This window comes from Ambystoma mexicanum, chromosome 3q (genome assembly GCF_040938575.1).
Source record: "Ambystoma mexicanum isolate Mex_15411 chromosome 3q, UKY_AmexF1_1, whole genome shotgun sequence".
Classification (NCBI taxonomy): Eukaryota; Metazoa; Chordata; class Amphibia; order Caudata; family Ambystomatidae; genus Ambystoma; species Ambystoma mexicanum.
Window position 1 is genome coordinate 1074968390 of NC_090926.1, and position 531135 is coordinate 1075499524.

The 531135-nt window shown below is 47.9% G+C and overlaps 1 protein-coding gene across 1 annotated transcript; it reads right to left on the reverse strand.

Moving 5' to 3' along the window:
• Positions 1–2208: 2208 nt before the first annotated feature.
• On the reverse strand, positions 2209–299790 carry FASN (fatty acid synthase). The gene is made up of 43 exons (XM_069655327.1): positions 299638–299790; positions 206503–206641; positions 183799–183951; positions 178308–178481; positions 175251–175451; positions 169898–170020; positions 164589–164704; positions 158506–158640; positions 151806–152268; positions 144876–145063; positions 140107–140296; positions 138204–138298; positions 135399–135533; positions 134027–134230; positions 112028–112143; positions 103241–103416; positions 101999–102190; positions 101508–101588; positions 101221–101409; positions 100208–100387; positions 99742–99945; positions 98691–99001; positions 98214–98603; positions 96982–97146; positions 89763–89881; positions 88481–88635; positions 87803–88006; positions 84880–85030; positions 72472–72650; positions 71966–72085; positions 71192–71314; positions 67053–67276; positions 49437–49638; positions 47525–47676; positions 42991–43082; positions 41091–41242; positions 38192–38437; positions 36728–36916; positions 35207–35434; positions 17848–18068; positions 11227–11325; positions 7454–7705; positions 2209–4116 (listed from the first exon to the last, which is right to left on the reverse strand). The coding sequence occupies exons 2-43, from the start codon at positions 206627–206629 to the stop codon at positions 3979–3981; spliced, it is 7554 nt and encodes a 2517-aa protein (XP_069511428.1). The 5' UTR covers positions 206630–206641; positions 299638–299790; the 3' UTR covers positions 2209–3978.
• Between the last annotated feature and the right edge of the window lie 231345 nt (positions 299791–531135).

The following is a 531135-nucleotide window of genomic DNA, read 5'->3' on the forward strand; positions in this document are numbered from 1 at the left end:
GTTGGTGTGGCGGCCCGAAAAGGGGGCGGGAAAGGTGCGACCGCCAGCCTTATTTCCGGACCGCCACACACATGAGGCTCAAAGTCGTTGAAAATTATTGGAAATAGGGCCATAGGCACCTCAGTTCCAGAGACAGTACTATTTAGTGGTTACTTGAGAAAGAATCTATAGTGGCGTATGTAATGGTGGAAGAGGATTAAAGGTTCACAGACCTAAAATGGCCGCAGTTTGTTTTTGTTTGTGGGGACCAAGTGTGGAGTAAAAGCTGCTTGTTCAGAGAGTATGCCTACTGAAGTGGCATTCCTAGAGTTAAAGCAAGTGATCTCATAAGGAATCCACTCCTAGTGAAAAGGTTGTATCATCAGCAACGATCCACTGAATCTCTGGTGTGCAACATGGGTACATTGTTCAGCCCCCGACCCCCCCCCCCCCCCCCCCCCCGAGTCCCCTGGTTTTTCCCCTGTTACTGCCTAGCGGTTGGGATGCTGTTGCCCGATTTAGTAATTGCTCAAATACAGTACAGGCTTCTGCCATAGAGAGGTTTGTTATGTGGACACTGCCTATGGATGCTGTGGGTACCTTATATCAGAAACATGTTGGGCCATCATTTCAGATGCTAGCATATGTTACGTATCAACTGATCGCCTGCAGACTCTTTCTCCTATTGGTGTTAAACACCTAACCCTGAGGCATCTGGGTGCTTTTACTTAAGCAGGTTTATAAAAATATAAAACTCACATCAGAGCACTGTATAGTTGTTTTCTATACTTCTATAAATAAAGGCCCCCACTACTGCACCAGCCTTCAACCATTGTGGTCGAAGACCTCCCTGCAAGTGTTAAGTCTGGTCGGAGCCTTTTTGTCCAGAAAATGAGAGTACAATTGCACCAGACGAAGGTTTAAGGTGAGGGCACACTCCATGGAATGAGAAACACACAATGGCAACAAGATGGTATGGTGGGCACACTGAGCAGCTGCTTTGAAGACACATGCACACATTTCTGTCTTGAGGTCTACTACTGTTGCTTAGTGGAATTGAATTGATATGTTTCTATCGCGCTCGTACACAAGTGTTTCCTACTATACTCCTTCGCTCCCCGGATACCATGCTTCGGAACAATGTCCTCCTCCTGTTAATCCATCCCTTAATCTTAATCTAAATTCCATTTGAGGGTTTTGGGGTTGAGAGTAGACGTGCTGTAAATGTATCACTGCTTGTAGAGGTTGCGTCGCTGGATGGTTCAATGTGGTGAGCCACATCTACAACATGTACCATGATTCTCCAGATGCTGCATGGATTGGTCCTAGAAGAATGAATGACTACCTGAATGAGTAGTTTATCACAGCTCTGCATATTGAACTGTTTCTAGGGAGGAGGCTGTGGCCTTTTGGATGGGTGGCACATTAGTTGCATTTGAAGAAGGGGCTGTAGGGTTCGGGGGCAACGGGTGCATAAATTCCGGCAACTAGATTTCCTATGGTCAAGCCTTCTACTATATCCATTTTCACACCCTGTGCATCCCTCTGATAGTCCTAGTGGTTTCCTTTGTTTTTTCAGCTTGGGGGCTGAACCGTGCATCTGTTCCACCAATTATAACAATGGGGCTCATTATGATGATTCCGGTGGGTTACCGGCACACCCGCCTTACTGTTTGTTACCAACACCCGATATCACCGTATATTACTGGGATATTACGGGTGCCGGCAAGTTCCCATTCCATGGAGTGTCATAGGACTCCATGGAATAGGTTTGCAGCAATTATTTGCTGGTAGTGGCCTGACTCCCAGCAGGCCGGTAGTTCACTGCCCCTACTGGCAAACTCAGAGTGTGCCGGTCCGATAAAAATGCTAAAGCCGGTGTTACCAGTATTTTTTCTGGCATTTGTATAGTACAGGCAAACCCGTAATGAGGCTCATTAACTGGCTTCCCCTTTCTGAAAGAAATGTCTGACAGAGCTTGCAGGGGGTGTCTTCTACCCCTACCATGCCATCTGGAATTAGGAGAAGGGGGGGCTACTCTAAGGGAGAGGTTTGGTCTTACCGCCACACTATACATGAAGAGGGTATTTGTGAAATGAACATGGTTCTAAGAGAGGCAACCCAATGAATTGAAGGAAGCCCTCAGTTATGAGAGGCATGTTGGTCAGCAGGGTTTAGTAAACTCTTTTAAACATGAATCACACAAGAAAGGAACACCGAGACCATCACTAGAGACAGAGAATACTTTAATACCAGGAGAATGAGAGGGGCCTCATAGGATGCAGGGACCAAACGACAGGCAGTCACTTATGGACAAAGGAATACCAACGAAGGTCTTGGACACCACATTTCGTTCATAATTTATTACACCTTAGTATTTCTTACAACAGAGCGCACCTGCTGCCGTCAACAGAGCAGGGCTCACAGATCCCCTTGCAAGGGGATACACACACGCACAGTACTGCGGGGACTGCCCATGCCAGCAGAGACTACGCAGCCAGTGCGGCATCTCTGCCAGCTTTGAGGAGGTGTCCTGTGGGTGGCACACAGGGACAGTCCTGCCTGTGCCATTAGTGCCGCTGGTTCAGCAGATTCCCATAAAGGAAAGAGTCCGTATTTTCTCCAGCATCTGGCTTGGGATAAAGTAGAGTAGGGCAAATTCTGGGCAGAAGTTAAAGATCCCACCTTTGCTTAATTATCTTCCCCTCCTACACTCCCGGGTTGGGCAAAGGAAGCTTAACAGCAGTACACATTAGGTGCTTGGAAAGTGGTTCAACAGGATCTACGCCAGTGGAGGCACTTCCTGCTCAACAGTCGGCACCTCAGTTTACCTCGCAGGTCAGCAAATGCCGTGTGCACTATAGCACAGCTTGCAGAGCATGTCAGAACAAGCTGAGGCTACTAAGGCGCCTGCATGAGAGCAGGTGGGGAGAAGCCAAGCCTCCTGCAGCATAGCGCGTTCAGAAGACGCAGCTTGCTAGGACGTCTGTGAAACAGTGCTGGAGTCACGTGGGGGAGACTGAGACGTGCTGACGTATACGGAAGCGCTGAACAAACGAATGGCCATTGGTTCCAGGTGATCCACACTGTGAAGACCTAGGCAGGGACAGAGGAGGATTGGGGGGAGGAGGGAGGGGTTAGAGGGATGGGGGACGTGGGGAGGCATGCAGGGACAGCGTTCAGGAGCAGGTGTAGGTGGCAGTGAACTGTCTTGGTGGTACAGAGGGCAATGTACTTCCTCACACTGTGCAGTTTTCACCATTTCACCAACAGTCAGTATTCAAATATAAATTAAAGGACAAATTAAATTTGCTTGCGGTCCAAGACAACACATTAAATACAAAAACATTTAAAATTAAAAAAAAACTGTTAAAAAAAGCGAGGGTCACTCTGTGACTCACCCTCCCACGAGGGAGAGGCTCAGCATCACATTGTGGCCAGGAATGCCTCTTCACCAGCTCTTAAAGCCTCAGAGGTCAGACCCAGTGCACGCCTCAGCTCACATGGATGCCTGAGGACGAGTGTGAGACTCAACTGGGGCTCCCAAGCCCATAAGTGCTATAACGTCTGCTTCGCAATACAGTCAAGACAGACGGACAATGCGTTTAACATGAAAAGAATCTACTCGCAGGTTATGTTTCTACCATCAAAGGCTTGAGATGTAGCCGCAGTGGGCGGGAGGATAGGAACAGCAGCAGACAGCCAGTACCGTGAGAACAGGTGTGGGAGGTGGCACTGTGCAGTCAGGAAGGGGAGGTGGCACCATGCGACTGGCATGGGTCTGGTACAGTGCAGGCAGGAAGGGGAGGCGGTACTGTGCAGGAAGGGCGGGGAGGCGGCTGAGTAACAGGATCTTTGGATCCTGGAGCCCGACAGACGGCGTCCTTGGAACATGCTGCAGGTCCTTGTAGTGCTGGGCCTTGGTTGCTGTGAAAGTCCCTCTGCCGCCTGTTCACGCCAGCAGGTGTAGACTGTGGTGAAGCAGTGCTGTGCGATGCTTTAACCTTCACGGACACTGACCCGGGGCTCTGCTAGTGAGCTGTGGATGATTCCAATGATGGAGTCCACCCCGGCCCCTTGAAGGAAGGAATGATGATCGCCTTCGATGACATGGACTGACACTTTCCCATCACAGACCTAGACAGGGCAAACAAACAGTTATGAGAAAAGAGATCTAACGTTCGTCCTACTGCACATGGAGGAGCATCTCTGGTATTCGTTTTTCACTATTCCTTTTCCCTTTTAGCCTCTCTTAGTTGACCTTCTCTATTACGGCATACCTCTGTACCCTTCCTCTGATCTAAATTCTCTCCCTGCCCCAACTCTGCCCCCCCCCTTTCTCTCCATTTGCACCTAGTGCCGTGCCTGTGTTCGCTCTGTTCTAGGCTTACCGTCGTCTGATCTCCTTCCCCACGCACATCCTGTGTTCTAGCCTTTCTCCCAGGCCCTGTTCTACCCCACCTCTTTTCTAGCGCTTCTGCAAGCTTATCCTCAGTTTGAACGTCCCTCCCAGACCATGCTCTGTTCTAACCTCTCTCCCAAACCATGCTCTGTTCTAGGCTTATGCCTGACTATCCTCTCATCTAGCCTCTCTCCCAGACCATGCTCTGTTCTAGGCTTATGTCTGACCATCCTCTCATCTAGCCTCTCTCCCAGACCATGCTCTGTTCTAGGCTTATGTCTGACTATCCTCTGTACTAGCCTCTCTCCCAGACCATGCCCTGTTCTAGGCTTATGTTTGACCATCCTCTGTTCTAGCCTTTCTCCCAGACCATGCTCTGTTCTAGGCTTATGTCTGACCATCCTCTCATCTAGCCTCTCTCCTAGACCATGCTCTGTTCTAGGCTTATGTCTGACTATCCTCTGTTCTAGCCTCTCTCCCAGACCATGCCCTGTTCTAGGCTTATGTTTGACCATCCTCTGTTCTAGCCTCTCTCCCAGACCATGCTCTGTTCTAGGCTTATGTCTGACCATCCTCTCATCTAGCCTCTCTCCCAGACCATGCTCTGTTCTAGGCTTAGGTTTGACCATCCTCTGTCTAGCACTTCTCCACACACATCCTCTGTTGGTCTAACCTCTGCCTTAAGCCCTGCCCGGTTTCAGACTTCTTGCATCTCCTGCAATAGTCTATGTTTAAAAAGAATCTGCTTGGAGCTGTTTACTTCCTTCGTAATAATAATGAACCCATGAGGTTCCCAAATGTCCGAGGAGTTGGCAGAGCTGAAAAAGAGTTTCTATATCCTGATCTTTGTGTTTGCATTGTTCATTTAGGTCTGCCCAACTGCCCTTTCCTTTCTAAACTTCCTTGGAGTTCTATTCACCACCATGCCCCTGCTCTTCCCGTGCCTGACGGCTGCCTTCAATATTTATTCTATAACTGACTGAGAGGGCGTGGTAGCTACAATTTGCCCGCACCTAATGCGCATTTTCCATTTTTGGATGGGCACTCCTTGCTTAAAGAATATATACAGAAATAGTGTATGCCTAGATTTCCCTGCTCTGGAGACTGTGGTTGGGTCTGTGGGGTGCCTGAAGCATGTGTTTGCACTAGGTTGGTGGCAGATCTTCTTCTGAGCATAGCCCAGGATGGGTGTTCCCAAGCCAGCGTGTAGCATCCTCCACCGCTTGCTCGAGCTCTGTCTATCACTTCTGATTTAGACTGGCGTATGAAACATTAAAGGGCCTACAGAAGAACCATACACTAATTGCTCTTTGATTACCCTCGTGCCACTGGGCATGGACATTCCCAAACAGTCCTGTCATTGAACACTAAACATGACGGGCAGTCATTTCCTATGGAGATCCCTGGCCAGCCCCACGATAGGTCACCTTATCCGACAAAATGTCCAAGATACCAGAACTATGGGGCGAGACGAGGGTCCTCTCTGGATGCTCCTGCTCCGCCCACAGGGCTGATACACTCAGATCAGAGGCCCCAAAACCTTGCAAGCCAAAGACCAGGTCATAAGCCTTGTTCTCGAACCCTCCTTCCACACCTAACTTTGGGAAAATCAAGCCTTTAGGTAAGAGCCAGAAAAGCACTGCTCGAGCCCCATTCCCCTGACCAGTGGATTCTTCCAGATCTAACCCCACTGGTCCACCCATAGCCTTTGCATATGGCACAGCCCCCTGAACTACACGAACTCTAGAGCACCCAATGAACTATGCAACTCATGTAAAGATCCCAACGTGCTCCAGTAACCTATAGGACGCAGGAGGCAAATCCCCCTAATAGAAAGAGCTCTGCGTCCCTACCCCAATTAAAACAAACTGTAAACGCTCCTGATTTTCTGCTCATTACATTTACATCAGCTATGCCCAGCCTTTTTTTAACTAGTGAATGTAGTCGCCATCTGGGTCCTGGTTTCATTGGCATTGGTAAATGTAATTGTGATGCTCCCGAAAAGTAATTTTATGGGTGTCTATTACCCTTGGTGTGCTGCCCACTTCTTCCCAATAGTACCTGTGCCTTCTCGCCTGGCTCGACAATGCTTCTCATGAGCTTAACATTATTCAGGTAGCTAGCTAAGAATCTATATGTGCAGATGGGAGTTATAGGACCCAGGCAACATCTGAATGCTACTCTTCTTTAGTCGGATATGCATAACAGCCCGAATGAGAATAGATGGTAAACATATGTCCTTTGTCATAAAAGCAGTCTCCACCAGGGTTCTCCGCCCCAGCTGCCTTACTAGGAGGCCTCCTAGCTAATCTTGCATTATCTGGTGGGAAGATTCAGTCTAGTTGGGGGGCGGAGTCCCATCAGCATCTATGTGCCCAAGCTATTACAATTATTTTGTATTGCCAGTAAATCTGGATCAATTTCAGCACTGGTCTATGTAGAAATATTCAGTATCAAGTAGGTCCTTTATGTCTAGAAGTGTTCAGTGTCAAGCAGGACAATCTTAGAGACTAATGTTCAGTATCAAGCTTGCATCCTGGTTCTTCTCCTACTGACAGATATACTACTTCCTCTTGGCTATCCGAGGCCTCTTCTGTTCTGGTTTGCTAGTCGCAATGAATACTGTCAAGCATGGGATATACCTTTTTTTTACATGGTATTACCCAAATTGACCTTTTACAATTGACCTTTTGCACAACTGACCTAATAATAGTGGTCCTAAATGACCTTCTGCACAATTGACCTTTATATTACTTTAGTTATTTTATATATGTATTGGGTTGGTTTTGGATTATAAATAATATATGGGGATTGGGTGGGGGGGTTGCAGGGTTTTTTGGATTGGGTGGGGGGTTGCATGGGGTTTCCCCCCGCATATATGTCCTAATTGACCTTCTAAAATAGGTCAATTCTCCCAAGGTCAATTGTGAAAAGGTCAATTAGTATACAACCGTTTTACATATGACCAGCGTTTTCTCTCATATAGTTAATGTAGTTAGTAATGCCAGCTATTAATATTAGGCAGTGATAACCTTGAAGAACTTATCATCTCCACCCAAGCCCAGTACTCACCTCTGAGAGACGGTAGTCTCCTCCCAGGCCCTCTCCGTACTCATTGTGGGTTTTGGCCCGCAGCAGGGTTACGTGGCCGTGATACTTGGTGTTGGGAACGTACTGGTCTGCAGCCTTCAGCTTATAGTAGAATGCGGAGGCCGCAAAGCTCAGCTCTTCGCGGTTGATGTGCCTGTGGCTCTTTGTGATCACGTCTACCGCAGCGTTCACACGGGAATCCAGGTCCTTCAGGGGAAGCAATGTTTCCAGGAGCTGCGGAGATGAGAAGAAGCAATATGGTAAGACTATCCAATGAAATGCAACCCAGCCTTCATGATGAAGTCAAGACAGTGAGAGTAAGCCCAAGTCCAATGGAATCAGGTCGAGCCAGAGGGATTAAAGCCAAACCTGAGGGAGTAATCCAACATTCAATGATTGAGGCACAGTTAGTGAGAGTTGGCTGAGTCCAGTAAGTTTGAGTATAAGGACAAATGGCTGAGCTCGAGGGAGTATGGCTTGTACGGAGGGAGTAAAGTTAATCCAGAGAGAATAACACCAACATTGAGAGACTTATTCTAAATCCAAGGGCATAAAACAGACAGTGGAGGATTGCATGAGAGATTATGGGCAGCAAGCCAGAGCACGAAAGGCTGAGCCTTGGCAATTAAGGCTGGGCTTTAGAGAGTAAGAGACGTTCCGATGGAGTATGACCAAGCCCAAGGATTTCCGGCACAGCTCAAGTGAGTCTGGCACAATCCTTGGGAGTCACTCGCCATGGGGTCAGTACACACACGGCAAGTCCTATGGCCGCCCATAGATTTCAATGAGCTCTTGCCTGCTAAAAACAGGCTCATCTGATTTTATCTTGCCCGGTGACTCAAAATGTTGAAAAGTACATGTCATATGCTGAAACAAATTTTGCGTTTCCCAAATACCCCTCTTAAAATGGAGGGAACGAAGACTTTTGTCAATTCCTGCAACAGTCTGTACCATGCTTTTCCCACCAGCCCCAAATAGTATGAAATAGGGCAGCCAGGCTGATCATGGACCTACAGCCAAGAGCCCTCAAAACTCTTCACTGGCTCCCCGAGGATGGACTGATCCTCTATACAAGCCTGTGCATCACTCATCGTGCGTACTGGGGAGCGGGTCATAAGACGTGCAGGCTCCTTACCTAACACCAGGGTCTGTGCCAGTAAGGGGAACTATGGGGGCAGACTGGTGGCCACTGCCGAAGTCACTCATTGAACAAGCTTCCTATCCCCTTGAGTTATCTTGACGATAGCTTACTGTGCACGACGAAGCTGAACACATTTGACTCAGACAACCCACTAGTGCAGTGCTTCAATGTCTCTGGGACGCTGGATTGAAGACTGCTGCAGGACCCTGCAGTTCCCCCTTATTCGTGGTGCAGGGTTCGCACCTTCCCTTATCTCGACTTGCCTCTCGTGCACTTAGCAGCACTTTTTAAAATACAGTTTTTCTTACTTGCCATGTACGGTACTTTGCTCGCCCCACACACGTTACTGATCTGGAATGTTCCAAGGCTTTGAAGGGCAATGCCCCTTCTTCCTTCTCCCCTCGCTTTACCCATTTCCCTCCTTTTGTTTCTTGGTTGCCACAAAGTGACTGCGTTTGAGGCTGGCATCTTATAAAACAGCTATCAAATTCATAGAGCAGGAGAATGAGTGTGTGGAGGGAGAGTTCATGGAGCAGAAGATGAGTGTGGGGAGGGAGAGTTCATGGAGCAGGAGAATAATCAGTGTGGGGGAGAGTTCATAAAGCAGGAGGATAATGAGTGTGGCGGGGAGGGTTCATAAAGCAAGAGGATGATAATTGTGGAGGGAGAGTTCATGGAGCAGAAGTTGAGTGTGGTCAGGGAGAGTTCATGGAGCAGGAGGATGAGGGGTCTGGGGAGGGAGAGTTCATGGAGCAGAAGCTGAGTGTGGGCAGGGAGAGTTCATGGAGCAGGAGAATGATGAGTGTGGGGAGGGAGAGTTCATGGAGTAGAAGATGAGTGGGGGTAGGTAGAGTTAATCGAGCAGGAGAATGATGAGTGTGGGAAGGGTGAGTTCATAAAGCAGGAGGATAATGAGTGTGAGGAGGGAGAGTTCATAAAGCAGGAGGATGAGTGTGGGGAGGGAGAGCTCATAAAGCAGGAGGATGATGAGTGTGGTGAGGGAGAGTTCATAAAGCAGGAGAATAAGTGTGTGGAGGGAGAGGTCATAAAGCAGGACGATGAGTGTGGGGAGGGGGAGTTCATGGAGCAGGAGAAAAATGACCGTGGGGAGGGATAGTTCATAAAGCAGGAGGATAATGAGTGTGGGGAGGGAGGGTTCATAAAGCTGGAGGATGAGTGTGGGGAGGGAGAGTTCATAAAGCAGGAGGATGATGAGTGTGGGGAGGGGGAGTTCACAAAGCAGGAGAATAATGAGTGTGGGGATGGAGAGTTCATAAAGCAGGAGGATGATGAGTGTGGGGAGGGAGAATTCATGGAGCAGTCAAATGATGAGTGTGGGGAGGGAGAGTTCATAAAGCAGGAGGATGAGTGTGTGGAAGGTGAGTTCATTAAGCAGGAGGATAATGAGTGTGGGCAGGGAGAGTTCATGGAGCAGGAGAATGATGAGTGTGGGGAGGGAGAGTTCATGGAGTAGAAGATGAGTGGGGTAGGTAGAGTTAATGGAGCAGGAGAATGATGAATGTGGGAAGGGTGAGTTCATAAAGCAGGAGGATAATGAGTGTGAGGAGGGAGAGTTCATAAAGCAGGAGGATGAGTGTGGGGAGGGAGAGTTCATAAAGCAGGAGGATGATGAGTGTGGTGAGAGAGGGTTCATAAAGCAGGAGGATGATGAGTGTGGAGGGAGAGTTCATGGAGCAGAAGTTGAGTGTGGTTAGGGAGAGTTCATGGAGCAGGAGGATGATGAGTGTGGGGAGGGAGAATTCATGGAACAGTCAAATGATGAGTGTGGGGAGGGAGAGTTCATAAAGCAGGAGGATGAGTGTGTGGAAGGAGAGTTCATTAAGTAGGAGGATGATGAGTGTGGGTAGTGAGAGTTCATGGAGCAGGAGAATTAGGAGTGTGGGGGGAGTTCATAAAGCAGGAGGATGAGTGTGGGGAGGGAGAGTTCATGGAGCAGGAGAATCATGAGTGTGGGGAGGAAGAGTTCATGGAGCAGGTCAATGAGTGAGGGGTAAAGAGATCATGGAGCAGCAGATGAGTGTGGGGATGGAGAGTTCATGGAGCAGGAGAATGAGTGAGGGGTGAAGAGTTCATGGAGCAGAAGATGAGTGTGGGGAGGGAGAGTTCATGGAGCAGGAGATTGAGTGTGGGGAGGGAGCATTTATGGAGCAGAAGATGAGTGTGGGGAGGGAGAGTTCATGGAGCAGGAGAATGAGTGGGTGGTAAAGAGTTCATGGAGCAGAAGATGCGTGTGGGGAGGGGGAGTTCATGGAGCAGAAGATGCGTGTTGGGAGGGGGAGTTCATGGAGCAGGAGATTGAGTGTGGGGAGGGATAATTTATGGAGCAGACGATGAGTGTGGGGAGGGAGAGCTCATGGAGCAGGAGAATGAGTGAGGGGTGAAGAGTTCATGGAGCAGAAGATGAGTAAGGGGTAAAGAGTTCATAGAACAGAAGATGAGTGTGGGGAGGGAGCGTTCATGGAGCAGGAGAATGAGCGAGGGGTGAAGAGTTCATGGAGCAGAAAAAGAGTGTGGAAACCAGAGTTGCTGGAAGAGAAGATGCAAAGGATACGGGTGGTGAGGGCTTGGAGCAGGCAAGGATGTGAGACTGTACCTTGTTGTACTCTGTTCCGGTGAACTGCTGGATAAAGGCACAGAGAGCCTCCGTCTCAGCCTCGGCATCGCTGCCTGGGGTCAGCTTTGTGCGATAGCTCTGTAGAAAGACACATGCATGGTGGTGAGAGGTGGCGAAAGAGCAGCTTCATGCAAGATCAGTACCCATCAATCCAAAGAGTACGGCACACTCAATACATATACCCCATAATCCAGCGTCTATAAAATCTACAGAACTCTTCAGCACGTCTTGCTTTAAGTGCGAACAGCCTTTGTTCGACAGCTCAACTGGCTTCCAGGGAATGGCCCTATTCACTGCATTACATGTATGACTCTCTGCATTACACATCGATGCATTTCCTAAATCAGGTGCTGCCTATTTGCAAGGTAAACTGTTTGCTTCCCAGCCAGCTAGAAGTTTACGCCCAGCTTCTAAAAATCTACTAAAAGTCCCTGGATACTGCCGGGAGCGTGCAGGTGGCCGCTCTGCTTCAGTTCTTGCCCCTGTGTTCTGGAATCCTCTTCCTCTGTGGTTGTGTTGCGTGAAATCACTGACAACTCGAGCTTTCGCAAGGCCTTGAAAACACATTTATTTATTTATCTGTTCTCCACTTGCAGCGCCTATATGCCTTTTGGCCATTGTTCATGCTTTAGAGCTTCAATACATACATACATACATACATACATACATAACATAACATAACATAAAATAGGATAACATGCTTAGTACAAACCTATCCCAACCTATGACCAGAGGCCACGTAATAAAACCAATCCATCCGATCCAAGGGATACAAGAGGCACTTCCGCCAGGTGTGGAGAAAACATACACCCTGACCAGCAAGCAGGTACAAGATGGACCCTCAAGCCAGCCTGTGGCATGAATGGTAATACCACATTACCCAAAACAAAGCTACACACACCCAATACAGGGCTCGCAAAATCTTCTAGCCCACTAGCATTGGTGAGTAGTTTTTCTGAAGGGCGAGTACCATTTGCATGATCCTCGACCTTGCTGGTGAGTATGGAGAGGATAGAAACTTATTTTTCATTTACTGCAAACACACTTTGCAGTAAATGGCAAATACAGGTTTCACTGTGCATGCTTGCCAGCATTGCACCATATATGTAGTACGCTTATTGCAACATGCGCACATTTTACAAAAACGAATGGTAAGCATTTTGTCACTATTCGCCTTGGGGCAAGTGCATTTCTCTTAGGTCAAGTATGGATACTAAGGAACACGCCCCGCAGGTCTAGTGGGATTTTTAAGAATTTGCAAGGCCTGCGATAGTGTCCTTGTGTGAATGCTAACTGTACTAGGGTAACACATTCATTTTGTTGGTGGCTTTTATGACCACTTAGGTCTCTATTCCCCTGGCATTTATCTTACAAACAGAAAAAGATGTTCACTTGACAGACAGGAGTGGTCTCAGTGTGTCTTGCACTGTAATGTAATTTGTCATTTATTTAGTGGCTTTTCCCATTGGTATGGCCTCAAAGCGCTTTAAGGTGAACGCCCTCAGGGGACCGAAGTCCAAGGTATGGGAAATTTGTCAGGGAAGTTGTGTGCAATGCCTCGACATACAATGCATCTTTAGTAGAGTGAAGAGAGGAGGTTTATTATCTTCTGAGGGCTGTTGGTGATATGCAGGTTATCCTTTTGTTGAAGCAACTGCGTTTCAGTTGTGAAGCTTCTCTTAGCAAGTAAGAGGAAATGGCTACCATGTACACATTGCAGCAGGTGGAAAATGGGGTTGCAATCACTTTGGGGACAGGAGGGGGGAAGTTGGCCCATTCAGGTCTAACTCATTATTTTGCAGAATGTCTAAGGGTGGGCCTATGAGAAGGAGTGTGGGAGTGTGGGGGTGAGGGGGGGGGGGCTTCAAAGGATAGTGGAACAGAAATATTCCACCTCTTAAACCATTTCTGCAGCGCGTCAAGGGATAAATGTGCATGGTCCCCAGTCCCCCTGCATTTTCTTGTTTCCATTTAGGATTGTAACAGGGTGTTTTTTACACAGTGTTCTAGACAAGGGTTCACCAAAAGTGTGGGTTTCATCTTGCGTGTAACCCCACATTTATCATTTGGGGATCTTTGTGGACCTGCTCTGTTTCACTCCCCGCCCTCAGCCGTATCGTATAAAGAAAAAGCCAGCCATTTTGTGCATTCATCCTATCTTATGTATTTAAAAGTGATGATTTATGCTCATGTTATGCGGTGGAATGACATGTAGGACCACCATACTGCATACTGTTCCGTGTAGCATGCTTTATTGGGCCTCCATATAGCATGTTGTGGCGCACCCTTCCGTTGCTACCGGTGTAGGCCAATGAACCACCTAGTGGTAGGCTGCACTATACAGACATTAAAACAACAGGAGGCAGAGTTGAGGGAGGAGTTGCTGGCCTCAGAAAGAGTGGTTTTTACTGATACTCTGGTTTCCATCTTGCTTAATTAGAGAAAAGGTGAGGTGCCACCCTGTGCCCTGCTCCTGTGCCCAAGGCCAGAATTTTGCCAAACCTCCCACTGATCTTTGTAGAGTCCATGAACATGTTGGCCAATGTTTTTAGCACTTAGGGGGCTGGGAGGTTCTCCAAGATAAAGGATCAAATATGTGGCACAGTGTCCCAAAAAGCTGCAATCTCAAAATCTAGAACCGTGGCAAAATAAGGTCTTGTTTGCTAGCATCTGAATCTGCCCAGTGGTAAGGTGCACGCAGGGGAGATCGCCAAGAGGAACACAGGTCCACCCGATGAGCAGCCTTGTGGCCAATAGGTAGTGTGATCCTTGAAGTGCGAGACACTAGCCACTGATTGGTCGGAGGATCACTTTCCAGAACCTCTCTTGATGCTCAACCATCTCCAGGCACCATGCCCCTCGGGAATCGGGTGCAGTACTTTACACTTTCCATCATTTTGAGGTCCAGCCATGCGACTCTCCGAGACAACCCCCCAGGGAATGCTACATCCGGTGGCTGCCAGAGATTTGCCCTTCTGGGGTCCAGACTTTGGAGCACACTGATTGATAAAAAAAAACATCTCCTTCAAGCCTCTATGTGAAGTCTCCCCTGGAAAAACGTTGCCAGGTGGGCGATTGTCGGTATACAGTGTTTATTTCGAATCCCCATACAGCTAATCGTTTATCTTGAAAACCTTTATAGAGAATGTATTTAGGATGGGGTAAGGGGTGACATTTTTTGGGGAAACGGTCAGGATAGGATTTTATGGGTGGGAAACAGGGATTTAGTGGACCTCCTCCCCCAAAAACTAAAAAAATGTAAAAAAATGTATTCACTATAAAGGTTTTCAAGATAAAATAGTCAATATATGGGCATTCGTTATACATTACCTCGATATAAAGACATGTAACCAGGATTTTCTTCCCTGTACCCCTAAAAGCCACACCCCTCATATTCTAGGATGGGTATTAATTACTATTATAACTCCAGTCCTACAATACCTGGGAGTGCAAATTTGGGGAACTGTCACCACCTGGCGACCATTTCTCAGGCGACTTTATCACTGGGTAGCAGCGGCAGCTGTGCATCAATCACCTGGCAAGTGACTGACCTTCTGGCAGTAGCGCTCAGTACACCACTCAGATTCTTATAAAAGTTGCATGGCCTTTGCATAATTCAGTTAAGGATGAGCTTCCCAAAAAAGGGAAGACTTGTTTGAGTTATACCATAATACACAATTTATTGTAAAGTGGCTCAGCGGGTTAAACGCTCGTTGCTGTTATCTGTGTTTGAACTGCAGGTCACAGGTTCAAATCCTGCCAAAGTGAATTCAGCCATGCCTTTCATCCTTCCAAAGTCGATAAATGAGTACCAATTTCGATTGGGTAATAATAGTAATGTATGTAAATATGTCCTATGTAAAGCGCTTTAGATTAAAGCACTATATAATAAAAATAATTATTATTATATTTGTTCCAAGGATTATTGTGGTATTTCTTTTAACTGTTTCATGCTTGTCTGTTTTTTTTGTTTTTTTCTAAACTGCACTGTTTGCAAGGGGACAGACTTCTTCAAGACAAGGGGCCTCATTACACGGTAGGCGGTGGACCAAGGTGCTATTAGCTATTAGCACCTTGGTCCATGCCGGTAAAATACCGGCACCGCCTTGGAGGAAAGGGGAATTACCGCCCTATTCCAAGGTTGGCAGGGCGGTAATTCCCCCTTCCCCCATTGCCCTTCCCCATTCCCATTTTTGCCCCATAGGGCTCTATGGGAATGGGGAAGGCGCTAATTACGGTGCCGCAAATTGCGGTACCGTAATTAGCACCCTGGTCCCTTTGCGGGTTGGTTTTTAATGCCTGCTAAAAAGCAGGCGTTAAAGTACCAACCCGCAAAGGGACCTCGTAGTAAGGCGGTAAAGGTTTACCAGTACCGGTAAACACTTACCGCACTACATGTAATGAAGCCCAATGAGTGATGTCTAGAAGGCTGTGCACATATGACTTCAAGACGTGGGACACTGGGCTTCATTATAAGTTTGCCTGTCCGGAAAGAAGGGTGCCGGTAAGCTCACCAGCACCCTTCTTTCCATACCGGCAAAATACAAGTCTGCCTGCTGGAGCCGCTGTGCCCAACAGGTCTGACGGTAGGCAGACTTGTTACGAGAGCACGGGCACCATTAGCAACGGTGCCAGTGCTCCTGTGTCCCCATTCCCACTATGGGAATAGGGATTTACAAATATACCGCCGCTTGACTTCACCGGCTGCCGGACTCGGAATGAGCCGGTGGCACTGGGAGGTCAATGACTTTGCACTGACTTTGCACTGCAAAAATACAATTTGCACAGTTCCTTGAATCAGGGTGTGTGTCGGCAGTACAAAGTCACTTTTCAGCAGTGCAAAGTCACTTTTCAGCAGTGCAAAGTCACTTGCAACCGTGCAAAAAATGCCATGAATCAGGCCCTGATTGAATAGCTGTGTGTGTATTGAGCGAATGCAGCTGTATACCGACTGAGGGGAAGATGCTATACTGGATTCACAAAGCCTAAACCTGGAGCAAAGCTGGAGAGGCCTGCAACTTACATGCACATATGATCCACAAAGCCTTGTTCCCGGACATGTCAAAGATGCTCCAGGCTTGCCCAGGTTCCCTTACATTTTGGGCTTAACGGATCAGGTGCAAATGTGAGATACTGATGCAATCTACTGATTTGCTCCAGGCAGATCTTTGTGAATTAGGCCCATTGGATGTTTCATTATGCTAATTGTAAAGCGCTAACATGCTGACTTCTAGCTGTCTTTGAGGCACTGCAGCGTGTTACAATGTCAAACAAGCATTGTCAATGCCAACAGTTTGGGCGTTTGTGTAAGCATGGTAAAGGCTCTTGCCAGGCACAGCCGTAGTGGTATTAACTGGCCATTGATGGTAGCAAGTGCAAAGGGTGAGAGTACCTAGGCATCTAATAGCAGTGCTTGGCAAACGCTTAATACTTATACAGAAGGCAAAACTGTTGGCTTTGCCAATGCTTGTTTTTAAAAGGACTTCAGTGAAGGGCACGCAGAGTGCTTATAAATCAAGTGGATAAAGCTAGACCTGGTTACGACATTTTTACTACACCAGTAGTGGGTTGACAACTCCAACTAAGCCATTAACTCTCAAAAGATTTCTTTGAAAAAACACTGGCAGGAACTTTGAGTGCAAAGTTTGATGATAAGGCTTGATTGATAGATTGATTTGTTATTTATTATGCACCTATACACAAGTGTTTCAAAGTGAAACAAGGCAAGGGAGGGGGAACAGAGGGAGGACAAGACAAACAATCTTACTAGACCTTGTGTCATTGAGATTGTGCAAGTGCACAAAAAGAAGTGCAGGGGATAGGGTACGGGAAGAAGTGCACCCAGAGCAGCAGGGCCCTGAGTTAGGTGCTGTGACGGCTGGAAGTACCTGGGGTAATCCCAGCCCGGTAGTGCAAGGTTAGCCAGGGGGCAGTGCAAGTAGGCTCAGGCGGCAAGTGCAGGGGGAATTTTCAGGGGGGATCTGGTGTCCTGTAAGACTCAGCAAATACAGGGCAGCCAGTCAGCAGGCTTGATTAAAGCGAACTCAAAAAGCCCCCATGAGGAGGTATTTTGGACGGGGAGCGGCAGGAACTGGCTGGGTATTGGCCATAGGGATTAGCATTGCTGTGGGCAGTCATTGGGTGGGCAAATCACCAAACAACACCTACAAGCTGTGTGTCCCTTCTCATATCGCATTTCTCCCTGTCTGTACTCTAATGCAATAGTTTCGGTTTACAGGTGTCGCATGCGACACCTAATAGCCCAAACTGAAATGACATTGTTCAGACATGCGAGTGTCAGGGCAGCAGAGGATCAGTGCTGGGGGTCTAAGGCCTTGGCTCCTGTAATGGAGCGTGATGTTCTATAGGAAGGGTACCTTGACAATAAACATTTATACTGGCTTCAATTCAATCCATCTGATGGCAGTGCTCTATGCATGGGTGTAGAGTAGACAAGGCCCCTATCAGTCCAGTACTCAGCTGTCATCTGCATGCACCAGCCCATACCAACACCCTGCCCATGTGCGGTGGTTATCTCTTTGCACTAGAAGGCAGAAGCACAGTGGACCCTGAATGTGTACCCAAAAGGGAGATCCTTACCTGAGTGTAAGCTGCCACATACGAGTGAGAGCCGTCAAACAAGAAGAGGCTGTCCGGGGACTGGCAGTGGTTCTGCTGGGCCTCCAGCTGGGAACACATCTCGAAGGCCACGCAGGCGCCAAAGGAGTACCCAGCAATCCAGTACGGGCCCTCGGGCTGCACCTGCTGCACGCACCTGGTGTAATACGCCGCCAAACTCTGAATACTGTCTAATGGCGCAGCTGGATCAATAGACAGCAGGAAAGAAAAAAAAAGTGCGTCATCATTGGAAAATGCCACTGCTAAAAGTTCTACTGCTGGCCAAAGGCTCTGAGCTATGCAAGGACACCGCAGGAGGTGGTGGCAAAGCTCAGCTCGGCATTAGGCCAGGGAAAATTCAAGCAACACTCAGAAGATTCAGTAGCTGCATGTGCTGCTGTGCGTCAGCCACTCTGGGCAGCACTTGGACACACAACACTATTCAAGACTGCATTACGCCAGAGACAAGTTAGCCAACGCTCAGAAGGTTGAATAGCTACAAATGCTATTGTGGCACTGGCATATCTCAAGACTACGACCAAAACACCAATCCCAACCCACAGCTTAAGCTCAATCTCAAACCAACCCAACACATGGAGCAACGGAAAATGGCATTGAGAACCCTAAGGAACAAGTTACTTACCTGTAACTGTTGTTCTCCAGCATGGGTCTGGCATGGATTCACATGGTCATGAATATTCCCCGTCGTGTAAGGCTAGATATCCTCGGTAAAAGAAAAAATCTGTTTCAGTTTCGTTTCTGAACTGTCTTTCTCCTAATGACCAATCACTGGTCTCTGGGTCATACTGGCCCCAGCCAATGACTGCACTCTACCTAAGCCCCTCCTCTGGCAGCCATCTTCAGATTTGGTAGCACGTAAAGTGGCAGTAGGACCAAGAGAAGAGCCGCAGAGGGGTAGGCGGGAAGGTTTGCATGTGAATCCATGTCAGACTCATGCTGGAGAACAACAGTTACAGGTAAGTAACTTGTTCCTTCTCCAGCATGGGATCTGGCATGGATTCACATGCTCATGAATAAAAGAATACATAGCAGTACACACATGCACAACCACGGGAGGTGGCAAGGCTCACCATTAAGCATTTCAACAACTCCTGGATCTCTCCCACTCGTCGTGCAGAGGTGATGTCCACCAGGAACGCCGTCTTCCATGACAGGATTTTTAGAGGTGCCAAATGCAGAAGTTCGAAGGGGGACCCATGAGCCTAGTCAGCACCACATTGAGCTCCCACGCCGGGGCCAGAGCCTTCACCGGCGGGAACAAGAAGAAGGGAGTAGTTTCTTACCTGTAACTCCATTTCTCCAGCATTGGTATCTTTCATGGATTCACATGCTTAGAATATTCCCCGTCGTCAGACTGGGAACCCTCGGTACACATATATATAGTCATTTCCAATAGGAAAAAACTTCTGCCCTATCCCCGTCTGCGTCCTCTACGGGGCCGCCCACGTACACCCCGTTGGACGTGATGGTATATAAGCCCCGCCCCCGCGGGTCCCTTCAGATTTCGACCCCTCCAAGATAACGGGGGAAAACTTGCTTACATACCAATCTTCCACATTGCAGTCCGGGGAGGCCGGAGGGCGCATGTGAATCCATGAAAGATACCAATGCTGGAGAAATGGAGTTACAGGTAAGAAACTACTCCCTTCTCCAGCATTGGATCTTTCATGGATTCACATGCTTAGAATAGATTGTAAAGCAGTAACATCAAGAAGGAGGTGAGAGTGCAATGTAACTTACATTCGTAGAGACACCCCCAAACACTGCCGTTTACACCATGTATGTAAGCAACAACTTATTATACTGATACGAAACGGATTTCCGCCATACAATGCTATGTCATATGACTCAGTATGCACCCCTTGCGCATATATCTACCCGACCACTTATGTTTAGGTCAATAAACTATGTACATTAATGTATACACTCTGAAAAAACAGCTGAGGCCAAATAATAGGCAGCATTATTCTTGAAACTTTGGCTTACCTCATTGAAAAAGGTGGCGAAGCACTGCCCTTCCCATTCGTACCTCATCCGCGTGCTGCTTTTCCAGGCAGTAGTGGCGCGTAAACGTGTGCGGAACAGACCATGCCGCCGCCTGGCAGATGTCCGTCAGCGGAATTCCTGCCCATAGAGCCACGGAGGAAGATGTCGATCTCGTGGAATGGGCTCTGGGACGATGTAGTAGAGGTCTCCCGGCCTTGGAATGACACAGGGTAATCGCCGAGGAGACCCAGCGAGCCAGACCTTGTTTGGAGATAGCCTTACCCCTAGCCGAGGGGCCGTAGGCGACGAATAGCTGTCAGGTGGCTCTGATATCTTGCGTTTTTTGCAGGTAAAATTTTAGCGCCCTTTTGACGTCCAGAGTGTGAAGAGCCTTCTCCGCCGTCGACGAAGGAGATGCAAAGAAAGTAGGGAGTACCAGGGTCGAGTGCTTATGATAGACCGACGGTACTTTTGGGATGAATGAAGGGTTAGTTGATAAAATAACTTTGTCCTTAAAGAACCTCAGATATGGAGGGTCTATGACCAGTGCCTGTAGTTCCGACATTCTTCTAGCCGAAGTGATGGCAACTAGGAACGCGAGTTTCCAAGATAGAAATTGTAGAGATGAAGAGGACATTGGCTCAAAGGGAGGCTTCATTAAGGCAGCTAGAACCGTGTTCAGACTCCACGACGGTGGGAACCGTTTTTCCGGAGGGAAGGTTCTAAACAGACCCTTCATGAAATGCTTCACTAGCCTGTCACTGAATAGTGGAGGGGACTGTCTTCTTCTTGTAAATCTCGAAACAGCCGCCAGGTGCACTTTGATTGACGATGATGACAGTCCGCTCTCCGCAAGATGAAGAAGATACGGGAGGATTTGCTCCGGAGTTACTTCCAAAGGTTGTATATTTTGTTGTGTTTGACACCATATACAGAACCTTTTCCATTTGCTTACATATGATTTGTTAGTGGACGGGGCCCTGGCCGCCTGCAGAATCCTTCGGCAATCAGTCGAGACTTTTAGGTTCCCGAACTCCGAGAAGTCAGGAGCCATGCAGTTAAGTTCAGGCTGTCCGGATTGTGGTGCCACACGGTCCCCTCGTCCCTGGACAGGAGGTTCGGCACTTTCCTGAATGGTATCGGCTGATCCAGCGACAGATGAAGGAGGTCTGAGAACCATGGTTGCCTCGGCCAGCGCGGGGCCACTAGGATGACCCGGCAATTGTACCTGTGGATCCCCTGGATCGTCCTCCGTATGAGGGGAAATGGAGGGAAGGCGTAGAGGAACTTGCCTGTCCACGGAAACGAGAACGCTTCCCCCAGGGAGCCTGTTTGGGGCCATCTGCTCGCGAACTGAACACATTTTCGGTTTCTTTCCGTGGCGAAGAGATCGATCGACGGGGTCCCCCATCTTTCGAAGATTTTCCCGAGTTGAGTGGAGTCCAGCTCCCACTCGTGTATTTGTGACATAGTCCTGCTCAGGGAATCCGCCTGTACGTTCTTCGCTCCCGGTAGGTGGTATGCCACTAGGGAGATGTGGTGTTTTAAAGCCCAATGCCAGATCTTTTGAGCTTCCTTCGAGAGGGTCCTGGATCTGGTGCCTCCCTGTTTTATCAGGTAGAACATAGCTGTCGTATTGTCCGTGAGCACTCTTACTTTTGACCCCTTGATGTGTGGGAGGAAAGATTTCAGGGCCCATCTCACCGCCCTTAGCTCCAGGACGTTGATATGTAGGCGAGATTCGGTCGACGACCACCTGCCTTGGGTTTGGTGACGTGACATGTGTGCTCCCCAGCCCGACAGAGAGGAGTCTGTAATGATGGTGTTCTGAAATTCCGGCTCCTGCAGGGGGACCCCTCTGTCCAGGTTGCGCGCCACTTTCCACCATCGGAGGGCTTTGATAACTCGTTCGTCGTCGACTATTATCTTGTCCGACCAGCGGCCTGTGGCCTGCTTCCATCTGTCTGATAGGAACTCCTGTAGAGGTCTCATGAACAACCGGCAGTTCGCGACTAGGTGGATGCACGATGCCATGGAGCCGATGAGAGCCGCATATTTTCTTACTGACAACCTGCTCTGTAAACGAAGTTGGCTTGTCAGGTGTTTGATCTTCAACAACCTTTCCAGGGATGGTTTCACTAGTCCCGTGTGGGTGTCGAATTGAGCACCTAGGAACTTCAAGCTCTTCGAGGGCTTTAGTGAAGACTTTTCGTAGTTCACTGCAAATCCCAGACGCTGTAGCAGTCGCAAGGTGGTCAATAGGCTGTCGTTGGTCGACGCTGGGGAGGATCCCCTCACGAGCCAGTCGTCGAGGTACGGGTAAACGTGATGCCCTTCCTTCCGCAGCCAGGCTGCTACGGGTGCTAGGCACTTTGTAAAGGTTCTTGGGGAGGACTTCAGGCCGAAAGGGAGCACAGTAAATTGGTAGTGTGTTTGGCCGACTAGGAACCTCAGGAACCTCCTGTGGTGAGTGCGCACCGGAATGTGAAAATACGCATCTTGGAGGTCCAGAGACGCCAGGAAATCGTTCTTTTGGACCGATCTGATTACTTCCTGTAGAGTAAGCATCTTGAACTTTTGACTCAGCAGGGTTTTGTTGAGGTCCCGTAGGTCGAGGATGGGGCGCCACTTCCCGTTTGGTTTCTTTACTACGAAGCAGCGTGAGTAAACCCCTAAGCCTCTCTGCGAAGCAGGGACTAACTCGATGGCGCCTTTTTTTAGCATGAGCGCAACCTCTCGACGCAAGACGCTTAGGTGTGGTTGAGACAGGCGTATCGGTGGACGTCTTGGAGGTCTGGATTTGAATCTTAGGGAATGTCCCAGTCTCACCGTGTCCAGAACCCACCGATCTGTCGTAATTGACTCCCATTCCTCGACGCAACTTGACACTCTCCCTCCTAGAACGTCATTGTTGATCTTTTTGTTTTCCCGTCGACGACGAGTAAGTGGGACGTCTCTTGGAGGCCTGGAAATTTCTGCGTCGGGTCGAGGACTGTGAGGCGCGCCTATAGCCTTGGGACGGATATGAGGACCTCCCGAATGCTCTATCCCTGGATCCCGCAAATCGTGCGTTTCCCGTAGCTCCTCTAAAGGGGCGAAAGGAACGAAAGGGCTTACCGCTTTGGAGAGAGCCCAGTGAGCGCGCCGTCTCAGAGTCCTCCTTCATTCCTTTCAAGGCCTCATCCACCTTTTCGCCAAACAGGTGGTCACCTTCGAAAGGCATGTCGACGACCTTATATTGCACCTCGGGTCTAAAGTTGGTGCACTTGAGCCAGGCCTGGCGTCGTAGAACCACTCCGTTGTTAATTTGTTTGAACCCCGAATCTGCCAGGTCCACCGCTATATTGATAGCATGGTTCGAGGCTTCTTCTCCTTCACGAACCAGGGACATAGCTGATTTTCTGTGTTCTTCTGGGAGGTGGTCCATAATGGGTGCCAGTCTGTGCCACATCTCCCTGTCATACCTGGCCATGATTGCCAGGGAGTTCGCTGCTTTCACTGTTGACGCTCCCACTGACAGGATCTTCTTACCGAAAGCGTCTTGGCGTCTAGCTTCGGAATCCGGAGGGGTAGAGCATTTATGCTGGGCCTTTGCCTTTCTCGTCGCCGCCGCCGATACCACCGAGTCAGGCGTGGGTTGCGCAGAGAGGCATTTTGGCGTCGAATCTGGAACTTTAAATTTTTTCTCTACGCGGCCCTTGACCGCAGGTTCCGAGAATGGATGCCGCATGGTTTGGACGCCCTCTTTCCATACGTGGTCCAGTATCGGTATCGAAAAAACGGAACGCCTATTCTTGCCCATGTGGTCAAAGAGGAAGCAGTCCTTCTTTTCTTCTTGTTGGGTCAAACCGAACTCCTTGCAGGCCTTTTCCATCATGGAATGGAAGGCCCCTATGTCATCCGGTGGAGACGGGTGAATGGGACTTTTCGGAGGATCCACCTCCACATCCGAAACCCATGACGGGTCTCTCGACGGCGAGAGGGAGATACCAGAAGCTGACCCCTGTTCAGAGAGGGAGTCCGAGAGCTCACCTTCTTCCTGGACTGTTGGAGCAGTTGGGCCCACGACCGATCTAGTCGGGCGGTGTGAAGGTCCGGGCTCGTCGACGAGGGGAGTCGTCGGAACAGGTGGGAGCCTTTCGTCCAGGGACTTCAAGAGCGAGTGTAAGGAGGAAAGTACCTCCATGGAGAGAGTAGCCTGGGCGTTTGGAGGCTGGGTGAAAACTTGAGAGCAGGTTGCACCAGAAGGAAATCTGGGCCGTAGCCCCAGGTCTTCCGGGCTCACTATTCTGAAGCCGTCGTCTTCTTTGGAGGCGATCGAAACTGCCTGTTCTTGCAGCAGTGTGTCGGGTAGCCCCATGTCGAACACTTCTGGCCTCCAGGCCTGGAACTCCGTCGACGAGGGAATCGTCGTCGACGATGAGCCCGTTTGGAAGGCGGGGGACTGTGACGGAGTGGGCACTTGGATCGTCGCCGTCGTCGACGGAGGGCCTGCAGGTGGCTTAGGCGGTCCCGCCTTCGCGGAGCTCTCCCTGCGTTTATCCGCCTCTCTACTCGTAGCTGATCTTTTCTGATCGCTCGAGGAGGATTTTGGCCTGTCCTTATCTTTCTTCGACGAAGAAGAAGAGGAAGATGATTTCTTCGTCGATTCTTTCGATGAGGCCTTAGAGGAATGACTTCGAGGCACGTCCTTCTCCGTAGGTCGTGATTTTTTGGCCAGAGGTTCCGACGGATGTGAGCGTCGGGGGGCTTCTGATGTTTTCGCTGAGGCGATACTGCGCACCGATCCTACCTCCGACTGAGGGTACGCTCCAGCGCCGTCGTTCAGCCACGAGACCAGTCGCCGATTCCGGTCCTTCAGGGTTTTTTGGGAAAACCCCTTGCAAATATCACATTGGTCCGCCGAGTGGTGGGGGTGAAGGCAGTAGATGCAGTCAAGATGGCCATCCCCTTCATAAACCTTCTTTAGACCGCACGTGGCACACGGGCGGAAAAGAGGCTTACCCGACATTATTGCCAGCCCAACAAACAAAACTCGTAGGAGTTAGAAGTGGACCAAACAGACAAACTCGCAGGAGTTAGAAACAATTCGATAAGTATTTGAAGAAAATACACGAGGAGATCCCACTATCTTTGGAGACGGTTGAAATCTGAAGGGACCCGCGGGGGCGGGGCTTATATACCATCACGTCCAACGGGGTGTACGTGGGCGGCCCCGTGGAGGACGCAGACGGGGATAGGGCAGAAGTTTTTTCCTATTGGAAATGACTATATATATGTGTACCGAGGGTTCCCAGTCTGACGACGGGGAATATTCTAAGCATGTGAATCCATGAAAGATCCAATGCTGGAGAAAAGTCCTTTCATGAACTCCTTAACCAGGCGATGCGACCACAGCGACAATTGCCCCGGAGTTCTGGTGTAGCGGGAGACAGCCACCAGATGGATCTTGATAGAGGCGTGCACCAGTCCCGCCTTGGCCTGCAACAGCAAGTACGGCAGCACTTGAGGGGCCGTAATCCATAGAGGGTTTATCTTCTGTGCACGGCACGAGACAGTGAACCTCTTCCATTTATGACCGTAGCACTTAAGAGTCGAAGAAGCCCTGGCCTTGGCAAGAACCTCCTTGCAGTCCGCCGGGATCTCATATCCTCCAAACTCTACCGCTGCAGGAGCCAGGCCTGCAGGTTCAGCGGCCCGAGTCGTGGTGTAGAATCGCGCCTCCTTCCCTGGCGAGAAGATCTGCATCCACCGGAAGCTTGACTGAAGGGGATGCTGACATGTCCAGAAGGTCCAGGTACCATATCTGCCTCGGCCACGCCGGTGCGACAAGGATCATCTTGCACCGGGACTGTCTGAGTTGAATGATGAGTCATAGGAGCAACGGCAATGGTGGGAATGCATAGAGAAACAGGCCGTCCCAGGGAATGAGAATGCATCCATCATGCTCCCCAGCTTGGGAAACCTGCTGGCGAACCTCCGGCACTTGGTGTTCGTCGCCGTCGCAAACAGAGCGATCTGGAGATTGCCCCATTGTCGAAACAGTAGATCCACCTGATCCTGCCCAAGTTCCCACTCGTGGCAAGAGCGCAGCTCGCTGCTGAGTGAGTCGGCAACAGTGTTCTTCACTCCTGCCAGATGAAAGGGTACCAGGAACATCCTTTGGGCGACAGCCCAGTGCCATAGGTCCTGCGCTTCCCTGGAGAGAGCTGGGGATCTGGTGCCCCCCTGCTTCCGAATGTAGAACGTCATTGTGGTGTTGTCGGTGAAGACCCGTATCACCTTGCCCTTGAGGGACGGAAGGAATGACTTGAGGGCCCAGAGCTCCAGTACGTTGATGTGCAACGACTTCTCCTCCGGGATTCACAGGCCTCTTGCATGGAGAGTTCTGGTGTGTGCACCCCATCGCTCCCGGGAGGCATCCATTGTCAAAGTCTCCTGATGCACCGGAGTCTGGAAGTCTGTGCCCGCTGCTAGATGCGCACGGACCCCTCACCATCGAATCGCTCGACGGAATGTCCCGTTGAGGGCGATCTTGTCCACAAAGCTTCCCGTCACTTGCATCCAACGGGCGTCGAGGAACTCCTGCAGCGGCCGCATCCGCAGTCTGCACAGCCGAACGAGGTAGATGTATGACGACATCATGCAGAGCAGGGACTTGATGGACCTCACCCTAGCAACCTTCACGGTCAACAGCCGTTGTTTCTTGACCAGGATGGCCTTTATCCTGTCCTCCAACGGTGCCGCTAGGCGTGCCACCCTGTTGAGTCTGGCTCCCAGGAACAGAGCGTCCTGAGATGGCTCTAAGCAGTACTTTGCATAGTTTATCGAGAACCCCAGTTCCGTGAGCAGACGGACGGTCCTCGCTGTGTGTCTGACGGCGAGTTCCTTTGACTTCGCTCGGATGAGCCAATCGTCCAGATAGGGCTAGACGTGGATCCCCTGAAGGAGCAGCCACACCGCCACAAGTGCCAGGCACTTGGGGAAGCCCCTTGGGGCTGACTTCAAACCAAAGGGGAGGGCCTTGAATTGGTAGTGCCGCCCTCGGACCACGAAGCGCGATGTCCCTTGTGAATGGGGATGTGAAAATAGGCATCCTCCAAGTCCAGCGACGACAGGAAGTCCCCTTTCTCCAGCTGTCCCAGCACGTGCTGGAGGGTGACTATCCGGAACTTCTGGGATTTTATGTATTTGTTGAGGCGGCGAAGATCTAGAATGGGCCGCCAACCGCCGTCCTTCCCTTCAAGGTACGGGAGGACATGTCCTTGCAGAACGCACAGGCCTCTGTATGATTTATCTGAGTGCAGGCAGTAGAGGCACTGGGAGTGCCCATCCTCCTTGAAGACGTTCTGTAGTCCACATCCTGGGCAGAGCCTAAACAAAGGCGTTGAGTCTTCTTTGTCTTCGGCCATGACCACGAGGGGTAGGCCTCCAAGATCTACTGGAATCCTCCAAGAAGTGAAATTCAACGAGAATTCACCATTGAGGGGCCTAGAGATTTCCGATGCGGGTCCCCGTTAATCAGAAGATTAATAGGTGGAGCTTGAGGCTCAATTCGACCAAAAAAGTACTCTTTGAAAAACGCAATACGCAGTAAAAGCGCGAGAGCTAAGCACGAGGACTCCCAACACTTGAACGTGTGGTAAAAATCTGAAGATGGCTGCCAGAGGAGGGGCTTAGGTAGAGGGCAGTCATTGGCTGGGGGCAGTATGACCCAGAGACCAGTGATTGGTTATTAGGAGAAAGAAACTGAAACTGATTTTTTCTTTTACCGAGGATTCCCAGCCTTACGCGACAGGGAATATTCATAAGCATGTGAATCCATGCCAGACCCCATGCTGGAGAATATGCAGTCTAACTAATGTCTAGCAGCAGTTTGCCTGTGCAGGGCATTCCAAAGCGTTCTCAGACTTGCAAATGTATCAGCAAACACGCGTTCATAAAGCGTCGGGTATACACACCATTTCTCATGACTCCGCGTATAGCTACACCATCCACTTGCACAAGTATCATTTCGAGAGTAGGCGCTGTAGTAGGCGCTTTAGTCAAATGATACACAAAAACACACATTCTCAAATACCCCACTTGCTCAGATGCTACTTCCCTTACCAAGGGATGCCATTCGGGTGAGAGATGGGCTCCGAAGAGTATGTTATGAAACATCAGTATAGTGACACAGAGGTTGCCCTTTTCCATGTGCATGCAGATGGTTCCATGGGATATTTTTGCCGCAAAAATTTCGCGATGCAAAAATATCGCCATATTTTTGCAGCGAAAATAACACATGGACCCTGCGGGGGACACCCCGGCAACCCCTGCATCATTTTTTTATGTGCGGGGGACACCTCCGCTATCCCCGCACCTAATATTTTCGCCACCAAAAATATCGCCTATGGCCGTTCCCGACGACAATATGTTCGGCGATATTTTTGCTGGCGAAAATATTACCTGATACCATGCAGATGACACACGCCTGCACACGTCGTGCCCTGATGTCCTTGTCACTCAATGAAATTGCACTTGAAGGAATGTTTTCACTTTTCTGGTCTACACTTTACCAGACACACACCAAGACCTCCAAACATGTCACAGCTTTGCTCCACGCCACCACTGAATAGGATTACAAATGCGTGTCCAGAGCTGGATGCGGCCTTGAGGGTCCGGGTAGCCGCACGCTGGCAGAATTATCTCTAGCTAACGAAACCCCTAGCATCGTCATCATCAAATATAATGCAATCAAAGGCAAACGATGCCTCTGCCCGCACCTAGAGTCATTTTCCAGATTCATTTGACCTTATTCTAGCATGCAGGAATAACGTTACGGGTTAGTTCCTTGAATTTTAAAAGGATTTGTTTTCATTTGTAAAAGGGCGGGATTGCCAGGCCATGTCAATCTATGGCTGCTTCCGCCCGGCCTCCATTTGCGGGGCCAAACTGCGTATAATAGTGTTTGGGTGGGCCAGAGAGGTGATACGTGTGCCCCCGCGCTATAAAATCTTTCTGTTAGAATTGGGAAAGTGTCACAAATGTTGCAAAGAAAGGCACTGCTCTGAGGGCGCTATTCAATACATCACTAGGATTGTTTTATCTGGAGAGTTTTGCGCCTGCCCTTCTATATTTTTAGAGGTAGATTATATATATATCAAAATAAACTTAGTGCTTTAAGATCTGAATATGAACAATTCCCTTCATATTAGTTTTTGTGTACACCTCATCGTAAACCTTTTTGCAAACATGTATTTGATTTATTTAGAATAACCGCCAGTTGCAAGGCGGAAGCTGGAAGGCATTAAGGCCGAAAATCTCCTTATTTCGAACCGTGCTGTCAAACATCTACAATTCGATCATAACAAGAAGAAAACAAAAAGAACAAGAATAATCAAGTGCACGGTCCAATATATACAGGCTTGACGTGAACTATTAATACACTTACGACAAAGGATGACCTGACAATGGGTCGCGCCACTGCGGTTAATTCACCGCAGAAGGCGGCCATTATTAGGAGCCTGTATGTTACATTTTGGTTTCTTTCATCAGTCAATATTCAAAAAATAGTAATTGAATGTACAAATCATTAATTAGCATTAGATGAAAAAGTCGTGTTGAAACTATAATTAATGAATTGCACCCTGCGGAAGAGCAAAGCATGTTTTTAATATTGCCCTTAAAAAAAGCGCGCCACCCACAGCAGAATTCATGTCATGTCACAGCTACGCATGGAGGCGGGGTGTTCATGGATTCAGGCCTTCTCATGGGATACCTGATGTCTACACTATCAGGAAATATTCAGATGCTTTATATTTCAATATCTGGCTTTTCAGCCGTCGCTGTCGCTCGTTGGGCCAAGTGAAATCAGCCTGCCTGTTCCTTTTTTGCACATGCATTGTGCGTGCAAAGACAGACTGAGTGCAACGCGATGGTCAGTGTTTGTGTTTGCAAAGGAGCTTCCTTACCAAGAAACTAATGAGCTGTTCATTTTACAAAACAAATCAAGTATTTGGAGTCACAGAAAGCAGTCACATTTCTAATTGGTTATTTATAACGCGCTTAAAACCCAGAGGTTTCTAAGTACGGACCTGGGGATCGAACCTGTGTTGCTCCGCGTCGTCTTGCTTCCAAGACGAGCGCGTTGCCCCTTAGCTATCCTCCCTTTGCCACATGGTATGAGTCACAGAGACACAGGGAAAGCAGCCAAATGGCATGAGTGACGGAGACACAGGGAAAGCAGTCACATGGCATGAGTCACGGAGACACAGGGAAAGCAGTCACATGGCATGAGTCACAGAGACACAGGGAAAGCAGTCACATGGCATGAGTCACAGAGACACGGGAAAGCAGTCACATGGCATGAGTCACAGAGACACGGGGAAAGCAGTCACATGGCATGAGTCACGGAGACACAGGGAAAGCAGTCACATGGCATGAGTCACAGAGACACGGGGAAAGCAGTCACATGGCATGAGTCACAGAGACACGGGAAACAGTCACATGGCATGAGTCACAGAGACACGAGGAAAGCAGTCACATGCCGTGAGTCACGGAGACACAGGGAAAGCAGTCACATGGCATGAGTCACAGAGACACGGGAAACAGTCACATGGCATGAGTCATGGAGACACAGGGAAAGCAGTCACATGGCATGAGTCACAGAGACACGAGGAAAGCAGTCACATGCCGTGAGTCACGGAGACACGGGGAAAGCAGTCACATGGCATGAGTCACAGAGAAACGGGAAACAGTCACATGGCATGAGTCACGGAGACACAGGGAAAGCAGTCACGTGGCATGAGTCACGGAGACACAGGGAAAGCAGTCACATGGCATGAGTCACAGAGACACGGGGAAAGCAGTCACATGGCATGAGTCACAGAGACAAGGAGAAAGCAGTTACATGGTGTGTGTCACAGAGACACAGGGAAAGCAGTCACATGATATGATATGGCATTTGTAACGCGCCTATACACAAGTGTTTCAAGGCGCGATGAGGCAAGGAAGGGGGAACAGAGGGAGGACAGATACAATGATCTTACTAGGCCAAGTGACGTTGAGATCGCGCAAGTACAGCGGAGGGGATAAGGGGACGGGGCAGTGCTGTACACGGGATCAAAACAATAACAAGAAGTGCAGCCAGCAGGTTGCAGGTGCAAGGGTAAGTGCAGACAGCAGGTGTCCAAAAGTGCAGGTAGGGGGATTGTAGGGTTACAGATACAGACCCAAGTACAAGGGTTGCCGGGAGGCAGTGCGGGTGTGCAACTGGGCAGGCAGGGACCTAGGCCTGAAATCAGAGGGTAGCCAGGTGACTAGTGCAGTATCAGACACGAAATCAACAGGGGAGAGAAAGAGAAAAAGCAGAAGCAAAGAGAAAGGTTTTGAGATGCTTCCGGAATCGGAGATGGTTCTCCTCAAGTTTCAGGGGGCCAGGGAGGCTGTTCCAGAGGGAGGCCCCGGCCGAGGAAAGTGATCTACCACCAACTCGTTGCTTGGAGAAGCGATTGACCCTGAGGGAGTTGGAGGTGGATGAGTGAAGAGGGTTTTGAACTTAATCCTCGCAGCCTCTGGGAGCCAGTGCAGAGATTTCAGTCCTGGAGAGATACGATCCCTGGGCTGGAGGCCAAGGACAAGTCTCGCAGTCCGGTTCTGGATGAGCTGCAGAGGGCAGAGGGTAGAAGAAGGCAGATCTAGAAAGAGGCTGTTGCAATAGTCCAGCTTAGAGAGAACCAGGGCTCTGGAGACAGTGTGCTTCGGGGGGAAGGATAGGAAGGGTAGAATAACTCTGAGGAGGTGCAGCTGGTAGTGTGACTTCTTAGAGATATCACAGATGTGAGGAGAGAAGGAGAGTGTGGAGTCGAAGATGACCCCGAGGTTTTTAGCCTCACAGATGGGAGCAGGGAGAGGGCCAAGAGAGGCCGGCCAGAGAGTATGGGAAAGGAGGGTGTGGGTGTGCCAATGAGGAGATTCTCAGTCTTGCTGGCATTCAGGCAGAGATCGTTGGCGGCACACCACTCCTGGATGGCGGACAGGCAGTCAGAGATGACAGAGGGAGAAGAGGTGGCTGAGGGTAGCCTGAAAATGAGCTGTCATCCGCATAGCACTGGAAGTTGGTGCAGAGCGCGGCAATGCGGTGGGCAAGAAGTGCCAGGTATTGGCTGAACAGCCAGGGAGAGAGGTTAGGCCCCTGGGGAACACCATAGGTAGAGATAGAGATGGAAGGACCCGAGTTGGACCTGGGAGGGTTGATCGGAGAGAAAAGAAGTCAGCCACACCAGGGCCTGACCCGTGATGCCCAGGTTATCACAGAGACGGTTGAGCAAGATGGCATGGTTGACCATGTCGAAAGCAGAAAAGAGATCAAGTAAGATGAGGACACAGGGGGTGTTGAATCAAGGTTAGAGAGCAGTTTCTGTGCTTCTGGCAGCTCTGAAGCCAGACTGATGGTCGTGGAGACAGCCAACAGATTCAGTGTGAAGATTAAGCTGGGAGATGGCCAGCTTTTCCAGGAGTTTGCCCAGAAAAGAGTGATGGAGATCGGGCGATAGTTAGCCGGGCAGGAAGGGTCGGTAGAGGGTCTTCTTAATAAGAGGGTGCACAAGGGAGTGCTTCAGGGGGAGGGGAAGACACCAGTGGTAAAGGAGTGGTTACAGAAATCAGCAAGGGCAGGAGCCAGGGAGTCAATGTGGTCCTTGATGGTTTTGGAGGAACAGGGGTGAACCTGTTTTGATGAGACTTTCATAGATCGGACTTGTCTAGAAACCTCATCTGGGAAGAACGGGGGAAAGCCAGAGAAGGAGGGAGGAGAGGTGGCTGCAGAAGGGCCAAAGGAAGCGCAGGGAGTAGAGGGAGAAAGAGAGGACAAGATGTCCTGAGTTTTAGAGATGAAGTGAGAGGCTGATATAGCAGAGAGGAGCATGGAAAGGGCTGTGTCAGGGTGTGAATCAGCCAAAGGGGAAGACGGGACAGAAAGTTGCGGCAAAAGCCTCCACTGACACACGCTTCATGGGTCTGATGACCGAGAAGGTGGGTGGCAATGATGGAGTAGGCTTGGCCTGGGGGGTAGCGAGGGTGAGCTGGGAGGAAAGGAGAAAGTGATCACTCAAGGAGAGAGGAGTGGTGAGAGGAATTGAAAGGGGAAGGTCTGAGGAGATCAGAACATCAAGCGTAGGCCCTGCAGAGTGAGTCGGGCCAGAAGGGGGAATGGAGAGTGAGAGAGAGTCGCAAAGGTTGTGAAAGCGTCCAGAGGAAGGGCAGGAATCATCCAGGTGGATGTTGAAGTCTCCAAGAAGGAGGACTTGAGTGGTCGAGACCAGGAGGGAAAAGGAGAGGTCTGACCACTCAGAGAGGAATGATGAGATCTGACCAGGCGGCCGATAGATGGTAGCCACAGTAAGGGAATGGCTTGGAGAGAGAGAGAGTCTGCAGACAAAGCATTCGAAGGAGGAGTAGGCCTGCGATGGAATGACAGAGCCAGGAATCCACTCAGGGAAGATCAGGGCTACACCCCCTCCGGAACAGTTGGGCCTAGGCGCAGGGAGGATCTTGTAGCCGTCAAGGAGGAGAGTGTCAAAGCTCGTGACAGAGCTGGCCGTGAACCATGTTTCAGATAGACTGAGGACGTCGAGGTCAAGTTCCTCCAGAAGGTGGCAGATGTCAGAGGACTGTTTGACAGCTGAGCGAGAGTGAAGAGTGGCAATATGGAGAAGGTTGCCGCCCTTGAAAGACTTCCGGGGAGGGGTACAAATCAGAGGTACGCCCTGCGGAGGTGTAGAAGAAGCCCTAGGGGGAGCAGAAAGGGAAGGAGTAGAGGTCAAGGTATCCAAGGAGGAAACCGCAGGAGAGGCCATAGAGCGAAGAAAAGGGGCAGCAGGAGAGGAGAGGAAGTTGATGAGGCGTGGGAAGCGTCTATCAAAGAGGAGAAGATTGCCTTGAGGGCGTTGGACCAAGACGGTACTATTCAAATAAACATTAATGATGACCTTAGAGGAGTGGAAGGAGGCCAAGAGGGCCTCCCACCGAGTGCCAACATTAATGGGAGAGGAAGAGAAGGGAGAGAGCACAGAGTCCATATGTAGGGTCCATAGGTCTGGTGAGGGAACGACAAAGAAGATGTCGGTGACAGTTTGCCTGGAGGAGGCACTGGTATAGGTGTCAGCGATAGGGAGGCCTGGGTTGGAGACCAGGATGTCCTTTTTAAACTTCTTCCTACCAGATTTAGTGAGAAGAGCAGGATAGTCGATAGAGAAACAGTTAGAAAATATAGGAGAGACAGAGCACCATAGAGAAGGAAGGGAGAGGTGAGTGGGAAGGGGTAGGGGAGAACACTAAGGAAGGACAAGGGGCAGGGTGCACATGGACGAGACAGGTTGATAAAGGGACAGGACGGGGGAAAGAGGGGAGGGGAGCACACTCGCAGACACAGAATGAGCAACAGGCACAAAAAAGAAGAACACGGACCACGGAGGGTCCCAATACCTTTATGGTGGCCTGCAGTCACCTGCCCAGGATGGAAGTGGCGAGCGCAGTGAACTGCTGGCTGCCTAGCCAGGCCCAAGGAAGGCACACCAGCCAATCAGGGTACGTGGGAGGGTAGGGAGGCAGTAGGGAGGGCGGGAATACAGCAACGAAGATCACGGAAGGGGAGAGGGGGCAGGGGAGCACACACGCGGTCACATGATGAATCAACAAAGCACAAAAAAAAGAAGAACACGGACCACGGAGGGTCCCAATACCTTTATGGCGGCCTGCAGTCACCCGCTCTGCCCAGGATGGAATCATCCAGTCTGTCCTTGCTGTTTTGTCCCAGATTACTTTGTCACATTACAGGGCTTAAAGAGGTGTGTGGAGAGGCAAAAGAGAGGTCTATTTCACTGTGCTACTTGGCATCTAAATCGATGCCAGGGTCTCCCAAGGCCCTCCACACATACATTGTATGTGTGCATTCCAAAGCACACATGGCATCGGGTTCTCTCTCATGCCCACTTCTTCACCAACAGCACTTTTAATGAACCCTTGTGTGACATATGCGCTATACAAGTAACCACCATGATATCCCACCTGTGAGGTCATTTAGACACACACGTGTATTTCTTGAAATTATTCTGGGTGATGATACTAAGCGTAAACCCAGTGTTTGGCTCGATCATTAATGGGGCCGTTCCAATAAAGTTGCTATCCTCAAGAAGAAAGGGTTAGTTGTCTATAAGGTCGGAGGGTGGACTTTGGGGCTGTAAAGAGAATTCATAAAGTTCCACTGATGAGCCACAGTCCTAATTGATTGATTCATTGATTGTTTATTTATTATGCGCTTATACACAAGTGTTTCAAGGCAATAGCAACCTACCTTTTGTGCACTGCAGGCCATAACAGGGCACGCTCAGCTTTGACGCCAACGTGTGGAAAGCCGTGATGGAGCCTTCAATCGGGTGCACAAGGAAAAGGGGCCGCTCGCTGCTCTGCACCTCGTTGAGCTGGGTGATGGTGGGGCCTTCAGGGTTCACAAGGAGACTGGACAGGTCCAACATTGACAGATCTGCTTGGCCGGCCTTCTTGAGCGGGCTGAGGGTAAGTTCTGGACAAGGGAAGACAAAATGAAGAGTTCCTGAGAGCCATAGGATGGATCGGGACTGCACCTGCAAGACGTGCCATGTTCCTCTGCACAAAGCGTACTCAATGTATAATCTTAATAGAACACAGACATAACCTCAAGAGCAAGGGGGTGTAGCACAGAGGTCTGATACAACAAATAACCTAATACAGGATATTATAATATGTCTGAGAAAGTCTGTACCATGCTTTATACAAGCACTTCAAAATGACCTGATTACTTAACATGCACTTCATTTGGGTACAAAATAAAAAGAAATACCAAAACCTTATCCCTATTTTCATTTTGAATCCGTCAGCAGGTTCCTTGAAGGTAGACATATTGGACAGGGTTATCTTTTCTTTCTGGAGGGTGAAGTTGTTTGCGTGTTGATGAACCCAGGCGTGTCTTGGCAGAGTGGAGGATGGGCATGCGGGAAATGCTGCTGTATCTTGCCATCTTTGCCAGCTGTCATTTAGTGTCTAGGACTGTCACGCCAAAAGAGAGATATAACAATCGCCCATTGGATGCTGAACCGGAAGTGGTTCCAGTGTCACTGCTATTCTTCACAGTAACCCGGATATTTGGGAGTTTTTTCGACAATCTAATGGGATAAGCAACCATATTGCAGAACATCGGATCATACAAACCAGAAATGTGTATTAAAATTCGGAGACATAAAAATATGCCAGAATTCTTAGCCCGGTTTTGAGAAAGGCCTTTGGCTGAAACACGTGTCAACCCCTAAGGGCATTCAGACATTTTATTAGTACTCTGCGAAAATATTGAATAGAAATTTGAATGAAAAAAACGCTTGCATTGACTCCAGTGTATATGTGTGGATTGATGTCTGGCGCAATATTAGAATACTAAAAACTCATATTTTCTATAGGAAGGAAGGGACAATCCTTCGTATTCTTAAGTGCGACTGACATCCCTTATATTATTGTGAAATCTGTGTCGCAAAGGTCAAAGTCTCTATACTCCATCTTGTTTTCTTTCAAATTTGCATCGAAATGGGTATGTGAATATTGCAGCCCATTAAGTCTATGTATATTTAAGCTTTATAGACCTAGCCCAAGGGCCTTCCTGGGACTTATTGACCCCGAAGTTAAACGACGAGCTTAGCACGGCCGTTTAACGAGGTTTCAGGGCCCATAACTCCAGGTAGGGCCTGAGGGCTGAGCACTGTGTAGCGTAGACGCAGGCATGGCATTGAGATGTGTAAATTGGTATGGTCCCTAACAAGGGGGGCAGCCTGATTCCTCCATGATTTACCTTCCGTGGCAGTGGTGGTGGTAGAAAGTTCACGCAGTTTGTTGATCGTCAGTCGTCGAACTTCTCTCATCGCCATGACAATATCATAATCCCGCTCCAGGGTCTGACGGACTTCCACTCCCATTAGAGAATCTAAGCCGAGATCGGCCAGCGTTGTGTCTGGATTCAAGCTGCTCACATCGCGGACACCTGAGGGCCATTAGGAAATAAGTAGACATCAGTGTACAAGAACAACCTAACTCCAAAACCAACTAGGCTGGGTGTAGGCTCCAAGAGGACGGGACAAAATACCTCTAATTCAATGGGCATGATCCGGGATACCCGAATGTATGCAGTGGTCACAGGTGGTAAACCTACACAGTGGTACCAGCATGAGTGCATCCCTCCGGAGAGAGAACAGGCATGTGTTCAACTCTTCCCTGATGGGATCGGGTCCCAGAACACTAGTGCATGTGCAAGACTCCTTTTGGAAACAGGCTCCCAAACAACAAGGCTCATGGCACCCTCTTGAAGAGCACTAGCCCAGAATGACATTGTGTGGGCAAAACCACTGCTGGGTGACAATCCCCAGAATACCACCATATGTGCTAACCACTTGTGAGGCATCAGTCCCCGGAAAACCCATATTTGTGGCCATACAAGAAATGGCAGCTTGTGTCCTCTGCTCTATGGAAAAAGGCCTATATATACTAATGTGTGCGAAACTCTCCGACAGAGCAACTAGCCCCGGGCCACCGGAACATATGCATAAGACCTGCGGAACAACAGGTCCCGGAATAGCAGCCCGCAGAATCCCATGAGCCTAAACAACCTGAGTGGTACAGCAGCTGTGTCTATGCTAGTGCATAATGTGTCCCAGAGAGCCTGAAAGTGTAAAAGTGTGAAATGGTAAGGGCCAAGGGTATGTGCGTTCTGTATTTCCATAACGAATCACTGTAGGCCCCACCCACGGCCAGGCTCGGACTGGCCTATAGGTCAATAGGCCCATGGCCGAATCAGAAACACAAAATGCTGTTGTGGGCCCGTTTTTGGGGTCAATGTAGGCCTCTATTTTGGCCAATGAGGGCCAGTTTGATGAGTTACTTCACTATGCAGATAGAAGTTGCTTTAAAATGCACAATTTGCATCACATTTGTCCAAAAACCTCCCCCTTGGGTACTACGCAAACAGTCTGTCACAAAAGAATTGCAAATTGCAACTGTGGACCACTTTTTCATTGGTGCCCGAGACAATTTTATGGCCCAGTGCGACCTTGCCTACTGCCCCTGCCACAGGTAAGTGTGCCCTCAGAAAACATCCTGCTAACTCTCAGGGCACAGAGCCCCAGCCCGTCGCCGCCATCAAACTACCAAGGCATGGCTCATGGTCTAGAGGTTGCACAGGGTCACCTTGTCTTCCATCTTACTCAGATGCTTGGGGCCAGATGGAACATCTTTCAATAGGGCGATTCAGAGCAATATTTACCCAGGATATGAGCAACCGCTTCCACGAGATCCCGCTTGCTGCCTCCGTCACTTCTCATGGAAACTGTTTTCTCTGCAAGGACGAAGCTGGACGTGACAGGGTATGGCTGATTCAGAAACCTGTCCAGAACCTCCAGGCAGGAACCGATCCTTTGGGGAAGGGTCCCACCAATCACAATGTCGTTACTCCCCATTGTATCCAAGACGACGCCTACGTCGCCGATAGCCCCCCACTGTATTGCCAGACCTGAGGGAAAGAGCACAGTGTTAGTGCAGGCAGCCAGAAGGCAAAGAATGGGGGTACAAAGAGAATAAAAACAACCGTCCTAAATAACATCAACAACTCCACCATATCCACCGACCGCACACCCCGCTCAACATCCTCCACCCCAGCCACGCCCAGGATACAACACTCATCACTGCCACACTCAGCGCACAATCTTCCCCATATTAACTAATGCACTTCAAAACATTTATCCCACTCACCACCAGGCCCCACCCTCCTTAACAACCATGACCAGCCCACACCATTCACTACAGTCACCATCTTGCCACCCTATCTCACCGACTCAGATTTCACGCTCTCCACCACAACCACTCAGAATGCACAAATCTACCACCATCACTCCCATCCAATACCATCCACCACAGCCACCCTCGACCCACACCCTTCACCACAAGTACATCCAGCCCCCAGCATCCAGCACAGCCACTACTAACCCATTCTACATACTACAAGCACTATCAGTTAACACCATTTGCCACAATCGCCCTAGTCCATGCCGTCCACCATACCTACTTAAACACCACATTCCAAAAATCCTTCATAGCCCACACTGTGTGCTACAACCACATAATGGCTGACCCACATACTGCATCCACTGTCAGCATATACCGTTGATTTCACTCTCTCCCAGACTACACCATTCCCCCTACCTATTCCAGACAACTCTTAGCCAACTCTCTTTAAAGCACAACCTCTCCCAGTTCCCAAATTCCTTTGCAGGCACGCAGAGCCCCACCATTCAACAATACCATCCCTAGCCCACACACTTTAATACATCCACAACAGAAAATCAATCACAGCTGTTCCCTGCCCAAACTTGATACAGTTGCATCCAACTCAGAAACTACCAACCCACACCATATACTTCGCCTATTCCCAGGCTATACCATTCACCACAATTCTTCCTGACCCACACCCTGTACAACCGCTCACAACCCATACATTTCACAACTACAGATAACCCCTAACGTCCACCTCAGCCAATCCGAGCCATGGCACTGGTTCTGGGCACCGAATTGCCCTCCAGGCAGGCACCTTCCACTGCATCCAAAAAAATACAAACACACACATAATAGAAGGGTTCCAAGCCCACATAATCCACTTCTATCACTCGTAGCCCACACATCTACATTCACCCCCAACCCACAGCGTCCACCACGACAACTCCCAGCACACAACACTTCCTACAACTACTCCCAGGCCACATAGTTCAAAAAGAAAACACATCCCCTACCAGCCAACAGCATCCTGTTCTACCACTCCCAACCCACACTATCACATCCACTCCGAACCAACACCACTGAAAGCAAGCACTCCCGGCCAACACTGTTCAACACAACCCCTTCCAGTACACTCCATACTCAACACCATCCACCAATTCCAATCCACTCTTTACTGTCCATGCTAACACATCTGCTGGCCCATAGATCATTTGTATCAATCCAAAACCCGTTTCACATCAACCATTGCCAGACCCCCCATTTATAAACTCTTTGGTTCCCAGAAATGTAACGGCAAAAGAAAGCAAAGGCCATTGTACCGATCACACCCAATCTGTGGCAATCATATTGCTTCTATCTGATTGCACCATTTTCGACCCGTCCCGTCACACGACATTGCATGGATTACAAGCACAAATAGAGTCTTGATCTCTCCAATCACAAAACACTTCATGATTTCCTCCAATCCAAACCTGCCTTCGTGCACTCAGCCAACCCCAGACCTTGTCCTTCATCTCAAACTGTCCCGCACTATCTCATTCAGCTTCGGTCTCAAACAATTCTAACCCTCTTTCCTGATCGCAGGTGGGGACGTGGATGATGAGCCTTGAGGGACTGGTGCAAAGAACATCCCACGAATTCAGTTAAAGGAGTGATTTCTTTTATGGTTCTTGTTACCGCCTGCAACTACTGGTTACCATAAGAAGAGCTACATGTGCATTGTGAGCGACACTGGAGATGGGTTATCACATTATGAGTGCTTGCAGTAGTAGCCTATGCTCTTTTCCTAAATGAAGGGGCAGCTCTTGGAGTGGGGGGCACGTGCGGATGGATCTGGCAATGTCTCAGACCATGTGTGCGCTCTTGGGATCTAGGATCACTTGGATCTCGATTGGAGGGCACAGCAGTGTTTGCTATTGATGGCTCAGGGCAGCGGTGTGAGTGGTCACTAGGGCCATAGAGTACCCCCAGGAATACTTACCATCGATTGGGGGGAGTGACCGTCACTGCTTATCTCCATAGCAAGTGCTCAGTACTAGCCCTAGTGGAGATAGGGTGACTGGGGTTGCTTTAAAAATCCCTATGGACTATTTGACGTCAATTGTACAAGTGGTACTTGAGTAAATGGCCATGGATCTCTCTCTATAGAAAGCGCTCAGGATCATAGACTTGTGAACCTATGAGCGGTCCTGGGAGCTATGCATGGCATTCGGATCCACAGCTACTTTTAAACACAGTGCTCTTGGCTATCTGGTATTGAGGGTCTGGGTTGCCCTTACAGCCACTTCCCATGAGGGTTTCCATAGGAAACACTCCAGACTCTTTGCTCTTGACCGTCTCAGTGATCCCCAGATGTATTGTCACTAGGGAAGCGTTAGGAATGTTTCCATTACCTGGGAGGCCATCATGCCGTCGCTGCTCGCAGACGCGCTCCATCGTTGAGTTGGCAAAACCGTAGTTACTTTGCCCAGCATTTCCTCTACCGCAGCTTACAGAGGAGAAGGCAACAAAGTGATCCAGCTCTGGGCACCTTTCCCGACTCACCCTGGAAACAGGAACATACAAAGGTAGAGTTTATTTAGTTCTTTGATCATATCTGTGTGATCTGATAAGCTATTGTGTCATGATCCATTGTGGGCAGGTGTGTTCGGTGGCCAAGCAAGTAGTTGCTGGTTACAGCACGCACGCCATAGCAATATGCTTAACTCTTAATACGACATATGTTTTGGGAAAATATCACATTTAGGTTATCGATGATATGATATGGCATTTATAACGTGCCTATACACAAGTGTTTCAAGGCGCGACAAGGCAAGAGAGGGGGAACAAAGGGAAGACGGAGACAACGATCTTACTAGGCCAGGTGACATTGAGATCGCGCAAGTGCGGGGGAGGAGAGCGGACAGTGCAGTGCATGGGATCGACAATAAAATAAATAGAATAATAAAGCAATAAGTAAAAGTGTGGCCAGCTGGTGGCAAGGGTAAGGGTAAGTGCACACATCAGGTGTCAAGTTCTTGGAGGGAATTGTTGGGATACAGAAACAGTACCCAAGTGTGAGGGATGCAAGGGGGCAGTGCAGGGGTGCAACTGGCGGGGGAGGGGACCTGGGCCTGAGATCAGACGGTGGCCAGGTGACCAGTGCAGTTTCAGATTCAGTCAGGAGTTTTGCCCCTTTCTGACAGATTGTCAGAAAGGGGCTTATGCAGTCTTCACAATATTTTCTGTTTTCCTCTACATGGGCACAGCCATAGGAGGCATTTCCGAATGTGTCTGGGTGGTAGAGAAATAGCAGTCATTCTGTTACTGCCACCATATTATGCAGAAATGGAATTACCGCCATGTTCACCTTCCCACCAAATATGACTTGGACCTTTAAGTGGAAGAGTTACCTTTAGCAAGGTGCTGGCGGTAAATCCTTCACCTTAATGTAAAAAACAAAATCAGCAGATTTAACGTGCGTGAAATCACCGTCCATGGCAAAGCCGTCAGCACCCGAGTGGAGTCATATAGACTCCAAATATGGAGATTAACACCACCATGCCACCACTCATAATCCCGAAATAAATCCGCTAGACCACGTGGCGGTAATGGTAACTGATTTTGGTGGTATTTTCTCAAAAATACTGTCAAACACTGAATAACCCCCAAAGTGTATTTTTTACTTAAATCATACACAGGCATGGAAAAGCACATGGAAATTAACTAGTGACGTGAGATTTTGGAGATATTTTTTATCGACAATATCATTTATATAATGACAGGAGAGTGAACTTCAAAAAAAGATCTTGAATCCACAAAAGAACCACAAACCTGCCAACAGATTTTTTCCCATAAATGTGGATTGCTTTCCAAAAATTGTACTTGGAATGTTTCTCTAAACTACCATAGTTTTGTAGTCTATGGGCCTCATTACAAGGTCCCTGGTCCGGAAGAAATGCTGGTAAAATCGCAGATAATACCCAACACAAGTTTGACAGTGAGGGCATTGATCAACCAGCAGACCTGACCTGCCAATAGATCAGGCCCCTACTGGCAAATAAATGCTGTTATCACCAGCACCGGCATGCCTCGTCATGAGGAAGTAAACATCTTATCATATATGTTTCCATATACATTTCTGGTAGTGATACAGTCATTCTAATGTGTACGAAGCAGATGGTACATTTATAATATAGTGTGTCCATTGTTGTAATGTTAGGACATTATGTCTACAGTCTGATTAAAATCACTTTGAAACATACAATTATGGGATAGTGTCAACAGTGCCACATCCAATATTGCTTGACTCACCTGTCCAGGTTCACAGTGCCCAGGTACTTTGGTTTGTTGACATCTTGGAAGAGCTCTGGGGACTGGTTCTCTAACATGGCATCTTTCAGCACCTGGGCAGGAGACAAAGGTGACATGTAATGAGTCTGCCCGGTAGTACCCTCAGCCAGTGAATGCCCAGGGCTGTGCCACCTCATGGAAAACCTGGAGGAAATTGCTGGTAATTCTGGCACTGGCAATATTTCTGGACCAAGAAAACACAAGCTTGCCGGTGAGGGCATGGATTTACCAGTAGGCCTGACCGCCAGTAAATCAGGCCGCTACTGTAATCCCCTCCATGGAGTCCTATGGAACTCCATGCAATGGGGATTTACCAGCTTTTCCGCCACCTAGAATATCCTGTTAATACCGGGATATCAGGATGCCGAAACGGTAGGGGCAATTTACCGGTATTCCGCTGGAATTACCGGCGGGATACCGGCAAACTTGTAATGAACCCCTATGTGTTGCTTTTGTCAGTATGAGCATCAATCAACTATCCTACACATATCCTCTCCTTCTCACTGAATGAACTCCCTCACTGTTCCCATTGGCAAATTGCTGGGTCCACGAAAATTATATTTTTGTTGAAACAGGACAGTCATCTTTGACCTCTTACTTTATTTGCTACTCCCATTGCTCTGACCAGTACTCTGCACAAACCACAGCAGTAAACTACTCTATCTTCCAATCTTTATCTCTGTATCCACTAACTGCCACAATTATAAGATATTCATATTTTGCATGTTACTTTTCATATCTTAAGTACAGTTAATTCACCATAACACAGCTGCTCTGAAAGATTTCTTACCTGTGACTGCGATGGGCCGGAAATGGGAGCATAAAAAATGTCAGTGGAGACAAGCCCGCTCCACGTTTATTCACATTCTGTTTAGTAGCATTTCTTTATTCACAATAAACCTTCCTGTCCCTATCCCTCTCTGTCCCTATCCTAGGAAAAGAATAAAGAAGTAAAATGGTTGCTCGTCAGGATGTCCCATAAAATAATCTCTGTCAGTCATCCAGACAGTTTAGTCTATGCTGATCTCTATCCCTACCACTTCAACAGAATAGTATATAACATATCCCAAAGGAGGGCCTCTTGCCCTGTGAGTGAATGGCTGCTGGCTTCTGACCCAGTGATAAGTTTCTGTTTCTCAAGAGGGGGTCCTTGACCCTGTTGCTCCGTTCACATAACCCGGCACCAGAATGTCTCTTTTAACTTCTCCCACCTCAGCCTGTGAGCTTGTTGCAAGTCAATGTGCCTCATTACACATTTGGTGGTATCCTGCTGGTAAATTTTGTGGGATGCACCAAAACGGTAATACCATTACCAGCACTTGGAATGTCGAAATTACCGGCATATTCCAAGTGCCTGCAACAGTGGTAATTCCTCATTCCATGGAGACCCACAGGACACCATGAGGGAATTGCCGGTATTACTGGCACTGTAAAACCGGTGCCGGTAATACTGGCAATTCTTGGTGGTGGGGTACCGGAAATTCCGGCAACATGGAACTGCAGGTAATTCCGGCCACCCCACCACCAAACCTCTAGTTTTGTGGTGCAGGAAAAGTGGCGGAAAGAGAATTACTGCCACTTTTTTCCTGCACCGCCAAACTTGTAATGAGGCCCAATGTCTTTCTTATTATGAGCTTGCTGTAAGGCACTGGGCCTCATTACGAGGTCGGCAGCAACCCGCTGGTGGCCGCCAACCCCGAAACACTGTTTCCGGCGCCTGACTTCCCAGTGCCACTGGGACATTACAAGTCCCGGTGGTGCGGGAAGTCAGGTGTCGGATTTTGTAAGTCCTCATTGCCATGCAATCCCATAGGTCTCCGAAGCACTGGCACCATTCGTAATGGTGCCAGTGATACCGTGACAACTCTGCAGGGGCCATTGCAGGCAGACGTGTAGTGCGGCGGCCCGGAAACAAGGGTGCCGGTAAGCTTACTGGCACCATTGTTTCCAGACCGCCACACTTGTACTGAGGGCCAATGTCTTTTCATCTTTCTTTGCATTTGATTAAACGCTTTAGACCATTCCTGGCCTCTGATTCCTGTGGGGTTCCTGGGGCTTGAAAGCCTTGTTCCAGGTACTCCTCTGTACTCACTTCCCAGTAACGACAATAATCAGTTTTCCACTCCTGTTGTCTATTTCCCCTCCCTGGGGTCCCGGGTTGTACAGCACAACCGGATGTTCTCTCTTCATGGCCCAACTTGGGCTTCAAGTACTCTTACCCCGCTTTGGGGTAATTCAGTTCTCTCCCCACACTGGGGTCACATGGTTCTACCCCTGGGGTAATTTGGCTTTTTCACCACTCTGGGGTTGTTTGGCTCTCACGTCACTCTGGCGTTACCTGCTTCTTACCCTGCCCTGGGGTCGTTTTTGACATTGTCACCCACCTCCCAGCTTCCTTGAGCGTCTGCGTACCTCTGCTTCTCAGGCGACACTCCTCAGCCGGGCGTCTCAGGAAGGTGACGCGGCCTTGTTTGGGTGGGTTCCTTCATCTAAGTCGTAGAGAATGCTCCATTCCCACCAGCTCCTAGCTAGGGTGGTAGTGGTGGCTCCACATCTCGTCACTGGTTGGTGGCCCCAGCTCCCTCGGCTGGACCTCCGGTTTCCAATCTTTTGCTTTGGTGCTGCAGCCTCTTTGCCCAGTGTTCTGTGGCCTCCACCGTGGTTCAGAGAACCATTCTGCGTACAGGTTTGTCTCCCTATGCCACACATTCCAGGGGGTGGGTTCTACCCAGTGGCTACTCAGTGGTCTCTCTCTTCGCTTCCGATGTGGATGGCTCTCCTCCCCTTGGATGTGTGTTGTTGTCTTGCTCTCTGTGCCTCCATTAAGGACTGTGCCTGAGTGGTGTCGGAAACCACACCAACCCCATTCCCATATAGCCAACAAACCTAATCTATTTTTGGGGTGAAGGAGGATAACATGTATCCTTATATCTCCTGCATTTCTTGTCCTCTAATGGGGGTTGGGGGGTGGTGGTCACCCATGTGGATCCTGCTTGCCCTGTCTCCTAGGGGGTGTTAATCTTAGCAGGCTCACCTCCATAGACCCAAAGAGGGTGGCTCCCCCTTGGGAAGAGGGGGCGAAATTCCCTGATATCCTCTTGAACCTGCTGCAATGTCTTCATCTACCCGCCCTTTAGCACATTGGTCCCGGGTTATGTCCTGTGCACATGACTCCATCCAGATTATGCCCATTTTTGCCTGAACCATTCATGTATTCTGGACTCCACATGTTCTCTAGTTGCTGAGGTGTATCCTTTCCAAATTGCCACCGGCAAATGTGAGAAAAATAGTTAATATTCCCACAGTGCATTCGTAAACCTCTCCCAGTCCGAAGCTGCTTCCTTTACCATTCCTCTTTGCTGACAATCACTGAAGCATTGCGCAACATGCTCACTTATGGTTCATGAGTTGGTGAAGCTTCTAACGTGGGCCCAGTGTCGAAAGACGAGGTAGACCACATTAATAGTCTTCTTGCAAACCAGCATATTTACTTGAAGAATGTTAGATATATTCTTCCTCATCACCTCATCTTGAAGTCAGTGATTCCCAGTTTCTATCTTCTGACAATGGTATCCATCATTAACCCTGTATCTGCCGCTCGCCAGTTACTCTGCACTTCACCGCTCTCCAGTGATGTCTCATACATGCCTTCTTGAAGCTTTTCTCATACCTTACCCACCTCTTTGAGAACTTCAGGTATAGTTCATTTACTTTGGTTTATTTAGATTGGTTCTAACTTTTTTATGACAGCACCCCCAATGTTGATTCATGCCTTACTTCTTTTTGTTCCACATTTGGTTTATGATATGATAGGTTATTTATAACGTGCTTAATACCCAGAGGTTTCTAAACGCAGACTCAGGGATTGAACTTGTGTTGCTCTGCGTTGTCTTGCTTCCAAGGCGAGCACGTTGCCCCTGAGCTATCCTCACGAGAGCATTTCATATAATTCATAAATATTCAGGAAAAGGTCATATAGTGTATATGCATTATTAAGAACATATACAGTATACACCACTGCAGCTCTAGCCCACTGTGACCAGAAAATAAAGCCTCGGATCCGTTTGACGTTCCATGAGCCCCACCTCAATTTACTAATGCTCTATGCCCACCCGTTGTAACCTTTCACTTTGCTGTGCCATCCAACGTGCTTCAACTTCAACATCTGATGCTAAGCCCTTCTAGGAAGAACCCCTTCTCCAAGATCTCCTCCATCATCAAATGTTTGACTCTCACTGATCGCCCTCTCACATTCTCATCCCATTACCATCATGAGAATCTGCAGCTTGCACATGGCCGGGATGCCCCCATCGCCGTAAGGCATTATCCTCCGACCTCTATCCCTCCCCCTTTTCAAGTGCCAACACCATTTGCCTGACACTTCTCATCTCCTTCTCTTGCACACATCCACTCTACCACCATCTGCCATAATTCTCCTGCCCCTTCTTCCTTCTCTGCCCGCACATCTAAGTCACCAGCTCCGAATAGCACTCACCATTGCCAAGTTGAAGATGCCGCCAACAGGCCCCAGTTGTGAAGCTTGTTCAATTAAATGCTGAGTTCCTTCCAATGATCCAACATCCTGGGTGGACACCAGGACCTGGGCCCCATTCTCTTTCCAGTCCTGGATGCGCTTCGCCTGGTACCCTGTAAAGAGGCAAGAGCTGGTGAATAAAGGAAGGCGATACCAGGGCTTATTGACATCATTGGAAGCGCTCATATATATCAGTGAACACATGGTGCCAATTCACAACTCTCAGAGGCCTCTCAGGGCTCTGAGCGAGTGGAGAAGTATTCAGAGGGCACTAACACAGTGTAGCATGTCGTTAGTGGATGCTAGCTTTCAAAGTTTGCTCACAACTTTTTGAGAGTCTACATGTTCTCAGAGATAGGCATGCACAAACACCTCCAAAATAGGCCTGTGCTTATGTCTGTTTATGGCTATAATGCACATAGACCCTGATATGGGCAGCCAAGTGCCGGCTCCCTAACAGCATGTACAAAATCTGGAATATTTATTTTGTGGGTGCTGGTCTTCTTCTACCTTTAGAATTTAGGCATGTTGCTCTCGTGTGTGCTCTGTAGCTATATGGGACACTGAGGTGGGGATTTTATAAGGCTCATGTACAGGAGTGTAGTATTTGATACTTGTCCTTTGTGTTTTGATAGCATTGTCCACAGACTGCTTTAAAGATCAGGATGAACATGGTCCTGCCTTTTGCTGGGCAGCCAATAGCATTTGCAGGATGAAGGCCCATGAGCTCATGATCTTTCAGAATATGTGGCGATTTTGGTGCCCGGGCATTGCATCATCTCCAGGCGATGTGTCAGTCTTCCTCTAATCAAGCTTGGCCCCAACCACTGTAGTGACTACAATCACCAGATGATCAGGGACACATTGTCTGATTCCCTGTAACAGGTTTGCTGTTAATAGCTGGTACTTGCCACCACATCAACTTAGTGTTTCATGGCCCCAAGTGTCCCACGTCTGGACAGGATCAGAGGTGGCAAGTTTTGGAGAAGAGTAACCTCTTTATGTTGGTCTTGGATGGATGTTCTTTTCTATTAGATGCGACCAACGAGGTCTCCATTTGAAAGTTATCTTAGCCAAACAAGTTCGGTCACATGCCTTTGTGCACCTCTTCTGTTGTATCACTTTAATATAGGAAAGCGGACACGCCCCGCAGACTGAGGAGCACATGGGGAGACTATGTGGACCCTTGACATGTTCTGCATTTCATCCCAGAAATTCTTACTGCAAGATGAAATCTTTGACATAAGATACAGCAGAGAAGGCCATTGGCTTATTTGTGGAGCGCTTCGACATCCCTTAATCTATGCAAAAGAGTCTCTCGACCCTTGTATCAAAGGCAGTTGAGACGTCCAGGAAAACCAGCAGAGCTGCTTTCCCCAGTTAACAGTTCAAATCTGGGCAGGTTTTCGTGTTGTATGGCGGTGGTAGGGCAGCTGATATGTGCATTATTGTACTTTTCGTACTGGAGTCTCTGGCCTGGTAGGTTGAGTATATTTTGTGAATGGTGTCTCATAAATGATTGGCTTGAATACTCAGCATACTTTGCTAGTTCTTGTCGGGTCACCAGTGAGTTTAGTCCTGGGACAGCAGCCATTGTGTTACCATGAGTTCGATCTAAGTTTTGATTGACGGAGGATCAATCTAGTGAGTTGCGCAGTTCTGTTGCATTATGGGTTGGATTGCTGGAAATCATGGAATTCAACCTGTTATTGCACCATTTCATAGAAACAGGGATTGCGGAAGTTCCAAACACAGGGGATGGAACGCATTCAGAGATTTTAAATAACCTACTTTTTAGTATTTGTGGTTAGTGGCTTCTAGACCCACAATGCTCATTTACGACACGTTTCTGTTCTACCCACTCAATATGTACCAGAACGTATTCCGGAGCGGGATGTCAGCACAAGGTTCTGAGCCCCTCTTTCAATAAGCCAGTGGGCCAACTCCAAGCCAAAGCCACCGAGCCCACCAGTGATGATGTAGGACTTTTCATGGTGGCATGATGTACGAGAGATGGCTGCGAGAAGCTCGGGTTTCGCCTCACTCGAATCGATCTTCTGCTCTTCCTCTCGGACCTGTGGAGAAACACACAATAAATACCATAGAGCGTGGGGCTGGAGGCGACAACAACTTATCGATCACTGTGACACCTTAAAGGACAAAGCAACTTCAGTTTTACAGATTTCAGTTTCAACTTTGTACCTTCCATCTATTTTTTTTTTTAAACTACAAGCCTATAATTACATTTATGCTTCTAAAAGGAAGCAGAGTACATAACAACACCTAATTATAATATTGTAAATGATTCGTTTTGCAGTAGAGCACATATCCCACAGAGGCGCTATGTGTCCCTGCGCTCAAACAGATTTAATGGTGTGCAGTTGACTATCATTTGCTGGTATAGTACTCATTCATTCTCCATATGTTAAGCTTGCAAGTTTTTGACGTCCAGAATTATGGTGTGAGCTCTCCATTTTTAGGCTTGGGATTTCAGGGGCCGGGGGGATCTCCCAGAAGCTTAACAGTGGTGGTTTCAGGCAGTAAATGAAATAGCACTCTTATGCTGGAGTGCCAATTTGGAAAGATCTCAGTTCCTTTCAAACCCACGATGACCAATGTATTTCCTACCTTACCAAGTAACTGTGTGTCTGCTACAAGTGTTACACTACATTCCCAAAGAAATTCAGTACACAATCAAAATAATTGAGCAAAAATGAAAACACTGACATTAAAGACGTAAAAATACCCTTTACTGAAAATAAAAGAACAATAAAATAGATCAAAAGAAAAGGAAAACATCTATTGGCGAAGAGGAATAGGTACAGAGAGCATTGGCGGGCTAGAAGGGCGGTTCCATGTGATTTTACCAAAGCATGCTTTACCAAAACCTTTTTACCGAAAAAACACCAATTTCTTTTTCTTTATTTGGGGGGGCCTTACACTCTAAACTCCCCAATTCCCCATGTTTTAACCCCCTACCCACCTGTTTTAACCCCTTACCCCCACCACCACATATCGTTTTTAAAAGAAATTCAGTATTTGTTCGATTAAAATGTTCCAATAAAACATGCCTCAGTAAAATCACTGGATGTCAGAAGGATTTCAGAGTATAGGGATGACCACCCTTTTTGAAAGTAGACCTTCGCGGGTTGAACTATGTACAAAAGTACAAAAGAAGGAATGTAGAGCGGTGCTGGGAATGCAGAGGTTCATAAGAGAAGAATTTGTTTTCTTTCCAAAAGAAAAAAAGGAAAAATATAAATTAGGATACTATTTTTTAATTAAGCGTAATTTGGTCAAAAATGACATATAACTATCTATGTTAACAATACGTACTAATTAAACCTGGGTAAAACGTGTAACCAAAACCGACACTACGCAAATGACAGACTAATTTGAAAACCATTCACCCAAAAAGTATCTATTGATAAAAAACGCATCTCATGCACAATTTTCTCAATGAAGATAATCCTATTCTTATCAATGGCTGCAGAGTAAAGAAACAGATGTTTTAGTGTTTCCATCACATTTCCATCACGTTTGCAGTTCTTTCACTCTTTCATAAGTGGCATGAACGTTCAGATGTGACCATGCCTGTTCTTGGACCTATAATCTTTAGGGTTTACAACAAATGTTACCTAAATCCAAAAAAAAGCGATACGTTTTCCAAGAGGAATAACAGATGTATTTTTGTATAGAACCATAGCACGTAGGGTGTGCATTATATTCTTGTAACCTGTGGCTATTTTGAATTCATGTCCAGTTATATCTCCAAATCCACGATTTTGCGTTGTTTTTTAATTCTTTTATAGTACTCTCCATGGAACTCACCACGTTATAGAAAAAATCATTATTTTTAAAACAATATTTTCTAATTTCTCTTACATTTATTTTGTAGGATAGCCATTTTAAATAAATATCGTATGACTCCTTTTATGTCTTGCATGGTCACAGTCAAAGAAACATGATCTTTTCTGTCATGCTTAGTGTGACTAGTCCAAGCTCAATCTCAATACGTAAAAATGCCACCAGGGAATCATTTTGGGGAATCCCAATTGAGAATGCCAAAATTTGCCTTCAATTTTTCTCAGGGTACTGTCCAAATTTGAGGTCTACACCTCGAGCCCATATGTCACAAAAGGAATTCATTTTTGCTTTGTAATAATCAGAAGGAAAATTAAGGTGATTGCTGGAAGGTTTAGAATTAATCTAAAAACTCTCCAGACCATCGTTCTTCGCCTGCCAAGCCATTAAAGAAAGGGGAAAGACCATATGCAAATCAGGCTAGGATTCACCTGGAAGTGGCAGTCCAATAATTGGAAGGATCAGTTCCTCCTAATACCCCCAGATATCTTTTCATTCAAACCCACAGAAAGGCACGCAAAACCAGGTCTTTTTTGCTCTTTTACTGGCAGTGTTCAGTTTGACTTACCAGAGGATATTTATTTCCAATCCTAAGTATTTTATATGACGAACAACTCGCAACAGCGGTTTTGATGAAAAATAGGAATGTTTAGTATGTTTTTGTAGTCTCTTTTTACCAGAGATTATCATACTTTCTATACTCTTTTTACCAGAGAATATTATAAACTCTGTTATATAAGTGTTTATTATTAAATGATTTTTCTCTGCATATCATGAACTACTCCCAGCGGCTGTTTTGATAAAAACCAGGAAAGTTTACTGGGTTTTGTATGGTCTTTTTACCAGAGAATATCATACTTTACATTATAAATTCGGTTATATATGTATTTATTACTAAATAATTTCTTTCTGCATAGAGTTCATGGGCATCTAATTCCCGTTGTAAGCCAACAGGCATCTGGTCAAATAACATGCATTACTTACCGTAATAGCATTTCTGATGATTGTATCTGCTTAGATTCACATGCTATGCATATAGTTAGACATCCAGTGGTAACCGCAGAGTATTGCATCTTGCCTTTCGGGGACCGAAAGGGGACGTCAGCATAGGCGTGTCTGTAACACTATCCCTATCGTGACGTGTAGTGTACCCAAAATCCCTCACGCGCCGAGGTCCCTCCGATTGTATATTTTCTGCCATGAGGGAGCCCAAGGCTATAGTGAGTGAGTACATAAAGAGTGAAAGTAGCAAGACGTCTATGTTCCTTCCACCCCAAGCGGGGAGGTAGGGAGGGCGCATGTGAATCTAAGCAGATACAATCATCAGAAATGCTATTATGGTAAGTAATGCATGTCTTCTGATGCTTGTTAATCTGCTTAGAATCACATGCTGTGCATAGACTAGCGAGCAGTACCCGGAGTTGGAGGTGGGTTGTGAGAAGGAACAGTAGAGAAAAGATGTCATGGTACTGCTTGTCCCACCTGAGAATCAGACCTTGAATGAGTGTCTAGGCAATAGAGTTTTGTAAAGGTGTGTACATAACTCAAGGTTGCCGCTTTGCAAATGGATTTGAGGGGAACATTTGCAATGAATGCTATGGATGCCCCAGTGCCTCGAGTAGAGTGTGCTCTAGGCTTGAAGGGCAGTTCTCTCTTAGCAAGAGTGTAACATAGTGTGATGCATTTGACAATCCACCTTGAGATAGCTGATTTAGAGACAGGATCTCCTTCTCTACCAGCTGCCACTGAAACAAAAAATTGGTTTGTTTTCCTAAGTGGTTTAGTTCTTTCTAGGTAGAACATGACTGCCCTGCACACATCTAGTGTGTGTAGGCTTCTCTCGGCCATGCCAGTGGGATTCTGGAAAAAGGTAGGTAGTTCAATCGACTGGTTCACATGGAACTTCGATATGAATTTAGGCACAAATCTAGGGTGTGTGCGTAGAACTACCTTATCCTTGTGGACTGTGACAAAGGGCTCTAGAACAGAAAGTGCCTGTAGTTCGCTAACCCTCCTGATAGAAGTGATAGCCACTAGGAAGGCCGTTTTATGAGTCAGGTATTTTAGGCTTGCTTTATGCATAGGCTCAAATGGAGCTCCCATGAGCCTGGTCAAAATCACATTTAGATTCCACCCAGGAGCTGGGTGAGAAATGGGAGGATAAATCCTTTTAACCCCTTCCATAAAGGCTTTAATTACCGGTAACACCTTTTGTTGTGATGTGGTGTAGGCTGACAATGGAGCCAGATGAACCTTTAGGGAATTGAAGACCAACCCAGTGTCCAACAGATGGGTTAGGTACAGCACAATGTGTGTGGGTGAGCAATCGATGGGATTGACACCCTTGGAATTACACCAGATGACAAAACGCTTCAATTTGCTGGCATAGCAATAACGTGTGTTCGGTTTCCTCGCTTTCCTGAGTATGTCCATGCACCTCTGAGGGAGCTGTAGGTGACCAAACTCTATGACCTCAGGAGCTAGGCTGCTAAGTTCAGAGTTTGTGGGCAATGTTTGTAGGGTCTTTCCCCCTGTCCTGAGACAACATGTTGTACGGGCAAGGTAGTTTCACTGGTAGGGAGAGGGACATTTCCATCAGATGAGCGAACCAAGGTTGGCGTGCCCACATGGGGGCCACCAATATCATGGTAACTGGTTCCTGGTGCATTTTGTGCACTATTTTCTTGAGAAGGGAAGTCGGGGGGAAAAGCGTAGACAAATGTCCCTGACCATGTTATCCAGAGACCGTTCCCCTTGGAGCAGTTTTGGGGTTACCTGGAGGCATAGTCTTGGCATTGGGTGTTCTCCTGAGTTGCAAACAAGTCGATCTCTGGGAAGCCCCATTCTGCGAAGACGTTGGACACAATGTCTTCGTGCAGACGCCATTCGTATTCTTCAGGAAGAGGAAAATCTCTGCTGAGCATGTCTGCCAGAAGATTGAGTTCCCCTGGAACATGTTGGAACAACAGAAACATCTTGTGTCTGAGAGCCCATATCCAAATGTTTTGGGACAGTCTGGATAGCCCTGGAGAGTGAGTGCCCCCCTGTTTGTTCAGGTAATGCATTACTGTAGTGCTGTCCGTTAGAACCAGCACTGTTTTCCTTGCAGTTGAACCTGAAAAGCCTTCAATGCCTTGAACACCGCTAATAGCTCTCCATGTGCTGTCTGATGAAGCAGGTGAGCCCCCCACCCCGTGAGAGATGCGTCTGTCGTGAGAGTGGCTTCCACTGCAGGGGTGGTGAAGGTCATCCCCTTCAAGAGGTTTTCTCTTGACCACCACTGCAGAGAGAGAACAAGGAATGGCGAGACAACTACCAGATCTTCCCATTGTCCACTGGCCTGACACTACTGGCTGTTGAGCCACTCTTGCATGTAGAACCAAGTATATGCACAGCGCCATGATTCCTAGCAAGCGCATGGCCTTGCGCACCGTCACCTCCCGACTGGCTACATATTGAGGAATCTGAAAAAGCATGTTCTGAACCCTTTTGTTGGAGGGGAAGACGAGACCGTCTTTCGTCCGAATAAGGGCTCCCAGAAATTGTTTTGTTTGACTGGGGTCTAGACTGGATTTCTTTTCGTTGATTGAGAAACCCAGACTGAAAAGACGATCTACTATTTTTTGGGTGTTCAAAAGACATGTGTTGTAAGAGCCCCCTGTGATGGGCCAGTCGTCGAGGTAAGGGTAAACTGGGACGGATACTCTGCGCAGGTGTGCTACAACACTGCCAGGACTTTAGTAAACACCCTTGGTGCCGAGGCGATGCCGAAGGGGAGTACCTTGAATTGGTAATGCCTGTGTTCTATCATGAATCTTAGATATTTCCTGTGCGCTGGCAACATTGAAATATGAAAGTATGCATCTTTTATGTCCAATGTTGCCCTGTAGTCCCCTTGTTTCAGCAGTCGGATCACTTCCTCAAGTGTTACCATGCGAAACCTTTGGGGTTTTATAAACTTGTTAGCTGGGTGCAGGTCTAGAACAGGGTGCATGGTGAGGTCTTTTTTGGCTACCAGGAAGTACACTGAATAAATACCCTTGTTTACCTGAAGAATAGGGACGGCTTCTATGGCGTCCTTTCCCAGCAGCGCTTCCATCTCTTGCTTCAGGATCTCCAGATAGTCTGGTGAAAGGCGCCGTGAGCGTGGCGGTCTGAACTGTGGAGGTCGGGCGAATTCCACGCAGTACCCGTGCGCAACCGTCTTTAAGACCCACTGGTCTGAAATTATCCCCTCCCATGCCGTGAGGAAAGATGTTAATCACCCCCCGACCGGGGTGACATGGGAGGGGACCTGGATCTGGTGGTAATTTATGACCAGAGGCTGCGGCTCCTCTAGGATTGGGGCTTCTACCTCTGCCTTTGCCACCTCGCTGACCCCTAGAAGGGTAGTAAGCGGGGCTTCCTGAAGTTTGTCCTGTGTTGAAACTCCCCGTGCCATAGTTGTTTTGGCCTGCACGGGTATCAGGTTTGTCAGTAATGCTATCAAGTTGGTCGGTAATATCTTCTTCTTCACTCAGAAACCGGAGTTCACCTTCTCCCCCTTCCTCCTCACCTGAGGTAGTAGAAGAATAATCCAATTTCTTCCTTCGAGGTCGCCGAGCTTCTGCCTTCTTTTTTTTGTGCAGATAAGGTCTGCCTCGGAAGGAAGCCACCGTGATTCCAACCCAGGGAATCTCCGGAGACCTCTCTCCGCAACAGCCGGAGGGTTGTAGGGGAAAAAGCCTCAGGCATAAAAAAAACCCAGGTCTTCTCGAGTCCAACGGCACAAATAAGCCGGTAAAGGTAATGAAAGTCTCGGATGGATAGCAAACTGTATAAACAGCGTCGACAAAAAAAGAGATAATCACAACAGAGGATCGAGAGGGATCCTAAAAGAAATATTAAGTAATAATTGGATGAATAGATGGAACAGAACAGGAATCCCCAAAGTAAACACAGCAAGAACTCTGGCTAAATATAGACAGAACAGGGGAAACAGAAAAACAGAAGAATAAGGCTGGGAAAGAAAGAGAGAAATGCAGACTAAACTGCCAAGGCGTAACGCTAGCAAGGGAAGCAGAGAGAGAGAGATACAAACTGTAAGCAATAGCGTGGGCGGACCGCCGCCACAGGAAATAACGAGGAGCGCTGACAACAAGGAGAAATCCAGAAGTTGCAACGTGCCGATCCACCAAGTCCAGGGGAGGAAATAGAACTCGGCGGCAGCCATGTTGGAAAAAGACTAGACTGCAGCGGCACGCTAAGAAACAGCATAACGGCACAGTCTAATGGCGGCCGTGTTTCCATTTACTCCATGCACGCCAATTTCCCAAGTTTGTGATAACGGGACTGCCCTCGAAAGGACCGCCGAGAGGGTTAGCTTCTTCAATAGGCTTATTGATGAGAGACGCTTGTGTTTCGGGTTTAAACCCTGAAGTACGCAGCCAAGCATGTCTTTTTAGTAGGGTCCCTTGGGCAAGAGACCTGCCTGCTGTCTCAGCCGTGTCCAGGGTGTTTTTAATCACATTCTGGTTTACTTGTCTTCCCTCGACTATAATAGCGAGAAGCTTGCATTTGACGAGTTCTGAGACCTCTTGGACGCCTTCCTGGAGCAGGTTCCACTGAGCGGCAGCATAGCTTGCCAATAGATTGGTATTATTTGCTATCCGTGTAGTGTATGCGGCCGCCGAGGTGACTCGTTAACCTAGGGCATACAGTTTCTTGGATTCTCTCTTCAAACGTGCCTCCCCCGTGGCAAGGGGTACCCCTGCCCTTTTTCGGGTGGTAGTTACTACCAGCGAGTTGGGGATGGCGTGCCCTTTAATGTATAGAGGGATGGAAGGAGACGGCCGAAAAATGTTTTCGACCCTCGGGTTCACTGCTCGGGTTTGAGCTGGTGATATCAAGGAAGGGGCCAACCTTCTCTTGATGGTGTTAAGGAGGGGAATGGCCTGGCTAGATGGAGGTTTTTCCTTAAGGATATCCTCTACAAAATCCTGCTCAGGCACCACCTCTTGAGTAGAGATCTGAAAAGGGTCAGCTGCCTTTTTTAACAGCAAGTTGAAGGCCATCTGGTCATCTACAGGCGAGGCCTGACGAGCCGGAGTGGAAGGAGGGGAGTCTAAACACAATACATCTCTGTCCTCAACTTGAAGTGGCAGTGTCCATGGGTCTGTACCCTCCTGTTGGGTTTCTTCCCAATTGTCTGTGGTATCCTGCTGTTCTTCTTCATAACTTTGTAGAAATGAAGCTTCTTCTTCTTCAGTGTAAATGTCCCTATAGGTGTCCAAGTGGACAATGTCTTCATGTTGGACTGGGACAGTAGGCTGCTCTTCTTGATAAGGGATAGGCTCTCCAAGAGACCTTTTCGGGGATAGATGATCAGAAAGACTAATAATTCTCTCCAACCGGTCCATGCACCCCTCGAATTTCTCTCTAGTCCATTTAGCGGACCCAGACAGGCCTACGGGAGGAAAGACGTCGTCTTCCGCCCTACAGCGTTGAAAAGATTGTCTTAGGGTGGTTGAAAGAGGCTCTTGGCTATCCTCATAAGTATCGGGGCCTAAAGCCGCATATGAAATGTTTTCCGCGGCTTGCCCCATGCTTTTAGGTGGAACCGGGGTAAGTGCTACCGCCGCCGTAATCCTCTCAATGCTGTCTTCGATGATCGGCGAATCGGTGTGGGATAATTGTTCTGATGGTCTATGGGTGGGTATAGTACCTTCCGCAGCGTTAGAGGGCCTAGCGGTTGGTTTTTCGACTAGAGGCCTAGCCGTAGCTTTCGGGCCTACCGCGGCCTTAGGGACCGTCGGAGCATCGGATTTCCGCGCTTCGACGTGTGAAGTCTTTGGAGTAGCGCCCTTACTTGATTTAGATTGCCCAGTCGCAATACGCTGTTGCGGATGTGGGGAAGGCTTTGGATCTGCGCGATCCGAGGAAGCCATCAAAAGTTTCGGCGGCCCTGTTGGCGCTTTCACCTTTTTCGACGAGGACGTCGAAACTGGTGTAGGGGTTGTATGCTTAGTGTGATGCGTTTGTACGCCCCTGTCGCCGGGTGTTTTCCCTGCAGAGAGACCGGAGTCAGGCCTTAAAGGGTCGGGGACGGGCGTGGCGGGCCTAGAAGTGTCCGCCTCGAGGTCTATTACATCAGTAACGGATGTTTGGTCATCTGCGGTGCCCCTGTCACTCTCAGTGTGTGTGGCGGTGGGGGAAGGGGGTTCCACCCGCGACATACCGTATGCGGCCCACCGCTTTACACAGTGCTCCTTAAGGGTCTTAGACCGAAGGAGTTTGCAAGCCGCACACCGCTCTTCGTCGTGCTCTAAGGGGAGACAGGCGTTGCACGTCCTGTGTTCGTCCTTCCAAGGATATCTAACCCTACACTTAGGGCAGAACCTAAAAGGAGTCCTTTCCATAGCGAAAGGGAAAGATGACCAGACCAAAAGTGTAAAGAGCGTAAAGGAGGAAAGACATACCGAAAATATGGCCACCCCGACCCCACTCTCCCTACTGTAAAGGTCGGCCAGAGGGCCCGACCACGTGGAAAATCCAGCCGCCGGATCTTAGGCGCCAAAATCCACCATCGTAGACGAATCACCGAAGTCTTCGTCAAAGATGTTCTTGTGAACGAAGTGACTTAACGGGGAATAACCAACAAGTCGGTATAAGATAAACAATGTCTCTTCTGAAAGAGCTCCGCTATAGGGCGACCAGTTATCTGGGCGGAAAAAACAATCCGAGGGACCTTGGCGCGTGAGGGATTTTGGATACACTACACGTCACGATAGGGATAGTGTTACAGACACGCCTATGCCGACGTCCCCTTTCGGTCCCCGAAAGACAAGATGCAATACTCCGCGGTTACCACTGGATGTCAGACTATATGCACATCATGTGATTCTAAAAGCAGATTAACAAGCATCAGAAATAAGTATATCGTCTGCGTAGGATGAAAATGGGAAATTATGTTCAACAAATTTAGGTGGAAAGGTGTGTGCCCTTTATGGACTAGCCTCCAAGTCTGCCAGATAGATGTTCAAAGCAGGGCTGTCAACATACGCCACAGTTTTAAGCCGGCACTTGTAGACAGTCTACTCATAAGATTTCCTTCAGTATCTAGCCTTATTCTAACAAGGTTTCCTTCTTCAGGCCTTCTATGCATTTTAGCCAAGGACTATAGACACCCTTCGCTTATGATTTTCTAAAAACATAATTACGGCAGACTGTAATAAACTTTATGGTTTAATCAATTAAAACCACATACAACGGTGAATCTTCCTTTATGAAGGTGCCTTTTGCAAGCGCGTTTAAGCTCATCAAGCCATGCATGGCTGAGCACTTCCTTTCTAAAGCCTATTTGGGCATTGCTTAGGCTGTACTTTTCTTGTGGCCCCATCACTCAGTTTCCGTAAGAGCAAGCCACAGAAAGCTTTACCTTGCAAGTCCAGCAGAGCAATTAAATGATAAGCTGCAGGGGCCGATCAGGTACCTTTTTTTAAGAATTGGAACCATAACTGCTTCTTTCCAAGATGTCGGATTGATTCCGGTCTCAATTATTTTATTAAAAAGAGAGTAGGCACATTGGGCCATTTTTCTGTTTGGTAAAAACAATTTTGGCCAAGCTATCCGGGCTCGGGGCGCTACATTTTTTTAACGGTTGGATACTTTTTACTTGTCCAACTTAAAATGTCTGTACATGTTCCTGTTGATAGCACTTTCATTCTAAAATTGGAGCTTTTTGCTACTTTTGTTTCCAGTCCAGACTATTTTGAATCAGAAATGATAACATGGAACACATAGAACCTCCATGTCACTATCCACCTTGCAACCTATGAAAATGGCCCGCATCATCCAAGTCACCCGCTACTATTCCCAGGAATGTTTACTCTACTAGAGTCTAACCACAGGCCTATAGTCAAACTATGTTTAACATGTTTCGGCTGGATGTGGCGAGAGATGACTCAGATGGAGTCTTGCAAGTCTTATAGTAGTGTTAATAAGAACTATAACTCATACTAATATAGCAGTATGTGCTGGATTCCTCTGGCTTCTGAGCACCTGTTAGCAGATTTTTTGGCACTCAATGTATCCACCTCAGAACTGAGAAGGGCTGAAGGGATGCGCCAGACCTGCAGGGATTCCAAGTGAAGGCTGGTCCTACATCGGAGGCAATCACTTCACAGATTGAGCTAACAAGAGGTGTTTACCTATATATATATATATATATATATATATATATATATATATATGACAATGCATTACTTACCGTAAAAGCATTTCTGATGGTTGTATCTGCTTAGATTCACATGCTGTGCATAGGTCCGACATCCAGTGGTCACTGCGGAGTATTGCATTTTGTTTTTCGTAGTCGAAAAGGGGACGTCGACAAGGCGTGTCTGTAACACTATCCCTATAGTGACGTGCGTTGTACCCACAATCCCTCACGCGTCGAGGTCCCTCTGTTTGTATTTTTCTGCCCTGAGGGAGCCTTATAGACGTGAGTGAGTACAGAAAAGAGAGATATAAAGGAAGTCTATGTTCCTTCCATCCGAGCGGGGAGGAAGGGTGGGCGCATGTGAATCTAAGCAGATACAACCATCAGAAATGCTTTTACGGTAAGTAATGCATTGTCTTCTGATGTTTGTTAATCTGCTTAGAATCACATGCTGTGCATAGACTAGCGAGCAGTACCCGGAGTTGGCGGTGGGTTATGAGAAGGAACAGTAGAGAAAAGATGTCTTAATACTGCCTGTCCCACCTGGGAGTCAGATCTAGAGTGTGCATCTAGACAGTAGTGTTTTGTAAAGGTGTGCACAGAACTCCAGGTAGCCGCTTTGCAGATGGACTCAAGGGGAACATTTGCAATGAATGCTATGGAAGCCCCAGTGCCTCGAGTGGAATGTGCTCTTGGCTTGAAGGGTAGTTCTCTCTTAGCAAGAGTGTAACAGAGAGTGATGCATTGAACAATCCATCTAGATATAGTGGATTTTGAGACCGCATCTCCTTCTCTTCCTGCTGCCACCGAGACAAAGAACTGATTAGTCTTTCTCAGTGGTCTGGTTCTTTCCATGTAGAACATGACAGCTCTGCGTACATCTAGTGTATGCAGACTTTTTTCTCCCGAGCTGGAAGGGTTTTGAAAGAACGTTGGTAGTTCTATAGTTTGGTTTACATGAAATTTCGAGATGAATTTAGGTGCAAACCTTGGGTGTGTGCGTAGAACCACTTTATTTTTGTGAACTGTTACAAAGGGGTCTAGTACAGAAAGAGCCTGTAGTTCACTTACTCTCCTAATGGAGGTGATAGCTATTAGGAAAGCAGTTTTAAGGGTGATATCTTTAAGAGTTGCCTTGTGCATGGGTTCGAAGGGAGGGCCCATGAGTCTGGAAAGTACCACATTTAAGTCCCATCCGGGAGCTGGGTTAGCTATCGGAGGGTGTATCCTTTTTACCCCCTCCATGAAGGCTTTGATAACTGGTATCTTCCACCACGACACTTTAAGTTGGGAAGTGGTGTATGCAGAAAGTGCCGCTAGGTGGACTTTAATGGAATTGAATACTAAACCTGAATCCAGTAAATGGGTCAAGTATAGAATAATGTCAGTAGGAGAGCAGTCAACTGGGTTGATGCTAGTACCTCTACACCAGATAACGAATCTTTTCCATTTGCTAGAATAGCAGTGTCGAGTATTAGGTTTTCTGGCTTCCCTGAGGATGTCCATACATCTCTGTGGGAGTTGTAAATGTCCAAATTCTATGATCTCAGGAGCCAGGCTGCTAAGTTCATGGTCTGAGGGCATGGATGCAGTGTCCTGCCCTTGTCTTGTGACAGCATGTTGTACGGGCAGGGAAGTTTCACTGGGGGAGATAGGGACATCTCCATCAAGTGAGCGAACCAAGGTTGCCGTGCCCACATTGGGGCCACTAGTATCATGGTAACCTGCTCCTGGTGCATCTTGTGCACCACTTTGTTGAGAAGGGGAGTCGGGGGAAAGGCGTAAACAAATTTCCCTGACCATTGAATCAACAGACCGTTCCCCTTGGACTGGTTCTGGGGGTACCTGGAGGCGTAACTTTGGCATTGTGAGTTCTCCAGGGTTGCGAACAGGTCTATTTCCGGGAATCCCCATTGCGTGAAGATGTCTAAGACGATGTCTTCGTGCAATTGCCATTCGTACTCTTCGGGCAGGGGGAAGTCTCTGCTGAGTTTGTCTGCTAGCAGATTGAGTTCCCCTGGTACATGTTGTGCTAGTAGGAACATGTTGTGTTTGAGAGCCCACTTCCATATATTCTGGGACAGCTTGGACAGTCCTGGAGAGTGAGTGCCCCCTTGCTTGTTGAGGTAGTACATGGCTGTGGTGCTGTCTGTGAGGACCATCACTGTCTTTCCTTGTAAGTGTTCCTGAAAGGCTTTCAGTGCTTTGAACACCGCTAGTAGTTCCAGCAGGTTTATATGCTTGGATGCTAAACTCGGAGTCCACACTCCGTGTGCCGTTTGATGGGATAGGTGAGCCCCCCATCCTGTAAGGGATGCGTCTGTGGTTAGAGTGGCTTCCACTGCGGGTGTGGCAAAAGTTTTCCCTAATAACAGGTTTTCTTTTGTCCACCACCGTAGCGAGAGAACCAAGGCCTGCGAGACCACCACTAGATCGTCCCATTGTCCGCTGGCCTGACACCACTGGCTGTAGAGCCACTCTTGCATTGGGCGCATGCGCAGGCGCGCGTGAGGTACCAAATAAATACATGACGCCATCATCCCTAGCAAGCGCATTGCTTTGCGTACCGTCACCTCTCGGCCTGCTACATAATGGGGAATTTGAAACAGCATGTTTTGGACCCTCTCGTTGGAGGGGAATACGAGGCCGTCCCTTGTTCGAATTAGAGCCCCTAGGAATTGTTTGGTTTGGCTGGGGTCTAAGCTGGACTTCTTTTCGTTGATGGAGAAGCCCAGTTGGGACAAAAGGTCTACGGTCTTTTGGGTATTGGAGAAGCATGTTTCGTAAGAATCCCCTGTTATGAGCCAGTCGTCGAGGTAAGGGTATACCGGGATGGATAATCTGCGCAGGTGGGCCGCTGCCACTGCCAGTACTTTCGTGAATACCCTTGGTGCAGATGCTATCCCGAAGGGTAGTACTCTGAACTGGTAGTGTTTGTCCTCTATTTTGAACCTGAGGTATTTTCTGTGCGATGGCAACATTAAAATATGAAAGTATGCATCTTTCATGTCCAGTGTTGTCATGTAATCCCCTTGTGATAACAGTGGGATTACCTCCTGTAAGGTCACCATACGAAACTTTTGGGGTTTGACAAATATGTTCGCTGGGCGCAGATCTAATACAGGGCGCATGGTTAAGTCCTTTTTGGGTACAAGGAAGTACACTGAATAAATACCTTCTGTTACCTGTGATAGGGGGACGGGCTCTATAGCTTCTTTCTTCAGTAGTTCTTCCACTTCTTGAAGAAGAATGGAGAGGTGTTGCGGTGTCATGCGCCGGTTCCGTGGGGGTTTGTACTTCGGGGAACCGTTGAACTCGATGCAGTATCCGTGGGCTATGGTGGATAATACCCAACGGTCTGACGTGATTCCCTCCCATGCTGAAAGGAACGATGTTAGCCGGCCCCCGACCGGTGATGCATGGGAGGGGACCCGAATTTTCGGGTCATTTGCTGGTATTGGGCGTGGAACCTCTGGGGCTGGAGCCACGACCTCTTCCTTTGCCACGGCGTTGGCCTCTTTGACTGAACTGGGTGTTACCCTGGTTGGTGGGCCAGTTGGAGCCAGAGTAATATTGTTGTTGTTGGTTCTGCTGCTGTCTTTGGCCACGAAAGGAGCGTTTATTACCATAGCCTCGCCTGTTAGGGGGCCTAGAAATTTGATCAAGAGTTTTGATGGTATCAAACTCTTTTTTAGCATGTTCTAGGGCCTCATCTACTGCTTTCCCAAACAGATGCGTCTGTTCAATGGGTTTATTTATGAGGGAGGCTTGGGTTTCGGGCTTAAAACCTGAATTGCGTAGCCAAACGTGGCGCTTGAGAAGTATTCCCTGAACTAGGGAGCGGCCAGCCGTCTCAGCGGCATCTAGGGAGTTTTTAACGATGCCCTGGTTTACCAGTGTGCCCTCTGATATTATAGCTAGCAGGCGAGAACGCAGAGGTTCAGGTGCTTCCTCTGCTTCGCTGCGCAGCTTGTTCCACTGTGCATCTGCGTAGCTAGCTAAAAGTGAGTTGTTATTAGCAATTCTAGTGGAGAAGGCGGCGGAGGTCGTGATTCTCTTCCCCAGTGCGTAGAGTTTTTTGCCTTCTTTGTCTGGAGGTGCTTCACTAGTGGATAGTGGCACCCCTGCTCTTTTTCTTGTGTTAGTAACCACAAGGGAGTCTGGAATAGAGTGTCCTCTGATGTATAAAGGGTCAGAGGATGAAGGGCTGAAGAGCTTTTCTATTCTAGGGTTGACCCCTCTTACTAGAGCTGGGTTAGTAAGGGAAGGAGAAATTCTTCTTTTAATAGAAGCCAGGAGAGGAATAGATTGGCTAACAGGGGCTTTTTCTTTGATGACTTTTTCTACAAAGTCGATGTCTGGAAGAGTTTCCCCTGTATCAATCTCAAAATGCGCTGCTGCCTTGCGCAATAGTGCATTGAGGGAAGGTTGGTCATCTATGGGAGAGGAGTTCCCGTGTGAATCCTTGAGAGGAGAAGGGAGAAAGGCATCAGGGTCTGAATGTACTGATGGGGATTGCCAAGGCTGCACTGACGGTGAATGCCAGGGCTGCGAGGTAGCTGTATCCTCTTCAAACCCTGTAGGAGTGGTGTAAGGATCTTCTTCGAAGCCCTCTTCCTCAAGTTCTACCTCTTCTTCTCCACCCAAACACTCCTCATCTTCTTGGAGGTATTGCTCCTCCTCAGTGAGGTCAACCAGCCTAGGAATCTTGACTCTAGGGTCATCCTGTGGCCATTCTCTTTGTCTTTTGTGAGTGGGTGGGTCTTGGTTTCCTAGAAACCTTTCCATTTTCTCCATGCAAGAATGGAGTCTTTCAAGGGTCTCATGGGGTACCCCTGAATAGTCTAGAGGGGGAAAATTAGTGTTTTCGCCTTCGAATCGTTTCGAACGCTCCCACAGCGTCGACGAGAGGTTCCCGTCTCCTTCTGAAAAGCCTTCAGGTAGTTCGGAAGCGTCCTTTGGAGAAAGGGGCAGTTCCTGGCTACTTTTGTGTTTTTTCGACGCGGTATTCGACGTTTGTTTCGTCGTCCGCGTACGTTCGTCTTCGGCGACAATTCTCGCTAGGCTCTCGGCCACGATTTTGTCCGTCGAGGGCTTTGGTGTCGACGTTGTGTGCGTTGCGCGTTGTACCTCGACGGTCGCTCTATGGAGCGTTGCGTCGGATGTTTTTGGGGTAGCGCCCGTGTTAGATGGAAGCCCAATCGCTGGTCGCGGCTGCGTTTGCGGGTGGGGCTTGTGACCTTTACGGTCTGCGGTAGACGCCGGAGTGCCCTGCGTCCCCTTCGGCGCTGATGGATCCTTCGTTCTCGACGAAGAAGAGCCGTGGGTAGTGTGTTTAGCCTTATGGGGTTTGTGTGCGTCCTTGTCGCCGGGGTGTTCATCCCCATAAGCAGGGCGTGAGCCGAGCCCGTCGGGGCCGGGGACGGACGACGAGGAGCGTGAGCGCTCCTTCTGGGGGTTCATGACTTCCGTAACGGACGTCGAGTTATCGCACTCCTCGTCACTTTCAGTAACAGCGGCAGCGGGTGAGGAAACTGACTTCGACATCGCGTAGTCTGCCCACCTCTTAACCCTACGTTCTTTAAGAGTCCTGGGTTTTAAGAGCTTGCAGGCTGCGCAGCTGTTCTCTATGTGATCGAGGGGTAAGCAACGATTACAGAGCTTGTGCTTATCTTTCCAAGTATATTTGCCCCTGCAGCGTGGGCAAAACTTAAATGGTGTCCTCTCCATAGCTGAGGCAATAATAGCTGGCGATAACAACCCCAAGGGAAAGAAAAGGGAGAAAGAAAGACATTCTCAAAGAGAAGAGACAAAGTTCTAACCCCCACTCTCCCTACTGTAAGTTGGCCGTCGAGGCCAGGCCACGTGTTCGGCAGCGCCGAAGGATCTCCTCCGCTCTTCCTCTCCGTCGAAAATAGTTCGGCGGAGAAACAGCTTCACAGCTAACGTCGAGGGGGAGGGATCGTTACCAGTATATTAAGTTATGACAAAAGGACCGAGGTCCGTGGTAAGTATAGCAATGTCTCTCTAGGAGCTCCGCGAAAGGCGACCAGAAACTGGGCGGAAAAAAACAATCTGAGGGACCTCGACGCGTGAGGGATTGTGGGTACAACGCACGTCACTATAGGGATAGTGTTACAGACACGCCTTGTCGACGTCCCCTTTTCGACTACGAAAAACAAAATGCAATACTCCGCAGTGACCACTGGATGTCGGACCTATGCACAGCATGTGATTCTAAGCAGATTAACAAACATCAGAAATATATATATATACACACATATACACACACACACACACACACACATACACACACAGAAACACACATATATATACGTATATGTCGGGGTTTGGGTGAGTGCGCGTCAGGGTATGCCCTGAGTCTCACTTGCATTACCCAAAAGATACCCCCTCCAAGTAACACCTTACCTTGAGCATTACTTTACCAATGTGTTTCCCGTTTGCCATGTATCGGAACGCCGCCTCCACTTCTGTCCTCGCAAAGACTGTGCTCCGCAGGGGCAGCACTACCCCATCACGGATACCCCCCTTGAGCAGATCCGACACCTCCTCCCACTCCTGGTTACCCTCCTCGAACAGAGCGTCTAGCAGAATGCCATGGAAGGCCACATTCTTCAGGAAAAGCGCCATTCCTGTGGGGAGAGGAGTCGAGTGAGGTGAGAGTGGCAGCAGTGTCCGGCACAGTTTAACACCATCAAAAGCTTATGAAGCAATGACACACTAGGGCAATGTCAGCAAAAGGGTGGGGCCCTTGAAGCCTTAAACTCTTAATATCAGTTAAAGTTTAGGAGCAATAGAGAGTTGTTTTCTAGAATATATTAATTGGTGTACAAAGGAACATACATCATGAACTTGAATGCTTTGAGTCACACACAAAAAAACACAGTACGGGTGTTTGCTACTACGGTACCCATCATAGATGATACACCAAATTAGTTTTTCCATCATAGACAGAACCTTTACAAACACTCCTTGGAAATGGCAGCACATGCTTAACTCTCAGGCAAAGAAAGCCCTTCCCCTAGTTTCCTACTTCTTCCTTTCAATAATTGAGGAGTGAGCTAATTTCAAAGCCCTCACAGTCACTTCTGAAGATAGTACCTTTACCTTCTCACTAGCTTGCAACCTGTGGCAAGACTTACAAAGTGGACAATAATTCAGTGAAGTAGCTCTGGAATCCACACATTCCGTCTTCAGCTGCTCTAGAGATCTTGGAGACGCTGCAACCCATGTACATATATATATATTTTTTTCGTATGGGCAACTATTAACTTGGCTAGATGCCAAAGGGAGCACATGGCATTTCAATCTAACAAGCCTTTCCTAATGTCCTGGAAGGACCTCCTTTTTAGATGGTCTCGGAATGTAAATATGGGACAAATATCACTTTTTGCTGTTTGTACTTCAGTTCTTTCTTCACTGCAGCTGTCTACAACAGTTCTTGTCTCTCTGTTTGTGCTTCAGTTCTTTCTTCATGGCAGCGGTCTACGACAGTTCTTCTCTCTGTTTGTACTTCAGTTCTTTCTTCATGGCAGCGGTCTACGACATTTCTTCTCTCTGTACTTCAGTTCTTTCCTCATGGCAGCTGTCTATGACATGACTTCGCTCTGTTTGTACTTCAGTTTTTTCTTCGTGGTAGCTGTCTATGACATTTCCTCTCTCTGTTTGTACTTCAGTTCTTTCTTCATGGTAGCTGTCTACAACATTTCTTTTCTCTGTACTTCAGTTCTTTCCTCATGGCAGCTGTCTATGACATGACTTCGCTCTGTTTGTACTTCAGTTTTTTCTTCGTGGTAGCTGTCTATGACATTTCCTCTCTCTGTTTGTACTTCAGTTCTTTCTTCATGGTAGCTGTCTACAACATTTCTTCTCTCTGTACTTCAATTCTTTCTTCACGGCAGCTGTCTATGACATTTCTTCTGTCTGTACTACAGTTCTTTCTTCATGGTAGCTGTGTACGACATTTCTTCTCTCTGTTTGTACTTCGGCTCTTTCTTCACAGCAGCTGTCTACGACATTTCTTCGGTCTGTTTGTACTTCAGTTCTTTCTTCACAATTTTTATCTATCTTTTTAGGTCACCACACTGACACATAGGCGCCATGTTGCCAGTGTAACGTGTTTCTTTAACCTATCGCGTCCTGAAGACGGGGCGTTGGACTTTACTGACGAGCTTTAAACTGCAACAGTGTTGTCCTTCTCCCTAGAAACATATTCAAATGTTGACGCTATTATACCATGTTGTTGTATAATTGAAAATGCGATCAAAATACACCATTACTAACATCACACAAACTGTACATTGCAAATGTTTTGGTGTCTGCTTCTTCCGCCCATTTGTGTTTCTACAAATAACGAACGCTGGAAATAGGTTTTTTATGTTGTTTTACCATGTTGTTTGATATAATAATTAAAATATGCTAAACACATTCCTTCTCTCTGTTTGTACTTCAGTTCTTTCTTCATGGCAGCTGTCTATGACATTTCTTCTCTCTATGTGTACCTCTGTTCTTTCTTCACGGCAGCTGCCCAGGACATTTGTTCTCCATGTACCTCAGTTCTATCTTCACAGCAACTGTCTACAACATTTCTTCTCTTTGTTTGTACTTCAGTTCTTCCTTTATGGCAGCTGTCTATGACATTTCTTCTCTCTATGTTTACTTCTGTTCTTCCTTTATGGCAGCTGTCTATGACATTTCTTCTCTCTATGTTTACTTCTGTTCTTTCTTCATGGCAGCTGTCTATGACATTTCTTCTCTCTATGTTTACTTCTGTTCTTTCTTCACGGCAGCTGCCTAGGACATTTGTTCTCTATGTACCTCAGTTCTATCTTCACAGCAACTGTCTACAACATGTGCTCTCTTTGTTTGTACTTCAGTTCTTTTTTTATGGCAGCTGTCTATGACATTTCTTCGATCCGGCTTGCCTTCCAGGATCACCAGAATCGTGCCTCATCCCTCTTGTCCTCCTTTGCAACCTCTAGTTGCCAGACAGAGCATTCTCCCAATTCCATAGGATCTTCCTCTTATCCCGCCTCCTGGCTCATGGAGACTCCATGTTGAATCTGATTAGAGGTGAGTAAGCACTAACTGCTTCCTTATAGGCTTTCCACAAGAAACCAGGCAGAATGATGCACATACATTTATCTTTTATTTTCAAATGTAATGATGACCCACTGAAATGTACTGTTTCTTTGACTGAGTTTGAAATACATCGAGTTATGCCCCTGAAGAAGCTCACAATAGATCATCAATTATTGTTGTAATGCCAATTAAGTTGAAAGCGTGTTGGCAAGGCAAGATAATTGTTTTGTGGCATGGCAAGCCGAGATAACTGATTTGTGCCAAAAATGACATAGCAGAACTGTAACCAAGGAAGTGAAAGTTATCCTTAGAAAAGGAAACATAAAGAACAGAAATGTTTCTGTAAATGACATAAAAATAAGATAGTGCATCTATAATGAAAAGAAAACACTCCTGAATCTAATATTATGCTCAATGTGGAGTATTATTTGCGTGCTATTGTGAACATAATGCTCACTTTTATTTGGAGGACTGATCATTATTTTGCACATTTTACACCTGAAGGATAAAGAAAGGGAGGTACCTGCATTGAAACACTTTTTATCACATGAGGCTGCATGTTGTGTTTAAGTCTCACTGGGATTCCCATGCACCCGTTAACATGTAACTGTGATTGAGCCTGCTACTGAAACTTACAATGCAATTTGTATTTCAAAGTGACTTTATCAGGTGTTTAGTGATATGTGCAAATGAAAGCATCTTACGTATGCCCTGAAGGTTTACACTTATGTTGCAGGAATGCAATATGGAGTATGGATGCGAAGTGCCAATGCGCCAATGTGTGCATTTTTACCCTGCATGCATGCGAGAATCCAACTATGCGTCTTTCTGTCCATGTCCCAATACTATGTAATGTGTCTGTATATGTGTGTATTTTATGTGTGTGTGGACATAGATATACGAGTGCGAGTATTATACATTTCTGTATGGCTGTGAATGCCTTTGCCCTGTGGTGTGTGTATGTGCCTTGTACATGCATGTGGCTGTAGCTGTGTCTGTGTGTTTCATGAGGGAACAGATATAATATTGTCTGCGCCAAGTGTGGGTGTATGCCTATATGGATATGTGTATGCGTGTTTGTGTGTGTGTGTGTGTGTGTGTATGTGCGCACGCGCCCATCTGTGTTTATGGTTCCTGCAAATGTACATATATGTCTTACATCTGCTGATGTGCACAGCAGATGTGAGTGTCTGCGTTCTATACTTGTGCATACGTGAATGTGTTTGTGTATGTGCATGGGTCTGAGAGTGTGTGTCTTTGTCCTGTAAGTGTGGACAGATGCAAGTGGTGTCTCTGTCATTTGTGTGCAGACTATGTCTGGGGCTAGGGGTTGTGTGTGTGTTTGTGTGCATGGGCTGGAGTACATTGTGGGTGTTACATAGTTTCATAGCTGTGTGGCTGGATATCCCTACATGTAGCATGCATGTGCCCTCACATGCCATTGCCAGTAGGGTCTCCATTCTCACCTAGGGGGTTATTGTTGGCAAAGTCATATTTGCCAATCTCCAAGAAGCGTCCGTGTCGAGCCAGGCAACGCAGACTGGCCTGAAGTTTCTCCTCTGCCAGAGAGTTCAGCACCAGGGAAACCCCTGCAAAAGAAGAACACGCATGAGCACCACCGCCACCCTGGTTCCAGAGGCTCCCCTCATCTTCTCAATTCTCCTTTGTGCTCCATGTCTATGCTTAGTTTCCAAGAATCCCTGCACCAATCATGAATGGCCCCTTCACAGTAACCAATGGCAGCTTGTAAGAGAGAAAGTCTTACACTGCACAGTGCTAGAGCTCCCTATAAGTGCTAGCGTTTTTGTTTCTTAGGCTACTGACTAAACAAAACCTGTTTAAACCCAGCAATGATCTTCTTAAGGAATTCCACACAATTCTCTTACGGAAACCTCAGAATTCTTCTTGACGCCTGCAGCTTTTGTTTCCTGTACTCGGTGAGTAACGTCAACTGCATGATACATGTAACTGTGGATGGAGGCAGAATAACCCATAGTATCCATCTATTGAATAGTCAAATATTTAGTTTGATGTTGCAAGCCACATACATGTATTGTACAGCAGAGAGCGGTTCTTACTAGCAGCTCCTCTAAAGTAAATAACATGTGTAATTGACACCAGCACTAATGAGCAAACGTGCATGGGTGTGTATGTCTGAATCTGGAAATTACAGAAGCAATGCACCAATGACGCCACTTCCTCCTCCCCGCGACTTCCTGTCTCCCCTCCCAGATGCTCACCTTTACCGCCCGTCGCTTTCAGAACATGCTGCTCGAAGGATGTATTCCTGGAGTTGGCAAAGCAGCTTGCATCCAGCTGGGGGAACCTGGACTGCAGATACTCCCGCTTCTCCTGCGAACCTGCAGCAATGAGGTGATTATTGCGGTGAGATTTCTGCAATGGGACGCTGGAGAGCTAAGCAGGGAGCGTGAAAGAGGAAAGGACCCTGCCCGGAGCGAGAGTTAGGAACCTCTGCCAATGAATAAGGATGAGCCATGGATCTGGAGAATGAAGGGAAGTTATGGGTTCAGCATGGCTGAGCCAGGATTACTGGCCAATACATGGAATGGCAGTGAGATAGAGGAGTCTTGCTATAAATATCAGGGCCAGAATGGCCCATGGATAACTGTGGTATAGAGGGAACCATGACGTGGAATAAGATGAGATTTGGGGTCCAGCTGTAGCGATGGGCAGAGATTGATTGGGCATGACGTATAGTCTCAGGTTGGAACCCTTCAGAGCTTACCCACAGTGATGAAAACGCGGCATCCCAGGCTCAGAGCGATGGCAATGGCAGCCTGGCCCACTCCTCCGGACCCGGAGTGGATGAGCACACTTTCCCCCTTCTTCAGGCGGCCGCGGACCACCAGGGCGTAGTAAGCAGTGGCATAGACCACAGGCACCGTAGCAGCCTCCTCCAGGGACCTGCACACCAAGATGGAGAAGAATGTGAGTGAGGGAGAGGGAGAGTGCTGCAGTGCTGCAGGCCTCATAGAAGCACAAAGGAGTTAGTGCCGAGGGCGGGCTGCGGCAAAGGGCAAGTGGCAGGCAGGAGGCCAGTGTCCACACTTAAGAACACACCAAACCGGAACTGAGGAACCATTCCTAGGATCACATAAGACGGTCTTAGCCAGTCGGGTATGAAGGTGAGATCATACGTAGGACACAAAAATCACAGGTGTAAACAGGTGGGATAAGAAAGTAGGGTGAAGAGGGATCCAAGCGAGGTCGAAGTTTGAAAAAAAGATGATCCTGGAGAGTTCAATTTAACCTCCACCGCTCAGCAGACAGGGGGGAGAGGACATCTGGGGAGGAAACCCTGTCTCTTATGTCTGAACAGGAATGGGGCCGGGAAGCATCAAGTGGGGGGCATTGATCTCCCAGCTCTCAGCAGGTGGATGGTGGGTGAAAGGACGTAGCTGGGGAGGACACGCAGTCCTCACCATTCAGCAGCTGGGGAACAAGATGATCACTTTGGAGTGTACCACGTCTCTTGTGTATGCACACGTGGGGGCCAGGGACAGAATGAAGAAGAGGTCGGCCGGAGGGCACACATCCACCAGTTCTTAGTGGGTAGATGAAGGGTGGAAGAACGGCCCTGGAGAGGACATTCAGTACCCATCATTCAGAAGATAGAGAAGGTGGAGACCCAGGAGGATACCCTCTCTCTTATATCTGAACACGCATGTGTGCCTTTACTTCCATTGTATTCACTTGACTTCCCCATACATGCACTTAGTTACATGTACTTCTCAGTGTCCAGTTACAGTTTCGAATCCTTTTGGTCGAAGGCCAAAAGGATCGAATCAATGGGCCCGAAAACAAAAGGGTCGACATTTTTGTTTTTACATGTATCTTTTTTTTTTGGCTGTTGTATACATAAAAAAGGTGTTATTAACAAGAAAAACAGGTGTTTTAGGGGGAAACCCCCCCCAAAAATAAAAAATAAATATTTTCGACCTTTTTTCGGTCCTATTGACTCGATCCTTTTGGCATTCGACCAAAAGGATCCAAAACTATGACCTATAACCGTACTACTCTATATCTTTAATTCTCATGTCTTTCACTCCCCCTAGACTTCACTTTGTTATTTCAGGGGGAGACCCCATGTATCCCTCCTTTTCTTTACTCTATAGTCTACCACTTTGCCACCCCTTGCCCCCAATCTTAACTTTTAGCTAGCCCTAACCACATGCGTTCCCACTTTCACAATGTGAAGATGCAGAAGAAGTGAAGGCATGAAGAAGTAAATGCATGACAAAGTAAATGTCTGGCGAAGTGAAGATATACTCAGTAAGTGTAGGGGACCTTCTCCAGGCAAAGTAAAGGGTGATACCCTGAACAGGTGGGGGTGAGTAGGAGACCCTCTTTGAATAGTACCAATACTATCCCAGAAACATTGAGCTGTTGAAAGGTACACGAACAGCTGCATCAAATGTGCAGGCTTTCTAATGCTCGCTTACTGAAAGTGTAGCAGATTCACAGAGAAGTGCTGTGTAGGTGAATGAAGGTTCATGGCACTGCGGTTCACTGAAATCCAATGGATTATTTAGTGATCAGATAAGTCTTGAGGGTGAGTGAGCTTTTGAGGGAGGCAGCCTGGTATCTTTGGCAAGCCCTTTGAAAGGGATGGACCACAAGGAAGAGTACAGTATGAGGATCATGAGGCGCGACAGGGTCATCTGTGTGATTTCCTCAAAAGGGATTGGAAGCCATCATCTGGAAGGCCCAGTGTCTCCAAACACACACCAATTTGCACCAATTCTTAATGTATTCAGTAGAAAATGTGCTTCATTCCCCTACCCCGACACATCGCCTACATCCGCAGCACATGAAGGCTGTTATGCGTCTTGAAATATCTGTCCATTTTTCATGGAGAGGTAACCTTGCAAACTTAGTTAAGGGTAGCGCTCCAGAAGGAAGGGGCTCTCAATGTCTCAGCAAGCGTGTTGGATCAGGGTTGGTGTGAGCTGCTTCCAAGTCTTCATCAGTTATGAGATAAATTGGAAACACCTGATCTCTTGGTAGAATGCCTGATCCCTTGCTGGTTCCTGCTCTATTGCCTGTGTGACGCTGCCGCGCCTCATATACCTGCATTGAGACCTGCCCCGACTTCCTCCATTCCAGACCGTACAGTGTCCAGCAGGCACTCTTCTTGCTTCCCCATTCGTAACACTGTACTATGCTGGAGGGTGACTCAGCAGCAACCCACTGCCTATAGAATGACCTATACGCTGTCTCACCCCTTCTCCAATCATGCCTGTACACTGACTCATAGGCTGTCCCAGCATTGCTTCCTTCTTGCCTGTACACTGACCCGCAGGCTGCCCCAGCATTTCTTCCTTCCTGCCTGTATTTTTTTTTTTATTTGTTTTTTTATTTGTTCTTGGTTTAAACAAACCTTTACAAAATCGATCTTACAGAGTAACACTTTTTAAAAATGAAAAGAAAAAAGAACAAAACACTGTTAAAAATTTACAATCAAAATCACAACGAAAGCATCGTAAAAAAAAAAAAAACGAACCATATACACATTTTAGAAAAAGTAAAAACATTTCTAGCTCAAATCACATACTATTTTTAAAAACATAATTAATCTAATAATCAGAGTTGATGAGTAACCATTTCTCATTCTATACCATATGAACTTAGGGTCATTACAAGTACCATTGTCAAATAACTCCATAAAATAATCTGATCTTTGTTTACGTAAATAGGAACATTCCACCAAAATATGTTCTAAAGTCTCTTCCATTTCTGAGATGTTACAAAAGCGACACCATCTCTTTTCTTCCAGAGGATTCCTTAAGTTTAATATACTACGAGTGTACATAACATTAAATCTAAATCGCATAAAAGAATTTCTATACCTTCTAGATGGATATTTGTTTAAATAGTTTTCCATAACCATATCAAGTTTCCAGAACGAGTGTACCTGATTATACAATTTAGAAGCATATACTTTAGATTTGGAAAGAGACCAGTCCATCCCTTTTAAGATCCTTTTACATTTATTCGGTTTATTTATCACTGTGCATTTAGCTATACCACAGTCCTCAATCATTGATTCGATGGATTTATTTAGGTCAAGCATAAAAGGACATGAAGTGTCGGTGCCTGCTTCTAAATAGAAGTTTGTGGGGCCTGATAACCTACATTTTCTCCATAACATGCATCTTTTGGTTACAACAATTGAATGAAGTGATTGTAAACCCAATTCATACCTTAGGACTTCAAAGGGTATACAGCTAGGCAGAAAGAATAATAGACCCCTCCATATTAGACTTTCCAGGGATTTCAAAAAGTCTACAATACCTACATGATAGAATTCCAAACCATAAGTGATCCGCGGGACCACCTTTCTTAAATAAAACTCTCTCATTGGTTTCAAAGAAAACCCCCCAAATTTTCTCTCTAGCATTCTCATCTGTCTTAGGGCCACCTCTGCTTTCATCTTCAATTGATTTTTGAGTAAACTGACTGATTCTACGCCTGTAAAACAGTATCCAAGAAACTTGAATGCTTTCTGTATCTTAATTCGTTTACCCCCACAAAACCACGAGTAAGAATCTTGTTTCTTGTTTACTCGTCCCATTCGTATAATAGTCGTTTTATCAGGATTGATTTTCAAAAACAAATTACGTATAAATTGTTCAAAAATGACAATCAGTCGCTGCAAGCCCACCTTGGTATTGTCCATGAGGATGAAATCGTCGGCATAAGCCAACCAGGATATTTCCTTCCCATTCAATTTGGGCGAAATCAAACCTCCATTTATAAAGGCAAATTGGGCTCCACTAACATACAGATTAAAGATTGTCGGTGCCAACATGCACCCTTGGCGTAGTCCATTATTGGTTACAAACTCCGTAGATAGATCTCCTCCCACATTCATACGTATCACTAATCTTGTGTCCGTATACAACTCTATAATAATGTCTAATAAATGGTTTGGCATTTTTAAGGATTGTAATTTGTGCCATAGCCTTTGTCTGTCCACAAGATCAAATGCCTGGCTAAGGTCCATAGATGCAACATAAGTTTGGCCCTTTCCTTTTGTCCAGGTTTTACTTTGCAGACATTTCAAAATCAATCCACCACAGTCAGTACCACATTTTTTTCTAAAGCCAATTTGATTCATACACAAGATCTGGTTCTGATCCATCCAACTCTGAATATCAATAAGAACCAAAGAAGCAAATATTTTGGAATCCGAATCTGCAATCGCTATTGGTCTATAGTTGGTGGGCAATAATCTAGAGCCTTTTTTAAATATCGGAATAACCACAGAAACTCTCCACGAAAGAGGGATAGTTTTCGACATACACACGTCCTTAAAAAGAATACATAATATTTTTGCCCACAATAGTGGGTTACATTTCAATACCTTATTACTTAAGTTATTGAGTCCCGGGGCCCCCGTGTTTTTAGATTTCATTATGAGGCTCCTAATTAAATCCACCTCGCATCTCAAAGACCATTCAGAAGATCCCAATCTCAGAAATGCTTGACTTTGTTCATTAGATTTATATATCTCTGCAAAATGACCCGCCCAAGTGCTTTCAGGAATTGGGTTTACCGTTGTCATCACCTGGGATGGATCAACATTGTTCATTAATTGCCAAAAGTTTGAGGATGTCACCCCCCTCATAGCATTCAAAATACTTTCTCCATCACGTTGAGCAATGATACCTTTATGGCTAATCAGCCAATTTTTATAAGATTGTTTCAAACGTTTAATATCAATCCAGGCACTGACATCAGTTCTACTTGATTTGCGTAGTCTACGGATTTCCCTATTCAGCTCTCTTTTTCTTTCATAGACCTCTATATCCATAGAGTGTCTATGGAATATGGGTTGAGTTTTTTTATCATATTTCATTATACTTTTAATTTTAGTTCCAATAGGAGAATTGAATTCTAGTACAGAGAACATTTGGAGACGTTGTTCCAACTTAGTGTTATCATATTCAGCAACCAGAGTCGATATGAATTTATTGGTAGTGTTAAAAGACCATTTTATTCTGTTGTTGGCAGTATTGACCAATAGTTCCTTATTGTAAATTCGTTTAGTTTTGTCATAAATTGTAAATTCAAAGTCCACTATCAGCATACAATGATCACTCATCGCCACATTTCTTACTTCTAATTTGGACATTGAATAACTCAGTTTGGCACTCAGAAAAATATAATCAATCGTGGACACACAACCTCTCGCGTTCCAAGTAAAATGATCATTGGGTATCTGCTTTAGTCCCCACATTTCAGTATATTTTCGCCATAAGAAGCCTCTAAGTTTCTGATTGCCAAACAAACTAGATGGTACTTGGAGATACAAAAGTTCTCCTGTCAGTTTATCTACGCTACAATCAGCATTAAGGTCACCTGCTATAATAATCTGACCATCAGAATTTATCAGTGTCCACCGGTCAATTATAGTGCCTAGATCGATTAAGTTAGTTTCGAGGTGTTGATCTCTTAGTTCATTGGCATTCCAGTATACATTAATAACCAGTAAAGGGAAACAGTTCAACTTCTCACCAACCACATATTCCGTAATAAGAAAGGAGTGACCTTGTTTCTGAGAATTTATCTTAGAGATACTTGAGGAAACTTTAGATGCAGTAAATATACCACCCTTTGGTCTACCTTTTGGTCCCTTTATGGCACATAGGTCGTCCACCACAAAGTCTACCAAACCTACACGGGAAGTAAGCCAAGTTTCCTGTAACATTAAGAAATCAAAACCATGCAGCTCTTTCATCAGTTGTTCATTATTGAAAAGATTGAAGTTGCCTCGCGAATTCCAGCAAAGCAGCTTCAAATTGTGTTTACTAGCTATGCAGGTTTAACCAATTCTTTTAGGTTGGAGATTGCATCACGTAAAGATAGTGCCAGCCATCTCCAATCTTGTTTTTCCAAAACTTCATCATTACTTTGTTTCAGGGGATATTTTACCTGTTCGGAACCTTCTTGTACTGAGGGTCTTCCTCTATCTAGGGCTTGCTTGGTGGTTGCTAAGTCATTGAAGGGAAAAAGATCAAACCCCATACGTTGCAGTGCTTCTGCCTCCTTCAAAATCATTGAACGAACTAAAGGGGATGGAATTACCAACCTTACAAAATCTATTCTTTAGTTATCTATGAAATCAACCAGATGAATATCAGCTGAAGTGATAAGTTTAAGTTCAGGTACCCCCGCAAATAGTGAAAGAATATAAGATCTATTCAATGGTTGATTTCTATCATCTTTAAACAATGAGCATAGAATCAGCCCCGGCATCGTTGGAAAAGCCAAAGGTCTAGACTCTTGAACCTGATTTTGATCATAAGGAGGTTTTTCGTTGTACCATTTATCCTCCCCTCTTACATAAGAGCGATATTCACGTTCGTTCCTCTCTTCATCTAACCAGACCTTTTCTCTATTCTCACATGTTCGGGGTCCGTCTTTATTCCGCAACCTTTTATTATCTTCAACAATATCCTGCATATTTTTTAGTAGTTCATCAATTGAATCTCGTTCATTAGCCTTATGATCATTCGTTATGTCAGTCAAAGCTTCAATTGATATAAATTTATCCGGTACAACCCTGGTTGGTTTCTCTGATTGTGATACTAGTCCATCACTTTCTGTGTATGGGCTATCACTCTTAACATTATTGGCATCATTTTTTTCTTTCAGCCTTTTGTTTTCAATCATCAAATCCTGCATGTTTCTGAGAATATCCTCCACATATAGCTGCATCTTAGTTGGGGGGGGATTGGAATTTGGAAGTCCTTCCTTATTAAATTGAAGTGAGGATAATTCCTCTAATTTGTTACCAAAAGTAGCAGACGTTTTGCTTATGAATGACAGAGTGTTGTCTTTCAAAATATCTTTTTGATATAAACCAGTATTTACCGAGTGAACAATTGGCCTTGTTCTGGGCTTAGTTAACTCACCATGATCACTAGATAGTTGGTTTTTAATAATTTGATCAGTACCAGAGTTAATTTCAGAGATCTTGTTACTTTCCTCTGTCTCTCGTAGAGTTAAACCCTTATCCTCAGTGGTAGGTGGTACTTTAAAGATCCTAAAAATGTCAGTTAGCCCATTATCCAGTCTCTTGTTCTCCACAAGTAAATCCTTTGGTTTTTTCTTTTTCATCACTTCATATATACCATCCATTCCTTCTTCATAATCACTCTGGGTCGCCTGATCTAAGGAGGTTCTCCCAGTTTCCAGCCTAGTCGTATGCCTGTCACCCTTTTGTAAGGCCATATCGGCAGTTACATCTTCTGCCTCCTCATCAATCCTATGCCTCATATCCAGATCTCTTAAGTATTTCCTTGAGGATTTATTCTTGAGGTCAACCTTTTTTGATTTATTATTTTTTTTTGCTTGTTTTTTAGCTGCCCTGGATAGCGTATTGCCAGTCTCGGGGTCTATAATTATGATCTTTGGGTCATTTTTGGGAATAGCTACATCCTTCTTCGCCACAATATCCGAAAAAGTAGAAACTCTCTCAATATTCATGGGTATTATTTTTTTTTTCAGCAATTCAGAGGGATCAGACGGACTCGACATCTGCCCTTCATCTTCCACATTATCCCACCTTTTCTTTTCAACTGCCCTCATTGTCATAGGCTCCTTTAGTAGGGGCATTAATAAATCAGATAAATCTTTAGGTAATACCTTTATACCTTTCACTATTGGTGTAAAGGCATCTGATATAGATTTTGGAATCTTGTCAAAAGCTGATACTAATGTCGTCAGCAATTCATTATTTTTCCTCAGTTCAGCCAGAATGGCTCTATTAAAGATACCCAACATGGTCATGGTATCTTCCATATGTGGAAATTCGTTGACACCCCCAGAATTTATGTCATATATGGGGTCCGGCAAATTATCGTCCGAAATAAAGATGGCGGGAGTATCTGAATCAAGAATGCCCATCCCATCAATGATTTTTTCTTTGAGTGTGTTACTACGCATCTCTTCAGTTATATCAACCCCTTGCTGTAATTCATCACATATCCCTTCTATCTCATGATCAAACATTGGTTGGGAAGGGTCCAGATTACCATCAATGTTTCTGATTTCTGCTGAGCAATCTTGCGCACATTGTAGCATTTCTTCCTCATCTACGCAAGGGGCAGGTAGGGGTAGGGCAGCCGCACGGGCTAAACTAGCCCTGCGAGTGCTGACAGCGTTAAAGAAATCCGCTCTATGATCTTTACGGAGAGCGTTTAGTTTAAATTTACCCATATCGCTATTTTTGTTGGAAGAAATGATTTCTATCACAATCTAATAAAGTCTAGCTATTAGTTAAGTCTTTCCCCCTGCACAACCAAATATTCAACTCTCATTAAGAAAGCTTGCAGGCGGGTGCTTATAGCCAATTAGTAAAACCCTTCAGGGTCCTCAATAACACCTGCTTCCTCCTTCAACCGTCCGCCAAACAGCCCAACAACCACACTTCCATGCACTTCAGATACGTTGTTCAATTATAACGCTCCCCTCATCCAATATAGCAGCACACAGTATTAATACTTTCCTACAGAAATATCACAATATAGACATCATGATCTCACTAATGCACTAATTGCATTTCCTGCCTAAAACACTCTCTTCTTCCTGTACAACGGCATATGACAACAGGTAGTGTTATTTTATTCCTAAAAATATCCCCCAGTGGCCGGCTCTAAATAAAAGTGAGAACTGGCCGTCCTACCGTGCGGTAGAGTTACAGTCACTCTTACCGGAGTGATAGGGCGAACACAGCTCACAATGAACCCACGTCCGCTCGGAAGATTGTAGAGTAATTTGTTCTGTGCATAAGATCAGAGCTAGCCGTCAAGCCATGCGAGAGACGTATGAACTCACTTCCCAAAGTAAGACGGAAGCATCTCGCAGCAAAAGCGGGAGCTGCTCGTGAAGTTTTAGGATGACTCAATAACTTCGCAAATATTTAAGGGGCGCGTGGGTTTAACCGGCTGCACTGTTGCGCTGCGAGCAGCGGACAGCAGACAGCCACTTTCAGACCACTTCCTCGGAGCGCGCGCGCAGGAGCGCGCACACTGGTGGTTTTAAAGATTTTTTTCAAAAAGTGGGCGTGGCCTAAAAAAAAATAAAAAAAATGATTATAAATATATATTTAGAGTCTATAATTGTAGTTGAGACTCGTAAATTATGTAATATATGGATACTGATTGAAGAAGTGTCCTCGTACTTGAAGCAAACAAAGTCAATTTGAAGTCCTTTAAAGTGGGGATTTCTCAGGCAGCATTCCGCAGCAGTAACAGCAGACAGCCACTTTCAGACCACTTCCTCGGAGCGCGCGCGCAGGAGCGCGCACACTGGTGGTTTTAAAGATTTTTTTCGAAAAGTGGGCGTGGCTTGAAGCAAACAAAGACAATTTGAAGTCCTTTAAAGTGGGGATTTCTCAGGCAGCATTCCGCAGCAGTAACAGCAGACAGCCACTTTCAGACCACTTCCTCGGAGCGCCTGCCTGTATACTGACCCACAGGCTGCCCCAGCATTGCTTCCTTCCTGCCTGTACACCGACCCACTGGCTTTCCCAGCATTGCTTCATTCCTGCCTGTACACTGACCCACAGGTTGTTCCAGCATTTCTTCATTCCTGCCTGTACACTGACCCACAGGCTATCCCAGCATTGCTTCGTTCCTGCATGTGCACTGACGCACAGGCTGTCCCAGCATTGCTTAATTCCTGCCTGTACACTGACCCACAGGCTGTCCCAGCATTGCTTCCTTCCTGCGTGTACACTGACCCACAGGCTGTCCCAGCATTGCTTCATTCCTGCCTGTTCACTGACCCACACGCTGCCCCAGCATTGCTTCATTCCTGCCTGTAACCGACCCACAGGCTATCCCAGCATTGCTTCCTTCCTGCCTGTGCACTGACCCACAGGCTGTTCCAGCATTGCTTAATTCCTGCCTGCACACTGACCCATAGGCTGTCCCAACATTGCTTAATTCCTGCATGTGCACTGACCCACAGGCTGTCCCAGCATTGCTTCATTCCTGCATGTGCAGTGGCAGTCAGGATGTGTGCACCTACCCCTTCTCCACTCCCTATATAGGGCTTTCTCCGTCCATCTCCATTCCTGCCTGGACAGGCGGTCTGAGCACTAAACCACCCTTAGCTGAATAGTGACCTGTGGGTGTCTCGGCCGTTCTCCTTCTCTATCTGTACAGGGCCCCACAGGCTGTCCCAGCATTTCTTCCTTTCTGCGCGTACACCGACCCAGCATTTCTTCCTTCCTGCCTGTATACTGACCCACAGGCTGCCCCAGCATTGCTTCCTTCCTGCCTGTACACTGACCCACAGGTTGTCCCAGCATTTCTTCATTCCTGCCTGTACACTGACCCACAGGCTATCCCAGCATTGCTTCGTTCCTGCATGTGCACTGACGCACAGGCTGTCCCAGCATTGCTTAATTCCTGCCTGTACACTGACCCACAGGCTGTCCCAGCATTGCTTAATTCCTGCCTGTACACTGACCCACAGGCTGTCCCAGCATTGCTTCCTTCCTGCCTGTACACTGACCCACAGGCTGTCCCAGCATTGCTTCATTCCTGCCTGTTCACTGACCCACACGCTGCCCCAACATTGCTTCATTCCTGCCTGTAACCGACCCACAGGCTATCCCAGCATTGCTTCCTTCCTGCCTGTGCACTGACCCACAGGCTGTTCCAGCATTGCTTAATTCCTGCCTGTACACTGACCCATAGGCTGGCCCAGCATTGCTTAATTCCTGCATGTGCACTGACCCACAGGCTGTCCCAGCATTGCTTCATTCCTGCATGTGCTGTGGCAGTCAGAATGTGTGCACCCACCCCTTCTCCACTCCCTATATAGGGCTTTCTCCGTCCATCTCCATTCCTGCCTGGACAGGCGGTCTGAGCACTAAACCACCCTTAGCTGAATAGTGACCTGTGGGTGTCTCGGCCGTTCTCCTTCTCTATCTGTACAGGGCCCCACAGGCTGTCCCAGCATTTCTTCCTTCCTGCGCGTACACCGACCCACAGGCTGCCCCAGAATTCCTTCCTTCCTGCCTGTATACTGACCCACAGGCTGCCCCAGCATTGCTTCCTTCCTGCCTGTACACCGACCCACTGGCTTTCCCAGCATTGCTTTATTCCTGCCTGTACACTGACCCACAGGTTGTCCCAGCATGTCTTCATTCCTGCCTGTACACTGACCCACAGGCTACCCCAGCATTGCTTCGTTCCTGCATGTGCACTGATGCACAGGCTGTCCCAGCATTGCTTAATTCCTGCCTGTACACTGACCCACAGGCTGTCCCAGCATTGCTTAATTCCTGCCTGTACACTGACCCACAGGCTGTCCCAGCATTGCTTCCTTCCTGCCTGTACACTGACCCACAGGCTGTCCCAGCATTGCTTCATTCCTGCCTGTTCACTGACCCACACGCTTCCCCAGCATTGCTTCATTCCTGCCTGTACACCGACCCACAGGCTATCCCAGCATTGCTTCCTTCCTGCCTGTGCACTGAACCACAGGCTGTCCCAGCATTGCTTCCTTCCTGCCTGTACACTCACCCACAGGCTGTCCCAGCATTGCTTCCTTCCTGCCTGTACACTGACCCACAGGCTGCCCCAGCATTGCTTCATTCCTGCCTGTACACTGACCCACAGGCTGTCCCAGCATTGCTTCCTTCCTGCCTGTACACTGACCCACAGGCTGCCCCAGCGTTGCTTCATTCCTGCATGTGCAGTGGCCGTCAGGATGTGTCCACCCACCCCTTCTCCACCCCCTATAGGGCTTTCTCCGTCTGTCTCCATTCCTGCCTGGACAGGTGGTCTGAGCACTAAACCATCCTTAGCTGCATAGTGACCTGTGGCTGTCTTGGCCGGTCTCCTACCCTACCTGTACAGGGACCCATAGACTGTCTTGGCCCTTCTCCATTCCTGCCTCTGCATTGCCCTGCGGGTTGCCCTCACCCTTCTCAATCCCAGAATTGATACTGCTGTGAGGCTGCCTCTGCCATACCCAACACCTGCCCGTGTAGTGTCCTGCTGGCCATGTCCACACTTCTTCATACTTCCTCCGGCTCTCACCAATTCCAAGCGATTGCTTATGTCAGATTTTATACTTATTTTGGGTAAACCATGAAAGCCCCCCTCACCAATTCTCAGGGACGTCCCACAGGAACCTCCGGTCTGCGTCCACCACGGTCGCTAGAGCTTTTGCAGAAATAAGACCCATAACCCTTTTGCCAGTGGGATCACGACCTGAAAACTCCATTCCCAGGATGCAGTGCTGCAGTGCTTGGGCATCTGAAGAGAAAGAAAAGAGATTTTGAAAAATTGTTTGGGAGATCTGGTCATGCAGAGCAGCATCGCCATCCACTAATAGGATGAGGATATACAAGGCTCCGCCAATCGCATCCACATGGCCATACTCCAGCACGATAAATTAATGTCCACCATTAGATCTTGGATGTCAAGCCACTACCAAAATCCCAATCCGCCTCATTACGAGTTTGGTAGTAATTCTGATAGGATTACTGCCAAACCCATTTACTGTTATTGTCACTTGGCCCAGCAGATCTACCACAGGATTACAAGAGGTGGTGAAGCGGTGTTAATCCCCATATGATTTTGATGGTTTATCATGAGCAGTCATTCTTTATCAGCGAATCCGGTGATTTTTTGAGGTATAGTGGAGGATTCACCTCCAGCGTTATCCTGGAGGTAAAATCATAATTTGGCAATGCAGTTTAACAGGTGGTAATTCAGGTCCTGCTAAAAAGTGGCAATAGCAGAATTACCACTAGCAATTTATCACAGGCTGAACTTGTAAAGAAGGAGTATGTCTTTTTACTGTAGGAAATGATACCGCAATACTTATACCTGTAGGGGTACCAGGGTAATGCTTCACAAGCTCTTAAAAAACATTATTTAAAGTATAGAAATTAGTGTGTATTGTTTGTGCTTAGCATTGCCACTCTTGGGGGAGGCTGGTGTGTTGGCATATTAATGCATGTACTGTAGTTGTTGGCTAGTTAAGCTTGCTACAGTCACAGAGTGTTGCGAAAGTTGTTTGGGGGCTGGAAGATCTTCATGTGGTATCTGATGTAGCTGTAATGTGCTTTACAGATCTGGTAAGAAAGGCCTACCTGTGCAGGCAGTTCACCTGACAAGGGGGATCACCTAGGAAGGTGGATCATTTTGAGGGCTGCTTACCTGGACACAAGGATCACCTAGAAGGGATGAGACTCCCCTTGGAAGGAGGCACACCTGGGTAAAGAAGATCACCTGTGTAGAATCTTACCAGGTATGTAGTGCAACTTAGGTGGGCATCAGACAGTTGTAGGCTCATCTGGTGAGAATGGAGGTTCTCTTGGGAAGGAGATGCAACCCTGGATGATGGTTCACCAACTGGGACTCAACAAAAAGGCAGCAAACTTGGATTTGGGCTCAGCTGGGATGGAGGCTGACTGATAAAGCAGGATCATCTTTAAGAAGAGGGGGGGCAAGGCATACTCGGCAGGTGTGACACCAGGGAAGGAGCCTCCTCTTCATAGTAGCTCACCTGGATGAAGTCTGACTCTGTATGGGGTCTTACCTAGGCTGATGGCTCAGCTGTGATTGAAGATCACCTAGGCTGAAGGCTCAGCTGTGATTGAAGATGACCTAGGCTGATGGCTCAGCTGTGATTGAAGATGACCTAGGCTGAAGGCTCAGCTGTGATTGAAGATGACCTAGGCTGAAGGCTCAGCTGTGATTGAAGATCACCTACGCTATAGGCTCAGCTGTGATTGAAGATCACCTTGGCTGAAGGCTCAGCTGTGATTGAAGATGACCTAGGCTGAAGGCTCAGCTGTGTTTGAAGATGACCTAGGCTGAAGGCTCAGCTGTGTTTGAAGATGACCTAGGCTGAAGGCTCAGCTGTGATTGAAGATCACCTAGGCTATAGGCTCAGCTGTGATTGAAGATCACCTTGGCTGAAGGCTCAGCTGTGATTGCAGATCACCTTGGCTGAAGGCTCAGCTGTGATTGCAGATCACCTAGGCTGAAGGCTCAGCTGTGATTGAAGATCACCTACGCTATAGGCTCAGCTGTGATTGAAGATCACCTAGGCTGATGGCTCAGCTGTGATTGCGTATCATCTACGCTGATGGCTCAGCTGTGATTGCGGATCATCTAAGCTGAAGGCTCAGCTGTGATTGAAGATCGCCTAGGCTCAAGGCTCAGCTGTGATTGAAGATGACCTAGGCTGAAGGCTCAGCTGTGATTGGAGATGACCTAGGCTGAAGGCTCAGCTGTGATTGAAGATCACCTTGGCTGAAGGCTCAGCTGTGATTGCAGATCACCTAGGCTGAAGGCTCAGCTGTGATTGAAGATCACCTTGGCTGAAGGCTCAGCTGTGATTGAAGATCACCTAGGCTGAAGGCTTAGCTGTGATTGAAGACCACCTAGGCTGCATGCTCTCCTGGGAGGGACTTCAGTAAGAAAGAACCTTATCTGGATGAAGGCACACCTGTGGTGGAGTAGCTGCACCAGAGTGTCTGTCAGATGAGAAAGTGTGCATCATTAAATGGATGTATTCAGTAATTTCGGTCAATATTTTGGTCTTTTCCCTGGGCGAGTCTTTTACTTTAAATGTTACTGTTCCCAGTTGTCTGCACACATGCACACTTTTATTGTGACCGATACAATAGACTCCAACAATAGTATTTCCAAGCTGTGCCCTATTCCATACGGAGAGATACTTAGAGTCAAAACGAACTGCTGCACAGAAGAGACACTTTGAAAAATGTACAGTTGGCGCACAGCAATAGGGCGCAGCTTGGAAAAACTATAATTAAATGGATGTTAAACTAGAATCGAGGCTCACCTGGGATGGAGGCTTCCGGTGGGAACGAAGCTCTCCACAGAGAAGAGACCACCTGGAATGGAGGTTCAACTAGGACGTGGAATCACTTAGAAAAGGACTACCCTGTGATGGAGTCATAGACCCGCACCTGGATGGAGACTAACCTGGATAGGAGGCTCGCTGGATGGAGGCATGCATGTAAAGGAAGTTAACCTGGGATGTTGGCTCACCTGGCAAGGCATCCGGGGGGAGTTTCCCCGTTGCCAGCATGATGTCCTTGAAGTTCAGTGAGGCATAGTAGATTCTACAAAGCTGCACATTAGGATCCTTTGTCTGGAAGTGTTGCAGCGGAGAGGTGATCCAGCGCAGCGATGAAAGGTCTCCCCGGGTCAGTACATTCACATACGCGCAGTCCGTTTCCTCCTGAGGGAGATCTGCAGAACAGAGACTTGTCAGACAAACGCATGGCATTCCGGTAACCTGCAGTGTATGTCCTACAGAGGGTGGGGAAAAACAGGAATGGGATGGGGCAGTCTAGGGAGGTATGCTACGGTTTGGAAGTGTGCTGAGTCAGTTTGGGAATGGGTGGGGGAAGTGAAGGGCTATAAGGTAGTAGCTTAGGGATAAGATAGTCGGTTTCAGGGATGGGATGTGGTAATTCCCAAATGGAGGATGTGGCAGATTGGGGATGTGATATGGCAGTTCAGGAACTGGACAGGATCAGGATCTTTAGTGAAATGGGATTGGGCAATTCAGTAGCATGGCAGTTCATCGAAAAGGTATGGGGCAGTTAGGAACATAGCATGTGGTATTTCAGGGCTAGAATAGGGCCGGCCAAATACAGAATTGGGTTGTGATAATGTTGGAGAAGAAGTAAGGAGCTTAATGGTACACATTGTTGAAGTCACCTTGAGGCAGCAGGATGTGTCGGAAGGATCCCCACTGTCCATCACGGTAGATGTTCATCACCAAGTCCTTGTGGAGAAGGGTCTGCATCTCGGCTGCATGGGGACCCAACGCTGGGTGGTTTGAGGATGGCCGCAGGTTGGACACGAAAGCACATCTGCAAAGCAGAGAAAGGGGACCAGCTCAGAGTTACCCTTCTTTCAAGAAGTCTCAATTAAGAGCTAACTCAATGGTACTGGTTTTATTGAAACATGGACCCCCACCTCCTCAAACCTGCGGCCTGATAGTCAAGTTAGGCGCATAACTCTGCAGAGGACGGTCAACACACGCTTACAGTGACTGGCTATAAAGGAAGTCAAAGCCCTCTGTTACTGGCTGTGGCCACCTATAGACCTTTCCTTTGCATGTTGACGTAATTATTATGAGTCATACTTTACACATTAGTGCCAAGCACAGGCCCCCCCTCTTCTGTGACCCTCAGCTCAGCATTCACTCACTGCAGTATTTGTGGAATGTGTACTCTCAAAGTAAGAAATCATATCCATAATGTCCTTATACTATCTTGTATAATTAGTTTATCCTATTAGAAGCAGACGCTCAACCTGTTAGCCTGGCGATTGCGTCTCACCGACCACAAAGAGAAACTCTTCTTTTTCCTCTTCTCACCCTATTTGTGCTTGACTCAGTTTCCTGCTGCCTTCACCCGCAGCCAGTCTGAGCTGTTTCTCGAAACGTTGCCATCTTTCATCCTGCTCCTTTTCGCCATCACCCGCTAAGGTCACACAGACAGGGGCATCCCATCTCGCCTTGGCTGCCTTCGTGTTTCTCTGCAGTGCCCCTTTAGGTTTAGACATATTCTCACCCAGTCCTACCTTGGTGTTTACTCACTCTCGATAGATCTGCTCGTATCATCCACTCTGCCACCCCTTTGGGCTTCTTGATTGAATTCATTTAGTCTAATAATAATACTGGTAACAATCATAATGCTTACACAAATACTAATTAGGATAACAATTCTCTGTCTCCACAGTCTGATCTTCCACTAACCTTTTTCCCATCGGCCCTCTTTTTAAATCCAATGTATTGCAGTAGCTACAGGCCTTATCCATCCCCTCCCCTTCATTGCTCAATTGTTTCTTATAACTTATTCAAGGTTCATCAATAAAATCCCCATACAAGCATAATACAATAAAACAAAGAATAAAAGCATGATGGTGATTGTATGTTGGCCAACAATGGCGGTGGTTGGTGGTGATCACATTCACATTACACATGCGGTCTTACCTGACCCTGTGGCCTCCGGGCTCCTGGCACAAGCAGTTGACCATCCCCACAATGCCGCAGTCCCCACGACGGGTTGCAGTCAACCAGAGGGGTTGCTCTGAAGAGTCCGCAAGCAACGTCTGCAAGAGAGGTCCAGGTGAGCCAGGTTAGAGTGCATCTTGTTTCCACAATTCTTCAACAATCAGCTTGTGCTGGTAGCCATGGGGTCACAGCCGGAGCCGGCTTCTTTTTCAAGTCTACTGCCTCACTACAGAGTCCTTGTCTACAACCTATACAAAAGTGTTCTCTGCAGGGGCCTCTACTCAAGCATTTGGGACAGTGTCCTGTGAAGAGCTTTTGGCCACACCGCTTTGATAGTGGCTTCCGTAGAGATCCTTTGCTTTAATACCACTTGACCGTGCCCACCACAGATCCCTCCACTTGTGACTGTGCCTTGTACAGAACCTGTGGCAATGTTCACTATGCATTCCTTCCCTAACCACCTTGTGACAGTGCCCAATACAGAGCCCTCCACTCTGCCACTTGCGACAGTGCCCTCTACGGGTACTCTATACCTCTATAGGGCCTTTCTCTCTGCCACTGTGTAATTGTACCCTCTATAGAGCCCATATCTCCACCAAATGCAGCAATGTCCTCAAAAGAACCTGCCCCTCAACTCTGCACAATGGCGCCCTCTAAAGAGAGAGTTGTTCCCCTACCCAGGACTCCAGTATTCAAGGTGTGTAAGGTAAGATGTTCTTTTTGCTGCTTTCCTCCCATGGACTTCTGTTGGACACCCTTTATTTTTGCTTTGTTTTTAACCCTGTCCTGATACGCGCACAAGGACAAACTGATTCATATAGAGGCACAGATGGTATTGTGAGATGAGCATAAGATACATAAACAATTGGAAAAAAGGACAGCTGGTAGGAGGGACAAAAGCAGAGATGGCACATCTAGAAGTCACATTATTTAAAAAGTAAAGTTTTCAGAGCTCTACAAAACTTACAGAACGATCCCAAGGACTTACTTTTTCAGAGTATGCTATGCGAGGGCCATAGACAGCAAATCTCCTGTCACCCCTAGTCACACATCGAGAACGGGGAATATTCAACAACAATTGAACCCCTGAACACAGTAGCCAGGACGGTTGATGTCGAATAAGCTTCTCATTTACTCATTTACCCTCTTGCTCATTCTTATGAGGAAACTGATCAGTACTGAGTATGGTCCTCATTACAGGTTTGGCGGTATATCAGTGGTAAATATGAAAGAATACACCCAAACGGATTAATTGTTACCACCACTTGATCCCACTGATTTACAGTGGGATTACGAGTTGTGGTAAGCGGTGTAAGTCCCCAGCATTATGCTGGAAGAAAATTCTCCACCTTACCATCAAAGTTATAGTACAGCAGTGCAGTAATGCAGTGTTAACACACTTACCACTGCATTAATACAATTTTTTCCCTGCACTGCCGTACTCGTAATGAAGCCCATTGTCTGTTTTTGTGATTTTCTTTTATTGTTAAAATTGTACACATCAACTTAAAGTGCAGTTATCATACTTTGTATCCTTACATCTTTTTTCTGTAATATGTTTTTGGTTACTTTTACAATGTTCGTAGGATGAGTAGATAGTCGTGCCACAAGGTGGTCACTTCCCCTTTGGCCATATTGTTGTCTGAATGTCTGTAGCTGGGCAGATGTTTGTGGGCAGTGGCTATCCATGATTGGATTCCCACTGCCTGTTTGAATGGTGCTGGTCCTTACAATTGGTGGGATTGGGCATATGGTCAGTCCAAATCTCGGAAAAAAGGAGGGCTACTTCAGCCATCCAAGAGATTATCATTGGAGTAAAGTATTCTACGAAGATGAGCAGACAGTTGACGACCAAGGACGACCCCCTAGAGCTGACCAACACCAACTCCAATGAAGTCCCAGTGAAGCCCTGCTCCTATGCCTGATCTCAAAAAGAACCTTGTCAGTGCTTCAACCCCTGGACCAGTGCAAACCACCAGTCTCGACAACTGCTCAAGGATTTGTACGTTTTGAGCCTTCATAAGTGTCCCTGCACCAACCAGTGGAAGTGACCAGGTTTCTCAACCTTGCTGCAGCCGTCACCATTCTGAGTTCATCTGTCAAACATGGAGGATCTTCAACTTGTATAACAAGACGCCTGCTCCTTCTTGCATGAATGGATGTTGTGCTAGGCCTGCTCCTTTGTTCGTCCATTGAAGATCCCCTGTCACTGCTTGATCATGGTGACTCCCATCGTAAGACTCCTTCATCGATCCCTGGAGGTGTCCAGAGGTAGTCTGCTCTACATACATGTTCAGCTTTCTTTGTTCTACTGGAAACTGTCTGGAACCGATTCCTAAGAGCTTCGACTGACAAACTAAATCCTGTATCCGAACGTGACCTATGTTGCCGCCACCTCTGGCCCTTCCTCGACGGGACCAAGAACAGAAGATTGTGTCCCCAACGGATTCCGGAACACCAGCAGTGGTCCCTAGAGAAATCAAAGTCTGTAGTAAGTTAACGTACCATTAATGGTGGCACCCGATGGGAGGTCCTCTGGACCTACTTCCATTCCTCTAAAGCAATCATCAATGTCTATCTAAATGGTACCATCATGATCCAGGGCTCTCAGCCCAATTTCCTCCTTCATGATAGGCGTCTCCTGCGCTTTAAAAATTCCTCCCTTCTCCTACCTCTCTGGCACCTCTGTCTCGTCTATCCTCCTCTTCTGCCTCCTCTCTAGCACACTCCTCCACTTCCTCTCTGGCCCCTATGCCACCTCCATCTACTGCCTCTGCCCACTCTCAGGCCCCTCTGCCGCTGGATGTACCTCACTCCTGTGCCCCACCCTGGAAGTCTTTCAAATGTGTTAACCTTCTCCACACCGCTACCCTCAACTCTTGCTCTGCTGTCAATCATTCCTCTGACATCTGCCACCTCCTCGAAGACCTTGACCTGGATGTCCTCGCTCTCACCGAGACATGGTTCAAGGCCAGCTCTGTCACAAGTTTTGACACTTTCCTCCCTGAGGGCTACACGATCCTCTCTAAGCCCCGAACCAACCGGCACAGAGGTGGAGTGGCTCTGATCTTTCCTGAGTGGGTCCCTGCTTCTGTCATTCCTATGCAGGCCTATTCCTCCTTCAAATGCCTGGTCTGGAGGCACTCTATCTCTCCTGGCCTCTCTCTGACTGTGGCCACCATCTACAGGCCACCTGTCCAGGTCACCCTCTTCCTCTCAGAATGGGATGTCCTCTCAACTTCTCCTCCTTGAAGACCTCAATATCCACCTGGATGCTTCCAATTCCTCCTCCGGGCTCTTCCACAACCTTTGCACCTCTCTCTCTCCCTTTCCATCCTACCCTCTGGTCTGACGCACTCTGCTGCACACACCTTGGATGGTCTTACCTCCTCATATATCCCCCTCTCTAACCCTCTCAGTACTCCTCTCTTGGACTGACTACTTTCTGCTCTCTTCCCACCTGAACCTTCTTGTCCCCCTGGCAAGGCCCTCCCCAGCACTGCCACCATCCTTCTCGGTCATCCGGCTCATGAAGCGAGTCTCACTGGCCACATTTGCCTCAACTTTCTCTTCTCCTCCTACTCCTGCCGCTGACTCCCACCCTGACACAGCTCGCTCTAACCTGCATCTTTCTATCTCCAATACCTTGGTCATCCTTACCCCTGTCATGAGAATCCGTATGAAGCCTACATCCAAGTGCAACTCTTGGTATGACTCTGACCTTGCCGCCCTGAAACGCTGGCTGAGTGGAAGTGGAGGGCTTTGGGCGCATCCTCTGACACACTGGTCTGCTGCCTGCTCCAAATGCAAAACAGATTCTCTGTCTTCTCCAAGAAGAGGGTCCATATTCAAGTGCGTGCCTCTGTGGCCTCCAACAACATGGCCAAACTCATTCAAATCTGTAAGGAGCTGGCCAATCCAAGGGCAGTCTCCACTTCTCCTGTTCCCTTCCCGGCTCTATGTACGGCCTTGGCTTCCGATTTCACCACTAAAACTCAGGACATCCTTTTTTCCCTTTCCACCTCCTCCTCTCTACCTCTCTCAGGCCCCCTTTAGCTGCCGCTCCCTCTCCTCCTTCTCTCGGACACCACCTGATGTTGTTTCTAGACAAGACTGATCTCTGTAAGTGTCATCCAAACAGGTGCTCCACTGCCCCTCCAAAACTATTAAGGACCAAATTTACACCTTTGCTCCAGCCTTGGCTGATTTCTGTAGTCACTCTTTCACCTCTGGACCGTTCCCCTATATCCGCAAGCACTCCCTTGGGCACCCCCTCCTAAAAAAGTCTTCTGCAGATTCTACGTGTCTGGCAAACTAACGCCCGATCTCCATTACCCCTTTCCTGGGCACACGCCTGGAGAAGCTAGCCATCTCCCTGCTTACTCTCCACACTGAATCTGTTGGTCATCTCCATGACCATTAGTCTGGCTTCAGAGCAGCCAGAGGCACAGAAACTGCGCTCCTGAACACCTGTGAGATCTGCTCTCTAATCTTGATTCCAGATCTCCCTCTGTCCTCATCCTCCTTGACCTCTCCACTGCGTTTGATACAGTCACTCAAGCCACACTGATCATTCGACTCTGCGAGAACCTGGGAATCACGGATCAGGCCCTGGCGTGGCTAACCTCCTTCCTCCTGGACTGACCCTCCCAGGTCCAACTTGGGTCCTTTCTCTCCACCACCTCTCTATCTACATGGGGTGTTCCCCAGGACTCTATCCTCTCACACTGGCTTTTCAATGTCTAGCTGGCCCCTTTGGGCCACCTGATCTCCACCTTCTCTTCTAACTTTCAGTGTTATACTGATGACACTTAGCTCTCTTTCAGGCTTCCCTCAGCCTCCTCTCCTTCTTCACTCATCCCTGACTGTCTATCCGCGATTCAGGATTGGTGCGCTTCCAACGAGCTCTGCCTTAATGCCAGTAAGACCGAGATCCTTCTTATTGGGACCCTGCTCTCACTTTCCCTCTATCCCTCTGGCTGCCCTCCCTGGGCCCTCTACCCTTGCCTTCCTGTGAGGCAAAAAACCTTGGTGTCATCTTAGATGCCACCCTCAGATATACTTCCTTTTGGAACTTTCCCCCAGAAGCTCACTGTCTTCAGAGTCCTGGTTCTCTCCAGGCAGGACTACTGCAACAGCCTCTTTCTCAATCTGCCTACCTCTACTATTCGCCCCCTGCAATTATTCCAGAACAAGACTGTGAAACATATCCTTGGCCACAAGCCCAGGAACCGCATCTCTCCAGACCTCAAATGTCTCCACTGGCTCCCGGAGGCTGCAAGGATCAAGTTCAAGACCCTCTGCATCGTCCACAAGGCTTTATGGGGCCCTCACTATAGCCACCTCTCTCTACCTAAATATCTTCCTTCTAGAGCCATTTGCTCAGATACCTCTAACCCTCTGACTGTCAGACGCTTCTCCAAGCAGAAAGTGGGTGGGGGTAGATCTCGCTCCTCTGCAGATGACTCCCTCTGGAATGGCCTCTCTGCCCCTCTCAGACTTGAGCCGGGCCACCTGAAGTTCTGGAAGCAGCTCAAGTCCTTCCTATTCTCCTCTGCCTTCTCTCTCTCGCTCCCTTGCTAACTTAGCTGTCTGCTGCACCGACCGGTTGCGTGGTACCCCGAGTCTCACTGGGTTCCAGGCTCCTCCATGACCACGCACTTAGGGGCTGTGACTGTAACCCTTACAGCCCCCCTGCCTCCTTGCACTTACCCAGAGCTGCACTGCCCTGCTGCACTTACTCAGAGTCATGCTGCCCTGATAGCACTTCCCCCTACCCTTTTCCCTGATTTTCCCCTCTCCTTTCCCCCTGCACTTCTCTTGTCACACTTGCACAATCCAAATGTCACAAGTCCTAGTAGCATCCTTTGTCTTGCCTCCCCTCTGTCCCCCCTCCCTTGTCTTGTGGCGCCTAGAAAAACATTTGTATAGGCACATTATAAATATCTTATCAAATCATATCATACCTGTTTCTCCCCTCCCCTCTGCCTCCATAGGGTTACATGGGTGTAATGTCCGGTCCCTAAGCACTTTCTTGATGGTGGAGGCCTGGCCAAGGATCCCTTCCTAGGCCTATCCTAGTGTATGGGATTGAATTAATTTACTTACCTGAACTTTAACTTTTTGACTCTTTTAATCATAAACACTGGCATCACCAATCTCTTCATAAACCAACCGTTGAAGTATATAGTGACTTTTGGTTACATTGCCTCAAACCAACTGAGGGTTGGACTTTATAAGAGCTAGGAAAGAACTTGTTCTAGGATTATTCTGAAGTGTCTTTTTTTAATTCTAATGCATTCAAGTACTTACCTGTGTTGCACGTTTTATTGAATCACATGCTTTCCTACGTTTCCTATGGGTGAATGTATATAACTGTTTTATAAGTGTTAGTGTGACAATATTCGACTAGAGGGTTTACTTGTTTAGTGTGTATTTTAAAGGCCTAATTAACTATTGTATATCTTAGACTTACCTGTCAAACTGGAATTATTGTGTTGCTCTGTGTGGACTTATTGTGGCACTAGACCACTCGCACACCCTTCCTGAGACTGAGGTTTGACACTCTGCTAACTTACCTTTGTTTGGTTAGGCTAAACTCTCAGTGTCTCACTGTTTACCATAATATGGTGGCCTCCCAAAATCCCCTCCCCAGGGCTGATTTTGGAAATCCATTTAAAAAAGGTTATAGGAAAATTTGATGCACAAAGGGGAACTCTGATTTTTCCAACTACACATTATGGTTAAAGAACTCCCACCACACAAAAGATTGTTGCACGGGATGGGGGCCTGAGCACTGTTATGGTGTGAAGGGCATTAACTGTTTTATATTTTTAGAAGGTAAGTCAATGAAAAACCGTCCTTTCACAGAACCTTACCCTCAACTCCATGCGACAGTTCCTTCTACAGACCCCCCCTTCCATTCATGACAGTACTTTGGGGGGCTGTCCCTTCTGCACTCTGCAACAGTGATCCCTACAGGTCTGTACTCCCTGCTTTCAGGAATCTGCTAATAAATACCCTTCCCCTTCCATGTCCATGAAAGGGGCAGCTACTGAACCCTTTGCTCCGTGACTGGCATCCCTCACCTCCACCAATTTACATATGCTGAACCATGAGCCGAGTCAGTGTTGGCTGCGAGAGTCCTCAGGTTAAGGAGTAGCGCTAGGCAACCATGAGCGGAATTCAGCCGCATTACCTTCAATGGTTCCACCCAGTGGCAGTCCGTCTCCTCCACAGGTAGAAATATAGGTGTCTTGACCGGAACCTGCCGGCGGCACAGGAAGAGGACAGAGCCATAAAAGGATGTTTTCATAGAAACCAGGTTCAGACCGGCGAGACCGAACAATTCCTTCCACTCTGCCTGTGTAGGAACAGAGGAAGCTGAGCATTAGAGGGAGATGGTCAAAGAGGCAGAAGCTCAACAATTCCTTCCACCTGGCCTGCCGTGGCAAGGAAGGAGGGCAGAAACATGGGTAAACAGTTCAAAGCAGGAGAGAAGCATTATGGGTAAATGCGAGACAGCATAACCAATTAGACCACATGCGCTCCTTAAATTATCAATGTTAATTTTCCAATTGAATTTCCTTTCACATTTTCGCACCTACTCTTCATGTTTTACTGCTGTATCTTTTTCCTTTATTGTGTTTTGAGTCCCAACTGTAAACCGAAAGGAATCTTTCACAAATAAATGCAAAATATTAAAAAACATTTTTAATACAAAACATTCAAAAACATTTTTTTTTAAAAGAAAAATTGCACCTTTATCCCATCACTTGTACACAATAAGATCAAAAACATCAGGAAGAAAGAATATAACTTTTAAAGCAGGAAAAAAAAAACTCCAACTACCTCATAGTCAATCTTTTTATTTCCTAATTTCCTCCCCCACTCTACCTAGCTTCTCCAGGATTTCATAGAGCAGGTCACAAAGAGCCAGGATAAGGCTCTGCGCTTGTCCACCCATCAGACTGACCCAGCACGCTTCATTGCTCTATGTCATATCTAGAAGTCTCTTCCGGTCTTCCCTTAACGCTGTACATCCCATGACCAGATGTTTTGTTGTTTCTCTTAGTTCTACCACACCACATAGTCTACAGGTTAAGTTTTCTATACCACCGTTCCAACACCCCACTCTCTTGAGTGTAGGCAGTTGGTTCATTCGAAAACTGAGGTATAGAGATCTTTTTGGGCACAGGAAAATTAGTATATACCTCGGGATCTGTCTCCTCTTATACACAAGTTTTGAATATTCCTTGTATAGACCATACTTGGCCATATCCTCTGATGTTCTACTGCTGTTACAAATCAAACTGCTGTGATAAAGTCCCTTCTGTGCTTCTCTGTCAACTAGAGTAATTTCTTTCAAGCATTAGTGTCTGTGCGCAGCTGTAGGAGAATGGGGGGAACGTTAGTACCCTCTGACTTTACCTGTGAAAGCAGGCCCGGCTTCTGCTGAACATCCTGTGTTGTGAGGAAGGCAACAATCTCCCCAAGGGTTTCTCCCCTGAGGAGGGTGTGGAGCAGGACAAACCCTCCCTCTTTCACGGCTCCTGCCATGTTGGAGAGGTTCTCTGGAGGGTTCTGGAGAAGGTTCATGGAGCAGTTGCATACCAGCATGTCAGCACCGCTCAGATTAGCTGGTGCGGTGCCTGAGGGGTCCCACTGGGCAATGGACAGTCCTGACTCTTTGAGCTGGTCTTCACTGGCCGACAGGCTGTCTAGTGTGAGGTCAGTGATGCTGTAGTCTAACTGCAGCATGGGTTGCGTGTTCAACAGTGACGGAATGCGGGAGAACATTTGCCCATCTCCTGCCAATGCCTGAGAGAGGGAAGAAAGAGGTCAGAGGTCAGGGCCTTTACAGAAACTGGGAGAGATGGATTTCAGAAGAGCATGCCTGGAACCCACCTCCACAATTTTCATTTTAGAACCCGTTGTGTTTTCCAGTGCGATGTCCACGCAGCTCTTCAGGTGTTGCGAGTCCAGGAGCCCTGTCAAGAGCGGATCCTCAAGGAGCAGCCCCCTCTCGTGAATGACGGTGTTCTCAAGCTCAGAGTGCAAGTTTCCATTGAGTTCCAACTGACAGATCCGGGTGATAAGTCTGAGGAGACCTTTCTCAGTGATTTCGGTTACTGGGCCAGTGTCCGCCCCCTCCAGTCCAGGAATGGCCAAGCTGACACCATGCTGCTTTACTTTGACCTGTAATTCCCGGACCCGACCTAAAGAAGACAGACACTTATTATTTCCCTAAACATCGGTCAACTGGATAACAATTTTGTGCTGCAGATTTTGGGGTGATTCCCTGTTCAATACCAGACTTCCTGTGCTCCGTAAAGTCTGAATGGTATAATTTAAGGCAAGTGCAAGTGTATGAAAGTGCTTCTGGAGAAGATAAGACAAATTCCACCGGCCCTGCATCTTAGAGTGTTACCACTTCCACATGCAGATTCGACACCTCTATATCAGCCATAACCCAGTCAAAGCGATGCAACCTGATGCCTATCTCTGCTATATGAGGCCCACACAAGTACAATTTCAGCCTTGAAAAATAGACATGCCGTGTAAGGTCAATGTCTGCAAAATCTGTGCATCTTGAGGGACAGTTAGGCCTAAGGCTTAGCTTAGTCAGATCTGTGTACTGTGAGACATAGCCCTGCTGTAGGACTCCTACACATACATGACCTGTGCCTTTTGAGGGATAAGTAAGGTGTCTAAGATGTTAGGAGACTGCACACACAGTGATTATCAGTGGTAGTTCTGTAGAGCGAAAGATGCACCCACATGATATGAAAGGTTGTTGATGTACCCAAGCCTTGACTTCATCCCTCGCCTCTTCACCTTGCCCCTCGTCTACGGGATGTGTGCATGGTGATGGGGGCTTTTCAATCATTAGCATAGAGATAATTTGGTCTGAGGATGCAGGGTTTTTCAGTGTGCAGGTTACGAAACATAATACTACCTTTGCAAAGTGCCAGGAAGGTTCGAAGCCGAGAATCAGTGGTCAAACACTCCTCCTCAAAGTAGGGGACGAAAGTGAATTTCTCCAGTATGGGCGGTGTCTGCTGCTGCTGGCGACGTGGGGCAATAGTGGCATGGAGTCCTGCGAGCTGTACACCTCCTGCCACGATCATGTCCAAGCATCGATTAACGATCACTTTTGCAGCTGCAAAATAATAGTCAGAGATGAGCGAGTTAGTAAAAGGAACATTTGCATGCACCTCCAAGCTCTCGACATTGTGAAGAAAGAGGTATCGGCCATAGCCTTCAGGATTTCCAGGATGCTCCATCACTGGACATAGTGAAAAGACTAATCAGGAAATACCACACGGGAATCCAAAACAGGGAAGCAGCCGAGGCAAACACTGGCTCAAAGGGAGAACACTTCTCAGAGGTGTGCGAAGACCTTGGAGAGCCTAAGTACTTACCGTCTTTACCGTCGCTGTGCAGACACACGCGTTCTTGATGTAAGGTGGGATCGATGCACACAGAGCGAATCCTTGTGGGCAAGCGCAGGTTGCGGCCCGCCATCCCCACTACCATCATCTGTAGCATGGTGTCCAGGAAGGTCACCCAGTTCCCATTCCACATCAGTTTCCCCACATCTCCTGCAGAAAAGAAGAGCAGAGAGAGAATCTACTCAGCCGTAACACTATCTATGCCCTTTGGAATCTGCCATTAAATCACTTGCTTAGCATGCGCTGGCCCTCCCAGTGGTTCATTACATGTAAGGACCTTCACAAATCTACAAGCATACTCAAATGACACTTATAGGGACCCAAGCGTCCCCTTGGATCTGCTGGCATTTTAAAATTATTTTATTGCGCTGATAGTTTGAGAGTAGTTCGCTTTTCCCACTATCGTTGCCTTCTGTGGAGGTCGGGTGGAGGCATTTATCAATCCTTAACTAACACCTGGCTGCAAAACCAGGCTTGTAAATGCATTCATTTTTAGCAGCATGGGTCTGGTAGATTTATATGATTTGCATTGGGTAGCAAGAATGTACCATATCTTTATAGGCCCCTGAAGGGTGCCTATCCCACATGGTCAACTCGAATAAGACCTGTGTCCAAGCAGAAATGCATGGGGAGGCAAATGCATTGAACTAGGCTACTGACATACCACTGCTATATATGCCAAGGGTGCCGCACAACAGCAGAACCCTCAATAGTACTGCATAAACGCCAAACACTACCACGCGGCGGCAGATAACCTTCCATGCCCAGACTTCTGTCTCCATCTTCAGGCCGTGCTTACACATTCACTGCTCCAGCAATACCTCTTACTGCTGCTTTGCAATGACAAGAACACCTATCATGTATGGTTTACATTGCCGCTTGCTTACTATTGGCACATTCTCAAAGGTAAACCTCTTTCATTGACCAGGGTTCAACTCAAAAGCTTGTCTTCTTGTCCCGTTGCCGCGCACATAGACACCAACCTGTGTTGTTCGACTCTATAATTCCCTGGAATGCGGGTCCATAGTCGTAGCCTCTCAGACGCAGCTCCTTGTAGATGTCTTTCTCCTTGAGGTAGAATTTAGGCACATTTTCAGAATCTTCATCCTTCAGATCATTTGTTTGGTTTCTGAAATTATTTAATGCGGTTTCTTCCAAGAGGGAGATCTTACCTAGCGGTAGAAAGGAAAGAGGTATGTGGGAAGTGTTGTACAGCTTGTGGTGGGAGATATCCTGTGTGACCCCACTTCAATTAGTGTTAGCTACGTACCACTCACAGACAGGTTGCCACCTTCAGAGACCTCAAAGCGGCTTGATGCTGGCATTAAATTGACTTCAAGCTGCACAGAACCTGCCAGGAGATGGGGCAACTGGTTAGAAATGAAAGAGTACCTCATCTGCCTTCCTTGTATTACACTTCAGCCCTATATATCTGGCCCTATGTCCCTCTTGTCTTCTTCGCTCACTCGCCCAACCCTCTTTTTTCTACTTGAATCTCTTCTCATAAAATTCTTTACAGTCTGTTGTACTTTGTCTATTCTGTGTAGAGATCATTTTTTCATTTCCAAACAACTCCAAAGCTATTATTTTCCTTCTCTCCTACGTGTTACTTACAACTATCTGGTGTCTGCTTCCATAGCTCAAATCTTTCTGGCTTCTTTACTGACTCCTCTGTGGACCCTGATCCCACACATCTATCTGGTTACTGACACTACTTCCTATCCCCAACCCATCCTCTTGCCCTCCATGACTCCTCCTCACCTGCTTTAGGAAGAATTGTTGCACGGTGGATCGTAACATCTTCAAACAAAACGGGCGTTGTTTCCATAACAACCCCTAAGTTCCGGGCTAGGGTCCTCCATGCCAGCACGAGGTACCCAGTTGCCGGGTAAAGAACTCGCCCATCAATGCAGTGCTCAATGAGAAAGTAATCAGGGGACTCTGGGTTAATTTCTGTTGGAATAAACAAACACAAGATCCCACTGAAAGACAAAAACAACCAACTCTAAACCAAAGAGAAGCCATCACCCATCAAATGTTGATTCCTTCCATCACTCAAAATAACCTTCCCATTATCTAAACAGCAAACATTAACCCCTGAGCACAGGCTACACGCTTTCACTGCCTCATTGCTCAAACTATGAGCATTAAGCCTCCCAAAGGTTACATTATTTGCAAACACCATGCGATGACCCCGGCGCCAGGCATTCATCCTCCCATCACTCAAACGTCATGTGCTCACCGCCTCCCTACTCATATTCTAAGCATCTAATCACTCAGACTGCAAGCATTCACTGCCTGAGCTCTGAAACTACTGACGCCCAATTTCTCAAATTCAAAGCAAGACATAACTTAACTCCTCCTATCTGTCAAACTGCACAATCCAATAAACATCCCATCCCTCTGTCTTTGTGCCGCCCATTAGCCATTCACAAAGCACTAAGGCCCATATCCCTCAGGTTCCCAAGACTGAGCCCTTTATGCTCCAGTCTAGAGGCTCTCGCTCCTCAGACTCCAAGATCCTGTCCTCCAATCCCTCAGACACTCCTCTCCTTCTGAATCTATGCATTGAACCTCCCATCTTTCAGACTGAAACCAATGCGACTCCCATTCAGATTTACAGCACTGATTGCCATTCCCCCAGACTTCAAGGATTAGCCCTTATATCCACCAGCCTTCAAGGATTGAATCCCTTAGCCCTTAACCTCAAATCCTGGTATCCTTATGTACCTTAGCCTGCCAGCAATGAGCCCCTTTGCATTAATCACACTATTGATAGCCTCTCTTTACGTGACATCAATTATATAACCCAAGCTAACACAGCCTCTATGGACTTTCTCTCTTAATGGAGAAACAGGTAACATTCTTTAGACTGGTGACTTCTCTTCAGCATTAGTGCTACGGTTCCAGTGGCGAACTAAACAGCCTGCTGTTTGGCTCGACGGTCAGGCAAGTTTTGAGTTTCGTTTTACACTTATGACTCAACCTTCTTCAGGCACATACCAATATTAAAAATGGTGGCTGAGCTCGATCCCCCAGAACCTGCAGGGAAATCTTCGGGTTTCGGCACATCCCAGGTCTGACTGTGGTCCCAGGTGATGAAAGGGGAAATGAGAGGGGTACCAACTGGTGCGGGATATTCCACCGGTGGAAACAGATTGTTAGAGTCCAGATTTATCCTGAGGAGACACAAAGAGAGGCATTAGAATGAGGTGTCCCAAAACTACAGGATGTCAATCCCCTTGAAACTTTGCTTAGGCGGCACATTGCCCATGAACCTCAAGACAAGATGAACATGCACTTATGTACATATTTGTAATGAGTCTTTGTGATGCCCAGCATGCACTGTGGAGTGGTTGCTTCACAGGGAGAGAGAGACATGATGGCATCAGAGCTTATATTTGAAGCTCAAAGGTTCTGAACCAATAAGATCTCTGCGTGAAACTGGTATTTTGTAATCGCCACTAGCTCTTAAAGCACAGAATGAGATTGACATTAACTAAGCAGGTTATATGCATGTATATGCATGTGCATCACTATCAGTAAAATATTCTCAATGAAAATGGCCACCTTATCTGGCCCACAAACAAGCGGAACCTCAACATAGAACCTCAGCATTGATAAGGTCACCTGCACAACCATCAGTGACAATCTGACTAGTAAGAGTGTTCGTTTGGCTAGTCTCCAATGGGGGCAAGTATAACCAAGTAAGGTCAAACTCAAAAGATGTGAATAGTATATTGACATGTCAGGAACAAGAAGAAATAGGCAAAGCAATTGCTAGACGGATTGAGAAATAAAATAATGGTCCATTACAAACACATAAAATAGGCACAATTAGTGGAGTCCTTCCCAATCAATTAGGAGGAGGTGGAGCAGAGCCATGAAATAGAAGTGCATGGTGGCTTCGGTCAGTATATACAGGTGAGAAAATGTCATAGACTTACATGGAGAAGACTGTAGGAAGTGCATCAAAACTCCTACAACAGTCTACCTCCAAACATAGAACAGAGACTGAAACAGGGCAATCTCCCCAAGCCAGATGGGTCAGACATCTCAAAGGATTGAGCAGGGAGGGTTTGGTTATTTTATGGGTGCTTCCAGGAAGAGAGACAAACATGCTATGTAGAATCATCAACAGTAAAATACCAACTATATTGCTATATTTCAATAAATATTTTGTAATCAGGAATTAAGAATTGAGGGGAGGTCATGGGCTGTTTTGGATATCCACACAAGGAGCAAGGTTTGTCCAGACTCCAAGGTGATCAATGGTCAGACTTTTCTAGGTGTGGGCCCTTTAAAAAAAAAAAGGTGGGCTCAGAAGTGGAAGGGCAGCAGCACATGTGGCACACTCTATGGTGTGGCCCCCAATTGGGTTGCAGCTCTTCAGAAACCAAAGAAGAAACCTGTCAAACGCCACAATGGTCTTCTCCTTCTGGCAGAAAATGGTGTCTCATTGTGGAGATATTGGAAATTCGGTAGAACCTCTTGGTAGATGTGCCTCAGGATAGGTTTCTATATCTCATACATCAATTTGTATAGTGTGATTGCTGCCTAGGTCTACTGGACATTCTACTAACTGTCCAATTGAAATATGAAGAATAAGTCGTCGTATACCATTAAGCGCTGTCACAATACAATATCTTGTATATTTCTATTGTGTGTTAATCTACATATTCAAATTTGACTGAAAAATATAATTGATCCACCATTGTAACGTATTCATTTGTATTTATTGCAACTTGAGTCCTAACACATGTTTCAACGCTGGGTCTTTTTCAAGGCATGCAGTATATTTGACCTAACTCCAAGGTGATCAATGGTCAAGCTTTTCTAGGTGTGAACCCTTGCAAAAAAGAAGGGAGATCAGGAGTGGCAGGTGTGAGAAACCTGAGGGTATCCTCACACCTACTCCCCTTGGATCCTCTTCACAGGTGATCAGGGAAAGGCCATTGCTTTTGGATCCTGACCCTACGGGTCAAAAGGTGAGAGAGGATTACCTGTTGAAGGGTCCCTGGGGATTGGGGAGCGGATATCCACAGGCGGGACATGGCATTCCCTTTTCCCTATTGAGAACCAACATACCCCTCCCCCGGCCTTCATGGGCTGTTGCAAACCATCTCTCCTTATTCAGCATATTATCACACTACGAATATCAGTGGCCTTGTGGAAAGATTTAATAAAACTCTAAAAACAATACTACACATGTTAGTGGAACAGGATGGTAGGAACTGGGTTCAAATGGTACCATGGACTGTTCACAGTTGGGAAAAGCCCTCAGGTATCGACAGGATTTTCCCAGTTTGAACTCCTTTATAGATGAGAACTTTGGGATGTCCTGGATATGTTGAGGGAAACATGGGCGGAGAGACAAGAAGCCCCAATTCCACTCTCCCAAACTGCAACTAGGCTTAAAGAACGTATGACAGATGTTAGATCTTTAGTACAGACACACATGGTTAAAGCACAGGAACAACAAAATACTTCCTATGCTAAAAAGGGTTCTCTAAGGTCCTTTTACATAGATCTAAAGGTGCTAGTACTATTGCCCACTTCTGAAATGAATCTTATACCTAATCGGCATGGACCATATGAGGTTCTAGAACAAATGGGTCTGTGTAATTAAAAGATCGCACAACCGGACGGCTGTCTTAAAACCCAAGTCTACCATATAAATCTGTTAAAGAATGGAGAGAAAATCCTTCGGCGTCTCAGACCATAATATTATCCTGTCTATTACCAGAAGATATGGATAACAATGCCTTAATTTCTCCTGACCTTAGTAACAACCAAAAGCAAGACCTGTATGACCTTATAAGACAGCTTTCTGATGTGTTTAGAGAGGAGGCCAGAAGAGTGAAGAATATTTATCATCATATCCGCACTCCCGGAGGCAATGTGGTACATTAAAAACCTTACCGATTACCCGAATTCCGCAAAGATTCCATCATCCAGGAAATGAAAAGCATGCTTCGGCTAACATCATAGAACCTTCTAGTAGTCCTTGGTCCTCCCCTATTGTGTTGGTGGCAAAACCTGAAGGAAGTTGGAGGTTTTGTATAGACTTTGGAAAGGTGAATGCCATCTCTGCCTTTGACGCTTACCCAATGCCCTGTATCGACGATCTGATTGATCGACTGGGTAATGCTGTCTACCTTTCAACACTAGATCTAACAAAAGGGTATTGGCAAGTCCCATTGTATGGGCCTGATAAAGAGAAAACTACCTTTGCTACTCCTATAGGATTGTTTCATTTTAAAGTCCTGCCTTTTGGTCTACATGGTGCTGTGGCAACATTTCAGAGGTTGATGGATAAAATCATACACCCATAATAAGATTTTTGCGTAGCCTATCTAGACGATGTTGTGATACATAACAAGACATGGGAAGATCATTTGTACCACCAAGCTGGCCCAATCTGCGGTTAAGTGGTTCTTTTTGTCGGTAATGGTACTGTCCTACCAAAGCAAGAGAAGATGGGAGCTGTTCTCGATACCCCGACTCCAAAAATCAAAAAAGATCTAAGGGCCTTTTTGGGGCTAATTGGTTACTACCGCAGGTTTATTCAAAATTTCTCCAATAAAACATCAAAATTAACTAACAATAAAAACGCTGCGCCCCAAAAGATCAGATGGGAGGAGGAAGATAAGATCTGTTATATGACCCTCAAACAAACCCTATGCCAGAGCCCCATTTTGAAATTAGCAGATGTTACTAAGGAGTTTATCCTCCAGACTAATGCTTCTTTAACGGCGTTAGGAACAGTCTTATCACAAAACCACAATGGTTTGGAACACCCAATTTTGTACATCAGTAGAAAGTTGTTCGCCAGGGAGAAAAACAACTCAGTCATCGAGTTAGAGACACTGGCAATGAAGTGGGCAGTGATACATCTTAAGTACTAGCTCTTGGGTGATAGGTTTCGATTAATAACAGACCACTCCCCTTTGATGTGGATTAGTCAGAGGAAGGAATCCAATCCTACGGTTATGCAGTTGTTCCTGGACCTTCAACCTTATTGCTTCACAGTTGAATACCGTAAGGGCCGAGGGGAAGGTAACGTGGACTTCCTCTCCCGGTTTCCCCCAGAAGCACCATAGTCCAACCTGCATAGGGGAAGGTTATGTGAGAAACCTGAGGGTATCCTCACACCTACTCCCCATGGATCTTCTTATCCAGTGGCCAGAGAAAGGCCATTGCTTTTGTATCCTGACCTTGAGATGGAGAAGCGAGGGAGGATCACCTGGGTAGAGGGTCCTTGTGGATTGGGGAGAGGAAATCCACAGGCGAGACACGGTATCCCCCTTTCCCAATTGAGAACCAACCTCCCCCTCCTTTATGGGTTGTTGCAAAACATCACCCCTTATTTCCCCGCATTCAATCCACTGTAGCACTGGGACAAGGAAGAGGTGACTAGGAGTAGTGAACACTAGTAAGTAACTTCACCACTCTAGTACTGAGACGAGGAAGAGGCCTGCAGACTGTTGTAAAGGTCAGGCATGTCTCAAGTGTTCCACTAATTGCGGCCAGGCAATTACAATTTGGGACTCACACCTGCAACCTGTCAAGTGGTTGCAGGTGTATAAAAAGGGAGGAAACAAGCAGCAAGGAGACCAGTGAGGAATCCTGTATGTTAGGAGACAAACAAGGTGGGTCCTGCAGGAGAGCCAGGATGCCAGCAGACGACACCAGGAAGCTGTGGAGTCAAGGGCCAAGTGGGATGCGAAAAGACTACAGGTGTGGGAGCCCCATTGGTCGGAGGTCCTCATCCGGAGCTGCGGATGCAGAAGAAAGAAGCAAAGTGACCGACAGTGTCTGCAGAGACAAAGCAGAGCTACCAGCAGGAGACAGAGAGAGACTAAAGTGTGAGCGGGACTCGCGGTTGAAGAAACACGTGTTGATGGAGCCGAATGTACAGCTGCACGGAGGAAACACCAGTGACCGGTGAGTGAAGAGGGAAGATCACTCAAACCGGGCAGCTTGTGGGGGCTGTGGGGAAACTGAAATTAAGTGCTGAATGAATGAAAAAGCATGTGCAAATTGAACTAAACCCAAAGCAATGGGTTGAAGACAAATAAGGACAATGTAACATGCAAGTGGCAACTAACAGATCACAGGTATTGAATACCGAACTGAATTAAGCTTTTGGCATACTATGACTCGATGAGAAGTGTGTGCGAAATTCATATGCTGCCTATTTGAAAAGTAGGCGTGAGTCTTATGAAAGGAAGCAAGTATGGAAGATTGCAAGAGAGCATGAAAGCAAAGTGGTGAAGGAACAAAACGACCACAAAGTGAACTATAAAAGGATGTATGTAAAACTATAATGTTCATCGATCAGCATTGACAAAGACAGCGTTGTCGAAGCAGGTGTTGGCCGAAAGTTCGAACTACTGATGCACACAGAATTAAATTGCAGACAGCCAAGCGCATCAAGTTATTTGTGTTGATTCTTATTTAATAGAATTGAAGTTTACCAACATTTCTTGCTAAAGGAATATGATTATTTAGGCTAGCGCAACCATCCAGAGCCACCCTGTGTCCTTTCTTACTTATCTTTTGAGGTTTGGAGTAGAGCCTCATGCCTCTGGTGGTGCAGCAATCCCTACTATACCCTAGGACATTGAGCGCACTGAGAATGGGATCTACCCACATTACTTAGTCTACAAAGTGAACTATATGTGAAAATATCAAAAATTAGTCATGGGCACCCCTCTACGAGAACGAACATGGCAGAAAAATTGCCTGTTCTTTGGGAAGGTGCCCACTCTAGAGTCCGCAGCCACACTTTAGCTCACTGTACCTTTCAAAGATGGGAAATAACCATTTGCATATCAGTCTTTGTCCCGCCCAGATGGGAAGTCCAGCACCGAAATGCTATGGCAATTCCTCTCTGAACAAGAGTACCAACAGCAACCCCATACACGTGTTTCAGCCTTGTTCAGCATCATCAGTGATGAAAGACTGATATGCAAATGGATACTTCCCATCTGTGAAAGGTACAGTGAGCTAAGGTGTGGCTGTGGACTCTAGAGTGGGTACCTTCCCAAAGAACAGTCCATTTTTGCTGTGTTCATTCTCACAGAGAGGCGCCCATAACTTGTTTTTGACGTGTGAAAATACACTGTGGCAAGGCCAGAGACTGGCAAAGGAAGGAACACATTGTGGCAAAGCCAAGAGGCTGACAAGGAGAAACCATGTGAGAGTGAACGATCACATAGATACTGAAGAACCTATGTGGGCATGAGAGCCCAGGGTTCCTGGTTGCGCGACCTGTAATGGGTGTACTGTGTGGTCTGACAACTGCACCTAGAACCCCAACTGTGAAAGCCAAAGCGGTTGCTGAAGTGAAACAAGGGAAAGAAATCTGATTGAACTGTTAAGAAACCAGAAAGAGTGTGACGTTAGTTTGGAGCTGTTTTTGAACATTGAAAGACTGAGAATAAGTACAAGTTGACTGTCTTGAACTCGGGAAAGGGAATCCCAAGGTTTTGTGGAACTATCTTGAACTTGGGGAAGGGAACCCAGAGGTTTTGTGGAACTGTCTTGAACTTGGGGAATGGGAGCTGAAAACTAAGCTAGGAGCTGGAATAAGCTCAGAACTTTGTTTGGAACACTATTTCTTTTTATTGTTGACACCCCTACACATTGTGTAGCTTTAGCTGTGAGGGCAAGTATATGTTTGGGACACAGACCTTAAAGTTGAACTTTCTGACTCGGACTTTCCTTGGTTTCTTTAGGTAGGGAAATCCCACATTAGCCTAGGGCAAGTTAGTCCTTCAACCATCCTGACATTTAAATTAATCAAAGAATTCTGTTTGACATTTGAATCTGTTGTCAGTGTCTTGCTTCACACTGCCTTCACACACGGCAGCAGTCAAGTGGCCCACTCTATGGTGTGGTCCATATTGGGTAACAGGTCTTCAGAAGCCAAGAAAGAAACCTCTCAAACACCGCAAGTGTCTCCTCTTTCTGACAGAAAATGGTGTCTCATTGTGGAGAGCCTTTCTCTCCAGAATACAACACAAAGGACAAGCAAAGCCAGAGAAGACAAGCCGGCAGGCGGCCCGGCAGGTCCCTTGCAGTGACCTATGATAAAGAATGCAACCTAGTGATTGGCCATATGTCTTCTCCCATAGTAGTGAGCTACAGCGGTAAGAGTGAAGGTGTTCTAGTCTTGTCACCAATCATAAGAGGAAGACCTTCCAGAGAGGACCCCTTCCCCCACAACCTCAGAGAAATTCAAAGTTAGACCATGTTTGTGGTGAATTCCACACAGAGCAGAGCTGCCTTTTACAGCAGGCAATGACTTAGTCAGCTTCTGCATTATAAATGTGCTGCCTCTGGACTTCCAACGCCACAATGAAGCTCAGCAGTAAGCTATTTACTGGCGGCCAGAGAGGAGACACTCGTTTCGATTGGTGGCCTAATCAGAAGCCTGGCTTGCGGTAGTCTCCTCTCCACACTCATGTGGCAATGCCCTCAACGCCCAATCAGTGGCCTTTACAGTACCCATCCCTTCACAACATGCCACAGCCCCCACGCTCCCCTGCAAAAGGGCAATCAACACCCACTCTCTGGCACTGGAAATTAGTAGGTGAGATGATATGGGATTTCAGCTTAGAACATTCCATTTGAAAGGTGGGTGGCATCCCATGCAAATTGGCCAATCATCTTGTCCATCCAAGTGAAGAACGTATCTGCCTCTCATAAACATGAACGCACAGGAGCTGATGTTGCTCCAAAGTGTTGAAAAGCACGTAGGCAGCTCCCCGCCACCAAATTTTAATCATTTGCACTGTGGAGTGGACGTCGCCCTTTTTCCCTGCACTTTTGCACTCTGCCGTGCAAAGTGAGTAAACACTTTTGTCATGGCAACCGTCACTCACAATTACAAATAAACATTGCCCAATATGCTTGCATGTCGGGCAACATTTAATTGTTATTGTACGCGCTGCCTTCCTTGCAAGCTTGGCAGGCAGTGTGTACAATGGATACCTATGGGGTCCACCTGTGTTATGCTGGTGCATAAAGCAGGCGGACTCCATAGGGATCTCAAGCATTTGCGCCAGTATGAAAATCCATGCTGGCACAAATATTGGAGCATTTGTATGGTGGATAGGAAGCAAGGCGGCGGAAACGCAAGTTGCGTTCCACCCCTCGACTCCGCCATAAAAATGACTTAAAATGAGCCGTGGTTTCAATGAAAGGCGGTAAAGCCTTACTCAAGGCTTTTATGCCTTCCATTTATGTTACGGCTTATTGGAACAGGATCTCCACAGTCTGAATTCTAGTAAATACAAAAATTAAAAAGAAAATATCAAACTCCTTTTCAAGTTAATTTGTGTATTTTGATTATCAGAATGTATCAGTTTGAACAGGGCTGCCACTGCCCCTAAGTATTGACCAATGAAAACAAGCAATATGAAAATGGGGAAAACGTCAGACTGAGGACCATCAGATCATAAAGGTGAAAGGCAAGGAGTAAAGGTACCAGGAAGGTTGCACGGCCAGCATGGGAGGCAGCATCGCCAAGTTACATTTTAAGAGCTCAGATTCAAGGGAAATGGCACCACACAACCACCCTCCTTGATCCTCAGCGACAAATGGCCCCTGTTCATAGCCACCACAACATCACAATCCATACTCTACACCAAAATAGAGCCATGACTATATGCAAATAAAAGGAACATCTCTCTCCGCTTTTATCGAGAGGGGCATACCAACAAGATCACCCACAACCCGAGAGGGGTACCTTTGGTCCCGGCTCACTCTGAACATACTCACCCTTGTAAGTAAATTTTCCCAATGTGTGTGAGGATGAACTCCAGGTTGTTGGCGTGTCCTCTCTTCATTAGTGGCAGGATCGTGCAGGTTGGCTTCAAACTCCTCCGCAGGATGGCCTGGAAGAGTAATGACCGAGAAGTGATCATCAGCTGATGCTGTCATTTTCATTTATTTTCATCAATTACATTTCCAGCGGCGCCTACAGTTCTTTAGATGCTTCTCTTGCTGAAGGGGAATATTCTGAAGGATCAGTGGGTAGAGTTGGATAAACTAATAGGTTTTGCATTATTTCCATCATCCACCTCGCATACCTTGACGACCTGATCAGTGTCGATCGAGTGGTCTCGGGAGGATAGCTGAGGGGCAACATGCTCGCCTTGGATGCAAGGCGACACCGAGCAATACAGGTTCGATCCTCGGCTCTGCGCTTAGAAACCTCTAAGTATTAAGTGCTCTATAAATACCCAATCATATCATATATCACCAAGTGAGTAAAAGAGGGAGATGAGCATGTCCCCCCTCATCTTCCCGTCAGAGCATGCATGAGGACCATGCTTAATTTAATCATGTGACCCAGAGCAACAGCTTTGCTACCACTCTAGAGAGCAGTAACGGAGCACGATATGGGTAGGAGCGGCCCGACACCAGGCTTGGACTCATCTACAGTGCAATAAGACAATCCCCGAAGGGTCAGCCATGACTCTAGGATGGGCCGTTTTATTTTTTCCGAATGGACCACGTTTTGGGCCAGTATCTTAAGCTATTATACTAGTTTTTACCAATGTCATTAAGCAAATATGTTTTCAAATGTATTATTTGCAACATATTGTACATAAAAAAACCCTTGCATAGTACTCAAACAGTCTGTTCTGGATAGTAATGAATTGTAATGTGTGACTGTGGGCCTCTTTTTCATTCGGTGCCTGAGCGGATTAAATGCCCCAGTCCACCACTGCCTGACACTGCCTCTCCTGGCTTCTGGAAATGTATGCATAACCAAATTTAGCAATCCCATAACCCCCACCCCTCCCAACCCTGGATAGCAGGACCTGGAGTGTGCCACTCCTGGCTGAGGGTCTGAGTACCATGAATAGGAGCGCACAGCTGGGAGCGCGTCCTCAAACCCCGGTCTACGTATCTCGGGAGCCACTCAGAAACATCTGCAGACTAACTGTGCAGATGTATTAACGTCCAACCTCACAATGTCCTCCCGGTGGACACACGTTCTGGAGTGGCCGCAGGGCATCATTTAGCACTATATAAAACACCTAGATTAACGTTTCAGAAAATAGGGTCCCCCGGCAGCTACACTCTCAAAAGGTCTGTTTCCATGTGTCTCCAGCAACAGGCTTAATGAGCTCAGCCAGTGCTGCTGGCTTCAGGACTCAAGGGTCAATATTATATAGACTACTTCATGGTTCATGATGGAATTCTTTTATTTTTAGGTTGTGCTTCCTGTGGAGGTTGATGTGTTTACGGTGCTGAGATGATTCTATACATACTGGAGTAGGTTATATAGTCGCATTAGGTGTTTTTAGGGAGAACATTGACTTTACTGTGGTTTCTCTGTATGTGTATGCTTCTTTGTAAAATGACCCCACGTTCTGTTATCATTTATCATAGCCTTATAGTCTGCAGGTGGGAGCTATGCCAGCTATTCAAGGGCCAGGCAGCTAACTAAACCACCAGAGGCAGGGTTGTGGGGGGCTATAGCCCGGAATCATTTGGTTGTAGCGCCCGGGTAGAAGCTCAGGGGCTACACCCAAAAGGCTAGCTAGCCCCGAGTCCCGACAGTCCCGACATTAGCGTAGCCCCGGATCTTTTCCAGAGCTAGCAACACCCCTGTAAAACACGAACCTTGGACCGTTAAGGAGGCTCACATGCCATAATGGTCACTATAGGTCGCATCTGCAGGCTAAAAGACAGTTGGGACACGGGCCAACAAAGCGGGCGTTAGGAATACTCTTAGCGACGTAAACAAGATGGCAGTCTAAACGCAATGCTTAACTTGGACCCGTGGCCATGTTTCCCGTTCTGACATCCACCCCAGGAGGACTCAAAGATGCCTGCTCTCAAAGCAAAAGGAGCCAGAAAGTGGCATGCCCACCCTCACCCCCCCCCCCCCACACACACACAATGGCAAGGCAGAGCTTGGAAGGGAGAACATGGTGCAGCCATGGAAACAGGTGCAGCTGTACCCGGAAGGAAATGCACAGATGAGGAGAAAGGAAAAGCCTGGTGGGGACGCTGTGGCACGTGCCTAGTGTTAGATCAAACAGAGGTACATGAAATAAAAAACAGTAAGAGGGACAGCTTGAAAATATGGATTACTGTTCCAGCCAAAGAAATGTAAAAATCTACCATTCATCAAGATTGAGTTTGCAATCAAACATGAATACACATCATTTTCTGAATACTCGCAATGGAGTTCTCGTCCAACCCGCCCCCGCTCCTCCCCCACCACCCGATCCTTGTTCTTTCAAGTTACTGTGCCTAGACTCCACTGACTAGGTGTCACATTCTGGAAAGCCTGGAACTATGGGTGACAGAACTTCTCAGAACATATTCCTCTATCGCCATTCAATGGCAACGCAAAAGGTAGACATGTGGATTGAACAATGTCCGCAATTCTAGAACATGCCAGCTCTTCCCCGAGCCCCCCCTCCTCTACAACATGTCAGCTTTTCCCAGAGACCCCCCTCCTCTAGAACATGCCAGCTCTTCCCCGAGCCCCCCCTCCTCTACAACATGTCAGCTCTTCCCAGAGACCCCCCTCCTCTAGAACATGCCAGCTTTCCCCGAGTCTCCCCCTCCTCTAGAACATGCCAGCTCTTCCCACAGTCTACCCCTCCTCTAGAACATGCCAACTCTTCCCTGAGTCCCCACCTCCTCTAGAACATGCCAGCTCTTCCCCGAGCCCCCCCTCCTCTACAACATGTCAGCTCTTCCCAGAGACCCCCCTCCTCTAGAACATGCCAGCTCTTCCCCGAGCCCCCCCTCCTCTACAACATGTCAGCTCTTCCCAGAGACCCCCCTCCTCTAGAACATGCCAGCTCTTCCCCGAGCCCCCCCTCCTCTACAACATGTCAGCTCTTCCCAGAGACCCCCCTCCTCTAGAACATGCCAGCTTTCCCCGAGTCTCCCCCTCCTCTAGAACATGCAAACTCTTCCCACAGTCTACCCCTCCTCTAGAACATGCCAACTCTTCCCTGAGTCCCCACCTCCTCTAGGACATGCCAGCTCTTCCCCGAGCCCCCCCTCCTCTACAACATGTCAGCTCTTCCCAGAGACCCCCCTCCTCTAGAACATGCCAGCTCTTCCCCGAGCCCCCCCCTCCTCTACAACATGTCAGCTTTTCCCAGAGACCCCCCTCCTCTAGAACATGCCAGCTCTTCCCCGAGCCCCCCCCTCCTCTACAACATGTCAGCTTTTCCCAGAGACCCCCCTCCTCTAGAACATGCCAGCTCTTCCCCGAGCCCCCCCTCCTCTACAACATGTCAGCTCTTCCCCGAGCCCCCCCTCCTCTACAACATGTCAGCTTTTCCCAGAGACCCCCCTCCTCTAGAACATGCCAGCTCTTCCCCGAGCCCCCCCTCCTCTACAACATGTCAGCTCTTCCCAGAGACCCCCCTCCTCTAGAACATGCCAGCTCTTCCCCGAGCCCCCCCTCCTCTACAACATGTCAGCTTTTCCCAGAGACCCCCCTCCTCTAGAACATGCCAGCTCTTCCCCGAGCCCCCCCTCCTCTACAACATGTCAGCTCTTCCCAGAGACCCCCCTCCTCTACAACATGTCAGCTCTTCCCCGAGCCCCCCCTCCTCTACAACATGTCAGCTTTTCCCAGAGACCCCCCTCCTCTAGAACATGCCAGCTCTTCCCCGAGCCCCCCCTCCTCTACAACATGTCAGCTCTTCCCAGAGACCCCCCTCCTCTAGAACATGCCAGCTCTTCCCCGAGCCCCCCCTCCTCTACAACATGTCAGCTCTTCCCAGAGACCCCCCTCCTCTAGAACATGCCAGCTTTCCCCGAGTCTCCCCCTCCTCTAGAACATGCCAGCTCTTCCCACAGTCTCCCCCTCCTCTAGAACATGCCAGCTCTTCCCCGAGCCCCCCCTCCTCTACAACATGTCAGCTTTTCCCAGAGACCCCCCTCCTCTAGAACATGCCAGCTTTCCCCGAGTCTCCCCCTCCTCTAGAACATGCCAGCTCTTCCCACAGTCTCCCCCCTCCTCTAGAACATGCCAACTCTTCCCTGAGTCCCCACCTCCTCTACAACATGTCAGCTCTTCCCAGAGACCCCCTCCTCTAGAACATGCCAGCTCTCCCCCGAGCCCCCCTCCTCTAGAACATGCCAGCTCTTCCCCGAGCCCCCCCTCCTCTACAACATGTCAGCTTTTCCCAGAGACCCCCCTCCTCTAGAACATGCCAGCTTTCCCCGAGTCTCCCCCTCCTCTACAACATGTCAGCTCTTCCCAGAGACCCCCCTCCTCTAGAACATGCCAGCTCTTCCCCGAGCCCCCCCTCCTCTACAACATGTCAGCTCTTCCCAGAGACCCCCCTCCTCTAGAACATGCCAGCTCTTCCCCGAGCCCCCCTCCTCTACAACATGTCAGCTCTTCCCAGAGACCCCCCTCCTCTAGAACATGCCAGCTCTTCCCCGAGCCCCCCCTCCTCTACAACATGTCAGCTCTTCCCAGAGACCCCCCTCCTCTAGAACATGCCAGCTTTCCCCGAGTCTCCCCCTCCTCTAGAACATGCCAGCTCTTCCCACAGTCTCCCCCTCCTCTAGAACATGCCAGCTCTTCCCCGAGCCCCCCCTCCTCTACAACATGTCAGCTTTTCCCAGAGACCCCCCTCCTCTAGAACATGCCAACTTTCCCCGAGTCTCCCCCTCCTCTAGAACATGCCAGCTCTTCCCACAGTCTCCCCCCTCCTCTAGAACATGCCAACTCTTCCCTGAGTCCCCACCTCCTCTACAACATGTCAGCTCTTCCCAGAGACCCCCTCCTCTAGAACATGCCAGCTCTCCCCCGAGCCCCCCTCCTCTAGAACATGCCAGCTCTTCCCCGAGTCCCTCTCCTCTAGAACATGTCAGCTCTTCCCCATGTCCCCCCTCCTCTAGAACATGCTAGCTCTCCCCTGAGTCCCCCCTTCTCTAGAACATGCCAGGTCTTCCCCGAGTCCCCCAACCTCTAGAACATGGCAGCTCTTACCCGAGTCTCCCCCTCCTCTAGAACATGGCAGCTCTCCCCCGAGCCCCACTCCCCTGGAACATGCCAGCTCTTCCCAAGTCTCCCCCTCCTCTAGAACATGCCAGCTTTCCCCGAGTCTCCCCCTCCTCTAGAACATGCCAGCTCTTCCCCGAGCCCCCCCTCCTCTACAACATGTCAGCTTTTCCCAGAGACCCCCCTCCTCTAGAACATGCCAGCTTTCCCCGAGTCTCCCCCTCCTCTAGAACATGCCAGCTCTTCCCACAGTCTCCCCCTCCTCTAGAACATGCCAACTCTTCCCTGAGTCCCCACCTCCTCTAGGACATGCCAGCTCTTCCCCGAGTCCCCCTCCTCTAGAACATGCCAGCTCTTCCCAAGTCTTCCCCTCCTCTAGAACATGCCAGCTCTTCCCAGAGTCCCCCTCCTCTAGAACATGCCAGCTCTTCCCCGAGCCCCCCTCCTCTAGAACATGCTAGCTCTCCCCCGAGTCCCCCCTCCTCTAGAACATGCCAGCTCTTCCCCATGCCCCCCCCTCCTCTAGAACATGCTAGCTCTCCCCCGAGTCCCCCCTTCTCTAGAACATGCCAGGTCTTCCCCGAGTCCCCCAACCTCTAGAACATGGCAGCTCTTACCCGAGTCTCCCCCTCCTCTAGAACATGGCAGCTCTTCCCCGAGTCCCCCCTCCTCTAGAACATGCCAGCTCTTCCCAAGTCCCCCCTCCTCTAGAACATGCCAGCTCTTCCCCGAGTCCCACCTCCTCTAGAACATGCCAGCTCTTCCCAAGTCTCCCCCTCCTCTAGAACATGCCAGCTCTTCCCTGAGTCCCCCTACTCTAGAGCATGCAGCTCTTCCCCGAGTCCCCCCTCCTCTAGAACATGCAAGCTTCCCACCCCGAGTAACCCCCTCCTCGAGACCATGCCAGCTCTCCCCCAACTCCCCCCTCCTCTACAACATGCCAGCTCTCCCCCGAGTCCCCCTCCTCTAGAACATGCCAGCTCTTCCCCGAGTCCCCCCTCCTCTAGAATATGCCAGCTCTTCCCCGAGTCCCCCACTCCTCTAGAACATGCTAGCTTGCCCCCGAGTCCCCTTCCTCTAGAACATGCCAGCTCTTCCCCAGAGACCCCCCTCCTCTAGAACATGCCACCTCTTCCCCGAGTCCCCCCTCCTCTAGAACATGCCAGCTTTTCCCCGAGTCTCCCCCTCCTCTAGAACATGCCAGCTTTCCCAGAGTCTCCCCCTCCTCTAGAACATGCCAGCTCTTCCCCGAGTCTCCCCCTCCTCTAGAACATGCCAGCTCTTCCCACAGTCTCCCCCTTCTCTAGAACATGCCAACTCTTCCCACAGTCTCCCCCTCCTCTAGAACATGCCAGCTCTTCCCCGAGTCCCCCCTCCTCTAGAACATGCCAGCTCTTCCCCTAGTCCCCCCTCCTCTAGAACATGCCAGCTCTTCCCTGAGTCTCCCCCTCCTCTGGAACATGCCAGCTGTTCCCGAGTCTCCCCTCCTCTACAACATGCCAGCTCTTCCCACAGTCTCCTCCTTCTCTAGAACATGGAAACTCTTCCCACAGTCTCCCCCTCCCCTGGAACATGCCAGCTCTTTCCAGAGTCCCCCCTCCTCTAGAACATGTCAGCTCTTCCCCGAGTCCCCCCTCCTCTAGAACATGCCAGCTCTTCCCACAGTCTCCCCCTCCTCTAGAACATGCCAACTCTTCCCTGAGTCCCCACCTCCTCTAGGACATGCCAGCTCTTCCCCGAGTCCCCCTCCTCTAGAACATGCCAGCTCTTCCCAAGTCTTCCCCTCCTCTAGAACATGCCAGCTCTTCCCAGAGTCCCCCTCCTCTAGAACATGCCAGCTCTCCCCCGAGCCCCCCTCCTCTAGAACATGCCAGCTCTTCCCCGAGTCCTTCTCCTCTAGAACATGCCAGCTCTTCCCCATGTCCCCCCCTCCTCTAGAACATGCTAGCTCTCCCCCGAGTCCCCCCCTTCTCTAGAACATGCCAGGTCTTCCCCGAGTCCCCCAACCTCTAGAACATGGCAGCTCTTACCCGAGTCTCCCCCTCCTCTAGAACATGGCAGCTCTTCCCCGAGTCCCCCCTCCTCTAGAACATGCCAGCTCTTCCCAAGTCCCCCCTCCTCTAGAACATGCCAGCTCTTCCCCGAGTCCCACCTCCTCTAGAACATGCCAGCTCTTCCCAAGTCTCCCCCTCCTCTAGAACATACCAGCTCTTCCCTGAATCCCCCTACTCTAGAGCATGCAGCTCTTCCCCGAGTCCCCCCTCCTCTAGAACATGCAAGCTTCCCACCCCGAGTAACCCCCTCCTCGAGACCATGCCAGCTCTCCCCCAACTCCCCCCTCCTCTACAACATGCCAGCTCTCCCCCGAGTCCCCCTCCTCTAGAACATGCCAGCTCTTCCCCGAGTCCCCCCTCCTCTAGAATATGCCAGCTCTTCCCCGAGTCCCCCACTCCTCTAGAACATGCTAGCTCGCCCCCGAGTCCCCTTCCTCTAGAACATGCCAGCTCTTCCCCAGAGTCCCCCCTCCTCTAGAACATGCCACCTCTTCCCCGAGTCCCCCCTCCTCTAGAACATGCCAGCTTTTCCCCGAGTCTCCCCCTCCTCTAGAACATGCCAGCTTTCCCAGAGTCTCCCCCTCCTCTAGAACATGCCAGCTCTTCCCAGTCTCCCCCTTCTCTAGAACATGCCAACTCTTCCCACAGTCTCCCCCTCCTCTAGAACATGCCAGCTCTTCCCCGAGTCCCCCCTCCTCTAGAACATGCCAGCTCTTCCCCTAGTCCCCCCTCCTCTAGAACATGCCAGCTCTTCCCTGAGTCTCCCCCTCCTCTGGAACATGCCAGCTGTTCCCCGAGTCTCCCCTCCTCTACAACATGCCAGCTCTTCCCACAGTCTCCTCCTTCTCTAGAACATGGAAACTCTTCCCACAGTCTCCCCCTCCCCTGGAACATGCCAGCTCTTTCCAGAGTCCCCCCTCCTCTAGAACATGTCAGCTCTTCCCTGAGTCCCCCCTCCTCTAGAACATGCCAGCTCTTCCCACAGTCTCCCCCTCCTCTAGAACATGCCAACTCTTCCCTGAGTCCCCACCTCCTCTAGGACATGCCAGCTCTTCCCCGAGTCCCCCTCCTCTAGAACATGCCAGCTCTTCCCAAGTCTTCCCCTCCTCTAGAACATGCCAGCTCTTCCCCGAGTCCCTCTCCTCTAGAACATGCCAGCTCTTCCCCATTTCCCCCCTCCTCTAGAACATGCTAGCTCTCCCCCGAGTCCCCCCTCCTCTAGAACATGCCAGGTCTTCCCCGAGTCCCCCAACCTCTAGAACATGGCAGCTCTTACCCGAGTCTCCCCCTCCTCTAGAACATGGCAGCTCTTCCCCGAGTCCCCCCTCCTCTAGAACATGCCAGCTCTTCCCAAGTCCCCCCCTCCTCTAGAACATGCCAGCTCTTCCCTGAGTCCCCCTCCTCTAGAGCATGCAGCTCTTCCCCGAGTCCCCCCTCCTCTAGAACATGCAAGCTTCCCACCCGAGTATCCCCCTCCTCTAGAACATGCCAGCTCTCCCCCAACTCCCCCCTCCTCTACAACATTCCAGCTCTCCCCCGAGTCCCCCTCCTCTAGAACATGCCAGCTCTTCCCCGAGTCCCCCCTCCTCTAGAATATGCCAGCTCTTCCCCGAGTCCCCCACTCCTCTAGAACATGCTAGCTTGCCCGAGTCCCCTTCCTCTAGAACATGCCAGCTCTTCCCACAGTCTCCCCCTTCTCTAGAACATGCCAACTCTTCCCACAGTCTCCCCCTCTTCTGGAACATGCCAACTCTTCCCACAGTCTCCCCCTGCTCAGAACATGCCAGCTCTTCCCCGAGTCCCCCCCTCCTCTAGAACATGCCAGCTCTTCCCCGAGTCTCCCCCTCTTCTGGAACATGCCAGCTCTTCCCCGAGTCTCCCCCTCTTCTGGAACATGCCAGCTCTTCCCTGAGTCTCCGCCTCCTCTAGAACATGCCAGCTCTTCCCCAAGTCTCCCCCCTCCTCTAGAACATGCCAGCTCCTCCCACAGTCTCCCCCTCCCCTGGAACATGCCAGCTCTTCCCAGAGTCCCCCCTCCTCTAGAACATGCCAGCTCTTCCCCGAGTCTCCCCCTCCTCTAGAACATGCCAGCTCCTCCCACAGTCTCCCCCTTCTCTAGAACATGCAAACTCTTCCCACAGTCCCCCCCTCCCCTGGAACATGCCAGCTCTTCCCCGAGTCCCCCCTCCTCTAGAACATGCCAGCTCTTCCCCGAGTCCCCCCTCCTTGCAGTATAATAATAGTAAAAAGTGTCTGATAGTGCTGCCTTTTATATGTGTATGACGCGATTACATGTTGCTTGTTCGCTGTCAATTTCTGAATATATAGATTACATCATTATCTATCCCAAGCTTTTTAGTCTAATCCTTGACTTTTCCCTCCAGATTCTTGTGAAGTGTAAGGTTGAGGAATTTCGGAAACACAGAGAGTGTCAGGGGAGGCCTACAAACAGTAGGAGGATGTTACAGAGGGAGTGAAAACCTTTTTACCCAACAATTAATAACATCAAGACTTGGAAGAAATGTGGAAACCCCTTTCTTGGAAATATGAAATTCAACGTCTTCATCTGCAAAGAACAAACGTGTTCTCGATGGAAACTATCGCCTCACATCTGGCGGGTTCCAGCACCTCCATGACGTAACCCCCAAGCCATCAGAAGCGCTAGGGAAGGGCTATCCCACAACACAGTACGATGCCTGACCTGAGGATTCTTCAAAGTGTGTACCGCCAGTGTCAGTGTCCGCCCAGCAGGGCGAGGCTACACCGGCCCACACCAAGAATGAAAGATGGCCTCTATTTAAATATTTAAATTGTTGAGGGGGTAAGCGCAGGAGTATGCTTATGCAAGTTTTCATTTATTAGAAAAAAGAAGGGTGAGCATACCACATACATTTAGAATGCTTTGATTCCATAAGGTGAAAGGGGGTCAATGTGTTTCACGCTGTATGGCACTTCTTCAAGGCCAAGGGATTACGCTTATATGACACTACACTGGGGGAATTGTCTTATAAACCTCGATCGCCAACCATGGCACTGGTCACAGTCCCATGGATTTTCCTGCAAAGTGTGTACTAATTGCATAGGAACACGCTTTAAAAAAAGATAACAAGGGGGCGTGGCTTGGAGCGCCATCGATGTGGTCGCTCCTCTGAAGCCGCCCGTGGGATGCCCACTGCCACCGCCAGATTATGGCGGTTCCGCTGAAGCTACCGTGTCGCCAATACCACCTAAGGCGACCAAAACCTACTCAGCTTAACTTGGCCCAGAATGATCACTGAACGCGGGAGCGTTCCATCCGAACGTAGCCGCGGAACTCTACCCCCGTCACCAGCCCAAGGAAACAAGATAGCGGCTTCGCCGGAGCCCAGCAGCACACTACGTGCCTCGTGGTGACGTGGCTGTGGAGAGCCGAGGAGCCGGAGGGGAGGAACGAGCAGAGGCCTGACACTCCTCGAGGGTCCGCAGACCCGCCAGCACAGAACCGCCCGGATCGTGTCAGTGGCAGCTGGAATCCACGGAAAGGGCTTCCCCTGCGGCGGCTTGTGACTGGAGCCCGCTGCGCTCGCATACTCAGCTGGGAGCGGGACTCTGGAGCCGTCGCTCCCCTCCTTTCCTGAGCGGACTCCAAACCCTGACGCACGTATCTGGGGAGCACCGGGAGCTGCAGGTGGGTCCTCCTCACCCCCGCTCTGATATTCGACTTCAGCCCTTCCCCCAGCATCAGCCGGCGCCATTGCTAACCACACGCTGGGAACATACGGAGGGACACGAACGAGGTCTCCCCAGTGTTCGACCGGTTCCAGGGACATAGGGGAATGAACGGAGGCCTGAAGGCCACCCCTGCCATCCAAATAAGCTCTGACCTACAGATCCAACTGCAGCAATACCCCCCCCCCTCCACGCAAAATTTGGTCACCCTGAACCGGACCCAGCCTGCTGAAGAGCAAGAGGTCCCCAGCAATCACCCAAGGTCCCCCCCGGACCACCACCTCCTGGGGCGCCCCGGCCCATACGCCCACCCAGTGACCTGAATCACCACGGGGCAACGGCTACCCCTGCCAGCTTCTCTTCCACGCTCAAATACACCTTAACAGCTGGCGACGGAGGCCTACGATCTGCGGCCCCAACGATTCTCTGAACTCTACAGGACCAGATTGGGGAAGGAGCTTGGAGCGTTTTTCACCCCTGGAGTCGCCTCCCGCACTCCTGGTCCCCTCTGTAACTCGTCCGACTGCAACCGCTCAGCACAACCACCATGCCCAGGCAAACAAAGGTTAGCAAGGGCACGGATATATCCACCATGTTCGTTGCACCAGATAAAAATAAGAAACAGGATCCCCCTAAACTTACCCCACAGAAGCCACAAGAGGATAGGGGAGCCCTCGCTACTAAAGGGGACGTAGTAGCCTTCATGGCGGACATTAAGGCAGAGTTCTGCTCGTGCCTCTCAGAAATTACCACCAAAGTGGAGCAGACAGACCAGAGGGTTACAGAAGTCGAGCAGAGGCTCGGAGAAATCGAAGACCATACTCGGGACCATACCACCACTCTAGGGGAAATGCAGAGATCCATTGATACCTTGCAACACAAATGCGAGATCCTAGAGTTTAAACACGAAGACCTTGAAAACAGGGCACGTCGCAACAACCTCCGCACCCGGGGCGTCCCAACCACCGTCCCCGACAACAAGCTGACAGACTACGTGGGGAGCATCTTTGAGGCCCTACTCCCAGACCTAGATAAATCTCAGCTCTTGCTAGACCGGACCCACAGGCTACGTCCGCGCCGGGGGGGTGGATTCAGACCCCTCCAGATGTTATTACCAGGGTCCACTTCTTCACAACCAAAGAGGCAATATCGGCGATCAGCCGTCAAGGGGAGGAGATCACTTTCCAGAGCACTCCACTTCAGATTTACCAGGACCTCTCACCACTCATGCTTCAGAAAAGGAGAGCACTCCGACCCCTGGCACTATTCCTCCAGGACCAGCAGGTCCGCTACAGATGGTTGTTCCCGACGGCCATACAGTTCACATACAAGGGCACCCTACGCCGGATTAGCCACCTGGAGGACGCAGAGAAAATCATGCACCCAACCTCGCTCCGAGAGCTCTCCATGCCGAACTGGGAGGGGGCTGGGGACTCTGAGCCGCTCCCCTCCCCAAAGCCCAAACGATCGGCATGGTCGACAACACAGCGAAACAACAGAAGGAGATGATCAGAGGCACTCCCGCGTCCCCAGGTTCCAACATCATTTTAGCCTGGACTCACTTGGCCTCACTTAAATTAGGATCTGCCACCTTACTCCTGAACTGATGAGCCTCGAAGACGAAGGCGGCGGGCCATACGCAGGGCTCATACCCACTCCAAGGATACTTTCCAACTCTGGTTCCTTGGAAACCCACAGTACACAATACTTGATGGGACAGTTGGCCCTGCTGGCCAAGGGTACGTCCGTACTCACAATGTCGGCCTACCCGCCAGTTAAAGTTGCGGCCCCCCGTTGGGGTTCCGCTTTAAAACCTCAAGTGCAGGATGATATTCTAGGGATTCACAGCGGAAATGGCAGTTGAATCACCAGCTCACGGCTCCCCCCCCAACCCAAGTAACGGAGAGTGAAATGACATCGGACCACCAAACCCTGAGGCTCCTCTCCCTAAATGTTAATGGACTGAACTCTCCTAACAAGCGAAAAGCAATCCTACTAAAGCTCCAGGACGAGGATGCTGCGGTAGCCATGCTCCAAGAGACTCATCTGCTGCCGGCAGATGTTACTCGGCTTCGCTCTCGGCTATTCCCGCTTCAATTTTTCGCCTCCGGAACAAGCAAAAAGGGAGGCACTGCGATCCTTTTTAGGAAAGACTTGAACCCACAAGTTTTGGAAACGAAAACATGCCCAGTAGGCAGATTTACAGCTGTCAAATGCCTCCTGCTAGGAGACCTTTACACCTTTATCTCGGTGTATGCCCCTAACACTGGACAATCACACTTCTATGACACCCTGGGTGCGTCTCTCGCCCACTTCGTAGAGGGCCAAACAATAATCGCAGGGGATTTCAACGGGGTTCCCTACCCCACCAAGGACAGATCACACCCCCCGACTCCAAGCGATTTCGCCCAGACACTAAGCCTCCTCCGGCTGTTCAGGTCCTTGGAGATAGTAGACTCCTGGCGGGTGCTTCACCCCACCGAAATAGACTACTCCTTCTATTCATTCGTCCACCGAACCTTTTCAAGGATCGACCTGTTCCTGACTTCCCCGCAAACCTTGGCCTTCGTCAAAGAGGTATCCATCGGCACAAGAGCCTTATCCGATCACGCCCCAGTGATCTTGGAACTCCGGGCCCAGAACCCCAAACTCAATAGTCCACGTAAATGGTCCTTATACGACCCGATCCTTAACGATATGGCGACCAGAGACAAGATCGCCGAGGGGATAAGAAATTTCTTTGATGAGAATCCAGCCTCAGACACTTCGCTAGCGAATAATTGGGACGCCATGAAGGCAGTGATTAGGGGTACCCGGATTGCCCAGGAAGCGGCCTATCACCGGGATAGGCGACAGACTCGGATAGCTCTAGAGGATGAGCTGAGGAAGGCTGAGGCAGTCCACAGGGAAAAAGGCTGGTCTCCTAAGACGCAGCGAATCATACGCACGGCGAGGAAAAAACTAGAAGCCCACTTTGCGGAACAAACCGCACTGCTAATGGCGAAAGCCAAACAGTCATACTACGCGAAGAACAACAAGGCGAACAGATTCCTGGTGGCCAAACTAGCCAAGCGAAGACGCATTAATACGATCACCGGCCTGCGTGATCCCAATGGGGTCACACTGTACTCAGAGCCAGAAAAGCAACGTCTAGCAACAGATCACCTGACCCAAATCATGACGGCAACCCCACGGAACCTACCGCAACAGATGGAATACCTGCAGAAGGCAGCATTGCCCAGTCTCCCTGACACGAAGAGAGGCGAATTGGAGGAGCCCATTACAGGGGAGGAGGTTGAGGAGGCCATTAAATCACTCAAAACACGGGCCCCAGGCCCAGACGGCTTTTCAACCAGATTTTATAAACTATTTAGATCTCAGCGGACCCCCCCCCTAGTTACTCTGTTCAACTCCTTCAGGGAAACGGGATCAGTAACCCCATCGATGCAGGAATCAACCACCATCCTCCTTCCCAAACCAGGGAAGGATCCGAGAAGCCTGACCTCCTATAGGTCGATTGCATTTCTGAACATTGACGCAAACATATATTCAAAATTTCTGGTGAACCGCTTGAGTCGCGTCCTACCAAAGATTATCCACCCCGACCAGGCAGGCTTCATCTTACACCGGACGGCAGGTGACAACATTCGGAGAACCTTGAACCTGGTAGACCTTGCCTCCCGGAAGTCCCAGAAACGAGTCTTAATGGCACTGGACGCAGCCAAGGCATTTGATAGGGTGGATTGGACATTCATGAAACACACCCTGGGGTCCTTCGGCTTCGGGACAACATTCTAAACGATGGTTCTAGCTAACTATAACAGTCCAAGAACCTTTCTGAGAATCAACGGGCATAGCTCGGCTCCGATCCCCCTGTCCTGCGGAACCAGGCAGGGCTGCCCGCTATCACCCCTGCTCTTTGCACTCACCATGGAGCCCTTTGCCCAAAGAATTAGGCAAAACGACCAAATCAAAGGCCTACAGAGTGGCCCCATGCAACACAAAATCGCCCTATATTTGGACGACGTATTGCTTACGATCTCGGAGGCCCATTCGTCCCTGAAATATGTGCTACGAGAAATAGCCAGCTATGGTGAGGTCTCAGGCTTTACAGTAAACTTTGACAAATCATTGGCTTTAAGCATCAGCCTCACTCCGACAGAGCGGGAGCCACTGGCCAAGATGTGCCCGATAACATGGGAAAAAAGGGCCATCCCGTACTTAGGGGTCCACATCCCAACTGATCCAAGAAACACGTATAAAGCTAATCTCCCCCGGTTGTTTAAAGAACTGGAAGGAGACCTAAAACGTTGGGCGACCCAAGAGATTTCACCGCTGGGGCGCATCACAGCCTGTAAGATGAACCTCCTTCCGAGGTTCCTATACGCCTGCGCCTCCCTCCCAGTAGCGATTCCCGCACCAACTCTTCGCCATATCCAGAGAAAGATGCTGAAATTTATCTGGAAAGGTAAGAGAGCGAGAATCCCCCTCAGAACTCTGCTAGGGGGTTCCAGACTGGGAGGGTTGGGGGTCCCAGACCTGCAGCCCTACAGAGTGGCGGCTCAACTAGCGCAGGTCCAGGCGTGGCAAACTATTACAAACCGCCCTAAATGGGTAGAACTGGAACAATCGCAAGTACCCCTACCCTTACGATTTTTGCCGCACATCCCACCCCCCTCAGAGCACACTGGGGAGACCTCCTCCTATCAACCAAGCATACCCTAAGCTCCTGGGACTGGGCGCTGAAGCGAAAGGGAGTATCAAGAGGCCTAAGCCCACGATCCCCGGTCTTCCATAATCCGGCATTCTCACCTGGAGTGCACCCTCGCAACTTTCAGAACTGGATAAAGGGTGGGCTGGAGACTATAGACCAGCTATATATGGGAGAGATCCCCCCTCACATTTGAGCAATGTAAGGAAAAGTTCCAACTCCAGGAGAGGGACAGATTCACCTATATCCAACTACGTCACTGGTGCTCACACCCCCAAACTTTGCAAGCAGTGACACGCCCTCCCACCGCCCTGGAACTCACACTTGGAGATCTTCCAGCTCGTGGCAGAGTATCCACCCTATATAGGCGCTTCTTAAGCGACTTCCTGGTCACAAGAACCCGCTGCATGGCCCAATGGGAAGCGGATCTAGGTCACCTAATAGAGGATCAAACCTGGGTAGACATATGGACCAGAACACACACCTCATCCACCTGCATTACCAACAGGGAATGTGCGTGCAAGATCATGCTACGGTGGTATTACCCGCCCCTTAGACTCCACCATATAAATCCACAACTGGACCATTCCTGTTGGAGAGGATGTGGCCATCCAGGCTCCTTCTTCCATATGTGGTGGGCCTGCCCAAATATCCAGCAATTTTGGAAGACATGCTTGGGGACCATCACACAAATTACCGGAACGGCGATCCCACTGGAACCAGAGCCAGTCTTGCTGGGAGCTCCGATCCCCGCAATCTACCCGCGCTCCGGGACCAGATCGAAACTACTGACGCACTGTCTGCTAGCGGGGAAAACGGTGTTGGCCCGCTCTTGGAAATCCCCAGAAGGCCCTCACATGGCCCAATGGTGGACTAAACTTTGGGATATTTTGATTGCGGAGAAGGTGACGGCAGCGCAGGCGGGAACTCTCCACCGATTCCAGAATATTTGGGCTCCAGTGCTTGAATATGACCAGCGCTTCCCTGCCCTAACCTACAAACCCACCAGGGTTCGATGGATCCTGAAGGACCAAGAGTCCCCTGAGGGAGACACATAGACGCTGAGGTGCAAAATGGGCAATCTAGGAGGGAAGATTCTGCCTCCGAGGACCAAGGGGAAGGGGCGACGGGGGGCGGGGGGAAGATCTACCATGGGGGGGGAAAGGACTGGGGATCAACATGCCTAAATAATTGTTGCTTACAATGTTTTGTAAATATCAACATGCCTTGATTTAAAATAAACACATTTTTAAAAAAATTAAAAAAAAGATAATGCATCTACATTTTTAATTATGATTACAGGTTATCAAAGATTAATAGTAAACCAAAAGAATTAAAAAAGTAATTTACTATGCAATTAATGCATATGCCTTATCCAATTCAAGTAACTGAATGAAATGTTAGGTGCAAAAGAGCACTTGTAATAGTGTATACAAGTTTAAAAGATGCAACATTGCCATGAAGTGCATTTTGCCGCTCTATGCTGAGAAGAGCCATCATCCCACCCTACCAGACCTCCATATGCAATTGGGAGTCACAAAACCAACAGCTTCAAACGCAGTCCATCTGAGAGAGCACTTTACAAATCACATGTTATGCTCCTTCAAAACTGACTGCAGCCACTTAACTTAAAATCAGAGTCCCTTACAATAGGACTCCTGAAATCATCACGGAGGAGCCTTTCTATTGGACAGATAACGCACTTACCGCCGAGTCCTGGCAAACCAGAAGCCTAGTGCATCAAGCATCATCACTACTCCACAATCCAGCATCGTTTCTGTGTTGTTGGTGCACCATGGATCGCATATGCTGCACTGTTTCTACACAATGCCATCCGCTGTCAGAATCTGGAAATCCAACATCCTGAAGGTGTCTGTGTTGTTGTTGTTGCAACATGGATGTGCCCCGTGCCGGAAGGGTTTCTCCACAGTGACATCAAGGGGCACCATCTAGAAATCCACCATCTTGTAAGTTTCTATGTTTTGGTGCACCACGGATGGAGTATTTTCTCCACAATTGCATAAGCAGCATCCTGGATGTTTCTGCTTAGTTGGCGCCTCATTGATCCACAACATTCTGGCATGTCTTCTCCACAATGCCATCATCAGTCACCAACTAGGAATACCCGAACATGCAGGTTCTCTGCTGTTAGTGCACTGTGGATGCACAATATGTTTGCATGGTTTTTCCCTAAAGTGAACAGCAACCACAACCCAGAAATCCGCCATCCTGCAGATGTCTCCGCCAATCCGGAAATGCACCGTCCTGCAGATGTCTCCGCCATCCGGAAATGCACCATCCTACAGATGTCTCGGTTGTAGGTGCAGCATGAATGCCCCATATGCTGTGGAGCTTTCTTTACAATGCCATCAGCAATCACCATCAGCAATCACCATCCGGAAATCCACCATCCTGCAGTTGTCTCCACCATCCGGAAATCCACCATCCGATGTCTGGGTTGTAGGTGCGCATGAATGGCCCGTGTGCTGTGAAGTTTTCTTTACAATGTCATCAGCAATCACCATCCAGAAATCCACCATCCTGCAGTTGTCTCCACCTTCCGGAAATCCACCATCCTGCAGATGTCTCCGCCATCCGGAAATCCACCATCGTGCAGATATCTTCACCATCTGGAAATCCACCATCCTGCAGATGTCTCCACCATCCGGAAATCCACCATCCTGCAGATGTCTCTACCATCCGGAAATCCGACATCCTGCAAATGTCTCCACCATCCGGAAATCCACCATCCTGCAGATGTCGCCACAATCCATAAATCCACCATCCGATGTCTGGGTTATAGGTTGTAGGTGCAGCATGAATGCTGTGTGCTGTGAATCTTTCTCTACAATGCAATCAGCAATCACCATCAGGAAATCCACCATCCTGCAGTTGTCTCCACTATCCGGAAATCCACCATCCTGCAGATGTCGCCACCACCCGGAAATCCACCATCCTGCAGTTGTCTCCACTATCTGGAAATCCACCATCCTGCAGTTGTCTCCACTATCCGGAAATCCACCATCCTGCAGTTGTCTCCACTATCCGGAAATCCACCATCCTGCAGATGTCGCCACCACCCGGAAATCCACCATCCTGCAGTTGTCTGTGTTGTTGATGCACCACATGCTGAGAGGCTTTCTCCGCCAAGCCATCAGCAGTCACATGCAGGTGTGTGTTCTTGGTGCACCATTGAGCCCCAAATGCTGGGATATTTTCTACAAATGCCATAGCGATTCACCATCTGGCAATCCATCACCTGTAAAGGTGCCTGCAGAGATATCCATCAAACCTTTTCAGATATTTATGGGCAGGATTCTAAGCAGTGTTTACTACTAAATTGCTCGTAATGTTTCTAAAATCGTGCAGTATATGCCATTTGTTGCAGGGTTTCCAAACTGAGATTTTCATTACAAGAATTCACCTAACGGGCTTGATGAGCTGGGTTTGGGGGGATGGCTTACGCACAACGCAGTCGCTTTGGCAGTAGGACAATGGCATGTGGCATGTGTTGCTATCCCAGTGGGGGATGACTCAGCCCTTCAACAACTTCCCCACTCTTTCATACTTTTAGTACCATGAGCAGGTAATAAATGTGAAATCAATTACACCTCTTAGAAGCTGGAGGATTCCGGCATTAAACGATTTATAAATCACAACATTAGTATTCTTCACTTACAGACACAGCCGCAGGCTCAAGGCATCGCTCACATTGATGCAGTCCTGGATGACCAGTGCATACCTGAAGCTCAAACCTTCAGGGACCCAATTCCTACTGCCGAACAACAACACTGAACACCCTGGCATCCAGACATTACTCTCTGCTATGAACCTCAAGGGCTTCACACGCCAGCTGGCCACCTCTACCAGGTCTCTTCAGTTCGACATCGACAGACACCTCTCCTTCAAGCAGGACAAAGCTAGAAAGACACAAACTGCTTAGGTCCAACTTGCCTCCTGTGGAACATCAAGTTGTTTTATCCCAGAAAACAGCTTAAGATCTGCTGTCCAAGTCTTGACTCTCTCCTATTTGGATGGTGTCCTATGTGCTGCAGCACGATTCATCAAAGGACTCTGCAAATTCAATCACATCACCCTGACCCTCATCGAACTGCACTGGCTCCCGCTGCAAGTCTGCATCATTTTCAAATCCTGCTGCATCATCTACAAGGCTGTCGCCCTGAAGTCCCCAAGCTTCCTCACTGAGAAACTCAGCATCTCTGGGGGCCTACGATCCACCAGAAGTAAGGACATGTGAAGACTTGAACTCTGCTGGTGCAAGATGGAAAGAACCGGAAGACAGGCCTTCTCCGTCTATGCCCCCAGACTTTGGAACCCCTCACCTTCAACAGCAGACTCTATCCTTCACTTCTACATTTCAGGAAGGAGCTCAAGACCCTCCTGTTCGGGCTCCTCCCTGACACCTAGGTCCACACGCCCTCCACTCCCCACATAACTTGAGACTAGGTGCTCGGCACCCCCTTGATGCCAATTGCCAGTTGTTACCTCCCTGCTCACTTGCATCTCTGCTTCCCTTGGTGTGTTCTTCCCCACTATGAGTTGTAAAGTTCTGCATTGCCCCCCAGTGCTAGATCTGTGCTAAAAGAAATACCCTAACGATCATAACAATAAAAATAACAATAATTGTAGTCTTTAACTACTCAGAACTATTTGGTATGCTTTTGTGATTTACCTGCTTCTGTTGATCTTATATTCTTGTTTTCGATTGTCACCATAAAACTATACTACATCTAACTTTTTTACACCTGATTTATCGCACCGATTCCTAGTTTTCCGTCATTTTATCTAATTCTATAGCTTGTGTTTTCTACTCTTTTGAAAAGAAGCCTTGTGCTGAACCCCAGTACCATAAAGTACACAGGTTGATGCCTACAGACCCTTCAAGCTTCAATGGATAAATAGAGCCTCTGGGTTTTGCACTCTCCTTTCTCCTCCTTCTGGGTTGGGCACTCAACATGGGTCTATACCATTGGTCTGTAATTGAGAGAGAGCTATGAATGGCTCAATTTCCTGAGATCACCTGGGTCTCTGGACTCAGGGGGCCTGGCCAAACCTGTAACTGACATGTCCGCAACCTTACAAGGCACTCTCTACATAGTCCTTCCCTCCGGCGATGCCTGCTCTGAATCCTGGTGTCCTGTTTCCCCAGCATGTGATTTAAAAGCAAGGGAAGCTCTTGGTATATTTGTTCAATTCTTTGTGTGTACATTAACTGTGAGGGTGCGCACAACATTTTATCTTTTGCAAGAGAACGCTCCGTTAGGAGAGAACGCTTTGATATGTGGGAGAATCTGCGGTTAGGAATCTGTGAGCTTTTGACATTGCACCCGCAGGGTTCACTGGTTCACATTGTGCGTCTTGAAACCTTTTCTTATAATGTCAAACTTAGTACATTTTTGGAAGGAGTTTGCAAAGAGTCAAGGCTTTTAGAAGTAGCCAGACCCAACTGGTTGGTAGAGTGGGGAGGTGCAGAGCCCCGCAATGGTCCCTGTGATTTTCTACTGCCATATGATGGGGAACAATGGAGGGTGACCAGGCGACGAAGAAGATCACCAAGTTAAAGGTCCTCCCGAGCCTCAATCTTTGGGGAGGGGACAAGGGGGCTTATTCAAGACACAAAAGAGGAAGACCTGCCATATCATCTGGGAAATTCAATGAGTCTCCAGTGTCTTTGGTAGCTCTGATCTCGGGCTGACAGATACTAATAATGAGAGCATGCATTTGGGACCTCATTAAGAGTTTGGCGATATTACGTGTGGTAATATTTCCAAACTCTTTTGCAGTTACTGCATGCATGCACCGGGAAGGGTTACGCAGGATTCAGAGTCATACAGACCAAATGTGTTCCATAAATAAGCAGTTCTTCTCAAGCAGTTGCGTAACTAGGAATTTGGAGGTGCACCAAAAGTGGAGCTAATTGCGTTTTACGCCACTTATTTACCATACTGCGAAGCTCTTAGGGAGGCTGGAAGTGTCATCCCACCACATCACCCTCTAAACCCACATTCAGTGTGATATGCCTGCTGGAGGTAGTACGCAAGTCCATAAAGTACAACACGCAAAGTAAGTACATTTAATGCTGGATATTCACATGAAACGGAAAAGCATTATTGCGGCGATGGCCCCGGCATGATGTTAGTGGTGTGGGGCTGGTAAAAGAGACTCAAAAGCACAACTCAGTGTCCACCTTGACAGGTGTGGACTGAAACTCTTGTATGGGTCAACATATTTTACAAAGACTGAGTGATTTCCCCTCAAGCACGATCAATGTGTGGCAATACCTGCAGCAGAGCATGGGGGGCGATTTCCACGGCCACGGCGTTGTCTGGGATCTGCACCAAGCCCTCCTGGAAAAGCACCGGGCTCACCAGGTTGTTGACGTGATACTCGGCCGACGAGTACTGAGCAAGCTCACTGTCCCTCTGCGACTCTGGGATAGAGGTGCTCACCCAACGTGGTGAGCGTGGCTTCGGATTAGGGATAACCTGGAACACAAGACATACAAACTCAATAAACCCAACTTCCCTGCGTCTCACCTGTGCGCAGAGCCAATCATTGTGGATGCCCCCGGTGTCACACGAGGTTGGTGTTACCCTATAAATCCTGCGCAACCAGAGACAGAGTTTTTGCTGCTTCCGCTCCTGCATACAAGGGATTGAGCGCAGTTTTGCTGTGTATCACCGTCACACCAGGGGTAGATTGGTGCATTGGCTGCAGACAGGGAGTAGCGAGTGATGTTGATCCGTTTCACATGCACGTGGGTGGTAGGGAGTGGTTTTATTGTGTACCAAATGCACAGCTGGATGAAGAGTGTGGTGTTGCCCAGTATCTCCTGCAGAGGGTACAATGTGGTATTTTGTTCAGTAAGCAGACACCTATGGTGTTGTCTTGTCCCTTCTGCACAGCATGGACTACAGTGCGGTGTTGCCCTGTTTCACCTGCACAACGGGGCAGTGGGTGGGAGTGTTTAAAGGGGTGTGTGTGGCCACTGGATGCCTCCTGCATGGATCTCTTGGGAGTCCAGATGCTGCTGACTTGCAAAGGCTGTCTGTCGTGTTGACACACCATGTTCGTCCCTTTACCCACAGGCTTCCAGGCATGGGTGCACATCTCAAACTGAGCTGAAATCTAGAAACAACCCCCCCTAAAATGCTGATGCAGCTTATATTGTGGTTCTATTCCCCCTCTGCCCAGCCACCAAAGCACCAGTTAAGGAAGTACCATTCACTGTAGACACTGAAGGCCACGTCAAAGCCCTGGAGTGTGCCATTAACCCCTTAACTGCCCCGGCTATTATGCAACTCTATGCAAAAAGGACCAGCATACTCGTCCTTGGCACTATTGGGCCGGATGCTCGATGTTCAAGTCCTAGCCATTCTTTGGTCAGTCAGTCTCCTCATCCTGCCTTGTATTTCCACCTTAATGCCAACCTCTACCTTCCTGTGCTGCAAGCCACCCACTGTGGTGGGGCTCAGTCTGGCAGTCCGAGGCCCACGGGAGCTCGTGCCATCTGAGCAGACCTGCCCGAGCATATGTCTAAAGTGAGTGTGAGTAGGGAGGTCATTGGAGAGTTCAGAGGTACTGCACATTTAGCTTAAGGGAAACAGGGACATTTGCTTGCGTCCCGCTGGGCAGTGGCCAAGCCATGCTTACCTTTTTCAGGGCACTGAGCAGGGTGGGCGCGATGGATGCCATGTAGTAGGAGTGAAAGGCCACGCCTGCACTTAACACCTCCTTGGCAAACACTCCTTCCGATTTCAGTTTGGCCACAAACTCAGTTACCAAGGCCTGGGACGGGAATAGAAAAGTCACCAAAATTACAATCTGTTCAACCGTGCTGCTCACGTCATACTTGAGATGTCATTCATTGAGCACCAGTAACACTAGCGGAGTAGGATCCACACTCTCCTGATCACAAGTGGGGAGTAGTGGGGAATGGTCCCCGCTCCCCTGGTAACCAGTGACTTGGTAGTGACTTCTCCCTTCTCCTGAACACTGTTTCCTGCTGACATCTGGCTAATACAAGCTGTACCCCCTTCGGATCTCTAGTGCTGCTGATGAAGCCTGCCCTCCTGAGTAGTCCATCTCCAAGCCTCGAGGACCGGAAACATGTTGGATTTTAAGGATACCCCACATTAATATTAATGAGATAAATGTACATACCATGATTCTAAATTCATGCACATGATTTCTCATGACTATTACTGAGGGATATCCTGAAAACCCATCAGGATTCTGGCCCCGAGGCCTGGAGTGGGGGAACAGCCCTGCTGTACTCCATCCCGATCAGTAGTGACCACATGGGGAATGCTACACGCCTCACTGATCATTAGTGATGCCGATAAAGCCTGTAGTCCATCACGATCAGTACATATGGTGAATGCTGTATTCTTCACTGATAATTAGTGACTGTGATGAAGCCTGTACTCCACCCTGATCAGCAGTGACCACATGGTGAACGCTGCACTATTCACTGATCAGTGACTGTGATGATGCCTGCACTCCATTGCCATCACTAGTGACCATACGGTGAATGCTGCACTCTTCACTGATCAATGACTGTGATGAAGCCTGTACTCCATGTTATCAGTAGTGACCACATGGTGGTTGCTGTTCTCTTCACTGTTCACAAGTGATCAGTGATGCAGCATTTACTCCATCCTGATCAATAGTGACCACATGGTGAATACTGCACTTATCACTGATCACTAGGGACTGTGATCAAACCTGTACTCCATTGCGATTATTAGTGACCACATGGTGAATGCTGTACTCTTCACTGATCACTATGGAGGGGTAATTAAGCCTGTACTCCATCCTGATCAGTAGTGACCACATGGTGAATACTGCGCTCTTCACTAATAACTACGGAGGGGTAATTAAGCCTGTACTCCATTCTGATCAGTAGTGACAACATGATGAATGCTGCACTCTTCGCTGATCACTAGTGACTGTGATGAAGCCTGTACTCCATTTGCGATCAGTAGTGACCACATGGTGAATACTGCACTCTTCACTAATAACTACGGAGGGGTAATTAAGCCTGTACTCCATTCTGATCAGTAGTGACAACATGGTGAATGCTGCACTCTTCGCTGATCACTAGTGACTGTGATGAAGCCTGTACTCCATTGCGATCAGTAGTGACCACATGGTGAATACTGCACTCTTCACTAATAACTACGGAGGGGTCATTAAACCTGTACTCCATTCAGACCAGTAGTGACAGCTTGGTGAATGCTGCACTCTTCGCTGATCACTAGTGACTGTGATGAAGCCTGTACTCCATTGAGATCAGTAGTGATCACATGGTAAATGCTGTACTCTTCACTGATCAGTGACTGGGATGAAGACTGTACTCCATTGTTATCAGTAGTGACCACATGGTGGTTGCTGTTCTCTTCACTGTTCACAAGTGATGGGTGATGTAGCATGTACTCGATCCTGATCAGTAGTGACCACATGGTGAATACTGCACTCTTCACTGATCACTAGTGACTGTGATGAAGCCTGTACTGCATTGCGATTAATAGTGGCCACATGGTGAATGCTGTACTCTTCACTGATCACTACAAAGGGGTAATTAAGCCTGTGCTCCATCCTGATTAGTAGTGACCACATGGTGAATGCTGTACTCTTCACTGATCACTACAGAGGGGTAATTAAGCCTGTACTCCATCAGTAGTGGCCACATGGTGAATGCTGTTCTTTTCACTGATCAATCACTACAGAGGGGTAATTAAGCCTGTACTCCATGCTGATCAGTAGTGGCCACATGGTGAATGCTGTTCTCTTCACTGATCAATCACTACAGAGGGGTAATTAAGCCTGTACTCCATTCTGATCAGTAGTGACCACATGGTGAATTCTGTACTCTTCACTGATCACTACAGAGGGGTAATTAAGCCTGTACTCCATGCTGATCCGTAGTGATCACATGGTGAATGCTGCTATCTTCCCTGATCACTAGGGAAGGGTAATTAAGCATGTGCTCCATCAGTAGTGGCCACATGGTGAATGCTGTTCTCTTCACTGATCACTAGTGTCTTGGTGGTGAATCCTGCACTCTCTGGCAAACACTAATGAAAGAATGCAACTTGCTCCCTTCCACACAGGTTTCTTCTCGGGCTCCTACGCTCAACTTCTCGAAAGGTGAACTGCACATACCCCCCCTCGCTCACCTGTGACCTGATCTTGCCCTCCTCACTATCCGCTGGCCAGGCTATCCATCCCCCTGGCTTAACAATGGCCTGCGCCTCTATGTCCAAGTAAAAGCCTTGACTTGCAAAGCATTGCCTCATTCGCTGGTGACCTGCATTCAGTATCGAGATGAACATGCCTCCTTTGCTGAGCACTGAACTGCAGCTCCCCCTGCCGGGCTGACCTACACATCCCTCCCTGCCTATGCCAGAGCTAACCTGCATATGTTCCTAGAGCATGTGGTCTTCCCATACTCACCTGAGGCCCAGAAATGGTGACGGTGTCCTCTGAGTTGTGGCATGCTGGGACCACACCCTGGGGACACTGCTGTTTGCATTCCTCCCATGTCAGACCTGAAGGAAGAAAAACAAGCAGCATTTGCCAGATGCCACCTCCCAGCAACCAGGCCTAAGAGGGCATGTGCCCCCCTTAAAGGAAGGTTTCTCCAAATAACTCTTGGCCCTCAAAGGTGCTAGCTGGGCAAAGTGTCCATGGCCGTGCTTTGTCTCAGAGGGGACCACAGGAGGGACAGGTGTGATCTACTGCTGGAATGTGCTATTGTGTGCAGTGGCTGGTTGCTCGCCGGGAAGCCAAGTCTCGGGAGGATAGCTCAGGGGCAACACGCTCGCCTTGGAAGCAAGACGACACGAGCAACACAGGTTCGATCCCTAGGTCCGCGCTTAGACGCCTCTGGGTATTAAGCGCTTTGTAAATAACCAAATATATATTAGACTACTGGAGGGGACAGGTCCCTACTAAATTCTGGGAATGAAGATGATTTGTGCTCTCATTGAATCATTAACCACTTCCTATTCATATCCTATTCTGCTTCATGAAGCGTCTCTGAGGGGATTTTGATGGCCGCTGATGGAGTTGAGAAATCCCTAAATCTAACCAGTGACAAATTGTTCAGGCCAGATATAATTCCTGAGCAGATTTTGTATTTGTCAAAGAAGGCCCCTATCCCTTGCCCACGCAAGAGCTCTAAATACACCTGCCAGAGGCGAGAAATGTAGATACAGAGAGTGGGATGGACCGGACATGGCCCTCAGGAGAAGATGGAGACCATTAGAGTGCCAGCTCGGAGAAGAGACTCTGCAAGTGCCGCTGCCAGGCAGAGGGATGGACCGGACGTGCCATCGGGAGAGGATGGAGACCATTATAGTGCCAGCTCGGAGAAGAGACTCTGCAAGTCCCGCTACCAGGTAGAGGGATGGACCGGACGTGGCCCTCAGGAGAGGGTGGAGACCATTATAGTGCCAGCTCGGAGAAGAGACTCTGCAAGTCCCGCTGCCAGAGAGAGGGATGGACCGGACGTGGCTCTCAGGTGAGGATGGAGAGCATTATAGTGCCAGCTCGGAGAAGAGACTCTGCAAGTGCCGCTGCCAGGCATAGGGATGGACCAGACGTGGCCCTCAGGAGAGGATGGAGACCATTATAGTGCCAGCTCGGAGAAGAGACTCTGCAAGTCCCGCTACCAGGGAGAGGGATGGACCGGACGTGGCCCTCAGGAGAGGATGGAGACCATTATAGTGCCAGCTCGGAGAAGAGACTCTGCAAGTCCCGCTGCCCGAGAGAGGGATGGACCGGACGTGGCCCTCAGGAGAGGATGGAGAGCATTATAGTGCGAGCTCGGAGAAGAGACTCTGCAAGTGCTGCTGCCAGGCAGAGGGATGGACCGGACGTGGCCCTCAGGAGAGGATGGAGACCATTATAGTGCCAGCTCGGAGAAGAGACTCTGCACGTCCCGATACCAGCGAGAGGGATGGACCGGACATGGCCCTCAGGAGAGGATGGAGACCATTATAGTGCCAGCTCGGAGAAGAGACTCTGCAAGTCCCGCTGCCAGGGAGAGGGATGGACCGGACGTGGCCCTCAGGAGAGGATGGAGACCAATATAGTGCGAGCTCGGAGAAGAGACTCTGCAAGTGGCGCTGCCAGAGAGAGGGATGGACCGGACGTGGCCCTCAGGAGAGGATGGAGACCATTATAGTGCGAGCTCAGAGAAGAGACTCCGCAAGTCCCGCTGCCAGGGAGAGGGATGGACCGGACATGACCCTCATGAGAGGATGGAGAACATTAGAGTGCGAGTGCCCTCAGGAGAGGATGGAGACCATTAGAGTGCGAGCGCGGAGAAGAGACTCTGCTTCGGGACACATACCAACAGCAGCCATGCCTCCGGGTGGAAGATCAGCTTCTTTGATGCAGCGTCCTCTCCAGTAGGCGGCAAGAATGGCCTCTTCGTGGCTCAGGGAACGGTCTGCATAGCCGCAGGCCAGCTCACCGACTGAGTGGCCAACAATGCCGTCAGGCTCCAGGTTCATCGCCCTCAGCATATCGATCTGTGCAATCTTAAAGAGAGGGCGAATCCAACATTAATAAGAAAGCATGAAAGGCAGCCTCATAGATCCACTCGGCGGACAGCTATCAATCCACAGAAGGAATCTGCGTAGCAGCATAGATCCAACACGATCCAACACATGCACTAGCAACCCTCAAAATCATCCCAGAATCCTATAGCAAATAACGCCCTCGACCAATACCAGCACAGCATACAGCAGACATCATCAACCACACAATATGCCAACCAACCAGGGAACATGCCCAATACCTGGTCAACTTACATGGCATGTATTGGGCCTCACCAATTATCACCTGAACATACAAAAGAAATTATGGAATATACCCAAACCTAAAGCCAGCCCACACAGAAACTGAACACAACACCAGCACAATGTATTAGGAAACAAGAGATGCCATTCAACACCAATCCAGCAGCAACTGAAAGCATGCATCCATCGCTCACCCCCAATAGCAACCCAGTACACAACAGAAACTAGAGACAGCCCTCATCCAATACTCAAAAAGCTAATCAATGAAACTAGTGACACAACCCAGTATTATACCATACCCAACACAAGGACAGCTAACATGGAAATCATGGACTCTGCCCATTTCCACCTCGTCATATAGCAGAAACCTGTGACTTTATCCCAAACCAACCCAACCATCACCCAACATAAACCAGGAACCCCACTCAATACCAGCAACATCTATAAACGAAATGAGAGACCCATCCAAATCCAATACAGCATTTATTTATTTATTTCTAACACAACGTAGCCCATAGGCATTCACCTGAATCCAGGGGACCTCACCCTATACCAACACAACATACAACAGAAGCACTCATCCCAGCACACAACATGAGGTAACAACTCATGCCCAATGCCTAGAGAGCTAACAATTGAAACCAGCGACACCATCCATGCCAACGAAATACAAAACTGAAAACAAAGACTCAGCGGAATGGCATGCTGTCATACAACAAGCAATAAGCATCCCACGAATTACCAACCCAACATACAGAACGACGCATGCATACTAGTCAATACCATACCAGCTGACAGCACACCTCGCGGACCCCACATATAAACACTGCTTAACATGTACTTAATGAGGCAAGCCAGGAAACCTAGGCAAAAGCAACCCATTAAGGTGATGATAATATAGCCCTGCCCCCCATTATCCTGCCCATTGGGACCCAATTCAAACCTGACCAATGTCAAAGTAAAACATGCATTATACCCATTCGTGAATAACAGAAACTACACCTCAAACCTCCCCAACAAACAGTACAAGATAAAAGGCCTTTTTGCAAAGACCCTGTGTCTGATGGCCCCCATTCGATGGCCATCCAAAATCCATCAGGTGCACCCCCATATCTCACAAAGTGCCTGACAGCCACTCCCTCAAGCTTCCAAACAGTGCGGAAGAACAGGACGTGACCCCTTGTCACATATCAGGGGTTCTCGTCAACATGGCCCGAGCCCGAATCCTTCCCAGTGACAGGCAGAGAGAAGGCAAAGACCTCGCAACGTCACTGCGATGCCAGCGGCGACCTTTCACAAGGACACTTCTGGGCAGTCAATGCTCGCCAATGGCTTCCCGCTTCGCAAGCAGCAAGTCCACACAAATAGCAACAAGTAGCAACAGGACATACCCAATGGTGCAGGGACACAAAACATGCACTTTTCAGGGCCGCCACAGACACAACTATGAATAGTTTGCGCACGTCACGGGATACCTATTAGACACATGTGTCCGAACACTGCGGCCGCCCGCTCTTGCTTCAAATAGAACAGGACAAAAGAGGCTGATCCACAGTGAAGGGAACCCCTGCAGCCTTGAGATCAGCACAAGCCATGCACGCGCTGCAAGGCCTGTATTCCACCAACTGCTGGCCACGGGGACCATCTCAGTGCCAGGCCACATGGAGTAGGCATCATCCCGGCAACAGAAATAATACCACTCTTGATGATTGCTGAAAGCAATGCCATGGAGCTATTCCGGAGCGCACGAGGACAGTTCAAAATGTGTTTCAGAGACCCCCTCCCCAGCCCGCACGCAACTGGGACCCGGCTGGCAGAGAGACCCAGAGCAAGCATATAACCTTCACACTGAATGCAAGGCTAGCAGAGAGACCCAGAGCAAGCATGCAACCTTCACAATGAGGACACTCCCTAAAATAGGTGCGCCTTCCCGGCTATCAGAGAGACCCTAAGCAAGCATGTGACCTTCACAGTGAGGGCGCTCCCTAAAATAGACGCGCCTTCCCGGCTAGCTGAGAGACCCAAAGCAGGCATGTGACCTTCACAGTGAGGACACTCCCTAAAATAGGTGCGCCTTCCCGGCTATCAGAGAGACCCTAAGCAGGCATGTGACCTTCACAGTGAGGGCACTCCCTAAAATAGGTGCGCCTTCCCGGCTATCAGAGAGACCCTAAGCAGGCATGTAACCTTCACAGTGAGGGCACTCTCTAAAATAGGTGCGCCTTCCCGGCTATCAGAGAGACCCTAAGCAAGCATGTGACCTTCACAGTAAGGACACTCCCTAAAATAGACGCGCCTTCCTGGCTAGCTGAGAGACCCAAAGCAGGCATGTGACCTTCAAAGTGAGGACACTCCCTAAAATAGGTGCGCCTTTTCGGCTATCAGAGAGACCCTAAGCAGGCATGTAACCTTCACAGTGAGGACACTCCCTAAAATAGATGCGCCTTCCTGGCTAGCTGAGAGACCCAAAGCAGGCATGTGACCTTCAAAGTGAGGACACTCCCTAAAATAGGTGCGCCTTTTCGGCTATCAGAGAGACCCTAAGCAGGCATGTAGCCTTCACAGTGAGGGCACTCCCTAAAATAGGTAAGCCTTCCCGGCTATCAGAGAGACCCTAAGCAGGCATGTAACCTTCACAGTGAGGGCACTCCCTAAAATAGGTGCGCCTTCCCGGCTATCAGAGAGACCCTAAGCAGGCATGTAACCTTCACAGTGAGGACACTCCCTAAAAAGGTAAGACTTCCCGGCTAGCAGAGAGACCCAGAGCAAGCATGTAACCTTCACAGTGAGGACACTCCCTAAAATAGGTAAGACTTCCCGGCTAGCAGAGAGACACTAAGCAAGCATGTAACCTTCACAGTGAGGGCACTCCCTAAAATAGGTAAGACTTCCCGGCTAGCAGAGAGACCCTAAGCAAGCATGTAACCTTCACAGTGAGGACACTCCCTAAAATAGGTGCGCCTTCCCGGCTAGCAGAGAGACCCTAAGCAGGCATGTAACCTTCACAGTAAGGGCACTCCCTAAAAAAGGTAAGACTTCCCGGCTAGCAGAGAGACCCTAAGCAGGCATGTAACCTTCACAGTGAGGACACTCCCTAAAATAGGTGCGCCTTCCCAGCTATCAGAGAGACCCTAAGCAGGCATGTAACCTTCACAGTGAGGACACTCCGTAAAATAGGTAAGCCTTCCCGGCTATCAAGAGACCCAGAGCAAGCATGTAACCTTCACAGTGAGGACACTCACTAAAATAGGTAAGCCTTCCCAGCTAGCCAATATACCCCAAGCAGGCATGTAACCTTCACAGTGAGGGCACTCCCTAAAATAGGTAAGCCTTCCCAGCTAGCCAATATACCCCAAGCAAGCATGTAACCTTCACAGTGAGGGCACTCACTAAAATAGGTAAGCCTTCCCAGCTAGCCAATATACCCCAAGCAAGCATGTAACCTTCACAGTGAGGGCACTCCCTAAAATAGGTAAGACTTCCCGGCTAGCAGAGAGACCCTAAGCAAGCATGTAACCTTCACAGTGAGGACACTCCCTAAAATAGGTAAGCCTTCCCGGCTAGCAGAGATACCCTAAGCAAGCATGTAACCTTCACAGTGAGGACACTCCCTTAAATAAGTAAGCCTTCCCGGCTAGCAGAGAGACCCTAAGCAAGCATGTAACCTTCACAGTGAGGACACTCCCTTAAATAAGTAAGCCTTCCTAAAGCCATCCAGTCCATGTGGAGAATCGCAAAACAAAACAAGGATTTCCCCAAAGACCACACATGGTGCTGGAGCTGCTACATGGCCAAGTAGATCCAATGGAGGAGCACATGTGCCTTGCAGAAACCCATGCAAAGGACACCGCTGTACACATCAGGGGGTGGTCAAAGCCCCCCCCAGCAACCCTGCCTTTGCCTGAACTCTTGACACTGCACATGAAACATCAGACAACCTTCAAAACTCTCCACCTGCAGAGACATCTTCACACAACATAGAGTGTCCTTGAGACCCCAGTGAACACGCAGACTCTGCTAAATACAATGCAATCCCCTCACTGACAATCTACAACGAGGCCCATTCAGACAGCAGGTAACCTGTTCTATGAGACCACTTTGCATATCAAACCGCCTTCTCAAAGACACCTTCGGGCACAGCAGATGAACGTTCCCATCTCTGGACACTGCAGGATACCGTCATCCTAATACATCTGGACGCAGAAAGGGTCACCCACACACAGCAAGAACCCTGCGTCATCATGCCGCCAGTGCGCAACGTTAGGACGCAACCCCTAGCAAATGGAAGAGGACCTAATACAGCCAGATCGTGTCCTACCTGAATCGCAGCGAGTCCAACGAAGGCATGGACAGTGTCCTCAAACGTGTTGTCATCTGCGTTGAGCAGCAGCTCGGAGACCTTCAAGCCAGTCTCCATCAATGCCTTATCCGAACGTAGGATGGACTCGCGAACTATCCCCAGCTTCATGATACTGTGGCCCATCCCCTTCCACTGCGTGCCCATCCCTGCACAAAGAGAGACAAAGTGAGACCCTCATCTTTGATGATAAAAACAAATAGATATCAAAGCCAACAAGGGGGCTTTTTCTGCATGTAGGGGATCGCCAAGAGAAGGTCTTCCGCTTGGATTGCAATGGTATGGTGCTCTAAATGCCACATAATCGATTACTAGACAGGGCACATTATGTGTCACAAGAGAAATAGAGAAGTCATAATGGATGGGAAGATGCTCTAGAAAAATATGAGTTTGTTTACATTAATATAGTTTCTTTCCTCTGTACGCTGGTCGCCCACCAACAACCCAGATGTAAACTAGTACTGTAAATCATCCACGTTCTGGGAAATGGCGATGCAGCATTTCATGCATATTTGACTGTAAGTCATTCCATATATAAGCGACAAGGAATGACAACTTTTGATCTGGTTTGAAGGACCACCGGCATATTGATATGATATGATATATGGCATTTGTAACGCGCCTATACACAAGTGTTTCAAGGCGCAACGAGGCGGGGGGGGGACAAGGGGAGACAGACAACGATCCTACTAGGCCAGGTGTCAATCAGATCGCGCAAGTGCAAGGGTAGGGGGACTGGGAAAAGTGGAAGGGGAGAGGGGAAAGTGCAGTACATGGTTAGTAGAATACAAGATAAATAATAGGGCCAGCTGGTGGCAAGTGCAAGGAGAGTGCAGTACATGGTTAGTAGAATACAAGATAAATAATAGGGCCAGCTGGTGGCTAGTGCAAGGTAAGTGCCGGGAGAAGGGGCTGTAGGATACAGAGACAGTCCCGTAGTGCAGGGAGGCAGTGCAGGGAAGAGTGGCTGGGCCAAGGACCGAGATCGGTGAGTGGCCCAGTTGCAGATTCAGTGCAGGTTCAGTGATTTTAGCAGGGGAGAGAGGGAGAGAAAGCGGAGGCAAAGAGGAAGGTTTTGAGGTGCTTCCAGAACCGGAGATGGTTCTCCTCAAGTTTCAGGGAGGCAGGAAGGCTGTTCCAGAGGGAGGCCCCTGCTGCGGAGAGCGATCTACCCCCAGCTTGTTGCTTGGAGAAGCAGCTGACCCTGAGGTAGTTGGAGGTGGATGAGCGAAGAGCTCGAGAAGGAAGATATTTAGGATGAGAGAGTTGAAGGTATTTTGGCCCATCGCCCCAGAAGGCCTTGTGGACAATGCAGAGGGTTTTGAACTTAATCCTCGCAGCCACTGGGAGCCAGTGTAGCGATTTCAGTCCTGGAGAGATACGGTCCCTGGGCTTGAGGCCAAGGACAAGTCTCGCAGTCCTGTTCTGGATGAGTTGCAAAGGGCGGAGAGTAGAGACAGGAAGATTTAGATAGAGGCTGTTACAGTAGTCCAGCTTCGAGAGAACCAGGGCTCTGGAGACAGTGAGCTTCTGGGGGAAGGATAGGAAAGGAAGGATACTTCTGAGGAGGTGTAGCTGGTAGTGTGACCTCTTAGAGACGTCAGATATGTGAGGAGAGAAAGAGAGTGTGGAGTCGAAGATGACCCCAAGGTTTTTTGCCTTGCAGGTAGGAGCAGGAAGAGGGCCAAGGGAGGCCGGCCAGAGAGCTGCAGGGAAGGAGGGAGTGGGTGTGCCGATAAGTAGAATCTCAGTCTTACTGGCATTAAGGCAGAGGTCGTTGGCGGCACGCCATTCCTGGATAGCAGAAAGGCAGTCAGAGATGAGGGAAGGGGAAGAGGAGGCCGAGGGTAGCCTGAAAATGAGCTGGGTATCATCCGCATAGCACTGAAAGTTGGGACAGAGAGCGGCGATGCGGTGAGCAAGAAATGCCAGGTACTGGTTGAACATCCAGGGGGAGAGGTTAGATCCCTGGGGGACACCACAGGTAGAGAAAAAGATGTCAGAGAGAAAGGAACCCAGTTGGACCTGGGAAGGTCGATTGGAGAGGAAGGAGGTCAGCCACGCCAGAGCCTGACCAGTGATATCCAGGTTATCACAGAGACAGTTGAGCAGGATGGTGTGGTTGACAGTGTCAAAGGCAGAAGAGAGGTCGAGCAAAATGAGAACACAACGGGTGTTAGTGTCAAGGTTTGAGAGCAGGTCCTCAGCAGTTTTCCGTGCTTCTGGCAGCTCTGAAGCCAGACTGATGGTCATGAAGACTACCAACAGATTCAGCATGGAGATTAAGCTGGGAGATGGCCAGTTTCTCCAGTCGCTTGCCCAGGAAGGGAGTGATAGAGATTGGCGATAGTTAGCTGGGCAGGAGGGGTCGGAAGAGGGTTTCTTAAGAAGGGGCAGGCGCCAGGGAGTCAATGTGGTCCTTGATAGTTTTGGAGGAACAGGGGTGGACCTGTTTTGACGAGACTTTCATAGATTGGCTTGTCTCGAAACCTCGTCAGAAGAAAAAAGGGGAAAGGCAGAGAAGGAGGGAGGTGGGTGGCTGCAGAAGGGCCAGAGGGAGAGCAGCGAATAGAGGAGGGGAGGTGATAGGAGGAGAGTGAGGACAGGATGTCCTGAATTTTTTAAATGAAGTGAGAAGCCAGTGCCATGCAGAGGGCCTGGGAGGGGACAGGAGAGGTGGAGACTGCAGCAGGGTTGGCCAGCTCCTTGCAGATTTTAAAGAGTTCGTCCGAATTGTTAGATGCCGCAGAGATGCGGGCTTGGATAAGTGCTCTCTTCTTAGTGAGAACGGAGAGCCGGTATTGCCTTTGGAGCAGGCAGCAGGCCAGTTTGTCAGAGGATGAACATGAAGCATGCCATTTCCTCTCTGCCACCCTGCACTTGCGTTGAAGGGGGACAAGATCAGAGTCATACCAGGAGTTACATTTGGCTTTGGGCTTCAGGCGGATTCTCATGACAGGGGCAAGGATATCAAATATTATTGTCTCTTGAAGTATGGATCACCCCGGCATACATGGTATGCTGAGGCAGACCAGGCCATCCACATGAAGATACTTCTGGACAAAATAGAGACTTTTGAAGACCATCTCGCCTGAGACAAGCCAGCGATTAAGTGGTTTCCTAGTTCGGGGTACGTGTTCGTACTTCTCAGACTCACTGGTTAGCTCCACTGCAGTATTTTGCACTATCCAGAGTGTCCTCATTCCATTTCTTTGAAAGTCTTCTAAAGGACCCTGTCTTGTAGTGAAGCTGTGAGTTTATCATCTCCCCTACATGACTGGGAACCGACCCTTGGGAATGGACAGAAGACTTTTTGGAGCTTTCCTATAAGGAAGAGGAATGACTTGGCCACTTGTGATGTTAATGATTAACCTATGTATAATGTAGCACTGCCCTATAAAACCAAGGCAAAGGCAATTTTCTGGAGCAACAGGCTTGCATTTTGGCTAATTTGCATACCCACAAGCCCTCGCTGAGGCTCTGAACTGGTGGTGCACTTCCAGCCCTGGTTACTAGGTGGCATTGTGGCATGTGTGACTTGGCTCAAATTGATTATTCTACTTTCACATTTCAGGGGGAAGTGCTGTTTCAAGCCTTTTTAAATGCAGCATAACTTTGCTGGTGTTTGCTAAGCATACCCCAATGTAGATCCCGGGACCCTGACAGGCACAAAGTGGGTATAGCCTGCTATTTTAAGGAGGAAGAGGAGTTTTAGATGACAAGTTTATCAGATAATGTCTCCATATGCACGGCAGAGGTGATGGCAGTGAATATGGCAGTGGTTAGAGGAATGGAGAAACGGCTGCAAAGTAGATATATTTGGGGACTCGCAAAGTGCGTTACAAGCTATAAAGGAGTGGAATGGCGATAGAAAAGATATAGGGCCTCATTACGACCCTGGCAGTACGGGGTAAACGGCGCCGTAAAAGGTGCAGGTGCCGTTTACCCCGTACAGCCTCATTACGAGGTCCCCTCGGGGGACCCAGGAAGCACCGCCTGGCCAAACCAGGCGTGCTTACCGGGTCCCACGAGGGGAAGAGGGAGCAAACAACGGGCCAACTCGTAATGGCCCGTTGTTTCCTCTCCCATTCCCATTCAGCCCTATGGGGGCTGAAATGGGAATGGGGAAGGACCGGGTCTGGGTCTTGGAGAGAGGAATTACCGGGCCTTCTGAACTCGGAATTGCCCAGTAATTCCTCATTCTGAGGACCCGGGCGCGATTTCGGCGGCAGCCATGCCACCAATAGCGGCATGGCTACCGCCAAGGTCGTAATGAGGCCCATAGTGTTGTGTATTAGACAGCAGCTGGAGAAATACACACTGGGAGGGATGGGGATTGAGTTGATATGGATCCAGAGTCATTGTGGGATATTGGGAAACAAGTTGGTGGATAGGGCTACGTATGAGGCCACGACTAGGGAGGTACTGGATATAGTGATCCCCTTAAGTGGGTCTGAGGTTCAGGTGGCTGTGAAAGGTGGCGTTAAGGGAGAATAGCAAAGCAGATGGGATACTTTTGTGACACAAAGGAAGGTTCAGTATAAGAGATGTGGGGGAACGCAGAGTTGGCATGCAGAGAGGAAACTATCTGGAATAGGCTAAGAGTGGGCCATGCAGGTTTAAAAGGATGCAAGTTTAAGGTGGGTAGAGTCACTTCTGCGAATCGTGAGGTGTGCGAAAGCCCAGGAACAGTGGATCGCTATATGATGGGATGCAAAATTTCAGACCTCAGAGGGAAATGCTAAAAGCCAGGATGAATATCATCGGGGTGTCAGTGGTGAGTATATCTGACTTGCTTCACCTCAAAACGGTGTCAGAGGATAAGCAGTGCAGGTTCCACCTTCAGTATGTTAGGGAGACTGGGAAGTGGGAGGATCTTTATCTGAGGGGCGCGGCTGACAAGGGTGGCTAACAGCGAACATTATCTTTCCAGGTGGAAATCGCCAGTTCTGTCCCTTGAGGAGCCATCCCAACAAGAATAAGGAGGAGTCTGTCAGACTATAGTACACTGATGATCCCTTATAAAGGTGTAACCAAGTATGTAGATGTCTTCAGTCTTGAGAAATGCCTTTCTTGAGTTGATTAAGCTATAAGGAAGAGGTATGGCTTGGCCACTTCACTCATCCTCTATATCATGAACAATTGCTCTTAAGAAATCCCTAGAAAGGATGTTGTCCTTGTCCTCGGGGAAATGGTTTGCCCAGATAATAGTTGGTAGCTCCCATACATCCACCATTTTTCACATTTGATCTGTTCAAACTTGGGTCAGTGGTTCTGATGGCGAAGATACTGATGGGCATCAAAGGCATATGATTTTACTTCTAGATTGCAATTGACAGCTAGCTGGATTTAGGGTGCCACATTCATCTCAAAAAGACTTGAAGGCAGTAGCGATGTGTGGATTTCCACAGTTCCACGCCCAAGAGACAGATCTGCAAGCCATCAGTACGAAGGCTCCGCGAGTTAAGCATTTGGACTCAAATCTGCAACCAAGCATTAAACATCCCAGCAGAGCCTGAACTGCCCTTCATTCTTCTGAGCCAGACGATGAAATGCCATTACTTTGAGTAATAATAATACCTTTTATTACAGCACTTCAAGTGGGAGGAACCTGGCATGACGTGTGTCACAGTTACACCTATATATCAGATGCACCTATTTCCATTACGCTTCAGCAATCTCTTGCAGTTATCCTGTACATTGAGATTATATAAACTCTGAATAACTCTTGCTCTCTGCAGAGGCTGCACCGGCCACCATGCACTTCTCAAAAGCATCACTGGGATGCAGTGCCAGGTAGAGCGCACACCACTGGCATTAACATCCGTTGCAAAGTCACCAGATACACCAGATTCCAGCCTTCCCACTGGCATGCAAGCTAGACTGCTATTATGTGCCCCAGATGGGAAGATGCAGGGAATCCAATACCAGAGTCTGCCCCCACACCGCACCGGTCAATAGATGCACACAAAAGGACTCACGGCCTACCTTAGCACGCTTGGGCTGCAGCGACAGGCGTGCGGCACCAGTTCGGAGCACCCCTCCTAACCCACCTTATGCCTGCTGCTCGTGTCGTATAGTAAATGCACAACCAAGGCATCTTTCAACCAGGCACCAGATTTCAGCCTGTCAGATACCTGCCCTATGCAGCAAATGCACTTTACCGCAAGGATACAGCGCTGCACTGCAAAGCTACAGCAATAACAGCGGTAGGCTATAAAAACAAATGACTTTTACATATAAAAAAGTGAACTTATTAACAACATTACTTATTCCTGTTTATTGTACATAAATGATTATGGCCCACCCTCACTTAATTTAGAGTTGCATGTTTCACGGTATCGAAAGCTGCATCCCAGTTATAATACATAACCCATCACTGGCGGTTTCTGTCACATGTGTTCGAAGCCTAAATGATGTCAGTCCAGCAAACCATTAAGATCAAGATGCACTTAAACAGAGGCAGATAGTATTTAAAGAAATAACAAAAATCATTAAGAGATTGGTTATTTCCTTAGAGGTCCCCAACTCACTAGGGTCCAAACTGGAATTCTTAAGAGGAGCGAGACCTTAAACTACAAGCAATCACCCCTTGAGTCAATAGCCTGCGCGCCAGAACCACCGCACACCAGTTGAGCAATCATGGCAGGATGGCATTAGATAGGGAAGAGTCAGTCTTACATGTTAGTAGCAACAGCAAAACCTTGACAGGTCACATTGGTTTAAATTGCACCAGTATAGCTGGTTTATGATGGTCCAGCCAACCAGAAGGAGTAGGATTCAGTCCCACACTTTGTCAAACGTTGCACCAGGGAGGCTACATTTTCCCTTTAAGAGGATCTCAATATTTTGCCAAAGGATCTTGACAGACAGTATTAGGATTCCATTTACCTGAACAGATGTACCAGAGAGGGCGTCCACCAGCCTGGCACTGCTGAATCTCTTTCACGTCACTCTCGCCGTTCACCAGGGAGAACCCCCTGTAGGGCATGGCCGCGACTGGGCTCCCTGAGATATCATTGATCATATTCACAAAGGTGCTGTTCTTCGCCTGTCGCCTGCTCTGCTCAAGTAACGTGTCCACAGCTTCCTGCGTCCGGCCGCAAACCTGGACCAATCGTGGGAGACCAAGTGTCTCATCGGAGGGTTGGGAGCTCTTCTCATTGGGTCTTAGAATGACATGGACGTTTGAGCCCCCAAAACCGAAAGAGTTAATGCCAACAATGCCGCCCTTAATAGGAGTTGGTTGCGTCACCACCTGGACCCGACCATCGAGCAGGGCAGGGATGTCAGGGTTTGGCGTGTTGTAGTGGATGTTGGGAGCCCACAGCCCATGTTCTAAGGACAGGATCACCTGGAAAAGAGAAACATGTTCAGTAACTATGACTTGTTCTGTGTTCAAACTCACTGGATCTTGTAGGACCACAGAACCTAATGCCGTCCAGGTTTCCCCAACCTTGGAAGTACTAGCAGAGTTGAAAGAAGGCCAGCTTTAGATTACAGTAAAATTAATTGTTCCACGAATGAATTTACTACACAATTCACAGAACTAGCATTTGTATATGCTACACACCTTCAACACAAACATACCTCCTTCAGGAACTGGTCTTAAGATGTGATTCATTGTAATGTTAATGATGAAGCTGAGTATAAGACTGCCCTGCAAAACAAAGGCAGTTTTCTGCTGCAAAAGGCTTGCATTTTGGCTAATTTGCATACCCAGAAGCCCTTGCTGATGACGCTCTGAACTGGCGGTGCACTTCCAGCCATGGTGACTAGGTGGCATGTGTTACTTTCAAATTGATTATTCTACTTTCACATTTCAGGGGGAAGGGTTGTTTCAAGCATGTTTAAATGCAGCATAACTTAACTGGTGTGTGCTAAGCAGACCCAATGCTCCATCCACAGGTTTGTCAGACTATACTGCACTGAGGATCCCTAATAAGGGTCAAAACAAGTACGTAGATATCTGCAGTTTTGAGAAATGTCTTTCTTGAGTTGATTGTCTCTCTTGGGTCCTCTGGTTACAGATTCACTCATCTCATGAAAGCTTTTCAAGTGTTCAAAACATATAACTCAATTCAATAAAGGTTCAATGCTTGGGTCCAATGGGATACTCGATGTAGCCCCTCCAACAATGCTGTATATTAAGGCTCAACTCGCACACATGAGTCTTCACACTTTGGGTTAGCATGGGTGGTCCACTTTTCAGTTCCCGTTTATGGCTCTCTTGGCCTTCAGTATTGGTATCAGTACCCGTGCCCTTCGGGACTCCTCTGCCCTTGTATAGGCTATTCATGGATTCCCTAACCCCTGTATTTCTCTGGTCTGTTTACGTCCCTTCCTCCTTGTCGGACCTTGCAATCTGGCTTTCTTGGCTTTCAGCATTGGTATTAGTCCTTGTGTCCTTCGGGATACCTCAGCCCTTGTGTAGGCTATTCACGGGTTCTCTAATCCCTGGGTTTCTCTGGTCTGTTTGCATCCCTACCTCCTTATGGGACATTTCGATCTGGCTTTCTTGGCTTTCCGTGTGCCTAGACTTTCTCTCCATATTCCGGACACATCGGTCCCTACTAAGGTTGCTCGCAGGCTCACTCGCCAGTGGATGACTTAGGGTTGCAGCTTCCCTACAGCGTTCAACCGCTTGCTTGCCTCCCTTCTTTCTATGCGGCCCGCATACATGATCTCTCATGGCGCTTCAGACAGGGAGGGTCGGTGACTCTGCTTTCGGCAGTGTTCATCTCCTCCTGCGGCATTAGTGCCTCCTATTGCAGTGGCATTCTCGGAGCCTCGTCACTGCTCTGGGTCTTCTTCTCCTCGATCGATTCTCGGTATGGGGGCTGAAGCGCTTTCGCTCCCGGCATCCCTGCATTCCGTGGTGTTCCATGGGCTGCTGGCCCATCATGTCCTCTCTGTGTTCTGAGCTCTAGCAGCAGCAACCACCCTGCACGTCTCCTCCCCTTCCGTTTGAATTAGCGACAGGGAATTTCCTCCTCCAACTGAGGCCGTTGGCATCTTTATAGGAATCTCTGTTACGAGTGGTAACGTGCTTCTGATTATAAGATGTGGAGTCTGTGGAGGGTTCAAGAGTGGGGTCAGAAAAACAAAAAGGCTTTTTCACCTTCGCAATTTCTTTGGCTCTCATATAAAGTGGAGAGTACAGTGTTCAGGGGAGGTGACCCTCTACCTTCGGAGTTCTCATCCCCGAAGGGGGAGTCTCTCTCAGTTAGGTCTCGCTTGCCCAAAACCGTAGGGAGGGTCTTGCAGAGCAGGCACACCCCCCTAGCGTCAATGGGGGAGGCTCACTCTTGGGGAAAAGAGACAAATGACCCAGATTCGTCACAATACCCACAATCCCTTGCTGAGTGAGCAGAATCTATTGATCTCAGTACTGTACTGTCAATCGGATTCATTGATGATCCGTAATTTATTGGGCCCCATTATTCCGGTAATTGTACAATTTTCCAACAGAATCACCATCAAACTTGTTTTCAATTACAACCGCACTATTCAGGAGATATACTGCCGGATTACAAGTGATGCTAAGGCGGTTTTACCACCATTTGTGGAGTCGATAGCGATTTTTGCAGGTTTACTGTGACTTGTAATTACGCAACGGTAAATCCACCAACTTTTGGAGGTAAAGGGGAGGATTCGCTTCCAGATCCTCCAATCTTATAAATCAGGAAATTTGGCAGCAATTCTATCACCACCAAAAAGTGACGGTAATGAAGATACTGTCAAAAATGTATGGCACTGCCAAACTTGTAATGAGGCCTATAGGATTTTCCTATATTAAAACTTCATTAAGACACCTAAAGTATAGTGATAAAGTCTAGTTTAAAAAGGTGCTGAGACGTCTCACGATTAGAACATCAAGGGTTGAAAGGAAAGGGCACATAAAGCTGGGTCCAGCAACTGTTAGAGCTCAGAAGTGAACCAGAGGTCAAGGCCTTCTTTCCAAGTCTACGCTGGAGGTCTGACCAATGACGAGCAGTGACCTGCCAAATGTATGTATCCTAATGGGGTATGACAGATTTCCTTAATAGTAATGGCAGTTTAGATCAGCCATTTTGGAAATCCATGAGGTGGAAGCTCTCTCCTTAGTAGCAGAGGTGTACACCAGGTTGAGAACAGGATCCACAGCTGGTTGGTGGTGTGATAAGTGCGAATAGAACAAGAAAAGGCAGCAGAGACACTTCTTGAATGCAGGGTGCGTAGGACCAAAATGAAGCTCCCAAAGTCCATCTTGCTAACGGTACAATGCATCAGCCACAGGGTGGGGCGGCTTGTTGTGCATGTGCCAGCATAATGAGCGGTTATACCCACATAAAAGGGGGCTATTATGTGGGCTCCAATTCTTTGTATGTCCCTGCCCTTAAAGGGAGTCACTCATGAACTGTCCTTCCTTTCTACGTGGAAACACGCTCTTCATGAAGACACCGTTCAACAGAAATTATTAACAAAGCGTTGGATGCAGTTGACTTCTGGTCACAAATTACAGCGTTATTGGCATTTAAAAGTGCATATATCAGCTTTCGATTGATCTACACAAGAAAACATTTTGTTTCTTCCAATTCCACTGTATCTGATAAAAGGAGCCAAATTATTTGCTGTTATAAAGTATAGGATTTTCAAGCTTTAATCCTCTTTAGTGTTTAGGTACCCCATAATTTTTTATTTTAATTTGAATTGTTTTTACACTTTAGATCCTGAATTCTGATTTCTATGAACCACTTGCTGCACTTTGTGAGATGAAGTTGTGGGTCCCTAATAAGGGATCCTTGTGTTAGCTGTGGTGGTTTTGCCAGGTTTGCGGTTGGAGTTCTGTCTAGTGTCCGCCTTGGCGGCGGTCTGCTTGTTGCTTAGTGACGCGCTGAGCGACTGCTTCACAGAGCACATGCGGGTGATTTTCACATCAGGTTGTGCGGGGCGTTCAGCTTGTTGTACTTCATGAATCACTTCTTGACCAGTGCTTGCTGAATTCCCAGAGTTATTCTTTAAATTTAGGTGTTGGTGCTTATAGATTTGTGTGTGAGTTTTTTTTAATATTGACTTTCTAGGTTTATAGAAGTTACCACAGAGTTCTTGCATCTTGGTTTGGCACAGGTCCTTGTAATTAGCTTCAGCAACTGGTGTTGGATGAAAGTCTCCAATGCTGCTGCCGCAAAGTTTGCTCCAAGTCCCAGTGTGCGTGCAGTGTTATTGGTGTCTGGTAATCTTTTCAGTGTCTGGTTTGCAAAGTTGTCTCATCATTTACATGTCACTAGTGGTCCTTTTCAAGGTGAAGTGAATTGAAAAACTGGCTGGAAACGCTGTCGGCACCACTTCGTCCGATCCACCAGATTTTCACCCATTTGACAGGCAGAGTTGGGGAGCAAGGAGGACATACGATGACTGCCTCCATTTCCTGCTCCGTCTAATGCTGCCTTACCGCAAGCATGGATTGTGATGCCAGTGGAAATGCTGTGGAACCCGACGGAAATTGCACCTGTTAAGCAGATTCCATAGGAATCTGGTGTAAATGCCACCCACGTTCATTAACTGCGGGAGGCATTTACATGTTTCCACCAGAGTAGTGTAAAAGTGAATAGTACAGGTGATTTTGCCTGTGTTTTGCTTTTAACTTTTTCACCACGTGGTGGAAAAGTTAAAAATTGCGTGGGTGAGAACTTTTGAACTTAAGTGGAAATGGTGGTGGTCCTTTACGTGCAATTTACACTGACGATGAAGATGCTCCCACTTGTCTTTTGTTATTGCTCTGTGTATCTCTGTAGAGCTATAAGTCCCCATTAGATGTATCGGGCAGGTCCTTTCATACATTTGCAACTGGTTGGCACCTTGCAAGATGAGATGAGTTCATTGTGTAGCATGCGGCCGTCCAATCATCTCAGGAGTTAGCCGAAAAAAGAACCCGTGGAGCAGATGTTACTGTACTCTTAGTTTATGTTTACGCGTAGCTAGCGTGTATACTGCAACCAGGTCTAAAAACGTTGTATGGAGAAGGATTCAAGGAACCACAACCATTCCAAAAGAAGGCTTCTAAACTACTGTGACAAAAAAAAAACTGATCATGAAAATGTAGCCATTAAGACTTTGGATTATATATCTTACCATTGAGAAATAGATACTTTCCAACTTCTCTGAGGGTTCATGGAGCTCATCAGGCAGCTCATCCAGAGTAAATTGTTCATGACCTATACCCGCAAATGGGCAGGTTCTGAGCGGACAGCCCACATATACCACCTTACGGTTAGTACAACATTTAAAAGAAGGCTTTTAAGGCAGACCTTCCACTAGACAACACCCTAGCGCAAACAAAATTGAAGACTCCTCAACTAAATGCAAGATCACAGTTGCACCACAGGCCTAGCGGCTGTCCTCATTGTAGAATGTGATGAAATGTGTGTGCATGATCAAGTATACTGCCTGCAGCAATATTCAGGATCCCAGTGTCTATTAGACTGCTTTCTATTGCAAACAAATCCCCTGACCCCTAGCAGAATCTAAGGGTGCCTGGAAAAATCCCTACCCAAGTAGCGAGAAATAGACAAATGTGTTCATCTTCTGCATTGCTTCCACCGTTGCCTGGAACTACGCCTTATTATCTACCAGGTGGGTCCCCTGTGACTTGCACCCTCTTGTTAACAGGGGCATCTAAATTCACATACGATTAGGAATAAGGGAAATAATCAGAGTCTGGGATAATGATACATGTAGCAGCTCAACTTCAGACTGGGAGAAGGTTTTATGTAGATCCAATTGGGGATCAGTACTGAGACCTCTATCATGTAACATGTCTAAATAATATGCAAGAGATCCAATCCCTTTCTTGATCAATTTCCTGACACATAATTAGGGGCCACGTATCACACCACAGATGACAGAATAAAACAGAACAAAGAACTAGAGAGGCTGGAAAGGTTGGTTGGTGCAGAAGGCATGGATTTCCCTCTTACAGATGTTAGTGATTGACTTGTCGTTCCACGAAAGAGTACAATCCAGCAGGGTTTCTCATGGGCCAAAATGATGCAAATAAGCAGTTGTCAAAACAATGATATGCAAATATGTCTGAATGCTTATTCATTGTGGGTATCTGGAATGCATGCCTCTGAGCCAACTCTCCACTAGTTTGAGCAAACAAACCCCAGTGTGAATTTAAATAGGACTTGGAGAAGGAGCTGCATGCGTAGCGGCCGGCACACTAGACAATGTGATTTAGAAGCTGCATGCGGACACGCAGAACAAGGTCCTATTAAAAGAGATGTGATGATTAGAGAAGGAGAAGGATGCTTCCACTTTACATGTATTGGTGAGATAACAATTAGAAGATTGTTCTTGGTTTGGTGACCATAGTATAGAAACATGCATTTATAAACTAGAGACCATTTACAGAAGGGTTAAGAATTTAATTAAAGGGAAGCAGGATTTAACACATAAAAACAGAACTCTTGTAGATCCTTTCCCCCCTTATCATTACAGCAACTCTCGTCACCGAATGTTGCTCCGGCTTTAGGGTCCCTGCCACACCCACATTCGCACCAGAGAAATGTACTACATGGTTCCTTCAATGGTTGTGAAGTTACTTTACCTTGGCTAGGGCTGCAAGCCCTGAGGCGGGTTCTGGGTGACCCATGTTTGACTTGGTGGATCCAATCAGCAACGGCCCCCTCTCCGATTCGCAGAAAACACTGACAATTCCATTGACCTCTTGAGGATCTCCCACCTGAGGAGACAAGAAGCAGGATAGAGGAAGGGTTAGGACAAGAAGACATCTCAGGAGGACATGGAAGGCTCATTGGCAGAAGCAAAAGAGCAACAAAGGGTGGATCTGGTGAGGCAGTAAACTGAGATGCCAATTCAGCCCAACCAGGAGATTGCCAGTTAGTTTCAACATTTTATTTCACCCTTGCAAAAGGATAGGAATCAGGAAATGTTAGCCTCTCCACTCAATCCTGAAGCTTTCCAGCTAATTCCGTCACGATGGAGGTCCTCAAGTGAAGAGATGGGAAGGGATGACTTGACAACCTTAAGAGATGAAAGGGTGGGGAGGTGGGTGCAGTCACCTATCTGTGGCCCTCGAGACAGATCTTCTTTGTGGTGCAGTGTGCTGTGAATCTGAACAGTGCAGCGGCTGTGTGTGTGTGTGTCAGCTGCTTCCACCGAGATCATAGCTGTGATGACAGCAGGACTGGCTATACTGTGTACATGCTGCACTCTTAGCACTATGCCAGAGTATCTTTTGAGTGGGGTGTACTTTGGGCTGCTTCTTGGACCACCGCCCAGCGCTATTCTACTTCTGCTATAGGGTGCATACCTGTAGACACTCATGGCTTGCACAGGGATGGTTGTCTGCCCTTACTCCACAGGCCCCGGCGGCACATGACTGCGCAATCCCTACCATGTTTTCCTACCCTTCGATTGGGTGACGCACCGCCCTACAATTTTTGTTTAAACAACCTTAAAAGTTGAGAATTGTGTTGATGTGGCTGCTTTGTGGAACACACGTCCCATGCTTTCATCTGGCGTGCTCTTGGCAGTGTGAGGTCTTGCAAGGAGAGCCCGGCGGGGACATTCTCTCTCTGTCCATGCAACGCCAGGTTGCCACGAGAGGCCCACCAACCCTACTTGAGCTGGGGAGTTGCGGCAAGGAGGCCATCTTGCTAAATAGTCCTTAAGCATTTTTGCCATTGATTCAGGAATAATCAGCAGCTCCCCAAAATTCTCTGTCCTTCTTTGCTCACGATGAATGAGGGTTTGATTTTGAGTTGAGTTTGATTTTGAGGAATTTATAAAGCGCACCAGACGGAGTAAACCATATTCGGGTGCAGATGACAACTAAATTTAACATTGAACAAAAGGAAGGACGAATTAACGTTGCAGTTCTAACATTCCCTTTTCTCCTTTAGTTAAATAGGATCGTTTTCAGTTTCTTCTTAAATAACTCAAGGGTGTCACACATTCTGATTTCTAAAGGGAGTTTATTCCAGACTCTAGGGCCCGATGCTCCGAAGCTTCTATCTCCTCTCAATACAAACTTCGTTCGTGGGCTACAAAGGAGACATTTGTCCTCTGATCATAGATTTTTTTGCGGTGATATGGTATAATCTTATCAGCCAAGTACCCGGGCGCTAACCCCTTCAAACATTTAAAAACCAAACATGCTATCTTAAATTTGACTCTATCCTCTACCCTCAGCCAATGTATGGATCTCCGGGTTGATGAAACGTGATCCCGTTTCCTAAGGTTCCCAATTACTCTGATTGCTGCATTCTGTGCTCTCTGCAACCTGTCCATTTGTTTTTTTGTAATACCGGCTAACAGGCTATTGCAATAATCCAAGTGGGGGTTCGTCATTGCCCCCACCACAGTCGCCTTATCTTCTATTGGAATGTAGGGTAATATACTCTGTAGTGAGCGCAATGCAAAATAAACTGTTTTTACCTTCGCTCCCACCTGACTCTCACTCCCTAAATTCTCCTGCCACCAACAGCCTAGATTCTTTACCTTCTTGGCATACTGTAATTGTTCACATTTGGAGACATGTGGGACAAGGAAGAAATGCAGAGTGCATCTGGGTGTCTACCCCCTTCCTTTCTGCATGGCAGAGGAGTACAGGGCATTTCTGAATGGGTGTGGGACAAGAAAGGAATGCAGAGTGTATCTGGGTGTCTACCCCCTTCCTTTCTGCATGGCAGAGGGGTACAGGGGTTTTCTGAATGGGTGTGGGACAACGAAGGAATGCAGAGTGCATCTGGGTGTCTACCCCCTTCCTTTCTGCATGGCAGAGGAGTACAGGGCATTTCTGAATGGGTGTGGGACAAGGAAGGAATGCAGAGTGCACCTGGGTGTCTACTCCCTTCCTTTCTGCATGACAGAGGAGTACAGGGGTTTTCTGAATGGATGTGGGAAAAGGGAGGACTGCAGAGTGTATCTTGGTGTCTACCTCATTCCTTTCTGCATGACAGAGGAGTACAGGTTTTTTTTCTCTGAATGGATGTAGGACAAGGAAGGAATGCAGAGTGCATCTGGGTGTCTACCCTCTTCCTTTCTGCATGGCAGAGGAGTACAGAGCATTTCTGAATGGGTGTGGGACAAGGAAGGAATGCAGAGTGCACCTGGGTGTCTACCCCGTTCCTTTCTGCACGGCAGCGGAGTACAAGGGTTTGCTGAATGGGTGTGGGACAGAGAAGGAATATAGAGTGCATCTGGGTGTCTACCCCCTTCCTTTCTGCATGACAGAGGAGTACAGGTTTATTTTCTGAATGGGTGTGGGACAAGGAAGGAATGCAGAGTGTACCTGAGTGTCTACCCCGTTCCTTTCTGCACGGCAGCGGAGTACAAGGGTTTGCTGTGTGGGACAAGGAAGGAATGCAGAGTGCATCTGGGTGTCTACCCCCTTCCTTTCTGCATGGCAGAGGAGTAGAGGTTTTTTTTCTGAATGGGTGTAGGACAGGAAGGAATGCAGAGTGTATCTGGGTGTCTACCCCGTTCCTTTCTGCATGACAGAGGAGTACAGGGTATTTCTGAATGGGTGTGGGACAAGAAAGGAATGCAGAGTGCATCTGGGTGTCTACTCCCTTCCTTTCTGCATGACAGAGGAGTACAGGGGTTTTCTGAATGGGTGTGGGACAAGGAAGGAATGCAGAGTGTATCTGGGTGTCTACCCCGTTCCTTTCTTCATGACAGAGGAGTACAGGGTATTTCTGAATGGCCGTAGGACAAGGGAGGACTACAGAGTGTATCTGGGTGTGTACCTCATTCCATTCTGCATGACAGAGGAGTACAGGTTTTTTTTCTCTGAATGGATGTAGGACAGGGAAGGAATGCAGAGTGCATCTGGGTGTCTACCCTCTTCCTTTCTGCATGGCAGAGGAGTACAGGGCATTTCTGAATGGGTGTGGGACAAGGAAGGAATGCAGAGTGCACCTGGGTGTCTACCCCGTTCCTTTCTGCACGGCAGCGGAGTACAAGGGTTTGCTGAATGGGTGTGGGACAGAGAAGGAATATAGAGTGCATCTGGGTGTCTACCCCCTTCCTTTCTGCATGACAGAGGAGTACAGGTTTATTTTCTGAATGGGTGTGGGACAAGGAAGGAATGCAGAGTGTACCTGAGTGTCTACCCCGTTCCTTTCTGCACGGCAGCGGAGTACAAGGGTTTGCTGTGTGGGACAAGGAAGGAATGCAGAGTGCATCTGGGTGTCTACCCCCTTCCTTTCTGCATGGCAGAGGAGTAGAGGTTTTTTTTCTGAATGGGTGTAGGACAGGAAGGAATGCAGAGTGTATCTGGGTGTCTACCCCGTTCCTTTCTGCATGACAGAGGAGTACAGGGTATTTCTGAATGGGTGTGGGACAAGGAAGGAATGCAGAGTGCATCTGGGTGTCTGCTCCCTTCCTTTCTGCATGACAGAGGAGTACAGGGGTTTTCTGAATGGATGTGGGAAAAGGGAGGACTGCAGAGTGTATCTTGGTGTCTACCCCGTTCCTTTCTGCATGACAGAGGAGTACAGGGTATTTCTGAATGGGTGTGGGACAAGGAAGGAATGCAGAGTGTATCTGGGTGTCTACCCCGTTCCTTTCTTCATGACAGAGGAGTACAGGGTATTTCTGAATGGCCGTAGGACAAGGAAGGAATGCAGAGTGTATCTGGGTGTCTACCCGTTCCTTTCTTCATGACAGAGGAGTACAGGGTATTTCTGAATGGCCGTAGGACAAGGGAGGACTGCAGAGTGTATCTGGGTGTGTACCTCATTCCATTCTGCATGACAGAGGAGTACAGGTTTTTTTTCTCTGAATGGATGTAGGACAAGGAAGGAATGTAGAGTGTATCTGGGTGTCTACCCCGTTCCTTTCTTCATGACAGAGGAGTACAGGGTATTTCTGAATGGCCGTAGGACAAGGAAGGAATGCAGAGTGTATCTGGGTATCTACCCCGTTCCTTTCTTCATGACAGAGGAGTACAGGGTATTTCTGAATGGCCGTAGGACAAGGAAGGAATGCAGAGTGTATCTGGGTGTCTACCCCGTTCCTTTCTTCATGACAGAGGAGTACAGGGTATTTCTGAATGGCCGTAGGACAAGGGAGGACTGCAGAGTGTATCTGGGTGTCTACCCCGTTCCTTTCTGCATGACAGAGGAGTACAGGTTTTTTTTTCTCTGAATGGATGTAGGACAAGGAAGGAATGCAGAGTGTATCTATCTGGGTGTCTACCCCGTTCCTTTCTTCATGACAGAGGAGTACAGGGTATTTCTGAATGGCCGTAGGACAAGGAAGGAATGCAGAGTGTATCTGGGTGTCTACCCCGTTCCTTTCTTCATGACAGAGGAGTACAGGGTATTTCTGAATGGCCGTAGGACAAGGAAGGAATGCAGAGTGTATCTGGGTGTCTACCCCGTTCCTTTCTTCATGACAGAGGAGTACAGGGTATTTCTGAATGGCCGTAGGACAAGGGAGGAATGCAGAGTGTATCTGGGTGTCTACCCCGTTCCTTTCTTCATGACAGAGGAGTACAGGGTATTTCTGAATGGCCGTAGGACAAGGGAGGACTGCAGAGTGTATCTGGGTGTCTACCCCGTTCCTTTCTGCATGACAGAGGAGTACAGGTTTTTTTTCTCTGAATGGGTGTGGGACAAGGAAGGAATGCAGAGTGCATCTGGGTGTCTACCCTCTTCCTTTCTGCATGGCAGAGGAGTACAGGGTATTTCTGAATGGGTGTGGGACAAGGAAGGAATGCAGAGTGCATCTGGGTGTCTACCCTCTTCCTTTCTGCATGACAGAGGAGTACAGGGTATTTCTGAATGGCCGTAGGACAAGGAAGGAATGCAGAGTGCATCTGGGTGTCTACCCCGTTCATATCTGCATGGCAGAGTACAGGCACTTTTGTTATATGCCCCGGTACTGACACTATTTTATTTATTTATTTGCAGAATTAATATTGCGCTTTTATTCTGCAGCTGCTAGCATCGAAGGGCAGTTAATACCACTACAGCAGTGCCTGGCAAATGGCCCTTGGCATGGCCAATGCTTGTCTCGCACTCCAGCGTGTCCTGAGCATTGGCGGCAAACGCTTAGTTGGGGATGTGCGTGGGGAAGCAGAGGGGGGCGCAGCGTGTGTAGGAACGTGGGTGGGAGAGAATACTGCACGTGTGAACGACGTTGTTCCTCTTGCCTTGGTTCATCCGAGGGTAGAGCGGCCCTCGGCTAGGTGTCCCTAATGTGCCCAGGCAGGACCCCCTCCTGAAGGAGTGGTCGGTGCTGCTCTGCAGAGGTAGGTTCTCGAAGGACCTTAGACTTTGCTGACTGGGTGGCTTTCTAATATGTCCTGGTAACCCCATGATACTGATGGTGGCTGTTGTGTGGCTGCACTGGAAATACTGTCTTCTCGGGTAGTTATTGGGGCATTGTGTTGAGTTCCTCTGTGCTGGTTCCTGCCAGGCTATTATGCAAGTCGATGCAAAAAGGATGAGCACACTCGTCTTTGGCACTTAAGGGGTCAAGCTACTCTCTGCAAGGATTGGCACTTTGAGGACTAATGGGAGGGTTGTGGATCTGCAGGGAGCCTCACTTGAGAGTGCACTCTCACACGTGCCAACCCTACAGAGAGCCAGACACGCTCAGATCCAGGACTGGCTGGACACCAGTGCACAGTGCCTGCTCGGCACAGTCTTTGCTCACCTTGGTACCAGTGCCATGGGCCTCGATGTACTCCACATCCTGCACCGGGATCTGGGCTTCCCTGTAGATGGCGCTGACCAGCCGGCGCTGCATCTCCCCCGATGGGAACGTCACACCTGGGAACGAGGAAAGGCGTCATCAACCCCTCTCACGGACCTTCACAGACACCTACTATCTTCCCACACACATACTCCCCTGAGGTCTAGCAATCTCCCCAACAGTCGCCTCACACTCCCTGAACAGACATCTTCCATCTTCCCACACACATCCTCCCCTGAGGTCTAGCAATCTCCCCAACAGTCGCCTCACACTCCCTGAACAGACATCTTCCATCTTCCCACACACATCCTCCCCTGAGGTCTAGCAATCTCCCCAACAGTCGCCTCAAACTCCCTGAACAGACACCTTCCATCTTCCCACACACATCCTCCCCTGAGGTCTAGCAATCTCCCCAACAGTCGCCTCAAACTCCCTGAACAGACACCTTCCATCTTCCCACACACATCCTCCCCTGAGGTCTAGCAATCTCCCCAACAGTCGCCTCAAACTCCCTGAACAGACACCTTCCATCTTCCCACACACATCCTCCCCTGAGGTCTAGCAATCTCCCCAACAGTCGCCCCAAACTCCTTGACCAGGCACCTTCCATCTTCCCACACACATCCTCCGCTGAGGTCTAGCAATCTCCCCAAGAGTCGCCCCAAACTCCCTGAACAGACACCTTCCATCTTCCCACACACATCCTCCCCTGAGGTCTAGCAATTGTCCCAACGGTCGCCCCAAACTCCATGAACAGACACATTCCATCTTCTAACACACATCCTCCCCTGAAGTCTAGCAATCTCCACCTTCCATCTTCCCACACACATCCTCCCCTGAGGTCTACCAATCTCCCCAACAGTCGCCCAAACTCCATGAACAGACACCTTCCATCTTCTAACACACATCCTCCCCTGAGGTCTAGCAATCTCCCCAGCAGTCGCCCAAAGTCCCTGAACAGACACCTTCCATCTTCACACACATATCCTCCCCTGAAGTCTAGCAATCGCCCCAACAGTCGCCCCAAACTCCCTGAACAGACACCTTCCATTTTCCCACACACATCCTCCCCTGAAGTCTAGCAATCGCCCCAACAGTCGCCCCAAACTCCCTGACAGACACCTTCCATCTTCCCACACACATCCTCCCCTGAGGTCTAGCAATCGCCCCAAACTCCCTGAACAGACACCTTCCATCTTCCCATACACATCCTCCCCTGAGGTCTAGCAATCGCCCCAAACTCCCTGAACAGACACCTTCCATCTTCCCACACACATCCTCCCCTGAGGTCTAGCAATCGCCCCAACAGTCGCCCAAAATCCCTGAACAGACGCCTTCCATCTTCCCACACACATCCTCCCCTGAGGTCTAGCAATCGCCCCAAACTCCCTGAAAAGACACCTTCCATCTTCCCACACACATCCTCCCCTGAGGTCTAGCAGTCTCCCCAACAGTCGCCCCAAACTCCCTGAACAGACACCTTCCATCTTCCCACACACATCCTCCCTTGAGGTCTAGCAATCTCCCCAGCAATCGCCCAAACTCCCTGAACAGACACCATCCACCTTCCCACACACATCCTCCCCTGAGGTCTAGCAATCGCCCCAATAGTCACCCCAAACTCCTTGAACAGACACCATCCACCTACCCACACACATCCTCCCCTGAGGTCTAGCAATCGACCCAATAGTCGTCCCAAACTCCCTGAACGTGGTCAAAAGACTCTCAGCGACCCTGAAATTGAGGCACGTCCGTTGGATTCACTCCATTCAGAAACAATTCTCTGCTCTGATTGATTGTATTGAAGTCGGCGAATTATAAAACCACATTATATCAACAAATTAGTAAATACAGCAATTCCCAAAAGAACACTCCTCCCGCATCTCCCCGAATGTGTCTATTCTCCATTTTCCCCACTGATCAGGAATGGGCACTCGCCCCAGCTCTGCCTTCCAATCCCTGAAACTATGAGGTTCCTCCGACAAACCCCCAAAACTCCACGACTCAGATACCAAACACATGACAGTTTAAGAATGCCAGCCAAAGCAAGGCGATGCAAGACCCTGCCCATGACCTCATGATGCATGAAGACTCTCCATGCAAACCTCATGAAATGTAAACCCACTCCCACACGCTCCTGATGCCCTAAGACCCTGCCGATGGAGATCCGAGAGGCTTCTACATAAGGCTGTCGTGATCGGATTATCCAAGAGACACAAAGGCATGTGCTTCTGGACTGCTCCCGAAGGCTTCAGCCCAAATCTAAGATCTGAGGTCTGCAGCCTGTCCTAGCTCGCCTTCGTCATGAAAGAGAGGGTGTTTATTTATTTATTTAGTCATTTGTATAGCGCACAAAGCCCAGAGGAATCTAGGCACTTCAGTGTTCAGTAGGTACTGAGGCAGCAGCATTGAACAACAACAAAAACATAGTACACATGGTTTCGATTGCTACAGAAAATAGCTTTCCATATACAAGGCTATGCAAATGTTCTGGGCTTCAACTCCCATGATCCCTCTGGCTTCATCATGCTGGCTGGGGCAGATGGGAGTTGCACTGCAACACATCTGGAGAGCCAAAGGCTGAGCTGAGACATTTTGAAGAAAAAGGCTTTCTGTTGAATTCACAACAGATCAGACCTTCTTGCTGAGTATATGTACAAGTTCACAACTAGTGTTTTAATATGTCAATCGCCCAAAGTCCTACTGCCTAGAGGCTACAGAGGGTCTTAATCCAACTCTGATTTGGGCTGCCACCAAACTCCTCCCTATGTTCTTATGAAACTCTTAGAGTCTCTTGTCTCTCCTATGTTTTCATCTTATATGGAATCCACGCAGCTTTTTGATCCTGCCCAATCTGGCTTTAGGCCAGGTCGGGGGACTAAGAGTGTCCTAGTCTCGGTTCTTGACGATATGACCAGGTTGGTTGATGCAGGAGGGGTAAGTGCCCTGATTTTATTAGATCTGTCAGCGGCATTTGACACTGTCGACCACGCCATCCTGCTTGACCGCCTGGCCCAAGTCGGAATCTCAGGCCAGGTTCAAACCTGGTTTTCCTCCTTCCTGACCGAGAGAACTCAGACTCTTTCACTTCCTCCATTTCTTTCTTCTATTTTTGCACTCCTATGTAGTGTCCCCCAAGGCTCCACCTTGTCCCCAATTCTCTTCAATATCTACATCTGGCCTCTTGTGTGTCTTATACGCTCCTTTGTTTAGTCCTTGATCAGGCTGAGATGTTGTCACGCCTGTGGGGGTGCCTGACCACCGTTGGCGAGTGGATGAACCACAACTGGCTGAAGTTGAACGGGGACAAGACGGAGGTGCTGGTGGTGGGTTCTACCCCAACCCCTCACTATGGGTGTCTTCTTTCTGGCTTTCTTCTTTGGGTCCACTCCCTGTGCCGACTGACAAGGTGAGGAATTTGGGGGTCATCATTTGGGCCTCACTTTCTATGGACTCCCAAGTTGCCGCTGTCTGCAAGGCAGGCCATTTTCATCTTAGAATTTTGAGGAAGGTTCTTCCTTTGTTACCTCCTCATCTTCATTCTCCAGTAGTGGCTGCCCTTGTGCTTAGTCGACTCGACTATTGTAACTCCTTGTATCTATCTCAACCTAAGAGTCTTATTCAACGGCTCCAACGACTACACAATATGGCTGCTCAGGTCGCCACTGTTTCTTCCTATGGTGCCCACATATCTCCAGTAAAGCGCTCGTTACACTGGCTGCCAGTTGCCCAGTGCATTATCTTCAAGCGTTGTGCCTGGTCCACCGTGCTTTACAGGCTTTTCAAGGTGCGGAATATCTCTGTGGCAAGTTCTCCCGCTATCTTCCCACACAGTCCTTGCGTTCAGCCACAGCTGGCCTTCTTGTGTTCCTCTGGTTCGTGGTTGCTGTATTGGTGGTCGTGCTTTTTCTGTGGCCGCAGCTCAGCTCTGGAATGGCCTTCCGCAGTTTATGAAAAATCTGCCAAATTACATTAGCTTCAGAAAGGCATTTAACACCTTTCTGTTTTAGTAGTTATTTAGGCTAGGCTGTTCTCTCTCCTTTCACTGGAGCCATGATGCCCTCAGGTGATCGAGCGCTTAATAAGTCTCTTTAACATAACATAACAATGTAAGACTGCCCACAGACTCCTGACACCCTAGGGCTCATCCCATACACGTTGGATAGAAGCAGACTCCTCCCTCGCTTAGCCACAGGCTCCGCCCACATCCTCCGACATTCACAGGCTCTTTACTCTGGCTGCACTTTGGATAGAAGCAGACTCCTCCCTCGCTTAGCCACAGGCTCCACCCACATCCGCCGACAGTCACAGGCTCTTTACTCTGGCTTCACTTTGGATAGAAGCAGACTCCTCCCTCGCTTAGCCACAGGCTCCACCCACATCCTCCGACAGTCACAGGCTCTTTACTCCAGCTTCACTTTGGATAGAAGCAGACTCCTCCCTCGCTTAGCCACAGGCTCCACCCACATCCTCCGACAGTCACAGGCTCTTTACTCCAGCTTTGCCCATGCCCGGATGAATGTCTTGATGAATGTCCTGATTTCTCCTTCATTCACTTGGTCACTATTTTCTCTTCGTTCCTTTACTTCTTCTGTCTTTCACATGGTATAACGTTCACTTCCTCTTCTGCTTCTTTTCTAACCCATATTTGTCCCCTACCCCCACCTTGACCCCAACACTAACCTTACAGGCGGCCTTACCATGTTCACTGCCACCTTAACCACGTGAAGATGTAGACGAATAAAGGTGAGAAGATGTAAACACATGAAGAAGAACGTGTTTAAGAGGCAACACTGGAAGAGGATGTCTGGGAGAAGTCTGGGAGAAGCAAAGGGGGGATCCCTAATGCACCACTGACATCAGGGTGATACTGGCACAAAAAGAATCCCAGGTGCCAAAGGAAATTGGAAAGAATCAATGAACTGCAATTTGTGACTTTTCACAACAAACAGTTGCGACAGTCCCTAGAAATGCATTTTCTTGTGGAACAGTGGAACATATGTAGGGATTTGCGCTGTCCCACACATATGAGATGAGTGATTTGTATGATCTGTGGCAGCTTCATAGTCATTAAAGGGACCCATGTTGACCCAGACACCGGCCCACGCTGGCCTGTCCCACCGGCCCCGTGGCTCAATTAGAGCGTGATTAACAGCCCCAGACAAATCATCCAGCCTCTGACACTCACCAACCCCCAATCAGCCTCCTCTCGTTCCCCATAACAGCCCTCGCCTGGCACTCGCAGTCACCGGGCACTCTCACCGGCTCACCTTGCTCTTTGTAGCCGTCAGTGTTACTGCCAGCGTTCACCACCGTCGCATACACCCGCTTGGCCATGGACTTCTTGGTCACCAGGATTGCAACAGCCGCCTCCGACCGACAGTATCCATTGCCTGGGACAGTGGGTTCAACAGGGAGACATGAGCGGGGACGGACAGGAGCAAAGAGAGAGGAGAACGGGGTGACATGGTCAATGGGGACAGGAACAGGCAGAAAAGGGCGAGAGGAGACAGGAGCAAAGACAGGGAGAGATGGGGTGTCAGGGGCAAAGAAGGACAGGAACAGGGAGGCCAGGGCGATGAGAGGCAGGAGAAGAGATTGATGTGACAGGGGCAAGGAGCGACAGGGACTGGGAGAAAAGAGCGAGAAGAGACAGGAGCAAAGAGAGGGAAAGACGGGTGCAAGGAGAGAAATGGGGTGTCAGGGGCAAAGAGGGACAGGAACACGGAGGCCAGGGCGAGGAGAAACAGGTGCAAAGAGACAAATGGGGTGTCAGGGGCAAAGAGGGACAGGAACAGGGAGGCCAGGGCGAGGAGAAACAGGAGCAAAGAGAGGGAGAGACAGGAGCAAATAGAGAAATGGGGTGTCAGGGGCAAAGAGGGACAGGAACAGGGAGGCCAGGGCGAGGAGAAACAGGAGCAAAGAGAGGGAGAGACAGGAGCAAAGAGAGAAATGGGGTGTCAGGGGCAAAGAGGGACAAGAACAGGGAGGCCAGGGCGAGGAGAAACAGGAGCAAAGAGAGGGAGAGACAGGAGCAAAGAGAGAAATGGGGTGTCAGGGGCAAAGAGGGACAGGAACAGGGAGGCATGAGCGATGAGAGGCAGGAGAAGAGAATGATGTGACAGGGACAAGGAGCGACGAGAACATGGAGAAAAGAGCGAGAAGAGACATGAGCAAAGAGAGGGAAAGACAGGTGCAAAGAGAGAAATGGGGTGTCAGGGGCAAAGAGGGAAAGGAACACGGAGGCCAGGGCGAGGAGAAACAGGAACAAAGGGAGGAATGGGGTGTCAGGGGCAAAGAGGGACAAGAACAGGGAGGCCAGGGCGAGGAGAAACAGGAGCAAAGAGAAATGGGGTGTCAGGGGCAAAGAGGGACAGGAACAGGGAGGCCAGGACGAGGAGAAACAGGAGCAAAGGGAGAAATGGGGTGTCAGGGGCAAAGAGGGACAACAACAGGGAGGCAAGGGCGATGAGAGGCAGGAGAAAAGAATGGTGTGACGGGGGCAAGGAGGGACAGGAACAGGGAGAAACGAGCGAGGAGGGACAAGAGCAAAGAGAGGAATTGGGGGGGCAAGGAGGGACAGGAACACAGAGGTAACAGTGGGGAAAAACAGGAGAAAAGAGAGAGAGGAGTGGGGGTCAGGGGCAAGAAAGGACAGGATATAGGAGACAAGACCGAGGAGAGACGGGCAAAGAGCGAAATTGGGAAACAGAAGCAAAGAGGGACAGGAACAGGTAGGCAAGAGCGTTGAGAGGCAGTAGCAAAGAGAGGGATAGACAGGAGCAAAGACAGAGCGGAATGAAGAGACAGGACCAAGGAGGGACAGGAACAGGGTACAAGAGCGAGGAGAGACAGGGGCAAAGACAGAGCGGAATGGAGAGACAGGACCAAGGAGGGACAGGAACAGGGGAACAAGAGTGAGGAGAGACAGGGGCAAAGACAGAGCGGAATGGAGAGACAGGGGAAGGGGGCAGTATCAGGGAGACAAGAGTGAGGAGAGACAGGGGCAAAGACAGAGCGGAATGGAGAGACAGGGGAAGGGGGCAGTATCAGAGAGACAAGAGTGAGGAGAGACAGGGGCAAAGACAGAGCAGAATGGAGAGACAGGGGAAGGGGGCAGTATCAGAGAGACAAGAGTGAGGAGAGACATGGGCAAAGACAGAGCGGAATGGAGAGACAGGGGAAGGGGGCAGTATCAGAGAGACAAGAGTGAGGAGAGACAGGGGCAAAGACAGAGCAGAATGGAGAGACAGGGGAAGGGGGCAGTATCAGAGAGACAAGAGTGAGGAGAGACAGGGGCAAAGACAGAGCGGAATGGAGAGACAGGGGAAGGGGGCAGTATCAGAGAGACAAGAGTGAGGAGAGACAGGGGCAAAGACAGAGCAGAATGGAGAGACAGGACCAAGGAGGGACAGGAATAGGGTACAAGAGCGAGGAGAGACAGGGGCAAAGACACTTAAGTTACACTGTGGGGCAGCTTTGCAACTCGGCCCTACAGCAGCGTCCCTCCATCGCAAGCCGCTTGCCCGTGGCTTGCACTGAGGGGTGGCTTTGCAACTACGCCCCACAGCGGAGTCCCTCATAACAAGCCCCTTGCCCGTGGCTTACACTGTGGGGTGGCTTTGCAACTACGCCCCACAGCGGAGTCCCTCCATAACTAGCCCCTTGCCCGTGGCTTACACTGTGGGGTGGCTTTGCAACTACGCCCCACAGCGGAGTCCCTCATAACAAGCCCCCTGCCCGTGGCTTACACTGTGGGATGGCTTTGCAACTACGCCCCACAGCGGAGTCCCTCATAACAAGCCCCTTGCCCGTGGCTTACACTGTGGGGTGGCTTTACAACTACGCCCCACAGCGGAGTCCCTCATAACAAGCCCCCTGCCCGTGGCTTACACTGTGGGATGGCTTTGCACTACGACCCACAGCGGAGTCCCTCATAACAAGCCCCTTGCCCGTGGTTTACACTGTGGGGTGGCTTTGCAACTACGCCCCACAGCGGAGTCCCTCATAACAAGCCCCTTGCCCGTGGCTTATACTGTGGGGTGGCTTTGCAACTACGCCCCACAGCGGAGTCCCTCATAACAAGCCCCTTGCCCGTGGCTTACACTGTGGGGTGGCTTTGCAACTACGCCCCACAGCGGAGTCCCTCATAACTAGCCCCTTGCCCGTGGTTTACACTGTGGGGTGGCTTTACAACTACGCCCCACAGCGGAGTCCCTCATAACAAGCCCCTTGCCCGTGGCTTATACTGTGGGGTGGCTTTGCAACTACGCCCCACAGCGGAGTCCCTCATAACAAGCCCCTTGCCCGTGGCTTACACTGTGGGGTGGCTTTACAACTACGCCCCACAGCGGAGTCCCTCATAACTAGCCCCTTGCCCGTGGCTTACACTGTGGGGTGGCTTTGCACTACGACCCACAGCGGAGTCCCTCATAACAAGCCCCTTGCCCGTGGTTTACACTGTGGGGTGGCTTTGCAACTACGCCCCACAGCGGAGTCCCTCATAACAAGCCCCTTGCCCGTGGCTTATACTGTGGGGTGGCTTTGCAACTACGCCCCACAGCGGAGTCCCTCATAACAAGCCCCTTGCCCGTGGCTTACACTGTGGGGTGGCTTTGCAACTACGCCCCACAGCGGAGTCCCTCATAACTAGCCCCTTGCCCGTGGTTTACACTGTGGGGTGGCTTTACAACTACGCCCCACAGCGGAGTCCCTCATAACAAGCCCCTTGCCCGTGGTTTACACTGTGGGGTGGCTTTACAACTACGCCCCACAGCGGAGTCCCTCATAACAAGCCCCTTGCCCGTGGCTTATACTGTGGGGTGGCTTTGCAACTACGCCCCACAGCGGAGTCCCTCATAACAAGCCCCTTGCCCGTGGCTTACACTGTGGGGTGGCTTTGCAACTACGCCCCACAGCGGAGTCCCTCATAACTAGCCCCTTGCCCGTGGTTTACACTGTGGGGTGGCTTTACAACTACGCCCCACAGCGGAGTCCCTCATAACAAGCCCCTTGCCCGTGGCTTACACTGTGGGGTGGCTTTGCAACTACGCCCCACAGCGGAGTCCCTCATAACTAGCCCCTTGCCCGTGGTTTACACTGTGGGGTGGCTTTACAACTACGACCCACAGCGGAGTCCCTCATAACTAGCCCCTTGCCCGTGGTTTACACTGTGGGGTGGCTTTACAACTACGACCCACAGCGGAGTCCCTCATAACTAGCCCCTTGCCCGTGGCTTACACTGTGGGGTGGCTTTGCACTACGACCCACAGCGGCGTCCCTCCATAACTAGCCCCTTGCCCGTGGTTTACACTGTGGGGTGGCTTTACAACTACGCCCCACAGCGGAGTCCCTCATAACTAGCCCCTTGCCCGTGGCTTACACTGTGGGGTGGCTTTGCACTACGACCCACAGCGGAGTCCCTCCATAACTAGCCCCTTGCCCGTGGTTTACACTGTGGGGTGGCTTTACAACTGCGACCCACAGCGGAGTCCCTCATAACTAGCCCCTTGCCCGTGGTTTACACTGTGGGGTGGCTTTGCACTACGACCCACAGCGGCGTCCCTCCATAACTAGCCCCTTGCCCGTGGTTTACACTGTGGGGTGGCTTTGCACTACGACCCACAGCGGAGTCCCTAATAACTAGCCCCTTGCCAATGGCTTACACTGTGGGGTGGCTTTACAACTACGCCCCACAGCGGAGTCCCTCATAACTAGCCCCTTGCCCGTGGCTTATACTGTGGGGTGGCTTGCAACTGCGCCCTATAGCAGCGTTCCCTTGGCATTGCTCCACTGCACCTGTTCGGTGCTGGCTGGGGGTGTCCAGATTTTTTTTGTGCCCCCCTGTTGGCTACCTCACTAATGCTTTGCAGATGACGCGTTTGGCAATGTTTAAGTCAGTCTTGGTCGCCGTTTTTCTAAATTGCACAGTAGAGCACCGCTAAGTGCCATTCCGAGTTACGGTAGACGAATAATCTTTAAGGGATGCCGTTTTCTCGCATCTGATTGAGTGTTTCCTTTACTTTGCTTTTTTAACTTTGTGTTGTTCACCTGTGCTTAATGGCAAGAGACCTAGGCTATCACTAAAGTTGGCTAGTAGTCTTAAGCTTACGTTTAAGTTTCACCTGGTGTTGAATGCGCCCTGTGTTTTATTGGTGCTTTGCTATATTTTTGGCCATTTTGCTTGTTGTTGCCTCATCAGTACCTTTCACTGGGGGGTCGGAAAAATAGGTGTACAGAGATGTGTTACCCGCTAGCGCATACACGCATGCCTTTCCCTACTTTATTTCAGACCCCAAGGTTTTTGTTTGTGTGGTGAAGCGGAATGGGGACATGGAAGGGGCTAACCTCACTACACTCCTTCCATTCACCACAAGGGTTAACACCAGCATGTATTCTCCTATGGAATCCGCCCGATTTTTACACTTTGTAACAGCAGGCGGATTCTACGCGAATCCATTGTAAAAGTCTAAAGAAATCACTATTCGCACTTTTTCTGACACCTTAAACCAGCCGGTTCACCACGTTTGCTTCCCACTCCATTTCAGAAATGGTGAGTGTTAGCGGTCCAATCATTTTCAGAGGTTATCTCAGACCCTACCCACGCAATGGTACAATCCTCACCAGACGCATCGAAGGACTTGCAAGCCCCGTCTGGACTGAGCATGCCCAGCTTCATAAACTGCACGGATGTGTGGGGCTTGCACAGCAGGTTGACCCCCCCGATGATGGCGGCTTCACACTCCCCGTGGAGGATGGCTTTGAAGGCGTTTTCTAGCGCCAGGAGGCTGGAGGAGCAGGCTGTGTCGATGGATAAGCTGGGACCTGAGAGAGGGCGAAAGAACACATGGCAGATTAGATCCAGAACCCATCCCCAAGCATGAGGACCAAGCCCTGGGCATGCGGCCTCCAGCGCCAACCCATGGGCACCACCAGAACCCATCCCCAAGCATCAGGACCAAGCCCTGGGCATGGTGTGTTCACCCCTAAACCCTGGGCATGATAGCTCGTCCACTGGCATTACGGCCCGAGCATGAGACCTCCAGCGCCCATCCATGGCACCACCAGAACCCATCCCCAATCATCAGGACCAAGCCCTGGGCATGAGGCCTCCAGCGCCAACCCATGGGCACCACCAGAACCCATCCCCAAGCATCAAGACCAAGCCCTGAGCATGAGGCCTCCAGCGCCAACCCATGGGCACCACCAGAACCCATCCCCAAGCACCAGGACCAAGCCCTGGGCATGAGGCCTCGAGCGCCAACCCATGGGCACCACCAGAACCCATCCCCAAGCATCAGGACCAAGCCCTGGGAGTGAGGCATCCAGCGCCAACCCATGGGCACCACCAGAACCCATCCCCAAGCATCAGGAACAAGCCCTGGGCATTATTCCTCCAGCACCAACCCATGGACACCACCAGAACCCATCCCCAAGCACCAAGACCAAGCATTGGGCATGAGGCCTCCAGCACCAACCCATAGGCACCACCAGAACCCATCCCCAAGCATCAGGACCAAGCCCTGGACATGAGGCCTCCAGCGCCAACCCATGGGCACCACCAGAACCCATCCCCAAGCATCAGGACCAAGCCCTGGGTATGGTGTGTTTACCCCTAAATGCTAGGCATGATAGCTCGTCCACCGGCATTATGGCCCGAGCATGAGACCTCCAGCGCCCATCCATGGGCACCACCAGAACCCATTCCCACACATCAGGACCAAGCCCTGGGCATGAGGCCTCCAGCGCCAACCCATGGGCACCACCAGAACCCATCCCCAAGCATCAGGACCAAGCCCTGGGCATGGTATGTTCACCCCTAAACGCTGGGCCCGATAGCTCATCCACCGGCATTACTCCCCGGGCATGAGGCCTCCAGCGCCAACCCATGGGCACCACCAAAACCCATCCCCAAGCATCAGGATCAAGCCCTGGGCATGAGGCCTCCAGCGCCAACCCATGGGCACCAACAGAACCCATCCCCAAGCATCAGGACCAAGCCCTGGGCATGAGGCCTCCAGCGCCAACCCATGGACACCACCAGAATCCATCCCCAAGAATCAGGACCAAGATCAGGACCAAGCCCTGGGCATGAGGCCTTCTCCAGCGCCAACCCATGGGCACCACCAGAACCCATCCCCAAGCATCAGGACCAAGCCCTGGGCATGAAGTCTCCAGCGCCAAACCATGGGCACCACCAGAACGGATTCTCAATCATCAGGACCAAGTCCTGGGCATGGTTTGTTCACCCCTAAATGCTGGGCATGACAGGTCGTCCACCGGCATTACGCCCTGAGCATGAGACCTCCAGTGCCCATCCATGGGCACCACCAGAACCCATCACCAAGCATCAGGACCAAGCCCTGGGCATGAGGCCTCCAGCGCCAACCCATGGGCACCACCAGAACCCATCCCCAAGCATCAGGACCAAGCCCAGGGCATGGTCTGTTCACCCCTAAACTCTGGGCCTGATAGCTCGTCAACCAGCAACACGCATGAGCATGAGACCTCCAGCGCCAACCCATGGGCACTCCCAGAACCCATCCCCAAGCATCAGGACCAAGTCCTGGGCATGGTGTGTTCACCCCTAAATGCTGGGCATGATAGGTCGTCCACTCCACCAGCATTACGCCCTGAGCATGAGTCCTCCAGCGCCCATCCATGGGCACCACCAGAACCCACCCCCAAGCATCAGGACCGAGCCCTGTGCATGAGGCCTCAAGCGCCAACCAATGGGCACCATCAGAACCCATCCCCAAGCATCAGGACCAAGCCCCGGGCATGAGGCCTCCAGCGCCAACCTATGGGCACCACCAGAACCCATCCCCAAGCATCAGGACCAAGCCCTGGGCATGAGGCCTCCAGCGCCAAACCATGGGCACCACCAGAACCCATCGCCAAGCATCAGGACCAAGACCTGGGCATGAGGCCTCCAACGTCAACCCATGGGCACCATAAGGTAGCTTGTGCAGTTACCCTAAACTATGGCAGTGATACCCCCACCCTCAGCCACTGTACTGCTGTGCCAGAGCCCAGGGAGCAACACCTCAAGCCCCAAACTCTGAGAGATACATCTAGGTTCACCTCCTTGGCAGGAGACCCCATGCACCAGTCCCAAGAAGGACAAACTACCACCAGTGCAATCCCTCATGTACCGGCTGAAAGTCGTGGCTGGAGTCTATACCATCACCCCCAAGCTTGACAATAATAGTTGGGGTAGGGAGTTTTTGCCGCAATAGATTTCATCGAGGTAGAAATCATCGATTGTTTTACAACGAATTTTGCCGCAAATATATGTGGGGGTGGGTTTAGGTGAATAATTAATGTAGGGGCCTTAAGGGCGGAAGTTGTGGGGGTTCTACTCCCTATATATTTGCGGCAAAATCCTCCAGTGAAAAAAAGCGACACATGGAAGTCAACTTGTAGTCCTCGGCACAGTACCATGTGCTGATGCCTCAAGTATTTGGCACAATACCTGGCTATTCCATCCGGAATCCTGGGCAGGAGCTCTGGATATGGCACAACCACTCCCAGGCTCCGGACAGAACATGCCCTGCGAACCATACCACTTAGGCACCATACCTCCATGTCCAGCCAAAGAACCTGTCCCAAGACCTTGGCACAATGGCCCCAACCCATGGCACCAGAAATGAGGCTGTGCCCCATGCTATAAGCACCTACCTTTGAAGTCGAAGAAGTAGGAGATCCTGTTGGCAAACATGGCACGCTGGCAGCCGGTCATGCTGTAGCCGAGCAGCTCCTCAGGGTCTCTGCTGAAAGCTTCTCCAGCTTCCGAGCCGCTGACGCCCACCCAGACCCCGGTGTTGGTACCACGGAGGAGGGCAGGATTAATGCCTGACAAAGTGAAAAGTCAAGATGGTCAGTCCAGCGCATGCAGAGACTGCATGCAGAAACTGCATAAGGATGCAGCTCTGCAGATGTTCAAACGGGTATATATGTCCTGCAATTTACAGACATCTCTTTATTGCGGTGAATATTATGGCCAATCGAAACAGAAGAGTCCATTATTCACTTAAAAGATTTTCTTACTGAATCACTATAAGACATGCTTAACATTTAAAATTGTGATGCACAAGGGTTGCCTGGGTGATTGTGTCCAGCCTGTTGCTGCGGTGCAGGAAACATCCCTACAGTGATGCACTGGGACTGCCTGGGTGATTGTGTCGAGACCGCTGCTGCAGTGCAGGAAACACCCCTACAGGGATGCACTGGGACTGCCTGGGTGATTGTGTCGAGACCGCTGCTGCAGTGCAGGAAACATCCCTACAGTGTTGCACTGGGACTGCATAGGTGATCGCGTCCAGCCTGCTGCTGTGGTGCAGGAAACATCCCTACAGTGATGCGCTAGGACTGCATGGGTGATGGTGCCCAGTCCGCTGCTGCAGTGCAGGAAACATCCCTACAGTGATGCACTGGGACTGCCTGGGTGATTGTGTCGAGACCGCTGCTGCAGTGCCGGAAACACCCCTACAGTGTTGCACTGGGATTGCATGGGTGATCGTGTCCAGCCCGCTGCTGTGGTGCAGGAAACATCCCTACAGTGATGCACTGGGACTGCCTGGGTGACTATGTCCAGCCTGCTGCTGTGGTGCAGGAACCATCCCTACAGTGATGCACTAGGACTGCATGGGTGATTGTGTCCAGCCCGCTGCTGCAGTGCAGGAAACATCCCTACAGGGATGCACTGGGACTGCATGGGTGATTGTGTCCAGCCCACTGATGCGGTGCAGGAAACATCCCTACAGTGATGCACTGGGACTGCCTGGGTGACTATGTCCAGCCTGCTGCTGTGGTGCAGGAAACATCCCTACACTGATGCACTAGGGTTGCCTGGGTGATAGTGTCCAGCCCGCTGCTGCAGTGCAGGAAACATCCCTACAGTGATGCACTGGGACTGCATAGGAGATTGTGTCGAGACTGCTGCTGCTGTGCAGGAAACATCCCTACAGTGAGGCGCTACGATTGCATGGGTGCTTGTGTCCAGCCCGCTGCTGCAGTACAGGAAACATCCCTACAGTGATGCGCTAGGACTGTCTGGGTGATTGTGTGCAGCCCGCTGCTGCGGTGCAGGAAACATCCCTACAGTGATACGCTAGGACTGCATAGGTGATTGTGTCCAGCCTGCTGCTGTGGTGAGGAAACAGCCCTACAGTGATGCACTGGGACTGCATGGGTGACTATGTCCAGCCTGCTGCTGTGGTGCAGAAAACATCCCTACACTGATGCACTAGGGTTGCCTGGGTGATAGTGTCCAGCCCGTTGCTGCAGTGCAGGAAACATCCCTACAGTGATGCACTGGGACTGCATAGGAGATTGTGTCGAGACTGCTGCTGCTGTGCAGGAAACATCCCTACAGTGAGGCGCTACGATTGCATGGGTGCTTGTGTCCAGCCCGCTGCTGCAGTGCAGGAAACATCCCTACAGTGATGCGCTAGGACTGCCTGGGAGATTGTGTGCAGCCCGCTGCTGCGGTGCAGGAAACATCCCTACAGTGATGCGCTAGGACTGCATAGGTGATTGTGTCCAGAAACAGCCCTACAGTGATGCACTGGGACTGCATGGGTGACTATGTCCAGCCTGCTGCTGTGGTGCAGGAAACATCCCTACACTGATGCACTAGGGTTGCCTGGGTGATAGTGTCCAGCCCGCTGCTGCAGTGCAGGAAACATCCCTACAGTGATGCACTGGGACTGCATAGGAGATTTTGTCGAGACTGCTGCTGCTGTGCAGGAAACATCCCTACAGTGAGGCGCTACAACTGCATGGGTGCTTGTGTCCAGCCCGCTGCTGCAGTGCAGGAAACACCCCTACAGTGATGCGCTAGGACTGCCTGGGTGATTGTGTCCAGCCCGCTGCTGCAGTGCAGGAAACATCCCTACAGTGATGCACTAGGAAGGCTGGGTGATTGTATCCAAGCCGCTGATGCTGTGCAGGAAACACCTGTACAGTTAGGTACTAACTAGCACTGTCTGGGTGATTGTGTCGAAACCGCTGCTGCTGTGCAGGAAACATCCCTACAATGAGGCGCTACGACTGCATGGGTGATTGTGTCCAGCCTGCTGCTGCAGTGCAGGAAACATCCCTACGGTGATGCACTAGAGTTGCCTGGGTGATCGTGTCCAGCCCGCTGCTGTGCTGAGGAAACATCCCTACGGTGATGCACTAGACTGCATGGGTGATCGTGTCCAGCTGCTACTGCAGTGCAGGAAACATCCCTACAGTGATGCACTAGGACTGCATGGGTGATCGTGTCCAGCTGTTGCTGCAGTGCAGGAAACATCCCTACAGTGATGCACTAGGACTGCATGGGTGATCGTGTCCAGCTGTTGCTGCAGTGCAGGAAACATCCCTACAGTGATGCAATGGGACTGCCTGGGTGATTGTGTCCAGCTGTTGCTGCAGTGCAGGAAACATCCCTACAGTGATGCAATGGGACTGCATGGGTGATCGTGTCCAGCTGTTGCTGCAGTGCAGGAAACATCCCTACAGTGATGCAATGGGACTGCCTGGGTGATTGTGTCCAGCCCGCTGCTACAGTGCAGGAAACATCCCTATACTGATGCACTAGGGTTGCCTGGATGATAGTGTCCAGCCCGCTGCTACAGTGCAGGAATCATCCCTATACTGATGCACTAGGGTTGCCTGGGTGATAGTGTCCAGCCCGCTGCTGTGGTGCAGGAAACACCCCTATAGTGTTGGCCTGGGACTGCTTGGGTGACAGTGCTGTGTGGCAGGCATGACATCAAAAGAGACACTGACTCAAGGATAGCAGTTTGAAAACCTTTATTATAAAGATTGGTAGGCCCTAACTGTAATGGGGTTGTTCCTTCAACTGATGTGTCTAAGAAGAGTCGGTGTCTGTAAGTCCAAAACCAAAGTCTGTCTGTGTCAAACCTATGCTTGCCCTCACTCTTAAAACAGATGTGCTGTTGGGTCTTCTTCAAAGAAAAATGGTGGTTCAAAAAGAAATGTAAATTAAGGCTGGATTGCAATAGCCTTATCGTCAGAATTAGTTCTGCCAGTTCAACCTTGGGATCTTCCAGGTAGGGCTCTTGCAGCAAAGCAACATAGTTCACAATGTCTCTGGGCCTTTATGGGTTCCCTTCCCCAAGCCTAGGCCTTTCTCTTTACAAGCAATGTCTCTTCCTTTGGGCCTTTCAGGGTTCCCTTCCCAAGCGTAGGTCCCTTCTTGTCTCAAAAGATTCACTCAACAGTTCAAAAAACACAAAACATGCACATCTCAAAGCACAGTTCCTTCTGGCGAGGTTTCAACAGCCTTTCCTTCACTTTGGGGGCTTTCGCGCCCACTTCGCTCTTGGTGTAGCTCCCCCTTTTCCCACCTTCTCTTAATTGGCACTGTTCACCTCCTTTTGTCAACACTGGGGCAATATCAGAGACTTTTGAGAACGGATGGCTTTTACTCCTGCCCATGCGTGACCACTCTGATACATGGCCCCTTCTCCTTGTACTCGTTATCTTGCAACTGTTTCTTCAGGCCCCTCTTGCCTTTCTGTGCACTCTGAACACTGTCATTTGGCATCATCTGCCTTTCCTTTGCCTCTTGCACACTTTCCTTGGAACCTTGTGGCCTTACCGTCCCTCTTACACACTTTCTCTGTCTTGCCTCTTGCACACTTTCTCTGTCTTTTCCTCTGTGTGCCGCTTACACGCGTTACTTTCTTTCTCTCGCTCTCTTTGGCGTCGTGCTGCTCGAATCTTTCATCACCACTTTAGTTTCTTTTGGATCGCTTGCACCCTCTCCTTTCTTTCTTCTTTTCACAATTTATAATTTTGCCATACTTTCCTTCATGCCGCGTGCACACCTTTTCTTCATCTCTTTTCTTTTGCGCTTTCTCGCTATCATGACGCTTGCACATTTCTCTTTAAATGCTCATGCTTCAGCCTCCCACACGAGACTGAGTTTCTCCCCTTGCCTTTGAAAACCACTGAGTAAAGTGGCGATGGCGGGCAGTTTCTTCGGGGTGTATGTGTCAAGGTTAGGCTCTCAACATCTGCTCCCCTCATGCACCCCTGAGAACTCGACATGTCCCGGGGGAAATGAGAACTGGACTAGACACAGCCCAATAAGGCTCCATGGAGACCCGGCTGCCTGGCTACACTCAACCCCCCTGACATACCAGGTCAGCGTCTTGGCGTCCCGTTTCCCTCCGGATCCTCTGGGCTCCTCCAGCTACAGCCTCCTGTTCTTCAGCTTTCATGACCCATCCAGCAACCCCAGCTCGCTCATTTACTCTGGCAGAACTTCACCATACTTTAGGTGGGGGTCAATTGGTGTCAGGTATCTACAGTAAGTGTCAAGTGCCTGACTCTGCCTGACTCTATTACATGGAAATGTTAGTGGTAGAACGTAGGCCTCTCCAGTCATCTTCCTCTTCGCAGTACCTTTCCCATAGGAAATCTGTATACCTCTCGATTGCCTCTTCCTCGTTCTAGTACATATTGGAAATGAGGATGGGGAAACGGGATGAGACTGAAAATACCCCATAAAGGCTGAGGGAGAGTGTGATGGCATACGAATGGCAAAGGGGGAATACCATGTCTCGCCCTTTGGCATTCTCCTCCCATTCCCCTGAGACCCTCAACTCTGGTGATCCTCCCTCGCTCGTCCACCCACAGGGTCGGGATCCAAAAGCGATGGCCCTTCCCTGGCCACCTGAATGGAAGATCTCAAGGGAGTAGGTAGGAGTGCCCAGCAGTTGCTGGGGTGAGGAAACATCCCTACAGTGATGCACTTTGGGAAGGGCATGCGTGCTTCTATTATTGTGTTACCCTGATTTAAGAAATATCTACGTGTAGCCTCCATGCTTCCTTGTGCTCCTTGACCTCGAGTGACCCTCTGAAAATCACACCTGTTAATAGCGAGGGCCTTTGATACTGACCCCAACTCCAGCGATCCCCCCTACCAGCCTATGCCACCTGTGTTCAGCAGGGTCTCTAAACCACCACTTTAGAACCTGGTTCATGTTTTGCGCCCAAGGTGACGGAGCTGTTGATGGGAGAAGGTAAGGGACCTTTTGCTTTGGCGTCTGGCATAACCTCAATGGCCCTGGGCGAGGCCACCTCTCCTGCTCCGCACCTCCGTTCCCCTAAAATCTGAGGTACATCATCCTTGCAGCACAGCGCCACTCACCTCCATCCACAATGGCTTCATAGGACACTTCTAGCAGCAGGCGCAGCTGAGGATCCATCGTGTGGGCCTGCTTTGGGTGGACTCCAAAAAAGGACGCGTCAAATTTGCTGACATCCTTAAGCTTTCCATTTCTCAAAGGAAGTCCGAACAGACCTAAAACAACAAATATTGCAGCACAAATGAAAACTGTGAGAACGCATTATCAACAGGATTATAACTATCCACTCAAATCTGTCACGCGGTCCCATGGCCCACATGCTACACCCCCTCACTCTGCTGGAAACGCTAGTTCCAACCTGACCAAGTGGGTTAACGATGAGTTAACTAGGCGTGGCCATTCAATGCTTGGCCTGTCAGGTGCAGAGAAAGTCAGAAAGAGATTGGTCAGTGAAAGAGAGAGAATGTAGGTGTTTGTGGGCGTTATAAGGCGCAAATCGAGCTGGCAAGCGACGGAGCAGTGTACATAGGGGATGCATCCAGGTTATGGGGGTAGCAGAAGAGCTGGGATGGACAGGGGAGTAGGGAAGGGGGAGCTTCAGGGAGAAGAGGCTTAGTAGGTGGGCGATAGGGTTGAGTGAAAAGTTCATCAATTAATGAGGTTTTCTTTGAAGAGTCGGGTTCAGGGTTGGACTGGGGCATAAAATTGTCTGACACCAATGAAAAAGTGTCCCACCGTTGCAAAAGGCAAATCAGTCCTTTTGTGATAGACTGTTTGAATAGTACCCATGGGGGAGTTTTGTGATCAAATGTGATGCAAATTGTCCAATTTAAAGAATATTTATTCAGCAACAATGGGCAAAACTACTAGCTGCATAGTGTAGTAACTCATCAAAATGGCCCAATTTGACCCCCAAAAAACGGGCTCACACTAGCATTTTGTGTTTTTGGTTCAGGCTTTGCCCTGTATGCCAGTCCGAGCCTGGCGGGGTCTTCACGCTCATCCTGACGTGTAGGACAGATGAGGCCAGTCTGCACTGTGTTGTGACTTGTTCCAGAGATGGCGCGCAGCAGGGAAAGGCCCCTTTCCCAGTGTTTATGTCCAGGGGCTGTATAGGAGACAGAGTTCCATGTCTGTGAGAGAGACAGGGGCGTGTTGCTACATAACTCTTCCTCAGGCTGCTCCTCTGAGACGTTTCATTTTCACACGTGCACTCTTGTGAGCAAATGCAGGTGGTGTGACACCCTCTATAGTTGGGGGCGGTGGCAGTGTGCTCTAAGTAGCAATAACTAGGTACCGAAGCACATGTGGCTTGTATGTCAAAATGGAGACTTTTTCCCCCGGACACAAGATCTTATTGCATGTGCTGGAGTGAGGAGATGTGTTCCCGGCGCCGCCAGTCCCGTGGGTAAGGGCCAGTATTCTGGGGGGTGTAAAGGTGAATTTATTTATTCATTGTGTTTTGGTTCGATAAAAACAGACCTTTCACAATAAAAAAAAACATTACTAAGAAACAAGAAAGTGTATATCTACAAAGTACAATGCCAATTCATAACAGTTTCCAACATTTCATTCCGACAAGTTGCACATCTAGACAAACTTAAAATGAGTGCTGTATATTTTTGTAACTCACTGTAACTACTGCTTTTTGTAACATGTTTAAGAGTATGTACATGTAAATATGCTGTATATTTTTGTAACTTCTGTAACTACTGCTTTTTGTAACATGTTTAAGAGTATGTACATGTATATATGCTGTATATTTTTGTAACTACTGCTTTTTGTAACATGTTTAAGAGTATGCGCCCGGTTGCCCCTGGGCTTGGTTTTTTGCGCTTTATAAATAAAATAAAATCAAATCAAATTTGATATCCATCCTTCATGCCACCAAAGTCGCCCACAACCAAATCAAAAGAAGTAGAAACATGCTTAGAGAAGGGAGCCAATCTCAGATCCTTTGACGCTTGGCAAACAGTCATGAGATGCTTCGATGCTTGTAATGAACAGATTCCCAACATCTGCTCATTCTATTCCCTACTACAATATTCCATCAGTATCCAGTATGTGGGGGTGTCCTCCGCTCCCAAAGGGGGAAAAAAAACAGGTTTTGCAGGTTGCGGGGGTTCCCCGTATGTTCAATGTAATAATGTCCTTGCCAAAAACTGCAATTCTTTGGCGACTTTTTTGCCAGGAGACTTTTTTGCAGGGACATCATTACATGAAAGTATTAATCGGGCCCAGCACTTCCACCGTAGAGTTCAACTTGAATCTTATATAGCAAATGCGCGTTATAAGCCACAGAAAACGCATTGAATATACCTGGATCTCAAGCCTCTGTTCCTACAGAGAACAGCGTACTCTCTATTTAAAGAATGTTTAATTGGGACATTTTTTAAAAGAGAGGCGCAGCGTGCATAACGGGCCGACCCTGTGACCCACCCAGCATCAGGCTCGCCTCCCCTCGCCGGAGGGGGGCGCAAGGGGCGTGCCCCAAGGGGACGGCCGGAAACAGCCTGCCCTGGGGAGGCACATACATGGCCTGGCCGAAAGAGCTAGTCCTCTTTTGCAGCCCACCCTCCCAGACTCAGTAACAAGCCGTTGATATGGATAAGACGTGCCATGTGGTAAAAACGTTCCCCTTGGTTATAGGTACATTTTGCAAAGTTTCTGGGTGTCGGGGCACTTGGCGGCATTAGCATTTTACACTAAGATGAGGGGAGCGGGTGACCCCACCAAGGGTTTCTCGGTGCGTGCCACTCTGAAAGGACGTTGGAAGGCCCCCGGAAGGATGGCCACAAGCCCATCGTTTTTGAGATGGTCTAAATCATTTTGAGAAACAATGTGTACTGTAATGTATCCCAATTTGTAGGGGCAGGCAGTAGGGGTTAGCCCCGCTAAGACAAGGTAGCGTATTAAAGGGATGCTGGGCGCTTTATGAGACAGTAAGGAAAGGGTGTGCGATGGAGGAGGCAGAGCGCGCGAGAGTTGTGAGGGTTTCTGTGCCTGTTCCTCTGAGTCTGAGGTGGAGGCCAGCATGCCTTACGTACAATGCAACATTGCGTTTTATCTAGCTCTACAACAGGCCTCAGGCAGCCCGGTGACGTTGGATGGTGACAGACAGTCACCATAGAGCTTCCCGCGCTTGGGAGCGCTGGGAGGAGAACCCGAGGCAGCTCTTCTCTGGCAGTGACGCTGCTGTGAGGTTTTCCTCCGCGTGCTACCCGCCCCCTGCTGCTCTGCCCAACAAAGACTCGCGGCTCAAGGGCTGAGCTGGCAAAGCCCGAACAAACAGGGCAAGTGGCCTTAATCTCTCCAGACTGCCGGGTCCTTCGCTCAAAGGGCTTTTCTCCTGCTCGGCTTTTCGTCAAAAACAAGTTAGAATTCATACAGAACTACACCATTTTCTTCTGGCAGACTTGCTTTAGTGCTCTAAAGCGAATCTCACTGTGTTCTCCAGGTCGACAATTTTAGCGTGCGACATACCTCCCAACAGACTACTGCATGCCCCAAATCACTGTTTTACAGTAGAGATGGTGAAGTCTCCTTCCAGCATAAACCCACAGCTTCACTATGCCAAATGCTGTCGCAATGAAGCCGTGAAGTCCGAGGGGAGACTCCCCCCTCTCCTCTGTTGTGATAGTGAAGCTGTTAAGGCCTATGGGAGACTTCCCCCTCTCCTCTGTTGTCATAGTGAAGCTGCGAAGGCCTATGGGAGACTTCGCCCACTTCTCTGTTGTCATAGTGAAGCTGTAAAGGCCTATAGGAGACTTCCCCCTCACCTCTGTTGTCATAGGGAAGCTGCGAAGGCCTATGGGAGACTTCCCCCCTCCCCTCAGTCGTCATAGGGAAGCTGTGAAGTCCTATGGGAGACTCCCCCCTCCCCTCTGTTGTCATAGTGAAGCTGTGAAGGCTTATGGGAGACTTCCCCCTCTCCTCTGTTGTCATAGTGAAGCTGTGAAGGCCTATAGGAGACTTCCCCGTCTCCTCTGGTGTCATAGTGAAGCTGCAAAGGCCTATGGGAGACTTCGCCCTCTCCTCTGTATTCATAGTGAAGCTGCGAAGGCCTATGGGAGACTTCGCCCACTCCTCTGTTGTCATGGTGAAGCTGTGAAGGCCTATGGATGACTTTCCCCTCTCCTCTGTTGTGATAGTGAAGCTGCGAAGGCCTATGGGAGACTTCCCGCTCTCCTCTGTTGTCATAGTGAAGCTGTGAAGTCTTCCCTCTCTGCTCTGTTGTCATAGTGACGCTGCGAAGGCCTATGGGAGACTTCGCCCTCTCCTCTGTTGTCATAGTGAAGCTGCGAAGGCCTATGGGAGACTTCGCCCACTCCTCTGTTGTCATAGTGAAGCTGTGAAGGCCTATGGATGACTTTCCCCTCTCCTCTGTTGTGATAGTGAAGCTGCAAAGGCCTATGGGAGACTTCCCGCTCTCCTCTGTTGTCATAGTGAAGCTGTGAAGTCTTCCCTCTCTGCTCTGTTGTCATAGTGACGCTGCGAAGGCCTATGGGAGACTTCGCCCTCTCCTCTGTTGTCATAGTGAAGCTGCGAAGGCCTATGGGAGACTTCGCCCACTCCTCTGTTGTCATAGTGAAGCTGTGAAGGCCTATGGATGACTTTCCCCTCTCCTCTGTTGTGATAGTGAAGCTGCGAAGGCCTATGGGAGACTTCCCGCTCTCCTCTGTTGTCATAGTGAAGCTGTGAAGGCCTATGGATGACTTTCCCCTCTCCTCTGTTGTGATAGTGAAGCTGCGAAGGCCTATGGGAGACATCGCCCACTCCTCTGTTGTCATAGTGAAGCTGTGAAGGCCTATGGGTGACTTTCCCCTCTCCTCTGTTGTGATAGTGAAGCTGCGAAGGCCTATGGGAGACTTCCCGCTCTCCTCTGTTGTCATAGTGAAGCTGTGAAGTCTTCCCTCTCTGCTCTGTTGTCATAGTGACGCTGCGAAGGCCTATGGGAGACTTCGCCCTCTCCTCTGTTGTCATAGTGAAGCTGTGAAGGCCTATGGATGACTTTCCCCTCTCCTCTGTTGTGATAGTGAAGCTGCGAAGGCCTATGGGAGACTTCCCGCTCTCCTCTGTTGTGATAGTGAAGCTGCGAAGGCCTATGGGAGACTTCCCGCTCTCCTCTGTTGTCATAGTGAAGCTGTGAAGGCCTATGGATGACTTTCCCCTCTCCTCTCTTGTGATAGTGAAGCTGCGAAGGCCTATGGGAGACTTCCCGCTCTCCTCTGTTGTCATAGTGAAGCTGTGAAGTCTTCCCTCTCTGCTCTGTTGTCATAGTGACGCTGCGAAGGCCTATGGGAGACTTCGCCCTCTCCTCTGTTGTCATAGTGAAGCTGCGAAGGCCTATGGGAGACTTCGCCCACTCCTCTGTTGTCATAGTGAAGCTGTGAAGGCCTATGGATGACTTTCCCCTCTCCTCTGTTGTGATAGTGAAGCTGCGAAGGCCTAAGGGAGACTTCCCGCTCTCCTCTGTTGTCATAGTGAAGCTGTGAAGGCCTATGGATGACTTTCCCCTCTCCTCTGTTGTGATAGTGAAGCTGCGAAGGCCTATGGGAGACTTCGCCCACTCCTCTGTTGTCATAGTGAAGCTGTGAAGGCCTATGGGTGACTTTCCCCTCTCCTCTGTTGTGATAGTGAAGCTGCGAAGGCCTATGGGAGACTTCCCGCTCTCCTCTGTTGTCATAGTGAAGCTGTGAAGTCTTCCCTCTCTGCTCTGTTGTCATAGTGACGCTGCGAAGGCCTATGGGAGACTTCGCCCTCTCCTCTGTTGTCATAGTGAAGCTGTGAAGGCCTATGGATGACTTTCCCCTCTCCTCTGTTGTGATAGTGAAGCTGCGAAGGCCTATGGGAGACTTCCCGCTCTCCTCTGTTGTGATAGTGAAGCTGCGAAGGCCTATGGGAGACTTCCCGCTCTCCTCTGTTGTCATAGTGAAGCTGTGATGTCTTCCCTCTCTGCTCTGTTGTCATAGTGACGCTGCGAAGGCCTATGGGAGACTTCACCCACTCCTCTGTTGTCATAGTGAAGCTGTGAAGGCCTATGGATGACTTTCCCCTCTCCTCTGTTGTGATAGTGAAGCTGCGAAGGCCTATGGATGACTTTCCCCTCTCCTCTGTTGTGATAGTGAAGCTGCGAAGGCCTATGGGAGACTTCCCGCTCTCCTCTGTTGTCATAGTGAAGCTGTGAAGTCTTCCCTCTCTGCTCTGTTGTCATAGTGACGCTGCGAAGGCCTATGGGAGACTTCACCCACTCCTCTGTTGTCATAGTGAAGCTGTGAAGGCCTATGGATGACTTTCCCCTCTCCTCTGTTGTGATAGTGAAGCTGCGAAGGCCTATGGATGACTTTCCCCTCTCCTCTGTTGTGATAGTGAAGCTGCGAAGGCCTATGGGAGACTTCCCGCTCTCCTCTGTTGTCATAGTGAAGCTGTGAAGGCCTATGGATGACTTTCCCCTCTCCTCTGTTGTGATAGTGAAGCTGCGAAGGCCTATGGGAGACTTCGCCCACTCCTCTGTTGTCATAGTGAAGCTGTGAAGGCCTATGGATGACTTCCCCCTCTCCTCTGTTGTGATAGTGAAGCTGCGAAGGCCTATGGGAGACTTCCCGCTCTCCTCTGTTGTCATAGTGAAGCTGTGAAGTCTTCCCTCTCTGCTCTGTTGTCATAGTGACGCTGCGAAGGCCTATGGGAGACTTCGCCCTCTCCTCTGTTGTCATAGTGAAGCTGTGAAGGCCTATGGATGACTTTCCCCTCTCCTCTGTTGTGATAGTGAAGCTGCGAAGGCCTATGGGAGACTTCCCGCTCTCCTCTGTTGTGATAGTGAAGCTGCGAAGGCCTATGGGAGACTTCCCGCTCTCCTCTGTTGTCATAGTGAAGCTGTGAAGTCTTCCCTCTCTGCTCTGTTGTCATAGTGACGCTGTGAAGTCTTCTCTCTCTGCTCTGTTGTCATAGTGACGCTGTGAAGTCTTCCCTCTCTGCTCTGTTGTCATAGTGAAGCTGTGAAGTCTTCCCTCTCTGCTCTTTTGTGATAGTGAAGCTGTGAAGTCTTCCCTCTCTGCTCTGTTGTCATAGTGACGCTGGGAAAGCCTATGGTGAGATTCCGCATCTTTGTAAAATAGTACTTTAGGTCCAGAAGTCGAAATTGGCAGGAACTAAAGCTCATGACGGCGTTGTACTTTTCATCAAAATCTGCCATTGTTCTTTTACTTGGACAGTAAGGTGCACCTTTTTTTGTTTGCATCCTTCTACCGGGATTCGAACTTGAGCACCGCGGTGCCACTCTAGTGTTTCATCTTGCTAAGCTATCTGACAGACAAGGGCTTGCTTTTGTTTGTTGGACTAGCCTGCTGTGGACATAAGGCAGAATCACGAGCCGCAACATAGTCCTGCTGATCGCTGCGGTGGGCGCAGTAATTAGAGTTTGCTTTCTACAACTAAGCACTGTTAGCCCGGAATTGCTGCATGCACTGCTGTGTGTGCAGGTTGTGGGGGTGGCTGTAGTCCTGGGCATGTCCCTTAAGAGGTGTGAATGGTGGTTGGAAGTGGCTGGCACACAAAGCTCCATGCTGTGGGGGACAAATAATGACTGAAAGTAATGGTCCTTTTCTTTACTGTGTTTCTTTCATTGTTGATAGTACAGTCATAAAACACAGTGTTGGTGTATGGATGGTGTATGTCGTGGGAGGATAGCACAGGGGCAATGTGCTCACCTTGGAAGCAAGCGACACGGAGCGCCACAGGTTCGATCCCCGGGTCAGCGGCGCGTCAAAACCTCTGGGTATTAAGCGTGTTATAAATAACCTATCATATCATGGAGTGGAAGAAAAGCAGGACCCTGGCATGGGGTTTATATCGGGTGTGGGGTGGGAGAGGGGCTGGACTGGGGGCAGGGTAGAGAGGAGCATTGGTCACTACTTTCTGTCCACTTCAAGCCCTGTTTATGCCCACGAAGGGTCTGTTGGGAGGCAGGTTGTATGCTGTGGCTGTGAGGGCCAAAACCTAACCTGTACATCTAGCACAGAGATCACGTGTTTTTCGTTTGTCCTCACAATTTCCTTGAGGAGTACTCCTCATATGTATCATCAGGGACTAGGGCTGGGCAAACCAGCTCGAAAAAGTTTTTGAGTCTATCTAAACCATGAGGGCTCAACTCGGCTTGAAAGATTCAAACCATTTGGACAGACTGGCCTAGGCCGAGCTCTCTCAGCGGGACCTTTGGTCACCCCCTTGCTGGCAGTGTGCATTCATTAACACTTTCCTCTGAATCCGTACATTCAAAGGGAGGCGTTACCTAGCTGGTGCCAGGAGGCTAGTGTCATTCCCTCAGTCACTAACACCTCTCATGCTCCAGCTGTGGCATGGCAAGGTGCAGGCTAGCCACAAAAGGAGTGTGACTGCGACTCTCATCCTGCCCCTGTCCCAGCGGTGTTCAAAGGCAACAATACAAGGCCACAGAAATACTCACTGTTTTATACCGTCTTTCTGGGGCTCTCTAGCATCGAGCAGGGCTTCGATGCTAGACCCTTTGGGTCTGGGCGCTATATCAAATGAAATAAATAAGTTTGCAGTGAGCCGAGTTAGATGAGTTGGTTCGACAGGATTCTGCAAGATGGGCAAATCAGCAAGCTTCAACGGCCCGAGGCCGGGTAAAGCTTAGGATACGTGCCGATACGCAGATGCACGTGATTCGAACGCGCAACAGTGGCTCAATTGCAGACACGTAGCGATTCAACTTCAGTAACGAGCCGTCTCGACTGGGCCCAACGGCGCAATGGGATTCCGGATGTGCAATCAGCTTGAGGCTCGAAGAAGTGGGGAGCAGAGGGGTGATGATGCCGAGTCAGCAGCTCGGAGATGCTGAAATCAGTTTAAAAACATAGAATAAGAAAATCAGCCCCCTGGGGTCCTTGCAGCGGCTCAAAAGGTCTTGAAGGTGCTCAAAATGGCCCACAGTGGTTCAAAGAAGCACATAGAGCCAGAGGAGGCTTCCTTCGCTCCTGTGGTGTGGTGAGGCCCTGTCCCAGGCCTCTGAGTAAAGGGTAAGTCCTTCTTCTGCCCTTTGCAGCCAGGAAGGTTGCCAGGAACACTTGCATGTTTTGACACTTCAGCAGGCATAGTCCCGGGTACCAGTGTTTCGAGAGCAGGCAGGATGTTAAAGCAGCCCATCATTTCAAATGCTCCCCTGAAACGGTTAGGGGGGCAGGGGTATACAACCTCCTTGAAGAAGCTTATCTTCACCCCAGTGGCTGAGGAATTTGGCCAGACTTTAGCCCTACATTTTTCCAGTGAAATCTTTACCGAGGATCTTTCAGGATGTTCCTTCAAGTTGTGTCCAAAGATGATTCAATTAAAGTGGGGGGGGGCGGTCCCGCCGCCTTTTATAGTCAGTTTAGCACAGTGGATTGGTCCATTGCAAGCCGTCTGTAAAGGGCCAATCACTGCTGCTGTAACAAGAGATTCACATTCCGATGTCAGCTCCGCGAGTGCCCCGACTTTAGAAAGATGGAAGGGGTCACAGGACGAACGTGTGGCCTATGCATTCTCAAGATGGTAGGAACCTTCTCCTGCGCTCAGATCCTCTTCTAAGCTACACTATACTTTCCCCTTTCTTGTCTGCCTAAGACTAAACACACTTCCGTGATTATGCCCCTGGTGTGACTTCGCTACTGTGCCGAAGCACTAGATCCCCTGGAGGTATGCCCCTTTCTTCTGGCAAAGAAAAAGAGACCCTGCAGGGCCCAATATTTGTTGAGGTGGAAACCATAGCCCCAGACTGCGATACACAAAACCTCTGAAAAGTTGAAGGGATCTGAGAAAACCACTTGATCATGAAATTACATCACATGGGCGTTGGCTTTTACATCTGTAAATCCTCAAATGCCACCATATCAAACTAGATACAGTTTTATACAGTTTTATATTTTACCAAAGCACTAACACTAGGCCTTGGGGATGCATAGTTATATATCATTTGAATTATGCGTGCACATTGTTAAGGCGGACCATGCCTGTTGGAATTAAGGTAATCCCAGCCGGCTGTTTTCAGAAATTCAAATGTTCCTCTGTAGCTGTCATTTTCCTAATCACACTGGAAAGTGAGGCCTGGTTAGCAGAGCTCACTTTCTGGGAGAGACAAAGCAAAAATGAAAAAAAGCTCAGGCAAGTCCACCCTCACAGATGGGATTCTGTCACAGGTTCTGTGGCCTGTGACCAGCCAAGAGGATATAGGACTCAGCTTTAGGTAGATGCCAGAAAGGTTTCAAGGCTCAGAATGTAAATCTGGGTTGAGAGAACTCATGGGGAGAAGCAAGAACCAAAAGGAACTGGCCCTCAGCAACAGCTGGGAGTTGTTACGAAGATTCCTATCACACATAGATTTGCTGTTTGCAAGCAGAGGGAGCCTTAATACCACAACCCATCTCCTATACCAATGCCATGCTGCAGAGACTACATCGGTGCACACCCACATCCCTGCTCACTGAGGATTTTAACGTATACTGTCTCCTGAAAGCTGCCAGTTGAAGACCAGAATAACAGGGAATGATGCGACAGGGGTTTCTGAATTGCCTACAACACAAACAAGTGTGAGACATCTATAGTTTGTTCAGACCAAAGGGAACCACTGCGGGTAGGAGTCTGCCTTCCATGTCCATGGCACAGCAAAAGGTGCGCAAGGGCTGACAGAGGGAAGGCAGGTGCAGAGGGCGTTAGCAGTAGCAAAGCCAAGGGTGGGGATGCGCAACCTCAGTGCCCGGTGTGCCCCGGCTCTCGTAAGGCTGGTGCTGCCTCTTTGAATTACATTTTTTGTTAATAAAGTGAATGCTGCGCTCGCTGGTTTCCATGGGTTTCTGAACAGCCAAAAATGTGAAAGCCCCACCCGGCACACATACCCTCAGGACTGCAGACATGAAGACAAGGTAAAAAGATTTGTTTTAAAAAGCTGATTGTAGGTTTGTACTATATGTGTGCATGTTTCTATGTAATGCATGCAATGTGTTTGTGAACGCTCCTTAGAGAGAGAGAGAGAGTGTGTGTGTGTGTGTGCGTGTGTGCGTGTGTGTGTGTGTGTCCAAGCATGTGCCTAAATGTCTGGATAGGAGTTTGCGCGTGAATTCCCTGCAGCCATGTGTTTGGGTGGCAGGGAAGAAGGGTTCAGCTTTGGCAATGCTGGTATAGATTGCAAGCTCAGTTTCGTGAAATTGACTTACAATGAAGGCCTAGATTTGCTGCAGCCTCATGCATGTAATTTACAGTGACCATTACTGCTACGGATTGGCCGCATCCACTTGCAAGTTATTTACACTACTGGCATACATAAGATTGTGGCTGCAGCTCTTGCAAGTGTTTTACAGGATCAGTACTGGCATATACTGAGTATGCCCACAGCTTCATGCAAGTAACTTATAGTGGCCATTAGTGGCATATACTGATTGTAGCTGCAGGTTCAAGCAAGTGATTTGCAGTGATCATTAATGGCATAGATTAATTGTGTCCAAAGCTCCATGCATGTGATTTACAGTGACGATTACTGGCATGCACTGTTGCTTCAGCATCACGAAAGTGATTTACAGATTGTAAATTAATTTCACGAAGCTCGCCTCATCACAGGTTTGGCAGATTTCCCCCCAGCTCTAAGCTGGGGGGAAATCTGCCAAGAATTTTGCGCTCTTACCGCCGGCGGGAAATCCGCCGGCGATTAGAGCACGAAAATTCCCCATTGAGCCCAATGTGGAATGGGAAATTCCCGAATGGGCTCAGTGGGGAATGGGCAATGCCCGTTCCACCAAACCTGTGATCCAGCGCTATTAGCGCTGGGGGGCTTGGGGAGGGTCTGGGGGGTTTGGCGGTAGGGCTATTAACACCGGTGCTAATAGCGCCGGCGTTACCGCCCAACTCGTGATGAGGCCTGTTGCAGTAATGGTCACTGTCACTGTAAGTCACAGGACAGATACATTGTGCCTGCAGCTTGACGAAAATGCTTTAAAATGCTCCTTTGTACTGTGGGTGACATGGCATTTATTGTATATTTTCATGTGCTTCCCTAGAGAACCAATTGTATTTGTATTTTATTGAATTTATATAGCCCTTTAATCCAAAGTGCTTTACATGAGAACAAGCAAAATGACAACAAGCATAATATGGAAATTGAATCATAACTTGAAAACAGTGTAAAGAACAATTTACAATATTGCAATTGTATGACTATTTTTCCAAAAATGTATTGTAAAATGTATAATTTTCACACATTATGTTAGGATAACTCCCCCACCACAAACATGCCTTAAATTATTTTGAGCTTCCTGGCTACACTTGGTCGCTCGTGCCAATTTGGAGATGTAGTTAGTATTTAGGCCCCCCACTGAAAATATTTACCAGCTTTGAATGACCATTAATCCTTTAGAAACTTGGTGCCCCATCAAGGAGTGCCCGCCCCTCCTCTTCGAACCCAAAAGCTTCCTCTGCCACTGGGAGTTAGGATGTGGCTGCCATGATGTGCATGCAACAAATAAACAGCAAAATGCAGTAAATACATACTGGACCTCATTACAATTGGGCTGATCCAGAAACAACAGTACCAGTAAGCCTACCAGCACCGCTGTTTCCAGACCGGCACACTACAAGACCTGCAGGGCGGAAGGGCACCCACTCGCAGAGTTCTCACAGGAGCACCGGCACCGTTGTTAATGGTGCTGCTGCTACCGTGTTCCCATTCCCATGGAGTCCTTTGGAACTCACAAAATTGCCGGCGCCTGACTTCCCGGCCACTGCAGGGTTACCGCTGAATTCTTAATGATGCCCAATGTCTGTGTCATGTCCAGTGGTTCCCAAGTACACACTCAGCGCCGTCTGTTGGTGGATTTAAGTACTGAAACTTTCGCTGATGCACTGGCCAATAGTTTGGGACTTTTCATCTGATTCTGTTGATTATCGAAAGTAGCACATATACCAAATGTGTGCCATGTTTAGAAGTGTGAGCAAACCTTGCCTTTCGACATGGCAATCGCCATAAAAACAGATGAATTTGTTTTCGGCTGCAGATATTCTGATGGTAGGCCGACACACGTATTTATGACCAGACTCTCACACGTTGGTAACTTCAGTACTGCATACATATCACAGCGACACTGTACTTCGACAGCTGTTTTGGAATACTCAAACCAAGTGCCAGTACCATTTTCATCACACACTGAATTTGTAGTCATTATATGCAAATGGTCCCTAGAACATTCCAGAGCCGCTGTGCGGGCTATCTGTCCTTTTGGCATTCATGATGCTGCAGTTTTTGGGGACAGCTGTACTGCCATCCAGATCCTGGTTGTTAATGAAAGTTGGAGACGCAAAATCCCTGAGGTACTTTAGTGGCTGCTGTTGGCAGAAGCGCCAGCTCAGAATATGGCCCTCTGTCTGTGTGGAAATGCCCGCTTTGATCGGATACTAATTCCCAACAGGCACAGCCTCATGTCAGGACAGGGCTAGGCCATGTGTAAAACACGACACTTTGGGCCTCATTACAACCCTGGTGTTGGACCATGGTGCTATAAGCATGCCGGATTCGGCCATGGTGGATGGCGGATTTACCGCCCCATTCCAAGGTTGGCGGGGCGGTAAATCCCCATTCACCATGGCCCCTTCCCCATTCCCATCTTTGGCCCATAGGGCTCAATGGGAATGGGGAAGGCACTAATTACGGCACCGTAAATTACGGTGCCGTAATTTGCACCAAGGTCCCTTAGCGGGTTGGACTTTAACGTCTGCAAAAAGCAGGCGTTGAAGTGTGAATCTGGCGTTAAGGGTTTAACGGCTCCACAGCCTTTTACGGCGCCGTTAACCCCTAAACGCCAGGGTTGTAATGAGGCCCTTTGGCATCTTTTTCGAAATTATGAGCCTCATTACGAGTTTGGAGGTAGCCATGCCGTTCTTAGCGACATGGCTGCCTCCAAACTCGTGCCCGGGTCCTGAAAAAAGGGAATTACTGGGCCATTCCGATTTATGCGGGCCCAGTAATTCCCTTTTCTCGGGACCTGGACCCGGTAACATCCCCATTCCCATTCGAGCCCCCATAGGGCTCAATGGGAATGGGGAGGATGCTAACAACGGACCCGTTAATGACGGGTCCGTTGTTAGCATCCTGGTCTGCTTGCGGGTGGCACTATGCACGTCTGGTCTGTCTCGTGAGCAAACTCGGAATGTGGCTGCCGGGAATGAACGTTGCTGGTACCTTACCGGCACCGTTCATTCCGCGGCCGCCAGCCTTGTAATGAGGCCCTATGGTTTTTTAAATGTATTTTATTAACATCTTTTTATTGACATAACAACTCCCCCTCGTGGCCACAAGCACGGCCTGGGACTCGAAGCACGGTCAGCCAGGTTCACAGGGGGGTTGGCGGTTGGGACACTTCACAACTACACCATATAACCTCGTTGGTAATAGGAAAGGTGAAATGGCACATTTAACGGCTGCACACTCCAGGGAAAACATTGGCATTGACTCTGGGGTTTTAACACATGCACACTTTTTAACATTTTCGAACCACATTAGAAGAAAATATCATCCCTTGTTTTTTTTCTGTATGTTGCTTTTATGAAAGGAAAATGCCCATTTGTCCTGTGCAATTTGTCTGATTATGCAAAGCCAATTGAATGACATTTGCATATTGCACCTTGATATGCTAATTTCTGGTGACATCTCATCCCATTGCGTACGTTAATGAGCCCCCGCCCACTTTTTTAGGACCTGACCCCCTGTGTCATGATATAGCACATGTGTTATTCATGCATGCTTTTAAGAAGGAGAGAGCAAAACTACAGGCGGCACAACCTAAGGAGGCGGGAGAGGGGTTTTAGTTGGGATGTAGATGGGGCAGGTTTTGGGTTGCCAGCGGAAGAGGTAGGGTCAGGGGAAGGAACTGAGCAGTACTTAGAGGGTGATCAGGGCTTATTTATTTATTAAAATTCTTGGTATAGTGCCAAATCACCCGCAGGCCTCACAGCGCACATAGAACAAAGGCAGAACGGACCAAAAAATAAATAAGAAATCCGAAGGGAATGAAGATTGGAGTCAGAGAGCATAGAACTAGGGCGAGGTAAAAAGGAAGTTCTTCGGGTTCTTTTTAAAGATGACCAAAGTAGGAGAGGACTTGAGATGAAGTGGAATCGAATTCCACAGTGCTGGAGCAAGGACGTCAAAGTTTGTTTTTCCATATTTGGCCAGATGGAAACGAGGCTGGGAAAGTCTTGCCTGTTCAGCGGACCTAAGAAACCGTCCTGGGATATAACGATGAATCTGTGCTGAAAGGTAGCTGGGTGCAGTGGCATTCAGGCATTTGAAAGTATCTTGAATGATACCCTGTGCCTAATTGGAAGCCAATGTAGACTTTTGCGGGCTTCAGTGATAGAATGCCGCCCCGAAAGACCGAGTACAGCACGAACGGCGCCATTTTGAGTGGTCTGAAGAGCTGCAATATTGGTAGAGGATGTACCAGCAAAGAGGCTGTTAGAGTATTCCAACCGCAAGTTGATGAGAGCGGTGGCCAGGAGAGACAGTTACAGTAATCCAACCGCATGTGACTCGCGTTTTGGCTACATGAGAACGCATGGCAAGTTCGGCGTCAATGGTGACCCCATGCGTCTTGACGCTTTGAACCACAGGGAAACAGACATTTGCAATAGAAAATGAAGCATAATCGGCAGGAAGGTTCTTCAACATATAACTGGAGGCGGCAATAAGGAGCTCAGTTTTATCAGCATTCAGCACCATAAAGTTCTGAGCCATCCAGGAATGAATGATGGAATAGATGGCCGAGATGGCCTTACAGTCGGTGGCGTAAGAACCGGAGAGTTCACCCCCAAAGAACACTAGCGAGAAGGGGGTGGGCCAGGTGGGTAGGGAAGAGAACATGGTTGCGCAGTGTCCTCTACATAAGAGCAGGGAACGGTGTGGAGCAGGCTCACGAACAATGTCTCGTTGCAGCGGGAAAGCCGGCCTGGGAGCACAGGCTTTGCCACACCTGGACTACGTCCGACAAAACATCGTGGTAGGGTGACCAGATTTTTAAACGTAAAAAACCGGGACAGGGCAACTAACATAAAAGTAGGACTAACTCTTGAAAGTGGCTGTCAAGGCACTACACTTCAGTAGTGGTTGGAGGAGAAAAGGGATTAAGTGCTACTGTTCAAATAAACCCATATTATATTTAACTTATCACAAACGAACACTATCTTAAGTTGCAGAATTCAGCATTTCTTCTGTGCAAGATTGTGCATTCCTGCATGTCAGCTATGAAGACCTACTACCAAAAACCAGGACCACTGCAGTTTCCAATGGGAACATATCTTGGGAAAGGGGGACAGAGCAGCAAAAACTGGGACAGTCCCAGAAAAACCGGGATGTCTGGTCACCCTACATCATGGAAATTGAAGGATAGTGGACCCAGAAAGACGATATCATCGTAGAGTGGCAGGGAGCTGCTCGAACTATTACCCTCTAGAACTACATGAATAAATAAATAGAGATTTTATATTGCGCTCAATGCACGAGACCAGCCTCTACGCACGGGACCGGGTTTCGAAATCGCGTTCTTGCTTCAAGACAAATGGGTTGCCCCTGAGCTATCCTCCTGGTCCAACACCCATCATATCTGCACACTTCGTGTCACACTCAAGAGCCCCATTCTGATGTTGGCGTAAATATGGGCTTTGCAGTTGGGCAACAAATGACGCTAAAATGCTTGCAACGTGCTTAGCGGCTATAATTTGTGCAATTCTTATTTGTTAAGCACTTGCTACTGAGATATGCAGTTTACCTTTATTTGGGAGGTCAAAGTCCTGACAACTCGGTCGCCCTTTCTTCCGAGGTGGACAACCTGAGCAATATTAAAAGGGGAAACAGCAAAACCTTTGATTTGCAGTGCCTCGCACCTGCAAACACCATGCCAGCCAGTAAGAGCTGGATATATGGTGAGGTATTAGCCTAGTGCGGCTCGCCCCTGGACAAGGAAGGTGGGCATTCAGCATTTGTTTGCTACCCTCCCCAACCTCGAAGCTCGAGCTATTCCTTTCTTCGAAGGATATCGTTGCCAGGCGCCCAGGTACACGAAATACAAAATAGGGCTGGCAGCCAACTCAAAAACCGGCTTTTCCAGTTCTCGGTGCAGGTAGGAAGACCAAACCGTGATACTCGATGCTGACCCACCGCAGCGGCTAGGAACGGGATCCGCCACCTATTACACGTTTCTAGGTTTATCTTTGCCCGTTGCTGGAGCTGCATACCACAGAGATGGGCCACTGCACCTCAAACCCCTGCATGCAATCACCGGGGGCTCCTGCTGGCCCACATGCTTTCCAATGACTGGCAAAGGGATTTTTGCCCCCCTACTCAACTGCTGTGGGGAAACACTCTGTTGAACTCAGTTGTACCTTTGAACTGGGTATTGGTGTCCAAAGGTGTCTTTTAGTGTCAGCTACTATGTTTATTTCAGTTGGGTTCCCCTTGGTTTTCCTGCTGAACTTGTTCAATTTCCACAAATCCGTAGGCTGCAGCCATATCCTGTGGATGGCAACTAGAATTTCCGCCAGGTTAGGAGGGTGCATGGCAAATGCTCACAGAGGATACAGTCGGTGGGGCACGTGCATGCAAGAGAGAACATATGTTGGGGTTGTATAGCGACACAACATAGTAGCTGAAAGAGCTACGATGACCTGCTGTTGGAAAGTCCACTTCTCCATTGAAGCGGCTGCTTACGTGTGGGGGATGGTGGTACGCGAGGGGTTAAAAGATGGTATTGCTGTAAGCAGGTGGTAAGTTGTTTAAAAGCCTCAATGAAGTGGCTGGAACTCAGTCACTTTCTGGAAAACAGAAGCTAGCAATGTTCTTCCCTGGGGGAGTGTGTTCCAGAGGTGGGGGGTCTTCTACTGGGAGCAACAATCTACTGGTTCCGGATCAGATTGTCTTCTGTTGGCTTCCATGTTATTTCTTCTCATTTTGTTTAATCGAGGTAGAAATCATCTGTGTCTTTTTTCCACTGGAAGGTTTTGCTGAAAACATATGTGGGGGAAACCCCCTGCAGTCCCCCGGCCCCCTTTACATTAAGTATTCATCTAAACCCACCCCCACATATATTTGCGGCTAAATCCGTAATAGAAAATTCAATGATTTCTTCCTGGATTAACTCTACTGCGGCAAACACTGCCTATCCCTTTCTGTTAGCAGCTTTGCTAGATTGGCCCCTGTGGCGCGGTCCTTGCTCCCAGGTGGATTTGGGGTGAGGGTTAGCTCGGTGCCTGGTATGCAGAGGGCCTTGTGCCAGATAATCAGGTACTCGAATGAGACATAATTAGATGGATTACCTATACATGTTACATTAGGTACGGCTCGGCTGCTATGCCTATCGGCAATCGTCATACTGTAACACCTATGTAAAAGTACCCGTATAGATATGCTGAAAGAGATCACGTGTTCTCTGGTGGAATGACGGCAATGGGTTGCCTTCTCCGAAGGATTAGTCAGAAGGAAGCCTCTGTCCCATAAAAGCGGATAGTACGTCTCTCCTTGGATTAGCTGGGCTTATAAATTCGCCAGGCATGGATCAAGGCAGATCTTTGGATTCCAGGAAACCCTTTGGAAGAAAGTGAATAATGGACAGAGAGCTCCCAGGCTAGGTTGCGCTGTGCCGGTTGAGTAGACGGGTTAGGTTGCAGAGTGCAGGGTGAGTGGTCTTATCACCTTGGATTGCCCTTCTCAGAAAGGGTCAGAGGTCAGTGAAGATCTGCTGCTAAGGACACCAAAATGCACAGACTTTATAGCAATGACAGGTCAACATTTGAGGGTCAAGATAAAGGCTGAAAAGTACAGACTATACAAAAAATATAAAGACAGAGGGGAAATGGCTGTATTTTAGGGGCCAGCTCCTGAGAATGTGGCATTTACTGTCCCTTTTTATAATGCAAAGGCCACATTTTCAAATGTCATGATGTTTTCTTTATTTCCAATTAAATTCATTTTCAATTGAATGTTGACAGTCAAGGTCATTAGAACTGTTAAAGGCCTGAACAATTTTGGAGGATTGTAGCTTTTAGAGCTTGCTGTCATTCAGTTAGTTTAATTTCAACCGCTTTGTGAAGCTTTTTTCCATGTTCTCGACTTTGTTTCTAGTCTGTGGTAGTCTTGTGTTGAAGCTGGTTTGTCTGAGAGCCATTCATTCTCTTGTCTAGAACGCATAGTCTTGAGTGCATCGTGGGTGAATTGCATTGTGGGTAGATGAGGGGGATGGATTAGGGTTAGCAAAACAACGCAAGGAACACAACAGGGTTTTATCTGAGTGTTGGTTTCAACAGAGGTGACGTTGGCTGGATATATACTTCCCCACTTCATTCTGGTCAACGCTGCTTGTATTGTCCTATCTGTTTCTCTGTTCCTCGGTCGAAGTCTAAAGAAACCTCATCACCTTCGATTCCTCTAACCCTAGAGGAGGGACAGCATCCCTGAATACTCTCCCTCTAGGGGAGCCCCCAACCCCTTAAACCCTACAGAGAAGGCGTGACTCATCAGACCTCGCTCACCTCCATGAAGAGCTTTACTCCTCATGCTGTACTGATGATACCACAGAAGATATCACCCCACGGACTCTGCCCACTACCAAGGAGACCCACCCGCATAGACTGTTCTCCACTACCAAACAGGATGTCCTGCTTCAACCACTGAAGACATCTCACCTCAAATTATGCCCACCACAAGTAGACTTCCTCCCACCACCCCCACACCATAAGGCGCTGCCCGCTAAAGAGTATACCTCACTCACTAAGATTGTACTGCTCGAACAAGAACATCACCCATCTGACCCTGCTCGCCTCAGAGTAGGCATCACGCCTGTGATTCTACTGCTCGAACAAGAGAAGACATCACCCATCAGACTCTACTCACCTCAGAGCAGACCTCACCCCTCTAATTCTACTGCTCATACAAGAGAATGCATCACCCATCAGACCCTGCTCACCTCAGAGTAGACATCACCCCCGTGATTCTACTGCTCGAACAAGAGAAGACATCACCCATCTGACCCTGCTCACCTCAGAGCAGGCATCACACCTGTGATTCTACTGCTCATACAAGAGAAGACATCACCCATCTGACCCTGCTCACCTCAGAGCAGGCATCACACCTGTGATTCTACTGCTCGAACAAGAGAAGACATCACCCATCTGACCCTTCTCACCTCAGAGTAGGCATCACACCTGTGATTCTACTGCTCATACAAGAGAAGACATCACCCATCTGACCCTGCTCACCTCAGAGTAGGCATCACGGCGGTGATTCTACTGCTCGAACAAGAGAAGACATCACCCATCTGACCCTTCTCACCTCAGAGTAGGCATCACACCTGTGATTCTACTGCTCATACAAGAGAAGACATCACCCATCTGACCCTGCTCACCTCAGAGTAGGCATCACACCTGTGATTCTACTGCTCGAACAAGAGAAGACATCACCCATCTGACCCTTCTCACCTCAGAGTAGGCATCACACCTGTGATTCTACTGCTCATACAAGAGAAGACGTCACCCATCTGACCCTGCTCACCTCAGAGTAGGCATCACACCTGTGATTCTACTGCTCGAACAAGAGAAGACATCACCCATCTGACCCTTCTCACCTCAGAGTAGGCATCACACCTGTGATTCTACTGCTCAAACAAGAGAAGACATCACCCATCTGACCCTGATCACCTCAGAGTAGGCATCACGGCGGTGATTCTACTGCTCATACAAGAGAAGACATCACCCATCTGACCCTTCTCACCTCAGAGTAGGCATCACACCTGTGATTCTACTGCTCATACAAGAGAAGACATCACCCATCTGACCCTGCTCACCTCAGAGTAGGCATCACACCTGTGATTATACTGCTCGAACAAGAGAAGACATCACCCATCTGACCCTTCTCACCTCAGAGTAGGCATCACGCCTGTGATTCTACTGCTCGAACAAGAGAAGACATCACCCATCAGACTCTACTCACCCCAGTGTAGGCATCACACCTGTGATTCTACTGCTCATACAAGTGAAGACATCCCCCATCTGACCCTGCTCGCCTCAGAGTAGGCATCACGGCGGTGATTCTACTGCTCATACAAGTGAAGCCATCACCCATCTGACCCTGAACACCTCAGAGTAGGCATCACGGCGGTGATTCTACTGCTCGAACAAGAGAAGACATCACCCATCAGACTCTACTCACCTCAGAGCAGACCTCACCCCTCTAATTCTACTTCTCATACAAGAGAATGCATCACCCATCAGACTCTACTCACCTCAGAGCAGACCTCACCCCTCTAATTCTACTTCTCATACAAGAGAATGCATCACCCATCTGACCCTGATCACCTCAGAGTAGGCATCACGGCGGTGATTCTACTGCTCATACAAGTGAAGACATCACCCATCTGACCCTGCTCACCTCAGAGTAGGCATCACACCTGTGATTCTACTGCTCGAACAAGAGAAGACATCACCCATCTGACCCTTCTCACCTCAGAGTAGGCATCACGCCTGTGATTCTACTGCTCGAACAAGAGAAGACATCACCCATCAGACTCTACTCACCCCAGTGTAGGCATCACACCTGTGATTCTACTGCTCATACAAGTGAAGACATCCCCCATCTGACCCTGCTCGCCTCAGAGTAGGCATCACACCTGTGATTCTACTCCTCGAACAAGAGAAGACATCACCCATCTGACCCTTCTCACCTCAGAGTAGGCATCACCCCCGTGATTCTACTGCTCATACAAGAGAAGACATCACCCATCTGACCCTTCTCACCTCAGAGTAGGCATCACCCCCGTGATTCTACTGCTCGAACAAGAGAAGACATCACCCATCAGACTCTACTCACCTCAGAGCAGACCTCCCCCCTCTAATTCTACTTCTCATACAAGAGAATGCATCACCCATCAGACCCTGCTCACCTCAGAGTAGACATCACCCCCGTGATTCTACTACTCGAACAAGAGAAGACAGCACCCATCTGACCCTTCTCACCTCAGAGTAGGCATCACTCCTGTGATTCTACTGCTCATACAAGAGAAGACATCACCCATCTGACCCTGATCACCTCAGAGTAGGCATCACGGCGGTGATTCTACTGCTCATACAAGTGAAGCCATCACCCATCTGACCCTGATCACCTCAGAGTAGGCATCACGGCGGTGATTCTACTGCTCGAACAAGAGAAGACATCACCCATCTGACCCTGCTCACCTCAGAGTAAGCATCACGCCTGTGATTCTACTGCTCATACAAGAGAAGACATCACCCATCTGACCCTGCTCACCTCAGAGCAGACATCACCCCTCTAATTCTACTGCTCATACAAGAGAATACATCACCAATCATACCCTGCTCACCTTAGAGTAGACATCACCCCTGTGATTCTTCTGCTCATACAAATGAAGACATCACCCATCAGACTCTACTCACCTTACAGTAGAGATCAGCTGCCAGACTCTACTGCTTATACCAGAGAAGACATCAGCGATCAAACTGCACACCTCAGAGTAGAGCTCATCCTCATTAGAATCTGCCCATCTCCTGGTAGACCTCTCCACCACCGGCTCCGCCCATTTAAAAGATGAACGTGCACATTCAACTCCTTGACCATGAGGAGACCACTCCTGGTCAGACTCTGAGCATATCAGAAGAGGCCTCACCTCCTTCCGAGTCCTCAGCCCTGCAGTAAGGGTCCCATAGATTCCCCTTTTCATGTCCTCACTCACCTGGTCTCCACCGTCTGTCGTCCTCAGTCACCATGTCCACGCCATTGATGAGATTTTCCCAGAATTCCTGCAGGTTTTCCGATTCTGGCAGCCTTCCTGCAATTCCAGCGATGACTATATCCTCCATCCTGCCGCTCTTCTGTAGGGGTGATGATGGGGGAATGGGGGTAAGGGAAGGAGGACGGGTGAGGAGAGGGAAGAATGCACAGTCAGGCAGAGGAGCGGGAAAGTGGGAGAGAAAGGATGAAGAGGTGTGCAGCAACAGAGACAAGAGGAGAACAAGAGGGGAAGATAGAGAGAAACATAGAGGGACAGCATGTATTAGAAAGTGTGGGGTGAAGGAGATAGAGGTAAAGATGAGAGGAAGTAGAAGGATGGGAATAGGAAGGCGGAGAGATGGAGGAAATAGGGAAGTCATGGGGAGGGTGGAGGAGAGAAGCGAGAGATGTTATAGTTAAATGTATTCATTAGTTAGTATTCATTTCTCTGAGAAAGGCTGACACTTGTCTTTTACAGAGAGGGCCAGACTGGGCTTCTAGCACCCGTCCTCTACCACAGGAGCCAGCTAGGGCTTCTAGCATCCACCCTCTTGCCCAGGAGCCGGTCTGGGCTTCTAGCACCCGCCCTCTTGCCCAGGAGCCGGCCTGGGCTTCTAGTATCTGTCCTGTAACCCAGCAGCAGACCTTCGCTTCTAGTGTCCGTACTCTATGGAGCTGGGATCTGGCTTCTAGCATTCGCTCTCTATCCCAGGAGCCGGCCTTCGCTTCTAGTATACGTCCTCCATCGCAGGAGCAGGCCTTTGCTTCTAGTGTCCGTACTCTAAGGAGATGGGACTTGGCTTCTATTATCCACCCTCTATCCCAGGAGCCGGTCTAGGCTTCTAGTATCCACCCTCTATCCCAGGAGCTGGTCTGGGATTCTAGCATCCGCCCTCTTGCCCAGGAGCAGGACTTCGCTTCTAGTATCCGTCCTGTATGCCAAGAGCAGGCCTTTGCTTCTAGTGTCCATAGTCTAAAGAGATGGGACCTGCAGTTTGCTCGAATAGCATATTGTAGCGTCGTAGAACGACTATTCAAATTGCAGGAAGTTGGGTCCCCCTCTGAAGCGCAGCTGCTTCAGATGCCGCCCCCTGTCTGACAGTACTACTTCAGGACCCCATGCGATCTTTGGTCTGCCTGCTTCCTTTCAGTGCTGCCCAATCCTGTCAGAGCCAGTCCAAGAGTCCAAGACTTGCCCATTCCCGCTCCATGCGCAACTTGACATAACTACGAGCAAACGCGTAGACATGCTGCTGCGGCAACACTTCCCAGGAGAATAGGGAGCCGTTAGAACAGACAGACGAGTTCCGGAGAGACGCCGACATCCAAGGATGAATACAAGTAAGCGGGCCCTGACCCGGCGCACTATAATTCCGCCGGCTGCACTCAGATTCTACTGACATGCAATCTATGCTTACACACTCATTGTTCACCCACAGACCGATACAGGCACCCAAGCGGACTACAAAGACCCCACGCACTTCGAAGACATTCACACATGCAGCCAATCACAGTGTGCCCATAGCTCTCCAACAACTAGCCAACATAAAACCTTGCACAAACAATAGTTGTGTGGTCCGGAGAACACTTCACACAATCCAATGGTGGCCTCTCAAAACGCCACCTTTCTATTTGTTTTATCTCTCAAAAAGAAGAAAGCATGTAATCAAATGCACCACGGCAAGACACACAAGTGTCCAGCAGTCTACACCCAGAAGCAGAAAACTGAGTCCCCCTTCTTCCTACAAGAGCCAAGAGGCTGACACGGAAGGACAGACCAGGTCAGTGACCACAAGACGACATTTAGCAAGCTCTCCACCCCTACCCACCCAACCTTTCTGGAACCCGGATATCTGGTCATAGAAATGCTTGTATACAAGAATGTGTATACTGGATATTAGAGCCTGTGGGTGACACGCATGATTTTGTTTCCCCAACAACAGAGCTCATCAATCCGAAGGCCCAGTCGAATGCGCTCACATTACCAGCCGAAACGTCCATGGTCAAGGACCAACTAGAACGCTTCACCATCCCATTGAGTTCGGCACTATCGATACTGACGTAGACCAAGGATTGGTCAAGCCATGATCTTGACGATAAACAAACAATGAAATGTTGAAATGTTGAATTGCATTAACACTTGCTACGATTCCAAGATGCCTTTATTTACTTATTTGTTTTACAAATGCATGTCACGAATGTTTTCCACCATATGTTCTCTAAATGTTGTAAGATCAATCGTAGTTTGTGAGGAAATACCAGAAGCATCATCTATTGAGATGCACGTCAACTACATCGAAAAATAAAACAAACTGTAAGGCAAAAAGCAAATAGAAATAAGATTGTTTGAAAAGACCAGATGAAGGATCAGCAAGTGTCATGCACTCCTTCGCATAAAACTGTTCTAGGTAGGTAACTGGACGTCAAGTACCACAGAAACACCTAAGAACTAGGCAAGAATGGTGCATGCGGTAACCTAATAGGGCAGGACACCTTATGTCACATTCCCACTCCATGGCACTGGCCCTCCCTCCAAGCGGCCCACTCCCTTTCAGCACCGCTACAGGGCCTGGCAGGCTGCTCTGTTAGCGTAGCTCTGGGGCCCCAGCTCACAGCCTCTTCTCTAAAACAAGAGGTCCTCCTGCCTTGGAACACTTTACTTTTCTGGTTCGTAAAACTGGAGTCCCTGGAAGCAGAAGCGGGGTGCGCCTAAGGAAATCCAAGGGGGACATCAATATCTCTATATATAGCTGAGATTTTAGAGGGAGCTCTCATGCGTTATTTGGTTTTTAAAACAGTAATCACCAATTCCCCCTCAGAGAACATCAGCAAATGTGAAAATGCTTATGGACGATGACTCCATAATAAATAAAGCCCTGCAACTGGACTAAAAGAGAGAGCACTTGGGTCTGATGCCAGGTGAGTTTTGCTTACATTATCCTGAATCCTGGTGCTGGAGGAATCATACAGGGGGTGAGGGGAGGGTCGTTGTTTCCAGCAATGGCTTCTGCTGAGGAAATGGCATTGTCTCCTATCTGTAGCACGGCCCACATACATAGATGCAGGGGGCCTAATTTACAGAGCGGGTTTCAATGGGCTCGCACCATGGTAAACTACTTATGTAAATCAGTCCCCCGGTGTTATTTGCACTGATCTTTTTCCTTTCATACTCTCGCTCTTTTGATGTTTCTATAGCTAGACTGCTAGAGCTCTTTCTTTCTCTTTCACTCCTTTTTACTCTTTCTTGCCTTAACAAGTTCTCTTCATTTCCATTTTCCTTTGAAGCATTTGCCCTCTTTTGACCATTATTTTGCCCTTTCCTTCCGACTTTTTCCTCTCTCTTTCTATCACTAACGTTCACACTTTTGCACTTTCGTTCGATTGTAGAACCTCCGGCAGTGATGAGAGGGTCTGGGAAAAGAGCTCAGTGGGTTACTCGCTTGCTGCTAAGATCTCTGTGGTAGGCGAGTCCGAATCCCGTCAAGACTAACTCAGCCTTTCATATTCCAAAATGGTTAATTGGTACAAATCCTGAAGGAAATCTCACAGAGACAGAAAATCAAGGTCTATATGGTCTTTGTAGATTTAGTCCAGGCATTTGACCAGGTACACGAAGGTCTGCTCTGGTCAAAAATGGTGAAGAATAACTGCCCTATGGCTATTCTGCACCCAATTAAGGCTATGCATTCCGAAACCTCACTGAGAGTGAGATTCACCCAAGCTGGGCTTCTGTCTAAAGAAATAAAAAATTTGAGAGGCGTGAAACAGGGGTGCACAATGGCCCTGGCCCTCTTTAATTTCTTTCTGGATGATATGCCTGAAGCTTTTCGGTTTATAAGATAATTTCCCCCAAGGTGGGTGGCTCTCACTTATCATGTCTGTTATACGCAGATGACTTGGTGCTTATTGATCAGACCCCGGTGGGCCTAGAGAGGCAACTTGTCGCCTTTCTAAACTACATCACAAACAATGGGCTTGAAATCAACAAAGAATAAACCAAAGCCATGAGCTTCGGCGTATCTATGAGGACTAAGAACTGCTCCTCATGGCATATCGGCGGTGAGAAGATTGAACATGTAGAATCTTTTAAATACTTAGGTGTCTGGCTAAGTAACTTAAGATCAGAAGCTCCCATGTTATCCCACCTCATTGAAAAGATGAAAACATTAACATGCCAGGAATGTGCGATAAATAGATAATGTTGGCGCTTTTCTATTCTTCCAGCTGTACGATTTTACAAAGTTATACCAGCTGTAATTTATGGAGCCTATGCCACGTTTAACATCTCTGAGCCCCTGTGGATCCTCCTTGAGGGGGTCTTTTGGAAGAGAATGATGGGTGTTCCACAATCCACCCCGATTGCCATCCTCCGAAGAGAGTTGGGAATTTCATCCTTGAGGTGTATTGTCAACTGGAATAGACTGGCCCTTTTTGGGAAATGTTGTTCTACTTCGAGACCGCCAATCTTGGAAATAATCTACAACGAAATGATGCAGGATGGTAATCTATCTTTGCGGAGTTGGTGCCTGGACATGATGACATGTTTGGAAGAAATTGGAAGTTGTCTGGAACAATTGGTGACAAACCCTACGCGAGTAAAACTAAAACTGAAGACTCATGATTGGATTCATACACTGGAACTGGCTAATGGTATCTGTTCTGTAGCCCATTTGCCATTAGAAGGTTGTAAGTTGAATATCGTTTGTACTCATCTGAAACAATTTCCAGACAAAAGAATTAGAGACCAATTTCTGCGAGTTCGTCTGAAACTCTATTCAACAAATGAGATCCAGTCAATCCGGGGTTTGTCTAAAGAAAATCCCTGCCGGTTTTGCAGCGACACGACTGAGATTGAAACTCTAGTTCACACTGTGACGGTGTGTCCGGGCCTGAGACAGCCACGCACTAGGTATTTTCGATCTCTTTTCTCTGAATGTATAACCTCGGGCTCTTCAGTTTGGTGGAATTTGCTAATACAGGGACATAGAACAAATGTAATTGCACTTGTTCAATTCCTTGCTGAAAATCCTCTCGAGACAGGCCCTGTTAGAGGAACCCGATTTTGATTTGTTTCTGATTTTGATTCTGTCTCTTTTTCTCCTTCCCGGTTTAGTTATTTTTCCTTCCCTTCCACTTTTAAATGAGTATTTTTGTTTTAGTATTTTCTTTTTGGGTATTGTTTACCTCTTAACGCTCTTGGTCTTTTTGAGGATTAATTGTAACATATTGCTAAACATTTTTACAATTTTAATGCAATAAATAAATACATTTTTAAAAATGGTTAAATGGGCATCCCTTTTGGTTGGGTAATGGTAATCATAGCGCTGTTGCCATAGTGCCTTAAATAGAACAATTTGATATACAAATAATTATCATCAACATGGCCCAGGCCCACTGAAGCTGAATGAAAAGAGTCATAATAACAAATAGGAAAGGAATGAGTTACACTGCAAACACAAGGGTGCTAAGACTTTGCAGCCCGTTGTAGGGTGGCGGATGCATAACTGCTCTGACGCTATTTAATGTTGGCCTTCCTTTCCTGCGGGAAACGTTCCAAGGATTTCCGTTCTATTCGTCAGATCTTTGATGCGTCATCAGCTGGACAGCTGCGCACATGACAACACCTGGAAGAAAGATGTCCCTAGAAAGTAGAATGGCGTAGAACTCCCCACGGACACCTCAAGTGCTCCTCTGTGATTTGCCTTGTCTACTTGTGTAAAGCTGTAGGAAACATGTTATAAAGTAGTCTTGTCTTAGGTCAGTGGCCTGGAGTGTTTTGTATTGCTGGGATCGTTGTATTTAGAGCCAAGGACCTTCAGAAAACGTGCTGCGTGACCCACGTGATGTGCCACATAGTGGAGGAAACGTTTCTGTCGGTGACGACTGACAGAATGGAACTACGATTTATCTTCCTCAGCGGGGAAAGAGCCATGGGAGTATCTCAGCACAATTGTGTACATTGGGGTAGTTTGTGGAACCCCGTTTAATAGATCGCAGTTAATAAGGAACATGAACATTTTTTTGTTTCATCAAGACAACTCAATGAATATGATAAATGGCAGATAAGTGATATTATCCATTTTTAATGTTCTGCACCAATGCCTTACCACATCCTAACATCAGCAGCACTCCAGGCCAGTGACATAAGACAAGACTACATTATTAAAAAAAGTACTTTAACATTCCTTCCAAGCCCCTCCCCCACCGCCGTGGAAAGCTCTCGAAAAGACCAATCAAAAGCCACCCTCAAGCTCACACGCTTCCTGGTGCACGACACGCGTACACTATTCTTTCCTGTCAAGTAGCGAGCGAAATACCACGTGACAGGAAGACGACAGTGGAAGCAAATGGAAGAAGAGCATGAGAGAGGGAATAGAAGAGCCAAGGGCAAAAGAAAAAGGGTACAAGAGCAACTTCAAAGGAAAAAACAAAAGAGTGACACGGCGACAGATGAAGCAAAGAGAAGCGCAAAAGGAAAAGCAAAAGAAGAAAGATAGAGCAAAAACATGCCTGGAACGGTAAAAAAAAGAAAAGGAAAGCAGGACAGAGACGTCTTTATCGGAGGGCAGAAGGGGCACATGCCCCGACCCTGGGAGGGCCCCCACATGGCTGCTTTATTGAAAGCGGTCAGTGCCCATTCTTTTACAAAACTAAAATAACACAGGCCAGGTTTTATATGGCGCGCTGCTGATGCGCCAAACCTGCTGCCAGGCTGTTGCTGACAAGTGCACTCTCATCTGATCAGTTCATCCTATAATGTTTTTTGTCTTCACTGTAGTACACACAGTTCGTCCATTCACTTCAGCGCAACTCCTGCACTATTTTCACCCTTCTGTGTGGAATATATAGTTTCTGTCCTAAACTGAAAGTTGAAATAGATATACATTTGAGTGCCATGAATTCTCAGAAGATAGCTCAGTCTGTTAAGAACTTGTTTCAAAGTTGTGTGTTCATATGCCAGATCACAATACCAAATTCCAAGCAGGCGGACTCAGCCTTTCCTATGCCACTTGCATGTATATATTGCTACTCAGCACCATAACTGCCCCAGTTAGCCTTAGCTATACAAAGTGACATAGCATTAAACTGGCGGAGGTGCACTAAGGATTATTACAACTGGCAACAACCCCCTAAGGAGGTGCATTCATTGTTAGTAGGGAGAAGTGATAGGGTAGTCAGATTTCAGACACTGGAACTAAAGTGTTGAGGCTCAGCTCCCTGCTTTACAAGCGGAGGATACAGTGCTCCTGGACAAATCGTCTTTTGTGACTGCTTGGCACTGTGCTGTCTTCCGTGAAAAGGTTTTTCTTCTTACTTAGTGGTGACGTTATTTAGTCCATTGCTGGATCTTTATTTCCAAGTAGGCCGTTTGATTGGACGGGATTCTAGAGAGAAGAGAGCCAACCCATTGTCACAGACCTCTTGTGAGCATATTTCCAGGTCTGCTAATTTGGCCAGAAAGAGTCTTCTCTGTTCTACAGTTTCAAAGGTACACCTGCACATCCGAAATAACAGTCCTCGGGTCTGTGTGTTGGGTGTATATTAAAGCTCCAGAATACAAACAAAAATCCCAGGTGAAACCTTTTAAGCTGACATCACTTAATATTATGGCACGTGTGTACTTTCCTGTGTGATAGTGAAAAATAAGCTAGAAAAGTGTCCTTTTGATGAGATGTTTCTATAAAGTTATGTTTTAAAATGTTGACATTTTAGGTTATTATTTGATTTTTGTATTTTCAAAGTCAGTTCTTAAAACAATCAAGTATTATTTTAGTTTATGAAAGTGAAAAGTTCACAAATATTTGCACCTTGCTGCTCTATGTTAAGAATGGGGACAGAACGGGGACACAAAGTTGTCAAATGCAGATGGGGCCCAAATCAAAGCTTTACCTTTTGACCACTATGTGTGATCCTGGCCAACTCATGTAATCTTGCTTTGTGTAAACTATCACAATTGCCAGTCTGTAAACCTTTGACCATTGTCAGCCCTTTAGATCTGGAGATATGCTGTTCATAAAATGTGCACTCATGGTTTAACTGGCAACACTATTAGACTACTGCATATAGTAATGAGCATTGACATATAACCTACCACATAGTAATGTGTTTCTTTGCTAACAGCAATACCACTTGAAAACCATAGCTTCTAATTCATATCCACAATCTATGCAATTTGTGTACATGCTTGAGCACGTTTACATTTAGTAAGACTGCAAATCTGAGTCTTACTGGGCCTCATTACAAGTTTGCTGGTCCGGAAAACAAGGGTGCCGGTAAACGCACGAGTCTGCCTACAGGAGCACTACGAGTCTGCCTGCAGGGGCCGTAGCACCCAGCAGGTCTGACCCTGCCGGGCGCAGTAGCCCCGGTAGAAAGTCATCACGGAAGCACTGGCACCATTAGCAACGGTGCCGGGGCTTCCGTCTCCCCACTCCCATGGAGTTCTATGGCACGCCACAGAAATGGGGAGTTACCGAATCTGCCGCCTGACTTCCCGCTCCGCCAGGACTTGTAATGTCCCGGTGGCACCGGGAAGTCAGGTGGCGAATTCGGTGTTTCGGGATTAGCGCTGACCTCGTAATGAGGCCCTCTCTATGCTGGGGTATGTGTGCCTTTTTCGTACGGCTACTTATCTGTGCCTGCATCTGAACTACACCTTTCCTCTGTCTGCTATTGTTAAAACGTGCCCTGTGCCCATGCTTGAACGCAAGCACTCTCATCGTGGGTTGAAAATGTTGCCATTCAATTGTTGCTTGTTTATTATTCTGATTCCAGCAAGTCTGAACAGTGCAAGCGGGCCAGGAGGGAGTACCCATGCATAATGTCATTGCTGCATGACCAAACAGCAAGCTGTGGGTTTGATCCTGGAGAGGGGGGCTCGACCAGAGATTCTGAAGTCTGTAATTTCTTTGGTTCAGAGGTGGGCCACAAACAAGTCTGTGCGCCGGGTCCCTAAATTCATTAAGATGGCCCTGAAGCAGAAGAAAGCAAAATAGAAAAGAGCAAACAAAAAAGCAAAATAAAGACAAAGTGAAAGAAAAACATGGAAGCCCAGTCATTCAGGGGTGAAGGGCAATGATATGGCAGACTCTGCAGCGAGAGAGGGCATGGAGCGCGAGCAGGTGCATGCGAGCATACCTCTACGTGAAGGGGTGAAGGGGAAAAGAAGAGGGCGACCATGCCAGGATGGGAAAACAGGAGCAAAGGGAGACATGACTTGGGCACGCACAGAAAGGTCCGGGTGAAGCACAGGAATCAGGCACGAAGACATCCCACTAAACAGACTCTGATTGGCTCATGCCAAGCTGAATCATCAGTTCTACAAGATGAGCAAGCAAGAACCGGGAGAATGTGCTGACTGCAGGGGGCGGAGGGGAGAAATAATACACAGTATCGCCTAGAATGCACAGAATGTGATAGGCTGCGGCCTAGATAGGAAGAGAAGCTGTTTCGTTAAAAGACTTATTGAGAGACGACAGAGAATGAAAACAGACTAGAAAGAACCAGTGTGTAGCGGGGACAGGGAAATGGGGTAAGATGTAGCGGGCAGACATATGATATGACGGGCAAGGCAAATCATCATAGTAGGCCCCAGAGAAACCTCTAGGAAGAAGAAGAAAGGGTGAAAGGAGGAGCAAGCGAAGGAAAGGGCAAGCGAAGGTGAATGGGAAAGCAAGAGAAGGAGTAACAGGAAGGGAAAGAGTGGAAAAAAGACAAAAGGAAAGAGTGGAAGGGGGAAAGCGTGAAAGACTGAAAATGCTCCCTCCTGCAGTCCGTCTGCGAGCCTTTTTTCATGAGCAATAGCCGTGTTTTTGACAGTTGCCTCTGTTCTCTGACGTGGCGCCTGGGATTACTTTATTGTTTGAAGAAGAAAAGAATACTTTTGAGTTCCCCTTTAGAAAGTTCGAGCTGGAGAAATGCCCTGTATTATTCCCCCCTGAAGGGATCAATTGCAGCTTCGTCCGCGCTGCCTCCGTGATTGGCGGCCTTAGAAATGATGTCCACCGTTTATTTGTAGGGTTGCAGGTGTGTAACTTCAAGAGGTCCTCCTACTGAAGGGGCCTCATAAGTCCAATACACACCTTACAGTATCATAAGGGCCAAGAGCCCCACTGGCTAGAATGTTTAGGTTTGTTGTTGACAGGAATCGAGCCAATATGGGAAGGAAAGTGTGTGGGACCCCTTCTGTGGGTGTGTGAGAGTTCGGTACAGCGCAGCCTAAATATCCTGCAAGAAAGGGACCCTTTACAGTGTGCCTTCATACATTTACTAAACCCACAGGCCATGTTTTAGCCTTCAACTGAATTGCATGCTGGTATTTGTAGTCTTCCGTTAAAAATGGCGCGATCATACTCTGCTTAACACATTTCTATGGGGATTTATTTATTTTTCTGGTGACTTCATTATGATTTTAGGTGCTTCTAAGGAGAGGGCCAATGAGTCACGAGGATCTGCCAGGAAGGTTGCTGGCCAGGCCTATCAGCTGGGCAGGTTGGATTTCCTGGTCTCAGCCCAGTGCTGGTTTTATGACCCTATGAAGATACAGGTCCCCGTTGTTCACAGCAGGCAGTTTGCCCTGTCTGCCCCAGGCCCAATCTTTGGAACATGTTGTCACAGCAGTGGACATTCTTTGGGTATGTGCCTCGCAGTGCCTTTTAAAAAGAATAAAAGCATTGCTTGGAGATGACTTTCTTTTGACAGTCAAAATAACCCCCATCTGCAGCAAGTGAATTAAAAGCATCCCGCTAGTTTGGACACTATTCCCCAACATATACACTATAAAAATAAAAGCAGTCATGAATGTGCTGCACAAAACAAGCTCTACTTCAGTTAGTAAAGCATAATGCATTGTATAGTCAGATGGTGTTTTCCAACCAAAGTTACAAAAAAGACTTTTCGCAAGCAATATTTCTACCAACTGCAGCAGGGTGTATAGCGCCTGCGTTGCTGACTGCCCTCAAATCTCGGCTTCACCACTTAACCAACGCATGTGCGCTTGGGCAAGTCATTTTAGTTCACTGGCCCTCATTACGACCCTGGCGGAATTCGGAAAACGATGGCGGAAATGCAATACCGCCATCGAATAGCGCTCGGTGCGACTATGACCCGTCACCGCAAAGTACGAAGCCATTAGCGACACCGTAGTGAACGCCAACGCTAACTGCACCAAGCACGCGCGCGCGCGCCATGCCAAACCGCAAACACCACCATGGCGCAAGGGTACGCCAATTCCGACCCTAGCGGACATGTACCTAACGCCATCAAGCATGGCGGAATGTACCATTCCGCCATGGTGAGAAGTACGGCATCGCGAATCAACCGTAAACGGCCCCACTGAGTGCCTGTACACCGCTCCCTGCCCACAAAGTACAACTCCCCGTAGGTGCAATGAAGTCACAATGCAACCATTGAAATGTACAAGTCACCCATGCATGCCAACGAACAAAAGAAACACAACAGGGGCCAATGGGAGCTGCAGGGCACAGAACGCACGAATACAGAAGCCATCCCAATGGACATGACCACAGTCCCCCACCAAGAAACGCACGCAAACACAGGCACCTGTGACCAGCAATATTCCGAGAATCACATCATTCCACCAGTCCACCTGGCTGACCGGCATCTGTCACACAAAACCCAATCCCCCGCCCCTGAGCATGACAACATTCAAACTGTCATATTGGCAGCCCCCATCCCTGACCTCACGGGCTTCGTAGGCAAACGCGCCCAGTACAGTACCACGCAACTAAACTCCGAAGCTGGAACCCAATGCAGATCTCCCCACAATACATCGCCCCCCAAATAGGCATATGCCACATCACTTGCAAAGAAAAACGCTACACGGGCCAAATCAGAATAGAAATTTAATGCACATCAAAATCACCAAGCCCATACAGCCATCAGGCCATGAACTCCAAAACACTTTTCACCATTGTGGGCTGCATCCGCAAGAAATGACCAGCCACTACTTGTGTGACGCCCTGTTCCCTCATGGTACACAGAGCCACATTCACGTACGAAAAGGCAACATGGAAGCGCACAGAACCGCAGGGCCGTCCCAATGGGGAGGCACTAGTCCAGCTGAAAGGCCGAAATGTTGCTCCGAGCCACCAGTACTGCGTAAGGGCATGTGGGCCATTGGCGATCGTCCCATAAGATCGTAATGCTGCTCCACTGATTAACACGAAGCAGCAGGTGTCGGGAGTAAAACCCATCTGCAGGAGTGGCATACAGATGGCAGTGGCAAAAGGGGAGGAGATACCTGTCAACCAAAAGAAAAGAAAAAGAACAGAATGGCCATCAGAACTACATTCCAACAACTCACTTCAATGATCACACTAAATCCACAGCCATATGCATGCTAGCCCACTCCAAAGGATCATCACCACCCCAAAACCACTTGCGACTCACAACCATCTATATCGAGGTGCAAACACCATCACAAACGAGTGTACCTGTGCATGCGTCTGTCAAAACAGAATCCATCAGATGGGAATGTTAACGTGCATGGACACAAGTGTCTGAGGGCGCGTCGAGACAGGGAGGGCTCAACAAGGCCAGATAGACGATGGTCCCACTATGGCAGCCCTGCATCACATAGCGTAGGGGAGGCGGATAGATCCCAAGAAGCCCTGTACATGGCAAACTCTGTATCAAATCACCTGCCCATGCATCCATCCATCATTCCCTCATCCCGGGATCAAAACGCCTGAATAATTACTCACATGACATTAGAAACATCCATTGAGTCTGTGCGTTATGCAGCCTGCAAAATCCACAGTGCCCCAGCCCGTAATTCCAGTGTCGTGAAGTAACATGTATTTGGGAACGGCCGGCCTCATCGGCCACGTAGCTATTGCGCATCCCAAACTATTCATATCAATCATTGCTTCCTCGCCATGGCCCCTGTCTCAAGGACATTGAACAATAGAACGTTATATTTGCAGTCAGACCTGTGGGCATCTCCTCGCCGCTAGCTGGAAACCGAAAGCGCCGCCCTTCGAATTCCTCATTTGCAACATCACGTCGAAAAGGCATCTGTGGCCGTTTGAAATCACTAATTATTCCATCGAGTGCGGCTGTGTGTGAAAATGGCAACTGCCTTCACCCACAAATGGGACGCCCCGCCCGTCGGTGAAGCTCGGTACAGTGTTGCATGAGGGCCCACCGGTACTCGAGTACTACGTTCCACTGACCCTTCACAAGTCTGTTCGCGACTGCACAGATAGTATGTGAAACAATGGGACCACAGCAGAATGAACATATCAACCAATGTTACACGGCCATCGGGTACAAATACATGATTGCAATAGCAAGATGCCATTCCCCGAATTGCAGCTTTGTGCGCGGGACGTGCCCGGCCAAAGGGGAGAGCAGTTTGCACAGGTGGAATTAATCACCACAGGTGGAGGCCATACAGCCTGAAAACACATAAATTGCACACCCAGTCTCCTCCCACAACCACACCGAAATGCTACCGGCAGGACTCGCGATGTTGGCCCTGGGGGACCTGATAGCACTGCAAGTACTCCAACTCCAAGAAGAAGACGAACACCAACTACAACCGGCCGCACGGAGGAGACGCAGGAGGAGGAGGAGGCCAAGGCAGGGCCAGCAAGGGCCGCCAGCACAGCCACTACCACCATGCAGGCAGCCCGCAATCCCACGCCTCCGAGCACATCCGTTCAACCTCACTGATGAGCAGATCCACACCCTCTACCGTCTGGACCGGGACACCATAGCCGCCATTGTGGACATGACACAGGCTGACCTTGTCAGCATGATAGATAGCCCAACCGCCATCCCACCCCTACTGAAGGTGGTGTCTGTACTCCACTTCCTGGCCACAGGCACCTACCAGCACACAGTCGGACAGTTGCATGGCATTTCTCAGCCACTGTTCTCACGGACACTATTGCAAGTGCTCGATGCCCTCCTGCAGCACGCAGACGACTACATCTCTCTACCACGCTCGGAGCAGGAAATTACCAACACAAAAGTGGGATTCCATGCACTTGCCGGCATACCGGGTTGCATTGGTGCCATCGACTGCACCCATGTTGAATTGGTCGTCCCACATGCCATGGAGGCCCAGTACCGCAACCGAAAACAATTTAATTCCCTGAATGTACAAATGGTGTGTGACTCCAACAGGATCATTACACATTGTTGTGCCCGATTCCCTGGATCAACCCATGATTCTATGGTCTTGAGGAACTCTACAATACCACGCTACATGGAGCGACACGCAGGGAACAGATCCTGGCTACTCGGTGAGTCTCATTACATGCATGATTATGTGGGGTATGTGATTTGGCAATGACCTGGCAGGAAGGGGGGGGGGTGTGCGTACGTAGCAATGGCATTCCACATCATGCGTTTCTCGTCCACATACAGGTGATGCTGGATATCCACTGAAGAGATGGCTCCTCACACCAGTCCGGAACCCACGGGACCAGCATGAGGAGGACTACAACCATGCCCACTCACGTACCCGTGTAGTCATTGAACAGGCATTCGGCCTACTGAAGACTCGTTTCCGCTGCCTCAGCAGGTCTGGCGGGGCACTCCTGTACCGCCATGAGAAGGTTGCAAAGATGGTCATGGCATGTGTCATGCTCCACAACATGTGCGTACGTAGAAATGTGCCCATGCCCCCTGACGCAGAACTGCAAGCACCTGATGATGGTCATGATGAGGGTGGGGATGTGGCAGCACCTCATGGAGTCTGCGAGGCACCGGAGGCCCGTGACATTCGTCAGCATCTCATTGATGCATGCTTCTAGCACTCACGCCTGGTGGCTGATACATGGACACGGGACTCGTGGCACTGTGTGTGTCTGGGACATGCACAATATGGACTGTACGCCTATGATGGCCTAGTACACAAAGATCAATGTCCACACATCTCATTGGTTGATCGTGCACTGTTTATGGCATATGTGATATCATGTTGAACACCCTATCGACCCGCCACCCAAGTGAGCCCAACACACCCCCTCCACCCTCCTACCTCCCCCCCGAACACCAGTGTCCAAAGATGCTCATTGTCAGTGGGCAGTCGCTATTGCAAGCCCCCTCTGCGGGTATCAGGGGCACCCCTGCCTGTGGAGCGCAGGTTCCTCCCAGATCTACGTTGGGGGCTGCCCTGGACGGAACTTGCAACGGATGATGTCTCTGCCTGCTCACGTCCATGCATGTCCCTAAGGGTTTGCGAGAGCTCAGTGAGCACACGGCGCACTGCGGCAAGTTCGGCACATACGTCTTTGGACGTCGCATGCAGTTCCCCCCTCAGGCTCTCGGTGCTTCTCTCCATTTGTGCCCTTAGCGTCTCTGTACCTCTCTCCATTTCTGCCCTAAGTGTCTCAGTTGATGTTTCTATGTCTGCCTTAGTGCCCCCACATTCATCGGCATGGTCCTTGAGGAGCGTGGCCATTTGCTGCTGTTGCACGATTAACTGGTCGAGGGACTGTTGCCTCTGCTGGGCCATGGCCATTTGCGGGGGTGTCACAGAGGGGCTGTTGTCCTCATGTTGCCTTGCCACAGGGCTTGTGGGGGATGGCCAGTCGTCGTCTTGTGGGTGCCCCTGCGTGGTATCCTCATGTTGTACGGGATGGGACAGACAGGGGGATTGGGACAGGTCATGGATGGATCTGACTTCGACATCCCCGTCTTCGGTGTCCGAGCATGCTGCCATCAATGGGGTGTCACCTATGGTGCTGCTGCCACCAGAGGCAGTGCCTTCTGTGGCATCCATTGGGGGGACCTGTGGTGGTGGTGGTGTGGGCATGCTGGCTGCTGGGGTGCCTGTTGATGTTCCCTCCTCTGTGCTGCCACCTGATTTGTGCTGCTGCCGTGTCTTGATGCGTGCAGCTGAGGTGGAGGGTCTCTGGCCGTTGGTCTTGGCCCTCTTTGCAGGTGTGCTGGTAGGGGTGTCCTGAAGCTCGTCGTTTGGATCGGACCCTGTGGTGGAGTAAAGGAGGGCGAGGGTTATTGATGGGTCTGTGGGAATTGGAATGGCATTGTATCACATGCATTGGAGTGGTACCTGAGGGTGATTTGGGTCGGGGCCTTGGAGGTGCTTTCATTTGTGTGTGGAGTGAGGGTGCAGTTGTTTGGCAGCCTGCAGTTAGGGTGTGCCTGCTGCACGTGTAGTGCGTGTTTTAGGGGTTTTTAATTATTTATGTATTTATTGTGGGTTTTAACGTGCGCTATCAGGCCGATGTGTGTGGACGTTCTCCTGGACATGTGTTTCTGTAGCACTATGTGGACGCATGGTACTTCACATGGATGGACTGTGTGGATTTGGCATTGTTTTATTTGGCCCACCTACCTGAATCTTCGGATGTCTGCACTCCTTTCTCCATCCCTCCGACTCCCTCTATGCTCTCCATTCCGATGGTGGACGCACAGATTTCTTCCCAGGGGGTCAACTTGATGGGTGATTCAGGACCTCCCCCGGTGGCTGTGGCAATGTTGCGGTTGGCAGAGAGTATGCTGCGGACGCGTATCCGCAGGTCGTCCCATCGCTTGCGGCATTGCTGTGGGGTGCGGGGTGCGGTCCCCACCGCACTTACCCGCTGTGCCACCAGAGCCCATATGGCCTTCTTGTTTGCAAGTGCCGTTCTGGTCATTTGCGTGGAGAAGACGACGGCAGCATTCTCCTGGAGGGTCTCTGTTAGCACGGTGAGTTCCTCACGGGAGAAGTGGACCTGCCGCTTGCGGTCGCACGCTTTCTTCGCTACTTTTCCCATTTTTCTTGGTTTCGCTAGGGTGGATGACGGGTTGGGGTGTGTTTCAGGGTAGTGATTTTAGTGGTTGTGTGGTTTTAGTGGTTTTATAGGTGTACGGCGGGATGTTTCCCGTTCCGGGGCCATGTTTTAACTTCCGTTTCCGTATATTTCCGGTCACCGTACTTTCCGGTAGGCGCACACTGCGGTGACCGCTAAGAGGGGTGGCGGTATTGCACCTAGGGCGCCGTACGGCGGCGGTGTGGGCCGTTTTGGGGTCATTTCCGCCATCGCGGACTTTGCACTTCCGCCATGGCGTGGTGCTCGTGCCCGATGGGTCGGAATGGGCCGCACTTTGCTCCTTCGTGCAATGGCGGAAACGCTATTTACGCTGTGGCGGTCCGGTCAGTCACTTTCCGCCAGGGTCGTAATGAGGGCCACTGTGTCTTATCTTCTAAAATGAGAAGTTCTTTGAACTGATTCAGCTCACACAGAAACTACGCTTCTAAAAAAGCCTCACTGCTGATGGGGCCACACGTGCAATAATAACAGTGACCACTCACGTATTGTAGGTTCATGTGTCGCTTGGCTTGGGCCTGACAATGCAACTTATCATGATTCGCTTGAGTATTAAAGACACATTGTGTGACATCACTACATGTGCCAATTAGGCCACCCCCCACAACCTTTGCCGCCCAGAACCCCGCAGTGCTCAGGGCCTGCCCTGTGCCCGTACACCTCCAATGAAGATGCTTTTTTGGGAGAGGCGCTTTGGGCCTGCGAAGGCACTCGTGCAGCCTTCACTTGTACAAACGCTTGCTCAGATCAGTGGCACTTCAGTGGCCTATGACAGTGGGGGAAAGCGACATAATGGTAATGAGTTGTTCTTTATAGAGCACTTTCACATAGCACTTTCGCCAAGGCGCTATACGTAGAACATGTGCATACAATGATTACCACCCAACCAAAGTGGTACTCATTTATCAACCTCGGAAGGATGAGTTGGCCTGGCTGGGATTTGAAACTGCAACTTGCAGATCACACACATATCGCAGCAACAAGCGCTCAACACACTGAAGTATCTTACTACCGGGATAAGGGCAGCCTGCACTTTGCAAGTATGAATCTTTGGCAGAGCTGACTTTCAGAGGTCGATAAATCAAGTACCAAGCCCAAAATGGTATTACAGTGCTTAAAAGCCAGTGGAGAAAATACAATATGTATTATGGACTCATAGATTATGTGGCTTTTGGTATGGTATTGTTTATTTATAAAGCGCCTATACACAGGCAAGTGTTTCAAAGCGCTCAAGGAGGGTGGGGACATGGGGAAAAACAGCAGCCGCTCAGAGCCCTTAAAAATTCGGAGACGATAACGGTCTGCACAGGAAAAGTAAGTGTGTAAAATACATTTAACTGTTTGAGATACAGCAAATAGGGCTGACGGCGATTCTGCAGTTTTACCAGTGCAATTAAGAGGTGAAGACGGGAGAACAGACAGATGATCTTCAGGCATGGTGCGTACCGATCGTGCAAGTGCCCAGACGGTTACAGGGAGGGTGAGGTCCAAGTGCACCCAGTCAGTGGAGACTGGGGCATCCACGGCTGGCCCACTTAGGTGCCAGGCCCCAGGCATGAACAGACCCAGTCTGTTACCACTGCACCAGCATAGTCGCTTGCCCTGAAGTACTAGCTGTCTGCATGTGCCAAGCTCGGCTTGCTGTGTTATACCAGTGAAACTCGAAGCCTATCTTGGCACTACCTCTGGTGGAAAGCTTGGAACCGAGTCCAGATTGCCCTCCCATTTGTGGGTACTCCCAGCCACCTACAGGAACATGACCACCTCTCGTACGCCCAATGTATAGCCCTCAGCCTCAGGTCTCTCTCTTTCTCTGTGCAATGTTTTGAAGCACCTAAGTGACCCCATTTAAGGCAGCTCCATGAGGTCATTTAAATGGCAGAGGTGCACTTTACAAATCCCACACAAGGCTGGCTTTAGGCCCGGGCTGCCTGGGCGGTCGCCCAGGGCACCACTTTAGCCCTCCTGCCATGTCAACTCGAGGGAGTCTTTCAGGGGCTCTCCCGATCTGGCGAGGTGGGTGAAGGCGCCCTATTAAAAGGAAATGCGACCCGCTCTCGTGCTGGTGCTAGACACTCCAGCACGGGGGCAGGGCGATTTTCATTATGATAGGGCGCAAATGCTAAACCAGCATGGGGCAGCCTTTGAAAGACTGTCTCATACCAGTTAGCATCGGCACCCTATTAAAGTGATTAACTCCCTGCTCCAGCACGGGAGCAGAGAGATAATCGTTTAAATAGAGCAGCCTGATGCTTGGGAGACAAATGCCCCCCCTCCCAGCAAACCACTATAGGCTGCGTGTCCTGTTAGTACTGCTCATCACTTTGTTTCTTCCAGCAGAGCATTGAAAGTAGGAGCGATTTACAAATCATGGCAGCACATATGAACCATTGGGAGTGTGAGGGTGTGGGGAATTGCGAGCCACCCAATCACGTCCTTTAGGCTTGGCTGTGTCCTGGGCCTGCTTTCTCCACCATCATCAATTTCCATACAAACCGCAACACTGTGCGTTATTACCTACAGGTGAACATTTCTGTCTGTCATTGGTGTCTGCCTCTCAGAAGCTAGAACCTTTAAATGATTAGAACTAAATGTTCCCCTTTTTCACTACCCTGGAATATGTCTATAATGTGTGCTATTTTTCTGCAAGGAAATTGAAAAAAACAGGATACAATATTTGCGGTCACCGGTTCCGCAATTTTAATCACATCGCCCCATCTTGCCAAGCGACTTACTTATATGAACCAGAAAATGACCAAACCATGTAAAGGCAACTTACACTGCAGAGGCCACCGTTCACCTCTGTCTCTGCTTATTTCCCTTCTCGCTCCTACCGGGGAATGGTGTAAAGGGGACATGAAAGAAACATTTGCATAAGTATTGGCGGGGCCCAGAAAAAAGGCAGTTTAAAAACCAATGTTAACACACATAAAGGGCTGCGGTGAGACTACGACAAACAATTGCTTACAACCTAGTTTATTTTGAAATACGACAATGTAGTTTGGTATATGGCTGTATTTTAATGATGTATTTAAAATGCCAAATAATCCATTCCTATAGAGCACAAGAGCTTGGTACATGAAGCATGGCCCCAGATCACATGGCTGTACTTGTAACACAATCCCTGCGCCTGCTGCTGCGGATTGCTACTGCTGCCTTGGAAACACTGTGCATGCGACTCCGCACTGTGGCACAGAAGGGGCTCATAGTAAGCTCTGCTTGGCTGTCATTCTGCACTTCTGGCAGCAGATATCTTAGTTCCTGCCCATTTTACGTACCACTCGTAGGATATCATTTTTATCTCTGAAAGCAGACTTGCTCTTGCAAGCTTACATAGGTTCTAATCTTAGCTCAAGCACTGCCTCATTCCGAGTCTGGTGGTCAGAAAATAAGGGTGCCCATGGCAACGTACCAGCACCCTTTCTGGACCGCCAGACTTCAATTATGCCTGCAGGGTTCGGTGCTTCCGGCAGCTCAGACCTGCCGGGAGTACCGGGCCCTGTAGGCATGGTTTCCATGGAAGCATAGGTACCGTTGGTGCCGGTGCTTCCATATCCTCATACCTGTGGAGTCCCATAGGACTCTGCGGGAATGAGGACTTGCACTTTGCGCTGTCTGACGTTGCGGCCTGTCGCCACCTGGAATATCAAGGTGGCACCGGGATGTCAGGCGGCAGAATGGTGTTACGAGGTCAGAGGCAACCACTGACCTCGTAATGAAGCATTCTGGGCAAATCGCTTCCTCTATATTGTGCATTGTAAATTTGCACCCTAAAAGATAAAGTTGCCTTAACGTTCTAACTCCATTGTGGTTTATGGAAGCGGGTCTCAATTAGACCCGTACACACTATACTGCCCTCTCTTCAACACCTCGGCTTAGACATTAACAGCTTCATTTTCAGCTTCATTGGCGGAGAATCCATCAGAAAGAGCCCGCCGCTTTCACAGCACAGGCTCTTTCTGAGGGTTTGCCACCCTTTACTGCATGGTGCAGTATGCACATGCGCACAAGCCAAAGATCTGTAATGGCAAGCGCCAAAAAGACATGGCAGCCGTCGTTGCAGGAAATCCCTATGGAGCCTGACTGCAGAGCCCACAGGGATTCCCGCTTCTCTGCCAGGATTAAAAAATACTGATGCCAGTGTAGGTGTATGCGCGGCCTGATTGTCTGCATAGAGCGGAGAAACACAATGTGGGTTTCTCACTGTGCTTCCCGGTCCATGCAGAAAATCACGCAGCGGATGGCCTGATCCTAAGCTTGTGAGAAAAGTAGTGTGGAAAGCCAGACACGCTCACCTCCAGTTTCCAGCACCACCATTCTGTGGCGAGTAGGAGGATTGGGTTTCCAGCAGGAGCATTTGCTAAACTCTGCCATTGTGGGGTGTGCAGCTGTACTACTGCCAGCATTCCTTGGAAGTCTGCCCCTTTTCCCATTCATGAAAGTGACCTAAAACGTTAAATGCATTAGGAAAGTGGTGCTACAGCCTGTGAAATGCTTTAATTAATGCTTTAATTAATGTGTACTCGTGCTTATACAGCGCTGGTAACCCACAGGCTTCCGAGCGCACATAAAACAACGAACAAACCCACAACACAACGGAAGGGGAGCAGCAGGCATATACCGGACTTAATGCCATGCTTGAATAAAAGGGTTTTTAGCTCCTTCTTAAAACGAAGCAGGCAAGTACAGGCTTCAAGTGTGCTGGGAGGTCGTCAGAGGAAGGGACACGCCGCCCCCGCCCACCGGCGACGCCAATGTCCATAAGGGGGTGTGCAGGTGTCAAAACAGCCACCGCCATGCCTTTTCAGCGCGGAGCGAGGCTGGTCCAACCGTTTTTCCTGATGATTCGAGGGAAGAACTCCCCTATGCTGGGCGTGTTTGATGCGCTCAGCTAAACGGCATGGGGCTTGTTGTGATGAGTCTGTGGTGAGTCTGTTATGGAAGGGAGATGTTGTGTGTGGTGAGTCTGGTATGAAAGGGAGATGTTGTAATGTAGTCTTGTATTGCCACTGGCCTGGATGCTTGCTATAGAATGTTGGTGCATGAATGCAGCTCAGGAGAATGTTGGGTGGATCTGTGTGTGAATGTTCTGCGAGTGTCAGTTGGGGGCCTGAGCTGGGTTGAATGGATGGCCGGTGGGTCAGCTCCTTTGTTAGTGATGTTTATACCTTCCCATGTCCCTGTCAATGTCTACGCGTGCTGTAACTATAATAAGAGTAACTGGAGTAATGTACAGATTTGTACATATGTGAATAAAGCCTTGCCTGGAACTAACTTAGACTTAGCAGCTGGTCTGTGATTCAGTAGTGCACACTGAATGTCTAACATAAGGCTTCACTACAGGGCTTCCCCGCGAATGCATTTGTGAACACGAGTGCGTGACGTAAGCTGAATCCTGTGGGAGGCACCGTAGCTTTCACCGAGCGCTTCAGTCACGTGTTGCTGTTTCTGGAATCTGCGACTGCGCGCACGGCGCCATTTTGCATAGATTGAAGCGTTTTAACGTTGGACGACGCAGTACTCATTACTAGACTCACGGCGAGTGGGGAGCTGCTCACCTCAATGTGTCATATGGGTGCTAGGAAATATGTGGGCCCGGCCAGTATTGTTTCACAAATTGAACACTGGGGGAAGGATCTGTTTTTTCAGCGACAACCATGTTAAATCTGGTAAAAAGAAGGGTCCTATTTTTGCAGCGTAAGAAAATCATGTCTAAATATTGCCCCTCCTCCCCCACTGAAATCACCCAAGCTGCACACACGCTATAATTTACTTAATAAGGTAGACGTTCTATGTGCACATTAGGCCACGCACTGCATTAACACTACACGTGTACTGTGTGTGGCGAGGAACAATAGTCCAGTTTCGCATTTCTGGTGGCAGAGGCTATCAAAGCCCTGTCCCTTTCCTCTAAATATGGGTGGAATTGCAGCAAAAACCCTCGTCAAGTAGGCGCAGGAAGAGCGGCGGGAAGAATCGTGTTTGTCAAATGACATGCCAGAGTCTAAATAGACAGCCAGGGTCTTCACGTGCTGCGCCACCGGAACGCAGCAGCCTGCGATAGAGAACTCAGAATAATGTGTATCGAGTCTCTTAAATCTGAAAGGCGATCCTATGGTAAGTAACCGTTTTTCCCGTTCGAGGCGAGAGTTCGGAGCTATCCAAGAATGAATGGCTTAAAAAGTATTATTGATGATGTTGGGATCCAGGTCATAGTCGCCCGAGAGTTCGAACAGGACCTGGGCATCGTCGGCGTAGTTGGTGTATGACACGCCAAAACCGTCCCAAAAAAAAAGCACACCAGGATTTAGTATCAATGTTAAATATAAGGGGTGTTAGGCAAGAGCCTTGTGGTACCACATATGTAAGTCACATGGGTATTGCTCAATGACCATCACTTGCCACTCTTGCTTGCATACCTTGGACCCAAAACGGAATCGATCCATGCTGCGGGATCCTTGGAGCACTTCATCGTTGTGCATAATCTTTTGACCAGTTGGTCACGATTGTCCGTCAAATACTGCAGAAAGGTCTAATAACATCAACCCGGTAGTTTGTCCTTCGTCAACAATTTAGCATGCATTGGATTTTAAGTCTAGAAGAGCGGTTTCAGTCTCATGTTTGGATCGGAAAGCAGATTGTCTAATTCTCAGCGATTGGTGCGTTTGAATGCAATATGCCGCCCTGCCCAGAATCTTTAAAATAAATGGAACATTAGTAATGGACCTAACTTTTCAGGTATGGAGGGTCCAGATTGTCCTTCTTTAAAAGTGAAGACATCCACGCTTTAAGGCAACTCGGCACCCCGGATTTGCAAAAAGAGGTGCTAATAATTCTAGCGATGCCTGGCAGTAAGGAGGCCAGGGAGTTTTTAATAAGAAAGGCAGGGCAGACATCTCCCTGACATGACGGTTGGTTTCATTCTCATAACTATATCATGAACTTCCTTAAAGAGGGATAGAGGTTGCTCTAGAGGTATTACCTTTTGAATACAGCGAGTCGAAAGGGAGGATTTCTCTAAGAACAAGTGCCGATTCGTTATCGATTCTTGGTGACCCTAGTTTTTTTTTGGCAAACTCATCCTGGATAAATTGACACCAATTGCTGTCGACCATAATATCGAGGTTCCGATGGGGCTTTCCTTCAAGTTCAAGTAGAATTGTGAAAGGTTCTCTAGCTGCAAAAATAGACTTTCCATGTGCTTTGACTGCGTGTCTATAGGACTCTAAAGTGTCAGGAGAAGGATTCTTTCTCCATGCGCGTTCATGAGCCCGTTTTGATTTCCTAGAAGGAATAATTTCCTCATGGAAGCATGTCAGTGGGCCTCATTACGACCCTGGTGGTACGGAGTGAACAGCGCCGGAAAAGGTGCCGGCGCCGTTCACTCCGTACCGCCGCATTACGAGTTCCCCTCGCGGGACACAGTAAGCACGCCTGGGAAAACCAGGCGTGCTTACCGGGTCCCGCGAAGGGAAGAGAGAGCAAACAACAGGCCATCTTGTAATGGCCGGTTGTTTGCTCCCTCTCCCATTCCCATTCAGCCCTATGGGGGCTGAAATGGGAATGGGGAAGGACCGTGTCTGGTGGGAGGATCTGTTTTTTCACCAACAACCATGTCATTTCTGGTCAAAAGACGACTCCTATTTTTGCAGCGTAAGAAAATCATGTCTAAATAATTCTTGTTTTTCCAGCCCCTGTAATCACCCGGCTGCACACATGCTCTAATGTATTTAAGAAGACAGACGTTCTGTGTGCACATGTGTAGGCCGTGCCCTGCATGAATACCACTACCGTACTGTGTGTGGCGAGCAACATTAAAGTCTGGCTAGGATCTTGAAATGATACTCCCGCCAGCAGAACCCCAGCTATACTGGGTCACCCCACTTCTAAATCGCACCGACAAAGCTTTAGGGTTGGAGCTGGTGGCTGTGCATACAGCCCTGTGCTGTTTCACCCTCACTGCCAGGCTGCTCCAGCACCTTGCCACTCAATGCAACTTCCATAGCACCTTTCCCACAATAACAGACTATGATAATAATAGGCTTTTAAATAATGTTTCACACCAGACTCCTGCTTTTAAGCGCTGTAATAGTAGGTGTGATTAGTACGTTTATTTGTGCTCAATGTATCGGCTTCGGTAGGAGGGAGGGTTGAGCCGGATTCAAACGGTAGGCAGCCTTTAAACTATACTGAGGGTGTGGTTCGGAGCCCCTGCTAACTGTAGTGTGGAAAGCCCACTTTCTCCTCTCCAGTTACCAGCACCGCCATTCTGCGGTGGGTGGAAATGGCACGCTTTCCAGCAGCAAAAGCAGTTGAAATCTCGTTTAGCTAGAAACATGTGTACCAGTGACACTGGGTGTATCAGGGCCTCACTACGAGTCCGGCAGTAGCCATGCCGGAAAAACCAGCAGGCTGCTGCCGGACCCATATTACCATTCCGCCTCCGCGATTGCCGGAATCACCGGGGCATTACAACCGGTGACCCGGTAATTCTGGAGGCAGAATTCTGTAAATCCCCATTCCCATGGAGTCCAATAGGACTCCATGGAGATGGTAACCATGGAAACACTGGTTTCGTCTATGACAGAGCAGGTGTTTCCATGTCCGCCTGCAGGCAGGTGGTGTTAAACCCGCCAGGTCAGAACTGGCGGGAGTGACACCTCCCGCCTGCAGGACTCGAAATCAGCCGGTCCGGAAACAACGGTGGCGGCGGTTTTACCGCCACCGTTCTTTCCGGACCGGCAAGGTCGTAATGAGGCCCCGGTACTTTTCTATTTTAAGAATGTTTTCTTAAGCTTTCATTAAACTCGAAAAGCGGTGCTGCAGTCTAGGAATGCTATTTATATAAAGGCAAAGAAAAAGTGTGCAGTAGACTTAACTGCACCTCACTGGTGCCGGATTTTAACTCCTTTTGTTTTGACGTGCTAACGCAGCGTTTTTTAAAGAGACACCTTTTGCAGAGCTTGCCCTGCATGCAGCATGGTTGCTAAGGCTGTTGTCAAGCAGTAAATCAGGCACATGCAAAAGTCGTGTTTTTGATGCCAGACCACCGCATTACCATTTTATCAGAATATGGTGCTTTTAAAGAAAGTGTTCATCCTTCATGGATAAACACAGTCCTATTTTTGCATGCACCCACGGTGTAAAAGGCTGTCAGGACCTTGACCTTTTAAGACTTTTTCTGCGCTTTGTAGAGCAAATGATGAACATGTCACGGGTGGAATCATTTCACATGCTGTCCATTCTTGCAATGTATTCTGTATATAATAAGGACCTCCAATCCCGACTCTAGAGTGTTGAATGCGTCTGTAGATCCATTGGGGTGATTCACCAAAGAGGGCGAGCTGCCCAAACCCAACGCCTGGGGTAAATGTGCCATTTACGCCTCCGTAACCTGTTCCCGATTCACAGGATTAGATAAACGTGGCGTGGTATACGCGCCCGTCAGTGAAGCAAAGGGGCGTGATGACGTAGGCGACTCGTCTACTCGATTACTCACACATGAAGTAGCAGGCCTGGCCTACCCTACCCAGAGGAGGGGCCCATGCATGGAATGGCGCCCACCGGCAAAGGCGCGGCGTCCAGTGGGGGAGGGGGAGAATGTCTCACTCAACAGAAGCGTTAGCGAGTGACGCACTGCTGCCTCAACCATACAGCAGGAGCACCTCCACACTTCTTACCCCAGTTACGCCTGCGCAGTACAATCCTCTGTGCAATACACGCCATGTGTCATATTCTAAAGAGCCGCAAGGACGTGTGTGTGAATTATCGAAATATTGCGCCTTGTGTATAGGAATGCGCGTACATTCCATCTGGAAGGGACTCAGGGTCTCCCAAACGTTTATGAAGGGCCCCTTATCGCATGCATGGGTACTGACCCCTGATGCAAGGAACTGCCCAGTACCTCGTTATCTCCATCCTCGGCTAATGAGGGGAGCTGGTTGGGGGTTTGCATGCGTGCGTTTGCCCAGAGCACCGGGAGTTGTCCAGGTGCTGAACTCGCTACTCAAGAGCTCAGCAGCAGAGTGTGTGCTGTGCTTCTGTGCCCACGGATGCAGGTCGCTACGAGAATGAGGCACATCCCATGGGGAAGGCGTCAGGGTCTTTCAACATTTTTTTTCTCTCTCAAATGGGCATCGAGACTCGGGGTGGGTGGGTTGCCATTCTTATGATAAAGTAGAATACTGCTTTAATTCAGTGTACTAAAAGTGAGCTTTGCGGTGCTTACGTTACAGGATGTTTTGCTCACAGCTTTAGGCTGGCACATCCCCTGAGCATTGAAGTATTCAAAAACATTCATAGCAACTCGTTGCCTTCCTACTCCAGTTTTCACTACATTGGCACCTTGCTGACAAAGCGCGATAAATAGCTTTTCAGTGGGCAGTTAGTGTTCCAGCAAGCTGGCTTCTGGTCCGTGATAATCTGCAGCTATTCACACCCTCATTGCGTTCCTTTATGTCTGCATTATATGCTAAACATCCGACAGGTGCCTCGTACTGTTTTGCCCAGCTGTAGTCAATTAGGGCCTCAGACATGCAGTGGTGGAAATGGAAATAAATTGGTGGGGGATCCCGCAAGGGTCGGGGTGGGGGTAAAGTGTGGGGGGGCGGTGCCCGAGGAGGAGAAGTTGGGGGGCAGAGCTGGCAGTTTGCCTCCGATCAAAGGAAATGTCCAAAATAATAGTTTAAAATGGCGCAATTTCTTTCATGCAGCTTCTTTTCCAAACTATCAATTCCACTTAAACCACTTCCATGGCACTGATGAGGAGTTACCTCACCATGTGGATAATAGGTTTGACCAGTGTTGCCGAGTAAATATTCTTTAAAATCAACAATTTGCGTCCCATTTTGTAAATATAAAACTCCCCCCCTTGGGTACTATTCAAACGGGGTGATTTCTGTTTGCCATAAGCAATGTTTTCTTTTACTTGAACCCCACCCAGCACAGCGCCTGCAGTTCCCCTCTGAAAGCAGTTGGGTGGCTGCATCGTGTGAGATAGTTTCAATGTTAATAGGGGTATTTATTCATGCATTGTATGTCGGATACCTGTATATTTATTTTTGCAATGTTTGTCGGATACAGGTATCCGACAAACACTGCATGAATAAATATTCCAGATCCATGTATCCGACAAACAATTCATAATTAAATTAACCGGGTCGTGGCTGAGGACTGTAACTTCCTTTTGTGACCCCTTGCAGGCGCTTTCTTCTTCTTTTTATTTCATCCCCAGTGCAGAGCATGGCGGCTGACTCTAGCCGGATCCCGAGATCTGGCTGCACATCTGGTGCCAGATCTCAGATCCAGGGAGAGCCAGCCCATTCACCAGGCTGCAGACATGTTGAAAAGGCCCTCCACCGTGACCCATCTTCAACTGGCCCTGTACTTCCCACGCCACGGCAGGGAGATGTCAAAAGCGGAATGCGCTCGGCAAGGTGCACTGAACTAGTCAGGTAAATGTTTCAGTGTACGAGCGACTGCTGGGAGCGATCCAGTGCCAGGAATATGGGAAGCTTTCTTCCAGGACCTGGAGCTCAAGTGTAAGGGGCAGAACCAGGAGGCGTGGCTCTACTTCATGGTGGCTGTGCTATGCGCACACACACACAGGGATCTCATTTCACCAAAATGCCAAGGGTAGCAGAAGTGACAGCACATGACCCTTGACCTCTGGTGACATCACAGGAAGTGATGTCATTTGACCCCACCCCCAACGTGATATCACAGGAAGCGATGGAACACGACCGCTCACCCCTTGACAAAACAGGAAGTGGCATCCCATAGCATTGTTCCTAAGTACACTACGAAAAATAGGGTTACCCTATCACTATAATGTGATATACATTTCGTACAAGAATGGATCGCCATATGTATTGTTGAGATCAGTGTGTATAGGCCCATATTACCAAATTACTGTGACGCAGACCTCCATGGGCAAATGATAATGATGTGTTATTCTATCGCACTTACGCTTAAGCACTGTATATAGACCAAATATACACCCAATATCACCCAACCTGTGTTGGTACTTATTGATCGACCTCAGAAGGATGAAAGGCTGAGTTGAGGTGTTTAAGAACAGAATAAATCAGCAAGCAGGAGGCTCAAGTTTCAAAGTCCTTGCTGCAAAACATTGAAACACACTCCCTCGGCCCCTAAGAGCAGAACATTTTTACTGGGCCTTTCGGAAAGACCTAAAGACCTGGCTGTTCGCCCTGCCATCACCGCCCATATCAGTAGTCTAGGCGTTGTATTTTTACTCTCTAACCTATGAGCGAACATTGGGCCTCATTCCAAGTCCGGCGGTAACCGAGCCGGAAAAGCCGGCAGGTTGCAGCCAGACGTGGAATGAATTACCGCCTCCGTGATTGCCGGAATCACCAGGGCATTACAACCATGGTGACCCGGTAATTCCGGAGGCGGAATTCGGTTAATCCCCATGGAGTCCTGTAGGACTCCATGGGGATGTGGACAATGGAAACACAGGTTCCGTCTATGACGGAGCCAGTGTTTCCATTTCCGTCTGCAGGCGGGTGGCATTACTCCCGCCAAGTCAGACCTGGCGGGAATGGCACCTCCCGCCTGCAGAACTCGTAATCTGCCGGTCTGGAAACAACGGTGCCGGCAGGTTTACTGCCACCGTTGTTTCCAGACCAGCAGACTCTAAATGAGGCCCATTGTCATATTTGCACCTGTATGTTTAAATACCTATTCTTATGTATCCTATCTATCCATATGTACCTCTGTCTAATCTTGATCTAAGGACTTTCCCAGCCTATGGGCTTCATGTAACTGGATTGTAGCGCCCTAATGCCTGAGGGCTTGTGCGTGCTTTATAAATACAAAACATAAATAAGTGACTCTCCCCCTGAAGTGTACCTGAAATAAACCTTTAATGAGTCTAGCAATTATTGTATCGAATTCCAGAAAGACAAGTGATTTGGTATTGCTATTCTTTCTTATTTAGGGTCACTGTTAGACTTGTGGAACCCCTGTTTTTTTTTCTTCTTTTCTTAGGGGTAGGGGTAGCAGTTGCAACCCCTAAATGACATCCCTGCGCACACATATTCCCTTCAAGGCTGTAGTTGGAACCGGACAATAGACCTGTAGAGCTTTGAGTAAAGAGAAATCTGGTTCCCATTTCTTCATTGTCTCAACACTCAATATTTGGTTTCTTCGGTATAGTTGCAGGCAACATGTGTTTCGATCGGTGGAGTAGCTGCTTGTTGCACTTGCTTTAGAGACCAGGTACTACATGGATGCTTGAGCGGAAGTAGACAATCACTCATCCTTAAAAAGCCCAAGCCTGAGTTTGAATAATAAGGCAGTGATCCGCTCGAAGCAGGCCAAGTATTGGGGGTTCATAAATACTGGCTACCTCCAGTGGTGGTAACACAAACCTCGGGCAAAACTACAGGAGTACCAGTCACACGTCACTTAATCGTGTCATCCAGAGGGCAGTGCTCGCCTTCACCGGACAAGGGTACAAAACCCATGAAGAGAACTGGCTTAGAGTAAGATAGATATTGGTGAATAGTAACAGTCTGAAGGATGGCCAGGGCAAATAAGAGCAGCAAACAGCAGACCAAGCTCCAATTTGATATGTCGTGACAAAAGATTCATCCGAGGGGTGCACCCCACATATCACCCACGACACCTCAACGGCGATCCATGATATAAAGGAGATGTTTAGTCAGTTACAAAGTAGAATACAATCCCTCGATGGGAAGATGGACACGCTGAATTGCAAGTCCGCCTGGACAAGCATGGAGAAAGACTGGATGAGGCGGAGGGAAGGATCTCAACGGTTGAGGATGAAGCAGCCGCACCGTCTAGGGACTTGCAGCAAATGAAGAGAGCACTGAAAGAACACACAGAAAAGCAAGATGCCCTTGAATCAAGGTCCAGAAGGAATAACCTGCGAATAATTGGCATTTCCGAAGCAGCTGACCAACGAGGGTGGAAACAGTGGTAGTGGAGATCCTGAGAGATCCATTAGGGCTGGTAGGCTTTTCGAAGATCTTTGTGGTGAAAAGAGCATACAGAATACCACGCGCAGGAAGCCAATTCCTGGAGCCTCAAAACAACCAATAAATTGCACTAATGATAAACTACCGGGACAGGGATTTAGCACTGTGGAAACCAAGAGAGAATAGCATAAAAAAGGGGACACATTAAAGATTTCCCCGGATTTCTCTGATAAAGTCCAGACATCACAAAGAACATATATTGATGTGAAGAAGAGGATGCGAGAGAGAGGCATCCGCTTTGCCAGGATGTTCCCAGCCAAGCTCCAGGTGGAAAACGAGGGGCGCACAATGTTATTCACCACCCCAACGGAAGCCGGTAAATTCCTTGAACATTTACCCCAGAACCCAAGACCGAGGGGTAAAAATGACTAAGACCGCACTGAGATGAATAAATCTTTGGGGACCAGGAGACAATGAATCACGGAAGAGAGACTGAGGGGTCAGTAACAGACTTCATCACTGTAAGCATGGAGACGCGGTTAGGCCACTAGCTGCCACCCTAGCGGAAGCAAGGTTAACAGACCTAAACACTGGCAAGTTGGGGACGCCAGCCAGGGGGGCGGGAATGTATATTACTGACAGGTTGGGGTATTCGGTGGGGCACGGGGAGGCCAAAGGGGAAGGTACATGTCAAAAGGAAGCTTTACAACATACAGGAAACTAAGGGTTAAACGACAGGGAGGATTTGGGACTATGGTCCAGGACGCACCCGAGTCCGGGACAAATGTCTTGGAAATGGGAGAGCAATAATTTGAGATATGGCCGGGTCGATTAGATACCTCACATGGAACGTATGAGGGCTGAATTGCCCGTAGAAATGTCGAAGGGTCCTTCTCTATCTTCAGCATCATCAGGTGGGAGTTGTGTTTCTGCAGGAGACGCACCTCACAACAGCAGTCGAGGCGAGCTTTGTCAAATCCTGGGGCTGCCACTGACATTTTTCTTCCTACTCATCCTATGCAAGAGGGGTGTGCGCTCTTGTTCACAGTACGGTAGGGTTCAATCTAATCTCCATAATCAGGGACTGTGAAGGAAGGGGTCTGATACTGTGGGGCACAATACAGGGCCGCTTGTATAGTCTGGTTAACTACTATGGGCCTAATCAGGATACAGTCACAGCTTTAGAATGGCTTAACCGACCCTTGGGGGAGGCCTCACCAGGGGATATCATCTGGGCTGGCGATTTCAATGAGGTTATGGACATGGTATTGGACCATACAACAGACCCAACCCGTCCCCAACTAAAGAACACAATGAATTAAGAGGAATGAGTCAGACGTGGAAATTGAAGGATGTGTGGAGACTCAAGAATCAGGGAGAGCGGCAATATACCTTTCACTCTTCAGTCCATGGCACAGCATCGCGCCTGGACTTCATTTTGATCTCTCATTCACTAATGGGGGCCACAACGGAGGTCACGATCTTGGTCCGCACACTTTCAGATCACGCTCCGGTGCTACTGAACATGGAACTATCGGGTAGAGGGAGGGAGAGGAAACCATAGCGATTCAAGGGAGAGGCCCTAGCGAACACACTGTTCCGCGAAGGCGCGTTGAAGGCCATAGACACCTTCTTCGAGACTAACAAGGGCTCTGTGGAGTCGGCGGGAATCCTCTGGGAGAGCTTCAAGTGTGTGATACGGGGGAGTGTATTGCTAAAGAGGTGGGAATGCTTAAACAGATTAGATGAGAGCTGGGCACTATTGAGTCCCGTTTAAGCATACTGCAGGTGCACAGGGGCCTGGAGACCCCCAGGCAACAGGCAGCAATTAAACAACTCCTGGAGCAGTTTAAGACGTTGGCACACAGGGAGGTGAAAATATTGGGGTATGGAGCAGCCGTGAAGCAGTACGGGAAGGGCAGAAACCAGGAAGGTTACTGGCAAGGGCCACGAGGTTGGAAACATGAAAGGGACGGGTCACACTTATATTAGATTAACAAGGAGTAGAAAGATTCGATGACACTGGGATAACGCAGGAGTTCTGCTGTTCGACCTGTGTTCATCCCATAAACATACCTCCCAAGCAGAGCTACAGGAATACTTAGATCAGATGGCCTAATATTGGTGTACAGAGGAAGACAGACAGAATTGCGAATTACACTCAAAAGAAGTACTGATGGCCATCAGGTCCTTGCCCTCCGGGAAAGCCCCGGGGCCTGATGGATTCGGAGCAGAGTTCTAAAAAATACCACGCACCAAAAATAGGTTCCCACCTCCTACAAATGTATCATCAAAGCTCCCTAGAAGGGAAACTCCTGGAATCCCTGAGGGAGGCCCTAATCACAGTCCTACCTAAACCTGGAAAACCACCAAATAACTGTGCATCATACAGGCCAATCTCCCTGATTAACCTAGATAACAAGATCCTAGCTAAAATATTGGCTTCAAAAGTAGGACCACTGATGAACGCTCCACATCTTTTGGGATAAGGAGAATGTTTGGACTGATCTCAGCAGTTGATCAGAAGCACCACGTAGTCGCAGCATTGCTAGATGCCACCACAGTGTTTGTCTCTGTTGAATGGCCCTTTCTGTTTACTGCCCTGCGCAGAATGGAGTTAGGAGACCAGTATATTGCCATGATGGCACTACTATACGAGTCACCTATCGCCAGAGTGAGGGTGAATAGCCAACTCACCCCAGGGATAACTCTCAGGTGGGGTACTAGACAGGGATGCCCCCTCTCTCCACTTCTGTTTGAGATCCCGATTAAGCTAATGTCTGAAAGGGTTAGGGAGAGCCACATTCACAGGGGTATCCAACTCTTTAAGCACAAGGTAGTCATCTCACTATATGCAGATGATATGGGGTTATTCATCAGGGACCGTGTGCAGAACCTAGACCCCATCATGGAGGATGCTGCCAAATTCGGGTGCTTCTCGGGCCTCGTGATTAACATGACAAAATCAGTCCTTTTCCCGTTAACAGAAAGTGTGACAGAGTATGCCGACAAATGGGGGGTTCCAATGGCATATTGCACAAACTCACTACCTGGGGGTCACAATAGCCTGAGATGCGGACACAATATTCCAAAGCAACTATCAAAAAGCACTAAAGCAAACAAGGGAGGCAGCCATCAGGTGGAAGAGCTTACCACTTAACTTATACGGCAGGATCTCCCTGATCAAAATGGTGCTGCTTCTTCGATTCCTATATGTGTTTCTCAACGTGCCTATAGCAGTCCCTGCAGATTATTTCTGGGAGGTGAAATCAATAGTTACCCAGTTCATCTGGGCCGGTAAACAGCCAGGAGTATCATGGGATAAACTAATAGCACCAATACATGCAGGAGAGCTGGCGGTACCAGATCTGGAAATGTACTATAATGTAGCGCAGCCTGGGTTTGCCCTTTATTGGTTTGGAGGGCAAAAGGAGAGGCAACATGTGGAGGTGGAGAGGGCACTAGCGGCTCCCTTTTTGCTGCGATCCAGTATTCTCACCACCCCCGATAGAGGACACAGAGCGAAGAACCTGGTGGAACTCACTTGCACCGCATGGACAAGCATAGAGCAGAGGTCAAGGACAGCATCCTCTACTCCCCAGAACTACCAGTCCAATTCATCCCGCGTATCCCACTCACTTCGGAAAGGGGTTTTGTTAATCTCATGCGGAAAATGGACGTGCACCGTTACAGTGACCTGTTTCCCGAGGGGAGGTTCATCACATTGGATGAGCTGAAGACAAGGGGGAGTCTAAATCTCCATGTGGGGTTTCTATATTATAGGCTGAAAACAGCCCTCCAGAAGATATTCCCAACATTCCCAGAACAACCAGCAGTGGCTTCAATACTAGATAGGATGATCTCTGGGGGGCAGCATAGCAGGGTGGTCTCGGTCATGTACGCCCTGTGCCTGGAATCTAGGCTGTAGGTTTTTTCCCCTAGGAAGAAGTGGGAACAATCCTTAGGACATGAGATATCCGGTGGGGAGTGGAGATACTGTTGTGAGGGAACTAGGAAGACAGCAATAAACGCCATGTACAAACTAATACACTGGAAATTCCTACATCCATTTTATTATACCCCTATTCGGATATACAACTACTATCCAGAGGCATCCACCAACTGCATTAGATGCAATGAACCAAGGGCCGATTTTATACACATGGCGTGGGGGTGCCCCACAGTGTATACCTTTCGAAAAGCAGTGTACAAAACTGTAGGAGAAGCCATTGGCGAAGGACTAGATCTAAACCCATCCCCAAGGGCAGAAGGCGATTAGCAGGGCTACTCCTACTGTTAGAAAAAAGGAGGGTGACAATACACTAAAAGGGCCCGGCGTTCCCCAAACTAGAGGACTGGCATTCCCGTTTGGTGAGGTGCAACTATATGGAGACAGGATACAGGCGCCGATCATCCTACTGCTCGGCCTCATCTAGCGTATGAGACCCATAAATTCACTACCTGGAAATGTAGTGAATGTATGGGGAAAGCCAGGAGCCCTAGAGGGCGTTTATTTTAAAAAATAAAACAAAAACTACTAGTTATTGCAATGCAGTGAGAAGGACCGCTCATATCCATAGCCCAACCAAAAAATCAAAGACATTTGCGTTCTCAATATAACTGATATGAAGACAGCTTGATTACAAGCCACCAGTCTGACCCCTTCAGAGAAAGAAAAACGCACCAACAGTGAGGCATAAAAACTCGAATGGACTCATGATAATGAACTGAGAAACTGCAAAAATTATGCTTAAACTGTGATGCTTCTTCTGTTTTTACTCTGTATGTCTTGAGTGGATTTCTTTTCAGTAAAAAGGGGGCTTGGCTTGTTAGTGACCAGCTGACTTATCTGGCTTAGCTCAAACACTCACTTCCCCTGCCATGCATAATAAACTGTTGTGCTTATCTATCTGCGTGTCTGTTGTGATCTTATTTTGTAGCCATGGTATATATTTTGCTCTTACAAATGGCACCCGAATTGAGATCCTTCCGAGGACGATCAAGGACAGCGTTTGGACCAGAGTACCAGGGATCCTTGCCAAGTAGAACAAAGTTTCTTGCAGTTGCTACTCCTGATCCACGTGTCGGCCAAGCGATCATCTCCCACGAGGGTTTGGAACCATTTCAGCCGTGATGCTATTTTGCATCCTTTGAAGATCACCAAGCACGGGGAATTGAGATTTGATGGGAGATAGCGTTGTCTCTCTTTGATATTAGGTGAGCTTGCTCCAAGTTGTTTGTTTGTAAAAATATATGCATATATTTTGCCAGGCTAGAATCGTTTTCTTTTTAAAGATGCCTGATGTTAGAAAAATTCACACGTGTTGTGTATAATTTTGTTATGATAAGAAAAACCCACTGGGTTAGAAAATTACATGATAATGACCCCTCTACCTCAGTGAACTAAGAGCAATACTGGGGCGATTGAGGAGTATGTTGGACAATTGGGATGTGATTCCCCCAGGAAGTACACCAGTCAGTTCAAAAGAAGATAGGGGTCGTCCAAGAACAGCAGTTACAAAGAGCACACCCATTTTTGATAGATACCGGGTCACAAAAATGCTCCATCGATCACTCATTGGTTCCAGATATTGCCCTGTCAGGGCAACAGAATGTTTCTGTAGTGTTTGCAGGTACACCAGTAATATGCCTTTGTGTCTCAGCCTGTACCCATTACTGTTGGCCTCTTTACAGATAAATGCCACTTCTTGCTAACATCCAATTGTGGAGAGAACCTATTGTGATTAAATATGTGGAACACATTGTACACAATGATTCATTGAAGCACTGATGGTGTATACTTAACAATGCCCCCGCAGAAAAATATTCCTCGCAGTATTTAGCATTTCATTCTGATCTGGTGTGGAAAGGTGTAATTGAGGAAATATTTGACAGCACTTGTAACAGCACCATTTTGCCAGTTTCAAAAAAGGGTGCCAACGTGTTGTCCTTTCGTTTTGCAATTAATTTAAAGGGAATTGACACAATAGTTGTGTCAGAATTGTCTCTGACATTACCACCAAATTGACCATGATTCCTGCTCAAGGAACATACTTTTCTGTGATTTAATTATTTGCCTTTACTAGAATAACACAAGGATACACTGAGAGTACTAGCATTTACAGTAGGGCTCTTAAGGAACAGGTAGATACATTGCAGTTGCCACAATACTGCACATTGTTACTAGTTGCAGCAGACTCCTGTGAATCATGCCAGAAGGGCACTATTAGTTTACTAAATGATCTTGCAAATACAGCTCACAAAGGTAGCATATTTAGGGTACCTCTTGTTGAATGAGAGTAGGAGCCTTGCGCTCGAGAAAAGTACATGTTGCAACACCCCTGCAATGGGATGCTCACTGTCGGAACACTTTTGTCACACTGAAAACTGTTTTGTGTTGCGCTCCAGTATTGGGCACATTATGTTAAAAAGTGTGTCTTGTTTGTATATGTAAAAGATGAATGTGCTTGGGCAGTACTAACCCAGGAACATGGTGGGAAAAATAGATTGTGGGGATATTTTTCCTTCACATTGGGTCCTGTTGCTTATGCACTACCTAAATGTCTTAGAGCAGTAGTTACAGCCGCTGCATCATGCAAACGAAGTGAAGGCATGGTTTTGGGTCACTCCTTAACCATGGTGCCTAACTCAGTTGATGTGCTACTATTTAGAACAAAGACCCAAACATGTCACATCAGCTCAAATTACCAGATACAAACTTACTCTGTTCACAGCACACATTAGGTTCACAAGATGTAACATATTGAACACAGCTGAGATGCTACCTCTCCCTGAGCAAAATGATGGGAATGAGGATGACCACGATTGTGTGTACACCACTGAACAAGAGAGCAAAGAAAGAATAGATTTGTTTGACACACCTTTGTCACTTCCTGAGCTAACACACAATAAATTGGAATGGCACGACACCCAGCTCCTAGCATTGTTGTCTCTGACACAGACTAGAACAGGTCTCACCCCGTATAGAATTGTGAAGGGGAGTGTTTATGCAGTATAATGCATGGATTAATGGCTTTGCCTTGTTTGAAAACAGTTTAACCATACCTGTCATACCTGATACTGCACTTTTTTTTTGGTTTCTTGAGATACATCTGATGCTGGCAGTGTGGCTTCTGATTGGCATACATACTGGCCTACAGCTGAACACCCAAGCCAAGCGATCACAGATCTGTGGAATGCGTAATGCCTTAGAATGCCGAGCATGATAACAGCTCCGCCTGGGAATATATGCCGCAATAATGCTTCTGGCTCGAATCCCAAGGGTGCAAGACGCTTGCAGAAACTGACTGCAATTGAGAGATGTACTTCCCTGCTGTTCTTCGAAATTGACATATTTATCATACGTACATTACACAAGCTGTTTGCATGGACGGCAAGAAAAGACACTGGATCCACGCTGCACATCTGAAATGCGTACCTTTGCTTCTGCCCTATGACAAATGGGTAGAGGAGGGGGTAGGGGACAGCAAATATGAATATGTACCCCAGTGTGACTTTCAGTGAAAAAAAATACCAACCTTGGTTTTGAGCAACCTGAGGGCCCGTTGAGATCTGAAATTACCTGAATTGTCAAAAGATCACTGTGTGCCCTGGTGACATGATACAATCTGTACCAAGGAAAGATAGGGGAAGACCTTTGGGGTATGAAAGTGTTGCAGCAATGTGTGCAGCACCCACAAGAAACCGTGTGTTCCCTCCATACCCGCCAAAAGACGCCTGGACGTAGAGAGGGGGAAGGGAACTGAATACTTCAATTAAGAAAGGACATGTGGTCAGGTGCCACCCACGGATGAACTTCTAGAGACTATATCAGTGAGGTTCTTAACAGATACCAATAAACTATGCCCATTTTTGGGATGCACAGAAGTGAGGATATGGACACTTTTGCCACAGTAATGATCAAGTCCAGGAGACAATGATCAGCCAGAATAAGTATGTTATACTTGGTCTGATAATAACTGTGGCAATGATAATAATAACAGTCTTTTGGTTACTAGAGAATGCACACCATCTCAGCAAACTGTTGACCGCATCCATCCCACCTGCCATGCTGTGCTTTCTTTTCAAGTAAACGCGGACAGTTAATCAAACACACACACATACACACGCTTGATCCTCTTCATCTTGAGAACCAGGTTGATATATATATATATATATATATATATCCTGCTTTTGTCCACAGCTTGCTTCGCATCCTTTAGAGCAGTGTTTTCAGGGAAATAGAATGACAGCACCAACATTTTATGTCACTGTTGCAGTACTTGCAGGCGTCATCCTAGGATGCTGCCTCTGTATACAATGCTTGCCTGTTTTAGTTTCCATGCTATGTACATGTTCCAGAGATCTGGTGCACTTACAGGCCATCGTGGTAAATTGCCAAAGATGTGCCTTCTTGCACTAAGAGACTATTGCCCTGTCTATGTTACTGCCTTGGGATCTAGCTACACTTCCAGCTTCTTTTATCCCAGTTTTGACAGACCTCTCCATCATGTAACTTCACTGATGTCATTGTGCCGTCTCCTCCACTTTACTGCCCAGCATTACAGTCCTAGCTCCACTATGCTAAGATGTAAGATAAGGTTTTTCCGTCTGCAACATGTCCATGTTCTAGTTTCTATTATCTTTTCACCATGTTACTTCCCCAGTGTCGTTTTCTTTGCATCGTCTAAGTTCCAAAGGGTTATCGACTTATACGAGTCGAGATATTTGCAATTATCAAATGTTATTAAATACCCTCATTAGCCAGGATGCGGACATACAGGAATAAGTGACCTGTTTGCAAGCGATTTTATTTCGAGGCAGAAATGTTTTTGCTTAGGCTAAAAGGTGGGTTTGTGAAACTGCCTAAGCTACGACATTTTTTATTCAGATAAACTCTGTTTTTGTCCATTATGAATCAGGCTTTGCCGAGTGCGCAGGGAAATGAGTTCATGATAAATGCTGAATGCAGCACAAGCGAAGAGATGTTATTAGAATAGTGTGTCGGTTGGCAGACTGTGCGATATTCACAGCACAGAAAACAGCCTTGACTGCAGAGAAAGAGAGATAGCATGACTACAAATGTTTTCGGTTGGGAGATGGAACATTCAGAATTAGAATGTCTTGTACCAAAGGCAAAATGCTTGCACAATATGTCTTGCTTTCTCAGAATATTTCAGAACTACATATGATTTACGTTCTCAGCACAGTACATGCTATAACGAAATATGTACGTTAGCAAAATCATGATGTTTCTCTGAAATGCTTCTACACATGTCATGTATGTCACTGCCACTATGTATAAAGAGTGGATTTCTCTTCAGTAAAAGGGGTATATGGGGGATTGGCTTGTTAGTGAGCAGCTGACTTAGCTGGCTTAGCTCGAACGCTCCCCATGCTCACTTCCCCTGCCATGCATAATAAACTGTGTTTCTTTTACCTATCTCTGTGTCTCTTGTGATCGATCTTATTTTGTATCCATAGTATATATTTTGCTCTTACAGCAGATCCTGCAGTCCGCAGAGACCACATTAATGCCCTCGTCCCTCCGTTCTCGGTCAAGGCACTCCTGGGGTATTAATTGCTAAAAACACCTTGGCAGCAGGTTTCGGGGAACCGTAAGTCCCTCGCTTGGCTTGGACCTCTAATCTGGTCCAAGGGCTATTGCCAGGCAGTAATGCTCATCACTTCTGGGTTTATTCCTTAAGCAAGACCCTACAAAAATCACAGGGCTTAGATATTGACTCATGCCCATATCAACAAAGAGCTTGGCAGCGAGGAAAACGAAACCATATTTGCCCACATCCACCATCCCAGCAACCTGCATAAATGGAACTAATACTGTTGCAAATGGCCAATACAATCCCTCAATGGGCCCAGCAGAGGCGAGATTTCATGCTTCTGCCCAGCTATCCAAAACAACATAAAAGCACAAGAACATCTCACCACCTCTAGATCCCCAATGCCAGCCCGGATTCTTTCCCACCACGCCGCCTCATTTACAAGGAGTACTTAACCTAACTATACAGCGGGAAACTGTAAATCTTCATATTATCCCACTTCATGCAGTGCCAAACCCTGGCTAGATGCAGATCTAAGGGGGCCAGAGATAAGCATCTTCTCAATCGAAGCCCTGCATTCTATGGGATGATCTCCCTAGCGTGCATTATCGCCCAAGCAAATAACTGAAAACAGATCTCTTATGGGGCTATCTTCTGCTGACCTCCTGAACCATGTGTACACCCTCCACCACTGTGCAACCTCCAGGCTTCTTCACCATGACAAGTGAAGCAGGTTCGAGTACCAAATCTGCTGTGGTCAGGCTGGGACCACCAGGATCATAATACAGCAGTTCTGTTTGAGCATACTTACAACTCGAGGTAGCAGTGGGATTTGGTGAAAAGCATATAGGAACAGTCCATCCCATTGGAATGAGAATGCATCCCCTATGCTCCCTCTTGGTGTAACCGGCTGTTGGTCATTGTATTTAACAGATTTAACACATCGATCTCTGGGCGTCCCCATTCGGGGAAAAGACAGATCATTTGGCTTTGGTGAAGTTCCCACGAGTGTCAGGACCCGAGATCCCTGCTGAGTGAATCTGCTATTGTATTGTGGATCCCTGGTAGGTGGAAAAGAATGAGAACCTGCCCTTCAGCAGTTCCCATTCACATAGCACTTGTGCCTCTGCAGAGAGAACCGGAGAGCGGGTCCCACCCTGCTTGCGGATGTAGAATGGGGTGGTGGTGTTGTCCATGTAGACGCAAATCACCTTGTTCTGTATCAGAGGTTTGAACGACTTCAGGACCCAGAACACTGCTCTTAACTTCAGCACATTTATTTATCTATTTATTTATTTTTACATTTATTTCAGTGCACAAACCCCAGAGGCATCTAGGCGCTGGTTACAGTACAAGTGCAACAGCCAGGTTCACAGTTTAGGACCGAGCAAAATAGTAACAGCATAAAGGTATATTTATAATAAACAATCCAGTAACGCCTCACCTCATGGTGCAGGAGGCTACCTCAGGTGTATGAAGTACATACCGGTGTGAAACAGGTGTAATAGGAAAATTAATATAGAGTCACAATCTGATAAAGCCTCACCTCATGGTGCAGGGGGCTGCATCAGGTGTACAAGTGTTGGCCCTTTTCCTCAGGTGTGGAAGTTTCCTGCATGGGCTCCCCACCCCTCCAGGGATGGATCTGTGGTCACTGTGACTTGATGCGCTGAAAGGCAAAAAGGGTCTTGCTGAGCGAGGTTGGGGTGGGGACTCCACCACTGGAGAGCTTGGTGGAAGGGTGGCAGAAGGCGAATATTGTAATGCCAGGATCTCGATATCTGTTGCACAGTGGTCCAGGTACTCCTGAAGTTGTCTCATTTGGAGTCTGCAGTGTGGAACCAATGTGATGCAAAATGACAATTTCCAGGAGGGAATTCAGCGAGCAGATGCGGCCTGGAGGTTGGACAGTTGTTGGGCCTGTTTGAGTATCGTCTTGACCCTTGTGAACGCGTGGCAATACATGTGAGAGTGTTGACTTCGACCCCAAGAATAGCGAACTTTGAGCAAAATGTACGCATGACTTTGCAAAGTTCACTGAGAACCCCAGAGACATCAGACAGTGGATGGTATATTTGGTCTGTTGTACCGCAAGCGGCTGAGTTGGGGCGTGTACCAGCCAGTCGTCCAGATATGGGTAAACGTGAATGCCTGAATGACAGAGGTCGGGCTGCAATCAGAACTAAGCATTTTGTGAGCACTTTTGTCTTCCTTGGACTTGAAACAGAACGTAACACCCACGCCCATGTGATGCTGGAAATGCATTGGAGGGTCATGGCTTCCTTGTCCTTGTCCTTGTCCTGTAGTCCTTTTTCCTGTGTGTTCTGTATTGTTTTGTGCCCAGGAGTCCATGTGGGACTCCTGGCAGTGCAGCTCTTCCTCTTTTTGGTCATGGTGAACAGACCCTTGGGATACCCTTATGGCACCCATGGGTGGGGATACAACCCTGTACCCATAGTGTATGTTTTTGGGCACCTGTGTGTGGCCCACAGAGCAGGGTATGGGCTTGTGGCAGCTCCATGCTTAATTTGACAGGTGCTCTGAGTATCCTCCATTTTGGGATACCCAGGCCCCGCCATTGCAATCAGTTGATTCCTGATAGAAGACAAGATGGCCCCTGAGGCCTTTTGCTTTCTATTGCCTGTTACCTTGTTTTCCAAAGTCCTGGGAAGCCCTGACTCTGTCCCTTCCCCCAGACTGGCTGGCTGTTGGGTGGAAGTTCCATATATGGTATTGTGGCAAAGTCCAGGCCAGACTGGCTGGAGCCTTCCCAATGACTCTATGTTGTGGGTACACCCTTGGGGTGGGACCTGGTTGAATCGAGTGTGTGACCAATATGCACTTCATGTTATGGGTGTCTGGTTTCTGGTATGAAACACGACTTAGACAGCCTTGCCCGAAACTTGCATGAATGCAATGTCGAGTGCTGAATGGCTGGATACTTGTCCCAATACACATTCCTTGTTGCGAGTGTCTGGAGGGAGGAGAATGGCCTGAATGCACTGTGAGCCTGATTGGCTGCCTGCTTGCATGAATGCCCTTCTGAGTGATTGATTGCCCGAGTGTAACCCAGCAGAGTGAATGAGAGACCAAACAGTATATCTGGGGGCCTCTCACTGATGGAAATCGTTCAGAAGCTGAAGTCGAACTTACTCTCGAAGCCAAGCCAGAAGAAGAAGGTGAACCGCTGGTTCCCTTCAACGCAATCCGAAAGCTGCTGTGCCTTCAAGAAACTGATCCAAGAGAGGACCTGGCTAGGAGACCACTTCCAGAGCTACGAGAGATCCTCGTGCACCAGCTAACCTTTGCCAAGTGCTGCCTGGAAGTCAGTCCTCGAAAGGCTGCCGACCGGAGTAGGGGAATGCCACGTAATCATGAAGTGTAGTGCCCGGAAATTGAAGTCCATCACCGTCAACGCTCCATTGCCTAAGACAATTGAATCAAAGACTCCCTTGCTGATCACCGCCGACTGCTTGGTCCCGCTGGAGAAAGTCAAGGTTGCCGAAGGACCGAGGAGAATCCGCCGGTGGGTTTTCCATCACCCAAAGACCTCAGACACATAGACGAAGCTCCAGAAGCCAGCCATGTTCACATCTCATTCGCCGAAGCCATACGCCGACAACTCAACGCCCTTGCTGAGCCAAAGTTCTTAATTGACTCTTTGCAGCAACACACTATTGTTGTTGAGGTGCACCGCACGCCTCGTCTTCGCAGGACGTCCACCACCGATCGTAGACGAGCACCACCCGGACCAAAGCTGCTGCCTCGCCGCCTTTGTACACCCTTTTCTTCGTGGGATCTTGATGATCCGGGGCTCCTGCCTTAAAGGGAGTCACTCAAGAAGGATCCGTCGACGACCCAACATCAAACTCTGCTAAACCAGGTACATTGGGGTAATAGCACATTTATAGAAGGAAATAAGACTCTTAATAGACAATATATGGACTGGGCTTGTTGAATTACTTTATTTATAGGTTTCCCAGGTGGAGGGATCCTCAAACAGAACTGACTCTAGGTAAACGGGACCAGTATTCTGCCAATTGTCTAACCCCTTGTTTTTCTCCTAAGTCTATGGTTGATACCTTTTGCTATTTTGATTTGTATGCCATTTGAGACTGTCAGCATTTTAATGGAATCAAGAATAATGGTGGTACCACATTGAAACTGTATACATTTACCATTTTAGAATTGCTGGAGCACAAAGTGTGTTATTGGGATTGTGTATATAATTGAAACCTTATTTTTATAAAGAGCGGTGTTATCACTACCATAGTGTGTGGACATTCCTATATGGGTGCTTGGGGACTACACTGTACTTAAGAACCAGCCTGCATCACCTCCTGAGAGCTTAAGCCTTGATTGCTCGCCCATAGCTACCGAATAGAGAACCTTGGCTGGGGTGCTCCATGCTTCTACTATGCCATATAGAGGGCAGAAGTACAGAAACCCCCCCTCCAGTCTTTACATCCCTCTATTGAATGGGGATGGGAAAGTAAGCATCCTCTAGGTCTGGAGAGGAGAGGAAGTCCACTTCTTCTAGTTGGTCAAGGATGTGTTGTAAGATGGCCATGTAAAATTTATGAGACTTGAGGACTTTGTTGAGTCTCCTGAGGTTTAATATGGGTCTCCATCCTCCTGACTCCTTCCTTCCCAGGAAGAACCTGGAGTATACTCTGGTTGCTAGGAAGTGCAATGGAATTACTTCTATTGCTCCTTTTTTTAGGAGGGACTGCACTTCCTGTGGAAGCAAAGATTGATGTTCTTCCAACTTTGGGGCTGAGAGGATGGAGGAGCGTTTTCCCATGAACTCCAGGGTATGTTCCTGTTGAATGATGGACAGCACCCATTTGTCGGTGGTGATGCTCTTCCACTGTGCAACGAAGTTGGCAAGCCGCCTCCCTACTGGGTTGTCGAAGTGGGGGGGGGGTGTGGGGACCATGGCCTGGTCAGGCCTGCTTCAGTACTTGACTTCTGAAGGAAGCTCTGCGTCATTGCTGGTCCACCGCAGGACTGAGATCTACCCCTGTATCTCCTCTCTAAAGAGGTGCTGGGTCGGGATGCTTGCGGACGGTAGGAGGACCTGTAGTCCCTCGAAGTCCACGAGAACTTTGCTTTACCTGAGCGAAAGGACTGACAGCACTTTTGTAGGGTGCCCAGGGACTGTGTCATCTCACTATTGGTCTTGATGGCCTGAAGGGGCCTTATAAACCTTCTTTCCAAAGAGATTGGTGCCGTCAAATGGCATATCAACTGCTTTTGATTGGACTTCATGTCAGAAATTGGTGGCTTTCAAGCAGCCTTGATGGCGTAGAACTGACACAATACCCATGTTCACGGCTATAGAAATGGCATGCTGTGATGCTGCCTCACCCTCATGCAGTAACGTAAGAGCCTTATCCTGCTTGTCATCTGGGAGGAAGTCTAGTATCGGGCCACTAAACCAAAGCTCGTAACATGATAGAATTGCCAGCAAGTTTGCTGCTTGATGGTGGTTGCAGCAGTAGATGTGACCCTCTTTCCAAAGGTGTCCAGCTTTTTTCCCTTTTTGTTTGAAGGCACCATACACGGAGAGGAAGGATTGGCCAGACGCTTACGGGAAGCTGCAGAGACAACAGAGTCTAGACAAGACTGCATGCGCAGGCATTTCTGTGCAGAATCTTGAACCTTGTATTTCTTCTCGATTCGATCCTTCTTGAAAGTCACTAAAAAGTAATTTGCTACTTCAATTCTACACATACACTCAGCACGCCATTTTTTACTCGCCAAAAGTCCACTATCACTAGCCAATGGCTAGTGCACATTTTAGGCCCTGTTCTGTATCTTAAAGTTATTCTGGATGTAACCAGTCATGTGCACACCTCTCTGTGGTGCTGTATCTATGTCCGAAATGAAAATTGGGACTAGAAGCTACATTGGGGTATTGCCAGCCCTAGTCCTCAACGACCGTGTGCTAAAACGAAAGCAGACAGCGAACCGAGGACATCACCTTTCCAGCAACCAACCACGCCGCCACCACCACCTGCATGTAGGTCCCTTAGTCCACAAAAGGTTTTATAATAATTAGTAGGCAAGGTCCCATTTCTACAGATTGGGAGAAATACAGGAGTAAAATCAACCTGAACATTTAAAAAGACCACATGTGGTAAAAACATGACCGTATGCAGTATTTCTTCTTACCCCATGTTCAAGATCCAAGCAATTAGAACAAAAATGGAACCAAATTATTGGTGGTATTACTGTTCAATCAAGAGTGCATGCAGTATTTCTGAATAATATTGCATGCTGTAATTATTGCATGCGGTGCCCTACTCACAATGAGGTGCATAGTAAAGCAGGTTACATATGAATTGCCGTCTATTTTCACCATTTATGTGATACCCATAAGAGGCGGATAGACTGTAATGGCTGCCTATAATAACATCTAGGAGTGAAATATGCCAGTGAAAATATGACGGACCAAATGCCGACTACCCACACTCTGTACAGCGCTCTGCTGCTCTCCAAATGCCAGCTACCCACACTCTGTACAGCACTTCACTGCTCTCCAAATGCCGGCTACCCACACTCTGTACAGCGCATCACTGCTCTCCAAATGCCGGCTACCCACACTCTGTACAACGCTTACCTGCTCTCCAAACGCCGGCTACCCGCATTCTGTACAGCGCTTCGATGCTCACCAAATGCCAGCTACTCACACTCTGTTCAGCGCTTCGCTTGACATGACAGCTACCCACACTCTGTACTGCGCTTCGCTGCTCTCGAATGCCGGCTATCCACACTCTGTACAGCGCTCCACTGCTCACACTCTGTACAGCGCTCCGTTTCTCTTGACATGCCAGCTCTCCACTCTCTGTACAGCGCTGCCTGCGCTGCTCTTGAGCTAGGTCCGCACTTTAAACAACCAAATACAAATAAATATGCATTCCCTGCCAGGGAAGCCTGCACCTATATGGCAATAGCAATAACCCACCAACTCGGTTTGCTTAGTATCACCTATGCCTGGCAGCGTGAGCAGGGCCAGCAGTAGTTTTGAAGAGCGGCAGCCCCTCACTGGATGGATGTGGCAGAGCAGGACCCTGGAAATACAGGCCAGAAGCAGCTGCCACATTCTAAGTAATTAGTGAATAACTGGCTTCAACTTCCGTGTTTGTAAAATGAGCTCTCGCGAGTGCCATTTCAGGAAACACTCATTTCATGAGGATTTCTGTTGGCTAATGCACGTGGGGGTGCAGGCTCAGTGCTATTATGCTAATGAGCGCATGCGCCATGCTGCGTCACTGAATATTATGAAGTACTCTGTTGCCTAGGGATCTAGGCCCAATGAAGGACGCACACACGGAGGGATTGGATGAACGTCTTTATTCTTTTACAACTATGGAGTAATAATCGCTTGCCGCGCACGTGCCCCAGAACCCCTTTTCTTCAATCAGGCTCCGCCTTCCCAACGGCGGGGGCTCGAGAGTGTTAACTCCTTGAGCCCCGGGTAACACTACCCCCGAACAATATGTCCAAACATCAACTTAACACTCTGTGCTTAAATAACACCTTAACACTCTTCAACAAGTCTCATCGGTTTCCTTATGATTCGTCGCGGCCTCTCACCTTGAGTTTCGGGCTCTGAAACCTCTTGAGTTACCGCTCTTTGGCTCGTCTCTCCAGGATCTCCCTCTGGGGGAATCCACAACTCATCCCGCTGCGTCCGTGGTTCTGGGGAGACGGCCCTCTGTGGTATTTCTGCACCTTCTCTTCTGACGTAGTGCCTGAACTGTTGCCAGTTCCTGGGGACAGCTCTGTTCTGATCTTCAGCTGTCACCATCGTGCCTTTCACTGCGACTATCCTCATGGGACTATCCTCATAGTTGGCTGTTGTACCAGGACCTCATCACCTATGTGAAACTCTGGTGTCACCGCTCCGCGCCTTGCATCCGCACGGAACCTCGCACTCTCTTTTGCCTCAGCATCCCTTTGGAGTAGATCCTCGTCGACCGGCTCTGCACTTGACAGGTTTCGCGGAATGCGGGTTCGCACCTCGTAGCGAAACATGAGTTCGGCGGGCGTCTTATTTGTGGCATCATGAGGAGTGTTCCGGTAGTCTCTTAAAAGACGACACAGTGCCTGATGCGTGTTGACTGCGTCAAGTCGTGCTCTCTGTATTGTCTTTTTGATCGACGCCATAAAGCGCTCAGCCATTCCGTTCGCTTGAGGGTGTCGGGGGGTTATCTTCATATGTCTGAAACCCAGGTGCTCTGCCAATGTCGTAAACTCATGCCCACAGAACGGTGGTCCATTGTCAGATTTGACCCATTTGGGGATCCCCCACTCGCTGAAGACCTCCTCTATCGCCGCCGCCACCTGGGGAAATGCCGTGGAGTTGACCACCTTCACTATAGGGAACCTCGAATGTTCGTCTATGAACAGTAGGAGGTAGTCGCCTGCGTCAGTGGGCCCATAGAAGTCCATGGCTATCCGTTCCCACGGGCGATCAGGTATTTGAGTGTGTTGGAGTGGGGGCGGACGTTCAGCAGGGGCTGTACACTGGCAGGCATGGCAGTTCCGTACCCACTCATCGACAGCGGCATCCAGGAAGGGGAACCACACATGGCACCTGAGCTGTTTCTTCGTGTTTTCGGCTCCTCTGTGGCCTTCATGGGCGATGCTGACCACCTCACTCCTGAGCCTGGCGGGAATGACGATCCTGCACCCTCTTAACAGAATGTTATTGTCTTTCACTGCAAGTTCCCCATGCACCCTAGCCAGCCGCTCAATCTCCTGCTTGTTCACTCCTGGATGGGCAAGTATGGATCTGTGATGATCTTTCCATTTGCTGGTCGACGTGAGGCTGATTGCCAGGGCTGTCGTTGGGTCAGCTGCGGACGCGGCGGCAACCCTTTCTAGGGACAACGCCGGCGGCAGTGAGTGGGAGGCCACGTACTTTACATAGGCAACGTCACCCTTCCGGGTGAGCGGGGCTCCAACAGGGTGTCGTGACAGGTAGTCCGCAGGGTTGAGGTCACCACCCGGTCGGTGTACAATGTCATAATCATATTCTTGGAGGCGGATGCCCACCGCTCGATCCTCGGTGGCATCTTGGTGTGCGGGTTGCCAAATAGGGATAGAAGCGCCTGGTGGTCGGTGATCAGAGTGAACCTCTTCCCGATGATGAAGTTGTGAAAGTGTTCACATGCCCAGACTGCCACCAAGCTCTCCTTCTCGGCCTGGGAATAGGCCAGCTCTGGCGTCGACAGCGCTCTGCTCGCATAGGCGACCACATGCCTGGGGTTAACATCTGCGCCACTGGTTTGAGCCAAGATGGCGCCAAGGCCGACTGGGCTGGCATCCACCACCACCTCGGTGTGCCATGCTGGGTTGAAATATGCGAGGCGGTGGGCTTCCGTGAGGCCCCGCTTGATGTTTGTGAAGGCTTGCTGACACGCCGGTGTCCAATCGAACGACGACTCCTTCTGCAGCAACTTTCTCAGAGGGTCTGTGAGGGAGGCGTAGTGGGGTATGTACCTCGCGCAGTAGCCCGCCATGCCAAGAAACAAGCGGACATCCGCCACCTGTAGGGGTTCGCTGAGGTTGGTAATCGTGTCGACCTTGTCAGGGTCAGGCATCATGCCTTCCCTGGAGAAAATATGTCTGAAGAATTTGAGTTTCGTTTTGCTAAAGCGGCATTTTGAGATATTCAGTGTGAGGCCTGCCTTTTGAAGGGCTTCACAGGTGTCGTTCAGTGCCCTGTCGTGGGCCTCCTTGGACGATCCGAAGATGAGAATATCGTCGCTGTAATTCAGAGCCCCTTTTATGGGTCTGATTATCTGACGTATCGCTTCCTGGAAAATCTCTGCAGCGGAGGAAATTCCAAAGTTCAGTCTCCGATACCTGAAAAGGCCGTTGTGCGTCGCGAACGTCGTAATGGCCCTGGAGTTGGGATGGAGCTCCAGCTGATGGTATCCTTGGAGTAGGTCTAGTTTGGAGAACATCTGAGCGCTGTTTAGCTGCACGATCATGTCTCCGATGCATGGTCCCGGGTGTCTCTCCCGTTGTATTGCTGTGTTGGCTACCCTCATGTCCACACACAGGCAGATCTTTCCCCCTTCCTTGGGTACTACCACAAGGGGGGAAACCCACGGAGTCGGCCCTGTTGCCGGTTCTATGATGCCGTCGTGGAGGAGTTGGCGGAGCGCCTCCGATACTGCCTCCTGAAGGTGGAACCCGACCCTCCTAGGGTGCTGCGGCACTTTACGCATGGTAGGGTCGATGTGTAGCTTGATGGGGGGCCCGTGGAGTTTTCCTAGCCCCGTGCACAGTTTGGGGAAACTTCTCGCGATGTCGTCCTGCGAGACGAGCGACTGAGTCTGGTGGACTGCTATCGACCCCGTGGTGTTTCTCAGGTCTGGGCTGCCCGAGGTGGTGGTGATCACATCACCCGCGTTCACGTGGATCTCGATCAGACCCAGGCGCGATGCTGTGTGGTAACTGAGTAAGCATCGACTCTTGGCGAGGGACCGGATGACGTTAATGGTCGCGTTCACTTGCCGCCCATTTAGAAGGGGGCATTGGGTATATTGTCCCACCGTCTGTAGCGGGGTGGCAGCCCCCCATTGAAAAATTCTGGACCGGGATGGGTCCAGCGGCGGCGGGTGTGGTATCCGGTCATAATCCTGCTCGCCCATAATGTTCACCGTGGCACCAGAGTCGATCATAAACTGAAATTGGCAGTTCCCCATTTTGATCGGGATTTTCGGGGCCTCCCTGGCTTCTTCGTTGTCGAGTATGAGGTTGACAAACTCGTTGTGGTCGTATTGATCGTACGGTGCGTAATAGGCCATCACCTGGTCGTCCTGGCAGAGTGTCTCAGGCCTGTGGTCCGCAGGAGGGTCATCGTATTCATCCGTGAAGTGTCTGGGCTGTTCGGCCGGGTCGTACTGCGGAGCGTATCCTGCCGGTTGGTATTCGTCGATCGCTCTGACGTAGCGCCTCTGCCCGAACCCTTGCTGGTAAGGTCTGGGTTGATTATACTGCAGTGGCTGTGGCCGGAAAGGCATCCTGGTGGCCACTTGGGGTCGCATCGGGGGGAATGGTACGCCCTCCCTGCAGATGGCTTGAAAATGTCCCTCTCTCCCGCAATTAGTGCATCGTTGGGACAGGGCCCGACATGACCCTGAGTGGGGGAAGGACATTCCGCAGCGGTAGCACTGTCTTTGTTGGCGTGCGGCGGGCATTGCAGGGGTCGCCGGTAGTCTGTATGGCTGCGGGCCCCTGTCCCCTTGACGGGGCGGCTGTATGGCAGCTATGAGCTCACCCGTGTCTGGATTAGGGTTGCCGGAGCGTCCCATGGATGAGGCTTGCGCATCCACCCTCTCATGGATGCGAGCGAGTTCACTCACTTCAGGTATGGTGAGAGGTTTTTTTAGCAGTTGCTTCTTGAGTGCGGGGGAGAGGCAGCCTTCGATCACCCTCAGCCGTATGGCTTCCTCCAGCGAGAACGCGTCAAATTGGCAGTTCATCCCTTTCACTCGTAGACGTGTGATGAATTCATCTACAGTCTCTTGTGGCAGTTGGGGACACTGGTTGAACAGATATCTTTCGTAGGCCCGATTGACCTCGATGATCAACAGTTTGTCTAACGCCTTAATCAGATTGGGGAAGGTGTCTTGTTCCGCTGCCGGAATTGCTTTTACGACGGTTTTGATTTCCCCCCCTACGAGGTTGAGGAAAATGTCTCTTATGTTGGGGGAGTCCCCGTCGCCGGATCCCCTCACAAAGTGATGAAAATCATCCATCCAGTCGGTCGGTCCACCTGGGCCCTTTGGTTGCTTGGGGTGTCATGGTGAATGGTGGGGGCAACCGCAGCTGTATCGACTTCGCCGCCCGCGGTGGTTGAGGTCCCTGGCTGGAACCCGGGTTGGAGGGTGGAGTGCTCATGGTGCCTGGGAGTTAGGCCTGGGCGAGGTTGGTAGGCCTCGAGCCGGTTTGCGTGCGCCCCGGCGCCCTTCGGATGTCCGGTGGTCCGGGCGTCTTCTTCAGCGGGGCGGTTTCGGTGGTGACTTCTATGGTCCCGGAGGGAGGACGTGGGCGGGATCGCCTCTGCGGGGTTCTGGAGGAGGAGGCTCAGCGGGCCGGTAGCCGCATGAGCGTATCCGGCGGATTGCCGTGTTGCGCGGAGGAGGAGCAGGAGGAGGAGGCTCGCAGGGTCTCCTGCAGCACGAGCGCGGAAGCAGCGGACTGCTGCTGGAGGAGGGCTCCGGTGTGCGGGAGAAATCCTCGTCGCCAAATGTTGCCTAGGGATCTAGGCCCAATGAAGGACGCACACACGGAGGGATTGGATGAACGTCTTTATTCTTTTACAACTATGGAGTAATAATCGCTTGCCGCGCACGTGCCCCAGAACCCCTTTTCTTCAATCAGGCTCTGCCTTCCCAACGGCGGGGGCTCGAGAGTGTTAACTCCTTGAGCCCCGGGTAACATACTCCTTTCTTGCCTGTGCGCCATCGTTGCAGCTTTGCGCACCTCGTGGCTTGCCTACTGTAACAAATCTACTTAGATGCGCTAATTCCTTTCTGCTTCCCAAGCTCCAAGTTTTAAAGACCTGCGCAGTGGGCCTCCATTTTGATCCCCAACGTAGGACGCAGCTTTCAGTTCCATTGGGGTTTAAAATCGGAACATTGGCCTACAGTTAAGGGGGAGATGCTCATTAAAGTTCTAGTGCTCGTCCATAAAACTATTTTCGGACATGCTCCAGCTTTCCTTGCCGGTCTTATGTGCCCCCTCCTAAAGACCATTCTGCTGCTTCACAATGACCCACCTTGGTCTTTTTCCCTTACTGCACCCTTCTTTCAGAGGCAAACGAGTTGCCGTGCGAGAAAGACCGCTCTGGAACGCTCCGTCCAAAACTCCCGGAGAAACTTTCAATCTCCAATCATGCCTTTCATCTAACTTTCTCTCCCGTTCTGCCATCTTTGCTGTGCGCAGTTGTGCGTCCTGGGGTGGCGCGTGCTACCCCTGGAATCTGATTGGCCACCCCAGTATCCTAAACTATGATCATTAAACTTTAAACACGGGTATTTAAGACACTAATATTGGTAATTAAAGTAGAGTAGATGTGTGTGTGGGTGCGCGCGAGCGCACGTGCCGTATTTCATGCCACCCCTGCATAAATCAGTGCCCTACTTGGGCCACCCCGGTCAAAAGTGTGGCACGCCACTGCCTGTGCGCCATGATCCTTTCTGTCATATGCTGCAGCTTGCAATTGCCCAAAACCAGACAAAGAAGAGGGAAGAGCTTCATGCCACATGCCTATCACCCACTGGTGAACTGGTCCAATTCCTTGCGCGGGTGGCGGCAATACGGCAGATCAACATTTTACGAACATCGCAAGCAGAGGTAACTCCATTTATTTTGGTATTAAATGGCATCTTAAGTGTACTTTAGCTCGTTTTTGGACAGCCAAGTGGGTCGTATAGCTGGCGTCTATCACAGAACCAGATTCAAACTCCATTGGGACACTATGTCTCAAGAAACCTGCTTGCAACACATAATGTACTCCCGGGGGGAGAAATGTTCTATTTTTGAACAGCATTTTCATTCGGCCAAGACAGTAATTATTGTTATGCAATTATGCTTTACAGGAAGAGTCCTAGAGAGAATTTCTCCCAGCATCACTGGCACTGGCCTTCCTGCTAGTTTGTACAGTCTGGCCTAATTCATTGTCCATTGATTTAAAGTAACCCAAACGCACCTGCGTGTCTGCACTCAGTCAGGTCTCACCTGCAGATCTTGCTCATCTGGTTATCTGTCTTGGGCGGTCCCATTTCTGACTCGATCAGTTTCTTCTCACTGCGTGCAGTGATTTATAGCAAGCTCCCAAACGGATTGGCCCTTTTACTCAGGTGCTCGGCCCTCCCCATGCCATTGCATCAAAGACCATTTTGGTATGCAGCACTCTGGTATGAGGTCAGTCCGTTTGAAATGGCTGTGCCCTCAAAGGAGAGTCCTAGTCACTCAGTCGCTTGCCCTGCAGTGGCAGGGTCAGGCTGTCTGGCCAGAATACACACCATCCTTCCACAGCAGGCCTAGGCTCACAGTGCGGGTATAGGATGTGGCTTTCCTATAGTCATGTGAGCTACCTGCCGCTATACCCTAAACTTAGGTATGGCTTTATCTTTAAAGATTAAACTGCTACCAGAACAGTATTTCTTCATGACTATGTGGTTTTGGAACAGAGGTGCAGACTGCAAATGCAGCCTTTGTGCTGAAGTGACCTGGTGGTCACAGTAACTGTCAAATGGACACCTGTGACCGCTGGACCTGCTCTGTGCCCCTAGTGAGCAGGCACAGCAGGTCAGGAGACTGAGGCCGCAGGACACAGGCACACACTATGCTTTTGGAATGGAGTTTATGAAAGGGACATCTGGTTAGCAGATCACCCTTTCTGAGATGTAATTACCTGCGTCATTTTAATAACTGATAAGAATCCCAAAAGCCAGGACTTCTGCCCGATAGCAATTCCTCACACGATCTGACGGGGAGACAATGTCAGACATTCATTGATTGGAAAAAACCGATTAAGGTTGATCGCCCAAGCTTTTCCCACTTATATTGATAATGGCTCCTGTAAAGACACTTTCTATTATCACTTGCTGAATGGTGTCTTGTAGCTTTTTATTTTATGATTCAAAGAAGTTTCGCTCAACACAGTCATTCTTGTGCTATGCGAGGAAACACACAAGGAGATTTTAACAAAAACACCCCAGCTACCAGACTCAAATGAATATAGGTATTAGAAGCATTCTCTAGATAGAGGCATTAGACCCAGGGGCTGAGGGCTGTACTTGTTTGGATACGGAATGGTGGAGACCGCCCACTATCCAGACTGATCACAAGCCGCAGCAGAGGCCTACGGTGATAAAAGGGGAAAGGCAGCAATGAGAATAATTATCTCAACATAAGGAACACGGGCATTGCACTAGGAGTTTGATCCCAGCTTGGCAATACTGCACTGATGAATTAGTACAAGTTGATGGTTAATTAGAGGGGAAAGCCTCACACAAGATTTGCTACCGCTGTTCTAACCTAGAATGAACGAGGCTAGCATGGCAAGCACGCTCGCAATGAAGTGTGTGTGTCTGCTCAGCTGAGGCGTCATTGTGGCACCTATGGACCAGGGGTATTGGCCTGGGCATATTAGCATTCCAGTGCAGTTGATGGAAGGGCCCCACATGTTGAAGCCCGGTCTGGCGAGGCATCCTATGGCGGGATGAGTTTTGGTTAGATGGGTAATTTCTCTGGTTAGGAAGAAGCCTGCTGCACATCAGACGCATTTATTTTGCAAGTCAGAGGCATGGAATATAAGGGGAGTAGGCACAATCCTTTATTCCAGCAGGAAGGGAGGGTGGAGCTGCACTCATAGGTATGTGGGTAAAGGCAAGCCCTCGCTCATCTATTCCCCACCTCAGGCCTATTCCTGCGTGTATTCTGACATTGCTCATTACATCCATTCTTCAATATGTGGCCATGCAAGTACGGCACATTGAGGGACGGCCAATACACCCGATTTCTTTTCCCCTGGTCTACACGTGCCCGCCTTGCACGCATTACACTCTGGGTTCTGTCACTTCTGACAGCAGGCCGGGCAATCCTAGTTCCACCTTTCTGGGATCTGTCAGGTTATGGTAACACCCAACGGGCAAACGAGCATCCATGCTTCAAGGATACTCAAGACGCAGATCTCAAGCCCATGACACAACCGGTCATCACCAACTCATTTCAGGATCCGCCTGTATCAACTAGACACTGCCCACACAGCCCTACATTCGTAGGAGTATTAAACCTTTGCCCTTTTCTGATCAGCACTATGCTTTCATCGTTCTACATTGACTACACTTTTTGTATTTGTATTTATTTGTTATTTATATAGCGCCTTAAGCCAAGGTGCTAACGATGCAAGCAAACGATCACAAACTCCATCCTTTCCTCCGATTCCCTTTCGGACTTGTACAAATCTTTCATACGCATTTAACCTTTTTCCCAATTTGCCCATTTTCATAGTCTGCTCCCCTTTTCTAATCTCACAGACCAAGGTCTACATATATCCGGCGAGAGTGCAATAGACCAATCAGATTGTGAGAAGAAATCCCATTCCGCTGGCAACCCTTTGTCCCCGATTGGTACATATGTCTGAAAACGACTAAGCCGTGAACAAATAACTTTCAAACTCTTCACCCGACAATTATGCTATGCAGAAAAGTTGCAGAAACTAAAGATTTGACACATAGTTTGAAACTTACTTCCCAGATGCTAACTGAGCAGGAAATCGACAGTCCTACAGGATTAGCCAAAGCACCAATGTGCACGAATGCCCAGCCAGGAGGATCCAGGCAACAAGGTCTTCCTTCGGTCTGGATACATCTTAGGCAAAGATAACAACCAGTATCAGAGAAAAACTCTTTGCCCATTAGTCGTGGCACCCTTGTACTGGAAAGAGCCTCTTGGCTAGCTCGTGCCCCTTCAGCCTTTCCAGCTTTGACTTCTCCTTTATCTTTACTTGTCCAAGGGCTCCGATTGCCTAACCAGGGTGGGGGAAAGGCTGCGGCATTGACTAGGGTTTTGGTGTTCTGCATTCACCAGGGGGAGAAAATAGTTGTGGAAAGCTGTCTTTGCTGCGCCATAGGATGCATCTGCAGGCTGGAGGGAGTCAAAGATTTTGTGCACTGCAGGCCCTGCAGCGTACAAAAATGTCGCCAACTTGCTGTAGTCGTTGGTTTCCATTGTGGCCCTAAAATACATGTCCAGGTGATCGACCCATCTCCTCCACCTAGGCCCCAGGCTGGATGGAGGGCCAGACACCTCGAATTCAGGCATAGGCTGAAGTGCCGCTGGGGGCCTCATTTGGGCCATGGCTGGAGGCGCAGGTGGCAGCTGGCCTTGAGGCTGTTGCTGAACTGCCGGTTGTCCTCCGTCCTGATTAGCCGGATCACTCGTGGGTCAATCGCACAAGCACCCCTTTTGGATGACACAGAGGCTGCAACTCACCCAGACAGACCAGCCTAAGTAGGCCTACTTGATCTTCAGATTTCCACACCCGTTCAAATTCAGAGCGTAGGCTTTGCAGGAGAAGTATAGTCACAGAGCAGCTTGCCACAATGATGTAAATTAGCCCAAAATCCATTAAGGAGTGTCCACAAATGGAGCCAGGGAGGTCTAGGGCATACACATGGAACAGCAGGTATCCCCCAGCACCTCGCCTTCACTCGATGGAAATCACCTTGAAATGGAAAAATTCCCAAAATTCCAGGTTTATGTGGGCAGAGATAGGTGCCCACTATTCAAATATCCAATAATTAGGCTTGGCTGGCATCCGTGGGCCCCTCCGGAGCGCCACAAACATCCTGTGCCTCAGAGACAAAATGGCCACCGGCAGCGTGGTGTACACCCTCTCCGCCGCATGGAACGAGTGGATTCCTTCCCTCATTCCGACACAAAAATTCTATTTGCATTCACCGCCGGGCCCAGGTGTATTACCGGCTTCATCACCACTGTTGTGGGGCACTGCATACCCCACGCGATGGTCCGTGAGACCCTAGTCCCCTGCTACAGACTCACACAGAGACGTCAGCTTGGTTCGGGCTCCCCAGTCGCAATGACTGTCAGGGCACGCCCCCTTTATTTAAAGGCACGCAGCAGAGTGCAACGTCACTCCGCCGCATGCCGAAGCCCTTAAAGGGACAGCACCACAATGATGGTTGGGGTGTAGAGGGTGTATTTGGAGGAGTGGCCATCTTTTGGGGTGACCACTGGTTCAACCGTCTCCTGAATAACTGTGTTGATGATGTCATGAATGCAACCTTTTCACAATCGGTCCTATTTGCTTGTACGTACCCACGTGACACACTGTGTTTGGAAAATACATTTCTCCCAAAAACTATTAAAAAAAAACACTTTACCTGTCCAAGGTCGAGGACAGCTTTCTCAAACCCTTTATTTAAAACACTAGTTTGAGACCTGGTGACCTTTGGTCACTGTCGGAACTTTTACTTTCGTTGGGGAGGTGACAGTTGGGAATCGATTAAGTATGTGTGGGGACGTCGCATTGCGAGATCGCAGAAAGGCGATCTCGCAAGATGTCAATGCAAGAAGCGTGATGGAACGCACGAAAAGACAGAAGCGGGCGGAGAGCGCAGCGAAAGCACTGCTCCCGTGCTCCTCCTGAAGCAGGGAGCTTGTGGGCTTCCAGGCCCTGACATTAAGGGCTACACACACCAGAGCATAATGCCATGGCTGAGGGCAGCCACCTGGGTGCTCTGGAGTGTGTTGTGTGTGTCACTGAATGACATACACCAGAAGCAAAGAAGCAGCTACCTGAATGAGACTGTCTGCCTGTGAGTACAGTTATGCCCCTGCCCCTGGACTCTATCCTCCCAAGTTAAATAACTTACCTCTGATGTCAAATAAACACCGCTGTTAAACATAGTCTGTGTCCTGTCTTCATTAAGGCCACCAAAGTATGCTCAGCTTTTATACTGTGCCAATCACCAACGTGGTGAACATACATGTTTCGATTTGATTTTTGGACTTAGATAGCGCATATCTGATGGAACCAAGCAGAGTCTGCAACTGAGCGCGGATGATCAAAAAAATTATTGGACAGAAAGCCGAGACACCGTTTCCTCTTGGACTCTCACTGCACACAGCACGGCAGACACACGCATGTGTGCAGATGCACTGGCTAGGCGAGGGTTAAACTGCGCAGCTGGGCGGAATGAATCCCATTATCTCAGCACGCCTCCCGCCAGGAATGCAACTCCTTCTTGCCATGGCACGTGTGATACAAAAATGTAGCTTAATTGTAACTGGACGTACAGCAACTAACAGAACGGAACACATTTGCAATTTCCCAAAATTCTAGTACAGTGGCGGAGTCTGGGTGGGGGGCATGGAAGCATCCATGTCATGGGGTTGGGGGAGCCCTATGACTTCAAAAAGAAATAAGTTCCAAAAAGACTTCCAAAAGAAATAAGTTTCTTTTTGAAGTCACTCTGCCTTCATAAAGAAATTGTTTTCATTACGGTTCGGTCCTTCAACCGAAATAATTTTTTTATGAGGTCAGAGTGACTTCAAAAAGAAACCATTTCTTTTTGAAGTAATAGGACTCCCACCACCCCATGGCATGGAGGCCTCCAGATCCTCTGCAGATGACGGGAAGACGCTTTCAGGCACATGTATTTTCTTTACATTTGTGTGCATGCATGTAAGTATGTATATGTACATAATGTAATGTGCAGGAATGAGTGAGCGCATAATGCATAGCTCTTAACCATTGTGTCGTGAAAACACCCGATTTTATTTTTGGCAGGTGAGAGGCCCATTGAAATGAATGGGCGTGCAGGAGGCTTGGCGGGTGAGTCCGCTGTTTACAAGGCGGTTAACACCCGCCAAAAGCGTGTGAGTTGAGAACTATACATAATGTATGGCTGGCTGCCTGGGTGTGCCTGTGTGGAGGTATGGTGAAAGGGTGCACACTTGAATATATGGATGGCTGGGTGTGTGCGTGGTAAACAGAGTGTGTGCTTGTGTTCAGGGGTGCAACGAAACCTACATTTTGTGGTGGAAGGATAACTCTTAAAATGTTGGGAGAGATGCTAACTTCACAGCCAGTGGGGCAGGGGCAAATATTTGTGTGGGGGCATTTAGCTTCTTAACGCATTCTAATGAGACTATTCTAGTGCAGCTTTAATGTTACACGCTGTTAACTATTTGCTTTAAGTCTGAAAGCACCCACTTATGAACTGCTGTGAGAATTATGCATTTGAATGCCGATACTAACAGTGAAATGCTCTACATTAGTAATTGCTGGGCCTTTGTTAATGGCGAAACCCAGGTGCCGTTTCACATCTGTGTCCTGTTCCGTCTGGAAATGGCTCTATAGGTCAGCCAGGTCGAGTCAGCATAGACCAAAATTTGGAGTTTGGGGCCTAAGCCCGGTCAGATCAATGGTGTTGCATCACTGCTTGCGTTTAATGCCATGATTACTTATTGGTAATCTTCATTACTCCTAACCTTATTCTTCCTCTGCCCAGTACTTCTGTATGAGGCACTTTGCCTCTTACACAAGTACTGGGATGAGGTAGCAGGACATGAAGGTAAGGCCTAGCTTAGTTACCTGTAATTTAAGCACTGGGAGAAGGAAGAGAGATGTTGAGTACATTCTGGGCAGATGAATTAATTTTGGGGGTTGAGGCATGGGGCATGGGGGAAGAGGGGATGTATGGGGTGGAGGTGGGGCAGGATTATGCAATAAATAGTAACAGTCATCCATTTTCAGGCTAAGCAGACATAATATGTGGTATTAGTGGCTAGAGAGGCATTTTGGTGCAGCTAGTATAGTAATTTCTTAGTTTGGCTTTATTTTACTTTATTTTTAACTGAGCATCTCTGATAAAGTAGTCTTGTAATTACCTGGCTAGGCTGGCATTTGGGTGCTGCCAGTCTAGCCGTTTCTTGCTGTGACATTTGTGATAAAAAAACTATGCTAAGTGTTAGTGCTGCGACTGGCACTTTGGTGAAACCAGTCTATATATGTCAAAATGTGGCGTGGCATGGCATGTTTTACTGTAATATGTTTGACGTGTCGTAACTGGTCTATATTGTGCAGCCAGTTGAACATGTTTTCATTGTGGCATGGCATTCTTAATAGCAAAGCATTCAATTAATGAAAGCATTAATGTTCTATCACTGTTGGTGACTTGCATGTATTGTTTTTTTTTATTTGTGTTACTCTACAAAACAATTGCAAGAAAGTGTGCTGTATAATGCATTAAAACACTATATTATATATATATATATAATATTTCTCCTAGTGCAGTGGGCGGCGTAATAAACATTTTTTTTTATATCTACATTTATATTTCTCCTAGTACACTGTGCGGCCTACTACTGCAGCAGCATGTTTGTGCATATTGCGCAACCGTGGTGATCTAGGACGGCCCAGAGTGTGGCGCAACCCGTTATTTGTTGCCAAGCTGGGGGGCCTTCAGCATTGCTTCCAGGGCACCCCCAAATGTTGTGCTACACCACTGCGCTCATGTAAGCCTTCGGATGCAAATGGCATCTGTGTGCGGTATGAATATTATTACTTGATTTTTGTATAGCACCTTACTGCCATTGTTATGGCTTTGAAGCGCTGTGGGGTGAATGGCTTTTCGTAGTCTGAACAAACTTGAAATAAAAAGGGCATTAGTAAAAATCTGTCTATCAATCCCAAGGGCAAAAGTTGAGGGCTCTGCTATACTTTATATGTAGAACACATGCACAATGAGTAACATACAATGACACGCAAATCAGATGCTGATTTGTCAGATATGCAAAATATATATCCAATGCATGTCCTCTTGCAAATGCATACAGGATGTTATATTAATAATTGAGCTATTGTAAAGTGACGAATCGCCACCACAGTGGTCTCAAAGCACCGGTCCTTGTCCGAGCTTTAGAGAGTACTGTGGCCCCGCCCTGGGATTGACAGACCTTAGTCTGATGGAGGAATATGAAAATAAGGGAATGAAGAGAAAAGAGAGAGAGAAAGGAGAGTAAGAAAAAGGAGGAGGCGAGCGCCTGAGGGGCTCAGAAGTGCTCAAGCTATCCTAAATATAGCGAAAGGCATGATTGATAGGGACCAGCACCTGGACAAACCGTGCCCTTCCAGGTCTAGAGAAGCAGCCTGCCAAGGACACTATAATCCAAGATATATGGGTTGCCGATGCCTACAGGTTTTAGAGAAGGAAAAGGGTTCCAAGACTTAGGCGCGCTTTGTAACACATATTTGGAAATATGGGGTGTGGACCAAGAAACCGGCCATGTGAGAGTGTTCATGACAGTGACCGGGTTTTCTCATTCATGCAATGAGGTGTACATATGGTGCAATTGGCCTGTGAATGTCTAACACCTATAAAATATAAGTCGAGTGCACTGTATCACAGAATATAACATCTCTAAAATGTGACACCATATTAAGCAGGCCTATCCCAGCCCTGAAAACACGCAGTAACAAACACGCATTGGGCTTTTGTGTCTGTACGGAATATACACCTTGTAGGCACTAATATAATGAGGCTACCTGGCCATGAGAGCTCTGCGGTTATTACCCGGCATATGATGGCAGTACATGGCAAATGCCTAATACCTCAAGCCAAACTGCTGACTTTGTGGATGCTTGATTTTAACACAGGACCTCAGTGCACGCAAGTGAAGTAAATCAAATGGATGAAGGCACACTTGGTTAAAGACTAGTGCCCATTTACAGCTGCAACTAAGACACACAATCTCAGCAGACTGCCTCGGAATAACAGGCAGTTTGATGTTGCCGCTTGAAAGAGAGAGCTAAAAGAGATCACACAGGGATTTGGTTTGGGTGGGGAGGGGCAGCTAGTGTGTGGGAATGGACATAGGGATTTGCATGGCCATGGGCAGTATGTGCATCCTTTCTCAGGTTCCATCTCCCTCCTACCATTACTTCAATGCATTCGTTTCGGCTTCTAATAGGCGCTTAATGACCACCTAATAGCCCAAACTAAACAGGGTTACAGGTCAGACTGATGTTGTTTTCTTCCCTTCACAGACAGGCGGCTTAATGCCAACCTCCTCCCACCCAGCAAATGCCTACGAGCCAGGTGCCTTTGCCCATGAGCGTTGATGGAAACATAAGCATCGCTGCTGCAGCTATAGAGTCCATGGTGCCCTCTGCCAAGGCAATTCCCATATGCAAAACAATGCAATAACACCCGGTTCCAGCGTGGTGCTTCATACTCGGGCTTCTTCTTGCGTCTAGGCGCTGTGAACGTGAGTATTCAATGTACCATTCTCAGAAGGAGTTACCACGCACGGTGAAAGCTGTACAAAAGGGCTTGGAGCGGTGATCAAGGGATGAATGTGCAGCTTTCAGTGTTTAGAAGGGAGGAGAGCTATTGCCGGCAGAACCTTCACGGAGGCCATTACTAGCGAGGTGATGGTATTACATTAAGTCATGCAGTGGCTGCGTGAGAGCCTTGAGCTGTGGGCAAGAGTTCTGAGGAGTTGTGGGGGGCTACTAACCCGATAATCATATTGGAATCCCCTCCGGATGATTGCCGTTGAGGGGGGTCTGGTAAAGCAGAGCCCGCTGACGGAGTGTCAGAAGCAGGAATCGGCTGTGTGCAGAATGGGTGATGGCGGAAGAAAAGGGGGGTTTGACAAAAGCTGCTGTCCCCCCGCGCCATAGCAGATGAGCCATAGGAGGGGAGAAGAGAACGCGGGTTGACTTGTATGTAGTGAATCGGTAAAAAAAAAAAGCCACTGGAGTGCAGCATGGGGGAATTGAATGAAAGATAAGGTTGTAAAATAATACATGACAGTCTAGTTAGTTCAAAGGAGACCTTTTAGGACAACGATCAAAGTTGGAGACCTTCCAGTATAAGGGCCCATATACAGAGGCTGTCTCGAACCTTAAGCACAGGCTGCGAAGCCTTCCTGCTCTATCTCGGTATATTCAAGTGATGCCCAATGGAGCAGGTGAGCACACACTCTTCCACTTGCTAACTAGTCTCGGATCGGCCCGCACGTATGGATAGGAGGGGATCTATAGACACTATTAAACGAGGATGCCTACTAGTCTGCCCCTGCACAGGGATGCCTTGAGGTTCTGCATACCAGATGGAACGTTATGGGGATGGCAATGGTGACGTGAGAGGTTGGATTTCTCCGGAGACCTGCTAGGCACGTTATGGGGATGGCAATGGCGACGTGAGAGGTTGGATTCCTCCGGAGACCTGCTAGGCACGTTATGGGGATGGCAATGACGACGTGAGAGGTTGGATTGTTCTGGAGACCTGCTAGGCACGTTATGGGGATAGCAATGACGACGTGAGAGGTTGGATTCCTCTGGAGACCTGCTAGGCACGTTATGGGGATGGCAATGGCGATGTGAGAGGTTGGATTCCTCTGGAGACCTGCTAGGCATGTTATGGAGAAGGCAATGGCGATGTGAGAGGTTGGATTCCTCCGGAGACCTGCTAGGCACGTTATGGGGATAGCAATGGCGACATGAGAGGTTGGATTGTTCTGGAGACCTGCTAGGCACGTTATGGGGATGGCAATGGCGACGTGAGCGGTTAGGTTCCTCTGGAGACCTGCTAGGCACGTTATGGGGATGGCAATGGCGATGTGAGAGGTTGGATTCCTCTGGAGACCTGCTAGGCATGTTATGGGGATGGCAATGGCGATGTGAGAGGTTGGATTCCTCTGGAGACCTGCTAGGCACGTTATGGGGATGGCAATGGCGATGTGAGAGGTTGGATTCCTCTGGAGACCTGCTAGGCATGTTATGGGGATGGCAATGGCGATGTGAGAGGTTGGATTCCTCTGGAGACCTGCTAGGCACGTTATGGGGATGCAATGGCGACGTGAGAGGTTGGATTGCTCTGGAGACCTGCTAGGCACGTTATGGGGATGGCAATGTGAGAGGTTAGTTCCTCTGGAAACCTGCTAGACACGTTATGGGGATGGCAATGGTGATGTGAGAGGTTGGATTCCTCTGGAGACCTGCTAGGCACGTTATGGGGATGGCAATGGCGACGTGAGCGGTTAGGTTCCTCTGGAAACCTGCTAGGCACGTTATGGGGATGGCAATGGCGACGTGAGAGGTTGGATTGCTCTGGAGACCTGCTAGGCACGTTATGGGGATGGCAATGTGAGAGGTTAGTTCCTCTGGAAACCTGCTAGACACGTTATGGGGATGGTAATGGTGATGTGAGAGGTTGGATTCCTCCGGAGACCTGCTAGGCACGTTATGGGGATGGCAATGGCGACGTGAGAGGTTGGATTGCTCTGGAGACCTGCTAGGCACGTTATGGGGATGGGGATGGCAATGGCAATGTGAGAGGTTAGTTCCTCTGGAAACCTGCTAGGCACGTTATGAGGGTGGCAATGGTGACGTGAAGTTGGAATCCTCTTGGCCAGAGGCCGGTCTCTTGAGAATTGATCTGCATGGTCCACCCTTCTGAACCTGGGCTGCAGTTGCTGCATCCTGTTAATAGAGGCCAGCAGAGTAATCTTAGGTCCAGATGGGTTGTAGAGTCTACTTCTGCAACTCTACAACGGGCGACATGTCCCTTCTCCTGAATTGAGGGCCACTAACGTGTATTTAATGTCTGTGGGGCTTTGGAGTGCTATTTGTCACCTTCCCGCTGATTCTTGCTGGCCTTGTACAAGCGGCATGACATAAGACGTTACATAATACAGCAGGACATAACATGTATCATACCATACTCGTATAACTAAACCGCTGTTATGTCCAGAGACTGAGGGCAAGCAGGGTTGGGAGTACGTAAACGTACACGTAGATAAACAAAAACTGAGGGAGTCTGCCTTAAAATGGAGGAAGAAATTAAATTTGGAAGGAATCATTTTATATAAAACACAAGGAAGGAAAGTGGAAGTTCAACAGGAGGGTGTGTGTGGGGGGGGGTGGTGAATAGAACGCCCATCAAGTCAAACACAAGCTATACAAAAAAGGGGCAAACAAATCGGGGTCATCGCTCTTCTTTTCAAATGAATGACTGGGAGCCAGCAGCCGGGAGTGTATTAAAATCTGTAAAAACACAAGTGAATGTCCTCTCAAGCCGAATCCCAGACCTGGGTACTTGGCCAGCAGCAGTACATATGGGGAACTAGGCAGGTAAATCCAGCAGCAGTTAAATTGGGAGCAAAAACAAAATGGACGCCCACAATGTTACATTGTTCTGAGCATGGGCAACGCGGTTTTGATGATGCAGGTAGGAGCCTGCACAGGACCATTATAGTTATACAGGCACCTGCTCCAGGAGGAGATATAATAGTTATGCCCTTCGTATCGGTGTGTTATATTTGTGGCACTCTGACTGGTGCTCTTAGTAGCATCTTTGCAGCATGTGACAAGGGTGGTGCTACAGGCTGCTGCATTTCTTGCTCGTGAAGAAGGAAGCTTTCGAGGGACTCGTTTGAAGGTACCTTTCCTAGTCAGGACCAGATGACGGACTTAATAAACTGGCAGCTGCGTCCACAAAGTAATCGGCGGTTCAGGACCACACCTTGCCATTTCCACAATCATTCTTTTGGGTTAAATTGCAAAATGTGTTTGTTGATATTATTGGACTAAGATCCAAACACCTTCTAGAAGACCACTGAGCCCCACCAACTCAGGGCAGCCGCCTTCCAGTCAGTGCTGTCAACTTAGTGGAGGGTCTTAGCTGGCCTGAAGGGTGGCTCAGCAGCTTCTGTTTCTCGCGCCTGGACATAGATCCCACACACCAGCAGTTCTAAATTGCACACGGATCTCAGTTACTCATAGTTCTAACAGATGCAGAGACCACACACCGTGTACTAATACTAGCAGGAAAGTGCAAACAAACACTTTCCGGGGTGATTAATGCAGGTGGAGCACCACTCACAGCATGGTGATCGATGCATGGTGTATTTCTTATTATTCATATAGTGCTGAGACAAGAACCGTAGGCATAGGAGCGCCATTAGGGCTATATGTGTCTCAAAAATATGTTACAATCAACAATTTCCAATAGAAAAAAAAATGTATTCATCTATATTCAGGTTCTTAAAGAAAAGCCTATTTCTGAACCCAAAATTCGGAGCTTTTTCAGTAGCTAAAATACGGATCGGTTTCAAAAGCCTCGAGAAACCCGCTTCCCCCTTTTCTTTTCCTTAAATGAACAGCTTTCCTGCCTTTTTTAAATAATTGAATAATATTCTTCATGACAGACATCAGCCAGTGGTCGAAGTGTACGAAAATAAGTAGTGGAACTATGTTCTCTGCTGGCCTGCACCCACTCCCCACAAACCCCATCATCACGTGCCATCCCACCCACAATACACATCACCAAACACTTGCACCTGCTGTTTAAGGGAAAGTTCATTTCAATGCACTGAAGGCCAAGTTTCAACTTCTTCCTACACTTTTATTACACCTTGGCACCTCCTAAATCAAGAATGGTTAAAACCAAGCCATCCACACCGTGGTAACTCTACAGAGATACCTAAACTGAAAGTCATAAAAGACCAAGCTTTCAAGCCATTGCAGAAATCCCCCACAGTGAATAACAAGGTTACCTACTTGTGAGGGGTAAAGAATCACAAAAGGCTATTTTGAGGCAACAAAGCAATCACACGAGAAAAGGATTAAGGAAGCTTCCAACTCAAGAGAATTGTACAAAATCGTACGTGAACTGGAGGACCCCTGCCCCCCCCCTCTTCCTCACTAATGACTGAAAACGAACAATGGCGTCAGCTCATCCAGGACTCCATGCGCAGTAAAGTGGAAGACATTAAGGTAGATCGCTCAGCCAAATGAACCTCTCTACCCAAACCGCAGGATTGCATCACCGCAAAAATGCGCATGGGGCACAGCCCACCTTTTGCCTTTTCAGAGGTCACAGAAACAGCGATCCGAGACACACTAAGCACTCTGAAGCCAACCCACTGTAAGGGTGACCCCTGCCCCGCAGCTACTGTTAAATCATACTTTGTACTCGAGGACCATCCCCTACCCTGATCGGAACTGGGGGAACATTAAACAAAAGCAGTTTACTTTCTTCACCATGTAACAACATTTTCTTATACATTTGGTTAGGCACACATTTTATTTTTTATTGGTATAGATTCTTAGTCAATCATTTTAACATAAAACAAAAAGAAAATACGGAAATCAAAAAGTTGATACACAACAAATACAGTGTATGCTGACGCATTTTCCATCAGCCATATCTTTCCGTTCCAGAAGGTTGGACAGAGAGACCACCATACCTAATCTGTAATCTGAACCCCAGCCAAGTTTAGTTAAGTGTCAGAATACCTCTCTCTCTAGCTATTTGCAAAGTGCTATGGCTTGGAAAAGCTGCCCAAACAGTGATTAATGGGCTCAGGGGTCTAGGTAAACCTCAAATTCTTAATATTCAGATTTAGTAGTCCATTAACTGCGTGTCTCTGCTGTTCACGCAGGGCTAGAAACGTTTCGAAGGTATTAAGCAAGGGTGTTTTTTGCATCTCCCTCTTCCATTAGTTGTCTCACAAGCACGTTCAATGTGTTAATTGGTACTAGTCTGCATGTTTTGAAACTAGTGATTGATACTCCCAAATGTAATTTTAATCAGAATTTCACTCAAGGGAGGGTGCCATATAAACTTTCCATGGGTCACTTTCACACCTACGGATGAGATCTATTTGAGCCCCCCACTGATAGGAGTTCTTTTTATTTCTCTCCTCAGGGGTCGTTCTAACTAACTGTCTTTTGGTCCTGAGGAAGGCGGAACAACTTCAGTAAAATAGCTTAGAGGGTTAAGCACTCCTGCTAACATTTGTCTGTGATTTTAAGGTCATAGTTTTGAAACCCGTTAAGGCAAACACAGCCTATCATCTTTCCAAAGTTAAATGAGTACCAACTTTGGTTGGATAATAATAATATAATAAAAACATTCTACTACATAAAGCAGTTTTGCGGAAGGGCTATATAAATAACAGATTAGTATTTTATTACTTGTCACAGGTTGGGGACCAGATACTGACAGCAAAAACACAAGCATTGGCAATGCCAACACTTTTGTGTAGGCATGGGAAAGGCATTTGCCAAGAACTGCCATAGTGTTATTAACTGACCATCAATGGCAGCAGTTGGAAAATGGTTTGAGTACCTATAATAGCAGTACTTGGCAAATGCCTAATACTTATAAGAAGCCAAAACTGTTGGCTTTACCAAAGCTTGTTTTTAACAGGACTTCAGTGAAGTACACACATAGTGCTTATAAAATGAGTGAATGAAAGCACACCTGGTTAAGACATTTTGATTACACCAATAGCGCATATAAAGCTCCAATTAAGCCATTAACTCTAAACGACTGCTTAGAAAAAACACTGTCTGGCACTTCGAGTACAGTGTTTAATGGTAATGCTTGATAAAGCGAGCTCAAAGAGACCCCACGAGGATGACTTTTAGACGAGCAGTCAATGAATGGGTAAATAACCAAAAATCCCCTACAAGCTTTATGTTCCACCTCATATGTCGTTTCTCCCTATCTGTAATCTAATGCAATAGTTTTGGCTGATAGATAGTGCTTTAGAGCCACCTAACAACTAAAGCTGAAAATAGGAAAGCAAAAGCTGAAGGAAGAATTAACTCCCTGCCCCCCCTCCAGACCCTGCTACTGTACTTGTCGTCATTGGTAAGTATGCAGTCATAATAACTCTGAAAATCAAGAGGAAATCAATGAAAACTGTTGCTGAAACCTACTAATCTACACATTAAATACTTAACTTTAATATTTAACCAATAAATCATGAAACAGATCAAAGCAAAAAGAAAAACAGTATTACGGAAAATCAGGTGTGTAACCTCCCTGCACAGGCTTATTATGCCCTATGCATTGGCATATGCTGTGTGAATGGCCTAAGGAAAAGGCACCACACCCAGTACCTGCCCACGCTAATACCGGCAAATGATCGCTAAGCACTGGATTATAGCATTTTGAATTTATTTACATGGAGCTTATGTTATGACTGAAGCTCTGGCAAATGTGAACGATTTGAAATTTGTGGGACAACAATCCAATGTAATTAGCCGGATTGGATGGTCTGTGGAGTGGGGAAATAATGGTGGTTGTGCCTCGACCGGGTCAATAAACAGCCCGCGCTGCCACCTGACCCGCTCGGCCTTCATCACCGCTCCTACTCACTCCTCCCCCCTGTCGCACTTGTTTCGATGGCGCCCTGCCACCTTCATTTCTCCTGAGAAGCTGTGAGGTTTTCTTCCACAAGAGATGTATGAGAGAACCCCACTCCTTATATAGAACATGGCAGTGGTGGGCTCCCATGACCCCTGGGAATCCTTTGGAATGCCCAGTGAGCAGCTCATTGGTGGAGGGAGGAGCCAGCGGTTTTCTCCTCTTCTCCTGGAGCTCTCGAAGGGACAAGGATTCAGACCCACTCACTGCAGACTCACTGAAAGGCCCTGAACTAGAACCATCATTACGAAGGTTCAGGTTTGCACCTAGCTATGAGAAAGGCCGCCAATACCATCACCCTATGACCAGAAAAGGCAGTGTCAAGGTTTGTTGGCACCGCTTTACTTATTCATATTTTGCAAGAGGATACACATATATCTGAATTTCACTGGTCCTGCTGATCCTGTTCAGATTCATAGTGGTCTTAATGTTTTGCACATCCCTGTGCGACTCAAATAAGTGCCATAGATGCTCTATAAGGGTGCTCCAGACCGCTTTGTCTGAATTATTATCATTATTATTATACCCACACCTTAACAATGGTCCCTTAAAGCGGTAACGATACAGAATCCACATTGTGAAGGCTCCATGTTAGAGACATAGAGAGTGCACTGAGCTACAAACATTTATTAAAATAAAGAAGGTTGGGAAAAGGCCTATCTTGCCCATAGCTAAGGTGGGAGTTCCCAACCTAAATAAAACTAAGGATAGTTTGTGTCAGGATGTCCAAAGCAAATGCCCTTCTGTGTGTCCAAAACCTATACTTGCCCTCACATTTATGTGTATACAATGTGTAGGGATTCCAGCCGCAAAATGAAAAGTGTCCAAATAAATGTTCTGAGCTTCGTCCAGCTCTTTGTCAAAAGGTTTCCCTTCCGCAGGGTTCAAATAGTTCACAGTACAAAAGGGGGTTCCCTTCCCCAAGCTTTCAAGTCTTCCAACAGTTTCAATACAACACAATTCCTGGGGATCCCATCTTTCACCAATGTCAGAGTTCAACTCCTTACTTTCAAATCACACAAGGCTTCCTTTTAGAATCAATCACAGGCTTCTTTGTGGTGCTTTAAGGGGCTTTTAAATAGAGGGGTGTACTCGGTCTAGGCGCACTTGTTGGACCACATGGTCCACCCATTACAGGTCACACAACCAACACACCTTACTTGCTCCTTTTCCATAGGCACGTTTCCACTGTCTCATCTCTACAGTGGTGTATTGACGTTTTCTCATTCCCTATCCTTAGACGTCTTTACCATTGCTTGTGTTGCCGCCATTCTATTGTTGCTCTTTCACATATTCTCATGGCATGCATAGTTCCTTTCATGGCTCTTGCCAATGCTTGTTCCTTTAACTCGTGCGATTTCACAAAACAACTTTCATTCAACAGGGCTTGCTTAAAGTATTTTTAATTTAAATTGGTTTTCCAAATACTTGTATTAATCAAAATGCTTGCTTTCATTCAAATTAGAGCTTTCATTTACTTTCTTATAAGTCTTAGATGCTAGCTTGCCGTCCCGGTGGCCCCTTCTCTAGGCTGACTCACCAGTTGGTGCTTACAGCGAAGCATCCAGCGCTGCCACCCTCTCTCTGTCGCTCTCTCATGCAGCTCCTTGCATGGTCTACGCAGCAGTTCTCTGGCTCCACCAACAATGCGCATCTCGCAGTGCAAACCTCACTCAGCAGCTTCTCCTGCTCATGCTGGTTCCTCTTCCGTACTTTACCACCGGCATCCAGTTTCCTTTAGCCGTGCTTCCCGCTGCATACACTTTGCATCTTCTCTGGGCCCTCAAGCACTCTGTCTGCCCCGCTGTCTTCCCGGAGGGGTCTGCTCTTGCACAGCAGTTGAGCAAACTGCTGCCAAAGCTGACCCCCTGTACTTCAATATTCCTGCTTTTAACCTCCCACCAGGCTGATTGGTGAGAAAAAGACTATACCGCTCATTGCTGTTTTGGGAGTTCTGTGTTACTCTTAGTTGCCTCCTCCTCGTCCCAGTACCTCACTTGTGTTGGTATGTGTGTGTATCAATAAAGAGAATCTGTGCACCTCTAGTTGGTCTCTTCCTCATCCCAGTATCTAACTTGCGTGTTTTAGGGAATGATTTACAGGAAATGTAGGGAAGGGATTGACAACAGCTTATAAGGGCTTGGGGGACATTGGACTCATGGTGAAAGGAAAATGGGGGATATCATGTCTCACCTAAGAATGCCTCATCCCCACTTCCCAAGTTTCCTCCACACAGATGATCCTCCCTTGTATATCCACCCCCAGGGTCAGGATCCGATTGACATGGCCTTTGCCTGGCCACCTGGGAGGAGGATATATTGGGGTTCCTCACAACTTCCATCAAAGATATATATCAACCGCTTAGAAACCCAGGGACAGACACATCTCTTCCAGCCCCAATCAAACTGCATAGCTCCCAAAAGGAAAGGGGGATGCACCAGCAATCCTAAGGCAATTTGAAGAAGATGCTGCAGGATGCCTCATACTTAGACTGGTTAGAAGATGTAATGACTCCTGGTTTTATGTTGAAATGTAATATTCATTAGAAATTGTGGCCTTTTTGCTCCAGAATCTGCACTTGTACTTTAATTTCCTTTTGGAGCAGACTGGACACCGGTCTTCTATCTCCAATAATTGGGGAAAGGGAGGATGTTAAACCAATGAAACGTGACTGTGCAGAGCTTAACACATTGCACGACTCTTCATATATAGAGAAGGTGTGATCTTAGAAACTATCATGGACTGCTGTTTTCATGTTTAAAATGTATTGATCACTAGAAATGGTGGCCATTATGCCCCAGAAACCTCTCTCTGAACTTGCAGTGGAATTCTGTTCATAAGTAAACTAGATGTCTGTCTCCTGTTCCCATTAATTGGGGAGGGGGAGGGTTTCTAAACCTAAAAAGCGGGTGCACTGTCTGCACGCCAAAGCAAAGCCCTGTCTTTCTGTGTACATCTGCGTTTGGCAGAGGACATGGTCACATGACTCTGACCAGATTCTTAAACCTCCACCTTTTTAAGCTATTTAAGCTGTGATCTTAGGAGGGTCAGGCGTTCCTATATTAAAGTACTCAGATAAAGTCAACCCCCGGTACCCTCATACCCAACTGTGAATAGATATGTATTGCAGTTACCATCTTGCATTCTCATATACTTTATTGCCTCCTATTCTATCGTCCACCAAGACATGTTGGTCATTTCATAGCTAATATCATTTCGGTCCAGATCGTCTCCGTTCTTGTAGATGCATGGAACATGACTTCATCTGTGCCAAGTGCATGTATCACAAGTTTGTAAGATCTCCAAATTAAACAATTTGGAAAGGGAGCCATACACTGTGAAGGACATACCATTGATATGATCTTCAGTACCTACCATCATCTAAATGTCCATAGCGTACTTGCACTAACCTGGTCTGATCACCGTGCAATAGTTGAGAAATCCATTCAGGATCACGCAGCACAGGCACAATTCAGGATCACCAGGCTGGTTCATAACTGGACAAAAACGTACCCTATCCTGTTTTTGCTTATCCTATCCAATGATTTCAATATAGCATTAAGGAAACTAACCTACTGGATTCACTCCAATTACGTTACTCTTCTGAACTTGAAAGGAAAAACGTCACTCCTTCTCCTACTTCAGAATGGTTTGCTTCAGATCCCCCGCATGCCAGAATCTAACAGATAAAACTAGAGAGGAAATGGCAGCCTTTTTGCCAAACTGAGGATAAGCTAAATGTGATTTCATTCACTGGACACTACAGCAAGTCAAAACATAAGAGCTAAATAGAAGCATTTTCAGTATTGCATCATTCTGGGGCGGAAGGATAGCTCAGGGGCAACACGTTTGTCTTGGAAGCAAGGCAATGCAGCGCAGCACAGGTTTGAATCCCGATCCCGTGCTTAGAAAGCATTCGCTGGTATTAAGCACGTTACAAATCAACAATAAAATAAATGAAGACCTATCAAATTATTGAGGATCTAAGGAAACATTCAGCCTCTGATTTTGAGGCCAAACACCCCTAAGAGCTTCACTATAGTATTGAAAACTGTTTTGTGGAAAATAGTTCTTAAAACTACAAGCCCCCCTAAAGGATAATGAAACTAGTAACCTGCGGGCACCCGATATACCCATCGCAATGGATCCAGAGGATAGACCATCCTTTAAAAACATGAAACCACTGAAGCTGAACGTTCTCCACACTTGCTTCACGTGAGCAAAATCTCTGGTACACTCGTTTCCTGCTTTTCACCAAGCCATACAGGATCAGACCCCGCTGTTTCTCTAGGACTGATTCTGCCATTAGACCCCAGTGAGAGCGTTATGCTCCCCTGGGTTCCCTGAGCTGTTAATCCCTAGGACTGAAAAGGTCAGATCTGGTGACCGAGCCTTCTCTGTGCCGGTGCCAAAACTCTGGAACAAACTGCCCCCTCACCTAAGAGGGACGGTAGACTATAACCTCCTCACAAACAGCTTCAACCCCATTTAATATCTAAATACGATGCATGCCCCTCTAAGTGAGCTTTGGTGCCAGGCTGCTGCTTAGGCAACTGCAGTAGTGTGCCAGAAAAAATGATTTAACATTGAACATTGCATAAAGAAAGCTATTGAACAAAGTCAAAGTGCACCAAATACCTCTATATAGGAATGCACTTGAAACTGAAAAAAGGAGGAAACAGCCCTTTGCGAGCAGTCGGAATTTGCACAGCAAGTGCTTTCTGTGGAATCCCAACAATTGTTACAGATAAGAGTGAAGATTGGGAGAATTAGTCACGCTGTAATAATATACAAATTTGCAGCATTTCGTCCTAAGTAACAGATTCTGAACTTCGTTCTTATCTTCAGGCGCTAGCCAAAGATCTCTTCGGGTGGAAACAGTCTACAGTGGTCCAGCTTCATGGATTTCATAGGGTTTTTCTCATATTTTCAAATTTACAAAGAAATATTACCCAGGTGCGCTAGGTCATTTATTATGCACCTATACACACGTAACAAGGCAAGGGGGAGGGGAGGAGGGTGGAACGATCCTACTAGGCCTTGTACATTCAGATCGTGCAAGTGCAGGTTATTTATATCGTGCTTGGTTTCAAGCACGGATCCCGGATTCGAATCTGTGTTGCTCAGCGTTGTCTTGCTTCCAAACCAGCACGTTGTCACAAGCTATCCTCCCCTCACTTCTTTTGTGAAAAAGAGCTACTTATGTCTAAGCAAGGAAACATGAGAACATCTCCTTTTGAAACCGTGTTCTTCACCTCTTTCAAGATCTATTTCAGACCCCAATACAGAAGAGGTGCTGTATGACACAGATGACACCCAAGCTACAGCAGCAACATTGCCTTACAGATGGCGCTTCCCCTTTAGACTTCCCTTTGCTTTCCAAGGTGAGAACAATCTGGGTTCCGCAGCTGAGGAAGCCGCCAAAATACTAAAGTTTCAGATTGAGTCAAAAGAGTGAGGTAAAGTCCAAGCAGTTTCCAATTCAAGTGACTGGTCCACCAGATTGGCGAGACGAGAGAAGAAGTGCCGACAGATGAGGTGTTGTTTCGGCAATAAAAAGGTAAAGATGTGTGCACTCGGAACCACCCATCTCCGAGCTCTTCATTGCCATACGCGCACAGCAATTTAAAATCCCTCCCTACAAACATCAAACAACAGACATTGTCAACCAACGTGTAAGCCATCGCCCCTGCCAACGCACTTGAGCACCATAGGCACATGAGGCTCCCACATAGACACACATGCATCTATGCCAATGGTGGGTGACCTGCAGGTGTCTTGATGTTTTAGCCTGACCTACAATGTGCCCTATCCTGTACATTCATGGGTGCGGGATCATGGCAGTTGTGGGTTAGAACATCTGGGAGCTGCAGTTTGCCCACCACTACTGTATGCCCACGACAGAGGCTGCTTCAAAATCAGACCCCTGCACAGTATCCAGGTACTTGCAAACTGCTTGCACCAACACAGCAGCAGAACTATCTTGCATTGTCCCTTTCTCCCCTCTAACCTAATCTACCCCCCTCTTACGGATCTGCCAGAGCCCCTGGAGACCATGCCAGACCCGAGAACTATGATGAAAACTGGGTTGGCCTAGCAGGAGACGAGGGTGATTATACCTCAAATGTGGCCCAAGCAGTATGCACATGCAGGAGAAAGTTTACGATCTGTGTGCAAAGCATGGGTGCCCAAGAAGGGAACATGGCCGGAACAGGAAGCTGAAAGGTTGGAGAGGGAGAAAATGTAGAAGGAGGACAGAGAAAGGCTCGCATGGCAGTTTGTTAATGTGGGATTAACAAAAGAGGGGACTGATGCGGAGCGGGGACGATCGGCCCGGGCCCCCAAAAGGTTCCAGATGAGGCAGAGGCATAAGAGTGTGTCATAGGTACCTGGGGAGGTTGTAGGGGGGGGGACGGTGTCGATAGAAGCTGCATTATGGGCAGGCTATTATACGTTTGGATATAGATTGCACTGGGGCCAAATTCCATCTTAGAAAACAGCAGCCATTTTGAAATTGAGGTCTAGTGCCGCGCTGCACCCAGCAGGAGGCCTAGGCCCAGAGCATAGAGGTAAGTGTGTGTGTGTGCAGGATCGGGTTGCAGCCTAGCCACAAGTGGAAAAGACTGAACCCGTGAAGATTCATAAACCTCTCGTAGTCTCATACCCCAGAAGGAATGCTCCCTGCAAGGCCATAAGGAGGCTGAGAGCTCCCTGCGAAAATGTTTCGCACGAGAAGGTGGGCTTTAGCCTCCGACCTTCACCAGTCCAAACCCTAAATTATAGTGCCCAGATGTCCCCGTCCCAAGACCCCAGCATTCCAGTGTACCAGCCAGCCCCAGACCACCAACCATAAAACTGTTAGATCACCAATTTATCAGAAGGATCACAGCAGAAAGGCGGGTCCACCAAATCCTGGATCCCTGTGTGTGTGGCGAGGTGCCAAGGGGGGAAAAGTAACAAAACTAAAACCAGGGTGGGAAGATTTGGAAAGGCGCTGGTGCCTCTGAGATCGAGCAGGGGTTTAGAATTATTGTGACCTTGAAAGTATCCTCTGCGCCCATGTGTGCAGTACCAGGTGCACATTAAGCCACAGGTAGGCGATGCACTGAATTGTGTTAGTAATTGCCAATTAGGAGCTTTGCGCTTGATGACGTACAATAAAGGACCCCACATGGAAGAAGGCGGACAGGAGAATCTGGGATCAATGGTCTGGCAATGGTCTGGCATCCCCATGGGATGTACGTCACTTCTGACGCCGAGTACCTTTATAAACTATTGCTCATGCTAATTCTGTCAGAGTGCTTCGTGGCAGCAGAGTTCTTTGTTGGCACGTATTTTTATTTTTGTAAGTTTAAACCTTGTTCTCCTTGCGAGAGGTGTGCTAGGCCTTTTTCCCTAGTGGGTTGTATTTTTTCTGCCGTGAGTGTTTAGGGGTGACGCTACACTTGCGTAGCCACAATGGACACCAACGGGATAACCTGGAATTGCAGACCCCATGTATGAGTTTTGCTACTATTAGGGAAGTCATTGCAGGGTGGTGGAATAAGTTAGATTCTTATGTCAATCTTAACATTACTACTCCAACAGCCTAACGGGCACGGAGATGGAGGGCACAGTTTAGGCAGGGGATATGGTTTGAAGCTGGACCAACATGTGGATATACACTGCAGAGCAGATTCTCTAGACATTTTGGGTGTAGGTGAGGAGATGTGCCAGCGTACCGATCAAGTGCACTAAAAAGATTCAACCTACTCTCAAAGGGCATTAGAATCTGTGCATTTCAAATCTTCTCATTCACTCTGTTGCACGTTAGCACAATTCAGGGCGCGTTACTGCGCTTTTTTAAAGTGCATCCTTACAACAATATACGCTTTAAAATGTGCAGAAAACTATGAAATTCTCCTGCGCCTCTTTGAAAAAGGCACAGAGAGAATGCCCATGACAACGTCACCTCTGACCCTCTCATACATTTATTTTGAAGAGGAACAGCAGTGGTGTGAACCACTTCCATTCCTATTCTCCAAAGTGGGATAGAACTGCTTTTTTTGATTTTCACATGTTTCACAAAAACAGACCCTCTAAAGTCCCATCACTGTGAACAGTGCTGCAATACATTCGTTTTGGAAGCACACTCCCGACACAAACGTACACAAAGGGGCTGGCCAGCGCATCTTTTGATCAACCACCCAGGCCCCCTGAAATGGACAGGTCACCTTCGAGAATAAGGTGCCATGCACGTTTCTCAAAATACTCGAAATAAAGAAAGTGCATCCCCCGTGCAATTTTCATATGCAGGAGGATTAATAATATTCCCCAAAGACTTCATCAAAGTAGTCTCACTCAGCAATTAAGGATTAGACTGTTTTAAACAAATTTAGAGACGTCAAGGTTAATATCACTTGTGTACAGGAAACTTATTTAGAACGCGAAGATCAACACTGCAAGAGACCTAAATGGGCTCCTCGCTTCTTTTGTAGAAAAGAAGTAGGGTGCTGCGTTGCCATGCTTCCCAGAGGCTTTGCTAGTGAGTGTTGGAAGGGGTCTATAGCCCAGGGTCTTTTGGTTGTAGACACAGATAGAAGCTACGACCAACATTGGCTCAAATTCCACAGGGTACAGTCGTATATTAAATTTAATTGATGCATGATGGATAATCAGGAAAATGTCCAGATCACCTCTCCGGTATGCCGTGTATCTGAATCCTTATGGGTTGAACACTTCTCGTCCCTCTCCACAAAGAAAGAGTCTAAGAGTCCAAATGTGGCATGGTCTGCTGGGTGTTCATGGAAAGTTAAGTTTGATCAAGAGGATGTTGTACTGGTTAGAACTAAGCTTACCAACTCAAGGGCATTTGGGCCGGAGGGCAGTTAAGCATGATGGTGTGTCCAATCAGCTTTTAAAAGATAATATAGAACTGTGGTCTGATATTCTTTTCAACTTGTTTGTGCAGGTCGCCAGTGACCTAATGACTCCCAGGTCATGGAATCAGGCCCTTAATGTACCCATCTTTACAAAGGGGGACTGGGAGTCTTCCCAGAGTTATAGACCCATTTCCCTGATGGACATTTCATCCAAAGTCTTAGCCGGTTTTGTCCTTAAAGATCTGGTTAGGTGGGGTGAGCCCAAAGAGAGTCTGAAGGGCCTACAAACAGGCTTTCGGAAAGGCACGGGGACGGTGGTCAATAGGATGATCCTTTCCTCGTGCCTGGATAGAGCAGGAAGGGGTTCGGGACTCTCTCTGTATGTAGCTAGCCTGGATCTATCCTCTGCCTTTGACAGGGTGGATAGGTCAAGACTCTGGAATAAGTTGAAGTCTTGGGGGATAGATCCATGCACCTTTTGTTCCATGTAGGTAATAAAGTCAGAGTCTGTTTGAACTCTAGGGGGGATATTTCTAGGTCTATTCAGGTTGGCAAAGGTCTAAGGCAGGAGTGTTTTGCAGCCTTAGACTCCTTCAGACCTGTAGCTAACAGGAGTGAGCTTGAAGACATATCCACCGGAGTTGGGAGACACGAGGGTTGGGTGCATGGCCTACACAGATGACCTGATCTTACTGGAACAAACCCCCATTGGTCTTCAAAGTCACCTTGATGGGGTTGCTGATTATTTGTGTGAGAATTATGTCTGTTCACAGTAACAAGACATCAAAAACATTTGCATGAACTTTTAATGAGAATAGGATTGTTGAAGTGGACCAATTTGTATACCTAGGGTATATATTTGCTAACAAGAATTATATGCAAAGGATAAAGGAGAAAATAGGGGCCCAGGTGGCGGCCTCTATTTCCCTTATGAAGGTAGTCAGGTCCAAGAAGTGTGCTTTCTCGATGTGCCCTTCGACAGAATTGTATCGGGCTAAGGTGACACCTGCAGTGCTAAGTGGGTTGGAGCTCGGACCCTTTGGAAAAAGAAAATTATCCAATGCACTGGAGGGAAAGATACAGAGGGCTGTTTTGGGTTTTCCAACATCAATGCCGGTTAGTATCATAAGAGTGGAATTCGTCCTTCAGTTCTGGTGGCAGATTTGTAAACAAAATAAACTAAGGCGGTATTATAACAACAAATGGAGGGGCTGGGGCCTTTCTATTTGCCTAACTGGGGGAGGTGGAATCTAATGATGTTTTAATTAATTTCACTAGAGCTTGTGAAGTCTTTTTGTTGAAGCAAGCTTCCCAATTGGCTTCTCGTAATTTTCAATTAAGGCCAGAATGAGAGTCGGGCATAAGATAGAAGATGGAAATGATCTAACCAGACTAAAACTGTACAAGGATAGGACGTTCTGGTATCCAGCCTCGAATGATATGAGGCCATATGCGATGAGATTCCTCCCCCCCTTCCCCCCCCGCCCCGGTAATGTTCATGTATGGTATATAAAATGTAGGCTGTATTGCCTCCATACGTTAGAGGTAAGTGGTCTTTCAAGAGACCAGCACACTTGTAGATTGTGCAAAATGGACTGCATAGTGTCTCTCTACCACCTGGTGTTGGAATGTCCTGTTTTATTGGAGAGGAGACTCTTGTTTTTAGGTAAGTTTGGATATTCAGTCTCCCCTGTTATTGCCCCTTATCTTTAGACAAGACTAATGAATAGGAAGCAGGCCTCTCTGATAATTGCTTTAGTGCACTCTTTAAAAGAGATTATTTTATAAATTGGAACTTGGCAATAATTCCAAAAGAAATCTGCTCCATCCCTGTGTGTACATGTCATATGCATTATACAAGAGAAGTAGGTAATTAATTCTATTTGTGTGTAATTTATAAAAATGTTATTGATTTTATTTTGGCATCCATGAACTGGTCTTATGGTATTTTGATATTTAAGAAAAGGACATAGGATGATGGATGTGTTAATGTAAAATTAACTGCCATTTATGATTCTTGAAACTTTGTAATTGTGTTGATGTGTGTAAGGTTTGATTTTAAAACATGCACATGAATTCAAATAAACGTTTTCTTTTAAAACCTAGATATTTGGGGAGGTAACGTTACCATATGAATTGCTTTATCACCATAATGTCCCTCATTTTATTTGTCTTTGCTGCAGGATTTGGAGAGATGGGGATGCATGGCATGTGATGGCCTGGGAGGATGATTACAGTCGGAATGACACCTTCCAACACACTCATATGTTCTTCAAGTCATTTTTCTTAGATTTACTGGAGAAGACTTAGGAAAATTAAAACAAAGCATTTCCGAATGTATTTGAATCAACAAACTCCCAAAGATGCTAAGACCACGTTGATAGCTGCATTGATGGGAGGTAGGCTGGCCTTTCCTGGCCCTGTGCAACACCCATATGCTGCTTAATTCAGCTCCACATTTCATTGGCTGAAATCATGCTAAATTAGGAGTGGTCTTAAACTTGGGCAACTCTCCCGCTGAGTAAACTGCTATGAGTTCCATCCTAATACTTGAAACCACTCATTTCTGTACTGGTTCCAAGTGAAAAAGACTTTTGGACTCTCTTCCTTTGCTTCCCCGATGATCCCGTTTCTTAACAATCCAGACGTTTTGCCTGGTTGACAACCTCTGCAATCCTCAACCTCGAGTGATGGAGGCTACACAAGGATGGGACGGTTGTTTTCTGAAGGTTCCCCTTTAGATTTTGAGGCTTGCAAACTTGCATTTGTAGTCACCAAAACTGATGGGTTTTGATAATACTGCCGGTTTAGGCATGAATAGGTCAGCTTGTGGAGAAAAATAAATGGGGTGGTTGGGCTACAAGTATGTTTGAAGAATTAGGTTAGAAAGAGGTTGGCATCATGGAAGGTGACACAGACAACAGATTGAAAGCTGAACAATAGTATTTTCATTAAGAAAGTGTCATGATGGAGTAAGGCCTAACTTGCCCTATAATAAGGTGGGATTTCCCTACCTAAAGAAATTGAAAGTCTGTGTCAATGTGTTCAACTTAAAAGTCTGTCTGTGTCCAAATCCTATACTTGCCCTCGCAACAAAAACAAAACAATGAGTAGGAACATCAACCATAACTCAAACAGTTTTCCAAACAAAGTTCTGAGCTGTATCCGGCTCTGGCTTACTCTTCAGCTTCCTTTCCCAAATGTCCATAATTGCACCACAGGGATCAGTTTATCTTCCTTGCAATATTCAAGGAAATACAGTTTTTATACCTTTGTGACGGTCGGGGTGCCCCTTTCCCAAGTTCAACACAGTTCCAGGCCACCCATGCGTAGGGTTCTCTCCCCCAAGCTCAATGACAACAACAAAACAAATATCTTGCAGCTTTGTCTTTCAACTGGACTTTCCGAATTCTTTATAACTCAGGGTTCCCTTCCCCAAGTCTGATGTTCATCATTAATGGTAATCCTGGTTACATCAAAGTAACCTTCCTTGTTGGCATGGAGATGTTCTCTGGTCTTGGCGCAGTTTTAGACCACACAGTTCAGCCATTACAGGTCAAACATCCAGGAACTCCCAGGTTTCGTTCAGAGTTCAATATGTAGCCCAACAGGTTTCTTAAAACGCAGATTCACAACTTTACCACATATGTTGTTTCTTAACATAAATTCTGCTTTATTCTAAGTCTTTCCTTCCATGTACGTAAGTAGTTCACTTGTAAAGGTCATTTTCACTTAATTACATATACATTTGCTTGTTTTGCAAGTCTGTACTGAAATGAATGTCACCTTACTCGTTTCATTCAATGCAGTATTCAATAAGCGTTGCTTTTGCTTATTTCATTTAGTTCAGTATTCAAAAAAAGTAACTTGGTTTGTTTCATTCAGTTCAATAGGTTACTTTCACTTGTTTCATTCAGTTTGGTATTCAATAGAAGTAACTTGTTTTTAATTCAGTGTAATATTCAGTAGAAATAGGTTACCCTCATTTCATTCATTTTGTTATTCATATGTTGTAAGTTCATTTGATTCCATACCCTGTAACTTTTTTCACAGGTTTCCGGAGCTCCCCGGTGCGTAAAAAAGTGTCCCTGACACTTTCCCGGACATTTCCACTCCTCCACACAGCTTCTCCCCTTCTGGGGAAAAGCCTGCTTACGGGGCGCTCCTCGCAGCACTCTTCAGCGATCGTGCTGAGCCTCGCCGGCGTGGCCTACAGCTCCGGTCTGTTCGCCTTTCCTCCAGGATATTCTCCGACCTGTATTACTCCTCTGGTAGGCTCCCTAAGGATTCAGCAGGCATTCCGACGTCTTGGCTTCTCCTGCTCTGCCCTTCCAACACTCTTCTTGCAGCTTCATAGTTCCACCTTTTATACACCTGTGGTCCAATAATAGACTGCAGGTGTGTCCCATCAATTATGTTTGTCGGACTCTCATTAGTAGTACATGCTTGACCATATGTATCTTCTTTGCCCCAGTATCAAAGTGGTGAGAGGAGGTCATCTTTACTACTCTCAGTTGCTTCTTCATCTCAGTACTTTAATCTATTCCAGCAGGGAAATGGAAGGGAACACTCCTAGAATAACCCATACAGGTCGGGAAAGGGGAAGGCTGATCATCACAAAGATAAGGGAATACCGTATTTTATCGAAAGGTATTTCATCTCCACCTTTTCTCTTCCTCTCAGTGATCTATAAACAAGGTGAGCAATATCTCATAACCACTTCTGGGATAGGGTTTCCAACGGGAAAGGAGGACTTTGAATACTGTGTCTCACCTAAGGGCGACCCACTTCCAATCCGAGAATACCCTATATCCAGGTGATCCTCCCTCGCGTGTCCACACCTAGGGACAGGTTCCAAAAGCGATGGCCTTTCCCTGGTCCCTGGCCACCCTCACAGAGGATCCTGAGGGAGTAGATGTGAGAACACCTGGAGGGTTCTCAAATTTGGAGCAAGTAATTTGTCTTTTTCTATAAGCTCTGAGAACACAAAAAGTGGACCTTGCAAGCACTTCTATGAGTCCCTCCCAATGTGAGAATGATCTTCAGACACAAATACATGACTCTTCAGGGGACAATATCTGGATTACCACCTTGTACCCTAGCTTAGGAAAATGCCCATTGATATTACTTGATGGTAATTTACACTAGATAGGTTGCACAAAATGTACCATTTACTCGATATGCGGTCATTGCATTGACAACCAAAGCATCGACAGCCAAACCATCTAAAAAGAAGCATCTAAAACAAAGCATCTAATGCATTATTTTTAGATGGTAAAGGGTTTAGTTTAATAGAAATGTGGTTATAAAGGTTAAAAAATGGGGTTTAGGGGGGTCCTCCCCATTAAAAAAATTAGAAAAAAAATGTAAAGGAAATGCATAAGATGCTTTCTTTTTTTTTAGATGCTTTTTTTTTAGATGGTATGGCATTAGATGCTTTGGCTTTCGATGGAATGCCTATAAACCCCATACCCAAGTGCCATTTTGTTGTATATGACTTCTGGATAGGGCACGTTAACACACAGGTTGATGCATACATCGCACCATATCTGGAAAGAGGTACTTTCACAGATTTAGAAGATTTCTGAAATGAATTAACCTCCCCACATGATCAGTTAATTGTTCTCTTCGGAGATGTTGATCAGGAAGAGACCTACAAGTGTCCTCTCTAAATTAGTCATGGGCTGTTTAGTGGCAGCACAATTAACTATTGTAGGAATTTGAAATCCCTGAGCCCTATATCAGAATGGTGGGCTTGAATATGGTATGCATTCACTATAGACAAAATAGCTGCTTTATTACTGAATACTTTGCCAACATTTCATAAAACTGAATTTGTGACAACTGATGATTTCCCGCATGAGCCTTTTCGACCACTAGAGTTGAAGCATCTCTTTACAAGGACTATGGGCCTCATTACGACCCAGGCGGTAAGTTACCGCCTGGGCCGTGACTTTACCACCATGGCGTAAACTACGTTTACGCCATGGTGGTTGGCGGACTTACCGCCCCATTCCGACCTTGGCGGGGCGGTAAGTCCCCAATCCCCATTTACCCTTCCCCATTCCCATTTTTGCCCCATAGGGCATAATGGGAGTGGGGAAGGCGTTAATTACGCCACCGTAAATTACGGTGGCGTAATTAACTCCATGGTCCCTTAGCGCCATGGATTTTAACACCTGCTATGGCGCTAAGGGACCTCGTACTCAGGCGGTAAGGGTCGGCGCTGTTAACGCCGCCGTAAAACCCTTACCGCCTGAGTCGTAATGAGGCCCTATGAATTGAATGCTTTGCACTGTTGGTTTCTTGGGATGTAGAATATTCTGCTAAATCTTGGAATGTTCCCCCTTGGAGAGAAATTACATTTTGTGACCTGAGTTTCCATTTTCCCAGACTTCGAAGCCATGTTATGTTATTACATTTTTATACTGCTCCCATGTGGTCTTACGGCGCCTGGATATTGAAAAAATGCATCATTAAAATTCACTTTGAATTTACAGATATTAAAATTCAGTGCATTTGCCAAACATAGGCTCCATAATTAATGGACGCTGGCTGATATACAAGCATCCTAAATGAGGCTCTGGCCTCGCTCTCATGGTGTATAGGAAGTGTATTTAATCCGAAGAATCCCAAAATGTACCTTGTGCATAATTCTCTGCAATGCTGACAGTTTTGGCAGTGCATGCAAGTATTTGCAACCTCTTGGCAGTATCCAAGACGTCATTTGAGGGTATTAGCCAGGGCGGGCTCAGGGAGCGGTGCCTTTCCCTTCGGCATGTGACGCAGCGTAAGCCAACCAACAGCACAATATAAGCCAATGTACAGTGCCTTTGTTGCTGTGCATATATCAGGCACCTTTGTGAGAATTATAATGTTACCTCAGGCACAACATATATTTGGACCTTTACGTGGATTCTACGTGGTTAAAACAACCATCATTTGTTTGTTGTATATTCGGCCACTCATTTTGATGGACCTTGCTTGACCTCCCTTTTTTAGGTTATGTGGGACCCATTACCTCAGCTCAACGCCCTATGCCCCCTCCCCATAACCCCTAAAACCTAACATACATAGGTATGTATTCAACTTAATCAAAATGAGTCGATCAAATGTTAAACAACATCATTTAGGTCATTTTAACCATGGCATATCGTTTACATGGCACATCGTTTGGGTTGTTTATGAAACATACACATTTGTGAGGGTTTTAATCATACCTCTTGCAAATATATTAAAACATTTAAAATATATGTCTACCATGGACTCTTTGCTTCTAAGGGGTCCTTTCAAGGCAAAAAAGAACATATGTGGTCCAACAACAGAATGCAATTTTACAGAACTTGAGTTGACCTGTTTACATGTACATGTAAATTACAACTAATAAAACTCTTTTGGGAAAATCACCCCCAAAAACGAAACCAATAAATATTGGTCATATTTCAGAATAGACTACTAAATATATCAAAAACACTGTACTGTTGCTTTCCCTAAATGAAGATGGTTCTCATGACACCACCAACATTATCATACAAGCTCTATACATAGATACTGAAGCCTGTCCAGGAAGTGACTTAAGACCCAACCTACATGATCTACCATGCAACAATGTCATTGACATCTACCAGCAAGCGACAATTACCGACACACATCAAGCAGCTTCCAAAATATTGGAAGAAATATATTCTCCTAAGTAGCACTATTTGACTTTCTTATAAAGAAAAGCTCCCAGAAAGAAAAGCTCCCCTTAGACTTCAGACTAGACGGATGACAATCTCGCTATTATGTAAGCAGGCTAGGGAACAACATTGTCTTAATACACAGCCAAGACTGTCAAAGAGGTGTAGGACAGCTTATTGACACCACCAGCAATGAAAGACACTCTGTTGACCTCCGACCTACCTTACGGGCAGTACTACATTCTCAACCGGAGGAATGGGAAAGGGCAGGGTTACTACACATCCTGTAAAGGCAGCCTTACGCTTACCACTGAAAATTCATCCCCATTCACCTTGCAGAACTATAACGAGTGGTATAAATTTGTTAACAGAAAAGATCTCAGAATAAATTGAGAATTATTTCGAACCCTTCATTAAACAATGACCTTGTCCATGGAACGTACTGAAGATGTTTACCCAAACTGCAACCGCTTCATTGGTCACCACAATATTGAATAATGATTTATCTCTTTATACTAGAATACAAAAACATACAGGCTTGCATCCATCCCAGGTTTTGTGGAGACCAGGTTTGTCGGTTTTCAGGTGCATATCAATATGCTCCTAGGCATGATTAATTTGACTCTGACCAATAATAGTTTTCTTTTCAACCAAAGTTATTCTGACAACTGCAAGGAATGGCAATGGGCTGGGGGTAGGCTCTGTGCAGGTACATTCTAATGTATTAATGGGACAAAAAACATCTTGTTTATCACTACAAACTACCCAACACTGGTAACCCAATAATCTACTAGGACAGATGTATCAATGGCGTGTTACTCATCTGGAAAAGAAATTAGAACAAACTGATGATTTACAATTGACCAAAGAGGTCAAACATGACACATTCTTTGGAACTACGCATATACACTGGGGATACTGAATTCCACACAAAAATACATTGAAACTAAACTCAGTTTTACATTTATAGAGCTCATCCAAAACATGTGAAACAAACATCCCCTGTGGTGAACTAGCATGTAGAATATTCGGTCAGTGACCAAAAACAGGAAGAGATTCCAATAAAGAGATTACAACGATAACATGTTAAAGTCTTAACAGGATGAATAATACATCCAGAAACAACATCTGGATATGATCTATATAGACCTATATGATTTCTTTCCTACATATAGTCAATAGAGCCACCTTATATACCTGATTTTACAGAACAACTGCAAAATATTGATATTGACAAACATCTTGCAGACAATTAGGACAAACGCCACGTGCCACTTCTAAAAAAGCACCTAATCTGAGAAATATGCTGTGTACTCATAATTTTAATAAATCCACTACCTAGAAGATCTTGGTTTGTCAGACGTTAACCAATTTGAAAAATGCAGCAAGTACCAGGTCTGCAAACTGGCCTGGATAACACCAAAAACACCAGCTATGGAAAACACAAACATCTCAGAATGACATTTCATTAACTGCCTAACATGCAATACAACTATATCGGTCTCAAATTTAAAAGGAGCAAGGCTCACCCAAACATTGCGAGCCACTGAACTTGGCCTAAATACCAATACAGACAGAATGAAAGCTTTTTCATCGGTACATACATTTAGTTATTGATGTTTGATCATAAGGAAATGTTGCTGTCATTACTTTAGGATATCTTGTAGTAATGTTCTTCTAATGTCCACCTTAAAATTACGCCACCAATTTGCGTTCTTTCTACTAACTTTCCTTGAGACCTATGTTCTAATAGTTGTGGACCATAACTGACTTTTGCCTACTTCTACTGTGTCATTCTTTGTGTATTCTCTCTCTACAATTGTGTTTGATGTTGATTTATGGTTTACAGGCATCATACGAGAATGAGTGCATAATGTTTGCTATGTACACAGAATATTCGGTGTCGATCACATTTTGTGACAAACTAGATATGAAATTATTTCAGGACATTCATTTCAGCGACATTTCTTCTCTCAAAAAGGGGGGTTCTAGAAAATATGTTCCGGCAATATTGTAACAATGGCAAAACACGCAGCTACGATGTGCTAACTTTCGACTTACAGTCGCAACACATGAACCATCGAAGAACGTTCAGCAATAAATAGATACATGCTTAGAATTGACCCAACATCCTGATTAATGTTATATTGTGTTTGAAGCTTTAGATATCAGCACCATTCTATCGCTCAAGATGGGGAATACAGGAATCGTACAAAAATGACGACCTGACAATTGCGACGGCCGAAAATGCTGACTTTCTTTTTTTTTTAATACCCCCCGTACACCACATATATATGTGGGGGGTATGGGATATTATAGTAATATGGGGGGGTGCGGGGGTCTCTATGTGGTGCAAAGTGGCTTTAATTTAAAAAAAAGTCAGCATTTTCAGCCGTCGCAATTATGTGTGGTCTCATTGATCACATAGATCCGGGAATACATACGTATTCAGTTTTACTGGTTTTCCTTTCAGATAGGCTCAACTTTTCAGGATTACTTACCTGGTTTACCATCTGCCGTTCACCTTTTCACGAAACAACAGCTCTTGAATTGCTTCCTTAGGAAGGCGTGTAGGCTGAGATAGCGGAGAACGTTTTTTGCAACTTTAACTTACAAACAACAACGGTGAAATATCAAACACGTGCTTCTATGTGCCTGATTCTGTCCAGGTGCAGTATGTTTTAGAGTAAGCGAGCAAGGAGGAGCAGGTTAAAAGGGGGCTTGGAGGAACGTCGACCCCTCTATTTTCTAATGATAAGCTCACTGTGAGGAATATAGCCAAGTGAATCCAGGGGTGCGGAGTGTAAACTTGTGGCTGTACAGGGTGTTTCCACTGGTGGAACTGATCCAATAAGAAGCCAAAAAACAGATTTTTAAAACAAACACATAGGTTTGCACACAATTGACTTTTTGTTAGAAAAAACAAGTAAAATAATAAAGTTTGTCCTTTTTTTATTTCTTTATCTAAAATGTCTAGTTGTACGCTTTATAGTACTTTCGCTATAAAATTAGTTATTTTTGCTGCATCCCCTTCTACTGGTTCATTTTTAGCTTTATTATTCCAGGGGTGATATGACATAGAACCCTTCATATCATTCGACTTGCTTAAGGTCAAAACATCCCAGGTACAGGGATATGATGTGGAGAAATGACTACACGATATGGATCAAAGACTGCACGTGTCCTCTGAAGGCCATGTCACCTCCTCAGAACACCCTTCCTCCGGCCGCCTACATCAACCGCCTACGTCTCGCTACCGTCTAAAAACACTTTTCCTCTTCAGTCACCCATCACCACTGCAGACGGAGGGAGGCCAACAAATCTAGACTTCCAAGCACATCACAAGGTCACTGTGAGGAGAGCACATCCTTCAGGCTATCTCTACTGATCCAGACCCGCACACACTGTTTCTAAGCTCTTCCGAATAAAACACCAATAAACCAACCTTATGAAGGTGATCAACTCTATGAAACTGCCAGTCTAGGAAGTGGATTGCCCAGAAGCCTGGCATTCTGTAGATTTAGTAAAAATATGCCCATCACTGAGAATTAATATCTAATGCAACGTAATTTTGGCAAATTTGTCCACAATTTGGCAGCTGTTGATGGAGAAAACCTTTGGTTATACATGTTGGGTGGCAGGTTTGTTTTTCACTAGTGATAGTTCAATTTTTAAAAATGTGTGGTGTATTGTAATTAAGTAACTTATTTTAGTAGAGATACATGATGAAATTAAATTAATCTTATCCTATTGTTTATAGAAAGCTGAATGTATATGAATTTTAACAAATGTTTTCAATGATCCTGCATGTATGAAATTGAAAAGGGTTTACTTTAAACCGAAATAATTAATTAATAGATAAACCTTCCAGTGGACCCACTATACAGTCTCCAAATGTTTTCAAAGGGCATTGGACCACCACCTCATTGGCCTACGGGGAAAGTAATCCTCCCCACTTTCTGTTTAATCCCAACTGGATCTGAGTGAGACAGTCCCCAGCACATGATGCAAGGAAAATACAACAGACGGCCTCCCTACCATTCCGATCCGCCCTCCCCCATAAACCGACCATTTCCAAAACCTGGATTTGCATAAAGTGGTGCCATGCCTTCTCCGCCGGGTAAACATCCAGTGCCATCCTCATTACAGCCCCAGCCACAGCGTTACCCGTTGAAGCTCTTATAAGCCGATCGGCTTCAAGGAGCCTCACCTGAAACACCGGGAACAGCAGAGTACAAAAGATTCTACCTGTAGTACGAGTGTTTACGCTCATGACATATACATTCACTCAGACCAATGTATGAATCTGCTATTTTTGGATCAAGCAAACTCAGACCAGCATATATATTCATTTGTGGATCCTGGCCGGAAATGTGTTATTTTCTTTTTCTCTTATGAAAACAGAACGGCCATTGTAGTGCACACTTGACTTATTTCTTGCAATCATTTCCTCAGAAAAAGAACAAGTATGTGAAGGAAAATATGAAGAGAATGAAAAGGCGAAAGAATAGATCCCCAGTTACCAAAGTGGCTTAAATCAACATTTAACACATATAGTTTAAAAACCACTAATACTCCTACTTAAGTAGCACAATAATTCGACCTTGGCGGTCAATTCATTCTCCGTCTTGAAGTTGTGTACAAACTGAATGCTAGGGAGTTTCAAAAAGTGCAGTCAGAATCGGCCTACGCTGTTGCCAAACTAGAACATATTTGAAAATATTACAGGCACACTTCAAAACTTTCTCTTTATGTAAGAGGCGTAGTCGGGGTAGGGCCTGAGCAGGCAAGGCCCACCCAAAATCTGTAAATGCCCACTCGGTAGCACTGTGTGGGCATCTATAGATGCCAATGTAACTGCGGTGGGACCAACTACATTAGCTTCAGGCCCCACTTCTTAGATAATCCTGGCTACGCCTCTGACTCGTGTGTAGCCTGTAGTCTCTGCAGACTAGACGTTGTGTTACTTCTAAGGTTTGAAAACCGACACAAGTTCTGGCTCATGGTCTGTGCTTGGGGGCTGGGGGTGTCTAGGAATAAGCAGCAGAACATGTGCGCAAGGGGGCTTCCATCCTGGGTGAGCTCAGTACAGGGAAACATAACGCATGGTTACGCAAACAAGTGTAACTTGATAGAAGGCTCTACATATCCTGTGCAGCTGGCATCTCCATGCCAACAAACATGAATACGTCATTGTAATGTAAAGGGCCGTACTGTATTCAGGCCCTGCCCTACACGCAGTCAGAAACTGGGTAAGGGGAGTTCACCAAGCTACTGGGATGAAGAGAGTGACACGGGCAAAGATCTGCCTTTATGGTCCGGGTAGGTACCAGGGAAGTGGGTCAGGTGGGATGCAGCAAGCGTCTGGCTGCTCTGGTAAAGGAGGGGTGATGAGGAGAGCTGGTGGGGGTTCCGAGAAGGCTGAGTGGAGGGCGGTGGGTACGGGTAGCTCCAGGCCTCGCTGCCTCTCGGCTCTAATCAAAATGGCTGGAGGTGAAAAATGCAGCAAAGTAGCTTCAATGCAGCAACCCCGGGAAGCAGATGAGGGGGAGGTGGGGGGTAGAGTCGCGTCCCCCTCACCGGAGCCGGGCTTCATCACTTCAGAGCCCAAGGACCCCCACCAACACATAATGATACAAGACGGGCAGCCTGTCCACCATGACAGGACATTAAACAGTCTCCCATCGCTTCCCAAGAGTCAACCTTGAGAGTCTGAGGCCTTCGATGGAGAACGTGCAGCGTAGCCAGGCCTGGAGGGGTGGCCTCTCCCCACCTCACATCTTCACCCATCTTGAAGAAGGATGATGCATCTGCCCAGTGCCCCCCCGCACCCCCCTCCACCACCGACTACACAATGTGCACCGATGCTACGAGCTTATAAAAAAAGTGCACCCACCGTCAAGAAACACCGCTGGTTACTTCCACGGTCCATTTTAGTGCCCCCCTCCCTCAATCTATTTACCGCATATCGTTTAGAAGGTACCGGCCTTTTTAAGATCTTTTATTTGTATCCCAGTGGCCAAATGGGGCAATTTGATGGCAAAAAGGACTAGAGCCTTGGCGACGTCTGCCCCCCCATCCTCACACATGCCGTTAGTATTGCCCGCTACCCACTGTATTCCCCCCACCCACCACCTGCAGAAGCCCAACAGCACTAATTGCCGATAATATAACCGTCTGAAGATAGGGCCTAATCTCATGATAAGAAGCTATTATCAGCACCCACTGCCCCCGCCCGCTGTCTCCGGCCTGTTGCGTCTTACACTGCCCCTCCCCACCTTGTGCCCCGCCGTAAGTGGTGCGGGTGGACCCAGTTCGGTTGGGTGCACCTCATTTTGATTCGCCACCCCTCCTCATTTTTCCGATTACACACTCTGTACCCCCACCCCCTCGGCATCTGAACCCCCGCTGGCCCCGTGCCTCGTCATACCTTGAATCGGCCCGGTTCGGTTCGGCTCGGCCCAGTTCCGCAGTCCTGACTCCCTCGGCTCCGGGCTCCGGCTGCGGCTCTATTTAAATGAAGAGCATCCTCTGCAGACACGCCACATGGGCTGACAGCTCCCTCCTCGCGGCCGGCCAATGGGAGGGAGGCTGGGAGGGGAGGCGGAGGAGGGTTGGGGGGGAGGGAGGGAGGCAGGCAGGCAGAGAGGTAAATACCCAGAGTGAGGAAGGAGAGTGCCAGGAGGAGGAGGGAAACGGGCTGGGGGGAGAGGGAGTGAAACCAGGAAAGAGCCTGAACAAGCGCAGTGCAAGGGAGGGCAAGCAGGGCTTCCATGCACAGGAAGAGGACGGAGGTAAAGAGAGAGTAGAGTGAGGCCACGAGGAGAGAGTCTAAGAGCACAGAGGCCTGGGAGAAGCAGCTGAGTAGACAGCAGAGGAAAGAGCAGACGGGTACCATTGGGGGGCGCTGAGAAGCCAAAAAGAAGGAGAAAGAAGAGGTGGCAGTGAGTGGAGCTAAGATGGTGGCCGAGACAAGGCGCCATGTGTTCTACACAATAACACACACACACACACACGGTCTGTGCACAGTGATTAACATGCCCGCTTTATTACTGCTGGCCTCAGCACCGCCACAGCCCACTTGAAACTCAAACTGGGACCACCTTCTGGCTGTGCCAGGCCTTGGCTGATTCTAGCCATGGGAGCTCTCCCCGCAGCTGACAGTCTGAGCAGGGCGTGGGGTTCTAAACATGGAGTGGCCAATGAGAGGGGCGATGCAGCCCTCTGCCCCATCCCTCTTGGGGATCCGTACTCAGGGGGTGGACTGATTTGGCGGAGACCTGTCCCCCCACAAAAAGAACACCTAGCAGATATGCCAGGGAATGATGCACACATACAGATCCTCTGGTGAGAAAGAACGCCTAGCAGATATGCCAGGGAATGATGCACACATACAGATCCTCTGGTGCGAAAGAACACCTAGCAGATATGCCAGGGAATGATGCGTCGCTTTCAACATTGAGTGGCCAGGAAAGGAATATATAGTGGCATAGAAATATCATTTTAGCAGCAATTGCGCCAAAGTCATGCAAGAATGTATGCTATGAAAAGCTCAGGATTGCAGTGAAGAGCGTCCTCGCTGTGCCCTCTTGATTGAACCACGTGGTTTCAAAGCAAGAGGCGGCATGATTCAAGAGTGTGCCTTGAGCCATTAACCACCTTCGTTGGATCTCTGAAATGGTCATCAATTCCACCGACGAACAAATCAAGGCAAGGGGCCAACAGATGCATTGAGGGATTGTGTATTTAATTTGAGGCTCTTCTAAAGCGTGTGCAGCATTTGAGAATTGCACAATTTGCCTTAGCTTGTTGAGAGAGCAAACACGCAATACCTAGATTGGCCCATCAAAGACAAAGTGGACCACTTGTAAATTCTGCAATCCAGATGGCAGATCCACACGGCAGAACCTGGCCCTTGAATACCGTGGGACTAGGGCATGCGGCTGGCCCACATTCCAGACTATCCACCATCAAAAATGAAAATGCAGCACCAAAAAGTCCCTGGGAGTACGGGGCCCAAAGCTATGGAAGATTGGAATTCTGAATTCCCTCAGGAGATGCCAACCCAACTACCTCCCCTATAGAATGATGCGGAAAACTGAATCTCAAAGAGGTGTTCATCTAATCAATGGCCAGGAGACACGGAGTGCGATGACAGCCGAGTAGGACAGACTCTAGCCCCAGAAAATGCTCAGTGAGTGATTAGCATACACATCTGCCAACCAGGTCTCACCTCCCCATACCTCTCAAACGTTACCAACTCCCCAGTAGCCGAATTGGACACACCACAGAAAGCGTCCTCTGCTCCCTCTAGCAATACGTCAATCACCAAATTGATCACACCTAATTAGTCACCAATGTCTTTCCTTCCTCCTGCTTATGCCTAAAAACTCTCTGGATTAACCGCTAGGTGACAGATAAGATAGGATATGATATATGATATGGCATTTATAACGCGCCTATATGCAAGTGTTTCAAGGCGCGACATCACGGGGAGAAAAACACCATAAATACATTAGCACATACACTGATTCGAACACAGTGTCAATGTTCATAAATTCACTTGAACACAGACAGGCCCTAACTCTCACACTGCTACGAGCACAGAGGCTGGTTCTGCAAAGACACTCATTCACACTTTACACACTGGCATGCACACAGAGGCAGACGGCTGGCCTGAGCGCTCATACTGACCTGCACATCAACAGACACAAACATGCACACAGGGACAGATACAAACTTGAGTACAGATACTGATATGCACACATGCACCAAGTTCAGTACAGACACCGGCTCAGAAAGCCACGGCCTGCCCTTCACGCATATCCTTGTGGCCTGAGACCATCGCACACTGCTCACCGTATCCAAGAAGGACATCATTCACCAATAAACTTCTAGTGCCACAAGCCTTCCGGCCCTTCCTAAAAGCCTTAGCCCAGGATTTCCCCTCTCCATCCAGCAAGCAAGGGTCACAACCTCTAGGGATACATTATGACTGGGAACTAAAGCTTCAATCAGCGGTAGAAGTGTACCAAAACAAGAAGTGGAACTGTGGCCTCAGCAGGGAAGAGGGTAGGCGGAAGCCTAGTGCAGCATGTGACAAGGTGCTGTGGCCAGGGCATTGCAATAGTCTAAGTGACTAGTAGCTAAGGCTCCTATTACGACGTCACACTTGCACAGAGCCATGAAAGCACAAATACCCTGTATAGAATGGTGAATATGGTCGTAAAAAGTAGAGGAATGGTAAACATAAAATAAAAGCAGTAGAACACAGCTCCTGACCGTTCCCGCTCACTTCAATCACTGGCTTCAATATGTCATCTCCACTACCACCAAATCTGACAGTTAAACGAAATGAGTATTTTCCAGATCTTTCCGCACCGCACAACCTGCTCTAGTAAATCCCTCATTGCCACACTTGCACTCAGTCCTCTTTATGACTGTTCTAGCCCCCTTCTGGATCTCCCCTCAACAGAAAAGATAACCATGCAACTGGCAGTCTCCACAACCTACCGCACTCCTCTCCTCCTGCTGCCCAGGGTCTGCATGTGAGGAGGCTCTCTGCGGAACCTCTTACAATTCCTCCTACTGGTATTCAAATCCATCCATGGGCTACACTGCATCCCCCCCTTACCTCCACCTGGGTAACTCGGCCTCACTTCACTCCCCATAACAAGCACCTTCAAGCTGCTCAGTTCCTTGGCCTCCTTTTGCTGCCTCCAATTTCTTCTCCTTAACCCTTCATACTCCCTACCACTAGGCCTCCCTAACCACACAATATCAATAACACTGCCACCGGCCATCACCAGACCCCTCCAGTGGCATCTGTTTGCCTGCCAAATCCCAGAGTCCCCTCGAAGGAACTCTATTGCAACTATCTGGGCCTTCTTCTGAAAGGTTTGCACTGGAGCGGATCAGGAGATGCCCGCGGGGAATCTCAGATGTGCACCTGCTGCCTTATCCTGGATTTTCAAACCCCAAAACTGGAGAAAATTCTTGCGAATCCTATTTACACCTGAGCATCTCAAGGAGGTGCCAGGTACCTCCAGGGGTGCTCTTCCAGTGGGGGGTTTTAGGATGAGACATGAGGTAGCCACGCAGTCCATCAGACATGTTCATATTTCTCCCAGTGCAAATATTTCAGAATCCCGTGTAAAGAAATGTGCATGCACAGATAACTGCAAAGAGCTGCATAACTCTTCCCCAGGCTACACCGTCCCCAGTCCATCTACCCCCCCACATCAAATGGTACCATCCTGTTCACTCTCCACTCTTATAAGTTCTTGTTATAAGCATCGACCCTCCCCCCAAGTAATCCTGACGGATGTAGTGGCCTTATCGATCAATACATACACCCATCCAGTCTGTGTTTAGGAAGGGGCAAAATCAATCCGTAGTCTAATCTCCATAAAATACTGGACGGAATTGCACTGTGTTTGTGAAGACAGAGCTGGCGACTAAAAAAATCGATTGCTATGCATCAGCCATTGTCTTTAGCTATATATGTTTATGATCCCTCTATCTATCGTATGGGGGCGGGGGTGCATTGGAATACGCCCAGCATGAGCAGGTGGGGCGCAACATATGCATCTCTGTACTTAAACGCTGCTGCTGTTTGGGCAGAGGGGGCGCCAGGGAGCAGCGTTATCAGTGAGCACCGGGGCGGGGTTAGGGCGTGGTCAGGCCGGGCTCCATGCGGCCAGCGGTGAATGGCTGGCAGGTGGCGGTGCATGCACGTGAAGCGGGTGTTCAGGGGGTGAGGGGGCACGGGACGGCGGGGGCGGCGGTTCAGGGGTGTTCCGGGCCTGGCCGCCAGGGTTGTGTGGGTGTTGCTAGGAGATAGGGTGATGTGGTGACTCTACCAGGGGGCGTCGCTCTGCAGGAAAGCAGGCGGCCGCTGATGCAACGGGAGAGCCTGTGAATGAGGCTTATTGGCGGTCGTTCACCTCTGCGAGGAGACGCGCGCTGGGTTACTACAGGTCACAGCTCCGGCGCGAACTTCCGGGAACAGAGAGACGCCATTCTCTCCCCTCCGAGGGTGGGGGGCGCGGGCAGGGTCCGAAATCATGCTCCGTGCCCCGATGCTCTCGTTTAAAAATCAACGAAAAGACGAGGAATGACAATTCTGTTCTTCTCCAGTAGATGTCACTGTCACCCATTTCTATATTCATATCATTGGTCCCAGACACTTCGGAATTGGATTATTTGGTTTTTCGTACCCTGAAAAGGAAATATAAAAGAAAGGAGCTACTCGAACTTCATTGACCTATTTTCATTTCCTTTTATGTATTTGAATATTTTTTTATTTTATCTTTTTCAGCTGGTTATTTTAGATTTAACACACCTTCTAAAATAGAGTGTACTCCCTTTCATGCCAGGTATGAAAACCCAACCACTCATTTATAAGCCACACTTATTTTAAAGGCTTTGTAGTTAGAGTGCTTAAGCCATAAGGCAGTGCCCCAACTAGCAAGGACCCTCCTTGATTTCTTATTTTCCTTCAAGCACTACCATTGCCTTGGGGGAACTTCTTGTGTGAGAGTTACTGACTGCCTGCCTAGGAGAGCATGATCTACCTGGGTGGGGTCTGCAAGCTTTAGTAGAACTGCTGATCTTGGATAGCCCCACAAATGGGACATCATACCCTGTCTGTGAAAGTAATAGCTGGGAGAAATGCTGCTCTGCTGTAGCCCTCTACTTGGGAGAGCGTTCCCTGCCTGTGAAACCCAGGTTCTGGGAAGATGAGAGCAGCTGAAGGAGTATGTGGCACCATTTCAAAAGTTTGTGAGCCCCCTGCCTAGTTGAGAAAATGTGTCCCTTGCAGCTGTATAGGGCATATATTATAATGGGGAAGTTCCAGAAGGTAATTTCCAATGGGTGCTTTTTCTACTTTTATCATTGAAATGACTACAGCTCTGCAGTAGTACAGGGATGAGTAGTAGCTAAAGTGCCTGCTGAGCCCCACACTACTACTAAACTAGCAGTGATCCCAATCAAAAAACAGGCACATCCGGACAGGTAGGTCTCCTATGTCGGGTGTAATACAGATTTTCCATACATTCCTTACAGAAAGTCATGATTCTATTAAAGACTCGGAGGCGAAAGATTATGCCTAAACTTCTCTTTACTCACTCGAGCAGCAATATAACCAACAACATGAAAAACAAATAAACCAACAAAACTACAAATCCCAACAAAACTCATTACATTTCTAGTCAGTTTTTCATAGGTTGTTAAATCACGTGACCCAATCATCCAATACGCTACTCCTGTCCTCTATAACAATAACTGTCCCCATATTCCTTCCTCTTTCTTTAGCTGAACAAACTCGCGCCCCAACCGGTAGACGACTTAACTTCCCCTTCTTTCCTTCTCAAGGCGTTGTTTTCTGCTCCGTCCCTGAAACGAGTAAAAACCATTACCAATCTCATCATGAACGGGTGGGCAATCGCATAACAATAACATCACCATATCCAATACAACTTCATAGCATTATCCAGATATCATATATGCACATATCATTGTAGCAATTGAAATTGGGTGGAATAATCTTTCGCCTCCGAGTCTTTAATAGAATCATGACTTTCTGTAACAAATGTATGGAAAATCTGTATTCTATGTCAAGACTCGGAGACTCAGATTATTCACGTTTAAAGCTTACTTAGCACCAACAACGCTATTTGTTCTACCGGTCTAAAATAAAAATTCTTAAACGTCTCTTCATTAGACCAATCTGCCGCCCTCAAAATATCTTCTGGACGGGCTCCTGCCATAAAAGCAGACGATGTCATAGCACCCCTTGTGGATTGTGCCCCAAACTGCCTTACATCTATATCTGCCTCTGCCATGCACCACCTTAACCATCTAGACAAAGTGGCTGCTGCTACCGCTTTAAAAGGTTTCCTAATAGCCATCAGCAATTGGTATTTCTCATCAGGTTTCACCCTATTCGCTCTTTCTTCATACACTTTCAGGCATCTAACTGGACACAATTTGGGTTTCCCCGGAAAGGCCATGTACTCAAACGATTTAATGTTTGTCTTTGTTCTCTTCTCTACATAAAATACTACTCCTGCCGGTGAAAAGGATTTCCTGTTTACCTCTAAAGCTTTCACATCAGACACTCTCTTACATGAAATCAAACACAACAGAGTAGCTAGCCTAGCCCACAGCGCTTGACTTGACAAATACTCATTATCTGGCCAAGCCTCAAACATCTTCAATACCACACTCACATCCCACAAATGAGAATATTTAGGTGTGGGTGGTCTCATACATCTGATTCCTTTCAGGCGCCTACATACTAAAGGGTGTTCGCCTACCGGCTTACTCTCAATGTACACATGACCTGCCGATATCGCTGAGCTATAATTATTAATGGTCCTGTAAGCCTTCGCCTGCGCCGCTTGTGCTGGTAAAAAATTCACTATGTGAACTACATCTGTACGTACGGGATCAACCTTTCTCTCCATACACCAATCACTCCATTTACTCCATGCCACTCTATAGGCCTTCCCTGTAGCCAGGGCCCATGACTAATAAATTCTTGAGCTGTCCCTGAAAGTCCTGACTTAGACCAATTTTCCCTGAAATCGCCCAAGCTATGAGGCTCAAATTCCCTGTCCTCACCAGCGGGTGAGTCTCTCCTGCTGGATTTAACAATATGTCCTCTCTGTCTAGTAACCGAATTGGAGCCTCGTAAGACAACTCCAGAAGATCCGGAAACCAAGCCTGATCTCTCCAGTGTGGTGTTATTAGAATCACTGTGGCTTCTTGTCGCCTGACATGCGCCACTGTGCGCGCTATCATGGAAAACGGAATTGAAAGCGTATTCTCTTGCTGGTCCCCAAACCTGGAGAAATGCATCTGTCGCTATCGCTTCCGGATCCGGTCTCCAGCTGTAAAACCTGGAGATCTTCCTGTTCGGCCTGGATGCGAACAGATCTGTCTGACACGGACCCCTGCGACGCATGATCTCCTGAAATACTGAGTCGTGCAGCTGCCAATCGCTGGAGTCCCTCAAGTATCTCGAATTCGAATCTGCTACCAGATTGAGATCCCCTGGCAGATGCTCTGCTCTCACGCTTATTCCCTTTCGGAGACATATCTGTCAAACTGCTTGGCCATCTCCGTCAGCCTTTTCGATCTTGTTCCGCCCAGTCAATTTATATATCTGACTGCCGAAACATTGTCCATCTTCAACATAATGGTAGCTTTCACTCCTTCCCGGGTTCAACACCGAACCGCGAAGGATCTCGCCAGAAGCTCCGGGCAATTGATGTGGAGACCCAGCTCCTCGCTAGACCATCTCTCCCCTGTCGATTGGTCTCCACATCTGGCTCCCCATCCCCATCGACTGGCGTCCGACTCGATCACCAGGTCCGATGATGAGCCAAATATCGCCCTGCCATTCCATGCATCCATGTGGTAGTACCACCATTCCAGTTCCAATCTCGCTTTCTGCGATATCACCACTTTCTGTTCGTAAGATAGACCTCTCCTGAGATGATCTATCTTCAGCCTCTGCAACGCTCTGTAATGCAGAGGCCCTGGGAATATTGCCTGAATTGATGATGACAGATGGCCTACCAGTCTCGCCATTTCCCTCAATGAAATCTCTCGCTTCGTCATCATACTCTTGTGATCTCCTTTTTTACTGAATTCACCTTGTCTAATGGAAGCTTGAGAATACCTTGTGTTGTCTCTAAGCTGAATCCCAGGAATTCCATCTCCTGCACTGGCTCTAGTTCTGACTTCTCTCAGTTTATCAAAAACTCCAGTTGTTGCAACAAAACAGTGGTTATCCGAACCTGCTCTACTAGAATCCCCTTGTCCTGACACATCAGACAGATATCGTCCAGATAGATGATCATCCTGATTCCCTGCTCTCTCAGATATCTTACCACTGGTCTCAATAGCTTGGTGAAACACCATGGCGCTGACACCAGCCCAAACGGAAGACATTTGAACTCCCACTTCTGTCCCTTCCATACAAACTGTAATAGCCTTCTCTGATCTGCCTGAATCGGAATCGTTAAATATGCATCTCTGAGATCTATCCTTGCCAACCAATCTCCCTTCTGGAGGACATCTCTTAAAAGATGAATCCCTTCCATCTTGAAGTGCCTGTACACTAGAAGTAATTTAAACCTTTTAGGTTTATCACCGACCTTACCTTGTTTAATCTTTTCACTAAAAACAGATTGCTTACGAAACTTGAGTAACTCTACCCCCTTGTCTAGAAGCTCCTCGTCTTCTTTGCTGAACCTCATTTGCCTCGGCAGCACCACCTGATATGGTTCTTGCCAGAATTCCAACTGTAAACCTCGCACAGTCTGTTTTACCCATGCATCTGAGGACAACTCCTCCCATTTTCCTACATGCAGCTTCACTCTCCCTCCTACGTGAGGAATACTCACATCCAACCTTTCTACCGATCTTACTTCTCTCACCTGAATTATTCTGGTGCTGTTGCCTGTTATTGCTCCTCCAACCTCTACCCCTGCCTCTTCCCCTAGAAGGGAAGAAGGGGTTGGATCTTCGATCTTCTTGATTCCAAGTAGCTCTGTCTCTATAGGAGTCTCTATACTGGCCACGGCTGGACGAGCGGCCCTTTCCTCCTCCAGCCCTGTCAAAAACCTTTAAGCCAAATATTTTCTTCTAAGGAGATTGAGCTCTATCAATTGAGACATATGTACTGGCGAACTTCGCCATGTCCTTAATAAACAGGTCTCCAAACAGCTTGCCCTTTTGCTGCCATCGCCTGTTCTGATATCGCCATTTCACCCAGCATGGTGTCCAGTTTCATTAGAATGGACCTCCTCCGCTCCGTGGCTAACGCCGTATTAGCGTTACCCAACAGACAGAAGGTCCTCTGAGCCCAACCAGCTACAATGTCCGGGTCCATGGGCTCCTTCTTAGCTTTTGCTTCTTCCGCCAGCTGCCAGATTCTTGTAATCGGCCCCAACATGTCCAGCAATTTATCCTGGTAGGACCGCCAGGACCTGTCAATGCCCCTCTTCACGTCCCTGCCATATCTGCCCAGGAATGTGAGGATCCGGTCATCGATCTCCGGGATCTCAGCTACCCCGTCCAGAACCCTCGGTCTCGGGCACTCCGCTTTCAGTTTGGATCTTGCTTGCTTACTCAGCGGTGCCCTCAACCGTCTCCTGATGTACTCCGCAATTTTTTCCGGAGGGTCCCACTCATTGGACCTTGGATGCACAAGGTCGTCAGGATCAAACTCATCTTTGAAAGAGTCTTCCTCTTCCCTCCTATCTCTTTTACTTTTAGGCTGGCATTCATCCTCTTCTGGGGGCGGTCTGAGGTTCCGATGAAATTAATTCCTCAGATCTTGAACTACTCCTGCAGTACTCGTCATCCGACTCGCTTGAGCTCATGACTCGCCTCTCATGAGACCTTGCCTTCCTTTCCACCCCCCCTCTCCCCTGAGTTGGATCTGAGGGGTGAACCCGGGGGGGGGGGATCTGGGCGCTACAGTCCCTGCGGGTTTTATGTTTACTTCCCCCTTTTCTCCTGTGTGCCTTGCCTTGCGACAAGGCAGCCAGGCCTCGCAAAATGTCCCTCTCTCCACGGGACCTCTCGGCACTCTCCATTCTTTGGACTGCCTCACCAATATGCAGGCCGCTTACGTGAGGACCTTCAGATTCTTTTGAGTAATCACTCATGTTATGTAGTGCCTTAAATAAATGTATTTGCAGTTTGCTTGGGCTGCTCCCATCAAGATATATAGTACTGTGTAGCCTGGCGAGTCTCGTATGTGTTGGCAGTTTTACTTGGTACTGAGCCCGTCAATGAGATGGAACAATCTCTTTAATGCCTCCTCCCCAGCAGGCAGAACAATGAGGGATCTATACAACTTTACCTGGGCTGAGCCCGTCCTTTAAGGCATCAGATTCAATTTGAGCCTGCGGTACCTCTTTTCACCACCAGATGGCGCCCACGGCTCTGAACAGAGCTACTGCTCTTCTCACTGAGATACAGCAGCAGAATGCTGTCAAACAATAGATCCTTTCCGATCTGTAATTGACATAGAATCAGATCCATTCCTGACACACACAGAAAGCTGCTTCCCGCAAGAGTCCCGTCGCGCCGTTGCCAACTTCCGTTGTTAGTGCCCCCTAAAGAGGCAAAAATTATGCCAGAACGAAAAGTCCCGTCGCGTCCTCTCCTGCGGATATGCTCCGCCCGTCACTCAAACGCGTCACGTGTCTCCTACACTTTCCCTACACGCGCGCACCGCCTAAGCTAAGCACAATTATATATATATAACATCATTAGCATTCCCATTAGCAATACACATAAAAGTAAAATATATGGCACTTATCTCGGCTACTTGAGCAGCAAAGAAAGAGGAAGGACTACGGGGACAGTTATTGTTATAGAGGACAGGAGTAGCGTATTGTATGATTTGGTCACGTGATTTAACAACCTATGAAAAACGGGATTTGTAGTTTTGTTGATTTATTTGTTTTTCATGTTGTTGGTTACATTGCTGCTCGAGTGAGTAAAGAGAAGTTTGAATATAACATGAGCCTCCGAGTCTTGACATAGTATCAAAGGTCCCAAACCAATGTAACTGAAGGAAACACTGGGAAACCGAACTGCCAGCGATTCAGAAACCTGCACGCTGAAAAATGAGACCTATTTAGGCTGACTATACAGGTGTTTTTCTGCAACGGAAATTCAGAGAAGGTTAACACAAAAATGTAATCCGAGTGCAGATTGCAAAACCACATCACATTATGGGCTGAGAAATAAATTCATGAATTGATTTTACTGAAACAGCCACCCATCAAAGGGGGGTGTACTGTGACAATTCTGACCCACTTTTCAGCAGAAAATCAAACAGCAAATAATTAAAAGTATATTGTGTTAACGACTTAAAGAAACAGCCCTGCAGTTTCAGCACAAAAGCAAAGTGAACTCTGATCAGTAAAACACACAGGGTGTCAAAGAATAAAGGCTGAATTTAGAAAATGCAGTATGTGAGTTCATTTCAGCCAAGGACAATGGCCAAAATTCACAAGTGTCTTCCCCCAATAACAGTCTGGTTTGTGCATTTCAACTGTTTACAACTGCAAAAGAAATGTGGCCCGTAGGGTGTCGAAAAATCAAGGTTCCTAGACCTGCGGTCTCTAAAGGCAGCTCTGGGCATGGAAATGGCTCTAGACGGTGCATGACAGGCCTTTAAGTGGAGGACGGTCTGAAAGCCCAAATTCTTAAATCATCTCAATTTTTCTGTCCAACTTCCCCAACACAGAAAAAAGTAGGTGGGAGCAGGGGATCTGAAAAACCCACTGCTAAATCACCCTGTGTTTATTTACTGCTAGCCTTTTAAGCGGGCAGGAAAACCGGAATTGCACAGCATTACAAATGTAAAGTGATGCCATCCAGAGACCAGTGTTGATCATTTATTTTGAAATTTGTATAAAGTAAAATATTGTGATTTAAGTGTTCCCAATCAAATTGTGTGAGTTATTTATGTAGAGAGAAGTTTATTGTGTTCTGCCACGGATAAAGTGGTGTGTGACATTTTACTGTGATTTTCTATTACCTTTCATCCAAATAAATACTTATTTCCTGTACACCAGCCTGGTTCATGGCTCATTGGTAGCTCAGGGGGAGGGATCCAAGGGGTAAGATATGCATCAGAAATAGGACTGAATAAAGAACTGACTTTAAACCATTCATTGTGTGACACCTGGATTGGAGGGGGAGGGAACTCCCTGTGTTGAGGGTGGCCTCTCAAACCGTTACAAATTTGGGGCTTGTGGCTGGGATTTGGCTGGTTATGCTTGACTCATTTAGACCCACAAAGAGAATTGTCCTGAAGAAAGCGGAAAGGGTACAAGATCTGCTGAAACCGGTAGACAACAATATGGTTCAGGGTGATTACCTGACCCTCGAGATGCACAATATGGATATGTGAGCTTGGTATCATGAAATCATCTTTTAGATTAGTGTAAAGCTAAAACAGACACCAAACAACCTAAGAACAAGGTTGTGTTTTAACACAATTATTGTGGAAAATTAACTAATTGAGAAACTGATTAGACACACAGAATGGAAGCAATACAAATAAAAAGCAGATTAATCGACCATAAGGTGTGCACTGATTTTTAGCACATAGTGAAAGCAGTGAGAGAGGATAGGGCGAGCTCCTGGTCTATCCCTACTAATAACCAGGGCTCTCTATGGATAAAACAATGGTTGTATGGACAGTAAGATTCTCTTTGCAGGGCCTCTAAGTGAGTTGTAGGGACTTGAGCAGCAGGAATAAATATCTTTTCTTAATTAAGTGGTTCTGTCATATTTGTGTTAAACTGCATCCGGGTGGAGACAGAATAGGTTGACCCTGTGACTATTTGTAAGTAAATATGTTTGACTCATGACAAGTACATTGTGACAGAGATTTCGTTTTGATGTAAGGTGGAGGGAATGTCATCTTTGCTTTGATAAAGTGGAAATGAAGGGGGGGACAGGGTGATTATTCCATGTGTGCAAAGGAAATTCTACAAACATTGCAAAAAGGCAATTTAAAAAATGTTTTATGTAATTGAATTAGATGATCCCAGGAGACATTTCCTTACTAAGCTGTTCATTCATGGTGAGTGGACAGAGGCGGATGAAGGGAGCTGGCAAGCTAAAATGATGCAAGAGGTCACATCATGTCTTTTGGTGTCAAGGTGTGTTATGGAACAAAGCATTAGAGGCATTTTATAGGATACAAAATGTTCAAGAAGAACTGAGCCAGATGGCTCAGCGCACAGCTTATCCATACTTCCACGTGCAGTTAGTGGAAGAGCGAGTGCAGAAGAGTGAGGCTTATGTGCAGATTCAGACTGAGATTCTAAATGAGGCGCCGAAAGAACTTAAACAGTTAGAAGATCAAGCACAGCAGAACCATATTTTCGAGTTAAAATAAGAAAGCCTCATGGAACACCTCAAAAATGAGTTTAAAACCCAGCAGCCAGAGAGTGCAGAGCGTGACACACAATATTCTGTACTGCAAGATGCACATAGAGAGCATGTGGAAAATGTTAGCACACTACAAGGGAAGGTCAATGACAAGACTATCTATAACTGAGGGCTGTTAGTTGACCTTATGGCCTTTCAATTACAAATAAAAGAGTTAAAAAATGAAAACAGTCAGTTAATTATAAAAGGGTCTGAGTCCCAAAATGACTGATCGGATACAACAGCAGGAATATACTTTAAAACAGAAAATTCAACTGATGAAGGAAAAAGATCTCTTGAACCAGGTTAGTAGTGTCTTGCATAGCAGGTGCATCAGTTGAAAATGGATGCAGAAAAGAGTCAGTCAGGTTCTCAGGCACTGACTCGAAATATGCAAGAAAATGTATAACTCATGGAGCCAGTGAGGCAAGCAGAGGCTGACCTCGTACAGGCAGTGCAGTGTAGAAAAGAGAAAGATTGGTCATTTGAAAAGCCAACCGCTTTGAACAACGCAGGCCGCACAAAACGAAAATGAGTCAAGTCAGAATGAAATCAGCGAATTGAAAGATCGATTAATGGCCCAAAGTAGAGTGCTTGAGGCCAATCAAACCCTGGTCTTAGAGTTAAAAAGTCCGCTCTCTGAACAGCATGAGGAAATGAGGACAAAGAAGCAGTTGTGAGAGTTTGGCAAATGAAATTGAAAAACACAGACAAGCATTGAGGCACTCTGACCAATCAGGATATGTTAAAAGGCCTTCTGATCCAGGGGTGATGCCCTCACCCATCAGGAACCTCATGCCAGTTAACCACAACTTCCTATGGGCTGACTGCGACAGACCTCATGCTTTCCACCTACCAAGCCCAAGGAAACATGAGGCACCTAGACTTACCCAGACTGATCCAGAAGGCCAGCCCTTATCTGAGATTTAGGAGTACTCGCCTCTCCCACACAGAAGGGAAAGTGGCCAGACCAGTGTGTCCTGGGAAGTAAGGAATAATTGTCATGACCACTGTGAGGGGGCACAACTTGTGCCACAAGCAGGCTCCCACCAGAACTCTGATGGCCTTAAAGCCACTGCAAAAGGGCTCCTGGAGCCAGTCCTGGCGCCTTTGGCACCAGGCTCATATGTAGGAAGGAAGGGCTGTTCAAACTAGGTCCCATATATGTATATGGGCCTTTAAATCCAACATGGAAGCACCCACACAGTCTAGTTATAAGAACCAAGCATGCGGTCTAGTGTTTTGGGTGTGGCAGGCCTGGAACTACTTTCCCTGGTACTACTTTACCTGGGCTATATAAACTACACCCTGATTTCAGAACATGCTTCGTGTTATTCTGCAACAAGCACCGTGACGCTTACCGCTTCCAGCTCCTGGCCTTCAGCATCTTCCTGTAATCCTGCAAGAACAAGATTATTCTGTCTTACCTGAGAAAACACCATCCAGCACTCATCATCTCAACTGGGCTTCAATCTGTGGAGACAGAGAGAAGAAGAAACATCACTCACCTACTAGCTTAAGGACTTCCGGAAAACCGCTACCATAGTTGTTGTTCGAACATTGCGACCTGCAATAACGAGAAAGAGAAAAACAATAATAGAACGCAGGCGTCCAAAACATCGAATTCCAAGAGTCTTTCCAGAATACCATCACACTACGCCACGCTTCCCACCGGAGCACCACAGCAACATCTACAAAGGAAGAGAGGCATATTCAGGTTCGCTTTCAACATTAAAAACACGCACAGCGCTGTACTTACCTTAACGGATTCCGTGGGCCTGTTTTTCATCGCGCTCTCATCCACTCGCAGCACCACAGTGGCCTGTGAGGAGAAGAAGAAAACACAGGTTAGCTTTAAAAGACAATAAAGGTGCTGCGCTTTGCGCTTTCTCTTACCTAGAAACGTGCCTCTCCATCCGGCATGCCAGCATCAAGACTTTCACACCTGAAAAGGAGATAAAGACATTAACAAATTCCCACCATAAACAGAACAAAGACTTATAATTAACAAACCTACCTGCCTACCAGCAGATTCGGGGTCGCAGTAGGCCTGGGCCAAAGGAAGGCATACTGCACCAGTGAAGCAACTTGGGCAGCTCGCCAACAAACGTCAAGTGCCCCTGCACAAGAAACGCAGGACGGATAGCTCACCCTACAACTAACTAATGTGAGAAAAGAACCCAGTGGGAAGGGAATCAGTCAGAGGGAGGTGGGAGATTCACCCATTAGAGACAGTTATCACAAATCCTCCCTTCTGTAATTGCAGATTCATTATTCAGCACTGGACAACTACGCATCCAGGGTTCCAGATCTCAGAGCCTTCCAGGATATCAGGTGAGCGTAACAGAACACAAAGCCTTTAAACCTTATCCACCTGGGCGTCACGGAGACATCTGAAACTGATCAGTTAGCCCAGCTTTTGGGACAATTACGCGCCGAGGTACACGCAGCCCGGCAGGAAAGCAATGCCTTAAGACGAGAGTTAATAGTCACAAAAGACCGTACTGAGGAACTAAGCAAACAGCTACTACAAACACAGGTGGGGCAGGCTCCATTGCCCGGATTCGCTCGATCCGTCGCTACACCATCATCAGTCAATCCAGTACAGATAACGTTGCCAGGAGCAGTACCCCTGGCACCACCAGAATGGTTTAATGGAGACCTCAGAAGGTACGCAACATTCATGAACCAGTGCCGCCTCCATTTTCTTTGTAGGCCTGGGGCTTTCCAAAACGACCAGGCGAGGGTGGCCTTCGTGTTATCATATTTGAGTGGAAGTGCCGCAGACTGGTCAGTACCTTTAGTGAGCCAGGATGACCCATTACTGCAGAACTTCAGGGGTTTTCAACAGGAGATGGAAAAGTTATTTGCTCGACACTTGCATGGACAAGCTCTTGATAACGAACTCCTGTCCCTCCGCCAAGGGAATCAAGATTTTCTGACTTATATTGCCACCTTTAATAGACTGGTTGTAGAAGCGGGGTGGCCAGAAGGTAAAAGAACCACGTTGTTTCATCAGGGCCTACGAGGAGACCTGAAGGATGTCCTTGCTCAAGTGGTAGACCCACCTAAAGACTGTGCAGAGTTCATCAACCTGGTAGTTCAGTTGGACCACAGATTACAGGATCGAAGAACAGACCGAAGTAGACTCGAAAATCGTGTCATGTACGTACGTTCAAAAGATAATGTTCAACGTCCATCAGAAAATACCACAGAACCCATGCAGATTGGAGGCGTACGACCCCCTTTAACCAAGGTTGAAAGAGACAAGAGGGGACAGCTACAGTTATGCCCATACTGCGGTAAATCGGGCCACTACCTCAAAGAATGCTCAGTGAAACCTCCAAGGAAGGTGGTAGGCACTACAGAGAAAGAAGATGATGGAAAGGAATCGGAAAACTACCAGGCCCGGCAAGCATAGAGGTCCGCTTGTTGAGCGAGAAGGATGAGTCCCAGACCTCACATTTCGCCCTACCAGTAACCTTGATCAATCACCAACGACCGTCACAGATGCATGCCAAAGAGGCATATATAGACAGCGGAGCAGTTGGTAATTACATAGATCGAGATCTGGTAACAGAAATGGGACTTCCCTTATGCACAAAACCAACAACTGAAAAGGTAACTACGGTACAGAAATTGCTTCGGGACCAGTAACCCAATGCACAACAGAATGAACCCTTCTGTGTCAGGATGGAAATTACGTTTGACCTCATCAAAGCTCCTCGTTTCCGTTTGATCCTAGGGATGCCATGGTTAGTAACTCACAATCCCCACATAGACTGGCGTGCAAAGAGACTGACCTTTTCCGACGAATGCGCCCACGCTTGCTACCTGAAATCTATACCACAGCCAAACCTGAAATCTGTTCAAGGAATAGCATCGGGGATTGCGGAACCGATGGACACCTTACCCGAAGAATATCAGGATTATCAAGATGTTTTTCAGAAGGAACAGGCTAACACATTACCGCCACATAGGTCTTATGACTGTCAGATCGACCTGATACTGTCACGCCCTCACTAGCAACCTCAGACACACATGCAAGAACTACAGCAACACCGGGTGGTACCTCGTTTCGTTTCCTTTCCCATTGGCGGCAACTGTGACGCTCACCTGACTCCCACGGAGGCGCTGGTCTAGTCTGGGTTGCTGTGGCCTCTTCGAGCGTGATGCGCAGAACTCGGAACACCGACTGAACAGGACCCTCAAATCTTGGTTGTCTGGCCCGTAGGAATAGCCTCCTGCAGATGAGAAAGGGGATTAACAGTCTGCAGAATAGTGTGCTTGCTCTCCCCTTCCCCCCTTCGTTCTTCTCTAACTTCCTCCGAAATCCCCGGTTGAAGCCCACCTTATGGTTTGAAAGGATGAACTCTCCATCCTGCTTCTGGTGCAGAGGCGTATGTTAGTCCAGTTACTTCACTGGTTTTCAGAATGGCGCTGGCAAAATCCACTTGACTTTTCCGAGCGGAATGCCGTAAGTATGAAGATTACAAAAGTTCAAGTGTTGAGCCTCCTTTTCTGTTGCCTTCCTAACCTGTGATCTGTCCTTTATTTCAGGTGCAGAATGAAGGCGATGCGTTGAGGGATTGAATTGCCGATGGTAAACTCAGGTGAGTTAGCGATGGAGGCGATCCCTCTTAATGTCTTTATATTCCTCCAGTAATGTCTTTTGTCCTTTCCCCATAGGAGCCGGGGTGCGGTACCTGCCAACGAAGCAGCGCCGACCCGAAATGAGGAATGGTCCACCAACAGAAGACCGGTAAGTGTTAAGGCGGAAAATTAGGCTTTCCTCATATGTTCCTTTTGCTCATCTTTTGTCTCTTCTTCTCTCCCCTAGGCGCAGAGATGTGGCGACCGGTGCAGACAGTCGCGTTGGAGCCAGAAGAACTCCCGAGGACAGGTCAGTGAAGCGCGGCGCTGCAGCGAGCAACGCGGTGCTTTTAAATGAAAGTCTTTTCTCAGGAACAGGAATGCTGGCGTGAAGGTTCCGGATGCAGGTAAGAAGTTTGATCAAATTCTTGGTTTTCACCTTTCTCTTCTCTTCTTTCCTTACAGGTGTTCCAGGATCGAGGCGTACGTGGCTGGAGACCAGATGCAGGAGCAGACACGGTGAGCGTTCAGCTGCTTGGATGCAGAACAACGCAAAGCGTGAGCTACTGTCTGGGCGTGGCTTAAATAGCCCCCAAAGTAGTTCCGGGTATGTATCCTTCCCTGGCCACGCCCGAGTGGCAAAATAGTCCCAATGAAAAAATAGTCCCTTTCAGGTCTCAGGGAGGCCTGAATCTTGCAGCATGGTCTGCATCAGGTAAGTGCACAAAACACCTTCCTTTATGAGCCTGGCGCCTATGGCGCCAGGACTGATGTCCAACATGAGCCTGGCGCCAACGGCACCAAGACAGAGTCCAAAGAGCCCCTATAAGGGGCCGCTGGGCTTTTACCCGGGGGCATGATGCCTGCTCCCGGGGGTGCTGGGCCTGGCCTGGTGCTCCGGGGGTAGGCATCATGACAGCAACGCAGGCAGATATTGCCCCATGGCTACACGAAGAAAAAACGCTGTTATCCACAGTACTGGCGCCGTTGGAATCACTTGCCATGGATGCTATCTGCGTTATCCCGCTCACGTGACCGTATTGGTTCAGCATCCACAACGCCCCGAGCCTCTCACTCTTCTCGATCAGGTCACGTGTTCCTCCGTCAACCCGCTCACGTGACCAGATCAAACGCTGGTCACATGTTCAAACAGGAAGCGCCGCAGTATAAAGCACTGCTGACCGCTTTACTCAACGCTTCTCAGCTGCTTTTTTTCAGCGAGTGGCGTTTTGGATTCATTCCTCTGGTTTCTTGGATTTCGATCCTGGCTTTTTGTATTACGGACTGTCTCTGCTTAACCCCTGGATATTTACTTGCCTATTTGTGTACACGAATCTGGATTCGGACCTTGGACTGCCTTTGACTCACAAATTTGGATACTTTGTTTCTGGTACTTCTTGGATCTCGCCTTTTTGGTCTAGTTAAGGGTGATTCATCCAAAGGGCGCTGCACTCTCATCAAGAGGCCCACAGGAACACCAGCCTTCTGCTACCACCCGGCTGCAGCAGGTTCTTTCCCAGATACCCCTCTGGTCTACTTGGGGATAACTCCGTAGGGTTCAACCACCTTCCCCTCCCCATTGTGACCTATCCTAGGGGTATCACTGGTAGGTGTTAATCACTGTGTTACATAGTTGTCATTTCTGAAGTGTTGGTTGTTTCCTCATTTTGGTTTACTGTTTCCTTCTACAGCAACCTGGGTACCTGCGGTCCTGTCAACAATCACCTGTGGCCTCAATAACTGGTCAGGGAGTGGTCTTGATCCTCCCTTACCAGTGCTTGGGGACGGAGGTATCTATAGTCTACAAGGAGCTGCTTTCCTGACAGACTGAGAAGCCTTCCTCCTAGACTATGGATACCTCGGGGACCCAGTGGCTGCACTAGTCCAGGCAATTACTGTACTACTCTCTGATATGACAGCCGCCACAGCTACCATACATCAGAGATTGGACGCGATACAAAGCAAACGGCATGCATTGCCCGTTGATCCCGAGTTTTGAGATCCACCACAACCAGGTCCATCCGGCAATGTCCCCACATCAAATCCCGTCTATTTACCCACTCCATTCCCTTTAGCCCGAAAAGTTCCAGGGGGACCCTAGTAAATTCCGTACATTTCTGAATCAATGCAAGCTCCATTTTATGTGTCGCCCCCAAGATTTCCCAGACTCCACCACAAAGACAGCCTTTACGCTCTCTCACCTTGGCGGTATAGCCGCTGCTTGGGCTAATCCTCTGTTAGAAGGGAACAGCCCGGTCCTGTATGACTTTGACTTGTTAATAATCGAGATGACTAGAGTTTTCGACATCCGGCATAAGGCCCGAACTCGGGATCTAGAGTTGTTGGATCTAAATCAAGGCAAGACCACTCTGGTTGATTACATAACCCGCTTCAATCAGCTGTTGGTAGAAACAGCATGGCCAGAGAACAAAAAAATCTGTCGTGTTCTATAGAGGCCTTAGTGAATCTATGAAAGACGCTCTAGCAGTTGTCCCCTCCTTGCCGGTCCAATATCCTGAGCTAGTTGATTTAGCCCTACAGGTAGATGCCCGGAGAGGAAAACGTAAGATGGAAATCGGGAAAATTGTCCCTTTTACACCCAGCAGAGATTCCAGCGAAACACATGGGGAACCCATGCAGATTGGGGGCATCCGGAGTCCGATCACGGCCACCGAAAGGGAATGACAGAGGGCCGTTAATGCTTGTTTCTACTGTGGTGTCGATGGTCATTTTGTTAGGGAATGCCCCAGATGGCCCAAACTTAAACCATCGGGTTTTCAGAAAGCCTGTCCTTAGATATGGGGGCACGGTCGGGCTTTCCTTCAACCCCTTTTTTAATCCCCTTCTGTTTACATGAGACCTGTTTATATCCAAGCCCTTTTGATAACTGTGGAGAGCACTGAACTCCAAGTACAAATGATCATTGATTCAGGTGCCACAGGTAACTATGTGGCTATCTCTTTGGCTGCATCCCTCAACTTGCCCATTAACAACAAAAAGCGACCCGAGCCTGTACAAACGGTGGACTGCTCCTCTTTGGTTTCAGGTCCAATTAAACAGCAGACAGCTCCACTAACCCTAGTCATTCACGAGGTTCACAGGGAGGTATTATCTTTTGATCTCATCTCTACACACCAGTTCGGCCTGATCCTCGGTATTCCTTGGTTACGAACTCCTAACCCAATCATAGACTGGTTACAAGGCAAGGTGTTCTTTGAGTCCCTGCATTGCCAGGAACACTGCCTGGTATCACCAGACATTGTCTCATGTCCTTCTCAGGCATTAGGCGCCCTAGCCCAACTGACATTGTGCGAAGACCAGGCCATGAATATGGACACCCCAGGTCATGTAGTGGGGACTACGGTCTCAGTTATCCCTCAGGAATATCATGATTACTTATAGGTCTTTGATAAAAAGAGTGCTGAGCACCTCCCGCCTCATAGTCCCTATGATTGCCCCATTGATCTCATCCCTGGGGCTGTCATACCATGCGGGCGGATCTACTCTTTATCGCCTTCTGAAGACCAAACCCTGAAGGAATATCTGCAGACCGCCTTAAGTTTAGGGCATATCTGTCCTTACCAGTCCCCCCTGCTGCTAGTCCCAGCTTTTTTGTGCTGAAACGAGAGGGTGACCTCCGTTCCTGTGTGGACTATCGACGGCTCAATCAAATGACCATAAAAAACCGATATCCCAAACCGCTCATTAATCCCTTACTGGACCAGATCACACATGCTACCATTTTCACCAAGCTCGATCTCAGGGGGCTTATAACCTGATCCGGGTCCGCCAAGGGGACGAGTGGAAAACAGCTTTCTGTACTCGACGTGGCCTGTATGAGTACACCGTCATGCCCTTTGGTTTATGCAATGCTCCGGCGACCTTCCAAAGTTTTATGAACGATGTATTTCATGATATCATTGACATCTACGTGGTGGTTTACCTGGATGACATCTTAATCTTTTCGCCGTCCCTCCAAATTCACATTTGGGAGGTGTTACGACTACGAGACAATGCGTTGTTTTCTAAACCCGAGAAATGTCTCTTCCGCTCCACTGAAATTGAATTTCTAGGGTTCCTTATTACACCAGGAGGCTTCTCCATGCACACCACAGAAAGCAAGTCGTACCTCGATTGGCCTGTTCCCACGAATGTTAAATCCTTGCAGTCTTTCCTTGGTTTTGCAAACTTTTACAGGCGGTTTATCGCAGGCTTCTCCACAATTGTAGCCCCACTGCTCACTAGTCAGCAGAACCCTTATTTGTGGACTTCAGTTCAGCAAGAGGCATTCACTGCTCTGAAGGCTGCCTTCACTTCAGCACCTATCCTACAACACCCCAGTGCAGAACCTCCATTTATTGTCGAAGCTGACGCTTCTTCCTTCACTCTTGGCGCTGTCTTCTCACAGAAACATCCTGCTACTGGACTTCTTCATCCTGTTGCTTTTCATTCTCACATGTTCACCCCCACTGAACTTCACTACACAGTCACTGAGAAGGAATTGTTGGCTGTGAAAGATGCATTTCAGGTTTGGCGGCATCATTTATTGGGGGCCAAACACCAAACCACTGTTTACTCCGACCACCAGAAACCTCCATGATCTTGCCTCCCTGAAATGCGTGAACAGCTGACAGGTCTGGTGGCATCTGTTCTTTTCTTCATACAACTGTCATCCGACACCGCCCTGGGGCTACCCATGGCAAGGCAGACGCCCTATCTCGTCTGCCAGGAGGGGACCCCCTTCCTATATTTCCAGACACTCTCCTGAACCCAAAACATGTCATCTGCCTCTGTACCCCCCAGCCCCCAAAGTCGATATGCTTGATTCCATCCGCCAGTGGGTAACAACATCCAGAAGTAGCAGACGACTGGAATCCGGTTTTCTATGAGGGATTGCCTTTTGTTCAGAATAGATTATACTTACCCACTCCTGACACACGTACACTGGCATTGGAATGGTCACACGACGCCCCCCCTTAATGGGTATCCTGGCCAGAAACGCACATTGGCATTACTATAACATTGGTGCTGGTGGCCCACTATTTGTAAAGACACGTATGATTACGTCTCTAACTGCTCGATATGCGCCCAATGTAAAAACCGCAAGGTTCGTCCTCTGGGGTTGCTCCAGCCCATGCCTCTCCCACACAGGCCCTGGCATACTGTCACAATGGACTTTATCACTAATCTGCCCAAGATCCAGGGACATGATACGGTTTGGGTTATAGTTGACACCTTCACTAAGATGGCCCTTTTTATTCCCTGTACAGGCATTCCCTCAGCCCCTACTTTGGCCAACCTGTTCTTCCGTTTTGTGTTTTGTTTGTTTGGTCTCCCTTCTGTTCTGGTTTCTGACAGGGGTTCCCAGTTCACGTCATGGTTTTGGCGCTCCCTCACCAAACTCATGGGTATTGACGCCCATTATTCTTCATCATACCACCCAGAGACAGACGGCCAGACGGAACGCCTAAAGAAGTCCCTAGAGCAATACTTAACTTACCTCTCCCTCCAACATCAACATACATGGCTCCAAGTATTACATATTGCAGAGTTCACGTACAACAACGCCCCGCATTCCTCCACTGGCTTCTCCCCATTTTATGCCCTTTACGGACAACATCCACGAGTTCTGCCCATATCCGACTTTACTGTCTCCTGTAATCCCGCTGCTGATCCATGCCTGAGGGACATGAAGACTATACACGCACAAGTCCTAATGCATCTCAGGGAGGCCCAAAACGTCATGTGCATTTCAGATAACAAAAAACATGCTCCTGCCCACTCATATAACTTGGGCGACCGGGTCTGGCTGTCTTCTAGCCATCTCCAAATACCCAGCTGTCGGAAGTTGCTCCCTCGATTTGTGGGCCCATACCGGGTCATCAGAATCATCAACTCTGTGGCATATCATCTGTCTTTACCCCCAGCTTGGCGCATACACCCTGTTTTTCACACCTCGCTACTAAAGCCATGCCCACCTTCCAGTAGAGTGGTTTTGCCCCCGTCTCCTGTCCTTAGTAGTTCCCCTGATGAGTACGAGGTATGTGGCATCCTCGGTTCACAGTTCCGTAGGGGCCGTCTGTACTATCTGGTAGATTGGGCGGGTTTTGGTCCCGAAGAGCGTTCCTGGGAACCCGCTTTCAATGTCCATGCCCCGATCTTAGTGTCTCGGTTTCATAGGTACAATCCTTCTTACCCCAGGGGCCGTGGGCCTTTGGGAGGGGGGGGGGGGTTCTGTCACGCCATCACTAGCAACCTCAGACACACATGCAAGAACTACAGCAACACCGGGTGGTACCTCGGTTCGTTTCCGTTCCCATTGGCGGCAACAGAGGCAGATATTGCCCCATGGCTAAATGAAGAAAAAACTATGTTATCCACAGTCATGGCGCCGTTGAAATCACTGGTGCTGGCAGTTGCCATGGACGCTACCTCCGTTATCCCACTCACGTGACCGTATTGGATCAGCGTCCACAACGCCCGAGCCTCTCACTCCTCACGGATCAGGTCACATGTTCCTCCGTCAACCCGCTCACGTGACCAGATCAAACGCTGGTCATGTGTTCAATCAGGAAGCACCGCAGTATAAAGCACTGCCGGCTCAGCTGCTTTTCTACAGCGAGTGGCATTTTGGATTCGTTCTTCTGGTTCCTTGGATTTCGACCCTGGCTTTTTGTATTACGGACTGCCTCTGCTTAACCCCTAGATATTTACTTGGCTATTTGTAAACACAAATCTGGATTTGGACTGCCTTTGACTCACGATTTTGGATATTTTGTTTCTGGTACTTCTTGGATCTCGCCTTTTTGGTCTGGTTAAGGGTGATTCATCCAAAGTGCCCTGCACTCTCATCAAGAGGCCCACAGCAACACCAGCCTTCTGCTACCACCCGGATGCTGCAGGTTGTTTCCCAGATACCCCTCTGGTCTACTTGGGGATAACTCTGTGGGGTTCAACCACCTTCCCCTCCCCATTGTGACCTATCCTAGGGGTATCACTGGTAGGTGTTAATCACTGTGTTACATACTTGTCATTTCTGAAGTGTTGGTTGTTTCCTCATTTTGGTTTACTGTTTCCTTCTACAGCTACCTGGGTACCTGCGTTCCTGTCAACAATCACCTGTGGCCTCAATAACTGGTCAGGGATTGGTCTTGATCCTCCCTTACCGGTGCTTGGGGACAGAGATATCTATAGTTTACAAGGAGATGCGTTCCTGGCGCACAGGTTCCTTGTGGTCGAATTTATGCACTTAGGGAAACTGAAAATCTCCACTTGAAGTCCAATCTGGATCAATACCTAGCTAATAGGTTTATCCACCCGTCAAAGTCACCAGCAGCCTCTCCTTTATTCTTCGTACCCAAGAAGAAAGGAGATTTGAGGACTTGCATCAATTACTGCGCACTTAATCAAATCACAGTAAAAAACGTCTACCCTTTGCCCCTTATCATGGAACTGTTGCACCAATTCAAGGATGCCCAAATCTACTCCAAACTAGACCTCAGAGGAGCATACCACCTTGTACGTGTTAAGAAAGGGGATGAATGAAAAACAGCGTTTCGCACCAAGTATGGCCTGTACGAATATCAGGTAATGCCTTTCGAGCTGTGCAACGCTCCCGCAGCGTTCCAATACTTCATGAATGATGTATTACGGGAATTAATCAATGTCTGTGCCCTGGTCTGTGTATTCCCCCTCTGAAAGAGATCATGTGGAACATGTTCGTTCAGTCCTTGCAAAACTTCGCCAGCACAAACTGTACGCTAAACTCGAGAAATGCTCTGTCCATGTCACCGAAGTTGAGTTCCTCGGTTTTGTTCTCTCGCCAAAAGGAGTCAAGATGGATTTACACAAAGTAGATGCCATCCTTAATTGGCTGTCACCTTCTTCACTTAAAGGAACCCAAAGCATGCTCGGCTTTGCAAATTTTTATCGCCGATTTATTCCAGATATTTGTCATGGATAGTCCACCCAATCACATCGTTACTGAGAAAAAACAACAAATAATTCCAATGGACTCAAGAGGCGGAAAAGGCCTTTCAAGAACTCAAGAAAAGATTCACCTCCGAGCCAATTCTACGACATCCTCGCCCTGATCTCCCCTATGTAGTGGAAACTGATGCTTCCGGCGTAAATATGAGAGCAGTTCGCTCACAAAGAGATCCAGAGACAGGCCAATTACACCCCTTAGCCTTTTGGTCACGTAAATTCTCACCACCAGAACTTAACTATGGAAATACAGACAAAGAATTGTTGGCAATAAAATCAGCCTTCAAAGCCTGGCGTCAGTATCTATTAGGTGCCAGACATACCATCAGAGTAATCACAGACCACCAAAACCTTCAATACCTAAAGTCAGCAAAAGCCCAATCGTCATGACAGTTGCGGTGGGCTCCATTCTTCGCAGAATATGATTATATAATAACATACCAACCGGGAGTTCGGAATGGGAAGGCCGATGCCTTGTCTCGTATGGGTGTTGAAGAGAAAACGAATAGTACCCTGGACCCTGTTGCCATCATCCCAAGTGATAAACTACTGAGACTCACCACCACATTGACTCTGAGTGAACTTCAATATAGGATTCGAACCTTAATGAACCCCGAGATCTTGCAGAAATGGAATTCCCAAAATTAACATCACACAGTTCTGGATTGATTACCCTACTTCAGGGAACGACTATATCTACCAAGTAAAGATCTGCAAGAATTGGTCATGTCTGGTTATCCGGATTCCCTGATCGAATGCCATCCCGGGATTGCTAAGACTCTAGCCAAGGTTAAACAGAATTATTGTTGGCCAACCTGGCGTAAGGACATTGCTCAATTCATTCTATCCTGTGGGATATGTGCACAGAATAAATCACAAAAACAGAAACCAGCTGGCCTCTTACAACCACTGGATATTCCACCGGCTCCCTGGCATACTCTTTCTCTTGATTTTATTACGGACTTCGCTCCCTGTCAAGGTTTTAATACCATTCTGGTGGTTGTAGACCTGTTCTCTAAAATGGCACATTTCATTCCATTCAAAGGACTTCCTAACGCTACCGGTCTGGCAAAAGCATTTCTTGAACAGATTATAAAACTGCATGGTTTTCCCTCAGTCCTAATCTCAGATCGTCAGATAGTGGAAGTCAATGTGTATCCAACTTCTGGAGGAAATGTTGTACCATGGCACAAATTGATGTTCAATTATCCACTAGCCATCACCCCCAAATGGATGGACAAACAGAAAGAACAAACCAGACATTAGAACAGTATCTACGTTGCATGCTGCATAAAGTGGAAGAGAATTGGAAAGACTTGTTATGGATAGCGGAATACCCATTCAATAACTCCATACACACCAGCACGGGACAAAGCCCGAGTATTTGCCTTTATATTCAGTAGTCCGTCTCTTATCCCTTTTATCACAGGTGCTGAGTGAAGATTTCGCGTAGAGGAAACAATTCGCCGAAGGTAAACTCAGGTGAGTTTATGATGGGTGGTTCCTTTAATGTCCTTAAATTCACCCACTAATGCGTGTGTCTTTTTTCCCCATAGGGGCCGGGGTACGGTACTGCCGAAGAAGCGGCGCCGACCCGAGATGAGGAAAGATTCTCCCAACAATAATCAGGTAAGTCTTATGGCGAAAATCTGGCTTTCCTCAATATGTTCCTTTTGCTCACCTTTTGTTCTTCTCTTCCCCCTTAGGTGCAGGTATGCGGCGAATCGTGCAGATGGTCGCTAAGGAGCACGGAGATGCCTTGTGAACAGGTGAGGGGAACGCGGCGCTGCAGCGAGCAACGCGATGCGTCTTTAAAATAAATGTCTTCCCTTAGGATCGCCGGCGTGATGACTCCGGACTCCGGGTAGAAGCAGGTAATGTTCTTCTGTTCACCTTTTCCCTTCTCTTCTTTCCTTTCAGGTGTTCCAGGATGGAGGCGGGCGTGGCTGGAGTCAGGATGCAGGAGCAGACACAGTGAGCATCCAGCTGCTAGGTGCAGAACTACGCGAAGCGTGAGCTGCTGTCTGGGCGTGGCTTAAATAGCCCCCAAAGTAGTTCCAGGTACGTATTCTTCCCCGGCCACGCCCGAGTGGAAAAATAGTCCCACAGGTAAAATAGTCCCTTTCAGGCCTCAAAGAGGTCTGGATCTGGCAGCACGGTCTGCATCAGGTAAGTTCACATAAACACTCCCTTTATGAGCCTGGCGCCTAGGGCGCCAGGACTGAGGTCCAAAATGAGCCTGGCGCCAAAGGTGCCAGGACAGTGTCCAAAGGGCCCCTACTAGGGGTTGCTGGCCTTTTCCCCGGGAACATGATGTCTGCTTCCGGGGACGCTGGTCCTGGACTGGTTCTCCGGGAGTAGGCATCATGACAGCACTCCCCCCAAAGGCCCCTCCCAAGATTGTTCTCTCTGGGGGTTTCGGTTTGTTTGGGAAATTCCGGTGGAATTTTTTTATTAACCGAGGTGCATGTACATGGTCACTAGGTTCCCAAGACCTTTCCAATCTATTAGATAGAAAAGTTTTGACTTTGACACCTTGGAATCTAAAATGTTCTTCACCTCGAATTCAGGTTCTCCATTTATTTGGATAGGTTGTGGTGGCTTGATTCATCGGGTTCCAGGTTGTACTGGTTTCAAAAGTGATACATGAAAAACAGGGTGAATCCGCATATTAGCTGGTAGGTCGAGTTTGACGGCCACCGGGTTGATTATGGCCGTAATTGAGTAAGGCCCCAAATATTTTGGGTTAAAAGTTCGAGGTCCTTTGAGCAATAAGTGTTTGGTAGCCAGCCATACTTGGTCTCCTATTTGGTATAGAGGTGCCTCACTTCGATGGAGATCAGCATTCTTGTATTTTCTCTTGGCTTGCTGTAAATGTGTAGTTGCTTCTTTGAAAGCTTGAGTTATTGTAGAATGCAGATGGTCTACTGCGGGCATTTCAAGGCTTTGAGGCGAGTCAAGATCTGAGGTTCGAGGGTGATGCCCATATAAGGTATAAAAAGGACTTTGCCCAGTTCCTGAATGTACCGAATTATTGTATGCATATTCGGCAATCCAAAGAATATCCTTCCAATTACTTTCAGATTGATGCAACATACACCGTAAATATTGTTCAAGGGTCTGGTTAGTCCTCTCTGTTTGACCATCGGTCTGAGGGTGGTGGCTGGTTGATAATCTTACGTCTTATTTGTGCCAGCTGACAACACTTTCTCCAAAAATGGGAAATGAATTGGCTTCCCCGGTCAGAGACTAGTATGGACGGGAATCCATGTAAACAAACAATATTTTCAAGGAATTCCTTGGTTAGAACAGAAGCTGAAGGTAAACTCTTTAATGGAAAGAAGTGGACCATTTTGGAAAATAAATCCACAATAACAAGAATAGTGTTATATCCATGACAAGGAGGCAGGTCCATAATAAAATCCAGTGACAAGGTGTGCCAAGGTGCCGGTGGAATGTCTAGGGGTTGAAGAAGGCCGGCTGGTCTTTGTTTTTGACCTTTATTTTGGGCACAAACACCACAGGACATCACAAAGGAATTAATGTCCTTTCGCCAAGAGGGCCACCAGAACAGTCGTTTAACCTTTTCTTCCGTCTTGGCAATACCTGGGTGCCCCTCTACTAGAGTATCATGATAACGAGAAATAACCAGTTCTTGTAATTCTTTGTGTGGTAGAAATAAGTGCCTTTGGAAGTAAGGTAGATCATCATTGACAGTAAAGTAAGACCCCTTTTGAATCAAATCCTGCAAGGCTGTAGGGTCCAGGAGTTGTTTAACTCTAGCTTGAATGTCTTCCAGTGTTTGTAAAGAGGTCATGCCCAGAATTCTTTGTTCGGGAATTATCGGTACAGGTTCTGAGTTTGTATCTGTTTCTCCCATTCCTATTCGGGATAGAGCATCCGCTTTGCCATTCTTGCTGCCAGGACGGTAGGTAATTACAAAATCGAATTCAGCAAAAAACAAAGCCCATCGGAGCTGACGTGATGATTGAGCTTTGGTAGTTTTCAAATATTGTAAGTTCCGGTGGTCAGTGATCACCGTGATGGTATGTCTAGCGCCAAGAAGGTAATGCCTCCAAGCCTTAAAAGCGGACTTAATGGCTAATAACTCTTTGTCGGTGATTGCATAATTGACCTCAGGTGCCGAGAATTTTCTGGACCAAAATGCTACGGGGTGCAGTTGGTTAGTTTCTGGATCTCTTTTAGACAGGACAGCTCCCATGGCTAAGATGGATGCGTCGGTTTCGACTATGTATGGGAGATCTGGACGCGGGTGTTTCAATACAGGTGCAGAGGTAAATTTAGCTTTTAATTCCTGAAAGGCCTGTTCGGCTTCCTCATACCATTCGAAGCGTTTATTTTTCCTCAAGAGTGCAGTGATGGATTGTACAATACGTGAAAATTCCGGGATAAATCTGCGATAGAAATTGGCAAAGCCAAGCATGCTTTGAACGCCTTTCACAGAGCTAGGCGATGGCCATTTGAGGATGGCATCCACTTTTCGCGAGTCCATTCAGACTCCTTTAGGTGTCAGGATGAAACCAAGAAACTCGACTTCTGTGGTATGGAAAACACACTTTAAGTTTTGCAAACAGTTTGTGTTGGCGCAATTTCTCAAGAACTGCCCTGACGTGCTTTTTGTGATCAGATTCCGAAGAGGAGTACACAAGAATGTCATCGATATATACGACAACACAAACATCGATGAGTTCCCGAAGGACATCGTTCATGAAGTTTTGGAAGGCAGCAGGTGCGTTGCACAATCCGAAAGGCATCACCTGGTACTCGAATAGTCCATATTTGGTGCGGAAGGCAGTTTTCCATTCGTCGCCTTCCTTTACTCGCACCAGATGGTAAGCCCGCCGGAGATCTAACTTGGTGTATATGCAGGCATCCTTCACCTGGTCAAGAAGTTCAGGGATCAGAGCCAAAGGGTAACAGTTTTTAACAGTTATCTGGTTCAATGCGCGGTAGTCGATACAAGTTCTGAGGTCGCCTTCTTTTTTTGACACGAAGAACAAAGCCGAGGATGCAGGAGACTTTGACGGGTGAATGAAACCATTGGCTAGGTACTGATCTAAATATTGTCACAAATGAAGATTCTCAGGTTCAGTAAGAGCATAAATCCTGCTACAAGGGGGTTGTGCACAGGGCATCAGATCGATTTGGCAATCGTACGACCTGTGACGGAGTAACGTGTTGGCCTGTTCCTTTTGGAAGACGTCTTGAAATTCTTGGTATTCCGGCGGTATTTGCAAAGTGGCAGGGGTTACTGTAGCCAGGCCTATATTTGGATTTCCTGGATAACAGGTTTGTGCACAATCCGGAAAGGTTATCCTCTTCGCTCGCCAGTCAATTCGAGGATTATGTGTTTCTAACCAAGGGATTCCTAGAATTACCTGAAACTGTGGAGCCTTGATTACATCAAACACAACAGCCTCCCGATGCCCGTCCTGACCCACTAGTGTCACCTCTGCAGTGGAATGTGTTAACGGCCCAGAGGCGATTTCGGTTCCATCTACTGTGGTGATGACCTCTTTACTGGTTTTAGGACGAAGAGGGAGGTTGATCCTGGAAGCCAATTCACGATCCATATAGTTTCCTATAGCCCCACTATCGATGTATGCCTTTATTGCATGCAACCGGCCAGGCTGTTCTGGATCTACGAGGACCATTGGCATGATGAAGTGCGAGGTCTGAGAGTTAGTTTTCAGGCTCGGCAAGCGGACCTCTACGCTTGTCGGGCGTGGTCGTTTCCCGAATCAGGTTCCATATGGTTCTTATTAGCGGCTCCTACCGCCTTCTTGGGCGGTTTTACTGGCCAATCTCGTAAAAAGTGTTCAGAAGCCCCACAATAAAGACATAATCGCATCTGCCATCTTCTTTCCCGTTCTTTTTGAGTTAAAGGTCCTTTAACCCCTCCAATTTGCATAGGTTCTGAAACATCGGCACCCTTGGGGTTAACGTGAGTCTTTACCAACACCCGTGTCTCAAACTTGGACCGATCTGCCTTTCTGTTTTGAAGCCTGTGATCTAATTGGACCACTAAGTCTATATATTCCATGCAGGCTTGGGGCGGATTTACAACTTGGGCCAGGACATCCTTAAGTTCTCCACGTAGACCTCGATGAAATAACGTGATTCTTTTATCCTCTGGCCACCCAGTCTCCACAACCAACCTATTGAAGGTTGCGATATAGGCTAAGAGATCCTGGTTACCCTGTCGTAGGGACAGAAGGTCGTTGTCCAGGGCCTGTCCCTGAGGGTGCCGAGCAAATCTTTCCATCCGTGTCTGAAAGCCTTGCAAATCCCGGAGTATTGGGTCATCTTGAGTAACCAGTGGAACTGACCAATCGGCAGCACAGCCGCTGAGATATGATAATACAAAAGCTAACTTGGTTTGGTCGTTAGGAAAGGCCCCAGGTCTGCAGAGGAAGTGCAATCGGCATTGATTCATGAATACGGCAAATCTTTTGGGGTCCCCGGCAAAATTTTCAGGTGGGGCCAACGGCATATTTCCAGGTAGATTAATTTGCACCGGGTTACTTGAAACCACTGGGGCGGGAATACCCCCTGAACCTGGTAGGGGAGTTTGTCCAGCCTGACCTTGCAATAGCTGCCTGGCAAGGTCATCAGTTCGTTCCTTAGATACAATTAGTTCTCTCCTGAGAGCATTAGTCTCCTGACGAGCGGAATGCACTTCGGCCCGTAATTGCCCCAATAGGTGGGCCAACTGATCAGTCTCGGAAGTCTCCATAGCGCCTGGGTGGGAAATTGTAGGAAGGCTTCATGTTCTGTAACGCTCACCTGACTCCCACGGAGACGCTGACCAGGTCTGGACTGCTGCGGCCTCTTCTAAGGTGATGCGCAGAACTCGGAAGACCGACTGGACAGGAAATTCACCGTTAACTCTCACCTTAAGGTTTGAAAGGACAAGCTCTCCATCCTGCTTCTGGTGCAGGGGTGCGATTATATCCAGTTACTTCACTGGTGTTCGGATTGGTGAGGATCCAAGCTTACTTGACTTTCCTGGCAAGGTGCCGTAAGTATACTGTTGTAAAAGTTCAAGAGTTGGTCTCCTTTTCTATTTGCCTTTATATTCAGTAGTCCGTCTCTTATCCCTTTTATCACAGGTGCTGAGTGAAGATTTCGCGTAGAGGAAACAATTCGCCGAAGGTAAACTCAGGTGAGTTTATGATGGGTGGTTCATTTAATGTCCTTATATTCACCCACTAATGCGTGTGTCTTTTTTCCCCATAGGAGCCGGGGTACGGTACTGCCGAAGAAGCGGCGCCGACCCGAGATGAGGAAAGATTCTCCCAATAATAATCAGGTAAGTCTTATGGCGAAAATCTGGCTTTCCTCAATATGTTCCTTTTGCTCACCTTTTGTTCTTCTCTTCCCCCTTAGGCGCAGGCATGCGGCGGATCGTGCAGATGGTCGCTAAGGAGCACGGAGATGCCTTGTGAACAGGTGAGTGGAACGCGGCGCTGCAGCGAGCAACACGATGCATCTTTAAAATAAATGTCTTCCCTTAGGATCGCCGGCGTGATGACTCTGGACTCTGGGTAGAAGCAGGTAATGTTCTTCTGTTCACCTTTTCCCTTCTCTTCTTTCCTTTCAGGTGTTCCAGGATGGAGGCGGGCGTGGCTGGAGTCAGGATGCAGGAGCAGACACGGTGAGCGTCCAGCTGCTAGGTGCAGAACAACGCGAAGCGTGAGCTGCTGTCTGGGCGTGGCTTAAATATCCCCCAAAGTAGTTCCAGGTACGTATTCTTCCCCGGCCACGACCGAGTGGCAAAATAGTCCCACAGGTAAAATAGTCCCGTTCAGGCCTCAAAGAGGTCTGGATCTGGCAGCACGGTCTGCATCAGGTAAGTTCACATAAACACTCCCTTTATGAGCCTTTATGACTGAGGTCCAAAACGAGCCTGGCGCCAAAGGCGCCAGGACAGTGTCCAAAGGGCCCCTAGTAGGGGTTGCTGGCCTTTTCCCCGGGAACATGATGTCTGCTTCCGGGGACGCTGGTCCTGGACTGGTTCTCCGGGAGTAGGCATCATAACAGACAGACAAAAAAAATTCTCAGACTGGCATAGAAAGAAAGCTCCTGATTACCAAGTTGGAGACCAAGTCTTGTTGGCATCAAAACATGTGCCCATAAAAGGTACCCGGACCTTTCGTCTAAGATATCTAGGACCCTATACCATCGAATCGGTGATAAGTGCGGTGGCTGTCAAGTTAGCCTTACCACCAAGCATGCAAATTCATCCGGTGTTCCATGTGTCACTTGTGAAACCTGTACAACTAGGAACCCGAGTCTTAACACCACCAAAATTTGTGCTAGTTGATGGAGAGCCTGAATTTGAAGTTAAAAATATCTTGGATTCGAAACGTACCTGATGTAAGCTATACTATTTAGTGGACTGGAAAGGGTACGAGCCTCAAGACAGAACTTGGGAACCAAGTGAACATATTCACGTACCACGTCTGATTAAGAGGTTTCACCTGGATAACCCCACCAAAACCGGACCGTGCAGGAAGGATACCATGAGAGGGGCCTGGGGGGGGGGGGGGGAGTGCTGTCATGACCACTGTGAGGGGCACACGTTGTACCACAAGCAGGCTCCCACCAGAACCCAGAGGGCCTTAAAACCACTGCAAAATGGCTCCTGGAGCCAGTCCTGGCGCCTTTGGCACCAGGCTCATATGTAGGAAGGAAAGGCTGTTCAAACTAGGTCCCATTTATGTACAGGGGCCTTTAAATCTAAAATGGAAGCAGCCACAAAGTCTAGTTCTAAGAACCAAGCCATGCGGTCTAGTGTTTTGGGTGTGGCAGGCCTGGAACTACTTTCCCTGGTACTACTTTACCTGGGCTATATAAACCACACCCTGACTGCAGAACACGCTTCGTGTTATTCTGCAACCAGTAGCGTGACGCTTACCGTGTCTAGCTCCTAGTCTTCAGCATCTTCCTGTAATCCTGCAAGAACAAGAACAAAATTATTCTGTTTTACCTGAGAAAACACCATCCAGCACTCAGCATGTCAACTGGGATGCAATCTGTGGAAACCAAGAGAAGAAGAAACATCACTCACCTGTGAGTACTAGCTTAAGGACTTCCGGCGAACCGCTACCATAGCTGCTGTTCGAACATTGCGACCTGCAAGAACGAGAAAGGGAAAAACAATGTTAGAACACGTGCTTCCAAAACATCGAATTCCATCAGTCTTACCTGAATTCCATCGCGCTACGCCACGCTTCCAACCGGAGCACCACAGCAAAATCTGCAAAGGAAGAGAGACATATTAGGTTCGCTTTCAATATTAAACAACCGCACAGCGCTGTACTTACCTTAACGGATTCCAGGGGCCTGTTTTTCATCGCGCTCTCATCCACTCGCAGCACCACAGCGGCCTGTGAGGAGAAGAAGAAAACACAGGTTAGCTTTAAAAGACAAAGGTGCTGCGCTTCGTGCTTTTTCTTACCTAGAAACGTGCCTCTCTATCCGGCACGCCAGCATCAAGACCTTCACACCTGAAAAGAAGGAGATAAAGACATTAACGAATTCCCACCATAAACAGAACAAAGACTTACAATTAACAAACCTACCTGCCTACCAGCAGATTCGGGGTCGCAGTAGGCCTAGGCCAAAGGAAGGCATACTGCACCAGTGAAGCAACTCGGGCAGCTCGCCAACAAACGTCAAGCGCCCCTGCACAAGAAACGCAGGACGGATAGCTCACCCTACAAATAACTAAGGTGAGAAAAGAACCCAGTGGGAAGGGAATTGGTCAGAGAGAGGTGGGAGATTCACCCATTAGAGACAGTTATCACAAATCCTCCCTCCTGTAATTGCAGATTCATTATTCAGCACTGGGCAACTACGCATCCAGGGTTCCAGATCTCAGAGCCTTCCAAACGTCCCCGGGGATATCAGGTGAGCGTAACAATAATCCAGTGAGTACTTCAGACCATGAAAACTTCTTTGATGAGAAAATGAGGGAGGTGGACTTAATAAAAGTGAGATTGCAGAGAGATCGAAGAAGAACAACACTCAAAGCTTCAGCCCTGGAAGGACATTCTAAAAACCTCCATACATCGTACATTCGGGGGAAGGGGGAAATTCCCCAGACTCCCTGGAAGAAGGGATGAGGAAACTGGGTTCTATCATGGGCCTAAAAGTAACTACAGGGAGAGGGACCCTGAGAGTCCACTTTTGCCCAGGCGAGAGGAGACCAGACCCGTGGGTTCTGGGAGATATTCCCAGTCTCATAGAGATAGGGAGCGCCTAGAAAATAGGGAAGGGAATACCAGTAGCAGTTCTGAGTCAGAAGGTGAATGGACTCCGGTGCAGAAGAGGAAAAAGACAGGAAAACAGAACAAGGGTTTTGTGAAAGACCCAATAAGACAAATCAAGCCCATAAAGAGCTTCCTGACCCAATACCACAAGAATGCCAAGTATTCGGTACGGGAGCTCCTGGAACTCTATGAGTAGATATGCATAATTCCAGATCCAAAATTATGTGAATTGTATAGCATTTGCTAAATGGACTTTCTCACCTGAGTACTCCAGTTTCTTTGCAGGACTGGAAGACCAGGATCATTATAAAAGGTCCACCTAAAAGACGGTCATTTTAAAACATTTCACCTCATACAGAAACCCACAGGAGGCCTGTAAGGCTGCATATAACTTGCAATGTGGGGAGGATCAGGTGCCTAGGGAGTTTGTGAGGAGCTAAAGCACGCATTTATTCAGACATCCCCGCGGTTGAACGCAAATAGTAGGGAATTCATAGCTACAGATTTCGATGCGCTCCCCAAGTACATAATAACTCTGTTAGTACATGATTTTCACGAGCACAGGACCCTGGATTGGGTGATTGAACAGGCCACCAAGATCTATGAGGTCCAAAAGCCAACAGAGTAAAAACACCACCAACTCCCCCCCCCCCAACCATCCAACACCACGTCTTCTGCAAAGATGGCAGAGGTCAAAACTACCCCGCCATTGGAACTGGAGACGGGGGGCCTAAAAGTAACCCTCCTGCCAACAAGCAAAATGGAAGGCAGAAGCGACCCTCCCCTCAATCCAGCCCAATCGTATGGTGGTCAGGCAGGGGTCCAGAGCAATAATCGCTCTAACCTTGCCACCTAATCCTACTATTCAGCATTCCGCAACACTGAGGTCTAATGCCCCAGGCAAATGACAGGAGGAAACGTCCGACATACCACAGGTTCCTCAGGAGGGGGACCGGATGGTGGGAAAAGGCGAAGCCCTAGAGGAAGCTTCCTTTCTCACCCATACAGAACCCGTAAATACCTCTCAGCCTGAAAGTGACTCTTATACCCCCAAAATGTTTGAACCCAAAGAGCAAAGGATAAGTAGAAGAGGCTAAAGAAGAACCAACTTTGTAGAGGAACAACTTAAAATTATTCCCTTTGAAAGAGAAGAGTCCCTGGAGGACTCAGGTAAACAGACCTTCTATTTCAAAAACAGGGCGGGGGATCCTTCCCAACATAAAAGACCCTGAGTGGGACAAGGTAAGTATTGAGACGGACCCAGTGCAAAAAACTATTCAACCGCCCAAAATGTATGACAGATAGAATAGAAACAGAGGTGTAGGTGTCCTTCCTCTAAACAGGTTCTGAGAAGAGCAAAGAACCAGAGGACAAAGAGGATTCCCCAAATCCGCCCATTGCCAGTTGTACCATTTTCTTTACAGATTCCCGATCTCCGACACACAAAATTGCCCAAAATTACACAGTGCCGGAGTTCAATATTAAGAAAATGATCACCGGCTGGCAAATAACTCACACTTTCTCTGCACCCTGAAGGAGAAAGAAGCCAGATTTTACGCACTGTTAAGGGTTCAGTGTAAGTGTGAATTATCAGCTCTGGTGAATACTTTATCTCATGCCACCCTCCTGTCCAAAAAGGCCTTTGACCAAGTCAACTCATGACGGGGCAGGGCCACGAAATTCCCCTAAAACCACTTCCCGGACAACTCCAAAATTTTGACTAGAATGACATTTCCGTCAAAGGGACTGCAGATCTGGAAATAAAAATTGGGCGACATCGACTGAAACATCCGGTGATAGTCGTGACTCCAGAGAGCACACCTTATTTACTCGGGAACAATCTCATGAGAAGACTATGACTTCTGATCGACTGTGTAAACAAGGTCCTCTGGATCCAGACTAACCGACCCATAAACTTAAAAATTAATGCTAATTGTGTTATCTTGAATGGTACCATCATTTAATTGATTCACTTTCTGAGAAAGTAGAATTCCATTGCAAGAACAACCAAGTCCCATACATCATTGTCATCTCTGTAGGAGAACACACTGATAATGGGAACCCTTCTCTATTCTTGGAAATCAACCTTCCTTCCAGTTTTAAGTGGCACTCCACGCTGGAAGAGAACACCCTACAATTTTACACCAGTCCAAAATCAGAAGAAACCTTGAGTCCTGTGAAACAAGACAAGGAAGATCCCGCTCAAAGTCTGACAGACATTCTGAAAAATGGCAATTGTTTTTTCCCATTCAGTTAAATGAGGGGGAGGAGCCGGTGCCTGCCAGTGTATACCTTAATAATGGAAGGAGCTTCATCAGCAAGAGCAGACATTCCCACATTTAAATGTATTGACAAATGGGAAGTAGGTCTGGAAACCCCAAATTCCAAACATCTCTGGCAACAAAAGCACTGAACATAATTGTTGGGTCGTGAGAGATGTCCCTTCTGCCTTTCACCTGGGAAGTGACATTCTCAACCGAATCGCAATCAATTTGGACTTAATTAACAATAAATCCTGTTCTCGACCGGGGGGGTAACCCCATATTGATATTTTATGTATATCGGGCTTGTACACAGGTGTTTCAGAGTGCGACAAGGCAAGGGAGGGTGACAAGGGACAACAAAAACAACGATCTTACTAGACCCAGTAACATTGAGAACGCACAAGTGCATGGGAGAGGGAAAAAGGGGAAAAGTGCATGGAAGGGGGGAGAAGTGGAAAGTGCAGTGCAAAAGAATACATATACATAATAAATAAATAAATAAATAAAAACAAGCAAACAAACAGTGGTAGTGCAGCCAGCAGGTGGCAAGTGGTAGGTTTGAGGTGACAGACAGGGGGAGTCTGGTAAGTGCAGAGAGAAAAAGGGGGGAGTGCTGTATGGTTACAGATACAGGCCCAAGTGCAAGGGTTTGCGCCAAGAGGCAATGCGGGTGGGTGGCAAGGTGAGTAGGTACCTGGGCCCGGAAGTCAGAAGGTAGGCCAGGAGCATGGTGCCAAGAGAGAGCAGATCAGCAGGGGAGAGGAGGAGCAAAGGCAGAAGCAAAGAGGAAGGTATTGAGGTGCTTCAGGAACCGGAGATGGTTTTCCTCAAGTTTCAGGGTGTCAGGGAAGCTGTTGCAGAGGGAGGCCCCAGCCGAAGACAAAGATCTACACCCCGCTCGCCTCTTTGAGAAACACCTGACCCTGAGGGAGTTAGAGGTAGAGGAGCGAAGAGCTCGAGAGGGAAGGTATTTATGAAGGGACAGCTGAAGGTAAATTGGACCCAGGCCCCGGAAAGCCGTGTTGACAATGCAAAGGATTTTGCATTTAATCCTTGCAGCCACTGGGAGCCAGTGGAGAGATTTCAGGGCTGGAGAGATACGATCCCAGGGCTTAAGGCCAAGGACAAGTCTTGCAGTTCTGTTCTGGATAAGTTGCAAAGGGTGGAGAGTAGAAGCAGGTAGATTTAGAAAGAGGCTGTTACAATAGTCCAACCTAGAGAGAAACAGGGCTCGAGAGACAGTGAACTTCTGGGGGAAGGAGAAGAAAGGCAGGATACCTCTGTGGTGGTGCAGTAGGATGCAGATGACTCTGTCAAAGTTGACTCCAAGGTTCTTAGCCTCACAGGTAGGGGTAGGAGGAGGGCCATGGGCTTTGACAACACTGAAAAAGCATTTTGGTCAGCTCAATGGCTGCCTCATGCCGTTGAAGTTCAAGTGCGAAGAGGTTACCCTCCCAGGACTGGTGTGACAATTCACTGTTCCCTTCAAAATACATCAGGACACCTGTATACATTTAAATTCCCATCTCCAACAACAGGGTTTGTATTTAAATCAGACACCTGTAGTAGACCTAGAGCACGACACCATGCAAATAGGTTCCATGTATTAAAATCGCGGCAAAAATTGCTGTCAACACAAAATATCGTGGGCAAAATGCTGTGGATTTGACGCCGTAATCCATGTAAAGGATGCAGGGGATATCCCGGCAACCCCCGGACCCATTATACCATTTAAGGGGAGCGGGGGACACCACCCCCGACACCGCGCTTCCCTTAAATGGTGTAATGGGGTACACCTTAACGGGTCAAACCACAGCATTTTTTACGCGATTTCTTTTACAGGCAATATATTTTCCGCAATCTTTTCACTGCATACCTTAGAATATTGGTGGATAACATGACCCTTGAAGTATCACTTTGGGCGCAGACACCTTTATTGGAATGGCAGTTGATGCCCAACATTATTCTATTGATTTAGGTCATTAAATCATGGGACCAATCCCAAACAAGTGTTTCGTCATCAGTGACTGTATTCCAACAGAAAAGATTTTTACTAAGCATCTGGGAATTTCATGGTGTACTTTTCCTGCCCCTATGGGGTGGAAGAGGTGACCTTTAACATTAAGAGGGAGGAGGTAGTGTTCAGACCCCAAGGACTACTACCTCAAATCCCTGGAACCTACTGACTCGGTCGACACCATCAATAGAGATCTCTGCACCCGACTACAGGATACCGCAGAAATTGCCAAGCCCAAGGTCTTTCCAGTTTTCAAGCAGATGGTCGAGGAAAGGATCAATCTTGCTGATGCCTGTGAGACCAAGGAGCAAAGACAAGAGCTGAAGCAGGTCTTCCTGGAATTCCAAGATATCTTTTCAGTGGACTCATATGACTGTGGACATACACCCAATCATTCAACCACCATACCCACAGACCCTGAGTTGGGCCCAGTATTTGTGAAACAATACCAGTTACCACTCACATTCGTGGAATCACTCACAGATTAAGAATTTAGAATCCCGTGGGATAATTCATTCAATCCACAGTACCTTCAACAATCCAGTACTGGGGATACTGAAATCCAATGGCCAATGGAGACTTTGGGCCTCATTACAAGATTGCAGGTCCGGAAACAAGGGTGCCGGTAAGATCACCGGCACCCTTGTTTCCGGAATGGCAAACTCTGTGTTTGCCTGCGTGGCCGCTGTGCCCGACAGGTCTGACCCTGCTGGGGGCAGCGGCCACAGTAGGCAAACACTTCACAGAGGCGCTTCCGTGTCCCCATACCCATACAGTCCTATCGAACCCTATCCGAATGGGGACTTACATTTTGCTGGCACCTAACTTCCCGGGCCTCCAGAGTTGTAATCTCCCGGTGGCACTGGGAGGTCAGGCACTGGTAAAATATTACGAGTCTCACGGCAACCCGCCGGTATCACCGGCAGGGTTACCGCCATACTTGTAATGAGGCCCAATGTGCAGATCTGAGGGAGTTGAACAAATGGGTTCGCATGTCAATATGGCCACTTCCCTACATTGATCAAGCCCTGGCACAGATTCAAGGGTCAAAGGTTTACACCGCCACTGACCTGACCAATGGTTATTGGACTGTACCCGTGAGCAGGGAAGACCAGTACAAGCTTGCCTTTATACCTTCGGGGGCCAGCATTACACGTGGACCCGAACCCCCTTTGGATACATAAACTCTGGCAATAAGTTCAACATCTTTCTACATAAGGGCATGCCCGACTTGGCCAAAAGGGGAAGACCTGGTCTATGTGAATGATGTTCTGATCAAGAGCTCAGCTGTTGAGGAACATATAGCAGAAATCCACTATGTTCGAACACTGTTGCAGAAAGCCAGAGTAAAACTGTCCTTTCAGAAGGCACAATGGTATAAAACCTGAGAACTTCTTAGGGCACAAGATCACCCCGAGGGTCTTAATTCCCAGGTAAAGAAGGTGGAAGCCTTAATGAAATTAAAAGACCCTACGACCATGCAAGATTTAAGAAGCCTTCTTGGACTCACTAATTAGAATCGGAAGTTCATTGAAGACTACACAGAGGTCACTGGACTCTTGGTCAATTTATTAAAGGCCAAAGTCAAGTGGGAGTGGGGTCTGGAACAAACCATGGCAGTTAAACAACTGAAAAGAAGCCTTTCTCAGGCTCCTTGTTTCGCTTATCCCATAAAGAACAAGGAGTTCTTCTTGGAGACAGGGTTCTCAGATACTTGCCTAACAGCAGTGATGTATCAAAAGCAGAGCAAGGTCAACAGAGCCATCTTGTACGCGAATAATACTTTGTCCTCTGTGGAGAGCAATTCAATGACTGCAAGAAGGCACTCCTGGCAATGGCGTGGACATCAATAAAATGACTGCCCATTCATCGAGGGGTAGCACATCATCATTGAGACTCCTCACCAACCCAATATCAACAAAGTGACAGAATCCGGTCAGGCAACGTCATTAATTCCAGAATTACTTACTGGATTCTGTCCATGCAAGGCTTTCCTGTGGAGGTCAGATATGGCCAAAACAAGAAGAGTCCTGTAAGGCAAGGGTTGGCGAACTTGAATGATTGTGCTCAAGGAAACTGTCTTGAGGACGAAAGTTTAATGACCAGTAACAACAAGGGGGCGTACTTAACATGACCACACAAGGTCTATGAAGAAGACATATGTCAGGGGAAACCCACTGTTTATGTAGATGGGTGCTCCTACCATGTTGATAACAACGGCGGAAAATAACTAGTGGTTGGCATTGGGAATGCCTTGGTTAATGATAAACCAGAACCCTCTGCTGGTTACAAAATAGGACCCCGAAGTAGTCAGGTTGCAGAGTTCATGGGCGTTCATCAAGCCATCCTCACTGCAGTGCACCACCAACCCAATGAACTGGTCATAATCACTGACTCTGATTATGTCAGAAATGGGTTTGTGGAGCACCTGATCAACTGGAAGAATCGAGGCATGCTTTGTGCCAACAATAAACCCCTAAAGCATGCCAAACTGATCCAGTCAATTGACGATTTCGTGACCACCAATGAGATGACCATCTATTGGAAGAAAATAGGTCATTACAATATAGAGGGGCCAGATAAGACTAGGAATGACCTGGATGACCAGCTGGCTAAAATGTCATGATGCCTACCCCCGGGCATCCGGATCAAGCCCATCAGCCCCGGGAGCAGGCATCCAGGCATTTACAAAAACCCCAGCAGCCCCAGCTAGGGGCTGTCTGGGTTCAGTCCTGGCGCCGTAGGCACCAGGCTCATAATAAAAATCAGTCCTGGCGCCATAGGCGCCAGACTCACAGACATTACTTCCCTCATGCAGACCATGCTGCAAATAAATCCAAGCCAACGTGAGGCCTGGATGGGACTATTTTACTACAGGGACTATTTTTTACTCGGGTGTGGTCCTGGGGAACTTCTTTCCTGGGACTACTTTGGAGGCTATTTAAACCCCGTCCGAACAGCAGCACATGCTTCGTGTTATTCTGCATCCAGCAGCGTGACTCTCACCGTGCCTGCAGCCAGCATCCAGTCTTCTGCCACGCCCGCATGCCTGCAGCCAGCATCCAGTCTTCTGCCACGCCCACCTCGAATCCAGAGCTCCTAGAATAAAGAGGAAGAAAAGGACAAGGTTAGAAAACAAACTTATTTCAAATTCCTCACCTGATTCCAGATCCATTTAATCTCCCGAACTAGAAAGTACATCAGCCTGCATGTGTCGCTTCGCCAGCTCCAGCACGGCGCCATACTCACCAGTTCTCACAGCATCTTTCGATCCGGCACGGTCTCCATCATTTCTTCGCCAAACTCTGGCACCTAGGGGCACAAGAATAACAAGGTGAGCCAAGGGAATCAACAAATACCTCTTACCACCATAGACTTACCTGATTTACCACCGGCGGTATTATTCTCCATATCTTCATATGCCGCATCTGTAAAGAGGGAGAAAAACAACATGTTAACGCATGCAATAGTTACCAGACAGCGTTGGGTAACACAGACTCTTACCTGAACGCTAGCAGCAGCTACGAGACCTTCTTCTCACAAACTCAGTTGCAACTTAAGGAAGGAAGGGGACAAGAGTGAACATTGGGCACATTGAACTCTTTGAACTTGATACTTACCAATCCCGCCTGGGACTTCAGAGTCAATCCTTACCGGAACTCTCCCAATGCCTTCAAACCAGTGAAGTAACTGGTATCCACGCACCCTTGAAAGACACGCAGGATGGAGAGCTCATCTTTTACAAACATAAGGAAAATACTTCTTCGGGTCCAGCAGACAAGACTAGGCGGGCCAGTCCAGACAGTCATCTCTGCACTACGCATCACGTTGACGGAGACCGCAGCTGTCCGGGTCCGATCGACACCCCTGTGGGGTCCAGGTGAGCGTAACATAAAACCAGAGTTGTGCAGGGGGATTTGATAGACACAGAATCCCTGCTGGGTGAAATCCAAGTTGCTGCTGTCACCAGGTCACAAACCTGTGCGAATAGTGAACTCTCGACTGCCCATTGGAGTAAATATACCTCAGATGCAGATTTGATCACTGAACAGAAAGAGGACCCAATCATTGGAAAATTCTATCAACACATTGAAGACCCTGCGAGTTTTCCTTCTAACAGAGTTGGATTATACCGGTAAAGAGGATCTCCGGGTGTTAATGAAGATTTCCAAGATGTTCCGGATCCAAGACGGTTTGTTGGTAAGGAGAGCGCTATATGGCTGTGACCAGTGGGTGGTACCTACCTCATTCCAAAGCCTGGGTTGAACCACACCCATGATACAGCCACTGCCGGTCATAGGGAATTTCACACAGCATTAGAAATCTTGTGCGAGATTGCCTACTGGCAAAACATGGGCCAGGACCATGACACTTAACTAAAGGGTTGTCTTGTGTGTTTAATTTCTACCCAGTTTACTCACACACAGAACTCCCCTACAAAAAAGGGGAATGACACTGCCTTGGGTCAGATTTGCAAGTCAATTTCATTGGGCAAGCAATGCTCCTCTAGAGGAAAAAAGTACATGTATACTGTGACATGCTTGTTCACAGAGTAGGTAGAATGTCTTCCAGCCCCGAATTGTAAGGCAGAGACAGCTGCTGCACTAATGATCAATCACATCTCTCATTTCGGCCTCCTGCAAAAGTTGAAGAAGTCATTTTACCAGTAAGGTGATGGCGAAGATGTGAGAGATTCTAGGGGTAAAAAGAAAACTCTACATTGCCTAGTGCCTGGGCTTAAGTGGGGTGGGGGGGCATTGATACAATTGTGAGTATCGCAAAGAAGTTTCGTGGCAGACTCTGAGGCGAGTTGGGACATCAGATTAACGCTTTTCCTGATGGCTATGAGGTCTACACCATGTTCTGCAACAAAGATGTCTCTATTTGAGCTCATGACCGGACAAAAAATTCTGTTACCTCAGCATCTGCTCTATAAAACTCAGGAGCAGACCCTGATAAATCCGTCCACTACTCATGAGTGCATTGAAAATGTAAGGAAGCCCCTCCAGCATGCTTTTACTTATGCTCAGCGCAATTTAGAAAATTTGGCTGAAGGAATGAAGACCTATTGTGATCTAAAGACCACCAAGAAAGGATACAAAGTAGGTGACAAGGTTTACTTGTACTATTTTCAAAGGAATCAGGCAAAGGAGCAAACATTTCTTCCATCTTTGAGTGGTGCCTTTGAAATTGTAGATAAAATATCAACTGTTGCCTACAAGATCTGCATCCTAAAAGGAGAATAGACAAAAGAAAAATGGGTCCACATCAATCCATTGAAAAGCTGTCATCCCAGACACGCTTTACGATTTATTGATGAGCCAAATGAGAGTCGAGCAGAGGAGCCATCCGAGGAGTGAAAACCCTGGATGGAGAATTATAACAGGTGAGCATTTTTTATTAATATTCTTTGGAAATGTAATTTAAAAAAGTGTGCAAAATTGATGTTCTCAAATATTGTGTATAGTTTTATGTAATGTTTTCTTTTTTCGAATGAAGTCTTAAAATTGATGTCGATTTCTAGGTAAATATTTTCTCTGGAATGCCATGCCCATCTTTCTTCCGGGTAAATGTGGTGTGTAAAAAGTACTTGTAAGGTGCAGCCCTCTTATAATGATGGAGGATGCCGGTGTCATCTAACCCGTCTGTCCTCCGTTCGCCCTACATGCACGAAGACCTAACGCCAGTTACCTGTCTTCCTATGTAACCGCAGGGCGTTGAACGTACACCATGTACTGGAGCTCACTCCTCATGTCAGCAACGGAATTTATCAACTTGCCAGTAGTTGTCACAAACAAGGACACATCCTTACCTGGTGTTTGGGGGAGCCTTCTGGCAGAAGACAGGCACCACTGCAGTAACAGCAGGATCCGGCCCAGGACTCACAGAACCGGGGTATGCATGAATGCGAGGATACTAACGTCGGCTCGGACAGGGGCAGGGGCATGGCGTATAGGACCAATTGAGGGATGTTCCAGCATGAAGGGGGATGATTGGCGAGCCTGTGACTGAACAGGGTAAAAGGGGAATGTGTACTCACTGAGAGTGGTTGGTTGTTTCCATTGTAGATCGGCAGACCATGAGAACAGAAAGCAGGCGATTGGTGGGCCTACCTAGGGTCTAACGAGTAGGAGAATCCATACAAGTTAAACCGCCAGGCATTAAGTGAATAAAGCCCACGGGGGTGAAGCAACCACAAACTGGGAACGTTTTGTCTATGTCTCTACCACAAATAAACCATATTGCGAGGAAGAACCATGGTGCTGGTCCATTATTTCTTAACTTCTGTTTCTTTCTACTGTTAGATAACTAACCTCTTGAACTTCCAACCTGGAGGGAATACAGAGAGGACCATAGGGACCCAGGAAGAAAAGAATAAAGGGGATGCTGTGCTACACCCCTAACCCCAATTTGGAAGGGGAGGCTGGAGTGCTCATTCCCTAATGAAGGAAACTGAGCCAGACATGCCACAATTAAAACAAACATTAAAAAGAAAAAAGAAAAGGGGACTTCGGATGAAACCCCACTCTGCCCTTCAGCCCTGCTCTTTCCCACAAAGGAATCCTGGAAGAATGAGGGTGGGCATGTGGAGTGTAATCAAAGGCCCCAAAGCAACAGAATTGAAAGGCACACTGGGAAACCAACCTACCAGCATTTAGGCAGACAATGCGGGTGTCTATCTGCAAGAGAAATCTCAGAAGGCTAAAACAAAATTTTTATCTGAGTGCAGATTGCAAAAGCACATCACATTGCGGGCTGAGAACTAAATGCAGCAATTTTTCACTAAAACTATCACCCATAAAAACGGGGTGCACTTGGAAAAGTGAGACCAACATTTCAGCAGAACAATGAACAACAAGTAATTAAAAGTATATTTTGTTATTGACGCAAAGAATCTCAGAAACAGCCCTGCACTTTCAGCGCAAAAGACACTGTGTGTCAAAGAATAAAGGCTGATGTTAGAAAATGCAATATGTGAGTTTATTTCAGCCAAGGACAATGGGCAAAATTCACAAGTTGCTTCCCCCAATGCCAGCCTAGTTTGAGCATCCCAACTGTTTACAACTGCAATACCCCGATGGGGGTCGAAAATCAAGTTTCCCTAGACCTGCTGTCTCTGAAGGCGGTTCTGAGCAGGCAAATGGCTCTAGCCATTGCATGACAGGCCTTTAGGTGGAGGGGCTGGGGGGGTCTGAAAGCCCACATTTTTAAATCATCCCAATTTTTCTCTCCAACTTCCCCAACGCAGACAAAAGCAGGAGGGGGTCCTGAAAACCCCACTGCTAAATCACCCGGTGTTTATTTACCGCTACACTTTTAAGTGTGCAGGAAAACTGAAATTGTACAGCATTACAAGTGTACAGTGATGCCATCCAGGGACCAGTGCTGCTGATCATTTATTTTGAAATTTGTATAAAGTAAAATATTGTGAAGTGTTCCCAACCAAATTGTGCGAGTTATTTATGTAGGATGAAGTTTATTGTGTTATGCCATGGATAAAGTGGGGTGTGACATTTTAGTGTGATTTTCTATTACCTATCATCCAAATAAATACGAATATATTTCCTGTACACATGCCTGGTTCTGATCTCATTGGTAGCCCAGGGGGAGGGATCCAAGGGGTATGATGTGCATCAGAAATAGGGGTGGATAAAGAACTGACATTAAACCATTTCTTGTGTGACACCTAGATTGGACAGGGAAGGAACTCTCTGGGCCTCATTACGAGTCACCCGGTATGGAAATAACGGTGGTGGTAAACATGCCGCCACCGTTGTTTCCATACCGGGTGATCTCATGTCCTGCAGGCAGAGATGTCATTCCCACCAGGTCTGACCTGGCGGGTTTAACACCACCCGCCTGCAGGCAGACGTGGATACACCGGCACCATCACGAGATGGTGCCAGTGTTTCTACTTTCCCATTCCCATCGAGTCCTATGGGACTATGGGACTCGATGGGAATGGGGATTTACCGAATTTCGTAATGCCCCGGTAATTCCGGGAATCACAGAGGCGGAATGGTAATACGAGTCCGGCGGTAACCTGCTGGAATTTCAGGCACGGTTACCGCCAGACTCGTAATGAAGCCCCCTGTGTTGAGGGTGGCCTCTCAATAAACCGTTACACCTATGTATCTTTTGGTAACACGGACCAAGTAGAGACTATACTCCTCAGGAGGGGTGTGAGCTGTCACAGAAGCAACAGAAACAATAACACAATGGTTTTAAAAAATAAGAATCTCCAAGCAAGCTTGTATAGAAATCGGCTGTTTAATTAAACTAACAACAATGCACATAACTGCTAATAATACTACTGGCCAACATATGCAAGGGAAAGCACAGAGAAAGTAGACTTTAAACTAAAGACGTATTCTGGGTTTGTAGAAGGGGCACACAGGCAAATATTTCGGCAGCAAAATGTCAAGTTTGTGAAGATATCTTTAGAAAACGTAGCAAAGAAAGAATTCATAATGGTACTTCTGGAGTTTATTAGCAATAACTCATATTTCTGATATAAGAATGACTACTATCTCCAAGTGGCTGGGACAGCCATGGGAGCCACTATGGCCCCCTCCTATGCTAACTCATTCATGTACAAATTTGAATTTGAAAACATACTACAAAATGAACATTGGTACCCAAAATTGGGTTTTTGGATCAGGTATATTGACGACATATTTGGAATATGGAAAGATACAGAAGAAGAACTGCTCAACTTCTTCACATATCTCAACAACATAGATGCCCGTATCCAATTTACTCAAGAACACTCCCTAACTAACATCAACTTTCTGGATGTAGACATTAAGATTACCAACCCAGGGTATCAGACCACCATCTTTCGAAAACCCACAGATCGGAACAATCTATTACAACGCCTCAGCTTCCATCAACCAAGTCTTATAAAAAACCTTCCATACAGCCAGATGCTCAGGGTAAAAAGATTGGTAAGTGACCCAGAAGACTACAAGATAGCCATCCAAGAGATGGGGAAAAAGTTCCTGGAGAGGGGATATTCGGAAGAAGAAATAAACACAGCTCAATCACGAGTAGCCACACAAAGTAGAGAAGACCTATTGAAGATAAAGACTAGGCAAGAGTCGGCTCCCCCACTGGTCTTTGTGTCCAAATACTCATGTCAAAGCAACCGTATTAAGTGCATTATTAAAAAACAACGGAACACATTATTATGTGAACAGAGAGTAGAACACCTGTTTAATGAAGTACCCACATTTGCCTATCAGATAGACTAGTTCAAACTAAACCAGCACTTAAGAAGAAACTCACAGAAAGAATTGGAACATTTCCTTGTTTGAATTGTAGCAATTGTAGCTATGTGATGAAAGGAGAAACAGTAAAACATCCCCATACAGGAGAGACAATCAGATTGAAAGATTCTGCTACATGTGACTCTATTAATGTGATTTATGCCATCAAGTATACGTGTGGACTGTACTATGTGGGTCAGACATTGCGAGTAGCAAAAATTAGGTGGAACGAACATAGGTCATGCATAAGGAACCACAATCTGAACTCAGCGGTGTCAAGACATTGGGATGAGAAGAAACACAACCTGGCTCAAATCCGCTTTGTTATCCTAGAAGTGGTTTCTAAAAGAGACACCCACGAGAATTTCCAAAGGAAAATGGATCAAAGAGAATCCTTTTGGATAGACCGTCTGAGTTCCCTTACTCCAAGGGGGCTCAATGAAGAAATAAACTTTATGTGTTTCTTGTAAAATCATTTCTGTAGAATAGAATTAACTTTATATTTTATTCACAGAAGATCGATATTTTCCATGAAAACAACCGTTGTTATTGTTCCGCTATTTAACTGCATTTTACATTTCTTGCCATGTTTTTCTTTAAGATTGGACTATACCTAGGTTTATGTCTTCATAATAGTCGAAAACGCATTGCTTAAATGACATCATAGTGATAGAATACATGTCCCAGAGATGGATTACTCTGAATTTTTTTATTCCCTACGACCTACTTCCCATATTTAGTCAATGTGGACCTATAGTCTTGCATACATCATTGCGATCCGTTAAATGAATACACACTGCTAGTCCCCTAATTGCTCTAGCTACTGCGCCTTTAAGGCTCTGTAGACATGAGATTACAATCACGCGCATTGACTTTCAATGCGTTGGTCACCATGGAGACATCCCCGCCCACTAGCTCGCGCCCGAGGGTGGGGCACGAGGCGTACGTGCTCCAGGCAGGACCACAACGCCTCGCACCGTCTCCATGGTAACCTTTAAAATGAAAGGTAAACTAACGCGAGCCCGTTGCAAGCGGCTCACTCTGCGGTCACGCTTTGTGCACAACAGAAGCTTAGTAAGTACAGCAGTAACAATTAGATTTCACATGCCTTACCTACGGAAGGACTTGAGGATGACTTAGCATTATTGTTTAACTTTCTTGTAGATCTTGTTGTACACCCGTACAACACCACAATTTCAGCGTTCGGCATGACCGAGGTATGACATGCACATATAGTTTAAAGATAGAGAGAATATGCACATTTACTTCAGTTAACTAATTGGCATGCCGTTTTGTTCCATTCTTGCTCATTATCTCTTCAAATGGACGTGATTCGCGGATTGGTATGTGATTTTTGTAATTACCCTTAAACAATGGCTGTTGTATGTACATATACTGTTAACAATGTAATAAGTCATGCTATACTACTTGTTTTTTGCTATAATACCGCCCTGAAGAAGGATTAAATCCGAAATGCATTGGCACCAGAGTATTATGGGCAATTTGAGATGCAAACTCATTGTGTGATTTACAAAAACAAATTTTGGCGGCAAATATTACAGGAATGTGAATTAAACAATTCCTGCTAAAAATATTTCTTTGAACTTCATTACTTTTATATCGTAAACTGGATACCTAATCTACAACATATTAAACATTAGCAACCTATTTGGGGCTAACTGAGATGCGCCTTTCCTAACAAAGTGGATTCACTTTGTTTCTTGGAAGTTTTTTGTTCGATTAGGTCCTAGTGCCACAGGACCGTTTTTGGATTGGCAGCTCCAGGCGAGAACATTACAATAAACTTACTGTATAGTGAATTTATGATTTTTTTAATATAAGCAACTACTATAATACGTGGTGCCCTCCTCACCCTCTTTTTCACAAAGCATTTGAAGCCTTCTGTCAACACGTCTATGGCAGCTTTGGAATAGACTGTATCCCCAACAAATGTTCCAGATAAATCCTTGTCTTGACGTTAAAAGTTGAGCCAATTTAGGGAGGGTTTTTCCCCCTTAAGCAAGCAAAATGCTACAGCAGATTGTACCACAGCAAGTCCGTTAGGGGTCCAATCCTGGCTGCTTTAACAAAGGTCCAGTGCCTGCGGTTGTCATACCCAGAGTCCCTTGTCTGCAGAAAGTGGGATGCGGCAGGACGTTTAGGGAGTCCTACCAAAATGGCAAGACTCCTCTGTGGTCTGAACCTCTTTTCTGGGCTACTCTAACTTCACCTTCTTCCTCTGTTTGCTTACATCAAAAGGCCTCCAGTAATCCGAACCCGAGCAAGAACCAGCCGTTGTACTGGTATGGCTGGCTTTGCAGTGCCTGTTTCCAGTTACAACCCAGGAAGACTAACTCCTCTGGCGAGGAGATGCCACGCACCCACAGAAGCATCAAAGGTGGCAGGCTTTCTAGGAAACACTCAGAAGTGGCTGGATGAAACGTAGCCCAGACAAACTGAATACCCCAACTCACACAAAGAACAACCCACAACCCACAATGGCAGAATGGTGTTCCGAAATTTGCAATCACCTTGAACAAATAAAGTACTGGAAACAAATCAAATAAAATGTAGAACACCAGAATAATTTTTCAGGAGACTAGTGCCTAAAGCAATGGTCAATAAATGTGCACATAACTACTAGCATCAACATGAGATACCATGGTGTACAGCAGATCAGCAGCAGATCTAAGGGTACACTATGCCCATCAAACTATCCCACTTGTGAAAAATCCCCCCATGCGTGTCAATTACACCAACCCTGTATGTGAACTCAGCCAATTACAAGCGGTCTTAAATAACCTCTTCCTCACAAACATATTGTAAAAGGCACCTACTGCAAACTAAACATGAACAAAGAAGTCACAAGATTAATTGGCAACAGGCCGTTTGTCTTCGAACCAGGGTGTGGGACACAGATCTAACCTTAAATGTGCTCCACCAAGATAGCAGGTCAAGAGACCTCAGAAGAGTGAAAAGTCCATAGGGCTGTACCTCTTATTGGAAATGTCTGATCTTGGCTAGAAACCTTAATAAGGGTCTGTGAGGGGGACAGATTGGGATGTGCAGACATGTGTATTTCCAGTCGTTAGCACACATCCTAAAGGTACCGTTGTAAGAACCCAATGACTTGCTACACAGTGACAATCTTTAAGTGCTTCTATAGTATGCGCTCTGACTGAACCAGAGAAGAGTAAGTAAAGTCTATGTAATCCACCTGCCTTTCTTTTGTTTTTTCCTAAAAAAAAATTCAACACTGTAGAGAAGGGGGAGTAGGAGATTTGGGCAGCTCTAAAGCAGGAAATGATTCTAGGGCATTCAAATCCAGTAAAGCCTGGTTGCCCACAATCAGCTCTGGTAACTTCTGCTGACATACGAGAGGGGAAAATTGGTGAGCTTGAAAAGAATTAAGTTATAAATTACCAGGGCGGGGTGGGGGGGTCGATCATGGCCAGGGTCCATGGTGTGAGGACGTGTCTGCCATGAGCTCCCGCTTTCTTACATATCTCATTTCCCAAATTATATGACAGTTCTTTTCTCAATTAACTTTTGAGTGATAGCTTCACCCCTGGATCTCCCTTGGTCAGCCTCGGACCCCTCTTGACTGTCAGTACTTCGGTGATGGCTTCACCCCTGGATCTCCCTCTGTAGGGCTCGGACCTCTCTTGACTGCCAGTACTTGGGTGATGGCTTCACCCCTCTTCCACAAATCTTAATGTCTTTTTAAACAGATTGAATGGACATCCAGGGTCCACCGGGTCCACTCGTGTCAACACACTGTTTCTTGGGACTTTGGACTTGCCCCTTTTCATCAGCATCCCTCCGTCGGGTTCACTCTTATCAACTTCACATTTGCGTGCATTTGCAGGATTCAATTTGCTTTCTTTTTCATATGGCGGGATTCGTTTCACTTTCTTTCACACTGATGTAGATCAAAGTCTTTCGATTGTACAGGGATTTTACTAGACCTCCTGTATGACCACTTTGACCTCGTTCGGCAACTCTCCTACGGCCTTCTGGTACCCATGGTTTGCTCAGATGGGGATTGACCAGAGTCTCTTGAATCAGCACCCACGTGTTGCCAGTTTTCCCTCTTCAGCTGGTCTCCCATTAACACTTTTACAGTTCTTTACACAGTTCATTGAACTTGGTTAAAGCTTGCCACTTTGCCTTTCTCATTCAACACAGCCCAGTTCTTATCGATTCTCCCCTTGACTCACCGGCTGTGATGAAGCAGTTGGCTTTTGGCTTTCCTAGAGTCAAGGCCGGTACCACGGGCATGGGAGATTCCCTCGCTCCTGCTTATCGGCATAAGCTTGCCCTGTGTACTTGACATCTGCTGCAAGAAACTTGTGCTATTGTTTGCTGTCTTAGGCTCACTTCCACAAAGGTTCTGCGGGCCTGGGATAAAGGGCAAGGTCACTTCTTTCCTCACCACCGTCTTGATTCCTGCCGCCTTTCTCCTTCTCTTGAACTGCTGCGCCTGTGTAGCTGTGCCGTTATGCAGTCTGCCATGCTCGCCTTGCTCGTACTGCACTCTGTTGCTCCACCTTTTATGCCTGGGGTTCTGAGGAAAAGGAAGGGTCATCAGGTGTGTGTGATTCAGGTTAATTGCCTGACTTTGGCTGACCATTGTGTTGGGACTTGTCAGGTAAACGGCCCTGGTGTTAGTCCGTTGTCCTTTGTGTTGTGCGAAAGCGTTTGTGTTGGAAAAGGGGGTGCAGTGGTTTAAAATGTCCTACTTGAGAGGAGGGGGAAAAGGTATCAAAGAAAGGGGGATACCGCATCTCACCCGTTGGTGTCCCACTCCGACTTCCCGAAGACCCCTCCCCCATCCAGGTGATCCTCCCTCACTGGTCTAGCCCCAGGAACTGGATTCGAATAGCGATGGCCGTGACCTGGCAACCTGATGACAGATCCCCGGGGACCAGCTAGGGGGACACCTTCAGGAATCTCACAACCGTGAGTCACCAGGCAGCATATTGCTGTGGCAAATGTGAACCCCACCGAGGGATGTCTATGAACTAAAATTGGTCTGAGTCTGGCTGAGGGAGGCTAATTGTATATAAGGGGATCTGAGCCCGGCTGATGGGGATCCAGGGTGAAGAGTGACTCGCCTGACTTCAATATTTTGAAACAAAATTCATTTGTTCTTTTTGGTACATCAGGCCCTCTGAATCAAGAGTCTTTAAATGTAAGAGACTTGGGCACGAAAGACCCTGATGTTGATTAAAAAAATGGTGTCCTTGTGCCGAAGAAGCCCAAGAGTGTGCTATGCTCGAGTGAACCGCATTGTCCCATGCTAAAAACGTGGGGAAGGGAGGCCAACGGCCTGCACATCCTAACACTTTTTTTCGTGAACATTAACCCACACTATTTGTAATGTTGCAGTAAGAATTGGCAATAGTTTTTTTAGTATAGGCCCTTTTTATTTGCCAAGACTCCAATAGGACTGTATTATTATTGGATGGTCGTAGCTTGCTCCCATCTTAGATTTAGGTTTAGAGAGGCGTTTTTCACAACCTTGATAAAGTCTAATTAAGTCCAATAAACACCCTTGAACTGTGGACACTTCCGTTTGTCTTGTCTTACTTTGATACCATGCCTTCCTTACATATGGTGTAAAGAGATGGATGTGACTCAATTGAAACAAATTGGGGAACCATACAATTTCAGAAGCTTATTCATAGAGCTTCCAAACCTTTTGTTGCCATACAAGAATTAATAGGCTTCAATATTTGTAGCAGTAGAGAAGCTATTACAAAAGAGAAATGATTCCCACAGACTTGATTTTAATACCCACCCTCATAAGATTGGCCCCAAAATCTGGCCTGGCTTCGAAGTTTGGTACAGACATTCAAGCAGGCATCATCGATCCCGACGTCCGGGGAGACAAAGGTTCTCTTAAAGAATCATGGTCAAATCCCAGTTGAAGTACATCGTGGAGGCCAAATTGCCCAAGGAATTTTGGAAAAGGCTCTATTTCCTAATTTTAAAGAAGGTGAACCAGACAAAACAGAAGAGGTACCTTAGGCTTTGGGGAAGCTGATAAACCTTCTTACATTGAAGGGAGAAGAGCCTACCATCTATCCCTACCTAGCCTTCACCCAGCGAAACGACCTTGCCCTCGCTGAAGTTTCTTTACAAGCTATTCCAGAAGTAGAAGGAATAGAAAAGGGGAGTGCCCTTTTTTCTTCTTAAAGTCGGGGTTGCTATATAGAAAAGAAACATCTATAGAAGGCCTAGGAAAAACACAATCAGTAATCCTCAAAACCCACCGAAAGGTCGTACTAGAGATTGCGCATTCCCATCTGACCAGGGGGCACTTAGGACAATCCAAAACCCAGGCACATATCAGTGAGGAGTTTTACGGGCCAGGAATCCATGCTGATATACAAACTTTGATTCAGATGTGCAAAATGTTTAAAAAAAAGCACTCACATCCCATTACCTGCCCCTCTGAAGTCCCTTTTTCAAGAATCGGGATGGACATCATTGGACCTCTAGAAACATCTAGACTGGGCAACAAATATGTACTTGTGATTGTTGATCACGTAACCAGATTCTGAGGCATTCCCTATGCAGAATAATAACACCCAGCAAATTCTCAAGCACCTCCTACCGTATTTCTCCAGGGTTGGCTTTCCTAAGGAAATACTGACAGATAAAGGGTCGCTTTTTATGACCAAGCTCATGGCTGAAGTCAAAGAGCTACCCCATATTACCACCTTACGAACATCTGTGTACCACCCCCAAACAGATGGCTTTGTAGAAAGATAAACAAACTGCTTAAAATGATCGTAAGAAAGTTGGTAGATAAAGACCTGAAGGACTGGGACCGAATGATCCCCTCAGCACTGTTTGCAGTAAGGAAAACCCCTCAGGCAACTACTGGATTCTCTCCTTTTGAAATACTCTATGGTAAATAACCTAGAACCTAGAGATGTCCTGAACATGCTCCGGGAGACCTGGGAAGAACGAGAAGAGCCACCCATTCTCCTCTCGCAAACCGCTACCAGATTGCGAGAGCATATGAGACTTGGTCGAGATCTAGTCTTTACTCGTATGGAACGCCTAGATCCAACAAAAATCCACTTATGACAAGAAGGTGAGCTTAAGATCGTTTTCCATAGGACAAAAAGTACCATTCTTCTTACCCACCTCGGAAATACTGGAATGAACAGGAACCTGTACTTATAAGGTAGCCCAACCTGACAGGAAACAGAAGGTCCATCTATATCATGTAAATCTCTTTTAAGAGTGGAAGGAGAACCCGTCAGCCACTCATGCTACAATACTATCCTGTTTGGTTCCAGAAGAGATAGATAACTTTGAATTAATTCCTCCTGAGATATCTATTCAACAACAAGAAGATTTAAAATATTTTGTCACATTGTTTTCCCAATGTATTCTCAGAGAAACCAGGAAGAGTAAAAGCCAACTATCACTGTATCAGAACACCCAAGGGAAAAGTGGTTCATCTAAAAAATATAGACTCCCGGAAGCACGTAAACAGATAGTGGTTGAGGAAGTGAATAAGATGTTAAGAGCAAATATTATCAAACCCTCTTCAAACCCAAGGTCATCCCCTATCGTAATTGTCACCAAACCTGACCATTCCTGGAGATTTTGCCTATATTTCCGCCAAGTTAATGCCATTTCCGACTTCGATGCCTATCCTATGCCACGCATCAATGACCTAATTGTTAAATATCTTTATTGGGTTTTAACAATTTAAACAAACCATAATCGTAATCAATAAAGCGTTCTTAATTATACATCTAGTTTCTGTCCCTTACCACCCCTCTCTCCCCCCTAAGACCACAGACGTTTCATCAGTCCTCCAGCGCTGTAGTTCTCCGCTAGAGTCTAGCCTCTGTTCATGGATTGCAGTTTCCCCTGCTCCAGTTTCGGCGGTTATCCATCTCCTAAGATCCCCCCACCATTGTGCCTTGCTCAGGCTTCCATCCCATGGCTATGCGTCTTTTTGCCGTAATATATATTAGGTCTTTGAGTTTGTTTAGAGGCTTGTTTTTTGTGCTGCGCTTGTAACTACCCAAAATTCAGGCCACTGTCCTATGTATTTCCACTTCGATGTCCGCGTCGGCCACTCTTTCCTGTATTTGTGCCCAGAAACCTTGTATCACTGGACAACCCCAGAACATATGGGTCATTCTGGCCTTGGGTTTGTTGCATTTGGGGCATGCCTGTGTTCCTGCGCCCCTGAACTTCGATATGGTTTCTGGTGTGAGGTAGGCTCTATTGGTGACGTACAGCTGGATAAGTTGTAAACGGGCATTTCTGGAGATTTTTTTTGTGATAGTGGGTCATCTTCTCCCATTCTTTATCTTCGAAATTCAAGGCCTAATTCACTTTCCCTCTTCGCTCTACTCTTGAGTTTGCTTGTGGTCGGACCTTGCATCAAGGTTTCGTAGAGTCTTGAAGTTTTGTGGCCTCCCTCAGCCACATCTAACAGTTTCTATAGAATCATGTTCCGTTGCAAGATTGGTGGCCTCAGGCCATCTGTTCTTCATGGCCTGTACTACTGCTGTGTGGAGCAAGAACTGTCCGGCGAGTAGCCCTGTGGCCTCGCTGACTTCGGCGAACGTTAAGATCTCCTGTTCTTGAACCATGTCCCCTAACGTAGCAACACTGTAGGGTTCCCACTGGGTACGCACTTCCAATTGTCCCCATGCACGCTTGGCCATGATTGCTGCTATGGGGATTTGCGGGGAGTATGGGTCTGCTGTTCCCACTGTTCTGCAGGCCTGTTTCCAGAGCTAGATCCCAAGCTTGGCCAAGTAAGGACAGTGTCGTGTTGTGCCCTCCTCGTCCCAAAGTAATTCCCTGAGTAGCAATCTTGGTAGGGCGGGTTGGAGGACAGGGACCTAAATTCTTCATTATATAGCGCAGCAAGAGGGTAGAGGCAAGACTTGTCCCTGTTGATCTGTATCCCCGTACATTTGTGAAATCCGTCTAGGGTTTCGAGGATGTAGGGCAGGAGATGTTCAGGATTGTGTAGGTTCAGTAGTGTGTCGTCGGCGTACATGGAAACGAGGTGGGTCACACTGTCTATCTCGATGCCCCCATCTCCATATTCCTGTCTGAGGTAGGCAGCCACGGGTTCAGTGGCAATAATGTATAACATGGAGGACAGTGGGCATTCCCTGCCGGGTACCTCTATGGAGGGATCATTTGTCAGAATTAGTCTTATTTGTGCGCACCCTAGCGGTTGGATTAGTGTAAACCAATTGGGTCCATTTAAAAAAAAAAAAAACAGTCCAATTCCCATTTTTACCATGTTGGCGTATAGCCATTCCCACTGCACCGAATCAAAGGCTTTGGTAGCATCTAATGATGCGACTGCATATTTCTGCGGCCTTTGTTCTGTGCTGTATATGACGTGGTGTAACCTGCGCAGGTTTTCGGTGATAGAGCGGTGGATCAATAGGGGTATTACTCTGCGCAATCTAGTTGCTAGCAGGGCGGTTAAAATCTTGCTGTCTACATTTAACATAGAGAGAAGCCTGTATGAGCCACAGTCGGTCCCGTCCTTCCCAGACTTGAGTAGGGGGATGATTACAGCCTCTCATATGGAATCGGGGAGGGTACCGCATTCGTAGGCTTCATTAAACACCAAAGCCAGCAGAGGGGCTAGGGTCTCCTCATATGCCTTGTAAAATTCCCCAGGGAGGCCGTCCGTGCCTGGGATTTTTCCGGATGGTAGGGATCTAATGATAACCCTCACTTCGTCAGAAGTGATGGGTTTGTCTAGGGCCTACCCCAACTGTGCGTCCAATTTGGGCAGCTCGATGATGTCCAGGACTCAATTTCGGTATCCGTAGTGGGTGAAGTCTTGGAATAGAGGTTGCGATAAAACTCAGAGAAGACTGAGTTAATATCATTTTGAGTATGCGCAGTAGTGCCGTCTGGTTTGAGTATGTGACAAATAGGTGTCCGGGGGGTCTCCCTCTTATAGAGCCAAGCTAAGAACTTCCCGGGTTTGTCTCCTAGGGCGTGGGTTCTTTCGGTGTACTTGGCATATCTCAATTTCCCTGGGGATTCCCAGTGTGTTAGACAGGTTTGCCTCAACTCGGTTATCCTACGCAGGTGTTCCGAGGATGAGTCAGCCCTGCTCTCCAGTTCCCCAAGCTCTTTCTCAGAGCGTTCTAGTGAAGTTATGATGGATCTTTGAGCACCCCCTATGGCTGCAATCATCTCTCGGCTCATAACCACCTTATACGCTATTCAAGTTTCTTTGCCAATAATCCTCTGTGCTATCTTTTATGCGCTCGTGGAAGGCCACATCTAGCAGGGCCTCGCCCTAAGTCTCCAAGTAGGCAAGGGGAGGATCTAAGTGGGGACACCTCCCAGGTGCCGACCATCGGGGAGTGGTCAGACAGCACTCTAGGAAGGTAATGTGCTTCGCTAAACATGGCTTGCTGCTCTTGACTAACAAAAATGTAATCCAGCCTAGTGTGAATGGGGTGGGGTGGGGAGTAAAAGGAATATTCCCGTTGTCCAGGGTGCAGTTCCCTCCACAAATCTCGGAGTAGCAGCTGATGTGTCAGCTTAGATAATATTTTGGCGGGAGGGGATGGACGAATATGCTTGGTATCTGACCTATCCAATAGGGGGTTAAGGGTGCAATTGTGGTTGCCTCCCCAAATCATAATGTTGTCTCTATAAGGGCTGAGTCACGAGTACAGGGAATGGAAAAAAAACTGTTGTGTCGTGATTGGGTGCATAGGTGCTAATCAGACATAACTCCTTACCCTCAATGGTGCCAAGCACGAGCGCCATCCTACCCTCATCTGCTCTGGTGCTTATTAGCCTTAAGGGGATGGACAGATCAATCCAAATCAAAACCCCCCTAGCATAGGAGGAGTAAGAGGATCCTATCAGGAATCCCTGCCATACCTTGGCCAATGCGTTTAGTTTGTTCGGGGTTAGGTGCGTCTCCTGGAGCATAGCAATCCCAATCTTGCACCTCTTCAGATATGCGTGGATACAGCGTTGTTTAACAAAGCTATTCATGCCTCTGACATTTCACGTCATAATCTTTATCTTGTCGGCCATGGGTGTGAAATTGTTTGGCGGTCATTCCTGGCGTTTGAGGTCTTGCTAATGCCCTGTGGTGTGCGAGGTTTCTCTGTGGTCTTGGTGTTTGCTGGCTCGGGTTCCCAACTTCGGTGCCAACATTCCCTATCCCTCCCCGCAAGAACTATAAACTCCCCAAAATTTAACACACAGTTCAGACTGAAAACTGGTCCAGCGAGGTTCCCCCCGTTAATACTACCCTGTTTCCGCTCCATTCGACCAGACAGTGGCCTCCTGGTGCTCTAAGGGCGGGCATATCATACCCGAACAAAAATAAAAACGAATCTGGGGTTTGAAGGATTGATGTTCCGTTCGTAGCGATGCTCTCATATAGGATCATTCCTGCTGCTCTCCACTGCAGTTACTATTTGTTTTCGTGGGTTTGTATGTTGCCGGTCAAGAATGGAATCGCTCATGAAGTAGTTTGGCGCGAGCTACGCCCTTTGTCTTCGATGTCTGGAATCTGCTCCCTGTCCATCCAATCTCGGCCCTCCGAGGGGGTGTCGAATAGGTGCGCTTTGTTATTGCGCATTACTTTTAGTCTAGCAGGGTATAGGAGCATGTAGCGCAACCCCGCTTTCTTCAACCTGGCTTTGGAGTAAATGAATTGCACTCTTTGCATTTGTACCTGAAATGTATAGTCAGGGTAAATAGCAATCTTCTCTGAATCCCGCTGTATTTTGCCGCCAGACCTCAAGAAAGCCAATATAGTCTCCCTGACCTTGTAATTCAGCACTTTTGCTATCACTGGTCTGGGAGGGGCGCCGGGGGCCGGTCTTTTGGTAAGCGAGCGGCGTGCTCTTTCAATTGTAAAGCCCTGTGAGAGCTTGCCTGCTTCGATCTCCTGAATCAACAGGTTCTCGACGAAGTTCCTGGGGTCCGCTCCTTCAATGCCCTGATGTTTTTTTGGCGTGCCCGCCCCTCCGTCTACTCAGCCCTGTACTCTAGGTTCTTCACCTTTTGTTGTAGCACATCGACTTCCTTTAGGAGCAAAAGTTTTGCCCCTGTGTTTTCACGGACCTGGGTTTCAAGAACCTCGGTCCTGCCAGATTTGGCGCGAACGTCCTGTCGCAGGAGGCCCAAGTCTATGGCTACTGCATCTATGATGCTTTCCATTTTGGTTTGAAGGGTCATAATGCCTTGAAGAATCTGGGAGTTGGCTGGTTCTTCTTCTCCCTCAGAGGGGCCCTGGAGCACCCCTGTCTCACTTTTTTTTTGCAGTGTCTGGTCCCGTGGGCCCTCTGGCCGCATAGGTTTCCATTGTCATTTGGCGTTGTTTGGCTTTGGCACCCCTCCCAGTCATCCCACCAGTGCTGACGGGGGATGTTGCGAATCCTCAACTAGTGTTGCATTGCGGCTGTTGACCTGATTGAGCGTTGGGGTGGCAGCGCCGCACCGAGGGCCCACAGCGAGGTTAGCACTTAATGTGTGTGTGCTTTTCAATGCCTGCGGGGCAGGAGCGCAGGCCTGTTGTTAGGGCCCTGTCAGTTTGCAGTGGGCAGGTTGTGCCCGTTCACCAAGCCCCGCGGGGCGGACCAGGAGTGGGTCGGTAGTCGCTCTGTAATGGGCTGGCCAAGTCCTGCCCCTCACTGGCGCAGGCCGGGCCAACCAGGCGTTCAGTAGTCCAGTGTTCGGTGCCTGCGGACCTTCCAGCTGCTGATTTACGAGGTATTCCCTCCCCTCTGGATGCTATCTGGGCGCCGTTCACCGTGTGTGCTTCAGTCTATGGAGAGGGGGGGGAGCTGGAGTTACAATACAGTGAGCATGCTCATGGGGCTCCGCACCTCTCGAGCCTGCCCGGAGTGGCAGCTCCAGACTTCAGCGCAGAGCCCTTGGCTCTGAAGCGCGGGCTGTCCGCTCCGGCGCCTCGGCGATCACGGCTCCTCAAGCTGGACCCCCGTCCCCAGTGACAGCTGCTCTGCTTTCCACCGCTCCCTCATCGCGGCTGGCTCTGCCCTGCGCCTTCCAGGCGCTGTCCAAACCGCTGGTGTCCTGCCCGCACTCTCCGTTCAGGCGGGCAGCTGGAATCACTGCAGCTTTGCTTCTCCTCACTCGGTTCTGCGGCCGCCAGGCAGCGGGCAGCTCAGGAGCGGCGTCTCACTCGTCCCCTCACACCGGCGCACGCCAGCCCAGGAAGCGGGCCCTCAGTCCCCCGGGGCTGCTGGCTCGGTCCAGACTTCAGCACAGTCCCTCGGGGGAAGCCCCATGCACAGGGATCCCGTGTCTGCTTCAGCGTCGCACTGTGCGCCACTCTCTCATGCCGGGCATAGTGGGGTCTCTTCGGCGCCAGACGCGGGCCATGCGCAGGAGTCTCTGCTCATCACCCCGGAGGCCACAAGCATCGCCGAACCAGACAGTGGCTCCACCTGGGTCCCGCAATGCAGCGCTGATATTCAGGCGGTGGCCGCCATTTTTCCTCGGCCTCGCGGCGTCCGTCGGATGGCGCCCTGGTCTCTGCTGGGCGTTTGGAGCCACAGGATTTCCTCAGGTGGGTCTCTGGGACCTTATAATTAAGATTGTGGCAACTGGAAAAGTTATTGAGCTTCAAAAGATCGAGTTTGGCAGCAAATGGTGGTCACATCACATGGACCTCGCTAGGGATGCGTCCTCTTCACATGGCGGTTAGCCACGCCCGCCGCATCGATGACCTAATTGATAAACTCGGAAATGCCAATTTTCTATCCATCCTAGATTTAACGAAAGGGTACTGGCAGGTCCCAGCATATGGGCTTGATAAGGAAACTACAGCTTTCTCAATGCCTCTATGACTAATTCAGTTCAAAGTCCTCCCTCTTTGGTTACACAGTGCTCCAGCGCTTTCCAACGACTTATGGACAAAATATTACAACCCTACTCTGATTTCTGCGGAGCTTAAATTGACAATATCGTCATTTATAATAAAACCTGGGAGGAACAGCTTTCACATCTTTTTACTATTGTGAGAGCCCCGAGAGAGGTCGGCCTAACTGCCAATCCATCCAAATGCAGACTGGCCCAGTGTGCCGTGAAATACATCGGCTTCTTCGCAGGGAATCGTAGTGTACAACCTCAACGCGAGAAAGTGAAAGCCATCTTAGACACCCCTAAGCCTAAAACTAAAAGAGATCTCAGAGCATTTCTAGGGTTAATTGGTTATTACCGCAGGTTTATCCCAAAACTCTTGGACAGGACAGCTAGGCTGACAGACACTAAAGAACGCTGAACCCTAGAAAATTAATTGAACTGACGAGCATGATATATGTTACAAGAACTTAAAACAAACCCTGTGCCAGAAGCCAACCCTAAAGGTAGTAGGTTTCTCAAAAGAACTTGTATTGCAAACAGACGCCCCCCTTACAAGGTTAGGAGAAGTCCTATCACAAATCTGCGACCGATTAGAACATCCCATCTTGTTTACGACTCGCAAACCTTTCCCACGTGAAAGAAAATACTCTGTGCTGGAATAAGAGGCCCTTGGCATCAAGTGGGCCATTATCCACCTTAGATACTACCTCCTAGGAAGAAATTTCACACTCGTCATGGACTATTCGCCACTAGTTTGGATTAGCCAACTAAAGGACTCCAACCCTCGAGTCATGCAATTGTTTTTAGACCTGCAGCCCTACTGTTTCACTGTGGAGCACCGAAAACGTAAAGAACAAGGGAACATAGATTTCCTCTTCCGGTTCACCTGTGAAACAGATGCGGCTACAACGCATGGGGCAAGGGTATGTGAAAAACCTGAAGATGTCTCACCCGCTAGTCCCCGGGGATCTTTCATCCAGGTGGCCAGGACATGGCCATCACTATTGGATTCAGTTCCTGGGGGTGGATCAGTGCGGGAGGATCACCTGGATGAGAGGTCTTTGGGGAGTGTAAGTTGGACACCAAAGGGTGAGACACGGTATCCCCATCCCTATAACACCTTTTTCCCATCCTACCAGGTAGGATACCTTGAAGCTCAACCCCTGCCCCCCATTTCCCAGACAACAATGAACACTTTCGCACAGACAGTTCATTGTGTGCGACAACAGACTAACACCAGAGCCGTGTACCTGACATGTCCCAACACAAGGGTCAGGCAGAGCCAGGCAATTGCAGATAATTACACACACCTGACTTCCACAAGGATAAAAGACGGAGTACGAAAGCACACTCTGAGCAAGACAAAACACATGCGGAAGCAGAATTTCCGAGATGGCAGTTTAAATCAGGGAGAAAGACGGCAAGACCAGAGAGGGATGCTTGGAGGGAACTACCTTTGTCATTTTTGGAGAAGAACTGCGACTTTCAAGAGGCCTCGAGGAAAAGAAGCATAAGACTGGGAATTACAGCTGAAGAACGTTACAGGGTGTGTCGAAGGTACACGGGGCCCTCTGTGAGAAACCTGAAGGTGTCTCCCTAGCTAGTCTCCGGGGACCTGTCATCCAGGTGCCCAGGACACGCCATCGCTATTGGATCCAGTACCTGGGGGTGGACAAATGAGGGAGGATCACCAGGATGGGGGTTCCTCTGGGAGTGGGACACTGGCGGGTGAGACGCGGTATCCCCCTTCATTTAACACCTATTCCCCATCCTCTCACATAGGACATTCTAAACCCCTGCCCCCCCTTTTCCACTATGAACACTTTCGCACAACACAATGGACAATGGACTAACACAAGAGCTCTTTACCTGACATGTCCCAATACCAGGGTCAGGCAAAGTCAGTCAATTGATCAAAATCGCACACACTCGACGGTCCTTTCCCTTCCCTACAGGGATAAAAGGTGGAGCCAGAGAGCACAGTACGAGAGAGCTGAACACTGTAGACAGCACATCGAGACGGCTACAACGCGGCGGTTCAAGAGAAGTAGAAAGACGGTGTGAAGCGAAAGGGTGGCGAGGATGTGGGTGTCAAATTCAAGAGACTCTGGTCGAGCCCCATATTGAGAATCTACAGAAACCAGAAGGCCAGAGGAAGGCCGCCAAAGGAAGCAAAGTGGTCATATGTGAGTGTCGAGCAAAAGCCCTGTACAATCGAAAGATTTTGAACCGCAAGTTGGCTAAACTAAGGGAAGTAAATCCCAGCTGGTGAAAGAAAGAAAGGAACGTGAATCCCATGAACATTCGAATCGTAACAGAGTGATACCATTAAAAAGGGTTCAGCCCAGAAGAGGGGGACCCAGGGATGAAGTCGCCACCCTAGCAGAAATTGTGAAAGTATGAAACGAAAGGGGTCAGCACAGAAGGGGGCCCAGGGGTGAAACTTTCGCCCATATTGAGTTTTGGAGTCGAACTTTCATTTGGTAAAGGATCTTTTTGTTTTATTGTTTGAAACCTTCAGGCAAGAGACTTTTAGGAAACGAGACGTGGCCATCAACGTCTTGAGAACTTACCCTTGGAACTGTCGTCTTGTGCTGCTGAAGCCCAAGATCATACTGTGCTCCAAGCTCCAACCTGAACCCTGTACTAAAAACGTGGGGAAGGGAGACCCAAGCCACTGCATCCTGACTTATGTTCTGAGAACACTTCTTTCTTTTCTTGAAAACTATTCCACACCCCTTTTTGTAATAGTAATGTTTGGCAATAGGTTTTTTAGTATAGGCCTTGATTTTTATTTGATGGTCGACGCCTATCCCCATCTTAGATTTAGGTTTAGATTAGGTGTTTTTCCAACCAGCATACCATTTTCGTTGTTCAATAAACACCCCTGAACTGTGATCACTTGTGTCTGGCTTACTTTTGGCAACCATGAGTTTCTCACACCTACCGCATTGATAGCCAAGGCGGGGAGAAGCGATTGACGCCGTAGAACTGTCCTTGGCTCTGACAACAAAGCAATGACAATGAACTCAGCACAGGCGATGAGTCGGAGAGACTGATAGCAGACCGGACTGTACTACGCTCAAGGTTGCAAGCGGCAACATTGTATGAGGAAAAAGCACTCATACGTGATTGAATGTTATGAAACCGAAATAGGTACCAGATACAGAGTGGTTCGGCGCCACGTGGGGACTAACTCGAAGGTCTCTGTTTGGTATCCAACTGAGCGTGTGAGAATTATTGTACTGTGAAATGGTCCTGTAGTGGGTCAAGCTAAATTCTGTGCACATTCAAAAGTCTTCGATAGCCTATGAGCTGAAATTGGTATGAGCCCAGCTGAGGGAGACTAATTGTATAAAAGGGGATCTGAGCCCGGACGAGGGTGATCCGGAGTGAAGAGTGACTCGCCCAACTTGAATATTTGGAAAGGAACTTTTTTCGTTGTTTTTGGTGCATCAGGCCCTCTGAATCAAGAGACTTTGAACGTAAGAGACTTGGGCACAGAAGTCCCCAATGTTGATAAAAGGAACTGTCCTTGTGCCGAAGAAGCCCAAGAGTGTGCTATGCTAGAGTGAACCGCCTTGTCCCGTTCTAAAAACGCGGGGAAGGGAGGCCAACGGCCTGAACATCTGACTTATCATTTAGTGAACACTTCTTTCTTTTTTGTGAACATTACCCCACACTATTTGTAACTTAGCTGTAAGGATTGGCAATAGTTCTTTTTAGTATAGGCCCTTTTTATTTGACGATACTCCACTAGGACTGTATTATTATGATTTGAGGGTCGTAGCTTGCTCCCACCTTAGATCGAGGTTTTCACACCCTTAATAAAGTTCAATCAACATCCTTGAACTGTGGTCACTTGTGTCTGTCTCACTTTGATGCTATGCCTTCCTTACATCTCTCACTGGCAGATACATGGTGTGAACTGCATGCGGCCAGGCAAGGTTATTCGTATTACTAGAAGTGACTACATGTTGGTGGGGCCGAGCACTTGAGTGCCTTTTCGGAGACTGAGTATACCGCTGTTCCGTTTCAGACCACTCCCCGCTTATAGTAGGCTTCAATAGGCAGGGACCTAGGCCGTTTTTTGGATTACATGGAAGACTTATTTACTGATTTTCTGAAGATTAATGCTGGAAGTGTGGAGAGATGGGGGACTGTCTGGGAGGCATTCAAGGTGGTGACTAGGGGAGAGGTTATAGCCGGGGTGTGCAGCATTAGAAAAGTGCAGCGCACAGACCTGCAAGTTAGAAGACCAGATTCAAGAGATAGCGGGTGGTGGAATCCCAGACCCGCAGCTAAACTATGCACTTGCAGCTCTACATTCAGTGCACTGAAGCATGGGAGAGACTTCAGAGGTTTGATTGATAAAGGATGCCTTTAGTACCTTCTATAGGACGCTATATGGACACAAGAAGCCTGTTGACCCAGTATAACTATCTTCAGTACTTTACCTGATTAAGTTGCCTCAGCTGACTGCTGAGCAGACCACTGCTCTTGAGTGCCCCTTGACTGAGAAAGAGATAGAAGGGGTGATTATGTCCCAGTCGACTGGGAGGACTCTGGGGGTGATTGATTCCCTTGCGAGTTCTATAAAGAATTTAGGACCACCCTGGCCTGTTTTACTTAATGTTTATAACGAGGCATACGACACAGGCACCTCCCAAACAGCATGAGAGAAACAGTGATAGTCCCCATATTGAAACCTGGGAAGCAGGCAAACTTATGTGATTCATACAGCCCTTTGGCTATGCTAAACCAGCATGTAAAAAACCTTATGGCACTGATGGCCAGATGCCTCAAATAGGTTATCGACACTAATTCATAAGGACGAGACCGGTTTTGTCCCTGGCCACAGCACCTTTATGAATCTGTTACCTGCAACATGTCATTAAACAGACTAATTCGCACAGAACACACCATATCCGGTAGCATCACTGGATGCCATCAAGGCATTTGATTCAGTTTATTGGGAATGGATGTGTGCATTGCTGCGGGGATTCAGGATGGGAGAGGGCTTCATTTGGTGGGTGACGTTGCTGGATTCTGCACCTGTAGCAAGGGTAAAGAGGGCAAACAGATATCTGGGACTTGGGCCATAAAGAGGGGTACTAAGCAGGGCTGCCCATTGTCACCTATGCTCTACATACTAGCATTGGAGCCCCTGGCAGTCTTAATGAGGAGTGAGTTCTCGGATGTGGAAATTATGGTGTGAGAGTCTACACATGTCATCTCCCTTTACGCCGATGTTGTTCTCCTGTATCTGTGTGAGCCTCATCATAATCTGCTGATAGTTCTGGAGTTTCTAGGCAACTTTGCGAAGGTGTCCAGTATCTCTTTCCATAGGCAGAAGTCATGCCTTTTTCCATTAGCGGGACTGCGCCATTATGAGACTAGGGACTTAACAGGTTTAGGACTACTATGGGAGGCACATAAATTCAAGTACTTGGGCATACACATTGCACACACACCAGAGAGTATGCACCCTAAGAATACAGTCAGAGCGGTGGTTGGGGTGAGACTCTCCATGAACGTTTGGAATAGGCTGCCCTTGTTGCTAATGGGAAAAAAAGCGCTGGTAAAAATGGTGGTGCTTCTGCGCCTACTATATTCATTTGCTAGTGTACACTTTGTCATTGGAGCTGGGTTTTTCCGGCGATTGGATTCCATGATTACGGACTTCTTATGGGGACAGGGCAGACATAAAACAGGCTTGACCACCCTCTGAATGATATATGAGGATGCGGAGTGCAGTTGCCCTGGCTAGAACTCGGACTCTCGGATGAACTGAGGATGGAATCTACCTTGATAGGGGGGATGACAGACCCGGCTGTACTCGGGGAAGCCTTGTGAGTCCCAGAACTACTTTGGGGACACACCGCTTATGATCACGGTTGGTAGGCTGAAATGGGATAGAGCACTGAGGGTGCTCCGGCTGTGAAATCCATATTCGCCACACATTCCCTTGACAGTGTATGCAGGTCTAGACCCTGATGAACTGGGCGTTGCCAGGAAGTGGGATGTGGTGGGGCTCACTACCTGAGGGGATATGTACAAGTGGGAGGTGTTCTGGGACTCTGATGACTTGACACAGACGGAGGGGCTCCCCAAGGGTCAATTCTTGAGACATAACAGGCTTGTTATGCCATAAGTGGGCTATTGGCCTGGGGAACTGGAGCCTACTGGGCTGATTTTTATTTTGTATTTTATTAGTCTTTTATAGAGCGCCTTAAACCAAAGCGCCAAAGATAAAAATTGAAACACAGTAAAATAAAATTGAGTAAGCATTTAAATCCAGAGGACGATCACTCAGGGGTGTTGAAGTAGGTGTGTTTTTAGAGAACCACGGAAAAGAGAACAGTGATGGAACAAAGAGAAAGTGGGAGACCATTCCAGTAGAAGGGAGCAAGGAGTTCAAAGATCAAAATGGAGACTGAGCACAGGGGGGACACCGAACTAGGAGTCTAAAGTGGGAAGACGACTAGAGAGGGCGAGAAGGAATGTAGAAAGATAGTAGTACAGTAAGATAGTTAGGAGCAAGACCATAGAGAGATTTAAAAACAAGGCATAGAAAGTTAAATTTAATTTGAGAGTGGAAGGGCAGCCAACTGAGTGTTGCGAGAGTAGAGGAAATAGAATCCCGATGGGGAAGAAGACACAATAGACGGATAGAAGAGTTGAAGACTGATCTTGAAGGAGCAAGACGAGATCTGGGAAGGCCAAAAAGAATGGTAGAACAGTAGAAGAGTCGAGAAAAGATCAGGGATGAGATTCAAAGTTTGGATTCTTGAAAAGTGAGAAACGGGCGTGCTTTGTGGATGTTATGGAGATGAAAGCGAAGGAATGAGAAGTAAGGGAAATATGATGAGGAAAGGAGAGATTTGAGTCGAAGTGGAGGCCAAGATACGAGCTGCGGTTGTACTTGGGAGCTTAGAAGGTGGAAAGGATATAAAGGGAGGTGGATGATGAGGAGGAAGAGTGTTTTCAGGGAAGAACAATACATCAGTCTTCCCTGCATTAAGGGTGAGAAAATGAGAGGACATCCAGGATTTAATAGCGACAAGGCAAGCTGAAAGGGTGTGAAGAATATCCAGAGAAAAGGAGGAAAAGGATAGGAAGAGTGTCGTCGCCGTAGAAGTGATGTGATAGACCAAAAGAGGAGATAATAGCAGCGAGATGTGATGTGTATAAGGAAAAGAGAAAGGGGCCTAGAACTGACCCTTGAAGCACCCCGTGATCAAGCGAGAAAGACGTGAAGGTCTTGCCCGCCCAGGAGACACAGAAAGGTTGGTTGGACAGATAGGAGTCGAACCAGGAAAGAACAGGACCTGTGAGACCAAATGAAGAGAGTGACGCCAAGAGTAAAGAGTGATCCACAGTATCGAAAGCAGCGGATAGGTCAAGAAGAATAAGAAAAGAGGAGTGCTTGGAGCAGCGAGCCAAAAAAAGAGTTTAGCACAGAGATCAAAGCAGTTTCTGTAGAGTGGAAGGGACGAAAACCATATTGAAATCAATGTCCTTAACGTGACTCAGAGGATAGCTGAAGGCCGGTATCCAGGCTGCATGGAAGTTTGTTGAATGCAGCATTATGTGAGAGGCACGAAATTGAGGTTGCAGTGGGAAACCGACTTGGGCCAGACAATGAGTGATGCCCAATGGGACAATGCGTTACACTTTGTTAAGGTCTCCCGCAATGCCCGATTTTACATTATCCAGCTTAACTTGTTGCACAGAACATATATGACTCCCAGTAGAGTTTCTAAATTCAATGCTAGAGCGACGCCTAGCTGCCGCTGGTGTAATGGTGGTACTGCAGATACCATACATATGCTTTGGAATTGCTTGAAAGTGTGGTCCTTCTGGCATCAAAGAAGGTGTAAGGGTGGGAGTTAGTGGATTTTAGTGGTCCCCTAAGGAGTGCATACTGGGTGCTTATCCTAGGCCGGAGATAAACAGGCATGAAATCAAACTCATGGACCTGGCCTGTGTGTTAGCCAAGAGAAGAATAGCTCTGGCGTGGAAGCAGAAAGGGGGCCCACAGTTTTGCCTTTGGTGTAGTGATCTCAAACTATAGAGCACGGCTGAAACAGCACTTGGTTAAGGGCTATGCAGAAAGGTAACTGTGACAAAGTAAGCTCCGAGCAAACCCAACCTCAAGGCCTATGTTCATCTAGAGGAGCACCCTGTGTTCACAGGGGCTTATCATCCGATGGGCTAAACATTGCAAGGAGGAGTACATTCAAGCCTGCTATGTTCCCAGTGGGTTTGCAGTTACCTTTCTGCATAGCCCTTAACCAAGTGCTGTTTCAGCCGTGCTATTGAGGACCACTGTGGCTGCCTTGAACTGCCAGATGGTTCCTTTCTATCTGCATACTCCCATATGGGATATGGCGTTGAATATGTACACTGACCCCTAACTGGACATAGCATGCCAACTGGTATCGGATGCCTTGTTTGTTTAACTTTTTTTGTTTCTTTTTGTTAATGTTGTATTGTGCTTCTCAATGTCTTGATTATTGCATTGATTCCTGTTTGCTGGCACTGTTTCTGATCAATAAACAGATTTTTTTTTTTATTACCCAATCCTCCTGCTGGCCTTTCTAGGTACAAAGGTTTTGAGATTTGACATTGGCTTGTTTCTCAAAGAAGCTTGGAACAGGAGGCGATGGTCGGGTCTGTGTATCTTGAAGGCACTCAAAGCAGCTCCAAGTTGATAATGTCAAACTGTTTGATCTCTGTAGCGGCTTGAAGGCGACTGAAGCGCTTGCAGTAGATCAAAATTCCACAGTGAGCCAAAGGCAGCTTCCTTTGGTCCTTGCGATGCAGTGTGGACCTGAGGAAAGGTGAGCCAGTCTTTTGCTGTTCCCTGCAAGGATGATTGGCAGGACCGCTTGCATGGCGTTGACACTTCAGCAGTCAGAGTCCTGGGTATCAGTGGTCCAGCTACTGACAAGCATTCCCCCAGCTTCAGATGTTCCCTGAAGCAGTTAGAGGGTCTGCACTCTCCTTGGAGATCCTTGTTTGTATTCTAATAGATGGAGCCAATCTTTGATCTTGTAACAAGGTGCGAGAATGGGGATTTCCATGGGTCGAGAATGGGGATTTCCATGGGGCTCGAAGCATAGGGAACCTCTGATCGGCGAGAGGACAAAACTTCCATCTAAGCTTACATGCGACCTCCAGAACAATGAAGAAATGAAAAAAACTGCTGAATGCGCTAAAGGAGAGGTCTCGATGGGGACTGCTAAGAGCAGAAGGCTGGACGAGGGGACAGGAGACTGTCGGATGGACTCCCAAGACAAGACCCTACAGTCTGCAACGGGGATGCCTGGACGGCCGAAGGGGAACTGGAAGCAGCGAGAATAGTGAAAAACATGGCTCCAGCCATGAGGAGACAACATGACATTGAGCCAAAGAAAGGGGACGGAGTCTCCATACACGAAAGACTAACAACAGACACAATGACAACCCGAATGCTAGAAGGGGGAGGTGGAGTCCTGATCAAACAAACCCCTCTGAGTGGTCAGGATATCCTGTGGGGGGATTGGTGCATTAAAATACATGGTGAGATAAAAGCAGACCGTTCTGAAACACCTTGTGATTCATACTTCATCTCTTACAGGTGGAAGACTGCCCAGGAGAAGAATTGGAGTGAGCTTATCAGAGCAGGGAACCCTCGTAGAAGGGTAATAAAAGGAGCATCTTACCCTTATCCTTACATGGGTATTTTACAAAGAAGGCTACACTAGTGAAGTAACCCGGAGCATGTTTCAATTTTGGCTTTTTTAAAGCCCCAATAATGTTTATTGAACAGCAATCCTGTTGTCTCTATCCCACAGAAGGGTTGTCGTGATGACTGCTCCAAGAGTGCCTTGTCTGCAGAAGTTAAAGGGTGTCTCAAGAAGGAAGTGGAAGCCTTGCAAATCCAAGATGATTGGCTCCTCTCCCAGTTTAAAGGCTATCCCCCACTGTACTTCCATTAACCCATTCCCCGTCTGCTTCCGATCAAAAAGACTCCAGTAATAATCATCCTGGTGCGACTAGCGCAATGTGTTGAAGAGGCCCATTTGAAGCTATAAACCATCGCCTCTCCCCTGGGAACAGTTGTCACAGCTTCCAAACAGAGAACAATAAGCAACCTGGCAAGGCCCACCGTATGTTGTGGGTGCACATTCCAGGTCTGACCCCATACACACATGGCTCTGCCCTTCAGGTCCAGCAGAAATCAGGTGGAAATAATAAATGACATCAGATTGGGGTTCGGTAGTTTCTACCACTATGTCAAACCCTATATAGCTTTTATTTATATTTAGTCAAAGATCTGCCACCAGACAAATGAGATTATGCATTTGAATATTTTTGACATGGTGTGACGAATCAAGGGAATTCGTCCCTTCTCCGCAAGGGAGGCCCCTCCCCTGCAAGGCTAGGTCGGTGAGCCCGCTCTGCAATACCCTCCCTAGGGGGCAAAGCAAATGCGACCTCACGGGAAGAGACACCCCCCATGGGGCAAAGGACCTTTGTTCTTGTGAGTAACTCTCTGAAGGCTATCCCAAGAGTGGCATAATTAGGAACATCAGACCTACAAAAGAATATAAAATACAGAGACTTGTATGAAGAACAAACATATGTTATTGTCAACAGGAAACGGAGCATGCCACTTTAAATGGAAATTCCCATTTGACTGGGACGAGGAGGCTGGAGCAGAGTGAGACGCTGCAACAAGCGAAGGTGGAGAGACACGAATGTCGGCCAGCGAAGCCCCACGGCGATGTAACACCTTAAAGTTGAGGAGATGGTGGGGCATGGCTCGCTGGAGATAGCGCAGGATACGACTCAGTTGAGCCCCTAGCCATCGATCCCTTCCTGGCGACTTTAAAGTCCCTTATATAAAGGTAAAATCCACGGAATTGCTGACAAAGGACCGCCGAAAGTGGTAGACCCTCTGGTCTTATGTTGGTGTGGATAGAGGCGCAAAGAAGGAGTTAATGGAACTCTGAACGAAGAGGAGACCACAGGGAAGCAAGATGGTGGGTGCAAGTTTGCGTGCCAGGAAGGAGAGCCTCTGAAGAGACCCAGCGCAACAGCAGGGGGAGAGAAGAACCCCGGCGAGGAAGACACCCGCGAGTGAAAGTAGCGGGGGTGGACGGAGCGTATTGGAGGAATCCACCATGCTGACATCAGTCCCTGGACCCAGGGCAGCGAGGCACCTGCTGGTGCTGCGGAACGGATCGGAACATCTTGAGGAATAACTGATTACAACGGCAGGCGGAGGCCGGCGCATGGCAGCAGCAATAAGCTGTATAGCGCCCAGTGCCAGTAGGGGTGCTGAGACCCCCGCCCAACGCGGCAGAGACTCAGAAGTAATGGAGGCAAGGCTGCCACAACTCAGCTGATTACAGTAAGGCCGAGTCCCTCCTCTGTGCAACGGCTCTCTCTGCCATGGCCTGGGAGAATCGAAGGAGGGAGTGCCCAATGGTGGAGGAGCCGGCAAAATCCGACAGGCCTGCAATGACCGATAATTTAATCTACGAAGAGGGACAGAGACAAATACGGCCTGCCCAGGGATGTCAGATGCAAAATTAGGTGGGGGAGGAGCTGGAGGAGACCCCACTGAGGAACGTGAACACAAAGAAAGGGGGAACAGTGGGGATGAACTAGATCCCACCTCAAGTAGGCACAGTGGGGGAGAAGGCCGGATCCATGAGACTGAGGTAGGAGAGGAGGAGAAAAGGGGTGCATACCTGGTCTCGTGGATGCGAACGGAGCCCGCGGAGCCCAGAGACCCCTGCGTTCTCACTTGAGTGAAGAGTGGGGTGAAGCCCACGGAGGCAGCCCAGATCAAAGGACAGGCCAGAGGAGAGGTGTCTGGGAAAGGAGTACGGGCCAGATTAGAAGATCCTTCCAAGTGAACGAGAGCCGTAAACAAGCAACCCAGAATCACCTTAGCTAAAGAGTCCCTACAAGAACTTTCATCCAAACTGGGGATCTAACAAAAGCAAGGAGGTGATAGGGCATAGGCCGCTCGCAGATAATCACAGGCGAGATTCCCCAAAAGAGAGAAAACTACAGCCGCAAGATGTCCAGTGGACAATCATGGCCAGCAAAAATCAAGGGAAGCCCAAAGGTCCACAATCAAATCACTCATGTTGGTGGCGGAAACCCCGAAACGGGCGCAGCAACAGGCAAGCGCAGGGATCCATTCTCTACATGCGACCCCCATGATATCAGATGACCCTCCTCTCAGAAGATCAGATCTAATAGACATTCTGAAAGAACTCAAGAAAGAGATCAAAGAGAGCACCATGGATCTAGCAAAAGCCATCTCGGACATTAACAAAAGTGTCATGGCAGTGGAAAGGAGAGTGGACGAGCTGGAGACACTCACATGTGAGCAGGGGCACGACCAAGAATCACTGATGCAGCAGGTGGCAGCCGTGGAAAAACAGATGCAGTTTATCCTAGACAAACAGGAGGATACCGAAAATAGATCAAGAAGAAATAACATAAGAATCATAGGAATCAGGGGGGTTCCGAAAGCAATTGGGGATCAGGACCTAAAGGAATACGTGCAAGGCCATTCCAATCTAATCTGGGCATAGAAGGCGATCGAGAGATAGTACTGGACCGCACCCATCAAATGTATTCGGTATAGCAGTTAAATAGGAATTTCATACCAGACGTTTTAACCAGGGTACACATGTACCAAATGAAAGAAGAGATCATGAGTGAAGACTGAAAACAGGAGCCGGTCAGGTTCAGAAATACGTCGCTGACCTTGTTCCAGGACCTAGCACAGGTGACACTACTCAAACGGAAACGGCTGAGAGTGGTGGCAGACTGGCTCCACTCCAACAAGGTTCGCTACCGATGGAGCTTTCCATGTGCTTTAAGATTTGAATGGCTAGGTCGTCAACGTGTGATTTCTAAAGACGAAAAGATGGCCTTGATTATGGAACACGGAGAGAAGGGACAGTCAGCAGAATTGAATGGGGCCCGGATGGAGGAGATTGGGGTCCTGCCGTCAGGAGGAAAAGACAGAGGGAGACCACCACAGCCACAGTTGAAAGGGAAAAGTAAACAGATGAAAGGGGGTGGTCCAACTTGAACTGGGAGGGTGGAGGGTGACATGTATTTGTATTTGTTTTATTTGTATTGCATGCCTGGCCCAAAGGCATATGGGCGCATTTCTTAGAAGTTTACAGATTACATGTAAATCGTTAACAATAAGGCATTGCAACAAACAATAAACAAGCAATGTGTACTGTTCAATGCAGTGGTAATGGGAACCTAGGGAACAACCAAAAAAATGTACAGTGACTTATGCAGTATATTTACAAGATTTACACGAAAATGTACAATTCCGAATGACCCAGCTGGACACATATCCAGCGTGCAGTGTGAGTTATTGTAGACATGGAACCGCTTGATCTTGCGCAAAGAGCCAGGTTTTGGTTTTATTCTTGAATGCATGATAAGATGGTTCCGATCTGAGTGGGTTAGGGAGTGCGTTCCATCATTTGGCGGCGAGGACTGGGAAGCTAGACCCATATGCTTTCAGCAACTTAAATCTTGGCATAGACAGGGAGTGGGCCTGCGTTGATCTGAGAGGGCGGGTGGAGGTATGGGATGTAAAACGGTTGGCCAAATATTCAGGGGCATGGTTAGACTGGCACTTATGTGTAAGTGCAAGGGTTTTGAGCAACATGGAGCCAGTGTAGGCTGCATCTGGTGTCGGAGATATGTTGTTTCCTGGGAATATTGAGGGCAGCCCTGATGGCATTATTGTGGGTTACCTGTAACTTGCTTTGTTCCTTTGACTCGTCCCAAAGTAAAGAGCATTACAGTAGTCAATTTCAGACATAATGAGGGTTCTGGCAAGGATGATGCAGTTAGCAGCGGTGAGGAAAGGTCTACATGCTGTAATAAGTTTACATGTATAGGCTGATGCAGATACCACAGCGTTAGTTTGTCTTGTGAGAGACAGGGTGGCATCAAGATAGATGCCTAAAGTTTTCGTGCCATTGGATACCTTGATGGTGTTGCCATCAATGAAAAATGATTTGAAGGCAGAATCCAGTTTATTACGTCTGAAGTGGGAGCCTAGAATGAGTAACTCTGTCTTTTCATCATTTAGACAGAGCCCATGTTGCGCCATCCAGGCCGGAATGACTTGATAGAAATTGTTTAGGGCTTTAGAGTCGGTCACGTGGTCACCAGTGATAGGGATAAGTATCTGGGTGTCATCCATATAATTAGTGTAGGTGACACCCAAATAATCAAGAATATCAAAGAGTGGCTTTGTGAACATGTTATACAATGTGGGTGAGACACAGAGCCCATGTTGCGCCATCCAGGCCGGAATGACTTGATAGAAATTGTTTAGGGCTTTAGAGTCGGTCACGTGGTCACCAGTGATAGGGATAAGTATCTGGGTGTCATCCATATAATTAGTGTAGGTGACACCCAAATAATCAAGAATATCAAAGAGTGGCTTTGTGAACATGTTATACAATATGGGTGAGACACAGGACCCTTCTGGGACCCCACATGGGACTGGCGATGGCTCAGCAGAAGCAGATGGGGAAAAAACCCTCATGGTTCTGTTTACCAGAAAGGATCTAATCCAGGAGGTAGTTTCATCAGAGAAGTGGGCAACGATTTTAAGGTGATAGCCAAGAATTTGATGGTTAACAAGTTCTAAGGGCGGAAAGGGAGGGAGGGGTTTCTTCCCACAAGTTTGGGGTAGGAAGGGGGAGATTTCTGCTGGTGACGGGCGTGCGGGCAGCTAGTCGAAGGTTCAGGAGGGATGAGAAGATCTGCAAAGGGACCGGGAGGGAACAGGATGACAGCAGACATCCACATGGTATCCTTAATTCCTCTATCAAATGGCGCCCTATTCTCCGCCACCTAGTACAGTTACGGGCCTCTGTAGCCTGGCTACAAGAAACCCATCTGTTAGAGAAAGATGAAATACGCCTCAAATACAAAATCTTTCCGAATCAATTCTTCGTCTCCAGTGGTGCAAAGAAAAGGGGTGCAGCAATATTAATAGCGAAAGGCACAGCTTTAGTTAAGCAAATTGTCTATAAAGACCCAGAAGGGAGATCCCACGTCGTGGGTGGGTTAATAAGAAGCCAATTGGTGACACTGGTGAGCATCTATGGTCTGAATGAGCACCAAGATCACTTCCTAACGAAGGTATGGAAGAAAATAGCGGGGTGATGTGTGGGGAAGGTAATTGCGTGATGGACCCACAAATGGATAAAACCCTCCCCCTACACAGGCTGACGGCAGGAATAGGGTGGCACTGGCACAATTCCTGAGGGAACTACACTTATTAGAAACATGGCAATTTTTCAAACCCCAATCCAGGAATTACACCCACTGCTCTGCGGTTCACAAAGGCTTCTCCCGAATCAACATGATTTTGGTCTCAGATGCACTCATTCCTCAGGTAACAGAAATAGAAATCGGGGGGAGTTTTCTCTCGGATCACACTCCGGTGGTGGGTGATACATTGGGAGCCCATAGAGGAAGCACCAGAAGGATGGAAAGCGTGGTGATTAAACCCCCTTTTTCTAAAGGATCTAGTGGTAAGGGCACATACGGAAGAGACGTTGAGACACTCCTTTAAAGAGAATGACGCAGAGGGAATGAACTGGGACATATTCTGGGACGCAATCAAGGTGGTAATGAGGGGAGAATTTATTGCGCAAACGGTGGCATACATGAGAGGGAGGGAAAGGATGAGAGTGGCCCTGGAGAAGGAGGCGGGGGAAGTCGAGGCCTTACATAAGACAATGGGATCGAGAAGGGCGTGTAGATCACTGATGAAAGCCAGGACGTAGCTAGAAGGACATTTAACTGAAAGATTGGCACAACTACTGATCCGTACAAGGCAGACTTACTACACCAAAGAGGATAAGGAAAACCGGTTTCTGCCAGCCAAATTGAGGAAACAACGGGCAGGAAAATACATTTCACAGTTGAGGAAATAGGAGGGGCAACTTCAATGGGGGCGGGAGGACGAAAAGCAGGAGATCATGTATACATTCTTCACCAAAAGCCTAGTGGGGGAGGACCTTCAGGAAGAAGACCAAATAAAATTCTTGGAAAGGTGTAGCATGCCAAAATTAACAGAGGAAGATAGGAGGGTACTGGAAGCTCCCTTCAAGCATCGGAAGGGTTCGGGAACGAATATTATAATACTGTCATGATCTCTGCTTCCAAAAGGTCAGGGTTTTCCCAACTCCCTTGGAAGCAGATCCATAACCCAGGTTCCGAGTGCCAACCAGTCCCAATTGGGACCTTTTGGACCCAGTCCTGGCGCCAGTGGCACCAGGCTCATAAATATGCCCAGTCCCAGCGCTGGAAGCGCCGGGCTCATAATGCTTGGGTGGACTTACCTTCAGCAGACCATGCTGCTTACTTGCCTGCCAGTTGAGCCTCTGATCCTCTTCTGTTTGGAACTACTTTTCCTGTTGGGTGGGGCTGGAGCCACTCCCTAGATTCAGAACACTGGAACTCTTCTGGAAGGCAGGAACTCTTTTCTTACCAGGAACTCTTTTCTTACTTAGGCGTGGCTGTGGAAGGAGACACCTAAGCACTACAGGAGGCTATTTAAACCACACCCGGTGGATGAATCTTGCTTTGCGTTATTCTGCAACCTCTGCAGCAGAACGCTCATCGTGTCTTCTGCATCCGGTCCTGGGCCTAAGGAAAAAGGCTTACCATCCTGAATCCAGTCTTCAGCAACACCTATAAAGACAAGAAAGAACAGGTTAGCATTCCGGCATCTGAAAGGCAAAGGCTTACCTACTCTTCGTGCGCTCCGGAGGTCTTCACACTGCATTCCGGCATCTGAAAGACAAAAGTTTACCAACTCTTCGCACGCTCCGGAGGCCTTCGGCGCTGCATCCCGCATCTGAAAGACAAAACAAGGTGCGTTTAAAGACATTGGGGAACTTTAATACTCACGTGCCATTACTCCTTTCCACATCTAATCCAGTGGGTATTCCGGCACCCTGCAGCCGCTCCGAACTCGTACCTGCAAAATAAAAAGACAGTTAGAGCGCATAGTGAAGCAGGCAACAAGCGCTTACTTACGTGCTTCCAGGCGCTTCTATTCATCACACGGGCTCCATCTTCAACTCACTTCAGCCCGTCATCCGCCATCGCCGGAACCCTGCAAAACAAGAGACATCATTACTAAAGACTTTAAAGACATTTGAATGACTCGAAACTTACCGTTCGTGCAGTAAACGACGGATAGCAGTCCTCTGAAGTCAAGAGGCCTGCGCTACCTATCCAGTGAAGAAACTGGTTACAGCACCCTGCCCCGAGGCAGATGGAGAGCTCGGCATTCACTTACCTAAGGTGAGAGCGTTAACCTTTGGGGGTCTACAGGAGAGGAGAAGAGGAAAGAGATAGGGACACCCCAATAACCCCAGTTCATTAACCCCATATTTTCTATCTGCAGACATCTTACTCTACATGTCAGGCATACAGTGCACAGAGGTCCAGCCCAAAGAGCCAACCGGGTGCTACACATCACCTTTGAAGATATAGTAGTCGCCCAGTCAAGACCGGCGCCTCTGCGAGAATCAGGTGAGCGTTACAAAAACATTCCGAGCAATTTTAGCAGGCCTACTGACAAAATGTTTTAACCTCATTCGAGAAACAGGAAAGGTGACTGGGGATATGGGACCCTCCACGACTATTCCGTTATTGGAACCCGATTAGGACCCTACCCAATGTTCTAGCTATCGCCCAATTTCACTACTTAATGGCAATGCCAAAATAACTCCAAAATACTAGCAATTAGACTGATGAGGTTCCTGCCAAAAATCATCCACCCGGATCAGGCGGGCTTTATATAATGAGCAGACACACCCAGAATAACATCCGCAGGGCAGTGAATGTGATAGAGTGGGGAAAAGGATGGGGCAGAAGTTCTCGGTGGTAGCGTAAGACGCCTCAAGTACATTGGATAGTATGGACTGGAACTACCTTAAACTTATGCTGTCCCACTTGGGGTGCAGGGAAATCTTCACACACATGATCTTGGTGAATTTTCAGACCCCTTCCACGAAGTTATACATGCACGGGAGACAATCTGAGTCCATAGCAATTTGCAGAGGCACGAGACAGGGGTGCACACTGTCCCCGCTCGTGATCGCCATGGAAGCACTGGCGCACGCGATATTCTCGTACCCAGCAATAAAGGGGGTGGTGCGGGTTAAAACCGAACATATGTGGCTTTATATGCCGATGTTCTTTTTTTCTTAAGAGAGACAGGGGAGTCACGAGTCACTACCAAAGGTACTAGCTCGCATGGGAGAATTCACGGAAGCCTCAGGCTACCGGATTAACTTTCAGAAATCAAGGGCACTTAATATCTCAGAGGACCAAAAGAGGAGTGGGGAAGGGAGTCGGGGGGAGTCCATTGTACGAGGGACGACTGGAATATCTGGGGGTAAAACTGAGTCTCCTGAGATGTCTTAGGGATGATTTAAAGAGATGGGACATGCAGGAGCTGTACTGGTTTGCAAGGACAACAGCTGTCAAAATGACTCTCCTTCCCAGATTTGTATATGTGGTGAGTGCGCTACTGTTGTGGATTCCCCCCAAATCTATAGCGAAGCTCCAAAGAGAAATATCACAATTCATCTGGGGAGGCAAGAAGCCAAGGGTGCCCAGAAAGATCCTGTTCAGGGTCATAGGAATGGGGGGGACTAGGAGTCCCGGAGATGTGCCGCTGCCTAAGGGTGGCCAAGCTGGCGCCCATGCTGCACTGGTCATCAGGAGGATCTGAGAAAGGGGGATGTGAGCTGTAACAGCAAGCGATGAAAATTCCACTGGGGCATCTGAGCTTTCTGAAGGCTAGGGTGTTATGGCTCACCTGGTTCCACGGGGCTGCCACCCAGCAATCTGTGTCCAGGTATCCCTCCCTGCGATGCCCAGTAGTGAGCAGCGGAAGAATCCTGCCAGAAATACAGGTAAACAATGTTTAGGACCACGTAACTGGGATTAACAGCCTCCCACCACCCGGTATGTCTGCGGTCCCTCTGGGCTTCCTCTCACCTTGTTCTTGATGTTGGTGGATTCTCCGTCCTGCTGTCTCGGCAGGGGGGGCGCGTGGTGCTTTGCGGGTAATGGCGATCGAGTTACTTCACTGATGCCGGCCCGACACGAGTCTTTTAGGTAGGTCTTATTGCTATGATGTTTTGCTGTCCTAGCATGCCTTTCTGGAATTAAAAATGTCTTTTTTCCCTTCCTTAGGTACGTGGAAGTCCAATTCGTGGCGAAGATTGGATTCGGGGTTCGCTGGTAAGTATTAGCGTTTATGGAGCGCCTAGACGCGGCAAGTTGGCGCTTAACGCAGCGCTAAGGTGCCTTGCCTTTGCTAACCTGTTATCTTTTGTCTTCGCAGGTTGCGGTGCTCCGCCGCAGTGTAGTATTCCAGAGATGTTGCGGAATGAAGTGCGAGCGGGAAGGTAAGCCTTTTGGCGGAGTTCGTTAACTGTGTAAAATGTCTAAAGCCTTGTCTTTCCCTTTCTGCAGGTCCGTCGATCCGAAGGAGCGCTGGTTCCTGGATGCCGGTCGGAAGAGCTGAGAACCGCTAATGATGGAATTCAGGTAAGCTGCAACCTTTTCTAACGATGTCTTCTTTCTTTTTCTGCAGATGCTGTTTATTCGAGGTTCGTGGCTGAAGCTGAACGCGGTGAGCGTCACGTTGCAGTAGTGCAAACTAACGCGAAGCGTGTCAGTCCAGTCGGGCGTGGTTTAAATAGCTTCAAGAAAGAAGTCCAGGTAAAAGAGTTCCAAGGTGCCACACCCAAACCATCCTTCTGCAAGCCAGGTTCCAAGAAGCCTGATTCTGTGTATGCTTCCACATTGAATGACAGTAACAAAAAGTAGTTCCCAAGCACAAACTCATTATTAAGTATAAGCCTGGCGCCAAAGGCACCAGGGCTGGCCCCAAGAAGGCCTCGGTTGGGATTTAGAGGAGACTGGGGTCAAGGCTCCCCCTGGCCCATGGATTGACCAGGGGGGCTTCGGGGTAAGGGTCGTGACATAGGGTTAGAGAGACAGGGGTGACACTGCTGACCTCCACCAGAAACACACTCAGTGTTATGCTCACCTGGTATCCACGGGGGCGGCACACGATACTGGATGGAGGTCTGAGCGCTATCCCGGACCCCTCTCTACTTGGTTATGTGCCAGACGTTGGGTAGCGCCCATAACAGGAGAATGGAGGGTTAAGATACTGGTTCTGTGATGGGTGGACTCTCACCTCCCTCTGGTCCAAATCCCCTCCCTTGGGGTTATTGCTCACCTTAGGTTTTTGTGCGTTGAACTCTCCGTCCTGCGTCTCTGTGCAGGGCTGCATGGTTGGTGCGGGCCTTCCGTGGACCTAGTTGCTTCACTGGTCCGTGTGCCCTTATGTCGGGTCCAGACCGGCTGTGACTCCGACTCTGCTTGATTTCTTCTAGGTGAGTTATAATGTCTTTTCCATCTTTATTCTGTCTCTTTCTTTCCCTCAGTTTTCTCTGTCTTCTCGGCGTCTTGCTCCACTACGCTGTTCCCTAACAATGTCTCTTTGTTTTCACAGGGATGGTTGCGATCTCGGAGTTGCCGCGCCGATGGGGAAGACCACAGTGAGTTATTGATGCGCGGAGTGCTAAGCTGTTTATTGGTGTTAATTGCTCACCCGTGTTCTCTTCTCTTTGTACAGGTTGTGGTGATGTTCCGGAGTGATGAGCGATCGAAGCGCTGCTTGCCCAGGTAAGTGCTTTGTTAATGCTGACCTTGTTCCTTCTCCCTTGCAGGTTGCGGTGAAACCCGGAGATGGGTGAGGTAAGAGAAGCGCAGGGGGCTGCCAGGACTCACTGCTTGCCCAGGTAAGAATTGTTATTAATGCTGCCCTTGTTTCTTTACCTTTGCAGGTTGCGGAAAACTCTGGAGATGGGCGAGGTAAGCGAAGCGCAGGATGGATTCAAAACCGGTTACTTCACAGGTAAGTGTTCTTGCTCGCTAATGCTGTTCTTGTTCTTCCAGGATATTAATGGAATCCGGATCTAGGGCTTCAGGATTGGGCTGCCGGAGAAGCAGATGAGCAGGAGCTGGACACAGTGAGCGTTACGCTGCAGGAGTGCAGAATAACGCAAAGCGTGTTCTGCTGTTTGGGTGTGGTTTAAATAGCCCAGGTAAAGTAGTTCCAGGCCAAGTAGTTCCGGGCCCAGCCACACCCAAAACACTAGACCGCATGGCTTGGTTCTAAAGAACTGTGCTGTGTAATAGGCCTCCATGTTGGATTAAGGTCCAAAACTGGTATTGCTTTATTCCTGATAATGAGCCTGGCGCCAGGACTGACTCCATGTATGTTTCTGGTGGAGTTTTAAGGCCCTTGGGGCTAGTGTGAAGGGCTTTAGCCCCACTACTGCCAGGGGGCTGTTATACCTGAGGGGGTCAGGGGCATGGATTGTGACAGCCAGGCACTTGGATAAGGCGTTGGGGGAGAAGGGACTCCGCCCGGGGAAGGGCCACTCAACCCACTCAGTAACAATGGGGCGTTCTCCCCGGGCCTAACCGTGGGGTTCTGGGTGAATTGGGAGGATGGGAACACACTAACATTACGAGACCTGTTTCAAGACAGGGCTCCCATGCAGTTTGAGGCGTGCAAAGTGAAGTGCGCCCTTCCTGAAAGCGAAAGATTCCATTACGTAAAATTAGACACTGGATTACATCTAAAGACTGCCGAGAGGCAGCAAGTAGAGAACCGATAGGGCTGGAATTTACAATGAAAGAGAGGGCCCCAAGAAAAGGGATCTCGCAATTTTATCGCCTACTAGCTAGAGCGGGTATGGGTGAGGTTATGACGTTTATGAGGAATTGGGAACAAGACCTGAGCATGACTATATCGGAGGAAGAATGGGGGCAGATTTGGGGGAGGGCCCAGAAAAGTTTGAGAAGCTCCACAATAAAATAATCTGCATATAAAATATATTTCAGATGGTACATGACGCCATCAAGATTGCATAGGGCAAACCCAGAGATTCCAAGCGAGTGCTGGAGGGGATGTGGACAAGTAGGGGACATGGAACATACGTGGTGGACGTGCCCTAAAGCAAGAACGTTTTGGAAGGAAATTTTAGGGCACATTAAAGACATTTTGGACATACAGTTACCAATGTGCCCAAAAGTGTTACTCTTGGTGACGGTAGCAGAAGGAGTGTAAGGGGCAACAGGAGCGAGAGCAACGCTAATCACACACATGCTAACGGCTGCGAGAATCACTGTGGCTCACAACTTGAAATCAGAACAGGGCAGATTCTGGCGATGTGGTGATGCGCATGTGGAACATTATGGCAATGGAAAAAGTTTGCGCATTAGCAATGAACAAATACCAGAACTATGTGAAAGTTTGGCTTCCGTTTCATGAATTCACAGCCGAAAGGGACAACCAATTCCACAAGCCAACCATCCTCAAGAACGTTTCGGTACTGTAGCTTTGTGGAAGGGCCTGAGAGACTATGAAGGGTAATTGTGAGAACAAACTGTCTGATCACCTGATTATACCACCAGAGTTGGTTTTGGTAGTTAGTTGGGGGGGTGGAGAGGTGGGAAGAGCGGGGATGGGAAAACAAACTGCCATCAATCTACCCGAGGATTCCTGTTTCGTAATAAAGGTGATTATGTTTTGGTGACAAGTGAAAATAATAAAATAAAGCTTGTTAAAAAAAGTGGAGGAGAATCTGCAACTCGTGGAGCATGCAAGTATGGAAACTGCTCGGGAACAGAAAGTATAGTGCTGGACGTGCAGCATCCTTTGAGAAGGAGAGAGCAAGAAGTGAATGTTGGTGAAGTGAACAAAGAGACTTTGTGGTGGACTGGCGATCTATAAAACAACACAAACCACTAGGCAGTCAAAACGGGTTTGTAAAAATACTGCGACTTAAAATTGTCACCTATACCGAATACGGCGCCTTTGCGCCGTACTACAATCCCAAACCCCATTACTCCGACTATGGGAGCAGGGGTTGCGGGGGTGTCCTCCGCTCCCATTAGATGGTAGCGGGGGACAAAAAAGAGAAAAGTGAAAATAAATTTAAAAAATAAAAAAGGACCCTGCACCGCCAGTTCAGACCAACATTAGTGGGGCAGAAGTTATGCTGCAGGGATACAGTTGAGACAGGGGCCCACTTTTGTGTGTGCCGCCAAAAAGGTAAGTGGGTAGGGAGAGGTGAGTAGGGGGATGCAGGGCACAGTGATTTATGTGATTGCTGTGCCGTAATGGAGACAGCTTTTTGAAAGTCGACATTATGGGCGTCTGGATACCCGCAGAGCTGCTAATCAGTCCTGAAGGAGAGCATAGAGATTCTCCTGTTAGAATAGTGGTATGGTTAGTTAGGGTTAGTTTGGAGCGTGGACATATTTGGGACATTCACCGATGACTGATGAGCACCTTAGTTTGATGGGTAGGGAACACCCCACAGCAATAGGGAAGTGAGGCCTTATTCTTATATTTTAACAAACCCATCGTTGAAATGTCCTCAGTGCGTCTGTGTCCTTCTTCGGACCCACCACAATGGGTACAAGCACTTTTTTTGCGTGAAAAAATGTGTTTATTTTATACCAATGCAAGATGACAAATGACAAAAATTACAACAAATGGCAATGATTTCTTGTTAATGTCCCCCGGTTTCGTCTCTCTCCGGCCCTTAACTCAGGTTGCTGCCTCCTGTGTTCATATTTCCAGGCCCATTCCTGTCCCTTCCTCCCGTTGTGAGACCCTCTCCGCGCGGAGAACTCTATGGGCTTTTCAGGGTTTATATGTCAGTGCAGGGAAGGCTTTGTCGTATCCCAGGAATGGACCCCAGATGTCTAAGGAATGGTGAAGAAGTCCTGCTCTTGCTGCCGTTACTTTTTCTGCGATTAGGATATCCCACATCTTCCCCCACACAGGATCATGATGGGACCTTCAATTGCTTTCCAGGTGCGCGCTACCACGATTCTCCCTACTAGGAGGCATTAGATTATCAACTTAACTTTCTTACCTGATTGGGGGTATACCCCAGGGATTGGAGAACCCAGGAGAACAGGCTCAGGTTCCAGAGGGTGCGCCACGTCTGTAATGTTCTCGATGGTGATTAGGCACTGTGTCCAAAATTTCTTTGCCCCCGGATAGAGCCACCACATGTGGTAAAAAGAGCCCGGCTGGCCGCAGAGCCTCCAGCAGGCAGGGTCCAGCGCCTGGTTCATATGATGGAGCCTTTGGGGGGGGAGTGGAGGGGGTAATACCAACATAGTAGAATTTTGTATGCACATTCTCTATTCGTGATGCAGGGGGGAAGAGGTATGTATTCTGGTCGATATATCCATCCATTCTTGATCTTCTATGTGCCGGCCCAGGTCGTCTGCTTCCTATTGTGCCATGTATGGCGCCTGTGTGGAGAGGAAGTCAACCTGCAGGCGTCTGTATAGGGTGGCAGTTCTCCCCTGCGCGGGAGGCTCCAACAGGCTCAGTTCGAGTGCGTGCGTGATGCAGCTTGCCGGGTTTGGGGATGAGAGCACTAGTGACGCAGTTGGATGTAGGGGAATCTGTCAGTCTCCTTGAAGTGAAAGGCCTCTTTGCATCGATCAAATGTGCGGGGCAAGACCCCTACGAATAGCTGCCCCAGGGTTGTCAGGCCTCTCGTGATCCAGTTTTTTAAGTTTTGCGGTTGAGTCCCCGGGGAGAATGGCGGGTTATGAAAGACCGGAGCAGATGGACCCAGCCCCCTGGGCATCCCCATGTGCCTCTAGGCCCAGTCCCACAGGTGTAGGATATGGGTGGTGGAGGATAGTAGCTTTACCCATCGCCGACAATGTAGAGGTTCGATGTGTGGCAGAAACCGTAGCGGGAGGGGAAGCCGAGATTGTTCAATTTCTTTCCATCTTGGAGGGTCAGAGGTCATCATCCAGGCATAAGATAGGGCTAATTGAGTTGCCACTTGGTAGTTTCGCAAGTCAGGCACCCCGGATCCGCCCAATTTGGCATTACCCATCATTCTCTTCGGCGAGATCCTTGCATTTTTACCCCTCCAAATAAACTGGAGCATTTTCCTTTGCAGTTTGCGTATGGCCGGGAGAGGGATCGCAACAGGTAGCGAGGAGCATGCATATAGAAACCTGGAAGGAGATTCATTTTACAGGCTGCGATACGCCCCATCAGTGAGATTTCCTGTGCTGACCAGCATTTCAGATCCCTTTCTAGCTCCTTAAAGAGGGGGGGGAGGAGAGGGGAGTTAACTTGGTAAGTATCTTTTAGGGTTGTGGGGATGTGTACGCCTAGGTAGGGGATCGATCTTGTTTCCCATTGGATGGGGCAGAGAGTGCTAAGGGAGTCCATTTCTGCCGCCGACAGGCCTTTCCCCAAAGCTATGGATTTACTGAGATTGATGGCGAAGCCGGTGGCCCTCCCAAAGTCGTTGATTTCCGAAAGGGTCTGCCTCATCGAGGTGCCTGTCTCTGAGATGGTTAGGAGCACATCGTCTGCGCAGAGGGCTATTTTGTGTTGAGACGTGCCCACTTGTAGACCCTTAATCTTGGCGTTCATTCTGATTCATTGGGCAAACGGTTCCATGACCAAGGCAAATAGTAGAGGGGACAGCGGGCATCCTTGTCTCATCCCACAGGTTAGCGTGATTGGGTTGGAGAGCGCGCCGTTGACCCCGAGAAATGTTTTCGGGGATCTGTAGTTGGCCAGGACCATTTCCTGTAAGGCCGGTCCAAAGCTGAATGCCTTCAAGGTGAGCTGCATAAATACCCAGTTGACTTTTTCAAACACCTTGGTGGCGTCCAGAGCTAGGAGCGCCATTTTCTGTGAATCCTGGCATGCAATGTCAATTAAGTTCAGAGTCCTGCGAATATTGTCTCCCGTGGATCTGTTTAGGATGAAGCCAGTTTGGTCCGGATTGATTGTGTTGGGCAGAATTTGTGAAAGGCGATTTTCGAGAGAATTTTAGAGTAAATACTTGCGTCTATGTTTAACAAAGTGATTGGTCTATAGGAGGTGGTATCTTTCAGGTCCTTGTATGGCTTAGGGATAAGAATGGTAATCGACTCCTGCATGGAGGGAGTTAATGCACCCGAGTCCCTAAAGGAGTAAAAGAGTTGGACCAAGGAGGGGGGCATCTGGGGGCGGAAGATCTTCTAGAACTTGGCAGAGAAACCATCGGGGCCTGGGGTTTGAGAGCCTTGATGGCTGACTCAATCTCCTCACCTGCGATTGGTGCCTCTAGGGATTCCCGAGGCATGTCGTTTAGCTGGGGAAGGTCCGTCTTCCATATATATGCACGCTTTTCGTTGTGATCTTGCGGCGGTGCGGCCATCACCTGTTTCATGAGGTTTACTGCGAGTTGCAACTTCTCCTGCTCTGAGTATTGCACCATCCCATGATGGTCCCGGAGCCCGGTGATGATGTTCCTCTTTCGTGCCTTGGCTAGCTTTGCCACCATTCATTTGTTCGCTTTGTTGTTTCTAGTATAGTAGAATTGTTTCGCTTTTGCCAGCAAGTGTGCTGTATGTTCTGCATAATGTGCTTCTAACTTGGCATTACGGAGGGCTCGTTGAGTTTTCGGAGACCAACCCTTCTGCTTGTGGTTCCCTTCCGCTCTGCAGAGTTCTTCCTCGAGTATCTGGCGAGCTTGTCATAGACGTCTATGGTATGCCACTCCCTGTGCTATCATTTCCCCCCTTATGACCGCCTTCATGGCGTTCCACGTGTGGTTGCTGGGGAAGTGTCTTCTTTGGGGTTTTCCCTGAAAAAATTCTGGATTGACAAGGCGATGGAGTCTCTCAGTGGCATTTCATTAAGCATTGGATCATATAATGTCCATCTGGGTCGAGGGCTAGGGGATGCCTCATGTGCTCAAAGTGCCAGGGAGACTGGAGCATGGTGGGACAGGATTCTAGAGCCTATGGAGACTCCGTCGGCGATGTCAGGAGGAAGTCTCGAAAAAGTTCTGTGCACATTGGAGTAGAAGGAATAGTCTCTTTCGGTGGGGTGAAACACCCGCCGTGCATCTACCACATCTAGAGTCCGCAAGAAGGGGCAGGAGGCTTACGGCATGTTTCTGATCCTGGGAGGAATGCGGGTGTGATCTGTCCCTCGAGGCGTCTGGAAAGTCTCCACCAATTATGATTTTACCCTTCACAAACGAGACTAGCTTGTTGGCCAGGGTCTCATAAAAGTTGGACTGACTTTTGTTGGTGGAATACACACAGAGAAGCGAGTATAGTTGACCCAGCAGCAGGCACTTACTTGCTTCGTAGCAGCCCTCAGGGCATAGTTTCTTGGCCAGGATTTGAGGGTGCAGACTTTTCGTAAAGAGGTTCGCGGTTCCCCCTTTTTTGGAGCTGCTGGAAGCCATAAATTGAAGCGGGAAGTGTTTGTTACGCAGCCATCCAAAGTCTGCTGGCAGTAGATGGAACGTCACTGCAACATCCTCGTCCAGTAATTTTTGTAATGTGGATTTGCGTTTGGAGGGGGAATTCAGTCCACTACTATTGTGCGAGACAAGCTTCAGAATGCTGTGGGTCGTGGTGGCCTCCGGGGGCTTCCCAGAGTTCGGTCTGGGGGTTGAGCTGCGAAATGGCCAGTCATTGATTTGGGAGGAAGTCAGCTGAGTGGCACCTTGCAAATTGGTATTTAACTTCGGCTGCCAACGGGCGACCAGAACTGTAACTCTTCGGGGAACTGACATTTTGGGGTCGGTGTCCCTCCTGGCCAACCTGGCCAAATGTCTACTCCTTGCCAACGGTGCCTGGGTGACTAAATTACTTTCTGAGGTCCTCATGGTGGAATGAGCCTTGGAAACAGGCATGAGCCGTGGGAGGCCTGATGCAAGCCTTCTATGTTTCGTCTATCGCCCCTTCTGCCACTTTAATGCCATGGTGTAGGATTTCTGGGTGTGCCTCTGTGGGTCATTTCCCCCTCCTGTTCTTGTGAACTTTAGACCAGGAGCCCCGACTTGGGTTCAGCAAAGCGGGTTGGTTGTCCCTTCTGCCCCTCCGGGGATCTTCAGGGGAGCCTGGATGCAGGATCCTTTCTGCGTCTTCTAGGTGACTAATTCTCCAGGGGGAGCCATTATTAACAAACTGCAATGCTTTTGGAAACAGCCATCTGTAACAAATTCGGTGGTCCTGCAGGAAAAGAGTCTAGGGACGAAGGGCTCCTCTTCTCTGTAAAGTGAGGACGGAGAGGTCTTGGTATATCTGGAGAGGGGAACCCTGGAAGGTAAGAAGCTCATCCTGAGTCTATCCTATTGCTGAGATCACCTCCTTTGTGGTGTAGAAGTGGACCCGAGTTATGACATCAGGGGGGGGGGGTGTCTGCATCCAACCCTTGGCCGGTGGCACAATCTTTGAGTGCGATCCAATAAAAGTTGGTGTTTATCCAGCTGTGGAAACAGGGACTGGAAGAAATCTCCCACATATTCCTCCAAGTCTTTGTCTAGTACCGAAGATGGAATGCCTCGGATCTGAAGATTGTTGCGCCAAGCACTGTTTTCGAGGTCCTCTTGTATGTATTCAAGAATCTCGCACTTATCTTGGAGAGCCCTGATTGAGCGTTGGACATCCCCCAGGTTCGTGGAATGGTCTTGGGAGCGATCATCTACCTCCCCTTTCCTCTGCTCTGCTTCTGTGTGTCTTTGGTCAGTTTGTTATAGTTTCAGTCATACAGGACCTTAATTCAGTTTTAATATCCGACATGAAGTCTTCTTTAGTCGCTAGGGCTCCTCTGTCATCCCCGGATTTTGGGGGCGTGAGTTTCAGCGGGTCCATTTTCTTTCCTTTATCTGATGAAAGTAGCATTGCCACTATGTCTGGGTTCTTGGTGGTTTTGGGCTGCCTAGACATTGTGGCTTGAGATACAGAGGCGAGGGGGGTGCGGAGTTCCCCAAAGCAGGGGAGGTGCAATAGTGAGAGATAGCTCGTCCCTTCTTGTATTACGCCCGGCCGGAAGGGAGGGGGAGATAGCGGGGTCCTCAGCCCTTATTATCCAGTCTAGTAGGATTTCCTGGGTGCCATGAGTGGTAGTTCGCGGGAAAGGCAGTGGGCCAGCCAGGACCCCAAGGCCTCGAAGCTCAAGAAGCCCTCCCAGGAGGGGGCTGGGGGGTGATGTGTGTAACCGGAATGTTTCTGCGGCCTGGGGTGGCTGGTATTAGTGTCTGACAGGAGCCTCTGGGGATCAAGGGTCGGCTGTTAGGTGCTTTTGGGCTGACATTGCCATAATGGTTTGAAGTGGGCCGGGGCGACCCAGGAGATGAGGTGCTCTACTTCGGTAGGGGTTGATGAGGAGCTGGTTGCAGTGCAGGAGAATCTGTGGCAGTTATGGGCTGAGTTGTCACCCTTCCTGTTTAGGCGGGTGGTGTTGGCAGCTGGCCGGGCCCGAAATGCTGCAGGGGACCCCAGGCGGGGGCAGGCAGATGAGTGGGCAGGAGCGCCCCTGGATCCGGAGTGGGTCTTCATCTAGCTAGGGGCCCAATATGGGGAGATGAAGTTCCCCTCACCTGGCAGTTCCCCAGGGAGCACTTACTGTAGAGGCGCGGCCTTTCTGGGCATGGAGTGCTGCCGGAGAGATCTGGAGCCTCCGTGCTGAACCTCCTCGCCCAGCGCCTCCCTCGCGGCTCGGCCACTCTGCCCCGCCTCAGAGCACCGGCTGAAGCTATGGCTCACCTAGCCACCACCCGCGGGGTCTCCTCACTGTGCCTGTGGGCAGGGGCGCGCCAGGTTCCTGGGTTGTTCTCCGACTGTGCAAGCCCCAGATAGACCCTCGGTGGAGCCTCAGGGGGGCACTCGAAGGCTTGGATGCTGTAATCGACGCTCTCAGGGCCGGGGGATGCAGTCTTCGGGTTCACTGTTGAAGTTTTATTGCGCCTCCCCATGTCCGCCCGCCATTTGGAAGGGTGCAGCGGCGGGGCTGCGGGGCTCGCCGTGCTTAATCTGAGGCATCCTGAGTCATTAAGTTGTCAGATTTGTGTCCACAGAGGCCCGGATCTTCCTACACCTTGCCAGGCATCATGTTCCGCTGAAGGATCGATGAAACGCTGTTAAATGCTAAAATGCATCAGGTTCTCCACGGAGGCCACATTGCCGGCCCTCTAGGCCAAGCCCCCCGGTACAAGCACTTTTAAAGGCTGACCATTAATGCTCACCGTTCAAGCACAGAAAGCACTGTTTACTGTGGCAGAGCTTTTCGCGGGGGCTGCCGTGTCCTGGAAGTATTATCTCTTGGATTTAGACTGGATTGTTTTCTGTAAAGCTCATGTTGCTGAGCTGTGATTTTGCGAGCAGAGGACGTCTATTCGGATTGCACCACCTTGCCTGGACGCTAGAAACAAACGAAGGTGACTGTTGTGCACGTTGTGCTGTGCCATCTTCACAGTTTAGCAGCTACCTGATTCACCCTCTCTTTTCTTTAATTTCTTTAAGGGCGATATGTACGTGGGGACTCCCGCCCCCCCCCCCCTGGCGTGCTCGCTTTGTTGGGAGGACCATAAATATACCGGCACCAGCGCACCCGCGCGCGCACCGTTCAAGCACAGCAAGCACTGTTTATTGTGGCAGAGCTTTTCGCGGGGGCTGCCGTGTCCTGGAAGTATTATCTCTTGGATTTGGACTGGATTGTTTGCTGTAAAGCTCGTGTTGCCGAGCTGTGATTTTGCGAGCAGAGGACGTCTATTTGGGTTGCACCACCTTGCCTGGACGCTAGAAACAAACAAAGGTGACTGTTGTGCATTTGATAGGAGTTGTGCATGTTGTGCTGTGCCATCTTCATTGTTTAGCAGCTACCTGATTCACCCTCTCTTTTCTTTAATTTCTTTAAGGGCGATCTGTACGTGGGGACTCCGCCCCCCCCGGCGTGCTCGCTTTGTTGGGAGGAGCATAAATATACCGGCACCAGCGCACCCGCGCGTGCACCGTTCAAGCACAGCAAGCACTGTTTACTGTTCACGGTGCGCGGCACGGGGCGCGCTGCTGTCGCTAAGATACTTTCTCATGTTATTCAGAAGATACTAATCCGGTGGGTTGATCGGGACTCCAGAGTACTCTACTATTACTCACTGACCTCAGTTTCCAATTATATGTCCTGACTAATCTTAAGTCCTTTGACACTTATCAGCTTGTGGGGTGGAGGGATGCCGGGTTCTGAAGTGGTTGACAAGGGAAGCCGCTCGGCTGCACGGGAGGGCGGCGGGTGCACGGATGTGCACAGATAATTAATGTAGCAGAAAGGCTGCATCGATCAAGTGTATCGCGCTGGCTCTGTAAACACCTACAAAGGATGCAATATTGTTCTCTATCGTTTAAAATATAGGTGTTTAAGACTTCCAGATTGTGAGTCTTCTGACAGGTCCGGGGGCAGTAACTATTTCCAACTATCCCTCCGTATTTGGTAAGAACTGAAAGACGGATCGGTACTCCATATCTGTATTAGTCTGAGTCTTGGAGACGCTTATTCCGGCATACTCCAAATTTAGTTCTTCTGCCTAGATATATAAATCCTAAAAACATTCACATTTTTGGATTTTTACATTCTTTTTAATGTCTAGGCGCAGAAATAGTATTGAGTATGTTTACTCTAGAGGGGCTGCATCTGGCCCCTCCACTAGGAGCTCTACTGTACAGGGAACCAGGCTGTATGATGATATCCTACCAGCCCCATTAATATTCACGCCCGTAAAAAATACACTAAGAATGGCTATGGATATGCCATTACCGCTGTCCCCTCCGGAGCCGAGCGATTCAATGCTATTGGACTCCGAAGTAATCGCCCACTCGTCTATCTTGTTCACAAAAGGCCTCATACAGGCCCGAGAAGACGTAACAACAGATCCTCCCCCGATAGAGGTTGAGACCAGGGAGGAGGTTGTAACAGTTCCAGAATCCTCTTTTCTAGATACCCCTCCGGATTTTTTTTCAGCTGACGCAGATCTAAGAGATCTAACTCAGCACATACATGAATCTTCAAATCCTTTTAATGAACCACACCTAGGCCATACATCAGAGACGGGTGCGCTCCTTTGGGACATATTGCAAGAACTTAAAGTTAATTCTACTGGATTTATGGAAATCCGTATATTAACGGGTAGACAGATTGCTCAGACTAACAGCTTTATCGAAGCATTTGAACTTCTGCCCACAAAAATCATTACCAAATTGATGGCTACCGGCTTCCTTTCCAGTACGGTTGAGCATGATAATTCTGCCTTAAAAAATGTGCCTGCACTCCTAATGAATTCAGATGCTTTGAAAGCTACTGATGTACCAGCTATACTCATGAATAAAAATCTTGCAGAGAATGAAGAGGGGAGTGGGCCAAAAAATCAAGTCAACAAAAACAAAAATAAAAACTATCAGAACAATAAAAATAACAGGAAGAAGGGACATGCGTCCTTCTTTAACAAAAGAAGCAAAATGGCTAAAAACTCCTGGAAAAATCTAGTAACAGAATAACCGGCCGAGGTTTCTGATCAAGAGGCTGAAACAGTCGATAGAGAGGAAATTCCAAACAATCAACAGGAGGGAGAGTATAGCCACGCAAAGAATTCTCTGACTGATGCAATGTCACACAAGAGTCAGACTCCCACATTAAACATGGGCCCCAGTAAGATGGTTGTAGCCGAAAGAACCAAAATTAAGGCCACAAAAGTCTCAAAAGAGACATATGAACTCTTCACAAAACCGAAAACTCAAAAGCTAGACCACATTCCCACCCTTTTGAACCCGTTGCTAAATGAGTTTCTAACAAATATAACATCACAGGTGGTTCAAATTCTAGAACCAAGCAAATCTGGCTACACCTATCCCTCCCAACCAAGAAAACTGTGCAGCGGGTCTGTCAATGCAGAAGGACCTTGTAAACAGCCACCATGAGATATCCTCCTTGAGCGGAATGGAGGTAAAATCCTTAATTAATGCTTAATTAGAAGCAACACTAAAGGCGAGACATTCTCACAAGCCTTTGGCCTTGAACTCTTCCCTTGGTGTGGCTAAGCCACTGACAATGGGGCCTCAAACTAACCTGGGCCCATGGGCTCCTCACACCCAAAAGATGAGTAAAGAAACTGGACCAATGAACTCAAACAAAGAGAAAGAGTCAGAGAGCCCCTGCGTGATGAAGAAATCAATTATTAATTCCTCCTCCACTCCTTCCCTGACCGAAATGGAGGTAAAATTGCTAATAAGTACGGCAATTGAAGATGCATTGAAGGCTAAAACCCCACAGGAAGCACAGGCCGCTACCGCCTTGGCTGGTACTGCCAATTTATTACACCCTAAAAATCAGCAAGGGATTAGGGAAAGGTCCCCCGCCTTTAAGGCGATGGAATCTACTATACCCATTCCGATGGAATCATTCCCTACACATACAGAGCTGTCGCTCTGCATCCCAGCCAGGTCACCTAGAAGGCAAAGGGAGGGTGCGGAAGGAAAGGTACACAAACAGTACATGGACACAGAACTTAAACACATACCTTGGAGAACTCCATGTTTTTTAGATTCTCCAAGTATACTAATTTTCCCTCTCTTTGATTGTGGCTTTCAGCCTTCTATGAACAGAATAGAACTCTGCAGCTTCTCAATGACATTCCTAATTTAGCTATTCTGACCTCTGCAGACATCAAAAGGATGGATTTTATACATCCCTGTTATGACAATGTAAGAATTATATTTTACTCTAAATTGGTCTATCGGAACGTCCTTTTAGAACTGGACGAATTCAATAAGAGGGGATTTGATATTCTAAATTTTGGAGAAGGAACTCTGCAATCTGAAGTTCACTCAAGTACCAAGACCGGGAGGCATGGGTGAACAGGAGCAAAAAAAAAAAAAGAGTCAGCGATCCTCCAGGAGCACGACTCAAGCTTGAGATGGCTAGCTTCGAGCCCGAGAGACTCCATTGTCCGATTACAAAATCAAAAACAGTAGCATTAGCAGTAAGTAACCATGTCTCAATTCTTTCCTGGAATTCAAGAGGCAATTCTCACCTGTCGTCCTGTGTGGAATTATGTAAACACTTGAGAACAAAAAATATTCTATGCATACAAGAAACATGGATGACCTCTCTTGCCCAGATAGACGGTTTTGAATGTCATCACCTTCTAGCATCCCAACGGAGTTTAGGCCGCCCCAAGGGGGGAATTTTATTGGCAATAAAGCTGGGCTTGGGCATTAGTATTGTTGAAACTTTTACAATTTTCCCAGTGGGATTGGGTGCGATCCTAAAGCTTGAAAAGCTTGAAAATTTTAACCATTTTCTAATCTGGAATATATATTGGTCACCAGGAATAAATCTTTACGAAACAACCTCCAAATTCTAATAATGGGGGACCTGAATACTAACCTATCAATGGAGACAAATGAAATAGTAGCTACGATGAATCCAACACTTCTGAACATAGCGGGGGGATCAAGGGGAAATACGTGATCCTCATTTGAAAAGCTCCACGTACAAAAAAGGGGATCGATTAGGTTGCTCAACATTATTCAAAACTTGGGGCCTGAAATCGGTACATGTAATCTTGAACTTGGATGTCCCTATTACAACATGGACATCAGGGGCCAAGTCATCAGCTATAGACTATATATATGTTTCCACTGATATTTTTAATTTGATTGAAAGTTTTAGATTAACTCCCTCTCTCAAAAGCGACCATAAGATGCTTGAATTGAATCTCTGCATTTTAACAAGAAACCTAAAACCCTGGAAGGATCCAGGACTTGCTCATAAATAACGGGAATAACAGGATTTCTTGGAACCCTGGATGTTTCGAAATGTAATAACTTATTCTGTAAAGAACACACAGATTCCACTTATGAGGAAAAAAAAGTTAGGTTTACACATGACCATTTCGGCCCATATATAAAAACACTAATTGAAAATTCTACAAAAAAGACGAGAAACCATATAACCAAACATCATCTACATAAATATGATTCTACAGTTTATTTAGCAAAAATTGCGTTGCGCCGCACTTTAAGACAAGCTCATCTACTAAATATAGATGATGATATCAAAAGAAGGGGGATTAAAGGTATTAAGCAAGTTTATAAGAATTGGACCAAATCCCACAAACATAAGTTACTACAAGAAGATAATGAGGAAATGTTGACTTCACTGAAAAATAATTCCACCAAACATTTTTGGCAACTCAAACAAATCCTCTAAACCTGTCCGAACCCACAACCTTAATCCCATTAATGAGCTTACATGGAAAAATCATTACGAGAACTTATATGGAGGCATACAGGACGTAGGCTCCTTGATATGCAACTCTAGGGCCATACAATGGCCTGGCAATTTCTCGATTAGTATGATAAGAGGGAGGATAATAAGATCTAGTTCATCTCGTGCTGCAGGACCTAATGGGCTATCAAATATCCTATTTAAGGGGATCCCAGACATCTGGTCAAAATCTCTTTTCCTCCTCTTTGAAGATATTAGCCGTACTAGACGTATTCCATCATCATGGAATATGAGCTACATAATCCCTGTCTACAAAAAGGGAGATAGATCCATGCCATCCAATTACCGGCCAGTAGCCCTCCTTGATTCAGACTCAAAAATGTATGCAAGTCTTCTTTTACAAAGAATAGAAGCTTGGGCTACAACAAAAAGGATCTATTCCTTCACACAATTTGGCTTTAGAAAGGGAAGTGGAACACTGGCGGGCGGATTGATAATCGCACTATTGCAAGAATTGGGATGGCAAAAAGGGGCGAGTCCGGTATATTTGGCAAGTATGGATTTATCCTTTGCGTTTGACATGGTAAGTAGAACAATATTATGGAAGAAGTTGTCACAGATGCAGCTACCCCGCGAGCTATTAGCCATCTTGATTCACCTTCATGAAGGGTCAACTATACAGATCAGGCTAAACAACGAAGGCCATCTTTCAACACCGATTAAGACATCTAATGGCCTCTGTCAAGGGTGCATCTTTGCCCCGACCCTGTATAATCTATATACTTCTGATATAGGTCAGGCGTTGTGTCCTGCAGCCTTTATACAACCAATGCTGGAAGGCAAGAAAATGTGCTGGTGCTCGTATGCGGACGATTTCTTGCTATTCGAGAGGTCCCCGATAGGACTTCAGCGCTTACTAGCAGCATTTGGAAAATATATGAAAACCAATGCTTTGGTAGTGAATCCATTAAAATCGCTAATCTTGTGCTCATCAGGAAAAAGTAGACCACTCTTGAAAAACTGGAGTATGGGATTGCATAAATTACCTATCAGAAGTTCAATGATCTATCTGGATTTTTTTGTGAACGCAAAGGGAAACAGTCTATCTATTCTTACACACTTCTTAACTAAGGCCAAAGCATGTACCACACAACTGCGGGTGGTAGACCTAAAATTTGGAAACTTTTCTCTTAATCCTTGTCTGAGATTCTATAAGCTTAAAGCAACCCCTAAGATTCTGTATGGCAGTGAAATCCCATTTATAATGGGCAGACTAAACAGACTTGAGGCGACTATCTTAAGGAAAATGACAGTCTGCCTGCCCAATTGTGTCCCTATACATGCAATCCGGTATGAATTATGACTACAGTCTTTTAAGAGCATAGTGCAATGGAAATGTCTATCGCTGTTCCGCCACCTCATAATACAAACTCAAAATAATCTGTACTACGAGAAGTCTGGTAAATTGAAACAAGGGAGCCCTAAGTCTGTTCTTCTGACCAAACTAATGAATCTGTCCTTAACTTCATTAAGTAGTGTTGGAGCCCAAATATCAATGTTAATAACCAATCCAAGAAAAGTGAAACAACTTCTGCAAAACGCAGATTGGGCAGCAACTATTAGCAAACTTTCCTCATATTGATTGTATGCACATATGATATCCTATTACAAATATCTGGGAAATATGGAACCTTATTTGTACATCTTCCCTAATAGAGGTTACCAAAACATCTATATCAGATTTAGATTTAATGTTTTACTCACTGGGGAAATTGTCTCCGCAAAAACTAAAGGGGCAGATTAATTGATTTTGTGTAGGTACTGCAATGCACAAGAGGTAAAAGAAACACTAAGACACTTGTTATTGGATTGTCCTAATTTGTTAGAAAAGAGACTACTCTATTTTTCAAACTTTGTATCAGATGTAACAAAAGTTATCCCAAGTCAAGTGTGGAAAAACATGTTATTTGATAAGAAAGTCTCCCTGCAGTTAACAATTGTAAGATTTTTAAAACTGGAGTGTGGTTTGACATGAAGAATGTAAAATACTTTAGGGAAATTTCATAGTAATGGAATTGAACTGTATTTCGTTTCATAATGGAAATAAGTATGTCTTCCTCTTTCAGAATTTGTATTTGTTGTTTTTACTTTCTTTTAACTATTTCATTCATTTTAAATTGTGTTTTGTAAAGGTTTTGCTTAAAACCAAATACAAATAAAGATTAATAATAATTAATGCTGTAATTAATTTTGTTTCAAGAAGCCTGTTTTAGGAAAGCACATGTCACACTGTTAGCAATCTTGCCAAATGCCATTGCAGCTGATGGTGTCAGTAGACAGGGAGGAGGTATTTTTCAAATGTCTGAACTATACCTTTTAGCATATATTTTTAAAGTGGGGACTGTTTAGCAGACCCCATTTTCTGAGAGAGAAAACCACCATAATTTGTCATCTGAAAAATCAGAAAAGCTCAGGCCTACACACTGTCTCAGATAGTATTATATCATAAAGAAAGAAAGGTTCTTCCAGCTGCAGTTAGTAGAATAAGCTAGAATGGCATTGACACACTGCACACTGTCAGTGGAGAAAGGAGTTCTGTTAAATATGTTTACCAATTAGTTTTTACCCAGGGGTAAAAGTGGTGAGATGGAAGTCTTCATTTTATTGTGGATGGTTACAACGACCATACTGCACTGTGTGGGCAACCAGACCATGAGATTAAATATATCATCTGCGATAGCCTTGCTTTTGTTTCAAACCTTTGTTTGGTGACAGCTGTTCAGGTTGCCTCCTTACAGATTCTGTCCGCTATCCTCGGTGCATCCCTCAATCCTGATTTCCAAATTCTCTGCCTCAAAGAGCACCACAGGATCCAGCATGCCCGCCTCAGAACCCACTAGCTCCTCTGGTTTAAGGACTATCAATACTATTATCTTGCTGAATATGGAAGGAAAACATTTAACTTTCGATAAGACCGCTATTATATTCTTTTGGTGTCTAAGTGGGGCCTCTGTCTTGATATGTATTCATATGCTGCCACTTATAGACCCTAACTAGAAAGATTGGGCCTCCGAGATCGGAGGCAGGGGTGGAAGAAATGGTTTATCTGTCAGGCCGGTGATACCAATGAGGTAGATTCAGCCTTTGTTATCGCAGGGGTTTGAACTACCACTCAGATCAGGATGGTCTGAACTGAAAAGGAGTTATTCGTAATAGATATATTTTGAGAAAGTGAGATCTTAAAATCATGTACATACGGCCACATGCAGAGACAGTCTGAACAAACCAACATTGATTTAAGCGTTTCTCAAATAGGTGTATTTCAGTAGTCTGTATGAAGGATACATCGAGGGCATCAACAGAAAATGTCCTTCTTGGTGTTGGACTTTCTTCACAGTGGTCTAGTCCCAAAAGGATTGTGCTAAATCCTAACAATTCTCCCGTTCTTGAGGTCAAAGAGACTGCACTCCCTTGGTTCAAGGTCCCATAATGTGGGCACAGCCTTATTCAGCTTCTTGAGTAAGGGTTGGATGATGAAATACAGGGTATGGGTTACTTAAAAGGAAAAATGCACCAAGTCAACAGGTGACACTGTCACAATACAGAGAACAATTCATATTTTCACAGTAGTTCAATTTCAGATTCTGCACAAAATATTGCACAACACCAATTTATTGCTTAAAGTTCTTATTAATAATCACAATTTAATGGAAAATCCATATACACTTCACAAAGCCCCACTAAACCAGAAATAGTATAAACATATTTCTCCATTTATAGAAAAGTTTACAAATTACCTTGTGATAATAAAATAATGATAAAACCACTACAATTTAGACAGGTGTCTCAGTCTGACTGAACCGCCAACATCAACTTATCACATTCTCATTTTATTTTTAAGAAAAATTCTAAGCCTCCCTAATAACTTTGAGGGCTTAAAAAGGTCTGATATATGAATTGTATGTGCTGATGGAACACATCATTGCTGAGTCAGTGAATAACAAGGTTTGAGAATCGATTGCAAGGTATAAAGAGCAAAACAGAAGACAATGTAGTATGACCACAAACACATTCATAATGCTGCTGGTTTCCTGTAAAAGTGTCCAAGAGTGAACGTCCAAGACACAGATTTAAAACGGGTCCAGATTACAGTCATTAATCCTAATTAAATATTCTTTAGAGCCAGATCTTAGTGAAAGAACAATTTGCTTACCTCTGTTAATGTTTTTTCTGATGGATGCTCTGCCCACAGATTCACATCTTGAATATATCCGGCAGCGGCAGCTGAATCATAGCAGGGGGTCTAGTACACCCCCAGTGAAGACTCTCAACACACCAGATCCCAGTACCTGTTCTTTAGCCTCTCCGTAGTGTAAGGCTGCAGAAGTACGAGTCTGACACAATGCTGACATATTGGTTGGCACAAACCTTTATTTGCAACAACAAAAGAGAAATAAAAGCCCATCTTTCCCTACTTACTATAAAGGGTTGACCTAACGCAACAAAAATACTAAGGACCCAGTCAGGATGTTCGTAAAGTAAAATGTCTGTCATCCTGTGTCTAAACCCATTTCCGCCCCCTACACTTTGAAACGAAGTAAAGAAAATGGATGTCACATTGATCCAGGAGGAGACCCATCTCATTCCCCATCTCATTCTGGATGCAGGCTCCAAGGCACAGTTCTTGTGAAATAATACATAGTTAAATGTTCACTGCTTGAATGTTCAGACCAGCTTAAAGAAAACCCAGTTCCCCAATCTCCTGGAGGGAACCTCTTCCTGGGGTCTTTCTTCCACTCATAAATAAAACAGTTCCCCAAATCTTCTGGAGGAATCATCTTCCTCTGTCTGTGAAACAAAAATTACCCTTTCCAGTATTTTATCATGCCTGGTTCACTAACCTAATAAACACAAGGGGGAGAGGAGTACCCACTGGGAATTAGTATATACTCATATGGTTGCAACCCTATGTTTGACCATAGTCAAGAATAAATTTTAAAAATGTCAATCATGACATAAAACAACTTGTTATACATAGAATTTTTTAATGCGTCTTGAAGAGATAGAATCAAACGCACAGTTACACATAATAATAGTAAATATTATCCTCCAAAGAAATTATTATTAAGATGGAGTGCTAACAAATGCAGAAACCATTCTAAAACAAACAAAGCTGTTGTAAGAATGAAACAAAGCTAACTGGGTCACTAACCTGCCAGACTTGATTTCATAACTTTTAGTCCCAAAGATGTTTGCTTTGTCGCTGGTTTCCTGTTTTAACTTTTTATACCTTCTCTGGACCTCCCCGACTGCGTCTGGGCACCAGCCCACAGGTAATAGGCATTTCTGCACTGCTGTGGGTCTATAACCCTTATATACTCTACGGATGAGCCTGGCCCATTTCCATTTTCGGTCCAGACCCTGTTGTACACTGGCAGGCCTTCCCTGCTTTCACATGGATTCCAGACTCTGTTCTTCTGCTTCCACGAGATCCCTGTTCCTGCCTTACCTTGTGTCGACTTGGGAAAACCTGGTATACTCTTCTGCCAGGTACTATCCAACATAGGTTTATTCCCAACATTTATATTAGCTTGTACAGTTCCTCCGTTATCCGCTTGTACTCTTCGGGATGTGTTTATCTGGTTTACAAAGTTTGCATCAAATTGTAAAATTCCTCTTTTATTCCATTGTGCTCTTTGGAATATGTTCACAAGGCTTTTCATTTCATTCTCCTCCCTCCCAATAACCGATCAGTCCCTTTCCCTACCTTTGGGAAGTCTCGGGTGGTCTCCGGTCCATTCTGGAGGTGAGAGCTTCTCGGTTACTGCCATGATCGGTGTTCTCTTTCTCATGGCTCCGCAGCGCCAGACTCTCCCTAATGTCTCTGGGTGCCCACGTCCTTGTTCTACTTTCGCCAGTCTGGCTTCATTGCTCTCTGCCACCAGGCAGGTCTGCCTCGCTTGAACCTCTCGGATAGTCACTACTCTCCGCCTCCCAGCTCCCAGCCTTCGGGTCCGCTGCCACGGAGCAAGCATCTCGTTCCTTGTCCTACAGGGCTGGCATGATGGACCATCAAGTCCTTCTTTTCTTTTTATGATTTTATGATTTGGGCTGCCTTTCGACAATTGTACTCCGTGTCTTGGTTCCTCAGTGGGCTTCTATCTCCTTGTTCCATCCTCTTAGTCTCAGTGGTATTTTGTATTAAGCTTGGGTAAGTCTCCCTCTGCCTTGTCCCAGTATTGTCATCTACTTTACTATAACATATAGTGGAATGGGGAACCAGAGGGGCCTAAGTAGGTGATAAAGAGAGTGCAGATGGGGAAAGCCCACTCCAATACAAATGCATCCCCTAATGTGTCTCTAGGAGGAAATTCCCGGGAGCAGAACAACTTGACCTTCCTTTCGGCACTGGAGGTGAACAAATCACCCACAGGGCTACCTAGAGGTTGGAGATCTCCGAAAAGACCTCCCAGCACAGCTCCCACTCATGGGAGATTAAAACCTACCTGCTCAGGGCATCCAGCACCACGTTCTCCATCCAAGCCATGAGAATTGCTGAATAGGACACATGCTCTGATGCCCAGGACTAGAGTATCATCCCTTTACTGCATGGGTCAATGATCCCATGCCCCCGATCAGAATCAGGACACGCTTAGCCTGAGTAGAAAGGAGGAAGGCAATCAGCACCAGCCTTATCGCCCGTAGGGCCAACAGGTTACCAATCATAGGGGGAAGAACACAGTGAGAGAAGCAGATACTGGCTAACAACTAGCGAAGGGGAGGAGGATCAATTTGGCAGCAAGGGATCTGCAAGCAACCAGTGGAAGAAACAGGGGGAGCAGATCATCCAGTCTCAGGTTAGGTGGGGATTTTAGGGTGTGTGGACCTAGGTGTTATGGAGGAGCCATTCCTTGAACAGGAGCGTCTTGAGCTCCTTCCTGAAATGGAGAGCAAGGGGGCTAGTCTGTTGTTGACGGGGAACTAGTTCCAGAGTCTGGGAGCAAAGAAAGAGAAGGACTGTCTTTTGGTTCTTTCCTTTCCATACTGCTGAAGTAAAGCCTGCACATGTCCTTACTTCTGGTGATTCGTAGTCTTCCAGAGATGCTGAGTTTCTCAGTGAGGTAGCTTGGAGACTTTAGGGCAATAGCCTTGTAGATGATGCAGCCAAATTTGAAGAGGATACATGCTTTCAGTGGGAGCTAGTGCGGTTCGATGAGGATCGGGGTGATGTGGTTGAATTTGTGGAGTCCTTTGATGAGTTGTGCAGAAGCATGCAGGAAAATTATCGGGGTGCCAGTGTAGTTGCTGGAAGGCCTTCCAAAAGGGCATTGCCACCATACAGAGAGCACCAAGGCTTGTACAGCAAATCTGAAGTTGGTGTCTCAGATGAAGGGCTTAATTTTCCAGAGGATAGAGAATGATGGTACCAAACCATTTGTGTCTGTCGATGTCGAATCCAAGAGACTTGGCACAGGTGGCCAGCTGGGGTGCGAAGCAATGGAGGTTCATAGCAGAGAGCCAGGTTTGGATGTCAGGGTGTTCGGTGTTGTTGGCCATCAGTAGGAATTTGATCTTGGAGGGGTTGAGTTTAGAGGGGTTGAGCTTCAGGTAAGCACAGGACATCCAGATCTGGATAAATGTAGGGAAGGCCTTTAGCCTGTGGATGACTTTAATGGAGCATATCTTGAGGTAGAACTTTACAGCATCTGCATATTGATGGATGTGGATGTTGTGTGATACCAGGAGGATTCTGAGGGCGTCCATGTAAAGATTGAAGATCATGGGGGAGAGGATGGATCCTTGAGAGACTCCACAAGTAATCAGAGTTGATCTGGCGTAATCCGATGGCGGTTAGCAAGGTAGGATTTGAACCAGCTGAGGGCCATATTGCTGATCCCCATGCAGCAATGTAGAATGTTGGTGAGGTTCTGATAATCTACTGCTGCTGAGAGGTCAAGGAGAACCAGGAGGCAAAGGTGGCCATCATGGAGGATTGTAAGGGCATCGTTCATCACCTTGATGGTAGCTGTTGATCTACTGAATCTGGGTATGAAGCCAGATTGGTAGGGCTGAAGGAGGTTGTTGGCTTTGATGTTTTGGAGGAGTTGTGTGGCTACTGCTTTCTCAAGGATTTTACCTAGGCAGGGACGATGGTTAATGGGCAGGTAGTTGCTGAGATTGTCAGGTACCAGTGTTGGTTTCCTGAGAAGTGGGAAGATTTGTCCAGTCTTGAGGGTTAAGGGGAAGGTGCCCACCACAGGAGTTCCTGTAACACCAGAGTAGGGATCTCTAAGAGAGCCATAAAGAACTATGACCACTTGGATCTGAGGAGCCACTGAAGGGATTGCATCCTCAAATGAGCCTCAGTAACCAAGAAAATGAAGGAAGCCATGAGGCCTAGCAACCAAAACACGTTGAGGCCACCAGAGTATTGGCGTTCTGGTATTTCATGACCATCTGACTGATGTTCTCGAACATGCCCTAGGGTGGAAAGACTGCATAAAACAGGACCACGCCGATGAACGGGAGCATGTTTGAGGGTGTCACCCGAGACTTCTTGAAGTTCAGGGAGCAGCCAAATCTATGCAAGAGATGGCAGGTTTGAATTCAATTGCTCCAGGGATCGAGCTCCAATGTGCCAATCGTACAGGTTGGAGAATATGTATACCCACCCTACCCTGAGACTCGCCCACCACTGGCATCACTTATGAAGACGCGCGGGGCAGAGGTCAGGACAAAAGGCAGGACCAGGAACTGGTAAAGGGTTTTGTCAATCACAAATCTCAGGTTTTGGATGAATTGGCACATAAACATAAATGTCCAGTGACACCAACCAATCCTGAGACTATTGCCTGGAAGTTCTGTGCCAAAGTCACTATCTTGAACTCCTGAGGAACTTGTTCAAAAGCATCAGGTCAAAAATGGGGCATAGTCCACTGTCTTTTGGCACCTGAAAGTACTTTGAATACCACCCTTGGCCTTTCGAGACTGTGGCTAAAAGCTCTCAAGATGCTTTCTCCAACAGATAGCTAATCTATTGCAGAAGAAGGTTTTCTGGTAGCAGAGAAGAACCTGATGGGGAGTGGCAAGCTGGCAGACCACGAATGGAAGGAAGGCAGTAGCCTTGAATTAACACTTGTGGGACCAAACATCCGAAGTAATGGAAAACCATTCTTTGGAACATCACCAGTCTCTCCCTATACCCACCTCACTGGAGTCCTTAAAGCACCTGTGTGGCAGAGGAGGACCAGGCAGTAGACATGAGGACTTGACTTCTTTTCCACCTCAACCTCTCCTAGGCCTTGTGTAGCACCCTTGAACCTGTCTGGATGCTCCTATTTGGCATCTTCCAATTTGGGAAAAGAGAAGTAATGAAAATGCGTCCTTTCACATAAGAGCAGAGGAAGGTTGCCCAGAAGGTTGTCTAACTGCTGCCACAAGTGACTTGGCCGTAGCATTGGAAGCCTTAAATTTCTCCATTGATTCATCAATGATTCTTCCATCTACCCTTATGATGTAACCTTTATGCGTGGGTCTTGCACTTTGTCAACTGTGCTTTTGCACCTACTGTAACTAGCGCTTAAATGCCGCAGGACTTTGTGCGCAGCTATAAATGTAAAAATAAATTAAAATCAGCCTTGGCCGAACAGGTGAACTCTGTCAAAGGGTAGGTCTATCAATTTCGCCTGGGCATCTTGGATGAACCTTGATGTACTCAACTAGGAATATCTCCTTGTGACAGGGACCAATTCTCATTGAGGTGCCATATAGTCTGCAGCATCTAGTCCTGCTTGGGGGATTTGACAGGCTGCCTTCTTTCCTTCAGAAACAAGCATATTAAAGCCATCACAGACTTCTCCTTCAGGTAAAATGTAATGCTGCCTCTAAGGTTACGGCTAATAGAAGCGTAGATTCCGCCGGTAGCGTTGGAAGTGGTGAGCGACCAACTGTGGATGAATGTGAGAAAATACTGGGAACCTAAAGGGGTGGCGACAGTAGGGGACCTGATAAAGGAGGGTGTGCCTAAGGAGTTTAAGGAATTGATAGATGAAATTGGAGTGCACCCAGGCAACACCTTACATACTCCAGCCTACTGCGAAATCTAAAACACAGATGCCTGGAGACCGGAGCTCTGTTGCAGCCAGATGAAACGATTGAGACATTTTATGATGTGTCAGAAGGTGGGCACGAACTATCGCAGGTATACGAGCTGTAAATGTCCAAAGTGGGGAAGGAGTTGGGGCAGACTAGACAGCACTGGGAGGCAGACTTGAAAGAACCAATGTCAGACGCAATGTCGAACAGAGCTATGGTGTATCACAAAAAGGTATCCAGAAACACAAGGCTCCAACAGATTCAATTGTATATAACTCACAGAGCATATCTAACCCCGAATAGAATAGCAAAGTTTGGACAAGCAGTGATACAATCATGCCCGAAGTGTGGGGAGGTGGATGCAGATCTGGTCCATATGTTCTGGGCCTGCATAGATATAGGTAGATTCTGGGAAGAAGTGGCTCAAGCATTAGCAAAAGCAGATATCACCTTGGACATCGGATCCCCACTAGCCTGTTTGCTGGGGGGCTTTGTAAGGCCTAAAAGAGCTAAATGTGAGCAAACTGTGAGATCTAGCATATATATTAGCAAAACACAGAATAGTGATGAGATGGAAAGCGCCGAGGAGACCTCTAGTGAAAGTATGGTGGAGAGACCTGCTAAAATGGGCGAATGCAGAAACCGTGGTGTGGCAGGAGGCAGTAGATAGGAGTAAGGACCAGGAAGAGGGAGGGGTGGAAGCTTGGAGACAGTTGCTGGCGGATTTAGTCACTTTCTCACTGGATGTCAGAGAGTTGGAACACAGTCCAGCATAAGAAGGTGCAATATTTGAAGTGGCTGAGTGGTGGTGGAATTGATGGTGCTCGGGATAGGTTGGGGGGAACTAGGGAACAAACACACACGATTTGTACTGTGATATGCTGTTGCATATAATGTCATGTCTATAAGTTGTTGTGTTATAAAATAAATCAAAATTGTTTAAAAAAAATAAAAATATCCAGTTCCATCTGTGCTGGCTTTTGTCAATGGCCGGTAATAAGCAAGGTCTCTGCCAAAGGTCCATGGCTGTGTCCTTCAGGGAGGAATTACATGGTAAGACGGTCGCCTTATGAAGTTTTTTTCCACTCTCTTAGGTTGTACTGCATAATGCTCCTTGTAGGCACCCCATCCGAGATATTGGCCACTTTAGCCATGGTGCAATGATAGGTGGCATTCAGGTGTACTGGCTGCATGATGTTGAGGTAGGGCAAGATGTCGTGGCTGTTCATATCCTTCAAATCGGATGCCAAATCAGAAATTAATGTTTCTTCCAAAATGAATTCTTCTAGCTGGATGGGATACCCTCCCTTGTCAAAAATCAACCGCATGGATCTAAAGAAATCACTTCATGATTTTGGATTATATCTTGAGTTTGGATGTTTCCATCAATGCCACGACAAGTGATGCTGAGCCAAGCAGACGTTGTGCTACATACTAACCTGAACTCTTGGGCATGAAAGTATCAGATTATCAGATTTCAAGATAAACCTGCCTGTCTTGGAAGGCAAAGTGGGACTTGCCCGAGTCTCTGACATCAGCACCCAACCTGCCGGTGCTCCAGTTTGGCAAACATCTCTATGATCTGGAGCCAAAATTGCTCCCACTGCTCGGCTGGGGTGGATTTAGTCAGAAAATGTAACTTCTTTATTTCAAGTGTCTAATCCGATTATGTGTTCTTAATGCAATACATTTCTTTGGAGGGCGAAAAGGAATGATGGGAGTGTTGCGTCGAATGAGAGTGCATTTTATACTTTTTGCGCCTCTTACTTCTCTCAGTGGGCTTGGCACTCCTACCTGTCGAAGATTCACATTCTGAGTGTACTTCCTGGGCACCTGGAAGTGGACCGGCCTAACATCAATTTGGCGGTCCTTTCTCTCACGGCTTTTGAACCACTCTCCAATATCGTGCTCCACCCCCTAATGCAACAAACATAACCTGTGCAGTCCACTCAATGTTTGAACCCGAGGCCTGACATGTTTCTGTGAGGTAAACCAATTCAGATACGTTCCTTAAAGCATCTTGGTACGCTCCTTGATGAAACGGCTCTTCCACTGCTAGATGAAGGAGATCTGAAAACCATGTCTGCCTGGGCCAGAACGGAGCTACCAAAATCACCCTGTACTAATAATTCCGCACCCACTGGATGGTCCTCCGAAGTGGAAACGCATGCATGAAGAGGCCCGTCCATGTACTCCGAATGGGCCCCTTGGCTGGCAAACTCCGGACACTGTTTGTTATCCATCGTAGCAAACAAGTCTATCAGGGAGACCCCCATCGCCGGAAGATTCTTGCCACCTGCTGTGTCTTCAGCCGCCACGCATGCAGCTGACTGGCGTCTCTGCTGAGCATGTCTGCTTGAACATCCAGAAACCCCGACAGATGGAAAGCTACAATATTGATCCCTTGAGCCAGAGACCTATGTCAAACCTCCCGCGCCTTCTTTGACAGGACTCTGGAATGCGTGCCGCCCTGCTAACTCAAATAGAACATTGTGGTGGTATTGTCCATCAAAACCCTCAACACTGCTCTGTGGATGCGTGGGAGAAACAACTTCAGGGCCCAGTGCACTACCCTCAACTCAAGCACATTGATATGCAACGATGTCTCCTCCCGAGACCAAAGGCCCCATACCTGTGACTTGTCGAGGTGCACCCCCACCCCATCTGGGAAGCATCTGCCATGATCTTGAAATTAAACTCCGGCTCCAGCAGGGGCATGCCCCGTACGAGATTGTCCGTGCAAGTCCACCACCGAAGTGCCTCCACCAACCCCTTGTCGGTCACCAGCTTGTCTGACCAAAATCCTCGACTCTGCGACCACCTATCCGCGAGCAACTCCTGCACTGGTTTCATGAACAGGCGGCAATTGGGAAGGAGTGGGATACACGACGCCATGGCCCCCAACAGCGACATGTAACTTCGGATTGAGATCACCAAACCCTGTCTCCACTCGGCAGCATTGGACCGCAACTTCACCACTCTCTCGCTGGAAGGTTTTACCAGATTGTCCTGGGTAAGAAACTGCGCCCAGAGAAACACCAATTCCCTGGACAGCGTTAAATAAGATTTTTCGAAATTGACGCTGATTCCCGTACGCTGCAACAGGCCCATGGTCGCCATGAGAGACTCCCTTACCCAATCGCGCGACAAACCCCTTACCAACCAATTGTTCAGGTAGGGGTACACATGATGGCCTTCCCTGTGGAGGAAGGCAGCCACCGGAGCCAGACACTTCGTAAACGTCCTTGGGGATGACTTCAGCCAAACGTGAGGACCCGGAACTGGTAATGATCCTCTCCGACCACAAAACACAGGAACTTGCAGTGTTTTTGTCTCATCTGGATGTGAAAGTAGGCGTCTTGCAGATCTAATGACACCAGAAACTCCTGAAGTGTGAGCATCTTGAACTTCAGGCATTGCAGATTCTTGTTTAGTGACCAAAGATCTAGAATAGGCCTCGACTTGCCATTGGGCTTTTTCACGATGAAGTACCGGGAATACACCCCCCAGCCCGCTCCGCGATTGGAACTGATTCTATCGCCCCTTTCGCTAGCATGAGTACCACCTCCTGCCGCAAGACTGGAAGATGCGGTTGCGCCACATGCAATGGGTTAATAGGAACCGGAGAACACCGAACTCCAACGAGTGGCCGAGACGTACTGTACCAGCACCCAGCGACCTAAAAATATAAATTGCCACTCGTCGACATGGTTCGCCCCCCTGCCCTCTAGCAGATTGCCCACATGACAGTCATTGTTGAGACTTTCACTGCCTCCCTTTAGCAGCCGAGGCTTGTGAACCTTTCTTGCGCTGAGCTTGAAAGTCACCGCTCTTCTGAGCCAACTGGACTGAGCGCTGATAGCCTTGAGACGAGTAGCCGGAATGCCCGTCACTTTGATCTCTGGAGGAGGCAAACCGGGCATTACCAGAGGCTACACGAAAAACCCGAAAGGAGCGAAAAGAGCAGCCACTCTGCAGGGAACCCAAAGACTTTGCCGTCTCATTATCCTCTTTCATCCCTTTCAGGGCCTCATCTATTTTTTTCCCAAACAAGTGTTCACCCTCACAGGGCATATCAATGACCGTATACTGGACTTCTGGGCCAAAATCCGTACACTTCAGCCAGGCCTGCCGTCGGAGCACCACACCATTATCGATTTTTTAAACCCCGACTCCGCCAGGTCCACTGCAATATTGATGCTGTGGTTGGAGGCCTACTCTCCCTCTCGAACCAACAGCATTGCCTCCTTGCGTTGTTGCTCCGGGAGATGATCAAGAATTGGGGCTAGCCTGTACGACATCTCCCGAACATACCTGGCCCTAATCGCCAAGGAATTTGCAGCCTTTACTGTAGTAGTCCCCACCGTCAGGACCTTCTTCCCAAATGCGTCCTGTTTCCTGGCTTCCCTGTCCGGGGGTGTAACATTTGCATTGGCGTCTGGCCTTATGGCTAGATGCTGCTGAAACCACAGACTCAGGCGTGGACTGCGACACAAAACATCGGGGGGTAGACGCAGGAGCCTTGAATTTCTTTTCTAGACTTCCCTTCACCGCAGGCTCAGAAAATGGGTGGCGCATAGTGCGCAGGCCTTCCTGCCACACGTGGTTGAGAATCGGAACCGAGAAGATCGTCTTCCATCGCTTTCCCATATGGTCGAAGAGAAAGCAGTCCTTCCGTTCTTCCTCAAGAGATAGACCAAACTCCTGACACGCCATCGCCATCATGGCGTGGAATGCCCGAATATCATCCAGCGGAGATGGTTGTGCCGGGCTACTGGGCTGTTCCACCTCAGCATCCGTATCCCAGGCATTGTCCCTCGTTGGCGATGAAGATACCGTCGACAGGGTATCATGCGGAGCACTCTCCGGGTACGAATCAGGCAACTCTCCCTCTTCAGGATGACTTTGTGGATGGTCCAACCCCACCGGCAATGGCAACTGTACCGGAGGCGACTTCCTAGGGGCCTCACCAGGCATACTTCCAACCACCGGAACCGACGTACTCGGAGGCAGTGGCAGCCTCGCATCCAGTTGCCCCAACAATGACTGGAGCGTATTTAATAACTGCAAGGATAGCAGGGATTGAGGATTTACCAACAGGTAAAGGGGTGGCCAAGCCCCCACCCCACTCGACATTGATGGCCGTGCACTCTGCAGACCCAAAGCTGATGGATCGAAAAGCTGCTCTTGTTCCTCCTCCATCCTTGAGGAAACAGAATATGCAGCTGGTTCTTGTTGCAGAATGTCCACAGGAAGCATGGACTGCCACGGCCCACCCATCGGGAACAATCCTTCCAAATCCATCTGCGTCGACCACAACAGCATCAGACCACTGTCAGTCACAGTCGTGGACAACGTGGATGACGACACCGTCGATGAGGGAAAAGCAGATTGTACCACCATCGTCGACAAGGAAATATCTGTTGACGCTCTCATCATCGGAACTGCGGCCTCCACGGTCTTAGCCTTCACCGGTGACCCATACTTTTTGGAAGAAGAACCGGAACAGTGCTTCGAAGAATCCCGGTTGGACGAGGACCTATGATGATCTTTAGACGAGTGTGTCATGATGCCTACCCCCGGAGCACCAGGCCAGGCCCAGCACCCCCGGGAGCAGGCATCACGCCCCCGGGTAAAAGCCCAGCAGCCCTTTATAGAGGCTCTTTGGACTCTGTCCTGGCGCCGTTGGCGCCAGGCTCATGTTGGACATCAGTCCTGGAGCCATAGGCGCCAGGCTCATAAAGGGAAGTGTTTGGTGCACTTACCTGAAGCAGACCATGCTGCACACTCACCTGATGCAGACCATGCTGCATGAAGAACCAAGCCAAATGAGGCTTAGGAGGGACTATTTTTCTGAAGGAACTATTTTGTTACTTGGGTGGGGCTGTGGAAGAATACTCACCTGGAACTTCTTCCAAGGCTATTTAAGCCACACCCGGACACACCCGGACAGCCACACGTGCTCCGCGTTGTCCTGCATCCCAGCAGCTGAACGCTCACCGTGTCTGCTCCTGCACCTGGACTCCAGCCTCCAGCCACTTCAGCAGTCAGAGTCCTGGGTATCAGTGGTCCAGCTACTGACAAGCATTCCCCCATCTTCAGATGTTCCCTGAAGCAGTTAGAGGGTCTGCACTCTCCTTGGAGATCCTTGTTTGTATTCTAATAGATGGAGCCAATCTTTGATCTTGTAACAAGGTGCGAGAATGGGGATTTCCATGGGTCGAGAATGGGGATTTCCATGGGGCTCGAAGCATAGGGAACCTCTGATCGGCGAGAGGACAAAACTTCCATCTAAGCTTACATGCGACCTCCAGAACAATGAAGAAATGAAAAAAACTGCTGAATGCGCTAAAGGAGGGGTCTCGATGGGGACTTCTAAGAGCAGAGGGCTGGACGAGGGGACAGGAGACTGTCGGATGGACTCCCAAGACAAGACCCTACAGTCTGCAACGGGGATGCCTGGACGGCCGAAGGGGAACTGGAAGCAGCGAGAATAATGAAAAACATGGCGCCAGCCATGAGGAGACAACATGACATTGAGCCAAAGAAAGGGGACGGAGTCTCCATACACGAAAGACTAACAACAGACACAATGACAACCCGAATGCTAGAAGGGGGAGGTGGAGTCCTGATCAAACAAACCCCTCTGAGTGGTCAGGATATCCTGTGGGGGGATTGGTGCATTAAAATACATGGTGAGATAAAAGCAGACCGTTCTGAAACACCTTGTGATTCATACTTCATCTCTTACAGGGGGAAGACTGCCCAGGAGAAGAATTGGAGTGAGCTTATCAGAGCAGGGAACCCTCGTAGAAGGGTAATAAAAGGAGCATCTTACCCTTATCCTTACATGGGTATTTTACAAAGAAGGCTACACTAGTGAAGTAACCCGGAGCATGTTTCAATTTTGGCTTTTTTAAAGCCCCAATAATGTTTATTGAACAGCAATCCTGTTGTCTCTATCCCACAGAAGGGTTGTCGTGATGACTGCTCCAAGAGTGCCTTGTCTGCAGAAGTTAAAGGGTGTCTCAAGAAGGAAGTGGAAGCCTTGCAAATCCAAGATGATTGGCTCCTCTCCCAGTTTAAAGGCTATCCCCCACTGTACTTCCATTAACCCATTCCCCGTCTGCTTCCGATCAAAAAGACTCCAGTAATAATCACCCTGGTGCGACTAGCGCAATGTGTTGAAGAGGCCCATTTGAAGCTATCAACCATCACCTCTCCCCTGGGAACAGTTGTCACAGCTTCCAAACAGAGAGCAATGAGCAACCTGGCAAGGCCCACCATATGTTGTGGGTGCACATTCCAGGTCTGACCCCATACACACATGGCTCTGCCCTTCAGGTCCAGCAGAAACCAGGTGGAAATAATAAATGACATCAGATTGGGGTTCGGTAGTTTCTACCACTATGTCAAACCCTATATAGCTTTTATTTATATTTAGTCAAAGATCTGCCACCAGACAAATGAGATTATGCATTTAAATATTTTTGACATGGTGTGACGAATCAAGGGAATTCGTCCCTTCTCCGCAAGTGAGGCCCCTCCCCTGCGAGGCTAGGTCGGTGAGCCCGCTCTGCAATACCCTCCCTAGGGGGCAAAGCAAATGCGACCTCACGGGAAGAGACACCCCCTATGGGGCAAAGGACCTTTGTTCTTGTGAGTAACTCTCTGAAGGCTATCCCAAGAGTGGCATAATTAGGAACATCAGACCTACAAAAGAATATACAATACAGAGACTTGTATGAAGAACAAACATATGTTATTGTCAACAGGAAACGGAGCATGCCACTTTAAATGGAAATTCCCATTTGACTGGTACGAGGAGGCTGGAGCAGAGTGAGACGCTGCAACAAGCGAAGGTGGAGAGACACGAATGTCGGCCAGCGAAGCCCCACGGCGATGTAACACCTTAAAGTTGAGGAGATGGTGGGGCATGGCTCGCTGGAGATAGCGCAGGATACGACTCGGTTGAGCCCCTAGCCATCGATCCCATCCTGGCGACTTTAAAGTCCCTTATATAAAGGTAAAATCCACGGAATTGCTGACAAAGGACCGCCGAAAGTGGTAGACCCTCTGGTCTTATGTTGGTGTGGATAGAGGCGCAAAGAAGGAGTTAATGGAACTCTGAACGAAGTGGAGACCCCAGGGAAGCAAGATGGTGGGTGCAAGTTTGCGTGCCAGGAAGGAGAGCCTCTGAAGAGACCCAGCGCAACAGCAGGGGGAGAGAAGAACCCCGGCGAGGAAGACACCCGCGAGTGAAAGTAGCGGGGGTGGACGGAGCGTATTGGAGGAATCCACCCTGCTGACATCAGTCCCTGGACCCAGGGCAGCGAGGCACCTGCTGGTGCTGCGGAACGGATCGGAACATCTTGAGGAATAACTTATTACAACGGCAGGCGGAGGCCGGCGCATGGCAGCAGCAATAAGGTGTATAGCGCCCAGTGCCAGTAGGGGTGCTGAGACCCCCGCCCAACGCGGCAGAGACTCAGAAGTAATGGAGGCAAGGCTGCCACAACTCAGCTGATTACAGTAAGGCCGAGTCCCACCGATAATTTAATCTACGAAGAGGCACAGAGACAAATACGGCCTGCCCAGGGATGTCAGATGCAAAATTAGGTGGGAGAGGAGCTGGAGGAGACCCCACTGAGGAACGTGAACACAAAGAAAGGGGGAACAGTGGGGATGAACTAGATCCCACCTCAAGTAGGCACAGTGGGGGAGAAGGCCGGATCCATGAGACTGAGGTAGGAGAGGAGGAGAAAAGGGGTGCCTACCTGGTCTCGTGGACGCGAACGGAGCCCGCGGAGCCCAGAGACCCCTGCGTTCTCACTTGAGTGAAGAGTGGGGTGAAGCCCACGGAGGCAGCCCAGATCAAAGGACAGGCCAGAGGAGAGGTGTCTGGGAAAGGAGTACGGGCCAGATTAGAAGATCCTTCCAAGTGAACGAGAGCCGTAAACAAGCAACCCAGAATCACCTTAGCTAAAGAGTCCCTACAAGAACTTTCATCCAAACTGGGGATCTTACAAAAGCAAGGAGGTGATAGGGCATAGGCCGCTCGCAGATAATCACAGGCGAGATTCCCCAAAAGAGAGAAAACTACAGCCGCAAGATGTCCAGTGGACAATCATGGCCAGCAAAAATCAAGGGAAGCCCAAAGGTCCACAATCAAATCACTCATGTTGGTGGCGGAAACCCCGAAACGGGCGCAGCAACAGGCAAGCGCAGGGATCCATTCTCTACATGCGACCCCCATGATATCAGATGACCCTCCTCTCAGAAGATCAGATCTAATAGACATTCTGAAAGAACTCAAGAAAGAGATCAAAGAGAGCACCATGGATCTAGCAAAAGCCATCTCGGACATTAACAAAAGTGTCATGGCAGTGGAAAGGAGAGTGGACGAGCTGGAGACACTCACATGTGAGCAGGGGCACGACCAAGAATCACTGATGCAGCAGGTGGCAGCCGTGGAAAAACAGATGCAGTTTATCCTAGACAAACAGGAGGATACCGAAAATAGATCAAGAAGAAATAACATAAGAATCATAGGAATCAGGGGGGTTCCGAAAGCAATTGGGGATCAGGACCTAAAGGAATACGTGCAAGGCCATTCCAATCTAATCTGGGCATAGAAGGCGATCGAGAGATAGTACTGGACCGCACCCATCAAATGTATTCGGTATAGCAGTTAAATAGGAATTTCATACCAGACGTTTTAACCAGGGTACACATGTACCAAATGAAAGAAGAGATCATGAGTGAAGACCGAAAACAGGAGCCGGTCAGGTTCAGAAATACGTCGCTGACCTTGTTCCAGGACCTAGCACAGGTGACACTACTCAAACGGAAACGGCTGAGAGTAGTGGCAGACTGGCTCCACTCCAACAAGGTGCGCTACCGATGGAGCTTTCCATGTGCTTTAAGATTTGAATGGCTAGGTCGTCAACGTGTGATTTCTAAAGACCAAAAGATGGCCTTGATTATGGAACACGGAGAGAAGGGACAGTCAGCAGAATTGAATGGGGCCCGGATGGAGGAGATTGGGGTCCTGCCGTCAGGAGGAAAAGACAGAGGGAGACCACCACAGCCACAGTTGAAAGGGAAAAGTAAACAGAAAACAATGAAAGGGGGTGGTCCAACTTGAACTGGGAGGGTGGAGGGTGACATGTATTTGTATTTGTTTTATTTGTATTGCATGCCTGGCCCAAAGGCATATGGGCGCATTTCTTAGAAGTTTACAGATTACATGTAAATCGTTAACAATAAGGCATTGCAACAAACAATAAACAAGCAATGTGTACTGTTCAATGCAGTGGTAGTGGGAACCTAGGGAACAACCAAAAAAATGTACAGTGACTTATGCAGTATATTTACAAGATTTACACGAAAATGTACAATTCCGAATGACCCAGCTGGACACATATCCAGCGTGCAGTGTGAGTTATTGTAGACATGGAACCACTTGATCTTGTGCAAAGAGCCAGGTTTTGGCTTTATTCTTGAATGCATGATAAGATGGTTCCGATCTGAGTGGGTTAGGGAGTGCGTTCCATCATTTGGCGGCGAGGACTGGGAAGCTAGACCCATTTGCTTTCAGCAACTTAAATCTTGGCATAGACAGGGAGTGGGCCTGCGTTGATCTGAGAGGGCGGGTGGAGGTATGGGATGTAAAACGGTTGGCCAAATATTCAGGGGCATGGTTAGACTGGCACTTATGTGTAAGTGCAAGGGTTTTGAGCAACATGGAGCCAGTGTAGGCTGCATCTGGTGTCGGAGATATGTTGTTTCCTGGGAATATTGAGGGCAGCCCTGATGGCATTATTGTGGGTTACCTGTAACTTGGTTTGTTCCTTTGACTCGTCCCAAAGTAAAGAGCATTACAGTAGTCAATTTCAGACATAATGAGGGTTCTGGCAAGGATGATGCAGTTAGCAGCGGTGAGGAAAGGTCTACATGCTGTAATAAGTTTACATGTATAGGCTGATGCAGATACCACAGCGTTAGTTTGTCTTGTGAGAGACAGGGTGGAATCAAGATAGATGCCTAAAGTTTTCGTGCCATTGGATACCTTGATGGTGTTGCCATCAATGAAAAATGATTTGAAGGCAGAATCCAGTTTATTACGTCTGAAGTGGGAGCCTAGAATGAGTAACTCTGTCTTTTCATCATTTAGACAGAGCCCATGTTGCGCCATCCAGGCCGGAATGACTTGATAGAAATTGTTGAGGGCTTTAGAGTCGGTCACGTGGTCACCAGTGATAGGGATAAGTATCTGGGTGTCATCCATATAATTAGTGTAGGTGACACCCAAATAATCAAGAATATCAAAGAGTGGCTTTGTGAACATGTTATACAATGTGGGTGAGACACAGGACCCTTGTGGGACCCCAAATGGGACTGGCGATGGCTCAGCAGAAGCAGATGGGGAAAAAACCCTCATGGTTCTGTTTGCCAGAAAGGATCTAAACCAGGAGGTAGTTGCATCAGAGAAGTGGGGAGCGATTTTAAGGTGATAGCCAAGAATTTGATGGTTAACAAGTTCTAAGGGCGGAAAGGGAGGGAGGGGTTTCTTCCCACAAGTTTGGGGTAGGAAGGGGGAGATTTCTGCTGGTGACGGGCGTGCGGGCAGCTAGTCGAAGGTTCAGGAGGGATGAGAAGATCTGCAAAGGGACCGGGAGGTAACAGGATGACAGCAGACATCCACATGGTATCCTTAATTCCTCTATCAAATGGCGCCCTATTCTCCGCCACCTAGTACAGTTACGGGCCTCTGTAGCCTGGCTACAAGAAACCCATCTGTTAGAGAAAGATGAAATACGCCTCAAATACAAAATCTTTCCGAATCAATTCTTCGTCTCCAGTGGTGCAAAGAAAAGGGGTGCAGCAATATTAATAGCGAAAGGCACAGCTTTAGTTAAGCAAATTGTCTATAAAGACCCAGAAGGGAGATCCCACGTCGTGGGTGGGTTAATAAGAAGCCAATTGGTGACACTGGTGAGCATCTATGGTCCGAATGAGCACCAAGATCACTTCCTAACGAAGGTATGGAAGAAAATAGCGGGGTGATGTGTGGGGAAGGTAATTGTGTGATGGACCCACAAATGGATAAAACCCTCCCCCCTACACAGGCTGACGGCAGGAATAGGGTGGCACTGGCACAATTCCTGAGGGAACTACACTTATTAGAAACATGGCAATTTTTCAAACCCCAATCCAGGAATTACACCCACTGCTCTGCGGTTCACAAAGGCTTCTCCCGAATCAACATGATTTTGGTCTCAGATGCACTCATTCCTCAGGTAACAGAAATAGAAATCGGGGGGAGTTTTCTCTCGGATCACACTCCGGTGGTGATACATTGGGAGCCCATAGAGGAAGCAACAGAAGGATGGAAAGCGTGGTGATTAAACCCCCTTATTCTAAAGGATCTAGCGGTAAGGGCACATACGGAAGAGACGTTGAGACACTCCTTTAAAGAGAATGAGGCAGAGGGAATGAACTGGGACATATTCTGGGACGCAATCAAGGTGGTAATGAGGGGAGAATTTATTGCGCAAACGGTGGCATACATGAGAGGGAGGGAAAGGATGAGAGTGGCCCTGGAGAAGGAGGCGGGGGAAGTCGAGGCCTTACATAAGACAATGGGATCGAGAAGGGCGTGTAGATCACTGATGAAAGCCAGGACGTAGCTAGAAGGACATTTAACTGAAAGATTGGCACAACTACTGATCCGTACAAGGCAGACTTACTACACCAAAGAGGATAAGGAAAACAGGTTTCTGCCAGCCAAATTGAGGAAACAACGGGCAGGAAAATACATTTCACAGTTGAGGAAATAGGAGGGGCAACTTCAATGGGGGCGGGAGGACGAAAAGCAGGAGATCATGTATACATTCTTCACCAAAAGCCTAGTGGGGGAGGACCTTCAGGAAGAAGACCAAATAAAATTCTTGGAAAGGTGTAGCATGCCAAAATTAACAGAGGAAGATAGGAGGGTACTGGAAGCTCCCTTCAAGCATCGGAAGGGTTCGGGAACGAATATTATAAAACATTCCAAGCAATTTTAGCAAGCCTACTGACAAAATGTTTTAACCTCATACGAGAAACAGGAAAGGTGACTGGGGATATGGGACCCTCCACGACTATTCCGTTATTGGAACCCGATTAGGACCCTACCCAATGTTCTAGCTATCGCCCAATTTCACTACTTAATGGCAATGCCAAAATAACTCCAAAATACTAGCAATTAGACTGATGAGGTTCCTGCCAAAAATCATCCACCCGGATCAGGCGGGCTTTATATAATGAGCAGACACACCCAGAATAACATCAGCAGGGCAGTGAATGTGATAGAGTGGGGAAAAGGATGGGGCAGAAGTTCTCGGTGGTAGCGTAAGACGCCTCAAGTACATTGGATAGTATGGACTGGAACTACCTTAAACTTATGCTGTCCCACTTGGGGTGCAGGGAAATCTTCACACACATGATCTTGGTGAATTTTCAGACCCCTTCCACGAAGTTATACATACACGGGAGACAATCTGAGTCCATAGTAATTTGCAGAGGCACGAGACAGGGGAGCACACTGTCCCCGCTCGTGATCGCCATGGAAGCACTGGCGCACGCGATATTCTCGTACCCAGCAATAAAGGGGGTGGTGCGGGTTAAAACCGAACATATGTGGCTTTATATGCCGATGTTCTTTTTTTCTTAAGAGAGACAGGGGAGTCACGAGTCACTACCAAAGGTACTAGCTCGCATGGGAGAATTCACGGAAGCCTCAGGCTACCGGATTAACTTTCAGAAATCAAGGGCACTTAATATCTCAGAGGACCAAAAGAGGAGTGGGGAAGGGAGTCGGGGGAGTCCATTGTACGAGGGACGACTGGAATATCTGGGGGTAAAACTGAGTCTCCTGAGATGTCTTAGGGAAGATTTAAAGAGATGGGACATGCAGGAGCTGTACTGGTTTGCAAGGACAACAGCTGTCAAAATGACTCTCCTTCCCAGATTTGTATATGTGGTGAGTGCGCTACTGTTGTGGATTCCCCCCAAATCTATAGCGAAGCTCCAAAGAGAAATATCACAATTCATCTGGGGAGGCAAGAAGCCAAGGGTGCCCAGAAAGATCCTGTTCAGGGTCATAGGAATGGGGGGGACTAGGAGTCCCGGAGATGTGCCGCTGCCTAAGGGTGGCCAAGCTGGCGCCCATGCTGCACTGGTCATCAGGAGGATCTGAGAAAGGGGGATGTGAGCTGTAACAGCAAACGATGAAAATTCCACTGGGGCATCTGAGCTTTCTGAAGGCTAGGGTGTTATGGCTCACCTGGTTCCACGGGGCCGCCACCCAGCAATCTGTGTCCAGGTATCCCTCCCTGCGATGCCCAGTAGTGAGCAGCGGAAGAATCCTGCCAGAAATACAGGTAAACAATGTTTAGGACCAGGTAACTGGGATTAACAGCCTCCCACCACCCGGTATGTCTGCGGTCCCTCTGGGCTTCCTCTCACCTTGTTCCTGATGTTGGTGGATTCTCCGTCCTGCTGTCTCGGCAGGGGTGGCGCGTGGTGCTTTGCGGGCAATGGCGATCGAGTTACTTCACTGATGCCGGCCCGACACGAGTCTTTTAGGTAGGTCTTATTGCTATGATGTTTTGCTGTCCTAGCATGCCTTTCTGGAATTAACAATGTCTTTTTTCCCTTCCTTAGGTACGTGGAAGTCCAATTCCTGGCGAAGATTGGATTCGGGGTTCGCTGGTAAGTATTAGCCTTTATGGAGCGCCTAGACGCGGCAAGTTGGCGCTTAACGCAGCACTAAGGTGCCTTGCCTTTGCTAACATGTTCTCTTTTGTCTTCACAGGTTGCGGTGCTCCGCCGCAGTGTAGTATTCCAGAGATGTTGCGGAATGAAGTGCGAGCGGGAAGGTAAGCTTTTTGGCGGAGTTCGTTAACTGTGTAAAATGTCTAAAGCCTTGTCTTTCCCTTTCTGCTGGTCCGTCGATCCGAAGGAGCGCTGGTTCCTGGATGCCGGTCGGAAGAGCTGAGAACCGCTAATGATGGAATTCAGGTAAGCTGCAACCTTTTCTAACGATGTCTTCTTTCTTTTTCTGCAGATGCTGTTTATTCGAGGTTCATGGATGAAGCTGAACGCAGTGAGCGTCACGTTGCAGTAGTGCAAACTAACACGAAGCGTGTCAGTCCAGTCGGGCGTGGTTTAAATAGCTTCAAGAAAGAAGTCCAGGTAAAAGAGTTCCAAGGTGCCACACCCAAACCATCCTTCTGCAAGCCAGGTTCCAAGAAGCCTGATTCTGTGTATGCTTCCACATTGAATGACAGTAACAAAAAGTAGTTCCCAAGCACAAACTCATTATTAAGTATAAGCCTGGCGCCAAAGGCACCAGGGCTGGCCCCAAGAAGGCCTCGGTTGGGATTTAGAGGAGACTGGGGTCAAGGCTCCCCCTGGCCCATGGATTGACCAGGGGGGCTTCGGGGTAAGGGTCGTGACATAGGGTTAGAGAGACAGGGTTGACACTGCTGACCTCCACCAGAAACACACTCAGTGTTACGCTCACCTGGTATCCACGGGGGCGGCACACGATACTGGATGGAGGTCTGAGCGCTATCCCGGACCCCTCTCTGCTTGGTTATGTGCCAGACGTTGGGTAGCGCCCATAACAGGAGAATGGAGGGTTAAGATACTGGTTCTGTGATGGGTGGACTCTCACCTCCCTCTGGTCCAAATCCCCTCCCTTGGGGTTATTGCTCACCTTAGGTTTTTGTGCGTTGAACTCTCCGTCCTGCGTCTCTGTGCAGGGCCGCATGGTTGGTGGGGGCCTTCCGTGGACCTAGTTGCTTCACTGGTCCGTGTGCCCTTATGTCGGGTCCAGACCGGCTGTGACTCTGACTCTGCTTGATTTCTTCTAGGTGAGTTATAATGTCTTTTCCATCTTTATTCTGTCTCTTTCTTTCCCTCAGTTTTCTCTGTCTTCTCGGCGTCTTGCTCCACTACGCTGTTCCCTAACAATGTCTCTTTGTTTTCACAGGGATGGTTGCGATCTCGGAGTTGCCGCGCCGATGGTGAAGACCACAGTGAGTTATTGATGCGCGGAGTGCTACGCTGTTTATTGGTGTTAATTGCTCACCCGTGTTCTCTTCTCTTTGTACAGGTTGTGGTGATGTTCCGGAGTGATGAGCGATCGAAGCGCTGCTTGCCCAGGTAAGTGCTTTGTTAATGCTGACCTTGTTCCTTCTCCCTTGCAGGTTGCGGTGAAACCCGGAGATGGGTGAGGTAAGAGAAGCGCAGGGGGCTGCCAGGACTCTCTGCTTGCCCAGGTAAGAATTGTTATTAATGCTGCCCTTGTTTCTTTACCTTTGCAGGTTGCGGAAAACTCTGGAGATGGGCGAGGTAAGCGAAGCGCAGGATGGATTCAAAACCGGTTACTTCACAGGTAAGTGTTCTTGCTCGCTAATGGTGTTCTTGTTCTTCCAGGATATTAATGGAATCCGGATCTAGGGCTTCAGGATTGGGCTGCCGGAGAAGCAGATGAGCAGGAGCTGGACACAGTGAGCGTTACGCTGCAGGAGTGCAGAATAACGCAAAGCGTGTTCTGCTGTTTGGGTGTGGTTTAAATAGCCCAGGTAAAGTAGTTCCAGGCCAAGTAGTTTCGGGCCCAGCCACACCCAAAACACTAGACCGCATGGCTTGGTTCTAAAGAACTGAGCTGTGTAATAGGCCTCCATGTTGGATTAAGGTCCAAAACTGGTATTGCTTTATTCCTGATAATGAGCCTGGCGCCAGGACTGACTCCATGTATGTTTCTGGTGGAGTTTTAAGGCCCTTGGGGCTAGTGTGAAGGGCTTTAGCCCCACTACTGCCAGGGGGCTGTTATACCTGAGGGGGTCAGGGGCATGGATCGTGACAGCCAGGCACTTGGATAAGGCGTTGGGGGAGAAGGGACTCCGCCCGGGGAAGGGCCACTCAACCCACTCAGTAACAATGGGGCGTTCTCCCGGGGCCTAACCGTGGGGTTCTGGGTGAATTGGGAGGATGGGAACACACTACCATTACGAGATCTGTTTCAAGACAGGGCTCCCATGCAGTTTGAGGCGTGCAAAGTGAAGTGCGCCCTTCCTGAAAGCGAAAGATTCCATTACGTAAAATTAGACACTGGATTACATCTAAAGACTGCCGAGAGGCAGCAAGTAGAGAACCGATAGGGCTGGAATTTACAATGAAAGAGAGGGCCCCAAGAAAAGGGATCTCGCAATTTTATCGCCTACTAGCTAGAGCGGGTATGGGTGAGGTTATGACGTTTATGAGGAATTGGGAACAAGACCTGAGCATGACCATATCGGAGGAAGAATGGGGGCAGATTTGGGGGAGGGCCCAGAAAAGTTTGAGAAGCTCCACAATAAAATAATCTGCATATAAAATATATTTCAGATGGTACATGACGCCATCAAGATTGCATAGGGCAAACCCAGAGATTCCAAGCGAGTGCTGGAGGGGATGTGGACAAGTAGGGGACATGGAACATACGTGGTGGACGTGCCCTAAAGCAAGAACGTTTTGGAAGGAAATTTTAGGGCACATTAAAGACATTTTGGACATACAGTTACCAATGTGCCCAAAAGTGTTACTCTTGGTGACGGTAGCAGAAGGAGTGTAAGGGGCAACAGGAGCGAGAGCAACGCTAATCACACACATGCTAACGGCTGCGAGAATCACTGTGGCTCACAACTTGAAATCAGAACAGGGCAGATTCTGGCGATGTGGTGATGCGCATGTGGAACATTATGGCAATGGAAAAAGTTTGTGCATTAGCAATGAACAAATACCAGAACTATGTGAAAGTTTGGCTTCCGTTTCATGAATTCACAGCCGAAAGGGACAACCAATTCCACAAGCCAACCATCCTCAAGAACGTTTCGGTACTGTAGCTTTGTGGAAGGGCCTGAGAGACTATGAAGGGTAATTGTGAGAACAAACTGTCTGATCACCTGATTATACCACCAGAGTTGGTTTTGGTAGTTAGTTGGGGGGGTGGAGAGGTGGGAAGAGCGGGGATGGGAAAACAAACTGCCATCAATCTACCCGAGGATTCCTGTTTCGTAATAAAGGTGATTATGTTTTGGTGACAAGTGAAAATAATAAAATAAAGCTTGTTAAAAAAAGTGGAGGAGAATCTGCAACTCGTGGAGCATGCAAGTATGGAAACTGCTCGGGAACAGAAAGTATAGTGCTGGACGTGCAGCATCCTTTGAGAAGGAGAGAGCAAGAAGTGAATGTTGGTGAAGTGAACAAAGAGACTTTGTGGTGGACTGGCGATCTATAAAACAACACAAACCACTAGGCAGTCAAAACGGGCTTGTAAAAATACTGCGACTTAAAATTGTCAACTATACCGAATACGGCGCCTTTGCGCCGTACTTCAATCCCAAACCCCATTACTCCGACTAATGGGAGCAGGGGTTGCGGGGGTGTCCTCTCTCCCATTAGATGGTAGCGGGGGACAAAAAAGAGAAAAGTGAAAATAAATTTAAAAAATAAAAAAGGACCCTGCACCGCCAGTTCAGACCAACATTAGTGGGACAGAAGTTATGCTGCAGGGATACAGTTGAGACAGGGGCCCACTTTTGTGTGTGCCGCCAAAAAGGTAAGTGGGTAGGGAGAGGTGAGTAGGGGGATGCAGGGCACAGTGATTTATGTGATTGCTGTGCCGTAATGGAGACAGCTTTTTGAAAGTCGACATTATGGGCGTCTGGATACCCGCAGAGCTGCTAATCAGTCCTGAAGGAGAGCATAGAGATTCTCCTGTTAGAATAGTGGTATGGTTAGTTAGGGTTAGTTTGGAGAGTGGACATATTTGGGACATTCACCGATGACTGATGAGCACCTTAGTTTGATGGGTAGGGAACACCCCACAGCAATAGGGAAGTGAGGCCTTATTCTTATATTTTAACAAACCCATCGTTGAAATGTCCTCAGTGCGTCTGTGTCCTTCTTCGGACCCACCACAATGGGTACAAGCACTTTTTTTGCGTGAAAAAAATGTGTTTATTTTATACCAATGCAAGATGACAAATGACAAAAATTACAACAAATGGCAATGATTTCTTGTTAATGTCCCCCGGTTTCGTCTCTCTCCGGCCCTTAACTCAGTTTGCTGCCTCCTGTGTTCATATTTCCAGGCCCATTCCTGTCCCTTCCTCCCGTTGTGAGACCCTCTCCGCGCGGAGAACTCTATGGGCTTTTCAGGGTTTATATGTCAGTGCAGGGAAGGCTTTGTCGTATCCCAGGAATGGACCCCAGATGTCTAAGGAATGGTGAAGAAGTCCTGCTCTTGCTGCCGTTACTTTTTCTGCGATTAGGATATCCCACATCTTCCCCCACACAGGATCATGAGGGGACCTTCAATTGCTTTCCAGGTGCGCGCTACCACGATTCTCCCTGCTAGGAGGCATTAGATTATCAACTTAACTTTCTTACCTGATTGGGGGTATACCCCAGGGATTGGAGAACCCAGGAGAATAAACAGGCTCAGGTTCCAGAGGGTGCGCCACGTCTGTAATGTTCTCGATGGTGATTAGGCACTGTGTCCAAAATTTCTTTGCCCCCGGATAGAGCCACCACATGTGGTAAAAAGAGCCCGGCTGGCCGCAGAGCCTCCAGCAGGCAGGGTCCAGCGCCTGGTTCATATGATGGAGCCTTTGGGGGGGGAGTGGAGGGGGTAATACCAACATAGTAGAATTTTGTATGCACATTCTCTATTCGTGATGCAGGGGGGAAGAGGTATGTATTCTGGTCGATATATCCATCCATTCTTGATCTTCTATGTGCCGGCCCAGGTCGTCTGCTTCCCATTGTGCCATGTATGGCGCCTGTGTGGAGAGGAAGTCAACCTGCAGGCGTCTGTATAGGGTGGCAGTTCTCCCCTGCGCGGGAGGCTCCAACAGGCTCAGTTCGAGTGCGTGCGTGATGCAGCTTGCCGGGTTTGGGGATGAGAGCACCAGTGACGCAGTTGGATGTAGGGGAATCTGTCAGTCTCCTTGAAGTGAAAGGCCTCTTTGCATCGATCAAATGTGCGGGGCAAGCCCCCTACGAATAGCTGCCCCAGGGTTGTCAGGCCTCTCGTGATCCAGTTTTTTAAGTTTTGCGGTTGAGTCCCCGGGGAGAATGGCGGGTTATGAAAGACCGGAGCAGATGGACCCAGCCCCCTGGGCATCCCCATGTGCCTCTAGGCCCAGTCCCATAGGTGTAGGATATGGGTGGTGGAGGATAGTAGCTTTACCCATCGCCGACAATGTAGAGGTTCGATGTGTGGCAGAAACCGTAGCGGGAGGGGAAGCCGAGATTGTTCAATTTCTTTCCATCTTGGAGGGTCAGAGGTCATCATCCAGGCATAAGATAGGGCTAATTGAGTTGCCACTTGGTAGTTTCGCAAGTCAGGCACCCCGGATCCGCCCAATTTGGCATTACCCATCATTCTCTTCGGCGAGATCCTTGCATTTTTACCCCTCCAAATAAACTGGAGCATTTTCCTTTGCAGTTTGCGTATGGCCGGGAGAGGGATCGCAACAGGTAGCGAGGAGCATGCATATAGAAACCTGGAAGGAGATTCATTTTACAGGCTGCGATACGCCCCATCAGTGAGATTTCCTGTGCTGACCAGCATTTCAGATCCCTTTCTAGCTCCTTAAAGAGGGGGGGGAGGAGGGGGGAGTTAACTTGGTAAGTATCTTTTAGGGTTGTGGGGATGTGTACGCCTAGGTAGGGGATCGATCTTGTTTCCCATTGGATGGGGCAGAGAGTGCTAAGGGAGTCCATTTCTGCCGCCGACAGGCCTTTCCCCAAAGCTATGGATTTACTGAGATTGATGGCGAAGCCGGTGGCCCTCCCAAAGTCGTCGATTTCCGAAAGGGTCTGCCTCATCGAGGTGCCCGTCTCTGAGATGGTTAGGAGCACATTGTCTGCACAGAGGGCTATTTTGTGTTGAGACGTGCCCACTTGTAGACCCTTAATCTTGGCGTTCATTCTGATTCATTGGGCAAACGGTTCCATGACCAAGGCAAATAGTAGAGGGGACAGCGGGCATCCTTGTCTCATCCCACAGGTTAGCGTGATTGGGTTGGAGAGCGCGCCGTTGACCCCGAGAAATGTTTTCGGGGATCTGTAGTTGGCCAGGACCATTTCCTGTAAGGCCGGTCCAAAGCTGAATGCCTTCAAGGTGAGCTGCATAAATACCCAGTTGACTTTTTCAAACACCTTGGTGGCGTCCAGAGCTAGGAGCGCCATTTTCTGTGAATCCTGGCACGCAATGTCAATTAAGTTCAGAGTCCTGCGAATATTGTCTCCCGTGGATCTGTTTAGGATGAAGCCAGTTTGGTCCGGATTGATTGTGTTGGGCAGAATTTGTGAAAGGCGATTTTCGAGAATTTTAGAGTAAATACTTGCGTCTATGTTTAACAAAGTGATTGGTCTATAGGAGGTGGTATCTTTCAGGTCCTTGTATGGCTTGGGGATAAGAATGGTAATCGACTCCTCCTGCATGGAGGGAGTTAATGCGCCCGAGTCCCTAAAGGAGTAAAAGAGTTGGACCAAGGAGGGGGGCATCTGGGGGCGGAAGATCTTCTAGAACTTGGCAGAGAAACCATCGGGGCCTGGGGTTTGAGAGCCTTGATGGCTGCCTCAATCTCCTCACCTGCGATTGGTGCCTCTAGGGATTCCCGAGGCATGTCGTTTAGCTGGGGAAGGTCCGTCTTCCATATATATGCACGCTTTTCGTTGTGATCTTGCGGCGGTGCGGCCATCACCTGTTTCATGAGGTTTACTGCGAGTTGCAACTTCTCCTGCTCTGAGTATTGCACCATCCCATGATGGTCCCGGAGCCCGGTGATGATGTTCCTCTTTCGTGCCTTGGCTAGCTTTGCCACCATTCATTTGTTCGCTTTGTTGTTTCTAGTATAGTAGAATTGTTTTGCTTTTGCCAGCAAGTGTGCTGTATGTTCTGCATAATGTGCTTCTAACTTATTTCTGGCAGTACGGAGGGCTCGTTGAGTTTTCGGAGACCAACCCTTCTGCTTGTGGTTCCCTTCCGCTCTGCAGAGTTCTTCCTCGAGTATCTGGCGAGCTTGTCATAGACGTCTATGGTATGCCACTCCCTGTGCTATCATTTCCCCCTTATGACCGCCTTCATGGCGTTCCACGTGTGGTTGCTGGGGAAGTGTCTTCTTTGGGGTTTTCCCTGAAAAAATTCTGGATTGACAAGGCGATGGAGTCTCTCAGTGGCATTTCATTAAGCATTGGATCATATAATGTCCATCTGGGTCGAGGGCTAGGGGATGCCTCATGTGCTCGAAGTGCCAGGGAGACTGGAGCATGGTGGGACAGGATTCTAGAGCCTATGGAGACTCCGTCAACATAAGATAGGACCTGCGGCGATGTCAGGAGGAAGTCTATCCTCGAAAAAGTTCTGTGCACATGGGAGTAGAAGGAATAGTCTCTTTCGGTGGGGTGAAACACCCGCCGTGCATCTACCACATCTAGAGTCCGCAAGAAGGGGCAGGAGGCTTACGGCATGTTTCTGATCCTGGGAGGAATGCGGGTGTGATCTGTCCCTCGAGGCGTCTGGAAAGTCTCCACCAATTATGATATTACCCTTCACAAACGAGACTAGCTTGTTGGCCAGGGTCTCATAAAAGTTGGACTGACTTTTGTTGGGGGAATACACACAGAGAAGCGAGTATAGTTGACCCAGCAGCAGGCACTTACTTGCTTCGTAGCAGCCCTCAGGGCATAGTTTCTTGGCCAGGATTTGAGGGTGCAGACTTTTCGTAAAGAGGTTCGCGGTTCCCCCTTTTTTGGAGCTGCTGGAAGCCATAAATTGAAGCGGGAAGTGTTTGTTACGCAGCCATCCAAAGTCTGCTGGCAGTAGATGGGTCTCCTGTAGGAACGTCACTGCAACATCCTCGTCCAGTAATTTTTGTAATGTGGATTTGCGTTTGGAGGGGGAATTCAGACCACTACTATTGTGCGAGACAAGCTTCAGAATGCTGTGGGTCGTGGTGGCCTCCGGGGGCTTCCCAGAGTTCGGTCTGGGGGTTGAGCTGCGAAATGGCCAGTCATTGATTTGGGAGGAAGTCAGCTGAGTGGCACCTTGCAAATTGGTATTTAACTTCGGCTGCCAACGGGCGACCAGAACTGTAACTCTTCGGGGAACTGACATTTTGGGGTCGGTGTCCCTCCTGGACAACCTGGCCAAATGTCTACTCCTTGCCAACGGTGCCTGGGTGACTAAATTACTTTCTGAGGTCCTCATGGTGGAATGAGCCTTGGAAACAGGCATGAGCCGTGGAAGGCCTGATGCAAGCCTTCTATGTTTCGTCTATCGGCCCTTCTGCCACTTTAATGCCATGGTGTAGGATTTCTGGGTGTGCCTCTGTGGGTCATTTCCCCCTCCTGTTCTTGTGAACTTTAGACCAGGAGCCCCGACTTGGGTTCAGCAAAGCGGGTTGGTCGTCCCTTCTGCCCCTCCGGGGATCTTCAGGGGAGCCTGGATGCAGGATCCTTTCTGCGTCTTCTAGGTGACTAATTCTCCAGGGGGAGCCATTATTAACAAACTGCAATGCTTTTGGAAACAGCCATCTGTAACAAATTCGGTGGTCCTGCAGGAAAAGAGTCTAGGGACGAAGGGCTCTTCTTCTCTGTAAAGTGAGGACGGAGAGGTCTTGGTATATCTGGAGAGGGGAACCCTGGAAGGTAAGAAGTTCATCCCGAGTCTATCCTATTGCTGAGATCACCTCCGTTGTGGTGTAGAAGTGGACCCGAGTTATGACATCAGGGGGGGGGGTGTCTGCATCCAACCCTTGGCCGGTGGCACAATCTTTGAGTGCGATCCAATAAAAGTTGGTGTTTATCCAGCTGTGGAAACAGGGACTGGAAGAAATCTCCCACATATTCCTCCAAGTCTTTGTCTAGTACCGTAGATGGAATGCCTCGGATCTGAAGATTGTTGCGCCAAGCACTGTTTTCGAGGTCCTCTTGTATGTATTCAAGGATCTCGCACTTATCTTGGAGAGCCCTGATTGAGCGTTGGACATCCCCCAGGTTCGTGGAATGGTCTTGGGAGCGATCATCTACCTCCCCTTTCCTCTGCTCTGCTTCTGTGTGTCTTTGGTCAGTTTGTTATAGTTTCAGTCATACAGGACCTTAATTCAGTTTTAATATCCGACATGAAGGCTTGTATGTCTTCTTTAGTCGCTAGGGCTCCTCTGTCATCCCCGGATTTTGGGGGCGTGAGTTTCAGCGGGTCCATTTTCTTTCCTTTATCTGATGAAAGTAGCATTGCCACTATGTCTGGGTTCTTGGTGGTTTTGGGCTGCCTAGACATTGTGGCTTGAGATACAGAGGCGAGGGGGGTGCGGAGTTCCCCAAAGCAGGGGAGGTGCAATAGTGAGAGATAGCTCGTCCCTTCTTGTATTACGCCCGGCCGGAAGGGAGGGGGAGATAGCGGGGTCCTCAGCCCTTATGATCCAGTCTAGTAGGATTTCCTGGGTGCCATGAGTGGTAGTTCGCGGGAAAGGCAGTGGGCCAGCCAGGACCCCAAGGCCTCGAAGCTCAAGAAGCCCTCCCAGGAGGGGGCTGGGGGGTGATGTGTGTAACCGGAATGTTTCTGCGGCCTGGGGTGGCTGGTATTAGTGTCTGACAGGAGCCTCTGGGGATCAAGGGTCGGCTGTTAGGTGCTTTTGGGCTGACATTGCCATAATGGTTTGAAGTGGGCCGGGGCGACCCAGGAGATGAGGTGCTCTACTTCGGTAGGGGTTGATGAGGAGCTGGTTGCAGTGCAGGAGAATCTGTGGCAGTTATGGGCTGAGTTGTCACCCTTCCTGTTTAGGCGGGTGGTGTTGGCAGCTGGCCGGGCCCGAAATGCTGCAGGGGACCCCAGGCGGGGGCAGGCAGATGAGTGGGCAGGAGCGCCCCTGGATCCGGAGTGGGTCTTCATCTAGCTAGGGGCCCAATATGGGGAGATGAAGTGCCCCTCACCTGGCAGTTCCCCAGGGAGCACTTACTGTAGAGGCGCGGCCTTTCTGGGCATGGAGTGCTGCCGGAGAGATCTGGAGCCTCCGTGCTGAACCTCCTCGCCCAGCGCCTCCCTCGCGGCTCGGCCCCTCTGCCCCGCCTCAGAGCACCGGCTGAAGCTATGGCTCACCTAGCCACCACCCGCGGGGTCTCCTCACTGTGCCTGTGGGCAGGGGCGCGCCAGGTTCCTGGGTTGTTCTCCGACTGTGCAAGCCCCAGATAGACCCTCGGTGGAGCCTCAGGGGGGCACTCGAAGGCTTGGATGCTGTAATCGACGCTCTCAGGGCCGGGGGACGCAGTATTCGGGTTCACTGTTGAAGTTTTAGTGCACCTCCCCATCTCTGCCCGCCATTTGGAAGGGTGCAGCGGCGGGGCTGCGGGGCTCGCCGTGCTTAATCTGAGGCATCCTGAGTCATTAAGTTGTCAGATTTGTGTCCACAGAGGCACAGGATCTTCCTACGCCTTGCCAGGCATCATGTTCCGCTGAAGGATCGATGAAACGCTGTTAAATGCTAAAATGCATCAGGTTCTCCACGGAGGCCACATTGCCGGCCCTCTAGGCCAAGCCCCCCGGTACAAGCACTTTTAAAGGCTGACCATTAATGCTCACCGTTCAAGCACAGAAAGCACTGTTTACTGTGGCAGAGCTTTTGCGGGGGCTGCCGTGTCCTGGAAGTATTATCTCTTGGATTTAGACTGGATTGTTTGCTGTAAAGCTCATGTTGCTGAGCTGTGATTTTGCGAGCAGAGGACGTCTATTCGGATTGCACCACCTTGCCTGGACGCTAGAAACAAACGAAGGTGACTGTTGTGCACGTTGTGCATTTGATAAGAGTTGTGCACGTTGTGCTGTGCCATCTTCATTGTTTAGCAGCTACCTGATTCACCCTCTCTTTTCTTTAATTTCTTTAAGGGCGATCTGTACGTGGGGACTCCCGCACCCCCCCCCTGGCGTGCTCGCTTTGTTGGGAGGACCATAAATATACCGGCACCAGCGCACCCGCGCGCGCACCGTTCAAGCACAGCAAGCACTGTTTATTGTGGCAGAGCTTTTCGCGGGGGCTGCAGTGTCCTGGAAGTATTATCTCTTGGATTTGGACTGGATTGTTTGCTGTAAAGCTCGTGTTGCCGAGCTGTGATTTTGCGAGCAGAGGACGTCTATTTGGGTTGCACCACCTTGCCTGGACGCTAGAAACAAACAAAGGTGACTGTTGTGCATTTGATAGACGTTGTGCATGTTGTGCTGTGCCATCTTCATTGTTTAGCAGCTACCTGATTCACCCTCTCTTTTCTTTAATTTCTTTAAGGGCGATCTGTACGTGGGGACTCCGCCCCCCCCGGCGTGCTCGCTTTGTTGGGAGGAGCATAAATATACCGGCACCAGCGCCCCCGCGCGTGCACCGTTCAAGCACAGCAAGCACCGTTTACTGTTCACGGTGCGCGGCACGGGGCGCGCTGCTGTCGCTAAGATACTTTCTCATGTTATTCAGAAGATACTAATCCAGTGGGTTGATCGGGACTCCAGAGTACTCTACTATTACTCACTGACCTCAGTTTCCAATTATATGTCCTGACTAATCTTAAGTCCTTTGACACTTATCAGCTTGTGGGGTGGAGGGATGCCGGGTTCTGAAGTGGTTGACAAGGGAAGCCGCTCGGCTGCACCGGAGGGCGGCGGGTGCACGGATGTGCACAGATAATTAATGTAGCAGAAAGGCTGCATCGATCAAGTGTATCGCGCTGGCTCTGTAAACACCTACAAAGGATGCAATATTGTTCTCTCTCTATCGTTTAAAATATAGGTGTTTAAGACTTCCAGATTGTGAGTCTTCGGACAGGTCCGGGGGCAGTAACTATTTCCAACTATCCCTCCGTATTTGGTAAGAACTGAAAGACGGATCGGTACTCCATATCTGTATTAGTCTGAGTCTTGGAGACGCTTATTCCGGCATACTCCAAATTTAGTTCTTCTGCCTAGATATATAAATCCTAAAAACATTCACATTTTTGGATTTTTACATTCTTATTAATGTCTAGGCGCAGAAATAGTATTGAGTATGTTTACTCTAGAGGGGCTGCATCTGGCCCCTCCACTAGGAGCTCTACTGTACAGGGAACCAGGCTGTATGATGATATCCTACCAGCCCCATTAATATTCACGCCCGTAAAAAATACACTAAGAATGGCTATGAATATGCCATTACCGCTGTCCCCTCCGGAGCCGAGCGATTCAATGCTATTGGACTCCGAAGTAATCGCCCACTCGTCTATCTTGTTCACAAAAGGCCTCATACAGGCCCGAGAAGACGTGACAACAGATCCTCCCCCGATAGAGGTTGAGACCAGGGAGGAGGTTGTAACAGTTCCAGAATCCTCTTTTCTAGATACCCCTCCGGATTTTTTTTCAGCTGACGCAGATCTAAGAGATCTAACTCAGCACATACATGAATCTTCAAATCCTTTTAATGAACCACACCTAGGCCATACATCAGAGACGGGTGCGCTCCTTTGGGACATATTGCAAGAACTTAAAGTTAATTCTACTGGATTTATGGAAATCCGTATATTAACGGGTAGACAGATTGCTCAGACTAACAGCTTTATCGAAGCATTTGAACTTCTGCCCACAAAAATCATTACCAAATTGATGGCTACCGGCTTCCTTCCCAGTACGGTTGAGCATGATAATTCTGTCTTAAAAATGTGCCTGCACCCCTAATGAATTCAGATGCTTTGAAAGCTACTGATGTACCATCTATACTCACGAATAAAAATCTTGCAGAGAATGAAGAGGGGAGTGGGCCAAAAAATCAAGTCAACAAAAACAAAAATAAAAACTATCAGAACAATAAAAATAACAGGAAGAAGGGACATGCGTCCTTCTTTAACAAAAGAAGCAAAATGGCTAAAAACTCCTGGAAAAATCTAGTAACAGAATAACCGGCCGAGGTCTCTGATCAAGAGGCTGAAACAGTCGATAGAGAGGAAATTCCAAACAATCAACAGGAGGGAGAGTATAGCCACGCAAAGAATTCTCTGACTGATGCAATGTCACACAAGAGTCAGACTCCCACATTAAACATGGGCCCCAGTAAGATGGTGGTAGCCGAAAGAACCAAAATTAAGGCCACAAAAGTCTCAAAAGAGACATATGAACTCTTCACAAAACCGAAAACTCAAAAGCTAGACCACATTCCCACCCTTTTGAACCCGTTGCTAAATGAGTTTCTAACAAATATAACATCACAGGTGGTTCAAATTCTAGAACCAAGCAAATCTGGCTAAACCTATCACTCCCAACCAAGAAAACTGTGCAGCGGGTCTGTCAATGCAGAAGGACCTTGTAAACAGCCACCATGAGATATCCTCCTTGAGCGGAATGGAGGTAAAATCCTTAATTAATGCTTAATTAGAAACGACACTAAAGGCGAGACATTCTCACAAGCCTTTGGCCTTGAACTCTTCCCCTGGTGTGGCTAAGCCACTGACAATGGGGCCTCAAACTAACCTGGGCCCATGGGCTCCTCGCACCCAAAAGATGAGTAAAGAAATTGGACCAATGAACTCAAACAAAGAGAAAGAGTCAGAGAGCCCCTGCGTGATGAAGAAATCAATTATTAATTCCTCCTCCACTCCTTCCCTGACCGAAATGGAGGTAAAATTGCTAATAAGTACGGCAATTGAAGATGCATTGAAGGCTAAAACCCCACAGGAAGCACAGGCCGCTACCGCCTTGGCTGGTACTGCCAATTTATTACACCCTAAAAATCAGCAAGGTATTAGGGAAAGGTCCCCCGCCTTTAAGGCGATGGAATCTACTATACCCATTCCGATGGAATCATTCCCTACACATACAGAGCTGTCGCTCTGCATCCCAGCCAGGTCACCTAGAAGGCAAAGGGAGGGTGCGGAAGGAAAGGTACACAAACAGTACATGGACACAGAACTTAAACACATACCTTGGAGAACTCCATGTTTTTTAGATTCTCCAAGTATACTAATTTTCCCTCTCTTTGATTGTGGCTTTCAGCCTTCTATGAACAGAATAGAACTCTGCAGCTTCTCAATGACATTCCTAATTTAGCTAATCTGACCTCTGCAGACATCAAAAGGATGGATTTTATACATCCCTGTTGTTATGACAATGTAAGAATTATATTTTACTCTGAATTGGTCTATCGGAACGTCCTTTTAGAACTGGACGAATTCAATAAGAGGGGATTTGATATTCTAAATTTTGGAGAAGGAACTCTGCAATCTGAAATTCCTAAGTTCACTCAAGTACCAAGACCGGGAGGCATGGGTGAACAGGAGCAAAAAAAAAAAAAAAAGAGTCAGCGATCCTCCAGGAGCACGACTCAAGCTTGAGATGGCTAGCTTCGAGCCCGAGAGACTCCATTGTCCGATTACAAAATCAAAAACAGTAGCATTAGCAGTAAGTAACCATGTCTCAATTCTTTCCTGGAATTCAAGAGGCAATTCTCACCTGTCGTCCTGTGTGGAATTATGTAAACACTTGAGAACAAAAAATATTCTATGCATACAAGAAACATGGATGACCTCTCCTGCCCAGATAGACGGTTTTGAATGTCATCACCTTCTAGCATCCCAACGGAGTTTAGGCCGCCCCAAGGGGGGAATTTTATTGGCAATAAAGCTGGACTTGGGCATTAGTATTGTTGAAACTTTTACAATTTTCCCAGTGGGATTGGGTGCGATCCTAAAGCTTGAAAATTTTAACCATTTTCTAATCTGGAATATATATTGGTCACCAGGAATAAATCTTTACGAAACAACCTCCAAATTCTAATAATGGGGGACCTGAATACTAACCTATCATGGAGACAAATGAAATAGTAGCTACGATGAATCCAACACTTCTGAACATAGCGGGGGGATCAAGGGGAAATACGTGATCCTCCTTTGAAAAGCTCCACGTACAAAAAAGGGGATCGATTAGGTTGCTCAACATTATTCAAAACTTGGGGCCTGAAATCGGTACATGTAATCTTGAACTTGGATGTTCCTATTACAACATGGACATCAGGGGCCAAGTCATCAGCTATAGACTATATATATGTTTCCACTGATATTTTTAATTTGATTGAAAGTTTTAGATTAACTCATTCTCTCAAAAGCGACCATAAGATGCTTGCATTGAATCTCTGCATTTTAACAAGAAACCTAAACCCCTGGAGAGGCTCCAGGACTTGCTCATAAATAACGGGAATAACAGGATTTCTTGGCACCCTGGATGTTTCGAAATGTAATAACTTATTCTGTAAAGAACACACAGATTCCACTTATGAGGAAAAAAAAGTTAGGTTTAGACATGACCATTTCGGCCCATATATAAAAACACTAATTGAAAATTCTACAAAAAAGACGAGAAACCATATAACCAAACATCATCTACATAAATATGATTCTACAGTTTATTTAGCAAAAATTGCGTTGCGCCGCACTTTAAGACAAGCTCATCTACTAAATATAGATGATGATATCAAAAGAAGGGGGATTAAAGGTATTAAGCAAGTTTATAAGAATTGGACCAAATCCCACAAACATAAGTTACTACAAGAAGATAATGAGGAAATGTTGACTTCACTGAAAAATAATTCCACCAAACATTTTTGGCAACTCAAACAAATCCTCTAAACCTGTCCGAACCCACAACCTTAATCCCATTAATGAGCTTACATGGAAAAATCATTACGAGAACTTATATGGAGGCATACAGGACGTAGGCTCCTTGATATGCAACTCTAGGGCCATACAATGGCCTGGCAATTTCTCGATTAGTATGATAAGAGAGAGGATAATAAGATCTAGTTCATCTCGTGCTGCAGGACCTAATGGGCTATCAAATATCCTATTTAAGTGGATCCCAGACATCTGGTCAAAATCTCTTTTCCTCCTCTTTGAAGATATTAGCCGTACTAGACGTATTCCATCATCATGGAATATGAGCTACATAATCCCTGTCTACAAAAAGGGAGATAGATCCATGCCATCCAACTACCGGCCAGTAGCCCTCCTTGATTCACACTCAAAAATGTATGCAAGTCTTCTTTTACAAAGAATAGAAGCTTGGGCTACAACAGAAAGGATCTATTCCTTCACACAATTTGGCTTTAGAAAGGGAAGTGGAACACTGGCGGGCGGATTGATAATCGCACTATTGCAAGAATTGGGATGGCAAAAAGGGGCGAGTCCGGTATATTTGGCAAGTATGGATTTATCCTTTGCGTTTGACATGGTAACTAGAACAATATTATGGAAGAAGTTGTCACAGATGCAGCTACCCCGCAAGCTATTAGCCATCTTGATTCACCTTCATGAAGGGTCAACTATACAGATCAGGCTAAACAACGAAGGCCATCTTTCAACACCGATTAAGACATCTAATGGCCTCTGTCAAGGGTGCATCTTTGCCCCGACCCTGTATAATCTATATACTTCTGATATAGGTCAGGCGTTGTGTCCTGCAGCCTTTATACAACCAATGCTGGAAGGCAAGAAAATGTGCTGGTGCTCGTATGCGGACGATTTCTTGCTATTCGACAGGTCCCCGATAGGACTTCAGCGCTTACTAGCAGCATTTGGAAAATATATGAAAACCAATGCTTTGGTAGTGAATCCATTAAAATCGCTAATCTTGTGCTCATCAGGAAAAAGTAGACCACTCTTGAAAAACTGGAGTATGGGATTGCATAAGTTACCTATCAGAAGTTCAATGATCTATCTGGGTTTTTTTGTGAACGCAAAGGGAAACAGTCTATCTATTCTTACACACTTCTTAACTAAGGCCAAAGCATGTACCACACAACTGCGGGTGGTAGACCTAAAATTTGGAAACTTTTCTCTTAATCCTTGTCTGAGATTCTATAAGCTTAAAGCAACCCCTAAGATTCTGTATGGCAGTGAAATCCCATTTATAATGGGCAGACTAAACAGACTTGAGGCGACTATCTTAAGGAAAATGACAGTCTGCCTGCCCAATTGTGTCCCTATACATGCAATCCGGTATGAATTATGACTACAGTCTTTTAAGAGCATAGTGCAATGGAAATGTCTATCGCTGTTCCGCCACCTCATAATACAAACTCAAAATAATCTGTACTACGAGAAGTCTGGTAAATTGAAACAAGGGAGCCCTAAGTCTGTTCTTCTGACCAAACTAATGAATCTGTCCTTAACTTCATTAAGTAGTGTTGGAGCCCAAATATCAATGTTAATAACCAATCCAAGAAAAGTGAAACAACTTCTGCAAAACGCAGATTGGGCAGCAACTATTAGCAAACTTTCCTCATATTGATTGTATGCACATATGATATCCTATTACAAATATCTGGGAAATATGGAACCTTATTTGTACATCTTCCCTAATAGAGGTTACCAAAACATCTATATCAGATTTAGATTTAATGTTTTACTCACTGGGGAAATTGTCTCCGCAAAAACTAAAGGGGCAGATTAATTGATTTTGTGTAGGTACTGCAATGCACAAGAGGTAAAAGAAACACTAAGACACTTGTTATTGGATTGTCCTAATTTGTTAGAAAAGAGACTACTCTATTTTTCAAACTTTGTATCAGATGTAACAAAAGTTATCCCAAGTCAAGTGTGGAAAAACATGTTATTTGATAAGAAAGTCTCCCTGCAGTTAACAATTGTAAGATTTTTAAAACTGGAGTGTGGTTTGACATGAAGAATGTAAAATACTTTAGGGAAATTTCATAGTAATGGAATTGAACTGTATTTCGTTTCATAATGGAAATAAGTATGTCTTCCTCTTTCAGAATTTGTATTTGTTGTTTTTACTTTCTTTTAACTATTTTATTCATTTTAAATTGTGTTTTGTAAAGGTTTTGCTTAAAACCAAATACAAATAAAGATTAATAATAATTAATGCTGTAATTAATTTTGTTTCAAGAAGCCTGTTTTAGGAAAGCACATGTCACACTGTTAGAAATCTTGCCAAATGCCATTGCAGCTGATGGTGTCAGTAGACAGGGAGGAGGTATTTTTCAAATGTCTGAACTTTACTTTTTAGCATATATTTTTAAAGTGGGGACTGTTTAGCAGACCCCATTTTCTGAGAGAGAAAACCACCATAATTTGTCATCTGAAAAATCAGAAAAGCTCAGGCCTACACACTGTCTCAGATAGTATTATATCATAAAGAAAGAAAGGTTCTTCCAGCTGCAGTTAGTAGAATAAGCTAGAATGGCATTGACACACTGCACACTGTCAGTGGAGAAAGGAGTTCTGTTAAATATGTTTACCAATTAGTTTTTACCCAGGGGTAAAAGTGGTGAGATGGAAGTCTTCATTTTATTGTGGATGGTTACAACGACCATACTGCACTGTGTGGGCAACCAGACCATGAGATTAAAGATATCATCTGCGATAGCCTTGCTTTTGTTTCAAACCTTTGTTTGGTGACAGCTGTTCAGGTTGCCTCCTTACAGATTCTGTCCGCTATCCTCGGTGCATCCCTCAATCCTGATTTCCAAATTCTCTGCCTCAAAGAGCACCACAGGATCCAGCATGCCCGCCTCAGAACCCACTAGCTTCTCTGGTTTAAGGACTATCAATACTATTATCTTGCTGAATATGGAAGGAAAACATTTAACTTTCGATAAGACCGCTATTATATTCTTTTGGTGTCTAAGTGGGGCCTCTGTCTGGATATGTATTCATATGCTGCCACTTATAGACCCTAACTAGAAAGATTGGGCCTCCGAGATCGGAGGCAGGGGTGGAAGAAATGGTTTATCTGTCAGGCCGGTGATACCAATGAGGTAGATTCAGCCTTTGTTATCGCAGGGGTTTGAACTACCACTCAGATCAGGATGGTCTGAACTGAAAAGGAGTTATTCGTAATAGATATATTTTGAGAAAGTGAGATCTTAAAATCATGTACATACGGCCACATGCAGAGACGGTCTGAACAAACCAACATTGATTTAAGCGTTTCTCAAATAGGTGTATTTCAGTAGTCTGTATGAAGGATACATCGAGGACATCAACAGAAAATGTCCTTCTTGGTGTTGGACTTTCTTCACAGTGGTCTAGTCCCAAAAGGATTGTGCTAAATCCTAACAATTCTCCTCTTCTTGAGGTCAAAGAGACTGCACTCCCTTGGTTCAAGGTCCCATAATGTGGGCACAGCTTTATTCAGCTACTTGAGTAAGGGTTGGATGATGAAATACAGGGTATGGGTTACTTAAAAGGAAAAATGCACCAAGTCAACAGGTGACACTGTCACAATACAGAGAACAATTCATATTTTCACAGTAGTTCAATTTCAGATTCTGCACAAAATATTGCACAACACCAATTTATTGCTTAAAGTTCTTATTAATAATCACAATTTAATGGAAAATCCATGTACACTTCACAAAGCCCCACTAAACCAGAAATAGTATAAACATATTTCTCCATTTATAGAAAAGTTTACAAATTACCTTGTGATAATAAAATAATGATAAAACCACTACAATTTAGACAGGTGTCTCAGTCTGACTGAACCGCCAACATCAACTTATCACATTCTCATTTTATTTTTAAGAAAAATTCTAAGCCTCCCTAATAACTTTGAGGGCTTAAAAAGGTCTGATATATGAATCGTATGTGCTGATGGAACACATCATTGCTGAGTCAGTGAATAACAAGGTTTGAGAATCGATTGCAAGGTATAAAGAGCAAAACAGAAGACAATGTAGTATGACCACAAACACATTCATAATGCTGCTGGTTTCCTGTAAATGTGTCCAAGAGTGAACGTCCAAGACACAGATTTAAAACGGGTCCAGATTACAGTCATTAATCCTAATTAAATATTCTTTAGAGCCAGATCTCAGTGAAAGAACAATTTGCTTACCTCTGTTAATGTTTTTTCTGATGGATGCTCTGCCCACAGATTCACATCTTGAATATATCCGGCAGCGGCAGCTGAATCATAGCAGGGGGTCTAGTACACCCCCAGTGAAGACTCTCAACACACCAGATTCCAGTACCTGTTCTTTAGCCTCTCCGTAGTGTAAGGCTGCAGAAGTACGAGTCTGACTCAATGCTGACATATTGGTTGGCACAAACCTTTATTTGCAACAACAAAAGAGAAATAAAAGCCCATCTTTCCCTACTTACTATAAAGGGTTGACCCAACGCAACAAAAATACTAAGGACCCAGTCAGGATGTTCGTAAAGTAAAATGTCTGTCATCCTGTGTCTAAACCCATTTCCGCCCCCTACACTTTGAAACAAAGTAAAGAAAATGGATGTCACATTGATCCAGGAGGAGACCCATCTCATTCCCCATCTCATTCTGGATGCAGGCTCCAAGGCACAGTTCTTGTGAAATAATACATAGTTAAATGTTCACTGCTTGAATGTTCAGACCAGCTTAAAGAAAACCCAGTTCCCCAATCTCCTGGAGGGAACCTCTTCCTGGGGTCTTTCTTCCACTCATAAATAAAACAGTTCCCCAAATCTTCTGGAGGAATCATCTTCCTCTGTCTGTGAAACAAAAATTACCCTTTCCAGTATTTTATCATGCCTGGTTCACTAACCTAATAAACACAAGGGGGAGAGGAGTACCCACTGGGAATTAGTATATACTCATTCCTAAATTGGTGGATGGCTTTACTACATGTCCCTCAAAAGAGGTTACATGGTTGCAACCCTATGTTTGACCATAGTCAAGAATACATTTTAAAAATGTCAATCATGACATAAAACAACTTGTTATACATAGAATTTTTTAATGCGTCTTGAAGAGATAGAATCAAACGCACAGTTACACATAATAATAGTAAATATTATCCTCCAAAGAAATTATTATTAAGCTGGAGTGCTAACAAATGCAGAAACCATTCTAAAACAAACAAAGCTTACAGTTGTAAGAATGAAACAAAGCTAACTGGGTCACTAACCTGCCAGACTTGATTTCATAACTTTTAGTCCCAAAGATGTTTGCTTTGTCGCTGGTTTCCTGTTTTAACTTTTTATACCTTCTCTGGACCTCCCCGACTGCGTCTGGGCACCAGCCCACAGGTAATAGGCATCTCTGCACTGCTGTGGGTCTATAACCCTTATATACTCTACGGATGAGCCTGGCCCATTTCCATTTTCGGTCCAGACCCTGTTGTACACTGGCAGGCCTTCCCTGCTTTCACATGGATTCCAGACTCTGTTCTTCTGCTTCCACGAGATCCCTGTTCCTGCCTTACCTTGTGTCGACTTGGGAAAACCTGGTATACTCTTCTGCCAGGTACTATCCAACATAGGTTTATTCCCAACATTTATATTAGCTTGTACAGTTCCTCCGTTATCCGCTTGTACTCTTCGGGATGTGTTTATCTGGTTTACAAAGTTTGCATCAAATTGTAAAATTCCTCTTTTATTCCATTGTGCTCTTTGGAATATGTTCACAAGGCTTTTCATTTCATTCTCCTCCCTCCCAATAACCGATCAGTCCCTTTCCCTACCTTTGGGAAGTCTCAGGTGGTCTCCGGTCCATTCTGGAGGTGAGAGCTTCTCGGTTACTGCCATGATCGGTGTTCTCTTTCTCATGGCTCCGCAGCGCCAGACTCTCCCTAATGTCTCTGGGTGCCCACGTCCTTGTTCTACTTTCGCCAGTCTGGCTTCATTGCTCTCTGCCACCAGGCAGGTCTGCCTCGCTTGAACCTCTCAGATAGTCACTACTCTCCGCCTCCCAGCTCCCAGCCTTCGGGTCCGCTGCCACGGAGCAAGCATCTCGTTCCTTGTCCTAGAGGGCTGGCATGATGGACCATCAAGTCCTTCTTTTCTTTTTATGATTGGGGCTGCCTTTCGACAATTGTACTGCGTGTCTTGGTTCCTCAGTGGGCTTCTATCTCCTTGTTCCATCCTCTTAGTCTCAGTGGTATTTTGTATTAAGCTTGGGTAAGTCTCCCTCTGCCTTGTCCCAGTATTGTCATCTACTTTACTATAACATATAGTGGAATGGGGAACCAGAGGGGCCTAAGTAGGTGATAAAGAGAGTGCAGATGGGGAAAGCCCACTCCAATACAAATGCATCCCCTAATGTGTCTCTAGGAGGAAATTCCCTGGAGCAGAACAGCTTGACCTTCCTTTCGGCACTGGAGGTGAACAAATCACCCACAGGGCTACCTAGAGGTTGGAGATCTCCGAAAAGACCTCCCAGCACAGCTCCCACTCATGGGAGATTAAAACCTACCTGCTCAGGGCATCCAGCACCCCGTTCTCCATCCAAGCCACGAGGATTGCTGAATAGGACACATGCTCTGATGCCCAGGACTAGAGTATCATCCCTTTCCTGCATGGGGCAATGATCCCATGCCCCCGATCAGAATCAGGACACGCTTAGCCTGAGTAGAAAGGAGGAAGGCAATCAGCGCCAGCCTTATCACCCGTAGGGCCAACAGGTTACCAATCATAGGGGGAAGAACACAGTGAGAGAAGCAGATACTGGCTAACAACTAGCGAAGGGGAGGAGGATCAATTTGGCAGCAAGGGATCTGCAAGCAACCAGTGGAAGAAACAGGGGGAGCAGATCATCCAGTCTCAGGTTAGGTGGGGATTTTAGGGTGTGTGGACCTAGGTGTTATGGAGGAGCCATTCCTTGAACAGGAGCGTCTTGAGCTCCTTCCTGAAATGGAGAGCAAGGGGGCTAGTCTGTTGTTGACGGGGAACTAGTTCCAGAGTCTGGGAGCAAAGAAAGAGAAGGGCTGTCTTTTGGTTCTTTCCTTTCCATACTGCTGAAGTAAAGCCTGCACATGTCCTTACTTCTGGTGATTCGTAGTCTTCCAGAGATGCTGAGTTTCTCAGTGAGGTAGCTTGGAGACTTTAGGGCAATAGCCTTGTAGATGATGCAGCCAAATTTGAAGAGGATACATGCTTTCAGTGGGAGCTAGTGCGGTTCGATGAGGATCGGGGTGATGTGGTTGAATTTGTGGAGTCCTTTGATGAGTTGTGCAGAAGCATGCAGGAAAATTATCGGGGTGCCAGTGTAGTTTCTGGAAGGCCTTCCAAAAGGGCATTGCCACCATACAGAGAGCACCAAGGCTTGTACAGCAAATCTGAAGTTGGTGTCTCAGATGAAGGGCTTACTTTTCCAGAGGATAGAGAATGATGGTACCAAGCCATTTGTGTCTGTCGATGTCGAATCCAAGAGACTTGGCACAGGTGGCCAGCTGGGGTGCGAAGCAATGGAGGTTCATAGCAGAGAGCCAGGTTTGGATGTCAGGGTGTTCGGTGTTGTTGGCCATCAGTAGGAATTTGATCTTGGAGGGGTTGAGTTTGGAGGGGTTGAGCTTCAGGTAAGCACAGGACATCCAGATCTGGATAAATGTAGGGAAGGCCTTTAGCCTGTGGATGACTTTAATGGAGCATATCTTGAGGTAGAACTTTACAGCATCTGCATATTGATGGATGTGGATGTTGTGTGATACCAGGAGGATTCTGATGGCGTCCATGTAAAGATTGAAGATCATGGGGGAGAGGATGGATCCTTGAGAGACTCCACAAGTAATCAGAGTTGATCTGGCGTAATCCATTTGGTTGAACTGATGGCGGTTAGCAAGGTAGGATTTGAACCAGCTGAGGGCCATATTGCTGATCCCCATGCAGCAATGTAGAATGTTGGTGAGGTTCTGATAATCTACTGCTGCTGAGAGGTCAAGGAGAACCAGGAGGAAAAGGTGGCCGTCATGGAGGATTGTAAGGGCATCGTTCATCACCTTGATGGTAGCTGTTGATCTACTGAATCTGGGTATGAAGCCAGATTGGTAGGGCTGAAGGAGGTTGTTGGCTTTGATGTTTTGGAGGAGTTGTGTGGCTACTGCTTTCTCAAGGATTTTACCTAGGCAGGGACGATGGTTAATGGGCAGGTAGTTGCTGAGATTGTCAGGTACCAGTGTTGGTTTCCTGAGAAGTGGGAAGATTTGTCCAGTCTTGAGGGTTGAGGGGAAGGTGCCCACCACAGGAGTTCCTGTAACACCAGAGTAGGGATCTCTAAGAGAGCCATAAAGAACTATGACCACTTGGATCTGAGGAGCCACTGAAGGGATTGCATCCTCAAATGAGCCTCAGTAACCAAGAAAATGAAGGAAGCCATGAGGCCTAGCAACCAAAACACGTTGAGGCCACCAGAGTATTGGCGTTCTGGTATTTCATGACCATCTGACTGATGTTCTCGAACATGCCCTCGGGTGGAAAGACTGCATAAAACAGGACCACGCCGATGAACGGGAGCATGTTTGAGGGTGTCACCCGAGACTTCTTGAAGTTCAGGGAGCAGCCAAATCTATGCAAGAGATGGCAGGTTTGAATTCAATTGCTCCAGGGGTCGAGCTCCAATGTGCCAATCGTACAGGTTGGAGAATATGTATACCCACCCTACCCTGAGACTCGCCCACCACTGGCATCACTTATGAAGACGCGCGGGGCAGAGGTCAGGACAAAAGGCAGGACCAGGAACTGGTAAAGGGTTTTGTCAATCACAAATCTCAGGTTTTGGATGAATTGGCACATAAACATAAATGTCCAGTGACACCAACCAATCCTGAGACTATTGCCTGGAAGTTCTGTGCCAAAGTCACTATCTTGAACTCCTGAGGAACTTGTTCAAAAGCATCAGGTCAAAAATGGGGCATAGTCCACTGTCTTTTGGCACCTGAAAGTACTTTGAATACCACCCTTGGCCTTTCGAGACTGTGGCTAAAAGCTCTCAAGATGCTTTCTCCAACAGAAAGCTAATCTATTGCAGAAGAAGGTTTTCTGGTAGCAGAGAAGGACCTGATGGGGAGTGGCAAGCTGGCAGACCACGAATGGAAGGAAGGCAGTAGCCTTGAATTAACACTTGTGGGACCAAACATCTGAAGTAATGGAAAACCATTCTTTGGAACATCACCAGTCTCTCCCTATACCCACCTCACTGGAGTCCTTAAAGCACCTGTGTGGCAGAGGAGGACCAGGCAGTAGACATGAGGACTTGACTTCTTTTCCACCTCAACCTCTCCTAGGCCTTGTGTAGCACCCTTGAACCTGTCTGGATGCTCCTATTTGGCATCTTCCAATTTGGGAAAAGAGAAGTAATGAAAATTCGTCCTTTCACATAAGAGCAGAGGAAGGTTGCCCAGAAGGTTTTCTAACTGCTGCCACAAGTGACTTGGCCGTAGCATTGGAAGTCTTAAATTTCTCCATTGATTCATCAATGATTCTTCCATCTACCCTTATGATGTAACCTTTATGCGTGGGTCTTGCACTTTGTCAACTGTGCTTTTGCACTTACTGTAACTAGCGCTTAAATGCCGCAGGACTTTGTGCGCAGCTATAAATGTAAAAATAAATTAAAATCAGCCTTGGCCGAACAGGTGAACTCTGTCAAAGGGTAGGTCTATCAATTTCGCCTGGGCATCTTGGATGAACCTTGATGTACTCAACTAGGAATATCTCCTTGTGACAGGGACCAGTTCTCATTGAGGTGCCATATAGTCTGCAGCATCTAGTCCTGCTTGGGGGATTTGACAGGCTGCCTTCTTTCCTTCAGAAACAAGCTTATTAAAGCCATCACAGACTTCTCCTTCAGGTAAAATGTAATGCTGCCTCTAAGGTTACGGCTAATAGAAGCGTAGATTCCGCCGGTAGCGTTGGAAGTGGTGAGCGACCAACTGTGGATGAATGTGAGAAAATACTGGGAACCTAAAGGGGTGGCGACAGTAGGGGACCTGATAAAGGATGCTGTGCCAAAGGAGTTTAAGGAATTGATAGATGAAATTGGAGTGCACCCAGGCAACACCTTACATACTCCAGCCTACTGCGAAATCTAAAACACAGATGCCTGGAGACCGGAGCTCTGTTGCAGCCAGATGAAACGATTGAGACATTTTATGATGTGTCAGAAGGTGGGCACGAACTATCGCAGGTATACGAGCTGTAAATGTCCAAAGTGGGGAAGGAGTTGGGGCAGACTAGACAGCACTGGGAGGCAGACTTGAAAGAACCAATGTCAGACGCAATGTCGAACAGAGCTATGGTGTATCACAAAAAGGTATCCAGAAACACAAGGCTCCAACAGATTCAATTGTATATAACTCACAGAGCATATCTAACCCCGAATAGAATAGCAAAGTTTGGACAAGCAGTGATACAATCATGCCCGAAGTGTGGGGAGGTGGATGCAGATCTGGTCCATATGTTCTGGGCCTGCATAGATATAGGTAGATTCTGGGAAGAAGTGGCTCAAGCATTAGCAAAAGCAGATATCACCTTGGACATCGGATCCCCACTAGCCTGTTTGCTGGGGGGCTTTGTAAGGCCTAAAAGAGCTAAATGTGAGCAAACTGTGAGATCTAGCATATATATTAGCAAAACACAGAATAGTGATGAGATGGAGAGCGCCGAGGAGACCTCTAGTGAAAGTATGGTGGAGAGACCTGCTAAAATGGGCGAATGCAGAAACCGTGGTGTGGCAGGAGGCAGTAGATAGGAGTAAGGACCAGGAAGAGGGAGGGGTGGAAGCTTGGAGACAGTTGCTGGCGGATTTGGTCACTTTCTCACTGGATGTCAGAGAGTTGGAACACAGTCCAGCATAAGAAGGTGCAATAATTGAAGTGGCTGAGTGGTGGTGGAATTGATGGTGCTCGGGTTAGGTTGGGGGGAACCAGGGAACAAACACACACGATTTGTACTGTGATATGCTGTTGCATATAATGTCATGTCTATAAGTTGTTGTGTTATAAAATAAATCAAAATTGTTTAAAAAAAATAAAAATATCCAGGTCCATCTGTGCTGGCTTTTGTCAATGGCCGGTAATAAGCAAGGTCTCTGCCAAAGGTCCATGGCTGTGTCCTTCAGGGAGGAATTACATGGTAAGACGGTCGCCTTATGAAGTTTTTTTCCACTCTCTTAGGTTGTACTGCATAATGCTCCTTGTAGGCACCCCATCCGAGATATTGGCCACTTTAGCCATGGTGCAATGATAGGTGGCATTCAGGTGTACTGGCTGCATGATGTTGAGGTAGGGCAAGATGTCGTGGCTGTTCATATCCTTCAAATCGGATGTCAAATCAGAAATTAATCTTTCTTCCAAAATGAATTCTTCTGGGAAGTTCACATGCATTTCCAGAAGCAGGCTCCATGCCTAGCTGGATGGGATACCCTCCCTTGTCAAAAATCAACCGCATGGATCTAAAGAAATCACTTCATGATTTTGGATTATATCTTGAGTTTGGATGTTTCCATCAATGCCACGACAAGTGATGCTGAGCCAAGCAGACGTTGTGCTACATACTAACCTGAACTCTTGGGCATGAAAGTATCAGATTATCAGATTTCAAGATAAACCTGCCTGCCTTGGAAGGCAAAGTGGGACTTGCCCGAGTCTCTGACATCAGCACCCAACCTGCCGGTGCTCCAGTTTGGCAAACATCTCTATGATCTGGAGCCAAAATTGCTCCCACTGCTCGGCTGGGGAGGATTTAGTCAGAAAATGTAACTTCATTATTTCAGGTGTCTAATCCGATTATGTGTTCTTAATGCAATACATTTCTTTGGAGGGCGAAGAGGAATGATGGGAGTGTTGCGTCGAATGAGAGTGCATTTTATACTTTTTGCGCCTCTTACTTCTCTCAGTGGGCTTGGAACTCCTACCTGTCGAAGATTCACATTCTGAGTGTACTTCCTGGGCACCTGGAAGTGGACCGGCCTAACATCAATTTGGCGGTCCTTTCTCTCACGGCTTTTGAACCACTCTCCAATATCGTGCTCCACCCCCTAATGCAACAAACATAACCTGTGCAGTCCACTCAATGTTTGAACCCGAGGCCTGACATGTTTCTGTGAGGTAAACCAATTCAGATACGTTCCTTAAAGCATGCTGAAACCATGGAAAGAAAGAAATGAGGTTACGTGGCACAGGACAAGGTATATATATGCTGATCAACATCTCATCCATAGACGAGGAGCTGGTGAGTCAAGGGACTTCAACAATGGAGTCACAGTGCGCCCCCTATTGAGATAAAACTTCAGCTGCTGATCCAAGATTAAGACTCAGTGAAATGTGACATGAATCCAGGGAATGTATCCCTTTGTCCCTTCTCCCTGTGGGGGAGCCCCCATCCCTTGTGAGGCTAGGGAGGTGACCCCGCTCTGCAACACCCTCCCTAGGGGTCAAGGCAAGTGGGACATCACTGTGAGAGACTTCCCCTTTGGGGACAAGGACTCACCTTCCCGTGCAGAACCCCTTGAGTTACTTCCCATGGTGCCATACATGGGAATATCAAGCGCACAAAATAGTATACAATCCACAGACTTGGGTGAAGAAAAACCTAAAATATAGTATTGCCAACCGTAAAAGAGTATGTGTCCCTTTAAACAGAAGTTCCCATTCAACTGGGTTGAGGAGAAAGGAAGAGTAGGAGACGCTGATGCGAGTCGAGGAAGAGAGACGCATCCGCATACAGGGGGTGTCCCCTGCCTGCTTAACACCTGAAAGGGGAAGAGACCCAGAGAGCACCGAGCATGCAAGCGTTGAAACTGCTTTTGGAGAGAGAGCAAAGGACCGGACGCGCTGCGTCAACCGAGGGAGAAAACGAGGAACTGAAAGTGGTGGCAGGACCACAACGACTTTGTGGTGGGCAGGATGTCCCCAGAACTCAGCCGAAATTACTATGCTGCAAAAGCAGCAAACCATCCAGATACCATCCAGATACATGCAGCGTTACCAGTTACCACGACGAAGGAACATGGAGAGTGGGATCCCAGAGAAGACAGAAACGTGAAGAAAAGGAGAGGCCCTGGAGATGTTTCCCCACTGTATCCAAGGTAATGGGGTGAACGGGAGACCAGAAGGGGATAATTATGGAGCAGCAAATCCCGTCTCAGTAGAATTGACGAGAAAGTAACAGTGAAACCGAAGGAGTGGAACTTTAAAACAGAGAAAGAGAGAATAATGATAAATGTTGGACCAGAGGCCAGAAAGATTGAGATACCTATACCGTGGGAAGAGGGGAGAATATTATATGTGTTAAGAAACAGAGTAAACCAGAAGGAGAATCCTATGAAGTGAAAGAATGGGATATTCCAGAGAATCAAGATATGAGAACAAAAGCATTGGAAGAGAGGAGGAACCTTGCCATTGAGGAAAGCATATCACAGCTATAGAAACCTGTGTTACCAAAGTACAGAAGGCTCTTCATTGAAGAGGAAAAGATAAAAGAAAGCCAAAAGCAGGGGTCAAGTCCTAAAAATGAAAGTGGGGGGACTCATCAACAAACACAATGGGATGTGAAGTCGCCAGAAGGGAGTAGTTTCTTACCTGTAACTACATTTCTCCAGCGTTGGTATCTTTCATGGATGCACATGCTGTGAATATTTCCAGTCGTCAGGCTGGGAAACCTTGGTAACTTTAACTTAGCGTTTTCCTACGGAAACTTCGACACTTTAGTGTCCTATCGACGTTCTTTTTGGGCGCTTTTGGCCACACCAATAGAACGTCTGATATAAATAGCCCTGCCCCGCAGTTTCCCTTCAGATTTTAACCTCCAAAGTAGAGGGAACCCGAACCAAGGTTTGCCTGCATGGGCGGCTCGCGGGCGCATGTGAATCCATGAAAGATACCAACGCTGGAGAAATGGAGTTACAGGTAAGAACCTACTCCCTTCTCCAGCATGGATTCACATGCTGTGAATAGATCACATAGCAATATGACTAATGTGTGGTGGTGTATCATAGGCAAACCAACCAATAACATCCATTAACATGCATGAGAATACACAACCAGCAAGTGACAGAGTAAAATAGAAGCCCCAGAAGCTGCGGGCCCTATCTTACTGAAACAGGCGGAGGACTGTCCGTCCCACCTGCACATCTTCCACATGTTGCTGCCCCAGACAGTAGTGCCTGGTGAAGGTATGCAGCACTGGCCAGGAAGCCGCCTGGCAAATGTCCACAAGCGGTATACCAGACCATAGTGCCGCCGATCACGCCGTGGACTGTGTAGATTGAGCCTTCGGAGTGCCCATCAAAGGCTTGCCAGCTTTTGTGTGACAAAAACGAAATTGTAGACGAGACCCAACAGGAAAGTCCTGGTTTGGAAATAGATTGCCCCTTGTTGGAGGGATCAAATGCCACAAACAGCTGCTTTGAATTCCGGAAATCCTGGGTAAGGTTCAGATAAAATTTCAGTGCCCTCTTAACATCCAGAGAATGAAGGGCCTTTTCTGCCGGCGTTGACACATTAGCAAAGAACGAGGGTAAGGCAATAGAAGCAAGTTTGTGAAATGCCAACGGCACTTTCGGGATAAAGTGTGGGTTAGTAGCCAGGAGAACCTTATCCCTCATAAATCGATAAGAAGGGGGTCAATGACCAGTGCCTGAAATTCAGACACCTGTCTGGCCGAGATAATCGGCACTAGAAATGCCACCTTCCACGAGAGGAACTTCAAAGAAGCTGTCGACATGGGTTCAAACGGAGGTTTCATCAGAGCAGAGAGAACTACTTTGAGGCTCCACAACGGTGCAAACTGCTTCTCCTGGGAGAATATCCAAAACAGTCCTTTCAGAAAGTGTTTTACCAAGCGATCACTAAACAGAGGAGCAGCAATGCACCTTCTTGTGAACCTAGAAATCGCCACCAAATGCACTTTGCTGGATGATAACGTCAGGCCCCCTTTGCGCAAGGTGTAAAAAGTACAGGAGAACCTGGGCTGGAGAGACGTACAGTGGCTGTATCTAACGGTGACCCTCACACCAGGCACAGAATCTTGCCCATTTATGACCATACGAGACAATGGTAGAAGGGGCCTGTGCCGCCTCCAATATCCGGCAACACTCCCGGGAGATATTTGGATGACCAAATTCAGAGTAGTCAGGAGGCATGCCGCCAGGCTGAGAGATGCCAGATCGTGATGCCACACTTTGCCGTCGTCCTGAGACAGGAGATCTTGGTCCGCTCCTTGATGAAACGGCTCTTCCACTGCTAGATGAAGGAGATCTGAAAACCATGTCTGCCTGGGCCAGAACGGAGCTACCAAAATCACCCTGTACTAATAATTCCGCACCCACTGGATGGTCCTCCGAAGTGGAAACGCATGCATGAAGAGGCCCGTCCATGTACTCCGAATGTGCCCCTTGGCTGGCAAACTCCGGACACTGTTTGTTATCCATCGTAGCAAACAAGTCTATCGGGGAGACCCCCATCGCCGGAAGATTCTTGCCACCTGCTGTGTCTTCAGCCGCCACGCATGCAGCTGACTGGCGTCTCTGCTGAGCGTGTCTGCTTGAACATCCAGAAACCCCCGACAGATGGAAAGCTACAATATTGATCCCTTGAGCCAGAGACCTATGTCAAACCTCCCGCGCCTTCTTTGACAGGACTCTGGAATGCGTGCCGCCCTGCTAACTCAAATAGAACATTGTGGTGGTATTGTCCATCAAAACCCTCAACACTGCTCTGTGGATGCGTGGGAGAAACAACTTCAGGGCCCAGTGCACTACCCTCAACTCAAGCACATTGATATGCAACGATGTCTCCTCCCGAGACCAAAGGCCCCATACCTGTGACTTGTCGAGGTGCACCCCCACCCCATCTGGGAAGCATCTGCCATGATCTTGAAATTAAACTCCGGCTCCAGCAGGGGCATGCCCCGTACGAGATTGTCCGTGCAAGTCCACCACCAAAGGGCCTCCACCAACCCCTTGCCGGTCACCAGCTTGTCTGACCAAAATCCTCGACTCTGCGACCACCTATCCGCGAGCAACTCCTGCACTGGTTTCATGAACAGGCGGCAATTGGGAAGGAGTGGGATACACGACACCATGGCCCCCAACAGCGACATGTAACTTCGGATTGAGATCACCAAACCCTGTCTCCACTCGCCAGCATTGGACCGCAACTTCACCACTCTCTCGCTGGAAGGTTTTACCAGATTGTCCTGGGTAAGAAACTGCGCCCAGAGAAACACCAATTCCCTGGACAGCGTTAAATAAGATTTTTCGAAATTGACGCTGATTCCCATACGCTGCAACAGGCCCATGGTCGCCATGAGAGACTCCCTTACCCAATCGCGCGACAAACCCCTTACCAACCAATTGTCCAGCTAGGGGTACACATGATGGCCTTCCCTGCGGAGGAAGGCAGCCACCGGAGCCAGACACTTCGTAAACGTCCTTGGGGATGACTTCAGCCAAACGTGAGGACCCGGAACTGGTAATGATCCTCTCCGACCACAAAACACAGGAACTTGCAGTGTTTTTGTCTCATCTGGATGTGAAAGTAGGCGTCTTGCAGATCTAATGACACCAGAAACTCCTGAAGTGTGAGCATCTTGAACTTCAGGCATTGCAGATTCTTGTTTAGTGACCAAAGATCTAGAATAGGCCTCGACTTGCCATTGGGCTTTTTCACGATGAAGTACCGGGAATACACCCCCCAGCCCGCTCCGCGATTGGAACTGATTCTATCGCCCCTTTCGCTAGCATGAGTACCACCTCCTGCCGCAAGACTGGAAGATGCGGTTGCGCCACATGCAATGGGGTAATAGGACCCGGAGAACACCGAACTCCAACGAGTGGCCGAGACGTACTGTACCAGCACCCAGCGACCTAAAAATATAAATTGCCACTCGTCGACATGGTTCGCCCCCCTGCCCTCTAGCAGATTGCCCACATGACAGTCATTGTTGAGACTTTCACTGCCTCCCTTTAGCAGCCGAGGCTTGTGAACCTTTCTTGCGCTGAGCTTGAAAGTCACCGCTCTTCTGAGCCAACTGGACTGAGCGCTGATAGCCTTGAGACGAGTAGCCGGAACGCCCGTCACTTTGATCTCTGGAGGAGGCAAACCGGGCATTACCAGAGGCTACACGAAAAACCCGAAAGGAGCGAAAAGAGCAGCCACTCTGCAGGGAACCCAAAGACTTTGCCGTCTCATTATCCTCTTTCATCCCTTTCAGGGCCTCATCTATTTTTTTCCCAAACAAGTGTTCACCCTCACAGGGCATATCAAGGACCGTATACTGGACTTCTGGGCCAAAATCCGTACACTTCAGCCAGGCCTGCCGTCGGAGCACCACACCATTATCGATTTTTTAAACCCCGACTCCGCCAGGTCCACTGCAATATTGATGCTGTGGTTGGAGGCCTACTCTCCCTCTCGAACCAACAGCATTGCCTCCTTGCGTTGTTGCTCCGGGAGATGATCAAGAATTGGGGCTAGCCTGTACGACATCTCCCGAACATACCTGGCCCTAATCGCCAAGGAATTTGCAGCCTTTACTGTAGTAGTCCCCACCGTCAGGACCTTCTTCCCAAATGCGTCCTGTTTCCTGGCTTCCCTGTCCGCGGGTGTAACATTTGCATTGGCGTCTGGCCTTATGGCTAGCTGCTGCTGAAACCACAGACTCAGGCGTGGACTGCGTAGACGCAGGAGCCTTGAATTTCTTTTCTAGACTTCCCTTCACCGCAGGCTCAGAAAATGGGTGGCGCATCGTGCGCAGGCCTTCCTGCCACACGTGGTTGAGAATCGGAACCGAGAAGATCGTCTTCCATCGCTTTCCCATATGGTCGAAGAGAAAGCAGTCCTTCCGTTCTTCCTCAAGAGATAGACCAAACTCCTGACACGCCATCGCCATCATGGCGTGGAATGCCCCAATATCATCCAGCGGAGATGGTTGTGCCGGGCTACTGGGCTGTTCCACCTCAGCATCCGTATCCCAGGCATTGTCCCTCGTTGGCGATGAAGATACCGTCGACAGGGTATCATGCGGAGCACTCTCCGGGTACGAATCAGGCAACTCTCCCTCTTCTGGATGACTTTGTGGATGGTCCAACCCCACCGGCAATGGCAACTGTACCGGAGGCGACTTCCTAGGGGCCTCACCAGGCATACTTCCAACCACCGGAACCGACGTACTCGGAGGCAGTGGCAGCCTTGCATCCAGTTGCCCCAACAATGACTGGAGCGTATTTAATAACTGCAAGGATAGCAGGGATTGAGGATTTACCAACAGGTAAAGGGGTGGCCAAGCCCCCACCCCACTCGACATTGATGGCCGTGCACTATGCAGACCCAAAGCTGATGGATCGAAAAGCTGCTCTTGTTCCTCCTCCATCCTTGAGGAAACAGAATATGCAGCTGGTTCTTGTTGCAGAATGTCCACAGGAAGCATGGACTGCCACGGCCCACCCATCGGGAACAATCCTTCCAAATCCATCTGCGTCGACCACAACATAAAGGGAAGTGTTTGGTGCACTTACCTGAAGCAGACCATGCTGCACACTCACCTGATGCAGACCATGCTGCATGAAGAACCAAGCCAAATGAGGCTTAGGAGGGACTATTTTTCTGAAGGAACTATTTTGTTACTTGGGTGGGGCTGTGGAAGAATACTCACCTGGAACTTCTTCCAAGGCTATTTAAGCCACACCCGGACAGCCACACGTGCTCCGCGTTGTCCTGCATCCCAGCAGCTGAACGCTCACCGTGTCTGCTCCTGCACCTGGACTCCAGCCTCCAGCCACGCCCGCCTCGAACCTGGAACACCTGTAAGGGAATAAGAGAAAGGTGAAAACCAAGAACTATTTCAACCTTCTTACCTGCATCCGGAATCTTCACGCCAGCATTCCTGAAGTAAGACTTCCATTTAAAAGCACCGCGTTGCTCGCTGCAGCGCCGCGCTTCACTCACCTGTTCCCGAGACGCCGCCCGGCTCCATCGCGGCTCTCAGTGCCGGTCGCCACATCTCTGCACCGCACCTAAGGGAGAGAAGAAGAGACAAAAGGTGAGCAAGGGAACACAAGAGGAAAGGTGGATTTTCAGCCATACTACTTACCAGCTATTCTTGGTGAGCCATTCCACATCTCGGGTCGGCGCCACATCTTTGGCAGGTACCGCACCCCGGCCCCTATGGGGAAAGGACAAAAGACATTACTGGGGAATTATAAAGACATTTAGAGGGGTCGCCCTCATCACTGACTCAACTGATTTTACCCCGGCAATTTAACCCCTCAACGCATCGCCTTTGTTCTGCACCTGAAATAAAGGACAGAAAAAGACAACATAAAAGGAGGCTCACACTTGAACTTTTGCATCTTCATACTTACGGCGTATCGCTCAGTAAAGTCAAGTGGATTTGCCAGCGCCATTCTGAAAACCAGTGAAGTAACTGGACGAACGCACGCCCCTGCACCAGAAGCAGGATGGAGAGTTCATCCTTCCAAACCATAATGTGAGCTTAAACCGGGGGTTTTGGAGGAAGTCAGAGGAGAACGAAGGGGGAAAGGGGAGAGCAAGCACATTATTCAGCAGACAGTTAATCCCCTTTCTCATCTGCAGAAGGATATTCCTACGGGCCAGACAAGCAAGATTTGGGGGTCCTGTTCAATCGGTGGTCCGAATTCTGTGCATCACACTTGAAGAGGCCACAGCAACCCAGACCAGACCAGCGCCTCTGTGGGAGCCAGGTGAGCGTTACAGAGTGCTTCGAGGAAGACTCCTTCGGCTTCACCTGTCCTTTGTCCGACACCTTTGACTTCTCGGGCCTACCACCAGACCCCTTGGACTTGTCAGGCCAATCTGACTTGGAGAGGGAGGAGCCACTCGCCCCCTTCGAATGATGCGACCTGGACGTAGAAGACTTGCTACCACTCCCCACGTCCGACATAGGCAACTCTGTCCGTTGCTTCTTAGCGGGGGGGGGTTCCGCCGATGCCGCTCATCGGTACTCAGAGGTCTTCTACGCTCTCACCGAAGACTGGCACCCCCAGGACGAACCCACTTCCGAAGCCGGTTAAGAGCCCTCATTTAGCCAATATATTAGCCGGTGGTTACAGTCTTTCAAAGTCTTCTGCGAAAACCCCTGGTATATCTTGCAGGCATCCGCCGAATGATGAGGGTACAGACTGTAGAGACAGTCTGTATGGCCATCCCCTTGGAAGACCTTCTTAATGTAGCAGGGAGCACAAGGCCTAAACATATTTTTTCTGGGCCACAGATGACATACTGGCCGGATACAAAAAGCACTTCCACGAAGAGAAACACAAGGCGATCCCAACAGTTTGGTGATGGTTGAAACCTGAAGGGAAGCCGCGGGGGCGGGCTATTCATATCAGACGTCCTATTGGTGTGGCCTAATGCACCCAAAAAGAACATAGATAGGAAACTAAAGTGTCAAAGTTTTCCATAGGAAAATGCTAAATTATAGTTAACAATGTTTCCCAGCCTAAGATGGGAAATATTCACAGCATGTGAATTCATGAATGATCCAATGCTGGAGAAATTAGCATATCAAGGTGAAATATGCAAATTTCATTAAATTGTCTTTGTATAACTACCCAAATTGCACGGGACGAATGGCATTTGCCTTTCATAAAATCAACAAACACACAAAACCAATAGACGATTATGTTCGTTCTTCTAATAGTGTTTTTGAAAACGTTAAAAGGTGTGCATGTTTCAAAATCCAATAACAAATACAAATGTTTTCCCTGGAACATGCACTACCGAAATGGGACATTTCACCTTCAGTTCTTTGCTTTTTTATATTAGGTTATATAGTGAAGTGGTGAGGTGTCTGGCCTGCAAACCTGAGACTGCGGTTCGATTCCGAGGGCCAGGGTCGGACTGGGACAAGAAATAGGCCCAGACACCCAAAACAAAGTGGCCCACCCCTCGCCTCAAAAAAGTGGCCCTCAAACCATTATCCATGAATCGCGTCAATTCACAACTTTACAGAAATTCTATCCCAAAAACTCACACCTGGATAAATTGCCCTTTGCAATGGGGTGGCCACATTTTCAAAATGGCTTTGCAGGATACTTTACGCGCAGAGGCTCCAAAAATGGTTTGTAAATTGTAGCACGCAAGATTTTATACAGCGCCATTTGTTCGCACCAAAATATGGATACTTTTGTTTACATATGACTGTTGTGATGTTTAAATGTCCTGTCCATTCTGGGTGCAGAGCAGTCGACCATTGACTAATGACTGCACATCTAGTGCACATTATTTTATAGGCTTAGCCATTCTTGTATGTCACATGTATTTTAGGCCTGGCCGTTTCAGGTCCGTTTTTGGTCTCGTTTTGCCATAATGTGTCCATTGGTGTGTAATACATGAAAGGGGGCATTAATGCCTGTGCCCTCCGGATTCGGGCCACACCACAACTCCAAGGGAAACAAACCTGAGGCAAAATGGTGTTGCCCCAGCACCCTGATCCACCAGAGAGAGTGTGGTTATGTGTGCGTGGCAGAGAGGGGGGTGGGCCTTATGATTTGAGTACTTAGCATAGCATACACTGTCCATATCTCGTGTGCTGTGAGCTCGCTGTTTTTCTTTTAGTTTGGGCTATTAGGTGCCGCTTTAAGCCAAAACTATTGCATTAGAGTACAGAGAGGGAGAATGGTAAATGAGGACGGACACACAGCTTGTAGGTGTTGTTTAGTTATTTGCTCACCCATTGACTGCCCATGGCTATGCTACGCAACGTGTCCGCATTCCCTCACATGACAGTTTGAGGAAAAGGAAGGAAATCACAAATTGGGACAGGTGGCCGGGCTCCCGAGCCAAGTACTCTAACCGAGCATTCGTGGTAACGCTTGAGTATTTCTCAAATATCAATTACTGAACGTGTCAAGTATACCAAAAAAAGAAAATATTGAATAAAACAACTAGGGCACCTTGGAGAATATCAACAGACTATATGTAAATACATAACTTGGCCCCCAGTGTGAGCACTCCTGACATTGTTCGGCTGAGGCGAAACCCTGTCTGAAAGGGCACAGGGGCAGATTGTATCATTGTAGAACATATAACTGAACATGTAATGTCTATCGCTGAGCCAAGATGCAGCCTATGCAGCTTCCTAGTGGCACAGATTCATTCCGGAATCGCCCCCCACAGGAGTCAACTTGGGAGCTCTTTTTGGGGTCGTATATACACATTTACATATACTCTGTTGCTAGTCTACAGTATGCCTCTGATATATATTTTTTGACACCCCTCCTTTAAGTTAACTTGCTTTTTATTTTGATTTTCCACACAGGACGTGCATTTCGCGCACTTGGGCACTTTTCCAAGACTTGTATACTTTACTGTGCTGTTGTCACCTTGAACGGGTTTCTTTGGGTTAGTGCCATGTCCAGCAGGACTCGACAGGTCCACAGTGGAACTCCTTCCCCTGAGAGCAAAGGAAATAACACAAGCCTCGAAAAAGTGCCTTACCTCATGAAACGTGTGCCAGCTGGACCAACTTCATTTGAGGCCAAGCTGGGACAGACCTATAGGGGACTAGGCCCATGGACGAACCAAAAACACAAAATGCTGGTGTAGTCCCATTTTTGGGTCAAATTGGGCCACTTTTTTGGCCAGTTTAGGCCAGTTTGATGAGTTAATTCACTCTGCGGCTAGTAGTTTTGACAAGTGTTGCTGAATGGATATTCTTTAAAAGGCGCAATTTGCATCACACTTTATAAAAAAAACTCCTCCTTGGTTACTATTCAAACAGTCTGTCGCAAAAGGAAGGAATTGCCATTCGCAACTGTAGGCCACTTTTTCATTGGTGCCTGAGACAATTGTATGGCCCAGTCGCGGGCCCGACCCTGTTTGTGGCAAATTAAACAAAAATACAAATGAGCTGAAATATCAGGGAAATACTGAAATATGATTGGGAAATGCTAAAACTGTACCATGGATGTGAAGACAGAGTGCCAGGGGTCTGGGAAACTCGCTTAGTTAACACATTTCTAATACACGGTGTGCATAGGCAGTCAGAAACACACTCCCAACCAACATTCCAAAGACACTCAGAGCCAGACTCATATTGCTACACGCAAATTCCTGACACAAAGACACACACACACCCATACACACAGCCCGACACGTATCATAAAGGTACACCTTCTGAATGCTGAAATACAAATATACATTCCCAAAACTGACGCAATTGGGCACACATTCTATCAAAAACACAGGAAGAAAAAACATACTCCTGGTGCACGGGTAGAAAACGTCACACAACGGACAAGCCAGGGTGCTCAGAGTACTACAGTGGTGACTTGGCGCTGTATAAAAGTATTTTAAAATAGCATAACACCTATCAAAGCACACCTGACGGTGTAGACATTCATGAAACATAAATGTTATTGCACATCTGTGAGATAATTGCCTCGTCAGAAACAGGTGCCTGAAATAGTTGCAGTCAGTCATGCAAGTCCCCAGCACACACACACACGCCTAGCTGGAAACACATTTGGCCGGATTTACAAAAGCATATTGCAATGGCGCAATTCCATTGAAAAACACGTTTGTAAATCGGGCCCATTGGCATTGCTGGTAAAGCAGACACACCCTAACATGCATACCACTAGACAAACCTCCTTTACACACACGTGCCTGACCTTTTGGACTGCTTAGTGGAGCCTAGCCAGCCACCTAAGTCCTAAACTGGCGAAAATTCACACAAGCATCTCTGAATGTAAACTCTTAGAACCTACCACCACATTGACTGCGGTCACCAAGGGCGTTCCAATCACAAAGCGCATTGAGGCCATACAAATGGGGAAAGAGCGCTATATAAAATAACCAAATACAATACACATGCACTGCTACACCAGCAAGCAAACCCATGCACCCATTCCCTGCACACTATGGCCATATCCACACAGTTCTTGCCCCTGCCCGCCCAAAACACCTCTCCATGTGAACTGTTTCAGCTTGCTTTAATCAAGCCTTACCGCCAAACTTTGCAGTGTGAGCAGCCTTCATGAGTTGAAGGGCTGCTCCAGCATACCCCAGCCTGTTTCTTTGTCTTCCTTTTCATCCACAGCTCTTTAGTGCCCTTATTATTACATGCCCTCTCCCTCACGCCCTAGAACATCAGCAGTAGACCTGTATGCTTAATCCCATGCAATATGCTCCCTCTGCAGAAACGGAACATCCTGACAACACAATATCATTGCCAAGCACTTTATACAGTGCACATCACAAACTCAACTCTCTCTAACACGTGATTTTCTTGCCCATTCACGCAGCAGGTACGTTTCACCACTCGTGGAATGGTAAAAGGCCAATGAGGAACATGTTACACACATCTTCTACAGGAGTATTTACCCACTCAGTTATTGTTCTTTGCATATCAGACAATCGTCACTTTCTCTTTATAGCCCTATTGCATAATGCGCACTGACACTTGCCACAAGTTCTAATCAACTTTGGGTGACGATGGGAAGATTTAGTCAGCCTCACACGGTTTGCAAAGTTCATCGCAGCAACCAGCTGGGCAGTCTTACTTTTTTTTTAACCTATCAGGATTTGAACCTGCGGTAATTGCATTACCCCACATCCATTTGTTTATGGTGTTTGTAAGGAAGCTGGTTTGGGTCATCCCGTGGCTGTGGGGTCAGCTTTGGATCAAAGAATATAAGCCCGGCTTTACCACTCGACTACAGGGTGCCACCCGATGTGTCAAGCTTCCTCTCCCTGGCAGTTATAGCACTTCTAAACAATGTTGTGAGTGCTTTATATAATATATTAAATAATGAGGTCGGAGCAAGGGGCTTTCAGGTTAGTCGCCACTGGTGTGGTCGGAGAAGAAACATTGAAGACATATGACTTACCTGCCAGAACGGAGAGGGGTAACAGCATCCAGTAGAGGACACAAGACAGCACCTGCAGCTCCATGGACGGGACTCACCCCAGAGAGAGGCGATCCTAGACTCTGCCATAATGACCAGCCTGCGCCACGCAGCTCCGGCTGTAGTCTGCAACCAGTCCAGCTCCAAAAAATCCACAAGTTCCGGTACCAGGAAGGAAATGCAATGCTCAGTTATTGGGGAGAAGTGGGGACCAGTTGAGAGAATCAGGAACATAAATGTGAAGATAGGAAATGGGAGGCAGTCGGCACTGCAGAAGATGCCTGCGGGACTGGCGGGAGACTTTTCCTGAAAAGTTCCCGTCAGTGCTGCCTGCAGCCGAGCTCGGCAGTCCAGGATCAGTGGACAATGCAGCCTAATCTGGGGGAGGGCCGGGGGCCGGGGTCATTTCCAGACCTGCAGTCTGCAGAAAGTGATAGCAGAGTCCAACACGTAAATGAATGGAGAGACCAAGGATGGAGAGACGAGAGTGACACAACCCTCCCAGCTGGGTCTGCCCGGCCCCTACCCAGATCAGTCTCCCCTAATAGTCCCACCCCACCTGCTGTCTCCCTGAGAGTAGAGTCCTGACTGTTAGCTTGTTGCTAAGGCAATGAATCGCAAAAAAAGGAGGGGCTCCCCAGGAGCCACTTCTTTTTGCTGCGATTCATTGCCTTTGCAAGAACTGGCACCACGCCGTCGCCAGATCGGCTCAGGGCTAAGGGCACTGCCAGGCCAGCATGCCTAGGTGATGCATTCATTAAAGAAAGGTAACACTTGCATGTTACCTTTCTCTAATGAATACATCCGCTGTATGTCGTGCCAGCGCCGCAACGAGGCATGAGCTGGCTGATTAACAAAAAAAAAAGGCCCAGCTTGAGCCACGCGCCCCGCAGCAGTCGCTGTGAGTAGCACTGCATTACCGGCAAAAAAACGGCCCTGGGGTGGCCTCATGAAAACTGGCCCCCCAGGACCTCAAAGGTCATCGGCCAGTGGCCGATGGCCGATGCGGCCAGTCCGACGCTGCCGAGGTCAGCTTTAATTCATTAATTCAAAGAAGTCATTCAATGTTTCTCAGTTTAGCTGGGGGGTCTGAGTCCACCCTCTAAAAAAAAGGGGATGGACTCTTGTCCACCACTGTGTACCCTGGACTTCAGCCGTGGCCAAAATCGACTCATGGAAGGGAATCCAAAAAGAGGAGATAAACCCCACGGAGCATGTGAAAGAATTACAAGAACTGACAAGAGTGACAAGAAACTATTTGAAATGAACCTACTAGTTAGGAGCTTGAAGTCAAGGAGAATACCTTTTAGAGAAAGGACAATCCGAAGAAGGGAGACATTCGCCTGACCTTATTTCTGCTAGAATAGTGGTAGGGTCACTTAGGATTTGTTTTATTGGACAGCGGACCTGTTTTGTGTTTTGACTTCCAGACGACGGACCAGCACCGTAGTTAATTATATAGGCAGGGAACACCCACATATCAATAGGGAAAATTAGGCCTTTTCCTGATCATTCCAATCAATGCCAAAATCGTGTCTGCGTCCTTCTGATCCTTCGCAGAGGATTCAGTCCATTAGAAAGAGCATACATGCTTTAACAGATGGATGTTCAGCCTTCGCCATCTTGAATGTAAATTAGCTGTTTTACTATGCAAAATGATCACTGAAGTCTCCCAGCAGAGACTTGTCTCGCAAGTGGCATATTGTGCCCCTGCCTATGGTATGCAGACTAAGTGGAAAGTGGAGGATGAAGGAAAGGTGGGAGCAAGTTAAAACAAACATCAGATGTCAGGGAGAGATTCTCGGAGAGGAAGGAGAGGGGATATTGTTTGCTATAGATTAAATGCCTGTAGACTGAGAGCAGCTGTCTCAAAGGAGAAGTAGAGAAAACTGGAGGGGTGTGTTAAGCTGCTTAGAACTAGAGGCAAAATGTTAATGAGGGCGGTATCTTAGTACTTGCCGTAGGTGTGAGGCTGTGTGGTGAAATGCAGAGGTGCTTAAGTATTCCCTTGAAGCATGGAGGCTTGTTTCCAAAGATTCTTTTTAACCATCGCAGGAGCCTAATACTGAAACTGCAAAGGCCAACTACTGAAGAAAAGAGAGTAAAGAGTTGACTGCGTAAAAGATGAACGCAATAGACATCAGTCAACATATGGAGGATAGAAGAAGGGGGGGACAGAAGACTGATGCTACTGCAGTTGTGTGCCTGTGTAGTGGTGTTTGTGTAATATGTGAATGCTACAGCATGCAGCTGTCCGCTTCTTGTGAAATTTAGTATTTGGGGAAGTGTCCAGGTTTATTGATTTTAGACTTTTGTTATGTTTTGCTAAGCTGTATTTGGAAAGTGCAGGGTTCGCCATTAGCTTGCCTACTTGCCACAGACTACTGGCACATCGGCGAGGGTTAGTTTCTGGGTTCCTCTCAAGCAAGATTTCTGCAAAGGACCACGGGGGATGCCAGGCTATAGCTTTGTTTGATCGCATGTGGCTGGGGTGGCCAAGACGTCGTGCCCTTCAGAAACACCAAGATGTCACTGTTAGTGTGTTGAAAGAATGCCCAAGGGGGATCAGGAAAGCAAATATCCCTCTGCTTACTCTCTGGAGCCTCAACGGTTGCAAAAAGCAATGGTCTTCAGTTGTGAACGCTGGGAGGCACCCCTTCCTCCTCTGCAGTCAGACTTGCATCCTGCACTTCCGAGACACTGCACCGCCGCTAGTGTCATGATGCCTACCCCTGGAGCATCAGGCCAGGCCCAGCACCCCCGGAAGCAGGCATCATGCCCTCGGGTAAAAGCCCAGCGGCCCCTTATAGGGACTCTTTGGACTCAGTCATGTTGGACATCAGTCCTGGCGCCATAGACGCCAGGCTCATAAAGGGAGGTGTTTTGTGCACTTACCTGATGCAGACCATGCTGCACGCTTCAGGCCTCCCTGAGACCTGAAAGGGACTATTTTTCATAGGGACTATTTTTTCACTCGGGCGTGGCCAGGGAAGGATACATACCTAGTTGGGGAAGGATACATACCTGGGACTTCTTTGGAGGCTATTTAAGCCACGCCCAGACAGCAGCTCATGCTTTGCGTTGTTCTGCTTCCTGCAGCTTAACGCTCACCGTGTCTGCTCCTGCTCCTGGACTACAGCCACGCCCGTCTTGAACCTGGAAGACCTGCAAGGAAGGAAGAGAAGAGAAAGGTGAAAACCAAGGATTATTTCAAGCTTCTTACCTGCATCCGGAATCTTCTCGCTAGCATCCCTGAAGGAAGACTTCAATTTAAAAGCATTGCGTTGCTCGCTGCAGCGCCACGCTTCACTCACCTGTCCTGTCCTCGAGACATCTCCCGGCTCCATCGCGGCTGTCAGCATCGGACGCCACATCTCTGCACCTAGGGGAGAGAGGAAGAAACAAAAGGTGAGCAGAAGGACACACAGAAGGAAAGCCTGATTAACAGCCATAATACTTACCGGCTTTTCTTCCACATTTCGGGTCGGCGCCGCCCCGTTGGCAGGTACCGTACCCCGGCCCCTATGGGGAAAGGTCTAGAGACATTTCAGAGGAATGATAAGGACATCTAGAGGGATCGCCCTCATTACTACTCACCTCGGCAGGTTAACCCCTCGACGCATCGCCTTCATTCTGCACCTGAAATAAAGGACAGATCACAGGTGAGAAAGACAGCATAAAGGGGGCCTCACTTGAACTTTGAACTTTCATACTTACGGCGCATCGCTCAGGAAAGTCAAGTGGATTTTGCCAGCGCCATTCTGAAAACCAGTGAAGTAACTGGACGAACGCGCACCCCTGCACCAGAAGCAGGATGGAGAGTTCAACCTTCCAAACCATAAGGTGAGCTTAAACCGGGTTTGGAGGAATAGAGAGGAACGGAGGGGGGAAGGGGGGAGCTAGCACACCATTCTGCAGACTGTTAATCCCCTTTCTCATCTGCAGAAGGATATTCCTACGGGCCAAGGAAGCACGATTTGGAGGTCCTGTCCAATCGGTGTTCCGGGTCCTGCGCATCACGCTAGAAGAGGCCGCAGTAATCCAGACTAGATCAGCGCCCCCGTGGGAACCAGGTGGGCGTAACAGCTAGAACCATCTCAGCAGCTTTACGTGCTCACGAGAGGCACGACCGCGTCATTTGACACAAGATGAGGAATCCATCCTGTGGAAGTGGACCTTTCCACTTCAACCTTTGAGCCACTGAGCTCCTCGGTTTCGACCACATAGGACACGTCACTCCAAAGACACTCCTGTCCTGATGAAGGCCTACACCATTAGAGCTCACCCAGCTCCACGCATAATGGCCGAAACACCGCCGTGTTGACATGTATTATTTGTTGCTGTTCAACATTTGATTGTGCCCACACCCTACGGTCCACCTTCCTGTCTATGTTTCCACTGAAGTCTCTAAGCTTCCTTCCCAAGGAACCTAGAGAGAATGAACAAACTGAAAAATCAGATGTCTCAAATATTGACTACTTGATTGTTCTAACTCAGATACTTCACTCTGTACGTCCTCAATGTTGAATGTCCTATGTATTGGTAAATACCAGTGTATTACTACACTAACTGCAATTTAAATAAAACATATGTTGCTGAAATAACAGTTTTATGAGAATTCTGTGTCCACCCACGCATGGAGTGACCTACTCAGGGCTGTAGCAGGGGTCGCTCCTCAGCAGACAGTTCTACCTGACCTTGCTCATTTTGTTTGTTGATATCCTCTGCAGTCAGGCCAGTGCTGCGGAGGGGATCACCCCTGCAGCTCGAAAGCGCGGGAGAGTAATCAGAGGGCCAAGGGGGACAGAGGGACAAAACACATGCTGCCACACGCAGCATGAACAAGAGGCCGCAAAAACAATGCAACCACCTCCCCTCCACTTGCTTCTAGCATATGCATGCTCAGGGCTACACACCAGGGTGCCAAGGCACTAGCAAGTGCCACGCCCTCAGACAGGAAAGGCAGGAAGAGGGCAGAACAAAGGTGCACCACAAGGTGCGAATTGCTGAAAGCCCCCACAACACACATGTATGGCCTAAGGCAAAACTAGGCAAAACTAGGAGGATAAAAGAAGGCACTAGGGAGAGAGAATCACAGAGCTCAAGGAGAGAGAGGAACCACCAAAGAAGAAAGCTAAAGGGGGCAAGAACCCGGCTACAGCAGAGAAACATGTGACAGCAGGCACTGGGAGAAAAAAAGAAAAAGAAAGGTAAAGAAGCATGCATTGATGAAATGATGGATCATTTTGCAAACAAGTATTTCATGCAGCAAGAAATGTTAGTAAATGCAAAATATGATAGGTTAGAGAATTTGGTGACATACTTGGGGGTAAAACACCTAAAAGACACAGGGACAAAACAGAATTGAGGAACAAGAGGAAAGAGAGAGAGTGGTCCTTTAAGGGCATGGGTAGGGGGTGCCAGTGCTTCCCAGAGTGGCACAGGATGGCCCGCCACAGAAGGGCCCATAATAGCAGCTCCAGCAGCAGAAGGCACAGGTCCAACAACAGACGGCATCAGCAATGCTGCTGGTCCAAACCCCCGGCAAGAGCAAAGCTCAGTAGTTACAACTCCACCATTACCAGAAACACTAAAAGACCTGGAAAAAGATTAAACCGATTTAAGAGATCATTAGCTTGGAATATTGAACAGGTGGCTAAGGAAACAATATGGAGGAAAGAATACACTCACTGCTTAAGGCTCAACAAAAAGGTTAGGATGTTTTTAGGGATGCAAAAAAAAAAAAGAAATCGAAGAGAAAATATTGGCAAGGAAATCACAGGTCGAACACAATTGGGATAACTGGTTAAAGGCATTCAACATAATGGAAACAGTGATTTTAGAACAATCCCCAAATGAAGGAAGGACGCTATATGTAGACAAACTCCAGGAAGTAAGGGAGGTTTTTGGAGGAGATGCATGGCTCACTTATGACGAGCAGTTTAGGAGGGCCATGGCAGTATGCCCAGAAATAGAATGGGATGAGGTGCAGAATAGCCTATACATTCAGGAGGTGCTGAAGACCAAACACCATGCTCCGCAGAGAAGAGTACAACTCACACAAAAACTCCACAGACAAACAGTGGTAAAGGCACAGAGCCAGAAAATCAGAATAAGAGCGAGCAGCCCTTTCGGAAACAGCCACCCGCAAATATGTCAAATAACCGCTACCAGAATGCAAGAAAACCGCAAAACACCAATAGGAGCAACATCAAATGTTGGAAATTTGAGAAAGGTTACTGCTCCTGGGGCAGGGAGTGGAGATATAAGCGTACTTGCACAAAATGTGGTGGTGGGGGATTGGGCGGGGACACAGCAGCAGTGGATGCACCTGATTACCAAATAAAGGCCCTAAAAAAGGTGGAACAATGAGAGCCCAGGTACCAAAGCTAACATAACCCAAAACGAGATGGGAAACAAAGAGCATTAGAGGGTATGGGAGAGGAATACAGGACCCAGATCACCAGGGAAATACACCCATTAGAGTCATAGAATTAATGCATTTAATAGCAACATAACCAGAGAAGGAGATATGGCGGTCTATAAAAAATGGTTTCAGCATCCCATTCAAAGGGCAAAGGTCCAAAGTGATTCCAAAAAATCTGAAATCTGCAATAGAGAATTCAACAATAGCAAGGAATAAAATACAAAAAGAATTAGAATTTGGCAGGGTTTTAGGCACCTGGGAAGAAATGCCATTCAGGGAACACCATTGGGTCTGGTACCCAAAAAGGAACCAGGGCAGTTTAGATTAATACATCATTTGTCCTACCCTCAGGGCCAGTCAGTGAATGATGGGATACCCGAAACAGAAACAGCAGTGACATACACACATTCCCACGAGGCACTTGGAGTAGTTAAAAAATGAGCGAGAAATGCTTTGATGGCTAAATTAGACAGAGTCAGCTTTTAGATCACTGCCAGTACACGCTAATTCGCAACCTAGGTTAGGTTTCACGTTTGAAAATAAATTCTACGTAGAAAAATGCCTGCCAATGGGCTGTGCAATATCATGGGCATTATTTGAACAATTCAGTGAATTTTTTCAATGGGCATTCTTTATAAAAAACGACTAGGAGCCATGGCAAATCCTGAGTCATTCCACATCGATGGGACACATCCATCAGACAAAGGAATGGACAATTTCCATTTGGAAATGGTAAACAGTCAGGCTGCAACAGGATGTAGATAAGTAGCTTTTGTGGGGAACCTGGACGGCCAGTAACCCATCCAGGTGTGGCGGCACAGGGCAGGGACACAACGCTGGACCTCGTGCCCAAAAGCGTACATTTTTTATTATGTGTGAATTTGTTAAAAATACTTTACAAATTACGTTTCCACAATTATGTTAAGTGCAATAAAAACCACAGCTTTTTATTGCCAAACACCTACACAATACCTCAGTCATCATTGGGTAACCATAACATTGGTGAACAGTCACTGGGCCTCATTACAAATCAGGCGGTCCGGAAAGAACGGTGGCGGTAAACCCGCCGCCACTGTTGTTTCCGGACCGCCCGATCCCGACTCCTGCAGGCGGGAGGTGATGTTCCCGCCAGGTTTGACCTGGCGGGTTTAACACCGCCCGCCTGCAGGCGGACAAGGAAACACCGGCAGCATCACGAGATGCTGCCGATGTTTCCATGATCCCCATTGAGTCCCATTGGACTCAATGGGAATGGGGATTAACACCACTCCACCTCCGTGATTCCCGGGAAACTGGGGTTGTAATGCCCCGGTAATTCCGGGAATCACGGAGGTGGAATGGTAATACGAGTCCGGCGGTATCCAGGCGGTTTTACTGCCTCGGCTGCCACCGGACTCGTAATGAGGCCCACTGTCTCTTTTGGCTAGACTGATTGAGATTGGGGTGATGTATGGGGAAGAACAGGGCCACATATAAAGGGAGGGCGTCTGCGCCCTTGTCCCTATTGCTTCACTCCGCACTAGGCACATTGCTGGAGAGATTATTTGCAGTACTTTTGTAATCTGAGATGAGAGCAAACTGGCAATGTATCCGTTTGAAAGCGACAAGGGCTCCTGAATACGTTTTTGTGTTTTATATAGTGCCAACATGCCACCTTACTTTTGCTTCCTAGAGTTTGGAGACCCTGATGCATGCTGCAAAGCCTAGAAGAAAGTGGGCAGTTTTGATAGCTGCATCCAACAGAAGACACATCAGTGCACCAGGGGGACTGTGCCCTGGACCCAGGAACCAGAGAGTGGCCTCAAACACCCTCTCTACGGAGCAGGTGTCTGGTTGGCCCCGATGGCTCCTTCTGTGTAAAGGAATCTACTTATGAGGAATCTCGCTCTTTTTTGACTCACAGTACACTTCCCCAACTAGATAAGCACATTAATCTCATATTTCAAAATATATGGATTAGTTATGACAAATTATACTATATGCAAGAATTGGCCTCATTACGAGTTTTGTGGGAATTCAGTGGTAAATCCACTGAATTACCACTAAACTCGTGTTACGGTCACTTGGTCCAGCAAATATACTGCAAGATTACAACCGGTGGCAGGGCGGTGTTAATACCCATTTTCGGAGTCCATAGGTCTCCATGGGAATTTCTGCGGAATCCGCCAGCGGAAATTCTACCGATTTCTGGCGGTAAGGTGGAGGATCTACTGCCATCATTTTCTGGAGGAAAATCTTCCACCTTACCACTGAACGTGCAGTATGGTGGTGTGGTAACACAGCGATACCAGATAAATCAATGCATTACTGTAATGTTTTACCTGCACTGCCGCACTTCTAATGAGGCCCTGTGCTCTTGACAAACACATTAGGTTTTACTAACAGAGGATTTCGTTTTTTTTTATTTGCTCTATTTATTTCTCTCTATATTTATTTGTTCATGTAAATATAAATGTAGATGTTTTCATATTTCTCAGCCTTGAAAAAGCCTGATTGGGTGAAGCACGTGTCGGGTTGGCTTTTTACACAGTATTTCAATAAATAACTTCTGAAATAAATGTGGCTTGGCTTGTGAACACTCTTGAAATTAGCTAATCATGTTAGAACCTTTGTAATCTAACAATTGTGGTTTACTCAAATACATTGCGGAGATAGATATATCCTTCTACACATACTAGTTCCAACTTTGTTGCATTTGTAACTCGGGTATGAATCGATTAAGGGTCTCTAATATGTTCAATGTCAAGGACCATATTATGTCATTTTGAAGTAATGTAATACATGGTAATGTGGTAGACTTTATACCATGGTGAACACTACATCGTTGGCCCTGCCTGGTCTTCCAGACTATAGTCTGTGGCGGGAAGATGAATAATGCTGTATTGAGCCTCAGTTATCATGGAGAACCTCCCCCATGTGGCCCAGAGTAGCCATGCTCCTTATTGAATGTCGCTGGTGACCCTTGTCCCAGTTGAAATGTGTTGTAGATGTGATTGGATAGAAATCTGTGTTCTTCCTGTCGACTGTCCTACCCATGTGATGTGGCTGGCTGCCCCATTTATCCTGCTGACACAGCAAAGCTAGACATTCCTCCACAGCCAAAGCACGGTCCGGTCTTCTACCTGCTTTCCATATACTTTAGGGGGATTACTTTTTTGACTTGTGTTAGATTCCTGAGCTCATCTCTTGGCCACAAATAGGATTCTTCAAACGCAACCTCTCTTGTCTACCCAAACAGGTATTGTTCATGAGTACACCAGGCACCCAATCTGATATCTGAGCAGGGAGAATGCTATATTCTGTCATTAGAAAAATGTGAACATTCTCTCTAATGCCTTTACTGGAGGGTGAAGGTGTATGTTTTTTTTTTAAAAATATGTTTATTTTAAACCAAGTCAGGAAAACAAGCACAGGCATACATTAATTCAGCATTTCAATCAAATCCCCCCCACCCCCCTCATTCCCTATTATGGGTGCCTGTCGATGTCGAATCCAAGAGACTTGGCACAGGTGGCCAGCTGGGGTGCGAAGCAATGGAGGTTCATAGCAGAGAGCCAGGTTTGGGTGTCAGGGTGTTCGGTGTTGTTGGCCATCAGTAGGAATTTGATCTTGGAGGGGTTGAGTTTGGAGGGGTTGAGCTTCAGGTAAGCACAGGACATCCAGATCTGGATAAATGTAGGGAAGGCCTTTAGCCTGTGGATGACTTTAATGGAGCATATCTTGAGGTAGAACTTTACAGCATCTGCATATTGATGGATGTGGATGTTGTGTGATACCAGGAGGATTCCGAGGGCGTCCATGTAAAGATTGAAGGTCATGGGGGAGAGGATGGATCCTTGAGACTCCACAAATAATCAGAGTTAATCTGGTGTAATCCATTTGGTTGAACTGATGGCGGTTAGCAAGGTAGGATTTGAACCAGCTGAGGGCCATATTGCTGATCCCCATGCAGCAATGTAGAATGTTGGTGAGGTTCTGATAATCTACTGCTGCTGAGAGGTCGAGAACCAGGAGGCAAAGGTGGCCATCATGGAGGATTGTAAGGGCATCGTTGATCACCTTGATGGTAGCTGTTGATCTACTGAATCTGGGTATGAAGCCAGATTGGTAGGGCTGAAGGAGGTTGTTGGCTTTGATGTTTTGGAGGAGTTGTGTGGCTACTGCTTTCTCAAGGATTTTACCTAGGCAGGGACGATGGTTAATGGGCAGGTAGTTGCTGAGGTTGTCAGGTACCAGTGTTGGTTTCCTGAGAAGTGGGAAGATTTGTCCAGTCTTGAGGGTTGAGGGGAAGGTGCCCACCACAGGAGTTCCTGTAACACCAGAGTAGGGATCTCTAAGAGATCCATAAAGAACTATGACCACTTGGACACTTGGATCTGAGGAGCCACTGAAGGGATTGCATCCTCAAATGAGCCTCAGTAACCAAGAAAATGAAGGAAGCCATGAGGCCTAGCAACCAAAACACGTTGAGGCCACCAGAGTATTGGCGTTCTGGTATTTCATGACCATCTGACTGATGTTCTCGAACATGCCCTCGGGTGGAAAGACTGCATAAAACAGGACCACGCCGATGAACGGGAGCATGTTTGAGGGTGTCACCCGAGACTTCTTGAAGTTCAGGGAGCAGCCAAATCTATGCAAGAGATGGCAGGTTTGAATTCAATTGCTCCAGGGATCAAGCTCCAATGTGCCAATCGTACAGGTTGTAGAATATGTACACCCACCCTACCCTGAGACTCGCCCACCACTGGCATCACTTATGAAGACGCGCGGGGCAGAGGTCAGGACAAAAGGCAGGACCAGGAACTGGTAAAGGGTTTTGTCAATCACAAACTTCAGGTTTTGGATGAATTGGCACATAAACATAAATGTCCAGTGACACCAACCAATCCTGAGACTATTGCCTGGAAGTTCTGTGCCAAAGTCACTATCTTGAACTCCTGAGGAACTTGTTCAAAAGCATCAGGTCAAAAATGGGGCATAGTCCACTGTCTTTTGGCACCTGAAAGTACTTTGAATACCACCCTTGGCCTTTCGAGACTGTGGCTAAAAGCTCTCAAGATGCTTTCTCCAACAGATAGCTAATCTATTGCAGAAGAAGGTTTTCTGGTAGCAGAGAAGGACCTGATGGGGAGTGGCAAGCTGGCAGACCACGAATGGAAGGAAGGCAGTAGCCTTGAATTAACATTTGTGGGACCAAACATCCGAAGTAATGGAAAACCATTCTTTGGAACATCACCAGTCTCTCCCTATACCCACCTCACTGGAGTCCTTAAAGCACCTGTGTGGCAGAGGAGGACCAGGCAGTAGACATGAGGACTTGACTTCTTTTCCACCTCAACCTCTCCTAGGCCTTGTGTAGCACCCTTGAACCTGTCTGGATGCTCCTATTTGGCATCTTCCAATTTGGGAAAAGAGAAGTAATGAAAATGCGTCCTTTCACATAAGAGCAGAGGAAGGTTGCCCAGAAGGTTGTCTAACTGCTGCCACAAGTGACTTGGCCGTAGCATTGGAAGTCTTAAATTTCTCCATTGATTCATCAATGATTCTTCCATCTACCCTTATGATGTAACCTTTATGCGTGGGTCTTGCACTTTGTCAACTGTGCTTTTGCACTTACTGTAACTAGCGCTTAAATGCCGCAGGACTTTGTGCACAGATATAAATGTAAAAATAAATTAAAATCAGCCTTGGCCCGAACAGGTGAACTCTGTCAAAGGGTAGGTCTATCAATTTCGCCTGGGCATCTTGGATGAACCTTGATGTACTCAACTAGGAATATCTCCTTGTGACAGGGACCAGTTCTCATTGAGGTGCCATATAGTCTGCAGCATCTAGTCCTGCTTGGGGGATTTGACAGGCTGCCTTCTTTCCTTCAGAAACAAGCTCATTAAAGCCATCACAGACTTCTCCTTCAGGTAAAATGTAATGCTGCCTCTAAGGTTACGGCTAATAGAAGCGTAGATTCCGCCGGTAGCGTTGGAAGTGGTGAGCGACCAACTGTGGATGAATGTGAGAAAATACTGGGAACCGAAAGGGGTGGCGACAGTAGGGGACCTGATAAAGGATGCTGTGCCAAAGGAGTTTAAGGAATTGATAGATGAAATTGGAGTGCACCCAGGCAACACCTTACATACTCCAGCCTACTGCGAAATCTAAAACACAGATGCCTGGAGACCGGAGCTCTGTTGCAGCCAGATGAAACGATTGAGACATTTTATGATGTGTCAGAAGGTGGGCACGAACTATCGCAGGTATACGAGCTGTAAATGTCCAAAGTGGGGAAGGAGTTGGGGCAGACTAGACAGCACTGGGAGGCAGACTTGAAAGAACCAATGTCAGACGCAATGTCGAACAGAGCTATGGTGTATCACAAAAAGGTATCCAGAAACACAAGGCTCCAACAGATTCAATTGTATATAACTCACAGAGCATATCTAACCCCGAATAGAATAGCAAAGTTTGGACAAGCAGTGATACAATCATGCCCGAAGTGTGGGGAGGTGGATGCAGATCTGGTCCATATGTTCTGGGCCTGCATAGATATAGGTAGATTCTGGGAAGAAGTGGCTCAAGCATTAGCAAAAGCAGATATCACCTTGGACATCGGATCCCCACTAGCCTGTTTGCTGGGGGGCTTTGTAAGGCCTAAAAGAGCTAAATGTGAGCAAACTGTGAGATCTAGCATATATATTAGCAAAACACAGAATAGTGATGAGATGGAGAGCGCCGAGGAGACCTCTAGTGAAAGTATGGTGGAGAGACCTGCTAAAATGGGCGAATGCAGAAACCGTGGTGTGGCAGGAGGCAGTAGATAGGAGTAAGGACCAGGAAGAGGGAGGGGTGGAAGCTTGGAGACAGTTGCTGGCGGATTTGGTCACTTTCTCACTGGATGTCAGAGAGTTGGAACACAGTCCAGCATAAGAAGGTGCAATAATTGAAGTGGCTGAGTGGTGGTGGAATTGATGGTGCTCGGGTTAGGTTGGGGGGAACCAGGGAACAAACACACACGATTTGTACTGTGATATGCTGTTGCATATAATGTCATGTCTATAAGTTGTTGTGTTATAAAATAAATCAAAATTGTTTAAAAAAAATAAAAATATCCAGGTCCATCCGTGCTGGCTTTTGTCAATGGCCGGTAATAAGCAAGGTCTCTGCCAAAGGTCCATGGCTGTGTCCTTCAGGGAGGAATTACATGGTAAGACGGTCGCCTTATGAAGTTTTTTTCCACTCTCTTAGGTTGTACTGCATAATGCTCCTTGTAGGCACCCCATCGGAGATATTGGCCACTTTAGCCATGGTGCAATGATAGGTGGCATTCAGGTGTACTGGCTGCATGATGTTGAGGTAGGGCAAGATGTCGTGGCTGTTCATATCCTTCAAATCGGATGCCAAATCAGAAATTAATGTTTCTTCCAAAATGAATTCTTCTGGGAAGTTCACATGCATTTCCAGAAGCAGGCTCCATGCCTAGCTGGATGGGATACCCTCCCTTGTCAAAAATCAACCGCATGGATCTAAAGAAATCACTTCATGATTTTGGATTATATCTTGTGTTTGGATGTTTCCATCAATGCCACGACAAGTGATGCTGAGCCAAGCAGACGTTGTGCTACATACTAACCTGAACTCTTGGGCATGAAAGTATCAGATTATCAGATTTCAAGATAAACCTGCCTGCCTTGGAAGGCAAAGTGGGACTTGCCCGAGTCTCTGACATCAGCACCCAACCTGCCGGTGCTCCAGTTTGGCAAACATCTCTATGATCTGGAGCCAAAATTGCTCCCACTGCTCGGCTGGGGAGGATTTAGTCAGAAAATGTAACTTCATTATTTCAGGTGTCTAATCCGATTATGTGTTCTTAATGCAATACATTTCTTTGGAGGGCGAAGAGGAATGATGGGAGTGTTGCGTCGAATGAGAGTGCATTTTATACTTTTTGCGCCTCTTACTTCTCTCAGTGGGCTTGGAACTCCTACCTGTCGAAGATTCACATTCTGAGTGTACTTCCTGGGCACCTGGAAGTGGACCGGCCTAACATCAATTTGGCGGTCCTTTCTCTCACGGCTTTTGAACCACTCTCCAATATCGTGCTCCACCCCCTAATGCAACAAACATAACCTGTGCAGTCCACTCAATGCTTGAACCCGAGGCCTGACATGTTTCTGTGAGGTAAACCAATTCAGATACGTTCCTTAAAGCATGCTGAAACCATGGAAAGAAAGAAATTAGGTTACGTGGCACAGGACAAGGTATATATATGCTGATCAACATCTCATCCATAGACGAGGAGCTGGTGAGTCAAGGGACTTCAACAATGGAGTCACAGTGCGCCCCCTATTGAGATAAAACTTCAGCTGCTGATCCAAGATTAAGACTCAGTGAAATGTGACATGAATCCAGGGAATGTATCCCTTTGTCCCTTCTCCCTGTGGGGGAGCCCCCATCCCTTGTGAGGCTAGGGAGGTGACCCCGCTCTGCAACACCCTCCCTAGGGGTCAAGGCAAGTGGGACATCACTGAGAAACTTCCCCTTTGGGGACAAGGACTCACCTTCCCGTGCAGAACCCCTTGAGTTACTTCCCATGGTGCCATACATGGGAATATCAAGCGCACAAAATAGTATACAATCCACAGACTTGGGTGAAGAAAAACCTAAAATATAGTATTGCCAACCGTAAAAGAGTATGTGTCCCTTTAAACAGAAGTTCCCATTCAACTGGGTTGAGGAGAAAGGAAGAGTAGGAGACGCTGACGCAAGTCGAGGAAGAGAGACGCATCCGCATACAGGGGGTGTCCCCTGCCTGCTTAACACCTGAAAGGGGAAGAGACCCAGAGAGCGCCGAGCATGCAAGCTTTGAAACTGCTTTTGGAGAGAGAGCAAAGGACCGGACGCGCTGCGTCAACCGAGGGAGAAAACGAGGAACTGAAAGTGGTGGCAGGACCACAACGACTTTGTGGTGGGCAGGATGTCCCCAGAACTCAGCCGAAATTACTATGCTGCAAAAGCAGCAAACCATCCAGATACCATCCAGATACATGCAGCGCTACCAGTTACCACGACGAAGGAACATGGAGAGTGGGATCCCAGAGAAGACAGAAACGTGAAGAAAAGGAGAGGCCCTGGAGATGTTTTCCCACTGTATCCAAGGTAATGGGGTGAACGGGAGACCAGAAGGGGATAATTATGGAGCAGCAAATCCCGTCTCAGTAGAATTGACGAGAAAGTAACAGTGAAACCGAAGGAGTGGAACTTTAAAACAGAGAAAGAGAGAATAATGATAAATGTTGGACCAGAGGCCAGAAAGATTGAGATACCTATACCGTGGGAAGAGGGGAGAATATTATATGTGTTAAGAAACAGAGTAAACCAGAAGGAGAATCCTATGAAGTGAAAGAACGGGATATTCCAGAGAATCAAGATATGAGAACAAAAGCATTGGAAGAGAGGAGGAACCTTGCCATTGAGGAAAGCATATCACAGCTATAGAAACCTGTGTTACCAAAGTACAAAAGGCTCTTCATTGAAGAGGAAAAGATAAAAGAAAGCCAAAAGCAGGGGTCAAGTCCTAAAAATGAAAGTGGGGGGACTCATCAACAAACACAATGGGATGTGAAGTCGCCAGAAGGGAGTAGTTTCTTACCTGTAACTACATTTCTCCAGCGTTGGTATCTTTCATGGATGCACATGCTGTGAATATTTCCAGTCGTCAGGCTGGGAAACCTTGGTAACTTTAACTTAGCGTTTTCCTACGGAAACTTCGACACTTTAGTGTCCTATCGATGTTCTTTTTGGGCGCTTTTGGCCACACCAATAGAACGTCTGATATAAATAGCCCTGCCCCGCAGTTTCCCTTCAGATTTTAACCTCCAAAGTAGAGGGAACCCGAACCAAGGTTTGCCTGCATGGGCGGCTCGCGGGCGCATGTGAATCCATGAAAGATACCAACGCTGGAGAAATGGAGTTACAGGTAAGAACCTACTCCCTTCTCCAGCATGGATTCACATGCTGTGAATAGATCACATAGCAATATGACTAATGTGTGGTGGTGTATCATAGGCAAACCAACCAATAACATCCATTAACATGCATGAGAATACACAACCAGCAAGTGACAGAGTAAAATAGAAGCCCCAGAAGCTACGGGCCCTATCTTACTGAAACAGGCGGAGGACTGTCCGTCCCACCTGCACATCTTCCACATGTTGCTGCCCCAGACAGTAGTGCCTGGTGAAGGTATGCAGCACTGGCCAGGAAGCCGCCTGGCAAATGTCCACAAGCGGTATACCAGACCATAGTGCCGCCGATCACGCCGTGGACTGTGTAGATTGAGACTTCGGAGTGCCCATCAAAGGCTTGCCAGCTTTTGTGTGACAAAAACGAAATTGTAGACGAGACCCAACAGGAAAGTCCTGGTTTGGAAATAGATTGCCCCTTGTTGGAGGGATCAAATGCCACAAACAGCTGCTTTGAATTCCGGAAATCCTGGGTAAGGTTCAGATAAAATTTCAGTGCCCTCTTAACATCCAGAGAATGAAGGGCCTTTTCTGCCGGCGTTGACACATTAGCAAAGAACGAGGGTAAGGCAATAGAAGCAAGTTTGTGAAATGCCAACGGCACTTTCGGGATAAAGTGTGGGTTAGTAGCCAGGAGAACCTTATCCCTCATAAATCGATAAGAAGGGGGTCAATGACCAGTGCCTGAAATTCAGACACCTGTCTGGCCGAGATAATCGGCACTAGAAATGCCACCTTCCACGAGAGGAACTTCAAAGAAGCTGTCGACATGGGTTCAAACGGAGGTTTCATCAGAGCAGAGAGAACTACTTTGAGGCTCCACAACGGTGCAAACTGCTTCTCCTGGGAGAATATCCAAAACAGTCCTTTCAGAAAGTGTTTTACCAAGCGATCACTAAACAGAGGAGCAGCAATGCACCTTCTTGTGAACCTAGAAATCGCCACCAAATGCACTTTGCTGGATGATAACGTCAGGCCCCCTTTGCGCAAGGTGTAAAAAGTACAGGAGAACCTGGGCTGGAGAGACGTACAGTGGCTGTATCTAAGGGTGACCCTCACACCAGGCACAGAATCTTGCCCATTTATGACCATACGAGACAATGGTAGATGGGGCCTGTGCTGCCTCCAATATCCGGCAACACTCCCGGGAGATATTTGGATGACCAAACTCAGAGTAGTCAGGAGGCATGCCGCCAGGCTGAGAGATGCCAGATCGTGATGCCACACTTTGCCGTCGTCCTGAGACAGGAGATCTTGGTCCGCTCCTTGATGAAACGGCTCTTCCACTGCTAGATGAAGGAGATCTGAAAACCATGTCTGCCTGGGCCAGAACGGAGCTACCAAAATCACCCTGTACTAATAATTCCGCACCCACTGGATGGTCCTCCGAAGTGGAAACGCATGCATGAAGAGGCCCGTCCATGTACTCCGAATGCGCCCCTTGGCTGGCAAACTCCGGACACTGTTTGTTATCCATCGTAGCAAACAAGTCTATCGGGGAGACCCCCATCGCCGGAAGATTCTTGCCACCTGCTGTGTCTTCAGCCGCCACGCATGCAGCTGACTGGCGTCTCTGCTGAGCGTGTCTGCTTGAACATCCAGAAACCCCGACAGATGGAAAGCTACAATATTGATCCCTTGAGCCAGAGACCTATGTCAAACCTCCCGCGCCTTCTTTGACAGGACTCTGGAATGCGTGCCGCCCTGCTAACTCAAATAGAACATTGTGGTGGTATTGTCCATCAAAACCCTCAACACTGCTCTGTGGATGCGTGGGAGAAACAACTTCAGGGTCCAGTGCACTACCCTCAACTCAAGCACATTGATATGCAACAATGTCTCCTCACGAGACCAAAGGCCCCATACCTGTGACTTGTCGAGGTGCACCCCCACCCCATCTGGGAAGCATCTGCCATGATCTTGAAATTAAACTCCGGCTCCAGCAGGGGCATGCCCCGTACGAGATTGTCCGTGCAAGTCCACCACCGAAGGGCCTCCACCAACCCCTTGCCGGTCACCAGCTTGTCTGACCAAAATCCTCGACTCTGCGACCACCTATCCGCGAGCAACTCCTGCACTGGTTTCATGAACAGGCGGCAATTGGGAAGGAGTGGGATACACGACACCATGGCCCCCAACAGCGACATGTAACTTCGGATTGAGATCACCAAACCCTGTCTCCACTCGCCAGCATTGGACCGCAACTTCACCACTCTCTCGCTGGAAGGTTTTACCAGATTGTCCTGGGTAAGAAACTGCGCCCAGAGAAACACCAATTCCCTGGACAGCGTTAAATAAGATTTTTCGAAATTGACGCTGATTCCCATACGCTGCAACAGGCCCATGGTCGCCATGAGAGACTCCCTTACCCAATCGCGCGACAAACCCCTTACCAACCAATTGTCCAGCTAGGGGTACACATGATGGCCTTCCCTGCGGAGGAAGGCAGCCACCGGAGCCAGACACTTCGTAAACGTCCTTGGGGATGACTTCAGCCAAACGTGAGGACCCGGAACTGGTAATGATCCTCTCCGACCACAAAACACAGGAACTTGCAGTGTTTTTGTCTCATCTGGATGTGAAAGTAGGCGTCTTGCAGATCTAATGACACCAGAAACTCCTGAAGTGTGAGCATCTTGAACTTCAGGCATTGCAGATTCTTGTTTAGTGACCAAAGATCTAGAATAGGCCTCGACTTGCCATTGGGCTTTTTCACGATGAAGTACCGGGAGTACACGCCCCAGCCCGCTCCGCGATTGGAACTGATTCTATCGCCCCTTTCGCTAGCATGAGTACCACCTCCTGCCGCAAGACTGGAAGATGCGGTTGCGCCACATGCAATGGGGTAATAGGAACCGGAGAACACCGAACTCCAACGAGTGGCCGAGACGTACTGTACCAGCACCCAGCGACCTAAAAATATAAATTGCCACTCGTCGACATGGTTCGCCCCCCTGCCCTCTAGCAGATTGCCCACATGACAGTCATTGTTGAGACTTTCACTGCCTCCCTTTAGCAGCCGAGGCTTGTGAACCTTTCTTGCGCTGAGCTTGAAAGTCACCGCTCTTCTGAGCCAACTGGACTGAGCGCTGATAGCCTTGAGACGAGTAGCCGGAACGCCCGTCACTTTGATCTCTGGAGGAGGCAAACCGGGCATTACCAGAGGCTACACGAAAAACCCGAAAGGAGCGAAAAGAGCAGCCACTCTGCAGGGAACCCAAAGACTTTGCCATCTCATTATCCTCTTTCATCCCTTTCAGGGCCTCATCTATTTTTTTCCCAAACAAGTGTTCACCCTCACAGGGCATATCAATGACCGTATACTGGACTTCTGGGCCAAAATCCGTACACTTCAGCCAGGCCTGCCGTCGGAGCACCACACCATTATCGATTTTTTAAACCCCGACTCCGCCAGGTCCACTGCAATATTGATGCTGTGGTTGGAGGCCTACTCTCCCTCTCGAACCAACAGCATTGCCTCCTTGCGTTGTTGCTCCGGGAAATGATCAATAATTGGGGCTAGCCTGTACGACATCTCCCGAACATACCTGGCCCTAATCGCCAAGGAATTTGCAGCCTTTACTGTAGTAGTCCCCACCGTCAGGACCTTCTTCCCAAATGTGTCCTGTTTCCTGGCTTCCCTGTCCGCGGGTGTAACATTTGCATTGGCGTCTGGCCTTATGGCTAGCTGCTGCTGAAACCACAGACTCAGGCGTGGACTGCGTAGACGCAGGAGCCTTGAATTTCTTTTCTAGACTTCCCTTCACCGCAGGCTCAGAAAATGGGTGGCGCATCGTGCGCAGGCCTTCCTGCCACACGTGGTTGAGAATCGGAACCGAGAAGATCGTCTTCCATCGCTTTCCCATATGGTCGAAGAGAAAGCAGTCCTTCCGTTCTTCCTCAAGAGATAGACCAAACTCCTGACACGCCATCGCCATCATGGCGTGGAATGCCCCAATATCATCCAGCGGAGATGGTTGTGCCGGGCTACTGGGCTGTTCCACCTCAGCATCCGTATCCCAGGCATTGTCCCTCGTTGGCGATGAAGATACCGTCGACAGGGTATCATGCGGAGCACTCTCCGGGTACGAATCAGGCAACTCTCCCTCTTCTGGATGACTTTGTGGATGGTCCAACCCCACCGGCAATGGCAACTGTACCGGAGGCGACTTCCTAGGGGCCTCACCAGGCATACTTCCAACCACCGGAATCGACGTACTCGGAGGCAGTGGCAGCCTCGCATCCAGTTGCCCCAACAATGACTGGAGCGTATTTAATAACTGCAAGGATAGCAGGGATTGAGGATTTACCAACAGGTAAAGGGGTGGCCAAGCCCCCACCCCACTCGACATTGATGGCCGTGCACTATGCAGACTGGCAAGCTGCTCTTGTTCCTCCTCCATCCTTGAGGAAACAGAATATGCAGCTGGTTCTTGTTGCAGAATGTCCACAGGAAGCATGGACTGCCACGGCCCACCCATCGGGAACAATCCTTCCAAATCCATCTGCGTCGACCACAACATAAAGGGAAGTGTTTGGTGCACTTACCTGAAGCAGACCATGCTGCACACTCACCTGATGCAGACCATGCTGCATGAAGAACCAAGCCAAATGAGGCTTAGGAGGGACTATTTTTCTGAAGGAACTATTTTGTTACTTGGGTGGGGCTGTGGAAGAATACTCACCTGGAACTTCTTCCAAGGCTATTTCAAGCCACACCCGGACAGCCACACGTGCTCCGCGTTGTCCTGCATCCCAGCAGCTGAACGCTCACCGTGTCTGCTCCTGCACCTGGACTCCAGCCACACCCGCCTCGAACCTGGAACACCTGTAAGGGAATAAGATAAAGGTGAAAACCAAGAACTATTTCAACCTTCTTACCTGCATCCGGAATCTTCACGCCAGCATTCCTGAAGGAAGACTTCCATTTAAAAGCACCGCGTTGCTCGCTGCAGCGCCGCGCTTCACTCACCTGTTCCCGAGACGCCGCCCGGCTCCATCGCGGCTCTCAGTGCCGGTCGCCACATCTCTGCACCGCACCTAAGGGAGAGAAGAAGAGACAAAAGGTGAGCAAGGGAACACAAGAGGAAAGGTGGATTTTCAGCCATACTACTTACCAGCTATTCTTGGTGAGCCATTCCACATCTCGGGTCGGCGCCACATCTCTGGCAGGTACCGCACCCCGGCCCCTATGGGGAAAGGACAAAAGACATTACTGGGGAATTATAAAGACATTTAGAGGGGTCGCCCTCATCACTGACTTAACTGATTTTACCCCGGCAATTTAACCCCTCAACGCATCGCCTTTGTTCTGCACCTGAAATAAAGGACAGAAAAAGACAACATAAAAGGAGGCTTACACTTGAACTTTTGCATCTTCATACTTACGGCGTATCGCTCAGTAAAGTCAAGTGGATTTGCCAGCGCCATTCTGAAAACCAGTGAAGTAACTGGACGAACGCACGCCCCTGCACCAGAAGCAGGATGGAGAGTTCATCCTTCCAAACCATAAGGTGAGCTTAAACCGGGGGTTTTGGAGGAAGTCAGAGGAGAACGAAGGGGGAAAGGGGAGAGCAAGCACATTATTCAGCAGACAGTTAATCCCCTTTCTCATCTGCAGAAGGATATTCCTACGGGCCAGACAAGCAAGATTTGGGGGTCCTGTTCAATCGGTGGTCCGAATTCTGTGCATCACGCTTGAAGAGGCCACAGCAACCCAGACCAGACCAGCGCCTCTGTGGGAGCCAGGTGAGCGTTACAGAACGCAAAGCCTTCCTACAAATTCCCACCCAGGCGCTATGGGAACTTCCGAGACTGACCAGTTGGCCCAACTACTGGGGGAATTACAGGCCGAAGTACACACCGCTCGTCAAGAGACTAATGCTCTCAGGAGGGAAGTGATTGTAACAAAGGAAAGAGCTGATGACCTGGCTAGACAGCTTTTGCAAGGTCAAGCTGGACAAACTCCTTTACCCGGTTCCGGAGGGAACCCCGCTCCTGTGCTTTCCAGTAACCCGGTGCAGATTAATCTACCTGGAAACATGCTGCTGGCCCCACCCGAACGCTTTGCTGGGGACCCCAAACGATTCGCCGTATTCATGAATCAGTGTCATTTGCATTTCCTGTGCAGACATGGGGCCTTCCCTAATGACCAGACCAAGGTAGCCTTTGTATTGTCATATCTCAGCGGCAGTGCTGCCGATTGGTCAGTTCCACTGGTAACGCAAGATGACCCGATTCTTCGTGATTTTCAAAGATTTCAAGCAAGCATGGAAAGGTTATTTGCTCGTCACTCCCAGGGGCAGGCTCTAGATGACGAACTTCTATCTCTGCGACAGGGCAATCAAGACCTCCTTTCCTACATTGCAACCTTTAATAGACTAATTGTGGAAACTGGGTGGCCAGAGGATAAAAGAATCATGTTATTTTATCGAGGTCTACACGGAGAACTTAAAGATGTCCTGGCCCAAGTTGTAAATCCGCCCCAAGAGTGCTCTGAATATATAGACTTAGTGGTCCAATTGGATCACAGACTGCAAAACAGAAAAGCAGATCGGTCCAAGTTTGAGACCCGGGTATTAGTCAAGACCCACGCTAACCTCAAGGGGGCTGAAGCCTAAGAGCCAATGCAAATCGGAGGAGTTAAAGGACCTTTAACGCAAAAGGAACGTGAAAGAAGACAGCAGATGCACTTATGTCTTTATTGTGGATCCTCTGGACACTTTCTACGAGATTGCCCGGCAAGGCCGCCCAGGAAGGTGGTAGGAGCCGCTGAAAAAATCCATGAAACCTCTGTATCGGGAAACAACCCCGCCCGACAAGCGTAGGGGTCCGCTTGCCGAGCTTGAAAACAAACTCTCAGACCTCGCATTTCACTGTGCCAATGGTCCTCATAGATCCGGAACAGCCTAAGCGGTTGCATGCAATAAAGGCATACATCGATAGTGGGGCTATAGGAAACTACGTGGATCGTGAATTGGTCCCCAGGATTAACCTTCCCCTGCGTCCTAAAACCAGCAAAGATGTCATCACCACAGTCGATGGAACCGAAATTGCCTCGGGACCGGTAACACATTCCACAGCTGAGGTAACACTTGTAGGTCCGGACGGCCATCGGGAGGCAGTTGTGTTTGATGTAATCAAGGCTCCACAGTTTCAGGTTATACTCGGAATCCCTTGGTTAGAGACACATAATCCTCGAATTGATTGGCGAGCGAAGAGAATAACCTTTCCAGAGTGTGCACGAACCTGCTACCCAGAAAATCTGAAGGTCAGTCTAGCATCAGTAACCTCTGTCTCCATGCAACTACCTCCGGAATACCAAGACTTCCAGGACGTCTTCCAAAAGGAACAGGCCAACATGTTACCTCCTCACAGATCGTACGATTGCCAAATCGATCTGGTGCCCGGTGCACAACCCCCTTGTAGCAGGATTTATGCCCTTTCTGAGCCGGAGAATCTGCATTTGAGACAAAATTTAGATCAATACCTAGCCAATGGTTTCATTCGCCCGTCAAAGTCTCCGGCATCCTCGGCTTTGTTCTTCGTGCCAAAAAAAGAAGGCGACCTTAGAACTTGTATCGATTACCGCGCATTGAACCAGATAACTGTTAAAAATCGTTACCCTCTGCCTTTGATCCCTGAACTTCTTGACCAGGTGAAGGACGCTTGCATATACACCAAGTTAGATCTCCGGGGGGCTTATCATCTGGTACGAGTTAAAAAAGGCAACGAATGGAAAACGGCCTTCCGTACAAAATATGGACTATTCGAATACCAGGTGATGCCTTTCGGGTTGTGCAACGCGCCTGTTGCCTTCCAATTCTTCATGAACGATGTCCTTCGGGAACTCATCGACGTCTGTGTTGTCGTGTATATCGATGACATTCTGGTGTACTCCTCTTCGGAATCTGATCACAGAAAACATGTCAGGGCCGCCCTTGAGAAATTGCGCCAGCACAAACTGTTTGCAAAGCTGGAAAAATGCGTTTTCCATACCACCGAGGTTGAATTTCTTGGATTCATCCTGACACCTATAGGGGTCCGAATCGACTCACGGAAAGTGGATGCCATCCTCAAATGGCCATCACCTAGTTCGGTGAAAGGTGTCCAAAGCATGCTTGGTTTTGCCAATTTCTATCGCAGGTTTATCCCAGAATTTCCACGGGTGGTGCAACCCATTATTGCACTCTTGCGGAAGAATAAATGTTTTGAGTGGACCGAGGAAGCTGAACAGGCCTTTCAGGAATTAAAAGCTAAATTTACGTCTGCACCTATTTTGAAACATCCGCGTCCTGATCTCCCATATAGTCGAAACCGATGCATCCAGCTTAGCCATGGGAGCTGTCCTGTCTCAGAGAGACCCCGAAACCAACCAACTGCACCCCTAGCATTTTGGTCCAGAAAGTTCTCGCCGCCGGAGATAAATTATGCAATCACTGATAAGGAATTATTAGCCATTAAGTCCGCCTTTAAGGCTTGGCGGCATCATCTTCTTGGCGCATACCATCACCGTGATCACCGAAATGTACAATATTTAAAAACTGCCAAGGCTCAGTCTTCACGACAGCTCCGATGGGTTTTATTCTTTGCTGAGTTCGATTTTGTAATCACCTACCGTCCTGGCTGTAAGAATGGCAAAGCGGACGCGCTAATCTCGAATTGGAATGGGAGAAATGGACACAAACTCAGAACCTGTGCCGATAATTCCCGAACAAAGAATCTTGGGGATAACCACTTTACAAACCCTTGAAGACATTCAAGCACGGGTAAAACTATTCCTGGACTCTTCAGCCTTACAGGATTGGATCAAAAGGGGGTCTGCCTTTTCAATCAACGATGGCTTACCTTACTTCCAAGGACGTTTATTTTTGCCACAAAAGGAATTGCAAGAACTGGTTATTTCCCGTCATCACGATACTCTGATGGAAGGACATCCTGGCATTGCCAAAACAGAGGAAAAAATTAAACGACAATTCTGGTGGCTGTCCTGGCAAAAGGATATTAAATCTTTTGTGATGTCCTGTGGAGTTTGCGCCCAAAACAAAGGTTAAAAAACAAAATCCGCCGGTCTTCTTCAACCCTTAGACATTCCACCAGCACCTTGGCACACCTTGTCACTAGATTTTATCACAGACCTGCCCTCTTGTAATGGATATAATACTATTCTGGTTGTGGTGGATTTATTTTCCAAGATGGCCCATTTTATTCCGCTGAAAGGATTACCTTCAGCTTTTGTTCTTGCCAAGGAATTCCTCGAAAATGTCATCCGTCTGCATGGATTCCCGTCCATACTAATCTCCGATCGGGGAAGCCAGTTCATTTCTCGTTTTTGGAAAACGTGTTGTCAACTGGCACAAATCGACGTAAGACTCTCAACCAGTCACCACCCACAGACCGATGGTGAGACGGAGAGAACAAACCAGACCCTTGAACAATATCTACGATGTATGTTGCACCAATCGGAGGGTAATTGGAGGGACATTTTATGGGTGGCTGAATATGCATACAATAACTCGATACACTCTGGAACTGGTCAGAGCCCCTTTTATACCCTATATGGACATCACCCTCGTACTTCAGACCTGGACTCACCTTTGAGCCTCGAAATGCCCGCAGTCGACCATTTGCATTCTACGATTACTCAAGCCTTCAAGGATGCTACTGCACACTTACAATATGCGAAAGAGAAATACAAAAAGAATGCGGATCTGCATCGCAAGGAGGCGCCTCCATACCAAATAGGGGATCAAGTATGGTTGGCTACCAAACACTTATCACTCAAGGGACCTCAGACTTTTAATCCAAGGTATTTAGGCCCTTACTCGATCAAAGCTATAATTAACCCAGTGGCAGTCAAGCTAGATCTACCAGCTAACATGCGGATTCATCCCGTCTTTCATGTGTCACTTTTGAAACCAGTGCAACCAGGAACCAGATTAATAAAGCCACCAGAACCAATCCAGATAGTTGGGGAGCCTGAATTCGAGGTGAAGAACATTTTGGACTCTAAGATCTCAAAATCAAAACTTTTCTATCTAATTGATTGGAAGGGGTATGGGCCTCAGGAAAGATCTTGGGAACCCAGCGACCACGTACATGCACCTCGGCTAGTAAAAAGGTTCCATCGGAATTTCCCGAACAAACCGCCTTGGGAGGGGCCTTGGGGGGGGGGAGTGCTGTCATGATGCCTACCCCTGGAGCACCAGGCCAGGCCCAGCACCCCCAGGAGCAGGTATCACGCCCCCAGGTAAAAGCCCAGCGGCCCTTTATAGGGGCTCTTTGGACTCTGTCCTGGCGCCGTTGGCGCCAGGTTCATGTTGGACATCAGTCCTGGCGCCATAGGCGCCAGGCTCATAAAGGGAAGTGTTTGGTGCACTTACCTGAAGCAGACCATGCTGCACACTCACCTGATGCAGACCATGCTGCATGAAGAACCAAGCCAAATGAGGCTTAGGAGCGACTATTTTTCTGAAGGAACTATTTTGTTACTTGGGTGGGGCTGTGGAAGAATACTCACCTGGAACTTCTTCCAAGGCTATTTAAGCCACACCCGGACAGCCACACGTGCTTCGTGTTGTTCTGCATCCCAGCAGCTGAACGCTCACCGTGTCTGCTCCTGCACCTGGACTCCAGCCTCCAGCCACGCCCGCCTCGAACCTGGAACACCTGTAAGGGAATAAGAGAAGAGAAAGGTGAAAACCAAGAACTATTTCAACCTTCTTACCTGCATCCGGAATCTTCACGCCAGCATTCCTGAAGGAAGACTTCCATTTAAGAACTCCATCGCGGCTTTCAGTGCCGGTCGCCACATCTCTGCACCGCACCTAAGGGAGAGAAGAAGAGACAAAAGGTGAGCAAGGGAACACAAGAGGAAAGCCGGGTTTTCAGCCATATTGCTTACCGGCTATTCTTGGTGAGCCATTCCACATCTCGGGTCGGCGCCACATCTCTGGCAGGTACCGCACCCCAGCCCCTATGGGGAAAGGACAAAAGACATTACTGGGGAATTATAAAGACATTTAGAGGGATCGCCCTCATCACTGACTCAACTGATTTTACCCCGGCAATTTAACCCCTCAACGCATCGCCTTTGTTCTGCACCCGAAATAAAGGACAGAAAAAGACAACATAAAAGGAGGCTCACACTTGAACTTTTGCATCTTCATACTTACGGCGTATCGCTCAGTATAGTCAAGTGAATTTGCCAGCGCCATTCTGAAAACCAGTCAAGTAACTGGACGAACGCACGCCCCTGCACCAGAAGCAGAATGGAGAGTTCATCCTTCCAAACCATAAGGTGAGCTTAAACCGGGGTTTTGGAGGAAGTCAGAGGAGAATGAAGGGGGAAAGGGGAGAGCAAGCACATTATTCAGCAGACAGTTAATCCCCTTTCTCATCTGCAGAAGGATATTCCTACGGGCCAGACAAGCAAGATTTGGGGGTCCTGTTCAATCGGTGGTCCGAATTCTGTGCATCACGCTTGAAGAGGCCACAGCAACCCAGACCAGCGCCTCCGTGGGAGCCAGGTGAGCGTTACAGAGTGCTTCGAGGAAGACTCCTTCGGCTTCGCCTGTCCTTTGTCCGACACCTTTGACTTCTCGGGCCTACCACCAGACCCCTTGGACTTGTCAGGCCAATCTGACTTGGAGAGGGAGGAGCCACTCGCCCCCTTCGAATGATGCGACCTGGACGTAGAAGACTTGCTACCACTCCCCACGTCCGACATAGGAAACTCTGTCCGTTGCTTCTTAGCGGGGGGGGGGTTCCGCCGATGCCGCTCATCGGTGCTCAGAGGTCTTCTACGCTCTCACCGAAGACGGGCACCCCCAGGACGAACCCACTTCCAAAGCCGGTTAAGAGCCCTCGTTTAGCCAATATATTAGCCGGTGGTTACAGTCTTTCAAAGTCTTCTGCGAAAACCCCTGGTATATCTTGCAGGCATCCGCCAAATGATGAGGGTACAGACTGTAGAGACAGTCCGTATGGCCATCCCCTTGGAAGACCTTCTTAATGTAGCAGGTAGCACAAGGCCTAAACATATTTTTTCTGGGCCACAGATGACATACTGGCCGGATACAAAAAGCACTTCCACGAAGAGAAACACAAGGCGATCCCAACAGTTTGGTGATGGTTGAAACCTGAAGGGAAGCCGCGGGGGCGGGCTATTCATATCAGACGTCCTATTGGTGTGGCCTAAAGCACCCAAAAAGAACATAGATAGGAAACTAAAGTGTCAAAGTTTTCCATAGGAAAATGCTAAATTATAGTTAACAATGTTTCCCAGCCTAAGATGGGAAATATTCACAGCATGTGAATTCATGAATGATCCAATGCTGGAGAAATTAGCATATCAAGGTGAAATATGCAAATTTCATTAAATTGTCTTTGTATAACTACCCAAATTGCACGGGACGAATGGCATTTGCCTTTCATAAAATCAACACACACACAAAACCAATAGACGATTATGTTCGTTCTTCTATTAGTGTTTTTGAAAACGTTAAAAGGTGTGCATGTTTCAAAATCCAATAACAAATACAAATGTTTTCCCTGGAACATGCACTACCGAAATGGGACATTTCACCTTCAGTTCTTTGCTATTTTATATTAGGTTATATAGTGAAGTGGTGAGGTGTCTGGCCTGCAAACCTGAGACTGCGGCTCGATTCCGAGGGCCAGGGTCGGACTGGGACAAGAAATAGGCCCAGACACCCAAAACAAAGTGGCTCACCCCTCGCCTCAAAAAAGTGGCCCTCAAACCATTATCCATGAATCGCGTCAATTCACAACTTTACAGAAATTCTATCCCAAAAACTCACACCTGGATAAATTGCCCTTTGCAATGGGGTGGCCACATTTTCAAAATGGCTTTGCAGGATACTTTACACGCAGAGGCTCCAAAAATGGTTTGTAAATTGTAGCACGCAAGATTTTATACAGCGCCATTTGTTCGCACCAACATATGGATACTTTTGTTTACATATGACTGTTGTGATGTTTAAATGTCCTGTCCATTCTGGGTGCAGAGCAGTCGACCATTGACTAATGACTGCACATCTAGTGCACATTATTTTATAGGCTTAGCCATTCTTGTATGTCACATGTATTTTAGGCCTGGCCGTTTCAGGTCCGTTTTTGGTCTCGTTTTGCCATAATGTGTCCATTGGTGTGTAATACATGAAAGGGGGCATTAATGCCTGTGCCCTCCGGACTCGGGCCACACCACAACTCCAGGGGAAACAAACCTGAGGCAAAATGGTGTTGCCCCAGCACCCTGATCCACCAGAGAGAGTGTGGTTATGTGTGCGTGGCAGAGAGGGGGGTGGGCCTTATGATTTGAGTACGTAGCATAGCATACACTGTCCATATCTCGTGTGCTGTGAGCTCGCTGTTTTTCTTTTAGTTTGGGCTATTAGGTGCCGCTTTAAGCCAAAACTATTGCATTAGAGTACAGATAGGGAGAATGGTAAATGAGGACGGACACACAGCTTGTAGGTGTTGTTTAGTTATTTGCTCACCCATTGACTGCCCATGGCTATGCTACGCAACGTGTCCGCATTCCCTCACATGACAGTTTGAGGAAAAGGAAGGAAATCACAAATTGGGACAGGTGGCCGGGCTCCCGAGCCAAGTACTCTAACCGAGCATCCGTGGTAATGCTTGAGTATTTCTCAAATATCAATTACTGAACGTGTCAAGTATACCAAAAAAAGAAAATATTGAATAAAACAACTGGGGCACCTCGGAGAATATCAACAGACTATATGTAAATACATAACTTGGCCCCCAGTGTGAGCACTCCTGACATTGTTCGGCTGAGGCGAAACCCTGTCTGAAAGGGCACAGGGGCAGATTGTATCATTGTAGAACATATAACCGAACATGTAATGTCTATCGCTGAGCCAAGATGCAGCCTATGCAGCTTCCTAGTGGCACAGATTCATTCCGGAATCGCCCCCCACAGGAGTCAACTTGGGAGCTCTTTTTGGGGTCGTATATACACATTTACATATACTCTGTTGCTAGTCTACAGTATGCCTCGGATATATATTTTTTGACACCCCTCCTTTAAGTTCACTTGCTTTTTATTTTGATTTTCCACACAGGACGTGCATTTCGCGCACTTGGGCACTTTTCCAAGACTTGTATACTTTACTGTGCTGTTGTCACCTTGAACGGGTTTCTTTGGGTTAGTGCCATGTCCAGCAGGACTCGACAGGTCCACAGTGGAACTCCTTCCCCTGAGAGCAAAGGAAATAACACAAGCCTCGAAAAAGTGCCTTACCTCATGAAACGTGTGCCAGCTGGACCAACTTCATTTGAGGCCAAGCTGGGACAGACCTATAGGGGACTAGGCCCATGGACGAACCAAAAACACAAAATGCTGGTGTAGTCCCATTTTAGGGTCAAATTGGGCCACTTTTTTGGCCAGTTTAGGCCAGTTTGAGGAGTTAATTCACTCTGCGGCTAGTAGTTTTGACAAGTGTTGCTGAATGGATATTCTTTAAAAGGCGCAATTTGCATCACACTTTATAAAAAAAACTCCTCCTTGGTTACTATTCAAACAGTCTGTTGCAAAAGGAAGGAATTGCCATTCGCAACTGTAGGCCACTTTTTCATTGGTGCCTGAGACAATTGTATGGCCCAGTCGCGGGCCCGACCCTGTTTGTGGCAAATTAAACAAAAATACAAATGAGCTGAAATATCAGGGAAATACTGAAATATGATTGGGAAATGCTAAAACTGTACCATGGATGTGAAGACAGAGTGCCAGGGGTCTGGGAAACTCGCTTAGTTAACACATTTCTAATACACGGTGTGCATAGGCAGTCAGAAACACACTCCCAACCAACATTCCAAAGACACTCAGAGCCAGACTCATATTGCTACACGCAAATTCCTGACACAAAGACACACACACACCCATACACACAGCCCGACACGTATCATAAAGGTACACCTTCTGAATGCTGAAATACAAATATACATTCCCAAAACTGACGCAATTGGGCACACATTCTATCAAAAACACAGGAAGAAAAAACATACTCCTGGTGCGCGGGTAGAAAACGTCACACAACGGACAAGCCAGGGTGCTCAGAGTACTACAGTGGTGACTTGGCGCTGTATAAAAGTATTTTAAAATAGCATAACACCTATCAAAGCACACCTGACGGTGTAGACATTCATGAAACATAAATGTTATTGCACATCTGTGAGATAATTGCCTCGTCAGAAACAGGTGCCTGAAATAGTTGCAGTCAGTCATGCAAGTCCCCAGCACACACACACACGCCTAGCTGGAAACACATTTGGCCGGATTTACAAAAGCATATTGCAATGGCGCAATTCCATTGAAAAACACGTTTGTAAATCGGGCCCATTGGCATTGCTGGTAAAGCAGACACACCCTAACATGCATACCACTAGACAAACCTCCTTTACACACACGTGCCTGACCTTTTGGACTGCTTAGTGGAGCCTAGCCAGCCACCTAAGTCCTAAACTGGCAAAAATTCACACAAGCATCTCTGAATGTAAACTCTTAGAACCTACCACCACATTGACTGCGGTCACCAAGGGCGTTCCAATCACAAAGCGCATTGAGGCCATACAAATGGGAAAAGAGCGCTATATAAAATAACCAAATACAATACATGCACTGCTACACCAGCAAGCAAACCCATGCACCCATTCCCTGCACACTATGGCCATATCCACCCAGTTCTTGCCCCTGCCCGCCCAAAACACCTCTCCATGTGAACTGTTTCAGCTTGCTTTAATCAAGCCTTACCGCCAAACTTTGCAGTGTGAAGGGCTGCTCCAGCATACCCCAGCCTGCTTCTTTGTCTTCCTTTTCATCCACAGCTCTTTAGTGCCCTTATTATTATATGCCCTCTCCCGCACGCCCTAGAACATCAGCAGTAGACCTGTATGCTTAATCCCACGCTATATGCTCCCTCTGCAAAAACGGAACATCCTGACAACACAATATCATTGCCAAGCACTTTATACAGTGCACATCACAAACTCAACTCTCTCTAACACGTGATTTACTTGCCCATTCACGCAGCAGGTACGTTTCACCACTCGTGGAATGGTAAAAGGCCAATGAGGAACATGTTACACACATCTTCTACAGGAGTATTTACCCACTCAGTTATTGTTCTTTGCATATCAGACAATCGTCACTTTCTCTTTATAGCCCTATTGCATAATGCGCACTGACACTTGCCACACGTTCTAATCAACTTTGGGTGACGATGGGAAGATTTAGTCAGCCTCACACGGTTTGCAAAGTTCATCGCAGCAACCAGCTGGGCAGTCTTACTTTTTTTTTTAACCTATCAGGATTTGAACCTGCGGTAATTGCATTACCCCACATCCATTTGTTTATGGTGTTTGCAAGGAAGCTGGTTTGGGTCATCCCGTGGCTGTGGGGTCAGCTTTGGATCAAAGAATATAAGCCCGGCTTTACCACTCGACTACAGGGTGCCACCCGATGTGTCAAGCTTCCTCTCCCTGGCAGTTATGGCGCTTCTAAACAATGTTGTGAGTGCTTTATATAATATATTAAATAATGAGGTCGGAGCAAGGGGCTTTCAGGTTAGTCGCCACTGGTGTGGTCGGAGAAGAAACATTGAAGACATATGACTTACCTGCCAGAACGGAGAGGGGTAACAGCAGCCAGTAGAGCACACAACACAGCACCTGCAGCTCCATGGACGGGACTCACCCCAGAGAGAGGCGATCCTAGACTCTGCCTTAATGACCAGCCTGCGCCACGCAGCTCCGGACTGTAGTCTGCAACCAGTCCAGCTCCAAAAAATCCACAAGTTCCGGTACCAGGAAGGAAATGCAATGCTCAGTTATTGGGGAGAAGTGGGGACCAGTTGAGAGAGTAAGGAACATAAATGTGAAGATAGGAAATGGGAGGCAGTCGGCACTGCAGAAGGTGCCTGCGGGACTGGCGGGAGACTTTTCCTGAAAAGTTCCCGTCAGTGCTGACTGCAGCCGAGCTCGGCAGTCCAGGATCAGTGGACAATGCGCCTAATCTGGGGGAGGGCCGGGGTCATTTCCAGACCTGCAGTCTGCAGAAAGTGATAGAGTCCAACACGTAAATGAATGGAGAGACCAAGGATGGAGAGACGAGAGCGACACAACCCTCCCAGCTGGGTCTGCCCGGCCCCTACCCAGATCAGTCTCCCCTAATAGTCCCACCCCACCTGCTGTCTCCCTGAGAGTATAGTCCTGACTGTTAGCTTGTTGCTAAGGCAATGAATCGCAAAAAAAGGAGGGGCTCCCCAGGAGCCACTTCTTTTTGCTGCGATTCATTGCCTTTGCAAGAACTGGCGCCACCCCGTCGCCAGATCGGCTCAGGGATAAGGGCACTGCCAGGCCAGCATGCCTAGGTGATGCATTCATTAAAGAAAGATAACACTTGCATGTTACCTTTCTCTAATGAATACATCCGCTGTATGTCGTGCCAGCGCCGCAATGAGGCATGAGCTAGCTAATTAACAAAAAAAAAAGGCCCAGCTTGAGCGACGCGCCCCGCAGCAGTCGCTGTGAGCAGCGCTGCATTACCGGCAAAACAAACGGCCCTGGGGTGGCCTCATGAAAACTGGCCCCCCAGGACCTCAAAGGTCATCGGCCAGTGGCCGATGCGGCCAGTCCGACGCTGCCGAGGTCAGCTTTAATTCATTAATTCAAAGAAGTCATTCAATGTTTCTCAGTTTAGCTGGGGGGACTGAGTCCACCCTCTCAAAAAAACGGGATGGACTCTTGTCCACCACTGTGTACCCTGGACTTCAGCCGTGGCCAAAATCGACTCATGGAAGGGAATCCAAAAAGAGGAGATAAACCCCACGGAGCATGTGAAAGAATTACAAGAACTGACAAGAGTGACAAGAAACTATTTGAAATGAACCTACTAGTTAGGAGCTTGAAGTCAAGGAGAATACCTTTTAGAGAAAGGACAATCCGAAGAAGGGAGACATTCGCCTGACCTTATTTCTGCTAGAATAGTGGTAGGGTCACTTAGGATTTGTTTTATTGGACAGCGGACCTGTTTTGTGTTTTGACTTCCAGACGACGGACCAGCACCATAGTTAATTATATAGGCAGGGAACACCCACATATCAATAGGGAAAATTAGGCCTTTTCCTGATCATTCCAATCAATGCCAAAATCGTGTCTGCGTCCTTCTGATCCTTCGCAGAGGATTCAGTCCATTAGAAAGAGCATACATGCTTTAACAGATGGATGTTCAGCCTTCGCCATCTTGAATGTAAATTAGCTGTTTTACTACGCAAAATGATCACTGAAGTCTCCCAGCAGAGACTTGTCTCGCAAGTGGCATATTGTGCCCCTGCCTGTGGTATGCAGACTGTAAGTGGAAAGTGGAGGATGAAGGAAAGGTGGGAGCAAGTTAAAACAAACATCAGATGTCAGGGAGAGATTCTCGGAGAGGAAGGAGAGGGGATATTGTTTGCTATAGATTAAATGCCTGTAGACTGAGAGCAGCTGTCTCAAAGGAGAAGTAGAGAAAACTGGAGGGGTGTGTTAAGCTGCTTAGAACTAGAGGCAAAATGTTAATGAGGGCGGTATCTTAGTACTTGCCGTAGGTGTGAGGCTGTGTGGTGAAATGCAGAGGTGCTTAAGTATTCCCTTGAATCATGGAGGCTTGTTTCCAAAGATTCTTTTTAACCATCCCAGGAGCCTAATACTGAAACTGCAAAGTCCAACTACTGAAGAAAAGAGAGTCAAGAGTTGACTGCGTAAAAGATGAACGTAATAGACATCAGTCAACATATGGAGGATAGAAGAAGGAGGGGACAGAAGACTGATGCTACTGCAGTTGTGTGCCTGTGTAGTGGTGTTTGTGTAATATGTGAATGCTACAGCATGCAGCTGTCCGCTTCTTGTGAAATTTAGTATTTGGGGAAGTGTCCAGGTTTATTGATTTTAGACTTTTGTTATGTTTTGCTAAGCTGTATTTGGAAAGTGCAAGGTTCGCCATTAGCTTGCCTACTTGCCACAGACTACTGCCACATCGGCGAGGGTTAGTTTCTGGGTTCCTCTAAAGCATGATTTCTGCAAAGGACCACGGGGGATGCCAGGCTATAGCTTTGTTTGATCGCATGTGGCTGGGGTGGCCAAGACGTCGTGCCCTTCAGAAACACCAAGGTGTCACTGTTAGTGTGTTGAAAGAATGCCCAAGGGGGATCAGGAAAGCAAACATCCCTCTGCTTACTCTCTGGAGCCTCAACGGTTGCAAAAAGCAATGGTCTTCAGTTGTGAACGCTGGGAGGCACCCCTTCCTCCTCTGCAGTCAGACTTGCATCCTGCACTTCCGAGACACTGCACCGCCGCTAGTGTCATGATGCCTACCCCTGGAGCATCAGGCCAGGCCCAGCACCCCCGGAAGCAGGCATCATGCCCTCGGGTAAAAGCCCAGCAGCCCCTTATAGGGACTCTTTGGACTCAGTCCTGGCGCCTTTGGCGCCAGGCTCATGTTGGACATCAGTCCTGGCGCCATAGACGCCAGGCTCATAAAGGGAGGTGTTTTGTGCACTTACCTGATGCAGACCATGCTGCACGCTTCAGGCCTCCCTGAGACCTGAAAGGGACTATTTTTCATAGGGACTATTTTTTCACCCGGGCGTGGCCAGGGAAGGATACATACCTAGTTGGGGAAGGACACATACCTGGGACTTCTTTGGAGGCTATTTAAGCCACGCCCAGACAGCAGCTCATGCTTCGCGTTGTTCTGCTTCCTGCAGCTTAACGCTCACCGTGTCTGCTCCTGCTCCTGGACTACAGCCACGCCCGTCTTGAACCTGGAAGACCTGCAAGGAAGGAAGAGAAGAGAAAGGTGAAAACCAAGGATTATTTCAAGCTTCTTACCTGCATCCGGAATCTTCTCGCCAGCATCCCTGAAGGAAGACTTCAATTTAAAAGCATCGCGTTGCTCGATGCAGCGCCACGCTTCACTCACCTGTCCTGTCCTGGGGACATCTCCCGGCTCCATCGCGGCTGTCAGCATCGGACGCCACATCTCTACAACTAGAGGAGAGAGGAAGAAACAAAAGGTGAGCAGAAGGACACACAGAAGGAAAGCCTGATTAACAGCCATAATACTTACCGGCTTTTCTTCCACATTTCGGGTCGGCGCCGCCCCGTTGGCAGGTACCGTACCCCGGCCCCTATGGGGAAAGGACTAGAGACATTTCAGAGGAATGATAAGGACATCTAGAGGGATCGCCCTCATTACTACTCACCTCGGCAGGTTAACCCCTCGACGCATCGCCTTCATTCTGCACCTGAAATAAAGGACAGATCACAGGTGAGAAAGACAGCATAAAGGGGGCCTCACTTGAACTTTCATACTTACGGCGCATCGCTCAGGAAAGTCAAGTGAATTTTGCCAGCGCCATTCTGAAAACCAGTGAAGTAACTGGACGAACGCGCACCCCTGCACCAGAAGCAGGATGGAGAGTTCAACCTTCCAAACCATAAGGTGAGCTTAAACCGGGTTTGGAGGAATAGAGAGGAACGGAGGGGGGGATGAGGGAGCTAGCACACCATTCTGCAGACTGTTAATCCCCTTTCTCATCTGCAGAAGGATATTCCTACGGGCCAAGGAAGCACGATTTGGAGGTCCTGTCCAATCGGTGTTCCGGGTCCTGCGCATCACGCTAGAAGAGGCCGCAGTAATCCAGACTAGATCAGCGCCCCCGTGGGAACCAGGTGGGCGTTACAGAACGCAAAGACTCCCTACAAATTCCCATCCAGGCGCTATGGAAACATCTGAGACTGACCAACTGGCACAACTACTGGAGGAATTACGGGCCGAAGTACACGCCGCTCGTCAAGAGACTAATGCCCTCAGAAGAGAAGTGATTGTAACAAGGGAAAGGACTGATGACCTGGCTAGACAGCTTTTGCAAGGTCAAGCTGGACAAACTCCTTTACCCGGTTCCGGGGGGAACCCCACTCCTGTGGTTTCCAGTAACCCTGTGCTGATTAATCTACCTGCAAACATGCCGCTGGCCCCACCCGAATGCTTTGCTGGGGACCCCAAACGATTCGCCGTATTCATGAATCAGTGTCGTTTGCACTTCCTATGCAAATCCGGGGCCTTCCCTAATGATCAGACCAAGGTAGCCTTTATGTTGTCATATCTCAGCGGCTGTGCTGCCGATTGGTCAGTCCCACTGGTAACTCAAGATGACCAGATTCTTCGTGATTTTCAAGGATTTCAAACAAGCATGGAAAGGTTATTTGCTCGACATTCCCAGGGACAGGCTCTGGATGACGAACTTCTATCTCTGCGACAGGGCAATCAAGACCTTATATCCTACATTGCAACCTTCAATAGACTAATTGTGGAAACTGGTTGGCCAGAGGATAAAAGAATCACATTATTCTATCGAGGTCTACGCGGAGAACTTAAAGATGTCCTGGCACAAGTTGTAAATCCGCCCCAAGAATGCACTGAATATATAGACTTAGTGGTCCAGTTGGATCACAGGCTGAAAAACAGAAAAGCAGATCGGTCCAAGTTTGAAACCCGGGTGTGGGCCAAAACCCACGCTAACCCCAAGGGGGCTGATGCCTCGGAGCCTATGCAAATCGGAGGAGTTAAAGGACCCCTAACTCAAAAAGAACGGAAAGAAGACGACAGATGCAATTATGCCTTTATTGTGGGTCCTCAGGACACTTTCTACGAGATTGCCCGGTTAAGCCGCCCAAGAAGGTGGTAGGAGCCGCTGATAAAATCCATGGAAACTCTGTATCGGGAAACGATCACGCCCGGCAAGCATAGGGGTCCGCTTGCCGAGCTTGAAAACGAACTCTCAGACCTCGCATTTCATTGTGCCAATGGTCCTCATAGAAACGTAACAGCCAAAACGATTGCATGCTATAAAGGCATACATCGATACCGGGGCTATAGGAAACTATGTGGATCGAGAATTGGTCTGTAGGATAAACCTCCCTCTGCGTCCTAAAACCAGCAAAGATGTCATCACCACAGTAGATGGAACCGAAATTGCCGCTGGACCGGTAACACATTCCACAGCTGAGGTGACACTTGTAGGTCCGGATGGCCATCGGGAGGCAGTTGTGTTTGATGTGATCAAGGCTCTACAGTTTCAGCTTATTCTCGGAGTCCCTTGGTTAGAGACACATAATCCTCGAATTGATTGGCGAGCGAAGAGAATAACCTTCCCAGATTGTGCACAAACCTGCTACCCAGAAAATCCAAAGATTAATCTAGCATCAGTAACCTCTGTCCCCGTGCAACTACCTCCAGAGTACCAAGACTTTCAGGACGTCTTCCAAAAGGAACAGGCCAACACGTTACCTCCCCACAGATCGTACGATTGCCAAATCGATCTGGTGCCCGGTGCACAACCCCCTTGTAGCAGGATTTATGCCCTTACTGAACCTGAGAATCTGCATTTGAGACAATATTTAGATCAATACCTCGCCAATGGTTTCATTCGCCCGTCAAAGTCCCCGGCATCTTCAGCTTTGTTCTTTGTGCCTAAAAAAGAGGGCGACCTTAGGACTTGTATCGATTAACGCGCATTGAACCAGATAACTGTTAAAAATCGTTACCCTCTGCCTCTGATCCCTGAACTCCTTGACCAGGTGAAGGACGCTTGCGTATACACCAAGTTAGATCTCCGGGGGGCTTATCATCTGGTACGAGTAAAAGAAGGCGACGAATGGAAAACGGCCTTCCGTACAAAATATGGACTATTCGAATACCAGGTGATGCCTTTCGGGTTGTGCAACGCGCCTGCTGCCTTCCAATTCTTCATGAATGATGTCCTTCGGGAACTCATCGATGTCTGTTATCGTGTATATTGATGACATTCTTGTGTACTCCTCTTCGGAGTCGGATCACAGAAAACATGTCAGGGCCGTCCTAGAGAAACTGCGCCAGCACAAACTGTTTGCCAAGCTGGAAAAATGTGTTTTCCATACCACCGAGGTTGAGTTTCTCGGATTCATCCTGACACCTAAAGGGGTCCGAATGGATTCACGGAAAGAGGATGCCATCCTCAAATGGCCATCACCTAGTTCAGTGAAAGGTGTCCAAAGCATGCTTGGTTTTGCCAACTTTTATCGCAGGTTTATCCCGGAGTTTTCACGCGTGGTGCAACCCATCACTGCACTCTTGCGAAAAAATAAACGTTTTGAATGGACCGAGGAAGCCGAACAGGCCTTTCAGGAGTTGAAAGCTAAGTTCACGTCCGCACCTATTTTGAAGCACCCGCGTCCTGATCTCCCATATATAGTCGAAACCGACGCGTCCAGCTTAGCCATGGGAGCTGTCCTGTCTCAGAGAGACCCTGAAACCAACCAACTGCACCCTGTAGCATTTTGGTCCAGAAAGTTCTCACAGCCGGAGATAAATTATGCGATTACCGATAAGGAACTATTAGTCATTAAGTCCGCTTTTAAGGCTTGGCGGCATTATCTCCTCGGCGCCCGGCATACCATCACTGTGATCACTGATCACCGAAATTTACAATATTTAAAAACTGCCAAGGCCCAATCGTCTCGACAGCTCCGATGGGCTTTGTTCTTTGCGGAGTTCGATTTTGTAATCACCTACCGCCCCGGTTCTAAGAATGGTAAGGCGGACGCTCTATCCCGAATTGGAATGGAAGAAATAGACACAAACTCAGAACCTGTGCCGATAATTCCCGAACAAAGAATTTTGGGAATAACCACTTTACAAACCCTTGAAGACATTCGAGCACGAGTAAAACAAGTCCTGGACTCTTCAGCCTTGCAGGATTGGATCAAAAAGGGGTCTAACTTTTCATTCAAGGATGGCTTACCTTACTTCCAAGGACGCTTATTTTTGCCAGAAAAGGAATTGCAAGAACTGGTTATTTCCCGTCATCATGACACCCTGATGGAAGGACATCCTGGCATTGCCAAAACTGAGGAAAAGGTTAGACGACAATTCTGGTGGCCTTCCTGGCGAAAGGATATTAAATCTTTCGTGATGTCCTGTGGAGTTTGTGCCCAAAACAAAGGTCAAAAGACAAGACCCGCCAGTCTTCTTCAGCCCTTACACATTCCACCAGCACCTTGACACACCCTGTCACTAGATTTTATCACGGACCTGCCCTCTTGTAATGGTTACAATACTATTCTGGTCGTGGTGGATTTATTTTCCAAAATGGCCCACTTTATTCCGTTGAAAGGATTACCTTCAGCATTTGTTCTTGCCAAGGAATTCCTCGAGAATATCATCCGTTTGCATGGATTCCCGTCCATACTAGTCTCCGATCGGGGAAGCCAGTTTATTTCTCATTTTTGGAAAAAGTGTTGTCAGCTGGCACAAATCGACGTAAGACTCTCGACCAGCCACCACCCACAGACCGATGGTCAGACAGAGAGAACGAACCAGACCCTTGAACAATTTCTACGATGTATGTTGCACCAATCGGAGGGTAATTGGAAGGATATTCTGTGGGTGGCTGAATATGCTTATAATAACTCGATACACTCTGGAACGGGTCAAAGCCCCTTTTTTACCCTATATGGACATCACCCTTGTACTTCAGACTTGGACTCACCTTCGAGCCTTGAAATGCCCGCAGTGGATCATTTGCATTCTACGATAACTGAAGCCTTCAAGGATGCAACTGCACATTTGCAACATGCGAAAGAGAAATACAAAAAGAATGCGGATCTACATCGAAAGGAGGCGCCTCCGTACCAAATTGGGGATCAAGTATGGTTGGCTACCAAACACTTATCGCTCAAGGGACCTCGAACTTTTAATCCAAGGTATTTAGGCCCTTACTCAATCAAAGCTATAATTAACTCAGTAGCAGTCAAGCACGATCTACCAGCCAACATGCGGATTCACCTCGTTTTTCATGTGTCACTTTTGAAACCAGTACAACCAGGAACCAGATTAATAAAGCCACCAGACCCAATCCTGATAGATGGAGAGCCAGAATTCGAAGTACAGAACATTTTGGATTCCAAAATCTTAAAATCAAAGCTTTTCTATCTAATTGATTGGAAAGGGTACGGGCCTCAGGAAAGGTCTTGGGAACCCAGTGATCACGTACATGCACCTCGGCTGGTAAAAAGGTTCCATCAGAATTTCCCAAACAAACCGAAACCTCCAGAAGGAACTACCTTGGGAGGGGCCTTGGGGGGGAGTGCTGTCATGATGCCTACCCCCGGAAGCAGGCATCATGCCCTCGGGTAAAAGCCCAGCGGCCCCTTATAGGGACTCTTTGGACTCAGTCCTGGCGCCTTTGGCGCCAGGCTCATGTTGGACATCAGTCCTGGCGCCATAGACGCCAGGCTCATAAAGGGAGGTGTTTTGTGCACTTACCTGATGCAGACCATGCTGCACGCTTCAGGCCTCCCTGAGACCTGAAAGGGACTATTTTTCACTCGAGCGTGGCCAGGGAAGGATACATACCTAGTTGGGGAAGGATACATACCTGGGACTTCTTCGGAGGCTATTTAAGCCACGCCCAGACAGCAGCTCATGCTTCGCGTTGTTCTGCTTCCTGCAGCTTAACGCTCACCGTGTCTGCTCCTGGACTACAGCCACTCCCGTCTTGAACCTGGAAGACCTGCAAGGAAGGAAGAGAAGAGAAAGGTGAAAACCAAGGATTATTTCAAGCTTCTTACCTGCATCCGGAATCTTCTCGCCAGCATCCCTGAAGGAAGACTTCAATTTAAAAGCATTGCGTTGCTCGCTGCAGCGCCACGCTTCACTCACCTGTCCTGTCCTCGAGACATCTCCCGGCTCCATCGCGGCTGTCAGCATCGGACACCACATCTCTGCACCTAGGGGAGAGAGGAAGAAACAAAAGGTGAGCAGAAGGACACACAGAAGGAAAGCCTGATTAACAGCCATAATACTTACCGGCTTTTCTTCCACATTTCGGGTCGGCGCCGCCCCGTTGGCAGGTACCGTACCCCGGCCCCCTTGGGAAAGGACTAGAGACATTTCAGAGGAATGATAAGGACATCTAGAGGGATCGCCCTCATTACTACTCACCTCGGCAGGTTAACCCCTCGATGCATCGCCTTCATTCTGCACCTGAAATAAAGGACAGATCACAGGTGAGAAAGACAGCATAAAGGGGGCCTCACTTGAACTTTGAACTTTCATATTTACGGCGCATCGCTCAGGAAAGTGGAGTGGATTTTGCCAGCGCCATTCTGAAAACCAGTGAAGTAACTGGACGAACGCGCACCCCTGCACCAGAAGCAGGATGGAGAGTTCAACCTTCCAAACCATAAGGTGAGCTAAAACCGGGTTTGGAGGAATAGAGAGGAACGGAGGGGGGAAGGAGAGAGCTAGCACACCATTCTGCAGACTGTTAATCCCCTTTCTCATCTGCAGAAGGATATTCCTACGGGCCAAGGAAGCACGATTTGGAGGTCCTGTCCAATCAGTGTTCCGGGTCCTGCGCATCACGCTAGAAGAGGCCGCAGTAATCCAGACTAGATCAGCGCTCCCGTGGGAACCAGGTGGGCGTTACAGCTAGAACCATCTCAGCAGCTTTACGTGCTCACGAGCGGCACGACCGCGTCATTTGACACAAGATGAGGAATCCATCCTGTGGAAGTGGACCTTTCCACTTCAACCTTTGAGCCACTGAGCTCCTCGGTTTCGACCACATAGGACACGCCACTCCAAAGACACTCCTGTCCTGATGAAGGCCTACACCATTAGAGCTCACCCAGCTCCACGCATAATGGCCGAAACACTGTCGTGTTGACATGTATTATTTGTTGTTGTTCAACATTCGATTGTGCCCACACCCTATGATCCACCTTCCTGTCTATGTTTCCACTGAAGTCTCTAAGCTTCCTTCCCAAGGAACCTAGAGAGAATGAACAAGCTGAAAAATCAGATGTCTCAAATATTGACTACTTGATTGTTCTAACTCAGATACTACACTCTGTACGTCCTCAATGTTGAATGTCCTATGTATTGGTAAATACCAGTGTATTACTACACTAACTGCAATTTAAATAAAACCTATGTTGCTGAAATAACAGTTTTATGAGAATTCTGTGTCCACCCACGCATGGAGTGACCTACTCAGGGCTGTAGCAGGGGTCGCTCCTCAGCAGACTGTTCTACCTGACCTTGCTCATTTTGTTTGTTGATATCCTCTGCAGTCAGGCCAGTGCTGCGGAGGGGATCACCCCTGCAGCTTGAAAGCGCGGGAGAGTAATCAGAGGGCCAAGGGGGACAGAGGGACAAAACACATGCTGCCACACGCAGCATGAACAAGAGGCCGCAAAAACAATGCAACCACCTCCCCTCCACTTGCTTCTAGCATATGCATGATCAGGGCTACACACCAGGGTGCCAAGGCACTAGCAAGTGCCACGCCCTCAGACAGGAAAGGCAGGAAGAGGGCAGAACCAAGGTGCACCACAAGGTGCGAATTGCTGAAAGCCCCCACAACACACATGTATGGCCTAAGGCAAAACTAGGAAAAACTAGGAGGATAAAAGAAGGCACTACGGAGAGAGAATCACAGAGCTCAAGGAGAGAGAGGAACCACCAAAGAAGAAAGCTAAAGGGGGAAAGAACCCGGCTCCAGCAGAGAAACATGTGACAGCAGGCACTGGGAGAAAAAAAGAAAAAGAAAGGTAAAGAAGCATGCATTGATGAAATGATGGATCATTTTGCAAACAAGTATTTCATGCAGCAAGAAATGTTAGTAAATGCAAAACATGATAGGTTAGAGAATTTGGTGACATACTTGGGGGTAAAACACCTAAAAGACACAGGGACAAAACAGAATTGAGGAACAAGAGGAAAGAGAGAGTGGTCATGGGTAGGGGGTGCCAGTGCTTCCCAGAGTAGCACAGGATGGCCCGCCACAGAAGGGCCCATAATAGCAGCTCCAGCAGCAGAAGGCACAGGTCCAACAACAGACGGCATCAGCAATGCTGCTGGTCCAAACCCCCGGTAAGAGCAAAGCTCAGTAGTTACAACTCCACCATTACCAGAAACACTAAAAGACCTGGAAAAAGAGTAAACCGATTTAAGAGATCATTAGCTTGGAATATTTAACAGGTGGGTAAGGAAACAATATAGAGGAAAGAATACACTCACTGCTTAAGGCTCAACAAAAAAGGTTAGGATGTTTTTAGGGATGCAAAAAAAAAAAGAAATCGAAGAGAAAATATTGGCAAGGAAATCACAGGTCGAACACAATTGGGATAACTGGTTAAAGGCATTCAACATAATGGAAACAGTGATTTTAGAAAAATCCCCAAATGAAGGAAGGACGCTATATGTAGACAAACTCCAGGAAGTAAGGGAGGTTTTTGGAGGAGATGCATGGCTCACTTATGACGAGCAGTTTAGGAGGGCCATGGCAGTATGCCCAGAAATAGAAGGGGATGAGGTGCAGAATAGCCTATACATTCAGGAGGTGCTGAAGACCAAACACCATGCTCCGCAGAGAAGAGTACAACTCACACAAAAACTCCACAGACAAACAGTGGTAAAGGCACAGAGCCAGAAAATCAGAATAAGAGCGAGCAGCCCTTTCGGAAACAGCCACCCGCAAATATGTCAAATAACCGCTACCAGAATGCAAGAAAACCGCAAAACACCAATAGGAGCAACATCAAATGTTGGAAATTTGAGAAAGGTTACTGCTCCTGGGGCAGGGAGTGGAGATATAAGCGTACTTGCACAAAATGTGGTGGTGGGGGATTGGGCGGGGACACAGCAGCAGTGGATGCACCTGATTACCAAATAAAGGCCCTAAAAAAGTGGAACAATGAGAGCCCAGGTACCAAAGCTAACATAACCCAAAACGAGATGGGAAACAAAGAGCATTAGAGGGTATGGGAGAGGAATACAGGACCCAGATCACCAGGGAAATACACCCATTAGAGTCATAGAATTAATGCATTTAATAGCAACATAACCAGAGAAGGAGATATGGCGGTCTATAAAAAATGGTTTCAGCATCCCATTCAAAGGGCAAAGGTCCAAAGTGATTCCAAAAAATCTGAAATCTGCAATAGAGAATTCAACAATAGCAAGGAATAAAATACAAAAAGAATTAGAATTTGGCAGGGTTTTAGGCACCTGGGAAGAAATGCCATTCAGGGAACACCATTGGGTCTGGTACCCAAAAAGGAACCAGGGCAGTTTAGATTAATACATCATTTGTCCTACCCTCAGGGCCAGTCAGTGAATGATGGGATACCCGAAACAGAAACAGCAGTGACATACACACATTCCCACGAGGCACTTGGAGTAGTTAAAAAATGAGGGAGAAATGCTTTGATGGCTAAATTAGACAGAGTCAGCTTTTAGATCACTGCCAGTACACGCTAATTCGCAACCTTGGTTAGGTTTCACGTTTGAAAATAAATTCTACGTAGAAAAATGCCTGCCAATGGGCTGTGCAATATCATGGGTATTATTTGAACAATTCAGTGAATTTTTTCAATGGGCATTCTTTATAAAAAACGACTAGGAGCCATGGCAAATCCTGAGTCATTCCACATCGATGGGACACATCCATCAGACAAAGGAATGGACAATTTCCATTTGGAAATGGTAAACAGTCAGGCTGCAACAGGATGTAGATAAGTAGCTTTTGTGGGGAACCTGGACGGCCAGTAACCCATCCAGGTGTGGCGGCACAGGGCAGGGACACAACCCTGGACCTCGTGCCCAAAAGTGTACATTGTTTATTATGTGTGAATTTGTTAAAGATACTTTACAAATTACGTTTTTTCAATTATGTTAAGTGCAATAAAACCCACAGCCTTTTATTGGCTAACGCCTACACAATGACTCAGTCATCATTGGGGAACCATAACATTGGGGAGCAGTCACTGGGCCTCATTACGACCCTGGCGGAGTGGGTTTACGCCAGCGTTATTCGCGGCGGACCCGTCCGCCCTACTACGAGTTCCCGTAGCGCCATGGAGCCGTTTTCCGCCTGGTTTTTCCGGGCGGAGAAATCCATGGCGCTACGGGACCTTGATGTTAATTACGCCACCGTATTTTACGGTGGCGTAATTAACGCCTTCCCCACTCCCATTATACCCTATGGGGCAAAAATGGGAATGGGGAAGGGTAAAATGGGGATTGGGGATTTACCGCCCCGCCAAGGTCGGAATGGGGCGGAAAATCCGCCAACCCCCATGGCGCTATCGGCAGCTTTCCGCCGTGCTCCATGGTGCATTTTGCACCGCGATTTCCGCCAGGGTCGTAATGAGGCCCACTGTCTTTTGGCTCCACTGATTATGGGCAGTGCTGTGGAGGCGGGCACGCATGCAGCTAGAAAGCGCGGGAGAGTAATCAGAGGGGCAAAGGTGACAGGGGGACAAAACACATGCTGCCACACGAAGCATGAACAACAGGAGGCCGCAAAAACACTGCGCTTCCCCCTGCCACTTGCTTCTACCATATACATGCTCAGGGCTACACACCAGGGTGCCAAGGCACTAGCAAGTGCTGCGCCCTCAGGAAAGGCAGGAAAAGGGCAAGTGGCAGTACAAAGGTGCACAACAAGGTGCGAAACGGCAGTCGGCGCCAGCCGGCCGGGGACAACAAAACCCCCCAAAAACACATATATGGCCAAAGGCAAAACTAGGAGGATAAAAGAAGGCACTAGGGAGAGAGAAATCAGTTCTTTGGTACTCCGGATCGAGCACCAGTTATTCTGCACCAAGACTTTCTTTTCCCATATCCCACCCACCCGAGAAAAGAAGAAGGTAGAAGAAAGGGAACGCAGGGCAATGAACGGGACCCACAACGTTGTGGGAACAAGATGGCGGCACAGGGCAGGGACACAACGCTGGACCTCGTGCCCAAAAGCGTACATTTTATATTATGTGTGAATTTGTTAAAAATACTTTGTTAAGTGCAATAAAAACCACAGCCTTTTATTGCCAAACACCTACACAATACCTCAGTCATCATTGGGTAACCATAACATTGGGGAACAGTCACTGGGCCTCGTTACAAATCAGGCGGTCCGGAAAGAACGGTGGCAGTAAACCCGCCGCCACTGTTGTTTCCGGACCGCCCGATCCCGACTCTTGCAGGTGGGAGGTGATGTTCCCGCCAGGTTTGCCTGGCGGGTTTAACACCGCCCGCCTGCAGGCGAATGAGGAAACACTGGCAGCATCACGAGATGCTGCCGATGTTTCCATGATCCCCATTGAGTCCCATTGGACTCAATGGGAATGGGGATTAACACCACTCCACCTCCGTGATTCCCGGGAAACCGGGGTTGTAATGCCCTGGTAATTCCGGGAATCACGCAGGCGGAATGGTAATACGAGTCCGGCGGTAACCAGGCGGTTTTACTGCCTCGGCTGCCGCCGGACTCGTAATGAGGCCCACTGTCTCTTTTGGCTAGACTGATTATTGAGATTGGGGTGATGTATGGGGAAGAACAGGGCCACATATAAAGGGAGGGCGTCTGCGCCCTTGTCCCCATTGCTTCACTCCGCACTAGGCACATTGCTGGAGAGATTATTTGCAGTACTTTTGTAATCTGAGATGAGAGCAAACTGGCAATGTATCCGTTTGAAAGCGACAAGGGCTCCTGAATACGTTTTTGTGTTTTATATAGTGCAACATGCCACCTTACTTTTGCTTCCTAGAGTTTGGAGACCCTGATGCATGCTGCAAAGCCTAGAAAAAAGTGGGCAGTTTTGATAGCTGCATCCAACAGAAGACACATCAGTGCACCAGGGGGACTGTGCCCCGGACCCAGGAACCAGAGAGTGGCCTCAAATACCCTCTCTACGGAGCAGGTGTCTGGTTGGCCCCAATGGTTCCTTCTGTGTAAAGGAATCTACTTATGATGAAACTCGCTCTTTTTTGACTCACAGTACACTTCCCCAACTAGATAAGCACATTAATCTCATATTTCAAATATATGGATTAGTTATGACAAATTATACTATATGCAAGAATTGGCCTCATTACGAGTTTTGTGGGAATTCAGTGGTAAATCCACTGAATTACCACTAAACTCGTGTTACTGTCACTTGGTCCAGCCAATATACTGCAAGATTACAACCGGTGGCAGGGCGGTGTTAATACCCATTTTCGGAGTCCATAGGTCTCCATGGGAATTTCTGCGGAATCCGCCAGCGGAAATTCTACCGATTTCTGGCGGTAATGTGGAGGATCTACTGCCATCATTTTCTGGAGGAAAATCTTCCACCTTACCACTGAACGTGTAGTATGGCGGTGTGGTAACACAGCGATACCAGATAAATCAATGCATTACTGTAATGTTTTACCTGCACTGCCGCACTTCTGTGCTCTTGACAAACACATTAGGTTTTACTAACAGAGGATTTCGTTTTTTTTTTATTTGCTCTATTTATTTCTCTCTATATTTATTTGTTCATGTAAATATAAATGTAGATGTTTTCATATTTGTCAGCCTTGAAAAAGCCTGATTGGGTGAAGCACGTGTCGGGTTGGCTTTTTACACAGTATTTCAATAAATAACTTCTGAAATAAATGTGGCTTGGCTTGTGAACACTCTTGAAATTAGCTAATCATGTTAGAACCTTTGTAATCTAACAATTGTGGTTTACTCAAATACATCGCGGAGATAGATATATCCTTCTACACATACTAGTTCCAACTTTGTTGCATTTGTAACTCGGGTATGAATCGATTAAGGGTCTCTAATATCTTCAATGTCAAGGACCATATTATGTCATTTTGAAGTAATGTAATACATGGTAATGTGGTAGACTTTATACCATGGTGAACACTACATCGTTGGCCCTGCCTGGTCTTCCAGACTATAGTCTGTGGCGGGAAGATGAATAATGCTGTATTGAGCCTCAGTTATCATGGAGAACCTCCCCCATGTGGCCCAGAGTAGCCATGCTCCTTATTGAATGTCGCTGGTGACCCTTGTCCCAGTTGAAATGTGTTGTAGATGTGATTGGATAGAAATCTGTGTTCTTCCTGTCGACTGTCCTACCTATGTCATGTGGCTGGCTGCCCCATTTATCCTGCTGACACAGCAAAGCTAGACATTCCTCCACAACCTCTGTGCTCTTGTCTTGTATTGACTCTGGCTCTTTTTTTCGTTTCCTCTCTTTCCTGCTAGTGACGGTTCGACATCAAGAACTAAAGATTGTATCTCTCCTCTGGCCCCTTACCAGCCCCTCTGTATGCTGGGACAACATCAGGGCATTTGGTATACCAAAAGCCGTGCCAGGTACTATGCTTTCCCACCTGCCTATTTTTGTACCAATAGAGGACTTGTAACTGGGGGAATTGACACCCCTTTCCTCTCCCTCTTTCCCTCTTTACCCCCTCCCCCTCCTTATGTCTCCTGTTCTGTAGACTTTTTCATCTGGTGATTCCCTATCCAGACGACAGTAGGATATACTGCCATCCACACATAGATAATTCTACAAATGTTATCATACCTCCCAGTGACTCAAAGGGCTCCAGAATAGGATTGGAACTCTTCCCACTGCGGTGAAGTCCGGTGAACACACCCACAGGTTGGTTTTGCAGCAGCTCCAGTTTTTTATACAAATCTGAGTTTTTACTGATTTGTTTTTTACTAACAGTTCTATATTCCCTTTTTAATGCCAGATTTATCAAACCAGCACATCTGTGCCTTTGTTTATAATAAAGTATGGTACCCAACTCTAGTCCTTCAATTAAATCTCCTTTTTAAAACTCTGGTCTTTTACCATTTTTTCTTTCTTTCTCTCTTGCTATGATACAGAGATCTCCAAACCTGAGGCCCAGATGAAGGCGCTCCACTCTCTAGCCGAAACGCCCTAAGGCCAAGCACATTTTGTGTACCCTTGACCTGTACAATCTAATAGGGGGCCCCTCCCCCTGGCGTAGACCGATGGTTTTGGTCCTCTGATGACTTTGTTAATTTACATGGACATTTATTGGAATTTTTGTCAAAGAATAATGTGATTATCATTTTTCTGCAACCATCAAAAAGACAAAAATTGTATTGTGGTTTATTGTTCCATATGCATTTGTTGTTTATTTTTTTCTTTCCATTTCTCCACTAGATGACACTAATTCCATCTACTGTGCAAACAATTAACAGTGTTGTATCTATATTTTACCTTTTTTGTTTAGGAATGAAACTAATTTGGAATATATATCTATTATTATTGTCTCTATTGTTGGTAAAATCATAAAATCAATAAATGGTACTTAAATATTACCAAGCAGAAGTTATTTGTTAACCTCTCTCTCTTTTTTTTTTTTTTTGGTTTTTCTTTTTTTGCTTTGCTTTGTTGATTTAACAAATAATGTTTAAAGGGAATTGAGCTTACATTTTGAAGCTTCGAATCTAAGTTGCTTAAAAATAATATTACCTAAAACACTCCGACATTAGGAGAGTGTGATGATAAAAAAATCTGTGGGTGGAGCTTTCTCTTTGTTCCATATAGACATTCCTCCACAGCCAAAGCACGGTCCGGTCTTCTACCTGCTTTCCATATACTTTAGGGGGATTACTTTTTTGACTTGTGTTAGATTCCTGAGCTCATCTCTTGGCCACGAATAGGATTCTTCAAACGCAACCTCTCTTGTCTACCCAAACAGGTATTGTTCACGAGTACACCAGGCACCCAATCTGATATCTGAGCAGGGAGAATGCTATATTCTGTCATTAGAAAAATGTGAACATTCTCTCTAATGCCTTTACTGGAGGGTGAAGGTGTATGTTTTTTTTTTTTTTAAAATATGTTTATTTTAAACCAAGTCAGGAAAACAAGCACAGGCATACATTAATTCAGCATTTCAATCAAATCCTCCCCACCCCCCTCATTCCCTATTATGGGTGCCGGCCCGGGCCAAAGGTCCCAGAAGCTGGGGTTCTTCCCCCTTCCCTTTTTTTGTATTTATTTATCTCTCGTCCCCCTCATCAGGTGCATTCCCGCTGCATAGGATCCTCTTAGCCTGTTGGGGTTTGTATGTAAGGGGCGGGAATTTTAGGTCATAGTCAAGAAATGGCCCCAAATGTTCTGAAAGCGGTGTAGGAGCCCTGCCTTAGCCGCTGTCACCTTCTCTGCAATGAGGATGTCCCATATTTTGACCCCACCAAAGGGGTAGGAGTGGGCCTTCCCTAGATTTCCAGGCACGGGCAATCGTTATTCGTCCTGCTAGGAGGCATTGGGATAACAGGTTGGCTTTGGCTCCCGAGTATATTCCGGGGACCGGAGCACCTAGCAGGATGGGTTCAGGCTCTAGTGGGAGCACCGTTTCAGTAATCCCTTCAATGGCATCTAAACACTGTCTCCAAAATTGTTGGGATTTTGGGCACGTCCACCACATGTGGAAGAAGGACCCTGTGTGTCCGCATTGTCTCCAACATGCCGGGTCAAGAGTTCGGTTCATGTGGTGGAGCCTCAGGGGGGGGTGGGGTAGTACCAGCGCAGCAATATCTTGTAGGCGTATTCCCTGTTGGTGACGCAGGCCGAGGATGAGTGGGCTCGAGTCCATTCGTCCACCCATGTCTGATCTTCCATGGGATGACCTAGGTCTGCCTCCCATTGTGCCATAGAGCGAGTTTTGGAGGCGAGGAAGTCTCCCTGGAAACGTTTATATAGGGCAGAGACCTTACCTCGGGCTGGGATATCCATCAGGGTAAGTTCCAATGCTGTCGGGGGGCGGGGGGCGAGTCGCTGCATGACGAGTTTGCGGGTGGGAGCACCAATGGCGAAGCTGGATGTAGGAGAATCTATCCGTCTCCTGAAGCTGAAAGGCTTCCTTGCATTGGATAAAGGTGTGGAGTTCCCCCCCCTTCTAACAGTTGTCCCAGAGACTCTAGGCCCCCTGCAATCCAATGCTTGAAATTCCAGTGATTCATACCAGGTGAGAAGGTTGGGTTATGGAATACCGGTGATGAGGGGCTCGGTCCTCTGGGAACCCCTTTTTTTCCTTAGAGCTCTGTCCTACGTGTTTATAGTGTATCTAGTACTTAGCAGTAGTCTTCCTGTCTGTAGCGTTAGTGGTGAAATATGCGGGAGAAAGCGTAATGGGAGGGATAGGCGAGATTGTTCAAGTTCCACCCATCTTGGGCGGTTAGAGGACATCCGCCACACTTGAGTGTTTGCTAATTGTGCTGCCATCTGGTATCCTTGTAGGTCGGGTACCCCCAGGCAAGCCCAATCTCGCATTGCCTAGCATTGTTTTTTGGGGGATCCTGGGCTTTTTCCCCCTCCAGATAAACCGTAACATGTTCCTCTGGAGGTCCCGAAGGGCTGGCGGTGGAATGAGCACGGAGTGATGAGCAAGCATATAAAAACCTGGGAAGGCAGGCGGTGATACAGCCCATTAGTGAGATTTCCTGCAGTTTCCAGCGCTTTAAGTCGTCTTCCAACTCCTTAAAGAGAGGGGGAAAGTTTACACGGTAAACGTCTTTTGGGTTCACCGGGATTTGGACCACCAGGTAGGGAATTGCTGTGGCCTTCCACTGGATGGGGCATAGTGGGATCAGGACTTCTCTTTCGGACGGAGTCAGGCCTATCCCAAGGGCTGTGGACTTATTGAAATTGATGGAGAAGCCAGTGACTCTTCCGTAGTCATCTATCTCGGCCAAGGCATGTTTCAGTGAGGGGCAGGGCTCTGAAATGGTAAGACATCTTCATATAGAGCAAGTTTAAGTTGGGAGGGCCCTACCTGGAGTCCCTTGATAGATTTGTTTAGTCTGATTCTTTGGGTGAAAGGTTCCATGATCAAGGCAAACAGGAGTGGTGATAACGGGAATCCCTGTCTGGTCCCGCTGGTCAGAGGGATCGGAGCGGCAGGGTGCCATTGATCCTCAGAAGTGTCTTTGGTGATTTGCAGTTTGCTAGGACCATGGCTCGGAACTCCGGCCCAAACCCAAAGGCTATTAGAGTGAGATTCATGAAATTCCAGTCCACCTTGTCGAAAATTGTTTGGCTTTTGCTAGTAGTTGTGCCGTGTGTTCGGCATAATACGCCTCAAGTTTTTTTCTGTGCAGTCCGGAGTGCTCGTTGTGTTTTAGGGGACCATCCTTTTTTCTTATGGATGGCCTCTGCTTCCCAGAGTTCTTCCTCGAGGGACAGGCGAGTTTGCCTCCTGCTCCTATGATATGCCACTCCCCGAGCTATCGGTTCTCCCCGGATAACAGCCTTCATAGCATCCCAGGTATTGGCCAGGGAGGTATCCTCGCTGGGGTTCTCCTGAAAGAAGTTTGCAATTGATGTTGCTATGGCATCTCTTATTGGCATCTCATTTGTATTGGGCCGTACAATGACCATCTGCGTTGGGCTGTAGGGGTTGGATCGTGAATGCGGATTTCCAAGGTTACCAGAGCATGATCGAATAGTATCCTAGATCCGATGGATATGTCGTTGGTGAAGGCAAGCACCTGCGGCGAGGTCAGGAGAAGGTCAATCCTCGAAAAATGTTCTGTGAACATAGGAGTAGAAGGAAAAATATTTTTCTGAGGGGTGAAGCACCCGCCATGAGTCTACCACCTCCAGGGTCCTGAATAGTCGTAGCAATCCTAGGGCGAGGGCAAAGTCTCCAGAAGAGGCCGGGTGTGACTTGTCCCTTGTGGGGTCTGGCACTCCATTGAAATCGCCTCCCATCACGATTTGACCCTCTGTGAAGGGAATCAGTGTGGCGCTCAGAGCGTCATAAAATGCGACTTGTCCTGTTTTTTTTATTATTAAAAAATGTTTTGTTTGATTTGACAAACTTTTCATTTATACATATGTTACATTTCAGAGTATTATTGAGTCGTTACATTTCAATCATTCATTTAAAGTTCTTTTAGTGATCTCAGTCCAAAATTTGATTACTCTGATAACAAGACGTTGATCTTGTCCTTGCAGTAGTTTTGCCCATCTTTCTTCAGTTGGTATTAGTTTGCCAGATATCTTGAGGAAGTCTCTGTATAGATCTCATTTTTCTTTGAGAGCTGGGCAGACCATAATCAGGTGGAATAGTGTTTCTCGCATGTTTGACTCTTTGCATAACCGGCAGTCCGAGGATGTGCTATCTGATCTGTCTGTCATAGATAGATAGTCACGAGTTGGTAGGATATTAAGTCAGAAGCGCAAAAAGAGATCACGGATGTTGCGATCTGGAAATTGATTCAAGTACTGTGGTAGTTCATGAAGGGCCCTTATTTCGATTTCAAATTTAAGATGGCGTTTGTATCTGGTTTGCTTGCTTATAGTTCTTATCCAATCCTTAGTTCGAATTTTTCGTTTCGCATATTGTGGTCTGTTTGTCAGCTTTTCTTCGGTAATTTCTTATGTTTTCATTTTTTGTTTAATCTCGGAAGTCCACTTCGAAAGGGCTGAAATCTGAAAGGCTTGTTTTTTTTTCTTTGAGGTTTTGCAGTGATGGTATTTTATCTTCCGAGATTATTTTTCTACGGAGATCCATTTGCTTCCAGAGAACTATGGATTGTATAGACTGTAGGGCTAGTTCAAATTGGATTTTTGGCATCGCGAATGATTTTGGCAGTGCTAGCGTTTTCCTCAGAATATCGCCTTAGCGGTCCCACTTCATTGATTGCTGGTTAATTAGTGATTCACTGACGTAGGTCGAAATCGGAATTCCATTTTGTTTGTATAACGTAGTTGTAGCTTTTATTGAGCACGTTCCATATCTGATTTGTCTGTCATAGATAGATAGTCATGAGTTGGTAGGATATTAAGTCAGAAGCGCAAAAAGAGATCACGGATGTTGCGATCTGGAAATTGATTCAAGTACTGTGGTAGTTCATGAAGGGCCCTTATTTCGATTTCAAATTTAAGATGGCGTTTGTATCTGGTTTGCTTGCTTATAGTTCTTATCCAATCCTTAGTTCGAATTTTTCTTTTCGCATATTGTGGTCTGTTTGTCAGCATTTCTTCGGTAATTTCTTATGTTTTCATTTTTTGTTTAATCTCGGAAGTCCACTTCGAAAGGGCTGAAATCTGAAAGGCTTGTTTTTTTTTCTTTGAGGTTTTGCAGTGATGGTATTTTATCTTCCGAGATTATTTTTCTACGGAGATCCATTTGCTTCCAGAGAACTATGGATTGTATAGACTGTAGGGCTAGTTCAAATTGGATTTTTGGCATCGCGAATGATTTTGGCAGTGCTAGCGTTTTCCTCAGAATATCGCCTTAGCGGTCCCACTTCATTGATTGCTGGTTAATTAGTGATTCACTGACGTAGGTCAAAATCGGAATTCCATTTTGTTTGTATAACGTAGTTGTAGCTTTTATTGAGCACGTTCCATATCTGATTTGTCTGTCATAGATAGATAGTCACGAGTTGGTAGGATATTAAGTCAGAAGCGCAAAAAGAGATCACGGATGTTGCGATCTGGAAATTGATTCAAGTACTGTGGTAGTTCATGAAGGGCCCTTATTTCGATTTCAAATTTAAGATGGCGTTTGTATCTGGTTTGCTTGCTTATAGTTCTTATCCAATCCTTAGTTCGAATTTTTCTTTTCGCATATTGTGGTCTGTTTGTCAGCATTTCTTCAGTAATTTCTTATGTTTTCATTTTTTGTTTAATCTCGGAAGTCCACTTCGAAAGGGCTGAAATCTGAAAGGCTTGTTTTTTTTTCTTTGAGGTTTTGCAGTGATGGTATTTTATCTTCCGAGATTATTTTTCTACGGAGATCCATTTGCTTCCAGAGAACTATGGATTGTATAGACTGTAGGGCTAGTTCAAATTGGATTTTTGGCATCGCGAATGATTTTGGCAGTGCTAGCGTTTTCCTCAGAATATCGCCTTAGCGGTCCCACTTCATTGATTGCTGGTTAATTAGTGATTCACTGACGTAGGTCAAAATCGGAATTACATTTTGTTTGTATAACGTAGTTGTAGCTTTTATTGAGCACGTTCCATATTTTAAGTGGAAAAAAAGGCCTTGTCTTGCCAATGATCTTGATTTTCCCTCGATGTGATCTTTCCATTATTTTTCATTTTGGGAGGGGTTAATCAGTGCACCCAGATATTTTATTATCTTAGTCACCATAATCTCTTTGTTTTCTAGATGTATCTTTAGATTGCATTGATTCTATTTTTTTTGAGTGGTCAGTTTCATTACTCTGGTTTTGTTGGTATTTATTTGCAAATCGTTTTCAATCATGAAGATTTGTGCTTTATCCAGTGTTTTTTGTAGACCTGTCACCGTTTTATCTAGGATGATAATGTCATCAGCATAGATTAAAGTTTGAATGGGTTCGTTGTTAATTTTAGGAGGGTTCGCCGGTTTATTTTGAATTTTTTCTCCGAAATCACAGGTGTACAGATTATATAGGCAAGCGTCCAGGGGGCACCCTTGTTTCAAGCCATTCCAGGTGGGAATTGGGTCTGTCACCATACCATCATTCGTGAGCCGGACTTGAATGGAGGTGTTCGAATAAAGCTGTTTTATTGCGTTCAAGATGGAGGAAGGACAGCCCCTGCCATGATTCCTGCCCCTCATGTCCCCAGCCCTCCAATATGTCAGGCTGGAGCCAGGCCACGATCACCTACATGGCCCTCATGGGCCTCTCCATCCCTCCAAAGACCCACTTGGAGTCAGACTTGGCGCTTGTGGCACCAGACTCACTCACTCCCATAGGATAACATTGGGGATTGGACTTGTAGTGCATTGATGGGGAGAAGATGGATGCCCCCACATATTTCGGTTCCCAGAACTACATGTGCAGTCTAGTCTTTTGGGTGTGGTTCAGCCCAGAGACACCTGGGATACCCAGAGACTATTTAAGTCACGCCCAGGCAGAGAAACATGCTTTGTGTTTTCTGCACCTGCAGCGTGACACTCACCGTGTTCGGATCGGTCTCCAGTAGGCCTGCATCTTTCTTCTGCGCTCAGCTCCTGCAAGAACAAGAACACTGTTAGGAACAGCCTTTCCTTGCGGCGCTTCTGCCCATCATTCATCGCTTCTTCTGTTCTGCGGGCATCTTCGGCGGTGTCATTGCCATCCCGGCACGCCGTTTCCTACGGAAAAGGGAAAAGAACAGAAAAAAGGCATTAGTAAGCATTCAGCAAATCTTCGCTTATTTTTAAAGACTGTACGAGCTTCAAACGCTTACCTGAATCCCAGCCGCTCTGGGGGAACTCTGTCTCCGGAACTTCTCACCCACCGGCAAGAGGGAAGAGACACTCCAGGTTAGCGTGGAAACATCTAGAGGCGCCGCATACCGCGCTTACTCACCGCTTTTCTTCTTCATAACCGGCATCCATGCTGAAAACGTTGCGGCACCTAAAAGACACAGAAAAAGAACTCAGTTCAATACAAATACGAAAGGGTCGCATTGCGCACCCACTCACCTTCAGCGCTACTCATCTCAGCAGCACGTCGCCATCCCTGGACGCCGGCCAGCATTTAAGGAAGGAAAGGAACAAAGTTAGAGAACCGTTCAAAAGACTCATTATACTTACCTGTCGGACTCTTGCCAGTGAAGTATCTAGGCAGCAACGAGTCCGCATCAATCAATGCGCCCCTGTGCTGAAAGCAGAACGGAGAGCACACTTTCCAAGAAAACAAGGCGAGATGTGGTTCAAAGGGTAGGGTTGGACCCCGGGGAAGAAGGGGTTCAAGCACACAGAGACAATAGGGAGTTAAACTCTACCAATCCTGTGTTTCAGGCCCAGTCTCCAGTCGAGTAGACTCCAGGGAAGGGTTCGAGGTCCTAAGAGGTCAGAACAGGCTGAGTGACGTCCCCGTGGATACCAGGTGAGCGTTACAGCCCATGATGTTAATTTAGTCCAAAGTTTTTGTCTGTTGACAGAATCGAAGGCCATCTTTAGATGTATGAAGATGGCATAAATTTGCTGGGTTTTAAGTATAGCTTTGTATTTTAGCATGTTCAACAGAAGAAGGTTCACGTTGGTTCCAATTTTGGTGACAAAACCCATTTGTCTTTTTTCTTGCTTGTCATTATCTGCTGGCCAGATGTTAAGTTTTTTTAGGAGGTAGCCTGCAAATAATTTTCCGAGAGGATCTAAGAGGGCTATAGGACTGTAATTAGCCGGATTTTTCCGGTCTCTGGCCTTAAAGATTGGGATCAGAATGGATACTGACCAGGTGCGTGGAATCTCTGGTCTTTTCTGAGGTGGAGAAGATGGATGAAGAAGGTGGCCCATTCTTCTGGAGCTGCTTTTAGATTGATGTTTGACAGTCCATCAGGACCTGGTGCTCGAGATGGATTTGGGCCATGATGGTATTTCTAATATCTTCTATTTCCCAGGTAAGATTCCAGGAAGAGTCTTCTTTCTCTACGTCGCTTATCGAAGTATGAATGCTTCGTTTGTAGAGACTTGAAAAGTGGTTGACCCAAGTGTGAGAATCGACTTCTTGAATCATAGTATGGGTTCTGGGTGAGTCGTTCTCAGTGACCATAAGTGCCTCGTGATTTTCTGGTTAAACGCAGTTAAGATCGCTTCAGCATCATTTTGTTTCCTCATGGCTTTAATTGAGTTTGAGTCTTTTTGTTTTTCTTTTTTTATTTCGAAATCAGATTCTTTATTTTTCTTTAGTTGTCTTAGTCGTTTCTGAAGCAACTGTTTCTTCTGTTTGATTTCCATGTTGAAATGATGTCTATGGGTCTGCTTTTGTCGATTGTTGTGGCTTGGTCCCAGTTGGTGATATTTTTCTAGGATCCATCCATAGTTCAGTTTTAATAGATCTTGAAGTGGCGCTTCTTCAAAGGTGGAGACTAATTCGGTTATCTGATGGTGCTTTAATCGTAGTCTATTCAACCCGTTAGTAGGTTCGAGGACTGGTAGAATTAATCGCTGTTTTTTTGGTTTTTGCATAGCCCATGTAATTGTTATTTGATAATGGTCGCTGGAAGAGTGTGCAGAATTAGCAGTCGAGATTATTGATTTCCGTAAACCTTCTGAAATGAAGATGTAGTCGATAATTGAAGTAGAGTTTTCTCATGACCAAGTTGGTAGCTGGAAGCCTTTGTCGTTCGTAGGTTGTTCACTCATGAAAATGTTACGAAGGTTTAGTTCTTTAATCCATTTTCTAGCTCTACTTGACATATCCTAAGGGTCTCATTTTGAACCTTCTCTGGTGAATAGATGGATATTAAAATCTCCTGCTATGATGAATTCTGCTTGACTGTTAGTGACAGCAACATTGTCGATTTCTTCACATATTGAATCTATGAATTTATTGTCGGTCATTGCAGTTGGATTCCAATAGATGTTAAAAATCGTTATGTGGATGGTTTCCAGGCAATGTACCACATTGTTAATGAAGGTCGGCATAAGGATTGTGATATATTGAGCCCAAGAGTGGATATACTTGCTTGTTATTATCGACTAGAAGGGCATGATTTTTGTTAGAATCATCATTCCTGATGCGGGTCTGCCTTGTTGCGAGATTATTGCAGGATTCATCAAGGTTATAAATCCGTCGCAAAGAGCCTCTTCATTCAGCCAAGTTTCTTGTAAACAAATAATGTTCGATTCTGCAAGAGTTGCTGACGGTTCGTCGAAAAGATGTTTGTGCCCTCTCGAGTTCCAGGAGCATAGAGATGTTTTACTCAAATGGAAATCTTTACACGTTGGTTGTTATAAATAGGTTTTTCTGCTACATTGACTCACGTTATCTCGTGGGAGATTAGTTCTTGTTTTGCATTGGGGGGTCCGTAGATGGTCACGCCGTATTGTTTGCCTTTTTGTAGCATCATGGGTGTTAGATGGGTTGTTTCCACTAATTGTTTCGCGAGAGTTTGGTACAGTGCCTGTGCCTTTAACATGTTTCTGAGTCGCTTGAGGCAGGCGTTGTTCCGTTCGCTTGTTGTATGCGTGTAGATCATTTCTTGGATTTTATTCAGCCATTGATCTGGATACAAAAATGTCTTCTGTTTTGAATCCTAGTTTTGTTAGTTGACGATTTGTAGCTAAGACACGCTGCATGGTGTCTTGAGTGTTGAAATCAGTGTGAGCTTCTTCCATTGTTGGGAAAGAGGATTACCTCAAGGTCATCAGATCAAACTTGGGCTAATTGTGGAATTACATTGAATAAGCGCAAGATGTTGGATCTATTCATAATTATCGGCTCTTCCGTGCTTGTCGTAATTGGAAATAGTGCTATTCTAAATGTGCAAGAAGTGCTTGTTGGATTATGAAATTTTGGTCTAATGAGTGGTGGACTCGGGTGATCCGCCCGGATATCGTTGTGCTTTGAGCCATTTTGCGTTTCTGATGATGACCAGGATTCCTCGTTGGATACTGTTGAGTATGTTAACGAGGTATTATTTGGTGGATCCTGGATGTGCAGGTTAGTTTAAGAAAGGTCTATAGACGTGTCCTGGCATTCGTCTAGAACGATTAATACATCATCTTGTGAATCTATGGAAATGGAGTTGCAATCAATCGAGTCATCAGATGTGGTTATATCTCTGGGTGGTAATTAATTTGCCGGTTTATTAGATGAATCCAGATTAATTACTGCTAATAGCGCGTCAAGTGGTTCAGGGTGTGGATGATTGTCCTGTTGGATTGGAATTCGCAGCAGATTCCCATTTGTTGAAGATGGAATGACGTGTTCTTGAATTACTTGCTTATGAGCGGTTTGTTTCTTGTTTTTGAGTGTGTTTTCAGGTAGCGATTTTTGCACTAATTTCATTTTTTTAAGAAATACACGCAAGCCCGTTTTAGATTTTTTGGGGGCTTTTTAATTCTTTGTTTTACTCGATTCATGACCCACAAGCCCTTGTTTGGAGAGGTCGTGGATGTCAAAGGGAGTACATAAAGATGGTTTGATGTTAGCTTGGTTCATCGGCACAGAGGGATTCAGTACTGCAATGGGAAAGGTTTGAATTTCGTATTGTGTCATTTGATCTATTTTCTGACATCTAGGCGGGTTGAATTCTTGGTTTGCGTTTGTTTCGTTGACTGTTGTAATTGTGGGGTCGTTTGTGAATGTTTTTTTGTTTTTTCCTCTATAATTTTTTTTAGTGATTGTTGATACTGTTTCCATTAGGTTTTCTTTATCTACTCGATCCACTCTTGCCAACTCAGCTAGGCGGGTTTGCCATGTCCTGGATGTTTCAGCTTCTTATTTCAGACGCTCTTGGATGGTTCCTATAAAGGTTTCAAAATAGGTTTGTTTGGTCATGATCATGGCTAAGAGGGCCGCTTGGTCTTTTGTTGCATCGACCATGGATTCTTGGATTTTTAAGAATGGGATCATAGCTGTTGATAGTACTGCTACGAGTGTATTCTGGAGGTCAAGCATTGTAGTTGGAAGTCTTTCTGGAATCTCAGGTGAATTACTCAGGGGTTCAGATTTCATGCCTGGTTAGAAAGATTCAATATCTTGTGCTTTAGGATTAGTTGACAAATTGTGGGAGGATTTTGGAGATTCTTTCAGAGGAGAATAGGTTCTTTTAGGTGCAATGGGCGTAGATGTGTTAATCTTTTTGATTTGCTCCGGATTAAGGACTACACTGAAGATTTCGGTTCTTTTTTCTTGAGAGTCCATGATCGCGTCTATCTCTGTAATGTCAAGAGAAAGTCGCGCAATACGAACAGACAAAGGTTTGGTGTACTCATTGTTAGTGGGGTCAACAGGGTAGTATGTTGACTGCCAATGTTGTTTTGCTGCTCTTGCTCTTTCTTGGAGGGTTGGTGTGAAGCATGAATCTTCATAAGTGGGTTGTTGCAATGTTTTATTTGAAGAAGATGGTTTGGAATAATCAAGTACAGTTCGCTGGGGGGGGCATTCACTGTAGTTGATAACTGAGGTACAGGAATGAGGATGTTTTGGATCGAAGGAGCAACCTTTGATTGGGCTGGATGCAGAGAAGTCTCAGGATCGAGAGGCAGAGGTGTGTTTTTTGGTGTTAGCTCATTTCCCAAGTCCGGTAAGAGTTCCGATATGGAGGTACTTGATTATCCGAGTGGCATGTTGGTGGAATTGGCTTCGTTTGCGAGAATGCAGGAAACTTAACTTCTTTGTTTGATTTCAGTATGGAGCATTCGGCACGTGGTGGTTCTACCTTTTTTTCATCAGTAGGTTTAGGATTGTGCATGGGTTTCTCGTTCGGCACTTGTTTGGTTGTGCTTTTATTCAGTATGGCTACGCCGCGTACAGGGTTTTGTGGGTTCCATTAATGTGATGTAGAGGCAGGAGATTAGACAAACGATAAGCAGTGTGCTACAAAATGCAAGACAGTATGCAGGGTTGGTGAGCACTTACCGCAGATTCTGCCGGGTCTAGCCGGAAACAAATGAAACAGCAGCGCCCTTTACTCCAGCGGGCTTCACGCCGCAAGGGTCACGCTGTGCTGGTTTCATCTAGCACTTCCTGTAGGAGTGGCTCAATGTGGTCACGTGACTCCAGTCACGTGACGGATCAGGAAACACAACGAAAAAAAGCCCTGCTCACTGATGCGAATCGGAGCGGGGTCTTAGAAGACAGAGCACACAAGTCTTAAGCAAGCAGGAGGCAGGAGACAGATGGTAGACCAGCCGCACAGCTGAAACAGCAGCGCCACTTACTCCAGCGGGCTTCACGCCGCAAGGGTCGCACTGTGCTGGTTTTATCTGGCACTTCCTGTAGGAGTGGCTCAATGTGGTCACGTGACTCCAGTCACGTGACGGATCAGGAAACACAACGAAAAAAACCCCTGCTCCCTTCAACTGCTGACGGCTCCAGCCGTCAGACTGATGCGAATAGGAGTGGGGTCTTAGAAGTCTTAAGCAAGCAGGAGACAGACGGTAGACCAGCCGCACAGCTGAAACAGCAGTGCCCTTTACTCCAGCGGGCTTTGACCCTCTATGAAGGGAATCAGTGTGGTGCTCAGAGCGTCATAAAATGCGACTTGTCCTGTATTGGGGCGTACACCGAGATAAAGGTGTATAGCTGCCCAGCAGGAGCCATTTCACTGCCACGAATCTTCCCTCTGGGCAAAGTTTTGTTTCCAAAATGTGGGGGTTCAACCACTTCCTGCTTCCCGTCCTCTTGCCCATGTTCCCTCCCTTAGTGATTAGTCATTTCTTCCTCCTGTCCCTTGGGACCTTTGTCCATGTGGTTCGCTTCTACTTTGGAGGGGGCGTCGGATCTTTGCCCGTGGTGGTCGAGAAGACCCAGGGGAGGAGGTTCCAGGCGGAGTTGGATGCATGATATGTGCGGCGTCTTCGAGGTGGCTAATCCTCCTTAAAGTGCCCTTGTACGTAAATTGTAGGGCTGTTAGGAAGAGCCATCTATAGCAGACTTGCTGGCTCTGGAGGAAAAGGGCCAGAGGCCGGAGAGATCTTATTTATTGCAGCGTGAGGAGGGAGAAGTCCTGATAGATTTGAAGAGGGGAGCCCTGGAAAGTCAGCTCATCTCGGGTGCAAGAGATTGATGAACTGGCCTCTTTGGTAGTGAAAAAGTGTACCCTGGTGATGACATCGGGGGTGGGGGGAATCCGATTCCACCCCCCCCCGACGTGGCCGTAACCTGTGGGTGCGATCCAGCAAGAGCTGGGATTTGTCCAGATGTGGGAGCAAGGACTGGAAGAGGTCCCCCACGGACCGAGGCAGGGATGCCCTGAATTCGTAGGTTATTACGTCAGGCTCAATTTTCCAAGTCCTCTTGTTTGAATTCCAGAATTTCACATTTGTCCTGTAAGGCTCTAATGGAGTGTTGAATCTCACCCAGCGCCGTAGCGTGATCCTGGGTCTGGTCCTCGACTTCCCCCAATCTTTGCTCTGCTTCCGTCACCCTCTGGTCGGTGTGCTCTAGTTTTGTAGAGAGTTCAGTCATGCAGGACCTAAATTCGGCTTGGATATCAGCCATAAAGGCGAGTAGGTCACTTCTGGTTGCTAAGGTTCCCTTGTCGTCCTCGGTAACCTGTGGTGCCGAGCGGGGGGGTCCTGCCTCTTACCCTTATCTGCCGATAGCAACATGGTGGCTATGTCCGTATTTTTATTGGACTCGCTCAAGTGAGGTGGAGGAATGGGGGGGGAAGACCTGGGCCAGAGTGAGGCCGCTGGGTTTAGCTGCTTGTGCGCGGTGGTTATGCTGTAGGATTCTCATCTGTAGTAGAGGTGGAGGTCTTAATGGATCAGAAGCACTGCTGTGTTGGGCTGCAGGGTCTCCGGCCACAGTCCCAGTTGTATTCCCCAGCGTATCAGTTGAATGGAGCTGCAGCGGGGGAGGGGGATGGAGGCCCCCACCCGAGTGTCCGGGGCAGGTAAGAGGGACCCAGCAGGCAAGATCAGGGTCCAGGAGCCGGCAAGGCCCCTGATGATAGGACAGGCTGCAGTGCTGCTTATGTCCTCAATCGCAGCAACAGTTATGGGGAAACACTGCTGTGCTAGGCTGCATGGTTTCTATGGGGAAAACAGTTCAAGCGAACCCAGTGGAGAGTGGGCGTGATTCTTATAGAAGCTGCTGTGGGGGCTCACCTGCCGCTGACTGTTGCTGCGGCTGGGGGGGGCGTTCACGTGTCCTCCTCCCACTGAGCCGCAGGCCCCACAGTGCCTCCAGGCCCAAGGCCGCAGAGCGGTGAGTGCAGGCACAGCTCTCCTTGTAGGGCAGCCGCGGCCGTGGTCCCGCGGTCCCGTCCGGATCATTCGGTGAGGCGGTCGTAGGGGTTACCGACTCCAGAAGGCCCCGGCGGAGGAAGCCTGGGCAGCTGGTCGTCATGAAACCCCCCCCCCCCCCGGGACCTCCTCCCCAGGCGCCCACCTAGGCAGGATCGTGAAGCCAGGTGGCAAGGGAAGGGTCAGGGAGGGGTCCACGCCAAGATGCTGCAGGTAGCGCAGCAGGGTCACGGGCACCTTCACCTCCTCATCCCCCCCGGCGCCGGCCAGCAGAGCGCGTGGCTCCATCCGCCATCTTTAGTATTGCGGCGGGGAGGCCGCGGGGTCGCTCGTTCGTATCTCCTTTTCCCCTGAAGCTATGTCTCCCATAATTCCATCTGCCAGTGCCCCATCCTCTAATACGACGCCACCAGCCATAAGGACATGCAGTTGGTCATTAGAATCACCTCGGGTTGCGAAGGCAGCGGGCACCCCACAGAGGCCATCAAGAGAGCGACCATGTCATCGGCTCTCCAGGCCACGCCCCGTGAAGGTGTATGTTGACAGTGTGTGGTGGTGTGAGAGTCCTATGCTGGATGCCAGGGGATGGGATTGGGGTGTCCCTGGGGGCAGGGAGCTGCCAGACACTCTGATGCAGGCCCAGGGGCTAGGGTCCCTACTCAGCCTTGAAACCGTTTATCCTCACTAGAACCTCCACCTTGGGCAGACTCAAAATGGCCATATTAGTAAGATGATCGACTGGGTGACCCGTGAAGCCAATTCCTTTGGGGATCGCAGGAACAAGACAGGAAAAGACACGGCCACAGAGGGGAAGAGGCCTGCAAGTACGGTTTGTCCAGTAGTCTAAAGTCACCTGGACATTTAGGCACCTGTGGACCTGCAATAGTACCCTCTACCATGGCAGAGGGACCACAAGCTGCCTCGGTTACTCAGATGCCCTGCCACCCAACACCCCATTTACAGTGTTAAGGAAGCACAAATGAGTATCTGAGGGGAAAATACTGTAATGGTCCCTGCGGGCCATAGACCTGCAAGCATCTGTGAACCCAGTAGTACAAAGGCACAAAGGTTTTCCGAGAGGCTCAAGGCAGTAACTTTGATGCCCACAGAGAGCCATGCATAAAGGCACTCCCAGTGACCATGTGCAAAGCCCTTACCTAGGCCTATAAGTGAGAACTTCTCGCTAGTTTCCGAGCTGCAGCAACCTTCATGGTTTAGCCTCAAAATTCAAGATGGCAAATTCACGTAAAGCAAAATAGGCTAGCAAACCGCAACAAGCTCACTAGAAAATTGCCCCTACCTGAGAAACCAGACTTTCCTTGGCACAAGCTCCAATCACATTGCAGGCTCACAGGTGTCACCAATGTGAAAGCCTTGGAGCAATTAATCACCCCGCAGCTCGTCCTGCATAGGTGTAAGGGAGTGGGGGAGGGACCGCAAAGGAGTGTGAACCAGGTGTGTGAGGCAGAGGAGCATGTGTGGCAAAATGAGGAGGAGGAAATATGCTGTGGGAGGAGAATAGAAGTAGAGGAGGAGCCTGAAGGGAGAGCAGGAGAAGCAACAGTT

Bases quoted from the DNA above. Each gene is read 5' to 3' on its own strand.
- FASN (XM_069655327.1), bottom strand. From the start codon at position 206,629: ATGGAGGATATAGTCATCGCTGGAATTGCAGGAAGGCTGCCAGAATCG. The intron at 102,191-103,240 runs GTATGTGCCTGA...TTATTCCAACAG, and splicing joins AGCCACCATTTTTAATATTG to AAATTAACCCAGAGTCCCCT. The intron at 47,677-49,436 runs GTACATATTGAG...GCCTCTTTACAG, and splicing joins CCGCTCCGGAATACGTTCTG to GGTACCAGGCGAAGCGCATC.